This window comes from Tenrec ecaudatus, chromosome 17 (assembly GCF_050624435.1).
Source record: "Tenrec ecaudatus isolate mTenEca1 chromosome 17, mTenEca1.hap1, whole genome shotgun sequence".
Lineage (NCBI taxonomy): Eukaryota > Metazoa > Chordata > Mammalia > Afrosoricida > Tenrecidae > Tenrec > Tenrec ecaudatus.
The window spans coordinates 2,442,690-3,019,405 of NC_134546.1; the positions used below are offsets into that span (position 1 = coordinate 2,442,690).

A 576,716-nucleotide genomic window follows, 5' to 3' on the forward strand; every position below is an offset into this window, starting at 1 on the left:
ATCTGTACCACATGTGTCAGAGCAGAAGGTGCTCTGACTGGGGGTGGGGGTCTTCAGTGACTGGGTTTTCAGGCGTAGATTAACTGGCCTTTCTTCTTGGGAGCTTTTGCATGGATTTGAACCTCCAATCTTTCGATTAGCAGCAGAGAGCATTAACTACAACACCCAGGGACTCTCTGTCAGCCTTTTAGATGTCCTCAGTTCTCTGGCCCATTGATGAGACAAGGGGTGGCCTGTGAGTTCCTCCCTGTGTGTAACTGGATGGGAGCTGCTATCATTGCGATGAGCGGAGAGGATGTGAGTCTGCAGCTTCAGTACTGTGTCTACTCCGGATAAGGAAGAGCCAGGGAAGGCGGTAGAAAGCTGGGGTAGAGAGAATGCTCAGGTGAGGCAAGTCCTCGAGTCTCCTGACGTCTTCAAGGCAGCCCTTCGTCTGTTCATGGCTCCAGGAATAACTTCCGCTTTGACTTTATGAGGTGCCTCACGATCCCACTGTCTTAGTGTCCTAGAAATTTATGTTCTTTTAGCTTAGTTAGCTAGAAGTCTACACTCAAGGTCAGAAGTCAGGATCCAGGGCACTGACTGTAGGGAAAGGCTCTCTCTCTCTCTCTCTCTCTGGGCTCTCAGGGAAGGTTCTATGTTCCTTGATTCCTTGGCAATCCTCCTGTGGCATCTTTCATGGACCCCGAAAACACACTCTCCCCTCAAAGCCCCTTCTCCCTGCTTTGAGCTTACCTGTCTCTGTCTATGCTGCTTCTGGTCAGTCCGCAGTGAGGGGGTGTAGGACATACCCTACCCTGATGGGGTCTTAGGAGCACAGACAGGCAAATCTTATTTTTAGATGGGATTGTATACACAGGCGTAGGATGAGGATTCTAATATATTTTTGCGGGAACACAGTTCAGTCCCTAATACACACCAATTTCCCATACTTCCACCCCCGTGGCTTCAGCTGGTTAGAGGAAACATGTGGGTACACTGGGCGAGGCCTTGGGTGCTAACTGTAAGGCGAGCCACTCAGAGCAGTGGCCGCCCCGTCGAGGAAGATGAGACAGCTCTCCTGCACACCGATGGTGTTGGAAGCCGCGTGGCAGGGCTGCTACGAAGCTTATGGACGTAAGCTCAGTGGGTTCTGGGTTTTTATTTAGAGTTGTGGTTCTTTCATTTGCTGTGCTTTCAGGCTTGTGGAGAAATCACTTTTTGCAGGCCTGAGAATAAATAGCAGAGGAAAACAGAAAGGACAAAAAGACATGAAAGTCAGGTCCCCACAGAGCCTCCAAGTCTGGGCTTGTGCTGCGAGGAGCCTCCATTTCATCCTCCCAGCCTCTGCTCAGTCTATTCTTTCACGTGCATGGTCCAGCACCGAGATGATTTGCCTTCATAAACCTTCCCTGAACAAAGTGTCTACTTTCCTGCCTCTTCCTTCAAGTCGAGTGCCCGTCCTTCCCTCACATTTCCATCTACTGAAGCCCTGCACTTACTGTGCAAGGCTGGTTGAAGACGCCGCCTTCTCCCTGACGTCTACTTGGTTGAACTCAGCTCTGCCTCTGTAATTAAAACGGTGGTTTTATATTTTTCTTAGGCTTTATGCATTCTCTCTTCCAATGGCACAGGGACACCCATTTTCACCCTGGCTTATAAACTCTTAGCTCTCAAGGATGGAATAAATTATTTCTCAACGCAATCGCAATAGTTGTGCAATTCTATCCACTTTGTAATTTTATAGTTATCCAGCACTCTCATGAATGCACTTCTCTCAGGCTCATTAAGGATCCTTTAAAAATGGAATCAAAACCCTGGCTTCCAAGGGGACCTGCCGAGCCAGCTAAACTGAAGGCACAGGGCACCACTCCCAGGCGAGGATGGCTCTTTTGGGGGTTTTCAAGGGAAGCACACGGACAGATTTTCTTGAAGTCACAGGGTAGTCATGTGGCCTTATTATGAAAAAATAATTAAGGAAATAAAAAAACTGTATTTGTGAGAAAAAGCAAACAAACCAGTAGAGTTGCACTGTGGAAATTGTTCCCAAACCAAACTCACTGCCATTGAGTCAATGCTGACTCATAATGACCCTGCGTGACCTGTAACCATTCACGTGAGTAATAAACCCAGTCTTTGCCCTGGGGAGCTACCATGCAGATCACAGGCCAACGTGTAGCCACAACACCAGCAGGGGCCTGATTGGAGGATAGTAATGCCTATTCTATGAGCATTTCATTAGACACACGCCTCATCCACTCTACCTTCCTGATCTTGCCCTTCATACTTTTGTTCCCCTTAAACTCACAGAACATTTAAACAGAACATAATTTGAGTCCCTTGTGGATGCTGAGACTGCCATTTTGACAAGGTGTAAATAAAAACAACAACAACAAAAAAGAAAAGAATTAAGAATTTTTAGGATAAGAGCTCCACCCACTGCCCGTGGCAGTTTGGACTCAAAGTAGCCCTGTAGCGTGGAGGACAACTCTTCCGTGGGGTTTCTGAGACTGAGAATCATTCTGGGAGCAAACCAACCTTGCGTTCCTCCTAGCAAATGGCTGGTGACTAACCGGATGCTTGAATGCAGCGTTGTCAACTGCATTAGACAGAAATACCATTTTCAGAAGTGCCTAGACATACATGGAGGTTGTGGTGAGGCACAATAGTTTCACTTTTTAATATTTTATTTCATAAAGGCTTCTATAATTCCGTACCAATACTTTCTGACTTACCCACGTCTACTGGCCAATGGAGCCAGGACACCAAAGGAAACTTCCATGCGGTCTGAAAGGTGCAATAGTATAAACTGGAACCACCTCTTCATGTTCTAACAGTAGCCTGCTTTCAAAGAAAAATGTGTAGAATTGGAAGCTACCGTAAAGCATGAAATGTGAAACGCATGCATTGTCTGAGCCCCCGCTTCTCCCAGCGTCAGCAGCAACGAGCAACCCAGCGCTGGCTGGAGGTGGGTAGCACACGTGTGCTCCCATCAACACAGCGGGAGTCATCCCTTCTTCCAGGAGAGAGGCAGCAGACCAAGGAATCGGTTCTTACTTGCAGTCAGGTGGGTCTTGGTGATTTGGAGCCACCCTGGGGGAGCTCCAAGCGCCTTCACAAGGAAATTCATTTGGGTTCAGCTGAAAAGCATCATGTTTGAAAGCGTCTTGGTGACAATATCTCCTCTCACTGCTTCTGGAGGCCTGAAATAGAAGACATCTTAAACCTGACATCTAATTGCAAACTGTATTTGGTCGACACGCAAGGATGTACAATCCTGCTTTTCTATGAATAGTCAGGGTGTGATACAAAAATTTATCTTGTAAATATCACTGGTTACAGCCTTGTAAATTCAGAGACACATCATCTACAGTTCAGTTTTGCATCGAGAGCAAATGAAGGAAGAGCGGGTTTCTTAAATGAAAATATCAAAAGGTATAATGAATATTTCATCATCTTAATTAACTTTTTTGGGCCACCTATCGATTTTTAATGCTCTTTGAGGTATGAGGTGTGATTATTGCTTTCGTAGACAATTCATTTAATCTGCTCACAAACCTGAATGTTAAAAGTAACACGAACATCTTGTTTGGCTCGAGAAATTAGTCATTTAAGTTCCTCAATTAGCTCTGCGCTTATTCTGGGGAAATTGCAGGACACGAGTGAAAGAGAATGTAAGCGTTTAGAATAAGAAGCAACTTATTAAGTATGTTGTGCTGGTGCCTATGGAGGCGAGGTGAGGGAGTTCCTGGGCTTTGAGGGTAAGGATGGGAAAATTCCACTTTTTCAGCGCAGTAAAGGCAATAGCAGACGCTCTCCTTCTCTCCTTTGTCAGACCCTTTCCCAGTCGGGTTGACCAGGCTTGCTATCTGCACTGGTCAGTGTTTGACCTTGCAGACAAGCTATGCACGCTGTGAGAACAAACTCGCGCTGCGGGGCCTGCCGACCTCTCTCATCATCCACCTTCTCTTTGGTTTCTCTTTCCATCCTGAAGCGCCCGGCTCTGAGACTCCCATTTTAATTCTGTGTCGGATTGTGTTTTGTGCTTATTTTTTTAAAGAAACCACGTTATGGTTTGAACTATATACCTTCCCCCCCCTCCTCCCCCATGGGTCAACATTCCCTCACGATGCCGCTCCTAAGGGAGAAGGAGGGTCAAAGGGAGGCAGCTGGAAACCACCCTGCTCTTCTCACTGGACAGCGGTTGCTTGGGAGGGTTTCCTAGACGTAAGAAAATGGAAAACTGTGTTGTTGAGAAAGAGGAAGTTCTTTTCCACCACGATGATGCACCTTTGAGGTTCTTAAAGGCCAGTCAATGATAATTTCTTGGGGAGACTTTACCCTACCTGTCCCACCCGCCGTGATCTTCGCTCTTCAGACTTCTCTTGGGTCCCCAGACTCAAAGCACATTTAAAAGGGCCATGATTTCAGTCCCTTGAGGTTGCCCAAACTACCATTTTGTCAGAATTCTTCAGGGGAAGGTTAGCGATGTGAACACATCTTCCTCAGCAGTCCTTCACACTAGAGGAAGGATAGGTTGCAAACAATAGCTTTGAGCTTCACTGTTTTTGCTCAATAAAGGTTTCTATGATGTCATAGTAATATTTTTGACTTACCTTCACACCTCAGCGTGAAGTCTGGGGATATTCCAACCCCCGCCTCTTTTTATTACATTCTATAAATAAACTGGATGGCTGCCAAGCAAACAGGACATGGGACAGACTCCTAGAATGGGCTGGAGTGAACTACTTAACCTCCATGGTGCTCAAAGGTGTCCCAGGGTCTTAAGGAGCACTTTGAGTCTTCATGCAAGCGAAGCTTGCTAATTTGTCTTTATTTCGTTTCCACTTAAAGAATTAAAATATGAACAAAAAGCAGAATCACTGGATGATTTATAATCTCCTTGTAATCAAATGCTAGTATACAGCTGCATCAGCAAAATATACTGCTGATTCCATTATCTGCTTACCAAGTGTGTTAGTCCAGGAAGACTAGAAAAACAAACCCAGAGACACTCATATGCGTGTATGAGAGAACTTTACATCAAAGAGTAATTGTAGATTAAGAAAACAGCCCAGCCCAATCCAGATCAAGTCCATAAGTCTGATACTAGCCCACATGTCTGATACCAATTTATAAATTCCTCCTCAGACTCACAGAATATATGCAATGACGCTGAATGCAGGAAGCTCACAGGCCAGTGGGTGGAAACTCTTGTGGATGCAGTGGTGGTGGAAGTATCTCAGTGTGGGTCTCCACGTGGCCCCTCCAGCTCCAGGGCTCTGGTTCCATCAGGGGTCTCCATGTGACTTGTCAGCAGGAAGACAAGCAGAATGTCTGTGTGTATCTGGCTCTCAGTCAGCTATTTATCTCCATTGTGCCTCCAAATGAGGCCATCAAGCTGCCACCTGATTGACAGGCTAACCTCCACCCCTTCGCAAGTTGACAGGAGATGATGCAACTGCCACACCCTGTGATTGGTTATCGGCTAACTTCTTGGTAATTTTAATGATCATGATTATTCAATACTACTAGCCCCAGCAAAGCTACAATTCTTTTCTCGTCAAAAGTTCAGATTCTGCTCTCTGGACTTGATTCACAGTTAGGTGTATTCTGACAGTTAAACAAAACAAACAAAACTGATTAGACGAGTTTATAGAATGTTGGCCTCAAAAGTAGTCTTGGAGCGTCACATCTTTTACTGCTGATAAGTATTTCTGAAAAGGGTGGGACTATTTTCAATCAAGATTACAAGACACTGTCCTTGGGATACCGATTTACTGAAGGGAAGATAGCACGCTGAGGCTCATGACTGCTCAAGGCTGTAGAGCATCGTTCTTCTACAGCTGCTTTGCACATGGACCGGTCCGGGTGATGCTGGGCGTCCACATCCATTGAGAAGACACACAGTCTTGATCGCTGACGGCCACAGGGGAGTTTCTCTGGAGAACATGTTGCTGCTCTTGGGTGCTGTCCAGTTTGTTCAGAGCAACTCTACGTACAACAGAAAGGAGGCACCACCTGGTCCGGGGCCATCCTCACAACTGCTATGTCTGAGCCCATTGTTGCAGCCACTGTGTCCATGCATCTTGGTGAGGGCCTGCTACCTTTTTGCTGTCCCTCCACTTCAGCCAATCACGATGTCCTTCTCCAGGGACTTGTCCCTCATAATAACATGGCCAAAGTACCTGCAGTGAAATCACAGCACCCCTGCCACTAAGGAACATGCTGGTTGTGCTTCTTCAAGATAGATCTGATAGTTCTTTTGTCAGTTCACGGTAGTTTCAATATTTCTTTCCAAAAAATGTGTTAATTTCAATTTATCTTTAGTCTTCCTTATTCAATGTCTAATGTTCACATGTGTATGAGGCAGTTGAAAATGCCATGGCTTGGGTCAGGCACACCTCAGTCCTAAAAGTAGCATCTTTGCTTTTTAACACTCTAAAGAGGTCTGGTGCATCAGATTTAGCCCATGCCTTACCTCATTTGATCTCTTGACAGCTGTTTCCATGAGCATTGAATGTTGATCCAGGCAGTGATTGGTGACAACTTTGATGTGTTCTCCATTTATCCTGTGGTCCAGTTATGAGAATTTTGGTTTTCTTTACACTAAGTTGTAATCCACAATGAAGGCTGAAATTCTTGATCTTCATCAGCATGTTCTTCAAGTCCTCCTTACTTTTACCAAAATGTTTATATCATCTGTACATCACAGTTTATTAAAAGCCTTTCTCCATTCCTGATGCTGCATATTTCTTCATTTATTTAAATTTATCTGCTTACTCAGCATACAGATTTAATAAGTATGGTGAGAGGACCTGACCATGATGCACACCTTTCTTGATTTTAAATCATGTAGTATTCCCTTGTTCTATTCACACAACTACCTCTCGATCTAGGTACAGGTTCCACATGAGCATAACCAAGTTCTGGAATTCCCATGTTTTTCAACATGTTCATAGTCTGTTATGATCCACACAGCAGATATGCCTTGGCATAGTCCATAACACAGAAGTAACCATCTTTCTAGTATTCTCTACTTTCATTCAGGACCCATCTGACATCAGCAATGATATCCTTTGTTCCAGCTTCTTCTGAAGCTGACCTGAACTTCTGGCAGCTCCCTGTCAATGTACTTCTGCGACCTTTGTTGGACGATCTTCAGCAGAATTTACTTGCATGTGATATCCATGATACTGTTTTATAATTTGAGCATTCTGTTGGGCCACCTTACTTTAGAATGGGTAAAAATATCGATCTCTTCTAGTCAGTTGGTCAAGTAGCTGTCTTACAAATTTCTTGGCATAGACAAGTGAGTGCTTCCAGTGCTGTATCAGGTTGTTGAAACACGTTAGTGGGTACTACACTGATGGAATGCCTTAAAAAAAGGAAGAATGATTGAACTCTTCAGGATTTGGTTCATCTTTTGAATTTCCATTTAACTTTAAAGAAAACCTCCCCCTCCATTTTCTGGCCATTGTGCCGCTCATATTCTGCTGATTTTATGTGTAGAGATTTTGCGTGTGAAAGTCTATGATCTCAAATAGATGGGGTGGTCCTCAGGTGAGGGGCTGAGCCTTCAGCTCCTTGGATCCTCATATTTTCCAGCTGTGTGCTTCATACAGGGATGTGGAATAGATTTCAATTTAAATATCCAACTATTAAGTTGTAATGTTGGTTTTGCATACTGACAAGGATTATGAGGTCCATCTAGACTCAGAAAGATAGAGTCTGTGATAAGTTAGTGTCTAGCACATACTTGTTCTTCTTGGTTTCCTTTGATTCTGTTCTGACTCCTCATGACCACATATGTGCAGAGTGGAGCTAAGCCAAAAGGTTGTTGATACTCTGTTGCTTTGGAGACAGATTTCCAAGTTCTTACTGTTGGTCAGGTTCAAGCGGCAGAACTTCTGGCTGGCAACTGAGCATTTAACAGCTTGTGCCAGCTGGGGGCACATATTCACAAGATCAACTTGAAGAATGGATTAAAAATATAGACGGTAATACGCATGTGTACCCAACACCCATATATTAAAGTTTATATTTAGTGGAATCCAATTAACCAGTTAGTAACACAAGCCAGTTTGCTTTGTACAAAGTAAATACCAAACATGTATATAAATTATGTGAAATAACATTTTGTATAATTTTCATGGATGCCTGAATGTGTGGTTACCCAATGTGTTAGTGGTTTAGAAAGGGATATCATACATAAAGCACAGGGATTGAAAAATCCCTTCCTTCATCAGTGTTTTTCATATTGGCCACACTTTGGAAATTTGAGTACCACTTGGCTTTGCAGTTTGTTCATTGTTGTTCAAGAAATCTACATAATGTGATTTTTAGAGTCACATCAACGCACTCGATGGCTTAAAGTAATGAGCGATGCATGCACTTGGCAATGCTTATTTAACCAAAACCAGGGACTTAAAAATCCGAGTGACAGTTTCAAATCATAATTAACCATTCAAACAGTACTATTCCCCTCATGAAGTGAACTTCTCACCTGGGACGATTAGTTTTTAAAATATCAATGGGAACATAGGCTGCCCTTTTTCTAATTGCCATCTGTGGTAGGTAGTTACATAATCTGGTGTCAGTTTGGGACATGAGAAGATTAAGAACGAAGGGGTGGGATCTAGTCTGCCAATCAGCTCATAGCCAGAGAGGTCTCTGTGTGGGCCTGGCCTTGCCCTGAGACTTCTGGGAATGCCTGGATTTCCTCCGTAGAGGCAAGAGAGACTCCCTCTCACTGCTCACTCCCTGAGAGACTCTTCACTGACAAGACACATGGTACTACACTGATAAACTCCATGCCCTGGGACCTGGAGGAGCTACGTGGGGACCTCTGCCACTGCTGAGATGCTTCTACCGCCACTGGATCAATAAGATGTTGCACCCACAGGCCTGTGATTGTCCTGCATTTTGGTGTCATTGCATGTGTTTCATGAGTCTGAAGAGGACTTTATAGATTGGTATTGGATATATGGGCTAATATCTGACTTATGGACTTGATCTGGACTGGGCTGGGATGTTTTCTCAATATTCAACTGCTCTTGTATATAAGCATCTTTCTTATACACATGTGTCTATAAAATTGTTTCTCTAGTCTACCCAGATGAACACCCCAACCTGTCTGATTTTTGTACTACTGTGTGCTTAGCCAGGGAGGCCCTGGATGGAGAAAACATGCACCACCTATGAGCTCTCTACACAATTAGCCCCCAGTGCAAATTCTGGACATGAAAGACCCATGGGTCTAATTCTAACTCAGAGGTGATGGCTTGAACGAAAAGCTGATCTGTTTCTGAAAGGTTACACCCACAAGAAGTCTGTGACATCTAGTTCTATTGTGACAGATGTGGGGTTGCCATGGATCAGAAGTGACTTGATGGCAGGAGGTATCTGTGCCCTGCATAGGGGGCTAAAAACATCCTCTTTGTTTTAATGGCTGCTTCCAATGCCATCAGTTAAAAACATGTGATTTGTTAAGGTGATGCTGTGTATCAGTAGAATTTACATCTGGGTCTAGGCTGGGTTTTGTTACGCGAGCTACTTCCCTGAAGGAGGACCCATTCAGTAAAGTGATAAGATATGGGAAGTAGCTATTACCGTTAGGAGACAAAAAAGAAAGAAAGAAAATATCAGTGCTAGAATTTTTCACACCAGTTCAGCTCTCCCCAGCCTTCTCGCATTTTCTATTGCAAGGGGAAAAACTAACATTTACATTTTGCTATCAATGTCAAAGCCAATCTTGGTTTTAATATAAGTGCTTCTTAGTTTCAAAGGGGTCTTACAATAACAATGCCCTTTGGAATACTGATACCGAGGCTAAAATTGACTCACTTAATTTTAATTATGATGTGAACATTCACAAACATTTTAGGAATTCCTGGTGAAAGTCTGGGGAATGATAAGGAATATTTGTTTATTCCTATTCTTTTTTTTTTTTTAAGATGTTCAACTCTTATTTATTTATTTTTTTCATTTTTTTCTCTTTTCTTCTTTTACATTTTATTAGGGACTCATACAACTCTTACCACAATCCATACATATACATACATCAATTGTATAAAGCACATCCATACATTCCCCGCCCCAATCATTCTCAAGGCATTTGCTCTCCACTTAAGCCCCTTGCATCAGGTCCTCTTTTTTTCCCCCTCCCTCCCCTTTCCCCCCTCCCTCATGTGCCCTTGGTAATTTATACATCGTTATTTTGTCATATCTTGCCCTATCCGGAGTCTCCCTTCCCCCCTTCTCTGCTGTCCCTCTCCCAGGGAGGAGGTCACATGTGGATCCTTGTAATCAGTTCCCCCTTTCCAACCCACTCACCCTCCACTCTCCCAGCATCGCCCCTCACACCCTTGGTCCTGAAGGTATCATCCACCCTGGATTCCCTGTACCTCCAACCCTCATATGCACCAGTGTACAGCCTCTGCCCTATCCAGCCCTGCAAGGTAGAATTCGGATCATGGTAGTTGGGGGGAGGAAGCATCCAGGATCCGGGGGAAAGCTGTGTTCTTCATCGATACTACCTCGCACCCTAATTAACCCATCTCCTCTCCTAAACCCCTCTATGAGGGGATCTCCATTGGTCGACACTTGGGCCTTGGGTCTCCACTCTGCACTTCCCCCTTCATTTAATATGATATATATATACATATATATACATACATATATACATATACACATATATACACATACATACACACCCTTATATCTTTTTTTTTTGCATGATGCCTTATACCTGGTCCCTTGGGCACCTCGTGATCGCACTGGCCGGTGTGCTTCTTCCATGTGGGCTTATTTGCTTCTGAGCTAGTTTATTCCTATTCTTATCTCAACACAATTCTCTGTTTAATTAATTACTCACATAGAAATGATGCAGGGACTCAAGGTGACACGGGAAGGTATGACTGAGTGATGATTGAAAGGTAGCTGTGAAAAAGCCATAAGAATTTAGTAAATAGGGAAGCATATAAATTTTTTTCAGACAAAATGAAATTATTTTATTTTAAAAAATTGTTTTATTAAGGGCTCATTCAACTCTTACCACAACCCATACATGCATTAATGTGTAAAGTACATTTGTACATTCATTGCCCTCATCATTTTCAAAACATTTGCTCTTCCCATAAGCCCCTGGCATCAGCTCCTCATTTCTTCCCTATCCCCTCCGCTCCCCCCTTCCTCACGAACCCTTGATTATATACAAATTATTATTTTGTCATATCTTGCCCTGCCCGGTGTCTCCCTTCACCCACTTCTCTGTTGTCCATCCCCCAGGGAGGAGGTCACATGTAGATCCTTGTAATTGGTTCCCCCCTTCCAACCCACCCTCCCTCTACTCTCCCATTATCACCACTTGCACCACTGGTTCTGAAGGGATCATCCACCCTGGATTCCCTGTGTTTCCAGTTCCTAGCTATACTAATGTATATCCTCTGGTCTAGCCAGATTTGTAAGGTAGAATTGGGATTATGATAGTGGGGAGGAGGAAACATTTAGAAACTAGAGGAAAGTTGTATGTTTCATTGTTGCTATACCACACCCTGACTGGCTCATCTCTCCAAGACCCTTCTGTAAGGAGATGTCCAGTGGCCTATAAATGGGCTTTGGGTCTCCACTCCACACTCCCCATCTCATTCACTATGGTAAGATTTTTTGTTCTGATGATGCCTGATACCTGATCCCTTCGACACCTCATGATTGTACAGGCTGGTGCGCGTCTTCCATGTTGGCTTTGTTGCTTCTGAGCTAGATGGCCGCATGTCTATCCTCAAGCTTTCAAGACCCAGATGCTATATCTTTTCATAGCCGGTCACCATCAGCTTTCCTCACCATACTTTCCCATTCACCGCCCTGTCTTCAGCAGTTGTGTCGGGAAGGTGAGCATCATAAAATGCCAATTTAATGGAAGAAGGTATTCTTGCATTGAGGGAGTACATGAGTGGAGGCCCAATGTCCTTCTGCTACATTAATATTAACGTATAAATATATGCACATAGATATAGTTCCCCATCCTCATATATAAATATATTTGCTTATATACATGCCTTTATTTAGACCTATATAAATTCCCTTTCCCTCTCAGCTCTTTCCTCTATTTCCTTTGACTTTCCTCTTGTCACACCATCATACTCAGTCTTCATTTGGATTTCAGTAATTCCTCTTGGTTACATTACCCTTGATCACACCCTACCAGGCCTCCTACACCCTCTTCACCACCAATGTGGATCACTTGTTTTCCTCTTGTCCCTGGGTTTGTTAACACCACTACCTTTCCCCACACATTCCCCTCTCCCATCCCCCCAGAGCTGTTGGTCCCATTGTTTTCTCCTCCAGATTGTTCATCCACTCCATCTTATTTAGACAGACCTGCGGAGATAATAACATGCACAAATACAAGGCAGAGCAAAACCAAGCAACAATATACAACAAAACAAGAACAATAACAAACCAATAACAGAAAACAAAACAAAACACAACAAGAAAGAACAGCTTGTAGTTAGTTCAAGGACAGTTTGTTGGCCTTTAGGAGTGTTTTCCAGTCCAGTATGTTGGGGCACCGTGCTCTGGCCCCAAAGTGCACCTTCAGCATTCCCTGGGGACCTCGCTGCTCTGTTCCCTTGCTGACCTGTTGCACCCCCTCAGTATTTTGCCTCCGAGTGGTGGGATCAGATCGGGCGCAATTCCCACATTGTGTCTCCGGTGTTGTCCCCTGTAGGAATATGGGTCAGTGAGGGACATCATGTCTCATAGTGAGGCCGGCTATGTGGTCCTCTCTGTGGACTTGGCTGCTCTAATCGGGAACATCGTCCTCAAGGCCTGGTGGGTCAGGATGTGCTCCACTCTCTACTCCTCCCCCTTCATCTGCTTCCGTGTGCTCTGATCAGATATGTCCCTCTCACGGAGCTGCAGATTCAATGCTGTCCTTTGAAATAAATTCTTCTGGGGGGAGGGGCTGGTATGTACTTAGTAGTTGGGATTGGGGCTCACCCCCCAGACCTCTCCACTTGTTCCCTACTCCACGCCGGCATGTTGCATTCACATCCTGGAGCACTGGGTTGAAGTCTGCTCCCTCTTTCCTTGTGGAGATATAAACAATACCCTCCCCTTGGGTGGGTTAGTGTTCTATGCCCCACTACCCATTTCTTTATTATTATTATTATTTTCCTTTCCCCACCTCCTTTTCAGTAGTCTACCATATATATCCCTGTATTTGGTCTGGTCCCTGCCATATTACCTGGTCCTCACCCCAGGAATGTTGGTATACATTAGCTGTTTCCCTATGCCCCATTTGCATTTTTTAAAGCTTACTTCAGCAGACTCATGTTGTGCCCCTGTGCTTGGCTTTGTTCGCTTAGCATGCTTTCCTCCAGTTCTTCACAAGCAGTGATGTGCTTCATATGTTCATCACTGCTTTTTAGCGATATACCTTTTGTGTTGGGTGTTTTACTACTTTCCTTTCTCATTAGTGTGTTGTGCATGTGTGTGTGTGTGTGTGTGTGTGTGTGTATCATCTTTGACTTCTTTTCGTCCTTAAGCCAATGCTATCTTGGGGTCTGTTTTCTCTTTGTTGCCCTCTGGGTGAGGTTGTTCTATGTGGTGGTCTCTTATTTATGCTTGGTAAGTGCTGTTCTTCTGCCCATACTGGGTCGGCAAGGATCTTATGTAGGGTTGGGTTTCTTCTAATGTATTCTTTGAGTTTTTCCTTGTCTGGGAAGACTCTTACTTCTCCATCTATCTTGATAGATGATTTGGCTAGGTAGAGTATTCTTGGGTTTACGTTGTTTTCCTTCAATTTTTGGAATATGTTCCTCCACTCTCTCCTCTTCTTCATAGTTTCTGCTGATAGGTCTGAGCATATTCTTATTTGTGAACTTTTGTATGCGATTGTTTGTTTTTCCCTAGCTGCTCTCATGATTTTCTCCTTTTCCTCAAAGTTGGATAGTTTAACTATCATGTATCTTGGTGACTTCTTCTTGGGATTTAGTCTAGCTGGTGTTCTTTCAGGTTCCCGAATGGTTGCCTTGCTTTCATTCATTAAGCTGGGGAAGTTTTCCTTCACGAATTCTCTCACTATTGTTGCAGATGACTTCTTTGTTGTGTCTTCCTCCAGTAAGCCAATAATTCTAATGTTCCACTTCAGAGCATAGATCTTAAGTTTTCTTCAGCTTCTTTGATGATCTTATTAGATTTTTGTTCACATTTGTTAAAGTCTGCTTGGCTGTCTTCCAAGTCATTAATGCGGTTCTCTGCTTCCTCTAGTTGATTCTTGAGGTCTGTGTTTCTGCTAGTGGTTTTTGTTATCTCCTCCCTAAGCTCCTGTATTTCCCTTTGGTTTATGGCTTTTATCTCCTCTGTCATTTCATCCTTTTTCTGTATTGTTTCCCTCATATCCTGTATGACTCCAAGCAGCATTCTGAAAATTTCTTTCTGTGGCAGCTCAATGTCTGCTTCTTCTATGTATGTCATTGTGTTCAGGACATCTTCTGCCATTGCCTTTTGTTTCTCCTGTTTTTTTCATTAAGGTTGTTGGGATGATGGCTCTTTGCGGTGCATTGTTTTAGATGAGCCAGGTGCCATTTTCCTGGGGGTCGAAGAGCACTGGCTCTCTCTGGGAGACTTGTAGGAATGCTTCTTCGAACTGCCTACAGCTAATTTCACTATGGAATTAACTTACCACTTTATCCTCCTGGGTTTAGCCCCTGCCCCGAGGTAGCAGCGGCAGGCTGCCCTGTGTTGAGAAAAAGCCTTTGCACAGACCTTCAAGACTGTGGAGGGATAGAGAGAAGAGATGGAAACAAAAGCAACAATGTAGCTGGACCTTGATCCCTGCCCGTAGACCTGCAAGGGTTTAGTCCCTGCCCTGAGGCAGGCAGCCACACACTGTGGCTGTGTTGAGATGAAGCCCCCTTATGGGCTAAAGCCCCCAGACCCTCAAAATCCCTTGGGTCTGTGCCTACTTATCTTTATGATGTTCCTACTGCATTCCAGCAGTGTTGAATTTCCCTCTAAGCAACTCTCCTGGGCTGGATTCCCTCTGGTATGTGTTACTTCGTAGCCATCTTCCTGGAAGTCCAAAAGGGAAGCATATCATTTTAAGAACTCTGCATTTTCTTCCCATGCCTTTGAAAACATATTTTAAAATGATTAATATAATGTAATATAAGTCATATAATTATAATCAGTTGTTTGCTGTATTTTTATTAGACGATTGCCTTAATGAACATAGATATTCATTATAGATTGTAGTAGTTACATAATTTCATGTCAACTTGATAAATATGTGTAGGGGTGGAGTCTAGCCTGTCAATCAGGTCACAGCCTGATGATGCCCCCTTGTGGGCATGGCCTTCTCATTAGTATTCTGGGAACTTCCTCTCTCTCTCTGCCTTCCTCTTCCTGTTGACAAGCCATGGGGAGGACTTGCTGAGACCCGGGAGAGCCTCTCTCTCTTTGCTTCCCCTTCCTCCTGTGGAGGCACACTCAGAGAGCTGGAGAAGCCTGGTGGGGAGCCCCATTAGCTCTGTGATGCTTCCACTGCCATTGTATCCACAAGAATTTGCACCTACCAGCCTGTGATCTTCCTGCATTCTGCATCATTACATGTGGCTGTGTGAGTCTGAAGAGGGAGTTAAAGACGCGTGTCAGACTTATGGGCTAATACTGGACTTACGGACTTGATCTGGACTGGGCTGGGGTGTTTTCTCAATATACCATTACTCTTTGATAGAAAACTCTTTCTTATGCATATATGAGTGTCTCTGAATTTGTTTCCGTAGTCAGCCCAGTCTAACACATAGATAAAAGCAAAGACTATTGAAAATTATCACATAATTCCACCACTCATTAAATATTTATTGAATAAAAATACTACTTTAGAGACAACCACCACTAATGTTTTAATGCACCTCCTTAAGTATTGGTCTTACATGTCATATTTTTAAATGCTGTAATATTACAAAGAATGGGGATTTCAGAACACTTTGTTGTGCTCTTATAGAACTGTACATGCACCGAGAGGGTGGATTTGAACCCTGCTTATTTTAGAATCAGGAAGTGTGGCATCATTGCATCCTTTCACCTTCCGTGCTTATTCAGTCTGTATGCTGAGCAAATAACCCGTGAAGATAGACTACATGAATAAGAATGTGGCATCAGGACTGGAAGCAGGTTTATTAAAAACTTTCAATATGCAGATGACACAACTTTTCTTGCAGAAAGTGAGGAGGACTTGAACCACTTGCTGATGAAAACTAAGGATTACATCTTTCAATATGGATCACAACTCAATGTAAAGAAAACCCAAATCCTCACAACTGGACCAATAGCTGACATGATGAGAAATAGAGAAAAGATTTAATTCGTTAAGGATTTTGTTTTCCTTGGATCCATAACCAGTACTCATGGAAGCAGCATTCCAGAAATCAAAGGATGTGTTTCATTGTTGCCCAGATCTTTTTAAAATGTTGGAGAGCAAGGATGTCACTTTGAGGACTAGGGTGAGCCTGACCCAAGCCATGGAATTTTCCATCACTTCATATGTATATGAAAGTTGGACAATGAAAAGGAAGACTGAATAAGAATTGATGCATTCGAATTAGGGTCTTGTCAAAGAATATTAACAAGCCCATGGATTTTCAGAAGAACAAACAAATCTGTCTGGGAAAGAGTCCAGCCAGAAAACTTTTTAGAAATGAGATGGCAAGACTTTATCCCTGCACTTTGGGCATGTTATCAGGAGGGCTGTGTCTAGAGAAGGACAACATGCTTGGCAAGTGTGTTAGGGTTCTCTAGAGAAACAAAACCAGGACACTTATGATTATATATATATATATATATATATATATATATATATATATATATATATATATATACAGTGCGAAGGAATATAACAGCTAATTACTTCACACAGCAGTACAGAGGGCTCAGCTGAACTCACTTTCTTGGAACTTTACTGAAAGCCCTTCCACTCATGCAGACTGCCAGTCCAAGGTCAAGGAAGCTGAGAACAGAGTCTTCCCTCAGGCAAGATAGGCAGACTCTGCCCAGGGGCAGCAGACATCAGGGTAGGTCAGCAACAGTCAGTAGCATGCAAACTTAGTGAAGCAGGCCCAGATGGGATCTCGAACTGAAACCATGCAAGGTGACAGGATCCACCAGCCTCAAGCTCAAACAATGTACAAGCCAGCAGTGTGGCGAAGTAGGTCTTGAAGGAGCCTCAAGCTCTAACAACATGATCCACAGATTGGCTTGGCATATAGGTAGAGCAGCACATTGTTGAGGCAAAGACCTAGCTCAAGCAACAGCACGCTGGTTCTAATCACCAGGGATGAAGAGAGAAATGGGTGTTCCTTGGAAAGCCATTTATCTCATTGCCCTCCAATCAAGCTGCAACCTGATTAAGCTCTGCCCACATCTTCCTGTTGGCCTAGTTGGCACAATAAACCTAACTATCAAAGTAAGAAGAAGATCCTCATTCAGATGGGTTGATACAGTGAGGATGTCACAGGGCTAGGCAGTGTCACGTTTTATCACGTGTAAGGTTGCTATGAGTGATGTCACATTAACAACACCCATGCCCTGAACAATAACAAGTGTGATTTTTACTGTCTGTCAATTTGACAGATCAAAACATATACAGTAACCCTAATTTCAAGAGGTTGGCTGCTTACTGAAAGGTCTATGGTCTGTGGGAGAAAGGTGGGGTAGTCTGCTTCTGTAAAGATTATAGCTTTGGAAACCCTGTGGGGCAGTTCTACTCTGTCCCCTGGGGTTGCTGTGATTCTGAGTGGACTCAGTAGTTAAGGGCATTGTCATTAAGTAGCTATCCACTTAGCACTGGGCATTGATTGACATAGAATGTGGAAGGATAGAAGGAAACCTTTTTAACCTGTCTTGTGACTCTAAAGATTAATTATAGACTGATGTATTTCCATTAATCCATTCAGCACATACCTTTTGAGTGTCTCCTCAGAATAAAGGAACGGATTCAGAAAGTAAAATTTTATATTTAATAAGCTCATGATACAAGGGGGCTTCAAATCATTCGTGTAAAATGGGTTAAAAGATAATGGCATTTCCCATGAGCATTTGAAGCTCCCTTGTGTTCTTCTGTAGCACGTCAGCACCATGGTTCATGCAAGGTTGCACTTGACGTTTTATTTCATTTCTCTCCTCTTTTCATCCGGATCCACACTTCTTTTCTCTACACGTCTCATAAGCATCTTTCTAGTGTGTTTAACCCATATGTCTAATATGCATGCACCCTTGGGGAGAATATGTAATTTTTGAATATGTGTACTTTCAAAAATTACATGAATTGTATTGTTCATATGCATTGTCTCATCTTGCATTTAGCATTAAACATTCCTTTCTAAATGAAACTATTCTTGCTCTTGCGATTATCATTAGATTTTTGCTTCTAACTGCTGCAAAATGTTCATCCTTTTCACCTAAGGCCCAAAGAAGGAAGACCATTATTATGTTCAAGTTTTAATTCTGGGAAAATCAAATAAAACTATAAATCCTTATGTGTTGTTAGTTCTTCAATAAAAAAATAAAACAATTAACTATATGGCTACATCTGTCTCTAATGGATCTGCATGTATCAGGGAGGGCTGTAGAAATTTTAAGGGAAGTACATTGGCAGCATCTCCTTATGATATTAATAGTCCTGGGTCAAGTAAGAATGTTCTGCTATATGTAGTATGTAGTCATATGTAGTATGACTTTGGGTACATGAGGGAACAGTGTGGGAGCCACGGCTGACCTTCTCCAGCTACACAAAACAGGAGGAGAAACCAACTTCACATCTGCCAATTGCCATGTGCAAAACTCCGATATGCCCCACCATCTTTCTTTACCTCATTTGAAAAGGGATATTAGCCATCCCTCACAAGATATGCTTCTTTTCTTCTGGGTTTGATAATGTGTTGTAAGGGCCACCCAGAACTCATAGACAACACAGTTATGGGATTTATTAAGTACACTAGTACCTCCCCCCAAACCAGGGTCAGAAAACACTAAGGATTTGGTCCTTTGTCCACAGCCACGCCTCTGTTCAGCCATGTCAGCAGCAGCTATGTTTGTCTCTGGTTCAGCTTCTCAGTCACATGGCCCCCTCACCCCTGCTCCTTTAATTGGCTGTGAAGCCCACCACTCTATCGTATGTTCTTGGTGTCACAGTTTCTCATTCTTCCACCAAAGACAACAATCTGAATTTTCAAGAGGCTTTAGCTATCTCTGAGAGCAGGAATATTAAGGCAAAATCTTTGATATATGTCTATGAAATGCATATTCAAAATTTCTGTCCATTAAGGACAGAAATAATACTGTATGCTGACCCCACAGGACTATGATTCACAGAAGGAATGTGGGCAAGAGATCTCATGCCTTTCTGTCTTTCACAAGGAATAGACGACTTCCAACAGACACCAATCAATGATAACAAACTAGCAACCACTGACCAAAGGCATCAAGAGACTTTGTGTTGGTTTGGGTTGACTACAGAAACAAATCCAGAGACACTCATGTGTGTGTAAGAAAGAGTTTTATATCAAAGAGTAATTGTATATTTAGAAAACATCCCGGCCCAGACCAGATCAAGTCCATTAGTTCAATATTATCTCATGTGTCCAATACCAGTCTATAAATTCCTCTTCTGACTACTCACGCAGCACATGCAATGATGTCACATGCAGGAAGATTACAGGCAGGTGTGTCAAAAGTCTTTGTGGATCCAGCGGTGGTAGAAGAATCGCCAGGGCTCTTGCTGGCATCAATGTGGCTCATGTGGCTTGTCAACAGAAAGGTGAACCAGTGTGTGTGTGTGTGTGTGTCCCACCACCAGAGAGGAAAACAGGAGTTCCCAGAATCCTCAGGAGAAGGCCATGCCCACAGAGAGGTCTCATTGGCCATGGCCTGATTGACAGGCTAGACTCCACCCCTTTGCTCAAGTTGACAGGAGATTATGTAACTGTCACAGACTTCAACTGCCTTCTTAGAAAGCACCCAAGAGGTGGTGCTATATCCACATACTGAAGTAGATCCTGGGGGTCTTTTGTGGGGAAAATTGTAGTAAAAGCTAAGTTTATCACTCAATCTGCCTCAGACATTGAGAAGAAATTATGAAAGTTAGGATTGGGTCCAGTGACACCCATGGGAGAGAGATTAAAAATGGGTTCCTTATTGTTCTATGATAGCGATATAGAGGAGGAAGTGTGTGTGTGTGTGTGTGTGTGTGTGTGTGTGTGTGTGTGTGTGTGGTTATGGAGAAGGCAGGGTCAAGGAAAAGGCAGACTCTGTTAAGAGCCACCTTGTAGGGATGGCGATCTCAAGGTTTTTACCAAAAGCATTGTCCAGAGGTGCTCCCGATGGGATGTGCCATCAAGTCGGCATGCTGGACGCTGGAAGTGAGAGTGTCCTGTGTTAGTGGATCACTCCATTAACAGAAGCTCTGGCTCTTATGACAGAGGTTGGGCCATTAGAAGCAGGACTGACTTGAGGGTTGGAAGGTCCTCTGGCTGATAGCCTCAAATACCTTGGCCTTGAACTGGTGAGCCCAGTCTACAGATTCTGGGTAATGCTGAGAAGACCAGATCGCTTCATAATGTCTTAAAAGAGAGCATCCAGCTAGGACCAACCGGCCGATACGGGGGACATTAACAACCAAAAAGATTTTGCGCAATCTAGAAATGGCCCTTATGCAAGCCCTGGCCCTACGCCTATCAAATGTAGAAGAACCCTTCCCCTTTACATGACTGAGAAAAAAGTGGCATTGGCGTTTGAACAGAGGTTTTCAGACTCCCTAAGAGGCCTTGAGTTACTTTTCCAAAGTACTAGACACAGTAGCGATGGGGGGGGGGGGAGGGGTGGCAATGGGGGGAGGGGTGGCCACACGGCTTTAGGCAGATGGCAGCGGCAGCAATGCTTCTAAGGAAGACATTTGAAATACCCCTGGAACAAGATAGAAGCCTATATACCTCACCCCAACTTGGCTTTGTATTAAATGTTAAAGGAACCCTGTTGGCTCACCCATAATCGCATGATGCAGCACCAAGTGATCTTATTAGAAAACCTCCATGCACAAACTGAGAAACGTCCCGTCTTGAATCTGGGCCCTCTAGCGCCAGTCCCAGAGGTGGTCTCTGCATGGCCGCTGTGAAGTGCTCATTCAAGAACCATTCCCGAAAAACTCAAATGCAGTGTGGTCTTCAGACAGAAGCAGCTCTGTTAGAGTGGGGTGTGCCCATGTTCAGGCAGAGCACCCAGCCTCTTCCCCCAGGAACCTCAGCCCAGCTGTTAGCGCTAATAGGTCCCACAAGGCCCTGGAGGTGGGACAGGGAAGGAAATGAACTATGTTGATGCCAAGTTCATATATTTAATTCTTCATTCTCATGCCGCTGTCTGTAGAGATAGGGCTAACTAAGTGCATAGCAGGGACCAATTAAATGTGGCCCATACATTCTGAGATGTTTAGACGCTGTTAAATTACCCAAAGATATAGCAGGCTTTCACAGCAAAGGATATGAGAAGGGAACAGATGAGCTCACCCCAGAAAATCATCTTGCAAAGTGTGCAGTAGAACAGGGTATTGTGAAAGAAATGAGCACCCCGAGGCCCCCCATCCCTAACACACGCACAAAGGAATGAGTGCTCCCCTTGTTACACTCAGGAAGAAAGCCAGTGAGCTGAACAGAAGGGGTGTGGTAGGGGTACTTTCAGGGGCATGTCTTCCACTTGCCTCCGTGTCTCGGCAGGGACAAATGGTGTGGGAAGTTGTTCTCGGGAAAGGAGTGCCAACAGTTATCCAAAGTGAGCCCAAGGTGCCCCGTATATGCGACGAATAATCCCCAGGGCACAAGACTCCCACAGTTAGTGAAGGAGTCCAAAGAGAAGGGCCTGCCCTGGACCTGACTGCCAGCTCGGTCACATCCAAACACCCACATGTCAGGGAAGTCAATAGCTTCTGCTCTCATAGATGCCTTTACCAGGCGGGAAGAAGTATGCCCAAATATCATTAAAATAATTGCCATATATACTCGAGTATAAGCCAGTGCGAGTATCAGTCGAGGCACCTGATTTTACCACAAAACTGCGTAAAAATATGCTGAAAAACTCAGCTTCTACATGAGAATATACGGTAATGCCCTAACTTAGCCTATTCCAGTCACTGCAGTTTGACAATGGACTATCTGTACCTAAACACAGCTCAAGGGGTCAGTGAAGCTCTGGGTCGTACTTGGCATCTCAGCTTAGTCGGAAGACTCCAGTTGTCTGAAAAGCAGAGAGACCTAGTCAAATGCTCAAAAGACAGGTCAAGGACATTTGCCAAGGAACCCACACAAACTGGCGGTCAATGCTTCCCGTTCCTAATCAGGACTGGAAATAGCCTTGCTCTGCTCCCAGAGTTCAGTTCCTTTGAGGCATGGTATGGAAGACCCGTCATAAGGACCGAGACAGTCCTGGATAAAGTACTTGACCACGCCCAACGGATCCCTGGTGGCACATAGGTTGCATGTTGGGCTGTTAACCACAGGGTTAGCAGTTTGAAACTACCAGCCACTCAGATGGAGAAAGAGAAAGCTTCCTGCTCTTGTTTCAGTCTTAGGAACCCACAGGGGCAGTTCTATCCTGTCCTAAAGGGTCACCATTATGGGAACTTGGCTTGATGACAGTGAGTTGTTGAGTTGGCTAAACTACTTCCAGCATCCCAAGCGTTCCCCTGGAGGAGAGGGCCTTCAACAATCACGGTCTCCACTCCTGAAGCTGTTAAGGCCCCAGGATGAACAGCTGGATAGGCCATTCCAGGGGAAACCTACCACCGCCCCATCTGAAACCAATCAGGTCAAGGTCAATGACAGCATCTGTGATCTCTTGGAGAACCTCTAAGTTGTGTTTTAAATGGTCCGATGTGCATAAGTTGCCCAGTGCTCCTTTTCCTGTTCCTTTGCATTGTGCCTCCCTCAGCGAAATCACCTTCATTGCCTCCCTAATCAGAGGGAATCTGCTGGCTGATACCTCATGTCATACTTGCTGTTGGGTGTGTTTTGAAGCCCTAGGCCAGTCTGGGGAAGCATGGCCAGCTTTTCTGAGGCTTTGGGCCCAGACAGTGATGTTCATGCGTTACTCAGCCCTGTCTGGATATCAGGATATATTTGTGTGCCCCCAAAGAGGGCCTCATCAAGCCTATTGTAACACTGATGCATACCGAGGTTGTCCTTCAAGCCTAGGCTCCTTGTGGTTGCTGCAGCCCTGATTTCCCTCACTGCTGCCCAGTGGGAGTCCTGACCTAATCATCATGTGGAACTAGAGTGGACGGGCATTGTGCCTGCAGGAGGCTGCCCCTCCTCCCAGGTTCTCCTTCAGAATAGTGCTTCTCCCTCCCCGCCAAACATGTCCCTTCTCAGAGATTAAACTACATGGAAGGGTTTTGCCAAGGGAGGCCTGTGGGGTGCACACATATACCCTTAATTATAGATTCTTACTTCATGTGTGTGTAGGGGGGAGGCATAAACAAAACAAAAAAACCAAACTCACAGCCATCAAGAAGCTTAATGCATAATCCACTACTGGTAGTGTAGCGATTATGTATTGCACTGCTAACTGCAAGGTCAGCAGTTCAAAACCACTAGCTGGTCCACGGGAGAAAGAAGAGGCTTTCTATTCTTGTAATGACTTACTATTCCCACAGGGACAGTTCTGTCCCGTCCTGTCCTGTAGGGTCACGATGAGTCAGTATTGATTCAATGCCAGGGAGTTTGGGGAAGGCATAGAATAATTCATTGGCTCTTATTTCTAGTAGCACAGAAGGCAAAACTTTCATGGACACTGCTAGGCATGTCTCGTTTCAGGAAGATTTACAGGACAGCTCAACTCATCGCACCACCCCCTGTTTCGGGCTCTACTGCAGCATCCTTTGGTTACACGTTTGAAAATACACGTCTGGGTAGGACCACACAAGTAAGACACAATCTGCTCCACCCCACAGGTTGCGATGGCTCCCTCCCCAAAAGGGAATGCATTTGGTCTGCAGAAGCTCAGGATCTTATTGTTGACCAACCAACTGGAGAGGTCTTTGCATTCTGGGATATGTGGTATTAACTACGCCTGTTGCTAATGCCACCACCGCCATGCCTGTGCCCTTAAGGACCACACATAGAATGTCCAAAAGCAGGGCCACTGGCCCCCTTCCTATCAGGGCCCAGGCTCTGGCAGGGATGGCAGGCTCCATTGCTAGAACCACTGGAATGGTCTCAAGACATGTTCGCCTTTCTTCCACTTTAGCCCAAGTCAACATCAGGGTCGGCATTTCTTCATTGAGAGACAGGCTCTGATCAACTTCCTAGGGGCACTTGTTCCCGAGAATCGGCAGGGTCTAGACATGCTGACAGCAGCCCCAGGCAGAATGTGTGCCATGCTCATGGAAGGATGCCGTTTCCAGGTGACCACGCGGGCCACGTTCAAGAACATATCTGCTACTTCCAGGAATGAGCATGAAAGAGTCAGGCTCAAGCCAATGTGGATGGAGTTCATGGTCTAGTGTCTGGTCATAGGGATCGTGGTTACTACCCTTCCTGGACGCCTTGGCTTGGCCTCTACTACTCTCCTTTTTCCTTTCTATCCTTATGTTCTTAATGCCTTGATCTGCTTTGTCTCTTCCAGGCTGGAAGTTGTATTACTACAGATAATTGTCCAGCTGACATACTGCAGCTCTCCGCTCAACTCCCTAGGTCGGGCTGCCCCAGATTCCATGCAGATACTTTCCCCTGAACTCCTTGCCCAGAGAGAGAATTAAAGGAGTGATGTCCAAATCTGCGATAGCATTCTGTCCACGAGGAAGCCGTTAGAGAAGGTTGATCTTCGCCCCTCAACTTCCCCATAGATTTGGATGGTATCACTTTGGGAGTCAACATTAGGGGAAGCTAGCTAGAGCTAACTAAGTGAAGGGGGCATTAAGGGGACAGTAAAAGGGATCCTGACACAAGAGGAAGGTGGAACCACCCACCCCCATGCCTCCCTAGGGAAAGAGAAGGTACTGCACATTTCATTATCAATGGAAGAGATGAAAAGGGGATGGGCAGGGGAAGACAGGATGTTCACCCCTCACAATGGCTGAACTGACCATTGGTTTCTGGGCTCAGTGGCAAGGACACAGCCTGCACTCTGTGTGCATGGATGCTTGGACCTGGAAAGAGGAATTACACCACAGAAAGCGATCCAGTTGCAGAAGATCTGTCTGACAGCCCACTGTGTTAGTCTGGGTCGATTAGAGAAACAAATCCAGAGAGACACTAAGTTGTGTATAAGAAAGAGCTTTATACACAAGAGCCATTGGATATTGAGAAAACATCCCAGCCCAGTCCAGATCAAGTCCATAAGTCTGATATTAGCCCATATGTCCAATACCAATCTATAAAGTCCTCTTCAGACTCATGAAACACATGCAATCATGCCAAATGCAGGAAGATCACAGGCCAGTTTGTGGGAAGTCCTGTGGATCCAGTCCCATTGTAAGCATCTCAGCATTGGCAGGGATCTCCACATGGCTCCTTCAGATCCCAGGGCTCTGGCTGCATCAGGGTAGCTCCATGTGGCTTCTCATCTGTAAAGTCTTGCAGGGAGTCAGCCTTGTCAGTAGAGTCTCAGAGGGAGTGAACCTGTGTCCCACCTCCTGCAAGATATTTATCTCCTTAGCACTTGCAAATGAGGTCATCAAGCTAAGACCTGATTGACAGGCTAGACTCCACCCCTCCACCAATTGACACCAGATTATGTAATCACCACACGCATCAATGTGGAAAGGTCTCCATTAGTAGAATTGAAATCTAGCTCTTCATCATTCTACATGGTCCTTGAATTAGCTGGCAGTTCTTTTGTGTTGCACAACAAAGTACTTGCTCAATTACTCCCTTGTTCCAGTCCTACCTTTTCACGGACTCTGGTCTGAATGCTTGCCGGAACTCTTTCTCCTGAGTGGAACTAGAATCGAGAGAGGAGAGACTCAAAACCTCACGTCACCTCCTGCTAATAGTTGGATGAGAGGTACAGAGAAAAAGTGAAGCATACTTGCATGTTTTTTTGGGTCTGTGCAGTATGGATAATGGAGTGGCTGTTTGTTGAGAAGGGAGAGATTGCAGGGAGAGCCAGTTTAAGTTAATATAAGGAGCTTGGGTCAAGTCTGAATGGGGTAGGTTTGAGATATTCATTAGACATGCGAGTATTGATGGAGCTTCTATCAGCCTACCTTGCCAAGGAGACTAGGCTGGTGGCAGTGTTAGCAATACGCCTTGTCCAGTTTCAGATTACTGTGATTAGCTGGGGGTGGGGGTGTCCTCTGGGTTAAGCAAATAGGCACAAGTTGGGGGTTTTAGTCCACTGAGACATGCCTTAGAAAAGAGGTCTGGTGATTTACTTACAAAACTATTAGACATTGAAGCCCCTATCCACACTCTAGAAGACAAAACAGAGATGCTGTTGTTGTTTTTGTTAGGTGCCGACTCACAGGGGGCCCTACGCACCGTACAAGGACACCCTGCCCAGTCCTGCCCCCGCCTCACAGTTGTTCCCATGTCGGAGCCCATTGTTGGGGCCACTGTGTCAGTCCATCCTGTTGAGGGCCGTCCTCTTTTTCACTGCCCCTCCGCTTTACCAAACAGGACGTCCTTCTCTGGGGACTGGAGAAAGCGGTACTTGATCCCAAGACAGATTGGTTTGTCCTTGGAGCAGCCCATGGTAATTAAATAAAGGACTGGGACCTGTTAAGAAGACAATATTTATGCGCATCAGGAGACTTCATCGAAAGGGATCAAAGAGAACCACAGATCAGGAAAAAGTATTGAGTAAGAATATATCAGATAAAGGGCCGATCTCCAACATCTCCAGAAAACTATGAGATTTCAACAAGAAAATTACAAATAGTCCAATTGAAAAGTGGACACAAGGCATGATTAGACAATTTATCAAAGCTGACATCCAGGCAGCCAAAAGCCATGTGAAGAGATGTTCAAATTCATTAGCAGTTAAAAAGATACCAATTAAAAGAACAATGAGCCACCACCTCTCACTGACACTTTTGGCAAAATTCAATAAAACAGAAAAGAGTGAGTCCTGGGGAGGCTGTGGAGGTGTTGGAACACGCTTCCATTGCTGGTGGCACAGGAGAATCGTGCAGCCATGGTGCTAATAAGTCCACATGGCACTCCCTTGAACAAAGCAAGTACACATACCGTATGCTCCAGCCATCTCTCTACTGAGATACAACATGAAATAGAGGATACAACATGAATAGACACAGACATGTCTATGTTTATTGCAGCAATTTCCACAATAGCATAAAACATGGAAACAGCCAAAAACTCGATTACAGAGGAATAGATAAGCAAACTCTGGTACATCCATACAATGGAATATTGTACATCAATAAAAAATAATGGCAGCTCTCTTCAACACTGCAAGACATGGACAAAACTAGAGGACCTTACGCTTAGTAAACAGTCAATCTTGCAAAAATAACTATTTATAACACTATTGTTGTAAAGAAAAACATCAGGAAAATGTGGTTTTTACATCCAAAGAGAAGAGTTTTGATGATAGCGAGGAAGCCAGCAATGGGGGCAGGAGCAGAGAGGGGTGGGGTGGTGAGGGAGGAGAACCACCTTATGGAGAGTTTAACAGGATATTGTTGATTTTATTTGTTGAGCTGGTCTCTGTACCTATATACATACCTGCTTCCTCAAACACGAAAATTAAAAATAAAGAAATCCCTCTAGATTCCTTCCCTCTGGGACCTAAATATTGGTCTGAGCAGCTTAAAATTTTTTTTTTTAAAGTGGAAAAGTGAAACTGAAGTAGACTTGGCTTCTTTAGTGACTATCCGGTTCATTCCAAACACAGGGAAGCAAAAGGAAGAAAGAAAAACCAAAGCTTTGGGCTGGAGTTCCGCTCGGACCCTCCGGGCTCTCCGTGGCTGGCAATCACGCAGTGGCCCCTGGTTGACGATTAGTTTAAGCCGAGTTTCTACAAGAGCAGCATTTGTTCCAACAGCAAAGACTTCAGCTCGCAAGGACCACGCATTTGGCAGGTCAGAGGGCGAGCATTTCACCTTCCTGCTGTGAACATCACCTAATGTCACCCTCCCGTTGGGTGTTTCTGTACCCTGGGCCCTGGGGTTTCTTTACAGATTCTCAGATGCGCTTTTTTCTTCCGGCATGAAAGCATTGCATGCTCGCATCCGAGTCACTTTGGGGTTTTGAATATGTCCCGGAGCTAGAATTCTATGCCCTGGCAGTCTTTGGACACACTGTTTACATTTCTTTTCTTTATAATAATTTTCTTGGGGGTTCTTTCAACTCTTGTTACAATCTAAACATCAATTGTATCTGACATATTTGTACATATAGCCCATCATTCTTTTCTAGACAGTTACTTTCCATTGAGGCCTTGGGATCAGCTCCTCTTTTCTCCCCTCCCTCCTCCCTCCACCCCACAACCTTCGTGGCCCCCTGATAGATTATAGATTGTTAATTATTTTAAAATCTCGCTCTGACCGCTGTCTCCCTTCCCCTCTGTTTTCTGTTGTTCTTCATCTGGATGTGCCATCTGTTGCATCCCTCCCTCCCCACCTCTCCTCCCCCTGCCCTCTACCCTTTTGGTATCACTATTCCCATTCCTGTTCCTGGGCTCCATGTGTTGTGAGTTTTATCTCTCGCCTTTACTGATGTACATGCTCCCGTCTAGTCTAGATTGGGAAGCCGAACTGGGGTCATGATAGTGGGGGGTGAGGAGGCCTGAAGGGATCAGAGGTATATTGCCTGACCCATTAGTGCTCTACTGCACCCTGATTGTCTCAACCCCTCCCTGCCACCCCATCTGTGGGGGGATGTTCCATTGTCCATAGATGGACTTTCTCACCAATGTACTTCTTAATCAGCAGCATGTGATCATCTAGCCACTCGGAGCTGCCATTTATTCCAGCCCGTGGCTTTGTGAGACATTTCTATGCATGTCTTGTCCCTATTCACCTTGTGTGGGGAGTTTCACCTCCTCCCTGTCTTTGGGGGAAGTGATGGAGGAGGTTTTACTTGTTTTCTCATGCTGGCTCTGCACCAGTATTCTCCAAGGATCACACGTGCCATTTCCGTCACGCCTCATTTGAACTCACAGCACCCGGTTGGCGGCTGGTCAACAGGGCCTCATTCCACAGGCTACTGTGGTAGCATTACGCATTGGGCAACAGGGTAAAGTCAAAAGTTCAAACTCACTGGCCACTTTGTGGGAGAAGGATGAAGCTGTCTGTGCCTGTAGAAATTTGCAATCCCATAAACCCTGTGGAGCAAGTCACTGTCCAGGGAGCTCTGGGGCGGAGTCGGCTATACACTGTGCTGCAAGCCACAGGGCGGCAATCTGACCCATCAGCCGCTCTGCGGAGGAAGATGGGACGTTGTCTCCTGTAAAGTGCTACAGTCTCAGAAGTCCCCAGGGGGCAGCTCCACCCTGTCCTGTAGGGTCACTCTGAGTCAGAACTGGCAGCGACCGTGGCAGTGGATTCCTTTCAGGGTCATTCGGAGGCAACATTGACTATACAGCAGTGACCGAGCGTGTGTGCTGCCGCAGGGTCATTGCGGAGACTGGTGCCCCTGCATGCTTTGCTGCGTGTTAGTCCTGTGGATCTCGCTGCTGGTTTACACGGTCGCCTGCTGGGTGAGCGTTGTGCTCTTGGTGGTGTGCCCTCATCTCTGCTTCCTTGATGCGGTGAAACGGACCGTGTGGCGTGGGACTCACAGGACAGCCTTGATCTCATCGCTTCGACCAGTCCAGTAAACGCTGCACTGCCTTTGGAAACAGAGGCTCTGCTCTCTGCGTCCGTGAATTCCATCAGCCGCCTTGCTTCGACGCTTGTCTGGGTAAACCAGAATGCCAATGGCTGGTGCCTGGCCACCTCAGTGGGTCACAGAGTACGACTGTGCTCACAAGGTTTCCCAGTGACAGGATTCTCAGAAAGAGATCGTCTTTTTGAGAGTCTGTAGACCTCCACACTTTCAGTCAGTCATTGAGAGGGCTCGTCATTTGATCCTTCGAGGATGCCTGAGTAGCCCCAGGTTGAAATAAGGAAAGAAATGAAAAGATAGGTGTCAGGCTGCTAGCGACAAGGCCAGCAGTTCAGACCTCCCAACCCGTCCCAGGGAGAAGGGTGGTGCTGGGTGCTCCCATAAAGATGCACAGTCTTTGGAAACCCAATGGCAGTGGTTTGAGTAGGCATTCCAACAAGGTGGAACCCAAAGCCATGATCATGCCAGAATTCTGATGGAACCAATATTTATTGCTCTCATGTTAAAGGTGAGTCAATACGTAGGACTGTAGAGCAGACGTCTCGCTCGATGTTTCCATGACGCGGGGAGGACTAGAGGGTAGGTTGGTGTAGCACTGGATTCCCTCTAGTAGAGTTGCTGTTGGGATCCCGGGCTCCTCCCACGCTGACTCACTGGCCAGGTTGACACTCTTCAATAATCTTCTTCCTGGGGCAGGGGGAACAGGATGGTGTGCTTGGAACTATACTCTTCATAAAGAACACTTCTTAAGAGATCCTGTTTAAGGTCAATTTTATTTTATTTTCCTGAGAAAATGCTTTTGCGTATTTGGATGGCCGTGACATATTTTACTCTAGTTTTCTACTCACATGGTCCAAAGTCTCTTTTCTTCTAAATGCACTGAAGGCAACACACACACACACACACACACACACACACACACACACACACACACACAATGGGCTAATTTTGCTCAGCAGTTTTGTCAAAAAACACTCACTTGCACATACCCATGTTACTGTGGTGGCATGCAGATCACTGAATGGAGGTCAACTGTGAGGTCATGTTTGCAGGACTGACCTACTGCCCCCGAAAGCAAGTACTCCTGGTGCTCAGTCACAGTGGGAGGGAGAGCAGCAGCAGTGGCATTCCAACGCACCTGTGAGATCTTCTGGCCTTTGCGAGGAGACGAAAGCCAATGCACTAGAAAGCCAATGTTTTGTTTTTGCTTTGGTTTCAGCTGCTACACAAATTGGTTTTAAGATTTCTCGAACTTTCAGGTAACCTTCCCTCTGGGGCACTTAATGCGGATAGAGAGGCACAGACAATCACACATCTCTGTCTGGAAATGCCACCTCGGAGGGACAGCACAGGGCTCTCAGTATTAATGACGGACTACTTAGCCATCTTTTCAATGTTTTTGATCTTTAGAGCCGTACATCGTACTATGAGGCGTAACTAGCCATCTAAGAAAATCAAGCTCATGAGAAAATGGAAGCAGCAATCTGGAATGTGAGAAGATCTCTTTGAAATGCTATTTGCCCGAGGTGTCACCACGCACCAAAAGCCCAATTCTGGTGCACAAGGCTGCACCTTCTTGGAAAAGGGAAAGGTTTAAGGAGCGCTCGTGGTGGTCCCAATGACGGTATGCTCTCATCGTGGGCACAAGGATGTCAGGAAGGTCAGCCCCGTTTCCCTGGTCACTTTAACCAGAGATGGACTTGGGGCTTGAAGACCTCTACCTGGAATTTACTCCCAGTTTCCACGGATTGTTATTTCCAGCTCACCATTGTCTCCATTTGCTATTGGTTTAGGTCATATCTAGCACTGATGTGCTCACAAATCTCAGGGGGCTTTGTCAAAGGACAGATTCCTCTTCAGTAGTTTGGGAATGGACGGGGAAATCTGTTTTCCTTTTGAGGCCCTCGTGCAATTGATGGTGCTGGTCCACCAGCCACAATAGGGATCATAAGGCTCCGCATGGAGTTACTTTCTCAGGAACTCTATACCTTTTTCTTCTCTTTCTTTTGCTGTAACTATTGTGTAGCTGAGGCCCCTAATCCCTAGCTACTTGCCAATCTTTCCACTTCTCCATCTTTTGCCAAAGAATGGTTAAGGTTCATCTCCTCTCACTCATATTTGTTCATTGGGCCAGTCTGAGGTGTCCAGCTTCAGAGAGTTACACTTGTTTTGTATGTTCCCAGAGGATATGTGTTGCTTTCAGATTCCAGATTAATTGGTTTTGCAAAACTGGAATCCCTCCATTCCCCACCTGCTACCCTGAAGACAATGGTGATGTTTACCATTTGCTTTTGCTTGGGAGCTGTGGCCATTGGATTTTAATCTCCTGTCCACTTGTGAAGGGGTAGAGTCTAGTCTGTCCATCAGGTCATAGCCAATGAAGCCTCTGTGTGGGCATGGCATTCTTCTGAGGATTCTGGGAACTCTTGTCTTCCTACCTGGAGGCAGGATACATTCACTCTTTGCTCTGTCTTCCTGCTGAGAAGACACATGGAGTTATGGTGATGGAACTAGAGCCCTGAAGAGCCATGTGGAGACCCACGCCAGCACTGAGAGGCTTCCACTGCCACTGGATCCATAAGACTTTCCATCCAGTGACCTATGATCTTCCTGCATTCAGCATTATTGCATGTGTTGCATGAGTCTGAAAAGGAATTTATAGACTGGTATTGAACATATGGGCTAATATCACATTTATGGACTTGACCTGGATTGGGCTGGGATGTTTTCTCAATATACAATTACTCTTTGATATATAGATGTCTCTTACACACATATGAGCATCCTGGGTTTGTTTATTTAGACAAGCCAGACTAACACAGCCACCAACACTAAAAGCTGGCGGTGCCCTGATATCTTCCAGTAACCTTGGATCCATGTGAGTCTGCGCCCACCAGTCTGTGAGCTTCCCGTATCCCATTTCACCTTTCTGTGTCATCAGCCTACAGCTACGTGGGTCTGAAAAGGGTTCCAGCCATCATTGGACCCGTGCACTTAAGTTGGGCTAGCCTGCAATTCCTCCTTGATATGAAGCTCTTTCCTGTACACACCTGCGTGTCACAGGTTTTGTTTCTCTAAGGCACCCAGCCGAACATAGGAGGGTGAACTCATGGTCTATGGGAAGGACCATTCGCCTGATAGTGCTTTATCATAACACTAAATTCCCCCAGTAACTCTGAGCCCATTGACCAGGTGTGTTTGAAGGCTGCTCCTTGGTGGGCCTGATGGAAGAACAGCAGCAGGACTTGCTAACTGTCTCCTTCACATAATGTTTACTTCTCGTTGGGGGGAGATGGACGACAGGGACCTAACTCGCATACTCCTCCAGTCTCGTCGAATAAAGATGGTCATTAGGACGCCACCCGTGTTAACTATGGCTTCTGGCCTGAAGCTTGGCTTCCTCATCTGTAAAATGGCATTGCAATGCCCATCATAGATGATTTAACAAGAAGTTGTGCCACATCAGTGATAGTTCTTGTCCGGTCATAATGTAATCACGGCACCTTAGAAGGTTCCATAATGAGAGGCAGTGAATGGCCCCTCAATGTTTGGAGGGTGAAGTTTCAACAAAGGGCCTAGGGTGGTCCTTCTGCTGTCAGGGCATTCTTGGAGACGCTGTTCTTCTGAGGAAGGTCAGACTGCTTCCGAATCAAACCTGCACACTCTCAGGACAGCGGATTTTCGCTAGGAGAAAAGCAATTTTATCGAGCACATGTGTGAAGAGGCATATTTCTCTCCTATAGCTATTTGAGGAAGCTTTTAGCGACGGGTCTGGGAAGCTTCAGATCTTAGGGGAGCTTTGCACTGGGCCAGGCCAGGCCAGTCCTGCCAGGAGACGGCCTTGCAGGTCAGACTTGTGGAGCAATCCCTGCATTCAGCACCTACACGAACCCTGAGGGTGTAGCTTCTGATTCCGTCTCAGATGGAAAGTTTCTTCTCAAGCTTTCCCACGTGCACCCCCAATATAGGCTCTGACCTCGTAGAGGAAATCAGTAGCCATCGACTAGCTGTAACAAGGATGACCAAGAATACCACACAAAACAGATGCAAACGGAGTGCTGTGACCCTCTCTTCCTCGGGTACCCTTGGTTCCCCAATCCTTCCCTGGCAGTTTCTGCTGCAGGAGGGAGCACACCATGAGCAGGAGACTCTTGGCTGTCCTGCTGAAGGAACTGGAGGAGAGAAAGAGTAAAGCATAAGTGAAGCACAGAGTAACTGAAGCACAGAGTCTGTTTGGGGGGCATCCTCAGTAGCTCCCAACAGCACCAGTGGCCCCTTCTCTGGAGGAGGCTCCCAGCCACTAGCTCTCACAGAGGAAGTGCTCCCCGGACTCAGCGATCTCTGTCAGGGCTGCAGCTACTTGAACTTCCCGAGAGTCCTGGAGCATTGCCTGGGAAGTTGGTTGTTGGTGGGGCAACCTAGAATGCTTCAGTGGCTGCCTGTGTTACTTGACAGGATAGACTAAAACAATAACAACAGCAAGATAAGATAGCCAATCAGCAAAAAAAACCCAAAACTAAAACAAAAAAACCAAGAAAAATAAAACCCAAAAGAAAAAAATCCTTGCTAAACAGCAGGATTACTTATCTGGTACCATTAGTCAATCAACCCATCGCATGAGGGCACTTTGAAGATTTGAGGAACTCATTAAAACATCTTATGATCTGACATAGAAATGATGTAGAAAAATATTTGAAAAAATTTAACTGCATTACCCTCCTTAGCTTTTGAAAGAGCACGTGAGGTCTACTGACAGGGAATGGAAGCAGGGCTTCTCACATGGAAAGCAGGAGTTCTACTACAGAACGCGTATCTACATGGAGGGCGCATGCACACAACGGGAGGGTCCGCCATGGTCAAGAACAATTATGTGTGTGTGGAGCATCTCACTGCGTGGATGGACCCCGGGGGCACCGTGCTGAATGAAATTAGTCCGTCTCAGAAGGACAGACACTTTACAGCACCACCATTATAAAAAAAGTCAGGTAAATGCTTTCGAACTAAAAGAAACAGACTTCAAAGTCACCAAAATTGGGAAGGGAGAGGAGAGAGGGGGCACACAGGCTGGAGGGTGAACAGGTATTAACTTGAGTGAGGGAAAGAGATATACAAGAAGAGGGAAGTGAGGAAAAGATGTGGGAGGCAGGGCAAGGCCGTGGGAGGGTGGCACGTGTTAGAGGCAGCCACGACAAATCTTGTTATGCATACAATTCCGCCATGGTGGTAACTTGAGCAGATGCTTAGGTAGATCTGCAGGCTGACTAAGCGGGAGGGAAAGGAGGGGATGTGCTCAGGAAGAGGGAGCGTTTTGACAGTGGATAGTTGTTGTCTGTGCATCTTTATCTTTGCTGCAAATATATCCATAAGTGTACAGACACATTCCAGAGGCAGGGCGATGCTTACTCTTTAGACAGAAACCCAGTCCTCGAGGGAAGGAGTTGTTGGGTCTGGGGATCAGGACCATTATCTCCGGGCACAATAGAGTTCACACATGACAATGTTCCACATGTTGCTCTGGTGAGTCCCACCTGGGGTCCTAATCGCTTCTGAGCAGTCTTGGGCTCTCTCCATCCTGAGGAAAGAAAGAGTGATGAAATTCGACAGACAGATGGAGACCACCAGTCCTATGGGCAATGGAATTATCCCTCTCTATGACCCAGGGACCAGAGGAACTAGATGGTGCCTGACTGCCACTGCCAACGGTACTGACGAGGACCACATTAGGTGGTCTTGGTCAGAGTGGGAGAAAAGTGTGGACAAGAACTAAACATAATAAAAGTGACCAGGCTTGCAACGTGAACAGAGACTGGTCGGCCCCATGAGACTCTACTCTTCAGGTCAGGCACTGAACCCACTCCCTTACCCCATGTCAGACTAAGCGTTAGAGAGCAAAAGGAGAGCATTTAAGCAAGGGTGAGGATCGGAGGGCTGAAGGAGGAGGAACGGAAATGGGAAGCATGGGGTTAAGTGATAGGACAGCGAGGGGAGGGTACTGGGGGAGCTGACACAAAATGCGTATGGACAGTTGGATATAAACTGATGATGGTCTACTATGTAAACCATGACCTAATTCACAATGAAATGTCAAGAAAAAAGAGGAGTCTGCCTTTGAACCAACCATGCTTTCTAAAATAGATAGATTAAACTTTAATATTCTTTAAAGGAAGAGGCTTTACAAAAGTATTTGTGATTGGTAGGTTTATTGTGCCAACCTGGCCAATAAGAATGTGTGGGATAAATACAATCTCAGTTTGGAGGACAAAGAGATAAATTACTTGGCAAGCCTCTACCCCCAATCTCTTGCTCTTTGGTGATCAGACCAGAATGCGGCTACTTTAGCTAGTTCCCTGCCTCAACTTGGGAGCTACACTACCCGTGGGACAGCCAACCCATGGATAAGTCCCCTAGAGCTTGAGGTTCCTTTGTGATCTGCTTCGCCACACTGCTGGTGTGTGCATTGCTTGAGCTTGAGGCTGGTGGATCCTGTTGTCTTTCATTGCTTGAGTTTGACATCCCATCAGGCCTGCTTTGCTAAGATCCATGCTACTGACTGTTGGTGACCTGCCCTGCTGTTTTCTGCCTGTGGCTAAACTGCCTGCATTGCCCTAGGGAAGATTCAGCTGTCTGATTCCTTGACCCTGGACCCAGCAGCTTAGTGAGTTGAAGGACTTCCAGTATATCAACTGTTCCACAGAACTGATTTGAACTGAGCCCTCTGTACTGCTGTGTGGACTAATTAGCTGTTATATTCATTTGTGCTATCTATTCATCTACCTATCTATCTATCTTCTGTCTAAAATCATGTGTCCTGGTTTTGTTTCTCTAGAGGACCCTGTCTAACACAGTCTTGATTGTAAATAAGGTATTCCAGATCAAGGGAAAACACTCTGGACAAAGGCTCCTAGAGAGCTTGTTCCCTCCCTCGACCCCTCACTCCCCTCTGCTTTTTGAGCATAACTAACTCTGTGCCCACTGCCCATCTTTCTGCTTCTCATAGATGTGGCTTGTGTGTTGTTGTGATGCTGAAAGTTAGGCTCCTGGTATTTCAAGTACCAGCAGGGTCACCTACTCTCAGCAGAGCTTCTAGATTAAGGTAGCCTAGCAGGAAATGTCTGGGGATCTACTTCTAATAATTAGCCAATTGAAACCTGACGAGTCACCACAGAATATCGTCTGGTACAGCACTGGCAGATGAGCGTCCTAGGTTGAAAGGAACAGACGTGACTGCAACAATGAACTCAAACTTCCCAGGGAAGGGCAGGTGGCACTTCAGTCCAGTGCACAAGGCCACCAGGAGTTGGACCTGCCTCAACAGTCAATAAGGACAACAACACTGTGTGACCAAGTGCACTCCATCCTACAGGAGCTTGGAGGCTTAGCAAGGGAGATGGCACCAAGATCAGTGAAAGTCCAGACATTACAGGGGCTGTGAATGAAGGCAAACTTTTCTTCTCCTTCCCTCTTTGATCCTTCCTTTTTTTCTCTTCTCTGTCTTATTAAAATTTTTTTTTAAAAGGAAGGGTAGGTATAGAAAAGGAGATAACAAAGTTATATAAGACAAGGAAAAATTTAACAAAGCTATATAACAGGACAAGGGGTAACTTAACAAAGTTATATATAGGACAAGAGATAACTTAACAAAGCTATATATAGGACAAAGGATAACTTAAAAAAGTTATGTGAGAGTCTGGGTACTTTATAGAAACAAATCCACAGAAACTCATGTATAAGAGAGAGTGTTATATAAAAGGTAAGTGCACATCAAGAAAACATCCCAACCCAGTGCTGCCCAAACCCACAAGTCCAACATTAACTCATATGTCTGAAACCAATCCACAAGTCCTCCTTCATCTCACAAAACAGATGCAATGATACCGACTGCAGGATGTCTTGCAGGAAGTGAGCCTTGCCAACTGAAGCAGAGAACTTGCTAAGACAATTGCAGCCTGGTCCGACCATCACAAAGAAAGAGACCCAAGAACTAGAAAGGCGAGGCTCACTGAGCCATTTATCTCCCTGCCCTTCAGTTAACCCCACATGTGTTTATAGGCCAGGTTGGCACAATAAATATTATAGAGGATAAGGGATAACTTAACAAAGTCATGTACAGGACAAGAGATAACGTAACAAAGCTATATATAGGAGCAGCAATAATTTAACCAAGTTATATGTAGGACAAAGGATCACTTCCGGCAGGATTGGGAGGGGAAATGAAAACTGAGCGAAGGATAGAAGTAAGGGTTGCCAACAAATGACATTTCTCCATGTCTTGCCTAATCACAGGCAATGGGCCACGGTTTGGATCTGACTTTTCTGACATCCAGCGAGAGAGGAGCCCCATTAACCAAGGGCTAATTCACCGTGCCTATAAAGTGAACACTAATGAGTTGCTGGAGGGAGCCACATAGTTTGAGGCAAAAGGTCGTTCCAGGACACAGTGAGCTCTGTCCTCAATGACATCCCTTTTATGCAACCAGGATTTCTGCAGAGCAACCAGGAATCTGTGGGTTTTGGGGGAAAGCAAAAACAAAGACCAAAAACGCCACAGGAATCGAGTCTATTTGAAGCAGACGAGAGCTTGCTCCAGTCTAGCTGGACCTAAGCCTGTAGTTGAAACTGGACCCATGCCAACGTTTTCTGTAATTCAGTATGTTGCTTGGGTGGTGGGCTAGAGATCTGCTCTGGAGGCGATGGGAGTGGGTATCTCTGCTCCTACCTCCATGGGGAAGAAGGGGCAGATGCCACGGATTTGGAAGGGAGGGAGCCTGTGGAGAGAGGCATCCCCAGGAGAGGAGGATGCCTGTGGGAGCAGTCCATGGAGGGGACCATGGAGGGGAGGGCCTGCATGCATGAAGACTAGCTTCTGGAGACCACTCAAGCATAGGGGCTGCCAGGGAGCTGCGAGGCAGAGACAGGGAGTTGCTGGTATGGAAGGAGTAGGCATGTGAGTAAGGTGTGGTGCGAGGTGGAGCTGGGGGCCCAGGCAAAGTCCCTCTGCAGCCATCTCACACGTTGTGCGAAGGAACGCTCTTGACCCCTGCCCCCCAGAGGCAGAGGGATGGTCTCCGCTAAGGATTTCCCGAATAGTGCTGCCTCATGAATCTCCCCAAAGCTTGAACAACAATCGCGTATGCCACACACAGCTGGGAGTCTGTGAGTGTGTATCTGGCTCAGGCTATAGGTTGGTTGAGGTGTGTGTGTGTGTGTGTGTGTGTGTGTGTGTGTGGTGTGTGGTGTGTGTGTGTTTGGCGCAGGGGGTGGAGGGGATTGGCAGGCTGAAGGAACAGCGGTTGCCCAAGACTAGCTCGTCTTGAGGTGAAATGTGGAAGTACAGGAAGGCGAATGGACAGGTAGTTCCAGATGCCTCCGCAGAGATGGGCTGGCTGTGGTAAGCCACCTGGACAAGCTGTGTCCTTGGGGTGGAGAGAAACTCTGCCCTCTCTAGTAGGAGGCAGGACAGAGTCACACGGGGCAAGAAACGGGTGTGGATTATATGTGAGACTGTAGACCACTGAGGCAACCATTCAATCTACTTGGGAATGAAACAGACTTCACATGGAGATAATTTCCCAACTGTGGGAAAGCAGTCTGGAGTCAGAAGCACCTGACAAGAGGCTCCTGGGAGATCCCGTGAAAACCTGGAAGAGGCACGAGTGAGTGGGGATGGAAGTAGTCATTTCAAAGATGCCTATGAGAGAGAATAATCAGGACTTGATGAATAATTTGTAGATGCCTTTCATATACCTCCATTTAATTAACCTGAGCTAAATTCTGTTGGTTACCTAACCACACCCATTCCTGTGTTTCTTCTTACCTGACTGTGCTTCTGTTAATTATGTGAATGCTATTATCTACAACAACAACAACAAATCCTAGCTCCTTTGGCAGCCCAGAAGGTTATGGAGTCACCGGGTTTGAGGATCACGAAGCCTTTCTAAAGGGGCACATACCCTCTTGCTATTTGCCTGGACCCACTTCCTGCCTTCAGTGGAGATGCCTGGCTGCAACTGCAGCTACATCCTGTGGCCGCCCAGCGAGCACCACAAGCGTAGGATGGCTGGGAAGCGAGGAGTCCGGGTTTCTGAGGACATTCTGAACACCCATCCGGGCCTGACTCTCTTCAGGCTTCTAGTTCTATGAGAAAGGGAAGGCTTTCTGTACTTCGCTACTCTTTGTTTCTGGAACCAAATGTGTGCTTGATAACAGACATGAGTTAAGCAGGAGAAAGCGGCATGACCCAATAATTGCCTGTGACTAAAATGAGAAACATTAGAACTTCATTTAAATGATTTAAAAAACCCAAATCAACCAAACTCACTGCCCTGGATTCGATGCCTACTGACAGCCACCCTAGAGGAAAGGGTAGAACTGCCCCTGTGAGTTCTGAGATTGTAACTCTGTATGGGAGTAGAAAATTCTATCTTTCTCTCATGGAGCAGCTGGTGGTTTTGAACTGCTGACTCTGCAAATCGCAGTCAGAAGTGTAACCACTATGCGACCAGGGCTCCTCATTAATATGCTGTCACCTTACCTTCTAGTGCACACAATGGGAGAAAAACGAGGCTGTCTGCTCCCATAAAGACTTACAGTCCCCAAAACTCCAAGGGGGAAGTTGTCCTCTGTCCCTCAGGTCCCTAATGGGTTGAAATCAACCTGATGGCAGCGGTGTTTATTTTTTTTAGGTTGTGGATATATGATGTAGGGGTTACACATGGGCTGCTAACCTCAAGGTCAGAAGTTCGAAATCAGCAGCTGGTCCTCAGGAGAAAGAGGAGGCTTTCTACTCCTGTAAACAATTACAGTCTGGGAGACCCACTAGAACAGTTCTACCCGGCCCTGCAGTGTTGCCCTTAGTCGGAATCGACGTGATGGCAGTGAGTTAAGATCAAGGACCTCCAGGACTGTGCATCAGGCCCTGCACTGCTCACTGCCTGGTCATAAGTTCAAAGCCACCATATGCTCAGAGGGATGTTTACAGCTTCCCACACCTATCTGCAGGGTCGACAGGAGACAGAACCAACAGATGGCAGTGCGTTTTCACTTGGTTTGGTGGATGTAATTTTGTGGTCTCCTTATTCTTTCCCCCCAAATAAGTCCAATTCTTCCTTCCAGACATCTCTCTGCTGACATTTACTTAGTGCTACACGGTCTGAAGGGCCCTATCAGGGCAGGTTTTGGACGGAGCCTCTTGACAAAGGTCATTGCTGAGGGAGAAGAGTGTGCAGTTCCTCCTGTAGAAGAGCTTCTGTCAATGCGACAATGAGGACGTTTTGGTCAGGCCTCTTTCTCACACTCAAAGGTGTGTATTTCATTAGCTCCCCCAGGTCGGGTATGTCTAGAGACGCATTGACTCAAGGTCAAGAAACAAGGAGTGACAGGCAGGATTTGTGTTTTTCCCATCAGTCTTTCTCCTGCGCTGCCAAAGCCGGAGGTGTGCCTAAGCCCGCTAGCAGCGGCCCTTTCCCTGGATCTGCAGGAAGTTCCCAACTGACCATCTTTGAGCACGTTTTGTCTTCTATTTCCATCGGGGGACACACTGGCCTGAAGGCAGAACGTTTCTGGTTTAGAACCACATCCGACAGGATGGGGCTGATTCTCTCTGTCCCCTGCTTTTCTGGAGGGTGGGTCCCTGCGGTTTCTAGTCCCGCCCCCATCCCGGAGACAAAAGTATTCACCTATACTGCATGGCATGCCCCAGCCTCCAAAAGCCACCCACGTCTTCAGGCAAGAAACTTGCTTTCAGTTCAGAGACATTTCTCACAGCTACATAAGAGGCAGAATTGGCGGGTTTGCGGTGGGGCGTGGGGCGGAGGCGTCCTGCAGCCCAGGGATAGAACTCTGGGATTCATGGCTCTCCTAGAAATTGCTATCATGGACAGCGTAATTACTCAACTCAGGGCCGCCCCAGGCAGAGAGGAGAACTGGAATCTCCGTAGCTGGCATTTCAGCTCGCCTCAGGCCTTGCTTTGCTGGCAGGGGCAGCGACTGTGCTGCCCTTTAACTTAGGTCTCAGGTCCCAGGACACAACGGATCTTTGATCAGCCCCTAGAGGTTCTGATTTTTGTTTTTTCTTTTCAAATGAAAATGGAAGCGACCCAGTAACTTTTTCCTAAAGCGTCTTCAAAGCGTCGTGCATTTTTCGAAATGACCACGGCCTAAGGTAGGGCCCCAGGTGGGTGGGGGCTCCCTAAAGACCCTGGACCTGAGGTCTCTTTGCCCTTTTCTGGCAGTTTAGATTTTCATCCCTCACCCCCTTACTTTCCCATCAACTCCTCCCATTCTGCACACATGGCTACCTGCTGCACCCCGAAACCCCAGTCCCCTCAAACAGGGAGCACCTCTCCGCAGGCTGTCTGCCACAGGGAGGCCTGACTTGCAGGCCAAAGAAGAGAGCGCCATCCGTCACACGATGGCGCGCGCGAGCCTCCAAAGCCCCGCACCCCGGCTTCTTCTGCTTGCTGGGCCCGCCCCGCCCGCGCCAGCCGGGAGCTGGTGCAGCCGCGCCCCCGGCCTTCCCCGGCGGGACAGCGGGGAGCACGTCTCCGGGGCCCCGAGGCTGGCCAGTGGCAGCGGAGTGCGGCCGTGGGCTGCGGGCAGCCGGCTCCTCGTCCCGCCGGCCTAGCCTCCGCCGCCACCCGCTCCCCTCCTTCCCCGCACCCCCCCCCCCTCCCGGCCTCGGCTAGGCGAGTCCTAGTCTCCCCCGCGCCCCGCAGACAGCGGGCGCGGCGAAGGCGGGCGCAGGGGCGCAGCCGGCCGGAGCGCGCACCCCTCGGGCAGCCGCGGCGGGGTGGCCGCGTAGCCCCGCGCGCCCCTGCGCAGCTAGGAGGAGAGTCGGGGGCCTCAGCTGAGCCGAGGGGGGCGGAAAGTGCGCGCCTGCGTGTGTGCGCGCGCGAGTGTGAGTGTGCTGGAGGGAGGGCGAGCGCGCGCCGGGGCGACAGTCTGGAATCGGGGCGGAGGAGAGGGCAGGGAGGACGGGGGTGCGGTCCCCACGCGTCTCCAGCCGCGGCGCGCGCCGCCCGGCGCCCCTCACCATGGACTTGCTCGGAGTTGGGGTGCGCCTCGGCAGTAGCGCGCGGGCGACGTCCCGGCCCCGGGGGTGCGCGGGCACGCGCGAGGGGATGGCGAGGTAGGATGGCCGCCCCACGGGACCCCCGCCGACCCAGCCCCGCGGCCCCCGGGTGGCGCCGCTGACTCGGCGGAGCGCCCAGGCGGTGGGCGGAGGCGGCCCCGCCGAGCCCCCGCCCGCAGAGTCGCTTTGCCCTTCCCACCCTCTCGCACCCGGCACCGTGAAGACCATGTCCAAGGCGGCCGGAGGCGGTGCGGCGGCGGCGGCGGCGGCGGCGGAAAGTTGTCCCCCAGCCCCTGCCGGCCAGTCGGCGGCCGCCGCCGCCGTGGAGGACCTGTCCAAAGTGTCGGACGAGGAGCTGCTGCAGCGGAGCAAGGAGGAGCTGGTGCGCAGCCTGCGGCGCGCCGAGGCCGAGAAGGTGAGCGCGATGCTGGACCATAGCAACCTCATCCGCGAGGTCAACCGCCGCCTGCAGCTGCACCTCGGCGAGATCCGCGCGCTCAAGGTGAGCGCTAGCCGGGCGGGGCGCTGGACCCTGCGGGGCGGGGAGCGGGGTGCCCCTGGGAGGTGGAGCCCGGCCAACTTTCCCTCCAGGGATCAACAGGTGATCCGCGCCCCCCAGGCCCCCGACCCCCAACCTTGGAAAACTTTCCCAAACTTTAGAAACACTTGATCTCCGCTCTTCCCCCTTCCGGGCGCCGCAGCCCCGGGCTTTCTTTCACCCGGCGACCTCTGGCGTGTCCTCAGCGCTCCTGTCTCCGAGAGAGCCGGACCAAGGGGCTCCGCCAGGGAGCGGAGCATTTCCTAGGGAACACAGGGACTCCGTGCTTTGGGAAGCCGGGTGACAAGCAGGCCGGGAAAGGCGAGCGGCAGACCTGCGCCTCCGCTGGCCGGAGATGGACGAGGCCAGCGCAGACCGCCCGCGGGGGGGACAGAGGGCACGCAGAGGGCGCGGCCCGGGCGGAGGGGAGCGACTGGCGGGCAGCCAGCGAGAAGCCATGGAGCCAGCTCGGGTCTCCGGACGTCCCCCACAGGAGCGCACGCTCCGCCTTGCGGTACCCTCCCTTCAACCCCAGTTGGATTTTCGTTTCTTGCAGAGTGGGGGCTCTTATGGGGAATGCAGCGCTGTGAACGGGTGCTTTGAGGGCTGGCTAGCGACGCTTTCATTTCGAGGGAGCGCATCCTTCCTAGCTCTCAGGAAAAGCAAAGAAATATGAACGACAAAGCCCCACCAACTTTCTAGTCTCCGTGGAGAGAGCTCAGCGCCCACTGGGAGCAGTGTGCTCGCCCCGCTGCCGCAGGCCGGTGGCCGGGAACCGCCCTGCAGCGCACCGGCGGCTTCCTCCCGGTGTGGCTCACTGGTGCCTCGCTATTCCTTCCTCTCATTGTTGGGCTTTTGTTATAGGAAGCCAGGCACAAACGGAATCCCTGCTGCGACTCAGCTAGCAGAGCCCGCGCGCAGGAGCTGGACTGGTCGCCTTTCCACGCCCACCTCTCTTCTTTCTTCATAGCTCCAGTGTGTCTGCTCTGGGATCCCAGCATAGGGGCCTCAGACGCTCACCTGAGTGCTGAGCCCAGTCTTCTTGGAAGGTCAACTAACTGGTGCGCAGAGTGGGCCCAGTTATGAAACCCCACAGCTAGAGAAATCCCCAGGCTTTTAATGACTTTACTTCATTTTTCTTTTAATTCATGACTAAGCATACGTCTGTAAGTACTAGGGTCCTGAGGAATAGGGGCAGATTAGTGGAGCCCAGGGACCCCACGGGGTCCAAGAGGTGGGCTTCCATCTAGACTCCTCCTGTGTAGGGAGAGGGGGCTTGAGTAGTGCATTTCTCAGAGCCTCACTTTCATACCATGAAAATGATCCTGCCCTTTTCCTGGGCTGTGACCTGTTTCCATAATGCAGGGAAGGTTCGACAGCGGATCTGACAAGTAGGAGCTACATGAGAAATGGTAGTGACTGTCACCAGGAGAGGGTCTAAAAAGGAATATTGGGATCTGGGTTTCCTATGCAAGTGTGACCATGACCTTAGTACGAACCCTTCCATCTAATCATTCGCCATGGTCAGGAACATCCAACAACTCGAAAGAGCTCCTCCCCTTCCTCTGTTCCGTCCTTGATGTTTCAGTAGCATGGAGCATCGGTGCTGTTGTCGTGGGTGTCATTGAGTCAGACACCTGTGCACACAGAAGGGGGCACTGCCCGGGCCTCCGTCAGCCTCACAATGGTCCCTATGCTTGAGCCCATTGTTGCAGCCACTCTGTCAGTCCCTCTCGTTGAGTGCCTTCTCTGTCTTTGCGTTTAGGCTTGAGCATCAATATTTGGGAAGTATTCTGGGCTGAATGGGTCGATTCTGTGTGTGTCTGAAGGGTGACAGGGGTACCGGTTCATCATTCTGGAGCTTCACTTTGCAAAATATCTATGAAGCCAGTGTAGATGGCTGCACCCCAAGCAGGAAAGCCTCCTGTGGTCTTGACTCATGATCCAACAATAAAATGCATTCTACTCCCCTCTTTAAGTGACAGGCCTGGCTTCTCTCATAGCACCTCTTCCTCTCCTGCCTGGCATCCCGGGGCAGCTGCAAGTCAAGCAGGACTTCGAATTGACTCTTCCCAGTTCAGCCACAGCAGAAAAATTGTACCCAGAACTGTCCCAAATTTTCAAAATGTGCGTGAATTGGAAGGATAGCCCGAGTGGGAAATAAGATGGTCAACAGCCTGTTAGAAATGTACTCTCCCTCTTAGAGAGGAAGCGATGCGTGCGTGGCATAGCAATCAGTGCTTTTGACCAGAGAGCTGTAAACCACAGCGCCTGGCTCCCAGAGGGCACCCAAGCACACTGCTCTGAAGGTGTGCCACATGCTCTCCACAGCCTGGACCATATCTCGGTGTATGCAGCCCATCCCTGGAAGAGTTCACCATGGCCCTGCCAGGTCTCCAATTCCAAGGCTTCAGTTGTCACTGGCGGCATTGTGGTTCACAGTTCTGGTACGCCCACATTTGATACATTTCACAATTGCAACCCATCTGATCCTGTGTTGGGTGCCTCTGAACCAACCCCAGCCAGTTTGAAGCCCCACCTCCAAGACTCCAGGGGCACAGACCACGGAGGGTCTGTGAAGCCTTGCCGAGAGGCCACTCCTCTCCCTTCCCCTCACCTTAGCCCAGAGCTTCCCTGGTGCCATAAACCCACATCTGTCCATTTTATTCCCATTTACAGGGGGCCTAGGACCCCTGATGGCAGAGTGGTTATGTGTTGGGCTGGGAACACAAGGTCAGCAGTTCAAAACTACTATTCCCTCTGCAGTAGAGAGATGTGGCTTCTTATCCCTCTAAAGTGTTACAGCCTTGGAAAGCCACAGCCCTATGGGGTCACTGTGACTCGGAATCGAATCGATGCCAGCGAGTTTACGTTTGTTTGTACAAGGCCGCCAAGCTTTACAGACCCACCCTGCCACGTCATTCTCCTGGAGACTGGCTGGTGCCTTTGCACCACCACCCTTCCAGCATGCCACCGAGCGCTTTCACCTGTCTGCCACCAGGGGTTCTGCTGGGGGCCATGCCCACTGTCAGGGAGCTGATTTGGACCCACAGCGGCCCTCTGCAGGGTGGCTCTGGCCACGAGTCCTAATGGGAACAGGCGGCCTCATCTTTCTCTGGAGGAACAAGGAGCTGGTGGGTTTAAACTCAGAACTTATCCGACAGCATCACTGGGACTCCATTCCAGATTCCACACTGACCCAGAAAGGTGGTTAATGGAACAAAGGTGAAGGCGGCGGAGGGAGGGTGACGAAGGCCACAAAACTTTTTAATGGCTTGTTTTATGAGTTGCCTTTGTATTTGGTGTGAACCACAAGGTCAGCAGTTCAAGCCCACCTACCATTCCATGAGAGGAGGGTACAGCTTTCTGCGCCTGTAAAGATGAACAGCCTCAGAAACCCACAGGACCTGTAGGCTTTGCCCTGTAGGCTCACTGGGAGTCGGTATCAATACAGGAGCAGTGGGTTTTGTTTGTTTCTCTAAAAGGTACTGATGGAGCTCCGGGGGCTCCGTGGATGGGCTGCGAACCAAAGGGTTGGTGGTCTAAGCCCACCAGCTGCTCTGTGGGAGGCAGGGTATGGTGATCTGCTCAGGCCACGGTTGCAGGTCAGCCTGCTGCGCAGCTCTTTTCTGCCCTGTGTGGCTGCTAGGCTTCGGGACGGATGGCGTATAACAGAACAACAGCGGGTACCGCAGCCACAGACGTGGCCATGGTCTGGTCTGCCTTGCTCTTTTAAAGCGCCCATGATGGACGCAGTACCAGCTGGCTTGTTTGTGACTAAGCATTTGGGCGGCCATGCAGGAGGGGCAGTGGGCAGAGAAGGGATCTGGGCTGTGACAGGATTGGGGCATCTCCGGCAAGCTGCTTGCCTCTGAGCCTCACTGTTCTCACCTGCTGAATAGGGAGTTTTGGTTCTCTGTGAAGTTTCAGAAGGGTTCCAGGAGACAAAATACAATATGCATGAAGACAATGCCAACAGCATTCCCAGGCTGTAAAGAGAGGGGTGATTCAGAGTAGACTGACTTAATTTCTTTTCAGCCCCTGGACCTTCTCTGCTGAGGGTGTGCCCTCTCCAGGGAGCTGGAGAAGGAGGAAGGCAGATTTCTGTTGGGGCTCCACCCTCGTGGTCAGCCATGTATTTTCTGGAAACCGTGTCTGTGGATTGCCGAGCATGGGCCAGCACTCAGGCTGCTCTGACCCAGATTCCCAGAGGGGTGCCCTTGGGGTGAGCTGAATCGTGTAATTGTTGTCTGTAGCTCATTGATTTCCCTTCTTGTGCTCTAACTCCCCCCCCCACACCATGCAGAAAAATAACAAATGGAAACAATTTCAATCAAGTCTTCTTTCGCCCCAGAGGCAGGTGTTGCAAGTCAATTGCAGTTTTCAGGAGGTTTGCTATGAGGTGGGCTTGAACTATCGAGAGACCATGTTAGACACTTGGATACTATCCAGTGGTAGTGTTTCAAGGACCCCGGATGTTGGGGGAAAGGAAACTGCAGGCTGGATGTGGCACATCTGAAGACGTCGGTCGGAGGGTTATCGCCCAACTGTAGCTGTTCCTTGGAAGGCAAAGGAGATTGCTCGGAACTGGAGGGTAATATTCCCAAACTCAAACCCAAACCCTGTGATGTCTGGGCTGATTCTGATTCCCAGCAGTGCTGTAGGACAGGCTAGAACTGCCTCGTTAGGTTTTCAGCTCACAGTGACCTTATAAAACAGAGTAGAGTTACTCCACGGGTTTTTATTGAAGCTATCCATTGCTATGGTAGCAGACAGCTTAATCTTTCTCCCTTGGAGCACGTGGTGGGTTTGAACCACTGTCCTGGTGGTTAGCAACCCAGTGTATAACCCACTGTGCCACACCACCAGGGCTCCTAAGCTCCTCAAGCACACTATTAATGGGAAGAAAAACTACAACGGGGCAAATCAAAGGGGGCAGTGTCTGTATGTACGTATGTTTGCATGTATGATGAGTCAAAGGCTGAAAAGCGTATATTTCTCTCCATTTATAAAAGGGCATCTGCTACTCGAAGTTACTGGTTGCACTGACCCTGTTTCCATTCCAAACATGGAGAACTCAGGCGTTACTGCAGGGCATCCGTTTGGATAGAGAACGTGACTTTATCCACCACTAGCCTGGAAACAAATGTTGGATGATTGTGGAGCTTAGAAAGATGCCTTTTGTTTCATAGCACGCTCCCAGAATAGCCATGGACCCTAATTTCGCCTGAAGCATCAGCCAACAGCAGCGGCTTACTAATCCTTCTCTTACTGCAGCCCCCAACAGAGCAGCCGGGTTTGCTGCAGAAGGCCCGCACAGAGGATGGCAGTCTTTAGTGGTGGCCTCTTTTGGCGCAGGGCCAGGGTTTTAAGTGTTACAGGCATTAAGCACTGTCTAAGGAAGTTACTTCACCCATCCACACAGCCCTGTGCCAGGAACTTCGAGGGCTGTTGGAGACTTCCCAGAAGATCCCTACCCCACCCCCACCTTAGGAAAATTCATTAAGGAGAGAGACAGGTATTTCCTACCTGGAAAGCATAAATGAAATCAGGGGCATCATCAACTCACATGGAGCTACAGGTGGCAAGGGAGAAGAGAGATGGCTAGAGGAGCCCTTCACACCTGGCCGAGTCCTTTAGCCACTCTCTCTTCTCCTGCGCTTAGGACAGAGAGGTGATGGCGGTGCGTCAGCCGGGGAGAGTGCCAACACGCCGGGAGATTTGGAAAGATCCCTCTGGTAGCAGAGAGCTTGATTCATACCAGGCTATGAGATGGGCAGACCAGCACAGGGAGACCGGGTGGGAAAGGCCAGGTCTGAGGTCAAAGAACCCCTGGCCCCCTCGCTATTTCTCCCCTTTGGTTCACTGTGCTTGAAGTGCACCTGCCTGGCCTGCCACTGGTGTGAGGTCATCAATCTTCCCAGTGATTTTGGACCTGCCTGAGGCCTAGTCAGCATTAGCCTTCCACTCTGGTCAATGCCCAAATGTCTGCTCTGTAGGGGTTCCCTCTTGCAAAAGTGGTGAAAGGCCGGTCTTATTTTTCTCCCCAGCACTTTCCACTAGGTGACCGTGTGCCCAACCCTTGTTTGCTGTCTGCCTTCCCCACAGAATGAAAGCACCAAGATAGTGGGGCCTTTCCCTGTGCCCACTACGCTATCCCTGGCATCTGGGCTAAGACCCCGTGCTACGAGATGCTTACCAGAGACATGTGCGAATGAAGCGATGGAGAATATGTGCAAATGCGGGAGAAGCAGCTCTGGGTCAGAGCATGCGACCTGTTGTGAGGTTTTAAACGGTGTTTCATTTTATCCTGGGGCTCATGAGGAACAAGGGTTTAAGAGACCAGGGGACTCTTGGAAAGCTTGTTAGACATCGGCCCAGGCCCCTAGGAATTGGCTGGGTGGAGTTGGCCTTTTGGGGAAGCTCGGATTTGACATGGTGAGTGCATAAGCTCAGGCTCAGTGTTGTGTGTGCAATACCTGGCAGCATCCAGCAGAGTATGACAAATAGGGGTGACTGAGATGCCACTAGAGGGCAAGTGTGCCTTTCCCCGTGGGCCAGGTGGGGCTGCTGTCCATATCGTGAGGGTGAGGCCCTGGCTGCCTGCTCCTGGGAACGGCATCCTCGGAGCGTCGGCCTCTGAGCCTCTGGCATTGCACGGGTCCTACCACAGCCTCCGTGCTTCCTTGGGGTGGGGAGGAGTCCTGTGTGTCTTCTAATTGATGTACTCCTTGCTAACTGCCCTGCCCTCCAGTTCCTGGCTGGATGACCTTGAACAGAGAAGTTTTTGAGGTCTACTTTTTCCTAGAAAACGAATGATTCCTCCCTCCAGGTTCAGTGGTATCACCCTTGGCCTTGTGAGAGGCTGGGTTCGATTCCCGGCCAGTGTATTCCCGCCACTGTCACCTGCCAGCGGAGGTTTGTGTGTTGCCATGGCGCCAAAGAGGCTGTAGCGGAGCTTTCAGAAGAAGGTGGCGCAGGAGCTAGGGCCTGGTGATCTACTTCTGAACATCAGCCAGCGAGCGCTTGCCATCGACCAGGGTCTAGTCTGTGGCCTGTGACACAGGCTGCAGGGCCCAGCGGCATTGTGGTAGTTGTGCATGGGGTCAGAACGGGGGCGGGGGTGGCTCAGTGGCACCTGGCAAGCAGAGTTTGGGTGGCATAGTGGGTTAGCACAAACCAAGCTGCTAACCACAGTCAGTAGTTCAAGCCCACCAGCTGCTCTTCTGGAGAAAGACGAGGCTGTCTACTCCTATGGCATTGACTTCAGGGGTGGGGGATCTTCTGTTCTGGGCCCCTGCCTATTGGCTACTTCATTCGAGGGCCACACTGGTTGCGCATCTAATTGATTCACCCAGACTGGGATGTCTGGGACTGTTTCTCTTTGGTGACAGGTGATGTTGGCTGCTGGTGATTTCTCCAGCCCGATGCTGCTCACCGGGTGCATACTCCCCACCCTGGCGTAACAGTCTACTTTCAAGTTAGGGGAAACATTGACATGTTTTTTCTTTTTAATAAATCATTTTATTGGGAGCTCTTACAACAATCCCTACATCAATTGTATCAAACACATTTGTACACATGTGGCCATCATCATTTTCAAAACAGTTTCTTTCTACTGGAGTCTTTGGTATCAGCTCCTCTTTCCCCCCACCCTCGTGAGCCCTTGATAAATTATTATTATTTTCAGATCTTACACCGTCCACTGTCGCCCTACACCCATTCACCCATGTTTCTGTTGTTCATCTCCCTGGCTGTGGGTGGTGGCGGTAGTGGTGCTACGTCCATCATTGCGATCGTTCCCCCTCCCGCCCTTCTCCCTCCCCTCTTGGTATCGGTACTCCCTTAATTCTTCCTGAGGGGTGTATCTGTCCTGGGTTCCGTGTGTGGGGAGCTCGTATCTGTACTGCTCCGGTCTAGCCGGATTTGTAAGGCAGGGCTCGGGAGGTGATAGAGGGCTGGGGAGGAAGCATTCGCCTTCTTAGATGAGGGTGGGGAAATGGGCCCGGAGGAGCGGTTTACTTTCCGGTGGTGGTTTAGCACGGTTTCGATCTCCTGGGAAACGAGCGCATGGCTTCGTCGTGTTCCTCAAGCGTGACGGATAGTCTCTGAGGTCCCAAGGGGCCGTCTCTGCCCTGTAGAATCGCTGCCAAGGGCAGCCTGTGGCTCCCCAGCAGCCCCCCTCCATGAGTGAGGGCCTCAGCCCGGCGACCCTCCCCTTGACGGCGGTCTGCCTCTCTTTGCAGGACATCAACCAGAAGCTCCAGCAGGACAACCAGGAACTCAGGGACCTGTGCTGCTTCCTGGACGACGACCGGCAGAAAGGCAAGCGGGCGTCGCGCGAGTGGCAGCGACTGGGCCGCTACACGGCCGGGGTGATGCACAAGGAGGTGGCCGTGTACCTGCAGAAGCTCCGCGAGCTGGAGGCCAAGCAGGAGGAGGTGGTCAAGGAGAACCTGGAGCTCAAGGAGCTGTGCGTGCTGCTGGACGAGGAGAAGGGCGCGGGCGGCGCGGGCAGCCGCTGCTCCATCGACAGCCAGGCCAGCCTGGGCCCGCCCGCCGCCTCGCCGGCGCCCTACGCGCGGGACGTGGGCGATGGCAGCAGCACCTCCAGCGCGGGCAGCACCGACAGCCCGGACCACCACAAGCCCCCCGCGGGTGGCGGCAGCCCAGAGCACCTGCAGAAGTCTCGCGCCGAGGGCAGCCCCGAGCACCTGCCCAAACCCAGGGCCTCGGGGACCCCGGAGCACCCCAAAGCGCTCAAAGGACCCAGCCCTGAGCACCACAAACCCTTGTGCAAGGGCAGCCCAGAGCCGCAGAGGCACCCCCACCCCGGGGGCAGCCCCGAGACGCTGCCCAAGCAGAAGCGCAGGCCGGGGGGCAGCCCGGAGCATGGCCGGCCCAGCGGGGGCAGCCCGGAGCGTCTGCAGAAGCCCGGCCTCGGGGGGAGCCTGGAGCACCTCCCCCGGGCCAGGGGCACCAGCCCGGAGCACCTCAAGCAGCAGTACGCCGGAGGCTCAGATCACAAGCACATGGCAGGCGGCGGCGGCAGCAGGGAGGGCACCCTCCGCAGGCAGCCCCCCGACGACGCATCCCCGCACCACCGGACCGTCTACAGTGGCATGAACGGTGGGTCAGGCCGTGCCGGGCAGCCACCTTGGCTCCACAGCAGTGGTTCTCAACCTTCCTAAAGCCGTGACCCTTTCATACAGTTCCTCATGTGGTGGTGACCTCCCCAACCAGAAAATTATTTTCGTGGCTATTTCGTCACTATAATTTTGCTACTATTATGAATCGGACCACCCCAGTGAAAAGGTCGTTCAAACCCCAAAGGGGTCGCGAACCACAGGTTGAGAACCGCTGCTATAGAGTCTACAGCTGGGGATGGAGAGGGCTTTCCAGTCAAGGTAGACAGGGGCTGGATGGCCAGGTAGGGGGTAAGAGAGGGGGGAAAACATTGAGCCCCCCAAAAAACCATGGGTGCTTCTTCCTGCCTCAATTAGTTTTCAGGGATGAGTTATCAGTGAGCATTGAGAAGGGTGGGGGCAAGGGGACAGAGGAAGCCAAGGACTCCAGAGTCCCCCCAAGATGTCGGTGCCATCTGTGCACATGGAAGATGAACGTGGGACTGTTCAGGCGTTTCCATTGCTTTCCTTTATAAAAGCATTTAATTGGGGCTCTTACAACTCTCGTTATAACCAAACCATACATCAATTGTTCCGACATATTCGTACATACAGTCTTTTCTAGACATTTACTTTCCATTGAGCCCTCTTTTTTCCCCTCCCTCCTCCCCATCCCCAACACTCGTGGCCCCTTGATAGATTGTAGATTGTTAATTATTTTTAAATCTTACAAGGACTGCTGCCTCCCTTCCCCTCTGTTTTCTGTTGTTCTCCCCCCTGGATGGGGGTGTGTGGTTATGTGCCACTCATTGTGGTCAGTGCCCCCTTCCCTCCCCACCTCTCCCTCCCTTCCCCCTACTCGTCTGTTATTTCTATTCCCATTCCTGTGTTCCATGTGTTGTGAGTTTTATCTCTCGTCTATACCTATGTACATGTTCTTGTCTAGTACAGATGGGGAAGAGGCACTGGGGTCATGATGGGGGACGGTGGGGGGTGGTAGAGGGGGTGGGGGGTGAGGAGCCCTCAAGGGATCAGAGGTATATTGCGTGAGGTCTACTGAACCCTGATTGACTCACCCTCTTCTGTGACCCCTCTGTGGGGGATATTCCATTGTCCATAGATGGACTTTGAGTCTCCGCTCCAAGCCCCCCTCCTATCTCACCAATGTATTTTTGTTTGTTTGTTTGTTTACTGTTTGTTGTGAATCTTCTGATGCCCATTGCCCAGTCTCAATGACACCTCACGATCGCCCCGTGCTTCTTCCAGGTGGGCTTGTTGCTTCACTGTTGGATGGCCACTTGTTTACCTTCAAGCCTTAAGACCCCAGACGCTACACAGATGCTTCCCATTTCTAACTCGAGCATCTTCCGAGCTGAGTGGGGGCTCGCACTAGGAGAGCCACTTGTGAAATAGCGACAAAAAGAGTTCCGAATCCACGTGACAGCGCGCGTAGGAAAGAAGGGGTATTCGTCATGAAACAGTGACGGGAGGGGAGGCAGTTCTCTTCCGCCGCCTCGATGCCTATGTGTGCCGGTCCGCGTGCCCTATTTAAGCCTGGAGGAGCTTTGCCCCAGGGAAGATGGTTTCTTCCCATCGAAGGTGTTTCCCCAGTGTGTGGGGGACCATGGTGTGAACCTGTGACGAGGCGTATCATTATTTTTCTTTGCATTTAAAGTGCACTGAAGGATCTTCTCTATTCACTCAGAACCCACCCAGACCGCTTGCCAAGCTCCCCAGATGTATTTGGAGTGTGGAGAGACTCGCGTTCCAAGGGGTGGGTGGCTGACTTCCCTTCCACGTCTTTGCATGCTCCCAGCAAAGAGCCCTGGATCTCAGTGGTTCTCAGCAGGAGCGCCTCGCATCTCCTGGCGGAAGAGGCGTAATTCTCTGCGTCTTCTTCTGGAACCACTGTGAGCTTGAGAGCGGGGTACATACAAGGGTTCTTAGAAGAAAGACTAAGCCCCGCCATCCTTTTATGTTACCTGCGATTGAGGTACAGCTAAACTGTCTGGTTTTATACAAATGAGGGGTTTTGTTTGTTGTTTGTTTGTTTCCATTCAACAGCTCTTCAGATTTTGTGCTTCCTTTCAAAGCGCGCTGTTTCTGAAGTCAGCTCAGAGCAGTGGCAAAGGAGGCTGCCAATTTTAGCAGCGACACAAAGGGGTACCTTTTCAACACTGTACTCAGGATTTACCTGTTGGATTCCATTTCATCCTAAATCCTTTGCTCCTCATGCTGAAAATTGACTCCCGAGGCTTGGCCTCTAAGGCAGCCAGTGTTTTTTTAAGTGCAGATGGAATTGGAAAGGGTGAGCAAGGCGGGGATGCTTCTGTCTCAGCTGTTGGTGTTGGGGTGCAGGCTGAGAGAAGTCACTTCATCTGTCCTGTTGGGGCTTCTTGCCTGTCGCCTTTGCACCCGTGAATGGGCCGAGGAGAGGCTGTCCCAAAGGCTGTGGGTCTCCAGCTCTGTTCTCTAAGAGATGGAAGTCATTCAGAAAGACCCAGATTTCACGCTACTATAGTGAGATTTCCCATTGGCCACGCAGCCTGTCTTTAGGGAGTACTTCCTTAAAGGGAAGGTAGAGTTAATGACTTTACCACTTTCTGGGTAATTTTTAATGAGGTTAGGAATTAAATATAACAGTGTACTATTTGAAGGAAAGTGCGTATCTTTAATGAAAACAAACAAACAAACAAAAACCATTGAGGAGTTAGTGTTTCATGTATAAACCATTTTTCTCTCTCTAAAAAAAAGGTCCTTTTAGACCAGGTTTTTTTTTCTGCAGGGGCCTTTTGGATATTGATAACAGCATTCTCAGGGCATGCTGGTCAAACTTTTAATTAGCTCACCCCTTGTGTGATGGCTGGAACTGCGTCTCTTTGGGGAGGCATGTGATGTTATCTGGTATTGATGATTTCATGGGCTTTGGTGGGACGACTAGATGCCCCATACCCCTGTTTTAGTTAAAGAAGCCCTCTAGTTTAATCATGCATGCTTTAACTTACAAGGAATGCTTCGAGGTGCATTGCTCAAGCAATGCTGCGAATGCACTGACATACGTCTCTACGTAAGGAAGACGGTACATCGTGACTTATGCTTACCCTGACTCACATACATGTAATGAGCCAGGATACTGTCTTAAGGTTTAACCACCCTATTTTGTGAAAAACTCGACACAGTGCTCTAATTATTGGGTCTTCTTCAACTTTTCACATTCTTCAGGGACAGAGCTTCTGCAGAGAGTTGATTTGTAGTACATTTGCATTGTGTTTTTTTGTTGCATTTCATTTTATTAATTGGAAAATGAAGTGGCGCAAGAGATGTTTATGGAGCATTGGCCTGTAAACTTGGGCATTGGTGGTTTGCATTTATCCTGCTGTTAAAAATTAATTTCTGATATGGGTGACAAAACTTGCTTTTTCATATTTTTGAATACCCACCCTATTTGTTGGAATCATTGGCTTATGAAGAGACAGCAATGAGGAGCGAGGTCAATCCTAAATTGCAGACATTTCACGAGTCCCTCGGCTCAGGGCGGCTGTGAGACCTGTTGTAGAGGAGCGCGTGGATCTGCTTTTCACGAGCACCAAGCGGGTGGCAGCAAATGGGGAGTACTTCTGCCTCCTGACAGGTGCTGTGCAGCAGGAAGCAGAGGCAGAAAACAAGGGAGCTCCAACAAGTTCTCGGGAAAACAGAAGCAAAAGATCAGGGGATTTTTTTGGTGGACTTTTTGAAGCCTCTTCACCTAAATTGCAGAATTGCGTCCTGCCTGTGAATAGATACATTTCCTCTGCAGACGCATGCTCGCTCCCATGCACATCACTCTGAGGGATGGCTTGTGAGGAGAGGGTTGCTTCAATAAGCTGCGCATTAAGCATCTCTAGATCCTGATGCTCTTTCATTAACACACTCAGTGGATGAGGTAACGGATGGACTTGATGTCCAACAGTGACTCTGGACTGAAACCTTTGACTTAGTCTCCAACAGGAGGGCACCCCTGAATTTCACCCCTCTTCCCGCGTCTCCAGTGAGTAGCTGATGAAAAAACTAAAGGCAACACATGAAACTAACAAAAGATTCTCTAAAGCTGAGCAAAGTACCCAGAATGCATTTGCTTGTTTTAGGTGCTAGTTATTCTACACCTGTAAAGCGTTCCATTGATAAGTAGGGGAAAGGATGAGCAGCTGTTCTGGCTACGGTCCAGGTTTATGACTGGTCACAGTCAGTGACAGGCCACTGCTAGCTAAACTGTGTCCAGACTGACAGCCTCATCTGAGGACAGGGAGTCCACACCCCTGCTTCCATTACAATTCAGTGCTGGTATGAATCCATCGTAGGTGAGACTCTTCCCTTCCACAGCGAAGCTAAGGACTTCTGCTTCCAGGAACTAGTGGACAGATATGTAGCTCTAAAAGCAGACACATGTTGTGGTAATATTTTCCAGCCCAGGTCGTGGAATTGATAGGTGACTCAGGTCTTTGCAGCAACCTCTTTGGTGGTTGGTGACCTTCCAGGTAAAGACGACCCTGGTGATCAGAAAGCCTTAGTCCAGATGGAAAAAAATCATAAAAAATAGTTTGATTTTAATTCTAAAAATGCCTAATCCTAGGAAATGCCAAGGAATATGTAGGGAGGAACATTATTCTTTATTTTATTATTTATCATACTTATATCTCTTAAAAAGAAAAGAAAAAGGATTGCTTACATATCCGAGTGTGTTTGAACTCAGTTTACCTGAATAGATCGTGTCCACCTTCACAACAGCCTCAACATCATCTTAACCAATGAGAACTCACGTGAGACAATTATTCCCTTGGGTTAGATAAGGACCATTGGGAATGACCTTCTGCGGCTTGAGAGATGGAATGCCAGGGCTGTCCTGCGCCTTCCAGGAGCTTCTTACTGCTTGTTCTTTCGTGCAGGGAGTGAGGGGGCTTTCTCTAGAGGAGGAACTGCAGCCCGCTTCTCCCATCCTCTTCCTGTCTCGCGCGGTTTCTCAGGCTGAGCCCTGTGGACACTGGGCCCGATGCTGCCTTGTTTGGGGGAGCGGTCCTTTACTTTACGAGAGGTTTGGCGGTATCTGGCTGTGTGGCTAGCTGTGACTCATGGTGGCCTCACGTGTGCCACGGTGGAACCCCGTCCCGGGGTCCTGCTGGGTGCCCTCCCAGTGGGAGAAGTGCGTCAGGCCTTTGCTGTGGTGTCGCAAGGCTGATTGGAACAGCCACGCTTTAGATCACGAACCGATTGCAAACCACTGCTATCAACCAGGCCCTGGCCTCTTCCTGGTAGCAATTCCCTAATTCCCTGGAAGGACAACATGCCACTCCCTCCCCCAACTTGAGAACCAGCCATTATAAAGCAGTGGTTTTCAATCTGGCTGTGGGAGATTAAAATACTAGGGTAGCCCTGAAAAAAAATACCAGCGGGGTACGGATCCTGGATATATTTTAGAAATCTTAGGTGTATTGAATGAACAGCCCCGTTTGAAAGCTACTTCCCGAAAGGTGTGACAAGGAGCCCAGGTGGACTGGAGCAGCCCCAAGCGCTCAGCTGCTAACTCAGAAGCCCAGCCTTTCAGCAGAGCAAAGAATGGCATTCTGCTTCCACAAGGACTGCGCCCTAGAGACCTGCTGGGCAGCTCTGCTCTGTCTGATAGTGCAGTGTGCCCCCCACGGAGAGGGATGGACTTGATGAGAAGCCCGAGGGATAAGGAGGGACATTGAGCGAGGCAGTGCCGGGGGTTCTCAAGCCCCCACGCTTCCTTCACGCCTCCCCTCTGCAGCCCTCCAGGGAAGCCTGGGGAGAACTCACCCGGGTGGCTACTAAGAACATCCCTCCTCTTACCTCTTACCTTACTTTTTCTCTGCCAAGGGCCATTTGAATTGTTATAACATCATTCTCTTAAAACATTGTCTCGGACTGGGTTTTCAACTCCCGGAAACAGTTACCGGCTTGGGAGTCCGCGAGGGGTCCTGATGAGTCAGCTTTGCCTCCATGAAGGTCGGTTTGGTTGACGGGACCGGGATAGCACAGTAGCTATGTATTAGGCTGCTAAGCTCGAGGTCAGCAGTTCTGAAACCACCAGCAGCTCCGCGGGAGAAAGCTGAGGCCCGAGGAAGGAGTTACAGGAAGCCGGAAGCCCTCAGGGGCCATTCTACCCTCCTTTGCAGGGTGGCTGTGAGGCATCCACTGGAGGGCAGTGGGTTGGTTTCAGTTTTGGAATGCCGTGTCTGGCGCTGTTTCTCTTGGATGAGATGGGTGATGTTAGCTCGTATTGCTCATACAGTCGGCCCGCGGACTGACTGTTCTGCCAGCTCCTACTTAGAGGTCGGTTAAACATTGGAGTTGTTGGTAGTCAGGGGTGCTACCTTAGTGTGGGCACAGTCTGGCATCTGAGTGGTTTCCATTTTTTCTAACACTGTTGTAGCTTTAAACTCTTTACATCATGGACAATGCAGGACAAGGGTTTGTAACCCTTTTATGGAGGATGAGAAGGTGGGTGCTGTGCATGTAGATCATGCAAGGCCTGCGATGCAAATGAGCTTTCTCCTCTTCCTCCAACCCCCTCCCCAGGATGCTGCATTGCAAATATCCCACTCTATAGATTTTACCCTGAGATAAAATCAAGGGCTCCTTATTCTCTGTTGAGGTTACTAATGTGTAAACAAAAAATGCTGATAACACAAAATGGCCTTGTCTGGGAGTGGGGTGGGGTGGGGAGTGGAGGAGATAACTCGCGTGTTGTGTGGCAGAGCCCAGCAGGGTACCTCTAAAGTCAGGCTGTCTGTAAATTATATAGTAGTGTACTACAGCATGATTCATCGAGCTCATCAATCTTTTATTTTGCTTGAGAAAAAGTCTGAACATCACTTATGAATGGATTTGGACAATAGAAACTCAGTGTCTCGTGGGAACAAAATTTGAACAATTACTCTTTTGGATTCCCAGACCTGATCTGAATGGAGGTCTTCTGGGTCTATTTTCCATTGTGTGAACTGACAGGTGGGTAAAGAGCTAGATAATGGTTTTGTCCTTCCAGCTTCCATATGGTAATCCTATGTGCATTGCTAATTCTAATGGCTTTTCATAGGTTGGGAAAGTGGCTCACTCCCCTCATTAGAATTGTGATTAAAATCAGAGTGAATGACCTCCAAGTGTCCTTCTGTGAGTGGAGTGCTTGGGTTTTCATTCATGGCCCACACATTGGACTCTTAACCTCCAGGTTAGCAGTTTGAAACCACCAGCCTCTCTGTGGGAGAAAGATGAGGCTTTCTACTCTGATCAAGAGCCACAGTCTCAGAAACCCAGAGGCAGGTCTACCCTGTCCTATCAGGTCCCTAGAAGGCAGGTTGGCTTGGTGGCAGTGAGTGTGTGTGAGCCTCGCGAGGTCTCCAGTCATGCAGTTTAAGTCTTACCCATCCTTGAGCTAGTTGAGATATTCTTTTAATATTCTAAGAACTCAAAAATATTTGCTTCTTGGATGCTTTGGCATAACCAGGTTGCTCTTCATAGCTCTTTAATGCATAATATTTATAGTGAGTATTGTGCATATTAAAAATAGGTTATTTATTTTGAACTTGATTCTGGAAAGTGTTAAATGGGCTGATTTTCAAGAGTCCTGGGAAATTTGGGATTCAATATCAAGAGTAAACCATGGGGCTCTTGAGAATACAGACATGAAATCTTCGCTCTAATTTCTCCCAGCCTCTAATCTGTACGAGAGTGATGCTGAAGTTACTGCGGAGTCTCACACAAATTGCCTCCCCTTTTGAGAGCCACTCAAGTACTTCTCAGAGATGGCAGCTGCTCTTCCCGAGACCGAGCATCCCGAAGCAGCGGAGAGGCAGGCGAGGGTTGAGAAGAGGGGGATGGAAAAGCAACAGCAGGTCGCATTATCGTCTTGTAAGGCGATGCTGGCTTGCCTTGGCTAAGATGAAAGCGTTACCTACCCTTGAGTGAATCGTGTACAATTTTCACTTAGCAAAGAACTAGGCTCTGTGCTTGAATCACCGTGGGAAGGTACAGGAAGAGTCGACACTCAGTTTTGACCCTGATCAGAATCCAGACACATATTCACATCAGGACGCCTGCTGGCACAGTGTTTAAGCCCGGGGTGCAGTGTGAAAGGACAGTGATCTAAGCATAGCAGAGGATCCCTCCATTGGAGAGAGATGTGGTCATAGACTTCCTTTCGGTGAAGTCTGACAGCCTTGAAAACCCTAAGGGGAAGCAATGGACTGGGTCCCCCGCACCCCCGCCCCCGCCGCCCCCGCCGCTTCAGATCTTTAGTTATTTATGTTTTTGTAGACTTTTCTCTGAGACAGCACATGTGAGGGAGAAAGGATAGATTTGGTAACTGCTAAAAAAGGATAATTCAGTTATTTGTGCTTTATCCATCTCTCTCTCTCTCTTTCTGTGTGTGTGTGTGTGTGTGTGTGTGTATTTAGGATTGGCTTTATATGAGCTGCTGGTTGACCCCAATGTTTCCGAGGAGAGCTGCTCTCTATAGGATTTTCCAAGGCTGTGAACTTTCAGAATCCCCAGGTCTTTCTTCCAAGGCACCTCTGGGTGTATTTGATCTGACAACCTTCTGATTAGCACTTGAGTGCTCTTATCGTACCACCCAGGGAGCCCTAACAGAACATGCAGTGCATTGACGATAAAGATGTGGAATGGTGTCTAGCTTTACACCTGTAAGCATGGTGGGAGGGGGCGTCTGACCCACTCACGAGGGGAAGGAAAATGAAACTCATCAGAGCATGCCAGTTCCTACGAGGCAGAGGCCAGATATGCCCCCAACTTTCAACCTTCTTCACCCGTTCCGATGCCCAATGTCTCTCCCCCAGCACGCTCTGCTCCTCAGCTGGGTTGACAATCCACTGCAGTGACCACACTGAACTCATAGACAGCATTCACAATTAGGAAGGAAGCTAATAGGCTATATTTTGGGTTCATAAATGCTGACCTTCCCATCCTTTGGTCCCAGGCATGTTTTCTTGGCCATTCCTGGTCCTTAGCCATCAGGCCACTTGGCACTTGGATCTTTTCTTTTCCCAGACAAGTGTTACAAAACTCTTTTAGCACTGCTGATAAATGCCCACAGGGCACTCCACCTCACCAAAAGCTTCAGCTGAAGACCTTGGCTCTTGCTCAGTGGATCAGCAAACCTAGCTCCTTCAATTAAGAACCTGGAGGCACCCTAATCTGCAAACGAGGATCCTGCCCAAAGGGATTCAGTTTTCCGTGCTCCCTGGGTTTGGGAGGACCACTGTCTGTTGGCTGTTGCTCCTCTGCCTTCTCTGGCGTCAAAGCCTCCTGGATTGAGGAGATTGAATATGCAGGATTCCCAAGGCCCATGGGACATGTTCCATTCCTGACTCTTCTTTCTTGATGGTAATGGAATTCTCCCTTCTTGCGTCTGAGATGGATCATGTTACAGTGAGAGGAATGACAAAATTGACTAATCTTCATGATAGAGTTCCAAGTTTTCACCATCACAATGAGCATAGTTGCAGTTACTCACAACTGAGTCAATTCTGCCACCATTTCCCCTACATTCTCCTACCTATTAGAGAAAGGAAACACGCCCAGTCTGCATGGTCCCAGCCAGTCATTGGGTGGGAGTTTTGAAGACGGTGGATGCCAAGTAGGCCATGGCCCTGAAGCACCTCCCTCCCCTGTACTCTGAGACAATCCACATATAATTTGTACAGAACACTTGCTACGGCTGGCTCGTTAAGAGGGAGGGTGTTGTGATTAACTTATGATGACCAGGAACTTGGAGGGAGACTCTGATGCTAGTGGTGTTGGCTTTTCCAGTCATGTATATTTATGATGGAATGAAACTAATACTTTCATCTTCTGGTCTAGATTAAAAAGAAACAAAAAGGTCTCATTCCCCTCAATTACTGAGGGGGCTTTTGGCTTTTAGAGGGAATTTATAATCTGAGTCATGTGTTTCCTATTTCTCTGAATTGACCATAAGTTTGCTTCAAAAATGATAAGAAGTGTGACTTGTACTTGGAAGTAAAATATATGACTATCTCTAAGTAGAAAAATATAACCACTTGTTGTTGTTGTTGTTGTTGTTGGTGGTGGTGGTGGTGGTGTGTGTGTGTGTGTGTGTGTGTGTGTTTGGTGAGATATGTATATCTTGTTGCTATCAAGTCAATTCCAACTCATATTGACCCTCTAGGGCAGGGTAGAACTGCCCCTGTGAGTTTCTGAGAGTATAACTCTTTTGGGGAGTAGAAAACTTCATCTCTCTTCTGTGGAGGGGCTGGTAGTTTTGAGCCACTGACTTTGCCAGTTACATCCAAACTTGTAACCGTTATGCTACCAGGGCTCCATATATATATATATATATATATATATATATATATATATATATATATATATATATATATATATATATTATATATATATATATACATACATACATATGTTTATATATATTATTGGGCATATCTTATCTGTCACATAGGCTCTGAGTAGAAATTCACTGGGCTGTAACTGAATGCTACGCAACATATATATATTAGAGATCATGCAATATATGTTGCATTCAGTTACAGTCCAGTGAATTTCTACTCATAGCCCATGTGACTGATAAGATATGCCAAATAGGGTTCTAGTCTATTATCTTTAGGGGTAGTAATTACCAGGTTTCACTGTAGATCAATGAAACCTGTACTTGAATGTAGACTAGCTAAAACAAATGGAAGCAATGATTAACTAAAAGAGCTAAATAGAAAATTTCCAAAGGCAGGGTGTTAGTCTGGGTACTTTGGAGAAACAAATCCACAGAAATGCATGTATAAGAGAGAGTTTTATATAAAGGGTAAGTGCACATCAAGAAAATATCCCAACCCAGTGCTGCCCAAGCCCACAAGTCCAACATTAACACATTAACCCATATGCCCAACCCCAATCCACAAAGTCCTCCGCCATCTCACAAAACACACACAGTGATGCTGACTGTAGGAGGAAAGCCGAGTCAGTGAATGTGTAAGCATCTCAACACTGGCAGGGGTCTCCATGTGGCTGCTTCAGCACTCAGAGCTGCATCAGGGTAGGTTCATGTGGTTTCTCCTCAGGGATGTCTTGCAGGAAGTGAGTCTTGCCAGCTAAAGCAGGGAACTGGCTAAGGCAGCTGCACCCTGGTCCAACCATCAGACAGCAAGAGACCCGAGAACTAGAAAGGTGAGGCTCACTGAGCCATTTATCTCTCCTCCCTTCAATTAACCCCACATATGTTTATCGGCCAGGTCGGCACAACAAACTATCTTAGGCAATTTGAGAAGACAAAGGGTTATAATGAACTGTGAAAAGACCTGCAGTTATAGAGCTAAAAAAAGAAGAAAAAAAGAGAAAAGAAACATACTCACAATTTCATAAGCTGAAATAAATGAAGAAAAAATCCAATCCTGTGTTGTAGAACTGGATGCTTCTATGGGCAAAATACTGACCAATGCAGGAAACATTGAAGGATGATGGAAGGAATGCAGACCCAGTGCCCTACATTTAATTGGTTGCTATCGAACCATTGTAAAAGCTAGCACATACTCACTAACCGGCACCATGAAAGTAAGAGGTCCAAGTTGTACCAAACAGCAAAATACAAGCTTCCGAGATCTGACCGAATACCAACAGGAACGTCTCAACAACTTGATGTAGCACTGGCAGCGCTCACTAGTGAATGCCAAGGCATTTGGAACACAGGCCAACCGACCGGAGGAGATTCACATCTGTGCCCATTCCAAAGAAAGGTGGTCTCACAGAATATGGCAGTTACGAAACAATATCATTAATATTATATGCAAGTAGCATTTTTCTGACTGCAATGCCTAAGTGGTTGCAGGCTCCATGGGCAGGGAGCTTGCAGAAAGTCATGATGAATTCATGTATTCAGCAGAGGGTGTGGAATGGTGAGTATCATCACTGACATCAGAGGGATCTTGGCCGGAAGCAGAGACCATCAGAGCGATGTTTGCTTGTGATTTATTGACCATGCATGGGTATTCGGTTCTGCAGATTGTAATAAACTATGAATAACAATCCGAGGAATGGGAATTTCAGAACACTTCATTGTGCTCATGCCAAAGGCCAAGGAGCAGTTGTACAAGCAGAACAAGGGACCACTTTGTGGTTTAAGTTGAGGAGCTGGGGGGCAGTTTTATAAACAGAACAAGGGACTAAATTGAGGAGAGGCTGGTGTCAGTGATTCACCTTTCATCATACTGACTCCATCTGAATGTTAAGGAAAATTATGAGAAGCTTGACTAGACGAAGAAAAACCAAGCATTCAGGATGGGAGGAAGGCTCATTAAGAACCCTCGATATGCAGATGACATGACCTTGCTTGCTGATAGAGAGGAGGACTTGAGGCATTTGCTGATGAAAGAAAAAGGAAGAAAGAAACTTAAACTTCTGCATGGACCATGATTCAGTGTTAGGAAGCCCCAGTCCTTGCAGCTGGACCAATCGACAGCAGCGTGATAAATGGAGCCAAGGTTCAAGTGGTTAAGGATTTCATCTTACTGGGATCTGAAATCAATGCTCATGAACTCAGAAGTCAAGACGTCAGACAGTGTGTGGCCTTGAGCACATCTACTGCTGAAGACCCCTTTAAGTGTTACGTCCCAAGATGCCACTTGGAGGGCGAAGGGGCTCCTGTCCCAAGCCCGGTGCTTTCTGCTGCTTCCCATGCATGCCAAAGCTGGACAAGGAATAAGGAAGACTGGAGAAGAACTGATGCACTGGAATTGTGATGTTGCTGGAGACTGATGAAAGACCAACAAGCCCATCTGTCTTGCAGGAAGTACAACCAGAATGCTCCTTGAAAGTGAGGATGTTGGGACTTCATCCTGTACTTTGGACGTGTTGTCAGAAAGGACCAGTCCCTGGGAAATCGCATCATGCTTGGTTCAATAGAGGGTCGACGAACAGAAGGGAAGACCTCACCGAGATGGGTGGACACGGTAGCTTCAGTAATGGCCTCCAACACAGCAGCACCGATGAGGATGGCACATGGAGTTTTGGACAGGTTTCGCGCTGTTGTGCTTTGCGTCTCTGTGAGTGGGAACCAAGGCAGGGGCACCTACCGGCAACATCAGCTCTGCACCCATTAGGTGAGTTCTCATTGCTGCGCTTTGCAAATAGCGGTGCTCAGCCTGTGCACCTCTAGGGTGGAATCAAGTAGATGCAGAATCAGTGATCCTCTATGACAGGGCACAGTTGAACACCCCTCTGTTGTTTCCTGAGGCGTCCTGGTGGGTTATGCATCGGGCTTTGTTCCTCAAGGTCAGCAGTTGAAATCACTCTGTCACTCCATGGGAGAAAGATGAGGCTTTCTGCTCCCATCAAGGATTACAGCCTCACACACAACCAAGCAGGCAGGCATCCAAGTAGCACACCAGCCTGTGTGCGCCAAACATGCCAACAATAGAAGCCAAGTACGATGAAGGGAAAAGTATCAGTTGCTAAATTGTGAACACCCAATTTGTCGAAGGCTACAGAGGACAGTGGGAGCCCCTCATTTATCTGCAGAGTATCTAGTCAGACTGAGTCGCTGGCAGATCCCCTCTGCCCATAGGCCAGGGACTCGCACAGCCTTACTGACAGACAGGGACTATTGTAACCTTGCTTTCGGTGGATCAAATTACGATATAACATGATAGTTGGCCAGTTGACCTCCCTTTTGACCCGACTTAAATTTGCTCTAGGCTTAAATATTTCTAGTTTGCTCCACGACAGAAAGTTCTTCTCTGGCTTTTAAAATATTGATGGTGTTTTTTTCTTTCTTGCGCTTGATTTTTCTTATCTATATTATTACCTTTTTCTTTCTGCTCCGTTTTGGTTTTTATTCTTCATTGCTAGGTTTCCCACTTTATGAAACACAGACGGAATGGACGAATAGAGACAATAACCCATGCAATGGTCTGTGGTGACAGGGGGTGGGGAGCGTGCCGGGATGGGGCAGCAATCGATGAATACAGGAGGCAGGAGGGAGCACTGGAACAGATTGTTCTATATAAAACTCGTTTTCAAAGTGACTTAAAAATGGAAGTGTATTTTTATGTCAAGAAAACTACAATTAAAAAAAAAAGACTCCAATGTTGATCACTGGCCTACATGGGTGAAGCAGGAGGAGTTTTGCTTGGGGGCATAGGGTTTCTGTCTCAGGTGCTATGGATATCAGTGATGATTGCCTAACGGTATAACCAAGAGCACGGAAATAGATAGGTAGAAAGTGTTGAGTTGGAGTATGTTTTGTTGTGGATATTTTTGCCACATTAAAAAAAGTTCCACTGATAATGAGTACAATGAAGAAGAAAAGGATGTGCTGAAATTGATCATCATACTGATTGGACACCTTTTCTCGATACGATTGAACTATTGAGTTGTATGATGATGTGGAAGACGTGCCGAGAAACTGGAAAAAAGAGAAAAGACGGCCTTCTCAGAAGCCCACAGGGCTCTTCTCCGCCCTGCCCTGCCGGGCTGCCCGGGGTCAGCGAGACCCGACCGCGGGGAGGGAGCGCCGTGAGGCCCAGGCTGTGGCTTTTCAGAAGCCCACTTGCTACATCTTTCTTCTTAGGAGCAGCCGGTGGGTCTGCGGCTTTTGTAGCAGGGCACCGCTGGCCCTGGGGCTGCCAGGACTCCTCCTCTGTGCGGGTGTTCACCTATGTATGTGTGCGTACATGTACACTATCCTGCGTGTGCTTATTCATGCATGCATGTGCGCATACATGTACACTACCCTTCATGTGCGTATTCATGCATGTATGTGTGCGTACACGCACACTATCCTGCACATGCGTATTCATGCATGTATGTGTGCGTACATGTACACTATCCTGCGTGTGCGTATTCATGTATGTATGTGTGCGTATATGTACACTATCCTGTGTGTGTATTCATGTATGTATGTATGTGTGCATACATGTACACTATCCTGCGTGTGCGTATTCATGTATGTATGTGTGCGTGCATGTACACTATCCTGCGTGCGTGTACTCATGTATGTATGTGTGCGTATATGTACACTATCCTGTGTGTGTGTATTCACGTATGTATGTGTGGGTGCATACACAGTATCCTCTGTATGTGTATTCATGCATGTATGTGTGCGTACATGTACACTATCCTCCTATGTGTGTAATAATTATTTATTGTTTTATTATTAGTTCAGTTAATTGAGAATATATGCTTATGTAATTACCAAAGAATATGCAACAATATCATTGAACTCAATATAGGAAGACAGCATTGTAGAATTTAGAGCTCTAAAAGCACTCTTACGTTTTATCCATTTCAATCCTCCATTTTCTGGATGAGATGACTGACTTGCGGATAAGGTCAGTGATTGTCCAAGGTCAATCGCCAGTTCGTTGGAGGAACAGGGCCACCCAGACCGAAGTCTGTGGCAGGAAATCATTTTCAGAAAGGACACTTTTAATCCTCCAGATGCTAAGGCCGTTTGAGTTTGGGGAATACTGGGATAGGGAACTACTCTATGCCCATTCCTATGGGAAATCCCCCCAATCGCAGACTTGCAATGATGAGGGTGGGGAACGAAGTCAGTCGGGAGACTGTGGCTTTGAGAAGTCTGGTAGGTGGGCTCCCATCCTCGGACACAGCCAGATGGGGAGCATGCAAATGCATGCTTCGTTGATGGAGTACTCTCGGCTTTGTAGCCGGGAGTCCAGCTACCTTCCCAGTCCTGCCCTGCCCTCCCACAAGAACTCCCCACCACTGAGCCATCTCCCTTCCAGATGAGCATTCTTAAGAAACATGAACTGACCTCAGTCCTGTCCTCGCACCCCATTTGTATTCACAGCCCACATGCTGGCGTCTGGAGAGGCGTCAGCCGCTGGACTACACGGAGCAGAAGGAAGGAGACCAGGAGCAAAGGGATCAGCCAGATGGCAGCGCCAACTGCTCTGAAGGAGCCGTATTTTTAATAACTCAGCTTACTGCAAACAAAACTCATTAGGCCAGTTATTCTGATTTGTGCTACTATAGACAGGAGTAGGATACACACACTTTGCACTTTGGAGGGCACTTAAAAGGACAGAATATCCGAGTTGCAGATTTTTGTTCATGGCCGTCGGGTCTGTTGGACCACTCTTGAGAATTCAAATTAACCTGCTCATTAATTCAGGGTCTCTTCTGTTTCCCTAGACAGCTAGTCCCAATTTACCCATCCACCCAAACAGGCCAATCAGACCTGGCGAGGCAGGTCATTAGGCATAGCCGCAGAGGATGGATTTAGACAGGATTAATGGCAAAAAGAGGGAAGGAAAATAGCAGATCTGATTTCCTCGACAGAGGCGGTTAGTTGAGAGACTGGTTTGTGAGGGTGACGGTGACGCGTGGGGGACTTCCAGAGAGGCTGCTGGGCGGCGTGTTGCAATGGGCTGGCCTCATCCCGAGCACGGTGGCAGCTCAGGCATCCATCCAGAGCGAGGCTGCCTCTGCTTATGCTGCCACAGGATCAGGGCTGGGGGCTGTCTGGCCGAATTTAGCTGCTTATGTCACATGTGAGGACACTTTTGAAGAGGGTACACTTAGACTTATGATCAATTAGAGCCTTGGAAATAGACATTAGCCAGGTGGCTTTGCATAAATAGCTCTCTCAGTGTAGGAACTTGCATGAGGAGAGAGTTGGAATCTGCTTTTCAGAATCAGAGGAAGATTGGACTTGGAAATGGCTTATTGGCTTATTTTAAGTCTCCCTTTATCCCTGGCATGAAGACCAATTCTTCATCCCTTCTTACCCGAAAGCTAGGGACCAGGTGGGTTTTATGCTTGACTTCTTTGGCTTATTTTTCTGTTGCATTCCCAGAACCACCTACTCTGGAGTTTCTGGGCCTAGCGCATAAATTCACCTGTAAGAGAAACATTATTTTTACCCTCTACATAAGAGGCAGTCTTTTAAAAAAGAGAGCTTGCGTGCCTGATGTGATTATACCTATTCACAAAGGCTATCTCAATTGTTTTTACATTGATGGGGTGGGTGTGTGTTATCTACTTACATGTTAAAGTAATACGTTGATTCTCATCCTTATCCGCTGTCCAAGCTTCATTTAGTCTTTTAAAACAATAATAAACATTGTTGTCTAAAAATGATATATTGTAGCTATATTTATCTGAAGAGTGAATAAAGATTACATTGATTTAAAATGTCCACTTGATTTGCATTTTTCAGGAACCTAACCTGTTGCATGGCGCGGACTCAGGAAATGCTCTTACTCTGCTGGAGAAAGCTAATTAAGTTCTCATTGTATCTGTTTCTTAAGTTGGTATACAGTGACCGGTGGGTGAAAGATCATTGTTCCAAAGGCAGTTACAGTCTAGGAAGCCCACAGGGGTCTCTGAGTCAGCATTGATGCGCTGCCACTGAGTTTGGTTTTCTTCTTGGGAGCTCCTAGTGGATCCAAATCATTGACCTGCTGGTGAGCAGTTGACATCCTAACCAAGATGCTGTGACGCCCATTGAGCTGAGAATCGATGCACTGCCATTGAGTTCTATGCCAGCTCGCCCGACTCCATAGCACAGTAGAAATGGCTGCCAAGCTGTACAGAGGCAGGCGGTCACATCTTCCTTCCTTAACATGGTTTGGTTCTCAGGTGAGCGCTTTGACCACTGCACCATCAGGGATCCTGTACCTGTATCCTCAGTCCTCTTGCTGCTGCACCTGCGCCCTGTAGGGACCTTGTGAGGATTTGCAGCACTCTGACGATATCAGACCAGACCCCATCTTCCTTGAAGTGCTCGCCTTGATGAACCTGAATAATTCATGGGTGAACCGGGGCTTAAGGAGACTTCCCTAGGGATGACATCGGTTAGACCCCGTGTTAGGCCTGGCTGACTAGCGAAACACATTCAGTGACACTCACATGTATATGTGTAAGAGAGAGCTTTATATCCAGAGCTAATTCTACATCAAGCAAACACCCCCGTCCAGTCCAGATCAAGTCCTGAAGTCCCATGCTAGTCCATAAGTCCCTCTTCAGACTCACGCCGCCACATGCAATGATGCCCAATGCAGGAGCATCACTGGCCTGCGGGTGAAAAGTCTTGTGGGTCCAATGGCGGTGGTGGCATCACAGGGCTCTGGAAGCTCCCAGTGTGGCTGTTCAACAGGAAGGTGAAGGCAGAGAGAGAGAGAGGGAGGGAGTTCCCAGGATCCTCCTTATGAGAAGGCCACGCCCACCAGGAGACATCATCAGGCTGTGACCTGTTTGACAGGCTAGACTCCACCTCTACATTCTCTTTATCAAGTTGACATGAAGTTATGTAGTACTATGGACCCTTTTAAAAGGGAGGCTTTTAGAAAGTTGAGGCTTTCTACTCCTCTAAAGAGTTGAAGTGTCAGAAACCCGAAGGGGCCGGCCCTCTCCGTCTTGCAGGGGCGCGGTGTGTTGGAATCTGCACGATGACAGGAGAGTCTTTGGGCAGTCTGTGGGTGTTATGGACTGACCAGTAGGAAACAGATGGCCTGGGTGGGGAAAGTGGTTAAGAGTTTCACTCCAGCTGAAAGGTGGGTGGTTTGCACCTCTCCAGTCACCTCAGAGGAGACTCCTGGTGATCTGCTTTTGAAAGATCCTGCCCTTGAAGACTCCTTGGAACTCCTCTGTTCCACACACAGGGGTCACCTAGAGGTGAAATAAACTTGCCATCAGCTAACAGCTGGATTGACTGTGTCCAAGTTCACATTTCCCCATTATTACTTGCTGAATGGAGCTCTGGAAGACCAGGGTGCAGGATCTCACTTTATTCTTTTTTGAATAAAAAAGATTCATACTAAAGTTGAATCCTTGGTTTATTTCCTGGATTTTGGAGCAGAATAAGTCCGAATAAGGTGGTAACACCCTGTTTCTCTTATTTTTTCCCCCTGATGTACCCTGACCAGATTTACCCAAGTGAAAGGCAGTCTCTCCCTTCTTAGGCACTCACACCACATTGCTCACAGCCGTCACTGGACCTACTGGGTGGCCAGGCTCTCCAGTGCAGTTGAGAAGGGAGCGAACACTGAAGGGTGGGGCAGGATCTACAGTCATTTCATTTAAACCACTGCCTCGGGCGATCGGGGAACCGTGCAATCTAAATATTGGCAGAGCTAATAGAGATGTATGACGACAAATGAACGACTAACTAATCCGAGTGTCTCTGAGACAAACGGCATAGAGACACAAGCACAGGTGATGACCGGAGATGGTGGGAGGTGGTGAAGAAGTCCTGTTGGGGGTGGGGAGGGGGAGGGAAAAAGGGGGGAAGAGGTAGGAAACCAGATTTGTCCCCCCTTGTACTTGCTTTGTCCAGGTTTCTTCAGTGTTGGATGATAACGAACTGATTGTATCCCATGTATGAATAAAACAAGGCAAGATGAAACCCACTGCTATTCAGTTAGGAGTCCTGACGGCACAGTGGTTGCATGTTGGGCTATGATGTGCAAGGTCAGCAGTTTGAAACCACCAGCAACTCCAAGGGAGAAAGACGGGGCCTTCTACTCCCGTGAACAGTTTCAGTCGCAGAGACTTGCAGGGGGCCAGTCTGCACTGCCCTCGAAGGACGGTCGCTGTGAGTCAGTCTTGACTGGAGGGCAGTGAGCTGGCCTTCAGTTAGTTCTCTAGGACAAACTTGAACTGCCCCGTGGGATGTCCAAGGCTGTACCACTGCTCAGAAGCAGACTGCCTCGTCTTCCATCTGCAGAGCAGCTCGGGGGTTGGAAACACTGACTTTTCAGTTAGCAGCTGAGTGTGCAGTTCCCTGCGTCCCGTCACCAGGCTTCCTTGAACGTGTGGATGTTCTCATTCACCCACTAGCTACCACATCTTCCACGTGAATGTGATGAAACCTTAATCAGTGTTCCCCACAGTGGGGTGGGGCTGCCATTCTCTGGGGTCGCTGGAATGATCTAGTGGGCTAGTGAGACTGCAAAAGCAGATGTCTGCACTTGCACTTGGCTGCACTTGCACTTGGAGTAGGGGCTGTAGCAAGACATTTTTAATTGCCACGGGACCCTGAGTAATTGTTTTTAAAGGGGGCAGTAGGTCAAATGCATTTGGGAACCGGTGGTTTAGAAGCTAAGTGAGCTAGAACGCTTGCACTGCCCACGGGAGGAGGTCAGTCACAAGGAAGGTGGAAAGTATGGCGCCAGCTGCAGAACGAGCAATCAGTGCTATGGGTGACCTGGAGCCTGGGACGTGGTTCATGGCTGCCGTGTGAGGAATGACTTTGCAAAGGAGGCATGTTGGGGTGGCTGGGTTTGGGAAGACAGGACGGGTGAGGCTATGGTGAGAGGGAGAGGTGGACACGAGCAAAAGGTGTCCCAGGAACGCAGGGATGAGCGGCCTGTGCTGAGGTCCTTGTCCCTTGATGACAGACTTGTGGAAAGTGGGCGTGTGGGCCACACCCTGCCGCCAGCGGCCCTTGGGTGGAGTCTGACTCATGAGTGCTGTAAGGTTTTCGAGGGCTAGTTACTTAGAAGGAGATCGCCACACCTTTCTTCCAGGTGCAGCTCCTTGTGCACTCCCAGCCTTGGGGCTAGCGCCTGAGAGTTTGAACACCTTTGGGTCACACTTAACACCCTACATAACCCGCTTCCTGAGCGAGCATGACCCAAAGGTGTTCGTGATAGCTCTATCACTGTCTCCTGCTGGGAGCAATGTGAAGGTTTGTGAGTAAATCAAGTGGGCCTCATACGCTAGTTCCTTAGTGTATGTGTGCATTACACACACACACACACACACACACGTCTTCCTATCCATTTTTTAAATGTTTGTTGGAAATTTAGCTCCGTTTGGTTCTAGTCGTTTCTGTTCTTTATTCCTGCACAGCGGAGCTATGAGGCTGTACAGCAATCAGTGCCGAAAGCTTGATGCCCGGGGCGAGGCCGTCAGCAGAGCCTCCTGCACACATTTCATTGCGCTTTTCCTAGTGAGGGTGAGGCTGAGTCACTGGTCTCTGCAGAGGGGGTGTTTTTGACGAGAACAAATCTATCTCTTGACTAACGTCAGCGTCAGCAATGGAGATGTCAGGAGGTTTGGGGGGAAATGTGCCTATGTGTACGGATGGCAGGAATATATTAGGTGAAAGTCAATCCAAGTTCCAGTTCTGTTGAAATGCTCCAGGGAGAACATTTGCCTAGGAGCTCGCTGACACTTTGGCTGATGGAGTGTAGTGGAAATGAGCAGAACCTGGCTTTGGAGCTGCCTGCACTTTCACCCTTTCCACGTCAGTCTTCTGCTTCCCTTGCCCTCCGTGTGCGCCCCAGGCCCCGGGTCGCTCAGTGTGCCTTGTCTCCGCTCAGCTGCGGTGATTGGCTTGTTACAACAGCATCAGATTGAGTTTATTGATAGTCCTGAGCCTTTATTTTTGAGAGGTAGAAGTCTGAAATGGTGCAAATTGGCAGTCTCCACCCCCCTTTTCCTGTTCAATTTTTTCTAGCTGTCCCTTATTTGTGATGTCATCATGGATTTAGGAGAAACAAAATAGCATTTCTTTTAAAGGAGACCACGTTTCCTCCAGCCTCTACCTGTTGTTGCTCATGTTCTGGAGATTTTTAAGATCTTTATAGAACATAATAAGCAGTCCTTGAGAAATGTGGCTTATGGCTCATACTTGAATCTGCCAACACTGAGCTGTTTCCTGCTTGTCTGTCCTTTTGCTTTCTCCTCAGGGGACCACTTAGCCAGCATTTATGCTTTTATGTCCAATTAGCTAAATGTGGCCTTTATTGGGACACCAGTGGGGTTCCACTCGGGAAAGTTGAGTTTTAAGTTTGAGGATTCTTTAGTAGCATGTCCAATCTTGGACTAGACATTCTTATAGGAAATACACTTGTGAAGAATTTACTGTCCACGGTGCAGGAGTCCTGGTGGGAAAGTGAGTTGCTGGCCCTCAGGTTCGTGGCTGAACCTACCCATGGCTCCACTGGAGAAGGAGATCATCAGGTGACAAAGTCTTGGAAACCCGAAGGGGCAGTTTGTTCACGCAGAAAGGACTCATCTTCACTCGAAGATCACGTTGTCTTCTGGGCTCCTCCTTGCCAGGCATAGGCTTTGCCAGGATGCTTTGTGATTCACAGAAAGGACAGTAGGGGAGGGTTAGCAGAGAACCTGGAATCCCCGTGGCGAATGTTGCCACAACACGGTTACTTTCTTTCCCACAGCCCTGAGCCTTGGAATCCCCGGCTAATGTAAATGAGGAAGAATCTAGTGTAGCAGAAGGAATTTTAGGGCAATGTATCGAATGCATACTGCTGTGTGTGTGTGTGTGTGTGTGTGTGTGTGTGTGAAGCGATGACCGATGTTTTGAGCCCAGCTGGACTCAAAGAGGAGCCTGAGTGGCCTAGTTGAGCTTCTTACTGCAAGATCCGTTACGTTCCTGGCTTGGGGCACCTGGGTTCTTGCTCCACAGCGCTCAAAGAATTCATGTGGCAGAAGAGTTTATGTAATCCCAGTGAGTGTTATGAAGGAAAGGGCAGTTTCAGGTATTGCAGTCTCAAAAGGTACTCACTGTTTCAGGTGTTGTTGTTGCACACGTCCCAGAAAGAGCGTGCACCTTTTGAGACAGTAATACCAGTTCCAGAAATAGCAGGCATACATCACAACTTGTGAACAGTCTGGGATGATGGGCGAGCAGAGCCATTCCAACGCTGTGGCAGTGTTGCTGCGTCCCATGGAGTCAGTTCGGACTCAGCGACTCTGTGCCCAACAGAGTGCAGCTCTGTCCTATCCCCTCGCCCTCCTCTCTACACTGCCATGTTAGAGCTCGCCATTGCAGTCTCGTTGTCCATCAACCTGTGGGTCATGACCCCTTTGGGGGTCGAGCAACCCTTTACAGGGGGCTCCGATTCACAAAAGTAGCAGCAATGAAAATAATGTTATGGCTGGGGGTCACCACCACATGAGGACATGTATGAAAGGGTCTCAGCCTGAGGAAGGCTGAGGACTGCTGCCCTAGAGGGTCTTCCTCTGCTTCACCAGGCACGAGGTCCTTTTCCGGGAACTGGTCTTCCTTGATGACCTATGCGACGTTTGTGGGATGACATCTTGCCAGTCTTAATTGTAAAGATGTTCAGGCTGCATGTCTTCCCCAACAGGTGGGTCTTCTGGCAGTCCATGATGTTTTCAGTATTCTTCACCAACATCACAATTCGAATGCATCACATTTCCTGTGGTCGCCTTCATTCATTATTCATCGTTTATATCCTGGGGTGGGGGAGGTGGGTAGCCAATCGAAATACCATAGCTGGGTCAGGTGTATCTTAGTCCTTGAAGTGACTCTTTGCTTATTAACACTTGGAAGAGGTCTGGGCAGCACATGGTCCTGTGTTGAGTATAGTCGCAGGTTTGAGTTTGCATGCCGAGTACCAATCAAATTCTTTAACATTCCATCTTGATACAATAATTTCTTTGATAGCTCACTAGTGTAGATGGCCCTGGTGCCACGATTCCACAGAAAGTAAATAGAATGCTGAATTGTTTAATGTAACCTACTTGAAGATAAACATTCTTGCTGGAGTCTCATGTGGCTTCCTTTCTCTGCTCCTTAAAACAAAAATTAAACAGATCAACACAACAAAACCCTAGTCACAACAAGATCAGTTTAGGCCTAGGTGATATTTGAGAAGAATCACAGAAATGCAATAAGAGCCCTCTCCTTGTTGTTTATTTATTTTTTCTGTTGAGAACTCCATGTTGACTAGTATGTAAAACCTCTTGCTGACTAATTTAGATGAGAAGGGCCTTTTGGGGTTGCTGTTCATTTAATATTTTTATTGGGCAAATGTAGAGTCTATAGTAGGCGATATCTAATGAACCAGCAGCACCAATTTGTCCCCATCAGACACAGAAAGCTGAGGAGTTTGTCCTTCCTGTCCTAGAGATATCACGGTTAGACTCAGGAAGCTAAACAAGGTCATGCCAAATACAGTGTGCTTTCTACCAGACCAACCAGCTGTGGAATGGTGATCGGTCCCTCCATTCATGTATGTATTTATCAGTAATCGAGGGGCTCTTTGTTTTTAAAAGTGGTTTATTTTAGCACATTATATCAGTTACTGGCCTCTAATTGAGCTACTACTGTTGGATGTCAGGCTCTGGGCACCCACTTTATTCCAGGATTGAGCCTTTGCTCTGTAGGCCGCTTACAGGATGTTTAAGTGTCAAAGTGATCTAAAATTGACTCTCTGGCCTGTATTCACATGTGGTATCCCTGACCCGGGATGATTCACATGGGTCAGAGCTCCTTGGACCTGCCTAGAGTCTGTAAGGGGCTTCAAGTTCCCTGCATGGTCTTTCCACTGCATCCACTGCCTCTGCAGCTTGGAGCCCTCTTGACAGGGTGCTTCAGTGACCCACGAGCAAGTGTTCCAGCAGATCAAGTCCCAACCACCTGGCCATTCAGGGCCCGGCCTCTGAGGCCAGGCCATGCCGCTCCATTGTACTCTCAGTTACAGGAGTCCCCAGCCCAAGAAACGGGGAGATGGTGACTTCAATAGGCTAAGTGTCAGGTAAGTTACAGCTGCCTTATTTTAACATCATCGAAGGGGGCTGGCTTGTTCCCCCTTGCTGTGGTCTACATTACTGCTCAGCACCGGCACCACTGCTGATTTCTGTGACTGGTAGTCCCCGAGGGGGTGTGGGGTGGGGAATCATTGCTCTTCCTTGGCATTTTCCAAGTTAGATCAACTAAATTCTAGTGAGCGTTGGTCCCTTGTCAGCTTTCACAATGATAAATCCAAGTGTTGCATTTGGGGACAAGAGTGGGAAGCAACATGAACTCACACAGCACCCCCCTTTTAGAAAACGTGCATGATTTATATTTCGGGGAGGTAATCCACTGAGGTGCAAGTCCTGCTCATTTTGGTCATATCCTGTAATTTTATCTGCAGAATATATCTTCTTCCTCATTCCCTTATTTCCTTTTCTTGCATATGCAGTTTCTCCTGCATAAGGAGAATATGGGCCAAGTCACTTATGTGGTTATTATTTACAATCCTGTGGCGTTACCTCTATTACTGTAAACAATGAGGTCTTGTTTAGTGGTGGTGCACTGCAAGGAATGTTAAAGTAAGCCTATCAGAAACTGAAATTTTTGTCTTTATTGATCCCAAACTCTCTTCTTCCAATGAAGGTATTGCATTTCTCCAGGTTGGATGGTTCTACTCAGTGGGAATAGGCTCTTCCTTGTCCATCATCCCAGACTGTTAACACTCTGCGATATATAGATTCTCTTACACATTCCTTGTATCTGTCTTCTGTCCTCACCTTTATAATCTTAACACAGACCTATAAGTATCTCACTTGGGAACTCAGTAGCTCCCTCCTGAGGGGCTCCCAGTGCCTATAATCATTGCCCACTGCATACAAACTCAAGCTCCTTTATACACAGGGCAGGGGATCCTACAAAATCTAGACCCAGCCAATCTCCTTGGTCAAATGGCTTCCGCCCCTGCCAGCCCATCCTCGTCTTGCACCATCTGGGTGTAACTAGCCACCTGCTTCCCAGCATTCGCCAGATTAACAAAAAACAAGTATTTAGAAAAGAAAACATGACGTTCTGTTGACGCCCATTCACGGAGACTCCGTGTGTGCCAGAGGGTTAACTGGCTGGCTTTTCAAAGATGCCCCCACGGCATCTTTTGGTGGACTGGAAACACACCCCTTTTGAGTGGCAGCCAACCATGCCCACTGTCTGCACCACCCAGGGCCACAACTGGGTCGCTGTGGCCAAGCCCACACTAGGAACCTCCATTGGTGTTCTGTCTGTCCTCTTACCCATTCTGCGCCCAGTGCCTCATCTCTGGTTTCTGTAGCAGCTTCTATGGCTTTTTAACACCCCCTATCTTCCCAATTCTACATCAGATTCTTTGAGGGCAGAAAGGACCCACATATTAAATGCCTAACAAAAAAGGACTCTTAGTAAATATTTATGGAATGACTGATGGATTGAAGCCACCAGTGAGCCATTCCACAATTCCTCTTGCTGAAGAACAGGTTTCAGAGAGTAGCTATAATGGGAGACAGGCCCCTACTTCAGGGAAACGCATCGTTCTCGCGCTAAAGGAAACATAGATACCTGTTTTAGAGGAGAGCTGTGAGATGTCTTTACCGAAGACTGGTGCCTGCACCTTCCTTATGGACTGTGTGTCAGGAAAGAGAAGCGTATTCAATCCAGTCTTCATTCGTCATTGTCCACCTTTAGGTGGAGCGGCACATGTGACAGTTCCCCAGCGAGAAGCCAGGCTTCACACACACACATACACACACACACACACACACACACACACACACACACACACACACACACACACACACACACCTATCCCATGGAGCCTGCAGTAGCCGGAGGGATGTAAGCTCTGGACCCTGGTCAGCTCTGTTGGTCTTCCCCTCCTGTTTTCTCTCTGCATGGCCGGGGAGGTGGGATTGGGGGCGGGGTGTGTAAAGTCTACTTATTTGTCAAAGGCTGGTAGCAGATAACAGTGGCAGTCCATACCTTTGAAGAATCTTGACTCCTTCCAGAGTTTCTGAGTGGCACTTGAGTGCTTGGTATGAACCCACAGTTTAGCAGTTCGAATCCCACCCATAGGTGCTTCTGAAAGAACAGAGACAAGAGGGGGTGGGGCGCTCTGCAGTGCAGCTTTACTGTGATGCAGATGGGTTGTCATGATTTTCCTTCCTTTTTCCAGAGGAGGAATCATAGTGCACTGGGTTTTATATTTTAAATCATAGTGCACTGGGTTTTATATTTTAAATCATAGTGCACTGGGTTTTATATTTTAAAATCATAGTGCACTGGGTTTTATATTTTAAATCATAGTGCACGGGGTTTTATAGTAAGATAGCCACCTCCTCACTTCCTTTGTTATTTCATCTCAGTGGTTTAGAAGCTAATAAATCTCATGCTAATAGTCAATTATCGTTAACTATGTGCAGAGACAATACAACACGACAGGATTCCGGAAAGGAGATATGAAGAGCTATCAACGGAATCTACAGGGCTGGGTTCGGGCTCTTCACTCTCTGTCAACTCGGGCAGCTTTCAGACGTCACTTTGGTCACCATCACTTACGGAAGAAGAACTGAGCTCTCGCATGAGCTTTGAGTGTACCTAGACTGCCAACCTCGTGGCTCAGGCTTGGGTTCGTGCTGCCAACCATCATCGTGTGTGGTCAGCATCTCTGGTCCATCGTCTGTATTGTATGCTTTTCAACCTGGGCCTCCAGGTGGGGAGTCATCAGTCATGATCCGACGTCTTGTTTTAGGATGAATTTAGATTAGGCTATATGAAGGAGCGGGTTCTTGGTGTCCCCAAAGAGCTCTTCTAGGAATGGTTTTGTTGCAGGTGAGGGGAGAAGAGAGAGACGGCTGTTTTTTGCGTGAATATCCAGACTCTAGGATCGAAGCCAAGCAGAGATTGAGCGGCCTCTTAAACTTTTTATAGTACGCTCTCTAGGGACCCCTTGCAAAGAGCCTAATGCACTTTTCACATCATAAAGAGTATTTATTTCGAGAATACAAAAAAGTTGCTGTTGAAGTGATTTTCTTTTCTCTCTTCTCTCAACTCAGACTTAGAGGGAGCAAATTCTAATCACTGAAAATAGAGCAACCAAAAATAGTCTCTTCTCGTAAATATGACCTGGTTGGTTATAGATGGCCCGGCCTTGTTAGGGCATCTCCAGTAGTGATTGGAATTCTGGCAGAGGGACTAATTCAGCAGCAGGATAGGCCAGCTGGATGAAAGGCTAAAATGTGGCACCAGACATGTCCACATTGAGCTGGCAGTCATTGAGACCAGGCTCAGTTCATAGTAGAGGGTGGCCTTGAACCCAAGCCCAAGCTACACCAGGAAACAGCGCCGTAGGGAAAACACTGACAGCAGTGTACGTCACATCTTGTTAGCAGAATGGTCAATGAGACCGCATGGGGTTTGACTCCTGGCTTCTCCACTTGTTCCTCACATGGTGTTATATGACCTCTCTGCCCGTCCGTTTTCTTATTTGTAAAACGAGGGTGGAATAGCTCCTGCTTCACTTGTTGTCGTTAGGTGCTTTGAGTCGATGCTGGCTCCGGCGATCCGATGGAAAGCAGAGTAAAACGCGGCCCAGCCCCGTGCCGTCCTCACAATTGTGGTTGAGATTGAACCCACTGTTGCAGCCAGTGTGTCAGTCCATCTCCTTGAGGGTCTCGGTCTTTTCCCTGACCCTCTACTCTGCCAAGCATGATGCCCTTTCCCAGGGATTCTTCTCTTTCTGACAGCGTGGCCAAAGAACATGAGAGGAAGTCTTAGCATCTTAACTTCTAAATAGCATTCTGCCTGTACTTTTTCCAAGATGGACCTATCTGTTCTTCTGGTAGTCCATGGTATTTTCAATATTCTTTGCCAACACCATAATTTAAGTGCACCGATTCTTCTGGGTTTGCCTTATTGATAGGGATATTGTATTAAGAGAGTCAATCCATAGAAAGTACTTGGATTGTAAGTGGAGAATAAAAGTCGAAGGTGATTTATTGGGAGTTCCAGGGGGATCCAGACCTCTGTCCTTACTGACTGCAGGCGAGGATCAGTGATCACACAGGGCAGCTAATGTAGCCTTTATCTAGATGCCAATTATTCAGTTAGGGAATATGCCTTCATCTTTCCAGTGAAGGTCCCACCCATCCATTCCTCACATAAATGCTGGCATCTAAGGAGAGAAAGACTTGGGAAGAGAGCTCATGTGTAGGCACGATGCACAGTTGAGTTTACTTACGGGTCTAAGGAAGACTTGTTGCATTCGAGCTCACTATGGGCGAGTGACCTCACCAAACTGAGGTGTGCTAGTGCCCCACATCCCAACGATAGTGATTTTATTGTTAATTGTAAAAATGGCATATGGAAATAACAAATTTAAGCAACCAAGAAAATTGTAATCCCCCTCAACAAAACCCCTGATATCTAAAATTACATGTTCATAAAAAACCCATTCAAGCAATCTTTTTGTAAACTGAGATAAAATACATTAAAATTCTTTTGGAGAGTTACTATGGAGAAGTCCAAGACCATCTACCCTTGTTCTATCATCAGCACGTCTTGCTTTTCTGCCTAGAATATTTCCCCGTAGCTTCCCAGTATATGCCTAGATGTTTATGCTTCAGATTCGTTTTCCTGGGATGGGGCAGATCGTACTGATACAAAGATTCAAGTAAATTTTTAATTTCTGCAGATTATCAAATATCTTTTCATGCAGTGAACAAAAGGAAATTAAACCGTAGAGCTTAATAATGGCGTGCAATGTGAAGTTACCAGTAACTGCCAGCCAGGTCAGGATGGATCCTGATTTCCTTCAGGGAAAGGCCCAGTATTTCTCAATCACAAGTGTCGGTGAAAATCTTCTGCCCATTTTCAAGATGGAATTGTTTGAAATCCCTTGTGCACACGAGCAGGACCCTGAGCATCGCTTTCACACGCCGCCGGTGTGGCTCGGGTACAGTTTCCGTTCAGACCTTTAGCTCATTTCGTGACTGGGTTATTTTTGTTGGAGTTTAAGAGGTCTTTGGGTATAGTTCCTTTACCAGATGAGTTAAGGGAAAAAGGTTAATTAATTTTTACCAGATATGTTTTGCACCCATTTTATTTCAGTCAGGGATTTGCTTTCTCGTCTCGTAACAGGGTCTCGGGCAGAGGTTTTCATTTAGATGACAGGCCACTTGCATTTTTTTCTTCCATCTTTTGTTGCTGACTCCTAACACTCATTGGCAAACCTATGACCAGTGAGGGTTTTCTACCTCTAGAGTTGTTATAGTTTAGTGCTTTTCTGTTTGTTTGTTTGTTTTTTTTTTTACCCAGGGAATGGGCAGTTGTTCCAGTTTGTTGAAAACATGGTTCTGTTTTCATTCTATTGCCTCTGCTTCATTGACAAAGATAGATGGAGTGTCTTTGTGTGGGACTGTTTCTGGGCCTTCTGTTCTGGTATATTGATCTCTTTGTCAGTTCTTTTTACCATTACACCGTGCTCTCAATTGTAAGGTTTGAAAGTGAGGCACTGTGGGTCCTTCCAAAGGCTTTGTTTTTCCTCCTAAGAATTGTGATGGCAACTCCAAGTTTTCTATTTTTCCAAATCCACTTTGGAATCAGTTTGTTTGAGATCTACAGGACAGCATGCTGGGATTTTGATTGGAGTCTCCTTGACACCGTGGGACAAATTAGGAAGAAATAACTATCTAAATAACACGGACTTCTAATCCATGGAAAATAGGTTTATTTAGAACGTCGTTTTTTCTCTTGCCCAAGTTCTGCGGTTTCTAGTTCCTGTTGTGTTAGATTTGGAATGAAATATTTCAATTTATTGGTGGACTATTGGGAATGGTCTTTCTTTTTAAATTCCAAGCTCCACTTCCTCATTGCTAATATAGAGGGAAGCAATTGACTTTAAAATATTTTATTGTGATTTTGCAGAAAATTCCTGAAGCAATTTTTCTCATTTAAATAATTTGCATACATACTATTCACTAATACTCATTATACTTTTCACAATGTGGAAGCATTCTCATGACCCCCATTCTGGTTGTTCTATTTTCTTTAATCTAGCTTCCTCGTTGCCCTTTTCCTTCTTATATTTGGTCTAGAGTAAACATTGACCATTCGGTGTCATTGACCATTAGATGATTGTTGAGAGCGACACAGTGTTCATGGATAGTAGTTTGATGAACCACTCCGATTTGTGGGTGATGGATGACCACTAGGATTGGTTTTAGTTCCAAGTGTCAAGAAAGGGTGTATCAGAACAGTAGTTTGGAGGGGGCTCGTCCATCTCTACCAGCATAACAAACGTGAATTTTTTAGGAATTTGAGAGTTGTTCAATATTTTTCTCCCATTCTGTGTGGGACCATCAATTGTATCTCAGATCTCAAACCATCTTTATTAATAGTTGGGCACCATCTAGTTCTTCTGGTCTCAGGTTAGGTCGGGCTATACTCTGCATAGATGGTTTATCCTGTAGACTAGTATTTTCTTTGAGATTCTTGTTTCTTTTCTCTTTAGAAAATTTTATCTTTGATCCAGCTGTGTAGAGACACATAATTATATCTTAAATGGTAAAAGTGCTTAATCTTTGTAGTCCTTTCTTACATCCTGCAACCCTGCTTATTTGCTTATCAGTTTTTTTAAATGAGTCTCATTTTTATTCAGACAATCATGCCATTTATGAATGAAAACAGTTTAATTTCTTTGTTTCCAATCTGGATAGTTTCCTTTTCTTATCACACTACCTAGAAATTCTAGTAGGATGTTGAATAGGAATGGTAAGAGGACACATTCTTGCCTTGTTCTTTATATGACGAGAAAAGGATTTGGTTTCTCACCATTAAGTATGATGATAACTTTCATTTTTTGTAGATGCTTTTTATCAAGTTGAGAAAGTTTTTTCTCCATTTGTAGTCTGCTAAGAATTTTTTTAACAATAGTTTTATTGACATTTCTTATACTGTCCAGTACAGTTCATTGTATCAATTGATGCTATATGATTTTTATTCTTTAATATATATATTTATTCAAGACCCATGGTGTGGTGGGTTACATATTGAGTTGCTAACCACAAAATCAGCATTTCAAGCCTATTAGGCACTCCATATGAGAAAGATGAGACTTTCGGATACTGTAGAGATTTATAGTTTTGAAAAACCAAAGGAGCAGCTCTACATTGTCCTATAGGGTCACAATGATCCAGAATTGATTCTATTACATTGTTTTTGTTTTGTTTGCTACACAAGGGGGTGCCCCCCCAACAAAATCCCCCAGACAAAAGGTCTGCTAGGTGGAGCATTCATAGAACACATTTTATTTTTTCCTGCTAGGGGAGCATCGAACAACTTGCTCTGAGTTAGTGCACCCAGTGGCATCTCCTGGGAAGGTTGTCTCTGGTCACAGTGAATTTTTTTGTAAAAGCAGTTTTGCTCAAACCTTATTTTTTGTTATGCTGATTTAAGAGAACAGCATGCGGAAAAGTGCAGCAGAATCTGTTTGGGAAAAGGGCAGCAGAATCTGTTGTGACGTTGAATACAGCTTACAAGGACAGCGCTATGGGAAAAACTCAAGTGTATGAGTGGTCTTCTCATTTCAAAAAAGGTGAAATGTTGATTGATGACAAATCTCAATCTGGACGTCTGTCAACTTGTTGAATGGATAAAAATATTGACAAGATTCATGCACTTGTACTCAAAGACTGACAACAGACCGTTGAAGAGATGGGGAAGTTATTTAGATTATCTTGGAGCTTGGTTCAGCCAATTTTAATGGAGGATTTGTGAATGAGAACGGTTGCTGAGAAATTTGTGTCTCAGGTTCTAACTGACCAGGTAAAAGAGCATTTAGTGGAAACCTGCCCTGTTTTGAAAGAACAGTTCTGAAGTGACCCAGACGTTGTTTCCAACATTATTACTGGTAAAGAGACATGATGCTGTTCTTACAACCCCAAAGCAAACATCCATCAGCCAGTGGAAGACGCCATCCTCACCTAGGCCCCCAAAGCTCATCAAGTGAAATCAAAGATCAAGATGATGCTCATTTATTTCTTTGATGTGAGGGGGATAGTGCATTTGGAGTTCATTTCACCAGGTCAGACTGCTAATCAAACTTTCTATTTAGAGGTTCTGCAAAGATTGTGTAATAGTGCGTGACCAAAAAGGACTGATTTGTGGCAGATGGGGGACTAGTTTTGCCACCACGACAATGCACCTGCTCATGCAGCCATCTCAATGCGCTTTTTTGAGCAAAAAACCAGCATGCATCTCTTGCTCCTTGCACCTAATGCACCTGACCTCACTAGACGTGACTTCTTTTAATTTCCATGAATGAAGTGGGGCATGAAAAGATTTGACTACATGCAAGAGGTGAAGGGAAAAATGAGGGAGGTGCTGTCAGCCATCCAAACACGAGAGTCTGGAAAATGTTTCCCAGGATGGAATCACAGATTTGACTTATTGTACACTTAATGTATTAAGTGTAGTGGAGAGTACTCTGAAGGTGATATGGTTGTTTTATAAGAAAGTTTAAATACATAGCTTTGAAAAAAACCCACTTTTTGAAGGGTCCCCTTTATGTGTGTGTGTGTGTGTGTGTATTTCAAATCGCTCACTTTATTTTTTTCCTTTTTCAAAATATTGTTTCATTGTTTTTTATGTGAAAGTTGGCACAGGAGATAAGGTTCCCATATTACAATTTTTATGAAGCTTGTTCTGTGACTCTAGTTACATGTCACAACATGTCAGCATTCTCATGATCTCTATTGCTGTTTGTTCCATTTCTGTTAATCTAGCGTCTCGGTGTCTCCTTACCTTCTCATTTTGTTTTAGACTTAGTGTTGAATATTTGATCTCATACAGTTAGTTGATTGCTTCAGGAAGCGGGGAGCTCATGGATGCTGTGTATTTTATAAGATGCTATTGTTTGCATGAAACAGGACCTCATGGCGTGGCTGCTGTTTCAAACTCTGAGAGTATCCGGGTGATGGCCGTGGGGATTCCCTTAGGGTCTGTAAGTCCAGTAAGGATGCCTTTTTTTTTTTAGGAATTTGAATTTTGCTTTACACCGCCTCCCCCCCCCCCCCATTTTATTTGGGATCTTCTGCTGGTGTTCCTGGTTAGAATGGTGAGCGCTGAAAGCTACTCCATAGCCTGAGAAGTATCCAAGAGCTAGCTAGTGCATGGCTACCAATACTGAGTAACACAGTATGACAGTCTGTTAGTTCTGTGGGATAGGTTCTTCCTTGAGTCTTTGGTTTCCTTCAATATCTTTTGTTCCAGAAACTAAGCTTTGAAGACTCTGTGCTTTGTACATTTCTACTACCGAATAGTTTTGTTAGGAGGCTTCCAGCCTCTTCTGGGCCACAGTGGCCCCATGCACTACAGGACCAAACACTGCCTGATTCTGCACATTCTCCCCACAATTGCCAAGTTTAAGCCCATGGTTGCAGCCGTGGTGTCAGTCCTACCTCTTCATACCTGCCTTTATTTTTGCTGGCCCTCCAATCCCCCCATTGGTCTCCCTGATAATATGTCAAAGGTATGCGAGATGGAGTCTCACCATCTTTGCTTCTAAGGAGCATTTTGGTTGTATTTGTTTGTTCTTTGGCAGTGCATAGTACTTTCAGTATCCTTTGCCCATACTGTAATTCAAGTGCATCAATTCCTCTTCAGTCTTCTTTTTTCATTGCCCACCATCTGAAGTGATTGAAACGACCGTGGTTTGGGTCAGATGCACATGACTCTTCAAAATGATATCCTTGCTCATTAACAGCTTAAAGAGGTCTTGTATAACAGATTTCCCCAGTTCAACACAGCCTCAGATTTCTGGACTGTGACTTCCATGAGCGTTGACTGAGGGCCCAAGCAAAATGAAACCCTTAACAACTCAGATTGTTTTCTCCCTTAGCTCATGATGTTACCTATCTGTCTAGTTGAGAGGAGTTTTGGGTTGTCCGCATGGAGGGGAACAGCCCTCGATCTCCATCGCTAAGTCTTCACGTTCTCCTTATGCTTTTAATAAGCAAGCGCGTGTCACCGGCACAGCAGGGTGGTTAAGAAGCCCTCCTCCAATCCTGGTGTGCATTCTTCTTCGTATGGCCCAGTTTGTCTGACGTTTTGCTCAGTACACTGAGTGCATCAGTATGCTGAAAGGATACACCCTGATGCCCACCTTTCCTGAGTTTAAACCAAGTAGCATCCCCTTGTTCTGTGTGTATCACTGTCTCCTGGTCAACGAGCACCAGGAAGTGTTCTGAAATTCCCTTTCTTCTCAGGATACCCACAATTTGTTGTGATTTGTACAGCTGATGCCTTTTCATAGGACAGAAAACACAAGTTAAGCATCTTTTTGGTAATCTTTCCTTTCAGCCAAGATTCGTGTAACATCAGCAATGATACCCCTTGTGTCAAGTTCTCTTCTGAATCCAGTTGGAAGGTCTCTGTTGATATACTGCTGCAACTGGTTTTGAATCGTATTTAGTGAAAATGTACTTGCATGTGATATTAAGGATATTGGTTTATAACCTTCTGTTGGGTCACCCTTCTTTGGAATATGCATAAATGTAGGTCAGATCAACGACAACTATTGCTTCATTTAGTATGGCGCATATGCTGTGAATGGCTTTTAGGTTGTTAAATAGTGGGAAAAAAATTTGAAGGAAACGTACCGTCTTTTGACATGTGAAATTGTGGTATGCTGTTGAATTGATTCCTACTGATAGTGAGCTTATAGGATAGAGTGAAACCACAGAGTTTCCTACTAAGTTTTATGGGAACTGAGGAGGAGGTCTTTTTCCTAATCGGAGCCTCTGGTGGGTTCCGATTCCCAGCCTTTTGGTTAGCAGCGAAACGCTGGACCTTGTCACCACCAGGGCTCCCGGGTTAATCACAGGACGTTCGGATGCCATCTTTCGTAAGCGAAGTCTAATTGGAGCACAACCGTGCTCACTGGTTGATATACAGCCCGTGGCTGCCTTGGCGCTGCAAGGGTAGAGTCGAGCAGTTGGAAGAGAGAATTGTGGGCTCTCAAAGCCTAAAATAGTTACTACTGGACCTTTATCTGGCCCTAGATTCGGTTTTACAAACATCCCACAAGTTATGTCTGTGCCCGTCCTACCACTGGTGGGCGTTAGTTGCGAATTTTGGCACCACGATGAAAACAGCCCTTTTTGCAGACGTGCTCAGTATCGTCAACTTTGTTAAGAGGGTGATTCTAATTCCATTTCCTCTATTGATTGTCTCCTCTTGAAAGTTGGCCATCTGAAGCACGTTTCTGTATTTCTCATTTTTCAGACGCCTACAATCTAGACTCTGTCAGCCTTCCTAGGACAATGTGTCGCCTAGAGTCTCCCTGCGGCACAGACAGCTATTGTCTGGGCTCATCTTCTGTGTCCTTGTTGTTTCCTCTTCGCTTCGTCTTCATAGTTTGAGCTCGGGGCTCAGCGCCTGTGACCTGGAAGGGCTGCAGGTTTTCGGAAGCCCCTCACTGAATAGCTTATTATGAGGGCGAGCGCTTCCCCTCGATGTTAGCCTTCCTTGGCTCTTGGTCGCTTGGTGCACAGTCAAGCTTCCCAAGCCAGAGGCCCTGGGGTCACCCCACTTCTCTGAGTGTCCCCGCTAGTCTCCTGTCACTAGGGTTGGGTCATAGGTAAAAGATAAAAAATTACAGATTAAAAAAAATCTGTCTGTCCTATGGCATTCTGTGGTTGAATGTTTGCTTTTAATGTGTATCCTGAGATATCCCCTGTGTCATGCTTACCCCCTTGATCCTCTTGTCCTACTCACTGGGTGGGCCCCAGAAGTCTGATGAGAGATTGGAGGAACACCTGTTTCCACTGGTGTGTGAAGAGACACGGGTAGGCAGTATTCTCTCTGTCTAGGAATGTTTTATCATTTGCATAGTGGACTTGTCACCTTGTCCTTGCTCCAAAGAAGCCTCTTCTGTATTTATTTTCTTGGTTGGTTTTGAAGGAAAAAAAATGATCTTGTTTAGCTATTTTTAATTCGACATCATGATGCTTTCAAACAAATGAATAGTTTGTGTAAGAAAAAAATTAGGTAGAAAAAGAGTCTGCTTTGACTTTTATCCAGATGAATTAGTGTCATGTAAAGGGAACCAGGATTGAGAAGGTAACTTTCTTTCCAAAGGCGCAAATGCCTAGAATGGAAGAGAACTTTTTTTTAATATATAGAAAATCCTCAAATTCTCAAAATAATGGTGTTTTCTATCAGAGTTTAATATAGATATCACAACTATCCAAGGATTAAGGCATGGGCATACAGCTAGTATATGAACCATGAATGAAAATCATGGCAGTTTTCAGAATATACACTTCTGAACATAGTTTACCAACCTTTACTGGTTAGACATAATTATGCCTTTATTTAAAAAAATCATTTTATTGGGGGCTCATACAGCTTTTATCATCATCCATCCATCCATCCATCCATCCATCCATCCATCCATCCATCCATCCATCCATTGTGTCAAGCACATTTGGATATATGGTGCCATTTTCATTTTCAAAACATTTTCTTTCTACTTGAGCCCTTGGTATCAGCTCATTTTCTCCCTCTCCCACCCTCCACCCCTCATGAACCCTTGATAATTTATAAATTATTACTTTTTAATTTTGTCTTTCTTAATTAGATTTGCCTACTTATTAGTTTCTTAAAATATATGCATGCTTTAAGGATCACAGAGAAGTCAATTTATGGAAAAGCACCATTAAATTTGTTTTACAGACTCTGGAATTGCTCCTGCTGAAATCTGAGGACATATGGTATCTTGCTTGATATGTGAAAAATCTTACTAGGAATCAAAACAAAAACAATAAAATTAAGAATAAACTCCAGCAGCATAAAACTTTCATCATTCAACCCCCTCCTAAGCGATTAGGGTGCAGAGCTATTGTGGTTGCAGATAATGGTGCTCCACAGTGTCTCTCTACTTGGGATGGGGCGTGTGAGTGCTGAAAACTCGCAGAGCACCGGGATCTGTGCTCAGCGGACTAGACTCTTTTAGAGTTGGACAGTATCGTTGCTCTTATTGTCAGGCACTGTCAGTCAGCCCAATGCTTAGCAACCCTGCATACAACAGGACGAAGACCACCTGCTCCTGTGTTGTCTTCACAAGAGTTCTCATGTTCGAGTGCCTCGTCGCAGCCACTCGGGCCGTCTGTCTCATCCGGGGCTTCCCGCATCTTTGCTGCTATTAAAACATCATTTAGGCACTCCTCAAATTTGGTGTCAAACGCACAGCCATGCTCATTAGCACAGCACCCCTCAACTGGATGGATTGTCTCGCTGTGCACGGGATCTCTGTGGACCGGCACTGACTCGATGGCACCAGGCAACAACAGGCGGCAGCAAGAGCTAAACATTTTGGGAAATTAGAAAACACAAGTCAGAAAATCTAAGAGAGCAAAAAGCCTGTCTTCCTCCAACACAGAAATCCCCACTGTCAACCACTCAGTGTGTATTTTACATACACACACACACACACAAACACACACACACACACGTGTGTCCATGTATCTGCTTTTTAAAACTCCAAATGGAATCATAATGGACATGGTATGTTGTTATCTGCTTAACAAATAATTATCACTAGCTTTTCATGTCTCTAAATTTACAGCCTGTCTACTTCCAGGTCCATATTCCAAGTTGCATAATTTCCCCTGATATCGTTAGAATTTATCTTGTCAGGATCCTACCCCAGACTCCTCTTTGCGGCTGACTCTGATGCCCCTTATGTTTCTTTAGTCTAGTACAGACCCACCTCCCCTGTTCTTCTGACTGGTTGAAGAAACAGGGAAAGTGGAGACTGGGCAAATGACTTTGTTCTCAGATTGCTATGATCAAATTTCATATGACAGCCTTTCACTAGGAGAATAATTAAAAAGTCACTCCTTAAGAAGTTTAGAGGCCCAGAGGCAAAAGAAGACGGAAGGCAGACGTACCTAATAGGAGGATATGCCGAGAAGGACGATTTCTGGGGTCCACACACACGTTACCTCCAAACACAGCAGATGGAAACCTGCGTCTGTGATCGGCTCTCAGTGACCCACTTGTTTGAGGCTTGGGAGGTGCCTTCAGAAAGAGAAAACCAATCCCCACAGTGTCTTCAGCGGGAATCTGGTGGCTGCTACATTCAAGGCACAAAGGTCGTTTTCAGAAGGTTATGGTGACTGGTTTCAAACTGTATTCCAGACGGTGCATCTTGGATGACCTTCTTGAAGGACACAGGCTTATTAGGAAGATGTCTCCAGAGAACTGACAACCGTGCTGGTGGAAGGGAGGCCAGGGATGGTGTGCTGAGGATTTATTTCCCATCCTGGTCATGTACCTGCTCCCTCTGAGAGGCTCATACCAGCTGCCTTGCGAGAACTGGGGGACCCTACCCCATCCACCCTGCAGATCTCAGCTTTCCCTTTCAGGTTCTTTTTAAACATTAGATGATTTATTACTTTGTTTCCCATGAAAATGGATTGACATATGCTTTTCCCCAACCTTACATTCAGAAAACATGTCAGTTTTAGCACAGCTTTTTATGCTGTTGTTAGGTGACACAAGTCTGTTCCGACCCGTAGCAGCCCACTGCACAACAGAAGGGAACACTGCCCAGTCCTGCACCACCCTCACAATTGACCTAAACTTGAGCCCACTGCTGCAGTCACTGTGTCTGTCTATTTCGTTGAGGGCCTGCCTCTCTTTCGCTGCCCCTGTCCTTCTCCAGGGCCTGGTCTCTTGACAACATGTTCAAAGTGTAGAAGGCGAAGTCTTGCCGCCCTTGCCGCTAAGGAGCACCCTGCCTGTACTTCTTCAAAGGGAGGATTTTTTTCCCTTCTGCTTTTTGTTTTTCCCTCAGACTCAAAGGAACATGATTTGAATCTCAAACCAGAAACCAAGCCCACTGCCATGGACTTACTTGATTCCGACTCATAGCAACCGTAAAGAACACAATAGAACTGCCTCTTGGCTTTCTGAGATTGTGCATCTCTGTAGGAGCAGACGGCTTCATCCTTCCCCCGTGGAACCGTTGGCGCATTGCGACTGCTGGCCTTGTGGTTCATAAACCTACCAGTAATCTGCTGCTCCCCCAAGCCTCCGGGGCCCCTCCCTGAAGGATGTCAAAACTGGGGTTTTGGTGTGGTGTGAATGAAAGAATGAAGAATTCTCAGGGAAGCGTTGGAGAAATGAGAACACCTCCTTCAGCAGCATATAGCCTTAAATTAAGGTATATGGGGAAATAATATCTTCAAGTTTTGATCGATTTGATACAGGTGTCTATGATTTTGTGACTGTGCATTTTGATTTACCCCTGCACTTTACTAAATTGAAGAAATCCTTTTCTTCTGGCAAAAAGGTTGAGTCTACATTTTTCTCTCACTCTATCCAGGGCCTTCGAGCGTTAGCCTTGGGAGAGCAGTCGGTAGCTGTATCCGACCACCATCTAGTTCTCCCGGCTTGAGTTGCAGAGACTGGGGCTTGCACGGTCTGTCGTCCGGTGGACTGACTTCTTGCTTCCTGCATCCTTGGATTTTCATCACTCTTCTTTTCTCTGAGGAGGAGAGGCCAGTGATGCCTTAGGCGGCCTCCGGTGAGGTTTTAAGACACCATTTGCTGTTCATCAGAACAGCAGTGGGAACATAGTCTTTATGAGCTTTGTTATGCTGATCGATGTTGGTGTCTCCTGCAACTGCAGCTCTGGTCCCCGAGTCCCAGCGACTCATTCCTTCAAGACGTTTAGTTGTATCTAAGAAGTTTTCATGACATTGTCCTTCCGATTATAAGATCATTTCAGGGCAATAGTTTCAGGGGTTCAATCAGCCTTTTTGTGGCTCCGGAAAGTCTGGAGACTACGAGACTTTTACATTCTTGTGTTAGTATGGGTAGGCTACAGAAATAAATTCATAGACACTCATATGTGTAAGAGAGAGCTTTATATAAAAAAGTAACTATATATTAAGAAACCATCCCAGCTCAGTCCATATCAAGGTCAAAAGTCCGATATTACCCCATATGTCGATACTAGTCCATAAATTCCTCTTCAGACTCACACAGTCATGCAATGATGCGGAATGCAGGAAGATCACAGGCCAGTGGGTGGAAAGTCTTTGGATCCAGTGCCGGTGGAAGCATCTCAGTGCTGGCGTGGGCCTCCACATGGAGCCCCAGGGCTCGGGCTCCGTCAGCGGAGCTCCATGTGGCTTGTCATCAGGAATACGAAGCAGAGAAAGTGTGTCTGGCCTCCAGTGGGCTAGTTATCTCTGTTGCCAACTCCAAATGAGGTCATCACACAGTGATCTAATTGACAGGCTAAACTCCACCCCTTCACGCCTTAATATTCTCAGTTGACACCAGATCATGTAGCTACCACAATTCTGTCCTATGTTCTTGGATCAGGATTCTTCTATTGAATTTTGTATCAAAATGTAATCTTATCCGAGCACCGTCTAACGCTTCTGTTCTTATAGCAAAGGAGGCGATTGTTCTTGGAGGCATTTGCCAAACGTACCATATCCTCCTCCTATTCCTGACTTCCCCTCTTTCTCTCTCACTCATGGAATGCCCCACGAAGCCATGCACTAAATCTCCAAACTAAGGAAACAAATCACATGAATATTTTTCAATCAGCAGTCTTGGCAGCTTAAAAAAAAAGGTTAAAAAATCTTATTCAGTTTTTGCCAATTCAACTTTTTGCAGATATATAACTTATTAACAGAAATTAGAATAATCAACTGTTCAGCCCTAACCTTAATCAGCATGTTTCCATCACTGTTAATCTCCCTAATAAACCATTAATAAGCTTTAGTCTCTATACGTTTGCCTTTTCTTGTTCTTTGAGATGTACAAATATTGTTTGTCCTTTTGCGGCTGACCTACGCACTCGGCGTTACGTCCCCAGGCTCCGTCTGTGGAGCAGCAGGCGTCAAGCCATCCTACTGGCTGAGTAGCACTCCATTATATGCATGCACCATATTTTATTTGTTCATTCACCCACTGACGGTCCAATTCCTTAACTTTACTGTTGCCAGCTATTAACTAACATATTTTTTTCTATTTCACTTATTTTAAAAGCATTTTAAAATTTGCCAAACATTTGTCAGAAGCCATTGTAGATCAGACTATAGGTAAAACTTAGGATAAGCCATTGTCCTTGCTGTCCTGAGACGCTATAGGAACACTTGTCAGGAACTATTACCGGGCATTACACGGTGTCGTAGGAAACATCACAAGTGGAGAGAGAGCGATGGGCCTTGGGGGAGGAGGGAGAGCTTTGCTTAGGTGACAGCTGTGTTTAATGGTGAAGGCAAATAGGATTATGAGCTTTCGAGACTAAGAAGGGCATTACCTGGAAGGTCCTTTATTGCCTCTATTTGCTAATATACTCACCCAACCCAAACCCCAAGTTATCACCATCGAGTTGATTCCAACTCATGGCTACCTGTTGGACAGGGACTGAAATCCATAGGGTTCCAAGACTATAACTCTGTAGGGGAGCAGAAAGCTTTGTCTTTCTCCCCGTTTCCCCATTTAATCCAAAATTCTCTCCCTTCGACATTATTTTTCTTCCTTTCAAGTTTGACCCATCAGGCTTTCCACATCGTGAGTAGGTATTTTAATGTTTCTTTGCTTTCAATGAAGTCGCTCTTTTGCAACATAAAGACAAAGTACTAAACAGTTGACATCATCAAAGAATGAGATGCGATTGATTTTTTTAAAAGATAGCAATTTACATTCAGTAAGCTTTTGCAAACAGGTTGTCTTGATAATAGTGATTCTAAAGAAAGACAAATGGCCTTATTATTCTTTCACAGAATAACTGGGACAGAAAACCACATAGAGGGAGGAGTTCGTTGTTTTCCAGAAAATGTTACCATTTAATATTCCTTTCATTGCAAATGGTTTAGCAGGTCAGACGTTTCTGAGAGGACGGCTTGTACGTCATCATTTCTCCGCACTAGCTAAGTGGCATTCTGGGAGATCGCACTTCAGAATGTCAGCTTGCTTAATGATAGGACCAGCCACAAATGGATTGTCTAAAAGCCACCAAATATAGCACTGTGATAAATAATTTTCCATGAATTTAAGGAGGAGAGAACTATGCAGTTGGACAAGGATATCAGCTCTTTCTTTCATTGATTCTATATGGCTTCTCCCTTCTCACCAAGGCCTTCGTTCCTCACCACAAATTCATCCCACTGCGCGAGGCTCCGTCCTCCCCCTTTTCAAAAGGAAACACCCACCCCACCCTTAATGGCCTAAGTCTGTTGGTGTTTTCTGTTGCTTTTCCTTTTCTGGCTCCATTTCCTGGCATTCCAATAACAAGGACCACCTTAAGACTAAGAGATGACCCACAGATCACTCCACAGGCATGCCGTGGACGGGTTTGGGCTCAGAAGCAGTATAAACCTGTCCGCATGGTCTCTGGTGGTATTCGGAAGCACCAAGTCAGCACTACTCGAGGGTGCTTCAAAAAAGTTCAGGGAAAAAATTTATCTACCAAATTTTCCAGGAATGTCTGAAGTTCTTCTGTATAGTTCTGTGATTTTCCTGGGACTTCTGTAACAAAGTACCAGAAACTTGAATGGTGTAAAGCGATCGGAACACATTCTCTCGCAGTTCTGGAGCTGTCAGGGTCTCAAGTCAGTGTCGAAAGGGTCACAGGCGACCGCATCTCTGCCGTCTGTTGTGAGCAGACCTCCCTTCCCTGCCCAGGTCTTCCCCTGGCTGTCTTCCTCGGGGGCCATGGCCCTCTTCCAAGGACACAGACCCAACTGCATCGAGGGCTCCTCTACTCTGGAAGAACATTTCCTAGCTAATCTACAATGGTTCTATTTCCACATGAGGTCATATTTTCAGGTTCTGAGATGAACATGGGTTTTAGGAGATGCTATACAACCCAGTACTGACTGCCCTCTGGCTCCACAAATGTATGCCTTTCTAATGTGCAGATTGCAGTAGAATCCCATTCCCAAATCCCCAGACTCTTAACCTGCTCCAGCTTTAGCTCAAAGTCCAACATTTCATCCCATATCTTCTAAATCGAATAGGGGTGGGAGTAGGGTTATGGTCCATCCTAAGGCAAAATTCCTATTGGTTCAAAGGCTTGTGGTCCTAGAGAACAAGCTATCTGGTTCTAAAATACATTGATGGGGACACACATGGGGTTGACATTCCCATTCTGAAAGAGAGACATCCGAAGGGAGAAAATGGATTGTGGATTCCAAGCAAGTCCCAAACCCACCGAGTCCAATGTCAGTGCTTAAGACGTGAGATCTTGATCCCTTATCCTTTGGACTCACCGAGGGAGGAACACATAGAGAGCTAGGCTTGCCCGCCAGGCCATGGGCTGGTGGCCCTAGACTTTCAGTCTGCTGTGCCTCCGTGGGGCTTGCTGGCAGCTTCACTTGCTGGCTCTTGGTGACTCATCCCTCTGACAGGGACCACTGAGCCACTCTTGGCATCAATCGTTCCTCTTCTTGTAGGTCTGCAGTCACCTGGCTCCCTTTCCTGCCCGTAGCATCCCAGACGCCTGAACAACCTGTGTGCCTCTCCAGTCACCTCTCCTTCCTTCAGTACAGATTGGTACTGTTTCTGCCGACTGGCTGATTGTATCAAAAGTTTAGCATCTATGTCTTCAGAAGGGGGCTGTCCAGCCACACTGTGGCTCTGTTTCCAGTGCATGCTACTTGTCTAGCTGAGGATTTTTCCCAATCAAGTACTGGAAAGTTTCACTTAACAGTTCCTTTCTAAATCTCTCTTTCTGATTGCGTTTTAGTATAAGCAGCAAGGAGAAACTAGGTCACCTTCTCCACTTTGCTTGGAAATTTTCATCAGCTAAATTTCTAAATTCATTGCTTACAAGTTCCACTTTTCACAGAGCAGTAGAAACCACTCAGCCAAGTCCCCTGCCACTTTATAACAAAGCTTGTCCTTCCTCTAATGTCTGATCCCATCACGTCTCTCTCAGTTTGCCATATCTTGGTGGCTTGCGTGTGGCTGTGGGGCTGGAAGCCATGTCACTGGTACTTCAAATGCCAGCAGGCTCATCCAAAGTGAGCAGGTTTGAGCAGAGCTTCCAGACTAACAAGAGCAGACAGACGATCAAGAAGGAATAGGATGTCCGCTTCGGAGCAATTAACTGGTGAAACCGTATGGATAGCATTGAAACACTGTCAGAAAACCCAATGTGTATGCAGAGCCTGGTTAGAGATGGCACCAGAATAAACAGTCCTCACATCGGAAGTTACTCAAAATACGCCTGACCCCAATGACGTCGTGAACGGAGTGACGTCTGCAGCAGCAAAGCCTTCGGGACCTTTACTTGCTGAAGGGACATGGTTTAAAGCGAGAACCAACAGCTACCAAACCTACTCATAATCAGAGCTTGGAAGGTACCGGGTACGGACCTAGGAACATCGGAAGTTGCCGGAGACGGAGTGGAGAGTTTCACGTTCCATATCCTTGGTGTCAGGGAGCAGACATGGACTCGCCATGGGTCTCGGTGAGTGCAAAATCAGCAAAGGCCAATTGTGGAGTAGACAGTTCATTGCCACATTAGAGATGGGCGAGAACATGCTAAAGTATTGGGGAGCAGAATCACGGAAGTCTCACATAATGTTGTTAGCTTACTCACTTTTCATTACACTTTTAGATTTTGTTAGTGTTCTTCATTTTTTTCAGCGCACTGTTAAAACAAAAACAAAACTGGGGAATCTAGGTTATGAAGTTGATTCCTTTGAGAATTCTATCTCTTGGCACACAATATCCAGGGGCACAGCAGGCATATTTTTTCCACCAGTAGAAAAAAGGGGTAACCATCTCCTGTGTGAGGTGGCACTGGGGAGTAATGAGACAGATTTAACTCATATGCCAGCATTTATACATTAAAAAATTAGTGTCCCTTTTCAAAGTAACGATAGTAGGAGGTTCCACAGTTATTCCAAATATGCTGATTCTACTCAACATAATTTTTGGAACTGATTGGAAATTGCTTTCAAAGGAAATTAACATGCTTCTGGAGAATGCCATCTTATTAGCTTAGCACCTTACCTAATTTTAAGCACTACAGTTTTATTTACCTTGAATTACCATCCTATTTCCAAATAGATACCTACCTACCACAACATGCCAAAGCTTTTAAATGGGGGTGTGTTAAAAAACATACATTTTAGATCTTAAAGTTATCCCCAAAAAGGGAGCTGGGAAAGGCTTTAAGCAATTGCGGTGCCACTTAAGTAAGTATAAATGAGAACACATAAATATAAAGCACCTAACTAGTTAAGTGCCCATGTGTTCACGAATGGCTGGTGGCTCCGAGCCCCTCGGAAACAAGCTCTGCAGATGGACTTCAGAGAAGCCGCACTTGCAGCCTCCTGGAGAACAACTCTGCTGACACAGGGTGGCCATGGGCCGGCCCCTACGTCACGGCCACCGGCTTTGCTTTGTTTGTCTACTGCTTGTTAGACTAGGTGAATGCTCTGAAAAGAAGAGTGTTCTTTTGGATGTAGCAAGTATCATTTGTTAAAAAAAGTTCAGCCGGTTTTATGGCTTCAAAGGAACAGGGGTCAACAAGCTTCCCATGTAAATCTTTTGGATTGACCAGTCACAGGCCTCTGCTAGAAAGGGCCACTACACCCTGTGTGCTGGCAGCCGCCGACAACCTGTCAGTGCTCCTGGCCGGGTTCCAATCAAGTCCTATTTGCAGAACTGCCGTGGGTCAAATCTGGCCCACGGGCTATTGTTTGTTAAACACTGTTCTACCGAGCTTGAAAAATGAATTATCCTCAACAATACTATCTCAGTCTTTCTACTAAAAATATAGATTAGAGCCGCTGCTTTCCTGCAGCATCTTTGACACTAATTACCCCGTTTAAGGATAGCGACTTGCATCAAAGTAGAAAGAAAATTTCCCAGTAAGCTAACATAAAATTACAACCTGATTTCTTAACCAGTCATCTAGGTGTTCGTCTAGTGGAGCAAAAGGGGAGGGGGGTAGTGACTTCGTTGCCAATCAGCTGAAAGTGCTCACTCACCTACTGTGTGTTTATTCTCGCCACCGATGTTTCTGACCCAGTCTGCCCATGCGCACACCTGGAATGACTAGACCAGGGAGCTAAGGAAGACGGCTGGAGCCGTCCTTTCCAGTTCCCTAAGTCAGCGTCTGGGTTCCATGCCAACTCTCTGGTGGTGGGTTTAAGCATTCTTTTTTTTAATATCCACTAATTTTGAACATTTGTTAAATTTATTCCTATTTTATATTTTAATGATGTTGTACATTGAATTGTTTCCTTCAGATCATTTCAGAATTATTTACAGAAATACTGTTCTTTATAATGAACCTGTGTCCTACAAGATCGTGATTCTAGTTTCTAATGGATTCCTTAGAATTTTCTATAAAGAAGAAGTAATGGCATTTGGAAACAAATTATTCCTAAGAATCTAGTTCGTGGGACTCTGTTTCCATGAATTCTGTATTTTGGACAGCTTTCTGGTAGCAAGATTTCTTTTCTGAGCTGAACTCTTGCTCTCTGTCCCCCCCAACCCTCCTCCTCCAGTGATCTCTTCTCTTTGGTCCTACTTTTTTTCCCCAAAGCTTCATGGAGGACATCTCATACACTTTTAATGTAAAAATCCTTTTATTAGTTTATGGTCATTATCATATCTCTACTGTCATCTTTTCCTCTCCTGTTTAACACCCTGGACAGTATTCTGGAGAATATTCTGGATATAGTTTCTACATCTTTTGCTATCTTGATTGACAAACTACAGTACATCTAGAGTAATCCTTTGCACCTCTTTTTTCCCCTAACAGTTTTATTGGCACATAATTTACATGTCATACAATTCAATAGTTTAATTGTTTAACTGTATTAAGGAGAATTGTACAATCAATACCAAAACAATCTTAGAACATTCACAATCAGTTCTAGTGTTTCCTCTCCCTCCCACCTTCATTATTTATTCCTGAAATCCACGTTCCCTATCACCCCTCTTAGTTTTTAATGTGTTTTATAAAAATCATTTTATTGGGGGCTCATACAACTCTTATCAAAATCCATATGTACATCCATTGTCTCAAGCACATTTGTACATATGTTGCCATCATCATTTTCAAAGCATTTTCTTTCTACTTGAGTCCTTGGTATCAGCTCCTTATTTTTCTCCTCCCTTCATTTTCCTCCCTCCCTCCATCATGAACCCTTGATAACATACAAATTATTATTTTTCATGCCTTGCACTTTCCAATGACTCCCCCCACCTCCTTTTCTGTTGTCCATCCCCCTGGGATGGGGTTATAGGTAGGTCATTGTGATCGGTTCCCTTTCTCCCCCTACCTTCCCCTTCCCCTCCTGGTATGGCTACTCTCAATATAGGTCCTGAGGGGTTTATCTATCCTATATTCCCCGTTTTTCCAGCTCTTATCTATACCCATGTACATGCTCTGGTCTAGCCAGATTTGTAAGGTAGAATTAAGGTCATGATAGTGGGAGGGAGGCAGCATTAAAGAACCAGAGAAAAAGCGTATTAATGTATTTTGTGTTTCTAATACCATTGAAATCACCACCTTCTTCATTCAGGGCACATGTTAATAACGGTAGGTCAACCTCTGGGCTTTGGAGTCAGGCAAACATGGGCTAAGCCTGCATTGCATAGTTCTGTAGGACACGTACTTGATGTGCCTTCAAATCCTTGCCCGCTGAGTCAGGGCAGTAAGACTGTGAACTCCTTTAGACAGTGGTTTTCAAGAGGACAGGGACTGACTCTATTTTGCTTTATTACCCTGTTCTTAGTAAAGTACCTGGCCCATTGTAGATGCTCATTAAATATGTGTTGCATGTATGAATGAATGAAAACCTATACCATAGAACTGTTATGAGGACAGAAAGCCCTTAACATATCACAACCACCGCATCAGTATTCGGTAACTTTTAAAAGACCCTTGCAACAACTGTGTCACATCTTGTCTCACATTAAACATCTATCAACAAAACCGCCACGATCGCCTCACGAGAGCTCGTGTAGACTATCTTCCCCCAGTCTGAGGTTTGTGACTGCAATATGCATCCTTGCCCTCAGTGAGGACTGCTTCTGAGGTTTCATCTCTTCCTTCTCTTTGGTGATTTCTTGCATCTCTCCTGCATCTCCCAGATGCCTCACTGTCAGACATCCCCACATTGGCTTTGGAGAATTCATCAGTTAAAACCCATTGCCATCAAACTGACCCAGATTCACATCGACTCCACAGAGGACAGGGTAGAGCTGTCCTGTATGGTCGTCCGGGCTGTAACCTCTACAGAAGCAGATGACCTCATCTTTCTTCCAGCGGGTGGCTGGTGGGTTTGAACTGCTGACTTTGTAGTTAGCAGATGAGCTCTTAACTATCGCACCGCTAGGGCTCCCTGACAAAGTTCAGAACCATGTTGAGAATCACATGTTGAAAATCTCTCTCAAGTTTCTGACCACAGTATGGGGCACCCGACTTCCCAGCACAGGCTGGAAACCATTAGGGAGGCTGGGTTTGCAACCCTGGCTGGGGGGTTGTAACCCAGTATGAGGGACCTTTTCTTTGATAGTGAATCTCAGAGAGCTGCATCCTGAATAATGTCAATAGGCAGATTCAAGCACCTTTTCTTTCCAAATGGCACAGGAGCTAAGGAAAACTATGTAGTAACTGGAAATGTGTAATTACAGCTACTGTGTAAGAGTGACATTGCCCCAGTTTAATGCATCTGCAGCATTTTGAGTAGATGCACGAACCCCCTCATTATTGTCTCTGAACGCTGAGTGTCCTGAAATGGAAGGAGTCATGACTTGCTGTCCCACCGTAGGAAAATCAGATGACTTGATTTAAGTCTCATTTCTTTTTTCCTGTGTACTTATTTCTCTAAACTTTATTCTGTAATAAAGGCATCATGTTCCTATAGTCTTTCTTTCTGTACAGCTGAGAATGTTACTCAAGGTCTCAGATTATATCATAGCTGAAGTGTGTTGCTTGGCAACCGAAGGAAAGATGCAGTGTTTTCAGATTTTTAAAAATGATTCAAGGCTTTATTATTCACTCAATTTATTAAACTGCTTTCATTATTTGTGGAAAATAGCAGTGGGCGGAGGGGAAAGGGGACTGTATTTCTGTATCTTTTGTGTGTTTGTCCTGTGCAATGTTCTAAGCAGACACTGGTTGTGGTCCATTTGAGCTATGTCAATCTTTTGGCTAAGTCTCAGCCCCATGCTATGAAGACTTGCCAAGCCCAACACATATGTGTGAAAAATATTCTTTTATCCTCTCTCGGGTCATGTCTAAAACATCTCAGTCAAAACATCTCTTTCTCTAGCCACATTTAACAGCTTTTATTTCTGGTGTTTACGTGTTGGCCCAACCTTTTCTTTATCGTAGTCCCTGAGAGCCTGTTTCAGAATATTGCCTCCATGAGTTTGTGATAAGATTTGCTGATTGACTTTTGGCTTCTTGACCTTTTTGAAGTATGCTCCCTGATTAGAAGATTTAATAGAAGCTAGCAGTGTAGACACCTACATGCTCTCATCGTACTGATGGCTTTGCTGTGGCTTCTACTCTGAGGAAGGTGTGTGGTCAGGCACCGCTGCGCTGGCTCTGACTCGTAGTGAACCACTGCACTGAAGTAGGAAGCTTCACCTGGTCCTGTGCCTTCCTCACGGTTGCTCTGATGGGTGAGCCCAGTGCGGAGTGAGTCACGGTGTCTGTCCATCTTGTTGCAGGACTTCATCCTTTTTTCTTTCTTTTGGAACGTTTTATTAGGGACGCATACAACTCTTATCACAATCCATCCATACATCAATTGTGTAAAGCACATTTGTACATTCATTGCCCTCATCGTTCTCAAAACATTTGCTCTCTACTTAAGCCCCTGGCATCAACTCCTCATTTTTCCCTCCCTCCCGCTTCCCCCTTCCTCATGAACCCTTGATAATTTATAAATTATTATTTTGGCATATCTTGCTCTGTCCCACGTCTCCCTTCATCCCACTTTTTCTTGTCCGTCCCCCAGGGAGGAGGTCACATTGCAGATCCTTATAATTGGTTCCCTCTTTCCAACCCACTCTCCCTCTACCCTCCCAGTATCGGCACTCACACCACTGGTCCTGAAGGGATCATCCACCCTGGATTCCCTGAGTTTCCAGTTCCTATCTGTACCAGGGTACATCCTGTGGTCTAGCCAGAATTGCAAGGGAGAATTGGAATCATGATAGCAGGTGGAGGTAGGAAGCATTTAGGAACTAGAGGAAAGTTGTATGTTTCATTGCTGCTACATCACACCCTGACTGGCTCATCTCCTCCCCAAGACCCTTCTGTGAGGGGGTGTCCAGTGGCCTACAAATGGGCTTTGGGTCTCCATTCCACACTCCCCACCTCATTCACTATGGTAAGATTTTTTGTTCTGATGATGCCTGATCCCTGATTTCTTCGACACCTTGTGATCACACAGGCTGGTGTGTTTCTTCCATGTGGGCTTTGTTGCTTCTGAGCTAGATGGCTGCTTGTTGACCTTCAGGCCTTTAAGGCCTTCCTCGTTTTCATTGCCTCTCCACTGGACCAAGCATGATGTCTTTCTCCAGGGACTGCTCTCTCCTGATGCAAGTCCAGAGCACGTCCGGTGAAATCTCAACATCCCTGCCACTCAGACACATTCTGCCTGTATTTCTTCCACAACAGATTCATTCCAGGACAGACTGGTTTCTTCTTTTGGCAGTCTATGGTACTTTCCATATTTTTCCACCAGCACCATAATTTCAATGCATCGGTTCTTCTTCTTCAGTCTTTCTATGTTTCCTGTCTAACTTTTCCGTGCATATGAGGAGACTGCAAATCCCTGGCTTGCATCAGGCACACGTTAGGCCTCAAAGTATTTCCCGGTTTTCAACATTCCGAAAGGCCTTGTGCGGCAGAGTTGCCCCGTGCCCTGCATCAGTTCATCCCTTGGCTGCTGCTTTCATGCGCATTGACTGTGGGTCTCTAAGCACGGTGAAGTCCTTGACGACTTCACTCCTTTCTCTCTTTATTTTGACGTCACCTATGGGTCCAGTCGTGAGGCTTTTGCTTTCTTTACATTGAGTTGTCATCCATATGACCAGATAGAGTGGTCATGCTTCAGAATCACAGAGAGGCCTGAGAAATGAGCAGATGCCTTCTTCAAGAACATAGCGCAGAGCCCAGCTGGGCCCAGACGCACCCCTGTGAGTGTCAGGGAGTCACACTTGATCATCTCAGCCACCGAGCAGCAAAGGCTGTGAAGCCGCTGGCCCGATGTGACTCTCTGATTCTGCTACCTCCAGTTTGGGATATGGGCACGTTTCTTGACTTCTACATGTCTCAGTCTCCGCATTTGTGAACATAGCAGACTGATTGCACCCACTTACGGTCCTCCACATCGACTGAGAGAACACATATTTAAAAGACCTACCAAACTATTTGGTATATAATCCAAAAATACAAAATAAAGCAAAACAAAACTCATGATCTTGAGTCCCTTCTGACTCATCGCTACCCCGTGGGCAGCGTAGAACTGCCTCTTTGGGTTTCTGAGGCTGTAAGTTCTTCATGGGAGCAGAAAACCTCATTTTTCTCCCATGGAACGGTTGGTGGGTTCAAACCGCCGACTTTGTGGTTAGCAGCCTGACTCATAACCCACTAAGCCACCAGCGTTCCTTGCTTGGTATGTAGTAAGCACATGCGGCATTTTCACTTGTATTATTGCTGATATCTTATTGGAATCCTAATGCCAACTTAAACACCCACACGCAATCTCTCTTCCTCCTCATCCTATTCCTCCTCCGTTTGTCTCTTTAATTCCGTTCCATTTACGCAATGGAAATAAAAGGAGAAACTTGCGACTGATGATGGTGGTGAACCCTTCTGATGAGTTAATGAACTTCATCCTTAGGAGTCTGGTTTTTATGCCAAACCAAACCAACTGGAGAAATTTCCCTCTGTACTCAGGATAGCTGTGACATGAATACTTTTGCAGAATTAATATCTACCCCTGTGTTGGAAAATGCTGTTTTTCCTGGGTGGAGGTGTATGAGCATTCATTTGTTATTTCTTAACTGGTGTTGGTTTTCTTCCTATTAACTGACGAGGAGCTCAATCGTACCTGAACCGAGGTAGACTTGTGATTGGGAATACGTGCAACAGTGGCAGGGGCCACGTCAGACCTCCTGCAGCTACCCAAGGGGAGAGAGAATCCAATGCACAGCCACCTAGAGACTGCATTCTGTGAGGCACCTGTCACACTCACCTCCACTCGCCAACCTTCCTTACCCTTTTCTGACACCAGCCGTCTTTCCCTTAAACTTCTCTGCTGGGTTTAATGGCCACACAGAACTCACAGACAACATAATACCCAGGATTATGGAGCTTAGTAGGGAAGCTAATACATTACAAGAAAGGTTCAGAAATATTCAGTTCTTTTTTCCGCGGCGCCTCTTCCCAGTCGTGCCATTAGGCACCCCCCTCTCTGGTCCTTGCCCTCTGTCTCGCTCAGGCAAGTGTTATGAAATGTCTCTAGTGCAAATAAACGCCGAAAGGGCACCCCATTCTGCAAGCCAGCCCTTTGCAGAGGCACTCCGTTTTCTGATTCCAGCTAGGAAGCCGCCTCTCTGCCTCACACTGGCAGTGCGGCAGCTCGCGCTTCTCCACACAGGGGCACTGGACACACTTGGCTCTTACTCTTCTTTCTTGATGGTATGAGATTCTGGTCCCTGCTTCCAAGACAGCTCACCTCAGACCCAGAGGAACGGCAAAAACGACCAGTCCCCATGTTAGAGGTCACACATCTGATCTGCATGCTCCCACTCAGTCATGTGGTCACGTGCCAGAGACTGTGGCTAGAAGAGCTATGCCGGTCATTCCACCGATGTGTGTCCTAGTTGTCATCCATTTCATTTCCGCCTTTGGACTGGCTACATTTTTTTATACACATAATTAAAAAAATAATTTTGAGAAATATTGTCAGTGACATGTTTATCATTGTAGATAGTAACTATGGCAAATATGTACTTTTGTGATCACCGGCCATTGAGATCTTCGTTCTGCAAGGTGTTCTAATGTCTAGGTGTCTTTGGAAAGCCTGGGTTATAGGAGAGAGGGGAGAAAAAGTACATGCTGGAATGGAGGAGGATTGGAGAAAGAGAAAGTAGAAGCACATTTAATGGTATTATTACATCTTCCTATTGCTCTTGGTTTGTTCTGAGATAGGTCCATGAGACGCACATTCACACACCTCCAAACCTGCAAGTCTAAACAAAAACGAAAAGGAAAACCAATTTTCAAAACAATATCTATGTGGTACCCCTAAGGTTTCAAGGGCCCATGCTGTCTTCTCTATTTGAGGCAGAGACGAGTCTGTCCCTACAAAGGGGTATTCACAGAGGACCAACATGACTCTCACGGAGGGCTCATTTTGCTTTAACACAAGTTCCATCTGGATCTGGCCTCTGCTCTCGGACCGGGACTTTGATTTCCTTTTCTTTATGTACTTGTCCGAGAATGGTGGTGAGGTGGAGACGGTTACTAACAATATCTGTCACATCATGCTTGTGTAAGTACTGCTGGGCCAAACTAAAAGAACAGAAACAAAGTTTGACTTAGTCTTGGCATAATCAGCTGGTAACATTGAGCAATGTAATTGGCACTATGGAGCATCGATCGTGGCATGTTCAGCATCGTCGTTTCTGTGCTTCGTGTTCGGTTTTCTTTTCTGGGCTTTGAACAGACCCTGAGGCGGACGAAGTGCGCACCGTCACGGAGTCACACTGTGCTACTCTTGGTCGGGGCGGCGCCGTGGGCACATGATGTAATTCCCAGACACAGGCAGGAAAAGGACAATCCGCTGTTATTTGCCTGTGTTCCCTACTCTCTTAATTAGTCATTGAAAACACCATAAAAGAAGCAATGAGTCATTCCTTTTTATAGGCAATCCCAGGAGTTCACAGTTATTTTCCCGCTATTAGACTCACTGCTGCTAACCTACCGCGTCTGGGTCGGTTCCCAGGGGTCTAAGTTCGCGCGTGGAAAGGCTGATTTGGAAAACAGATGGCATGATTTCCTCAGGTCTTCTCAGGGTCCGTATCTTGTCATTCAGTGTCCACTTGGGCCACTCCCTTGAAAGACGTCCCTCTGCTCTCGCCTCTTGTTTTCTTTAACATTTTAAAGTTATGGTCTTCACTTGAACGCATCATCATTGAATGGCTTCCACTGGCTTCTTTCTGGTCTTCTTCTGTTTGCTGAGACGTGAGCTCGATGCGCTCCAGAGGCTGGTCTGTCTGTCCCTTGTCTGTCCAGAGCTGGTCCTCCCAAAGCATCACCTGAGGTGCTTGGAAGATGAGAACAAAAATGAATTCTTTTGGATTCCCGTCATGCCTTTGTTTTGCACTTTGGGGCTGTGTGCGGTTCAGGTGGTCCTGACTCCTAGCAGTCCCATAGGACCGAGTAGAACTGTGCCCTGTGGCGGGGACTGTGGGGGGGGGGGCTTGCTTTATTGGGATTGGGTTCAGATGGCCTACCTTGGGGTTGCAGCCAAATGCGTAAGTTTGGCACCACCAGGCTTCCTGAAGGCGTTGCTTAGATGCTAGAATGGGCTGCAAAGCACGGGTGGACTCTCACACTCTGCTAGGCTGTGCCTTACGTCTTGTGGTTGGTCGGTGCTGCCATCGGGTGGGTTCTGACCCATAGCCATGCCTGGCCCACCAGGAGGAAGCCCCGCCTCTCCTGCGCCCTCCTCACAGTTGTTCGGGTGCCTGAGCCCCTTGCTGCAGCCATGGTGTAGCTCCATCTTATTGAGGCCCTTCCTCTTTTTCACTCTGCCCCTCGGCTTTCCCGGCAGGATGCCCTCCTCCAGGGTGCCCTTCTTACATTTTTTTAAAATGCCCAGTACACAGTTTGATATCTTTCCTTTAGACGAAAGGGCAACTTGTCAGCCGAATTGGGACTCAGTAGCTAACTGGAGGCACAAACATATAATTCCTTGCACACTGCTCCACCTTTTTTGTTTTTCTGTGAGGATTCTGTACCGTCTGACGATGGGGTTTCCTAGCTGCTAGCACAGTGAGATAGGTAAGGTTTATTGTGCCAACCTGGCTGATAAACACATGTGGGATTAATTGAAGGGCAGAGAGATAAATGGCTCGGTGAGCCTCACTTTTCTGGTTCTCCGGTCTCTTGCTTTCTGATGGTCGGACCAGGGTACTGCTGCCTTAGCCAGTTCCCTGCTTCAGCTGGCAAGGTTCACTTCCTGTGAGAGATCCCTGAGGAGAAGCCACATGGGCTTTCCTGCTGCAGCCCTGTGTGGTGGAGCACCCATGTAGAGACCCCTGCCAGTGCTGAGATGCTTACACGCTCACTGATTCGGCTTTCCTCCTGTAGTCGGCTTCATTGCATGTGTTTTGTGAGATTGAGGCAGACTTTGTAGATTGGTGTTGGGTACATGGGCCAATGTTGGATTTACGGGCTTGGACAGCACTGGGTTGGGATGCTTTCTTAATGTACACTTACCCTTTATATAAAACTCTCTCTAACATACATATGAGTTTCTGTGAATTTGCTTCTCTAGTCTACCCAGACAAACACACTCGGCGAGCAAGAAGCTAGTCTATATTGGCCAGATTTTGAAGAATAAGAACATCTTAATGCCTTCCTGTTGACCACTTATGCCTGTTGTTGTCTTCACAGTGGAAGAGCCGCGGGTCAGTCCTTTCACCGAGGGCCTTACTCCTTTTCATTGACCTTCTGGTTTTCCAAGCGTGAGGTCCTTTCTCCAAGGACTTGTCCCTCTTTTAAAAAAAATCATTTTATTAGGGCTTCATACAACTCTTTTTACAATCCGTACATACATCATTTGTGTCCAGCACACTTGTACATATGTTGCCATCATCATTCTCAAAACACCCACTCTCCACCTGAGCCCCCAGCATCAGCTCCTCATCTTCTCCTTCCTCCCTGCTACCCCCTCCCCCCGAACCCTTGATCATTTATAAATAATGCTTATTTTATCATTTCTTATATCATCCGACATCTTCCTCACCCAGTTCTCCACTGTCCGTCCTCCAGGGAGGAGGTTACATGTAGACCTTGTCATCTGTTTCCCATTTCTCCCTCAGCCTCCCTCCACCCTCCCAATATCGCCACTCTCACCACTGATCCTGAGGGGCTCATCTGTCCTGGATTCCCCATATTTCCAGTTCCTATCCATGCCAGTGTACATCTCCCGGTCCAGCCAGTTATGTAAGGTAGAATTGGGATCATGATAGTGGGGGGGGGGGGAAGCATTCAAGAACTAGAGAAAAATTGTATGTTTCATCGTTGCTACACTACACTCTGACTGGTTTGTTATCTCTCTACAACCTTTCTGCATGGGGATGTCCAATTTCCCCAAGATGGGCCTTGGGTTCCCACGCTGCACTCCCCTCCATTCACAATGCTATGATTTTATTTTTTTTTTTTGGTCTTTGATGCCTGATACCTGATACCTTCAATGCTTTGTCATCTCACAGGCTGGTGTGCATTTTCCGTGTGGGCTTTGTTGTTTTTCAGGTAGATGGGCCCTTGTTTATCTTCCAGCCTATGGGACCCCAGATTCTATATATTTTGACAACTGGGCACAATCAGCTTTCTTCACCGCACTTGCCCATGCACCTGCTTTGTCTTCAGCGTTCGCGTCGGGGTAGGCTGGTGTGCTTCTTCCTTGTGGGCTTTCTTGTTTCTTAGCTAGATGGCCGCCTGATTGTCTCCAAGCCTTTAAGACACCTGATGCTATATCATTTGATAGCTGGGCACCGTCAGCTTTTTTCACAACTTTTGCTTATGCACCCACTTTGTCCTCAGTGATCTATTTGGGACAGGCCAGTGTGCTTCTTTCATGTGGGTTTTGTTGTCTCTCAGCTAGATGGCTGCTTGTTTATCTTCAGGTCTTTAAGACTTCAGGTGCTATATCTTTTGGTAGCTGGGCACTATCAACTTTCTTCACCACATTTGCCTGTGCATCCATTGTCATCAGTGATTGTGCCAGGCAGGTGGGCAGCTCAGACTGCCGAATTGTTACGTGCTCAAAATGCTTGGGAATCAGTCTCATCAGCCTCACTTCCAAGGAATGTGTTGACTCTACTTCTTTGGAAACAAACTTGCTGGTTCTTCTGAAGGCCCATGACATCGCTGATGTTCTTTGCCAATATCATAACTTAAATGCATCCATTCTTCATCAGTCTTCCTTATTCATTTTTTCAGTTGTTGCATGTATATCACATGCTTGAAAATAGTATGGCTTGGTTCGATACTCTAATTTGGTAAAATTATGAATTTAATAACTTAGTTTAATTGACCTGTCTTTGACACACCTGTTGGTATCTATCTTGGGTTAACACACTGATTAGTAAATATATATATACTGTAAATACATAGATATATATTCCCTATACCTTATAATCTTTATATATGGAGAAGCTATGAAAACAAAATAAAATCTCATGTATTCTTTCACCATTTCTGATTTCAAGGAGAAAGAGGTTACAAACAATACCAATAGATTATTAGAAAATTAAGTACCATAAACTTACAAATGATCACTTCGAATAAGGATTCATAGAGTTGAGAATCATGAACAAATCTCCTTTTATCTGTCCCAGCCTTGCTGCATCAGCTTGAGTGCCTACTGTGACTCTTTCCCTGTGAACTTGGCCAAGGTTCTCGGGCACCTGGATGCTCAGATGAACCGAGTGGACGGGCACACCCCCCCACATGTTTCCACCCCTGGAGCCATTGGCTTCCCCACTTTTTCTGAGTGACTCAGAGAGACTCTTCACTGCTAGAGCCTGGCAGTGGGTGGCGCACGGTGCTCTTCCTCCTCACGGGGACTGGGGTCTGAGCAGCATTTACACTGGCTATGAAACAGGATCCTGTTTTGTAGCGGACATGATGGCCCCACACCTCAGGCAGAAAGAAAAGGGGAAAGCTGGTGGAGAGATTATAAAACAGGAATGATGCCAAAGGCTGGTCCATTTTCACATATAATTTTCAAAATTCAAGCTGAGCTCCTAAGAGATCACTTTCACGTTCAAGGCTTAATGGTGTAAAATAAACCAATAATCATTGTTTCCAACTCAGTGATGGATGCTGTAAGATAGAGTAGGAGTGGCCCATCAGGTGTCCAAGGCTGTGCTTTCTAAGAAGCAGCTTGCCTGGTAGTTCTCCTGTGGAGTCGCTGGTGGGTTTGAACCGCTGACGATCAGTGAACCACATTGAATGTCCGTGTGTCCAGGGCTCCTTGCTGGATGGCATAGACACCTGAAAATTGCTCTCCACTAAGAGACTAGCTGGGTCATCTTTTATTGGTGGATGCTACCCATCAGCATTTATAGTAGGGGATGCCTGATGATATCCAATCTGCTCAAACTGTGGGTCACAGCCCCACATGGGATGTGGAATCACGAAAATTTTAAAAATGGCAACAGTGAAAGTGTTCTAAACCGGCCAAGACCAAAAATGAATCGAAAAATCAATTGTGTAATAAGTCGAGTTGCTTCTGGCAGCCTGTTTTGCAAATTTCTTGTGTGAAAAGAGGCTGCGGGTAGAAAAGTGTAAGAAACCCTGACGGCTGCTAGAGCTTGCGCTGGTCCTCTTTTATTCCAAATTCTTTCTTCCCAATATACTCCCAAGGAAACAAGAAACTCTGAGTCTTGTCCATGTAGGAGAACAGCATGCTGATAGTGAGGGGCTTTCTCCATTGCCCCACTCTCCCTGGCTACCTCGGTGTTGGTAGTTTTCCTATTTAATTTATATGTTTTGCTTTGTTTTGTTTTGTTTCACCCCCTAGGGGTGCAGTTCTTTGCAATGGAGTCTTGAAGGACAGGTTCTTTATTTGTTTTTTAAATCTTTGTCCCCTCAGCAGCTGCTAGCATGGCACCTTGCCATTAGGGTTGTTAACTTCTATTAGTTGAATATGCCATGGGTTTCCAGAGGAATTAACAAATCTGTCTTTGAAGAATTACAATCAGAATGCTCCTTAGAAGCAAAGATAGCAAATCCTCTCAAATATTTTGCATATTGAAGCCATAGCTAGCACCTTTTAGAAGAATTAAGACCAGAGCAATCCCAAGAAGTTGGAGATTAAAGATGTCGTCAATGTCCAACTCTTCCAAGATGCTATTCTGCTCCATTTCCCCTACCCACAACATTCCCTTGCGTATATTCCCTCACGACCCCGAGTTTTATAATTTGCTGCAACTCCCGTAGAAATCCACACAGTGGTGAGGCAATGCGTCACGTGGTGGTGGGTGCTCTTCTGTCCCAAATCCAAAGATCATCCTGAGATGACCTAAATGGAGGGTCCTGACCCAGACACCCCAAATGCCCCAAAGTCACAGCTGGTCTCTTGCTTCCACCACATCCCAGCGAGGAAGTAGAGCGAGGGCTCTGCAGGTGAGGTGAGGTGTGTTGGAACTGTAGGGTGGTGCAGCATGTGTAGTCTATTCAAGGAACACAAGGGATGATGGTGTCTTAAATCACACCCTCAACTAAAGTGGAGTCAAAGATGCCTCTGGGGGGGGGGGCAAAGGGAGTGTTTTGGCTCACACCCTGTAAGAAGAATCAGTTTCAACCCTACTCTGATCCTGTTCATTAGTATCCTAGGGAATACCCTCCAAAATGTGTCTGTAGCTATAGGTGTTTGAAATCCAGAACTATAGCACACCACACAGGGATTATGACTAGAAGGGCCACATTAATGGACTATAACTCAGACATGTGACCCGTGCACAAAGAGGTAAAATTCTTCCCCAAGGGAATCTGGTGGTCCTGTAGGTTAGGATGCTCAGAGAAGCCTGGGTCCTGCTGCTCACAGCAAAGTCGATGGTTCAAAACCACTAGTAACTACAAAGAAGCAAGATGAGGCTGTCTGTTGCCTAAAACACTTAGTCTTGGAAATCCCACACAGCGTGGCCGTGAGTTGGGAGTGACTCAGGCAGCGGGTTTGGCACTATCACCTGGCATGGTTGCTGAATCTACTGTTGCGTTTGCATAAGGTTTCCACTGGGTGACTTTTGGAAGTAGATCACTAGGCCCTTTTTCTTAGTCCATCTTGGTCTGGAAGCTCTACTGCTGCAGATTCAGCACCAGGGCAACATGCAGGCCACCACGGGGAGATGGGCAGTGGCTATATAAGTGGTCCATTGGTCAGAGATTCAATCTGGCTCCCCTAAATCGAAGATGAGGATTTTTTAATTCTGTTACCTAGATGTGTTAGCCCTGGTAGACTAGAGAAACAAATTCATAGACACTCATGTATGTATAGGAAAGAGCTTTATATAAAGAGTAATTGTACATTAAACATCCCAGCTCAGTCCAGATCACATCTAATATTAGCCCATGTGTTCAATACTAGTCCATAAATTCCTCCTTAGACCTACGAAACACATGAAATGATGCTGATTTTAGGAAGATCACAGGCCAGTGGGTGGAAAGTCTTGTGGATCCAGAGACAGTAGAAGCATCTCGGCGCTGGCAGGGGTCTCCACGTGGCTCCCGTAGCTCCCAGGGCTCTGACTGCATCAGTGTAGCTCCATCAGGCTCATAGTCAGTAATGGCTCACAGGGAGTGTATCTGTGTCCTGACTCCAGCGAGCTATTTATCTCCTTAGCGCCTCCAAATGAGGTTATCAAGCTGCGACCTGATTGACAGGCTGAACTCCTTCCTGTCACCCTTGAGCCTCAAATTGACAACAGATTATGTAATTACCACACTAGATATATAATTAATTTATATGCAGTGTCCATTACAGGCACATGTATAGAAAGAGAAAGCAGACTAGTGGCTGCCTAGGGGTCCAGGAGAGACTGGGTGCGAGGTTTCTTCTGGGGGTTATGAAACCACCGTGGAACTGTTCTTCTTGTCATTCACCACCATCAACTTAGTGCAGATTCCGGTGACCCTGTGTACAAGACAGCGCTGCCCGTGTGATCCTCACACTTGCTACTTTGTTTGGTCCCCTTGTTGCAGCAGTCCGTTTTCCTGAGCGTCTTCCTCTTGCTTTCTTATCCTGAACTTCAGGAAAGGGGAGGTTCCTCTGTGGAACGCCAGTGCTCTATAGGAATTGAGTCCATCTCCGCTGAACTGAAGGTGTCCCTTCGGAAATTATTTAACCATTCATGTCTAGCCACCACCCTAATTCCTTCTGAGGTCTTCGCTATTACTTTTTTTTCCAGATTAAAAAAATTAGCCTCTCATTTGGATATTCATTGTCTCTCTTGTTTCATGCTTATTCCCGTCTTGGGCCATCTTTTCTATCTTTAGCCTTTTCCCCTCCCAATCTCTTTATTTCCTTTCTACCAATTTTTCTTCAGCTACCTTTTCCTCCTCTGTGGGATTATTTCCTTTCAAATATTCCTGTTCTCCAGAGCCAGTGGAGACATTTCCTGAAGACGTTCACAATTGAGCTAATCCCACCCATCATCCCCTGACTATGCATCCCTCTCCGTTTACGCACGCCTCTCTTGTCCTGCCTGTGTGCTGACTTTAGGGAAGACTCTGTCTTTTAATTATTTGCTGAATTATAAGTACCACATTAGGGAAGAGTTTTATCATCTCTGCTTAATGCTTAATAAATGTTTGCATGTCCATGTAAGGCTGAGTATAAATCAGTTTATCTCAGGGTTTTGAAAAACCGTTTACTAAAGCAGAGAAATGAATCAAAACAGGTGTAAGGCTTCGGAGTCATTAATTTCCATGAAGCTTCCACGGAGGCCTATCAACCTGGTACAGATACCTGCAGTGATTCCTCAGACATGGAGCTATCTTCAGTGGTGTGCAGTGGGGTAGCTACTAGTGCCCTCTGTAGACTTCTACTCAAGCTGGGAGAGAAACAAACAAACAAACAAGAGAACAGAAGAATAAAACTAAACATGAATTTATTGCTCGCAATCCTCAAGTTTGTGTAAATGACAACACAGAGAACTCCCTTCCTTTGAAACAATTACAAAGGAAGGCAGGACATTTAAAAAACAAAACAAAACGGATTCCAGAATTTCTATTATTGTAGAGAGACTCAGAGCACTAATTAAATAACTTTGATTAGCTGTACTTTGAAATAGTAGTATGATATTATACGAGGCTTACATTGCTGCTGATTTTCACACATGAAGGAGGCAAGGCAAATTAGGGAGCAGATGAAAAGCAATAAACGAGGGAGCAAGAGTGAACAAGACTAGATATTCTCCTCGATGTGTCATCTTAATTCACTAAGACTCTGCTGGAGAAGTGGGTATTAAGCACCTCATGTCAAGCATAGGCGTCAAGGTCACCGAGTCTAGAGACTCAGTCTCTAGAAAAATAGGAAGTGAAGCAGACGAGGTATGTGCAAAATCAGAGCAAAGTCCCAAGGACAAATATTGTTGCTGTCACCATCAGAGGAAAAACCGATTGGGGCCTGGGAAGTACAAGAACCCCAGGAGGGGCGGTGTTTGAGATCAGCATTGAGAGGGGAGTCAGTGGGAAATGGGAGAGCTTCCTTGCTGAGGGGAACCCACAGAGAGAACATCAGAGGCGAGGGACCACAGAAAACAGGGAGCAGTGCAATCTGAAGGACGGGTGAAAGAAGTATCTAATTCAAGATGGAATTTGAATACCGCAAAGACTCGCAGGGATAGGCACAGGATCGCAGCAGCTTCGTCCCAGGTCGCTGGGAGACCCAGAGAGAGTGCAGGCTGGGTGGCGGTGGTGACTAGGACCTGAGGGCAGGGCAGATGGCTACTGAGAAGGAGGCGGTCCTTAGCAACCCTGAGGCTCCTAGGAAGAAAGGCCCACTTCCTAGAAGCCAAGTGTGGCAAAGCTTGTGGCACAAGGCTTTCTCTGGCATGGAAGGCGTCGCCGTGACTGGGCATTGGTTTGGGAGTACCAGCCTCTTTTCTCCTGTGGGCAGCGTGCTAGCTCTCGAGCAGGCAGGTCCCCACGGCGGTCCTGGGACAGGATGGGTTTGAGTGGAGAGAAAGCTGAGGTGGCTGGGGGAGCAGAGGAGGCCACAGGAGGTGATCTATGCCTGACCTCGAAATTCCATGTCTGACTTTGGCCTTTCTTTTGAGTCGGAAGTCAGACAAAGAAGGTCATGAGGGCAGGTGAGAGGAAGCATTATTTCTCGGGATGGAGAAAGAGCCACTGAGGGGGCCTAGAGGAGTTGTGAGACCTCACACCCCTCTTTGACCTTTGGTAGGAAATGCGTTTTTGTTGACTCGCCACCCACATTTTGCACATTCCACTTCAGCATCTGAAAATAGTCTGCACGGGGTCAGGGCGAGGCGTGCTGTCTCAGCGAGGACGAGGTAAGAGCAGGGTGCCGCTTTCCCACGGCGGGGTACAGAGCAACCCCATCTCTTGACTGGCTTCTCTCTGTAAGGGACTCCTTCAGCACGTGGGCCTCCTGTCGGTGCCTGGTGCCCGGTGCCACATCTCTCATGTTCCCGTCGGCCGCATTCCCACTCGTGAGCCGGGATTCTGCTGGGTGAAACCAACAGGTGCTAGCTTGCCCTTCAATGAAGTCCCAAGGTGGCTGCCAGAAAGCTGATCCGGCCCTACTCTTTGTTGGTCTAAATTTGCCGTGAACGTGTCCATGTGGCCATCACAGTGGACTGGCTGGAGGACGGTCTTCAAACGCTAGCTGATTTGCTGCAAAGGGGCCGTTCCTGGGGTGCTGATTTCACTGGCTCTGTTGGGGGGGGGTTGCCACTCGGCAGAGGCTCAGAACCCGCGACCTTTGCTGCGAGGGCTGCGGTAACACCTCCTGGTACGGGGAGCCTCACTCACACTCGCCAGCCAAGCCGTCCTGTTTAGATTCCTGGCGTGAGTTAGGGAGCACACGCACTCTGCAATGAGTTCTGCAGGCTTATTCTTGCTATAGTTATAATTACAATTCAAATTATAGCCAGGCCCAGTCAAAGTCATTTGGCGGGGAGAGTGGGTACAGGAGGCAGAACGCAGGTGCGCGCAGGTGTTTCTGCCCTCATGCCCTTGTACGAAGCATGCTGGCGGCTCGGCAGTCCTAGTGAAGAAAGGCGCTCGGGATGAAGACAGTCCCGATGAAGACTGAGGTGCGTAATACTTGTAACTAGTGTCTGTGAAACCCTTTGGGGAGCGGTTTACACAAATGTCTCTTCACTCCTCCAGCAAACTGCGGAAGGGGTACTTTAGAGTTCTTCTTCTTCTTCAATGGTTTCATACTTACTGTATTTCAAAAACAGTTTTCTTAGTACTTTATCCACATGTGATACAATTCAGTAATTCAATCACATCAAGAAGAGTCGTACAGTTCTCCCCGCGTAGCATTCTTTTGTTCACACCAGAGTCACTGAAGGTTGGGGGGAGTTAAGAAGTTTGGCTCAGCTCACAGTAGCCTGTAGGCAGGTGAGTGGAGCTTCCAAATGCATGGCTCAGCAGCAACTGTTTGCAAGCACTCCTGCCTCACGCTGTGCTGCTCCTAACCGTGGAGGCATCAAAAAAAATCCGTCATGATGGAATGCAAAACAGTGCATCGCCTTTGTACATGTGGGTGCGGAGGGAGACGATCGGTTGGGCGCCTGCAATGGCGGTTGTCAGTCTGCAGCTTGTCGTAAGCCAAAAAGTACATTTTCTCATCTCCATTTTGAAGATTTGAAAGGTAAGGATTTGAAGAGGGGCAGGGATGACTGCGTGGACAGTCAGTCTGGGCAGAGCTGGGGCTGGACTTGGACCCAGGCCTGCCTCTCTCATGTTCTTCTGCTCTTTTGCTGGGCCTTGCTGGCATGAGGTCACCTGGTCATAGACACCGACCACTCTATGTTCCTCCTTTTCATATAAATATATATATAATATGCAACAGTGCCTTTTGTTCAAAATAGGATTTGTTGTTTATGCCTCGTTCATGGCACCAGCTGTGTTGCCCACATTTCCCTTTGTTAAATATTGTACAAATAATATCATACTGATATTATGAAAAGAATCTATGAAAATAATTTTTGAAATATTTTTGGTTTTCCTTTTATGAGAACGTTAGGTTAGTTGGAGTGATCAAAGTGTGCAACGAGTTCCCATAATCAGTGGAGCTGTTGCCCTTGAACGAGTCGATGCAGTTCTCCGTAGATCCATTGGCACTGAGTGGAGTCCAGTGGCCAGTGACCGTATGTAACGTGACAGCCTCACTTTCTCCCGGGGGTGGCTGGGTGTGAATTGCTGACTCTAGTGTACTCTGCAAGAACAACAAGCCTCAGCGCTAGTTCTGAAATGTAGACTCAGTCTTCCCAAATCTGGCCGTTTTCAGGGAGGATTGGCCATTTCACAGATGCCGCCACGCACGCACTTGGTTGCTTGGCTCTCCAGTGGGCATCTTCTGAAGATGATGTCACTACGTTATGCCTCACTTTTTATTTTATGCATTTCCTGTGGGCTGGAGCATCATACTTTTTGGTGCTTGACCAAGAGCTAATTTGAACCTCATAATTATGGATTTCCCTGGTAGCTAAAAATAACTGCAAAGAAGCTGAAAAGAGAGACAGCTTTCCTCTCTTAACTTCCCTGAAATTGAAAATGTTGATGAGAAATGAGTCTGCTCTTAGGAATTCTTTGAGGAGATATTTTACTGTCATCTTTTTTCAGCCAGATGTCCAGGTTACTAAATGACAGCAGTCTATCCATCAGCCTCTTTAGGCCAGAAAACGAGAATATGAAATGGCTTCACTATTGAGTCTTCTGTCACCCTTTGCTGTTTGTTTAAAGGTGAACAGAAGAGAAACCTCTGGAAAGTGGAGTGGAAGAGAGAAAAGTTATAAAAGTATATGTTTATCAAGCTAGGCTAAGTCCTTGCATCTACTAACAAATTATTCTCTATAGGTTTTATCAGAAAAGTCCCATTTCCTCCTCCAAATAACTTCGTTGGAATCTACGGATGGCGGGAAGGTAGCCAAGTGCCTTTCAGCTGGAACCCCTCGGTGTGTTGGGGTCTGGAGCCTGGCAACACAGCACACGCGCGCCCTGCAGCGTATTCCGTGCGGCAGGCGTAAATCGGCAGTGCCCATTATTGTAGGATGGAGAGTAGTAGCTCACTGAGTTTGATTCAGTGGTGCCTAGATCTGGGCGTCAGCAGCATGATTTGTCCTCATTCAGCACTTACCTTGCCTTATTTTGAAAATAGTAGGGGTGGGGGTAGGGGGGCATATAAATCATGAATCACACAATTTAATTGCTTAGTCATATTGAGAAGAGTTATGCAATGAACACTGCAATCAATGTCAGAACATTTCTGCTCTCTCGTTCTTATGGCTGTTAGCTCCCCATTCCTCCTAACCTCCCCAGTGATGCCCCTAGGTGATTGTTAATCCAGTTATCATCTCTGGCACGTACACACAGTGGAATACTCTGCACCCTTTAAAAACTGTGATCACACACCTCAAGACCTGGAAACAATTGCTTTGTCTTGACCTCTCTGTGATCAGCACCAGAAGTAGGTTGGAGAGTTTGTTAGAGAGTTCCTTTGAGAGACTTCTGGAATCATATGCTGAATGCCCTTCATAACTTGCCATCTCTTTTACCATTTGACCCTTTATACATTTGTGTGTGCCATGGTAACTTTTGCATATTTTTACTAAGATATTTTTACTAAGATTTGGCTATTCTGAAAATCTGTATATAACTTAAGTTCAATGATTTTTGGTAAATTCCAAGTTGTGCCAACATGAACATAATCTAATTTCAAAACACTTGAATACTTCTGAAAAAAAATTCTATACCTACTCAGTATCCAATCCCCTTCTTGTTCTCCCACCCCTAACAGGTAATAATAATCTGCTGTCAGTCTCTAGGGACCTCCCTTTCATGAGCATTTTATGTTCAAGGACTCATCCAACACATGGCCTTGTGTCTGGCTTCATTCTCTGAGCATAAAGTTCTCCAGAGTGAACTGAGTTGTACCATGTGTCAGTACTTCATCCTTTTTTAATTGCTGAACATTATGGCATTGTATTATTACATTGCATTTAACAATTCTTAAATTGGTAGACATTTGGATTGTGCCTGCTTTTGACTATTATGAATAATGCTACTATGGACATTGATGCACAAGTTTTGTGTTATATTTTTGGTTCTTCTGGGAGCGGAATATCTGGGTCATATGGTAACTCGGTGTTTAAACCTTTCAGGAACTAGTAGACTGCCTTCCACAGTGGCTGTCTGATTTTATCTTCCCTCCAACAATGAAGATTCCAATTTTCCCGCATCACTGCCAACACTCATTCTTGTTGTCTTTTCTCTCATAACTGTCTTGGCGGACATGGAATTATATCTCATTATGACTTTGATTTGCATTTCCTTAATGACGCTATGAGTTGGAATTGACTCTATGGCAGTAGGTTTGGATGTCAGTTGGTTGAATGTTCCATGTCTTATTAGCCATATTATATATCATTTGGGGAAATGTCTATTCAAATCTTTCCCCATTTTCAAATTGATTCTGATATTTTAGTTGTACGTGTGCTTCATATGAGGGAACTTCAGAATATTCATGTAAAACTTCCATTACCCTTTGCTCCCAGTTTTCCAAGAATGTTTTGAAGCCTGTTTTTGTGTTTTACATTCAAGTTCGTTAGCAGGCTTATGCCATGTGCAGCCGCTCCCATTCTACGTGTTTTCTTGTTCACGATTGTATGGTTTGGGACACAAAATATGCGAATTTTTTTAGAAGTCCAATTTATTTTTACTTTGCTTTCTTTATGCTTTTGGTATCATCTCTAAGAAATCATTGTCTCATCCAAAGCATGAAGGCTGATCCCTGTGTTTTTTCTAAGAGGTGTATATAGTTGAAGCATTTCCATTTTGTTGCTTAGAATTTCTAGTTAGCTTTTGTATATGGTGTGAGGCAATGGTTCAACTTCATTCTTTCACGTATGGACGGATATCCAGTTGTCCTGGTACCATTCTTTGAAACAGTAATTCTTTCCTCACTGCACTGTTTCTTTTTACTTGAGCTTTTCAAGTGTGTTGAGTGAAAGTTTACAGCGCAAATTGTCTTTTCGTTCAGCAATCCGTGCCCATTTTGTCTGCATCCTCGAGTGCAGTGCCGACGTGAAGCAGCACGTTCCTCCTTCCTCCCGGAGCTTACTGCTCCCACGTGCCCTTCTTTGCTGTCCATGCCGGTCTTCGGACTGTATCCTTAGAGAGAGGCTGCCCTTTTGATCTCATGGAGCGGACTAAGGAGTGTGTACCTCGTCGGTGTTGTTGTTTACCTTACAGGCCGGGCTGGAAGTGGAGCCATGCAGGTGAGTTCATTCTGGGCCTGAAGGGTGACTAAGCACCTTAGTCTCTGGGTGTCATTCGTCTCTATGGGACCCGCGGGTCTGGCCTTAGTGTTTTCCATCGCGTTGAGTCTAGTTCCAGGCTCTCTTTCACTCTGCCCAGGTCTCCTGCTGCGCTCCTTTTCAGCCAGGGCTTGTGATCTCAGGGTTATGGAAGATGACCTTCATGTGGCCTATTACTCCTTTGGATTAGTTTTTTCCTTACATCTTTGCTTCTCGTCACGCTTCCTGACTCCAGGTGGATAGAGACCAATCGTTGCATCCGTTCTATTGTCTTAAATGTTAAAATCAGGAAGCATAAGTGATCTAACAATGTCTTTCTTTTTAAAACTCATTTTGGCTATAGGGAGGTCCTTGTATTTTCTTATGAATTTAAAGCTAGCTGGAATTTTGATACAGATGGCACTGAAGCTTCAGATCAATTGGAGGGATGTTTGTCATCTTAATAACACGACATCTTTCATTCCATGAACATGGGATGCCTTTCCATTTATCTCTTTTCTAATATAACGATATTTAATAGCTTTCAGTGTATAGGTTTGCCACTTCTTTTGTTAAATTTATTTTGATGCCTTTGCAGATGGGATTGTTTTTAAATTTCATTTAGTGCTAGTGTTGGAAATATCATTGAGTTTTTGGGGGGGATGGATACATAATCTTGCTGAACTCTCACTAGTTTTAGTATTTTACCTGTAAATCCTTTAGGATTTTCTATACAGTGTATGGTCAGGTGAGAATATTGATGGTTTTACTTCTTCCCTTCGAATCTGCATGCCCTTTATTTATTTAGCCCTTGCCTAATTGCCTCAGTTAAAGCCGCCAGTAATTTGATAGGAGCAGTAGGAGGGTATACGTCTGTCTCACCCCCGACCTTCGTTGCGAAGCTCTGGGGCTTTTTGTAACTGTCACTGTTCAGGTTGGGGATGTTCCCTGTGTTCCTTGCGTGTTGAGGGTTCTTTATCATAAAAGGGTATTGGATTTTGTCAAATGCTTTTTGTACATTTACTGAGATGATCAAGTTCATTTGTCCTTTAGCGGGTTCGTATAATGATTAATTACATGGATTGATTTTCATATGCTAAATCAACTTTGCATTTTGGGGATAAATTCCACTTGGTTATCTTGTCCTTTCCAGATTCAAGTTAAATTTTGTGCTGAGGCTGCTGTATTCAGAGGAATGGTACTTTAAAAGATTTTACATGGAATGTCTTCTATAATTTTTGACACATGCTAGTGAAACACAGCTTATGAAGAGATTCGGTGAAGATGGGGGATCTGATTTCGCATTTGGGGCAGTTCATAGCCTTACCATTGGGCAGCCCTTAGGGGAGCATTGCTTCATCCGGTGTTGTACTTTTCAAGTGAATTGCTAGAAAACCAAATGCCCCCAGCGAAGAGAGAGACTGTTGTTGCCGAGAAACGACTCTAGTGCATGCTGTTTCTTTGGCTCTTCATGCGCTTTGGAAATAATTAAATGGTGACATTTGGAGTTCATCAACAGACAAACACAAACCCACAGCATCTTGGAAAACTGGTGGTGCCAGGGTGAGTAACGGAAGTAGAGGAACGAGGGAAAGGAGGGCTGCAGGGAGAGGGGGGATCATCAGCTTAGGTTTGAACGGCTGAGGTTTTAGAGGACAGATGAACTGACATCTTCAAAAAATGAAAGTTAAACGTACACTTGGATTCTGTTTTGATGCTTTCAGGATCCTTCTCATGATATTTCTCAGATTGACAATGTATCTGTAATGTGGAAGAACAATTCATCTACCCACCCCTACCACCTAAATGGTGGGGATGGTGCAAGACCAGGCAGTGTTTTGTTCGGCTGTGCATAGGGGCGCTATGGGTCGGAACCAACTCAATAGCACCCAACAACAACAACAACACCCATGAAAGGATAACTATAAGAGCTTTTTTTTTATATAGGTCACATGTTTTTTTATTTGAGATATTGGATATAATGAACAGTCGAAATAGTATTTAAATTTTTAAGACTGTTAGGATGAACCATAAAGCCATTCACAAATACAAATCAATAGAAAGGCTTATTACATGAAATTACATTGGAAAGCAAAAGTATTGAAGGCCAGGGAATTTAAATTATACAGTAAATCTATGAACTTAAAAAAATTAAAGTCTTTTTATTGGGGCTCATACAACTCTTATCACAATCCATACTTACATCAATTGAGTAAAGCACCCTTATACATTCGTTGTCCTCATCATTCTCAAAATTCGCCTTCCACTTGGGTTCCTGGAATCAGCTCAGTTTCCTTTTTTCCCTCCCCTCCCTCCTCATTCCCCCTTCTCCCTGTACCCTTAATAGTTTATAAATAATTATTTTATCTTATCTTACACTGCCCGGCATCTCCCCTCAACCACCTTCCAATTGCCCATCTCCCAGAGAGGAGGTTACACATAGATCCCCAAGATTGGTTCTCCCTCTATACCTCCTTCCCTCCGGGTGTCGCCACTTCCACCGCTGGTCCTGAGGGGTTCATCTGTCCTAGATTCCCTGTGTTTCCAGATCCCTACTGCACCACTGTACATTCTCTGGTATAACAAGGTCTGCAAGGTAGAATTGGGGTCATTATAATTGGAGGGGAGGAAGCGTTTAAGAACTAGAGGAAGGTTTTGAGTTTCATTGTTGCTACACTGAACCCTGAGTGACTCATCTCCTCCCCGCTACCCCTCTGGAAGGGATTTCCAGCTGTCTACAGATGGGCATTTGGTCCCCATCACGCACTCCTCCTCATTCATGGTGATGTGATTCCCCCCCGCCCCCTGCCCCCGCCTTTGTTGTTTGAGACCTGGTTCTCTTTGCCCTTCACGATCACACATGTTGGTGTGCTGCTTCCTTGTGGGCTTTGTTGTTTCTGGGCTAGATGGCCGCTTATTTACTTTCAAGCCTTTAAGTTCCCGAATGCTATATCTCTTAATAACTAGACACCATCAGCCTTCTTCACTACACTTGCTTATGCACACATTTGTCTTCAGCGTTTATGTGAGGAAGGTGATCACACAATGATTGTTTTTGTTCCTTGGTTTCTGCTACCTGGTCCATTCAGCACATTGTATTCGCTTAGGCTCTGTGCTTCTTCTCTGTGGGCTTTGTTGCTTCCAAGCTAGATGGTCGCTTGTTTGCCTTCAAGCCTTTAAGACCCCAGACGCTATATCTTTTTTGATAGCCGGGCAGCATCAGCTTTCTTCACCACGTTTGCTTACATACACATCTGTCTTCAGTGATCATGTCGGGAAGGTGGGTATCATGGAATGACCGTTTAGCTGGGCAAAGTGCTATTGAGGAAGTGTGCATGAGGAGGCCCAATGTCCACCTACTACCCTACTATTGAACCTATAAATATATGCACATAGGTCTATTTCCCCTATAATCATAAATATATTTACATATGTACATGTCTGTATTTAGGCTTGTTGCTTTAACATGCCACATCTTTCTATGAAAATTCAGTGTAATTCCACCGAAAGTATTTTTTCATAATTATGAGGCTTTAGCTGTGATACCTGCTACATGATGTCCTCTTCTCAAATGTTCTGTGCCGCAGTACAGATTCCACCCGGAACCAAGCCTGGCCCCGCAGGGTGTGAGTAAGGTGACTGTCTATTGAGGGGTGGTTCAAGGTTCCAGGTCCCTGTGAGTCATGTCTCCTCGTATCTATGCCATCCACTGTCCCTTATTTGGTTTGCTTTTCTGGGGCTCCCTGACATTGGCCTGCCGTGAAAACAGCTATGTCTGGGGAGCCTGTTTACTGAGTGCTGCCATAACAACACAAATGACAAAGTGTCAAAAGGGGGGTGGCTTTAAGAACAGAGGCTTATTTTTTCACTGTCCAGAGGCTGAAACCTGAAATCAGATATTCATTTGCGTCAATTCCTTCCGAGAAGCTTTCACCTGGAATTGTGTGTCTGCTGGAAGTGATTACGTATTGGGCCGATAACAATAAGGTCAGCATTTCACTAGCCATTCCTTAGGAGAAAGACGAGTCTTCCTGTAAGGAGTGATGGTCTCAGAAACTCACAGGGGCAGCTCTACCTTGTGCTACAGAGTCAGCATCGACTGGATGGCAGTGAGTTTGGCTTTGGAGAACGGCTTGGCATACTTTGGCCAGTCAACCACACACAGTGTCTGTCTTTCCCTGTGTGTCTGTGTTTGTCCTGCTCTCTTTGTAACCCACCACTCAGACAGCACGCAAGGAAGATCAGAAAAGAATTGATTCACTTGATTTATGGTATTGGTGCCAGACTATCAAACATGCCTTTGACTGCCAGAGGAACAAATAACTCTTTCTTTGAATTACAGCCAGAATGCTCCTTAGAAGCAAGGATGATGAGACTTCATCTTTCGTACTTTCCGCATGTTATCAGGAGGGGCTAGTTTTTGGGTAAGGATATCATGCTTGATAAAGTGGTGGGTCAGTCAGAAAGAGGAAGACTCTCAATGAGATGATCTGACACAGTGACTGCAATGAGGGGCTCACACATAACCGGGCAGGATTTCGTTCTGTTGTACATAAGGTTGCCGCAAGTTGGAACCGACTTGATGGCATCGTACAACAAGCACTCAACAGTGATTAGGTTTAGGATCCACCCTGCTGTAGTTAACACCTCATTACATAACAAAAGGAACCCCTCCTTTTTTAATAGGGTCATAGTTACAGGTACAGGGGTAAAGATGTCCAGATCTTTTGGGGGGATGTATTTTGAGTCAGTTAAGCACTGGGCTTTATTCCTCTCAAAGTTGGCAACTCAAACCCACCAGCAGGTCCTCGGGTGAGGAATAAGGCCGTCTGATCTCCTAAGGACTCACAGTCTTGGAAATCCTTATCAAGGTTTTGTTATGAGCCTGAATCTAGTCAAGGCAGTGGGTTTTTGTATTTGGTAATTGAGTCTATAACTGGAAGATTGACATTCACTCATTGATATCTAATGATAAAAAGTAATGAGAAGGACATTACAGATACGGGAGAGGACTTTTTTTGTTTAAACTCGGAGAGGCCGAGAAGTAAAATTGGAAGATGCATTTTTCCTATGTCATTTTGCTTAATCTTGTTAAACAGTAATTGGAGGGTTGCCCTGCTTTCTCATTTAGAGCTGTGGGTTTTTAAGGCAGAAGCAGCCCCAGGCAGAAACAGACCCCTTGAAGCTCTCTTCTCTAGGTCTGAAGTGCTTGGGAATTTCCAGACTGTGTCTTGTTTTGAGGGTAGCAGGTAAACCTGACTCCCTTTGAGTGTTGATAGCAGTGTGAGATGGAATAGACTAGACCATTGACACATACGCATCTTAGAAACCGTCGAGGGTATGAGGGATTGTAAAAGAAATATGAAAGGGATTTAAAAAGTTCATGGAAAAATGATTCTCTCTCTATTCCATTTTCCCGTGAATATTTTGAAGAATCCCTTTGCGCTTGCCCTTGTAAAAGCTTTGTAAAACACCGAAAGCAAACTGACAGTCCTTGAATCGATGCTGGCTCATGGCTACTCCTAGGGTTTCCAAGTCTGTCTATCTGTGTGGGAGCAGACAGCCTCGTTTTCCCCCCATGGAGTTGTTCATGGCTTAGAACTGCCAACCTTGTGGTTTGTAGTCCAAAGGGTAACCCCCAGCACTCCCAGAGCTCCTTTTCATAGACTGAAACCCTGCTGAAGTCTCTTTTAAAGATCTCAAAGGAAGGGGATGCATTGACTCAAATAACAAATGGAAAATATGGGGATACTGAAATCAGGTCCCCTGTCTGAGTGGAACTGGCAGCTGTGTAGCAAGGGACAGGCCATTTGGAGAGGCACGGCGGAGTGAGAGCAAGGACACGTGGCCGGTGCGCACGTGCTTTCCCTGCTCGGCAGCAGAAAGTTACAGCATCTTTGTCTTCTCCCCCTTCAGAGATTTTCAGAAAGTGACAGGGGAATAAGAGATATTCCTCAGATGGCTGTGTCTAGATGTCTCCATTTCAGGAAGTCAGGGTATGTCATTGTGATAAATGCTTTTGCTCTCTAGATATTCCACAGAAATGCTGCCCTGGAGGGAGAATGTCATGGCGGTTGGCAGGAGGATGGACATTGAATGAGTGGGTCCTGGAGATAGCTGTCCTGGAAAAGGCTCGCTTGCTTGGGTGTGTAGCTGTCGTGGCTTCTGTTGCATGGACAATGCTGGCCCCTCATGGGCCATGAGGGCGGGCGGTGGGGGGGCTCGTTGGGCTTGTCCTTGGGGAAATGGGGCAGTGAGTGACATAGGCCTTTGGTGCTTGTCTTCCTCCCTTTGGTCATCTTTTCGGTCCCTTGAGTTACTGCTAGAAAGCCCTGCCACCCCAGAGCCCCCAAGGTGGCCATCCTCTCAGTCCTCCCACCGGCCCCATCCTCTGGGGGCTATTGAGCAGATTCTGATTTATGGTGATGAGTGTTCGTAGCTGCTGGATGCATCAAGTCTACATGAGCTGTTTCTATTTTAATAAGTGATTTCAGTCAAGGCAGAGATGCAGCACAAAGTGAGACTCGCAGGCAGTCGGGGCGGCCGGCCTGTGAAGGAGGACCGCCAGAGTAATCATTGTGAATGGCAATGAAGACAGCAGTAAGACCCAATACTTATGAACACATCTACCTGGCAGCGGCTGAGCTCAGTTCTGCATAAGTGCTTATGACACACTCTGAACCAGGGCTCCTTAGCATCCCAAGGATGCACATGTTTGACAAAGGCAAGTGACTGGTCCAAGGTCACAGAGATAGTGACTGGCAAAATCAGAATTCGTGTGAGGGTCTCTGAGGCCCCAGGACAGCCTCTTAGCCACCAGTATCGTTGTCATAAAGATCCTGTCAAGTGGATTCCTGGGCCATTCCCTCTGGCAGGAGCAGATGGAGGCTTGGCAAAGGTAAAGCCAGGGCTTAAGGAAACCTCTTAAGTCTGATGGAGTGAGAGCAGGAAGTGATGGCATTTGGAGAGAGAGAGAGAGAGAGAGAGAGAGAGAGAGAGAGAGAGAGAGAGAGAGGTGGAGAAGTTTCCTCACATCTTCTGTGAACTTCAGATAAGTAGTGAACACATCCAGCCCACGATGACACCAGAGGAAGGCAGTCAGGGCCTCACTCTTTTCCCTGTGCTCCCCTCCGGTGGGGTCGTCCCCACTAGGACGTCTCTAGTGCAGAACCCATGGCTACCATTCATCCATCTAGGGCAGTGGTTCTCAACCTTCCTTGCCACGACCCTTTCATACAGTGCCCCCCCCCCCACAACCATAAAATGATTTTCATTGCTACTTCATAACTGTAATTTTGCTACTGTGAAAAGGTCGTTCAATGCCCAGAGGGGTAGAGACCTCCCCCCCCCCCCAGTTGAGATTGGCTGCTGTAGAAGCTACAGGAGGGCACGGTTTCAGGCCAGGGAAGAGCGGGTGCCATGGAGCCAGGGCCGCCAGACCAGAGCTCTCCTTAGGGTGACAGGTGCGCTTGTTGCCAGAGCACCACCTGGTGAGGTGGGAGACTGCCTCCCTCTCCTCCCCTCCCGTCCCCCCACCACCCGCTCCCAACCAAGACCCTACTAGTTGAGGGCAGATGCTAAACACAAGGGAGCTGACGGGCTCCCGGCTTCCTGGCACAGACCAAGGTAGAGAAGAGAGGACAGTGAATCTGCGCAGTGACCACATGTCGATCTGTTCTTGGAGAGCGACCTGGTCAGACACACTGGCAGCTTTGCAGGCTCTGCGTCATTGGCCAGCAGCTGTATTTAGGTCAGTTCCCTTTGTACAGACAGCCTCTCTCACTGCCATGGAAACTTGACCTTGTTAAATATCCATTTTCTGTGCATCTTCACAAAGTATGCGTCAATATCCTTTTCCTTCTAAGTGCGAGCCAGGATCCTTGCAGAGAGCGGTCTCCTCACCCAGGGTGTCTTGGGTGCTTTGTACAGACCTGACCGTCCCTGGCCCTGGCATGTCACTCTCTGAGGTGGACGCCTGGGCCCTGGGGCACTTGTGTCCTTCACATGCCCCTTCTTCTGGTAAACTTTCTGAAGGGTCAGCATTTTCAGTCTCATTAAAATTTAATTTGCTGTAACATTTCCAGGTCCAGCCGAGGCTATATTTAAGCAGCCCCCTTGCCTCACTCTTTGCAGGGCCTCTGCTTTGGAGGATCTTGAAGCAGTAAAGGCCCCAGGTGCACCAGCAGCCATGACGGGCAGGCGGGCTTTGTTGATGAACTCTGTGCTATGACAGGTTGTGTTTCTTTGGAATGGCGGCCAGGCCTGTGGGATTTTGAGAGCAGAGTGGCTGGGGGAGGGTTTGGAGCACAGCAGAACGCACCGGAAGGCAAGTGCTGCCTTGCTTCAGAACTTGGGACTGGCTGGAGTTTGGGGAAAGCTCCCTCCGAGCCCAGTCGGCTTGTTAGGTGCCATGTTTTTGCATGTATTCACAATAGGCATCTCCCTGGAGGCCGATGCGGCCCTTGCCACTGAGACTGCAGTGTTTTTCACAGTGACTTCTAAGCCCTCAGGTTTGCACGTGCCAGTGTGTTCTGAACAAAGCATGCTTAACTTTTCTTGGTTGAAAATTAGGAAACAAGAAATCTTTGGGGCAGCTGAGAAGATTGTCCTGCCGTATGAAGCATTGGATCGTGCAGACCTGGCCAGGCTCCTTGGAGACAGGGACACGGGGATCAGCTGACCTGGGGAAGAAACTTGGTAGGAGGGGTGGTCCGGGATGGGCGGGAGACAAGACCAGAACTTCAGGCCGAAAACTGAGCAGCCTGTGTCTCCTGAAGGCAGTGAGTAGTGATTTCTTTTCTGGGTTTGGAGACATGGCTGAGCGTTGGGGAATAGGACTTATAATATGACTCAAGTTGCCAATAGATGCATCTTAAAACAAACAGCCAGACAGCAGACAAAGCATCCTGAGAAATGGAGGCACTGGCCAATAAACAGTCAGGTCTTTGTTTCTAGAATTGCCATTTGTCATGGACATAGATGGTCTGTTGAGCCAGAGCCCAGAGAGGAATCGTGGGCATGCCAGGTTTGCCATGCAGGTGGCCCTCACTGCTCATGGCACTTTTTCGTTCTCCTTAGTTTCTGGTTATATTCCCACAGCTCTCTCTAGCCGGACCTTCTTCCTCTCTTGTTTTTACTTCCCCCTCTTCACTCTGATCCAGCGGTTCTCAACCTGTGGGTGGCTACCCCTTTGGGGTCAAACGACCCTTTCACAGGGGTTGCTTGATTCATAACAGTAGCAAAATTCCAGTGATGAAGTAGCAATGAAAACACTTTTATGACTGGGGGGTATTATGAGGAACTGCACGAAAGAGTCACAGCATTAGGAAGGTTGAGAACCACTGCTTTCGACCTTCCGGAGGCCTCTGGCTCTTGAGAGGATTCAGCTTTCTTTGAGTCAGCAGCCCGTCTCCCCAGTATTTGGTGACATCTTAGGGGTCTGGTGAGATTCTGCACCCTGTGAAAAAGCTGGGCCTGTGGTAGGAAACAAGGGCTGCTCTTTGGGGAAGGCTGACGGCCTTCCTTGGGGCTGGGGTGGGCTTTGCCATCCTGACGACGTCTTGCACAATGATTGATTGTCTAGGAGTTTTGCTGTTGTCTCCACCTCCTTGACGTTTGTATCATGTGACACCTTCCTCTTTGGTTTAATCTCCCTGGGACCATGTTGTGGCCGCCGGGGGCCATTGACTCTCCTGGGCACAGTCCCCACACTGGCCCCTTTCTTCTTTTTTGCCTGCGCCGTGTCCTTTCTGCTGTTCTTGCTCTCATTTTGTGCTCCTCTGCTCCCCTCCCTTCTTGGGTTTCAGTATTGATTCTTCCTTCCACCTTTCTGAAGGACATTAGGTTTGGTCTCTCTAGGATAAAGAGCTTCTATTTCCACACAGGATGTGCACGAGGGCTGGAGGGGGCCCAGAGTGACTGGAATGCCCTCCTCATCAGGAGAGAAGGTGGCCCTTGTTCCTTGGCCTGTAGATCCACTTGAACAACAAGGGTGATCCTCTTTCTCCGTGGGGTTCATGCTCTCGGAGTCTGGGCAGCTCAGTCAGCAAGTCTTTGTTGAGCCCTTTTCTAGACCAGGCGGTGGGAGACAGTTTGTGGGGTGCGAACTCAGCACTACCCCTCCCTCTGTGGAGCTTGCAGTCTCAAAGAGACAGTCATCAGGCGATGCACAATTGCAGTTGTGAGATTGTCTAATCTGGAATGTAGAAAGAAACACATAAGGCTCAGGGTGACTTTTTTTTCAAGGTCAATCTACCTCTGGACAGTGTTCATGTCAGACATATATACTTCGATGACCTTTCACAGACAACACTTCATGTAGCTGGGACCCAGCTCAAGAAACAACTTTTCCAGTCCCCATGAGCCCCCTCTTGTTCCCTTCAGTCCCTCACTCCTTACGGAAAGGCACACTGCTGGTGGAACGCCTAGCACCATAGTTGTAGATTGTGTGTGTCTTCTCTGAAGAGATGTGGCTTGAGCGGAGAGCTTCAGGTGGGCTAGGGGAGGGCATAAGGAGGCAGAGATTGAAGGGAGCATTTCTGGGCAAGAGTTCTTGTGGTAGGATCCTAGAGAACTTTGGGAACTGAACACAGACTAACCTAAGAATGGAAAAAGAAGGATCCAGGTATAGGATGAGGCTGGGAAAGAAGAGACAGTTCGGTTCTAGCTCATCCTAAAATACTTGGAGGTTGGAGGGACTTCCGATTTTCGAAGAAGTAACTCTGGCTGCTGGTTGGAAAATAGATGGAAGTAACTGCCATCCAGTCAATGCTGACTCAAAGCAACCCCCGTGTGTTTCTGAGATTGCAGCTATTTACCACAAGAAAGAGCCTATTCTCTCTCCAGGAAAGCTGCTGGTGGTTTTGAACTGCTGAGCATGCAGATTACAGGCCAACACTTAACCACTACTCCATGAGGGTCCCAGGTGACCGAATAAGGAAACAACTTTCTATGAGGTTACTGCCATGCTCTGAACTGGGGAGAGGTGACCTGGTCAAGGGTGGTGGCCGTGCTGCAGAGAAGGGGGGAGACCTGAGAGGCTGGAGGAGGCGTGTCTCAAGAAAGGCCTCTAGGTTTCTGGTTTGCAAATATGAAAGAAGGGTGACGCCCGTTCTGGAGCTTCTCTGCAGGAGGGGCCATGGTGCAGAATTGGCAGAAGAAAAGAGGGTGTGACTGGTTGTAGGGCCATCTGAATAAACACTAGCTGGAATGGTTTGGAGTTACAGTTCGACATATGTGGGTATTCAACGAATGTCCCGCATTTATGAATGCATCCCTTCCTTAGCTGATCCCTCTCACGTCTACTCGGCAGGAGGAAAGACATGTGTATGGACATGCTGTGTGTGTGTGTGTGTGTGTGTGTGTGTGTAATTTCCCTGTTAGCGGACAGGGTTTAGCTGTAATAGTTGTTCAGCCATTTCAAGGGGTGATGAGTGTCATTGAATTTGATGAAGATGAATAGATTAGTATGTAGCTCCTATCCACAGCTCAGACAGCCTGCTAGTCAATGGCTCAGAGAGGCACCGAAAAGGGGGGTTGGTTTTCTTGTAGGTTTTATGGATAACTGTCCCCTGCACTCTGACTGATGATGGTGATGGTGATGGTGGTGTCCTCATGTAAGCCTTGCTCTAAATCAGTGGTACAAAGTGGTATGACACATACCAATATTTATGGTCTATGATCGTGCTTAATTAATTCACATTAAATACCATCGATGACATGAAGCCTGGTTGGACACCGCAGCGATCAAGAGAAACAACAATGACTTAATTCCCAACTGTTGATGATTTCTTACTTCGTGCCGTGTGCTGTGCTGGACACTGGCTTTCGGCAGCGAGCTAAAGGAGGCATGGACTCCGCTCTTCGGAAGTTTCTAGGCTAGTAGATGAGGCAGCGTTTTAGGATGCTGGCCACCGGGTGAAGTCCTTTAACACCCTCCCGGTGGCCTTGAGCATAATGGTATCAGGGAGCAAGTCCGTGAATAAATTAGCTTGAATTCTGAGAGCGTGCACCCAGCTTAGGACTTGGGGTCTTTGCACAGGCTGGAGTCCTGACAGAGCCGTGGCTGAAAGGTTGGCAGTTCGATCCCACCAGCTCCTCTGTGGGAGAAAATAAGCAGAGGTTTGTTTCAGCCTTGCAGTCCCATTGGGGCAGTCCACCTGTGAGTGGACATCTGCTTGAGAGCCATGGGACTTGCAAAGGCGGGGGTGGTGGGAGGGATGGGATCAGGCTTGGATTGGGTCTGACTCTGGGCATCTGTTTCAATTTGTGCTTAGCACTCCTCCCCAAACCTGGGGTCACCTGAAACCCCCTGCTTGCCTGGAGCTCTGCCACTTTCCTTGGTCTCCCCAGAACCGCCCATCCGAGGACTGTCGACCTATCTTTTGGCGGAATCCCTGCCCTAAATGGACTGGGACGCATGAAGTTGTTACGCCCTGCTAACCACATAGGCCTCTTCAGATGCTAATGATGACAAAGGGCAGACCTAATTTCTCCTGGGTTCTTTGGACACTGACGTTGAACTTATTATTCCTCTTGTGGTGGCGGCGGCAGTCGGGGGTTGTGTGTCTGTTCAGTAGCCAAATCTTTTCCACCAGTTTTATGATGAAGCTAGGTCTCTGAGACCATAGAGTGCCCTCACAAGTTCACCTCAAGTGCTGCCCTTGACCTGGAGAATGTCTTCCCGGCGGTGGGTTAGCCACTTGCTAGCAGTTAATACAGGAGAAAAGAAGTTGTCTGTGATGAGATCCAAAGGTCTGAGATCAGGAAGACTGATGGGACCTGGGAAAATGCTGCTTAGAAAACCAAGGCATATCTTGATGGCTGAACCAGGGACCACAAAGATGGGGAAAATGGACAGGGCCCCCGGAAATGCTCATGAGCTCAAGCCCTCCTCTGTATGCCACTTGGCTCTTGATGGGGCAGGGGTTCTCCTGACTTGGGATTTCAGGTAGAACCCAGGGATCCATGAGGGCACTGAACCAGAGGGAGAGTCTGACAGAGAACCTCAGAAGACGGATCTTGGACCCGTGCTCTTTTTATAGAGTTGTGCCGCTGCCCGTAGTGTGAGAAGTCATGCTTGAAATGAGACTGTCGTGGAACTCACTTATGCACACCGGGGTTTCCAGGCACGTGATCGATTTGTCCAGTGTTTCCTGAGCTGCTCTCGTGTCATGGTAGGTTGCCAGCCAGCGGGAGCTGCACGGAGGAGTGTCTCCAATGTTCGGTGTAAGGAGCCAGGCAAGGCTGCGTCGAGGTCCGGTGCCCTCTTCACCCCACTGGGACACATCTTTGAGAGTGAGCATGCCTGATGTTGGCATAAACCTCAGTGGCTTTGAATGTATGTGTGCCACATGGCCCAGGTCTTTGTACCGGTTTAAGGAAAGATCATGTGGGGGTATAAAAGGATGTCACTGTAAACATTTGTGATGATTCAGTGTGTTGGCTAAATATAGGACTTAGTCTAAATAATCTGCATTTATTGTTCCAGAGTTTCTCGTGGATCTTGCCCTCCCCACATGATAATAATAAAAGTGATTTTTAAATTGCTCCTGAGTGTTACAGAACCATCTGGTGCCCATTTAGTAGGTTATTTGTTTGTTATTCTAGAGATGAAAACGGAGACTGGTTTGAATTACTGGTGAAGTTGACACACAGTGAACAGGAATCAGTGCGTCAGGTTTGCATCCTCGAATGGTCTGGTTGGCCCAGGTGATCTTGGGAGATTCGGCTTCCACGTCTTTTAAATGGAGACTTCACGACGCAGCGTGAGGAACTCTGCAGTGCTATCTGAAAACCACAGTGCTTCCCGTGGGTTCCCGTCACAAACCTTGCCTTGATGGAGAGAAACTAAAAAACGGAAGCATGTCACTGCCCTTGAGTCGACTCCAACTCATGGAGAGCATGTAGGACAGGGTAGCAGTGTCGCCTCGGTGGGTTTCCAAGACCGCAGTCTTTACAGAAAGCCCACGCTTTCTCCCGTGGACAGCCTGGTGGAAACAGGGCTGCGGAAGAGGGAGCTGAGCAGACTTCGTGCCCCTGGTGCTCCTTGTGGATGTGTGTGCAGACCCACTGGGTCCAGAGGGACATGGACACAGCTCATGTCATTTTGAGCACTTACGTCTGTTGACCCGATTACTTTACTTCAGCCAGTCTGAAATTCTGCATGAATTGCACCCCAGTGCGATCACTTTGGTTCTGCTTACCCAGTCTATGCCTGTTGCTTAGTTCAATTTTCCCAGTATTTGTTGGGGGAGCATCTAATGCCTTCACGGTGTGGGGCTGGGAAGAGCACCAAGATCTGCTTGGCCTGGGCCCTGTCTCCAGGGATGTAACTACCTAGTGAGTGAGCGTAAGGTAGTTTCAAATGTGCTAGTTGTCTTGAGGCTTACTGTGTTGGTAGCCAAGGGACTCTGGGGCCATTCTTTACATGTCTTTACACCAGGTCCTTTATTCGTGTACTGTAGCTCGCAACTGCCCAACCCAAACCATGTTCTGACTTTTCACCCTCAGCACTTGTAGAACCCCATAATGGATTATTAGTTGGACTGCTAGTGGCATAATGGATTACTAGTTGGACTGCTAACCACTAGGCCAGCAGTTCAAAACCACCAGCTGCTCCTCAGGATAAAAATGAGGTTTTCTATTCCCATCAAGAGTTACTATCTCAGAAACCCACAAGGGAAGTTCTAACCTGTGCTCTAGAGTCACCATGAGTCAGAATTGACTGCATGGCAGTGAGTTTCGTTATTTTTGGCTCCAGCTAGAGGGGTCCTTGTGAAACAGTAGATTAGGTGATGGGCTGCTGTCTGCAAGATTGGTGGTTCAAACCCACCAGCTTCTTTGTGAGAGAAAGATGAGGTTGTCTGCTTCCTAAAGATTTACAGTGTCAGCTTGATGACAGTGGGCTTCATTTTTAGTTTGGTTCCAATTACATGAAGGGACATAGTAGGGTAAACATTTGGGTTTCTAGCTGCAAGATTGGTGGTTCAAACTCAAGAGCTACTCCACGGGAGAAAGGTGATGCTCCAAAGTCTGATTGAGTACAGGTATGCAGTCTCAGACCCTTAGGAGCACCTCCACTCTGTCTGATAGCGCTGGTATGAGCGGGGTGGGTGGGGGTTGGAGGTGGGGAGTGTTTTGTTCTTGATCTCAACTACTCTGGTAACTAGGAAAGGATTTTATACAGTCAATTAACAGGTAGACATCCCTATCACAGAGATGAGGGATACTCTGGGAAAGTCAAGTTCGGAGAGGGGAAAGGGAGCAGAGACGTCTGGGAGAAAACAAGTGAATGTCTGTTGGTAGAAAAGGGGTTGACCAATTTCCAAGTGAAAAACAAACATACTTTTAAGGATCTTAAGGGGGGAAGAGGATCCCTGTTCATATGCACCTAAGAAGCCACATTGGCCCGAGTTTCTGTACACACCCCGAGGACCCAGGCCAAGTGCCATAGGCTGGGACATTGAGTCCTGGATCTTCAGGGCACACATCATGCTCCCAAAGGCCATACCAGAGGGATCCTGTTGTGGAACTAGATGAACTGATGAACTTATTCTACTAGATTAACTGATTCTACCTCAAATACACCTGTAACCTGAGGATTTAAGACTGAAAATTCATGTTGTATGAAGAAGCAGGAGACAGCTATACCGAGAGTCTTGCACTGTCGGTTGATGGACAAACATTGACTCAGTACATCAATGTATACAAAATGTACACAAAAATATATATTATTCTGCAGACCTGTGATTGCCTTTGTCAGTGAATATTATTACAAAATTTTCCTGACAACCCATTGTTGGTGTAAATAGCATCCAGAGTTTGGCATATAAGGATTTATTCCGTACAGGTGACATTCAGGTATTGCATCATGTAGTTAGCCTACATGGATCCAATACCCCTCTCTCAGCAGTGTCTTAAGAATAAGTACCAGGGGCTAATCAATGACACTATTAACAGAAGATCCGTATGCTCTAGGGAGATGATCGATGCGATCCTTTACTATAAATTAACAGGGAGGCCTCTAAGAGGAGCCAAAGGCAAATAGAAACATAGATCCAGGAGTGGACTTGGAGCTCGCACTAAATCCTAGCTCCAAGTTAAGAACAATTAGTTCTTACAACATGGCTCTGCTTACTGCGCGCTCATAAAGGGGGCACAGAAGATCTGGGTGCTATAGCAAAGGGTGGTAAAGAAATCAGATGGTGCTCGGTTATCAGATAGAATAGCATCTGGGCTCTTAGAGGCTTGTTTACAAGCAGTCATCAAAGTGAGATGTTAACCAAGTCCACATGGAAGAAGCACACCAACACCCCCAACACAAGGATTATAAATTATATAATCCAAAGCCGAAGGATAGAAGAGTGTCAGAGCTTAAATTGTGAGATTCTGGTTTGCAGAAGGTTATAGATGAGAGTGGGAACACAAGATATATTTGTGAAATCTACACAGGAAATGAGCCTCCAGTGATTTATCTCTATCCATACTTGAAGGGTGGGAAAAAACTGATTGTTAAACAGAGAGTATTGGAGAGACGACTATAGGAGATCAAAATGGTAAACCTGACTGGACCGGTTAAAACCTTGTTACTTGGTTACCCCTCTGTTATACTTTGGACCTGATTTGGTTTTCAAGACTTGTGTTTTGTTTTCATAATGGGGTTAATCTCTGATGTAACTGGTCCCTGTGGGTACCCTCTGGATTTGTTGTGATGGGTTTTTCTGAAACCCAAGATTGATGAACCTACAGAGACAGCAAGTAGAATTAGCATTTGTGAGGAAGAGAATGTTTTGAAACAAAATATAGTCACCATTGTACAATACTGCTTGGTGTGATTGAACTGTGGGATGGTATGCCATCTCTAAGATCCCCCAATAAAATGGTTTTTGGAAAAATTAGTAAAAAACAAAAAAATATTAAAAGCAAAAAGAAAAGAAAAAGTCAATTAAATGTTCATTCATTCATCATTCCTTAAGTATTCAACGAACATCTACAGGGGGTATGGTAAGGGGTTTGAGGGGTTTCACATAATGAGAAGGTCAACAGCCATCTGAGGCCAACCCCAGTGGGAGGGTGAGATGTCCCAGGCCAGGACTGGATCAAATGGCATCGGAGTGGGTAAGTGAGCGGGGCAAGTTGCCTGGTGCCATGTAATGGCACCTCCTGTATAGAGAACTCATTCTTCTCGTCCGCTTATTGAGATAGCTGAAGGGTCTCCATAAATAGTATTGGTTAGGGCTGTCGGGGTCAGTTTTTGTGCGAATAAGAGAGCACCAGATGTTCAAGGAGTTTTCTTCAAACAGAATAGTCGATTTGTTCCAAACAATAACAACAACAACCACAACCACAAAACTGTTTCCCTCTTTTTGTAACTAGTGAATTCCTGGGAGTGTTTCTCAGGCTAATCCCACTGGCTTCAACCCAGCTGTCCTTGGTTGCTAAAGTTTTTTTCTGTAGGGGCCGGGAATGGGAAGTTAGGTGCTTCTGGAAAAACAGTGTGATTCAAGTGCCCTCCAGGAATCAAGTGTTATCCTCACCTCATCGGGAGATGCTCGGTGCCAACAGTGGCCATTGACGAGCAGTGGACACATTGCTGAAGTCTCATTAACTGCTCCGCGGGGCCTGCTAGGAAGTGGCGTGCTTGTGAGAGACTTCAGCTGAGTCCGATGCGTGCCCGAGGGAAGGTTAAGGCAGGCCATCACTGACCCTTGCTCTTTTAGCATGACCTGTTCTGATGGGGTCATCAGAGCAAACTCCACCGCATGGGTTATGCCCAAATGATGCCAACACAATAGCTCAGAAATGGACATTTGAAGTGTTCAGCCATGTATCTAACCAGGGTTTGCCCACTTCCCTGTCCTCACCCCCACCACTCACCTCCCCTTCCCTTCTCCAGTGAACCAGCTTCACTTCTGTGCTTGGAAAATAAGAGGAGCTGCAGAGAACATTTATTTATTTTTTGCAAGACCACTGAAAGCATTGATTAACAAAGGGACCAGCTGGGGCTAAAGGAATACTTAGTTTAGAGTGGCACAAAGCAAGTGTGAGTACTTAATTAGAATGTGTAAAACTTGACATCTCAGGCCGCTTTGACATCCGGGAAAGTGCAGTGTCATGGAGAAGCCCAGAGCTCCTGTGGAAGGCCAGCCACTCATGGGTTCTCTGAAATTTTCCTATGTAAGGGGTGGGGGTGTCAGTATGGAGTTCTTTGTCTTGCCTTGTCCATGTCCATATGCATTTACAGAGAGCTTCTATATAGTGTTTGTAGGTATTAAAGCTTGATTAAAAACTCAATTCCTCTTTAAAGCTTGAATGCATGTTTCAAAGCAAGTGGAATAATGTACATTTTTGGTTATGTTCCCTTTGGAGAAATGGTCTCTGTAATTGAATTGGAATGGGATCTTAAACCTCACAGCCAGTCCATCCTCTTTCCCCTCTTGTCCCCTCGTCCTCTCTGCCTGCCTTTGCTGGGCAGCTCCTCTTCTTCCATGGGGCCTGGGGGTGTGGTCCTGAGCTCTGCGCTAGCTGAGCTGGTGGGTTGGACCTGCGGTGTGAGTATTCGGGTGAGCCTTTCTTTCTATGTGGGGGGCGTGTGTGATGTCATGGGGGACAGGGTGACTATGCGGGCACTTCAGCCCCTTCTTCCACCAGGGAAGGGTGCTTTGGGGGACTGCTCCTTGATTTATTCTTTAAAATACAGACAAGTGTAATAATTATCCCTCCGTCTTGTTTTGCTGGCTTCTCTTCATCTACCCCAACTTCCAAGCTGAAAACATTTGGAGTTTCAGTCCTTGGACCCCTGTCCTTTTCTGTCTATACTAACTCCCGGTCCCATGGAGTTTATCCAGTGTTACTGTCCTCTGTCTGATCAGGACTCTTATGTCTCATCTTTAGCCTGAGTTGCTCCTCTAAATTCCAGTTACACTAAATTACCTATTTGATAGATCCTCTTAAATGTCCCATGCATTTTAATATCTCCTTGAATATTCAATAGGTGCACACATCCAAAACCAAACATTTGATATCCTCACCCCCCAAAACCTGTCCTTGGGCCTCTTTGCTCAGTTTCAGTAAATGGTCACTGTTGTTCGGTGCCATCCGGTTAGTTGTGACTCATATGGACCGTATGGAACGAAACACTGCCCAGTCCTGTGCCCTCCTTACGATGGCTCTCATGCTAAAGCGCATCAATGCCGACACTGTGTCAGTCTATCATGTGGAAGGCTTTCCTCTTTTTCACTGCCCACTGCTTTACCAACCATGATATTTGCAGTATTTACATCATCTGGTATCAACTTGAGACGATTATGAGTGTAGGGGTGGAGGTTAGCCTGCCAATCAGGTCACAGCTTGATGACCTCAGTTGGAAGTGGGGTGGAGATAAATAGCTCACTGGAGGCCAGCCCCGCCCTCTCTTTGCTTCTTCTTCTGGCTGACATGGAGCTACGTTGATGGAGTCAGAGCCCCGGAGGTGGAGGAGCCTTGTGGAGACCCACGCCAGCGCTGAGATGCTGCCACTGCCCTTGGACCAGCAAGACTTTCCACCCACCAGCCTGTGATCTTCCTGCATTCAGTGTCATTGTATGAGTTGCATGAGTCTGAAGAGGAATTTATAGATTGGTATGGACATGTGGGCTAATATTGAACTTATGAACTTGATCTAGATTGGGCTGGGATGTGTTCTTAATATACAATTACTCTTTTGTATATAAAGCTCTTTAAAAAAAAATCATTTCATTGGGGACTTGTACAATTCTTATCACAATCCATATATACATCCAATGTGTCAAGCACAGTTGTACATTTGTTGCCATCATCATTCTCAAAACATTTGCTTTTCACTTGAGCCCTTAATATTAGCTCCTCATTTTTCCACTCCCTCCCCCTCCTCCCTCCTTCACGAACCCTTCATAATTCATAAATTATTATTATTTTTTATACATACATGAATCTCCATGACTTCCTTTCTCTAGTCAACCTAGACGAACACAATGTTCTTCTCCAGGGACTGTCTCTTTCCTGACAACATGTCCAAAGTGCAGGACATGAAGTCTTACCATCCTTGCTTCTAAGGAGCGTCTGGTTGTGCTTCTTCTAAAACATATCAGTTCATTCTTTCGGCAGCCCATGGAACCTTCAATATTCTTCGCCTGCACCGTCATCCAAAGGCATTGCGTCTTCTGTAGTCTTCCAAATTGAAGGTCCAGCTTTCACTTGCCCCTGAGGCGAGTGGAAATACCATGGCGGGGAACGATCATCAATGGGCAACAGTCAGTGGTAACAGTCCTTTCCATTGCTCGGGCCAAAGATTTAGGACTCTTTTCTCACCTCCAACTCATTTCTCACATTTCACTTCCTCTCCCAGGCCTCACTACGTCCTCTTCTTCCCCTACCTCCCCCGCCAGCATGGCGCCCCGGGGTTACTGTCATACCCGCCCAGCCATTGCCCTTGGTTGTGCTGCTGCTCCGACTGGCTCTTCTCCACAAAGCTGCCAGTGGTCATCTCAAAATGAAGTTGTATCACCGCGTCAGAATCCTTCAGGTTGTTGCTTTTCACAAATTCTGGAAGCAGAAGTCCTGGTAGAGTTCTGTGATCTGGCCCTTGCCTTTCCTCTGATCTCACCTCCTGACTCTTGTCTCCTTTTCCACTTTTGTCCGGGTCATGCTTGCATCCTTGCCCCTCCATCACACCAAGAACACGTCCACCTCTGGGCTTGTTCAGGTGTCATTACCTGTATCTATCACTGTGAGCCACTTGTATGCTTCAAGCCTTAGTTCACTCAGGTTCAGACTCAAATGACCCCTCCTTAAGGGAAGCCTTCTGAGTTTCTCCACATACAACCACACACTGACAACCTTCTCACCCCTGGCTTGGCCTTTTTCTCTTACCAGCATTTATTTTTCTTCCCTGTTACCATGTGACCTAATCAGCTCCTTAATTTCCATTGTTGTTGTTGTTAGCAGCCATTGAATTGACCCTTGACTCATGGTATGGCTAAATGGCACGGTGCACCAACCACCATCCCACCCAGGCTCAGCAGGCAGTCAGATCATTGTGACACATAGGATTTTCAGTGGTTCACTTCAACATTAGATCACCAGTATTTTTTCCTCCATAGCACATCTAAGTCTGGAAGCTCCATTGAAATCTTATCAGCATCATGGCAATATGCAACCTACCACTGACAGACAGGTAGTACGTGCTTGAGGTGTGCAGCCAGGATCAAACCCAGGTCTGCCAAGTGGAAGGCGTGATTTTAACTTGTGAACCACCACTGCTTTCCACTTTACATGGGGGCCCATAAACGCATTCCACTAGATCCCAGTTGGGAGGTCAGCCATTGCTCAAGGATACTGTTGGCACTCCCAATTCTTAGACAAAGAGTATGAATAGGGCAAAAGAAGAAAGGAAAGGACATTGACAAGAGGAAGGACAAATTGTTGAAAAGATTCAAACCTTCCTTGCAGTTGCCATTTGGCTACAGGGCGACAGGTTGCCTGTAGGTGAACCAAAGAGGACTGTCTTTTGTGCAGCACAGTTGTAACAGAGCTACCAATGAAGAGATTGACCACAGAGTAGCTGGAAGAATGGCTTGGCATTTATAGGCTTATGGTTCACAGCTTTGACTTTTCCCTGATCTTTTGACTTGGATCCAGCGGTTTCCTGAATCTTATTGTTATTTAAGCTTCTCTGTCTCTTTGCCTCTATGACTATTGTCATCTGCTTATATCCCTGGACCTCAGTTATATCTTCTCCATTAAAAGGGGCTATTAGAAAGTTGTGCAGATGAATGGCTAAAGACACATTAGCAGTTAATTAAGGTTTCCCCACCGCTGTTCTCTGAAGAATGGGATGAAAGACTATTACCACTATAGACGGGGGTGTGTGTGGTGTTTTGCTTTAAAGCAAGTGTGTCTGTGCCAGAACCCATCATTTCCCTACTGAGAACAAAATCTTTCAGGAGTTTTTTTATTTGTGAATATCTGTGCGCTTGCACATATGAAGACAGCCTCGTCTGTATTGCTTATTTATATGTGCAATGTAGGGAGATTGCAGTGTATAATTATGAACAATGGAATATGTTCATAGGCTTGTTTTATGATATTTCCAGCTGAGAGGTAGAGCCTGTTCTAAAATGGAGCAATTTTCACTGGTCCTAAAAATAGTTTTTAACTCCTCCTCCTCCACCCCCCCAGATCCCTCTCTTGCCAGGCCTCCATTCTCACCAGCCCTCGCCAAGGCTACAGAATAGGTTTCAAGCCAGCTCCCTGGGCAGATCTCTTTAACAACCAACACTGCTACTATTTCTGATCATTTTCTTTTCTTTTCCTTTTTCTTTGAACCCCCAAGCTCAGATCTGAGAAAAGATTGACCAAGCCTGTTTGGAATGACAGTGTTTTGAGTGCTCTTGACTGTCTACATATGATGCCCGCCTAGGTCATTTTAACTAGTATGCTTTTATCTATGAAGGTATTTTTTAAAATTCTGTTTCAAAAGGGTAATTGGTGTATTCAACCCAGCACTCAGCTTCTGCTGTTCATTTCTCATTGGAGCCAGATGGATGAATGTGGAATGCCAAGAGCTCCGATGTGCTGGCATCCAGGCACGTGTGAAAGGCCTCTCGCGTGTTTCACGGCTCTCTCAGAGCATGAAGATGTCTACATTTTAACCAATTCACCAAAGAGAGCCAAATAGGTCCCGTTTCATTAAAGAATGTCCAGAGTGAAAATCAGTTAGCGAGAGACTATCTGGAACTTTATCCAGAATTATATCTGCAAGAATAGCTTAAGTAGCCAAAACATAATTGTACTCCATTTTTGTCAGTTTGTCGACTGTGGTAGTTGGAGTGTTCCTGAGATGCTGGGAGCTACACCACTAGTCTGTTTCACAAACAAGCAGGGCCACCCGCGGTGGACAGGCTTCCATGTACCTTCCAGATTAAGAACTGACTGGGAAGCAGGAGTAGACCGCCCACTTGTAGCCACTGCAAACACTCCATGTAGCGGGAGCATGTTATCAGTCTAGTACCAGAAGGGAGCCCCTCTGATGGGCACTCCAAATACACAGTCGATTTAACCTGAGTCATCTGCGTGGAGCAAAGCTTTTGGAACCTTCGTTTACAGATGGGACATGACTTGAAGCAAGAAAAAATATCTGCAAGCATCCATTAATAATGATTATAATTAGAATGTGGAACATACAAAGTATGACTCTATGAAAATTGAAAGTTGTTGAACATGAAATGGAACTCATGAGGAGGAATATCCCACACATAAGTAAGCTGGACTGATATAGGTCAATTTGAGTAGGATAATCATCAATTCACTACATCAGGAATAATAATTTCAAGAGAAATATTATATTAATTGTCAAAAAGAACATTTCAAGACCTATGTTGAAGTATAGTGTCTGATAGGACAATATCCACATGCCTACAAGTTAGTTCAGTTAATGCCATTATTATTCAAATGTATGCACTAAAGCCACTGAAGTGAAGAAATTGAAGTATTATACCAATTTTTTCAGTCTGCAATTGGTCAAATATGTGGTCAAGATACATGAATTATTGGCAGTAAGAAGGCAAAAGTCAGAAACAAGGACGAAGGATCAGTACTTGGAAAATATAGCCTTGGTGCTAGAACTGAGCTGGAGACTCCTAGAGAACTCTGCAAGGCCGGAAACTTCTTGTCGACAGCGTAAACAGTGACTGTACATGTGGACCTTGGCAGGTGGAATCCACAGGAATCAATTTGACCGCTTCCGTGGTTACAGACGATGGGGAAGCTCAACATCATTAGCCAAAATAAGGCTAAGAGCTACCTGTGAAACAGACCACCAATTACTTATTTATGAAGTCAGGTTGAAGTGGAAGAAAATTAAAACAAGCTCATCAAGTCAAAATATGATCTTGGGTATATCTCATTTAGATTTAGAGAATTCCTCAAAAGAGATTTGACATCCATAACACTAATGACTAAAGACCTGATAGGTGGTGGGGTGATATCAAGAACATGAAACCTGAAGAAAGTAAGAGGTCATTACAAAGAGAGGACAGACCCAAGCAGATGGCAGAAGAGTCTGAAACTTGCTCTTGAGTGTAGCGTAGCTAAAGCCAGTGGAAGGAAAGGGGAAAAAGTAAAAGAGCTAGAGAAAATTCCAAAGGAGGGCTTGAGGAGACCACCGAAAGTATTACAAAGAAAAGTGTAGCGACCTGGAGCAGAAAGGCCGAAAGGAAGACAATGCTGAAGTGGCCTGACGTTGAATGAACTGAAGAAGAAACCTCGAGTTGTAAAATGGAAGGATTCTGTGGGCAAATATCGGATGACTCGGGAACCATTTAGAGAAGATGGAAGGAAGAGTCACTGTATCAAAAAGAATTGGTCGCTTTCCAACCTTCTGAAGGGTGGTATTCAAGGAGGAGTCCAAACGGAACAGAGAGCTCTAGCAAACCACTGGCTCCAGGAATGGGCAAACGGCCGTTCAGATGGTTCCACAAGTTGCTGTCCCACTGGAAGCACTTATGAGCTTCTGCAACCAGCTGGGAGAGAGCCACATCCGTAGGCCAGAAAAGGTGTATCCAACAGAATGCAGGAAGTGCTGACCAGCGCCATTTAGATCACATGCAACTAATTTTGTTGAAGATCATCTTAAAATCTAAGTTAGATTCAGATGTGGAGAAAAGTAGATCACTGCTGAGTTCAGATGGATCTTGGCTGAAAGCAAAAAATACCAGAAAGCTGCTTGATCGCACTTTATAATTGACCGTGCGATGGCATTCAGCTTGGTGAACCCTGGCAAAGTGTAGTTAACATACGAAGAGTAGCAATTCAGAACCCTTCATTGTGCTCAGGTGGAACCTCTATGTGGAACAAGATGCAGTAGTAGTACAAAGAGAACAAGGGCACAACATGCATCATTTAAAATTAGGAAAGGTAGGGTTGGATCCTTTCGGCATGCTCATTCAATCTGCATGCTGAACAGATAATCTGAGCAGCTTGAGTTGATGAAGCTGCACTTGGCACTTGGATAGGAGGAAGGATTATTAATAACCTGTAATGTGCAGACAGGCCAACTTTACTTACTGAAAGCAAGGAGGATTGAAGCACTCCCTGATGAAGCTCAAAGACGGCAGCGTTCAATTTGCATTGTAACTTCATGTAAAGAAAACAGTTTTACAAATGGCCCAATGGACAGCTTCATGTTAAGGAGGACAGGTGTCACTCTGAAGCCTTCGCTTCGCCGGACCTGGCTGCACTGTGTTTGAAAGCAGGGCAGTGAATAAGGAAGACAGCAGGGAGAGTGCTGCCTCTGACTCATGGTGTGGGGGAAGAGTGCTCAACGTACTGCGGACCAACAGAGGAACAGAATCCCGTGCGAGGCGAGGTGAGGAGAGGGCTTCCTCTCACTCCGGGCATGCTGTTAGGAGAAACCAGCCCCTGCACAAGGGCAGCCTGCCGGTTGAAATGGAAGGTTGCTGAGAAGGAGGAACGTCCTCCAAGCCAGGCATTGTCTCAGTGGCTGCAGCCATTGACTTTACCATGGCGACAATTGCGAGGGTGTTGCAGGACCAAGCAGAGTTTTGTTCATTGTGCGTGCTTTGGTTTGAGGTGAAACCTAGTACTTGACTGCACCAAACAATAACAATAACCTAACTACCAAAGATTTAGAAACATCTGAGATTTATTTTCTAACATACGTGTAATTCAGAAGAAGTAAAATGGATAGGGGCCTTAAAGCTAATGATATTTTATGTGATGTTTTATAAGTTTGGAAAGCCTATCTGGTAACTTAAAAAATGTATTAAATACTTTTATTGGGGGCTCTTACATCTCTTATCGCAATCCATACATCCATCCATTGTGTCAAGCACATTTGTACATATGTTGCCATCATCATTTTCAAAGCATTGTCTCCAGATGGGCTTTGGGTCTCCACTGCTTGTCTTCCCCATCGCCCCCCCCCCCGCCCCCCACCTCCAGTTCACATTGGTATGGTTTTGTTCTGGGTCTTAGATGCCTGATACCTGATCCCATTGACACCTGATGAACACACAGGGTGGTGTGCTTCTTCCTTGTGGGCTTTGTTGCTTCTCAGCAAGTTGGCCACTTGTTTATCTTCAAGCCTTTAAGACCTTAGATGCTATATCTTTTGATAGCCAGGCACCATCAGCTTTCTTCACTACATTTGTTTATGCACCCATTGTGTCTTCAGCGATTATGCCATGAAGGCGAGCATCACAAAATGCCAGATTGTTAGAGCAAAGTGTTCTTGTATTGAGGGACATTAGGAGAAGCCTAATGTCTATCTGCTACCTTAATTCTTAACATAGAGCTATAAGTACATAGATCTATTTCCCTCTTGTTATATATGAATATATTTACATGTTGTACATGCCTGTGTTTAGACCTCTATGAATATCCTTTGCCTCCTGGTTCTTTCCACTATTTCCTTTTACTTTCCACTTTCCCCACCATCATATTCAGCCTTCATTCAGGTTTAGTAATTCCACGCTGCTACATTGCCCTTGATTAAGCCCCACTAGGCATCCTATGCCATTCTCTCCATTGATTTTAGTTCACTTGTTGTTTCTTTGTGTCTGGTTACCCTACCACGTCCTTTTTCCAACCTCCCCTTCTCCCGTATCCCCCCAGGAACTGTCAGTTCCATTGTTTTCATCTCTGAATTATTTATCCTGCCTATCTTATCTAGATAGATATGCAGAGACATTAATAAGCGCAAAAACCAGGCAAAGCCAAACAAAACAACAAAGGAAGACAAAACCAACAAACCAATAACAACAACAGCAACAGAAAATAAAACCAAAATAACAACAACAACAAAGCCAATGACAAAAAACGGAAAAGCCTATAAATAGTTCCAGGTCTGTTTTTTGACCTTTCAGAGTGTTTTCCAGCTGTGTCTGATGGGCTGCCACATTCTGTCTCCAAAGTCTATTTTTGGTATTTCCCGGGAATTTCATCGGCTTTGCTCCCTTTGCTGCTCTGTCGCTTACTCTTGGTGTTTCGCCCCAGTGTGATGGGGTCAGATTGGGCACAATTCTCACACCATGTGTCAAGTGTTGTTCCCCATAGCACTATGGTTCAGTGAGGGGCTTGAGGGACGTCGTGTCTCGTGGTGGGGCTGACCCCATCTCTGTGCATTATCTGCTCTGAGCAGGAATATGGTCCTCAGGGCTTGGTGGGCCAGGATGTACTCCCCTCACTCTCCATCCCTCTTCCTTTCTCCTGTGTGCTCTAGTCAGACATGCCCCTCTCCCCAAGCTGCAGCTTCAGTGCTGTCCTCTGAAGTGCATTTTTTTGGGTAGGGGTGGGGGATCCACATAGTTGGGATTGAGGCAGGCTCAGTAGACCTCTCTATTGGTTTCCTGCTTCATGCTGGTATGTTATATTCACGTCTTGGCATACCTCGTCTCGCTCTCCCTCTCCTCTGGAGATATAAACAATACTCTCCCCTTGGGTGGGTTAGTGCCCTGCTCACCACCTCCCCCCTAGTACGCATGTCTTTTTCCCCCTTTTTCTCTTTCTTTCCCCCTCCTATTTCATTGGCTGCCACATGTATCACTGGATTGGGTTTGGCCCCTGCCATAATACCCGGACCTTACCCGGTAACTTTTACAGAAAAGCAATTTCAAATATAAATATATATCAGACCTTGCATATTGAGTCTTCAGTTCAATGGCAAAATGATTCTCCTGAAAGTTAAAGCTAAATTAAAAAGAAATCTTAGATCGTAATAATGTTTTTGTAACTTTTCAGTTGATGCATATTTTTATAAAATTTACAAGAGCTATTCTGGTCAACGTTCAATTAAGTGAACCTTCTATTTGTTAGACATTCACATATATGAGTGTATTTCACTCCACTGCCATCAGGTCAGTGCCAACTCATAGCGACCCCATGAGAGAGGGCAGAACAGCCCCTGTGGGTTTCCAAGCCCTTTATTAGAGCAGAAAGCCTTGTGTTTCTAGCAGCTCAGCACCTAACCACTAGGGCTCTCTCTCCCAACAGCACTAAAACCTGGTAGGAATCAGTGGATAATTCTGGCCCCAACTGTATCAGGTGGCCACACTGGCCTGGGTGCTCTGCATCTGTCTAAGGGCAACCTGGCAATCTTGCACCCAGTACCCCATAGAGTAGAAAGCCTTGTCAGTCTCCCAAGGAGCAGCCAGTGGTTTTGAACTGCTGACCTTAGGATTATCAGCCCAATACATGACCATTACGCCACAGGGTTGGTAATCTGTTAGCCTGTGGAATGTTGAGGATGCAGATGCAAGTCCAGGCTTTAGTGGAAAATAAATATTAGAACTCCTCTTGCAAGAGTTCCGGTGGCACAGTGATTAAGTTCTTGGCTGCCAGCAGACAGGCTGGCAGTTAGAGCCCCGCAGCCACTCTGTGGGAGAAAGAGCAATTCTGGTGGCGTTGCTTTGAAGAAAAAATCACAGTTAGAAATATGAAAGTAGATACATGACCACTGGTTACCTTAGGTGCAGGAGAAAGAGTCGTTGCTTAGGGGCATTGAGCTTGTTAGTGGTGGTGGAATCACTGGAAAAGGATATCCACAATGGTTGTACAGCATGAGGAAGGTCGTGAGCGATGCTGAGTTCTACATGCAGAAGTTGCAGAATTGAGCAAGGTTTCGTTGTGTGTATTTTTGCCACAATTAGAAAAAATTACACGAACCACAATGAGCACAAAGAAGAAGAGTATGCTCCAGAATCAAATGTGGTGGCGATTGTACGCCTCTTCTTGATATGAGGGAATTATGGAATCGTTTATCATGTGGACAAAATGTGAATACAGTTGTTAAAAAAGACACAAATGAAATAGGTTGCATGAGACAAGAAATGCCATCAAATTGCAGAAAACAAAATGTCAAATACCATCATTATGATGAAATATCAAGAACAATTCTGCCACATTGGTATGGTCCCCATACTCTCTGATCACTTGTTTCACATTGACAATGAATTTTCCAATATTGTTTTTAGAGACACTAGAAAGAGAACGGAGTTTTCCCTCTAGCAACATTGATTGAATGTTCGCGTTCCATGGGAGTGACATGGAGACGTTTGAGAATTGCTGTCAAATTTGGAAAACATCACCCGGTTTCTTTCAACAAACATCTGCATGGTTGGCACACACTGGCCTCACACTAGTCTGTATAGCTGGGAAGCATCCTTTCAAGGCTTGGTTTTCCTTGCTGCTGGGTAATGTAGACCTTGTTATTTCCCACTGCCATCTCCGGCCCTCTATCGTGGAGTCAAGAGTCGATGAGTAACTAGGACACGAGGCAAGCAGGAGGAATAGTCGTCGGACGGACTCATTCCCATGCCAGGACCAGTAGCTAACCTTACAGGGAAGCACATCCACACATCTGTCTGGGCCCCACCTGCACGTGCTCTCAACTCAGGTGCTGCCAAAGATGCGTGTTTACAGGAGGAAGAGTTGGCATGGGCGGAAACAATGCCAACAGTGATCACAGCCTTCCCTGTTGCAGAAGTTCCCCAAACCCAAGTCTGTGAACTCACTGCGAGGGCTTCTCTCTCCTGGATACGTACCATGCATGACTCATCGGATCCATCACCTAGAGTGGTCTCCAGAGAGAGCGTATGGCACTTCCTTTCCGGCTTTTCCAATCCCCTGGGTCACATTCGGTTCTAATAATTTAAGCATGGGCGTTCAAGCCCGCCTTGTAGTTAAATCGCCAGCTCTGGTGGCACGGTGGTTAAAAACCTTAGCTGGAAACAGAAAGGTTGGAGGTTTGAATCTACCGGCTGCTCCGTGGGAAAAGGGCATTGAAGTCCCCTTGTGTCAATATGTACCACTTTGGGAACCCTATGGGTGGGGTGGGGGCGGGGCATTCTCCTCTGTCCTATAGGCTCACAAGGTGCCAACATCAACCCGAGAGTTGTTTATTTGTTTCTAATAGATGCATTCTGTCTCTACCCATTAGCACCATCTTGTGCCACCTTCAAAAGCCCAGGGAAAGAAATCCGTTTCTTTGTATTTTTCAGTGAGAGGATGCACATGGTGGGTTGGTGGTTCTGGGCACTGGGCGGAGGAGTTCACACCGTGCCTTTCCCTGTGTACTATTTCAGACGATCCGTGACCAGAACAGCACTGCCCCGTTTCCTTTTCACATTAGCCTGGCTGGTGGAGTTTACTGTACACGCCACACGGCGGTGGAGAGCAGTCGGCTGGGCTGCTGTTAGCAGGGCTGTCTGCTTAGAGCTCTCGCATAGGAGTGAAGTGAGTGTCAGGTTCGTTCTGTGCAGAAATAGCCTGTCAAGGATGCTTCACCTGTTTTCCTTCCACGGCAGGGATTATTAAGATCTTGGTGGGTGAGTGTGTACATGGGTTTATGTCAGTCTGCCATGGCCCATTTCCACCTAATTAGCTGTAGGATCCAGAAAGGCTTGATGATTTGTCTCAGTGAGTGGAAATTGGCAAAGTTTCAGGGATTGTGGAAGAAGCAGCATCATTTTTCTAAGTAGTTTTCATGTTATACAATATTTTGACAGCAGACCATAATATCTTGAAAAAAATAGATCAAGTGGTGTGCTTTCCTATCGTTCTGGAGTTGTCTCAGAAGGGTGGATTTTAAGAAAAGTCCCGAGTCAATGGGGAGGATGTTGTAACCGTTCCGATTTTCAAAGAAAATAGGTGATCGGAAAATGCCAAGAGGAAATAAGAAGCGCTGAATGGAATCATGTCTTATCGTTTCCTGCAAACAACTGGGATGGAAAGTCATAGGTACCTGGTGGGAATTTGCAGTCTCATGTCAATTACTAGATACTCCCGAGCACTGTTGCATTTCCATTTAAACCAAGAATTGTCAAGCCTAGAAGCGTTATTTTTGTACTTAGGTTTACAAGTTCAAATTCATTTTAATATGCCTCTTTTTCTTGCTAGTTTAATGTGCATCTGAACTTCGGTCGTTCTGGCAGGTTGACTACTTGCGTGTAGGAACGTGGAGGTATCCCAAATTCAAGCAGTGTTTGATTTGGCAACTGAAGATAACCAGTCTCAGCAGTCCACAGGGAACCCACTGGACTTCTTCCTGGCTTAAGTCAGCCTTCCCGGGAGAACCTAATGCTTAACAAATGCTCGTTCTATTTCATGCACCGTGTTAATTGTTAAGCACTGGGTTTTACTTCCTTGAATACTCGCCAGTCTAGAATGAAGGGTGTATTGTGATCTCAGTTTTCTGGACTAGGGAACAAGATCAAGGAAATGCAATGACCTCTTCAGGATCACACAGCAGAGCTGGAATGGAAGCCCGGGTTTGCTTGGCTCCCGCTGTGAACTCTCTTACCAAGACGTGACATCAACAATCCTGAGAGATTTGCTGAACTGGAATTATGGAGACATGAATCCTTTCTGGGTCATGTGTGAGTCAGTCAAGAGAAGCTATAGATTTTGGATAATCAGGAATCCGCAGAGGGGACCAGGATGCTTTGCACAATGAATCAGCATTTGGTGGCAGTCCACAGCAGGAGAACTGGTTGTTCCTATGTGTGTTTAGGCAAGAAAGAGATCTGAGTCCAGCCATGGAAGGTATAAAGTACTGGGATAGGTGTGCATGACTGGTAATTGGCAGGGAACCCATGCCAAGGAGGCAAGAACACTAACGACATGGGCGGGCCCACTGCATGTGATCCCCAGTTACTTCCTGCTGGACATTGTGCAGCTTTATGCTTTGAATCCAAAGGGACCCCAGCAGCATGTCGGAGATCCACGGGTGTGTCAGAAGGGAGTCAGCTACTCTTTAAGGTGGGACCGGCAATAGAATCAGATTGCTCTGAACTACAGACAAACCCCAGGTGCCGAATGAAGAGCCAGGGGCATCTTTTATGACAGCTCCTTTATGGAGGGACATTGTAGGGACTAGTTTCAGTCATGAGAATGTGTGTTAAGAGTCAGTTTTATCTCATAACCATGAGAGCCTTTTCCCACCAGGGACAGAGAATTTGGCTGCTTACATTCTCATCCTGTCCTGAGTTTCCCACAGCCATGGAGGTGCAGTGGTTGCCTTACAAAGAGATAGATGAGCAGTAATGATTCCTTGCGGCTTCTTTCCCCATCCTCCCTGTCCAGTGTCTCCTGATCTATCTTTGCATCTCACAGCTTTGGATCAATGATAAGGCTGTTACCGCACCTTACCCATGCCTGATGGGACAAGGGTCTAGAGCAGATATAGCCTCTTTGACTGGGTTAGATGGAAGCCCTAGGGCAGGAAGCCAGTGCAAGCGCAGCGGTGTTTCAGAGGAGAGTGTAGGGGCAGACAGAGACCCGGAGGTGGCTGCTTCTCTCTGTGGTCCTTTCTGTTGGTCTTGGGAAAGGAGGGCAGGGCTCCAGGCCTGTTCCCTTTAGACGTGTGAACAACCCACCAGCGATGTCCCCCTTTCTGCCTGGAGCAGGGACATTGGTTAGAGACCAAGAGATGGAGATTTCTTTCCAAATATGTAAGCCAGAGTGTGTGGGCGGGCCGGCGGAGAGCGCCCTGGCTTCCTTTACTTGAAAGGATATAATTTACTGTGTAGATTGAAACAAGGCCTTTGCAGGCTAGTAAAGGCCCGCTCACCGGCTAACTGAGAGGTTGCTGGTGACTTAAACCCATCAGCTCTGCACCAGAGAGCAAGGTGACAGCTTGCTTCTGGGAAATGATAGTCTTTGAACCCCTGTGGAGCAGCTCTGCGCTTTCCTGCAGGGACTCGGTGAGTCAGACGTGACATGTTGTTAGGGGCCGTTGCTTGGTTCCAACCCAAAGTGACCATGTGCCCAACAGAACAAAACACCGCCCAGTCCCTCACTGCCCCACAATGGCTCCTGTGCATTGCTGCAGCCCCTGTGTCAGTGCACCGTGGTGAGCTCCTTCTTTGTCGGGGCCCCTGTGCTGAGCCTGATGTCTTTTCCAGGAACTGGTCTCTCCTGACAACATGGACACAGTATGTAAGACACCAGCTTGCCGTCCTTGTCCCTAAGGGTCCTCTGGAAGAAGGACTTCAGGAACAGCAAGAGCACGGAGTTGATAGGCTACGTGCTGATTGTTCACTGTTAGAGCGTGTCCGGCATGTCGCATTTCTGATGGCAGGCATTAGGAAGAAAGCACTGAAAACTATGCTCATGAGAACCCTGGGCACGGACGGCCTCTACGGAAGAGACAAAGCTGGTTCTGAAAATAAACATGGCTCCCGTGCCCCACCCTCAAAGCAAGAGACACGTCTCAAAGAGCTGTGACGTCTAAACCAGCCCCAGACTCCAGGGAGCTCTGTGGAACGAGGCCCAGTCCTGGTCGCTGCGTGTGGAAGTCTCACCCAGTCTCTTCTTTCTGTCTGCATGTTTGTTGCTAGTTGTTCATCAAGCGCGGGGCACTCATTAATCTACTATAACTGTTGTCGCACTTTTATGCTTCCTCTGTGAAGTATAACTCGCTTTAAGCCTGCCATCTCTCTGACATTGTTCAGCTCTCACCCGTAAGGCAGGCCTACTGGCTTTGGGTGCACCCACACGCATGCGTGCAGTAGCGTGCATGAAGCCACCCATGCGGTTCGGCCTTGGTAGGATGCCAGTCTTGGGTAACAGAGGATAAAGGCTTGGTCCATCGGAAAGTTCTAGTTAGGATGGTCTCACCCAGGAAAGGTCTTCACTGCCATGGTGGTCATTTTTGTCACCAGTCCGTTATTCCTGCCACTTAACGTGCGATTGACTACATCCTCAATTTAGAGATGTTTGTCAACATCACATGGCAAACGAGAGAGAAAGTGGAAAGCACAATTAGGGCAGAGCTTTGTGCTATCGAGTCACCCTGAGTCCGGTAGAAAGGCCTGCTTAACAGTTGCACTTGAAGGTGACAGCAGCGAGCTGGCTTCGCCCTGCGCACACGCCTGCGCTCTTCTGGCAACATTTGTCTTTATTGTGACCTTGACACCGAGGTGCATCGGTGGTGAGTTAAATTTTGTTCTCCTGGTTTCACCCACTAGCAGATATTTAGGCTGGTTCTTATTTCTGGGAACCAGGAGGCAAAAATTCATTGTGCGCCAAACTAAGCCTTTTGTGTTTCTGTCTTGCATGGACTGGTCTTGTCAACTTGGGGAAATGACTGAGACAGTGAGTCAGAAAATGACCACCTCGCGGGCCGCCTCGTGACGTTTCCTCGCCCTCTTTACGCGTCCTGTTGAAATTTGGTTCAGGAAAGGGAGATTTCACACTTAATCAGTCTAGTCAGATTGACAGCGCGGAGAGAATTTCACACGGTATGAAACAGATATAGGGCGCTTCCTCTCCTTATATCTCTGTTAGGTAAATTTAGAAACTCATTAAGTTTTCTGTCCTGCTGGAACTTGTGGGTGTAACTGCGGAAGTGTTCCCAGAAATAAACCGGAATTGGTGAACAAGGTTATGGACCTGAAACTCGGAGCCTTTTTCTTTAGTGTTTCTTATGTTGGTTATTGACTCTTTTTAAACAGTACCTTCTGAGGATGAATTGTTAGCGTGGCTGGGGCAGTTCTTAAGACTTGGTCAGTAGCTTTTAACTTGCAGGTTGAAGTACATTTAGGATCCCAAATGCAAACGAGTGGTCGCTTAGCTAAGCAGCACGGGCTTCAGCAAACTGGCTTCGGTTTCTGCTGCTGGCCATGCGTGCTGCAAGCCCTCCGGTGCTCGGCCCAGGGCCCAGTGGCTCAGCCCGGCAAGAGCTGCTCTGAGATGCTGAGGACCCCATCTGTCTCCCCAGCCTCTCCCAAAGAGCCGCCCACGCTTCCTTGTTTGCAGCCCGGTGACTTCCCCTGTGCTTCTTTCCACGGTAGCCCTGCCTTCTGTCTGTCTGACTCGTCCTTCAAAACTCAGGGCAAGAGCCCCCACCTCTGTGAAACAGGGCTAAGCTTAGTGCAGTTTCCCTTACATGACATTGTTTCCTAACCAAGTGCTATGAAGGGGCAGCTCCTTAGGACATTCTGCGCCTGGCGTCTTCACCCGCATGGCAAGGGTGTTCGCAGCCCCTATGTTGGATCCCCAGCTTACTCGCTGCCATCGGGGTCATTGTCAGTTGGCATCGACTCGATGGCGTTGACTTTGGAGTGGCTGGTGGTTTCTGATCGCCACCCTGTGCTTAGCAGCCCCATGCGGAAGAAAAGTCTGATGAAATGATCGATGAATGAATGGGCTGGTGAATGTATAACATTTGGTATGGGTTCCCACCGCAGCATTCTAAAAGTGATGTATGAAACAATAATCATACAGTGAATCAGGTTTTGTATGCTTCTTAAACAAGTGACTTAAAGCAAGTAGTGTGAATTTCTTTAATGCCTCCCTGTTTCTAATGTCAACATATTTAAAGGAGTATTTTTCACTCCAAAATTCTGTGGCTCTGATTCTGTTTTCCTGCAGAATTAGTATGGAAATGGGCCTCAGTTACAGCAGTGGAGGCTTTAGGTGGCTGTAAGAAGAACTGTTTTCCGAAGGAACCAAAGAGAGACATTTGGGTGGTTTTTTTGTTTTGTTCCCGAAGATTGTTTTCAGGAGGAAAGTAAAATCAAGGTCATGAAAGGTGACCTCCCTTCCCAGCTCCTGTCTCTTTTCCCACGGCCCTCAGGGCACGGGCAGAGGTCTTCATTAGTGAGTTTGTTGGGCCAGGTTGCCTAGAGAAACAAAGCCAGTGACACCCACATATGGATAAGAAACAACTTCTTTATATCAAGAAGGATGTTCAGCCCAGTGTAACTCAAGTCCACGGTCCTTTGCTAGCCAGAGCCCTCATCCCTGCAGGCCGATGACACAGAGGCAGGGAGATCCCAGGCCAGTGGGGGCAGAGTTGTGTGGATCCAAGGTCGTTGGGAGCATGGCAGGGCACTGACAGCTACATGGGGGTGGCATGGTGGCCCTGGAGGCAGACACAGAATCCTAGCAGGCAGGAGGATGAAGGTCAAGAGGGTCAGAGGTTCCTGGTATCTCTCTAATTATATATAAAAATAATATATATATAAAGCCAGTCCCCAAGTAAGCATCACCAGACTGCTATCTGACTGTCAGTCTGGACTCCACCCTACCTCTACACAGGTCCCATCAAGGTGGTATAAAGTCTAACCAGCGCAGTGAGATGCCACGAGGTGGCTCTCCAGCAGGCAACCACCTTGGCACCCAGCCTCCAGCTTCCTTGTTGAAACGGCTTAGCTTTCATGGAAGGATCAGAATGGTTACCGGCGGCAGAAAGAAGTGTCAAAGACAGAGTGCGTATCTCACGGAACTTGGATGTTGAGGCAGGCACCGGGAAGCTTTTGAGGGACTGTAGGTGGGGACACAATTGGATAACCACCTTTACGTTTCAGAAAGATTGCTTTGACAAGCTTGCCCTGTGGTTACCAGGAGTGAAGGAGGAAGAATTCTTGCTTAGGGGACATTGAGTTTATGTGAATGGTGACAGAGTAATTTGGAAAAGGCTATCAATATGAAGAAGATAATCAACGGCACTGATTTATACAAGTAGATGTTGTTGAACTGGAGAATGTTGTGTATATTCTTAACACAATTATGAAAAAATAATCATATGAGTAACATTGAGTACAAGGAAGGAAAAATCTTCTCAACTTGATGGTGGTGACCACTGAACTATTGAATTGAATGGCATGTGGATGAAGTGTCAATAAAACCGTTTAAAATAATGAAACAGCAACAAAGAGGATTGTTTTGACAATAAGAGAGGAGTGACTGGGGACAGAGCAGACAGCCCTCTGCTTAAGAGATAACGACGGTAGTAACAGGCGTGGGAGTCGTATGCTTTCTCCCATGAGACTGGAGGAGGAGGAGGAGGTTGAACCTGCTGCATGCAGGGAAGTTGGAGGAGAGCTGCTGGGAGCCTTGTAAAGGGTGGATAATGTGGCCTGGAGATAAGGATGCGGGGTCCAGGTCAGAGGGAGAGACGAGTCAAGGTCAGTATAGAAGTGTCCTGAGAATGTGTGTCTTTATTGTATTCCATCAGCCCAGGATTTCTCGATGCTCTGGTTTGGCTTGAGCATTTTTCAGCTCCGGCTCCTTTATTTGCTTCTCTTTGGGGATGGAAATCAAGAAAGCCATAACTGGGACTGGCTTTGTGCCTCATCGGAGAGTTGTGCTTTTCTCTCACCGCGGCTTCCAACCCTGTTATGTTGAATTGCTCTTTGCTGCCTTGTCATGATAACTGGACACCTCCGGGCTCGCTGGTCACTGTTAGGGACACAAGAAAATCCTGTCCAGTCCGGAACTGCCGGGCACTTCCATCTGAATTCAGGTCCACCTCATTGTGCTTTCCCAGTCAGTGGTGGCCAGCTCTCATTCTGAGGGGCTCCAGGTGGGAGCTCGGTGAGGAAGGAATTCTATAGGCTAATGAAATCTAGAAGTACTCAGTGTACTTATAAAGAAATGCTAGGCTAACCAAATGTCTAAGTACTCAAGTCACGACGCCCCAGCTTCTCTTTTGGCAGGAGCAATGATAGCAAGATGCTGCAGCGAGAAGTCCAAGACCCTGTGGGCTTTCCATTGAAGTAAACTTGTAAACTCCATGAAGTGCATGTGTCAGGCGGATACACTTTGACAAGATTTGGTAGATCGTGTGCCCTGCCACCACTCATCTTTCCATTTGTCATCGTATGGTGATTTGCATGTTGCTGTGATGTTGGAGGTTATGCCACTGGTACTTCAAATTCCAGTGGGGTCACCCCCGGTGGACAGGTTTCAGTGAAACTTTTAGACTAAGACTGACTAGGACAGCAGTTCTCCACCTATGGGTCATGACCCCTTTGGAGGTCGAATGGCCCTTTCACAGGGGTCGCACGATTCATAACAGTAGCGGAATTACAGTGATGAAGTAGCAATGAAACAATGTTATGGTTGGGGGTTCACCACCACCTGAGGAACTGTGTGAAAGGCCCGCGTCACGAGGAAGGGGGGAACCACTGGGCTAGGAAGAAGAGCCTGGAGGCCTATTTGTGTCACCAGTGGGTGTTAGTTTCTTGCATCTGATGAGATGGTCATATGTAAGTTTTCTGTTTATTCTACTAAGGGTTTTGTTTTTCATTTTTAGAAGATGGATTTCTCTTATAAAAATTTACGTTAGAAATAATTATCCATCTATAGGCAGTTGTGGAAATAGGAAGGAGAGCTTGCTGTGCCCTTCACCAAGTTTCTTTCAGAGTTTTATTCTTCTGATGGCAGTGGGAGATCAGATCAGACGTGAGCACTGTAAATGTGGAGGCAGAGCCCCGGCCATTCAGACCAATGGGTAGTTAGCTGCCTGTGGGCCCCACGGCAATAAGAGAGTGCACAGCCCGCGCCAGTCCAACTTGCGAGTAGATTCCTGTGGCCACCACGCCAGTCAAGACCAGATCTTATAGCCCCAGAGCCCTCCCCGTGCATATCCTCAGTCGCCATGACTACACATCTGCTACGACGTTGTGGTCCCAAACTGGTATAAGGTGGACTATCCAGTATATGAGCCTTTGAGACTGTTTTTTTCTGTGTGTGTTGTTCATAGCGCTGTCCTGTGAGAGCCATCTGACTTGTTGCCTGTATCAATACCACATTCATTTTTATTGCTCAGGAAGTAGATTGAGCCGTTCCCCTATGGAAGGGGATTTTTCTACCTGTTTTCATCTTTTAAAAAGAAAGCCGCTATGAACATTCAAAAGGTTGGCCGTTCAAACCTGTCAGCTGCTCCATGGGTGAACAAGGTGCTGCTGGGGACGAGACTGGGGACCCTGTGGATACATGACTCTGTGTGTCCTCAGTCCCGTGGATTGACTGTGAGTTAAGATCTACTCAGCAGGACACGAGAGCATCACAGAATGAACAAAGTGGTTGAAGTGCGGGGCTGCTACCAACAAGGTTGGAGGTTCGAGCCTTTCCATGGGTTCCACTAGGGAAAGATCTGAATCTCGGTTCTCCTGAGGGTTATTGGTGTTCCCACGCGGTATGCATATGAAAGCTGGATACTGAATAAGGGACCGAGAAGGATCGATGCATTGGAATTGTGGGGCTGGATTGGAATAGGGAGAGTACAGGGGCTGCCAGAAGGACAGACACATCTGTCTCGAAAGAAGTACAGCCAGAGTGCTTCTTGGGGGCAAGGACGGTGAGACACATACTTTGAACATGTTGTCAGGAGAGACTCGTCATTGGAGAAGGCCCTTAACGAGACAGATGGACACAGAGGCTGTAACAACAGGCTCAGGCATAGGAACCACCATAAGGATGGCAAAGGGCTGGACAGTGTTTGGTTCTGGTGTGCACAGACCCAGGGAGTCAGTTCAGCTGAGGATCTTAGGGTAGGAGGCTCGCTTGCGGAGTGGGTTGCTGCCAGGCACTTATTTGGGGTGACAGTGTTTGCTAATTCAACGAGATAGGGCCGAGTGTCTTTGGACCAAGGCTTGTGGCAGGGTGGTGTGCCCTTCGGGCAGGTTTGGCAGCACTGAAAGAGCTTGGTAATGTTACTGAAGCAGGCAGAGGCCAATGGAGGATGGCGTGGACGAGTGAGAGGTATGCCAGAGCGCATGGCTGGGGACAGAGCTGTATCCTGAGCATTTCTGATCCTGAATTGTAATCTGTTAACTTCTCTAAGAAGGATCCTGAGTGGTCTTAGTGGGCTAGTGTGTCATGAGTTGGGCTGCTAGCTGTACGGTCAGCAGTTTGAAACCACCAGCTGCTCTGCAGGAGAATGTTGAGGTTTCTACTCCTGTAAAGATCTAGTCTCAGAAGCCCCCAGAGGCCATTCCATGCTGTCTTGGAGGGTCACTATGAGTTGGAATTGGCTTGATGGCAGGGAGTTCAGTTGTGGAACTTCCCTAAGAAGCCCCATGGATTTGAGTTTTGTCTGTATTCTGTGTGGTCGTTGCAATGAATGATCAAACCCGGCAGAGAAGTAGAGTGTGCGAGGAGAGAGATGGCTGGTGCCAGAACTGCTTACAGAAAAGCGGGTAGAGAATGGAGGCCCGTCAGACCACTGCCTCATAGGATCAGGACTTGGGCTAATGAAGGGTTCTTCTTAGCCCTTGTGGAAGCAAGGGATGTCGAATGCTGCCCTCACACCGATCTAAGACCTAACTTAATGAAGGGGAACTACTTCGGGGAGTATGAAATGTTCTCCCCCTTGGGACACGGCTTTATCTCTTAGTTTCTTATCTGTCTGATTCAGGCTCTCCCTTTCCCAGGAGAGCTGCCACCGATGTTTCCATGTGGCAGGAGCCCCTGCAGAGGCATGGAGCCTGTTTCCTTTCAGCCCTTCCTCTTCTCCTTTACAGAGCCTGGTGTGGCCCTCCCTTGTCAGCACAGTGCTGGTTGGAATGATTGACAGCTTGCTCCCCCCTGCCGAGTGGTGGCGCTAATGCCATGGCGATTCTTCCTTACAGAGGGGTGAGGGGCCAAGGAGACGGAGCTCTCTGTCTGTGTGGTGAACAGTTTTGTACCTGTTGTAGTCCCGCGCTCATATTCGCACCGAGCTCATCGTGACTCATCAAGCTTGATCTCCAGTTCCCACCTCTCCTTACTTAAATTTCCCTTTGTTCTTTTTCCTCTTCCTTCCTGCGAGCATCAACATAATCAGAGGCTTATGTAGTTCCCAAAGTAGAAAACCAGGGATGAATTACAATGAAAACTGCTACCCGTTTTTGCAGCTCTTCCGGGAAACACAACATTATCTATCTATTGATTGATTTATTTTTGATGGACACGTTTCAATAAATAAAAAAATGAATTTTTATGAAACATGTTAGAATTAGTTATGTCTACCTGCATATTTTAACCTCAAGAAACGTGTTTCATTAAGCACTTTTCATGCTTTAGAGATAATTGTGTTTACCTCTAGTTGGGAATGAAAATGGCGTTTTGAGAACAAAGTTCGCTGGCAGATTTTCTAACACAGATGGAGCACTACATTTCATCTCCTGAGAGCCAGTTTCTGGTTCTCTTCTGCCATCATTAAAGTCAAATCACTATATTTTAAAAAATATTAATTCCAGTTGTTAGTGAATTGCAGCTCCTAAAACCCAAGCATCACTATTAACGCCGTTCCCCTCATCGGTGAACTTGAACATGTATCGCTCAGTGTCTGCATTAAAGGTGCAAACGGCTTGTGGGGAGCCATCAAATCTTCCTTCTGCAGAGGAAGAGTGATAGTTATTTCTAGCGATCTGTGTTCAGAGAACCCTGTCCTCCTGCATAGAGACCCTTCAGCTGCTGAATGTTTCATTAGCATTGCCTCACAGTGGAGGCAGCAGCAGCGTAAGGGGATCCCAGGAGGGCTTTGACGTGAGGGCAGCAAAGCATGGTTCCAGAGTAGAGGAGACCCACCAAGCTGGCTAGAAGGAGCAGGTCAAACGAAGGTACACGCCCACAGGTCAGTAGACATAGGAGCTATCTCTTCTGATTACTGGATGGATTCTCTTTCTGAGGATCTTTTTTTTGCATATGGGTTTTTCATATATTTATTCATTCTCCTCATATTGATCAGTCACTATTAACTACTGGAAGGAACTCCGGTAGTGCTATGGGTAAAGATCTGAGCTGCTAACCTCAAGATGCTGGATCAAACCCACCAGCAACTCTTTGGGGGAAGTTGAGGCTGTCTGTTCCTAAAAAGGATTTTACAGTCTTGGAAAGTATGAAGAGTGTCACTGTGAGTCAGTGGGCTCTGGTTTAAACTATTGGAGGTTCTCTGGGTGGTGCTTTTGTTTGGCTACCAAACAAAAGTTGGTAGTTCAAATGCAGCTAGCACGGCCATTGGAGAATGGCTTGGAGAAGATTCTAGGGGACCGTTTTACTTTCCCTATTTCCATAGTCGTACTTCACACACACACACACACACACACACGCATACACACATACACACACACGCATACACACACACACACATACACACACGCGCATACACACACACAGACACATACACACACGCATACACACACGCGCGCGCATACACACACGCGCATACACACGCACACACACGCGCACGCATACACGCACACACACGCACGCACACACACAGACGCATACACACACACACGCACACACACACGCGCGCATACACACACACAGTCACACACACGCGCACACACACGCGCGCACACAGACGCATACACACACGCGCGCATACACACACACACAGACGCATGCACACACATACACACACGCGGGTAGCCATAGGGCATTCCAAGCAAGGGTGTAACATGAGGAAACATGGCCTGCTTAAGAAGCAATGTAATTTTGTATGTCTGTAATATAGATCCCCAAGCAATCAGGGGTGGTAGGAGGACAAGCAGAGATGGGCTGGTGTGGTAGGAAGGCAGGCACAAACCAGACTGTGAGGCGCCTCCAATGTCTTCACTCTGCCCATTAACAGCCCAATTCTATAGAGTATCTAAACTTCAGCTCTCTTGTTCCAATGATCATGAATTCTCCATTTGTGAAACCCAATGGTTTTAGTACTTCTGAGGGGGCTACAGTTTGACTTGTCATAAATTCCTAGTTAAATAATACATGTAGTGTAAAGTATAAGGCTAAGACAAACTTATGGTCATTGGGTTCCAATCCAAAGAGGCAAGAGTTTTTTCCAAATAAAATGTCTTGGGACACATCTCTGCCACCAGTGGACGGCTGCAGACACGTTCTCTCGGTAATAACCGGTCCTCGTCTTGTGCGAGAGCCCTGGTGGTGCCGTCAGGTATGGACTGGACAGCAAACCCCAGCCCATGCGCTGCACCGGTGGAGACAGACGGGGCGATCTGCTCTCATAGAAACACAGCCTTGGGAACCTAGTAGGGGTGCTCTGAGTTGGCATACACTGGCAGGCAGTGAGTTCGAGTTTTCAGTCTTAGTAGGGCGCCTCCAAAAAAATGTCTGATTGAAACAGTGACTTGCGAGGGGATCTACTGGGACAGTTAAATGCAAGGCAGAAAGGTAAGTGCCCAACGGAATCACCTTGAGACATTTTTGCCAAAGGACCAGGGACCATCACTAGGTCTTCTTTGGGAGATGTTTTAAGAAGATTGAAAGCTGCATTGATGAGAAAAAGGCCAGGGATATGACACTTAGGAACATTTTCCCCCAACATGACCATGCACCTGCTCATTCTGTGAGAGAAGCCTGGGGCTGTGCTCTGAGCATGTCTTTGAGAATCGTGACCTCATCCACCCTACAGCCCTGGTCTTGTCTCTTCAGAATTCTTTCTGTTTCCAGAACTCCAAGAACATTTAAAAGGCACATGGCGTGGGCTCCTTGAGAATGCCCACATTGCCATTTTGAGGATCTGGACATCGAAGAGCATAGAATTCTTGGAGCTCCGGAGGGGTGGTGCCATGGAAGCAGCAGCTCGAGAGGTGTACAGTCCTGGCTGGGGGATATGTGGATGAGTGACAGCTTCCCATTTGATGTTTTTGTTGAACACAGTTTTAATAATGGCTTTATGATGGTGTAGCAATATTTTTAATTCACCCTTGTGTGTGTGTCTGTAATAAAACCGGAGTCCCAAAGTGGCACAGATGGTGAAACACTCAGCCACAAACTGAAACATTGGCAGTTCAATCCCACCCAGAGATTCCTTGAAGGAAAGACATGGAGATCCGATTCTGGATGTTTGCAGCGAGGAACACCCACCGGTGTTGTTCAGCACACACAGGGTTGCCGGGCGTTGGAATCAACTCGATGGCAAGACTTGTTTTTTCCTGATTTGGTAGCAATTAAGGTGTTCTCTATCTCCCTATTCGATGTATTTCCCTTGTGAGAAACCCTGGAGGCATAGGGGTTACTGGGTGGACTGCTGCCCACAGAGTCAACAGTTTGGAAACCCTGGCTGGGAAAAGAGGAGGCTTTCTACTCCCATAAAGTGTTATAGACTTGGAAATCCACAAGGGTAGCTAGACTTGGGTCACTTTGTTCAGAGCCGTCTCAGCAGTGAGTTTGGATTTTGTGCTGTACCTACAGAGAACGTGTGTGATTCTCGGACTGTGTCCAGTTACTGCAGAAGGGGTAGAACGAGCAGAGACCTAGTTCTCAGCATATTAAAGGCTCCAGATGAGCGCCCCTGGCCCTCATTCCTTTACTCTGTACCACAATGGCCTCACCTGCTGCAGCCCCTGTCTCCCATTCTTGCTGCATTGCTGCATTTCCACCATAGTGCTTCTCAATCTCAGTCTACAATCACTCACAGATCAGCCGTAGATCTCGTCTATGATCATTTTGTCAGCCTAGCTATTTTAGGTCTTTAATTATTATCTATGTAAATGCTAAAGGTGTAACATTTTTACCAGTACTAACATGACATTTCTCACTTTTTCTTCCATTATGCCCCCACCCTCCTTTTGGTTGGTTGATGTGTGTGTGTGTGTGTGTGTGTGTGCTTGAATATCTCTATCTTTGATGGTGGGGAAAGATAACAGCTTTTTGCCATTGCCTGGGTTTATCAAACGATTAAATATGTCTGACTCTGCCTTTCTGCTACGGCAAATGAGGTCGGATGAATTATGTGTGCTCCCTTAATGAAATTTTGTTGTTTAACTGTTTCACACCTACTCTCTGTAGGATTTAATGCATAATTAGTAACATATCACTGATGATGATCCAGAAGACAAGCAGAAGAAGGAAATGATGCAGATAATTCTCAAATCATACAGTCAACCCCTGGCTCATATATAAGTGACTTTTAACTATAATTGTTTGTAAAATTTACATCCTCGTTGGCTTAGACCCAGTAAATGTCTCTCAAGAAAGTCATGGTCACTCCCTCCTCTGTATTTTTCTAGAACAGTGCTTCTACAAAGTATGTTCTATGGAATATTAGCTGTTAGGGGTGTAAATTGACATTGGTGGATAAGTTGACCCTATTTCTAATTTTGGATAATCTTGGGTTAAACACAACTAATTAGATTTCCTTCCTGCAATTCTTTTGGAGGCTTTAATATGCTAATAAGCTTTGTGAATTCTGAGACAAAAGAAAAAAATGGTTTGCGGCATTTCTCAAATTCATTTGATCAGTCAGTCATTTTGGGGGAGATTTTTTTCCCCAAACTAATAGTGTGGGTTACATAGTAGTCCTATTAGCACAGTTAATGTTAAATTGGGGGATATGACTTTAGACGGTTTAGATGTATTAGTTTCTCATGTATAGAGACAAGTTATGGAGAGTAAAAATCAAATATTAACCAAACCAAACTAAACTCACTGCTCCTGAGTTGATGTGAGAGCTAAAATATACTGATGCTTTGGAGTAGAGTTTAAAAGGCAGCAACAAAGCAATGCACAGAGCAACTAGGATAGATTCAACGGCATTGAAATTCTTATTTATTCACATATTAGTTATTCAGCAAGTACCAATGATATAGGGGGGGGGGCACACACTGGAATTTGCTTGTCAAAGCTATGTATTTTCTTTTCTTTTCTTTTTACAAAACAATCTTCTCACCTTCAAAGTGTCTCCATTACACTTAATATGTTGGTCAAATCTGCGATTCCATGCTTGGAAACAGTTTTCAAACTCATCTGTTAGGATGGCTGACCACACCTCCTCCGTGTTTTTCTTCACCTCTCCTACATCGTCAAACCTCTGTCCTGTCCTGTGTCTCGTCGTTTGAGGAAGCAAAAGGAAGCTGCACTGAGCCAGGTCAGGTGAGTAAGGTCGGTGGGCAAGAAGGCATGCTGGGTTTCTTGCCCCAAACTGGTGCATTGAGATGGTTGCTTGAGCAGGTGCATTGTCATGGTGAACTTTTTTGTCACACATTGTTAGACAATCTTTTCAGAACCTCTAAATAGAAAGGTTGATTAACAGTCTGACCTGGTGAAATGAACTCCAATGCACCATGAGCCGACCTTTTTGTTCATCGGGAAGTTGACTGACATACAGGATGAAGTTTGTTATCAATAGATATTTCCCCTTTTTTGAAACCAGAAAATCACTCATACACTGGAGTTTTTCCCCTAGGGCTGTCCTTATAAGCTGTGTTCAACATCACAACAACTTCTGCGGCATTTTTTTCTTGAGCAGGAAACAAAATTTTACAGCTGCACACTGTTCTCTTAAATTGGTTATTACAAAAAAGCGAGGTTTGAGTGAAATTGCTTTTATAAAAAAAATTCACTGTGACCAGAGAGAACCTTCTCAGGCAATGCCACTGGATGGCCTAGAGTGAAAAATGAGTACCAGGAGAGCTCCATCTAGTGGAACTTTACCCCCGTTTCTTTTTGGGTGCCCCTTCATACATCCTTCAACATGGGACAGGCACTGTACTGGGGACTAGGGATGCAGTGGTGAACAGGACAACAGAATTGAGTGAGACAAAGACATCAGGATTGAATATGTCACTAGATAATGACAATAGATGATACTCACTGGTGAGCATGTGTGGAGTAGAGAGTAACAATGAGGGAGGGGAGACAGGGGAGCTTTTGGCCTTTCTGAGTAGTGATATTTAAGGTGGAAGTTAAAGAGTAAGGAGATGCTATTTCTGTGGAAATCCAAGAGAAGAGCAAAAAGACCAGCTAGTACAAGGGCCTTGAGGTGGGACGGCATTCCTTAGAGGTCATTGAAGCTCAATGTGTTTGAAGCTTTGCAGACTAAGGGGATCATAGCCTGGGACAAAGTAGCCAGTGCAGACTGAGTTAGATATATCTTAAATAGAATGGAAAACCTTTTTTAAAAAAAAATTTAGGGAAGGATGACATAATCCAATTTGCATGTTAGAAAGCCCACCCTGACTGCTGATTCAAGAATTTTGTGAGGGGACAACACAGAAGTCTAGAGACAGGTCAGAGGCTGTGCTAGATCCAGGTGACAGATGGCAAAGGGCTGCTTGGACTTGGGTGGCCTTGTTGTTGATTGGAAGGGTTGGACAAATTTGAGACAAATGCTTCCATTTAAAAGTCCTTCAATAAAAGTGTTGATTATTGTAACATGAGAACATTTAGAGTTCCGTGTAATTCTCCCGTTGGACACACATTTTTCTTAGTTCCTTCTGTCCCAAACCATTTAGTCTTGGCTTTCAGAAGGAATTTAAAAGCCCTCTCACTTTTACAGCTCCTACTCTGTCCCCAAGGAAGAGTGTTAGGACTCAGCGGATGAGTTTAAGATAGGCAGGAAGACCTTCCTCTTAGTTTGGAGAGCCAGCAATGCTACAGGCCACATGTCCTTGCCTCTAACTTTGCACAAAAGGAAAACAAGCCAATGAACAAACAACAACAACAGCAATAAACTTCATCAGATCCAATCCAGGGACCAAGGCTTGCATTCAAGTGTGATTTCACCATGTGCTGTTTGCACATACATCCCTGCAGGGCTCACAGAGGCACCTTGACAGGCAGTAGTGGGCAGATTTTTTTTGCAGATTTTGTTTCTGGTGCCAAAGACCCTATTTGAGGATGTGGAAAATCGATGTCACTTTCTACAGAATGAAGCTAGAAGAGGAAAAAGAGATCGTGTGCAACCAATATATTTGTCACTTGTAGAGTGGATCATCCTAGGATTCCACTTGGCATTAAAACAGCCCTCCGGCTCTTTCCCATCATGGTCATGGCACTCGTAGAGCAGATAGCATTTTCCCAATAGAAATCAATTGCCCTCAGCTGGGGAAGTCCCACATCAGGGCTTAGCCTCCCTTGTCACTGGTGACTGCCCTGCTGGGAGAGAGGACCGGAATCTGTTGCCTATCAGTGAGCCACTCACTGTCTACCAAACACATGCCATGGGAAGGAGGTCAGAGCATTGCCTTTCGATCAGCCTTCCAAGACCTGCATCTGTCCTCTTGCCGAAGGAGTGATCGGTCTGTGTTTGCCAGCCCCTGGCATTCTTTTGGTGTGGGAAGGACCTCTTGGTATTCATTGATTTTCTTGCCCTTCTCAATCAGATCATTCTGTTTGGAGTTAAGGATTCTCATAGATTTTCTTTTAAATCCTTTTATTGTGATTTTGCTGGAGGTTTACAGAGCAGATCATGCGTTTTACATTCACTAATTTATACACATTTTGCTTCAACTCATCCATTACTATCCTCATAACCTACCATCAGTTATTCCACTTCCTCCCCATGTTTCCTGAACCCTTCCTCTTTCTTTCTTAACCCCTTGTCTTTGGGTAATGTTGTCATTTTGGTCTTAAATAGTGTGTTATTCTAACATGGGAGTGAATCTAGTCTCGGACCTGAAGGGTCACTCAGGCCCATAGTCTTAGAGGTTTGCAGGAGCAGTCAGTTATCGAATGTGGTTCTTCTAGCCAGGCTCTGGTACTTCCATCGAATGGCATTTTCCTTGTCTGGGTATGGGTAAGAAGGTAGGGGGAGTAGCCAGGCACTTGATAGGATTTGCCTGTGAATAATTATTAAGATTCATGGGGTTACCATCCTATTGGGTATAAAATGAGCCCACAGAGATGCAGGAGAGGGGATTTCACTACCAGCCAGGAGTACAGCCTGACCTCTGGATCCCTGCGAGTTCTGTGCAATGAGCTTCGTTGATCTGAACGACAGCCGTGACCTCAGTGGGCAGCAGCAGGACCCGAAGCCAAAGCACAACCAGTGCTCTCAAACGAAGGAGAAGGAGAAGCTGCAAACAACATGAATTAGACATGAACTGGACATAGAGTATGGATGCAGAGCTAACAGAAATAAAAGAACTATAACAGAATATGAACACTGTACTTTAAAAAATTTGAAAATATAGAAGAAATGGCACATTTCTAGAAACATATTACCTAACTAAACTAACACAGACCAAAGAAGCAAACCTGGACAGATCCATAACTAAACAATAAGTGGAACAAACAGCTCATTAAAATACCCTCCACCCTCACCCCGCCGACAAAAAGAAGTTCGAATCACTCGTGAATTCTGTCAAACATTTAGAGAAGGCTAATATTATTCCATGCAAGCTATTTCAGTGTATACAAAAGGATGCCAACCTCCCAAATTCATTTTATGAGGCAAGCATAACCCATAATAGCCAATCTAGGCACAGTCCTCACAAGGAAAACGCGATGAAAATTATACACCAATATATGCCTCATGAACACAGATGCAAATATGTTCACCAAAATCCTTTCCAACAATATAGCAACAACAACAACACCCCACCCCACATTGTGAAAGTGTGGGATTCATAGAAGGTGTGCAAAGAAAGGTCAACAGTAGCAAACAACCAATATAACCCATCACATAAAACAAAGGAAAAGAACCACATGATCATATCAATTGACAGAGAAAAGGCATTAGATAAAATTCAACATCCATTCCTGATTTAGAAAAATAACAACAACAAAAAAACCCAAAACAACAAAATAGGAATAGATGGGAAGTCCCTCAACATCATAAAGGAGAGCTATACAAAACCAATGGTCACCATGACTTTCAATGGAGAGAAGCTAAAAGCATTCTCCTTGCAAATGGGAGCCAGCCAGGAATGCCCTTCACTCCAATGCATAGTCAACATTGTACTAGGAGTTTTAGCCAGAGCTACCAGGCAGGCAACAAATGGGAAGCAGAGGCTTCTAAATTGCCAAAGAAGATGATGTGATCATATTGGTATAAAATCCCAAAGACTTGGAAGAAAACTTTTGGAACTAATTGAAAGATTGGCAAAGTAGCTGGCCACAATATCAACATTAAAAAAAAAAATCAGACCCATATGTGCTAACAAAGAGAATTCTGAGATGGAAATCGAAACATTGCTATTTGCAATACCCACACCAAAGACTAAATATTTAGAATGGAATATAACCAAAGAAAGGAAAGGCCCACAGAAACAAAACTCCAAAACACCACTACAAGGAGCCAAAAGAGACTTACGTATATGGGAGGATGGACCATGCTTATGGATAGGAAGCCCTAACACTGAAAATTTCAACACTGTCTAAATCAATCTGCAGATGAAATGCATCTTACATTTTTGTTGTTACTTTTCAGCTATTTGCTCTGTGACTCGGTGGAGACGTTGACTATGACTGATAAAACATTTACCTCATCATCATCAGAATTTGGGAAGCTGTGTATTAAAAGGCGATAATGTTTCTGTGATGCTGGGCTGGAGGAGGGCACATTAATGAAAAATCTTATAAATAAGACTGCTGTTGTAAAGAGAGCTTTCGCCACCAAACAGCACAGTATCAATGCCCGTAAGTACGACTCAGTGTTGTTATTGGTAGTAGTAATTACCACAATGATTTTTGGCTGTGGTAAAAACTAGACAGATGATAGCAAATACCCAGGGGATTGAATTGTATACATTGCTTGTTGTTGAGTATAGAAATTCAACATTGTATTTACGGAATCCAGATTGGTGAAGAAGTCTGCCAAATCTTAGTTGCAATTTTCACACAATTGACCAGTTGTTTCTTCATTTTTTTTCTTTTGGATGAGTCACTCATCTCCCTAAACTCTTTTTAGAAAATTAGCTCTCAACACAAGGATGAGACATTTGATGACCGTGTTTACTGGGTTATTTATTTTTTCTTTTTTTTTTGGCTGGCAGTTATTTTTAAGACCCCTGTTTCTGAACTTCAAGTGATTTTATTTTTTTTCTTCCTTTTCTTTTGTGTAATAAAGCCTAAATCAAGTTCGCATTATATTCACTAAGGCCTGGTCTTCCAAAATGGCTTGGTTTCTTTACAAATGGACACATTCTGAATATGGGCCATGGCACCTGTACAACTCTGATCAATAGCAATGAGCCATGCATCTGTACAAGTCTGATCAATAGCATGCTGATAGCTTTCACTCGTTATAAAGAAGAAACTCGGCCTGCACATGGCCGATGGGGAGGAGGTTGCTCTCTTTCTGAAAGTAGGCCGCTGGAATCTGTGCAAAGTGCCCTCTGAAAGGTGACCACAGACGTGGCTGCTAGTCTCTCGTCCTGATCAGGGCACATGGCTCCAGCCTTTGGGAGGCTGAGCTTCTACTGCCCTTCCCCAACTTCCTAGGGGTTTCACATTACTCATTTCTAGTGTCAGGAAGCTCTCGGGGCCTCAAAGACTCCCCCTCTGTCCAACAACCTTCTACCTTTTGGCTGCTGTCTAAGGCCCTTCAAGAGGGAGGGAGACTGAAGTGCAGAACTCTTCCACCCGTGCTCAGGGGGTGCATAAGGATTTCTGTGTCAGGAATCTGCAAACCGAGTGGTCAGGATTTCTCACTACTTTACACTGAAGTGTGTAAAATGTCGACATCTTCTTTACACATACCAAATAAGAGGGGAGGCAGCAGGTGGCCCCGGAAACTAAGATGAAATCAGTTTTTAAAAGGTGAACTCTATAGACAGCAATTTTCCTTTCCTCTCTGTAGAAAGGACACCAGCACCTCTTTTACACATGGGCAGAATCGCATGAGCTTAGCTTTCACTGTCTTTGTTTGTTTTCCTCCTCAATCATCCCCTCTTACGCAGCTTCTGAAAATGTGTCTGAGAGTCACTGGCGCATAATGGCATCTATGTTAAAGGTCCATCCCAGCTTCATGAATGGTTTAGAAGGGCTTCTTTTTGTTCAACTGTGTCAAGATTTTATGAAAAAAATTAAAAAGCTATTTCTTTTTTTTTTTGAGGCAAAATCTTCCATTTTGTTTGTTTTAAACGTTTTATTAGGGGCTCACAGTCCATACTTATACATACATCAATTGTATAAAGCACATCTGTACATTCTTTGCCCTAATCATTTTCTTTTCTTTCTTTCTTTTTTTTCCCCTTTTCTTTTTTTACATTTTATTAGGGACTCATACAACTCTTATCACAATCCATACATATACATACATCAATTGTATAAAGCACATCCATACATTCCCTGCCCCAATCATTCTCAAGGCATTTGCTCTCCACTTAAGCCCTTTGCATCAGGTCCTCTTTTTTTCCCCTCCCTCCCCGCTCCCCCCTCCCTCATGTGCCCTTTGTAATTTATACATCGTTATTTTGTTATATCTTGCTCTATCCGGAGTCTCCCTTCCCCCCCTTCTCTGCCGTCCCTCTCCCAGGGAGGAGGTCACATGTGGATCCCTGTAATCAATTCCCCCTTTCCAACCCAGTCACCCTCCACTCTCCCAGCATCGCCCCTCACACCCTTGGTCCTGAAGGTATCGTCCACCCTGGGTTCCCTGTGCCTCCAGCTCCCATATGCACCAGTGTACAACCTCTGCCCTATCCAGCCCTGCAAGGTAGAATTCGGATCATGGTAGTTGGGGGGAGGAAGCATCCAGGATCTGGGGGAAAGCTGTGCTCTTCGTCGGTACTACATCGCACCCTGACTGACCCATCTCCTCTCCTCAACCCCTCTATGAGGGGATCTCCAGTGGCTGACTTTTGGGCCTTGGGTCTCCACTCTGCACTTCCCCCTTCATTCAATGTATATATATATATACACGTGTATTCTTTTTTTTTTTTTTTGCATGATGCCTTATACCTGGTCCCTTTGGCACCTCGTGATCGCACTGGCTGGTGTGCTTCCTCCATGTGGGCTTTTTTGCTTCTGAGCTAGATGGCCGCTTGTTCACCTTCAAGCCTAAAAAGCTATTTCTAACACCCCTACTCTGTAGTAATAAGAATCTGGTTGTTATTTTCCTTCCTGTTATCCATAAGAAGTGAACGGAAGTGAAAATAGGAGGCAATTGAAGCTGACCTAAGCAAACACCCATTGAAAGGGAAAGAAGCATCCTGATCACCAGGCCCCCCTGCATTTCCAGGATGCAGGTGATGAAGTACACCCCGACCAACCAATGGGATCTGCTTGCTTGTTTTTCCATTTCTCTTCCTTCAGCTGGGGCGAGAGCAGGGAAGGGAATTTTGGTGAGTTCTGATATTGAATGACCATGAAGTAGGAATTATACTCAATACTCTTCGTCAGGGACATGAAGAATTGTGAGACAGAGTACCTAGACTGTTGTCATACTCCCCAATGTGTGACCTTGACTGAAATGCACGAGGGAGTAGCTTTAAAGAACAGATTGTGTTTTTTTCTCTCTCTCTCACAGTTTGGGAGGACAGAAGTACAAGTTCAGACCCCATTTCCTTTCAGTTTTCCCCCCCCTGCATGCTTTTTTGGTGTTCCTCCGGCTTATCTGCCTTTCATTTGTGCTCCCTTGCTCTCTCTGCTGCTGCTTACATTGCTCAAAAGAGAGGACATACTCTACGCTGATGTAGCCCCCTTTCTACCATGAAGAACATGCTATTTCCTTAGGGGATGGCATCCACAGGTACTGGAGTCTGGACACCACACTTATGTGGGAGGAGTGGAGCACCAGTTCTGATGGCTGTCGAACTTGGACACTAGGGAGGAAATCATTTACTTTGGAAGGGGACTTTCCTTTCTCCTTCAGAAGGAGTCTAATAATGGAAAAAAGAAGAGTCAGCCATTTAAATACGTTATGTAGCAAATTAATGGCATAATAATTATCCATTTGCTTATTTAAAATGGGCCAGCAATGCCCACTTTTTCATGGAATCTTATTTCATTGTGTATGCTAAAACAGAATGATGCCACACCAAAAAGCACTAAACATGAAACAAGACTTTTGAAAACATATCCATATATAAAATATTTATTATACAGGCTCAATAGTGCTAGCCTTTCATCATTTTTATTGTGTATCAGGGACTTAGTCACTTCATTCTGAATTCTGAGAAATGAACATCAAGTGTTTTGCAAGCACTGCTTTTTCTGGAGCGCGATCTCAGTGGGGTTTGCTGAGGGAAACACTTATTTGTAGACCTGGGGGCACGTGGCTGTAAGGCACATACCAACTCTCTCCACAGCGACACGAAGAAGATGCAGGGAAGGAGAGGTGGGCGGGCATGGTTGGCTCCTTGGAAAGGATTCTCAGCAGCATGCAGAGAGGAAATGGATGCGATGGGGAAGTGGGAAGTCAGGGGACAGTGCCTCTCTTCTATCTCTATGTCCAGAAAAGCACATCTTTCTCTGAGTGGTTATGGACCTCAGTCTTGGTATTCATCTGTGTTTTCCCACCGTGCGACATGTACACAGAGTATGTTTTTCTGCTTCGAACGCGTGTTCTTAACGTGTGAGTTTTCAAGGAGGTAAGGCCAGCGGTTGCGGCATTTGTGAGGCAGCTGCTGAGTAAGTCCAAGTCCGTCCAGCCGTTGTCAGTGGATGCCGACCCCTGGCTCCCCACGTGGGTCGGGGCAGAGCTGGGCTCCGGAGCGTCTTTCCGTGGGTAGTCTTTGCGGATGTCGAGCAGCAGGCTGTTCTTTCTCAGTGGACTTGGACTTCCAACCGTTTGGTTAGCTGATGAGCGCTTCACTGCTTGTGCCATCTAGAGACTGGAGCTACTTAGTAAGCAAGAGATAACGGAGTGGATGGCGATCGGTTTCCAGTGGAGTCGCTCTGCAGGCTCGTAGGAAGGGGTTCTTCATTGGTGGGTTTCCTGTGTTAAATTGTGAGCCCCCTGCAGCAGCGGGGTGGGCTAGGCCTCTTCTTGGGGTGATCCAATACCACAGGACAGTGGGCAAACTGGTTCCTCCGTAAATCCCAGCCGCTGGCAGATTTTGCTCCTTGGTTTGATTTAGGGGCCTTCGGTGTTGGCACATGGAGCTGCATTCAGAGTCGTTTTCCACCGTCAGGCCATTTGGACTCTCGGGGTGTCATTTGGCCGACAGTTAGCTGGAACTGAGCACCAGGCCTTGGCAGCGTCGAAGGCTGTGAGCAGGAGCCAGAGACTGGTCGAGCTGCCCAACCCACTCAGTGTTTGAGGCACCGGGACTGCTCTCAACAACATGTTCATCTCCCGGAATGGTGTCAGCTGCGATTCTCCACTGCGCCTTCCCACTCGGCCTATGGGATCTCCAGGCAGCAGAGACTCTTGCATGGCCAAGGTTGGTCTTGTGTTGAGAACTGTTGATTATATGTCGATGTGTGCACTGGATGAAGGACACGTTGTCCAAGGAGGTTTTCAGGCAATTTGAGGCTGGTTGAGGAGTGCTAGACAAATGGCAGCCGGAGCGGAAATATCCAAGACGGAGAAACTCAGTGCTGGATGTGGAAGCGGGTGCCGCATGGAAGGTTGTGAATAACTCCAGACAGACACCTACGTGGCCGGGAAGCAGCATGGAGACCAGATCTGGAAGGAGAAACTTACTCAACCACCGTATCCAGAGCAAGATGGGGCCACCTGCTCCCAGTACAGATTTACTCTCTCAAAAACCCCGTATGGAGTCAATGTGAGCCAGAATTGTCTGGTTGACAGTAGTGTTGGGTTCAGTTTAGTTTCATAGATTGAATTGTGGAGAAAGAGTAATCTTGATCTACAGTTGTTTAAAGGTTTTAAGAATTTAGATCATGAATTTCATTTCAGGTTTCAGCTGAATTTTTAATCCAGATGTTCTTAAGAGAAAACAAGCAAAAACCCTGTAACGTCTATGGCATTGCATAGTCCTTGGACCTTTGGGGGCCGTTTGGCAAACTTATCTGAAGTTTGCCAGTTCCTTCAGCTCTTCCCAGGAGAGCTGGACTCCAGGAATGGCTGGAACGGGCTTGGTAGAGTCGCTCATCTAAAGAGTGGGCCTGAGTTAGAAAGTGGGGGGAGGCCGGGATGAGGAGGTTGGAAATTTGGGGTCTTACTAGGAGAGGGAGTATTGAGTCAGACGCATGTCTCACCTCTCCTGGTCTTTGGAATGCTGTGATTCTGTGCGCTTACCAAAGGTCCAGGGTCTCCTGCAGAGAGCGCTGGGAGGCAGTGGCCCTGCAGAGTGGCCAGAGCAGCTGGAGAGAGCTCAGGACTGGATCAAAGGTGCTGCTTCGGCCTCATCCTTGTGATTCTCAGCGCCTGTTGGGACACCCAGAGTAGTAAATCCAGTCGCAAGGCCTGGCTTAGGCAGGCATTAGCGTGGCGGGCCTGGACAGAGCTTTCTACAGCTGTGTGTCTCATGCATGATTTATGGCCGGTGCCAGCTCTGATTCCACTTAGAGCCGCGGGCGGGTGGGGGAGCCCATGGGGGTGGGGGGACATGGGGACAGGAATTCCTTGGCTCTTGGCCTAGTGCACTTAGAGACTATCGCCTGTCCATTCGGCAGTGGGATAACTGCAGTCATATTCTTGGGGCGCCTGTGTTCAGGGCGTCTTCAGAGCGAGGCGGGCGGTAAGGAGCTGGTTAGCCCTGGCTGTGGCGTAAGTTCAGGGTGCTGCCATCAGTGAGCCGCTGCATGGCTGCGCCCTGGTGATTGCTGCCTTGATTAGGCTTTTCCAATGTTCTTGCCCACATGCTGGGGTTTAGAATTAAAGGTCATAATCTCTGCTTGGGGTCCCGGGGCCAATCTCTGTGCAGAACTCTGACATCTTCAGTTTCCTAGTTCTGCTGCTGGAAACACATTTCCTGGCAAGTTGGTGCACTGTGGGATAAGCAGCCAAGAGCACGAGAACGTAAATGCTGGGAGCCAATTCCAGGCTGACTGCCTCTAGGGAGGAGAGTCTGCCGCTCTGGAGACTAGACAGGGCCTCCGGAGAGATCGGAGCAATGGTCCAAGTGAAGGAACGGATCATGTTAAGCGCAAAGACAGAGGAAATTAGATCCCTGGAGTCAAACGAGCTGTGATCTCCCTGCCATTGGCCTCATTAAATGAGTTGGCGCTTCTCTCTACTGCGCCCCATTACTGCTCTTTACAGTTACGTGAACGTATTGGACAAGGTGGGGTGAATTTTATGATGTTCATCACATAAAGCCAACATGTCCCTTAGAAGTGAGTCTGGAGCCACTAGTCTCACTTCCTTTGGACACGTGCTCAGGAGAGGGATGGGTCCCGGGAAAGGAGGGGTCTCCTGGAAAAGGAGATCAAGTGTGGTGATGCAGGGGTCGCGGTAAGAGCCGCAGACACGCTAGGAGATGGATCAGCACAGAGGCTGGCCTGACTTTGTGGGTGGACCATGCTCCTCACCGTCTGACCTGTCTACAGTCACCTGGGAGGCTGGTGAAAATGAAGTTTCTTTGGCTCTCCCCCCCCCCCCGCGATCAAAATTTCTTAAGAAGTTACATTTTTAAACAAGAACTTCCCTCCTCACTGAGGAATTTTGAAAAGGAGGGAGATCAGGGTATAAAAGAGTGTTGTTGTTGTTTTGGGACATCATGTGATTGAAAACAAATGAATAACAAGAGAAAAGCAAGGTCATTGAAGGTGGTGTTTGGGACATTGGAGGAAACTTTTACCGGGATGATGGAACCTGAATTTTTCTAGGTGCAGAGGCAGGAAGCAGGCATTCTAGGCTCAAGAGTGGGTCAGAAAAGGGGGAGTTTAAACCAATGCAGATCTTGCTCCCAGGAATAGAAGATTATCTCACGATGCAGTGCAGTAAGACTTCAGTCCACATGACTCTGACCTCGCACCTTGATGTCCGTTGGTCCTTACTGCCAGATGTTAACGCCAAATAAACCCAAACTCCAAAGTCACTGCCACTGAGTTTTTCCAACCCATAGCAATCCTATCAGACAGAGTGGACCTGCCCCTGTGGGCATCCCACACGGCAACTCTTTACCAGAGTAGAAAGCCTCCTCTTCCTCCTTTGGAGTGACTGGTGGTTTCGAACTGCTCACCTTGCAGGGAGTAGCCCAGTGCAGTCATTGTGCTACCAGTCGGATGGCCCAGGGATCACTGTGGTCAATGTGAAGTGGATGCTAATGAAGCAGTCTGCAAAGGAGCAGCTAGGTCAAACAGGTGGCAGAGCAGCATAAGAAGAATCAACACATTTGTCTGGGCACCTGGACTGGAAGGAAAGGTACTAATGAGAAACTCTCAGTGACCTGCATTTCTGTGCATCTTTTTAAAGCCCATTGTTTCCTGAAACGTTGATTCCAGTAGCTGCCGAATAGGACGTGCTGATGGGAGCTTGGAAGTTTCTGGTGAAATGCACTTCTGATCTTTGACCTGTCATAGACATCTTGCATCCTTTTATTTAGTCATTCCCACATACAGTCTTTGAGGCTGTACATCAGATCATGGCTCCTGCTCTCGCAAACCTTACTTTCACATCTTAAAAATGGACTTCTTGTGGGACGAAAATAAGGAACGTGGTTGAAGTTTACTGGGCATAACCGCTTTTTCATTCACACTTAAAATTCCAACCAGTTGCTAGTGATGCTACAGCTTAGTGCCTTACTGAGAGGCTTAGCCTTCCTTGTCTTTATTTCTGCCATTGCTTTCCTCATCTTTATTTCACTGGTTCATTTTGTGTTTCTCTGGCCTCAGCTTCAGTCAACCAAAACAAATGCTTTGCTGATATGTTTTCTTAAATGAGTCCTTAGTTACATTTTACTGAAGCCCTCTCCTTTGGGCTGGGTGGGCAGACAGTGCGATGTGACAGAGGTTGAAGACATGGCGCCTACCATCAGGGAATATAAAACCGAGTTGGGAATATAAGACACTCAGTTTAATCACTTCATTCCTCCCCTGGAAATGATCCTCTTTCTAGCAATACCCCTCAGGTTGTCCTTTCTTCCCACTAGCTACCTCAAGGATTATACTGCCCTCTTCACGTTTTTTTCCATTTGTAATTAGTTACAGTCCTGCCTTCTGATAGTGGAGATTTGACCCTGCCCTCTTTCCTTGACGGTCCTTCAGTGACTCCTCAATGCCCTGGCTGCAGCCTTGATGAAGGTGGTCCGAGCGTCGTCATTTTCTGGCCTCTGTCAACTCTCAAGCATTTTCTTGTCACGTCCCTGAAACTTCTTGTGGTCCCTCAGCTCTCTGGGCCCGTGCTTCCACCTTAGAAGGAAAGCAAGGTGTTAGTCCTTTCTCTGCTTAGAAGACAACGTTTGACTCACAAGTCTTTAAGACAATGCTGCCACCATGAAGCCACCATCAAGCCCCACCCCATCTCAGAGAGAAGCCCCCTCTGGGTTTTTATATCACCGTATGTGGTGTTATCTTTTGTAGACTTCTCTCACCTCATTGATACTTCTTCATTTGGTTGCCTTTCTGTCCCCCTACTACTGTGAGTGAGCAACTTGAGAAGTGAAGGTACACCTCATCCATATGGCCCTGACATATAGTAATTAATCATGGCACCATCTTTAAATAGAAAAATGTGCATCATCCTATGGTCCAAACTGCAAATAGTTTGAGAGATGTAGTACTTTAGGGACGCAGAGAGGATCGCTGTCTCATTCTCTTCTCTGTTGTCCTCTCAAGTCCTGGCACTAAAGTTGGTCCATAGTGCGGGGTCACCCAGTCAGGGCTGGCTGTGTAAAACCAGCAGGGAGATCGATCAGTGAAGACCGGCACATTCACAAGAATGTGAGTGTGAATCAGTCACCAGACTCTGATTGAATCCCGGAGCGGAAAGAGTACGTAGACTTGACTTGCAGGGCACCCAGCAGACAAAGGCCTTCTAGACACAGTCATTGTGGTAACATAAATATTTGGAAGGGTGGCGAGTTTGTCTGAATTAAAACCAAGTCAATCATTTTTCTCTCTGAAAGGTCGCTGTGCTTATAGTGCAGATAAGGAGCTATGAGACACTTGCTGCTTTTTTATTAGTTGAACGACAAAAATCAGTGTACCATGAAGGTTTTGAACTGGCTTGGAAGAATGCAAGGAACCTTACTTAATGTATCTAAAATGTGGGTTAGGTCAGTGTTTCCCCAAGTGGGCGATATCCCTCCTGGGGGCACTGGGATGGCTACAGGTGGGGGTGAGTGTCAAAAAGCAGATGCTCACACTTTATCCTGGGTTATGGGCTCTAGTACAGGAGTGCTTCATTGCCCGGGGAGGTATTTTTGTGTTTTGTTTTCTGAAAAGCGGCGATATACCAAATAAATTTGGGAATCTATGGTGTAAGCTGTTAAGTTCCGGCATCAATAATTAAAAACAAAACAAAACAAAACAAGACACCTCACTGCCGTCAATTTGATGTACCTCTTAGTGACCCTATAGGACAGAGTAGAACTTCCCCGTGACTCTTTAGGGGAGGAGAAAACCTCATCTTTTTACCTCAAAGCAGTTGGTGGTTTTGAACTGCTGACGTTGCTGTTTACGACCCAATGCATAACCACTCCACCACCAAGGAAGGCCCCCTAGCACCCATAATAGATGGACAATTAGCAGATGCATGGACTTGAGTCTCTAATGCATGTTGTTTGGGAGATTATGGTCTACAAGTGTACTTTTTGGGAAGGAGCAGTGACTGAGATAAGATTGGGGCAGAAAGAGTACAGCTCTGAATATCCTAATGATTTTAATCTAAGGAAACCAGGTACATAAGTTATTTCAATGAAGCAGCCATTTTGATGGTTCTTTCCATTGCTACGTTGTGGGCTCTTATGAGTCCCTTCTCATAAGGAACTAGGACTTTCTGTTATCTTAAATCCCATCTCGTTTCATAACCACTGTCCCTGAGAATAAGTTTTGATTCTGTCATTTTTATTGAATATAGTACCTGTTACTTGGGTTTTCTGGACTCGTGGAGAATTCATAGAATTGGCATTTCAAGCAAATACTGTTTTTTAAAATGCTCCCATGTGGGTGCTAAGCAACGGCCTCAAATAAGTCATCAGAGTGGAGTTGTAAGTCCAAGGAATATGCTCTGCATGGAAATGTGACTTTGGGGCAGTGGCATGGAACGTTGCCTCTCGGACCTACTGCTTTTAGATACGCATTCGTGGGCCAAATAGACTTAATGATGAGGGTGAAATAATGCTCCCTGATTTGATTTGATTTGCATCTGTGCTGGTGGCAGAATCAGAAATTCCAAGCCTGGGGAGAACTGTTGGGCCGCCCATCAGAATATTGTGAGGAAAGCAAAGCTCGGGCTGCAGAATTAGCAACTATGCAGAATAACAGGATTTGCCCGCGGCTCACTCTCTCAACTTTCATCTGGGGACGAGGAATTGTGGGAGAGGGAAACACTTCCCCAAAACTTGACAAAAGAAATGATCTGCTTTCTGACTCCTTTGAAAGCTGTTTTAAAATACATGAGAAAGTACCCACAGGACTCCCAGGGAAATAGAACAGAGGCGCGGTAGTCACGTGTGTCTTTCGGGCATCATGCTGTTGACAGGTCATGTAGTACAACCTTAGGAGTAAGACTAAATGTGTATGCTTTTTGCGAATGGCTGGCTGACATGAATTGAGGAGTCCTGGTGGTGTAATGGTTATGCATTGGGCTGCAGGCCTCAAGGTTGGCCGTTCAAAACCACCAGCCGGAATTTTCTGCTCCCATTAATAGTTATCGTCTCGGAAACCCACGGGGACAGTTCTACCCATCCCTGTAGGGTCACTGTTAACCCGGCAGCTGACTCAATGGCAGTGAGAGGAGACTTGGCAAGGTCTGTTGTAAGCGTTTCACAGGTTTTCTTTTACTTGTCGTTCACCAAACGTGTGTGGTCGGCACTGTTATTATGACCCCGTTCTACTGATGAGGATTCAAGTAAGGAGAGGCCTTAGACCACACAGCTGCTAAGTGAGAGAGTTGGGGTTTGAACTTGAGAAGCCCTAGTGGTTATGTGATTAAACAGCACAATGTACTTCTGTTTGTAGTTAGGAGTGTATCCCTTGTAGCACGCCACCCTGATTTTCCGATTTATGTAGGAAACAAAGCTGAGGCCTGTAGAGAGAGACATTGCCCAAAGGCTCTGCTGTTCTGGGACCTGCCTCAAACTCGGGGTGACATGGGCCTTCAGCAGTGCCTTCTGTCGCATTTCCTGCGGAATCCAGAACCTGTCTCTCATTATTCACTGATGAAAGTCAGGGTCTGTGTTTTAATTGATTGGCTGGTTTATATGCTTAAAATTCAATATTGATATTTACAAGCGGGCACATTGGATTTGATTAATTGCTGAATTTAATTCATCACCGAGTACTTCTAATTCTGTAATCAGCATTGCTGATTTAATCATCAAGTGCTCCTGTTTCCCACATAATGATCTTAGGTACCCCAAAATGACAATCGGAAGATGGACGAATCTCTTCTCAGTTAAATAGGGACTTGAGACGGTCCCTCCTGATTCCTGCTCCTCCTTTCTCCTTTCGTGGCCTTCACAGACACGCGCGTGCCTTCCGAGTCCTGGGGCTGTTTGAACTACAACAGCGAGCGTGGCAGGTCACAGCCTCTCCCCTCTAGGCATCCCCTTCTTAACCACCAACTGTTTCTTACCTGGATTACAAATGTGGTCCAGAAACACTTCAACTCTTGTCCCGGCGACAAAGCCGCTCATACTACCATGCACTTCACCACCATTAATTCAGAGAAAGTATTTCAAGTTTCATGAAAGGTATGACACACAAAATGTTTCATGTATTGTATATGCCTCTTGTATGGTGGCGTGGTGCTTAAGCATTGGGCCGGGATCCATAGGGTTGACAGATCAAAGCCACCAGCTGTTCTGTGGGAGAAAGATGGGCTTTCTACTCCTGTAAACAGTTAGCCTTGGAAGCTCAGCAGGATAGTCCATCCTATCCTCGATGGTCGCTGCGATTTGGCACCGGCTTAAGGGCAATGAGTTTGTTGTTGTTGTTTGTAAAACTTCAGTAATGATCCATACTGATTTTTGACTGTACGTCTTCCATGGATACTTAGCTTTTCAATAACAAAGTCCATCCCTCGGCAATACAGATGCTATTTCCCAAACACCTGCCGTGTGCCTGAGCCAGGTGAGGACAGTCAAGTGACAGCAGGGGAGGTGATGCCGTTCCTGAAACTCCTGGACTTGATGAGCTCGTTTCCGGTGTTGCCAAACTCACAGAAGTTATCTTGCGTTTGAAGCACCCTAGCCTTTTTCATCGCTAAGTGTGACTATGTTTCAAAGGCAGGCGACCTAGATCTGGGTCTTTTTGCCTAGCACAACTTGATTGAAGATCAGAATTAGTGATTTTATTAGAGCCAACATTTAAATGACTTGGTAATAGTTTAATTTCTTAAAAAAAGAAAAAAAACCATTGGGTTACTAACTTTAAGGTCAGTGGTTCAAACTTACCAGCTGCCCTACAGAGAAAGATGAGGCTGTCTACTCCCTTAGTAGTCCCCAGGTGTAATTTAAAAAGTAAACTGTTACCAAGGCACTTAAAGACTGGAGATAAGTTTCAGCATTCTTATGAATTTCAAGAACTCTAAAGGGTTTCCTTTATCATTTAGTTTCCTGTGTTTTGAACTGGTACAACTATGGAGTTATTGTAAATAAGGTTTTGAACTCACCTTTTTCTATTTTCTTCCATGCTGTAGTCTTACAATTAAAGGGATCACCTACTTGTGAACACATATAACAAGATGAAATAATCGATAACACAGGTTGTCGTGATGAAATGTAATAATTCTAAAGTGTAAACATTATGTTGCATACTTAAAACAAACAAGCCTAGACTCAAGCTCTATGCAGGCGCCTTGCACGTATCGTGACTAACCCGGAGGTCAGAGTCGGCACAGACATTTAGCAAGCTGATGCCTTTTTGTTGGAAAGCAATCGCTGTCTACTCAGTGCTGACTCCTGGTGAATCCCGGGTGTCGCAGAGTAGACCTGTCCTCCTAGCCATCGCAGGGCCCCGTATTTCTAAAGGAGATCATCAGACCTTACATCGGGGTCACCTTCAGGTAGACGTCAACCTCCACCGTTTCCATTCGTGCTAATGGTGTGTATCACGTAGGCGACCGTTGAATACATGGTCACTTTTCTCCTATTGAATGACCTCAATGCTCTTTACTAATACAAACCTGTAAAACCACTAACAATGATTTCAAGCTTATTCTGTGATAGGTGTTTGTCTTAGTTACTCTGTACCCTACAATTGTCCTACAAGAGTTGTTGACTTCATCTTACAGACAGGGAACAGACTCAGAGAAATCCCTGACTGGCTCAGAGTAAGTAGTGATGACTGGCACATGGTCAGAATGCATGTTCTTGGTGGCCATGCCTCTGGCTTGTGTACCTCCCTTGCGGTTTCCTTTGCAAAGAGAGGCAAGATGGTGGTTCTAAGGATAGCCTCGTCGGAAAGAGCAACATGCACACATCAGAAAGGGCTTTCTGGTGACGAGAAGCCAACAGATGGATTCATCTGCAATGGTTGGTATTTAATTCCATTCCTTCAAATAAATGCCTGTCATGTGCCTGCCTGTTCTCAGCATGGCTGTAGAAGGCGGTCGGGCTCGCAGCTGAGACAAACCTGCTACCCGGGGATCTATCTGACACATGTCGCACCATCAGGTGCCACCGAGTTGGTGCTGTTTCTCAGCAACCCTGTGCACAAGGGAACGAAACGCCACCCCTCCAGCTTCATCCTCACAACTGCCCTGATGTTTGAGCCCGTTCTTTCAGCCACTGGGTCAGTCCATCTCAGCAAGGGCCTTCCTGGTTCCCACTGCCTCTTCCCTTTACCAAGCATGCTGTCCTCCTCCAGGGCCGAGTCTCTCCTGATAACATGCTGAGAGTACGTGGGATGAAGTCTTGCCATCCTTGCCTCTCCGGAGCATTCTGGCTGTTATTCTAAGACAGATTGGTTTGTTCTTTTGGCAGTCAATGGCTCTTCAGTATTCTACACTAGCACCATAATTCAAACACATTGATGCTTTTGGGGTATAGAAAGCAATTGAAATCATATTGAAAATTACACGTACATAGGGTAATGGGAATGACCCTGGCTTGGGTCAGGTGAACCTCAGTCTCAAAGAAATGCCCCTGCTCTTCAACACTTTAAAGTGTTCGTGTGCGTCAGGTTTACCCAACATAATTTATCATTTGATTTTTATTTTGACTGCTGCTTTCATGAGCAGTGATTGTAGATTCAGACAAGACAAAGTCCTTGATAACTTCACTCTTTTCTCCATTTGTCACGATGTTACTTTTTGGACCGATTGTGAGGGTTTGGGTCTTCTCGACATTGAGTTGCCATCCACGCTGACGCCTGCCGTCCTTGATCTTCAGCAGCAAGTGCTTCAGTTGGTCCTCCCTTTCAGCCGCAAGGCTGCGTCACGTGCACACCCCTGGTAAGCCTTGCTCCAAGCCTGACACTGCGTTCCTCCTCATCCAACCCAGCTTCTCTGGTCCTGAGCTCGGATTGACCCAGAGCTCCTTCGATTTGCACTAACGACATCTGACAGGACGTCCGTCATGCAGGAGAAGCCCTGCTGGCATAGACTGTTACACTTGGGCAGCTGACCTCAAGATCAACCGCTCAAGGCCACCAGCTGCTCCATGGGAGAAAGACAAAGCTTTCGTACAGATTGACAGCCCCAGAAACCCACAGTTCGCCTCTGCCCTGTTGCGTTGCTATGCATCGTAAGCCACTTGATGGCTTTGATTTTCTCACCTCTCACGTGAGGAAGGGAGCCAGGGAGATGCTGTGTGACAAGCATTAGGTCAGTCTCTGGGCGCACATCGCGCGAGTCACTCCCATTCGATAGATCTTCCATGCAAGAGCACACAGAGCGTCCCTGAGGCTGAGGGAGGAGCCCGCTTTGATGGTGCCTGCATTGTCATCAAGAGCCCTTGCAACACAGTGGTGGAACCCTGGGCTACTCTTCACAAGGTCACTGGTCTGAACCCGGCAAATGCTTATCAGGAGGAAGGTGTGTCCATCTATCCCTCCGCTTCCTTAAGGATCACTGCTGTGGGAATGCTATCGGCAGTTCCACGTCACATCCCATGTCATAGCCATGAATTGGGTTGACTTGACAGCAACAAGTATGGCTCTCCGCCCCCCCACCCCCCGGTATATGTGTGTTTTCATTGTCTTGACCAAATCTTGACACTCCCATAAGGGACTCATGAAAAGCCGGTGCAGCACCTCACCTGCAGATGTAAAACAAGATATGTTAATCAAAAGATTTCTTTTCTGAAACCCACTCTGAGCTTTCTCTGCCTCTGTAGAAAGAACTCACCCCACTCCAGACGCCACCCCCGCCTCAAAGATTTTAAGCTGAAATGGAGGCTGATGAGGGAAGAGTTCTCACCATTTATCAATAGTTTTAGCTGCATTTTGTGGAAGCACCCCGTGTACATGCTAGGGTGGATTTTATGTAGGAAACTGCCAAACTTAGGAAGATCTTACTATGGGAGGTTTCTTCTGGGCTCAGGGAGACTGAGGTACAGGGCCTGGATCTGCTGGTTTTTATTGGGGCATCCAGGGGCAGACGGATGGGGGTGGTCTCCCCGAGCTTTAGTTACCCTGAACTGAAGCATGGGACCTTAGTTGTTTGTAGTAAGCGTCTATATCTGCTGTGGCAGTTACATGATCTGTTGTCAGCTTGAGTCTTATTCAGAGTGTAGGGGTGGGGGTTAGCTTGTCAATCAGGTTGCAGCTTGATGACCTCTTTTGGAGTTGCTAAGGAGATAGATAGCTCACTGGAGGCAGGACACAGGTACACTCCCTTGGAGACATCCCTGTCGAGAAGACACATGGAGCTACAGTAGAGCCCAGGAACTGAAGGAGCCACATGGAGACTCCTGCCAGTGCTGAGATACTTACACTGCCACTGGATCCACAAGACTTTCCGTCCAGTGGCCTGTGATCTTCCTGCATTCGGTGTCATTGCATGTGTTTCAGGAGTCTGAAGAGGACTTTATAGACTGGTAACTAACATGTGGGCTAATATTGTACTTACGGACTTGACCTGGACTGGGATGTTTTCTCAGTGTTCAATTGATTTTGTTTACAAAGTTCTTTCTTATACACAGATGAGTGTCCATGAATTTGTTTCTCTAGTCTACCCAGACTAACACACTGCTAAACATTGTAACTCCCTGGAAGCAAAGCGGGGCCTTCAGCCAGAGGGATATAAGTTAGTGAGGCGTGCGAGGAGGAAAGAGAGCTCCCATGCAACCAGGTTTCTTTGGTAGCTCTGTTGCACACACCACCTCATTGGATACGAGGTGGGAACTGCATTCATATCAACACTGCAGTGGAAAGGACATGCATGTGCTTTGAAATCATGCAGACTTAAGATAGAATCCTCTCTCTGCACTTTCAGGCTTGTGGAGGGATCGAGAGAAAGCTGCACTGTTTGCCAAAAGCAGATTGGGAAAGTGACAGGTCATGTCTGGAAACGGAGCTCTGGGGAGGAGAGGGGGCTTCTGCAGCTTCCAAAGATTCCCAACAGGAACTGGACATGATGCTTCCCGTTGAAATACTGGGGAAGTATTCTGTAGGTTACTGTGATTATTTTTGCCAAATGGGAACCTAGGCATGACTTCTGTGGAAAGAAATTAAATAGAAAAAAAAACATAGTAAATGAACATTTTAATAAAAGTTTTCATAAGAAGTTAACTGCAGAGTAAAAACTCAGAATTTTATTTCTTGTAATAAGAAGAAATTTATTGTCTGAGACTATCTTTTGATACTTAAAATTAAATTTCTTGACATCAGACCCAGCTCTTAATCTGATAGGCAGCTGCCCAGACTGTAAGTAGTTTATGAATGTGTTTCATGTGTTTAGCTTACAACACATCAAGTGACAGAGCCAGCTTAATTATCATGAAAGCTCCACAGACCACAGTTGGCATTGCAGACCAAGTTTCTAAAATGGTTTGTGGGACAGTGGTAGCTAATTTTATGAAGCAAAGTAAAATATTGTTCAGAAAATGATGGTGACCCTGAACTGAAAGGTGACAAGATTTCTTGTAACATTGGCTTAACAATGAAAGTGACCTCCTAATACGGTAGTTTGATGGTGTGGTTGGGTGAACAGAAGGGGAACAAATCAATTTCATAGTGCTTTATCTTTATTTTGTAAGTAACAGTTTTGTTGGCATATAGTTCACATATCATACAATTCGATAGTTCAAGCATACAATTCCGTTGTTTAATGACATCAAGAAGAGTTGTATAATCATCACCACGATCAGTCTTAAAAGAACATTTTCTTCGATCTTGTATTCATCATTGTTAGCTCCCATTTCTCCCCAACCTCCCCTGCCAAACCCCCAAGGAACCCTCAATCTACTTACTGTCTCTATATATTTATCTATTTTGGATTTCATGTACAAAAAAACCTACAAAAGCAAACAAAAACCTAACAAGAATAACAAAATAAAAGAGATGAAACACTGTAATGGAAAAGAAAGCAGACAATACTAAAAACTAGAACAAATATAAATGGCTCATAAGAAAGATCAAGTGATAGCGTGCTAAATTCTCACCTAATGGGGCCCTCACCTTTTCAAAACAGCATCGGGAAGAGGTCAAGGAAATGAGGAAGCTGTGATGGATCTATCTCGCGGTGAAGGGGTGTGGAATTGCTGTGTTTTACTCTCACCGGGTGCTAGCTGGGGCTGATGGGGGTGGGTGGCAAACCTTCAATGCTTTCCAGAATGCCCTGGGGCCTGGCAATGGGATTTGAGGCTGACTCCCTCCCAGTGTTGTTGCCCTATGCCCAACATTTAGGATTGCTTCTTAAGTGGTTATGACATCATGTGCCTCTCTGATAACGAGTGTAAAAGACTTGTTCCTACTCAACCATTGGCTTTTTAAGCATCTATGCACCGTTCCCACCAACTGCTACCTCCGTGTGTCTCAGCTGACAAATGAAGAACCAAAACACTAGAGGAATTACTTGCTCCAGGTGCCCTGCAACTTTGGCAGGGTTAGAATTTGGTGCTGCCTTGGGGAGACAAGGACATGGCCTGGATGAAATGTCATGACCATGTCCACTGGTGCAGCTGATTCTTGAGTGGATGCTTGCTTACTTTGACGAGCAATACCACTTGCATTCCAGGAGCCATGCACATCCAAGTGCAACTGTGTGCTCCTTAGGGCTCTCTGGGTCAGAATCTTTGGAAGATCGCCAGCCCTTTCTTGGGAGGAGCCCTTTCCTGGGTGGACTTAAACCACCAGCCTTTTGGTTCTTAGTGAGCATGCTAATCACTTGTACCACCCAGGGGCCTACCTGGAAAGAACTGTTTGCAGGACGTAGTTGCTGAGTAAGGACTGAGTAGGGCTCAGTGAGAGGTGAGTGCGCATTCTTGCTCGAAGTGAGCTGTTTGTGAACTACACTTCCCCGAAACAACAGGACATCCTCACGTGAAGCAACAGAAATCCCCAAATAATATGCTTGGACAAAAGAGCTTTCTCGTGCTTCTGCATGTACACTCCCTCACAACGTCAGCACATGAAGATGATTATGCATGGAGAGCCAGGTCCCTCCAAACGCAATCAATGACGCCAGCAGCAACAATGGTTCCCTTTTGGCTTGCTTCTGTTGGGTGATCTGGGAATGTTCTCATTTGATTTCATGTTTTCTCCGGGTTTAGGATTACTTTGTCAGCCGAAAATTGAAAAGACAATGGATTTTAAGTGGTTGCATTTGAACGCGCCCCTGTAAGGAGGTGCGAAACCCCGAACTAGTCTAGAGCGTTGGAAGAAAAGGCAGGTTCCTCTTGTCAGAGCGGTGCCTTTCATAGGTAACTGTCGCAGTCACAGGGCCCTGTCTCCTTCTGCACCAGCAGCCAGGGCGTTCCCAGGGGGCAAGCTGGAAGCCAGGCCATCTGGACATGCTTTGGAGGGAGACGAGTTCTGGGGGCTCACCGGGCTTCAATGGGCTACTGCAAGCCTCTGCCCTATGTGCCCGGAGAGCCTCGCTTTGGATTCATTGATCGACAGCTCCGCTCCTGCAGACGGTTTCCCTGCTCCCTTTGCAGAGTTGCCAATTTTGCCCTGCCACCAGGAGGGAAAGTACAAGAACAGTTTGTGACTGAGAATGGGCCTGCTCCTCGGCTCTGAAGGGAAGGTGTCTGTGCGTTTAAGGGGCGCCGCAGGGAAGAAACCTCTGTTCTCATCCCTCCCTCTGAGAGATGGGGACTTAGTGACCTCTCAAGAGAGTGAGCAGAGAGAGAGAGAGAGAGACCGCGCAGTGGAGGCCCGTGTTCTTCATTTCCTGCCCGTGGCGCTGAGCTGACCTTGGAAGAAACTGCTTTGTGTTAACCCTCGCCTGGCTACAGCTCAAACCTGAAATCTCTCGAGTTGTGAGGTTTCTGTACTTTGATTAATGTTTCCACTCATCTCACCAAGCACATGCAGGGAAGCCGCCCAAAGGACACGCTCAGCTCAGCCACTCACGACTGAGACCTGTTTCTCTGGAGTCCGGAAAAGGAGGAGACCAAACGGCCGGGCTGCTGCAGCCAAGGCAGAGAGGCAGACAATGCAAGGTGCGCTCATGGAGCACCCGAGACACGCTCATGATCACTCCCTTCCCAAGATCTGCCGGTTGGACTCTGTCTCAAAGCTCCTTCCCCGGCTCTGAGAGGAGGGATGACACTGGATATCTCCATCCATGGCTGGCTCCCTGCCCGATCTCTTGGGTAACAATAAACTGCCACTGTCTTTTGGAAAAGCTTGCCTCTGAGTTTGGGGGTTGGTTACCCTGGTGGCAGGCAGATGAGTCTGGCTTTTGTGATCACAGTTGCATCTGAGTCTCCACTCCTGTTTCACAGATCTGAGGGGACACGGAGCATGGCGACTGCAGACGCCCTGTTCCTTCCACAGCAGGGGTGGATGCTTCCCCTTTGAGTCCTCACCGCCAAGGAGCTCTCGATCCTTACAAGGCTGCAGACCCTTCAGTTAGGAAGGAGATAGAAGATGTCATCTCCCCACCCAAATGTCTCCCAGGTGCAGTAGCAGTGTTCTCAGATGCTTCCATGGGAGGGGCTTCGACACACGACCAAGGAACAAAAGAATAGTGGGGCTCATACTTTATTTCAGTGCTTCCAATTGTTTAGAATGCTACATTCTCCCTCCCACGGTGGGGCAGTGGATGCGTGAGTGAGTGGTGAGTGAGTGAGTGCGCGCGCGCGCGTGTGTGTGAGACGTGAGAGAGATTGCAGACTTTCATGTTCTAAACTCTGTAGCCAGGTACATTGAGCCATCCTTCTCCCCTGCCTAGTTCCACACTGGGCAATGCAGCACCACTCCTCTGGTGTCCATGCCCCTCACTCCATTGGTCTGGCAATTTCCATCAGTGCTTAAACTTAAGATGGGTTTTTTTTTTTTGCTTGCTTTTAGCAATTCCATGGGTGTTACGTTGAGACTGCATCTAAAAGCTCACCTAATGGTCTGGCACTGTTGCTGTGGTTGCTATTTATAACTTAACGGTGAAGGAAAGCCAACTACCATTAATGAGAATCTAACTGTAGATCAGGTGCTGGGCTGAGAACTTTTACCCAAGTGAGTTCTATTTATGTTTGTGATAATTTAAAAAAATGGAGCAATGTAATTTCCGTTTTGTGGATGTAAACACATCTCTGAAGTGTGTGTAACTTGTTCAAGATCTTACAGCTGGTGGAGGGTAGAGCTTGGATGCAAAGCTAAATAGTGCATTAACTTCTCAGTCTCTCAAAGGGTGGTCCATAGACCAATAGCCTCATTTCAGCCTAGACCTACTGAACCCAGTAAGTTCTTCAGATAATCTGCTCACTGATGTGTAAGAGACTCTGGCCTCTTAAAGAAACTGGTAAGGACAGTAGGTCAGGAGGGGATCATGGACACAATTCTGGATGGCACCCTTTAGACACTATGTCGGGCATCTGCTTTTGCAGTGTTAGGGGACACTATGGGTAGGAGAAAAAGAAGGGGAGTGTGGGGGTAATGGGGACCTCCAGACTGCCTGGGAGGGCGACAAGAAGCACCACCATCACAGTCGTGATCAATAACAAACATCTGCATTTTCCTTGAGGGTATCGCTCGGGTGGTGAAATGATTCAGAAGGTCCCTGTTTGCTGCAAGAGACATGCATCAAACAACATGGGAGCCCTAAGATTTTTCGTATGTACCTTCGAGCACCTGGAGAGAGTGTGATGAAGGCAAGGGAATCGTTGTTACTGACATGTCTAATGTTTGTGACACGACACCAGTAGTTAGGGTTTGAATTTATAATAGGGGAGCTCTAGTTTGTGATGTGGGTACAATTTATGGTGCATTAGGCCCTTTGCGTAATCACTGAGTATCACACACCATGCCCATATTACAAGGTTGGAAGAATGACTTGAGTACTTTCCATGATTGTAAAGGTTTATGGTTATTTTATCTTTGATTTTATGGCATCCCAAATAATTTCTGGGACACTGAGTCCTTGGTCAGAAGCAAGCACCCAGTTACAGGATAGTCCCCCTGGGAACACATGACTCACGTTATGAACGTTCACTGTATGAAATGATTTTTAAGGAAATCAACTTGGTCCTAAAGACATACTACCTAGGCAGTACTTTCATTTCAACATTAATCCATGTATCCATCATATTAATAATTATTGAGTAATTATTATGTGGAATGGTGGCACTGTAGGGTAAGTGTGGGGCTGCTAACCCCAAGGCCAGTAGTTCAAGCCCAACAACTACTCTTCTGGAGAAAGGCGAGGCTAGCTACTCCCGTAAAACGTTAACGCCTTGGCAACCCTTTATAGGGTAGCGATAAGTCAGAATCCAGCCAATGGCATTGGGCTACTGGGTGCCAGTTGCAGTCTCCTATAGTCTCGGAAATCCAACAACCTTCACAAGTCTTGGAATTGAAGTGACACAACGTCACGCACAGTTGTAGACTCTTCTCCTCCAAGGCTAGATGTCTTAGTCTCAGCTCTGATCCTGAAACCTAAGACAGGATGACTATGCTCACTGCTTGGTGGATGCTTCCAAAATGCTTCCACACACACTCTTTTATCTAATTCTCACGTTGGTTAGGTCATAATAAGCCCACTTTGTGGAAAGATGGACAAGCCAGATTATTTTATTGCCCGTTGCAGCCTGAAAGCCATTTATTATGTTTGTAGTTGATGAACTATTATATTATTGCTCTGAACATTCACGTCTGCTATTGTTTGTACAATCTAATTGGCAACTAATCATGTTCCTTTTTATGTTTAACTGTCTGTCTTCTGTATTTATCTTCATAGCCATTTAAATCATTTTAATCTTTTATACATTTCAATTTTTGTATCCCACTAGCCCCTCCAAACCCCATGTATTATGTAATTTGTAATATTTCATACAGCACCTGGCACTTCCTTGGCCTTCAATCGATTTAGTTACCTCTGACGTGGGAATAAGGAAGCCCGATTACCTGATTTGCATCCTACCTCGTTGATTTGGTTCTCTGGGCATGGCTTTTTCTCCAGGTCAGTAAAGCCTCAGCCATGCTCTCCTTCCCCAGCCCTTGCTGTAAGCCATGTAGCTGTCCAGCAGACCGTGCCATGTAGGGCAAAGAGAATTTGGAGCCCATTATACACCCGGTTTTTCCAAATGTTCACTGTTCTAATAAATCACCTATTGGCTAAGCTAAGTTTGGGGAATTACCCATGGACTTTCATTCTATTTGCTGTGCCCATCTGGTTGCCATGGAGACTTGCTGTGCCAGAAAGCTGTCCTACAGGCACTGGTACATGATGTTGCCCGTGGCAACAATAGCTCAGTGGGCGTCAGAAGAACAGGGGTGGGATGTGAGCACCAGGTACTGAGTGGGAAGACAGGGACTTTGGTTGAGACCAGCAGAGATATTTAAGGCCGTCTACTCGGGGGGTCAGCTGGTCTTTTTGAGGGAGCATGTGTTAACTGGAGATTGTCTCGTATTGGGAGCATGTATGTGGTATTGAAGAGATCCATGGAGGAGAGCTGATGATATTTGTGCTGGTGATCAGCCCTGTTGTGATGAGGATTCTGGTGACAGGTAAACTTCAGAGATCCAGGTGAGCTGGCAGTTGGGGCTTAGTAAGACATTGAAGTAGAATGCCTCATGAATTGTGGGAGCAGAGCCAGAGCAATCTTGAATGAGCTCAGGCACTTAGCCATGGGGATGGGGAGGAAGCACAGTCTCCATATGTCCGGAGGAGAAGAGGAGACAGACTCAGCAGCCTGTCAGAGTTGAAGCCAGTGTTCAGAAATGGAGCCCTAGCAGTTACACGTTGGACAGCGACCTCCAAGGTCCTCACTTTGAAACCACAAAGCCAGGCTTTCCACTCCCATGAATAGTAGTCTCAGAAACACAGGGCCAGTTCCGCCCGGTCCGATAGGGTCACTTTGAGTTGACATTGAACCGATGGCAGTTGAGTTTTTGGAGTTGAGCTCAGTTGAATGATGTCAGGAGAAAGAGTGCTGGCCTTGAGTAGGAAGCTTCTGGGCTCCAGTCCCTGCTCATCTGCACATTCACCCTGCAGTCCAAGGAAGTCTGCTTTTCTTAGCCTCCGTTTGTTTTCTTATCTCCAAAGTGTGGAGGATGAATCGATGAGAGTCTTCCAAACTATGACCCATGTTGTGCTGCCTTTTCAGAAAAAATTCTATGCTCAAACAGGGAAGGTTGCCTACTAATATCCCCTCCAGCCTCGCCAAGATTACAGTGCATGCTCTTCCGTAAAGTCACAGTGATCAACCTCTGGTTGGTTTTATTTAGTGTGTTGATTCTCAACACTATGGGTCAGGGCGTGTCTTTCCCCTAGAGGAACTGTGTTGACTTCTTGGGGGCATCTAGTGGTCTGAGGAGCATAGCCGGGGAAAGACGAGACAGCGATTTCTTGAATGCTGTCCTCACTCCCTAATTGTGTGTCTACAATGACGTCTCCAATTGAATGGCCCTTTCCCTTCTCATCCCTGGGCTTTATCTTGAAACTTCCTCTTCCTTTCCCTGTAAACTCACAGCGTGGACCCTGCTGCTATTAATAGTTTCAGCTCCCTCCACACGGGAGGGCTGCTCTCCCTAATGAGTCTCAGATCAGGACATGGAGGAAGGGGTGTGGCCATGCCTGTCATTGTTCCTCCTTCCCCTCCTAGAGCTGTGGGAATGGGCTTAAAGTCAGCCACTTCTATTGCCTTCCTATCCCTTTTCTCAGCCTGTTTGCCTTCATCTGCTTTGCTCTCCTGGAAAGCGACCCCTCCGCCCCCTTACAGAGCTGTCTGTGCCACTGGGAAAGTTTGCTTTTCCTTTTTCCAACCAAATGGTTTACAAGTAAACTGTTGGAATTGTGTTCACCTGCCCACCTCCCATGGGGTTGGCTGAGGTAGCTCCTTAAGGACAATCTGTTTAAACATTAGATTAAATAAAGATTAAAAGTAAATTCTTTTATCAGACCGCATTTTTCACAAGTAACTTAAGAAGAGCTTGTTTCCCACTCCCTACCCCTACCTTCAGCTGCTTTTAGGAAACAGACTTGTTAGACATAAAATGACGACTTTTCAGTGGCTGTATCAAGTTCTATAACAACTTTAAGACCGAAAATATTTACTCACATAGCAAGCATTTTAGGAAGTTTGCACGGTGTGTCTAAGACTAGGTCAGCTACTCCTTCTCTCAAGAAACACATGACAAAGATAACGGTGGAGCTAAGGCCGCCACATGGAACGCAGTAGCATGGACTTTATCGTCTACCATGTAGAAATCCCATTTTATTGCGTTAAGGGGAGATTGTCCATGATGTCAAGGACAAGAATAGTCATTCCAGGCTAATTTAGTTAAAAGTAGCTCTGCCGAGATGGGAGAACTCAAAAGCCACCCCTTGCCAGTTAGGTGGGGCAAAGCTTTCCATCAAATATGAAGGAGCAATAAAAGTCCTCAGCAAACAAGGACGTTTTAGAGAATTCATAAAAAGAAAACCAGCATTACAAAAAACCTTATCCAGCATTAGATTACTTACTCAATGCAAAAACACTTTGTTCTATTTGGCATTCCATGATGTACACCTTCCCAACACGATCGCTGAAGACAAATACGTGCATACGCAAATGTGGTGAAGTAATCTAATAGTGCCCGGTTATAAAAAGATATAGCATCTCAAGTCTTAAAGGCTTGCAGGTAAACAAGCAGACATCTAGCTCAGAAACATCAAAGTCCACATGAAAGATGCACACCAACCTGTGTGACCACGAGGTGTAGAAGGGACCAGGTATCAGACATCGAAGAACAAAAAAAAATCATATCAGTGGGTGCCCATCTTCTCTATATGATCACAGAAGACAAATGTGTGCTTAAGAAAATGTGTCGAAGAAAGCTGATGGTGCCCGGCTATCAAAAGATATAGCATCTGGGGTCTTAAAGGCTTGAAGATAAACAAGCAGCCATCTAGCTGAGAAGCATCAAAGCAGGGTGGCAATATTAATCTCTGACAAAACAGAATTCCAAGTAAACAACATAATGGGAGACAAGAATGGGCATTACAGAATGATCAAAGGATCAATAGACCTAGACCAAGACCACACAAACCATAATACACATATTAGGTGCCCAACAAAAGAACCTTGAAATACATCAACCAAATCCACAGAGAGATGAAAAGAGAAATCACCAGAAAGACAATCATAGTAGGAAACATTAATATACCACTCTCAGGGAAGAAACTCGATGAAGAAACTGAAGAGCTGAACAACACAGTTGAGCAATGTGATCTCCTAGATATTTACAAATTTCTACAACCAACAGCAACAATGTACATGTTCTCCAATGCACATGGCTCTTATTCTAGACAAACTATTTCAGAATATAGAAAGAGACAGCAAGCTCCCTAACTCATTTTACAAAGCCAGCATAACTCTGATACCAACAGTAGGCAAAGACCCAACAATAAAAGGAAATTGCAGACCAATATCCCTCATGAACATAGATGCAAAAAATCTCAACAATATCCTGGTCAATAGAATCCAACAATGTATTACTCTGGGTACTTTAAAGAAACAAATTAATAGAAACTCATGTATAAGAGAGAGTTTTATATAAAGATCAAGTGTACATCAAGAAAACATCCCAATCCAGTGCTGCCCAAACCCACAAATCCAAGATTAACCCATATGTATCCGATACCAATCCACAAATTCCTCCTCCATCTCGCAAAACACACACAATGATGCTGACTACAGGAGGAAAGCCAAATCAGTGAACGTGTAAGCATCTCAGCACTGGCAGGGGTCTCCATGCGGCTGCTCCAGCACCCAGGGCTGCATCAGGGTAAGTCCATGAAGCTTCTCCTTGGGGATGTCTTACAGGAAGTGAGCCTTGTCAGCTGAAGCAGGGAACTGGCTAAGACAGCTGCATCCTGGTCCAACCACCACGAAGCAAGAGACCTGAGACTTCGAAAGGCAAGGCTCACCGAGCCATTTATCCCTTCTTCCTTCAATTAACCCCACATGTGTTTATCAGCCAGGTTGGTACAATAAACTAACTACCTCAAACAACATATCAAAAAAGTAATATTTTGTGACCAACCGGTATTCATATCAGGGATCAAAGGCTGGTACAACACTCAAAAATAATTAATGTAATCCACCACATAAACAAGATAAAAAAGTCATATGATCATATCAAGTGATGCAGAGAAAGCATTTGACAATATTCAACACCTATTCCTAATAAAATCAGTTACTAAGACAGGAATAGAATGGAAATTCCTCAACACAATAGAGGACATATATGAAAAACCAATAACCAATATAACACTCAATGGGGAAAAGCTGAAAACATTCCCACTGAATAAGGGAACCTGACAAGAATGTCCCTTATCCCCGCTCTTATTCCACATTGTGCCGGAAGTCCTAGCCAGCCCATCCGACAACAGCAAGAAATTAAGGGAGTGCAGTTGGGCAAAGAAGAACTGAAGCTTTTGCTATTTGAAGTTGGTAGTATTTTTAGCGAGGGAACCTCAAGATTTCGACAATAGGATTGTTAGAAACACTTGAGTTTAGTCAAGTAGCAGGAGACACGATCGACAATGGATTCCTATGTACTAGTGATTCCTATATCTTAGTGAGGCAAAAGACATCAAGAAAACAATATCATTCACAACAGCCCCACAAAGGCTGAAATAACTAGGAATAAACCTCAGCAAAAAAAGAATGACCTGTAAGAAGAAAAGCAAAGAACATTATTATGAGAAACGAAAAGAAACCCACACAAACGGGAGAATATCCCATGCTCATGGATGGGAAGACTCAATATTGTGAAAATGTCAGTACTCCTAAAGCAAGCTACAAATTCAATTAATCCTGATCCAAACCCCAATCGTGTTCTTTAAAGAAGTGGCAAAACTTATTACTAAATTCATATGGAGAGGGAAGAAACCCCAGATAAGCAAAGAACTTCTCAAAAAGAAAGATAAAGTAGGTGGTCTTGCACTACCTGACCTCAAAAGCTGCTACACAGCCACAGTTGTCAAAACGGCCTGTTACAATGACAGCTACACAGACCAATAGAAGAAGACAATAGAACAGAAATGAAACAGCTGCCTGATTTTTGACAAAGGTCCAGTAAACACGGAGGAGGAAGAGCATGTCCTCCTCAGTAAATGGAGCTGGAAAAAGCCTGGGTATCCAGCTGCAGAAAAATGAAACAAGACCCAGACCTCATCCATGCACAAGAATGAACTCACAGTCGATCCAAGACTTAAATGTAAAACTCAAAGCTATCAGGATCATAAGTGTTCCCAGCAAAAGAGTAAAACGAAAGCCCAGAGACCGGGAAAAGATATTTAGAAATGATGTAATAGACAAAGGATCAATTACTAACATGTACAGAATACTACAATCAACAATAGAAAAACAACCCTTTTAGAAGGTGGGGAAAGGACAACTTAAAAAATGATGGCATCCGAATAGCCAACCAGCACAAGAGGACATGCTCCTGTCCACTAGCCCATCTGGGACATGCCAGTCAACACAGCAATGAGGTGTCATCCAACACCCACAACTGTAGCCCAATGTTTTAGAAAGCAATAAATACTGTAGAGGGTACAGAGAGACTTGAACTCTTGTTCGGTGATGGTGAACTTGTAATTACATACAACCACTATGGACAGCAACATGGCGATTTGTAAAGCATGGCAATAAAAATATCACATGACCCAGCAATACCATTGCTGGGCACACCCCAAAGAAACTAGAGACAGAACACGATCAGACATGTGCTCTCCCACATTCATTGCAGCACAGTTCACAATAGCAAAGAGTTGGAAACAGCCTAAATCAGCATCAGTAGAAGAATGGGTTTTTAAACAAACAAACAAACAACCCCTCCTGCAATGTACACACAACGGAATACTATGCATCACTAAAAACAGAGATGAGACCATGAAATACCTGAGGACATGGAGTGATCTGGAAACCATGACGCTGAGTAAAGTTAGTTAATCACAAAAAGACAATACTGTCTGAGTCACTGCTGTAGGGACAAGCAACAGGAGGGGCCCGACGCAGACTTCCTGGACAGCCTGGTAGAAAGGCCGATTGATGTCAATGAACCATGCACCATCCTCTCTAGGTGTGTATCTTGAAGGTCACTTTGACAGGTGTCCTCGTGTCAGCTAGGATGTGCTTGTCAAGGGCGGGAGAAGTGGAGAAGACTGCTTAGTGGCTTCCCTAGACTGGCAGGTACTCCTTTTAGGGGGATAAGGGATACTTATGGGAAAGTCAAGTCAAGAGAGGAGAAAGGGAGAAGACACATGTGGGAGAAGACCAGTGCACGTCTGTGGGTAGAAAAAGAGGAAGGGCCAACTTCCAATTAGACTGTGATTATATAATAAAAAACCCCAAAGGTGGGAATAGTTTCAAAACTTAAATTGTGAGATTCTGGTTTGCATCGATGACCGCGGAAGCCCAAAATACATTTGTGAGATCTGCACAGGAAGTGTGCCTCCGGTGATTTCCTTCTAACAGTAATGGAGGGATGAGAATCAACTGGTTACCAAACAGAGGGTATGGCAGGGGCGACTGTAGGAGACTGCAATGATAAACTCAACTTGAATGGTTCAAACCTAGTCACTTCATCTCCCCTCTGATACACTTTGGGCCTGATCTGGTTTTCAATATTTTCCATTAAACATTATATTAGGGCTTTATCTCTGATGTATTTTGTCATTGTGGTTAGCCTTCTTGAATCTTTGTTGTGTTTTTCTACTTTGCGGTATATGAAACCCAGGATTGATGAACCTAGAAACGGCAATTAGAATAAAGGGTCCTGGTGGGGGGTTTCGGGGTGGGAGTGGTGGAGTGCGGTCAGGGAATCTCAAGGCGTTCAAGAAGGGAGAAACATTTTGAAGGCGATTGAGCTAGCAGTGATATAAGGCTGCGTGACGTGATGGAACCATGGATGGTATGATAGCTGGCTTAACTCCTACTAAAATGGTTTGGGGAAAGGTGATAGAAGTGTGGTGGAGGTGGGGGAGAAGAAGAAAGGGAAAGCACAGAGGTGGAGCCTTCTAAAAAATCCTTTTGAACTCTTGCTGTGTCCTTGTTAGTGCAGATTTTGCTAGGGGATCGGTGTGAGAACTCCCCCTTTGAGGTGGAAGTGTGTGTGTGTGTGTGTGTGTGTGTGTGTGGTGCACCAAGAATGGTAAACAGAGTAGGCCCGGGCTGAAGGAGCATGGCCCCCAACATCCCTGCGGAGGATGACGTTGGAGTTTTGAGAATATCAGCAGGGCAGGACTATGAATACCACCAAGGTGGTGGGCTTGGAGGTGGGTGGGCAGCTGGATCAATCCAGGGGAAGTGCTGACTGGAAAATGTAACCTATAAGTTGACTCTGAGATCCACCTGAGACAAGAGAGAGAGAGAGAGAGAGAGAGAGAGAGAGAGAGAGAGAGAGAGAGAGAGAGAGAGAGAGAGAGAGAGAGAGAGAGAGAGAGAGAGAGAGAGAGAGACATGATTTATTGTTGGTTATCATCCAGTTGGTGCTATCTGCTCCACACAGTGAACCCTTCCCCAGTGCCGAGCCAGCTTCATGGGGTTTGAATTGGTTGACGATAGTGAGATTATGGACTTCAAAGGAAACTTTGGCAGTTTTCTCTGGAACCACCCTGATAATTGTCCCCCCAGTGCCCCATTTGGCTGCTTAACATTTAACCACTCATCTCAATGATCCCCCTTCAGCCTTCACCTGCTCTTGCGCATCAGCTACAAAATGACCTAACCTCATTGCAGAGATAAAGATGTCTTCAGGTATGATTGCTATAAGACTGGTTCCAGGGAAGAAGCCCTGGTGAGTCCCAATGAGTTAGAGATTGAAGTTGTCCTAAATGTCGGACTTTCCCCAAACACTGACCCACTCCATCACCCTTCACACCAACCAGCACTCTCCCCATCCCACATTCCCTCACAGCCCAGAATTCCCTAATCCTCAGCAATGTCTCCCAGAACTCGGGGACCATGAAGGGAAAGGGTTATGGTCGTGGGGACTGCTGAGTCCTGAATCTGGGACATATGTTCGAAGAGTCCTCTTCATCCATCCAACCATGGAAACTGGCCAAATCAAGTGTCAAGTGGAAAGGGTGCAACTCCAGTCTCCAGAATCAGAAGTCAGGTTGAGGCAAGCCTGCAGACGGATCCAGGGGAAGAGAGCAAAACATGTGACAGTGAGGACAGGTCTCCCTTGCTGAAGCAGGGTCTCCCATGAAGATGCTGACCCAAGTCCTAGAGCAGCCTTCTGGGTGCTAATTCGTATCTGATGGTTATATGTCACTTCTGTTTAGTCAATTCTTCATGTGATGGCAAGCTGTTACTTCCTATGGGAAGCAGGTCTCATTGACTTCCATTAAGTGCTGTTTGTTGCTAGGTGCCATTGAATTGGCTTTAACTCTTGGCAGCCCGATGTACAACATTAGGAGTCATTACAATCATTGTTAGTCCCATGTCATAGCCACTGCATCAGGCCACCCACCTCCTGGAGGATCTTCCTTTTTCTCTGACCTTCTACTGAGGCCCTTCTTTGGTCCCTTCTACTAGCAATTCCAAGGCACCTGAAGCAAGGTCTTCTTGCCGTCGCCACTTCTAAGGAGCATTCTGACTATACTTCATTGCATTGGGGTGGGGGGAGAGGGAGGAGGAAACAAGCAAACAACAAACCCACTGCCCTTGAGTCAATTTTGACGCACAGTGATCCTCTGTAGGATTTCTGAGGCTGTAAATCTGTACAAGGGCAAAGCTTTCCCATTCTCCATGGTTAGCAGATTAACACCAGAAAACATTGCCAGGGCCCCCACTTCCTTAAATAAAACCAAACAAAAAACAAACTCTTTGCCATGGCAATTCATAGTGACTTTATAGGACAGAGTGGAACTGCTCCTGTGGGTTTCAGAGAATGTAAGTCTTTTGGGGAGTAGAAAGCCTTACCTTGAGCCTGTGGAGTAGCTGGTGGCTTCAAATTCCTACACCATGTGGCTAGCCCCCCATCTGGGAACCCCTAGACATTCGGACTCCCTTCATTAAATAGTAGCTGTCAAGAAGATTGTTTTGCTGTCTTTGATTGTGTGTGTGGGTATAGCCTTATCATAAGAAGCTCTGAGGGGACAGCTGCTAACATAGCCAACTACTGACCAAAAGCCCAGCAGTTCAAACCTCCTAGATGCTCCACAGGAGGAAAGGGTGGACAGTCTACTTCCCAAAGAATTCACTCACTCACCGCTGTTGAGTCAATGCTGACTCAGTGACCCACTGTGGGCTTCTGAGATGGTGGCTGTTTGTGGGAGTAGAAAGCCCAGTCTTCCCCCAAGGAGCTGCTGGTGGTTTTGTGCTGCTGGTCATGGAGATTGCAGCCCAACTTGAAGCCACTTCACCACCAGAGCTCTGTAAAGAATTCCGGGCCTGGAAATCCGATGGGACAGTTGTACTTGATCCTAGACAATTTCTCAGAGCTCAAATTGACTCCATCTTTATTGTTGTGACCAGGGGGGGGGGGAGGGAATCTTAAACAAGTTGTAATTTTTCCTCTACTTTTGGAACAAATGGACTTTCTATTCTTAGGGAAATATTTGCTTCCCATAATGGAGAATTAACATCGGCAATGTTTTGTCAAAAGAGATTCACAGAGAAAATGGAAAGGGAACGATTTTTCTTTTTGTTATTAAAAGCCTGTATTTCTCATAGTTGAATGAATTTAGATGTGTGTGCACTGATTTTAAGATTTATTTAAGATTTTCATTTCAAGCAGAAAACTTTAATTAAAATATATAGTTGCTATGGTTTCCTAGCCTTCCAACTTAAGCAATTTATCGGTAAGATATTTTCACAAAATAAATTCCACATTAATTGGAGGTTTACTTTCTGTAATAAGTAGCACACCCATCCTAGGTAGCAGTCCAGAAAGCCTAAGCCAGCATTTTCCTAAAAATTTCTCTCCAATTGAACACATTTTGCCATTTGTCATAAATATTCATGCCCCGTGGCCTGAAACCTCTTTATCTTGACTTGCAAAGTTAAGTATTAAATGAACCACTGAGCTAGGTGTCCCAGTTTTCCCGTCCCCAGACTCTTCTCTTTCCTTAGAAAGAGGAAATGTTACCAGAATCATGGGTGTGTTCACCATTGGAAATGGGTTTTTCAAAATCAACTTGGAAGAGGGGCTGGCTTTCGATTTCCCCCTCAGAGGAGTTTGGTTGATGCTCTTGACTAATCTTGGGAAAATCTGCAGTTCATTTCAGAGAGAAGAATTAAAATAATTTTTTAAACCTCCATGTTTTTCATGGATCAGCTTTCCTGGTCCTTTGAAATCCCCAGGGTGCTTTCTGTGTACCGTCTGTGTCCTCAGATTCCAATCTCCTTTAGACGCAAAGGTGGGCATTATTCCTGCCCCTCGCACTCTCTCTTTGACTAACGAGGTCATCCCAAAGTTGCTAAAACCCACCCCGCCCCATTCCTCCCCTCCCCCGGAAATAGAGGCTAGTGACTGCTGTCAATACCCACCACTGGAAGCTCTTCCCCTGGTGTCTGTGTATCGTCAGTCCAACATGGTCCTCGTCTGTGCCTAAAAGAATGTAGTTCCCTACAGAGATGCATCACCTTTAAGAGCGTAACCCCAAACATCCAGATGCAAGGCGGGATGCTAAATGTGCTCCTCTTCTAGCTGTGCTCTCTAGTACAGGTATTTTGCCGGCTTCCCACTGCAGGGCCTGCGAGACTCTGCGTGCTCTTGCCCCTGCTCATCGCATAGCCTCGCTCATCAGATTCCAGCCCAGCCCATCTTTCAGTTCCCCAGGAAGGCCAAGTTCATTTCTCTCGGAGAGCCTTAGCAAGTACGGGCCATGGAATGGCTGTCCTCTAATCATGGCTGGCTCCTAGAAACCCAATAACCCTCCTGCCCCTCAGAGGGGGTTCCATTATACTTTATACATTTGAAAAGGCACTTGTTTATTTTTTCTCATCTGTTTCCTTCCATAAATAGTTAAGGATTAATGTTGCATTGTTCTTTATTGTAGCCTTGTGTCAATCCCAGTGTTTGGAACACTTAAACTTCCATGGAACAAATACGTGTATGTTTTACGTATGACCATTCTGATGGCATGAGATAGTTGTTTTTAATAGCCAGAGTCAGGCTAGTCAGTTGAGTCAGGCTAGTCAAATACATTTTGTGCGTGTAGACATTTAGCTAGTGCTGTTCATAACCCTAAGGAGCCTCGGTGCTTGAGCTGCTTAAGTACTGGGTGATGAACCACAAGGTCAGCAGTATGAAGCCAGGTGCAACTCGGTGGGATGAAGCTCAGTCTACGTTTCCTTGTAAAGGTTACTCCCCTCATACTCCAGGGAGCTTGTCTATTCTGCCCGGGGGGTGACTGAGAGTCAGCACAGACTCGTTTGCAGTGGAGTTGGTTGGTCTTTGGCTTCCAAGCAAAGGCCTCCCCTGTTCTTTGACTCTGTGGCTACCTGTTGTCCATGCCCATTTCACAGACTTCCGCTGCTGATGTTCCATGGCCAGCGAAGTTGTCAGCTGCTGTTTCTTGCCAGTGTCCAGTCTGGATGGCTAAGGGGCAGGAGGAAAAAGGACACTGAAAGCCGGTAGGGTAGAAGACTACACACAAATGTCCAGTGTGATCCCATGAACCACCTTGGTGCTGGATCAGGACAGACCTGAGTCAACCATCCCACGGCACTGGGGCTCTTAACACCCCATTTCAGCCTAGAATGGAGCAATAATCACAGTGGCCTAAGTTCAGAGCCTGAGACCAGAATCTAGGTTACTGGAACAGATTAGAAGCCTTGACCATGAGTGGCTTCTCATCAAGCGTATAGAATCTTCTAGCCTTTAGACCTTTGAACAAAAAGTTATGTTCTAAGACTTCATGTCTTTTGTACTCTAGTTTACTGTGGAAACAATTTATACTACTATATACTGTCATATATGAACAAAGATTTTTAAAATGAAAACCTTTACAGTTTGATAGGAATTGTTAAGCACCAGAATGCTTTTTTCAACAAATAGATTTAACTTGGTAAATTGCTGTTTTGAAATCAGCAAATGTTGCATGCTCTTTTTCAGCTGTGGATGCATATATATGGAATAGCATATGTGGAAAATACAAAGAAAGAAACAGTGGGACAACTGCCCAGCTGACACCATAATTACCCCCAATGACTAAGGGATCAACAGCAGATTATATTGTGTTTTAGGCAGGTATCTAATATCAGCCTTAGGGACACTTCCAGTTGGTGAAGTTTTCAGATCTGTCTCAGAAAACTTTCCTGCGTAGCTGAGGCGAGGCCAATACAAAATCTGATCTGCAAAGTGGGTCAGATGCGTGGGCTTGCACCCATGCTGCGTAGCACAGGTCTCGACCTCAAGTGCTGAGGCACTGGGCAGCCTAGCACGATGAAACATGGCTCGTGGGAGTTTAAGAAACGGGGGCCAAGCTCGACCACTGTGCGTGAACACCACAGAGCTCTAAGGAGACGCTCTGCTGATGTTAACTTTGATGCTCTGGCGCCCCCTCCATGCCTTTGAGGTCCTAAGGAGCACAAGAGATCTTTCCTCGGTGAACACGAGAAAATTCCATATGCTAATTCCTTCTTGGAGCTGAATCTTAGCTGATATGGGAGACTTGGATAAGCTTCCAAAATGGTTTTTCCTCCATACAAGTTTGTCAAATATGCAGTGATGGTGGTGATGGTCAAATCCAACAGACATCTAGTCCTCTCTCTAAAAGACCAATTGAATCTTTTGGGCAGGATTGCAGAGAGGTATTCTCAAAGTTATTATGTGCATTCCCTCCAAGAAATTCACTTTCTCTAAATCATATTTGAGCCACCAAAGTCTTAAGCTTGACAGCAGGGATAGGATATGAGAAATTGGGTCTCTCGAAGATGGACTTCTTAGTCACCCCCACAGAGAAGGCACGAGGAAATAAATTCCAAGGGACTTGTTAGGTAGACTAAGAAGATTAATCTAGCTACAGATCAGTTCATTAAAATGGTCACTTATGGCACGTACACATTGATAATGTAAGAGGTGTCCGTCATTTCCCATAGATTTGAATTCAGATGGGCCATGGGCATGCTGCTTTGTTCTTCCCTCATCTTCCTGGGTACTTCTGAAGGGCAGGCTGCGAATTAAAAACAATCCATCTTGTCACATTGCAGAATCTCAGTAAATTTGCTTAGCTGGTAGTGTCAAAGGAAAGCCCCATTTGGGTCGTTGGTGCTAACTACAGAAAGCTAAGCTGTCCACAGAGGACGAGAGGATGTATTTTTATCGGCAGTTCTCTTAGTAGACCATGCTCTTCCTTGCGTTGTTTAAGATCCTCCATAACTTGCATAGCTTTGTTTATGCTCGGGGGAAATCGACTCATAATTCTCTTTACACTTTGACAATAGTCCCCATAGCATTGTGTTCCCCAAGGACTCAGGATAGACTCGTGTTAATTATTAACTGCAATTAGAAATAGGAATCACCTCCATGGCCAGCCTCCCTCTGCTAGTATAGTCTGAGATAGCCTATTAGAACAGAATTTTCCCAAGTGTATCAAAATATCATTTAATTTTTGTTATTATTATTTTAATTAGAATGCCTCACTTAACCCTTTGGTGCCAGGGAGACTCTCTCTCTAATTCTCTTCCTCTCTCTTACCCTTCATGGAATCTAGGGGGGTGTTTTTATTGTGTTCTCCTTCACCCTTTTACTTCATTCCGAGTTGCTCTTCCCCGACCCCTCCCCAAGGTCAACTGCTTGTCCTTCTTCCCATGCTCACAGACTTGAGCTTAGCAGGCCTCTTGTTTTTCCCTCTTAAAATACTCAACAGTAGTATTTTCATGTTGAAGGAGGCTTGTACTTAAATGGAACAATTATTTGGTAGACGAAATGTTAATCTCAATGCTGGATTTGAAGTTACAAAGGTGAATTAAAAACAGTCCCTACCTCAAGATACATGGGCGTTAGGCTATTTCGCAGTCAACTTTTTTCTTCATTTACTTTTTGCTCTTTGTATTTCTTTTGTATTTACAATTTGAGATTTTCCCTAAACAGCATGTCTCTATACTGAACAGGGTAGCTCAAGTGAAAACATAAATATTTCCAATTCTATCTTCTTTGAAAGCTAAAATATCATTGATTTAAGACTGTAGTTTTACAATAAGGTTCACACTACTTCTAGAGTAAAACAATCGATCTGAAAATCTGTGTAAGAAGAACAAAGCTTAATAGGTTCATTGTTCGGCCAAAATAAACTTAGAGCCCTCTCTGGGTTGTTAAATGCTTGTAATCACTGGCATGTAGAGTCGTATTTATCCCTGGAAACTGCCCCTCTAGGTGCCAGAGTGTATTGTACTTGGTTCAGTTCCTCAGACATCATAAGTATTGATAAGTACTTTCAGAGCTCGTAGGGTGACATGGATAAGATGATTACTTCGAAAATAGGGTATTGAGATGTTTTCAATGGGAGAGCTACCACCTTCTTTCTGAATTCTTGTGATTATTTCTATGAAGTGACCGACACCCACATCTCTTCAGATCAGTCAAGAACGTGAATGGCACCAATGTCGATGATATTAAGTAAAGCAGGGTGAGCGTCCCTATGGGTCTCCCAGTCGCCAACACAGGACTACCAGAGAAATTCAGGAGAACAGCTGGTATCAGAACCAAATGAGATCATTTGTAAGCTGAATAAAGAGCGCCTTGCCCATCCTCATTTTCTTTGAAGCCTGCCCACTTCTGAGACTCACATTCTATACGGTAGGTCAAAGTCTCCAAGCCAGAAGTTTGTGAAAACTGGCAGAATTGATTCTGTGAATGACATTGTGTTTATCAAGCCATCTATAATAACTTAGCAGACCCAGGCACTTCCCGAAGGGTACCAAACCCACTGCTCTTCTGACTAGTCATAGCAACACTATGTAGCGTTTCCAAGGCTGCACATCTTTACAGAGTCAGATAGTCTTGTTTGTGAAGTGTTGCTGGCGGGTTTGATGCTCACCTCTCAGTTAACAGTCTAATGAACACTTGACAGTGAGGGCCGTGCCAGCTCGGCTGGTTACAAGAGGCAGCCAGACTTGAGAGATGAAGCAATTATTTAGGTTTTAAGAAAAATACGGGTTCCATTCCATCTACAAATGTATTAGGTTGTGATAAGGGTTGTACTTAAATACAGGGAAGCAGATTTAAATCCTGTAGACAATACTGTTAGTAGTCATATTTTCTATTAATTGTTTCATTGGGTCTTCACTTTGTCTCTCTAGAGTGTATGTTCTTTGGGAGTGTGGGCATTTGCCATGCTGTCCATGATGATGGCTTTGCTGGGGGACCTCAGGCTGAGTGACAGCATTGCATCTTACCCACTTCATGCCTTTGGGGGTTCTCGAATCTCCATAAGGCAGTGCCCTTTCATTTGTAAAATGAGGGTTCATCATTCCCATGCCTTAGGGTTTTGTTATTTGCTCTTGGGTTGCCTCTGACTCATGTTGACCCCTCTTAGAACAGAGCAAACTGTGGCCCCATATCACCATCCTACATCTGTTCCAATGGTGGCTTTGGTAACTGCTTATTTTGAGTGCTTTCCAGCCTAGACGGCTCATCTTCCTCTTGAATCGCCTCCTCAAACTCCCTGCCATCGATTCAATGCAGACTCATCTGACCTCGGTGGATTTCTGAGATGGTAACTGTTATTGAGAGTGGAAAGCACAATCTTTCGCCATGGAGCTACTGGTGGTTTTGAACTGCCAACCATGTGGATCACAGTCTAAAACATAAGCACCAGGGCTCCATGGTAGCACACTAGACATATTTGATTGTGATCCATGAGGCTTTTACTGGGTAAAGTTTGGAAGTGGCTTGTCAGTCCGCATTCATCCGGAAGCTCCACTGACATCTGCCCACGTTGAGCCACCCTCTGGATATTTGAAATAACGATGGTAGCGAGGATTGAAGGTAGTCATACATGTGAAAAATGCGCATTCCCCTTTTCAAGCAGAGTGCTTGGTATGTGATAAAGCACATGGAGATTATGAGCCCTTACCTGTGTTCTGTGATTTCCTGCTTGACAGAACTGACTTGCACTCTGTTGTCCTGTGCCTGCGGTGGGACTCTGTTGAGTTGTGACACCATGTGCCCTGAGTTGAGCTGCCAACAGGGGCTTCTTGGGTCTATTCCTTGAGGGGGGAAATTGTCAGCCTTTTCCTTGTGAAGTTGATGGTTTGGGATTCAAACTCTCAGGCTACAGGTTAAGCAGACACTGTTTAACAATTGCGATACTAGGCAAAAATCACCTCTTTTTGGGTATATGCCTAAAAAAAGGCAAAACACAAACCCACTGCCATCAAGTTCATTGCCACATAGAGTTGCCCTTTGTAGGGTTTCTGAGAGAAAAGCTTTACAGGAGCAAATGCTCTTTCTCCTGGGAAGCACCAGCGGACCTTGTTCTGAGCAGCCTCACACCTAACCCACCACATCACCAAGGCTCTTTTTTATGAGACTGTAGGGAAGCCCCAAGGAATGTCGGAGTCAGCTGGAATGTTCCTGGCCAGAACTTTTCCCACCACACTGTCACCAAGTGCTATGAAAATCCCAGGGCCAGCGATCGAGGCGACAGCGTCCAGATTGCCGCCTGCTGCTTGCCTTGAGAAGGGCTTCGAAGACTCCTCGTTCCACTTCACTGACGGCTACAGCAACCGGATCCCGATGCTGCAGATTTCCTTCAAGTGAACATTTCAGATTCATTCAGATTCAGTTTTCCAAGTTGAAGTTCAATGTAGACAACACTACATTGCCAGTTCCACCTGTGTTTGCATGTCATCTTCAGTGACACCCGCTACGTCGGCCGTGCTGGGCGAGCATCACCAATACCCACTGCCGTATTTCCAACGTCACAGACAAAAGCTCAATCCTTTTATAGTTGTTTTTAAAAATTACTTCTCTCTCTCTCTCTCTCTTTTTTACAAGGATTCAGTACTATGTTCTCAATAATGACTTTAAATAAGAGGCTGCTACATTGAGATTTGAAGTTGAATGATTTTTTCCCCTTAACCCTCTCATTTTCTTTCAGTAGAAGTTTGCGTGCTTACACAGTTTGGCAGAGAAACCTGTCAGGAGGTGGTTTTGCAGAATAGTATTTTTAATGTAAACAACCACCTCCGTAAATACGCTCAGCTCTCAATTAGAACGTGTGTGCATCTCCCGCCTGCGTGTGCCGTATTCTCTCCTCCGAAGTCTGCCATGTGAAATTAAATCCTCCCTGCTTCCCTGTGGCCGCTTGCAGTGTGGCTTCTCAGTGTTTGTTTCATGAATAAATTAAAGGCTAGAAAAGTTCATACGATAACGAAGAGGCACATGATGCATCTATACTTTCAGAAGGCCTATAGTAGTTACTTCAGTTACATCATTAACGAGGATGATTATAAAATTCATAGTAATTATAACCCCGGAATTACGGATCTTGGAGATTCTATAATTCATTATTTCTATTTGGCAACTGAGCCCTAAATCCCAGTACTTTGGTGGATTTAGGGATTCGCTGAGCTGGAATGAAAGCTGACCTCTCATGCTAGCTCAGGGCTGCCGGAGCAGTGCAGCCGCTCCTGCTCTGGACATGCCTTGCCCCTCGCTCGCTCGCTGAGGATGCCCGGAGCACCGCCGGCGAAGACACACCGTTCCTCAGGAGCATCTCGCAATGCGCGGACGTTTTTCTTTTTAACGTGAAGCCAGCATGGTTTGCTGCATTGAAAGACAAAATAAGCAGTGACCAGCGATCGCCTAGCATTTACTCTCGTAGTAGTACAGATAGACTGATAGCATGTTAATTCTATGAAGAGTGAACACGCACAGGACACCTGTCCACTGCAGGACAATTGGTCTACCCCCGTTCTTAAAAATGGAACTGGCACAGAGAGGAGGTGCAATAAAATGCGCAGGGCCATACCTGTTGGGGATGAGTAGCGGCGGGTTTGGGAGCAGGAGTGGAGCCGAGGCATTTACTGGCAGGATTCTGAGTCTGGAGGCCTGGGAGTAGCGGTTCCACAAGGGCTCCAACCTCCACGTCATCAGGTCGAAACCGCCAGCTGTCCGTCAGGAGAAAGACAGGCCTCTCTCCGCCTGTCCCAGTTAAAGTCGTGGAAGCCCCGGGGGCGGTTCGGCCATGTCCCGCAGAGTCTCCGGACCACAGGGCAGGGGGTGTGGCTTGGAGCACTTGTTCACAGTTGACGTGACGGCAACTGTTTCTCACTCTGTGCTAGTCTTTGCCGTCATATTTACCATTATTGCTTCATGCGAAGACACCATCCTCGTCCTCATTTCACAGACGAGGAGACTGAGCCCTGAGGACACTGAGCAACTGGCTGCAGTCTTGTGCTGGATGGACGTCTGACCACCGGGCCACGCTCTCCGTCACTCTGCTCTCCTTGCTGCCTTGCAGGGTGACCGCAGGAGAGCCAGGGTCCCCAGGGAAGAAGCCATGCCGAAAGGAAGTGCAGGAGCCTCTTGCAGCGGGCTTCAGAGTGGAGCAGAGGTGGAAGTGAGGACGGATGGGAGTCCTCGTGGACCTAGACACAGCATGCCTGCGGAAAGGACACTGGACGCGTGCTCAGCTTTCTGCGACTCTAGGAGACACGAGCTGAGGAGACGGTGCTTGGGGATGGATATCTCTCACGTGGCTTCTTCGCTCCCCCTGGCTTCTGCCCCTTCTTCTCCAGCCCTGCTCTCTGCTTCAGCAATCCTACCCAGTCTGACAGCGCCAGATGTCAGTCCTCCATAACCGATCGACGGCCGCCCCAATCCCAGGGCCTCTTCCCTGAGCTCCGCACTCCCCGCACGGGCCAGTCGGCACATGCCGCCGGCCTGACCGTGATAAGAGGCTCCATTTCTGCTCTCGGGTCTCGTCCCCGTCCAAGCCACCTCAGGATTGTCAGCACCACACTGATTGCTCATGCAAAAACAAGCAAACGAGAGTACGGTCATCTCAAATCCCTTTCTTTTTAACACCTCACATCTACCACAGACCTGGACCTGTTGGCTTTTTCTCTTGCCAGCTTGATGTCTTAAAAGCAGCCACTTAACTCCACACCCCTTTACGGCTCATAGCTCAGCCCCACAGTACCCCTCAGTGGCTTTCCATCCCCTCCTTCCTTCCTCTCCAGTTCATCTCCCCTGCAGAGCCCAACCAATCGGTTGAAAGCGTCAATCTGCTTAAGTCCCTGCAATGTGCCATGTCCTTTCTTTCCCTTGGCTTCCATGACAAGTCACACACATCAAAGCTCCTTACCCAGGTCTGCTGCTGCCCTGGGCCGCCTCCCTCCTCCACTGCCGCCTGACTCCTTTGCCCCCTGACAGCCTTGCCTCCTTCCTCTCCTTTGAATGCAGACTCCCTCCAGGCGTTAGCAACTTGCACGGTCTGCTCTTGCAGCTAGAAAGCTTCTCTCCATCTCCACAGTCAGGTCTCAGCTCACGTGTCCCACGTTTTCTTTGACAACCCACGTGTATGATAAAGGGATGGCCTCTCAGGGAAGAGCAGACGTCTGTGGCTCTCTGTCCACCCATCGTCCGCACCGCCTGTCCTTAGAGAAGAGTTGTTTGTCTCTCTTTGTAAAGTGACCTTTCGCTACCACATACGCGAGTGCCTGGCCCACAGTGCATGTTCAATACATACCTGTAGCTGGCTGTCGATAGGCACCATTTATTTGTTGTTACATATTTCAGAACAGCTAACACACAATAAAATGTTCCCAAGTATGTGGCCATTCCAGTTTCTCTATTTAAAATAATTAGTCTCCTCTGAAGCAATCACAGTCGCTTGGTGTGGCAATAGACATTGCTAAAACATGTTGATGGTCCCCACTGAAGGAAGCAGTCTGTGTCAGGGTGAACTTTCTGGGAACAAACCCAGTGACACTCATGTTGGTCTACGAAAGGAACATTGTATCAAGAAAGAAATGCATATCGAGGAAGAGGCCCGCCCTGGAGCCCTGCACGCCTGGGTCAGGTACCACCTGGAGTGACGTGGGGAACGGGGAGGTCGCTGGCCTGTGGGTGCAGAGCTACAGACACCCAGGTTTCCAGGAATATGGCAGGGCACTGAGCACTCCCTGGGTCATCAGGCCACATGGGTTACATGCCCCACAAGCCAGGCTGTGGGCCGAAGCCAGCTGGGAGGACAGGGCCAAGTCTCCACAGCTTCTCCTCTTGAAAGGCCAACCCCTCAAGGAGATGCCCTTCGGCTATGTTGTCCTGGAGAGGTAGCATTCCACCCGAACTGGCCCACAGGCATGCTAAGTTGGCACACAGTGCTCATTTGCCATATCGTGGGTGCCCCCCCCCCGACAACTATTATTACCTGGCTGGTGCAGAGAACACATGTAGGCTAACCCCAACACATTTTTTTATGAAGCTCCAATTTTCAGAGTCCAAATTAATAATGCTGTGCTATACAAAGTGAAATAAAATTATTTTATTTTTGCAAGAAAGTATGACAGTGAAAAAAAAGCCACTATGTTTTGACTTTCAAAAACATCCAAATATACCCCCACAAAAGACATACTAATTATCTGAAGAGGAAAGAACACATGTTTATAGGTTTGTTGTCCTTTCAGAATGTGTTTATCGTAATCTCCTTCCTGGGGTAGTCATTGGCCAGACAGAGGAGCTGCACTGACAAAGCGGCCACATCGCTGAAGGAAATTGTTGCATTGATTGAATGACCTCCACTTTCATCCTTTGGCTCTGGGAAAAGGCAGTTGCTCTCTTAGGGAAATGACAACCACAACCAGAACAACCGCCACGGAACCGTGGAAAGTCAGACCCGTTTGAGCCCCAAATCGCTGCTCAGGGTACCAAGCTGCACAGCGCATTAGACTCACTCTGCAGTAACTTCCTCCCCACACCCCCCCGGATTGCGGCTTGCTACACCTCCTTCGTGGGGCTGGCACTTCCAAGGAGAATAGTGAAGGTCAAAGCCATGTAGGACTGACATTGGCTATTCTAAGCCAGGCCACTCTGGAGACTGCTTCTTACTGTGTGTCTTAGAGGCAGAAATCTGTCTGCATTTTGAGTTACCGAGTCAAACTCCTTGGGAGCCCACAACTTTGAGGAAAGGCCAGGCGGTTGGGAAGAGATGTCTAGGGTTCCTTGCTTCCCTCTTTTGCTTCCTGCCTCTCTTCCATCTTCTTCTGCAATCACTCTTGAAACACATCGTCCCTGTGCAGCTCGCTCAAGTAGGGGAAGGCGAGGTCATGTCACATGGAGAACCCGGGCTCTGTAGGATAGAAATAAAAGTGGAAGCAACTAGATACCGATTCCAAAGGGTCAGCTTAACACGTGGTCAGCAGCACATATGTCCGACATTCTAGTTCCCCCTGTTTAAAAATAAAAAACCAATAACCTTTAACGTGGGAAGAGTAGACATGCTGGAGTTATCTTTTCCAAGGCAAATATTAGCATAGAGACCTCGATCATGTTTCTTCCTGATGTTGAAAGTTGATTTATCTGTGCATTATTGCATTTAGATGTCCATCTCACCAGTCTTTATGGACAATCCTGAGAGACACAGAATCAGGATGATCTCAGAGCAAACAGCACTTGGTGACACTACGAGCAGAGCATGCAGGCGATCATTTTCTGTCAAACCCCTCTTGGAAAATGATCCAGTTTTTCTAGCCATCCTTTTCATTCAAATAAGGAGTACCACACATTGCTCTGTTTGCCCTTGAAATGACAGATTTTTCTCTTCACAAAGAAACATCATCTCTGTGTTTTCTGCTAATGAACCATTGTTCTCAGGCAGCTCAGAGCCTTTCACGCTGTGCACCGTGTCTGCGGGCCTGGAGGCCCATCGCGGCACCTCTCCACATGAGCACACTCTCTCGCCTGCGTACGCCCTTCCCACAGAAGCAGAGCTGGGAGGCCATGTCCTACACAGGCAGGGTTCAGATTCCTCCCAGTGGACATTTGTACCTGAAAGAGATGTTGGTTCCAGAGTGTTAGGTTGATTTCCAGTGAACAGTATTTGTATTGTATTCCTTGGTTTTCGGGGTAAGAATTATTCACATTTTGTATCTACTTTCCACCCAACTCACTGTCCTGCTTTTACACACACACACACACACACACACACACACACACACACACACACCTTTTTAGTACTTGGTGGAAATAGCTTCCCTGATATAGTTAAAGTTTATTGTGCCAACCTGGTCGATAAACACATGTGGGGTTAATTGAAGGGTGGAGGGATAAATGGCTCGGTGAACCTTGCCTTTCTAGTTCTCAAGTCTCTTGCTTTCTGGTGGTCAGACCAGGGTGCAGCCTCAGCCAGTTCCCTGCTTCAGCTGGCAAGGCTCACTTCCTGCAAGACACCCCGAGGAGAAGCCACATGGACCTACCCTGGTGCAGCCCTGGGTGCTGGAATAGCTGTGTGGAGACCCCTGCCAGCACTGAGATGCTTATACATTCACTGACTCAGCTCTCCTCCTGCAGTCAGCGTCATAGTGTGTGCTTTGTTAGATGGGGGGGGGGGGGGGACTTTGTGGATTGATGTTAGACATAAGGGTTAATGTTGGACTTGTGGGCTTGGGCAGCACTGGGTTGGGATGTTTTCTTGATGTGCCCTTACCCTTTATATAAAACTCTGTCTTATACATGAATTTCTGTGTATTTGTTTCTCTAAAGCACCCAGACTACACATTTTCCAACACCTTCTTCATACTGCTGTTACTCTTAGCTGCTGTTGAGTGGGCCCCTAACTCATAGAGATCTCACAAAACCATATTTTCACATATAATGGACCCATGTAAACAATGTGCGTATGCTTCTCACGCACATGGTGCATACAGGAAACTAGAGCAGGAGGAGCTCCACGGTTTGGAATACCCATGCAATGTGTGAGATAACTATGTAGAAACACAGTAACATTATTAGACCCCGAGGAAAGGGGCATGCAACCTATGATTCCCTGGCAAATTCATTTAGAAGAAGGGAACTGGAAAGGGTGATGGAGGGGCAAGAATTTAGAATTACAGGATTATTGAACTTCAGCACTCAAGAGCCCATGCCAACAGAGCACACAGAGAGACGTCTGTGCCATATGCCATGGACATTTCCCGGAAGACCTGTAATGACAGGAAGCCCCGTCTCATAGAACGGAGCGTGCTGTAGTGTTTGGCCGTGCTGATGGTTAGAAGGCTGCTGTTCACACTGTGCCTAGAAGAACGAGGGGTAGAAGGAGGAGAGTATGTCTGGTTAAGACAAGAGGCTAACAGAGCTTGGAGCAGTGAGCAAAGTCAGCAGCCCTGCAAGGAAGGAAGGATAGAACTGGCAGGAGGGGGCTGGTGGACTGGCAGAAGCAGCTTGGTAGAGAGCGGGCCAGTGCAGGCGCTGACAGCAGTCTGGGCGCACTTACGGGCCGGCCAGGCCAGCTTGGCTTTCGGTTTGTTTGGTTTTGCTCTTTCTAAAAGCCCCATCGCCACCAATAAGGGCGTGTGAACTGAAGATCCAAGCCAATCAGAAAGTGCCGATTCCAACGATTTTTTTAACAATAAGAAAATCATCAAATTGGACTGAAAATATAATCATTTATATTTCTGGAGTCAATGTGAAAACGATGTAGGAAGCTGTACTTTGCTTGTCTGGGGAAGAAAAAGAAAATTTTTTTTCTCTCAGAATACTAATGATTTAAACACTATGTAGTTCTGAAGTAATTTCCTTAGGCTTGTGCACAAGCCACTGAATGGTGGGGATTGCCTCGAACTTATCCAAGCAGTGTCTTTAGAGGTTGAAGTTTAGTAGAGCCATTGTTACAGATTGGCATCACGGGGCTGTTGAACTCTTTCTTGTTAAGGGAGACTCACTTCGCACCTGAACCCCGCCCTCCCCTCCCCACAGAAAGCTAACACCTATGAACCCAGAGCTGCTTTATTCCTCCCGCCGACTCTTCTGAATGTTGTAGCTCATGTTAGAATGGATCATTCCCAGATTTTATTTTCTTCCCTGACATTTTGGAAACCAGACTTCACTTCATCTAATCACAGCCACTCACAGACTTGACAGATCTGAGACCATTCCCCACCAACATCAAACCTTTGTGTGCAGTTACCCCCTAATTCCTGGGTGATTCTGAGGGTGGCTATTTCTCTAGGAGAGCAACACTGCATTAGACTCAAGTGGAAGGAAAAAGGGCTTGCTCCATTTATTTAGTTATTTTTAAAAATCAGAGTACTTTCAAACTAGTGGAGGAGAAAATGGAGCTACTTTAGATGATAGGATGCCTTTCAGGTAAACTGAAGTGAAATCAAGTCAAGAATATTGTCCTAGGAAAATATAAAGGAATTGAGATGGAATGTTAAAAACCCACCCAGAAGCTCTAAATCTAAGGAAGCAAAAGGAACTTAAAATGCAACTGTGTAAGAAGCTACATTGTTCTTAGAAGGACCCACGGGCTCACGTGCTGTGATTCCCGGTCAAGACACACAGTCCTTTGAATCTGCAGTCACTTCTCATGGTGCGGGTGCGGGGGGAGGTTGGCTGGCAGCAGTGACTACTGAACCCGTTCTGTGGGGTACAGGATTCGGGTCCTGTGAGCCCCTGGTCACGTTCTCATCGCCTGTCCGATATGGCCTTGGTTGATGTGCGAAGCTGCTTAAAGACATCATCTTATTAGGTAGATATTTCTTATACAGAGTTCACTGTTTTCAGGATTTCTGGATAAGGAAACACGACCCAGGAAGGGTTTCACGTTTTCCTGATCCTGGGTGACATGACCTCCTGTCCCAATGGCTTTCAGTCTCACGGCAGCGCTGTCCTCTACACTTCTTGGCATCGGTTGTCATTTCATGATCCTCCACGTTTAGCTGCTTCTCTGCAGCTTCATCTCACAAGATAGATGTGAGATGATCACTCTCTGCAGTGGCCTTGCACTGCCCACCAGGGAGTTTGTCTTCCTTTTGCTGATATGCTGATCCATTGACATTGAACTTAGGACCAACCGCTCTGTAACTTATGCCTGCCGAACAAAGCTTATTGAACGCACCTATTTCTTTATCAGGCACAGCACCACCATCTATTCTTAGGGATATTCACGCTTCAGCACTATGCCCCAAACTGTCCAAACGTGAAATTATCCACCCCAATCAGCAAAATGCAAGAAAATGTGGCACCGAATAAAGCAAAGGACACTTATTAACGGTGTGAGATCTGAAAGACTAAAGTAGAACATCGTTCGCTAGACCTCAGCTGGAAGGGTGCCTGTTGGTTGACATGGTTTTTTGGCCACCCTGCACATGTCAATAAATGACACCCCCAAAGGCATGCCTGTCGGTTTTTGAGTGGCAGATACATTTGAGCAATTAGGCAGATCTACAAGTATACAGTTGGTGACTAAGGAGACTCAGCTGAAGCGTATCTACCTTAGCTCCAGTGCTGCCACGAATCCCGAAGCACTCGCCAGTTAGGGCGCGCCTTCTGCAGAAAGATGTGTGCCATGTAAGCCACGCTCAGGCATGAGCGATGTCAGGTTGATTACCTCGCGGGCTTGCTTATTTTCTGCAAAGTCAAGAGAGGTTTGATGAAAGACTGGGTTAGAAAAATTCCAGCGGTTCAGTGTAGTTCTGAAGCTAGTATCATTTGGAACATCTGAAATTGGTGGCAATATTATGCGTGTTACTTACCCTTTCTTTATTGCAAGAGACACCATGGAATTTTACATGTAGGTTCAGAGAGTGGGGGACATGAAGAGGAATGACTTCTGCTTTGAAAATGTGCCTGAGATCCCGCCAAAGAGCATCGTTAAATGTTGGATTTCCATGTGCTGTGATGTGCTTCGTCTTGCTTTTCTAATGCCTAGGTGTCTGTAGGTTTCCCAGGATGGAGGTTTTTTAAAAAACTGCTTTGAGGTTGATTTTTCAAGATCTGTGACTGTTGACATGTACCCACGCCTTTCCTCCCGGGGTAGTCCCTTCCTTTCAGTCATTTGATTCTTCTCCATTTCCCATGTTTTCAACAGGGCCATTTCTGTTTTGGCCTCTGTCCACACCACAGCCTCATGTACGTATCTCTGTCCGGTCCAAATTCTGCTGCTCTGTGAAGTTCCAGCGTCTCTTATCTAACAAGTGCAGCCAATATTGATCACTTCTGATACTCCATGTCACATATTAAGGCCAGGATTCTTTCTTACGTTACCATCTTTATTTGATCTCTTTCACTGCCTCATCCTCCCCAGCCCCAAGCTTAGATGCATCTTGAAGATGTTCTTCTCAAGTGACGCCAAGTCAATTCTGACCACTAGCCATTCTTGTTTAATAGAAGGCAACACTGCCTTGTCCTTCGGCATCTTCACAATCGTAACTATGCGTGAACCCCATTGATGTTGATCCACCTTGTCTGTTGACGCTCTTCTTTACCAAAAATGGATTTTTCTCCAGGAACTGTTCCCTTTGCAGAAAACCAAAGCCCAGCCAAACTCACTGCCATCGAGTCAATGCGGACTCATAGCAATCCGATAGGACAGTGTGGGGCTTCTCCTGTACGTTTCCGTGAGTGTTACTCTTCATAGGAATAGTAGGCCCCATCTTTCTCCTGAGGAGTGGCTACTGGTTTCGAACTGTGGACCTTGCAGTTAGCAGGCCCATGGCTACTCATTATGCCACCAAGGCTCCTAATAAGGGGAACAATGTAAGCGAGACACAGTCTAAGAAGCATTGTGGTTGTCTTTCCACCGAGACAGACTTGCTCATCCTTCTGACAATCCACAGTCTATTCAGTATTCTTCCTTCGAACGTGTCCCTTCTTCCGAGGTCTGCCTTGTTCTGCTTTTGCATGCTTAGAAGGCACTTGAAGATGCTGGGGCCGGGACCACATGCCCCTCGGTCCCCAGAGTCACGTTGCTTTATTTTAACACTTTAAAGAGCTCTTTTACTGGAGATTTTCTCATGCATGCAGATTGTGGATCGAAATAAAATAAAATCCTTGAAAACTTCAGTGTCTTCTCTATTTATCATAATGCTATCTATTGTTCCAGTTGTGACCACTTTTGTTTTAAATCTTGAGTGTAAACCATAGCAAAGGCTGCAGTCTTCAATCTCCATCAGTGTGTGCTGGACCTTCTCTTAACTCTCAGCAAGCAAAGTGTGTCCTCTGCAGCCTGCTTCTGACGCTTCCTCCAATCTTGAGGCACGTTCTTCTACAGAGTCCCCTTTCTCTGATTACTTTTATTCACTGTCTATCAGTGTAGTTCATAGCATCGTTGTTGGCTGTTTTTATGAAGGAGACTCAGTGCTCTTTTGAAACCCAATTCTCATAATTCTGAAAGACAAATGGCATTCCAAACTTCTCAGTTTTAACAGGCATCAGCCATAGGTGTAAAATGTAATGGTCAAATCCAATGGTAATACATTTTGATGTGGCTTGATGTATCCCTTTATACTAAAAGGAATGCTGGTTTCGTCAGCTATTTCTCTGAGCCCAGTGCACACCTGTTCTCCGCATTACCTCAGAGAGTGGGAGGCCTGTTTGTATTGTAATTTGCAGTGCTGTGGAGGTCCCCAAGGAAGGAAGTACAAGAAGCAACAGCTTGGGTTGGGAGGTGGGGCAGGGGGTGAGGATCACACCAGGGCCTCCCTTTCATTCGGACACCCTTAGCCCTTTTCACCATTTTTTCCTAATCATAAATTAGTATATTCTGTAGCTATGCTGGGAATATTAGAAATGTGTGGAGTTTCATTTATCTTTATTTGAACAGTTTATATGTAAGAAATTGCACTACTGGTTATGCTGGTAGGCCAGGCTCGTAACACTTTAACATGGAAATCTCAATGATTTAACGAAACCAGTGTTTGCTCTCATACCACAGTCTGAGGTTTGTTTTGGTTGTTGTTGTTTTCAATGGCCTGCCATTTAGAGACTCATGACCCAACACCGTTCTTACAATATATCTATTCAAGGAAAATTTTTGTCTGTATCACTCACCTTAAATGATGGCATAATCACTGTTTGGGGGGGACAAAAACAATGAAAACTTGAGCTGTTATTTTGCTTGTTTTATGCCCCTCCCCCAGGCCCCAGAATAAGTTTTTCATCCATTAAATATGAAGAAGTAAATGGAACAGATGCTCGGGGCCTGGAACAATGGCTAAGAGCTTCTGGAATATAGGACATGGATGTGCAATCCTGAAAGGAGATTTATGTCCTGAAAAACGTATGACTTAGAATGCCAATCTTCTCTTCTCCCAGCCCTAGACCAGTGCCTGCCCAATGCAGCGGCATGGTGAATAATTGCTGAATGAATGAATGAATTATAAACCTCTTCTTAGCTTGGCCATCGCGCTAAACATAATTATTTAGAAAACCCATTTAAACACATTCCCCATCTCTACCTATCTGTCAGTGGGGTTTTTTTTTTTTTTTGGTATTCTGATGCAGAACACATTCTAGAGGGTCTTCCAGTCTACAGTAGACTAGGAAACAAGGTATGGCAAAGTACTTCTGAATATGAGCCTATGAATACCCTCTGCATCACAGTGGTCCAATCTACAACCTTTTAGGGGCATGGCAAAGGACCAGGAAGTGTTTCATCCCATTCTCTAGGAGGCCTGAGTGAGTCAGGGCCAACTCAATGGCTTCTAGCAACAAGCTTGCTCCACTTCATGTTTGTCATGGATGTGTTCAAATGAAGTTCTGAACTTGACCCATAGCAACTGAACATCAAACCTGGACTTGGGGAATGTTTGTCAAACTCAGAGATTTGCCTCCCACACTCTGAACTGGTACCCCATAAGGCTTCTGGAGTGGAAGTTGATTTTCAGTAAAAAACAGCAAGTTTTGTCAGTAAAAAACAGCAAGTTTTTCAGTAAAAAAACAAAACAGCAAGTTTCAGTAAAAAACAGCACTGCGTAGATATAAGAAAAGAAGTGAGGGATCTGAAGATGGTTGCCAAATTTTAAAAATCCGTTCGGTAGACTCATTTAAATACCAGCAGAGTCACATCAGTGACGTTGAGTGTCATGGTCTTTGTGTAGAGATCGGAGCCGATCCCGACGAAAGGAAGAAGAGTGGGGTGGTCTGTGGTGTAAGGTGAACACTGGGAGCAGGAGCTGGAGGGTCTCTGTCAAGTGGTGTTTCTGCTCTAGGGGAATGGAGCTCGCTAAGCTGTAAATCAGGCAGTCTGCATTCACTTCTTGGTGTTCAGCAAATGACTTGATCATTTTGCTAGAATAGAGGAGGCTCATGAAATCAATAATTTTTCTATTCATTTATACTCTATGCTCCCCCCACTCCCTCCTTTTGGAGCACTCCATGAAGCAAACCAGTACCAGCTCATTGAGCAAAAACAGTTCAGAGCATTTCTGTAGAAAACACCACCAATTTCCATTTCCCGTTGTTCCCCTTCTTGTAGAAGGATGGCTCAAGGCTACATCTTCCTGTAGGTGCACGGTCAACGGCAGTTATATGAATGCCATTAGTGGGGCTTTCTGCAAAGCCTTTGTGAACACAGGCCTGCTAGCATTTGGTCAGGGAGCAGCTTAAATACCATCATTGAGAATTAAGGATCAAAGCTTCTTGTGGGTTTTAGAAAAGTAAATTGTCAGTATCCAGATTTGAGGGTTACAAAACCAGCAAATGAAGTCACAATCAATCATTTCCGTATAAACGAATAAAGCAGAGCTTCCGTAGTTCAGATCAGGGTATGAAACTGCATCAATATCTGAACGTCAGATTGTCAGGAACCCAAATAGCTCTGTAAAAATGCATGCGCCCTTTTCCTCCGACTTTTACATTTTTTACTAGCTTTTGTGAAGAATCCGAGAAAGATCCGCTAGTTTACTATTCGTTTTAGAAATAGGTTTTGCGGGGGCTCAAGTGCCACGCACCTTTCACTATACCTGAATTATGTTTGTTCTTGGGTAATGAATAAATTTTACCTAGCTATATTGCAATGTTGGGCACTTCGACATTTTCATTTTAATGAAGAAAAGTTATTTGTTCCCCAAAATGAAACTCCCTTTCTCTTTGTGCATGACTCTCTTCCTGAGGATACAAGTCTAGATTCTGTGAAGAAACAAAAATAAGAATCCATTTCAAGCCAGCTCCTTGTTTACCTAAAGATTTGGAATGACTTGGCTCTCTTCACACTCGACCAAAATCAAAGTCAATTTTCAGCCTAAATCTAATGATTTTGCCCCTTCATGACTCATCACTGAATTACAGACTTAAATAAATGTAGGTTTGTGAGAAGAGCAAATATTGATTTTAAGACTTGAAATGTTTATTGGGTAAATGAAGGGAGCCTGAGATTTGATATATATAATATATTACTTTCTATGCTTTACAATGACTTTATAGTTTTGGGGTGTGTTTAGTTGGTATCATTGAAAATCTCACATGTGGGTCAGCTCATTGCATGTAAACAAGAAGAAAAGAGGGAAAAACTGTTTCTGAGATTCTTAAATTTCCAAGATTCTACTTGGTGCACAATTGGCTGGAACCTTGCCTTTCACTCTGAACTCGATGGTATGCGTTTCGCTGTGTGGTTAGTTGTTCAAAGAACGTCTACCATATCGTGTCAATGTTTTCTGTTTACTGTTTTTCCTGGGAGAAATGTTACCCCCTGTTTTAAAAATAACAAACTAAGTTGTTGCTACCTGATTTGAATAAATCAAGCCAGAAATATCCTGACAGTGCACCAAATGAGACCTGTGTGTATAATGTGAGTTCTTTCTTTTCAATTTTAGAATCCACCTTGTCCTATGTTAGGCAGCTGGAGGCAAGAGTAAGACAGCTGGAGGAGGAGAACCGCATGCTGCCCCAGGTGGGTGATTTCTAGAAGCTCGTAGCTAGTCAGTGTCACTTGAGTTGTAGCATTGTATTTGGAATGAAAAGCTCAATTATTTTTTTCTCCCTCTAAATGATAGAAATCACTTTGTACATAACCATTCATCAATGTGGAGTGTGGTTGCGATCTATGAGGGTCTTGCATGGTCTTTAGGTGTGATGCTGAAGGACACACGTGTGCAAAAATAACAGAGAGAAATTTTGGAAGGAAGAAGAAAGGAGAGAAGAGAAAATCAAAAGAAGTAGAGATTAAAGATGGTTTAATTCTAGTACTCAAAGACATCGTGCATGACGCTCATGGATGTAGGAAGGGGCTCAACTTTAAATACAACATTTGTTCATTTATGAGCTAGTCAAAGCTGTTAGGTAGTTTATTGTAATTGAATCAGTAGTTTGTCAAGTTCTTTGGAATAGAGTTGGGCCCTTGTAGTGCAACAAAGCGATGACAGTGATTGACAGCTTCACTTTGGGGCTTCCTGTCTTCCCCCTGGTGAATGTCAAGTAGAACTTTTATCTGGGACATTTAAGAACTTTTACTTAAAGCACGATTTCTGGGGGCTAGTTACTAGGTGGGAATGTTCCTCTGGGTGGTGGTTCTTAAGGCATTGAGCAAATCCACTGGTGAGAGACTGACCTAACATTTTATAAAAAGGAGTTTTCTAGGCAATTCGTCGTCTGTGCACCCCCTCTCCCCAATTCTGGGAATTATTTCAAGTCTATATGTGACTGAGAGACCATGCAACCTGAACAGCTAGTGAACAGTAGATAGTTGATACAGGGACAGCTGCCAGCGCCTGGCAACTCGCAGTTTTCTGTGCTCAGACGGGACAGGGGACAGTCTGGTCGCTCTTCTAGCACCTGTCGTGGAGACCCTGGCTGTGTCTCTTCTCTGACAGATTCTGCCTTCCACAGGTTCCAGCTTCTGCAGGTACGACTGTGTACAAATGCGTGCAAGCTAAAGAGACGAAGGCTTGTTAGAATTCAGGAGAGTGGGGCAGAGTAGGAGGATAATCCGAGAAGACCCTCTGGCAGAACACTTTAGGCCTTTTTTCATCTGAATTTGTTTTTAGACCATTTTGCTCAGGAATGCTGACTTGGGCTAAGCACTATGTGTAAAGATGTGTTGTTTCCTTTTCCACAATTAGCCAACCACCTGGGGTGCGACCTTGAGATTAAATGAAGGACATCAAATTCAGCTCCACACAGGTCAAAATTCATGAGGACAGGAGGGATGATTATTTGCATCATGGAATAAAATTCTACCGATTGAGTTTTTACAATTTTTTCTTGTTTTCTTTTTGTGTTTGAAATGCCTCTTTCCCCTTTGTGTTGGAGTCAAGACATGTTAATGCAGACGGCTCTCGACTCGCAGCATCTTCCTGCCCAACTTCAAATAGGCCCGAAAAAATAGAACTCTTCATTCTGTGACTTTTACCCCTGGTTTTACTATAATGCTGTATCAGAGGAAATGAGGACGATAAAGAAACGGGACAAAGACAAAGAAAACGATCCTGAAAGTTTCCTAGTTTCCCCCTGAATAGGAGAGATGAATTTAGGCTAGTGGCATGAAAGGCTAGGAGAAATTAAACTCTCTCTCAAGTGAAAGTTGTCAATCATATGCTTTTTACATGCATTGCTATTTTATTATTAAGCTAGCCTCCCCTTTCCTTGCAAGAAACTGCTGGAAAGTCTGATCTTCTATTCTATCTGAGATGTTATTAGTGTGTGAGGCATCACTGTTGTTCATTCCATTAAGAAAGGGAAACGGCAAGGATGCTTTCTTTCAATGATATCCTGTCAGACTCGAGCTTACATCAGAGATATTAAAATGAGAAGAAAACATGTCTTAGAATTAGTCCATTACCACTTACTTACATATCCAAAGTTCTTTACTGTAATGAATGACCATCGTTTGAAACACCCACTTGGACACTTGTAAAGAAAGGAATATTCTGTGCAAAAGGACGATTTCTGTTAAGGTTCCGCCTCTGAGAGTGTTGCCTCCATTGAAAGCAAGGATAGAGACGAGAGGCACCAGCTGGGATCACATCTCTAAACTGAACCGAGCAGGCAGTGTGTTGGGCCCTAGACTGGTGCCCAGTGAGTGGGTCTCCAAGCGGTGAGATTCACGTGATGGAAGGCTGGGGGCTCCCGAGAGAGCAGACACCACAGGCATATCCTGTAGAGCTTATATTTAGGGAGACAGGACCAATCCTTTGTTCTCTAGATATTATCAGAGACCAATCATAGCATTTGTCGGCATTTTCATAAACAACCTGTGCTCAAATATCCCTGTAGCAACTCTCTTTGCTAGTTCTTTTATGTTTTTCATTCATTCACTCCGCCTTTTTTCTAGTAAATGGCTTTTATTGACAAATGATTCAGGAAATTCTTATTTGAAGGTAACATTTCATATAATGAAGTAATGTTCCCATTTGTCAATAACAGACAGTTTATAACTAAATCTACTACTAGATTTGGAAAATTCACTGCGAAAGAACACAGTTATTAAGGAAGTGAGCTACAGAAACAATTTGGAACAAAATGAAGATTACTAGGGCTGAGACACAAGTTTAGCCGTTGTTATCTGAGGAATATAGTACCAGCTGTATGCACGTGTGTACACATATAAGAAGGGGCTCAAAATTATTCAGGGAAAAATTCCATTATCTTTGATTTTTCTACAACATTTTCAAGCCTCTTTAAATATATCTCTCTCTATATATGCTATTTTCTTATACTTAGTCTCCAAAATTGTGATTATGCTTAAGTTTTACATCATTTATGTCATTAACTGCACACTGTCTGATGAAAAGATTTTTTTATAAAATAAAACTAAATTTTTCTGAAATAAAACTAAACTGATAAAACCCAAAGATATCAGCAACAAAAAACTATATATGTGTACATGTGAATATATACATGTATAGCTTGTATATATAGTTTGCTGTGAGGTGTGTATATGCTGTGAGGTGTGTGTGTGCTGTGTATGTGTGTGTGTGTGTGTGTGTGCACGCGCACCCACACGTACACTCTGGCCAGGCTGTCATAGTTGCTTTGATTCTGTGCGACGTACTAGAGCGTGGTTTCAATCCCAGACTTCACTGGTGAAGGTGCAGATAGGTGACCACCATGTAATCTCTTTGCTATTTCTGATGGCATCTTGTTAGCTGATTTGCAAAGTCAATTCAATGCGACAAGCTGACATCCTTGCATAAATTAGTCTCATTGTTTGCATTTGAATTCCAACAATAGGAATTAACTACAGTTCCTTGGTTCCTTTTAATTCCCAGTTTTACAAAAATATGTCCATGGCTGACAGGGAAACAGGAGTAAGAATGGAGTTAGCTATTGGACTCCCGAGTATATCTCTTTGGGCTGTGGCCCTGTTCTTTACTCATAGTGTAGCTTGGGCAAAATAAACATTTTCCTGGAGGAAGAATCTCCTTAATACTGATCAAGTATTATATAGATATGTGGTTGTTTTTTATACTTAGCCTCCAAAATTATGATTATGCTTAGCCTATATATCACTTTATGTCATTAAAGGCACACGATCTGATGGACAGATATTTTACAACATAAAACTAATTCCATATTTCTTTATATAAAACCATACATGATGATCTGAAAGGCATGATTTTCTACCCTCATGATTCTACCCTCCCAAACAGAAACTCCCAGGCACTGCCGTCCAGGCATGTGTGGCTCAGAGGAACCTGGGAGAGCAGGTTCGAGTGCCCCCTGGGGTTCTCATTGCCCTCCTTGTGCAAGGAGCACCGCCTCCTTTGTCCCCTGCAGTCCAAGCAACACCCATTTACCAAGAAACAAGATGGGCAGAACGTGGCCTGTGGATGTCTCTGACAAAGTGCAAACGTTTCGGCTTCTTCTTTGGTAAACGAGGAGATTGTCCCTAGCGCTTAATACTCTACAAACCCAAGTCTAGATAAAGACGTGAGTTCACCTCTTACACTCATAAAATAATAATAAAAAAACCAAGCCTTCTGCCTTTCAGCCATTCTGAGTCATAGCACCCTTTGTGGGGTTTGCAAGACTACAAATCTCTATCGGGGCACACAGCCCCATCTTTCTCCCATGGAGCAGGGTGATAGGTTTAACAAACCCAACCTTGAAATACCCCAAATCAAACTCACTGCCATTGAGTCAGTGCCCACTACCACTGACCCTGTCAGACTGGGCGTGAGTTTCTAAAACTGAAACTCTTTAAGGGACTGGCAAAGCCGCGGGTGGTGGGGAACTGCTGACCTTGCAGATGGAAGCCCGGCTCTTAGCCACGACGCCACTGGGGATCCTTTACCTGCAAGAGCAACATCAAATCTTGGGGCGAAGGAGTTCTTCATTAGAAAGAGACAGGGACAATGGAGAAATGTTCAAGGGTAGGAGGAGTCTGAGGGCATGTCTGAAGGACATGGCACGGCTCTGTGACAGTCACTCTCCAGGGAGTTAGGAGCACGTTGTCACCGTTGGCCTCGATATCCTGCTGGGATCATCCAGCTGGACTTTTCTTCGGATGTGTGAAGGAAGCCTTTCAAAGATTCCTCCACACTGTGAACAGCTCTCGTATTTTCAGGACATGCCACACACTTGTTCTTTCTGCTTGAGAATAGAATGCCAGTTTTCTTTTGTTTGGGGTTGTGTGTAAACAGACATAAACCAAGGTGTCATTTCAGCCTTTTTTTCTGGCTTACAATTTAGTACATTAATTACATCCATCATATGCTCAACCATCACCAGAATCCCCTTCAAATTTCCTCTTTGCTGTTTTCAACGGGTGGTACACATGGCAGGTACAGATGGCCTGTGCACCCGGTGTGCTGTCTTGAGCTCACAAATTCCTGTGAACATTTCTAGAAGATTCCGCTTAAGAATATTCCTAAAGAGTGTCTGTAATCTCCCAAACTACGCACCATGTGACACAGCTGAGAGTCACCTGTCAATCCCACTGTAAATGCACTCGGTGTGACGTGAATCTCGATGAAGACTCCATGCAATTTAAATTGATGTGGCAATGCTTTAATGAAGTCTTATTAACTTGGGATCGATGAGCTAGAATCACCCCAACTGACAGAAATATGCACTTAAGGAGAAAAATTCCAATATGGTATAAACGTAAACTTTATGAATTTTAATATTAAAATAATATTGAAGCTACTTCTATTACATATGCACTTGCTCATAAATACAAAGTTTCTCTAGATCAAGATCCATAGGGGTTCACAACTGAGTGGAACCTTATCTATCACCCAGAATAATGACATTGCATAGGTGAGGTATATGGGGCTCACAGAGGTTAGGGGTGTCCTCTAGGCCAAACAGCTAATTCAGAACTGACTCAGACCAAATTGTAGGTCTATTCAGGGTCCTCCTGGCATCCTCTCAGTGTCTTCTCCCACTGTCTGATACCACTCACGTAATTCTGTGTAATGAAGCTGCTTAATCTATTTTTATCATTTTGTCAAATTCACCTTTTCAACATTTATCTTAAAAATTAACATGGGAGCTGCTGAGCCATCTCCGACTCATTAGACAATTATTCGTGCTTTAAAGAGCATGTTCTATTTAAACATGCACACACAAGAGCCCGGTGTGTTCGTCATAAATGGTGGGAGTGGCATCATTTCCCACAGGGTCTTCTTTGCTCCGACAGATTTTCAAAATACCGCACTTCAGACATCATAATGTTTTACTTTCTGCACACATAGCCACATTTTCACAGAAAATCCCTACTTGCTAAAGGGCAGCCAGAGAGGACTTTTGTATTCAGAATGAACTGAAGCTGGGCTGGTAGGGGAAGAGCTTGCATGAGGACGGGAAAGGTCTGTGCCCAGGCAAGTTGACGTTCAAGGTCAGGTTAAAAGGTACGCTTTGATCTCTCTACTCATTTTCCTTTCTCATGATGGTGGAAAGTGCTTTTAATTTAAACCTTGTCAAAAAACTTAAACCAAATTCCACTGAAAGCAAAAAAGAAGGTTCCAGAACAAACTGACACAACCCTGGAAGCACACACTAATCTATGCCAAGCAATTTGGAAGGCTAATGACTATTCCTAAAAAGGTGACTCAATGGAGTGGGGAAAATAATGAACATTATCACTGATGTCACATGTAAGTAAAATTTTGCTGATGATAATTCAACAATGGTTGTCACAATACATCCACAGGGAACTGTTAGAAATTCAAACCTGATTCGGAAGAGGATGTAGAATATGGGCGGTCATTGCTGACATCAGATGGATCATAGCAGAAAGCAGAGAACAGCAGAAAGGTACTTACTCGTGTTTTATTGACTGTGCAAAGGCATTCCACTGTGTGGATCCCAACAGCTGGATAACGTTTTGAAGAATGGGAATCCCAGGACACTGCACTGTGCTCCAGCGGCAGTCATTCTAACAGGCCTAGGGAAGATGAGCGTGGTTTGAAATCAGGAGAGGTTCTATATCATTTGGGTTACATCCTTTCACCAAGTTTATCCAGTCTCTATGCTGAGCTGGTAATACAAAACTCGGCTCCATAATCAGGCATCAACATTGGAGGGAGGCTTATCCATGACCTTTGGCATACAAATAACACAACTTTTCTTGCTGAAAGAGAGCACACTTGAGGCTCTTGCTGACGGAGATTAGAAACTGCAGCCTTCAGCATGAATTGCAACTGCATGTAAAGGAAGCACAAATCCTTGAAGCTGGACCAACAGACAACATCTTGACAGCAGGAGGAAAGATTAAAGTTGTCAGTGATTTCAGTTTACTTGGATCCACACCCCATGCTCATGGAAGCAGCAGCCCAAAATCATTAAATGGCGTGTGGCATTGGACCAATCTGTGGCACAAGCCCTCTTTGAAGTGCTGAAGAATAAACGTGAGCCCTTGAAGGACTAAAGTACATTTGCCCCACTGCTGACATGTCCAGAGAGCTCACATGCGTGTGGGAGCTGGACAACAATAGGAATACCAGGGAAGAATCAATGCAGTTGATTTGGGCATTGATGAAGAATATTGGAAGAACCTCAGACTGCTGGAAAGGACAAATCTGCCTTTGAAGAAGCACAGCTAAAGTGGACCTAGTCCCCTATACTCTGAGAAGGCGTTCTGGAGAGCAGAACCACAGCTGTGAGGGGGCTCAGGACTGGGCAGTATGTTACCCTGTAGTACGTAGACTTATGCTATGTGTTTCTTGTACGTAGGGTTATACTATGAGTTGGTTGTACGTAGGGTAATACTATGAGTTGGTTGTTAATAGGCTTATACTATGAATTGGTTGTACGTAGGGTTATGCTATGAGTTGGTTTCATGTAGGGTTATACTATGAGTTGGTTGTATGTAGGGTTATACTATGAGTTGGTTGTGTGTAGGCTTATACAATGAGTTGGTTGTATGTAGTGTTATACAATGAGTTGGTTGTATGTAGGGTTATACAATGAGTTGGTTGTGTGTAGGGTTGTACTATGAGTTGGTTGTACGTAGGGTTATCCTATGGGTTGGTTGTGTGTAGGCTTATACTGTGAGTTGGTTGTATGAAGGGTCATACTAGGACTTGGAACCGATTTGACGGCACCAAGAACACGCTCCAACACCGCACATTTTATAAAGAAATTTCTTCAAATGGTTGGTATGGACTCCATGCTTGATGCTCTTAGGACAGTGTCAGCCTTGGGAGGTAGGCATCAGTCCCCATTCAGACTTCACCCTTTAATAAACACACTTTTTCTCACCTGTTTTCCTTTGGCACTGGGCTTTTGCATCACAAAGAAGGTAGAGAGTGAAATAGTTTGCTGCAGGTCCAAAGTCAATTAAGTCCATTCATTCAAAAGCCCTACTGGGAAAACTGTTCCTTCCAACAAATGCTGTGGCCCAGGCTTCTGTTCAGAAAGCACTCTTGGCCCTGTGTGTCCTGGGGACATTCCCCAAACAAGCCACCCTTGTCTGAAAGAAAAACAGAACCCAAGCAACGTACCTGCCATTAAGTCCCTTCTAGCTCATGGTGACCATTCGAACTCATGACAGCGTGTGTCTGAGCAGCACCCTGCTCCACAGCGTTATGCAATGCCTGGCTGTTATCTTTCAGAGGTAAATCACCAGGCACTCGTCCGAGGTGTGTCTGGATGAATCCCCATCCTTCCAGTTAGTAGCCTTAAGCGTAACCCTTCTGCCTCTCGGGGGCTCTGTATCCACCACCGTGAGGGACTTCTTACCCAAGTCTGTAAACACGATCCGGAGCTGGCCTGTGCTCGCCTGGTGCTGTGGGTCCATCCATCTGTTTGAGGGACACCACTGAGCGGGTCCCTTTCTGCAAGTGCTTCTCTGTGTGAGCACATGGAGGCTAAGTTAGAAACGGAAATGAAAAATCTCCCTCTCCTGTCCTTTGGTGACCATGCAGCCTCCCTGTGCAGTTCTGGACCGATGGAAACTAGGCAGTCTTCCTCCTCTTTCTCATTCAGACCTTTCCTACGAGGAGGGAGGTCTATGCATTTCCCTTCTACAGGTCTCATCCCTCTAATGGCTTTCTTCCTTTCTTCCATTGGCCCTTCCTTCCTCCTTTCCTCCCTCCTTTCCTTCCTTCTTTCTTTGATTTTGCTGGGGGCTGAGTACATGGAACATGCTTAAAACACATTAAGAAATGAAAGCTGGTCACTCTTAATGATGTGTAATTATTTCCCCCAAATGTAAATTAGATGCATTATAAATGCAGTGTCAGAAAATATCAACATTGTTTCATAAAGCAACAGAGTTCAAGCATTTCAAAGTGATTTAAGACTTTTCTAAATTATATTTAAAGAACATGATCACTACATGAAAGACACACGAAGCATCACTGAATTGCGTTTAGGTGGCACTGCCTGTGGGCTCTGCCAGTTCATGAGTGACAAAGGCGGCTCTGTGCGGGAGGGGGGTTGGGCGGAAGGGGAGGAGGGGTAGGGGCTGCATACATGACCACGGCCTTGGCCAAGTCTGCACTCAATTATTTCTCTACAGCATGGTGCCTTAACCTCTGTGAGGCCGATGTACCCCAGCTATAAAATGGAATTGTCTTGGTGAGGTTTAAGGGTCTACCCAGCCCTAAGATCTAGTGACTATTTACCGAGAAAAGTATGTGTTGACATGTAAGTATGTGCGTAAAATCGGAGCCTTGGTGGAGTAGTGGTCACATGTTGGTGCCGACTTCGGCAGTTCAAATCATCAGCTTTCCTCGGGAGAAAGATGAGGCTTTCCATGCTCATGAAGAGCGACAATCTTGGAAACCGACAGGGACAGCCCTTCACTGTCCTACGGGGTTACTACGAGTCAGAATCCCCTCGATTTGGTATAGGCATGAAATAGATGTGCCCCCTTTTTGGTTTGGGTATTAAAATCCCTTCAACTTCATGCCACGCTGAGAAATTCACTTACAAGATCTGCTTATGGTCACTGTGGGTCTCCATCCCATTAGACACAAAAGTTAATAAAGTGTCACCAGCCAGAGCCTGCGTGGATTTGGCGTAGTGGCTGCACAGGGGCTGCTGATGGCAAGGGCAGCAGCCATAAGCCACTAGCCTTCCCAAGGGGGACACAGGAGGCATTCTACTCCTGTAAAGAGTCAGTCTCAGGAAACCGCAGGGGCAGCTGGGCCCTGCCCCGCAGGGTCGCTGGGAAGTGGCTCAGCTCCATGGCAGTGAGGGGTTTTGGGCGGCATCAGATTCACATCAAGCGGAGCTGACGGACTAGCCCAAGCAGGAGTCCATGATGAGTAGTTTGAGAGATTGCAATCTCCTTCTTGCTTATTTTCTCATAAACTGTTTATATGAACAGAACGGCACAACTCTTTCCTAACATTTAAGGTTTATTTTCATCCCTTTACAAGAAAACAAGGTGGGTGTGATAAAGGCTTGTGGCTTTCTCTCAGGTCAATGCAAAGATCCCCGCTTCTTCTATCGTCAAGGAGAGGCTACTCCAGCTCTTTACCATTCTATGAAACCTCCCAAACCAAACTCTGCTGCCATCGAATCGATCCGGACCCTGGGTTACTCAGGCTGTTCATCTCCACAGAAGCAGCAAGCCGCATTGTTCTCTCAGAGCAGCCTGTGGCTTTGAACCGCTGAACTTGTGGTTAGCAGCCTGGTATATAACTCACTTTGCCACCAGGATTCCTTAAACACTGTAGAACCAGAATGTTAGTAAGGCCTGGGGCCCATGTCTGAAGCCGCACGGTTATCAAGGCCTAGAGGGAATGGCTTCTTCATGAGCCAAAAGGTGGAGGAGTCGGGGAAGCCCCTGTGGGCAGGGAGAGTCTGAGGTGGTAGACTCCAGTCACCAGCCAGAGTGCCAGAGGGCTCTGCTTCCATGTTCTGCCAGGATCCCCCACCTGCGCTTTAAATCTGATTTGTGAATGTCACATCTCAGAGAGCGTCCTTAGTAGGAACATTCTATTCTTATCAGAAAAGAGGCAGCGTGGTTTGCTAGGCACTGCGACTTGAGAAGCACAACCACTTTTTAATCCCTCTATTAAAGAGAGAAGGGGGAGGGGAGAGAACGTAAAGAAAGAGCTAACCTTCGCACTTAAAACCCTTGGATTACTTGTGGTTGGTAGTTTGTCTTATCTTTCCATTAGTATTAGCAGTTATAGTAGGAAAAACAACAGTTACTGAAAAAGAGGATGTTGTACGTCAGGAGTACATACAGGCTGTGTAAGAATTATGCATACCATGCAGGGATTGTTAAAGGCTGCATATTGTGGGTCTGGTGTGGGGAGGACGCAGAGGTAGCATAGGAAATCAAGAGGCTGGCCAGTGCTTCTCATGACCTGAGATGGTTTTCATTTTGCTCCAGAACAACCAATGAGTCAGGACTTCCAGTGTTTGACGGAGAGTAATTAACTAAAAACCCAGAACCAGATGGGGACGGTCCTGGACCGACATAAAATCTGGCTCTGAGGAAAGGGATTTTTTTCCTTGTAAGACAGGATACACCAGCATTTTTTGACACACAGGCAGGTGTGCCTTAATGGCCACAGGGAGAAGATTTTTACTTAAACATTTTCATGTGCTAGCAAATGTAATACTTATACCAACAGAAATCTCTAAGAGAAGATCAAGAAACACACACTTAGAGATGATAAGTCACAATCCTGGTAAATTTAATCCCAAATAAATTAGGTGGGGATGATAGATCTATATCCTTCTGTGTGTCTAGGATGCCCACATTGAACAGAAGCTGCAGTTGAAATTTGGATGACCTCGTCCCGACAAGGAGCTTTAAACATTGAGATGTTCATCACTTGGAGGGTTGCCATTTGCCCTTTTGTTTACCAGTCCATCAACTCTCCACTCTCACCCCACCACCCCCTTAAGGAAACTCTGGCAGTCAAGTAAAGCAAAACTCACATGCTTTTCCCACTGTGTTCTACAACTGGCAAAACAGCTGGCAATGACAGCCCAAGTCTTTTGTCAATTGAAAAGGACATTGGGGAGATTGCTTTAAGACTGGACCAATACTGATGTCTAAATGGTCATTTGTGAAAATGACGATTCACGTGACCTCACTGGGATTGGTCTTATTGGAGAGGATTCTATTAGGTAGAGGAAGCAGTTACACTCGGCTTTTGGCACATAGAATAAGAACAAGATAGCAATGAGAACATCAGACTACTCATATGTACTCTACTTGGGATCTTGATGATGTCAAAGTTGTGCTAAGATCTCTTTCAATTTTAGTCAGATGTCCTACTGGGTGGCATTTCAGTGCTGTAAATAGTCTATAATAGTTTATGAATCAACTTGACCTGTAGCAAATATTCAATTTGGTCATATTGACATCAATAGTTAATTGTCTGGTTAAATTATTGTTTTATTTAAGATGTTTCTTTTATGCTTCTTCAGTGCTAATTTCTATTTGAAGCTATCAATTTTACTGGCTTTTAAGTGTGTGCTCAGTATCACGTTTTGTAGAGAGAGGATACGCCTTAAGCACACAGGGAGAAATATCATCTGTTATAAGAATGATAGTGCTCAGTTCCTCTTTTTATCCATATTCTTTCTCATTTAAACTAGTAGGGTTGCATCCTGGAACAGCAGAATGCATGAAAGGAGCCCTGATGGAATAGTGGGTTATGTGTTGGGCTGCTACCAGCAAGGTCAGCAGTTCGAAACCACTGGCCACTCCTTGGTAGAAAACTTGGCTTTCTGTTCCCAGAAGGAATTGCAGTTGTAAGTGCCCAGCAGTTCTATCCTGACCTATTAGGGTCGACCAGCAAGGTCAGCAGTTTGAAACCACTGGCCATTCCTTGGTAGAAAACTTGGCTTTCTGTTCCCAGAGGGAATTGCAGTTGTGAGTGCCCAGGGCAGTTCTATCCTGACCTATCAGGGTCGCTGTGAGCCAGAGCCGGCTTGATGGCAGTGTGAGTGAGTGGAGACCGCGACTTACATGAACCAGGCTGGGTCTTCCATGAAATGAAGACAAACCAACCAAAAGCACACTGCCATTGAGTTGAATCTGACTCATAGCGATCTTGAAGACAGAGCTAATTTTTACTGCTGTGCCCGCCCCTCCCACCCTGGGGGTTTATTTCTACTATAATTCTTATTCAATATCCGTTAAGCTAGCCCGGATCTCCTCTGAATGCTGATGGGTACCCAGCCCGTCCCACATGATTACTAATGTCCCCATTTGAAGGTGAGAAGTGGCTTCCCAGACAAAGGGGAGGTCTGTGCCCTGGTTTTCTATCCCCAGTGCTCTAACAGTCTTCCAATTTGGCTCCAAATCATGGCGTGGCAAGGGTGCCCCATGAAGCAAAGCAACCGCCCCCCTCCCAACAGTGAGCTTGTCACCTTCCTCCCCCCATCCAAACAGCCCTCTGATGCCACCTCGCTGGTGCCTGAACTTAGGAGCCGCTAGGAAATCTGGTTTCCATTCTAGTCCATCTATTTTTACATTCTCTGTGAGGAATTTCTTTGCTCTATTAATTATTTACCCAGCATGAGAAGTTCTCATTATTTTAGTAATTTAAAGTACATTTACATACACCAAATACATGATTATTCAGGAAACCATATTTGTGTGTGTATCACTTATCTTCAGTTAAATTACAGTTTCTTTTTAATGCCTTGCCTCCTTCACCAAAAACTCTTCAGGTGATTTCAACCGGCAGGGATAGCGAACTATTTTTGCCAAGGACCAAAGAGTAAACGTTTTCAGGTCTGTGGGCCACATGATCTTTATCACTATTCATGCCTGCCCTTACATGTGTGCTAAAACAATTTTATTTACAAAACAGGAATTGGACTGGTTTTGACTCTTGCTAACCCTTGCTTGAGACATTGCTGTCGAGTGAATTATGACTCACAGTGACCCAGTTCTAAAGCAAAAGCATGTGTTCATCCATTGCCATAGATTGCCTCTTATAGTGTTCATTGGATAGTTGTAGGATGCTTTGGAGGACAAAAAAACCCAAACAACCCCAAAACCCACCAATCTACTGCCTTCATGTTTATTCCAGATCATAGTGGCCCTCCCGTGAGGGCAGAGGAGAACCGGCTCCGTAGGGCTTCCATGTCTGTCATTCTTCAGCATTTACCCAGAGAAGCCACAGGTCCATGCAGATGACAGACCCTGAGGTTAGCAGCTGGACCCAACACCACCAGGGATCCTTTTGAAAGGACCCACTCTAAAGGCCAGTCCCATCTCCTGCGTGCATTCTGTGGTTGGTGAAGAAGCGAGGAGAACCGTGTACTTGCCTTTGTTACAGACCGGTGGTCATCACATGGGTCCAGCAGTGGAAGAGTGCTTAAAAGGAGCCCTGTGTCCCAGCCATGCTTGGGTGGGGACTGGTAGCAACCTCGCGGTGTTGGGTATCTCTTCAGCACTGCATGCTATCAGAGTGCTTTGCAATCAGGCTCATTAGCCGCCCTTCCCAGCCGCTACAGGGCACTAATTGACAGGCCTCTCCAGTTTAGCGTGGAGGACCAGGGACTTGCTGAGGGTCCGTCGTGAGTGGCTTATGGAGCTCATTTGTCTCTGGGTCCTTTCTCTCTTGAATGAGCAAATCACTTTTTACTTTTTTTTTTAAAGACATCTCTAGCCACTCTTGGGAAATTTCTGACTATTGATTCGCCTGGCTGCTTTTCAGGGTAATGCTATCGCACACATTCCAATTTCCCTTAGTTTCTTTTTGAATTTTTCTTCCCCTGAAGCTTCCCAATGTCACCTCAGCTCAATTTCATGTTAGCTATGCACCGGAAGCATTGGCTCAGTTCTTTACTCGAGCACAGTGCGCAGAACTTTGGCCACTCTATTCCTATCCAGGTCTTTACCCAGAAACTTCAGGGGGAAAAAATAAAACATTTCAACCAGACAGAGTTGTTTGGGTCGTTGGCCCCATCATTCTCCTGAGAAGCAACCGGTAGAGTACCTCAATGCATGGCCCACTAACCCACCAGGGCGCCCCAAACTGCAATAGCCTCTAACAGACAGGGAACAAAATCCCCATGGATTATGGCCATAGGCCATGGAAATGTGGTATTTTATATCTGCCTTCCAGTGATTCCGTTGCTTAACCTCTGAATGGCTTTAGAGCATTCCCTCTGAGCGGGCACTGTTTGAGACAGTGGGCATACAGCCTTAAATAAGAGAGCCTACGTCCATGGGAAGGGTTCGTAGTTGATCACTCTTTAAAAACCCATGCATAAATGTTGTCCCCAAGCATCAATCACGTGAAGGACAAGAAAGAAGGTGACAAGAGATAAAGCCAGATGGACAGACAGGGAACAGCCAAACCTGATGTTGCTGACCAAAGTATGTTAGGGTTTGATCTCGGCTGCTTGGTAGTGAGAGGATTGGGGCGAGCGGTTGATATCATGTGCTTTACATGGCTTAAAAGGCCACGCTCTGTGGTGAGTGAGCCCAGATGGCATTGGGTAGACGAATGGAGAAGGCCCGGGAGCTGGCACGGCAGTCTCACAGAGACGGTCGGGTAAGGATGGCAGTGAAGGGTGCTTGGGTTCCTGGTCTATTTTGGAGGTAGAATGGAGGGTGTTTATCGGGGTGGGTCACTGCAAGTCCAGGGGCCACCATTTGCATAGACAGTGCAGTTAATGGAGACCCAGGCCCGGTGCAGTGTAGCAGCCCTGAGACAGATGCTCTGCCTGCAAAGCTCTGGTGTGTTTAGTTTAGACCCGCTGGTGGACCCAGCCTTAAATAATGCTTAAGTGAGCTTATATGTTTCGGTCCAAACTCTTGTTTTCAACACATACGCTTTTGTAAGAAGGCAGGTTATAAATAAACCCATTTCCAAATGGCACACAGATTTTCTCTCTGCCTGTTTGGAGCTGTTTGTGAAAGTACGAGCTCATGCTTCCATGGCGCTTCCTTTGCTCCTCCGATGGTGTCATCCCGGAGGGCAGCCTTGAGTTTTCCCTGCTGGCAACTTTGTCCCTGCCAACTAGGCAGCAGCTGCACAACCCCGCTTCATTCTGGCCACCTTGTGATTGGAAACCGTTCAGCATTCGGTCCTGGCTGGCACTCGCAGATGAAGTTGCCAGCAGATGGATTGGGTGGGCCTGCAGCCTCACAGGAACCTGCATGGATTAGGAGGGCGTGAAGCTGACTGTGGTGCTCTTCAGGAGGGCTCTCTCTCGCCTTGACCTAGCGTCTTGTTTTGACAGTTTTATGTGCTAGATGACAACTTATTAAAGAAACTTAAGATTTAATCTTGCCAAAGCTGAGGCAGCAAACACCACCCCTCAGAGCACACATTTCTTAGTCTACGCAACACGTATTTCTTACAAAGAACCCCTTTTAGGTTCTGGGGCTCTGACTTGGCTCGTCTTCCATTGGGTTCCCATGGTGGGTATGTCGTACGATTGTGTGCTTGTTAGAGGCTGTGCGAACGATTCTAGCTCATAGGGACCTCGGGTACAGCAGAATGAACTACTGCCTGGGTCTCCACCATCCTCGCAACCTTGGTATGTGTGAGCCCATTGTTGCAGCCGTTGAATCAGTCCTCTTTTTCATTGGCTCTCTACAAACGCAATGTCCTTCTCCATGGACTCACGGAAACACCATCTTTACTTCTAAGGAGCATCTTGACTATACCTCTTCCAAGACAAATTTGTTCTTTTTTTTTATTTTGTTGTTGCCTTCACACTGATGACTTGCTTCCTTCCTCTGACTCTACGCCACTCACACCTCTTCTCAGCCTCTCCCTTTATAAGAAGACCAATACCTAAAAGTACTCACACGTACTCCTTCTAGCCCACAAGGCCATGAACTCCTATCATTGTCAGCCTGACTGAAGAGCAAATTCTTCTTCTTACTTTTTCCTGCTAATTTCAACGTTTTCTCATTGGAGTCATATAGTTAATAAAAGAAAAGATAAGCATATGCACTAATTACTTGAGATGGAATATACATAAACCTAATTGTTCATATCCATGTTAGGTTCCCATTATGCCGATGCTTTCTGACTCCTGCAGCGTGACATTTGTCTTAGCTGTCAAGTTTGGGGGTTCAAGCTTCTTTGCTCTTCAGCTTACCTTGTCACCAGTGAATTCTTTCCCATTGTAACCCAGCCGTCACTTTCTTGTTGACGTCTTCCCTGCAGCCTTATAACTCGGTGGCAACGTCATGACCGTCTGTGCTCTAACTCCACTGACTTTAATGTCAGCCAGCTTTGGAAATGATAAATGAGAGGTGAGTGACTGGATATGATTTTCTTGATTTCCCTAGTTGGCAACATTGTGCAACCTATTGATGGTCCTTCTCTTAATGAAGTTTAATGAAGGCTAATCACTTTTTATGATCTTTTAAATTTTTTCACTGCTTGAGACTGCATAATGATTTTGATGGGAATCAGTACAGACCTTGGCTGCTTAAGTCTAAAGTCCATGTCTACTTTTGGTGTATGGGATATCCCTAGTGACCATGTAAGTGACTGTCTCACCGTATTTGGCCTTTATTATAACTTTAGCAATGGGCAAAGGCGATTCACTGTACTTAGGATAAATTTATTTTGTTGAAATAGTAATAACTGACTAATGAGAGAAAAAATAGGGATAATTAAGGTGTATATAAATAGCATTTATTTATTGAAGACAAACCATTAAAGAAAGGGTAGTATCACTCATTTGTGGTCATCTTAGTATTCTAGAATTGTACTTTAGATATTTAATTTCTAGTTGAGCATATGTCGACTACCAGTACAAGGACAAATAAGTCAGGCCTTCATTTCCCCACCTATGTTTGAGAGGCCAGGGAAGGAGCCACAGGCTCACATATTAATTTTGCCATATGTGCAGGCACCCTCACTGAGCTGCTCCCACACGCAGGAGCCTGGAGGTGCTGTGGGTTAGGCATTGCGCTGCTCATTGCAAGCTCATGGTTCAAACTCACGGGGAAGCTGTCTGCTCTCATGAAGATTTACCATCTTGCAAACCCCATGTAGAATCACATGAATCAGAATTAACTTGGTGACTGTGTGTTCTGTTTTCTTAAATGATGAAAGTAACATCTAGATGGTCAAGCCATGTTCAACAGCAGAGCCAGGAGTGAATTCTACGTCTTTCATACAGCTCCTTCAGGACTTCCTAGAGCCCCTTCTCTTCCTTTAAGAACTGCGGCATCCTTTCATTTTGGAAAGCAAACTTAAATTGTAAAATGTATCATTAAATCCATACCTCAGCATTTAGGTGCCCTTATGGTTTAAATTAAGTCCCGTGCGGTGTGGAAACAGTTACACGCTAAGCTATCAGCAGAAAGGTTGGGGGTTCAAGTGTGCTCAGAGGCTCCCTGCTGAGAGACCTGGCAGCCCCTTCTGCAAAGTCAGCCACCAAAAGCTCTTGTTGGACAGTCCTGCTCTGGTGTGCATGGGGTCTCTGTGAGGCAGAGCATCGGGTGGCAGATATTTGTTATTTAAGAGGACTTGAAGCATTTAATCATGAGGATCAAAGACCAACCACACCCTGCCGTAGGCTTAAACCTCCACCTAAAACAACATTCTTCACAAGTTGACTAACGAGCAACAGCACGACAACTGGAGAAAATGCAGACACCGTACTTGGATCCCAACCAATGCCCATGGAAGCAACAGTCAAGAACTCAACAGGTGTATTGAAATAGAAAATCCTTCTGCAAAAACAAACAAACAGACACAACACCAGCCCTCTTCAGATTATAAAGAAATGAAGACGCCATAAAGGACTAAGGTGCAGTTGAAACAAATCTTGGGATGTTAGTCGTCCCTTATGCTTTTGAAAACTAGACAATGAATTAGGAAGACCAAACAAGAATTGATGCTTCTCAAGAGATAGTATTGGTAAGTCTAGTAAACAGACCCTGGGCTGCCTAAAGAAAGAAAAGTTAGAAGACATTGGGGAGGGAGGGTAGAAGAGGAGCTGATACCAAGGGCTCAAGTAGAAAGAAAACATTTTGGAAATGATGATGGCAACATTTGTACAAATGTGCTTGATACAATTGATGTATGGATTGTTATAAGAGCTGTAAGAGCCCCCAATAAAATGATTTATTAAAAAAAAGAAAATGATTAGGGCAAAAATGTAAAGATGTGCTTTATACAATTGATATATGTATGGATTGTGATAAGAGTTGTATGAGTCCCTAATAAAATGTTAAAAAATAAAATTGCATGATACATTGTATCTAATGTAAAATGAAAAGGCAAATAAAAAAATCTAAAAATAGAAAACAAAAAGAATGAACCATCTATCTTGAGGGGAAAAATGCAGCCAGCATGCTCCTTAGAAGCGAGAATGACGAGATTTCCAGCTCACGTACTTTGAATATACCTTCAGGAGGTGTCATCTCTGGGGAAGGACATCACGATGTCACCCCAGATGGCCCAGGACCAGGCAGAGTCCCTTCTAGTGCCTCCGCACTTGCCACGAGAGCACTGATTTTGGAGCACCTGACAACAAGATCAACTTTTCGAGCTCTCAATACCCCGTGGTCGTGCCCAGCCGCCCAGTCCTCTGCAAGATATTCCCGTAGCCAGGAGATCAAGGATTCCAGGACACAGAACAGAGCGAGAGCTTCTAGAGTGAGGGGGCGATTAGAATAGCTGTGGGCCCACACTTAGGGACTCGGAGGTATTAGCAAGTTAGGAGTGCATGTTAGCAACATCATCAACATCTCATTGACAGCCCGCTGGAGAGTCCCAGCACGTAGAGAAAGTGAGTGGCTGAGAGCTGTTTTGACTAATACAGGCTGTCTAGGAATTTTCCACCTGTGAGGAAGCTGACCTTTAAAAGGACTAACCCCTTAGCCACGGTGAAGGAGAGCCTGGCCCCTCCTGCCCCAAGGCTTCTTTCTCTGACCCTTTTCTGAAAGTCACAAATGGCACGAGGTGATGCTGGGCTGCTGCTTCATCTGCCGGTACCTTCATTTCTACTGCCTGACAAGTGTTAGTCGTCCTTGTGTGACTGCTCAAAGTTTGAGCAGAAAATATGTCCATTGTGTTGCTCAGGAAGCTTCCTCAATTTCCACAGAGCATCTTCTGCCAATTTTTCTCTCAAAGCTGAATTGGCATCTCAGTTTTCATGAGGCCGCCTTGTTGTCCATCTCTTGAAATTAGGAACAATTTGTTCTTTGGACCACGGCCGCAGTGCCCTGCCCAGTGTGTGTGTGTGTGTGTGTGTGTGTGTGTGTGTGTGTGTTCTTTTTTAGCTAGCGTTGTTGTTCTAGTAGGATGTTGTAGGTATTTTTAATTTCACTCCTTTTGTAGAGTCATTTCCTACTTGGGGGTTGGAAATATGGATGTCCATGTACTTAGGGCACGTGAGTTTCCTGTCAGTCCTTGCATGCTCCAAATCACAGAGGCGACTCTCTTCAAGAGTAAAATCGACTCCCAGCTGTAGCCAGGCGATGTGCACCGCAGTTTTCCTGCACGTTTCTCTTCATACCAATCAGGGTTCTCTGTCACAGCCCTGTACACATTTGGGGTTGGGGAGTTCTTTGTCAGGGATGACTGTCCTGTGCTTTGGGGGCTGTTTCCCAGCACCCCTGACCTCAACTACTTGGATGTCAGTACCAACCTCCTAGTTTGAGCAACTGGAAATATCTGCCAACATCAGCGAAGATCCACCCTGGGGCCCCCAGTGGAGGACTCCTCCCCTCAATGAAGGTGGGAAACAAACAAGGGGTAAAACCTGCTGACGGGCAAAGCAAAGCTATCATTGTGAGAGCAAAACCCTAGTGCAGTCGGATCACTGGAGGTGCTGTCGGGGAAGTGTTTGACTGCTGACCCCAAGCTGGCGAGAAAGAGGAGGCTCTCTGCTCCCATCAGGATTTGCAGCTGTGGAAATTGGAGTCAGAATTGACATGATGGAGCCCCTGTCATACAAGTCATCTAACTCCTAGACTAAGGTGATCTCACACCATTTTACCCCATCTTATAGGAGAGGGCATTGAGACCGAGATGGTCTTGCCTTCTGAAGGGGGTGTCGAGTACTTTCTGGAGAGATCTGATAGGCTCTCATGTTGACCTGGTAGGATGAGGTATGATGTGCTACAGCTCTGACTTGGAAGATGCTAAAAACATAAACCGATCTGTCTTGGAAGGAGAACAACCAGAGTGCTACTTAGAGGCACGGATAGCTAAACTTCACCTTGCATCCCTTAGACTTGTTGTCAAGAGAGACCAGTCCTGGGAGAAGGCCATCATGTCTGGGAAAGCAGAGGGAGGGCCCTTCAGGAGATGGATTGGCACCATGGCTGCAGCAATGGGTGTAAGAATAGGAACACTTGTGAGGTTGGTGCAAGACTGGGCCATGCTTTGTTCTGCTGCTGTGCATGGGGTCACGGTGAGTCGGAAACCACTGAATGGCAGCTCACAACAAGCGGGAAACCTGTGCTTTATAAGCATCACGTAGAAGTGTTGTTCTCACAGCTAACTACAAGTTCTTTGTATGTGTGTGTGCCTTCAATATTTAATTTTGTTTTATATATACAAACATACATACATATACATATACATATACATATACATATATATATATATATATATATATATATATATATATATATATATATGTTTGTTGTTGTTTTGAAAGAGGAGCCCAGGACATCCACCTTCCATCATTCTTAGTTATTTAATCTTAGTGATCTCATGCTGATGTGATAGGAATAGCACATATGGATGGTCTTAGCAAGCAGGACTGTATTTTCCCACCCCTCAGGAAGCTACAGGGAGAATTCAGGGTGCAAACCCTAGCACAGTGGTTCTTAACCTGTGCGTCCTGACCCCTTTGAGGGTCGAATGACCCTTTCACAGGGGTTGCCTAAGACCTCTATCTATCCTCAGGCGGGTCTGCCCACAGGCAGATATGCCCACAGGCAGATACATCCACATTCCAGTACCTGGTGTGAAGATTGTTGCCCATGCTACACCATGCCTCAAGACAAAATTTCATTTATTTGTCATTAGAAATAAATACTTCACAATACATAATTACACATTGTTTTGTGAATAATCACTGTGCTTTAATTATGTTCAATTTTAACAATGAAAATATATCCTACATATCAGATATTTACATGACAATTCATAATAGTAGCCAAATGACGGTTTTGAAGTAGCAAGGAAAATAATGTTATGGTTGGGGTCACCACCACACGAAGACCTGTTTGAAAGGGTCGTGGCGGGAGGAGGGTGGAGAACCACTGCTCTAGGGCAGGGCTCTGTCTGTCCGTTAGCTCTAAGCAGTCTCTTCTCCTGTTTCCCAGTTCCTTGCCGGTATCCCAGGGGCTTCCCATGTCTTCTTCCTCTCTGTTTTCCTGGTTTGTTTCATCTCCTTTATATCTCAAAAGAGACGGACCCAAAATACACCCTATACTAAACCTGATTCTTTAACATAACAAAGGTAACCCATTGCCAAACAGGATTGTGAGCACAGGCTAGGTATTCGGATTTAAAGCACATATTTTGATGACACATATTTTAGGGGGACATAATTTAAACCGTGACAATATAGTGGAAAACAAAAAAAATTTGTAGACCAAAAAAAATTGATTTTCAATTTTTGTTTTGAGCTTTCCAGTGACTGCCATTAGAGGTCTTTTTCTGTTAATCTCTCATTTTATTTTATTTTAAAAAATCTTTTCCTTGATCAGTATTTGTAATATCATCATGGATATTTCTAGAAGACTTATATATCATTTTCTCCCTTGGAAGGACCACAGAGATCCTTATGTTATGTATGTACTTGGAATAACATCTAATGTTGAATGTGTGTTTAATGTTTTCATAAGATGAGCAATTATAGTTCATAGACTCACTTAAATTTGAGAAAAGAAGCGCGGCCACCCCAGGTATTATCTTGGCCACCGAGGGCTGTTCTGACAGCTGTCACAGGAATGGGTGGCTTTCACAAGCAGAAACATATTTTCCCAGAGTTTAGGAGGGTGAAAGGCCAAGTTCAGGATGCTGCTCTTGGAGGAAGGCTTTCTTCCTCTGATTTGAAAGCGAGGGCTTGCTCTTCTTTCACCCGAAGGGAAAGTCCCTCCTGCTCCTTTCCAGCTTCTGTCCCTGACTCCTTGGTCATTTCATGTGACAAGCCCTCAATTGTCCTCCGTCTCTGATGCTTCTCTGTGCCTGAGCAGGTCTTTGTGTATCACACGGGTGATTGGCTTTCGACATATTCCACAATGGCTTGGCATTGACGCAAAATGAAAACCTGCCCTCAAGCGATAATATAACCACAGACATAGGGGTTAGAATTTACAACACATATTTAGAGAGGGCACAATTGAATCCATAACAAGTAGAAATTAGTAAATTTATAAAAAATGCCAAGAATATTTTGGACCTACCTGGAAATTACCCAGGCCCATAGACTTGGCCGTGAAATACTCTGCTGGGAGAAAAAGCAAAGGGTGGCCACCCCAAGACGATGGAAATGGCAGTCACTGGGCTTGCGTGGGGCACCTGGGACCCAGAACCTCCACATACTCAGAACCTCAATGCTTCCCTTGCATTAATAGGACAGATTTTAATCTGATAGCCAAGGATCTGCACTTGTAAGAAACGATACAGGAAATTTCCCCTAGCACCAATCCCCATGCTCAACAAATTAAGAAACCAAACTGTACAAAGGTGCAACCTATGGCTTGCAGCTCACAGTGGAACGTACTCGCCTGAACTCCTTGCATCAACAGTTAAAAAAGCATGATCCTGCCTCTTCATTTACATGTATACCCCATTGAGAACTCCTGAGCAAAGGGAAACCATCATGTCCTAGAGAGCCTTATACATGCCTTAGCAAAGAAATGCCAATTACTTATATTCAGGAGAGAGCCAAGCATCAATCGAGCAGTCATGGGGAAATAACCGCTAAGAGATCATTGGTTTGCCCATCCTGTCTTCCTGCATATGGCCCTCCACCCAATGCTTTGGAGTCCATTTTGGGTCCTAGGGACCCTACAGGTCAGAGGAGAACTGTGTCCTTGGATTTCTGAGGCTGTGACTCTTTGTGGGGGCAGACAGCTTCATCCTTCTCCCGAGAGGGGATGGCGTGAACCACTCACTCAGAGTTCGCAGCTCAGTGAGTAACCGACAACCCCACCAGGACAGCAGCATAAGGGCCCCAGGCAGATGAACTCAGTTGTTCATTGTAGCTCAAATGCTGCCACCTTCTGCTTTTCAGTGTTTTGATTTGGGGGTTCAGTGGCTGCCCTCAGAGGTCGTTTTCTGCTAATCTCTCACGGAGGAGCCACTACTTGTCTGTGAACGGTTGCAGTGCCTGGGAGACAAGTGCAGCTCGGATCGTCTGCCTTCCCTTCCTCCCAGGACTCCCTTCCTTTTCTGAAAACAGCAAAGCAGAACCAAAACACCCTTATAAGAATTATCAAGAGTTGTAGTGGAAAAATACCTATGGAATGTAGTTTCTATCATACCCTTTTAAGTGCCTCAGTGATTCTTAATTCTTGACCTGGGTCCATGGGTCAGTGGAGCCCTGGTATTATAATGGTTAGCACTGGGCTGGGATCTGCATGGTCCACAGTTCAAAACCACCAGTAGCTCTGCGGAAGAAAGATGGGGCTTTCTGCTTCCGTCAACACTTACAACCCCGGGAACGCAGCGGGGGTCACTGTGAGTCAGGGGTGACTCACTGGCAGTGAGACTGGCGTTAGTCTTTAGAGTCAGGATGGACTTGATGGTGGTGCGTGTGCATTTCTTTTTTATTTACGTTGTACAATCATATCCATGTAAAGGAACGATGCATGATCATTTTGAATACTTTCACAACTTTTAAAGAATGATGACAATTTGATGGTGTCCAGATTATTGAAGTTTCATGATGTTTTCTGAGACTCCACTTTTGGGGGATTTAGTTTCCTATCACTCTGCTTGGTGAGCTGTGCATCCTTTCATTTAGCCAGCTGCTTCAGTGAGCCAGCCAGAGGAGTCCTGCTGCCTTTACACTGAGCAGCTAATCTTGAAAGTCAGCAATTGGAACCCATCTTGAGAGAAAAATAAGGCGATTGGCTCCCAGAAAAATTGAATCTCCCGGAAACTCAAAGTGGACCATTCTACTCTGTTCTACAGGGTTGCTATGAGTTGGAATCAACTCAATGGCAGTGGGTTAGGGCTTCAGATAGCTAATGATAATGGATCTGGGAAGGAAGAGGTGTTATCTCAGAACTGTCTCCACCATTTGTGCACCTAAATGAACCCATTGCTTATCACTCTTGGATGTTGAGTAATTATTGCAGGGAGTGAAAGGGGGTTGGATGGGATGAGACCCACTGTCTGTCAGCGAAGGGGCCAGTTCCATGTGCTTTCCTTTAGGAGAAAGTACACGGGAAACTCATCACTAGTCATTAAATAACGGGAACTCTAATATTACTAAGAACCTAGGCTTTCTCTATGTGAAGAAAATTCATGTTGGCTAGAGTGCCTAAAGTTGGTTATTTTGAAAATTATAAGCATCTTTTAAATATTAAAAAAGATGGCATCTCTTTTATTTTACCCAACATCCAATGGCAAAACGACAACAACAAAAACAACAACAAAATCAAGGCATCCTGTTATTCTTGTGAAAGGATGTTCAAAATGCACCCTTCTGTAAGGCAAATGACTAGAAATGTATAAATTTAAATAATTAACAACTGAAACAGCAGTAAGTTGAACGTGACCATAAAATAGCAAAAGATCGCTTTGCCAGCCGTCGTGTCTTGCCAGCTCTTTTGTAGCTCATACAATGAATTACAATAATTTCATACAGTGAGACCATAAATATTTTCTCTTTGAAGATGATCTTTTAAAATTGCATTGGATTCATTTGCCTCTCTTGTTTTTGATGTAGAAACCATTTATTTTAGCACACACTTAGAGAAAACATCTCCAATCTTTGTGCAAGGAGATCTGGATATTGTGCAATAGTAGGAAGACAAGTAAGAATAGGATGTATCTTTACGATGGACAAGGCTGCTTTTGTTTCCTCAGAGGGACAGTTTACTTGCAGTGTTAGAATGTAGGTGTTTTTAATGAATACTTACCATATAGTAAAAACTGTAGTCAGAGTCTTGAAGCTCAGCATCACTTGCTCTTAGCATTTCGAGTTGGCCAACTTGTTGTCTGAAATAATTTAGGGGTTGCTTCTGTACATATGAAATGATTGACCAGAATCCAGATCTCAATAAGAATCATGTAGACAAGCCACTTAGCATTCTATTTTATAAACTGAAGACTTTTTTGTGCTGCGGGAAATTAGAAAGCAAAATTCTTCAGGCAGCACAGCGACCCTCTGACGGTGATCTTGGACTGTGTTTCCGCTTGCTCACCATAACCTGGGCTCCTGAATGTGGAACTCTGAGGTGGTCCAGGAACAGCTCTTCTGTTCAGGCCACTGAGGGACTCTTGTTTGCGTCATGAAGCTGTCTTCAACCACCCTCATGATTGGTGATGCGCTAAGCCTTCATGAGGTATAAATACCATTCGGCTATAATTTACTTGAAGGTCAAAGATAATGGCTGGTCCAGTGCACTGAACAGTTTTTCATTTACCTGAACTTAAAAAAGTTGCTGACACAAATAGGAGATTCATAACATTGATTCTATAAACATAATTTTCCTTTTAAAGGGTTATACCTTATTAGTTTAGTCTTTTAGAAAGTATCTGCTCTGTTTATGTTGCTCCTCTTAGGAGATTAATAACAACATGTAGTATTTAGGATAGGACGTTTTTCATGACCTTCTGGGGGAGATTGACTGTACACTCTAACTCGCATCTGAAAGTAGGGCAATACCGTGTGTTCTCTCAGTAGTAGGTAAGTGACTGCCCTTTTGAGCAGGCTTCTACATACTCGTGGATGCTACTTTAGATTTGATGGGCTGGATTACAGCGGAGAGGCCCTGAGACTTATCGTGACTGCACTTGAAGGAAAAACGAAGGCAGGGCCTCCTGTGTTTACCTCAGTTGTTGAATCTGAAAAGTTTGGAGGGACATATTAGTCATGAAAGAAACAAAATGTTACAAGAGCATATCTTTCTCGTAAAAGTAACTAATGAAATAATTAATGATGCAATGTTCTCCACAATTAATGATCAACTTAAATGGAGCTCCGCAGGTGGGGTGGGAGGCGCATTTTCAGCCACCAACCGTAGCATGCATCGTTGGATATGATCTGTTTGCTGATGGGATAGAAGCGACATTGACGCTGGAGCTAATTGTTCTATGAGTGCTGCCTGTTCAAATTGAGGTGATTAAGATGAAACTATCATCATGGCAACCATGTACGTATGTCACTTTCCATCTTATGGACACCGTCGAGGATGGGTGACTCCCTGATTCTGTAGCTAACGGCTGCTGCCGCCACCGATTCAGTCGGGAGCCCAGTGCGCACCCACCACGAGTCACTGCTGCTGCTCTGGACGCCCCGCAAGCCATGGATGGAAAAGAAATGGTGTCTTCGTCGCCCAGCCTCCGAAAGTTAGAGCAGAGGGGAAATGGGACTAGTGTCACTGGCAAACACCTCTTGGGAAGAAGTGACGGAGGCTACGGCATGACATCCTCATGTTCTAGCTCTTCAAACTAACCTCGATAGTTGATAGTGGAAATTTTAGAACCTTTTGTCATTCCCCACCGATATCCCATTGTCTTACTTCTTGGGATATGCACTCTTAGGTAAAGATCTCCAGGACAGGTAAGGAAAGAAATAATATTCAATATTCAAATATTTTTCTTTCCGATTATTTTAAATAAAATTCTAGTTTGGTCATTGAAGAAGTTGAGAGTGCAGGATTTAAAATATTTTTTATTTGTTTCAGTTATGGGATGTCTCTATTTCTAATCAATGTAAAATTTAGATTTAAAAGAAAGTGTGATCAATCTGTCACAGTTCTCCATCGGATACTTACTTTTAGGCCATGCTCACTCTCCACCCACCAGCATTTTTTCAATGGCAGACATGTTGCTGAGAATTTGACCTCATATCCACTTGAGCATTCATGACTACATCTGCCCAACTTGTACAGAAGAGCACACAGTGCTTCCAATTTCAGTTTGAATGATTCCTGTTAAAATTTGAGGGTATACAGTTTTAAGTACTTGGAGTATTTAAGGTAATTATTTCTCACAGGTAAAACTTACAAATAAAGTTTACTTCAACAGCTTCGATTTTTCCCCTGCAGTTTTAATTCTATCAGCCTAGCTCTTTGGGGTAACCCAAGATGGCAGTTATACCGTTGCCAACATTTGTTAAGTCGTCCGGTATCATCCCTATTGCACACAGCCTGCGATAGTTCTGTTCTGTTCCGTAACTCCAGGTGCATGTGACAGCTTGCCACCATGGTCATTGTGGTTCATTTCACTGAGCTGCTTGTTCTATCTGCTGTATTGAGCATCGGGAAACAGTATTTTTCTGAGTGATTGTACCATGTTGTTCCAAATATAAGGCCCCACAGACTAGAAGGCAACCTCCAACTAAAAACTGCTCAAATATGGAGAGAGGCTGGGGGCCCCGAGCCCGGCGGGTCTTGCAGTGGTGGCAAGGGTGCCGAGGAATAGGACGATGCCTGCCCACGCTCCCGGTGAGTGACGAGGGGTCAGCTGGCTGCACTTGCTTGTGCACCAGGTGGCTTCTGCTGCTAGAAGAACAGACCTGGGGGGTGGAGCACACATCCGTGGACACAGCAGAGGTTCCTTGTGTGGCCCTGACTGGGGAGGGAGAGTGAGAGAAGGCTTTAACCCGCTAAGCAGTATTCTTTTCCCAGAACTGGAGGTGAAAGTGGACTCGTGTCTGGAAAGAACACCTGGCTGTGGGCCAGCCTGAAAACGCTCACTTGCCTGTTCGAATGGACTACGGCCTCCAAGGCAGGCCATGCACTGTGTGGTCATTCATGGCTTGACGGCAAGCAGCTCTGGATTTGGGAATTGCATCTCCGATTTTACTAAGATTTTTCTTTTAAAATAATCTCTGTCTCCTGAGCCAGCCAAATACAATTTCAATAAACAGTCTTAATCTTATTGAAGAAAATATCAAAAGGCTCTTTCATATTATTTGTTGTACTGACATTTCACTCAATAGTGCATTTGTCGAAAGAGTTCTGACAAAGTATCTTAGTCAATATGTATACACATATTGAACCTAGGTAATTTTCTAAAGATTGGCATGGTCCTGGTAAGCACATACATTTACTAACCTCATATTTTTCTGATAACTAAATGAGATATAGTACAAAAAGGTACCTGATTCTTGGGTTATAATATAAACAAGTATTTAGTGTCCATTGGTATATTGGTGTACAATTTCATCAGGCCTTCGGTTTAACTATGTGGCTTCACAAAATCACATAAACTATGAACCCTAATTTTTTTCTTTACCTGGTTGATGACTAGTGTATCCCTCAAACTTGATTTGAAATATCACCCCAATTCCTGACTGGTTAGTTTTCCCCAGTGTCAACTTCAGGAAAAAATCTTGCTACAGTTGGTTTTCGTTTTGTTTTGTAAGGAGTCTCCTCCAATAAGAGAATGTTGGTTGGGCTTCTCCTTAAATGAAAACAATGCTAAATTGTCCAAAGGGTTTGGTTGAAGCAAACACTTTTTTTCATTGATTTTAACAATTCTCTTAAACTTAAAATAGAGGCCTTTCTCCCACAGAAGTGTGTTAATACTGAGATATCGGCTATGTGACACAGTAGCCCTGGGCAGGAAAGAGTTTTGGGAGGAACATCTAGAGGAGGGTGGCCCCACGTGGAATGGACTGTTGGCTGCTCCCCTGGATCGACAGTGATCAGATCCCTAGTGAGAGGCAGAGGTGTGCCACCTTGGGAGCCATCAAGATCGTTCATCAGAGGTGGCTCGTAGGATGAGGCAAGAGGAGAAGGCCAGGGTCCTTCAGGGGGAAGAGCTGCCTTAATGAAGCCTCTGATATGGAACCATTCCATCTCCACAGAGCAAAAGGGTGCCAACATGTTGGTGGGCATAGGGGGTTGCCCTGCCTGACCATTCTTGAATATAGATTTCCTGCTATGGCTTATATCAGGTTACTTGATTTGAACTGAGCTAAAAATGCAGAAACACAAATTTCACAAAATGATTTCATTTCCCAGAGCAGGGTGAAGCTAGAACAGTTGGCAGTCCTGTGTCGCCTTCTACTTCTGATTTAATTGTCAGTAGTAATGGAGGAGGGCATCTGAGAGGCCAATAAAATGCTTTGCCCCACTCCTTTCTCTCCCTGTTGGCTAGTGGGGAGGGGGGCAGGATCTGATTCCACTGCACAGCCCACTGGGCAAGGGAAAGAGTAAGTAAGACCTTGTTAGCCCGTGAGGTGACAAGGGGAACCCCTGAGAACATAGGACAAATGAGAGTGACTAGAGATAGGGGGTGGGTATCTCAATATTCCCTGACGATGGATAGCTAATAATCTTTGCAAAAATAAATGGGGATTAGCAGTTTCTCTCTTCCTACCATGATTGGTGTACTGCCCACTCTTATGAGGGTAGCTGTCCACAGCTCGGCCTCCTTTCCCGAACAGAGAGTTCTCTTGCAGACACAGGAAGAATGAGTATCTGCTTCCTGCCTTTAGGAAGGTACACCCAAGGGGCCTTCAAGTGATCCCTTCTCAGGAGATTAGAGTCAAAGTATCCACTTAAATGGAGCGGTGCTCAGACGTTAGAAACAAGCTCAGAAAGCCCGGAAGCTGTAGATTCGTGGATGCACAGGAATCTGAACATTTCCCAGGCTCCCATGGATGTAATGGTCGCCCTCAAAAACAGCTTGGGCAAATTCACTTAGGACCTCCTTTCCCAGAGGAGGAGAGGCAGCAGGCTCCGTTTCTTCGCCGAGTGTTGCCCTTTTCCCAAGCAGTGCCTGGGCAAAGTACAGATGCTGGGGGGCCATTCTCACTGTCCGGAGGGTGGCTGGGGTCCCTCACAGGTCTATTTAATCATGCCCCGACTCTATTCGATCACTTATGCAGTTGTCAAGTCACAGAACTACAAGTCTATAATTTCTGACACCCCCCCCCAATTATTAAAGGACAAGAAAATGAGAAGAGCCTTCTTTTTGGAAAAAAATGTTGTGTTTTGTTAAATATCTTCGAAAAATATGCCAACAGAGCCCATCATATGTCTTTCCCTCCTGGCGGGGTTTGGTAAGAGACAGCCTATTGAACATGAGGATATGATGAATCTGCATTCTCTAAGACTTACGGAATATGGCATTTGGCTTGCTGAGTGAGCATATTTAACTTCGCTGTAGAGAAACTCTTGGATATCCTTAAGTGTTTTTTTAAAAACCCGTGAAATGTTGTTAATGGGCATTCCTTGAGGGATATTGCTGACCTCAGTAATTGAAGGGTGACACGTGGGCATACAGAGAGATGACTCTTGGTTAAGTGTTCTTGCTGGTCATGCAAGCTACAGGTGTATTCACATGTACTAGCGAGCAGTGGAACCTTAGACCAGGCCATCTTAGCCAAAGGAAAAACACCAACAAAATGGTGAATGCTTATTTGGCAGTGAAGTTAAATATTGAATGACATCGATGCAGTTATGAACGACTTTTGTTTTAATAACAAAGTTGTTGATTTTCTACTAAGGGTTCTTTCAGGTTGTCCTCAGGGGCTGATGGGAGTAACAGCTCAGCCCACTCTCCAGCTAGCTTCAGTGGACATGCCACACCTTCTCAGCAGCCCGAACCCGTGGTACATTCTCTGAAGGTAACCGAATGTGTGCAGCCATTCATGGGACTGCAGTTGTGTTGTGGCTTGTTCGCTGTAATTTGGTAATCCTCGTAGTCTTGTTTTAATCATAGATACTTTTCTTTCTGTTGTTTTTTTGGTTTGACCCTTCATGGTGCAATTTTAAAAATCTTATTTTGTAAAGTATGATTTTCATTGTTTTTAAAGCAGATTTGGGCTTTGCATATGTATGGTTGGATCTTTGATTTTTACCATTCTCTTTGTAGCACTGTGATTCATGTCTGTCTGTACTGCGGTTGAAGTGTGGTGTGCATGTTTAGCCACATGTGTCAGATATGGTTGTAGGCATTCTGTGTGCAATGCTTGCAGCATGGGCGTCTCCAAATGCAGGGAAATTGGTAGTTGGCCACAAGAGGAAGGGCATCTTATTTTTCTTTATTTTTGCAATTACAATGCTTTGCACAACCTACTGAAAGAAAATATTGAAATAAACAAAAACCTATTTTCCCCCCTCTAAATCGAAATCAGATGTTGAAACTCGAGTAAAAGCTCATTAATAGAATATTAGAAAGGCAACAGATGGTTTTATACATAAGATAACTTATTTTGTACCTTTACTTCAGATACTGCAGTGACTTGAACAAAGGTTTGACTAATAAAACTCTCCATTTGCCTATGTTATTTGCCAAGAAAAGTTTTCTAAGCAAGCAACTCAAGGGTGGGCAACCTTTCTCTGCCCAGGGCCACTTGGAAATTTATAACATAATTTGCGGGCTGTATAAAAGGATCAACTTAAAAAATAGCCTGCTATATTTGGCCAAACATTGCATTAACTCACCCTGAGAGTGAAGGTTGGGCCTACTTCTTTTAGGTGAGGCTCTGCATGTTCACCCATGTGGATGATTTCTTGGGTCTTCTATGGCCTGCAGACTGGAGGTTCCTCACCCCTGAATAAGTAGTAAGCCACATAGATTAAAATTAATACTAATTAAACAGTAAAGTTATTTACCTAAGGGGAGAAAAACTAGCAATAAAAATCTTCTTTAAAATTCTGACAGATCCTTGAAAACATATCAGTCCCCAAATATAAAGTACTACCTTTGATTCTACCTATAATTCCTGACTTGGGGCCTGGATCAGACCCCTTGGAGTCATCAGGTGGATGAAGTGCCCAGCCCTACTTTTGCCACATGGGTACTGAAACTTTTAATGTTGTGTCAGTTTCAGGCAGATACCATACCTGAATGCAGAGACACCCTCTCTGGTGCACACATCAGTGTTTAAGGGGGCGAGCCTTTGAAAGGTTTATTTGATGTGGAGATGATTTGGTGTTAGCATGAGACTGAGCTCCCTGATTACGGTTTCCTTTAGTTTATATCAAAATAAGGTTGCTTCCCCAAAATGCATACTGATTGCTGCTGATGAAGGAATCAGAACTTGGGTGCTTGATGTCTTGGTTGAGATAGTCCACAAGGTGGACCCTGAGAGGAGTTTGCGAAGAAGCACATCGGTGACCGGTGGCCACTGGCCTCTGGACTGATGCCCATTGTGCTTTCTGCCACGGCATTGAGATAAATCCCAGCAGAAACTAAGTGCTAGCTCTCAGGAACACATCACACACACACACACGTGCGCGCGCGCACACACACACACACACACACACACACACACTAAATCCCAGCAGAAACCAAGTGCTAGCTCTCAGGAACACACACACACACACACACACACACACACACACGCACATATACCACCTTTTAAAATGGAACCTGCACCGGGGATCCACTTCACCCTTGAAGTGTGATGAGTTTGCATAGGTTCCAGAAGCAACACACAGGCTGGCTTTTCAAAGGGTGTGGAAGACTTCTCAGCCGGTCGCCTCATTAAACAGCAGGTGCGGTTTGCATCACATCAGCATAGTGACTGCATTGCAGTTTCTCTCAAATGTCTCAATTAAGCTTTTTGGATGGCCTCTGTGGAAGGAAAAGACAAGAAAGAACACCTCAATTTTCTCTTAATTTGCTCCCTAATTTTCATATAAATTTTCACCTCGTGAGCGGGAGGTAGTGTGTTCTCGGAGCCCGTGGCTGGCAGAGGGGAGCTGCTGTGGGAAGTGTCTTCAATGGACGCTCTCCCCCCCCACCCCCCCGCGGTGCAGCTCAACAGGGGCTGCCCTGAAACAGACACAGGCACTGCCATAGTCCCTGGGATGCAGCTTGAGGAGAGCTCCGTGTGAAACCCACGTGGGCTGCTCTGTGCCTTCTGTGGTTTCACAGCCCCTGATCGAGAGCTGACATTGGAGCACGGGGCTTTTCTTTGCTGAAAGGAACAACCGGGACCATGGCTGCTTCTCAGCCTCTGGTAGTTTTCAGAGGAGACTCTAGACTGTGGGGGCAGGCGTTGTAAATCAGTATGCAAAATTAGCCCACTGGTAAGAGTACCCAATTCCTCTTGCTTTAAAATTCATGATCAGTATTAATTGGTGCTTCATCTCATTTAGTAGAAATTAACTGATTTGACATACACTTATGGAGGTGCATTATAAATCAAATTTGTAGGCAAATGAGCTTGTTGGAGAGCTCTTTAAGGACCCCATGAATATTCACTGAGCACAGCCAATGACTTCCTCTAAGTCTGTAAAGTTGTCAAAATCTCAATTTGGAGGTGAGGTTTTCATTTACTGCTAACCATATTCCACTTTAAAGAAGTGGTATCCATACAACAACAAAGACTAGGAATTTAGAATTAGCAGGAGAGTTTTGTATGAATTATCTTTTTTTTCATAACAGATTTCATGTTCAGTCAATGCCAATGTCATCGTAGGTAGTGGCTCTGAACATGAAAAGAAGGTCTCACATCAAGTTCAAGTCATGAATCTCGGCTCACCCATTCTCAGGTGAAACAGTTGGGTGTGGCTATCAGGGGTGGCCATAGCATCAACAAAGCCAAGTAGATTAGCAGAGTGACAGTGAAGTGTGGGTTCCCTGGGAGTGTTTAGGAAAAGGGCTTATATCGTCTCGGTGACATTAATGGGCTCATTTATAAACTGATGGCGAAGACCAAGGTAGTTAACACTAATCAAAGGCAGAGTCTTGTCCCCATAGAAAGTTACAACATGAGAACTTTGTAGATGGTGTTAACAGAAAATTATCTTCAATCTATGTAAGGATCGTCCAGAAAAGTGGAAACATTGGCTTCTAAAAGCATCTCATTCACAAGTACTTTTTTTTGCTCCCATGAAAAATATTTCAGAATTGCTCAAATATTTTCACTAAAATGAGTTTCGTGTTTCTCTATTAAGAGCTATCTCTAAAGTTCTTTCTTAAGCCTGGGAACATGTCCAGGCTAGAACTGTTAGTTCAGTATTGTAAATGTTAACAAGAATGCACATGTGCGCATTCCTTGGTTCTGACGGATTTCACTTGACCCTGTCATCTGTTTGAGTCATCTTTCATGAGGGCCGTGACTACACATCGTGTGGACTGTTCAGCATGAACATAATTCCGTTGCTCAACATTCCAAGAGGGCAAAAGTTATGAGCTGTCTCTAAATGGTTGATGCTATGAAGTGATCTTAATGACCAATTAACTAAATGTACCTCGTTATTTTAGACATTGGTGTCTTCACTTGACTACTAGAGATAAAGTAGATTGCTCAGAGATCCGTCAATGAATGGCCATTTGACAATCAACTAGGATTGACCCCACGTGGGTTTCAGAGCAGTCAACGCTCAAAGCGACTTTGCTGTGAACTGATCCACTCTGATGTGCAGACATGGGGAAAACTGTCGGGTTTACAAATGGAGCTCCTTCATGGTTTTATTCACAACTAACATATTTTTTTCCCATGTGAAATTTGCTTTTCTTTTTCAACAAATCCAGGTCTTGGATGTTCAGGAAACTATAGATCGTCAGCAGGGTAAAGAGTATGAACATGACCTTAGTGAGACAGAAAAAGCTATAGTCAGAGAAGTGTGCAATGTAAGTGTACCTTGCTTTACTGTGCATTCTGTGTTGCAGCCTCACCATCACCAGGTCACTGCATTCTGAATGCCTCCTTCTTAAAGTGCTGGCCAAATGCCTTCACGTTTTTATAGGAACATAACACCATTCACCGTTGCTTTTCTCTTCAGTACATTTAACTGCATTTTTATTAGCACAATTGCATCTTATGAAATGTTCAGGCCATAGATGATCATCTAGATTGTATTCCAGAATGATCTATGTAAGTTTCTAACTATCAAACATAGCATCTGAAATGTCATGGCATTAAAGATGATAAATGGACTTTTATTTTATATTTTAAAAGAGTTCCTTAGAAATGATTGTTTAAAAACTTATGGTATAGCAAAAAACACCCTTTTCTAGATTTTGTTGTAAGTATAATTAAAAAAGATATACCACTACAATAGATGATATCTCCTTAGTCCCTCATGCATGCTCTATGTAATTCATATCGTGCCAAATAGTCTTTAACTTTTGGGGGTAGACACAAAGCTTAAAAAATTTAAGGTGAGATATATATATATATATTAACCTAAGAGATAATTCATTCACTCATTGCCATCAAGTCAATTCTAACTCATGGCAAACCTACAGGACAAGATAGAACTGCCCCTGTGGGTCGCTGAGACCGTAACTCTTTATGGGAGTAAAAAGTCTCATCTTTCTTCAGTGGAGCAGCTGATAGTTTTGAACTGCCCACCTTGCAGTTGACAGCCCAACCCATAACCACTATGCCACTAGAGCTCCCCGGAAGAGATCATTAGACACAGAGAAATCTATCACCGAAGGCAGAGGAGAACACAGCAAAAACCAACCTTATTTTTATGATTCATATCTTTGCAATCATTAATGTGATTTGGATTTTATTATTAATCCCTGACTAAATTTTAATTATTTGAGTAATATACATGAAATGCATCATTTAATCAAGAATAATACGATTTGTGAAGCTTATTAAAGAGCTAAATGGGATATTGTAGAGGAAACCATTTGTTCAGTGCAAGAAATCACAGCAGATGATACTAGGCGCTGGTTTTACTTGGCTTTATATTGTACTTTTATCCTCATGATTGTCCTCCCTTAGGATTTCAAAATCACTCAGAAGTACCCTTCAGGTTTAATTGTATTCAGACCAAGTATTCTCGGACACTTACTTAAGGAGGGTAGGTCAAGGAGTGTTGCTCCTATGACTCCGGTTGCTGCCCCCACAGGGTTATTCCCAGCAGCCTGTTCGATCCCTGTGATCAGTAATACACTTACTTGTCTCAGTCCCCTTCAGGTGCTTTATATATAAAAAAAATCCAGTCAGAGCAGTGGCTTCTGAGGGGTATGCGCTGGGTGAGCTGAATTGGAGGCAGAGAGGGCCGTTCAGAAAGTGATGGCGACTGTCCTTTGAGAATTCTCAAGGGGTCCTCCTGATTGATCTTCTCGAAGGACAACGATGACCACGGGGCTTCTTATGGCCCTTTAAGAACGTGGAAAACTATTGGGGAGGAAAGCTGCCAGGGCGACTTCAGGGGACTCTTGCTTTCAGTCGCGGCAATGCGCCTGCCCACTCCGATCCTGCTAGAATTATAGTGGGAAATGTTTCCACATTGACCCCACAGCCCTGTCGTATCCCTTCCCTTCCCTTCCCTTCCCTTCCCGCTATGTTGTTTCCCCAAACTCGAAGGACAGCTTAAAGGCATCAGGTGAGGGCCCCTCGAGGATACCCCAACTGCCTCTGAACTTGGGTCAAGGGAAGAGCACAGAAATCCCAGGGTTCCTAAAAGTACAGCTCCTCCTGCCACCAGTCAGTCCTGACTCAGCCACCCTAGGGGCGGAGAACAACTGTCGCCATGTTTCTCCTGAACTGAGAATCTTCACGGGAGCAGAAAGCCTCGCCTTGCTTCCTTAGAAGCAGCTGGTGAGTTCAGACTGCCCACCCTGTGGTTAGCAGTTCGATGTCTAACCTACTGAGACTCCAGGTGCCTTAAGGAAGGGTTAGAGAGATGTGAACATCATCTGCAGAAGTGTATAGGCCTGGACGTGATCGCTTTGCATTTTCAGATGTTAGTGTAATTAATGTCACTGTGATTTTGTAGCAAGACATTTTAACGTGCCCCCAGGCATGCCTCCTCCAGATCTCCTCGGAGTCTATCAGCTGTTGTCTGATAAGCTCCATCAGTGCGAGGATAGGGTGTTAGTCCTGTTACCTTCTGTGTTGTTGGTGCGTCCCTATTGTTTCCTTACAACCCTTTCCGAGTTGTTTGTTTTACTCACCTACATATCGGATTATGTTTTCCAAACATAATCAGTTCTCAAAAACACCAACTTCCAAATAAATCTAGCTTTCCAACCATCCTCCAGGCTTTCAGTTTGCAGGTCTCCCTTAGGTGTATTGTGAAAATGGAGTCACCAGTAATCTGCCGCTTCTTCTCTGCTGACTCTGGGATGGGAAATCAATGTCAGATCACAGGAGCTAGAGGCCTCAAAGATCCACCACGTTCACTCCCCACGTGTGCTCACAGTAGTGTGTGCCTCTCCTTCGTAACTCAGAGGTGTGAGCCTACCCGAGACCATAAACCCCCAATAGACACACGCTCTGTGGAAGAGCCAAAGGTTCAGAGAGACAGGCCATTTGCTCAAAGAACTCCGCAACGAAAAGCTAAGTCGGAGTGCAGCTCGCGCTCCTGTTTTGGACTACCTCTTTCTCCTTCCCCCAATCAGGTAACTATGTGGATTTCCATCTGGCTTGCTGAGAAAGCACAAAAGCCTGTGCTTTACAGAGGGGTCCATTTCCACTGCATCAGAATTGTCTCTCTTCCTCACCCTTTTGTTCAGAGGAAATATTTCTAGAGGTCAGGCAGTTGATTTATTAGTCCCAGAGGAGACCCAGGGCTTGTTGGGTCTTGGTAACCTTCCTGCTCCCCCCTTTGCTGGCCTGGATTTTGGGTGCTTTTGTGGTTGCGGTCTTCCCACTGGGCAATGTTTTCAGAAAGTGAGGGGCTTCTGCTGATGTTTGCCTGTGAAAGTTCTCTCAGGCCGCCTTCTCCAGCTGTTCGCTCTCATCTTTCATCCTCAAACTTTGAGGAGGAAAATTGCCAAATCACCCAAATCCCATTCTTTGTTCTTTTGGAACCCGTTGGAAATGGTTTTAGAAGTCAAGAGCAAGAAGTATTGGTTTGCAATAAAATTGATGTCAAAGATATAAGCTATAGGAACACTGGAAACTGCTACTACTGGACTATGGAAAATTACAGACTTCAATGTAGTTTTTCAAATAGCTATTTTTTAATGAAATTAGCTAAGATGATGAAGCCTCCGCTCCCGTTTAGAGGAGCACCATGATTGCATCGTGATTACATGGAAGACGTAGCCCGCCTCCTGGCGCGAGAGTGGTTGCAGACAGGGTAGATGTTAGGATAACAGAAGTTTTGCTGTGAGTTCCGGTGTTTCCTCCGGAGGTTGGCTGTTGACATTTGGGATGAAGGGACTACTGTCCACAGCTCCATCCCGTGACGAGCGAGCGAGCACGAGTCCCATTGATTCTCCCCGCCGGCGGTGCGGCAGTAGTGTATGCACTGCCTGTGGGAGATAATAGCCCTGTGCGTGGTTGGCTTGTAGCACTGGTTTGACTTGGCTTTGGCGGTCGGGCTCTCACCGATTCTCCGAGGACATCGGAAACCTTTGACTGACCAATCCGGCGTATTGAGACGACACCCTACTGTGCTTCCATCAGGTGGTTGACAGGGCACAGTGCCACCTTGGTCTCATGTGCTTATTCCAGAGTTTGGTTCATTCTTTAAACTTTCTTTTCACTACAGAGTCAGAACTAGATCAAGGCCCATGTATGTAATATTTGGATACTTACCGACCATTGGGCCTTGGCGTTGTAAGCATCTCCTGCTGTGTGTCTGTGACCCAAGCAGGCCTCTGAGCCTGCCCTTTGCCAGCCCGCACTCCACGTGTGCTGGGTAGATACCCTCGTATGTCCTAGTCAAGGATGAGCGAGGGCAAGTGCTGAACATCCTAACGCAGCGTTTCTACCTCTTCGCATTGAGCTTACTAACAAATGAGGGCTTTCTGACCTCTTTGTGTGCACCTTGAGATGGTCATTGTCACATCCTTCTGTCCCAATATTTCCTATTTCTAAAGCCAACTCCTTTCAAGTGCACCAGAGCAACTCTACCCACAGCCCTGTCCCCAGGACTGTAGTTGCTAAGAATCCCACTTGCTTCAACACGCAGGTGGACGACAGTCCTGCATTCTTGCTATATCATGCTGATAGCATTGAGCATCCGAGGGCATCCGCTCTGCTTATAAACAAAATAAGCAGAGCCGGTCGATAATGAAGGAGCCAAGCAGTTTCACGTTCATGTTGGAGCACACATAATGCATACTTTTATGGATGGGATCACTCTGGACATAATTCTCAGAGTGAAACGCTGAAGGACGGTTGTGGATATTGATATTTGTATTTGCTCGAATGCATGTGTGTGTTCCAGCTCATGTTAGGACATTGGTATATCATGATTAGCATCAATGGTTTGGCTCTTATCCTTGTATTTATTTTACCTCTTACGGTTGCATCTCTACAATGACCCAGTGTTTAGCACACTGCTGTCACCTCTCTTCCAATGACGCCTTAATCTCTGCTTCTCTGTGTCCTACACTTGGATGCTTTCCGTCCAGGGAGTCTGAGAGAGCATGTGGCTTGGTGGCAAAGGTGTGGGAAGGCTGTCAGCCCTTCGCTCTGTGGGGAAAGCCAGGGTGTCCCTTTCTGAATTGCCTAATACCTGCCCAGGACTTTCCTTTAGCTTGGAAACAAAGAGCCTTCATTTCCTCACTCTCTCAAACACTGACAGATATCCTTTGCTGGAATGGAATATAAGATGTGGAATATAAGAACCAGGATGAACTAACTCAGGGGGTTCTGTTTTGTTTTTTTCTTTTTTAATCCTGGCTACACACTGGAATCCCCTTAGGAGAACTTCAAACATGCAGTTGACACGTCTCACCCGTACCAAAGACAGCAGAGTCCCGGAGCTTGGCATTTTGTATTGAAGCGCTTCCCAAGGATAAAGAGCATAGACAGACAGACAGACTTGAGGGCCCCCAGGATGGCTAGGAGAAGTTGACAAGTCACCCATTAACACTGAGCCTGGTTCTAATAAAGAATAGTCGCCCCATGTCCTGTGCGGCTCTTGTGACCCAGAGGCTTGCTTCACGTTGTCTTCTGTCTGTGTTTGCTGTCATCCGCGTGCCTCTTTGTCTCTTGTCTTCTCGGTCCTTCTAGAAAAACATACCACAAGCCTCCAGCACATCGCATGTCTCTTTGTGAAAGGACACAATCGGGGTACTTATTTTCATGCTTTTTTTTCCAGGTTGTGTGGAGGAAACTTGGAGATGCTGCAGGCTCGTGTCCTGGAATTAGGCACCATTTGTCAGGAAACCAGTACAAAGGGCCCACGTGAGGTGCGTTCTGGAAGCCTGAGCGCACCGCTGCCTGAGAGAGAGAGAAGACCGGGAAGGAGAAAGAGTGGGTTCTCACGAACCTGGACTCACAGAAGAACAAGGGGTGATTGTACGCAGCACCCACTCCCCTCTAACAGACCTTGTAGCAAACCGCGTCCATGCAGCTGCTTTTTTGAGTCTCTCATTTCCATAGCTTAGCTTGCCATCTGCTTAGCATCTCAGCTTAGGTTTGGGAGTCACCGTTTTCTCACCCAGGTGTTCATCAGGGCTAAGAAGATTCTGACTCCCCAGCTCCAAGGTGGTATTTGGGGATCCTGCCGGGTGGGAAGTTCAGTGGAAACTCGGAACTGGACAGATCCTCTCGCTATATATCATGGTGGGGGTTCTCTATCGTATGTATTGAGGATGACATGGAGAGACTTCTTCCGGTTTCCCAAGTTTCAGTTAGACACTATATTTTACACTTTCGTCATCAATATAGTATTTCCTGAGATATACTTAGTTTGATGCAGGATAAGAACGGGGTTCTGGGTTTTTGTGTTGTTTTGACGTTTGAGGTGCTAAAAATGCGACCTAGTGCCTCCTTACCAGCTCGAAGTACAGCAAGACCATGTGGAGTGCTAATGAGAGAGTGCCACCGATTTCAGTTGATCAAAGGAAATACGCCTTTTCTTTTCATTTTGATGACTATGATCATAAAGCTGTATCTCGAGGGCATAGCAACCTCCAGATTGATTCGATGTATCCATTGATGTTAATCTTAACAATTTCAACTGAAATATAAGCAACTGTAATTTTTCTAAATGTTTCCAGCTGTGAGATGTCGATTTCTACAATTAGTTTCTAGATATGCAATTATATCTATTTAATAAACTTTATGTCAACTTTAAAATATTGCACTGCATTTATGGGGGACAGCAGCTTTTTTTGCCTACTGCAGGTAGCTAACATTTGATGAACCTGATGCATGTCCTTCATTATTGAGGCTCCAAGCTCTTTTTCAGATCGCCTGAGGTTTGAAAAAAGAGGTGTGCTAGCTTTGCTTAGTTTATTTCTTATTTTTGGTATACATACATAGATATAATAATAGACTGTGTGTATTGGAAGTGCTATGATAGTTTGTGTTTATCCAAATGCAATGGTAGTTTCTTGTATGAATGTGCAAGAGGCCTGTGGCAGAATGCTGTTGAGTTTTTGCTGTAGTTGAAGACTGTGCAGTAGGAATGCAGCAATTCTCGGTTCTCCTGTTCCTTCTCAATTAATCAGATTCGAGTCATAGCATATAGTCTCTGTCGTTGTTGCTTTTCAAAATGGACTTATTACAAAGCATCTGAACTATCGTTGGTGAAGGAATGCTAAGGACTTTCCCTACACTTTAGTCACAGGCTACTGTGCTGAAAAGACCAGCCCTCTGTTCTCCGGAAATATTTATGAATTCATTTCCTATAGAATTATATATCTATCGTAATTGGGTTGCCATTTAAGTGAATCTTTCTCTTGAAATGTTACAGTTTTTTAAGTGTTATTACTCTGCACAAGAAAATCGCTTGCTATATTTACAGTCTCTTCCAGCAAAACTCCCTCCTTCCATTGTTGTATTCCTATGCTCTGAAGACATTTCAAAGGAGATGTGCTGCCCGCAGCAGAGCCTGCAGAAGCCAACCCAAGGGACACTGGTCTTTTGACAAAATACCTGTGTAAATTTTGATACTGTATTAAAACTATTTTTTTAAAGTTCTGCATAAAACTGAGTATCAAGTATATGTGTTCATCTTAGCGATGGTAATAAATTATTTAATCTCACGGCGCTTCTCTCTTCCCTTCCTCACAACGCGGTTCCTCAGTTGGGTAGCGCCCTAATCCACACCGGATACCACAGTGCTCCTGTGCGGTGGGGCCGTGACGGGCACACAGGCCATTTCAGGTTTGAAATGAAAAACAAAGGCATCTTTTTAGATGTGAAGCGGGTGGCACAATGGTTAAAACACTTGGCTTGGTTGCTAACTGAAAGGTCAGAGGTTCCAACCCACCAGTTGCTCTGAGAGAAAAAGACCTTTCCAAGAATCTTCCAAAGAAAGCACCTGGGAAAGTCTGTGGGATGGTTCTCCTTTGTCCTGTAAGATAAATGGGCCAAGGCCAAATTAACAGCACACAACAACACATCGCACAAAGTAGCTTAACATTTGGTTTAATATTAACAAATCTTTCAAGTGGGGTTTTCAGCTGTAGCATTCTCATTTGTTCTTTTAATTCACAGGAAAATGAAGCTAAACAAAGCTCACTCTCATTGAGCCTGTTCTGGCTCTGGGGCTGCCCTGCAGAAGACTCCTCATACTGGAAATTTTGACAGAGCAGGCAGCCTCATCCTGTCCCCACAAAGTGACTGGTGGGCTTGGACTGGCACGCTGCTGGTCCAGGTCTGCAGCCCAACTTGTGACCCGCCCTGCCATATTAGTGTAAGAACCATCGGGAGGGAAGCTAATCATGCTAAAGGAATGGCAAACCTGGCCTCCATATTCAGGAAGTTTTCACATTCTTGGGGAACGGGGGACTATCGACTCGAGGCTCAGACATAGACATTGATGGGAACCACGTGCATCAATGTGGCAACACCAAGTGAATACACACTTCTTAGAAAGCAGCGAGTGTAATGCGGCTTCCTGTCCCATAAACGACAGGGTAGACAGACAGCCCAGAGCCGGAAGCCTGCTGCTGCTCGGTACATTTATGGATCCCAAGGAGTGGCCTCATTCTCTCAGGTGACTTGCTCAAGAGTTTCTGATCACGTTTTACCTGAGACAAGGGTTAATTCACATATTTTAGCAGATTATTTTTAATAGCCTATGCTTTTTAAATGAATGCCTTTTGCCTTTTGAGCTCATGCTTAAGGTGTAGGGAAAACACAGCTCAGCTTCCATGGCATCCTGCAAAAGGCTCACTGTTTTGTCCATTGCTTAATCTGATGCACTCTTAGTGCATCAATGGCCACTAACTGAAAGCCAAAGTCACTGCCACCGAGGTCATTCTGACTCCACCCTTTAGGACAGAGGGGAAGTGTCCCTGTGGGTTTCTGATGCTCTAACTCCTTAGAAGGGCAGAAAGCCTTGACTTTCTTCCATGGAGCATCTGGCGGGCTTGATCCACCAACCTGGTGGCTGTAGGAAGACACATCACCCACTGTGCCTCCAGGCTCCTTTGAACAACAACCACCCCCATGTAAGGGAACGGCTGGCTGGTCCCTGACTTGAGTTTAATCTCAAGACATGCGTGGAGCAGTAGTATATGAACTGTCAACTGGGAATTCCCCTGACGTGGATCTGACTGCCTACCTCGTCCAATTTTATCACCCGAGGACACTGTCATCCTGCTAGTAACTTGCACTAAGACCTAGGGATTATGCTTGTGGTTCACATTCCTATCGCCTCTACCTGACATCCTTTCCTGGATAGGACATGCCTGCCTCAGGCTGGCTTATCAGTGGCAGCCCCAGTAGGTGCAAATCACCTCTATGAGGGATTTATATGCTGGTGTCTAAGAGAAGAGCAAATTCGCCATCCTATTTTCCAATGGAAGGACACTGCATCGGGTAAAAGGACCCCTGCTGTGGGGTGGTCGAGTCCACCTTGTCATAGTGTACGTGTTCACGAAGCCCTGTTCTGGGTCTTGGACTGCTAACCACAAGGTCAGTGGTTCAAACCCATCAGATGAGACAGGTGAGGTCATATGTTCCTTTAAATATTTAATGTCTCCCAAACCCTGGATAGGGTCGCTGTGGTTGGGAAAGGGCTTGGTGGCAGTGGGTGGCAGTCTGTTTGGTGGAACCATATACTTTCCAAGTGGACCATATCCTTTAGCAAGTCAGACTTGGCATCATCGGCTTTAGCATCCCCCATGCTTAATCAGGTGTGTTCTAGCCTGGGCTCACGGAACCTCGAGTTCCCACATGCAAAGTAAAGACAATACCTATCCAGCGACATTGTTGAGGGGATCCCTCTTTCCTCTCGAATACCAAGTCCAAAACTCAACTCCCCTGAGCCTGCAAGGATTGATGACACAGGCGCCCAGACCAGTGGGTTGCTTTAGTTTATACCCGAATACGGAGGGCAAGACTGCCAGCTGGCCCAAGGTCTTGCGCCCAAGTGCTGGCGTAAAGGCAGGTGGTTGCACTCTCCCAGAGGTACCGTGGAGGGGAAGCCAGCGCACCTGCGTCTGCAGGACAGAGCAGTTCTGGAGGGTGACCTGTGGCACCATCAGGAGTCCAGTTAATGGGCAATAACCACAGCCACGTGAGAAGAGAGACCGCAGCCATGAGAGACTGTCCACACTGCAGCAAGCCGACTCTGGGTCTGGCCTTTAAGTAGCTTCTTTAGCCATGGCTCGGCCTGTGTGCAATCATAGCTGGGGATTCGGGGGTGGAGAGGAAGAGACCACCACCCAGAGTCTCACATAGGGACAATGTGTTGGACACAAAAATCTTCCACAAATATTGAATTCTGTATTTGGGGGAATGGGGTGTTTAATGTCACTGAGAAAACTTTTGCAAATAAAGACTTGAATTTCAAAATGTCAAACTGAGTCCCAGCTCTGGCATCCTCCTCTGGCCTGAAACCGTAAATACAACTGAAAGAATAGTTTTAACAAATATACCCATAATCCCCTTACGTCATAAAACTGCTGTATTCTATAGAGTAGTAATAACGAGGGGTTCCTGTGTGCTGGGGCTGGGGGAGGTAACAAACTATCCTATTAGTGTCTTCTGGGCTCAGCAGCATGTCATGAATCTTCCACAAACAAGCTGTAAAATAAACATAGACTGACCTGTCTGTAGCCCATAAGTGAAAAACACAAAGCAGAGGTTTCTGGGAGGAAAAAAGAAGGGATGACTGTAAATGTGCCCCAAACAAGGAAGATTCTGATATTTTAACTCATTAGCATTGGGCTGTTAACCACAAGGTCAGCAGTTCGAAACGACCTGCCACTCTGCCTGAGCAAGATGGGGCTTTCAACTCGCGTCAAGAATTTCAGACTCAGAAACCTGCAAGGCCGTTCTACCCTGCCCTAAAGGGTCACGGTGAGTCATATCCAACCGGATAGCAGCGAGTTTGGTGTTTTGGTTTGGGTAAAGGAGTAGCTAGACCTTGGGTGGCAGAGCGACAGGTTGGATTGGGGGATAATTTCTTCCCTGACAAATCAGAGAGGAACACTTGCCTCGGAGAAAGAGAGCAAAGTCCTGGAAAGAGGCCCTCTGTGTCCAGATCCAGTTGCCTGGGGGCCCTCTCTGGTTAAGGCTGGTCTGCTGACCTCCGGGTCCGTCAGTACTTCACACCTACCGTTCTCTCTGAGTCAACCCCATCACACACTCCATGTCAAGACCTTCAGCCTCAGAGACCTGGTGCAGGGCGGCTATGGGTCGGCATCAACTCTGTGAGTGGACTTGGTGTGTTTGGTCTGTGTGCCCAGACCATCAGCTACTTGCATTGCCTGCTCTGACATCCATTCTAATAACTCCCCCACCACCCCCAACTTACTTCAGAGAGGCAGACAATCTCCCCAGCTCAGCATGATGTCCCACTTTGTCTACAAACCATTTGTAAGATAAGCTCACTCAATCACTGCTGTCTCGTGGATGCCACTCTTTCTGACCATTTAGGACAGGGTAAAACTGCCCCCGAGAGTTTCGGAGACGAACTGTTTCCTGGAGTAGAAAATGGAGCTGCTGGTGTTTTCCAACGGCTGCCCTTGTGGATCGAAGCCCAATGTGCAAGCACCAGTCCCCAGGCTCCTTGTAAGATGCATGGAGCAGCCTAATAAGGACATGCTGAGGGAAACCCCTGCACTGGGGGAAAACCCAAGGCATGAACCAGACTAGAAACTTCACAAAGAAAAGAACATAGGCCACGTCTAACATTCACAACTAGAGTAAGAGGGCTTCAGAGAGATAGAGCTAAGAGTCTCAGAAACAGGCTTTAAAAATCCCATGAGTTGAAAGGTTTGCATGCTGAAAATCAAATGTTATTTAGATCATATAGCAAAACGCACAGCTGTAAACCAAGGCGGTGAACTTGAGTCCAATGATTTCCCCAAAGGAAGCAGCAGGTTTTTAAGAAGGTCACAGTGTTTGTTCTTCTCACTCATTCTTTGCCAATACACTTTTCATCTGTCCTGCTATCTTTTTCTAGAGCTTTTTATTTTTCCTTTCTCGGAAGCCATCCATCTCCTTCCATTTGGTAAACCCAGGCTGGATAATTGGCCATTGTCAGTGGCACTTACAGATTAAGCTGTGCAGATTACAGAGACTCACAAGACAAAGGTGGCAATCTGCAGGGGAACATCGCATGCCAGTCTATGGATTCCCATGGTGTGATCCCCAGTGGGCACACGGTCAGTGCTACACTCGACAGCATTCCTTCCCATCAGTCAAGGTTATCGATGAGGGACAGCGGATTCCGCAGAAGCCAGCATCAGCCTGAGTTTTAATGTGGAAAGCTACATGAAAACCATTGGGAAGATGAGACAAATTATAGCTCAACTGTACTCTCCATTTCAATGATAGTCAAGGGTCTTCTTAAACACCAGAGCCTCTCACATCATTGGGCTTTCGATAGTTTTGATGCCTGATTTATACGTCCACTTGATCTTCCTTCCAAACAGGTTTCCTTTTCCTGTCCCCGTAGTTTGGATTTTCCAGGTCCTATTTGGAAGTGATAGCAAACAAGCTACAGCACCACAATGACCATGGCGACAGATTCATATTTTCACAGAGGATGTAACTTCACAATAACAAGGGGTTTACATTTCTTTGAACTTTGATTCTATGCGCTGGGTTTTGGGTGTGACTCGAGTTGTATAAACTTAATATAACATTATAGAAAGACCGTCAAAATAAATGCGCTTCCCTGTGCATGAATCTAAGTGAGGCGGGAATGGGTTTATGCAGGGAAAACACACCTCTGTCACACTCCCTCCATTTTACTATGACTGCCACCATGCAGCCCTCTTCCACTCAGTCGTAAACACACGGGTGGCTAACCGATCCTCCCTTTTCTTTTCTTTTTTTTTTTACATTTTATTAGGGGCTCATACAACTCTTATCACAATCCATACATATACATACATCAATTGTATAAAGCACATCCGTACATTCTTTTCCCTAATCATTTTCAAAGCATTTGCTCTCCACTTAAGCCCTTTGCATCAGGTCCTCTTTTTGTTTCCTCTCCCTCCCCGCTCCCCCCTCCCTCATGAGCCCTTGATAATTTATAGATTGTTATTTTGTCATATCTTGCCCTACCCAGAGTCTCCCTTCACCCCCTTCTCTGCCGTCCGTCTCCCAGGGAGGAGGTCACATGTGGATCCTTGTAATCGGTTCCCCCTTTCCAACCCACTCTCCCAGTATCTACTCTCCCAGTATCGCCCCTTACACCCCTGGTGCTGAAGGTATCGTCCACCCTGGATTCCCTGTGCCTCCAGCTCCCATATGCACCAGTGTCCAACCTTTGCCCTATCTAGTCCTGCAAGGTAGAATTCGGATCTTGGTAGTTGGGGAAAGGAAGCATCCAGGATCCCTTTTCTTTAGAAGCACATGCCTCTTCTGCAAAGCCCAAGTGAATCAGGGAAGTAGATCCCAACTCCAGAGCCGAATTTTGCTTGTGTCCATGCTGAGAGCCTTCGCTGATAACCTTATCTCGCTTGCTAAAAGCTGTTTTATAAATCCAACCTGAAACTAAACAGCAGAGAGCGTGACCTCCCTTGGCCATTGTAGACCCTTGAGAAGAGATTGTATTGCTGATCAAGGGGGTGGGTTTTGTTCCCTTAATGTTGGATATTCTTAGGGGGGGAGAAGTGTCTTTTACTGGGAACCACGTTGGCAACTTTCAGAGAAGCTGTCTTGAGTCAAAAGAATGCATACAGACAGGGTCTAGAACCCTGTGAGGAGTAGAGAAACGGAGGCTTAATCCCGGCCAGCACCTTGCAAATGGATTGTGGACTCCCCCTGTCAGCCACAGCCTGGAAATCGGTGTTCACAACTTAAGCTCTGATGCCATTCCCTCCTTCAGATGTGGATTCTATTATTTATGATCCTTGAATTACGCAGGTTGGTGTGCCTCTTCCATTTGAACTTCATTGATGCCTCTCTTTGAAGACTGCTTTGTAAAGACACGCCTTTAAGACATCAGACACTATTCTTCTTGATAGCTGGGCATCTCTGCTCTCTTCCCACCCTGCCTTAGCACCCGTAACTTCAGAGATCTCCCCGTGAGGGCAAGTGTTGAGCAGGGTTGCGTCATCAGACCATTTCTCTCTGGTTCCTAATGTATCTCGGCTTTAGTGGCCTCATTATCATTTTACCAATCATCCCCCCTGGGTCCTACGATAATTCTACAGCCAGTGTAATTAATTTATCTAACGGTATAGAATTTAGTACGCTGTCGAGAAAAGTTAATTATGCAAGTGTAGGCTGGTTCCAAACCATATTACATGAACTGGTAATTTGTACACATTAAACCCTTAAATGGTTGGGCACTATGTACATTACCATGGGTGTTGATGATCGGGCAACATTTCCAATAACATTCCCTCACAAAGGCAGAGCCATGTCTGTTCAATTAACACATGTCACAGGAAAGCAATGAGGGCGTTAACGTTGTAGTATCTCTACAGCGGTCCTGGGCCACCTCTCCTGGCACACGCTCAAAGCAGGGGACCGGAGCCAAAGGCCAAAGACCAGCGACATCATCACCTGGGGCTAGCGGTCATCTGCTGCTATCTCATGAGGGAGTTAAAGCAGTAATTATTTTTTAAAAGAACTTCGGTGTGAATACAGTCTGTCGCTTAAGAACTCAGTCAGTAGGCTGCTTTTAACATATAACTATCAAACCGTAGTGCAACATTGAGGGAATACTAAGTCAGCAACAATAAAAGCAAACCAAGATGAAAGGAGCAACACTGCCATAAACTCAGTTTGTTGCCTCCCTTTTTTATATTAACTTATATGCATAATATTTTATTTTCAGTTTAGAATTAATATTATGTGTGTGTTTAAGGTGGCTAACTAGCATTGACAGCTAAATAGCAATGTAAGTATTGGATTAGAATTTACCCGACTCTTCTCTTCCTATAATAGGAGAAGTCATCGGTCTCATTTTCTTCTTAGAGTCTAGAACTATTTGTAAAAAAACAACATGAGATTTTTATAAGAAGACACCTCGCAGATAGTCATCGCTGGTTTTTGGTCTTTGTTTTCTCCTTCAAATGGGGTCCTTCCCCCCATGGACAGTGGGGAGCCTACTCCTTTTATCTGGAGTGATGTTTCTTTAGTTCCACTGGGAGACCATGGTGCAAATTGGAGCCCAGGTCTCATGACTAATAAGTGCATATTTTCCCATGTTACAACCCCAAATTGGCATTTATATGGAATGAAGTGTATTCAGCTCACAGAGGAAGAAGAAGACATGAAGAAAGATTTAAGAAACAAAGAATTCAAATTGGTTCAATTTGATAGTTAATATTCTAGGCAGGCTACCAGAAAGAACTGACTCTCAGTCTTCACCTCCACTCTTTTGTGTCTTTCCCCTTTAAAATAACCCCAAAGCCTACTGGCAGCAATTTGCTATAGCTAAGTGCTTGCGAACACTCACCAAGGCAGTCAGTCAGTTCCTCTTTCTTCTGATGAGAAGTTCCCAGTGTGCAGGTTAAAGTACACATTTCCACTTCTGTATTTACTGCTCTCCTGACCTGAACCATGTGCTGAGGCTCCTCAGGGAAGACAGAGCAGAAGCAGTGGTGATCAGGCTTGGTCATGGGCTCTGCCTTTCCAGGACTGTGCCAGGAGTCCGATGTTCTGAGCGCTGTCCAATTTGTCGTGGCCATATGGATAGAGCCTACAGGGAAGAATGACCAGGACAGTTTGGTACCCAGTGCAATGTGATGACTGGTACCTCTCTGACTTCTACATCATTTTGCCTCCTCTTTTATGGAACGTGATCAGGCTATAAATACAGAACAAACTGCAACAACAGAGAGAGACGCCCAGAATAGTTTCCAAATGGACAGACAGTCTCAAGGACTCCTGCTTTCCATGACCTTCTCCTTGTTCTCTGACATGAGATCCGCTCTGCCCCCCAGCAGCCCCATGTGTGACAAAGCAAACATGGTCTTGTGCCATCTTCACAGTCATGGGAGGGTTCGTGTCCAATCCCATAGCTAATGTGTCCACCCGCCTCCCGGACGCTCTCCCTCCTTTCTGCTCCTCCTCCTCCAAGATGATGTCTTTGTCTAGCTGTGCTCTTTCCTGATGACAGGGCCCAAGGAAGCAGGCAAACATCTCAACATTTTCATTTCTAAAGGGCCTTCTGGTTGTCATTTTTCCTAGGACCATTTTGTTTGTCCTCCTGAAAGTCCACGGTATACTCAGTATTCCTTGACAAGCAACAATTCAAAGGCATCAACTTTTGCGGTGTCCAATTTTCTTCACATGGGTAAGAGGTGATTGAAAAGACCATCATATAAGTCAGACGCACACAATCGTCATTAAAAGTGTCACTCATGTTGTGATAACTTTTGTATGACCTTTTATTTTCCTTAGTGCTTTATTCCACTAGCTAGCATGGAGGTGGTGCTGGGATGCTGCCAGCTAGGCTCCCGGGAGTTCACATCCCATCAAGGGTGACCAGGGTGGGCACGACAGAGCAGAGCGGACACACGAGCACAGACTAGAGAGAATGAAGCAGCAACGTGGTTCTGGGGAAAAAACCCCACAACAAAAACCCAGTCCTTTAAAAGCATATAAATTGAACTGGAATGCTGCATGATACAGTGCCAGGCAAGCTAGAAGGCACTAAAAATCCAACTGAGGAAGAGCAGCCCACTCAAAGTAGACTCCGTCTTAAAGACAGATTGTGGCAGTCACCTCATCTGGTGTCAATTTAAGGATCAAGAGTGGAGTGGTGGCATCTAGGCTGTCAATCTGGAGATATCCAATGAGACTTCTGTGTGGGCGTGACCTTCTCCTGAGAATTCTGGGAAATCTGGTACTTCCTCCATGGAGGCGGAAGACACACACTCTCTCTCTGCTGCTCCCTGGGATATATTGCAGAAGACAAGCCACATGGACCTTGGAAGCCAGAAAAGCTACAGAGAGACCCCTGCCAGCACTGAGATGTTTCCAATGACACTGGATCCAAAAACTTTCTAACCACTGGCCTGTGATTTTCTGCATTTGGCGTCATTGCATGTGTTTCGTGAGTCTGAAGAGGACTTTATAGATTGGTATCAGACATTGGGGCTTATATCAGATTTATGGACTTGATCTGGACTGGGCAGGGATGTTTTCTCCATGTTCAGTTGCTCTTGCATATTGATCTCTTTCTTATACACGCATGTGTGTGTCCACGGATTTGTTTCTCTAGTCCCCCCGGACTAGCACACTGATGAAGCATAGCCTTCTAAGACCTTCATTTTCAGGTGGAACAGGTCTCAAATTGAGAAAAAAAATTGTTGAAAATATTTGTAAATAATGAGAATGTGGAATGTAACAAACATGAGCTGAGGAAAATTGCAAGTCCTTGAAAAGAAATGGAGCACATAAAGATTCATATCATCAGCACTCAGTGAGCTGAAATGAATTGCTGTTGGCTGTTTTGAATCAGGCAGTCATAGGGCTTCCTACACCAGGAATGGTCAATTCAAGAGAAGGGGTGTCACATGCACAGTCAGAACACTCACTGTTTGGAAGTGTTAGGCTATCTGAGATAAAGTCATATTTATATGCCTATAAGAAAGGCCAGCTAATAGTGTGTTATTCAAATTTGTACACAAACCATTAAAGCTAGTGATAGGAAACCAAAGGATTCTGTTTCTTCAGTCAGAAATTGATCAAATATGCAATCAAGAGGCATTGAGGAAGTGTGAAAGCTGGAAACTAAGAGGAAGGATTAGTAGTTAGGAAATATGACTTTGGTGATTGGAACCATGCTAGAGATCGCATGATATTTTGCAAGACCAACACTGTACTTATTTCAAATACCGTTTTCCAACAACATAAATGGTACTTCTACACACAGACCTCACCAGATGACAGACGCAGGGTCAAATTGACTACATCTGTTGAATTAGACAGTGGAGAAGATCAATTTCAATCAGCTAAAACAAGGCCAAGGTTTGAGTGTAATACAGACCATCACTGCTTAGACAAATTCAGGTTGTAGCTAAAAAACAAAACCTAACAATAGCAACAACAAAAAGCCCATGAGAGTCATATGGAACCTTGGCTATATCTCACCTAAATTTAGAGACTATCCTGAGAACAGATTTGATCCGCTGACCGCTAATGGCATTCGCCAGTTTAGTTGTGGGATGATATCGAGAACATAATACATAAATGAGGTCATAAGAAGACATAAAAAGACCGAAATGAATGTCAGAAGAGATTCTGGAACTGTCTTTTGAAAGTAGAGTAGATAAAGTGCCTGGAAAATAATTACACAGAAATGAAAAGAAAATTTCAAAGCGTGGCTCTAGAAAACTTATAATGAAATGTGAAAAGACCTGGAATTAGAAAACCAAAAGGGAAGAACGCATGCAGCTTGCCTCGAGTGGCAAGAACTGAAGGGAAAAATCAGCCTCAAGGACTCTGTGCAAAATATAAAAATGACACAGATGTGAACGAAGGGAAAGACGATGAAGGAACACAGAGGCATTGTAGCCAAACACATTGGGGTTTTGGCTTTTTTATATACATTGTTTAACATGATCTATTTTAAGAGACAGTATTTTGATAAAAAATGAATGGTACTGAAGGAAGAAATGCAATTTTCACTGAAGGCATTTATTAAGAACAAGTTTCCGGAAAGTAATGCAAGATCAGTGGAAATATTTCAGCACACTGATGCAACACTGGAAGGACTCACCTGTCTATGGCAATAAATTTGGGAGACCGATACTTGCCTAGCCACGCGAGGAGTTCCATATGTTATTCTTCCACCCCAAAGACTGGGAACACACAGAATCCAGAACATTGAAAACATATACCATTAACAGCACACGCAAGTAAAATTTCCATGTATATCAAAACGTTTTTGCCAGAAATTCAAGTCAGATTCAGAAGAGGCCTTGAAATAAGGGATATCATTGCTGATGTCAGATGGGTGTTGCCTGAAAGCAGAGAGTACAAGAAAGATATTTATTCGCGCTTTATTGACTGTAAAAAACCATTTGAGTGTGTTGATCATAAAAATGATGGCTAATACAGAAAAGATTTGGAAATTCCGAATATCTCTTCGCACTCTTGCAGAACCTATACACAGAACAAGAAGCAGTTGCTCACACAGAACAAGGGGACACAGCATGGTTTGAACTCAGGAAAGGTGTGTGCCAGGCTTGCATGTAGTCACCATGCTAAACATAACCTAAGAAACTGGAATAACTGAGGAAGAGGATGGAGTCAGGATTGGGGAGAGGATCGTTAATCACCTGTGCTAAGCGGATGTCACAAGTATGCTTGCTGAAAGTGAGGAGGACTTGAAGGATGTGCAGATGAAGATCAAAGATTGCAGCCTTCTGTGTTGTTTAGAACTCAATGTAAAGATATATATATATATAGAGAGAGATTAGATATAGATATAGATTAGATATAGCTATAGATTAGATATAGATGCTCAAACTAAAACTCCTCACAACTGGATCAGTAGACAATGATAAGTAGATGAGAGATTGAAGTTGCTAAGGATTTCGTGTTACTTGGACCCACAATCACTGAAGCAGCAGTCAGGAAAATAAGCAACATATTTAATGGGAAAATAAGCAGTGCAGGATGTCTTTAACGTGTTAGAGAGCAGAAATACCGCTTTGAGGACTAACACGTGCCTCCCTCATGCCATGCTACTTTCAGATGTCTAATCTGTGTGAAAGCTGTGCCATGAACAAGGTAGACAGTAGAAGAATTAATGGTTTTGATTAATCATACTGACACTGAATATTAAAATCATCATGGTAGCAAAACCAAACAAATTCATCTGGGTGGAAGTACAGCAGAATGCTCTTTGGAAGTGAGGACAGGGAGAATTTGCCGTTCATCGAACGTGTTATCAGGAGGGAGCGGTTCAGGGAGCAGGGCATCATGCTTCGTTAGGGAGAGGGACAGTGAGGAAGAGGAACCCGAGGAGGGAATTCACACAGCTGCTGCAACAATGGGTTCAAATATAACAAGCAACTGTGGGGATGGCACGGGCCCGGGCAGTTTTTAGCTCTGCTGTCCATAGAGTTCACATGAAGCCAGATCTACTCAACACAGAGTTTACACAAATCTGAATCTACTCAACACAGAGTTTACATGAATCTAGATCTACTCAACACAGAGTTTACATGAATCTGAATCTACTCAACATAGAGTTTACATGAATCTAGATCTACTCAACACAGAGTTCACATGAAGCCAGATCTACTCAACACAGAGTTTACATGAATCTAGATCTACTCAACACAGAGTTTACATGAATCTGAATCTACTCAACACAGAGTTTACATGAATCTAGATCTACTCAACACAGAGTTTACATGAATCTGAATCTACTCAACACAGAGTTTACATGAATCTGAATCTATGCAGCAGCATCTAACAATAAAGATCAATAGAACTTGAAGTAAAAATCACATTGACTTGTTGACAATACATATGCCTCTTTTTTATTACTGTGTGTAATCTGAAGAGGGAAAATTCATCATTGTTCAGTGTGGTATAGTTTTGTTGTATTACATTGACAATGCACACTACTTTCAGTTTATAGATAATTTTGAACACAGTAGTGTGAAATACTGTCATGGGTTAAATTGTGCCCCTCAGAAACATGTGCCAATTTGGCCAAGGCGTGATTCTTATTACTGTCACCTTTCCACCACTTTATAACCTGAGATAATTATCCTCCATTGTGTAACTTATTGCAAAACTTGGGTCCAAAGTTGTATATGTTGATGAAGGAACTCTGGTGTTAAGGTGGCATGAACACCGGGCTGTTAACCGTACATCTGGCAGTTTCAACTCACAACTGTAAGGCTGGTGTTTCAAACCCACCCGCCACTCTACTGGAGAAAGATAACATTCTCTACTCTCACAAAGGTTGGCAATCTCAGAAAGCCTAAGGAGCAATTCTACTCCACACAATAAACCTCAAAACCCAAAACCAAACTCACTGCCATCGTGTGGATGCCGACTGACACCAAGCCTATAGGACAGAGTGGAACGACTCCCGGGGGTTTCCAAGACAGGACTTTCTACTCTGTCCTATACGGCTGCTGTAAGTCGGAGTCAACTGGAAGGTAGAGGGTTTCCCATGTGTTAAAGAATCAAGGTCTGTATGGGTTGTGTGTTGAGTCAAAGATGTATGAGGGTGACTCAAGTCTCCTTCTTACTCCAGGCCTACCCTTAAGTCTCTACCCATCTTCAAGACACACTCTCGTCTGAATCGCAATGTTTCACTTACGTGAGATGGAGAGCGAGAGAAGCAAGAGGTTGGGACCCACGCCATCACCAAGAAAGAAGAGGCCGAGACAAGTGCAGTACTGGGCCCTGGGGTGCGTGCACCGAGGAGTTCCTAGAACTAGGAGAAAATTGAAGCCAAGATGCGTAGAGATCTCCAAAAAGCCTGGGCCCACAGAAATGGAGACGCCAAGGACCTTCCCCCAGAGTCAACAGAGAGATAATGACAGAGAGAGAGTGTCCGCACCCTGAAGTCAGACTGCCAGGTTCCCGGAAAGAGGGAAAATACATTTATGTTAAAGTCAGTCACTCACGGTATATTTGTTATAGTGGCATCAGATAGTTACGACACCGGACAATCCTCTGGATCGATTGTGCGCTCATTTTCTTGTCCTCCTTTTGAATGGTTTTTAAAAATCTGTCTTCCTTGAAGTATATTCATATTATGGTAATTCATTGGTTATCTTTTGGACGGTGAGCCAATCCTGGTGCCGCAGAGTTGGTTCTCCATAAGCTAATGCAGCTGTGGGATACGGGCCACAAGATTTGTTTTAGGGACCCACATTACAAGAGGAAGAGTCAGATGATGGGTTATTTAGATCCAATTATGCTTAGATTTTCTCTGTCTTCCTGAGGACTTGCCCCAGCTTTATGTTTCATAATATTTTTTCATGAGATCTACCAAATTTGATATTAACACACCCATACCAGCTTTCTGAATCTTATTGATCTCGTGATTTATCTTTAGGTACATTTTACCTTTTCCCGAGAGTTTTGTGTTTGCATTTCACACGAATCGCTGGCAGGCAGAATCCAGTTGAGGCCTACCCTTTGTTGCGTAGCAGAGCAATCTCTGCCTGTTAACGGTAGTTATCGACCGACTCTGTATCGGGCTTACTATTTGTTTACCAGGTTGTAACAATCCTCTTCCATTTGCTTAGTCCCACATCCTTCAAGTCATTTCCTCATCTCCCACTTGGGAAACGACAGCAGCTTCTTACCTGGCCTGCCTTCCTCCTTTCATGCCTCCGCCCCCGTGAGTGTAATCACCTGAAGAAGCAGAGCGACCCCACTGAGCCATGATTTAGAGCACGTTACTCCTTACTTTAGAACCATTCAATGGCTTCCCCTCATAGTTAGGGCCCAAGGGTCTTATACCACCTAACAGGTGCTTATCCCCCTTCTGATTTTACCTCCTTTCATGCTTTGGGATTCAGTACCCCTTTGTGGATGCAGTGACCTTTGGCTTTCTCTCTCTCTCTCCTCAATCTTTAACAGTTTTATTGGTATATAATTCACATATTGAACAATTCAATAGTTAAATCATATTAAAGAGTGTCATACAATCATCAACAAAACCAATTTTAGACTATCTCCTTCTTTCTTATACTCATTTCTATTAGCTCCCCCATTTTCTCCCTATCCCCCGTCATAAACCCAAGAAACTATCATTCCAGTTACTGTCTCTATAAAGTTACCTATTCTAGATTTCATACACACACACAGACAAACACCAAACACATAAACTTAAGCAACCAAAAAAACAATAACCACATAAAAGAGAAAAACCTCAACTGAAAAGAAAGCAGAAAATATGAAAAACTAGAACAACTTTAAAGTAGGTCAAAAGGGAGATCAAATGATAAGTTGTTAAATTTTAACCTAATCGCCTCTGCAGCAAGGCACCTTCCAATGCCCCGTGCATGAAGCAAGCTTGTTCACACCTCTGCATTATGGCCAGAGGGGTTCCCCGGAGGCTGCCGCCGTGTGTGGACCCTGCAAATGAATGTTGGGCTTCCCCTGTCATCTACAGCCCTCAGGAATCCTAGTGTCCAAAATGTATCGTGACGCTCTCTTATGCCCACCAGACATGTTTCTCCCTCCTTTGCACTGTGTTCTTCTGTGTGGGCATGCTCTTTTCTGTAATAGCCTCTCAGGTAACTCCTGAACTCCTTTAAATATTACTTCAAATTTCACCTCAAAGAGAAAATCCCTTACGATTCTATTACAATCCCACCTCTACTCCTGCCCCCTCTCACATTGCTCTATCTACTTCCTACCAAGTGAGCGACCATACGATCCAGCGTCTGTTTATTGGGCTGTGTGCATCCCCTCGCTGGAACAGAAGCTCATCTGAAATGGAGTGTGGCGGGGATAGCACAGCTCGCCTGAGTAGGACTGACTGGCTGCACTGTGTGCCGTTTGACGTAGGTGCCAGTGAAACTGTTGTCCAAAGCACGTTTGACGTAGGTGCCAGTGAAGCAGCTGCTGAGGACAACAGGCTTTGCCTGCTGTGTCCTCTGGTGTGTCCTGAGTGCCCACAGCAGTGTCTGGCAGGATGGCTGTTTGGTAGATAGCTGTGAGAGGAATCCATTGAAGTTTATAGTCCTAACATGGTCCCCTTCTTCCTCAATCTCGACGGCCAAGTAGCAGGACAAGTCATTAAAGTAGTAGGTGAAGAAATGAGCTACACGAAAAGAAATCACAAGGATTATAGTTAGAGAGGATCTTCATGGTATCTCACAGAAAAGAAACTCTCCCATAGAAATAAATAAATACCATTAAAAAACACAAACACCATACAACTCATGAACAACGCTAAGAAATCAGGCAATGAAAACCTATCCAATGTTGCCATCATGTCTTTTTTCACCATAACACTGTCTCCTTGAAAGTAAATTTCACTTAAAAAAATCATTACCATGGCAACATATCAAAGCTCTAGTTTATGATAGCAACTCATGAACACAACATGAAAGCCTCTCAGAAAGCACAACTAAAACACTGCAGCATGCATGCGATTTACACATGTTGTTCTTATATATGTGAAAGTAGCAAATGCGCACGTTCCTATTTTTTCTCATTTTAAAATTAGGCACTATATGGCAAAGGAGGTAAAAATCACTATTGTGTTACAAAAGCACTATAGTCTCTTTTGAAATTGGCATTTGATATCAAATACTCAAAGAATACTGAACCTTTCTATGTACGCATTACCTTTCTACGTCAGTTCTAGTTTCTTACAGAAAGACCTCACCCCTTAGTCATGGGAGAGTCTCCTTAGTTACCATTTTTGTCATGATCTATAGGCACTCTTCCGAATGCAGAAGCAAGGAGCATTTCATTTTGACAGTTATCTGAATTACAGTTAAGTAATAGGTTACTCTTACGCAAACCCATCTTCATAACTTCAGTAAATCCAGCGGGGCCACTACAAAAGCTAAAGAGGAAGGAATTTAAAAAGAGAGATAAAATCCTTTAAAAAGTAAAGAATTGTACCTTGGCGATTTGAGCACGCTGGAGACCTCCCCTCTTCATCTTCTGGCCTTCCCACTTGGAATAAACCACTTTTTCAGAGCCAAGCCCAGTCTCTTGGCTCCACATCAACTACATTTCCCTTCCGCCTCTCATCTCTTCTTGTGTCTTCTAACCAGCATTTATTAAAATGAGTTGCCATTGCATTAATTTCTGCGGGGTTTTATTTTTGTTTGTTGAACATCTCTTGTTTTGAAGTTCTTCTCTTCTTATTTCATACCTAGTCTCATGTTTTCCCTCTTAAAATCTCTAGCAGACTACATCAATTACTCCGTGATAGCACCTACCTCATTCCAGCAGACTCCCACAGCTTCTTCTCAGGCTGTCACCCATGTACCTGAACCGCATGGGGTTGCAAAGCTAACGAGGGTGGGTTATGGCACTCTCTCTTATATGTATGTGGGTTTCTCTGCTAGAAAGATGGAGCCCGTATTGCCCCCTAAGTGTGCAATCTCCTCATGTAGTGGGTATGTGTTGGGCTGCTAACGAAAAGATTAGCAGTTGAAACCCACCACCCGTTCCCGGGAGCGCTATGAAGCTATCGACTCCAATAGAGAGCTACAATCTTGGAAACCCACAGGGGCATGTCCCATAGGGTCCCTAAGAGTCAAAATGGACTCAGTGGCAGTGAGTGGGAATCTGGTTCCGTATCCCTCATTGCTCCCGTTTAATATTAGTATAGATGAAAGCTGAGACGACAGACCAAGATATTTGAAACTACATACTCGTGCTTTATCTGGTTTTATCAAATGAAGAGTCTTTGGAAATGGGGTATTCTCTATTTCACTAATTAGCACAGGCAGAATGTTATTGATTGTAGATTTAGGGCAAACACATGTAGAGCAAATTGACTTTATCTGTCATTAGCTGTGAAGTACGTGGTGTGTTGCAGGTCGAAGAACGCTTAATGAGTTGTACACTGTGGGAAGCACACCTCTACAGCAAGTACATTTATAGAATTTTGGCAGTTACCCAATCACCTGTCAACTTGGGCAAAGGGCGGTGGAGTCTACCCTGTCAATCAGGGCAATAAGGCCTCTGTGTGGGCATGGTCTTCTCCTGAGGATTCTGGAAACTCCTGTCTTCCTCCCTGGAGCCGGGACACACACACACACTCTCTCTCTGCTTTGTCTTCCTGCTGACAAGCCACATGGAGCTCTGCTGATGGAGCCACAGCCCTGGAGCCAGAGGAGCCGCATGGAGACCCACGCCAGCGCTGACATGCTCATAATGCCACTGGGTCCACACGACTTCCCACCCACTTCTCTGTGATCTTCCTATTGTATGGCTGCGTGAATCGTAGGAGGAATCTTTGGACTAGTATGGGACCTATGGGCTAATATCAGACTTATGGGCTTGATCTGGACTGGGCTGGAATGTTTTCTTAATACAAAATTTCTCTTTGATATAAAATTCTCTCTTACACACATATGAGTCTCCCTGGATGTGTTTCTCTAGTCTAACTGGACTAACACAGAATAAAATGTGAAGATCATCATGTTGATGGTAAATAAGCATTGCTTTTCAAGACAGGCTCTATTTACATGGAGCGTTCCTGGGAGTCTGAGTGTCTGTGTGTAAGGCACTCGGCAGGAGATGGAGCTTTCCAGCTGGATGGTCCTGGCTTCATTATCTCACGGTGATATGGGCAGCTCGTCAAACCACACACAAATGCCCTTGACTAGTTCCAGTGACAGGGGTGCAAGCCCAGTGGCAGAATCTGATGAGACCCTCAGCTCGGGGACGTCCGCATGGCAGATGGTTAGCTCCAAGTGAATAGATGAGCCTTGTGAATAATTATCTAGTTGTGGGAGACCTCTTTGCTGGACCAATTCCTGACCAAGCAGAGCCCTAAGCCCTCCCTGCCGCACACCTGTGACTCTGCAGCCAATCAGATTGTGGGATCTATAACATAAGCACATGCCTTTGGAACTAATTATGCCACATTGTCAAATTTGGGTTTATTTTTTCACGGTTAGTATGCTCCTTCCTCTGATGCTGGAAGCTGTAAGTGATGATTAGATCCCAGTTTAGTAGTTGATCCCAAATAGGTTACTACGGTGACTATTTTGTAGAAATTGTGAGCATTCTGGGTTGGATTTAAACCAGGGATACAAATCAGATGAAATATTAGTGAGCTTCAGATTTTGAGTAGGTGATTGAGAATATGAGCTTTTTCTAATTTAATAATTATTTATGGGTTGGGTTATGTTTAAAGGGATTCAGAAAGTATTTGGGTTAGGTAATACGTGATGTTCTGTCCCACTGCTGATGCTGTAGGATTCCTTTTCCTTCATAGAAGAAGACTTTGTGGACAGATGGTCAGAGGTTGCCTCTCTGCTCCTCCTTCTTTTCGACCTCTCCCGGCATCATACCCACATGAGAATGAATTGTGGGCATGGGCCCGGTGCTATGAGGCTATGTAGTCATAGCCAGTACATCTATGTTTTGAAAAATCATTTTTTGAGTAAATAGAAGCCTTTGGTTTTCAAAACCATTTTATTGGGAGTTAATACAGAGATAAATCATTCCACAGGTCATTCACATCAAGCAGTATTGTACAATTGGTACCACAGTTTCAAAACCTTCTTCTCCTTCTTGAACTCCTTAACATCAGCTCCCTCTTACGCCCGTCCCGCCACCACTGTACCCCAACAAACCCTTATTCTATTTGCTGTCCCAATAGGTTCATCAATTCTGGGGTTCAAACAGAAGACTTTTATATGGAGGCATTTTCCTCCTTTCAAAGAGAAATCACCTCATATTCCTCGTGCATTTTTGCTTTTCATGAAAATGTTTGCTCCTTTAATTTAATATTTCAAGAAGAGGTAAGAAGGTCTTCGTGATCTTTATGGGGTTCTGCTGATAACTTGTATTGTTATCATAGATCTGAAGATGGAATGCCACAGACATGCAGTAAGAAATGCAAATGGTGACAAATGACTGCAGGAGCTCCCGTGCATCACTCTGAGGGTAATGCAGGGTGAGGGAGGACAGCCGGCCAGGTCAGGAATGAGGGCCAGTGGCGCTTCTGTGGGTGCTGCATAAAGCAACACACAGAGGAAATCTGGGAGCCCAAAGCGCGTGGGTGGCCATGCTCACTTGAGTTACAGACACCAGATAAGGTGATAAGAGAATCAGCAATCCTTATCTAGACATTCCAGCTTGCTGGCTTTGGGAGAATTTAGAAAGCCTTAGCAGTTTCCTAGTGGAATATTGAGAATATTACACTTCCTTCAACTTCAGTGGCAAGAAGCAGAATCCGATTCCTCACCAGTCTAAGGCTAATGGCCACAAGGCAGAGGTCAGGCCTGCTTCCATTCTCCATCCTTCCTTTACCCTCTTCTGAAGGCAGCCATTCCTCCCACGGCACTCAACTTCTCTGCTGAGTTCTGCACACAGAACTGACAGACAATGCTCATGATTACGGAGGGTTAGTAGGGAAGTTAACGGGTTACCACAAGTCGGCAAGTTAACAGGTTACAAGTCAGTTCAGAAAACATTCCGGTTATAATCTGTCATGCACAGCAGAGCCTCCTCTCAGCCAGCCACATCTCTCTGGCCCTCAGTCTTTCAGCCATATTCCCATGGTCTCTGCCTTGTTTCACTGGCCAGAAACCTGTTCTCTGCTGCCCCTCCCAGTCTCATGGTTTCTGGTCTTAGTGATGCAGACCCTCTGCTCTGTCTCAGTGTCGCTCCTTTGTATTGTCGCATGATCTCTGAGCATCTGCCACAGGGATCTCACAAGCATGCCCTCCGCAAGTGACTGTTCTTTCTTGATGGGATTCCTCTCTCTGTCTCTGAGATGCCTCATGCTGGTGCCCATCACTTCCTTTGAGGTAGCCCTGATGGTGTAGGGGGTTATGTATTGGGCTGCTAACCACCAGGTCAGCAGTTTGAAACCACCAGCCACTCCGTGAAAGAAAAAGGAGGCTTCCCACCCTCACAACGATTCACAGTCCCTGAAGCCTGTAGGGACCATTTTACTCTGTCCTAGAGGGTCACTGTGAGTTGGAATTGACTCAGTGGCATTAGGTGTGTGCATGGGAGTTACAAGACGTGGATAGAAGAGCCACTACAGGTAATTCTGCCTCTCCACAGATGTCCAGGTTCCCAGCCTGAGTTGAGAATCAGAACTGAGAGAGGACAAAAGCCTTTGCTTTGTTTGTGGGAGGGTTGGTGGGGGGTTGTGAGGTTACTGACTTTATTCAGCAATTCTGAGGATCCACCTATAGCAGGAAAGGTTGAGGCTTAAGTCCAGGTTGATGCTTTTGACCAATGCATAATGATGGGGCTTCACTGTTCAGTACAAAAGGAGCAGTTCATCAAAAGGCAGATTTCAGGGCCTCGCACGCAGTTTATTTATTAGCTCTGGGGCACGATCCACAAAGGGGAAGCTTGAGCGAGTCTTTGGGATATTTCTGTTCTGATGATCTGAAGCCATGGTTTGGAGAGCAGAAGGCAAAATATGGATGTTGGTGGCATCAGTGACCCCATTATCATGGTTTAGGTAACCATTTTGGAGAGATTTTTTTTCATGTAAAATGTTAAGGACTAGGTCTCAGACGATTCTAAGAAGGCTGCCTACTGTAAAATATTTTCAGACTCTGAGACTAAGCATGTGAGTGTAAGCAAGAGGTGTTATGACCTGTGCTTGTCATATATAAAATGATCAACAAATATTAGTCTCTACGGAGCTCTTGGGTAAGCTTTGTCTTCCTAACTGCAAGGTTGGTGGTTCAAGTTCACCATCCACCCTACAGGCCAAAGATGAGGCTGTCTGCTTCTATACAGTCATAGAGTCTCAGAAGCTCTATGTAAGATGTCTATGAGTTTGTGTCCACTCAACAGCAGTGGGCTTGGTTAGTATATGACATAGGTTCTCAACTCTGACTGCAAAATATAATTACACAGAAAGGTTTTTGAAAACTCCAATGCAAGTGCTCCACATGAGGCTAATGAAGTGATAATTTCTGAGAAAGTTATTGCAGGGGTCTGGTATTGTCAAGTCATTTCCGACCCATAGAAAGCATATGGAAAACAGCAGGAACAACACCTGGTCTTGTGTCGTCCTCACAATTGTGCTTGAGCTCCTTGTAGTGACCACATCAATAGCCGAGATGCCCTCTGGAGCATTGCTTTTTCCAACAGAGCCTTTTTTTCCCCAACAACTATTCCCTGTTTGCTCCCTCTTTGTCCAGTGTCCTCATTTCAATCACCAGGACTTGACAATGCATTTTGATTCTCTGTTTGATCAACTTCAGACTCCTGGAATTGGTAAAAGTCTTCCACGTGTTCATTTTTGTCCTGCATCCTGGGTGTGAACTTTGAATTATAGTCAGCGTCACCTGTATCTCTTGTAGGTGTGTTGGTCGCGGCTATCACTGACATAGCTGCACTTTAGGATAGGCTTTGAAATGTTCTTTTGGACAATGATGTGCTACTATCCCTCTTAAATTTGTCATTCCAGAAATAGTACATTATATGACTGCCTGATTCATAATAACCAGTTCATTTCCGCTCGCTAAAGCCTGGGATATTGATTTTTATGCATTCCAATCTATTTTTGATGACTTCCAAATATTCCTGGATTCAAAATTCGCACATGCCTTCTTGTTATTAATGTATTCTTTTCAACTATGTCTTCTTATTTTGAGTCATGCCACATCAGCAAATTAAGATTCCCCAAAGTCTCACTCCATCTCTGTCATGAAGGTCAATTCTTCCCCAGTTGTGCTGTGAGTGCCTTCCCACCCACAGGCTAATCTTTGGCACTCTATCAGACAATGCTTTGCAGCAATTCCTAAGATTACACTCGTCAATTTTTCCCAAAGTAGATTTCCAATTGATCTAGATCTTCCTGAAGACATAGAGTGAGGCCCTTAGTAATCTGTGCTGTGTCAGTTCTTCGCCGTTTCCTGCCTGGTGACCCAGAAGCCAAGGGAGTTATTTGGTAGCAAAAAAAACCCAAAATGTGTGTTAGATATTTTACTTTAATCAGTAGAGTACAACATAACCTTGTGAGTTTTGAAATTCATAGTTTTGAAAGGATCTATCAGGATTATCACAATTCTTCTGCTCCAGTTGTGATTAAAAAAAATTAAAAAGCAAAAAGGGTCAAGTGAAAGAGTGTGAGATGTGTATCAAGAGGTGACACTTTCTTGAATTTGAGGGGAAATGTGTTTGGTGTCTTGGGCATTAGGATGGTTTCTCACTGGTCAGTGAGTCCCTGGCTCACTCTTGTGCCTCAGTTCTGCAAGACTTTCTCCTGATTGAGGGTGTGAGGGACCTCATTGACAGCCCTGACCTTGGGAAACTCTTTCTAAACACTGCCCTGTGCCGCTGTGACTTCCAAGCTCAGTGTTATCTGAAAGGAACCTTATTTGTATAGCTGCTATCTACAGGGTGGAAGGTCAAAGCCATCGGTCACTCTGAGGGAAACAGGTGAGATTTTCGGCTCCTGAGGGGACCTACAAACTGAGAAGCCCTGGGAGTTATTCAATCCTGTCTCTGAGGGCTGTTATAAGTCAGAATGGCAGTGAGTTGGGTCTGATTCTCTCGAATGTGGTTTGAATGAACAAGGCAATGGCAGGCACACTATAGGACAAGCCACGTGGCTATACGCTGCCAAGGCTCAGCTCAACGAGGATCTGTTTCGGAAGCACTGACATGAAGGGAAGTAATGGAAACCACACTTTTCCCCCTTGATCAGGCAGAAGCATTACACTCCCAATGAAACAAGGCCATTGCTGAGGCCCTATGCTCTCACAGGGGTGTGGCCTTCCTGTTTTATAACAGCCATCTGCACAGCTTTCTGATGGAGATACATCATCTTTAGCTGTGCTTCAATCAGGTCCACCCTTAGTCTTCCTGAGAATACGAACATTTCCCTCTTTTTGTTAGGAGCCCGTAAGTTGGATGAGCAGGATTTTCTTTCATCGAGTTACAACACAACCCATTTCAAAAGCTTCACAAGAGCTGGCTCCAAGCGCCTCTGTTCCATTTGTAATGGACTTTGAAGGCGAAAGGAGTGGTCAGGTGTGGTGGGGAATAGGTACTCCCCGGGACCAGGGGATCCGAGGGGGGATTGTGTAGCAGCAGGGAGGGAGGGATTGTTGACTGCCCAGGGGGCACAGAGTGGAACATGGGATACTAGGTGGCCTTGGAAATGCTTTATCAGACAGAAGAATTCTGGGTTTGTCCTTCCTGTGAACCTGTGCAAGGTCTTTCTTTGCTCACACCCCTAATCAGGGAAGGCCACACAGCTGCCCCTGCTCTGGCCTCAATACGCAGGAATGTGCTTACAACTGCCTGTCTGTCTTTTCCAAGACTGACACAGACAAGGGACCATGGGAGTTGACAGCAACGGACTGTCACCACAAGCCGGGAGTATGCTGTAGAAGGAAGCAAACACAGACTGGAGGGGGAGATGCATCATCTTAGGTGTGTTTCCATCTGGCCAGGCCCTCAATCTTCCTGAGAATACAGGTAATTTCTTCCCTTTTCACGGAGTTATAATACTACCTGTTTCACAACGTTGACAAGAACTGGCCCTCCAGAATGTGATAAAAATAGATTTTTCTCCTCGGCGTTACCTTGACAAAAGCTGCCAGGCATGTCCTTGATGAGTGTGTGCAGAACTGTTACCTTGGCAGGCGTTTATCTGGGGTGCATGTCTCACATTTCCCCCTCTTCGGCGAGGTTCTCGACCCAGACGCCCTCAAACCAGTGTCTGCTATAGGCTTGTTGTTCCTTCCCAGCTTCATCTTTTTCCTCGGATGCAGCTCCCTTTGAAGAGGTGTGTCAGAGGAGGCGGAGCGAGGAGGAAAACCTGCAGTGGTCAGCACACCTGGCCAGCAGAGCCCTCCCTGGGCTGTTCAAGTTCCTCTTTGCTGCAACCCAGTGCTAACATTTTTGGATCCAGGAATAAAAATCATCCATCAGAATCATTTCTCGGACACAGTGAGGTCATTCAAAACAGATAGGCTACCGATGACCGTGGTTAGGGAGAGAGAATTGGACAGTTTGGAAGAACACTAGTGAAAGCAGATTTCTAAGGAATGTGGCCCCCTCATTTGCAAGCCCTGGATTCTGGAGCTGGGGCACCCTGTTGCTGGGAGGGATTGAGAAAGGCAGGGCTTGGGAGGCAGCTTTCCAGTCCAAGCCAGGCAAAACGGTAGAGTCCATGTCAGGATATGCAGTGGTTCTCAACCAGGGCCAACTTACCCATGTCCTAGACAAACGACACTTGGGGAGACATTTTTATCATCGCTGTATTAGTGAATAGAGTTCCGGGTACTCTAATGATCATCACGGTGACAAGACATCCCCTGCAACCATTACCGTTCCAGATATCAGTAATGCTGCTTTGGAGCCTTGCGTTAAATCCATTAGAGGTGTTTGAGAGATATGGAGAGATCAAGGACAGACCTTGGTGCCAGAGGCGCAGAGGCAGGGTCAATGCCAAGGTCAAGCAGCAGTTTTCAGTTGGGGCTGCAGGACAGGTTAAAAGCAACTGAAGAGCGGTCCCACGAGAGCAGTGAGGCATGTGCGTTGGTCTAGTGCTGAGCTCCCTTAGCTGTCCAGGGTACGCCGCTGTCTGTGCTTCATTCTCAGATCATCTACATTGGCGGCAGGGAGCACTTATTTCTTCCTACATCTTTAGTGTTTTGCACTATCCCTGACCCACAGCTAACTCAATAAGTGGTTGTTTATTAAAGGGATATGAGTTGAATGATGAATTATTCCTCTGAAACACTTACATGCAGATTTTCATAGATGAATGGATATTTACACATATACAGGTATTTGTTTACATTAGAAAACACACACACACACTTGGGAGACAAATTCTGAGTTAACAGCATGAAACTGATTAACTATGAGACTTTGGGATATTGAAATCATCACCTGAAGCTTTCTGAATTTTAGTTACTTCAAATACAAAAACAATACTACTAACATGGATTAACAAGGTTTTTTATTTCTTCATTTTTTAAAACTGAAATTGTTGCGGTTCTTGTTTCCCTTGGATTGATGATCGATATCTATAAAAGAACAGCCAAGAAATCAAAGGGCTTATTGTATTAGGGAATCTGTTGCAAAACCCAAGTAACAGAAATAATCCACTGTCATTTAGATAATATTGACTCACAGCCAACCAACATATGGTTTCTGGGGAGCAGTTGGCTTCATCTTTTTCCCATCGTGGTTATCAGGCCAATGTGCCCCGAAAGCACCACCAGGGCCCCATTCTTTCAAGTGTCACTTTGAGGACTAGGGTGTGGGTGACCCAACTCATGGCATTTTAATCACTGCATATACACGCAAATGCTAGACAATAAACAAAGGAGAGCAAAGAAAGAGTGATGCATTTTTGGTAGTTATATATTTGTTTTGTCAATTTGAGAGGATTAAGAGTGAAGGGGTGGAGTCTAGCTTATTAATTGGGTCATATGGCCAGTGAGGCCTCTGTGTAGGCATGGACTTCTCCTGAGGATTCTGGGAACTCCTGTCTTCCTCCTTGAATGTGGGAGACATTCTCTCTTTCTGCTCATTCCCTGGGAGACATTGAAGCTGACAAGACACATGGGACATGCTAGTGCCCTAAGCTGGAGCAGCCATGTGGAGACACCTGCCAACGCTGAGATGCTTACAATGCCACTGGATCCACAAGACTTCCCACCCACTGGTGTGTGATCCTCATGCCTTCAGTGTGATTGTATGTGTTTAACGAGTGTAAAGAGGACTTTAAAGATTGATATCAGACATATGGGCTAATATCGGACGTATGGTCTTGGCAGGGACATTTTCTCAATATTCAATTGCTCTTGTATATAAAGTTCTTTCTTATACACATATGTGTGTTTATGACTTTGTTTATCTAGTCTACTCAGACTAACACATATTTAAATTATGGCATTAGTGGTACATTTTAAATGTGTGATGGAGTTCCAAAAGAATGAACCAGTCTATTTTGGAAGAAGTACAACCAAAATGTTATCTAGAAGTGAAGATAATGAGGCGTAGTCTTAACTTATTTTGGACAGGCTATTAGGAGGGACGGATTTGGAGAAGGGCATCATGCATGCCAGAGGGGCAGCAAACAAGAGAAACACCTTGAAAGAGATTAGTTGGAGCAGCATCCACACAATGTGCTCAACCTCCAAGATGGAGCCGAGTGCAGGACGGCACCGAGTTCTATCCGATGATGCAGAATGTTGCTGCGCCTTGGAACCGACTGCTCAATGGCATCTACCAACAGCACAGTGTAATCGCATCTCATCACAGATGTACTCATTCAAAGGGTGCGGTGCAGTGGTTTTTCACGTATTCACACATTGTGGAACTGTCTCCATTTATAAATCAGGAACCTCTTCATTATAACCAAATGAGACCCTCTATTCATTCGCAGTCACGACTGATCCCCATTCCACCACCCCCTAGGTTTTGGCACCCATTAATCTTCTTTCTCTAGGAATTTTCTTATGTCGAACATTTCCTGGAGCTGTTCCATGCATCACCTTTGTGTCTAACTTTTACTTAGCCCAGTAACTTCCAGGTTCTTTCATGCTGTCATGTATATAACTTCTTTGATTGTCTGTGATTTTGATCTGTTCACAACCTTTGAATGGAAGGTTCTGAAACTTATGATTGTCTTTTCTTTTAAGACTAATAGTCTAAGTACTTTATTTAGGACTTTGATCCATTTTGTGTTCGATTTGTTTTCTCTTTTCCTTCTTTTGTGTGTGAATGAATATTTGTCCCAGAACTGTTTATCGAAAAGACTGCTATTGTCTCATTAAATTGCCTTGCCACCTTGTCAAATATCAGTTGACCAAAAGCTTATGGGTTTATTTCTGGATAGACATTTTCTTTTCATGAAGCTAGACGTATATCTTTGCATCATTATGACACAGTCTTGTTTATAGCATTTTTGTGGTTCATATCAAGTGGACTGATTTTGAAATAAGTAATGCATCCTTCGATTTTTATATATTTTTCAGGGTTGTTTTGGTGATTCGAGGCCATTGTATTTCCATATGAATTCTATGATTAGCTTGTCAGTTTCTGTAAAAAAGTCAGCTGGAGTTTGATGCAGATTGTGTTGAATTTGTAGATCGATTTGAGGAGTATTGTCATCTTAAATATCACAAACTAATGTACTAAAACACTGTTATGCTGGTTGTAAATAGGTTGTTCGGTGAAAGTGTTTCATGCTCGAGCGAGTTGGGAAATGCTTTTAAAAAATACAGAACAGAACAATTCATATTCTTTAAAATGCTAATGTTTGCCACTCATCTTCAAAAGGTGAAAAATGAGATGTTAATCTATTGGAACATAAACCCATTGTTTATTGCAACACACATTAGACCACGTGTCCCTGGGGAAAGAATATTTGATGGAGTAATGCTTGGGTGGGTAATTGCACACACTGTGTGTGTGGGTAATTGCATATTTGCATATGCGTACATATGTATATATTGTTGCTAGATCCCACCTGGTCAGTACTTATTCAGTGACCCTGTGTACAGCAGAACAAAGCACCACCCAGTCCTGTGTCACCCTGATGAGTACTGCTGCTCGCTCCCATCACTGCAGTCACTGTGGCATCCTTCTTGTGGAGGGTCTTCCTGTTTTTAATGCCTCTCTACTTTGCCAGTGTATAATGCCACTCTACTGTACGTATGTGTGTAGTCACATGCAGAAAATCATGTTCTCCCTAATGACTGCATGCCAGACACAGTGCCTATCTTAGGAATTCATCACTGAATAATAAATAAGCAAACATAAGAGCATGACCCTTTCCATTAAAGAACTTCATTATTGATGCAAAGATTCAAAAATAATTTTATAAATTATTAGTTAAATTGAAGTTGGATATGTCTACCAAGGATAGAGGATTCTGTGAGATTCTATAACTGATATCTAACCTAGTCATCAGGTGCTCGGTAGCACAGTGGATGAAGGTGAACTATTTGAACCCACCAGGATAAAGACAAGGCTGTCTGTCCCCATAAAGATTTAAGGTCTTAGAAACCCTGTCCTGTAGCCATTCTGAATCAGGAATTACTAGATGGCTGTGAGCTTTCAAGTGAACTTAGATTGAAGAAGCCATGGTGGCACTGCGTGCTATGGGTTGGGCCACGGGGTCAGCAGTTCAAATTCACCGACCACTGTGCTGGAGAGAGATGAGACGACCTGCTCACATACAGATTTACAGCCTCAAAAACCCTATACTGTGTTGCTGTCAGCTGGAAATGACTTGATGGCAGTTGGTGGGTGTGTGGTACCGGCCTCCACATTGCAGGTCCAAGGGGAGGTTGTTTTCATTGAGGGGTAAAATTAAAGAGACATCAGACGAGATCAAGCATGCAAGTGCTCATCTCCGACCTTCGTGACTTCAGGAGCCAGATCTGCCCAGAGAGAGCAAATGTATTTCAAACCAAGGCTTATATACACTCTAGGTGCATGCCAGTGCCCTTAATTACAGGTAACCACATGCCTAACAGGAAGGAGTTGTACAATAGGCATACACATGACAGGAAGGCATACATGTAATAAAATAGGCTGGCTCTAGAGTCAAGATGGAAGCCTAACCTTGACTGTCCTTAGGTGTTGGCTTGACCTCATGTGTCTTTGGGTTCTTCTCCAGGGGAAGAGTCCACTGTCCATATCAGAAGAGAGTGGGCTCTGCTTAGGGTGGGACAGACAATAGGGTCTGATTGCCTTAGATGGCTGAAGACCTTCAGGAAGATAACCTTTAAGCAGTTGACCTCCAGGTGTATAGAAATACCACCTTATGTTTGGCATATGTTGTGGGGGGACATCCTGGGGAATAACTTTTCTGTTTCCCACAGGTAGGGATTTAAAATCTATAGAAAAACCACCAGCTGTACTCAGCTCAATTCATCCACACCTTCATTTAGGAGCTGATTCATTATTTCTGTTTTTGAAGCTAAGTTTTTTGGCTGGTTATGAGGCAGCAAATGCTAGCTGATATAAAATGTAAGAAGTTAGCTTGCAACTATGAAGCACTTTCTGTAGGGAAAGGGGGTAGAAGGAGATTTTCAAACAAAGGAAAATGGTGTGGAATAAATTGTGTCCACGAAAACCGTGTCTTAGACTGCTGACCCCACACATGTGGATGTTATCCTATTTGCACCTAGAGGCTCCTTTCCGGTGTTAATGAGGGCCTAACAGCAGGGGGACATCATGAAAAGATTCACCGCGTCCAGTAAAGAGAGCAGCATAGACAAGGAGCTACGTAGGGACAAACGGGAAGATGGATAAGACATGAAGACTGCCAAGGAATCCAGGAACAGAACTGGAAAGGATGAAACATCTTCAGCATCAAGAAAGGGCCTTTCTCTGGAATCTGCACCAGCTTCAGTCGCCTATCCAATAAACTTTGAGAAGATGTGTCTGCTCGCCAAAGCCACCACCTGTGTTTCTGTTGGCAGCTCCAAGCAAGACCAAAAATGTATAGAAACTTGCCAGTACCAGTGACTGATAAATGTGAAAGTAGGCAGTGTAGGTGGAATCTGGCGATCTCTTTCTGGAAACTGAACTGATCTGGAAGAAATGATTATAAGTTCACGGTGATGAAGGTGGGTAGGGAACGAAGGCATTTGATACAGGCCCAACCTGGACCATGTGATTACAGAGAATTCAGAATCCCACTTCACTTTACGTAGAATTTACCGGCACTGGAATAGCCTTGTAATGCTTTGTTTGAAGCATCTCTGGTGGCACTGCTAACATCATGGTGCTGTTAAGTGCGGGCCATGGTTCACTGAGGATTGCACCAGACTATCGAGGACTCCGTCAGAAGGACATACCGTTAATCACTTCCACAGCATTGAAGAAACACTCTTCCTGCTCTTGGTGGCTTTAGCAGCATAGGCTAATCTTCAAGGGACAGATGACTGTGATTCTGTGAGGTCTGTGCCGCATACGCAATAACACAGTATGTCTTTTTTGGCGCAGGCAAACATTGGCTGATGGGGGACTTTCTTCTCTATCAGAAAGCCATCATGGAAATGATGATGGTTGTTTTTTAATTTTTAAATTTAAACATACTTTTATTAACTGGGTGTTAATACAGATAGCATACCACTCTGTTAGGCAGCATAGCAGGGAGAGAGGGGTTGCCCTTCCCTGTGCCTGAAGGCCCCCATAGAGGACGTTGGAAGAGAATCAGGCGTACCTTAACCACTCATACAGACTTTAACTCGGCATGCTCTAATTCAAACCCCCCAAGTCAGGTGAGAAATATACCTAGGTGGCCCAAACTAGGTCCAGGTGGGCTTAATTCAGCCAATGATATCAACCAATACCTTGGACCATGCCTCCCCAGCCAGAGGTTTAAATACCTTAGCAGCAGCCCCTCCACCTTCTCCCCTTGTCCCCTGCTCCTACGCCCAATCAACTGTCACGGTCTCTCTGGTCTCAGGTTACTGCACATGACGCCCAGCAGGGCTTATGTGCTGTTTGGCATGCTTCCCTGAAATAGGGTGCACTATTTTGAAACTATAAAACCTGAAATATCTCCTGTTCTTTATAAAAATTCACTTGGATCATAAACCAGGCTTCGACATGAATTTTTTTCTCGTGGGGAGCCAAGAGCCTAGATATTTCCCACCTAAGAAACCTAAAAATTCCATAAATCAATCACATCAAGCAATATCATACAATTGCTACCATAATCGGTTTCCACACATATTTTTCTTCCTGGACTCTTTGATACCATCTTCCTTTTATGCAATGGTAGAGGAATTCGATTTCAAATTTCTGCAGTATCTCGTTGACTTTATAAATATAAACCAGAAAAGCAGACCCTATTGTCTTTCAGCAAGATGTGTAACATTATAACGAGTTTGTGTGTTGAGATCTGTCTTGTTCAAACGAAGTTAATAATTTTATCATGATGGGATTGGTGATTGTGTTAGGCAGGGTTCTCAAGAGAAATAAAACCAGGATACTTCTGATTAGATAGACAGATAGATAGGTTTTATAGCAAGAAGGAATACAAGAGCTAACTAGTCCATAAAGCAGTACAGAAAGCTCAGTTCAACTCACTTTCATGAAACAGTGAATATACTGAAGGTCTAACTCATGTTGGTTGCCGATCCAAGGTCAAGGAAGCAGAGCGAAATTTACTCTCAGGAAAGACAGATAGAGTAGGCCCGTTCTGCCTGTGGGGTTGTGTGAAGCAGCAGCATCCAGAAGCTCCAGATATTAGTGAAGCAGTGATGTACTGCAAGGCTACAAGAGTCATGGGTTGGCTCAACTCACAGGCAGTACAGAACACTGTTGAGGCAAAGGACTAGCTCAAGCTACAATACACTGGTCCGATCCCCAGGGAAAAAGAGGAAGAGCCCGGCTTTTCAGAGCCATTTAACTAGGCTGGCCTCCAATCAAATTGCTACCTGATTAAACTCCACCCACATGTTCCCACAGAAGTCTAATTGGCACAATAAATTAACTATCAATGTGATGGAAGCAATTATCATTTATATTTCCCCCTCTGATTATATCATTTAGGGTATTTAAATCTCTCTTAATTTTTCCATGTTCAATGAACTCATGTATGAAATGGGGTTGGAAACAAGAACTATTTAATAGGGCCATTATGAAGGTTGAATGAGCTCATACCTAAGAAATTAGTGCATTGCTTGTCACATATTAAAAGGACAATAAATAATTGTTATTAGTATACAATAGATTCTCTTTGGGTACAGAACAGAATCACCTAGTAAGGTTTTAAAAACCACGAATGTCTGTGGTTCTTCTCAGTTTGAATAAATAAGAATTTCTGAAAATGGGGTGAAGCTTTAGGCCTGCTTTGCCAACTCTGCAGCTCACTGTATGTACAGTCTTGGTTGAGTATCTCTGCCATTTGCCTAGTGTAGCATATATGTCAGAGAGAAAACAAATCTTTTAGATTCTCATTTAGAACAAGGGGTTTAAAAATGTTGGAGGAAAAGGTGGAATTATGAGGATATACCCCCAAACACCCAGATTTATTTACAATGCTATGTATTTAAATTTTTTACAAAACTAACTTATCACCTTCAACCTACTCTCCATGTACACTTAATATGTTTGTCAAATCTGTGATTCTATTTTTGAAAATATTTTTCAAATTCACCTGATTGGATGGCTGACAGCACCTCCCTTGATTTTTCCTTCACCTCTTCTAAATCATCAAATTGCTGTCCTTTCATGTCCCTCTTCATTCATGGAAATAAAAGCAGGCTCACTGAGTGAGGTCAGGTGAGTAAGGTGCGTGGGAAAGAGAGGCATGCTGCTTTGGGCCCAAAACTGGTGCACTGAGATGACACTGTCCTGGTGACAAAACCAGTTCCCTGCCTGCCACACATCAGGTGTTTTTTGTCACACACTGTTATGCAATATTTTCAGAACCTCTAAATAGAAAGCTTGAGTAACAGTCTGACCTGGGGGAACAAACTCCAAATGCACTATACCCCTCACATCAAAGAAACAAATGAGCATCAACCTGATCTTTGATTTCATTTGATGAGCTCTTGGGGGGCAAGGTGATGATGTTTGCTTTCAGGTTGTAAGAATAGCACCATGTCTCATCACCAGTAATGACCTTGGAAAAAAAGTCTGGTCAGAGCTGTTCTTTCAAAACACGCCATGTTCCACTAGAGGCTCTTTTTCCTAGTCAATCAGAACCAAAGGCCCAAATGTCCCAGTGGCCCTTCTCATTCCCAAACCTTCTGTTAAAATTCGCTGAGCCGAGTTCCAAGATAGTCCAGAGAACTCCCCACCTCTTCAGTGGTCTGTCACTAGTCTTCAAGCACAAGTGCGCACATTTTATGGACATTTTCATTTGTTCAGGATGTTGTTGGATGTCCAGAAAGAGGTTTGTCGTCAACCAACATTTCACTTTTTTATTGAAACGAGAAAACTGCTCATACACTTGAATTTTTCCTATGGCACTGTCTTCATAAGCTGTGCTCAACATCACAACAGCTTCTGTGGCATTTTTCCCGAACAAGAAACAAAATTTCACAGCCACATGCTGTTATCTTACATCAGTCATCACAAAAAATGAGGTTTGAGTGAAACTGCTTTTGTGAAAAACTCACTGTGACCAGACAGAACCTTCTCAGGTGACGCCACTGGGTGCACTGACTCAGAGTGAGTTTCTGAATGTTAATCTAGTGGGAAAAATGCATACTAGGAAAGCTCCACCCAGCAGAGCTTCTTTCCATTTTGAGGGGATACCCCTCATAAAAGATAATGAGATTTTCCCCCCAAAAGTGTTTCAAGCCTGTTTGCATATATGAATGTCAGACATGCACAACACAGTTATCTAGATCTCTCCAGTGACCAAATTTGTACGGTATCAGTCCTTAACTAGTTCCTGGCTGGTGGCCTCAAGGCAAAGACCATAATGTGGTAACAAAAAAGAAAGGCATGTGTTGAGGAATTTACTGTATATCCTGTAGAGTCCAGTCCTGGACAGCCTTGTGAATTTTATAATACCTAATTTTTAGAGACTTTTTCCGAATGACATTTAAAATTCTTCTGCTCCAGTTGCAATTAAAGAACAAAGCACAACACAGCAACAAAAGCATATAGCACAGCTGTGAAGATGCGTAAAGCAGGTGACATTTTCCTGAGTATGGAGAAAATCGTGTCTGGATCTCTTGAGGGGTCTGGCATGGTTCTCCTGGGTCAGTCATTCCCTAGCATGCCTCTGAGTACAAGCAGGCCCTGCCGTGTGGTTTGGTTTCGGAAGACTTTGATTCCGAGTGACAGCATGAGGGGTCTGTTTGATAGCTCTGGCCTTGGGGGCTGATCTCTTTACAAACACTGGCCTTTTCCACTGTGGTATTAATTCATTCTCAAGGTCCGTTTGTTCTGAATGGACAAGATGATGCCAGGGCTCCCTTAGAAGCTATTCAAAACTTGAGACTATCTTCTGCCAAGGGCCACCTGGAGGTGGGCCTACCCCTGAAGCCTTGACATGCATTCATATGAATGAGATCATGGCTTTTTCCTGGGTCAGGCAGAGTTAGCACAAGCCCAGTGAAGGAAGGCCGCTACCTACATATTGTCCTCTGATGGGCTCCCACCCTCCTGTTCGTTGGAAAAGGATGCAAATATTTTTGACATGCGCTCTGAATGCCTATGTTCCACCTTTAGGTGGGAGTAGGGGGGTGAACTTTGCAGACTATAGGCCATGTTAGGGGTGGACTGATTGAGGATACTCATGGATACAATTTGGACTGGAGAGGGTGTGGAGTAGCAGATGGGCAGTGAGGAATTGGTGAATGCCTAGAGGGCATGAACTTGGACAGCGAATGGCATTAGGGAGCCGTGAAGGAGCTGTGGACGCCTTGGTGGTGTGGTGGTTACTCATCAAACTGAGATAATGCGTGGTCCACAATTTGAAACCACCAAATGCTCCACGGGAGAAAGAGGGGGCTTTCTACTCTCCTGAGCAGTTAGCATCTTGGGAACCCACCGCGGTTGCTCAGGGCGAGCGTAAACTTGATGGCAGTGAGCTAGAGTGGGGAAGCTGCTGTGCTGTCTAGGAGGCAGACCCTGCTGCTTTTGCCTTTCCAACAGCCCTTCCTTTCCTCACTTACAACCCAAACCAGGGACTAGCAGCAGATCTGGCCCTCCTCGTGCGTCCAGAGACATTGATGTGTTCAGAGGTACTGAGGGAACCTAAGCAGGGCCTGCCAGAGTCCTTCTGAGGACTCCTGTAAGCAATGAGACGGCCTGGCTATCACGGCAAAGAGAGTCAGTCCCTTAGAATGAAGCACGCACCAAGTTTACTGGGAATTGGAAAAAAGCAGACACCAAATGTTCAACTCTCCTCGAGTCTTCCCAAGGACCTGAGAAAGTCTCTTCCCTGTTTTATCTAAGCTAATTGAGCAGTGTTTCAGCCATAAAATTTCAATTCAACCCATTTCATAATTTTGAAAAGTACAAGTCTTAGATAAGAGATCAAGTGGAAATTGTATGTGGGTGATCAGCCTCAGCAGGCTCTGAAGACACATATAAGTTAAACAAAGGCCAGTGAACCCCATGTTTGTAGCACTACCTTCTTTCTCCTACACTGCCCCTATGGCATCATTGATTGCTCCTTGGAGCCCTGGGAGAGGTTCTTGCCTGGCTGGTACAAGATTCTTCAGGATGTGCCATCACCACTCAAGAGTGAGCAGCAGCAGCACTGGGGTCCGCCTGGGTGTTCCTTTTGCTTGAAGGGAGATATGCAGGTGTACACCAATTCATGGACTGTGGCCAATAATTTGGTGGCATAATCAGGTATTTGGAAGAAATATGATTGGGAAATTATTGATGGGAAATATGTATATGGATAGACTCCTCTGAATGGGCCAAAGAAGTAGAGATATTTGTGTCCTGTGTGAAAGCTCCCCAAACTCTTCCTTCACCAGTCCAATTTGATGAAAGATAGCTCTTCATTCTAGAAGAATGATAGACAGTGAGGTAAAAGTAAGGATAAGGTACTGCCCCTTTCTGGAACCCTCCGGAAAATAAATGACAGAGGCCCAGGGCAACAGCCGGTATGTGCTGGTTTTCTGGCTGTGCTGTAACGAGTGGGTGGCTCTGACAAACATACATTTATTCTTTCTTAGTTTAGGAGGCTACCTGTGGAATTCAAGGGGAAGAATTTTTCTCTTTCTTGGTTCTGGGGAAACGTCATGACTCTTGGAGTCTTCCGTGGGTCCAGCATTTGTTAGAGCTCTTCATGTGTCTTAGCACCAATCTTCTTCTGCGTTTAAGAGTTTCTCAACACAGAGCCCAAAGAATGTGTTCCATCTCCTCCTCTGTCTTTGTGCTAGATAAGTCCCTCTCCTCTCGGCTTGTTTTGCTCTCTGTTTAGATCCTGTAAGATAAAGGGTCTGAGTCAAACTCAGCTGTGACATGAATAAAAGTGAGGCTGAGTACTGATGCGACTTGAATCTCTAGCTACAGCACACATTAGTGCTGCTCATTAGATGTAGATGTTAAGATTGACAACACATCATGAGATGAAGAAGAATTCTATCACATCGCATAATGGAGGACAAGCAAACAACGTTGGGAACCATAGCCTAGTTGCCCATATTTTGGGGAGATGTACTAGAGACGGATGTGGCAATCAAATAGAGCATCAGTGGTCAAGAGGAAGATGCTCCACGAGATGGAGGGACATGATGGCTGGACAGTGAGTTCAAGCCTCTAGAGCTGTTCTCTGTTGAGGCATCAGTGACTCAATTACTCCTAACAACAATTCCATCAATGACTGGATGCTAATAAGTTTAGATGAAATGTCTTCAGGTAACATGTCAGTCCCAAGTGTCAAAGAATAATTAACAAGTTACTTAATAATGGCAGAAAGAAAAATGTATACTAACAGAGTTATTTGGCTTTCACCAAGTTGGCATGGTAACCACATTTAGCATCACACCAATGTGAGACATCCTGACATGATGGATTATCTAATGTGATGTATTATGGGAATACATGGCATCTTGCCCAAATAATGTCAAACCTGGATGTAATCAATGATTTAGCCCCAACTTACATACAGTTCACAGGAAATACAAGACAAGTGACCCATCAATAAAAATCTAGAAGATGGGCATTTACAAGGCAATTGATCTAGTTTCTTTAAAAATTCACTAGAAAAGAAGTGTAAGTTGACAATACTACAATAGCACTCAGATAAGAGCAAGGTCAAGCAAATGCAAAACTTGAGCATTGATTTTATTTTGACGGGAAAATAGTTCCATAAAGACTTCCTTTGACATTGGGGGATTTTGAATAGGGAGTGGGTAGTGTTTTATCATCTATTGCTATATTATAAATCATTCTAAACTTTAATGATTTAGAATAATTACTTATGGCCATGATGCCGTATATAGACTTGGTGGTTCTTTGGCTGGTCTCCTCTGGGTCCATCCGTGTGGCTGTATTCAGCTGGCAGGCACCATGCTCAGCTGGGGCATGGGTCAGCTGATCTCAGTTCTGTGCTAGGTGGTCTACTTATGCTCCCTCATGACACGGGCCCTAGGACACCCTCAGATGGGGAGCGACACATTCCAACAACATGGAAATAAAAAGTAGAAGGCCTTTGAAAACCTAAGCCTTGGGAATCATGTCATTTCTTTTGCGTCCTATTGGACAAAGCACAGCAGAGTGCCAACTTTTATTCAAGGGCAGGGCAATGGGCTTAATCTTTTAACAAATGTTTATAATGGCATAAAATTCACATATCATACAATTCAAAAGTTCAACCACATCAAGAAGAGTTGTATCATCATTGCTAGAATCATACATCCATTGTGTAAAGCACATTTGCACATTCATTGGCCTCATCATTCTAAAACATTTGTTCTCCACCCAATCTCCTGGCATCAGCTCCTCATTTTCCCCTCCCTCCCCATACCCCCCCTGATGAACCCTTGATAATTTATAAATTATTATTTTGTAGTATCTTGCCCTGTCCAACTTCTCCCTTCACCTGCTTTTCTGTTGTCTGTCCCCAGGGAGGAGGACACATGTAGATCCTTGTGTAGGTTCTTCATTCTTGTACTCATCATTATTAGCTCCCCATGTCCCCGCAACCTCCACTACCCCTCCCTGTGGAACCATTAACTCAGTTACTGTTCCTATAGATTTACCTATCCTGTGTTTTATGTACAGAAAGAAAACAAAAACTAACAACAATAACTATGTAAATCAAATTTTGGAAACCTCAATTGAATATATTAAAAACTAGGACAATTTAAAAATGGATCACAAGGAGGATCAAATAATGACATTAAGTTAAATTGTTATCTAACTACAGCTGCAATAGTCTGTTTTCTGATGCATTCTGCCTGATAGTAAGTCTATTTACATCCCCAGTTTATGGTCAGAAGGATTCATCAGAGACTTGCTCCATGTGTATCCACCCTCCTTCCTTCCCACTGAAAAGTAGCAAAGCTTTATTGTAAAAGACATGCTACATGAAAGCTAGGATTGAAGGCACATCAAATAATTAAAATTATTATTAATTTTTTAGTATAATAGTGTTGAGGTTATTTCAGAGAATGTCTTCATTATTGCACACACAGAGACAGATGTAAATATGCAGCAATACATACTGATACGTCAATGGATAAAAACCTGATGATGCCTGGTTGTCAAACGATATAGCATCTGGGGGCTTAAAGGCTTGAAGGTAAACAAACGGCCATCTAGCTCAGAAGCAACAAAGCCCACATGGAAGAAGCATACCAACCGGTGTTATCATGAGGTGTCAAAGGGATCAGGTATCAGACATCAAAGAACAAAAAAATCATATCATTGTGAATGAGGGGAGTACTGACTGGGGACTCAAGGCCCATCTGTAGGCAACTGGACATCCCCTTACAGAAGGGTCGCAGGGAGGAGATGAGTCAGTCAGGGAGCAGTGTAGCAACGACGGAACATACAATTTTCCTCTAGTTCCTATATGCTTCTTACACCCCTCCCCCACTATCATGATACCAATTCTACCTTACAAATCTGGTTAGACCAGAACATGTACACTGGCACAGATAGGAACTGGAAACACAGGGAATCCATGCAGATGATCCCTTCAGGACCAGTGCTGAGAGTGGTGATACAGGGAGGGAGGGTGGAAAGGGGAACTGATTACAAGGATCTACATATAACCTCCTCCCTGGAGGATGGACAGAAGAAAAATGGGTAAAGAGAGATGTCAGACAGTGTAAGATAGGAAAAAATAATAATAATTTATAAATTTTCAAAGGTCCATGAGGGAGGGGGGAGTGGGAAGAGAGAGGGAAATAAAAGGAGGAGCTAATACCAAGGGCTCAAGTAGAAAGCAAATGTTTTGAGAATGATGATGGCAACAGATGTACAAATGTGTTTGACACAATGGGTGTATTATGGATTTTGAAAAGAGTTGTATGAGCTTCCAATAAAATTATATAAAAAATAACAAAAGAAAATGAGAGAAAAGAGATTTGTTAGAGGTTCAGAAGTGGGAATACATCTTATCTCATAAAGTGAGAGCTAACATTCCAAAATGATCGGACACTCACAAAGTGAGATCCAAGAATAGTGGCATAATAGCGACTTATAAATAAGGTACTATCGAGGACAACAAGTTCAACATTCTGACTGCAAGACATGGAAAGTGATAGGCGACCATGTGTCCTAGGAGCTCTACAGGGACTGGTTGGAGGCAAGAATAGTCCCCATTTGGATTGGTTACGCTAAGAACACGACTACGCCAGGGTTGACAGGTTGGCTGCAAGGTACTTTTCTGAATGACTTTTCATAATGACTCTGAAGGAATGTCGGGAACAATCTTAGGAACAGTCTTTCCATGGCTTTAGTTTGCTTTGCTATGCATTTAAATTTGCCCAAAGTCCAAACATTTTGACCATTGGAAGGAAAATAAGCAAAAACTCATATGGAATTGAACCTCAGGCTGGGGCTGATCATTCTGATTGGTACGAGTGCCTCCAATGAGTACCTCATACACAGCTAGAAAAAATAAATATTGGAATAATAAAAATTGAATCTAGGTGTGACTTTTTGGTTATTCACTGTATTATTCTTTATTTTCTATGATTAAAATGTCATAAGTAAATACTAAATAAAAATGGGTGCTTGGTACAAACCTGCTTTGGAAGTTCAATAGAATTTTGTAATTATTATAAATTGGGAATCAATTCCTATATCATATCATTACATATATCATTCCATAGCTCAATCACACCCAGCAGAATTTACAGTTGCTTCCACAATCAGTTTCCAAATATTCCTTTCTATCTGGAATTTTTGACATCACCTCACCACCACCACGGTACCTCCTTCCCCCCAAGACCCTTATTCCACTGTTGTCTCTGTAGGCTTATCAATCCTGGGTTTCATATATCGAATAATGAAAAAAAATACATACAACACAACTTCAGAATTGTGAAAAGCAGAGACCTTTAGGACGCTGTAGTGTCAGTGGCATTGGCACTGGAAGAGCTGTGGCTTGGCCTCAGTAGTTGTTCTCAGTGGTCTGCCATAAACACTACCTCTTCTCCTTCGTTTGAACTATGGCCAAGAGTCAAGACATAGCAAATAAGATGGACTCCTGAGGTACAAATGTTGTACTTAATCTGTATGAAATAAAAATCCAGGCAATTAGAAGTGAAGGATAAAATGTATCTTCAGGGCACAATCATTAGGGCAGTTTGGATGGGAAAAGGGACGAATGTAGCATGGTGGTGGGTAATGTCAGGTTGGTCGGTGGAATAATTTGGAGGGGAGAAAATAAGGAAAGCTACTGTGTTTGAATATCACAGTATTCTGTACAATGAAGTCCAGAGAGAAGGCAGACTACAGAGAAGATGTTGATGTAATTTGACGTAATGGTTATACAATTGCCTGGCGACAGAGTGATAGGCGCCTAAACAGTGGAAAAGAAGAGGATCCTTCACAGCGGCAGGCTCAGCAGTACTGACAAATCATCTGAGGTCAACAGTGTGACCGTAGGAGCAGGCCAATGTAACCAAAATCCATACAGAGGGGAGTTACAATTACAGGAGACCAGAGGATAGGGTGCAATGAAGCTGAGAATGTTTTCTAGATAAATCGTGATTTTTGTTGTTGCTGTTTGCTTGTTGTTTGACATGGCATGCTGGCTCTTTGAGAAAGAAATACGACTTGGGAACAAAACCTTGAAGGCTTGTGGGTCCTTGTCCTAAGGAGGGTAGGGAGAGTGACAGAGGGTCATCTTAACTTTGTCTAGTTGGGGTCAGGGTAGCAGTATCGATGAAAAATGATGGTTAAAACTGTGTGTATGTACACAAGAAAAACTGTGTCCATTGCAAGTATAAGGCATTGGGCTAGAATTTTTATATATTAATAGAGAGGAATCCTGTGTAATGTGTATTATTTAAAACCAAACTCACTGCCACGAGCTGATGTTGACTCCCACACGGTGACCCTACTAGACAGGCTAGAACCGCCCCATGAGGTTCTGAGACTGACTTCTCTTGTGGAGCAGCTGGTGGTTTCGAACGGCTGATCTTGCAGTTAGCAGCCTGAGGTGAACTAATTGGTTCAGAGTAGACTGAATGTTATGTGGTTCAGGGAACACGATGAAGGGCAGTCATGAGCCACTCCAGCAATAGGAAGAATTTTGCCCCAAATTGCACCGCATTTGAGGCTGACGCAAAGCCACCGCCTGTCTCCGTTGTTCTTGCCATTACGTCATACAATTCCACTTATTCCAAGAAGGTTCAGAGGATCACCTTATAGCATGTAGCTTATACTTTGAGCAGGTCTTTGAATTTGGTCTAGATTTAATGAAAATAATATCTTACTGATGTCACAAACAAAACAATTACACCGAGACCACCAAGTAAAAGAGATTTATCTCTTAGCAGATCCACGACTGACCTCACACTCAGGTTCAGACATTTACCCAACCCTCCGTTCTGTTTTGGCTGGCCATTATTTGCTAGAGGACCTACCTTTGTTAGATCTGTCCTTGTCCCTCCTATAGTGGTTACTCAAAAGTCCACCGCTCTCCAGCCATTGCCACACATAGAAACCCTATAGGACTGAATCGAACTGCCCCTGTGGGTTTTCAAAGCGGTCAATCTTTACTGAAGCAGAAAGTCCCATCTTTTTTCCTGAAGATCAACAGGTGGCGTCAAACTGCTAACCACAAGGGCCCCCTCATGAAAGCACCAGAGCTCCTTATACAGAGAATGGGAAGGTAAAATGATCTTCCGTTACCTTTGGCCATTACAGTGAATTAAAGGCCTCTCCGGTTTACAAGTTGCCCTCAAGCAACTTTGACTCATGGCAACCACATATACTTCCAAGTGCTCTATAGGGTTTGCAATGGCTAATTCTCTAGAAGGATACCAGAAGGCCTTTCATTGTTGTTCATCTTATTAATGATTAAGGATTCATCATTCTATATTTCTATCTCACATTTCATAACTTCCCCTTGTTTTAGGCTTAAAGACTGGAACTCAAGCCACGAAGACTCGAGAGAAGGTTGATTACAGACGAGATGTTGAGATGCTTACCCAATCGCCCAGCTACAGTGATGGGAAAAGAGGAGGATACTGAACAGAGTAAGGCTCAGTAATGTTGACAGTCATTAGATGTTCTGAGTGTGACAGTAGGAGGACGCCAATGTAACCAATATTTACATCTAATACGGATGTGTTTAAAGTTACTCATCTAATAAATATGAAAGCAAATTTCAATCTCAGTTTTAAAAAATCTCATCTTTCAAGTTTACCATCTTTCAAGTATTCTATATTTTCCTTTGCTCCTATTTGCTAGCATTTTCTAAAATTTTAGATATAAATACCATATGTACTCATGTATAAGCCAAGTTTTTCAGCACATTTTAATGCAGTTTTGTGGTAAAATTAGATGCCTTTGCTGATATTAGGGTTGGCTTATACCCGAGTATATACGGTATGTCTACACATGTTATAATAATAAGTTTCTTAAATAAGCTTATTTTTTCATCTCATATTCAAGGTGACATATTTGAAATTTATTTTGCTTAACTTTTTTAATGTTCTCTTTTGTCAAAATACACATATCAAATTAAAATAGTGCCACCAAGAGTTGGCAAATTTTTCTGTGAAAGGTCAAACAGTATATATTTCAGGTTTCTGTTAACCATACTAAAAACTCTATTACTATAGCAAGAAAGGAGTATGTGTGGATGCGTTTCAAGAAAACTGAACTTCAATGGAAAAAATTGAATTTCATATATTTCACATGGCACATACTTTTCTTTAAAAAAAACCTCCCACCCATTTAAAAATGCACAGATCATTCTTAGTTTGTTGGCTGCATAAAAATAGGCAGTAAGCTGAATTTAACCTGGGCCTTTGTTAGCTGCTCCCTGAGCTAGATCAATATTCTATAGGTTACAGGTAGGTTTTGATTTTCTTAATATTTTTCTTAGAATTCAAATGCATTTGGATTTGCATTATAGTCCCTAACACACCAATTAAATGGATTTTGAATAAAAGATATAGAATCTATCCTTAAGGCAAACATGACATTTGCTCTTTAGTTGTGAAAGAGGACAGAGCACAGAGGGGACATATTTTAAAGATTAAAATTTAACTATGGTATTATTTTCAATACCACCTCTGGCTTAGAAGATTCAAGGCAATGAATTCACAAAGTTTATATAAGACTCTTCCTGGAGAGTTGTCTTACCATGCTAAGAATCACTTTGAATGTACAATAAAGAGCAGTGAAACTGAGTGGAATAGAAAGTGAGATAGCTACTAAAATAAAAAGTGTGCATGATGGGATGGGATGGCGTTGATGAGTTAAGAAAACTTAAGCTCGCAAGACTTTATTTTCATTATTGACAAAAAATTGATCCTATCACTGTGGTCATTTTCTCCTGATATATTGATTTATACTATGGTGAAACATTAGCTTTACAGATAGATAGAGCTCGGTTAGATGTGGGGGACAAAATTCCTAAATGGGCCTACCCAGGGTTTCAGTCTGGCTGTGTCATGATCTTCAGACTCTCTGTAGACTGCTGGGCAGGGCAGGCAGGGAGATGGCCGGAAGCATGTTGTGTCTGCTGAAGTAGAAGGGAGCCGGAGAGACTGCCTCACTGCAGTCGAGTACACTGAAGCGTGTGTTTGAGCAGTAATGAAAGAAGACTGCTTTGCACACGTGTGAGAGACACAATCTGATTCGTTTCCTGGAGGACTGAAGCTGCGGCAGCGCTATGTACAGCGTGGAGGACCTCACGGCTAAGGAGTGCTGGGACACTGGTCCCAAGGACACCCGCAGAACCTGCTGCTCAAAGCTCTGCTTTCCAGTCGTTTTCAAAGTAGAAGCCGCCCCCCAAGATACAAAGACATGAGAATTGGGTGAGATTGTGTCTCACAGACTCAGGACACATTATTAGAAGAGACCAGGCCCTGGAGAAGGACATCATGCTTGCTAAAGGAAGAGGGTCAGCGATAAGGAGGAAGACTGAGAGTAATGGAGTGATATGGGGGCTCAATCACAGCAACAATGGGGAGCCAGGACAGGGCAGTGTTTCATTCTTAACATAGACTAGTGAGTGCATGTAAGGTCACTGTGAGTGATTCAGAGCTGATTGGATGGCACCTGTCAACAGCACATTGTCCAAATATTGAATGACATGGTCAGTGTTGAATCTTATGGTCAAAACATCGAATTCTATGTTCCAAGTTTTAAGTGACAAAGAGTCAGTAGAAGATGGAAAGAATATACAGAGCCATTGAATTATCTTCAACAAAAATTTACTTGCATGTGATATTAATGATATTGTTCAATAATTCCTACACTATTGGGTCATTTTCTGTAGAATCAGTTCTCATTTGTATCTCTTCCTGTTGGTTGGCCAGGTAGCTGTTTTCCAAATTTCTTAATGTAGACTAGTAAGTGCTTCCAGTGCTGTCTCATTGAAAAACAATAACAAAATAACAAAGCCCACTGGGAAGAAGCACACCAGCCTGTGACATCACAGGCATCAAAGGGATCAGGTATCAGACATCAAAGAACAACAAAATCATAGCATTGTGAATGAGTGGGAGTGCGGAGTGGAGACCCAGGGCCCATCTGTGGGAAAGTGAACATCTCCTTGCAGAGGGGTTGTGGGGAGGAGACAAGTCAGTAGGATGAAGTGTAGCAAAGATGAAACATACAATTTTCCTCCAGTTCTTGAATGCTTCCTCCCCCCGCCCCCACACACACTATCATGATCCCAATTCTACCTTACAAATCCAGCTGGACCAGAGGATGTACACTGGCCCACATAGGAACTGGAAACACAGGGAATCCAGGACAGATGAACCCCTCAGAACCAGTGGCGAGAGTGGCGATACCGGGAGTGTGGAGGCAAGGTGAGGGAGAAAGGGGAACTGATTAAAAGGATCTACATGTAACCTCCTCCTTTGAGGACGGACAGCGGAAAAGTGGGTGAAGGGAAATGTCGGATGGTGTAAGATATGACAAAATAATAATAATTTATAAATTATCAAGGGCTCATGGGGGAGGGGGAAGCGGAGAGGGAGGGGAAAAATGAGGAGCTGATACCAAGGGCTCAAGTAGAAAGCAAATGTTTTGAGAATGATGATGGCAACAAATGGACAAATGTGCTTGACACAATGGATGGATGTATGGATTGTGATGAGTTGTACGAGCCCCCAATAAAATGATTTTAAAAGCAAACAACAACAACAAAACTTTTCTATTTTATTGTGTCAATTCTAGGAGCCTCTGTGGGGCCCCCCTCGGCAGCGCTCCTGGCCCACTGCTGCCTTTAGTGACACGCAGATGTCTTCCTTAAATTCTTGCTCACATGCACTACCTCCTGAGAGAGTTAAATGTCAATCACTAGTGTAGTTTTTGGTCCAGTGACTATGCATTCCTTCTATTTTATTTCTTTTAAAAAATCAACTTTTTAAAGGTATAGTTTCTAAATATACATCAAAATGCAGCGATTTTAGTGTATAGCTGGATGAGTTATATATTCACTGCCATCGTGGCAATCAAGATATGCAATTTCTAGCACCATCAAAAGCTTGAATACCTCTTAGCAGGTATTCAAGTTGATAATAGTTGATCTGCTTTCTTTCTGTTTTTAATACATGAGTTTTTATTGTAAACTAAGTGAGGGGTTACAATTTCAGACCATCAGCTCCGCATTCAACAGTTCAGACCACTCAATCCTCCCGCTGTTCTTATGATGCTTCCTACACGAGTCAATGTTTGCCAATAGGATCCGTCAGTACTGAAACTAGAGGCTTGAACTTTTTCTCTGTTCTTTCAGCTTGAGTATCTTAAACATGTTTCTCATCTTTGGTCTTATAGCTCCATGTCTTCGCACCTTTTGATATAATGCTTTGTTTTGTCTTCTTAAGCTGCCTTGTGATATTTTCAGTTCAATTCTCTTGCTTCACCATTTCTTTAACTACTCTCTCTTTAACTACAAGTTTTAAAGTTTCTTCTGATATCCACTTTGCCCTTTTCTATCCCGTCTTTTAATGACCCTTTGCTTTCTTCGTGTATGGTTTTCTTGATGTCACTCCATGGATCCTCTGGTCTTGCATGTGACATTAATGATGTGTTCAATGGGTCAAATCTGTCCCTGAGATGGCCTCTAAATTCTGGTGTGATATATTCAAGGCTATTTTGGCTTTTGTGGACTTGCTTGAATTTTCTTCAGCTTCAACTTGAATTTGCATGTGAGAAATTGGTGATCTATTCTACAGCTGGTCACTCACCTTGTTTTGACTAAAACATTTCACTTTTCTGTCATTTCTTCCCAAAGGTGTGGTCAATTTGACTCCTCTGTCTTCCATCTGGTGAGATCCAGGTAGACAGTTACCCTTCATTGTTTTGAAAAGAAAGGGTATTTTCAATAAAGAAGTTCATAGTTCTATCACCTCTTGCTTCGTGTCTATCAAACCCAAACTCACTGCCATCCGGTCACTGACTCAGAGTGACCCTGTGTGGATTTCCAAGATAGTAATTGGGTACAAAATAGAAAGCTCAGTCTGTCTCTGCTGAGTAGTTGGTGGGTTTGAACTGCAGACCATGCGGTTGCAGCCCAGTTGTTACCATTACACCAGCAGGCCTTCTCTCCTTTCCATTAGCAAGGCCACGTTTTCCAATTATTGACATTTTCTTCTTTGTTTCCTGCTTTCTTATTCTTTTTTTAAAAAACATTTTACTAGGGACTCATACAACTCTTATCACAATCCATACATATATCAATTGTGTAAAGCACATCTGTACGTTCTTTGCCCTCATCAATTTCAAAGCATTTGCTCTCCACTTAAGCCCTTTGCATCAGGTCCTCTTTTTTCCCCTCCCTCCCCGCTCCCCTCTCCCTCATAGCCCTTGATAATTTATAATTTATTATTTTGTCATATCTTTCCCTGTCCCACATCTCCCTTTATCCCCTTTTCTTTTGTCCATCCCCCAGGGAGGAGGTCACATGTAGATACTTGTAATCGGTTCCCTCTTTCCAATTCACTCACCCTCTACCCTCCCAGTATCACCACTCACATCCCTAGGCCTAGAGGTATCATCCGCCCCAGATTCCCTGTGTCTCAAGCTCCTATCTGCACCAGTGTACATCCTCTACTCTATCCACACTTGCAAGGTAGAATTCTGATCATGATAGTTGTGGGGGAGGAAGCATGTAGGATCTGGGGGAAAGCTGTATTCTTCATCAGTGCTACATCGCACCCTGACTGACTCATCTCCTCCCCTAGACCCCTCTGTGAGGTGATCTCCAGTGGCCAACAAATTGGCTTCGGGTCTCCACTCTGTACTTCCCACTTCATTCACTGTGGTAAGATTTTTTTTTCTGATGATACCTTATACCTGATCCCTTCGACACCTTGTGATCACACAGGCTGGTGTGCTTCTTCCATGTGGGCTTTGTTGCTTCTGCGCTAGATGGCTGCTTGTTTATCTTCAAGCCTTTAAGACCCCAGATGCTATATCTTTTGATAGCCAGGCACCATCAGCTTTCTTCACCACATTTGCTTGTTTACCCACTTTGGCTTCAGCGGTTGTGTCGGGAGGGTGAGCATCATAGAATGCCAATTTAATAGAAGAAAGTATTCATGCATTGAGGGAGTACTTGAGTAGAGGTCCAATGTCCTTCTGCCACCTTAGTACTAAACCTATATTTCCCCATCCCCATATATATAGTTGCATATGTACATGTCTTTCTCTAGACATCTATAAAAGCCCTTTGCCTCCCCTGCTTTCCTATTCTAACCACCAGTAATTCTGCATACATCTTGATTACATGTCTGACCACTTTCAGATTGAAGTAGTCAACTTCTTAAATTTTATCACTGGCCTTAGTTGTTGGTGAGAAAATTTGCTTAATCGTTGCATTGACATCTTCCTTATGCAACAACAACAACAAAACAAATAAAACCACCCCAAACCACCCCCAACCCAAACTCACTGCCTTGGATCCACACCCCATATGGCAAGGTAGAACTACCCTGTGGGTTCCATGACTGTAACTCTTTATCAGAGTAGAAAGTCCAGTCTTGCTCCCACAGAGAGGCTTGTAGTTTTGAACCGCTGACTTTTTCAAATTACCAGCGAGCTTTATTGCAGCCGAACACTTAACCCACTACACCAGCTTGGGTCCTGGTTCCTGGGCTTCCTTCTAAGTGTGCATATGTCATCTTATTACAGATATCATGATGCTTCAAGATAGATATTAAACATTTTGTTTGCTTGTTGATTTTTACCATGAATGTGAAGCCATTTCTCTTGAATTTTTCATTCCAGGTATAGTAAGCCCAAGTGTTGTCTGATCCCAAATCTGCTAATGCCTCAGATATGGATCACTATGTACACCATTTAATTTTTGACAACTCCCTCTTTTCTTAAATTCCTGCTTTATACGTTCTACTCTCTGATTGGATACCTGCAGCTGTTTCTTCTCATTTTGAGTTGTGCTCCAGTAGGAGGCCCTGGTCGCAGAATGTTTACTTCATGTATGACCTTAAAGTTGACTGTCTTTGAGGAGGCAGCTCTTCCCCAATCCTACTGAAGGCCTTTCAACCTGACAGGCCCATCTTCCACCACTCTAGAATCTGCTGCTACTCATAAGATGTCCAGTGGCCAATCCCTTCGAGAAGGAAATAACCTATTTCTCTTCTTGTTTTGGAAGCTCTAAGGAAACGTACTTACCCAAAGTGACACTGTGGGTACTCAAAATACTGGAGACATAGCTTCCAGCACCACAGCAATATTTCAGCGAACTGACAAGATAAATTGTATCCCTGTCATTCTAGACATAGTTCTTATACACTGTAGTAGTAGTAATAATTCAAAGACATTCATTTATATGACTTTATTAGCATCATTACTGGGATCGAGGAGTCTCTTTGGGTGAAGATATGAGCTCTCAGTCACTGTTTATTCCCCTGTCCTTAGCAATAACTGACTTCTTTTCTGGCTCCATGACCATTCATTTAGCCTTTCCCTATAAAATAATTTTTTAAATTTCAGATAACATGTTCGTTGTAGACAATTTGGAGAATGCATAAAAGTACTAAAATTGTCCATAATCCCAACCCTCAACAGTGACAATTGTTATCATTGTATGTTATTTTTTTTACATTTTGCATTGAGAGTATATATATTATCTTCTTATGACAAATTTATGGAAGTTAACTTGACAGAAATATGTATACATTGAAAATTCTGTTCAAAAAAATTTTTTAAGATAGTTGAATCAATGTGCATTCCCAGTAGCATCATATAAGAACATTTCACCTTTCCCAACATAGATAATTTTCTGTAATTTTTAGATAGAGGAAAATAATAATTTGTGGCATACATCCTTTTATATGAAAATATTTGCTTTCTTGGACTTTTGTTAACCTGGAAACTACATCTTTTATTGTTTGTAGTACTAATTTGATAGGCAAAGCTGTTATTTTGTTGCTTATATATTTTTATTTTTGCTACTAATGAGATTGACTTTTATCATATTATCAGTCACTTGTGTTTTCTTTTTGAGACTTTTTACTATTTTCCAGTTGATATTTGTGTATTAATTTAATTATTGCCCTCAATGCTTAATTTATTAGCTACTTGTCATATATTTTGCAATAATTTCTCCCAATTCTTATTTGCATTTCAATTTTTTCTAAAGTGAATTTTAGCTGTATAGAAGTTTTAAAATTTGTGTAGCAATTTTCCTTTCTGATATCTTTCTCTGCTTTAATTCTTAGAAAGGGTTTGGCCAACTTGATGGAAGGTAGATATAATTTATCTTTTACCTAAGCTATTTTGTTAGATATGCATTTTAATATTTACTCTTAAATTCATTTTTAAATCTTAAGATAGATTTTTATTGTTATGTAAGTGGATTGTGTTTGAGTTGCTGACATCTTTAGGATCCTTCTTTTGAGCCTGCTGTGCTGTCTGTCAATGCCTTAGAGACATGCTAGTTCTGCATTATTTCCCATATTCCTGGATTGTCACATTTTCTCTCTATTTGTCAAATTGACTGGCCTCTTTAAATTTTCCTAAAGTAGCAGTCTTGAAAAACAATCCCACATACTTGTGTCTGAATTCTCTCCTGTTGGGCAGTGTCTTGTGGAGTGATGTGATGGATGCGTGTCTCTCTGTCTTGCAGTTACAGAATTGGTGGGGATTCTAGTCTTCCTCAGGGGTTCTGCTTCCTGGAGCAGTCCCCATCCATTACTTGGACAGGCATGTGTGCAGATTTCAAAATGTCCAATATTCTCATCTTGTTTCAAGAGGTATGTTCAAAGGGGTTTTATTGCCTCAAAGTTCAATTCAAACTACCCTAACATTAGCCCTTTCATCTTTCATCCTTTCATATTGACAACTCAGCAGTACAGCAAACACCTAGGTCTCATTTACTGGAGAATCTAATCCATTAAGGGGACACGTGAGGACAATTGTGGGGAATACTGAAGTCCATGAACTCTTTAAAGGCAGAATTCTAAAAATGGCTCCCTATGAGATCTCACCTTAATCCCAGGACTGTAAACATGGTGCAATATTAATACGTAATTATTTTGGAGATATAATTGAGGTTACTCTCAGTTGACTTTCATATAGGGAGGCTATCCAAGGTGGCCCTGGTGCCTTTTTCTAATCACCCCAAAAAACCAAAGTCACTGCCGATGGGGTGATCCCTACTCTACCCTACCCACAGTGTGTCTACCCTACCCACAGTTACCCACAGTGAGTCTACCCTACCCACAGTGAGTCTACCCTACCCACAGTGTGTCTACCCTACCCACAGTGAGTCTACCCTACCCCCAGTTACCCACAGTGAGTCTACCCTACCCACAGTGAGTCTACCCTACCCACAGTGAATCTACCCTACCTATGGTGAGTCTACTCTACCCACAGTTACCCACAGTGAGTCTACCCTACTCACAGTGAGTCTACCCTACCCCCAGTTACCCACAGTGAGTCTACCCTACCCACAGTGAGTCTACCCTACCCACAGTGAATCTACCCTACCTATGGTGAGTCTACTCTACCCACAGTTACCCACAGTGAGTCTACCCTACCCACAGTGAGTCTACCCTACCCACAGTGAATCTACCCTACCTATGGTGAGTCTACTCTACCCACAGTTACCCACAGTGAGTCTACCCTACCCACAGTGAGTCTACCCTACCCCCAGTTACCCACAGTGAGTCTACCCTACCCACAGTGAGTCTACCCTACCCACAGTGAATCTACCCTACCTATGGTGAGTCTACTCTACCCACAGTTACCCACAGTGAGTCTACCCTACCCACAGTGAGTCTACCCTACCCACAGTGAATCTGCCTTTGGGGTGATCCCTACTCACAGCGAGACTACCAGCCTCTGTGGGTTTCTGAGACATTAACTGTTACGGGAGTAGAAACCTAATATTTCTTTTGTGGAATAGTTGCTGGCTCTCCACCACCAGAGCTCCCCAAAGCTCCTCACAGGACCCTTTTAAAAGTAGAGTGTTTGTTTTCTCTGACTAGCAGCAGAACAGGATGTCAGCATTTCAAAGCCCAGTGGGAATTTGATGTACTACTGCTGGATTGGAAGATGGAGGGGGACAAGTACTAAGGAGAATAGGAGGCCTTTAGCTGAAACAAGCTAGGCTGATAACCAGCAAGCACATGGAAAATTCCATTTTTAACAGTTTCCATTAATTCAGCCAGTAATCAAAATGAATTCAGAAGTGGGCTTTTTCTCCAAACGCCTCCAGATAAGAGCCCAAGTTGGATGGCAGCTGGCTTTTGACCGTGTGGGAGCCTACGGAAAGAGCCTCCTCCTGTCAGAGAGCAGTTATGAGATTAGTGGGTGTTGCTTTAAATGTCTGGGATTCTGGTCATGTGTTATGACAGCAATTGAAAATGAATGCACTCCTACATTCCTGCTCTTGTTTTTATAAGGACAGAGATGGTGTTGCAGGGGTAGGGCAGGGAGATGGTGGTACAGAGTCATTGTCCTTGTCTCTGGAGACCCTGATCCACATAGTGAAGGGAGAGGTGAAGCAGGGAGGCCCTGATCAGTATATATCCTGGCATTACTCTTTGGACTTTGAAATAAATGAATGTATATAGGCAGCTCTGCACCTACACCTTCTGAAATCCAAACAGTGCCCATTTGGGGAGGCCGGATGACTATACACCCCTGGGGCTTCCTTTAGGTCTTGGACCTGTGGGTTAGAAGTGGGTAGCAGGATTGGATTCCAGCCAGAGGCACTGTGCTCTGAAGTCCCCTGCAGCTTCAAGGAAAGCCACTCTACAGCTGTTCCCAACTAGCCACCATGTGTAGCAGGGACGGTTAGGTGGTGGCTCTGTTCCTGGGAGCTCCTCTAAGGCAGGACTTCACTTCCATTTCCCTAACTCTTTACCCAGCTTTGGGAGGCCTGGCTACTACAGACACTGAGAATGGAGTTTTTCAATGTTTCTTTTTGGCCTGGTCATCCCTGGCTGAGCAGGGATGAGGGCAGTGAGAGGGTTGGGCTGAGACACTTCTCCCTACCCAGTTGTACAATCTCAACACTTACAAAGAGCCAAACCCATTCTTTGGCAGTCATAAAGTCTAGGAGTTTCCTCTGGGAAGACTGTAGCATGAGGTCGATTTGTGTGTCCTGGAGTCTGGGAAACCAAGATAATTAGTGTCTGTCATGCTTCTGTTCAGAGGCAGGGGCTATTTGCCTAAACGGAGCATGATCACCCCCAGGGGAATGTGGCATGCTTGATGACCTTGAAGGAGATGGTGCCGCTCTGCCTACCATCATGGTGACAATGAGGACAGTCCGGGAAACAACCAGATGCTGTCCAGCAAAGAGCGACCACTGCCTCCCAGAGGCTTGGCACTACAGTCGAAATTCCTCTGCACTGTGGAAACTGAGGCTCAGGGAGGTTAGCTGAGGTGGAGGGAGTGGCGCCGCTGGCCCGTGACAGATGGGCGTGCAGGCCGCTGACCATCACGATTCACAGAGCGTGTTCTCCCATGGTCTCGTCGGAAGCCTGTTCAGCTGTAGGCGGCATGAACAACATGGGCCGTGGGTCAGAGGCGATGAGGAAGAGAGCCTTATTTGGAGTCTGGTGGCACTTTCCACATGATTACTTCACTCTGTCACTTAGGTCACCATAGAACCATCACTGATTTGCTCTGGGTTCCCAGCCTTGCCTCCTGTGGGCAACTTTGTCATCCTATCCAGAGCTCGTCCTCTGGGGTGACGAGTAACATTGATCATTAAAAACGACATCCATAATGTTGCAGCTGAAGGATGAACATTTTAAACCCATCAGAGAAACAAAGGGCCCAGGAGAAGCTGCTGAAATCTCTCTGAAATTGTTAGGAGCGCTAAACCCGGGAGGTCAACACCCTGCTTTGGAATCATAGAGCTCATCGCTCGCTGAGCCCCCACCAAGCCGACATCGCTGTGCTGTGGGGACGAGGGTGGGGGCAGCCAGGGCTCCTGGCAGCTCAGTCATTAACTTGCGGAATGACCTGAGTCAAAAGAGTTAGTAGGCTTCATCTCCAGTTGGCAGGATGGGGGACAGACTTGGAGACAGACGGAGACATGCTGTCTGATGGAGAAAGAGGATGCAGAAAACAAAGCCAAGTGGGAGGCAGAGAGACCCAGGCACACAGCAGGTGCGGGCCCCAGCTTGGGGCTATGAGCCATTTAAGCAAGGAGATAAACTCAGCATTGCAGGCTGCTGGTATTCCATTTTACAGAGATGCAGGCACCGTAGTGATTAGCATGGACCCCCTGCCCCCCATCTTTATTCTATTTTCCAGGACAGAAAAATTGCTGAATCTTCAACATGTCAATCTCTACAGCTCTGAAAAAAAAAGGGGTGGGGGTGGGAAGAAAGATGGGAAAGTGGAAAGAATTAGACATGTCCATTTTCAATAAAAAAGTGGGTGGGGGGCGGGGAGAGAAAAGAGTGAGCTCAGGCCTCAAGTCCCTTTCCCACCAGAGGCAGGAAGCTAATTAGTCTAAGTAAGCAGAAGCTCAGAGCACCAAGACTAATGAACAGACTTGCTCTCTCCAAGTGGAAAGCCGGAATCCTGCAAACAGCTGCCGCTGCACACGGGATGCAGCTGGGGGCGGAGGTTGCCTGTCATGGGAGGGAATGACAGTTCATCAGAGGGAGATGTTGCCACTTGATGTCCACACATCTGAGGGAATGCTCTGGATGAGCCGGAGCAGCAATGAGTTGTACATATGCGACATGATACATACACATTCATGAAGTCTACAGGTACATGATGTCTATACATACAGGATGCATATATATATATATGACACACACACATGCTGCACATGCATACACAATGAATACACGCTCATGATGCACACACGTGATGTACATATATAATGACATACTGTATACACATACATGACGCACACACGACGTATACACATACATGGCATATATACATCTGTGATGCACACACTCATGATGGATACATATACGTGATGTATATACACAATGGCACACACTATACACACATGCATATACATACATAATGTGCATATACATGAAGCATACACATATGCGATGCATACACACGCATGGTGTGTGCACACATACACATACATGGCACATACATTCTTCACACCAACTTTGCTTCACCATGCCGATTGAAAATAGGCTTTTTAATTGATAGCAAGGATAACTGTTAGAGAAACAACATGCTAGTGGCCATTGCAAAAGGCTGAGGCGCTAAGGACCTACATCAGCTGCACTTGGTACCCTGCTTGATGTTTTCTCTCTCGTGGTCTTGCTGTGCACTAGACAGAGGGCCGTCTGTCTTCCAGCTCTCTGTAGTCCTTGGGATTCCCAGGCTGGGGAATGGGGGGGGGGTGTACAGTCAGCATGTCAGACTCCAGGGTGGAAGGCAGCACAAGAGGGCAGAATAATTTGGGGGTGTCCTTGCTTGCTGACTAAGCATTTAGTGTAAATAACTCTTTCTTCTAAGACACCTCTTCCATAGTTGCCAAGCACGATTCTATTTTCAGTGCACGATTCTATTTTCGCTGAGAGGCTGTAATTGGAAACCTCAGAGGCAGGTTGTTTTCTCGTACTGTAAGGGGCCTCGTCCTGTTATCGTATAATCTTCCACACCCACTCACTCATGCCAGGTACTTCTCATGCCGAAAAGAACAGGTGCTGGATCCGAGCTTCGTTGGGATATCATTTTTTCCCCTTAAAAGTAGAAAGCTGGTGGCTCATTGTGGCGTACTTGGAATGTCACTTTTTTCCCCACACAATCTGAAAAAAACACATCCTAGATATTAAATGTTAATATATGGAGCTTGACTATGCTGTCTCATTTCAATAAGTTAGATATATTTCTTTTCCACATTTTTAAAACTATTACACAACAAATACCTAACAAGTTCCTGCTTCTTACTGAGCGCTGGGAATGAAATGGAACACAAGATGGGGACCTACTCCTTTTCTCTAAGGGCTTATATTATAGGATTGGAGACAAATATTAGCCACAAAACTAAATATATTGCTATGAATTTGAGAAGTGCTTTGGAGGGAAATGAAAGCCCATTGGCCATCAAATTGACTTTGACCCAGAACAACCCCATGTTTTTCATCTTCCCCTGGGATTTCAAAGGCAGTGGTCTTTGGGAAGTATACCCACTGGCACCTCTGGGTGAACTTGAATCACCCCGCTTTCAAGTCATGTTGTTGACCACTGGTGCCACCTGAGGACTGCAAAGGGAAGGTGCCTGGCTCCATAGGAGCATGTGACAGGATGAAGGTGAGCTTCTCATCTAATCCACTGCCAGTCGAGTCAATGCTGATCCATGAAGTCCCTGTGGGACAGAGCAGAACTGCCCCAGGGGGCTCAGAGACTACCTCTTCAGGGGAGTAGACAGCCTCATCTTTCCTCTGAGGAACAGCTGGTTTCAAATTGGTGGCCTGGTGATTAATAACCCAATGTGCAGTCACTCTGCCACCAGGGCTCCGTGAACTTGTCATAGTGTGCAGAATTTCCTGAAGTGTGGCTCTGTGTTTGAAAGATGAGAGAATGGAAGTACGCACCGGGAGGGGAATTGGAATGCGTGAAGTTACTCTCTGAGAATTTAAGGAAAAGTCAATGAGGCAGGAGTGTAGGTTCTGTGAATGTCAGCAGTCCTTGATATTATTTGGTCTGCTCAGTGGCCAATTACCCATCTTTCCTCCAACAGACGTCTTCCTGCAGGTGTGAAATGCTCCTGGCGGACCCTCTTCCCACCATGCCGCTCTTCTATTTTTAGCACCCTTAGACCTATTGCTTTGAAGTCAGCTGTTTTTCTGAACTTACCTCTAATGATTTAAAATTTTTCACTTCTATTGACTTGGCACTTTAGGTATTACGGAAGTTCTCCATTTGCCCTCTCGCCCCATCCTACCTGAGTTCTGCTAGGCTTCCTTGCTGACTTCCCCGTTGAGGAGTTCCGTCAAAGGGAAGCGCGTGTCAGAAGCGGAGAGACAAGTGCAGAGAGAGGTTGGGGTGGAGTACTCTTACTTAGGTCGTATTTGCAGTAGTGTTTGCATCCTTCCACAACGACAGCTCGCAGCAAAGAGGAGTTGGTTCCATTGAGCTCCCAGAGAATAGTTTCCCTTTTGTTCCATGAGGCCTGTGGGGGTAATTTTTGCCTTCCTGTGCTACAATGATCTGAGTGCTTCAACCTCCTTTCTCAACTCCAATTGTCCACATAGACCTTGAAGGCATTAGTAGCCAAGTGATCGAATTCTTCTCTTCCTTGTGAGCCATCCTGGTTTGCTTCCTGCCCAATGCACCCCATGCCCAGTGTCCATCCTTCACTCAGGAGGCCTTGTAGGTTGCTATGGTGTTGAATGTATTTGGTGTTGAATGCAGAGTTTTCAGACTCAGATGGAGGTGGGAGAAAGGCTGGGTAATCTACTTTTGAATCTGCCAAGGAAAATCCTATGGACAGGCGTGGTTCAGTCTACAACTGATCACCCAAGTGGCTGGAACAGGGCAGCGCTCTGCTGGGGATGGGCTCTCCTGAGTCAGAGCCAATTACAAGGCAGTTAACAAAGTATGTTCCTTTCATTAAGTTTTTTGGTATCATCTGCATTGGTTTTTGTTTCCTTTGGGGATCTCAACTGATACAAGCGATCTCCCTAAAGCCATCTCCGGTTAGGATGGCAATCTAAGCCTCTCTTGTTCCACCCCCCAGGTTGAACACTTACTTGGATCGTTCCTAGCTCTGGTTTTCGAGGACCTCAACCTAGGTCTCCTCCCTCAACCCCACCTGGCTGAGCAGATTAGGCTATGCAGATCCACAAAGACCTCTAATGTAGTGAGTGAGGCAAATCTAAGACCCCTGCTCCAGAAGAGGCTATGGCTGCCATCATCCTTTTCTCTGTTACTTCCATCTGTCTGGTCCTGAGCCTGGTGACCCCTGGCTGTCTTGAGGATAAGTGTTCCCCTTCCTTTGAAGCTACTTTGTTGACCATCTATTTGCTGTTGTCCAGTGTTAGTGTCTCCTGGGATTTGTCATCATCTCTCCTCAACAATGGATCTTCCCAAAGGAGGTTAGTGGCACACGTTAGTAGGGAGAACATACTTTGGATGTCGAGTCTTTGGGGACATCTGGTACTCCAGACATTGTAGGGTTCTTGTGAATTGGAAGTTGTATAGTCCAGTTAGATTCTATAATTCAAGATTCCCTCTCAGTAAACTACCGCATGCTTGGGTTTATTTATTAAATTTCAGTTTCATACTTGCCTGCAGGATGGGGAGAGGGAAGCTTAGTTCTCTCATCTCATTGCCAAAGGCTCTGGTCTTTAGTTGACTATCTAAGTAGACTCTGCTATAGGAATTCAGATGAGAATTTTGTGAACAATAGTAGTTTCCAATATCATCCATCCCAGGAGGGCTTGTATGCAGCAGATGGAAAACATGCCCTAACCACAAAGAAGTTTCCCATGGGTGAAAATTTCAGCACCATGACAGGCTAGTGGAAGTAATCACAGAACAGAAGGATCTAGACATGAGGACCTTTCTGATAAAGGACATTTAAAAAATTAGGTTTTTTACTGTTTATGGTAGCAAGAAACATTAAGATTGTGAAGTTGAGTTAACTAGAATCTTCATAATGCCAGATGTTTATAAAAAGTAGTAGAAATCCTATATAGAAAACTAAGCTTCAATTTCTCTGGGACATGATTCTGCTGACATAGCTTATAAATTAGTATTTGACAATAAAACAATATATACAACACATATAAAAGGTATAATCGAAAATATAATATTTAAATCGATAATATAAACAGCAGAACATACATCAATGGTTTCTATATGTACAATTCAGTAACATTGATCTTGTTGTTCAACTATGTAAGCCATTCTCACTGTCCTGTCCAGCCTCAATGCCGACTCACAGTGACCCCCCAGGATGGGGCAGAACTGCCACAGTGAGTTTCCAAGACTGTGAAAAAAAAGTCCTATAAGAGCTGCTGATGGTTTCAAACCTCAGACCTTGCAGCTCTCACCCTCGTGCGTAACCACAGGGCCACCAGGACCAAATAACAACCATCTATACTTTTTTCTGATTTATCACAAGTTCAATTTAAAGGCATACTTAGGGACTGTGATACCTGTATATCCTACCCACAAACACACCACATTTCCTAAGAATCAGAACAGTAGCGGCAGTTGCTTCTTTCCATCTTTACCCTTCTTCTCCACCAGAGAGAACCATGATCCTTTAGAGATCACAGCCCTGCCCCTGAATCCAGACATTCTCCAGCTCGTCCGTGGTGTCCCCTGTGCTGGGTGATTCCCTCTGCCTCCTCTCTCCTAATGAAAGTAGAAGTGGGACAAATAGAGGTGACACAGGTGCAGAATCATTAAAGTAGAGGTGACAATTTTTATAAAATTCAAATAGAGCATTTGGTTTCTTTTAAGAGCAGCTTTTAAATTGGTAATTCAATTTATTAAATTTTAATGAAAGATTAAAAAAGAAATTCCCTCCTTGGATTTGTTTTAGAAGGTTTCTGTCAACCATATCATGTTAGCAGCAATGACTTCCTTGCTGCTTCTGCAATACATTGCGCACGGCAACTCACACTACACAATTAGCCACCGATGTTTGTCCGCCACGGGTACCCAAGTCAAAGAAAGGCATTCACGATGTAACACTGACATGCATGGAACCAGATATTTTCAACATATAATAACTACCGTCTGGTATATTTTCAAAACATTAAGAAACAACTCTTTATTCAGAAATCAAAGCGATTGTGTGGAAGACAGACATAATTAGTCTAATTATTTTACACAATAGAACTTGTCTCATTTAGAGGAGGAAAGGTGTGAAAGGTGCCTGGCTTAATGATTAATCCAAGTTACCTTTTGAAATGAATATAGTTTCCACTCACATGGTTTCTACCTCGGTATTTATAAAGATGAATAAAAACCAACCAACCAACAAACAAACAACTCCCCCCCCCCTTCCAAAAAAAGCACCAAGTTTAAATCACAGGAGACTCTGTGGAACAGTAGAAATCTACAGTGGCTTATTATAAATTTGCTCTTTATACGTGCATGTCCTTGAATGAAGGCACTTTGAAGAAAAGGTTTATCTATAAAAGACTAATTGCTTTTGTTTTTGTTTTTAAAAATGCCTATCAGTCATAGCTTAGTATCCTCAGCAGAGAGTCATAGTAAAGGACAAGCTCAGGAGGAACTGGGCAGGTTCTAGTTCGCCATTCTGAACTGATCCTGTGAATGAGCACACTGCATCTTCCTTTCTTCTCATGTCCACCTATATACACATTCGTGCGCATTGCACCACATTCATATCTCTGTGAATGAGCGTAATGACAGCCTAGCTCCTCAGGATTGTTTAAGGGTTGTGTGAGTCTGGGTGGACTACAGAAACAAATTCATAGACACTCATATGTATAAGAGAGAGGTATATTCCAGAGCAATTGACTATTGAGAAAACATCCCAGCCCAGTCCAGATCAAGTCCATATTAGCTGATATTAGCTCATATGGCCAATACCAACCTATAAAGTCCTCTTCAGACTCATGAAATACATGCAATGATGCCAATTGCAGGAGGATCACAGGCCAGGGAGTTGGAAGTCTTGTGGATCCTGTGGCATTGTAAGCATCTCTGTGCTGTCAGGGGGCTCTACGTGGCTTCTCCGGCTCCAGAGGTCTGGTTGCATCAGGTAGGTCCATGTGGCTCCTCCATCTCACAGACTGTAGTGCCATGTGTATCTTGTCAGTAGAGCAACTTTCAGGGAATGAGCAGAGAGTGTTTGTCTCCCGCCTCCAAGGAGGAAAAACAGGAGTTCCCAGAATTCTCAGGAGAAGCCTCATTGATTATATCTTGATTGACAGGCCAGACTCCACCTCTTCACTCTTAATCCTCTCAAATTGACACCAGATTATGTAACTACCACAAGGGTTAAATAACTAATTGAGGGATTGGGCCAAAGGGCTGTGAAAACATAACATTAAACCATAAAGAAAAACATGGCCCTGAAGGCAAGAGGTAAAATGAAAGTACAGAATGAGATACTCATAGCAGCCACTTCCTGCTTATTTCAGAAGGTTCTAGACCAAGGGAGATAGAGTGTAAAGCATGGGTACTACACTGGATACAGAGAGAATGCGCTTTTGGAGGTCATGCAGCACATGGCCAAAGACATAGTGACAGGAGACGAAAACCTGACGAGATTACTCACCATCAAGAATAAGTATGCAGCCAACTCCTGAAGACCAGCAAGATCTCTCAGCTGAGCTCAAAAGCCTCGCCTGGCCTCTGCTGGGAAGGCCTGGGGCTGCGGCAGCCCGCCTTTGGAATTCTTGACACAATCCCTTACACTATTTCATGAAACCTTTCCTGAGAGCTACTTTCTAAATGTCCATTGAAGAAAAATTAAATTATGGATTTTCCTTAAGGAGAAAAAAATGTATGCCCGGAGTGCTTCTAGAGGCAAGGATGGCGACACTTGCAGAAGGACATCATGCTTGATAAAGTGGAACACTGAAAAGCTGGAAGGCCCTCGGTGAGATGGATGGACACAGTGGCTGCATCAACGTGCTCAGTCATAGGAACAATTGTGAGGTTTGCACGGGACCTGGCAGTGGTTCATTCTGCTGCACGCAGAGTCTGGGCCTCGATGGGTCAGAGCCAACTGGACAGCATCTAACAACACAACGGTAACAACAACCTCATGCGTCATTTCATTGAGAAAAGCCAATCTTTTGCTCTCTCTGTCTCTGTCTCTGGAACATCCCGATACAGTATGCACATTGTGATTAGGTGCTGTCGAGTGGGGTGCTGTCCATCTAGCTCTGACTCTTAGCAACACTATGTAGTTTAAAACAAAACATTGCCCGGCCCTGTGCCACCTGCATTGGTGGTGTTATGGGTGAGCGCGTTGTGGCAAGCATTGCATCAATCCAGTTCTTCAAGATTCTTTCTCTTGTTTACTGCCAGTTTACTTTACCAAGCCTGATGTCCTTCTCCAGGGGCTGCTCTCTTCTGACAACATGTCCGAAGGACGTGAGATGAAATCTGTCATCTAGATTCTAAGAGGCCTTCTGGTTACCCTTGTTTCAAAACACTTGTTTGTTCTTTTGTCCATCCCTGGTGGTTTCATAGTCTGTGCCAGCACCGTAATTCAAATGCATGCTTCTTCTTCAGGGTTCTTCTTTCCGTGTCCTCCTTACACGTGTATATTAGGCAATTGAAAATACCATGATGTGGTAGTTACATAACTGGTGTCAATTTGAGGATTCAGAGTGGTGGGGTGGAGTCTAGTCTGTCAATCAGGTCATAGCCAATGAGCCTCTGTGTGGATGTGACCATCTCCTGAGAATTTGGAGAACTGTATTTCCTCCTTGGAGGCAGGAGACACACTCTCTCTCTATGCTCACTCCCTTGGAGTCTCTCTACTGACCAAATTCAGTTCCTGGGAGACATTTCTGAGGAGAAGCCACATGCAGCTACCCTGAGGTAGTCAGAGCCTCAGAGCTGAAGGAACCACATGGAGACACCTGCCGGTCCTGAGATGACTCTACTGCCACTGGATCCAAAAGACTTTCCACCCACTGGCCTGTGATCTTCCTGCATTTGGCATTATTGCATGGCTGCGTGAGTCTAAAGAAGAATTTATGGACTAGTATTGGACATATGAACTAATATTGGACTTATGGACTTCATCTGGACTGAGCTGGGATGTTTTCTTAATGTACAATAATTCTTATATAAAGCTCTTCTTTGTACACATGTGAGTGTCTATGAATTTGTCTCTCTAGTCAACCCAGACTAATACACATGGCTTGGGTCAGGTTCATCTTAGCCTCATGGTGATATTTTGCTCTTCAACACTTGAAAAAGTCATATGTGTATACAAACACACACACACACACACATACACACTACAGAACTTCAACAAGTTAACAGTGAGTTTGTACTAACCAGTCACTATGTGGAATAAACATGAGGTTATCTGCCCAGTATTGATTTACAATATTGGAAACCTTAGGGAACATTTCTACTCAGTTCTATAGGGTCTTTATGAATTGAAATCAATTTGATGTGTGAAAAAAATATATATATATATATATTGTGTAATTGTTTTGCTTCTCTAGAGAACTTCACCCAAGACAAGAGTTGTCTAAGTACAGGACCCAGTATTCTGGAAGTTTCTCTATAGGAAACTAAGCTTCATTGATATGAATCTGACTTATCAAGTAGATACCGTTCTTCCAAATGTATAGGGTGCAGATGTGGCTATTGTTGGATGCTACTTAGTCAGTTCCAAATCATGGAAACTGCATCACAGCCCAAGGAAATGGTGCTCACTCTCGTGCCATCCTCACAAAAGTTGTTTTTCGTGATGTTGTTGCAATCACAGCGTCAGTCCACCTCATTGCGGGAATCTGTTTTTCCAGCCGTCCCTTTACTTTAGCAAGCATGATGTCGTCCTCCTCTATGGACTGGCCCTTCATGATAGCATGTCAAAGTGTGTGAGATGAGGTCAATGTCCTCAAGTCCACGTGTACTCTGCTGCAGTGCGTTTAAGGAAGGTTGACTGGTTCTTCTGGCCTTGGGGAGAAATGTACAAAACTATGAGTCATGTTTATAAATATCCTCCTCCTAAGTCTGCAAAATATTAATGTTCTGTTTATAACATAGATAGAGTAAGAACTTGGATTTACCTCTAAATTTAGGAACTTTAAATAAGGCTGCTAGTATCTTTCCTAAAAATTAAGAAACTTGGAAATCACAAATTACATGTGGTCACCCAGGCAAGCCTACAGTCCGGATTATACACACACACACACACACACACACACACACACACACACACAAACAAACACACACACACTTTACTGGATCTCTAGAGCCATTAGCTGGCAGCTTAAGTCATTTTGCATGCCTTATACCATATAGCCATAGTCATCAGAACAGCGCAGCCATGTTCATTGTCTCCAAAGGTCCCACCACCTTCCTGATGAAATGAGAAAAGAAAGGCAGGCTGATATCCTCTTGTGGAGAACGTTTAATTCCCACTGTGGACTTTTGTTTTGTGCCTATTTCACCGAGTCTGAGAGATGTTCAAAGACCCAGGAAGAACATTACTATAGTTATACGACTAAACTCTGGGTTGAAATTCAATGAAATATAACACTTTACCATCTGCCAATGGCTTCGTATGCCTGCCTTTCTTTCAACTCGTGAACAGTGAATGTTCCACATGATAGGCCATATCAACTGCACCATATGAACCATTGTTCTGTCATCTCAGAGCAGTCCTTTTAGAATTAAATTTGTTCCCAGATGGAGAAGCTCAGTCGATAAACACACTCAGTCTCAGCAGCCACAATGAGGCCAGGGACTATCACTATTGAACACACCATCAATTGCTCACATCTAAGTTCAGGTTGAAGTGGGAAGAACTTTTAAAAGTCTATGAAAAAAAAATCTATGGAAGCCATAATACAATGTGGAGTACATCCACCTGGAATTCCAGAATATACCCAGAAGGGATTTGAATCACTGAACACTAATGACAGATGTCCTAATGAACTGTGTGATGACATCAAGAACATCACATATGAAGAAAGAAAAAGGTTATAAAATGTTAGGAAAAGTGGACAAATTGGATGTCAAAAGGACTCTGAAATGTGCTCTTGGTTATAGAGTAGCTAAAAAAATGGAAGAAATGAAGTTACAACAGAGTTGGACAGAAAATTTCAAAGGGTATCTAGCAAAGACTAAGAAAAGTATTATAATGAAACATTCAAAGAACTAGAGTTATAAAGGAAAAATATCGAAAGAATTCTCAACCTATTTCAAGTTAAAAGAACTGAAGAAAAAGAATCAAGCCTAGAGTTAGAGTGTTGGAAGATTCTTTGGCTAAAATATTGAGTGATGCAGAAGCATCAAAAGAAGATGGAAGAAATATGCAGTCACTCTATCAAAAAGAACTAGACACCAGTCAATCAGATCAAGAGGTAGCACATGAGCAAGAACCTATATTACAGAAAGTATAATTCTAACTGACCTAAAAGCATTAGTGGAAAACAAGGTTCAGTGAACTGATGGAACACTGACTGAGATATCTCAACGAGCTGGTGAAACATGGGAAGCACTTACTGGTCTGTTCCAAAGAATCTGGGAAACGGTTCCCTGGCCAATCAATGGGAAGTCCATAGTTGTGCCCATTCCAAAGAGAAATGACCCAACAGCAGGTTGAAATCATTGGACAATATTATTAATATGTTATGTAAGCAGAGTTTTGCAGAAGACCATTCAGCAACAGTTGCAGCAGTACATAGGCAGGTTGCCACCAGAAATTCAAGTCAACTTCATCAGAGGACATAGAATGAGATAACAGATTGACCTTGACTGAAAAAGGAGACTACCAGACTTCTGTTTATTTGTGTTTTATGGACGATGCAAAGGCACTGGACTGTGTGGGTCATAGCAAACTAGGGATGGCACGGAGATGAGTGGGAATTCTAGAACACTCCCAGGTGCTCAGGAGGGGCCTGAAGATGAATAACAAGGCAGTTGTCAGCACAGAATGAGGAAACTGTGTCGTTTAAAGGTGTGCATTAGGGTCGTATCTTTCACTTTACTTATTCAGTTTGTGTGCTTAGCAAATCATCAGAGAAGCTGGAAGAAGAATGTGACATCAGGATTGGAAGAAGGCTTATTTACAACTTTCAGTATGCAGATGACACACGTGGCTTGCTCAAAGTGAGAACTTGAAGCTTATAAAGATCAAGGACTCAGCCCTCAATGTGGATTACAACTCAATGTAAAGAAAAATTAAAATCTTAACAACTGGACGGATGGATAATATTACAATAAACTGAGAAAACAATGCAGTGGTCAAGCATTTCATCTTGGTGGATCCACAGTCAATGCTCGTGGAAGCAAGTCAAAAAAATTAAAGGGCTGATTACACTGGGTGTATCTGCTGTACAAGGCCGCTTTTACAGTTTGCAAGAGCACGGATGCTACTTTGATGACTACAGTGTGCCTGACCAAAGCCATGGTATTGTCAATTGCATCTTACGCATGTGAAATTCGGACATTGACTAGGAAAAACTGAAGAAGCATCAATTCCTTTGAATCATGGTGATGGTGAAGAATGCTGAAAGTACCGTGAGTGCTAGGAGAGCAAATAAATTGGTCTTGGAAGAAATACAGCCAGAATGCTCCTTAGGATGGTAAGACTTTGTCTCGTGTACTTTGGACACGTTATTAGGAGAGACCAGTTGCTGGAAAAGAGCAGCATTCTTGGTAAAGTAAAAGGGCAGTGAAGGAGGGAGAACTGTCAAGGAGATGGATTTACACAGTGCTTCCAAGAATGGGTTTAAATATAATTACGATTTTGAGGATGATGCCAGAGCAGGTGGTATTTTCTTCTGTCTTACATGAGGTGGCTGTATATTGGAAAAAATCATATCACTGTGAACGAGGGGGGAGTGCAGATTGGGGACCCGAAACCCATCTGTGGGCAACTGGACATCCTCTTGCAGAAAGGTTTCAGGGAGGAGATGAGCCAATCAGGGTGCAGCGTAGCAACAATGAAACATACAACTTTCCTCTAGTTCCTAAATGCTTCCTTGCCCCCTACCTCCACCCCCCATTATCACGATCCCAATTCTACCATACAAGTCAGGCTGGACCAGAGGATGTACACTGGTACAGATAGGAAATGGAAACACAGGGAATCCAGGACAGATAAACCCCTAAGGATCAATGGCGAGAGTGGCGATACCAGGACGATGGAGTGAAGGTGGGATAGAAGGGGGGAACCTATTATAAGGATCTACGGCCTCCTCTCTGGGGGATGGACAACAGAAAAGTGGGTGATGGGAGATATCAGGCAGTGTAAGATATGATAAAATAAAAATGATTTATAAATTATCAAGGGTTCATGAGGGAGGGGTTAGTGGGCTGATATGAAAAATGAGGAGCTGATACTAAGGGCTCAAGCAGAAAGCAAATGTTTTGAGACTATAATGGTAACAGTTGTACAAATGTACTTGACACAGTGGATGTATGTATGGATTGTGATAAGTGTGTACAAGCCCCCAATAAAATGATAAAAAAACATCAGACTTGATATCATGTGATTTGAGTTCCTTTATTTGCTACAACTTTTGCTACCTGCTCAGCATTGAGCAAGTCGCTTTTTGTTTGAGTTCTGCCTTTCTAATCTGGCAAATGAGTATAGGGATCTCTGGGTTAGTCTGCATAGTCTAGAGAAACAAATTCCTAAACACACATATGCGTATAAGGGTGTTTTACATAAAGGGTAGTTGTACATTAAGAAAGCATCTTAACCCAGTCTAGTCCAAGCCCATAAGCCTGATATTAGCCCATACGTGCGATACCAATCTATAAATTCCTCCTCAGGTGCAGGTAACACATGCAATGATGCAGGATGGTCACAGGCTAGTGGGTAGAAAGTCTTTGGATCCATGGTGTTGTAAGCACCTCAGCACTGGCAGGGGTCTCCACGTAGCTTCTCCAGTTTCCAGCACTGAATCAGGGAAGGTTCATGTGGCTTCTCCTCAGGAAGGTCTGAAGTCAGCCTTGTCAGTAGAGAGTCTCCAAGGGAGTGAGTAGAGTGAGAAGATGTCTCTCACCTCCAAGGAGGAAAAATAGGAGTTCCCAGAATTCTCAGGAGAGGGCCATGCTCAGAGACCTCATTGGTTATATCTTGTTTGACAGGCCAGGCTCCACGCCTTCACTTGTAATCTTCTCAAATTGACACCAGTTCATCTATCTCCCACAATCTCGGCTTTCAGCTTTTGTGAAGGCTAAGACGTGAGAGAGGCATGTGTGTGGAGGGTGCATGTGGGTGTGGGGGGTGTATGAAAATGCTGGGCTGCAATGTTCCGTGTGGATACAAAACACTGCCTTTATCTGTGCTGTTTTCAGCCTTACTGATCTGTAGGCTAAGATGACGTCGTGTGGGCTCCTACTATTCCAGCCCATTCCTTTGTTGTAGAATTGTCCTCATACTCCGGAAGATCAAAGGGTTGTCACAGTGACTGTGACGGCCTCATCCACCATGTTTTATTCCTCCCTCAGCTGTTTCTCTCCTCCTGCGACTTCAGTAAGACAAAGGCATTAATATGACATAGACGGTTGTACAATGGCTTGCAGACCTCATAAGGGAACCCATGTTGAGCTCCCCCATGCATGCCCATGGCCCAAAGCTGTGGTCAGGCCTTCTGTGTTTAACTTCTACCTATAAACTCATTTATACCAGCAGGCAGGAGAAGAAATCATTCTTGAAAGCAGCATGTGTTATTAGGCCAAAGAGAAATTAGAAGTAAAATTAAATAGAAGCTTAAGCAGAAAGTTGCTTTTCTTTTCACTAATATCGAGGTTCTTTAATTTTATTAAGGTAATTTTATTGCATCTTCTGGTTGAAAGGTGTGTTTCATATTGATAGGATTCTACATTGGCAGTTACTCTTTGCTGACTTTCAGAAACCTGCCCAAGTTCCTTTTCATCCCCTTCCTCTGAGCTGCTCCCGGAACCTCCCTCTCTCCCACCTCTCTCGGCTTCCCCTGTGCTTGCTCTAGAGGAAAGCCTACTGAGTTCTGGGGTTTGGGAATTTATTTTTTCTTACAACTTTCTCAAGGCAAGTTGATTTCACATTTGCATCCCAGCTAGCATCTGTCCTTCAACATCCTTTCATAGTTAAAGGTTGGGGCTAGGGGGCGGAGGATTGCCTCAAGCTTTTTGCAGGAAGTTCTGAATGGAAAAGACTTTTCTGCTTCACCTTCTTGAATGTTTGTTGCCAGCTACCTTGCAATCTGCCCAGCTGCACAAACTCAATGTCTCTTATTTTAAATAATAGATCTTAGGTCCATGTGGTCAAAGAAAGGCTGATTCCTCACAATATGAAAGACGCTGCTCCTGGACAGCTGGGCAGGTAGAATGGTAGCGCCATGTGAAGATGCAGGAAGGTGAAGGTTATAGTCTGAGGTCCAGCTGTGGGGGCCCTAGTGGGATAGTGAGTTATGTGTTCAGGTCAGCTGTTTGAAGCCACTGTCTAATTTTGTCCAAAGTTTTCCTCTCCCCCCCCCCATGTCCTGTACTTAACCAGAGCCATGATGGCAAAGTGGGCTGTGCATTGGGCTGCCATTGGCAAGTTAATCATTTCCAAAGCACCTGCAACTCCAAAGCAGAATGATGAGGCTTTCTATTCCCTTAAAATATACAGTCTCTGAGACTCACAATGGCAGTTCTACTCTGGGACACAGCGTTGCTGCGAGTCATAATCAACTGATGGCAGTGAGATTTTTGCAGTTGCCCAGTCTCGGTCCCCCGATGACCCTGGTAATGCAATATCCCGAGTTTGCGCTGTATAAAGAGAACGTCAACATCTCTGCTTCACATTTCTAGGATGCTTGATTTGAATGCAGACTCACAGATGTATGCTCTGCAGGGTAAGAGGAAAGCCTGGGGTTGGCATAGCTGGATAGCGATGAAAGCAGAATGCTAATATGTGGGCATCGAGTCGTGATGCTCTTGTGCTTGGGAGGTGAGAGGGACTGGGAGGGTACTGACTGGAATCCTGTAACAGTATGACTGGTCTCAACAATTCATGGGAAAATGGAAGTAAGCGTTAATGGCTTTTCCCATGAACTTTTTGAAGGCCTCTTGTAGATCCTAGGTGATTTCTCTAAGCTATTCCATTTAGGCTTAAATTTAGAGTCCATTTAAAAATGCACATAAAATTGAAGGCATCCAAAGTTGACAGCGCTGTGGTTTGATGCTAGGACCATGTGATTCCAAGGCCCATGCTTGCCTTTTACCCTGTGCTGCATCGAGTCAAAATGGATGCTTCTGTTTCTGTGTTCAGGGTTGGATTCTGATACTTGGATTCAGCAGGTAGTGGCTGTGTGTCCTTTGCTCACTATCCATCGGTTGTGACAGCTGAACTGTTAGTTTTAAAAAATCATTATATTGGGGGCTCTTACAACACTTGTTACAAGCCATACATCAATTGTATCTGACATATCCGTACGTATATTCCATCATTATTTTTTAGACATTTACTTCCCATTGAGCCCTTGGAATCAGCTCCTCTTCTCCCCCGCCTCCTCCCCCCCGTGGCTCCCTGATAGATTGTTAATTATTTTCAGAGCTCACACTGACCGCAAACCAGAGGTAAACTGTTATTCTCCGACTACATCGGCACAAGAACATTCGGAAACTCGTTCTACAGGGTGAGCAGCAGCAACAGAAACTGCTGCTCGGTGTCGCCCTAACAGGAGTGCTCCGTGTCCCTTGAGCAGATTTCGACTTTGCTGGAATGCATCTTTATGCCAAATGCTAATTACTGTGGAGCCCTTGCCTCCAGCCATGTATGCTATGAGCGTTGGCGACAGCATCATTAACTGTTCCCTCCTAATCCAGGAAAGAAACGGAACTCTACAGACAAGAAAGGGCCGGCCTGGAGCTCTTCCCTGACCACATGGACGTGGGCAGGGTTCTTGAAAGGCATGGCTTAGCCTCACTTATAGGGAAGAAGCACAATTGAAGTGTTTGGAGAACCAAGACCTTTGGGCCTAGGAGCTTGAAATTTTAGTATCTGTTGATTTTCTTGGGGAAACAACTTAGGCAAAGGCAATAGAAAAGGGACCTGAATGAAGGTTTCCATAAATCATGGAATGTCTTTTGAAGAAAGGTTTTGTTTGGTTCAAAAAAGCCAAAGTTAATTCAGAGGGAGTTGCCTTACAGTGGATTGCAAATCATGAACTGCAAACAAAGACCGGTTTGAATATTGAATAAAGGATGACCATTTTGATGTAATATTATCTTTAAAATGTTAGTTGTGTCTTGTGGTTTGCCTATGGCTTTTCTCTGGAGAGATGGGTGTGTTTTGAGAATAGCCTGATTTTATAAGACATGTATATGGCATCCTGGAGCTCTGAGACAGACTGGACATTGCATCCTATAGTCGCATTTCAAGAGTCGCTTCTCTGTTCAATCCAGGTCACTTTTAGCTGCACACGTAGTTCCCAGGGGAGCTAGTCACTCCAGAAAGAAAAGGTCTAGGTGTCATGTGAAGATTGCCCTGGTCTGATTGGCTTTCCATTTTGCAGTTGTGATTCCCAATGGATTAGTACTATCACACTCTGGCCATGGGCTCCCTCCCCTGGGAAAACACTCCTGAGCCGTGAACTCTCCTTGCCCTTTATTCCATAAGTGGGCAGAAATGTTGGGTTTGAAAATACTTCTCTCCTCTTGTTTCTCCCCAGTGATTCCTACTAGATAGTATTAGGTCACAGAAGGAAACCATAGATGGAGAGAGGTTTTCCTGAGCGTAGAACAATACTTTGGAAGAGTCTTTTTCACATTTCTGTGCTTCCCTTGTTTCTTCATATGAGGATGCAAAGTCATATTTTCACAGTCTCTACCTTCCCAAGCCCTCTGAGAGCATGAGAGGCACAGCGGGGACTTTAAAGTTTGCAGATAATCTCAGAGCTGACCTCAAGGGATTAGAAGGGACAAACACCAGAGAACACGATTCCTTTAGAGAAGTTTGCACATTTCATACATGCAAAGTACAAAAAAGGGGTCCAAGAACAACTTCACCTCGAAGGTGATTTAATTGGATTCTTTTTGAGATTTTAATGAAATCTGAATAGATTAGAAATCTTTAGATATAAATAAATATAAAGATGCATTTATCCCCCCATCATTCCCCTTATCTAGAGGAAACTGAGCCTTAAAAGATAATCCAGTGTTAGATAGATTGCCGTCTGTGGTTAAGGGCTGTGGTTCAGTTCTAGTTCATTCTGTCCCTATCTACAGTAGATCAAATGCTACCCCGTCCTGTGCCGTCTTCCTAACTGTCCCTCTGTCTATGCCCATTGCCGTAGCTCCTGGGACAGGACACCTCCCTGAAGATTTAAATAGAAGAAGAGGTGGTGATGATGGAGAAGAGGGTGCATGCTTACAAGATACTTAAGAAGGAAAATGTCCAAGCAGTTCATGCTTATTGGATGGAAGAAGTACCAAGTTTCTGACTTGAACGACTGATTTGGCATGTGATGCCTTAAGAAAGTAATTCCAGGCAGAAGCACAGATTTGGAAGGGATGGAAGGGTTTAGTATTGCCTGTGTTGATGTTGTAGAATCTGTGAACCTGTGTAAGGTAAGACCACGCAACCTGAGAGCTCCCCGTGAGTGCAGAGAGGAAAAGATAAAGCAGCGTGAGTTTCGAACACCACCCAGGAGCAGGGGGTGCAAGGACACACGTGGGTTATTTCTACGAGTAATGTTCTGGTCTCCTCTGGGGGCTGAGGAGGAAATTATCACCTATTATACGGTCTATTTATTTAACATGTATGACTTCCTTCTAAAATAGCTTAGTTTTAAAATCGTATCAGTATGATGTAGAGGGTTATGTGTTGGGCTGCTAACTACTAGGTCAGCAGTTCAAAACCACTGTGATATGTAGGTTTGTTGTGCCTTTCTGGCCAGTAGGTACATGTGAGATTAATCAGGTCACAGTTTGATTGAAGGGCAAAGAGATAAATGGCTCAGCCTGGCCGGCCCCACCCTCTCTTGCTCTCTGGTGATCAGATCAGCATGTGGCTGCTTTAGCTAGTTCTCTGCCTCAACTTGTGAACTACACTATCTGTGGGACAGCAAACCTATGGATCCTGCTGCTTGAGCTTGAGGCTGGTGGATCCTGTTGTCTTGCATTGCTTGAGTTCGATATACCATCTGGGCCTGCTTCTCCAAGCTCCTGAGCTGCTGATGGTTGGTGACCCGCCCTGCTACTTGCTGCCTGTGGGCAGACTCTGCCTGAATTGCCTGAAGGAAGACTCAGCTGTCTGCTTCCTTGACCTTGGACCCAGCAGCCCTGTGAGTTGAAGGACTTCTAGTATATTATGGTAACTGTTCCACAGAAGTGAGTTGAACTGAGCCCTCTGTATTGCTGTATGGCCTAATTATCTATTATATTCCTTCATGCTGTATAAATCTATCCATATATACAAGTGCCCCGGTTTTGTTTCTGTAGAACACCCTGCCTAACACAACCACCATATGCTCCAAAACCAGCAGCCACAGCATTAAAAATGAAGTCTTAGAAACCCACAGGGAGGGACAGTTCTACTCTGTCTGATAGAGTCACAATGAGTCAAATCAACTCATGATGCAATGAGCAGTTTGTTGGTTTGTTTGTTATTTTAATGCTGAATCATGCTGAGGCATACTGATCCTTTCCTCAGGGATGGCCTGAAAAGAGCACCAGCACTGAGTGAACTAGACAGAGAACGCTCCGAGCCTTCTCTATTGAAAATGAAGAGCACTGGTGATAAATAAGAAGTAATACTTGTGGGTCATTTTTAATATTACTAAACGCAGGCTTTCAAAATAAAAGGCACTGCTAGTTGCCTGTTCAGTGATTTTAGAAATGAGATTTTAAAATAAAAACCTGAAGAATAAAACTCTCTTTGGTTATGCTGGAGCAATACAAAGAAGGACATGGATAATCTTCAGAATACACCGGACGATATTGCCAAATAAAGACAAGTCTAATCTAGAAATCAAAGTTAAGAGCATAGCAAAAGAGATTAGTTTCTTCCTAGTAAACAATCAATTTGGAAATAAATATTTTTCACATTGCAATGTAGTTTCAATGTCTGTCTTTATCCATACTTATTAGAAGTCAAGTTTCACCTGATTACAGTAATAAAATTAGATGCATGGCCTTCAGAGCTACTTGGCTCACTGTGTAAGAGTCTGGGTAGACCCAAAGCACCTCCAGACCCCTCTCAGAGGGGCTGCAGGAGACGGTGAGTGCAGGCTGGGGGCGGTAGCTGTTCTGAGGTGAGGTGGCCCAGGCGCACAGCCCCAGAATGGGTCTCCCACTGATGTAAAAGGGCACTGTCAGAGGTGGAGAGCCTCAATTCCAGCAAGGCGCTCTTCGCCGGTTCTCTGCATCCACCCTCAGACTGCACACAATCACTGGAACACATGACACAAATACGAATGTTTCCCAGGAAATGATTCTCCCAGGCTGAGAGGTAAGCTTTGTTTTTTCATTACAATAGTTCTGCGAATCCGAGCACCGTTTCACCGTTCTGCAGTTGAGCAACGCGAGATGCTGAGGAGTGAGGGCGCTTGGCTAAGCCTGAGTCAGAGAGCGAGCACCAAGCATGGCGTCAGAGGGGTCCCTTCTCCACTTAGTGCCGTTGCCGACAAGACGCGCGTTCTTTTCTTAGAAATCCAAATATTACTACATTTGACTCCAGCTTGAAGTATTTTAAAGCCCCCTGATGAATGTCACTTGTGGTTGGCTGCCGTGGAATTGACTCAGGGCAAACTCATGCACAGCTGAACTCAATGCTACATGGTCCTGCACCATCCCAATGATGGGTGGGAATCGGAGCATTGTGATTCATATAGTCTTCAATTGCTGGTTTTTCAGAAATCAATCTGCAGGCTACTTCTTTTTCATTCAAACTCAAACTTACTGCCTTTGAGCCAATTCCAACTCACAGTCACCACATAGGACATGGAAGTACTGTCCTGGTGGGTTTCCAAGGCTGTAATAACTCTTTATGGGAGTGAAAAGCCTCATCTTTGTCCTGCAGAGGATCCGGTGATTTTGAACAGCTGACCTTGAGGTTAGAAGCCCAATGCATAACCACTATGATGCCAGGGCTCCTGTTTTTCCTCCTAATCTGTATTAACCTGGAAGCTCTGCCAAAATCAGTTTGGTGTGATAGCCACACACGAGTGTTTGCTGACAGTCAGGTAGTGGCTGTGCGTGAGGTGCTTTGGCCAGACTGTACCTGGGTCGCCAGCATGGGAAGGTGAGGATCCTGCCTGTCGGACTGTGTTAATGCTACATCATCCGTCCACGTGAGCAATCAGACATGCTCTTGATCCCTTTCAGTAGCCTCTGACTTTCCTGTTAAAGAAGGCATGTGCATATGTAGGATTCTCTGTTGTTGATATGGAGTTGTATTGGGCAACGGATACTCCTTCAGTGGGCTGGGGGTGCTGGACCTAGAAGACCACTTCCTTTGGAGAAGCTTGAAGTCCCAGGATGGTAGAAACTGTGTTTGGCTGTTAACTAAGAGGTTACTGCTCTGAGTTCACCCAGGGATGCCTTGTAGAGAGACTTGGCGATCTACCCTTGAACATGCATCATTGCAAACCCCACGGAACACCTGGAGGAAACACAGCTCTACAGTGACCTGAGTGGAAACATCACAGCTGTCTTGATGGTGATTTTTTCTTTTCTTTTTCAAGAGGCTTATTTTAGCCAAGGTAACCATGTTGTAAGGAGATACCAGTTCCCACAACTTTAATTGACTTAGCCCCCTCTAAGCAATAGACCTGCCTTGTGGTTTGCAGTAGAAACCAATTGAAGACTCATCGTTGTAAAGACTCGTGGAGAGTTGTAGACTCTAGTTCTTGAGTGCTGTGGGCTACTGGAGACCTGACATCTTTCTGGGAAGCTGAGAAAGTACCGATGCTTCAAATAAAAGGTTTGTCTACCTGGTTCGTGTCTGAAGTCCCTCCAGTTTGAAGGGAGAAGGCAAAGTAGGAAGGAAAAGCATCTAGGCGGAGAGGAACTCAGAATGAGCACAACAGGGCGACCAGGAGCACAGCCATTTAATGCATTAAACCATTTTGCTCATTCTTGATTTCATATCATTGACCATTGCTCTCTCAGATAATGAACTTGATATTGATTTTTTAAAGAGCAGCTCTGTTTTAACAGACATAGAAGGAAAGTACCTGAAGAAATTAAATTTTATTCTGCCTATTGTAGTGGCCTGAGAAGTATATCTCAGTGAATCATGGAAACAAAGGCTCTTTCATTTTTATCAGAGTGAATCTATTGAGCCCTGGCCAGTGGCTTGCCTTGTAATGGCCTTGGCACCTAGCAACAGTCCAAGTGACTGGATTGCTCTCTGCGCTCCTTTTTCTGCCATCTCTCCTAATAATAGGGGAGATGGGAGAGTCAATAAACAGAGGGATGGGCAAGCCCTCTTTAAGCAGCTCTCAATCTTCAAATACCAAGATATGAAACTATGTCATCAGTCCAATCTATTTAATCACTTCTAATACCTTATATGAACATGTTGAAACAGCTTATCACTGCCAAGATAACCCATGAGGGGAAGTTAAAAATAGCAAATGCACAATTGCCCAGCCTTCGCTGGACTGTGCATATTACCCTCGGATTGCCTTGACAGCATGCTTTTTGGGAACAATTCCAGATAAGTCATTTCTTTGTGCTGTCTGCTATCAGAAAATCCGGGAATGTACGATTTCAGATTCTGATAGCATGATGCCACTGCTGTTCCACAAGGCATCAAGATAGTGGGGCTCAGAGATAAGACAATTGAACACAAAGTTTGCAAAATATATTTGGCTCATCATAGCAAGGTGAATCTTTCAAGAATGTGTCAGAGTTTTGCTTTTATAGTCTTAAGCTCCAAGGGAAAATATGGAAAATATTTATATCTTCGCTATGGATGAATAATGGTGTCAAGTATTTCAAATACCTGCTTCTAATTTTAAAAATTCAGAGGATTTATAAAGTTTAAGCCCCAAGTGGAATGAACTGATATTCACTCCAATTTTTCAGATCAAGGAGTTGGAGGCCAGGGATGGCTCCAGATTCTCCCCGGTCCATTGAGTTGCCTGGGTTTAATAAATGTTCAGTTTAAAAGCATCCAAATGTCTGCTGATGTGAAATAAACATGACTGCTTTGAGTCTTTGCTTTTCCATTTCAAAGATGTTTTAGTGATTCTTGCCCTGGCTTTCTCTCTCAGACAAGGATGGCATCAGCCGAAATCTCATCAGAGCTGGTTAGCGCACAAGGACCTTGCCCCAGAATATACCTCAGTTTCACAATCTCTGAAATGAGGCACACACTTGGGTAGGGGAGCTGATGTTCCCAAACCAAATGCTCTGTCCTTGAGTCAATTCCAACCCACCGTAACCCCATAGGACAGTGTCGAAGGGCCCACAGGATTCCAAAGCAGCCCAGGGTGACTGACGGGTTTGAGCTGCTGACCTTTGGGTTCTTAGCTGAGTGCTTTAACCACTGTGACACCAGTGCTGCTGGATTTGGGATTGTCTTCCGTGTTAAAAGTGAGTTGGACATAAATGTAAGGGCCTATCTCTAGGGTCCCAATTCGATCCCATTGACCTCTGCACGCATCTCTCCTTAAGGTTTGAAATCAGGACAGAAGTTTTTTAACCTGTGTGATTCTTCGTCAAGATTGTTGTGTGTATTTGCAGTCCCATGCAATTCCATACAAATTTTAGCATCAGTTTGACAATTTCTGAAAAGGAAGCATCTACAATTTTGATATGAGTTGCATACAACCTGTAGATCAATTCAGGAAATTTTGCTGTCTTAATATTGAGTCTTACAATCATGAATACAGATTTCTGTTTCTTTGGATCTTATTTAAGTTCTTTCAACAAGGTTTTTCAGTTTTCAGTGCACAAATTTTGCACTCTGTGGTTGATTGCCTCCCCCTACATATATTGACATTTTACATTATTTTAAGTGTAATTATCCTCATTTTATAAGCAAAATTTTATTACTAGTGTATAGAAATACACGCATGTTTGTTTATTGATTTTGTATCCATAAAGCGGGCTGAAATAATTTATTGGTTATAATATAATGTTTTGTGGATCTCTTAAGCTAAACCTTAACCCAAGCTCATTGCCACTAAGATGATTTCGACACAGAGCAATCCCTTAGGCAGAATACAGTAGAAGGGCCACTTTGGGATTCGACTTCTGAAAAGCTTTCTGGGAGCTGGCAGCCCTATCTTTGGATTTAAAGTGCCGATCTTGCCGTTGTGGTAGCCCAACTCACAACTCACGATACCACCAGAGCTCCTTCTATCGTCTGAGCATGTGTACGGCCCTGTCGCCTGCACATAGAGAGTGTTACTGCGTGCTTCCTGTCTGGACACACGTCTGTCTTTTGCTTACCTGATTGTCCCGGACAGCTGCCCCCAGACAACGTTGAGTAGAAGTGGCAAGAATGAACAGTCTTGTCTTCTTCCTGATCTCAGGGCACAGGGGCACTTTCGTCGGTAAGTGTGAGGTTAGCTATGACTCTTTCAGAGATGACTATATCAGGTTGAGGACATTTCCTGGTATTTCTAGTTTGGTGGCTGTTTTAGTAATGACCATGTGCTTGCTTTTGCCAAATGCCTCCTCGGACTTTCAAGATGATGATGTGATTTCTGTTCTTCATTCTACAAATGCATTGTATTAGGATAATTGATTTTCACATATTGAAGAAAGAGCCTTTGCATGCCTAGATGCCTAGGTTTAAGCCCTATTGACTATGATGTTTAGTATATCTTATATGTTGCAAGGCAGCAATGTTGGAGACTTTTGTATCTGTATTCAAAAATGAAATTAATTTGCAGTTTAAAAATTACTAACTTTGATTTACATAGTTCTCTGGTTATGTAATACGTTGAACAGAATACCCTTTCACTTATTTGAATATTTATTATTTTGCGTGTGTGTGGAGAAAAATCGAGCATTCTCTCATGATTTCTAGCAAATTCATATGTACCTGATGTCTTTATTTACTATTGACTGATCTACTCAGGTTTTGCATCTTTTCTTAAATTAGTGTTAGTGGTTTGTGTCTTCTGAGAATTCATATATTTCTTGTAAGGAATCTAACATGTTGGTGTGTGTACACTTGCTCATATTCTCTTATTACCCTTTATTTTCAGTTAAGTTGGGAGTGGTCTTATGCTCATATGTGTATTCCTGATTTTAGCGGCATAGCCTTGTCATTTTTTTCCTTGGTCAACTCACCTAAAGGAATGTCAGTTTTATTGATACTTGTATTTTTAATATCTGTTTATTGATTTTCACATTTTTCTTTAAATCTCTAACTTATGTCTGGCTCGGTTTTCATTATTAGCTTCCTTTCCTTGTTTTAGATTTAGTTTTCCATTTTCATTTGGGGTTAGGCTTAGTCGTCCAGAGGAACAAAACCAACGGCTCTCATTTATGTACAAGAAGGAACCTTATATCAAGAAAACAACTCAAGTCCACGTGTCCGACGCTAGTCGAGGTCCTCTTCAACTCAGGTACTGCAAGCTGGTGACTCAGAAAGGTGAAGCAGGATGCAGAAAGATCACAGGCCAGTGAGTGCAAAGTCATGTGGGTCCAAGGTTGGTGGACTGTACACAGCAGGGCCTCAAAGTTCTCAGGGTCAGGCAGCCCACATGAAGCCACCCTTGGAATAGGCAGAGGTCCAGCAAGCAGGAAGGGGAAGGAGAAGAGGAAGAGAGAGAGGGAGAGAGAAGTTCCCAATTTCTCCCTTTACAAAGTGTCACACCCCCAGGAAAGCACCTTCCATCCCTGACTGATTGACAGGTTGGGTCCCCCCCCCCCCACAAGCTCACGCAGGGCCAAGCTGATTTACAATCTAACTGCCACACCTTCTCTAGGTTTTTGTTTTTAAATTTGGAAGCTTAGATTGTTGATGGAAACTTCCTCTGTTTCAAAATGTCAGTGCTTACAGGCATAAATAATAAGCCCTCTATTTAAAGCCTTTCCGCTGACTGTCATTTAGTCACACTTCTTAATTTTTGGAAACTGTCAAAGGTTTCACTGGACTGGGATCCACAATCAACATTCATGGGCGCCTCAGTCAGGAAGTCAGATGACCTATCACAGTGGGCAACTCTGCTCTACAAGACCTCTTTAAAGTGATCGAAAACAGAGATGTCACTTTATGAACGAAGGTCCCCCTGATTGAAACCGTGTACTTTCAATTGCCTCATATGCATGTGATAGCTGGACAATGAATAGGGACAACTGTAGAAGCACTGATGCATGTGATCTATGATATTGGTGAAGAATATTGCAATTATCATGAATTTCCAGAAAAATAAACAAATCTGTCTTGGAAGAATTATAGCCTCGATGCTCTTTAGAAGCAATGATGGCAAGACTTCGTCTCAGGTACTTGGCGCATGCTAGTCCCCAAAGAGGATCAGCATGCTTGGCAAAGTATATGGCCAGTGAAAAAGAAGTCCCTTAATGAGATAGATTGACATAGTGGTTCCAACAATGATCTCAGACATAACAATGATTGTGTGGAAGGCCCATGACTGGGCAGTGTTTCTTTCTGTTGTGCATGAGGATGCTATGAGTGGGAACAAAATAAATAGCACCTCGCAACATTTTGTCTTGATTTATCTCAAAGTATTTTCTAATTTACTTTGTGATTTTTCTTAGTTCATTGTTTATTTAGTCATGCAGGTCTCCTTTATGGCCTAGCATATGATCGACCTGGAGAATGTTCAGTGTTCACTTAAGAAGCATATCTCACTGCAATCCAGTCAATGCTGACTTACAGTGATACTGCGGCACACACTAGAACTGCCCCATGGGTTTCTTATAGGAACAGAAGGGGCAGCTAGTAGATTGGAACTACAGACCTTGCAGTTAGCAACTCAAACACCCCAATACACCACCATGTCTACAAGTATATACATACACATATTTATATATACATTCATACACATATATGTATTTATAATAGCACTTTCTTCTATAGATATGCTGGATATAGATATTTCATCAACTGTTGATTTATTCTAAATCCTGGATAAACATCTCAGCATTTGCTCTATCCATCCTTGGAAGTTAGTTGTTGAAGTTTCTAAATATTATTTTTGAATTGCTTAGTTCTTTCTTTATTCCTGTTCTTTTTGTTTCATATATTTCATATATTTACTGTTAGGTAAGTATGTTTGTAATCATAATCAGACCTTTGTTTTTATAAAATTCTATTCTTTATCACCTTTCCTGTTACAGTCTATTTCCCCCCAATATTAGTGTAGTCACTCCAACTCTTTTATGGTTACTGTTAGTATTATATATTAATTGAATAAATTTATTTTCAATATATGTGCTTTAAACAGTATAGATTGGCTTTTTGAATCTAGCCTGATAATGCCTGCCTTTTACTTGCATTTTTAATCAACTCGCATCTAATATTGTGTGTATATGCATTTAGATTTGCATCTGCCATTTTGTTTTTTGGATCCTTATTTTTTCCCCTCTGTTCCCCCTTTACTTCCTTCTTTTGCATTAAGTTGAAACTTTCTGGTGTACAATTTTAGTTCATTTAAATGTTCTTGGTTGTGGTTAACAAAATAGTGAACTTCCAGAGAAACATAAGCTGTGAATCTCCTTTAAGGGCTTACCTGAGTGTGTTCTGATAGAGACGTACTGAGGGGGCAAAGTCATAAGTCATGCCCTGACTCCTCCAGAGAAGAATATCAGAAATACTATGGACTGCTGAAAGGAAAAACCGATCTGTCTTGGGGAAATATGGCCAGAGTGCTCCTTAGGGGCAAGGATGGCAAAACGTCGTGTCATGTACTTTGACATGTTTTCAGGAGAGACCAGTCCCCGGAGGAGGCCATCCTGCCTGATCAAGTGGAAAGGCATCAGGAAAGAGGAAGGCCCTCCTTGAGGTAGATGGACAAGGTGTCTGTGACAACGGGCTCAGGCCTGGGAGTGACTGAGAATGGCGCAGGCCTGGGAGGGGTCTCCTCTGTTCTGCATAGGGGCACTATTGGCCGAACTGACTATGGGCCTTAATAACAACAACAGGAGCATGGAGTTGTGAAAAATGCAATCTTCCCATATTCACTGGCTGACAAAACCTTGCAAAATATTTCAGGGAGCTGGGATTCTATTTCGGGGAGGGGGAGATGGGAATGCCACTTGGGTGCTGAGCCTATGCAGACAGGTCTTTAAGAGAGTTCTGTGGGTGGGGGTAGTGGGCAGCAACTGTTCCATGTTATTCCCATGTTACTCCATGTTATTCCCATGTTATTCCATGTTTCTCGACTGGTTATCCGTTGACCATTATCCATAGTGTTTGAATGGATGTCCTTGTGAATTGTCACCTGCTTAACTCTGTCTCTCCAGGAATAGTTGTTTCTTTGAGATCCTAACACTACCACTCTGGAAGTCAGATTATTGATTCTTACTGGTGCGATTTTAATGGAATTGCTTATGGAATTTCATTTAGAGACTGTTTATTGCTAGTATTAAAATTCATGTGCTCTCTTGTTAACATCTTCACTAAGTTTGACTCCTTGGCAGTCTTACCACCAACTCTGTTAATAGCATGGCCTTGCAGAGTTCAATATGAAGAAAGAAGCCCCCTCTTACCAAGATACCCTTGTAGTGTCTTGTAGTGTCATTTAAAGAGTGAATCCTGCATACGATCCATTCCCTAAGACTTAGAGGACCGCCTTATCAGGCCGCATATTATTAAAAAGATCCTTTGATTGCAGGGAATAGACAGCTACTGTAATGTTCACAAGCAAGACAAAGATGTTTAGAATCCAAATGAAGGAGAGGAAAAAATAATAATATTCAATAATATTCCTTTTCTAACACATAGTTCCTTATAGCAATTATTACGTCCCCTTGCTCACTCATCATCTTTGCTCTTGCTTCCTCTCTCCTCGACTTGGCCCATTCCTGGCCAAGAGAAGACTCATTTTTATTTTCTAGTTCAAGTGATCAATTAGACTTCATATCAAATTATAAGACAGAATTTGATTGGCTAAGCTAGGGGTCAGGTGTCAGTTCCTGACAGAATCATCTGGGTCTATAATGCCTTTCCAACAGAAGGTAGAAATGTGGTTGTGTCTACCATGTTACGGGTCATCAAGTGAGGCCTGACTCATAGCGACCCGATGCCCAGGAGCATGAAACACCACACTGTCCTGCCCCATCCTCACTGGAAATTGGTCTTATATTTGAGCTCACTGTGGCAGCCCCGGTGTCAATCCGTCTTATCTGCTGAGGGCATTCCGGTTTTTTGCTGCCCCTCTACTTTACTAAGCGTGATGTCCTTCTCCAGCGACTGGTCCCTCTTGATACTATGTCCAAAGCACGGGAGATCATCTCCCCATACTTGCCTATCAGGAGTGTTCTGGCTGTACTTCCTTTAAGACAGATCTCTTTGTTCTTTTGGCAGTCCATAGTACTTTCAATATCCTTCACCAATACCATGGTTCAATTGCATTGATTATTCTTCAGACCTGTTTATTCAATGTGCACTCTTCCATGCATATGAAGCAATGGGAACTACCTTGACTTGGGAAGGTGCCCCTGAGACCTCAAAGTGACAACCTTGCTTTTCAACATTTTAAAGAGGCCTGTGCAGCAGGTTGTAAGACACCCTACCCTAATGCTCCCAAACTCTTGCGACTAACACTTAATGTGTGGCAGACCCAAATGCCTTCAGATTTCTCTACCCAGATGACTAATCCGTGTCTATTCTTAAGTAGTTTTATTATTAGCTCTTTGGTGGTGAAAATATACAGTTTTGGAATTGCTAGTTATTTGACTGCGAGCTGCAGTTCTCTTCCTCCTTTGAGATAGACAAATGAGTTGAATGTGTATGCCCACATCTTGCTATTTTATTTTTTATAACAATCTTAAATATTGGGTTTGATCTGATAAGACATTATGTGAAACTTAGTAAAGTAAGATTTGCCTTTTAAATCAGATCTTGTTAAGCCCATGAACTGAATCCATCACCTAAAGAGTGGTACACCCATGCCTTCCTCTGGCTCTTCCTGTCATGAAGGATGCTGGCACTTCATCGAGATGCCAACCATTCTAAAGTAGCACCAAAGAAATTCATTTTACTCCTCTGTTGGGAGGTGTGAGTGGGGGCAGAGAACCAATTAGCAGGGAGAAAGGTGGTAATTATTAAGTGTATATGTTTCCCAAACCAAATTATCATGTAAACCAAGAAGCACATGGATTTAGGCTTAGTACACGCTCCATTTTAGAAAGAATGCAATAGTAATGTGTTAAGGAGATTTGATCTGCAGTGGCTGAGGATTTCCATCTTACCAGGAAAGTACATTCATCAAATTTAGTAAATGCAATGATGACGCTTTCCATTCTCTTTGTATTTCCTCCCCTAGTTTTCTTATCTACTTAAGATAATGTATCAGGTTCTACACTTGCCCCTCTGGGGATCCTGGTGATTTTTTTTACTATATTTGGTAGAGTGGAAGGTAAATGAAAAGAGGAAAACTATCAACGAGCTCTACTGACACAGTAGTTGCAAGGACGAGCTCAAGCCTAGAAATGATCATGAAGATGTCACAGACTGGGCAGCGTTTGGTGCTGTGCACAGGTCAGCATGGGCCGGAGCCCCTTCACTGGCAATCAAGAGCCGGGAAGACCTTCATTGTTCCATTCCTGCTCTGGCTCTGGGAAATTCCTCCCAAGTTGTTTTAACATGAAACCACTAAGTGTTCACTTTACACAATTCACATTTACTGTTCCGAACAATAATTGTGTTTTAAGCCATCGTTATAGAGTTCCTTGAGGTTTTCCACCTCTCCTTAAGCCTCTCACTTGCTGGGTGTCACACAGCCTGCCGTACAGATCAAAAGGGGCCTCCCTGTCCCCAGGCTGCTGTACTGCAACGGGAAGTACTGTCAGGTGGACCGGTACAGTTCTGTGCTAGTGCTCCAAATTTAATTCTCTTGTATGGCCACATCCTTTCTCTCAGGTGTAGCGTTCATTACTCAAACCTTGTTGGGTTATCCTCAGCTCTTAACTGGTTTGCCACATGCTTTCCTGAGATTTGGACCCTGCAGTCTCTCCTCCGTGGAGTCCTATGGGAACTGTTGACTGTGGCCTTGGCATAAAACAGGGTTAGACAATTCACGTGTCTGAAAGCCAAGACGTGAGACGCCTTTGTTTTGGTGAGACATTCAAATCATCTCGGGCAAAGCTTCCCTTTCATTTTTTTCCCCCAGCACAACTATCTAATAGAAGCACACAGGTATCTTCTCTGACCCCTACATCCCTCAATTGAAAATAGTCAACTTCCATGCACTCCTGTAATAAAAATACCTGCAAAAGATATATCAGAAAGGAAAAACTTTCATCCCAGTCTTCATCGACCTCACTACTGCTGCTCGGCCTTGTCCTCGTGTGTGGAGGAGCACACACTTCCTCCCCCTGGCCCACACTGGCTCCTGAGTCGTCCCAATGCATGTCCCTTCACAGCCGCTACTTCCTGAAGGACTGACTCCATGATGCAAGGAAGAAGTGAGAAGTGAGAGGGAAATAGCTGGAGACTCGATCCAGCCTTCCCTGAGTTGTTTGTTTTCTAGCCCCCGTGGATCCTCTTCCCAAATCCTTTGAAGTCTGGACTGGTCCCTCCTCTACTGCTCACACTGCCAAACGCCATCTGTGCTACTTACTCCATCTGCCAAGGCCCCATCCAGTTTCTTAACACCCCAAAGTCTCCTGTGTTATTTAGGGATTTTCCCTTTGTACAAAAATGACACAAAGCCAAATGGTAGACAAAAATGTGTATCTAATTTACTGTCACAAGAACGGGAATGTCCAGGAGATGTGGCTTCAGACCCAGTTTGATCCAGGAGCTCACTTACTGACAGTAACAATCTGCTTCTTGCTCCCTCTCAACCCTTTGTGCAGTCTTATAGTTTAGGGTGGGACTGTTAGACAGCTTGCCTGCTACCTCCTCTTCACTGTGCAAGACTACCTGTTCTTGTTTCCCCTTCAGTCACTGCCTGTCAGCTCATCAACTCCGAACAGTAAAGTGCATCTTATTCCCTATTGTCGGGCTTAGACTCCAGCCAGCCAGTTCTGACTCGTTGAAACCTCAAGTACAATAGCACAAAACACTGTCTGATTCCGGGCCATCTATCAGTTGTTCTGTTTGAGCCCATTGTTGCAGCGATTGTGTCACTCCATGTCCTCGGTCATGTTCTTCTTTTCTGCCAACCCTCTACTTTACCAAGCATTCTCTTCTTTTCCAGGGACTGGTCTCTCCTGATAACGTGTCCAAAGTAGGGAGATCAAGTCCACCATCCTCACTTCTAAGAATCAGTCTTTCTGTCCTCTTCCAAGACAGATTTGATTATTCTTCTGGCAAGCCACAGTGCTTTCAATACTCTGAAATAATACCATAATTCAAAGCATACTCATCTCTTAAAAGAGAGGTTAAAAAAACAGGTGTTCCTAACATGACCGAGTTGAATTTCCAAATGCATTCCCCAGAGAATTTTCTTACCTATTTTCACTTGCTTAGATTCTTCCTTGTTCCAAAAATGATTTAAAGTGGCAAGGAAATGTTGTTGTACAAACCAATGTGCTATAGAATGCTCTGGGACTGGACATCAGGGACTAGACGTTAAATAGATTTCTCTGGATGGGCTGGCCCTGGACCCAATCTCCGCTCTTCGTATTTTCTCTTGGGGACATGCCTCCCAAGTGCAAAGCGGTTTGCAGATGGAAGTTTTGAGCACAATCTGGTCAGACATATAGGGGATTGAGTTTAATTCCTTTTCATGTCAATGGCTAACTAAATTTCACTGGGCGATCTATGTTAGATTTTCTCATTATGTTTGTACAAATGCTTTATTGAATAAGATCTCGGTCCCTTGACTTCAGAGCCAGATTCTTCGTCTGGATGATTCATATTGGCCCCTTTTCTAGCTAGCTTGCCCATTTAGATGGTGCATTTGTATATGTATAACAGCTTTGGCCTGTCTTTGCTAATGTCTGAATATGTTTTTTCCCAAATAAGAATACATAAATCATATATTATCTAAATACTACCTGGGCTCATCAAACTACGGAATTAAAGAATCCTTGCTGATATTTAGATTCTAGTCTAGACAACACATTATTCTAGCCCCTGCTATGGGATCTCAGCTACCTCCCCTGAAGACACTCCCCCTCCCATGTGGCACTCCACCACTCTGAAAAATATTATTGGTGGTTATGAAGAAGTGTTGTCAGGTGGATTTCTAAAGTCCATTTTTGACCAGAGGCTTCCAGTCTTCCACCAGAAAGAACACTGGTTTTCAAAAGGGTAATCTCTGAAGCTAAATTGTGCGAATCCTCACGGCATTGTTTGATGCATGACCTTTGCTATGTTGCTTAGCTCCTCTGAATTTCCACTCCCTATCTGGGAAGTGGGGTTCATAGAATTGAGTGTGATGATGCATTTAGAACAGTTGAAAGTGGTGACCTGTTTCCTTTTTGATACACTTTGAGCTTGTCTCAGATTGGGGTTTATCTCTGCTGTCACTTGTGGTTGTTGGTAACATTGTTGACCCTCTGTTATGTATTTTCCTGTGTTTCAGTGTCTGAAACCCAGGTAGGGTGAATCTATAGAGACAATAACGTGAATAAGGACTCAGTGAGGGATTGCACCAGGGCAGCTGAGGAATGATAGGAAACTGGTGTTAAGAACATGAGGAAAGAAAATGTTTTGAAAATGATTTTGGTAGTGATTGTACAACACTCCTTGATGGGTGATGCCTGAATTATGTCCTAATAAAATGGGTTGGTGGGGGGGGGTGTGGAGAAAGTGGTAGCATGTGTTATTAAAAAACATAACGGACAAACAACCACCACCAAACATGTTGTCATTTAAATCCCCTTGGACTACGGCAACCTAACGTGTCACCAACCAAACAAAATCAAACTCATTGCAATTGCGTCCCTTCCAACTCCTAGAGACCATGTAGGACAGGGAACTGCTGCTGTTAGCTTCAGGATAGTTTTGAGCCACTGACCTGATTGTTAGCAGCCATATGCATGACCATGAAACCATAGGCTCCTAGCCCAGCCGGTTTTCAAAGCTCCATAAATGACGGGTCTTATCTATGGTGGCTTCTGCTGCTTCTCTTTATCGTGTTGTCCTTCCCTGAGTGCATGATCTTTAAAATCTGCAAATTCCGGAGGCTCAGAACAACCTTTTGTGCTCCAGAGCCATGCTGTGGAGAATTCACCACGGAAATGTGGTGCAAACCTTTGCTTTCTAATAGCCTGAATGTATGGAGTTCAAGAAGATTCGTGGTCTCACCCCCAGAAAGAGATCCTACATGTCATGAAACTCAACCAGTGGGAGTAGAGTGACAGGTGGGGATGCGGTTCAGGATTGAAAGGTAGCCACTGAATCCCATCTCAGCGAAGGCCAGTTCCTGCCAGCCATGACCCACGATCCGAATGAACCATTTCTCCCTTTGTACTTTCTTCCTTGATTTACCTTAATTTTCATTGTCTTCCGATATTAAAGGAATAAATGGACTGAATCTCCATCATTCAAGTCAAACTGTCTTGTTTCTTTGCATTTTTATTGGCCTCTCAGCAAGCAGTATTTTTCCAGTTCAACAATTCACATCGCTGGGACTGCCTTTAGAAACCAGTATTTAAAAACAGTGCAGGTAAATAAAACAACATGGTTAGTTTCAGACAGTATCACACTGAAAAAGAATTTAGGGAAGTCATTTTTTAAAGGTGATACACATTTTTAAGGGTAGTTTTATTTTCTCACAAAAACTGAAGAGAAAGTTTAGAGTTCTCATACTCTCTCCACTCTATTTCCCCATGTTATTAGTGTACTACCCTGTGGTGCATTGGCTGTAACTGACGGATAATATTGAAGCCTTATTATTAGCTACCGTGTTGTGTTTACGTAAAGGGCCACAGTTCTGCACAGTGCCATGGGTCTGGGCACATGCATGGCATCATACGTGCTCCATACAACCCCATGCACAATGGCTCCCCTGCTCTCCTAGCGCTCTGTGCTCTGTCGAGTCACATCCAGGCCTCGCTCTGCTCACGGGACCTCTGGCAATTATTGATCCTTTCCCAGTATCTGCACTCGGTTCTTTCCAGAATATCTTGTAGTTAGCATAATAAAAGCTGCAATTTGTTCAGGTTACCTTAAATTCACTGAACAAAATGCCTTGAAAGTTTCCTCCAGATCTTTTGTAACTCAGTAGGTCATTTGCTTTTTCAATGCTGGAACAATTCATTGTATGTATGTTATAGTCTGTTTATACATTCACCTATTGTAGGACATCTCGTTTGCTCCCAATTTTTGACAATTGTTAATATATGCTATATTTTGGTCAAGGAGAAAAGGTAATACAGTGGAATAAGGATAATTTTTTCAATGGATGAAATTTATGGCTTGTCAATTATAAATATATCTTACAATTTTTCTTTTTAAATAGAATTTAAAACATTGTTGAGAAAAGGAAAGTATACACTTTAATTGAATCTGGTTGATAGTGAAATGCATGAATTGCTGACGTGCACATTTTGAAATCTGAAGTGTCTGGACACTATTGACATGGACCATAGGGAGTGGTGAGAGGACACAACATTGAAAAACCTTATTCACTAAGGCAGGATGATGTCTAGCAGGCTAATCCATGTCAGAAAGCAAGGGGAGCAAGGAGGTAAGTAAGTAAGCAAGTAAGTAAGAAAGCCAGGAGAGCATTGAAATAGTAAATACATGGTCGTCTCAGGCAACCGTTCATTAGGTGCCCTCAAAGCAAGAGAAACTAACAAAGTCTAATGACCTCCGATTCCACGTCCTTGGGATAGCAGTCATCTGCTTCTTCTCGTCCTAGGTGGTACAGCCTTAAGTCCCACAGAGTATGTCAGTTCCTTTCATCTGCTTCAGGAGATTTCGACTTAAAACCCAGTTCACCAAGTGGGGTTTTCAGATGTTGTGCACCCCCAAAGGACAGGGTCTAAAGCCCCAGTAGTCTAGAGCACACAGCCTGGACCACCCAACACTGGATAGAAACTGGGTGAACGTGTCCAATTAGGAACATAGTCCTGGGCATATTCTCCCCTTGGATTCTATATAAATATCGCCGTGTTTTTTCCTGATGGGAGGATGCCTCACCTACCAACAGAAGGACAATCACTTTCTCCCAGTCATGCATCCTCTCCATTCCCCATCTTGGGCTGAATGTCCAGTAAGGTTCCACGAACACTCTTGTAGGAGTCTGTTGCTTTGAGGTGCCCTTAGCACCATGTGGTACGGCAGTGACTGAACAGCCTCTCCTTCTTCCCCAACCTTGAGAAAACTGATCCAGCTGAGGTCAGGCCTCCTTTGCTGAGGTGATTTTTCAGTTGTGCTTATAAAGGGGGTCACAGATGGCTCATGGGCTGGCTCTCCATTGTTGTTTGGAGATCAGATTAAAAGATCACCTGATCTGAGAGCAGAAATCTGCCTTTGTGGTGGTGCTTAGTATTATGGTTGTGAACTCTTGCAGCATTTGTCCTTTTGTGATTGACTAACTTCACTCAGCATAATGGATTCCAGTCCACTCATGGCACGAGGTGTTTCTTGGTTTCATCGCTCTCTTTTAGAAGTACATAGTGCTCCACTGTGTGTTTGTCCCATAGAAACTGTAGGCATCATTTCCAACACGTTTGGGGAGAGCTTCAGCATCACCACTACTGGATCATATGGTTAACTAATGTTTGGCTTTGTAAGAAATTGCCAAACTGCCTTCCAAAGTGACTGTGGCATGCCACCACCACTGACAGACTGCTTGCTGCTGAACACAGAACGTACCATCGGCTGCCAGAAAAACGAACAAATGTGTCCTGGGAAAGCACAGCCAGACTATTCCTTAGCATGAGGATGGGAGACTTTGTCTTGGACACTGTGCATGTGTTGTCAGGAGAGACAAGGTCCTTGAAGGCGACATCACGTTTGCTCAAGCCGGTCAGAGCATCCCCATCGGTAAGGTGAATTGACGCAGAGGCTGCAACAGTGGGCCCACACATAAGAACTGTGAGAAGGTGCAGGACCAGGCGGTGTCCCCTTCTACTGTGCCCAGGTCACTATGAGACGGAACCAATTTGATGGCACTGAACAGCAACGACAATGGCATGTGAAGGAGCCCGGTGCTGTTGCTCAGTAAGACTGCTAATCTCCAGGGCAGTCTTTCAAATCCATCAGCTCCTTTGACAGACAAAGTTGAGGCTGTGTGCTCCCATAAAGATTTTAGCCTCAGAAACCCCCAAATTAGGTTGCGATGAGTCATTATCGATTAAATGGCAGTGGGGTTTTACAGCATTATTACTTATGCATATTTTCCATCTGAACATCTTCTTTAGTGAGAAATCTGTTCATATCTTTTGCTCACTTTCTATAGCAAGGCTTGTTTTCTTACCGTTGCGTTCTAAGAACTCTTTGCATTTGTTAACACAAGTCCTTCACTGGACACGTGTTTAAAAAATATTCCTCAGCCGATCTTTTCCTGAAAATGTCTCTCACAGATGAACAGTTTAACAGTTTTATTGCAGCCCGATGTCTCATATTATTTTATTTCTCTCATGGATCAAGCTTTTGATGTGCCATAAATTCATTGCAAACTCAACTCTATCTAGATCCTTCCTTATGGTATTTTCTAAAAGATGCACAGACTCACATTTTGCATTTATCCAAAATGCAATAGCCTTGATCCAGTCTTTGCTAATTTTCTTGAAAGTATAAGGCCTGCATTTCGATTCTTTGTCATTGTATGTGAGTGTCTGGTTCCTTAGCACTCTGTTTAAAAATCTTCCTTTTTCCATTGAATTGTCTTTGATTCTTTGCCAAAGAAAAGTTGACTATATTTTTTGTACTGAATACATAAAAACAAAAAACCTGCTAAAATGTTTGAACTTCAGAAATACAGCATTTCATGCATTTAATATTTTATTTGCTTTTAGCTATTTAGAGAGCATAGAATTTCTTATTTATATTAAATTTAAGATTACAAGAACAAGCTGTACTCACATAAATATATTTATTGGATTAATGGTAACTACTGAAAACATTGTGAATGTTCCTCCTCGTGGTACCGTGTAACCTCAGAACTGTAGCAAAGAGTCTTGGTTAGGTGTGAAGACTGGGCCCAGTTGTCTCATGGCAGCCTCAGATCTGCTAGGTCATGCCTGTGTGCTCTGGACAAGTGCTTTAACTTATAGGCCTCATTTTCCCCATCCATAAGTTTGGATAATAATAATAATAATAATAATAATAATTGAAAGGCCATAAGAATGTTGTGAAGATTATTTCTGTTAATATGTTCTTACTTGATCATAGTTGTTGGTACTTAACTAATACTCAGTCCCCATCTATGACTGTTAACCAGGTCAAAAATATTCTAGAACATAATTTTTACTAATTTATATAATAAATACTCATTTATAATTGAGCTATGTAATAAGAAAAGTGCTACATTCTTGACTGTACAGATTATTTAAAGAAAATTCCTATCTTACAACAATATTCACGTGGTCAAAAACGTTCTGATGCATGCACCAATGAAGTTTTATTTTGGAAAACAATTCCATTCATGAGCCTCTCATCTACAAGATAGTTACTTGGAAAAGAAAAAAAAAGTACCCCGGAATTTTATTAAAAATTTAAGAAATGGTGTTTCACTCTCACTCTACTACCATCTAGTTGATACTGACTCATAATGACCCTGGAGCAGAGTAGATCTGCCTCAGTAGGTTTCCGACCTGTATGAGAGTTGAAAGCTTCATTTTTCCCCTCAGAGAGCCTGCTGGCTTTGAACTGCTGACCTTGCAGCTATCAGACCAGTGTGGAAGCTACTGCACCACCAGGGCATCCAAGATTATATTTAGCAACTTTTGCTTCTTGTTGCTGTTGTTGTGCAAACTATCTAGACCTCAAGCAAACGTGGCTACATCGACAACTGGTTTTAATAGAATCCAAGTGACTAAGAATAGCTCAGGCAGCCTCAGAGAAAGCTCTATTCTTAAATACCCTGTTAGGATTTATTAACATAATTCAAAAATTAATTTTCTGAAGGTAAACTAACATAATTCCTGTTTTAATGTAATGTGGCATAATTGGCATTTTCACCTTTATTTAACATTCCTGTCCTTCAAAGGATAATAAGGGTTATTTAAACTTGAGCAATACAATTGCATTTAACTAACTGTGAAGAATACATTGTAGTCCTTTTCAGAAAGAACACATTATTTCCTTGAACACCCCCATCATCAAAAAAAATACAAAAAGAAATCTTATAATGATACAAATTAAGAAACAGTTTAGCTTCCCAATTATCATTGAGCATTTATGAGCAAGACTGCTAACCAATCTGTCCGCAGAAACGCAAGGGACTTGACAGCGACATGTTCCATTTTGAAGAGACACTGCCCTTGTGCCGGTCTCAAACCTCTTCCTAGTGGCTGAATGGCATTTTCTGAGTCAGTGGTTTGAGGTCAGTAACCATTGATACTCTCCTTTGGGACGTCTTGTGCTTAGAAGAGCAATATTTTAGCACCAGGACACAGTTTGCTGATGAGGATCCCTAATGAGATAGGAAGAAACATTGCTCTGGGTTGTCTAAAATTCTAAAGAATTGCCTCTGCTCTCTTCTTCTCAGTGGTTTCTAAACAACCAATGACACAGAGTGCCCAACTACCGACCAGAAAGAAGCAAAGCCTATCCAATAAGACTTTTTCAATGTTTGCACATCATGTTTCCTCGCCCTTTCAATCAATTTCCTGTTTAGGAAGTAGAAAATACTTCACTTTTTAAAACCAGAATCTCCTCACTTAGGTCTAGTTTGGGAAGGTGTATACAAGTTTGGTGTTCAGTCCAGGCATACTCTCAGGCATGAAATGCATTTTACCATATCACACGATCTCAGCTTCGGCGTCCTTAAAGTACGTGGCCACTATTTTGTTTGGGCAAAATAGGAACCCTGGCTTCATGGACAGTGCCGATCAAGTGCCAATGGTTTCGCCTGCTTTGGCCTTTTAATGATCACATCACCTCTTTCTTAATGTCATGTACCATTTGAGAAACCCCACATAGAATTTATATAACTCCTTAATAACTGGATAGACATCTTGAAGTTTCATTAGATCTTGGGGTCATGTCAAAGATAGTTGTGTTGGGGAACTCAAGAGTCGGACTCCACAAGGAAGCTTGGGTTTTGTCCTGAAGAGGAGAATCGTGTGTGTCAGTAGGAGCATTCAGAAACCAGGTGACCTCTACTGAAGGTGTGATCCACAGATATGAATGTATCTAAGTCCTGGCACCCTGGTGGCATGGTAGGTTACACTTTGGGCTCTTCAGTGCAAGGCGAGCAGTGCAAATCCCCCAGCTACTACTCCAGGAGAAAGAAGTTGACTGTGCTCAGAGAAGGGTCACAGAGTTGGACACCCTAGACAGCATTCTGCTCCTGGGAATCTTAATTGATTCAACGTCAGTGGGTGTTTGGATTTGGTGCAGAGTATTCACTTTTAACTTCAGATATTTCTGCCAATGGGAAGAAAGATTCCTCTATCTGAATATAGAATATGTGGGAAATACTTATTTTTTTCTTTTTAAAAAAGTACATATTTTTAACCAATAAATTTTTACCCTACATTAAGGATAAATTTGGCACATTGCTTTTACCTTTATTTTCACCTACATATTTTTACCCTAGATTAAGGGTAAATTTGGCATTCAAATAGTTTAACTATCCCCCCATGTCTCTACCCTCAAAAACCTCTTACATTGCAACAAGTGGAGTGGACACAAGCCTGATGAGAAGTCGTTGGAAGATGCATGGTGTCACTTGTGACCCGTAGCAACCTTATGTATGACAGAATTATACACTGCCCAGTCCTGCACCATCCTCACAATTGAACCTCTGCTTGAGGCAGAGGTTTCAGGCCCGGTGTCAATCCATCTCTTCGAGGGCTTTCCTTTGCTGCCCCTCTACTTTATCCAACGTCATGTCCCTCTCCAGGGACTGGTCTCTTCTGCCAACATGCTCAGAGCTTGCCATCCCTGCCTCTAAGAAGCACTCTGGCCATACTTCCTCCATGATGGATTGGTCTGTCCTTTCAGCAGTGTGCAGTTCTCTCAATATGCTTCTCCAGCTCCACAGTGTCCAACCTTCCCATATTTAAGAGGCCATTGAAAATGTCATGGCTTGGGTCAGGCATCTTAGTCCTTTCAAAGTAACATACTTGCTTTCCGATACTTTTTTCAGCAGGTTTACCTAACACAACTCATCCTGATGAGAAGAGATAACTGCAACGTGTGTTGCTATTCCACTCTATCAAGGCCTCTGTCATATTATATTGTAACTTATCTTTTATATGTCTGTCTTTTCTTCTCTGACTTTATTAAATAAATGACTATGTTTCACAGCTCTTTCACCAGTGTCTGGTACATATTGTGTCCAACTGTAGATATTTAATAGTTGTTCAATAAGCAAAAGAAACTCAACAGATGGATGAGTAAATTTGGATTTGGCCACTTTAAGAAAGTTTTTTTTTTTTTTTAATGTGGACTGCAGACGTGAGAATGTTATCTAAATCCAATTCTGAATCACGATGCTTCTCAATTTAGTAGCAATACCCAAACCAATCTCACCGCCGTCTAGGTGGCCGGACTCCTGTTGCCCTTAGGCGCTGCACCGTCAGTGTGCACTCGTAGCGACCCTGGATGCAGCAGAGTGCAGCACAGCCCGGCGCTGAGCCGTCCTCACAATGGATACACTGAGGCATTGTTGCAGCCATCCTGCAGTCCATCTCACCGAGGAACTGTCCTGGTTTTCTCTGCCCGCCATTTTACCACGCATGGCGTCCTTTTCCAGGGCCCACTCTCTCCTGACCATGTGCTCCAAGGACGGGACATAAGCTCACCATCCTCTCTTTTAAGGAGTACTCTGGCTGTGCTTCTTCCAAATACAGATTTTTTTGGTTGTTATTGGTGCTCCACAGTACTTCCAATATTCTGTACCATAATAAAAATGCATCCATCTTTATTTGATCTTCCTTATTCGATGTCCAACTTGCACAGGCACTACGCTTTGGGTCAGGCGCACCTTCATCCTCAAGGTGATGCCCTGACTCCCCCCACACTCCCACTTTACGGGGTTCTTGCGTGGCATGTTTTCAAACGCAGTACATCATTTGGTTTCTTTACTGCTGCCTCCATGAATGGTGAGCGCATATTCAAGCAACATGAAATCATTGACAGTCTTTCCTCCGTCTGTCAAGAATATTGCCTATAGCCCAGTTGCGAAGATTCTGGTTTCTTCTTCATTGAGTTATAATCCATACTGAAAGCTGCAGTCTGTGACCTCATCGTGGCGATCTTACAGAGGTTTCTGAGACCGTAAATCTTCAGCCTCATCTGTCTAAAAATGGAAAGGGTGGTGGGTTTGAACTGCCAATTTTGCTGACGGCAGTGCCTAACCCATAGCACCGTGCACAATAAATGCTGCTTGAACTTAGAAAAGCTGTATATGATAGCTTGGTAGAGAATGCATTATTTTGGTTTTCAGTTATTTTACTTTAGGTATAATTAAATTTCGTTCAAAATGAATACATTTTTTCCAGGGTTATCAAAGATAGTTTCTGTGTTTGGTTGCTGGGAGTTTCTGAACATCTGTTCATCTTTGGTACAGTTGACAGAACAGAGGCGTGGATCCAGAAACCTGTGAGAAACTTTTCTGCATATGTGAGTACATCATCCAGAGCCTCTGTATTCCAGTTCAACATGTTTATAACGCACATCGATTTTACAAGTGCCTTGTGCATTCAACTCAAATCAAATGAATGCAGTGACTTCTCCTTTAGAGTGTAGAGACAGTCAACACAATGGTGCTGATGATAAGCAAAGCAAGCTGAACAAATAGGTGTGGCTAAGCTTACTTTATTTCTTTTGATTTTGCATTTTCTCATGGACCTTTATTTTAAGAGACTGAAAGGTCCATACCGCAGGGAATATTACTGAAGTATCACTAGTTACTGCTAATAGAAGAACAATTACACATTTCCAAGATGTGTGAATAGTGATCTGAAATTTAGTAATGCTCCCAAAAGAGTTTTACTTGAATATTATTGATATTTAAATTAATCTTCCAGCACTACCATCCTGAAATATAAAACTATACAACAATATAGCACATCTCTTTAACAACAATTTTTGGAATATCTATGTTAAACAACTCAGGGGACAAAGGATACACAAAATGTTAACTAGATATAATTTTTAAATAATGACAAATAAACTATAAGTGTCAGAACCCATGGGGCATAGCCTCAGTTACGGACAGCATAATTTCTGGAGCACTAAACTGCCAACAAGATATATTCCTAGCAAGCGAACAAACTCTTCCAATCAAGATTTGGGGGGGGGGTTGGATTAGCAAATAGGAACTAAGGGAAATAGAGTTAATGAAACGAATGCATGGCTTTGCACATATAAAAGAGCCTATAAATAAATACATCAGTATCACTCCCATGGATTTTGATTGTGGATCCCAGTATAATGTGATGCTGGGCAACTTCGGTCCTTTCTCTGTCTACTTGGTCATTGTTTACTGGTCATATTGTTAGGATTTTGTTTTCTTTGTATTATTAACGTGTTATCTATACTGAAGGCAGCAGTCTTTGATCTTTTTTCTTTTTAGTTTAAAATGTATTTATTTTAAATAAATAATGTTACTGGTGGCTCATGCAAATCTTATCACAATCCATACATACATCCATTGTGTCGAGCACATTTGTACATCTGTTACCGTCATCATTCTCAAACCATTTTCTTTCTACTTGAGCCCTTGGCATCAACTCCTCATTCTTCCCTCCCTCCCCAACACTGCCTCCCTAATGAACCCTTGTAATTTATAAATTATTATTATTTTCCATGTCTTATACTGTTTGACATCTCCCTTCACCTACTTTTCTGTTGTCTGTCCCCCAGGGAGGGGGTTGTATGCAGATCACTGTGATCAGTTCCTCCTTTCTCCCCCACCTTCTCCTTAACATCCTGGATTCTCTACTCTCATTATTGGTCTTGAGGGATTTATATGTCCTGGAGTCCCTGTGTTTCCAATTCTGATCTGTACCAGTGAGTATCTTCTGGTCTTGCCCAATTTGTAAGGTAGAATTGGGATCATGATAGTGGGTGGGTGAGGAAGCTTTAAAGAACTAGAGGAAAGTTGTATGTTTCATCGGTGTTATGTAAATATGTTTATATATGACAATGAGAAAATAGATTTTTGTGCATATATTTATAGGTTTAGTATCAAGGTAGCAGATTGAAAATTGGGCCTTTACTCAAGTACTCCCTCAACGCAAGAATACTTTGTTCTATTAAACTGGCATTCCATGATGATTCACCTTCCTGACATGATCGCTGAAGACAAAGTGGGTGCATAAGAAAATGTAGTGATGAAAGCTGATGGTGCTGGCCATCAAAAGATATAGCATCTGGGGTCTTTTAAGATAAACAAGTAGCCATCTAGCTGAGAAACAACAAAGCCCACATGGAAGAAGCACACCAGCCTGTGTGATCACGAGGTGTCGATGGGATGAGGTATCAGGCATCAAAGAACAAAAAATTCATATCATTGTGAATGAGGAGGAGTGCAGAGTGGAGATCCAAAACCCATCTGTAGTGGAGATCCAAAACCCATCTGTAGGCAACAGGACATCCCCTCATGGAAGGGTCGCAGGGAGGAGATGAGCCAGTCTTTGATCTTAATAAGTGTTTCAAGTCTCTTGTCACCCTCAGATTGGAGATTGTTAAATAGTCCTTCAATGAGTCCTCCTGCCATATTCCTCATCAAATAGATCAACTTCTCAGACTATTTGCTCAGCATACAGATTATATAAATATGGTGAAAGGGTGAAACCTTTCCTCTCACTTTTGCTGATGTGAAACTACACAGCACCTCCTTGTTCTGTCTAATGAGGGCCTTAGTCCATGCACAGATTCGGTATGAACAGAATTATGTGCTCTGGAATTCCCTTTTTGTCATAATGTTATTAATAATTTGTGATATCCCACACAGTGTGATACCTTTGCACAGTCCCCCAAACACAGGTAAACATCTTTCCAACATTGTCTCCTTTCAATCAAGATCCATCTGACAGCAGCCATGATTTCATTCATTCTGAGTCCTCCTGGATCTGACTTGAATTTGTAGTTGTTCGCCTGTGATCTGTTGCTGCAAACACTTTTGAATTATCTTTAGCAGTATTTTTCTTGGGTGTGACATTAATGTATTGTTTGAGAATTTCTGAATGCTGCTGGATCCCCTATATTTAGAAAGAACACACAACCAAGGATCTCTTGCAGTCAGGTAATTAACTGTCTTCTAAATTTGGGGAGGTTAATGGTGCTAGACAAATGAGTACTTCCAGCATTAAGCTGTTTCTTAAAACATCTCAAATGACCTCTGTCAGTCTGTATGACCTTGTTTCTCTCCAATACCTTCATTGCAGCTTGAACCTCTGACCACTGATTCTTGGTCAGATTCTACCTCGAGAAGTGTATATATGCTAGCCCCTCCCTTTTATAACAGTCCCTCTTTGTATACCATTTTCTTTGGATGCTTCGTGTGTAGTTCAGTACTTTGTGACTGGAGTTCTTCAATAGGGCAATTTCAGGATTTCAGGTTTGATTTCTTTCTTGTTATTTCAGTATGAGAAATGCAAAGTGTGTTCTTCCTTTTTTGTTTCTGACTCCAGGCATTTTTTAATTAAAACAAACAAAAACCCTTTGTTGGCATATAATTCACAGTATGTATGTCAGTAGTCCAATCATATTAAATAGAATTGTGTAGTCATTGCCACAGTAATTTGTAAGATGTCTTCTTCCTGTATTCATTGTTGTTATCTCCCCATTTCTTACCAACGGCTTGTCCCATACCACTAGGAAACTATTAATCCAGTTACTATCGCTATAGATTTACCTAGCTTGGATCCTGGATATACAGAAGAACATACAAAATAAAAAGAAAAACAACACAATGACAGAATAAAACAGAAAAAAAATGAATTGGAAAGAAAGCAGAAGATATTAAAAATTGGAACAAATCTATATTAGCTCAGAAGGGAGATCAAATGGCATGTTGTCACTTTTTGACCTACTTCCTCTGCAACCATCCACTAGACACACATGCTGGATGATAACAAGACCATTACCATCCCTGGTCCATGGTCTGATAAGGTTCATCATAGGCCTAATCCACATGGATCCCCTGAAAATGGATTTGGGACTTTTACTCTCATCTATAGCTGTCAGTAAAGCCAAGTACTTAGAATTCAGGCCCTAATACCATTCCCTCCTCTGGTTTTGGATTTTATTATTTACAATCCTTGGATCTCCCAGACTGATGTACTTCTTCTGTGTGAATTTTTAGTTGATTTCTCAACTTCTTTAAGTGTAACCAGTGTCCTAAATTGTTGATTAACAACTTAAGTTGTTAATCTGCACCAATCAACAGTCCATGGACTTTGGTCTAAAAATACTGTCCTATACATGTGTGCTTTCCTTTTCTCCACAGTGTTCTAAAGTCCACTGCACTGACTAAATCAATGATAATAATCACGGTACTAGCATATGCCCCATGGGGATGACTTAGAATTCCCTCCAATAAAATCATGATACTGTCTCTGAAGTGAACCAGGGACATAGATAAGCCATAGAAATATGAATGAGTTTCTGTCTCACACTTGATAGTCACCATAATTGAAGAGGAAGCAGCTCTTTTGGCATAGCCCTGCTCAGTGCTTGCCTCGTGAAGCTATCACTGAAGACATGGGCGCTCCATGGAGAAAGCAGCCGGCGCATAATTATTGGAATGGATAACATTGGGACTACAGGCCTTTTCACTTTCTGTTATAAAACTGTGTTTCCTCAAGCTGTCCTTCGAAATCTTCTGCTCAACGTCCCTCTTCATTTAGTATGAAAAGATCAAGTAAAGTGGACGGAGGGAGAGCATCAATGTCATGGATGGACACTGTGGCTGCAACCCTGGGCTCAGGCGCAGGAACAATTGCAAGGACTGAGAAAAACCATGCAGTGATACGTTCTGTTGTGCACAGGGTCGCTATGGGTGAGAACCGGCTTGATGCCACCTAATACAACATTCTTCTTAAAAAATAATTTTTAAAAAATCCTTTCAAATTCCTTTTCCCTCAAACCTGAATAGTGATTGAGTGGCTTTAAAAAAGGAGAAAAAGTAAAATTGAAATGGAGTTGGAGACTTCAGTGGCAAAAAGTTCATCACAACACCACCAAAGAGTGAGTCTGTATCTGGTACTGCAGACACAAACGCTCCCAATCTCAAAAGGAAGCAGTGTTTCCGGCACCTCAGTTTTCTGACTGCTGACACTCTGGCATTAAATTTCCAGGCAGTAAATTCTCCTCTAGCCACAACAAGGGACCTGAGCTAAGCTATGGGAGGCAGCAGTTGCACCTCAAGAGAGGGATTCTGAGAAGGGAAGAGGAAGCCAAGGCAGTGAGGAACCTCCTGGTTTCCTCAGAGCAGTGGTTCTCAGAGGGCGATCCTGGAACTCTACGACTCGCTGAGATCCGTGCACACGATCCATGAAGTCAAAACTCCTTTCACAGCATTTGTACAAATGATTAGTCTTTCTCACTAGGCTGATATTTTCAAAGGCAAATCAGCATGGCTCACCACTGACAACATACTGCAAGAAAAATTGTATTCTTTAGATGGACTTGTTTTCAAACTGTCAGCCTTGCTGATCACACCCCAATATGTAACCACTGCATCGCTTAGATTCACTAAATCTCCATCCACACGACCTCTGTATCTCTGAATTGGGTATTAAATATAAAGCACTTCTACACTCCCCCAAAATGGTGTTTACCTCAAGGAAAATTATTTTATGAATTGAACCTGCCACCTTTTAAAAGCTGGAATATCCTTTCCCTTGAAAGAAGGAATGGCAGGGAAACTATCTTGGATGCTTGGTAATTTCTGGGAAATGAAGATGTAGTAAACCTGTGGCTGAAAGGAAACCAATGGACAGTATTGTTACCAATGATAAAATGTATCTCTCTAGAGATTAGAATATCCACCAGAAGTGTGAGCGCTTTCTAAAACTTTCACAGCTTTCTGCTGGGATTAGTGGTGACGGTAATAAATGCGTCTCTTTTGATCATTTGTAATGAAATGTGTCGACACTGGGAGACCCGCTGCTAACTGCCCTAACATTGCACGCGAATTAAGGCTCATCCCTTAGAACACGATTCATTCAGTGAGCAGGGTGGACTCAGGGTGTTTAAAGAAGAGAGTAAGAACTAGGCAGAAATGTCTTACCCCTCCAAGCCCAGCTAACTTTAAAAACTCACTATTTCGGTAATTATAGTGAAATATCACAGGTGAGCTTTCACCATTCCTGGGAAAGCTTATTTGAAAATTCCCGTTTCCCATGTTCTGTCAGTGTGGTGCAGGCTTTGTTTTGGGATATAGCACAAGCCTAGTGACAGATTGAATGCAGAAACAGACACGAAAATCCCGACGTCTTCCATTGCCATAGATGAGACAAGTAAGCGCGGCCGACTCTTCTCATTGTTTTATTTTTGGAAAGTATTTTTATGAAAACATATTGTCTGTAATTGTTTAATGAATTATTAATGATATTTTGTATTTGTTTGGAAATGTTAAATGTTTCCATTTCCCATGTAATGGTCGATTTCCCATATTCCGATAAGGTTAATAATCGGTAGATCAAACCCACGGAAATGAAATCTCCCTGGGTTAGTCATTCATTTGTGAGTGCGAATAGAACTTCTAAGGAACCCGAAAAGAAAATAAATAAAGACAAATAACAAACTCACTGCCATCGAGTCAATATTGACTCATAGCGACTTTCCGCAGTGCCCAGGTGGAACTGCCGATTAGCTCACCAGGTAAGCGCCCTGGCGGTGTCTAATGTAACCCAAGCTGCCCACAGGAGAAAACGCCGGAGTCCGCTACCAGAAAGACGACAATTTAGGGCAGAAACCCTGTGGGCAGTTGCCCACCTGGTAGGTTGGGATGTCAGCGCAAGGCATTCCCAGTACCAGGGTTCCACCTCTCCCTCTCGCAGCGAGTCAGCTTCTCTGCCTAGATACACGTGACGCGGTCCTGGTTCTCACTCCTATTGGACCACTGATTACAGGAGTCGCCAATCACCTTCACTACTTTTCCTGGTCTTCAGGATCAGACTCAGATTTTCCGGACTCAGAGAGCCCCGGCCCCGCCTCCTCCCGCCTGGGCATATAGGGGTCCTGGTCTTGGCCCAGACCTGGACAGGCTCCCACTCCGAGATATTCCATCATCGCCGAGTCCCGGCGGACTACAGGAAACCCCTCTTCGTAGCGGGGGATCCTCAGTTCCTAAAGTTCCTGGACGAGGCCCGAACCCGAGGGTAGAGCCTCGGGCCCTTGGGCGGAGCCTCTGATGCAGGGGGCGGAGCCTCGGGCACCTTGACGGATCCTTTGGCGCAGTGGGCGGCGCCTAGATCGATATGAGCGGGGCCTGGGGCGATATGGGTGGGGCGTCGGACGCCGTGGGGCGGAGCCTCGGGTGATATAGACCGAGCCTGAGGCGCCTTGGGCGGAGCCTGGGGCGGGAGCGCAGGTCTGAGCATCTCCCAGTCAGTCACCGAGGGCGGCGCCTGGATTTACCGGGAGATTCTGCGCACCCAGAGCGAGGCGGGGCCCCGCATATACTCCTGAGAGCACCTGGCTATGGCGCGGGCCGGCCGGCACCCACTCCGCAGGTACCGCCTGGACGCCAACGACGGCGCCGAATACATCTCCCTGAACAGGGCCCGCTTTAGGGCCAAGCAGATGGCCCAGAGCTAGTGGGCAGAGGGCGGATGGCAGAGGGCCCCGTGGAGAGCAGCTAGCTCCCCAGGTGCTGGAGAACTGGGGTCCCTGCAATGCGCAGCGCCTCCAAAGACACAGGTGACCCCCACCTCGTCTCTGACCTCAAGGTCGCACGCAGGCGCGAGTCCTTGCACTTCTACCTAGTGGGGATCACCCCTGCTCGGAAACAGTATGGGGAGCAGCAGATGCAGGACCAGTTCTCAGATTGGTGGCGCCCTGACCAGCAGGAGGAGTCTAAAGAGGATCTGGGAGCTTCAGCACTAGGTATTGGAGACAGGGCTAGTCTTTATTGGAGACAACTGTTCGGTCTTTATACAAATCATGGCATTCTGAGTACTACCTGTGTCTTTGTGGGGTGAACTCAGTAGATACACGTGCTGTTCTTCTTCCCCACGCTTGTGTCCTGTGCCTTTGGTTGCAGTCTCCCTCAACATTCGCTAAAATATTCCACTGCCTATACATTGTGCTGTTTCATTTTATTTTCAGTCATCTCTTTGCCGCACCACCCCCTCCAAGGAGATCATAAAGTGTTATATATATCCCCCATCTCGGTTACTTGTTAAACTTTTTGATCACAGTTTTTTTGGAGGTAATTTTATACCACACACTCATGGTGTCTTAGTGAGAGGTATCTTAGTGATCGTCCAGTCCAACTCCTTTCTGTTCACAAATGAAAATGTTGCAACCTACAAGGGCAGTGGCTGGTGAGTTTCAGAGCTGACCGTGAGCATGCATCTTCTGTTGAGCACCTTCCGTGTGCACAGCACACTGGCCATGGTGCATCTGCCTACTGTCCACATGGCAAGGAAGATGGGAAAACCTTCCACTTGGCTTGCTCTCGAAATGGTCACTGCTTGCTGATCGTATTTTGCACTACAAGTGAAATTAAATTTTGGAAACAACCGCATTCCAAGAAAAATAAGCATCAATTTGCTACAATAAAACAATAGCACACTTACTGTTGGAGTTTTAGTTGAGTGTGAAATTAATTTCTTTAAAATTTATTAAAGGCTCGAATCAATCTTGAAAATCTACACATGCAAGTTGTCTTGAAGAAAAGTAAGGCAGGCTTTGAAAATATGTCTTATGCTTATTGTTCATTACTCAGCTTAGGTATTCACTCCCCACCTGTTCCGTGAGTGAGTTCATTCCTACCATGTTCCTTCCCTACTCCCACTTACCTTGGCTTAGCGTCAAGTCAAAATGCTAGTGTCCAATAGAGCCCTACACAGCATGTCTTCTCTAAGTCTACTGCATGTTTATTTCAGACACTATCTTCATCTCTTGGTACAATAACTGACCTCAAATTTTGAAGTCATCCTCTGGGCTCTTTGTATTAGACCCAGAGACATTGATTCATTGTAAACCAATCCACCTTGCTTTCCCTTTCTCCTCAATATTTTTCTGTGTTAGTCTGGGTTGACTACAGAAACAAATCCAGAGACACTCAGATATGTATAAGACAGAGCTTTATATCAAAGAGTAATTGTGTATTAAGAAAATATCCCAGCCCAGTCCATATCAAGTCCATGAATCCAATAATTGCCCATATGTCCAATCCCAGTCCATAAATTCATCTGCAGACTCATGCAACACATGCAATGACGTTGAATACAAGATCACAGGCAAGTGGGTGGAAAGACTTGTAGATCCAGTGGCGGTGGAAGTATCTCAGTGCTGCCATGGGTCTCCACGTGGTTCCTCTGTTTCCAGTACTCTGGCTCCAGCAGTATAGCTCCATGTGGCTTGTCAAGAGAATGATGAAACACAAATAGAGTTTGTGTCCCACCTCCCGGAATGAAGACAAGAGTTCTCAGAATCCTCAGGAGAAGGCCATGCCAGCACATAGACGTCATTGGCTATGACCTGATTGACAGACTAGACTTCACCCCTTCCTCAAGTTGACAGAAGATTATGTAACTCCCGCATTTGCCATGAAATGACCTTTAGGAATAAGATATAGTGGGAATAGTATGTTATTGTGTTGTTAGGTCTCATTGAATCTGTTCCAACCCAGAGCAAATTCAGACACAGCAGAACAAAATGCTGCCCAGTCCTGTGCCCTCCCAATAATGCTTGTGCCCATTGTTGCAGCTGCAGAGTCGATCCATCTCCTTGAGGGTCTTGCTTGTTTTAGCTGCCCTTCCACTTTACCAAACATGATGCCCTCTATAGAATGGTCTATTGCAACTCGAGGCTTGAAGGCTTGAATGTTTTTAAAGTTCATTCAGTTTAAGATATGCTGAGTGTGTTCTTTCTGTTGGTCTCTAATTCTAGGTCTTTGAGCATTTCTTTATAATATTTTACTCTGTCTTCTTGAGCTGCACTTTGAAATTTTATATTCAACTCCTTGACTTCACCATTCCTTCCATATATATACCTTAGCTATTTCATGGATTATATAGCAAGTTTCAGTCTCTTTGACATCCACTTTGATCTTTTCTTACCTGTATTTTTAATGACAATTGCTTCCTTCATGAGCGGTGTTCATGATGTCCTTCCACAGCTCATCAGGTCTTCTGTTATTGGTGTTCAATTCAGCACTTTGGTCATTGAAATATTCTCAAAATTCAGGTGGTATAAACTCAAGGTCTTAATTTTGCCCTTGTGAACTTATTTTAATTTCCTTCTGCATTATCCTGAACTTACATCTGAGCAATTAATAGTCTGTTCCACAATCAGCCCCTTGCTTACCTTCAGCTGCTGATGGTGAACTTCTACATGAACTCTTCCTACTAATGTAGTCAATGTAACGTCGGTGTATCCTAGCTGGGGAAGTCCATGTGTCCCTGAAACAGTTGCTGATGAATCTCAAGGACTTCAGCCTCCAGCATAGATTACAACTCAAGGTAGGGAAGATCCTCAGAACTGGACCAGTAGGTAACATCATGATAAATGGAGAAAAGGTTCAAGTTGAATAAATATAGTGAGAGGATACAACGGTGATGCATACCTTTCTTGTACCAGCACACTGTACTTTTTTTATTTGTATGCTGAGAAAATAATCACAGGAGCTGGATTATATGAAGACAAACATGGTATCAAGATTGGAGGAAGGCTAGCAACCTGCAATATGTAGCTGACATACATTGCTTGCTGAAAGTGAGGAGTTTTTAAAGTACTTGATGATGAAGATCAAGAATTGCATCCTTCAGAACGGATTACAACTCAATATCATGGAGACCAAAATCCTCATAAATAGACCAATAGATAACATAATGATAAATGGAGAAAAGGTTGAAGTTGTCAAGGATTTTGTCTTGCATGGATCCACAATTAATGCTCATGGAAGCAGCATTCAAGAAATAAAAAGATGCATGTATTCGGTAAAGCTGCTATACAAGATTTCTTAAGAATATTTAAAAGCCAGGATGTTACTTTCAGGACTAGGGTGCACCTGATCTAAGCCAGGATATTTTCGATTACTTCATGTGCATTTGAAAGTTGAACATTGAATAAGGAAGACCAAACAAGAATCAATGCACTTGAATTGTGGTGCTGGAGAAGAATATTGGAATTACTATGGACTGATAAAAGGACAAACTGATCCATCTTGGAAAAAGTATGTCCAGAGAGCTCCTTAGAGACAAAGGCCACAAGACTATGTCTTATATAGTTTGGAAATGTTGTCAGGAAAGCCAGTCCCTGCAGAAGAACATCACATTGGTAAAGTAGAGGGACAGGAACACAGAGGAAGGCCCACAAAGAGATGGATTGACACTGTAGTTGCAAGCCTGGACTCAAGCTTAAGAAGAATTTTAGGATGTTGTAGGACCAGGCAGTATTTGGTTCTGCTGTGAAAAGAGTCAATATGGGTTAGAACAGACCTGCTGGCACCTATCAACCACCACAACAATAACAGTAACAAAAACATCAAACCAGTACCTTCCAAGCACACTGTTAGTGGTGGGGTCTGTGGACTGCAAGTTCATGTGGCCACTAAACGGTGTAATCAAGTACTGTGCAAACCCTAGATTAGGTTAGGTTCTGGGTATGAAAGTAAGTCCACACTCAAAATGGATGCTGATTCCAAGCTGAATTGCTGCCCCTTCCACAAGAACCAAAACCAAACTCACTGCCATTGAGTCAACGCTGACTCATGCGATCCCTGTGGGTTTCCAAGACTATAACTGTTTACTGGAGTAGAATGGCTAGTTTTTCTCCATCAGGTGTGCTGGTGGTTTGAACTGCCAACCAAGAGGATAACAGCCTGATTCATAACCACTACACCACTAAGGCATCCTCTTTCCATAATAGAAGTGCCTAATCTGATCACCTTGTCAACAAAGCTTCTTGAGAGATGGTGTCAAATGAATAGAATCTCTTGCTCACATGCTGGATCTTTGACCGTGAAAATCACTAGATTATCTTAGGGAGTGGGAGTCCATGCTGCTGGGTTCATACACAGCTTTCATCCCTGCACTATGACTTTTCTGTGAATGTTCCCATCGTTTCAGCACTAGGAGGTCTTTGACAGAGGTCACATCATTCTATATTATGATGGTTTAATGCCTCATTTGAGTTGTGAGCTCTTTGTGGAGGGTTGACATGTATTCAAGTATGACCTTCATACTTAAGGCTACTGATTATATGTTGATCATAAATCTCTTCCCAGACTTTTGTTTATGATCTTATAATTTTATCTATTGGCACTAATACCACCAGGAAGATCACTCTTCTAGTGTCAATGGATTGGTTAATATGCTAACACCAGGATGCTCTCTTCCTACACAAAGCAGATGATCAGGCTTACCTCCCAACACAACAAATTTCCCTTAGCAAAACCCATTTACTTCTGTAGTCTGTCTAATAATTTTTTTCTCTATCTCTTAAAGCTGGACATAGTATAACTTCTGTTGCATTTCCTTTTACTGCTACCCTTTCTCACTAAAAATTTTATCACTCCATTAATGCAGAGGGAACCCTAGTTGCCCCTGCCAGCAGAGATGTGGTTTACATTGCAAGCTGATCAGGGTGTGATTTAGCTATAGAACCCCATTATAGAGACTGCTTTCCTGAGTCATTCTTGCAGTAACTTTTACAGATTGGTTTCCCCAGAATAACAAAGAATCTGAGAAGGAGGTCCGTAGGCAGAAAGCTTCTTCAAAACGCGGTCTTAGTTCAACACCGTTGAATGTGCAATCAAGGAAGGAGGATAGTGCAGATGGAGATGATGTTACTGTCAGGAGAGCTCACAGGTATTCTGGAGTGGAGATGTCCCTTTAGAGTGTTCCTAGGATAAAAAAAGAGAGAGAGATGCAAATGTAGGTGGTGGAACACAAAGGTACTCTATTGTTGATTGCCGACAATATAGAATAAGCAAAATGTGATAAAGAGTCAACAGTGACTCAACACTCTAGTATTAGCCTACAGATTAGCATTTAAGATTATTCAGACGTGTTTTGGGAGACAGACTGGGCAAGTTCAAGCCTTGAACATCCGACTCAGCAGTTCTACACTGTATACCCAGAATCATCAAGAGTTGAGATGGACTGAACAGCAGGAATGGAAGACACTGGACTTTCACTTATTCTTACAAATGAGTCACTGGGTGTCAGGTATGCTGGAGAGAGGCATCTCTTTTTCAGGCCATGACAGTGATTCCCAAATAGATGCTGAACTCCGTGCTGTCAGCCCCTTCCAAGTACCTGGGAGAACCAGAACCAGTCTTAAAGGGCAGAGAAAATGGGTAAACCAAACCTGTGACCACGGTTCTGGTTCTGACAGAGTGAAATGGCTCCCTAGGAGTTTCTTGGCTATATCCTTTATGAAGCACATCAGTAGGTCTTTCCTCCTGAATTTGTTGGGTAGGTTTGAAATGCCACTCATTTTTGATAAGCAGTGTGGCAGTTACATAATCTCCTGTCAACTTGCGAAGGGGTGGAGTCTAGCCTGTCAATCAGGTCTCAGCTTGATGACCTCATTTGGAGGCAATGGAGATAAGTAGTTCGCTGGAGGCCAGATACACTCTCTGCTTGTTTCCCTAGGAGACATTCCTGTTGACAAGCCACATGGAGCTATGCTGATGGAGCCAGAGCCCTGGAGATGGAGGATTCACATGGAGACCCTCACCAGCACTGAGATGCTTCCACTGCCACTGGGTCCACAAGACTTCCCACCCACTGCCTGTGATCTTCCTGCATTTGGTGTCATCGCATGTGTTAATGTGAGTCTGAGGAGGAATTTATAGAGTGTTTTTGGACATATGGGCTAATATCAGACTTAAGGAATTGATCTGGACTGGGCTGGGATACCTTTTCAATGTACAATTGCTCTTTTACATTAAGCTCTTTCTTTTACACATATGAATGTCTATGAATTGTTTCTCTTGTCTACACGGTCAAACACACGCAGCTAAGATCAAATGATTTATACCATCCAAGGGCCTTGAATAGAGAGATGCAAATATAGGTGGTGGAACACATTATGTACTCCATTGCTAAATGTAAAAGATACAGAATGAAAATATGTAAAATTTATGCACATACAGAACATGTAAAATATGTATGCAAAATATGTTTTAAAAAGCTAACGGCGACACATAATACCATCTCTCAGCGGTGAGCACTGTTAATAATTTAGTACATTTTCTTTCCCTCTTTTTGTTGGTTATTTCTATCCCCTAAATATCTGAAGTTCTTCCAAACACACGCTTTCACCTTGTTCTATCAGCTACGTGATATATTTAATTCATATAATTAAAAACTAGCTTTGCTTTCCCACTTTTCGTGATATTTATACAATGTATTTAACAATTTTGCTATCTTGAGTATAGTTTCCGATATTTGGCTGATAAATAATATCAATGGAAATTTAAGTTTTGTTGGTCTGTCATCTGAGCTTTCTTCCTTTTCGTTTACCAAAAAGCATGAAATATTCATCAGACATATTTTCCCCACTCTTCCCTTCCTGACGTTCTTGGTTGTCTCGTGCTGGCACAAGGGATCACTCTGGTTTTGCCTGGGTTCTGCCATGGGCTAGCTTTGGGAGTTGAGGCTAACACTTCATTTTCCCCGCCCCCAGATACTGTGTCAGCAGCTGCAGTCCCCTCCCTTATCTCTCACACATGGGTTATGAAAAACTCTACACACATGGACTTCACAGGTCTGTGAGCAATAGCATGATGAAGGGTGGGAGAAGGCATGCCAGACAGAAGTAGAGAAGATGATCCTGGAAACCTTGACTTTTCCCTTTGGACTGTTCAGACTGTGCTCCAATTTGCCTAATGGCAGTATCATCCGCACTTGTCCCGGGAAATGAGAACGCAGCTCATTAGCTTCATCCAAAACACACAGGTGGTACACCTGCCTAGCCATCAGCAAGAAGATGGAGAAGGCAGGTTTCTGCCGGTGGCCCAGATGCTGCCTGAGGAGCAGACTGCAAACAAAACATCTGGGCGGTTGAGTAGATCTCCCATTTATCACCACGGACCTGGGCCTTGTGGAGGCAGACATGCAAGCTGGTAACGCGGAGTGAAAACCCACAGAGATGGAAAAAACCTAGACCTTTACCGGATCCAGTGCAGAATATTTGCATGTAAATGTCTGCTTTTGCGCCCTCCTCTTAGTGAGAGTGTCAGGCCGCCCATTACAACAGCAGGGGCAGCCGAAGATGGTAGGGATGTAAATGGCCAGGTAAATTGTCTTCCATCCTCGCGCAGACAATTAAAGAGGTGCCCTTTTAAAACAGATTGTTCCACAAGCCTGCTCAAGTTAATGGGTGCTTACTTATTTCTTTGTATGTTTTCCCAAAGGGTGGCCACCGAGCAAAACATACATCATTGTGCTTAGGAAGTGACAGGCCCTCGCTCTTTCTCATACCTGGAAACAAGACTGGATGCAATGCTACGGTTCTATTTGAAACTAAAACCAGAAAACAGATCCTGGCTAGTGTATGCCAGTGAACCCAGAATCTGTACTGGGAGGACTGTTCACAGGCTTTAGGCCCTTCACATAGCTCCCGCTCACCAATGCAGAGGAGAGGAGAGGCAAGTAAAGCATTGTTTTAAAGGGAACAGGAAGTAAGCTTCTCAACTCCTCCTCCTTCTCCTCCTCCTCCTCCTCCTCCTCTATTTCTATAAACACCACCTCCATCAAGTGGGTCCTGACTAATAGTGAACCTACAGAGCAAAGTAGAACTCCCAGAAAAGGTTTCCAAGGCTGTAATCTTCATGGACACAGCCTGCCGTACCTTTCTCCAGCAGAGAGCTGGGTAGGTCTGAACTGCTGACCTCACACTTACCAGCTGAGTGCTTAACCCCTCAGCGGCCGAAGTGCCTCTCTGTTTCTAGAGCCTTGAGTCAATACAGAAAATGTGGTTGTGGTAGTTACTTAACCTGTTGTCAGTTTGACACTTAAGAGTGAAGGGGTGGAGTTTAGCCTGTCAATCAGGTCGCAGCTTGATGACCTCATTTGGAGGCCCTAAGAAGATAAATAGTTCACTGGGAGCAGATAAATGTTCTCACTCCCTGTGAGACATTACAGACAACGAGCCTGGTGGAGCTACGCTGATGCATCCAGAACTCAGAGAGCTGGAGGAGCCACGTGGAGACCCACATCAGGACTGAGATTCTTCTACCGCCACTTGATCCACAAGACTTTCCACCCACTGGCCTGTGATCTCCCTGCATTTGGCATAATTGCATGTGTTCATGAGTCTGAAGAGGAATTTATAGATTGGTATTGGATATATGGGCTACTATTGTACTCAGGGACTTAATATGGACTGGACTGGGATGTGTTCTTAATGTACAATTCCTCTTGTATATAAAGTTCTTTATTATACACATCTGAGTGTCCTAGATTGGTTTCACTAGTTCACTCAGACTAACACAGTGGTTATTAGAAAAAAAAATTGTCCAGAGATATGAGCAACCAGATATTTATCAGGTAATTGATCTTTGCAGACTTTTAAAAAAAATCTACACAAGTTATATAATACACATAAAGTAGCTGGAATCGATGCATGATGTACCATTACCCTAGCATCTGTGAATCAGGCAGAGTGAGTGTTCTGAAAATGCTAAGCCTGCAATCACTCCCCAGACCCAACCAACTGTCACTGAGTGGATCCAGACTCATAGACACACTACTGCACAGAATAGAACTGCATCCTCAGGTTTCAGAGGCTGTAAACCTTAACAGAGACAGACAGTCTTGTCCTCCAGCCTCACAACGGCTGGTGGATCCAAACTGCTGACCTTTGGGCTGCAGCCCAACACTGAGCCCACTAACTATGAGGGTTCCTAATAATCCAAAAAGGACCCGGAGACCAAAACTAAACTCACTGCCATCGAATCAATTCTGACTCATAGCAACCCTAGAGGACAGGGGGGAACTGCCCCTCTGAGTTCCTGAGGCTGTAAAGCTTTATGAGATCAGAAAGCCTCATCTTTCTCCCATGGAGAGGCTGGTGGGATCAAACTGCCATCCTTGTGGTTCAGCAACCCAGCTCACAGCACTGTATGGCACCAGGGTTTCTGAGCTCCCTCAGCCCTTTTTCCTGTTAGGTGGTGCACAATCAGTTTCCACTCTTAACAACCTTGTGCACAATGGGATAAAACACCGCTTGGCTCTGAGCCAGCCTCACAATTGTTTCCAGGTTTGAGTCTACTCTTGCAGACCTGTGTCAGTCCATCTTGTCAAAGGTCTTCCTCTCTTTCCATTGCCCTCTTCTTTACCAAGCCTAATATCTATTTCCAGGGACTAGTCTTCCTGATAACATGACCAAAGCATGTGAGACAAGATCTCACCATCCATGATTCTAAGGGGCATTCTGGCTGTATTTCATCAATGACAGATTTGTTTGTTCTTTTGGAACTCCATCATATTTTAATCTCCTTGGCCATAACTAAAATGAATTGATTTCTGTTTGGTTTACCATATTCACTGTTCAGCTTTTATATACATAGAGAATGTTTGAAAATACCCAGGCTTGGATCAGGCCCACCTTAGACCTCAAAGTAACACCCTGGCTTTTCAGAACTTTAAAGAAGTCTTGTGCAGCACATCTACCCACTGCCATGTGTCCTTTGATCTCTTGACTGCTGATTCCATGAGCACTGAATGTAGATCCGAGCAAGAGAGAGTCCTTGACAACTTCAGTCTTTACTGTAGTTATCATGACGCTCCCTGCTGGTGCCGTTATGAAGATTTCTTGGTTTCTACACTCAGCTGTAGCTCATACAGAGAGCTATTAAGGCCTCAGCCCTTAACCTATTGCAACAGCACTGCAACTTCAAGCTCTCGGCCAGGATCGGTGACAGCCTATTGGTTGACACAGTCAATAAGTAAGTCACTCCTTAGTTCTTTATTTGCACTCTCAGTTGCATTTTCATAATGTTGATTAGTTTATCTCTCTTGAAATGGCCTCCTCCTTGGCGTCTAGGCGAGCATGAGGACTTGGAATCCTAGTGGTCTGGGAGAGCATGAGGACTTGGAATCCTAGGCGTCTGGGATAGCATGGGACTTGGAATCCTGGGCGTCTGGGAGAGCATGAGGACTTGGAATCCTAGGCGTCTGGGATAGCATGGGACTTGGAATCCTAGACGTCTGGGATAGCATGAGGACTTGGAATCCTGGGCGTCTGGGATAACATGAGGACTTGGAATCCTAGACGTCTGGGAGAGCATGAGGACTTGGAATCCCTAATAATTCTCCGGGGCCCTTTCGTTGTGTTGCAGCATGCTTTTCCTTTTCCACGAAGCCTCAGTTGCTGGTTTTCCTCTAGGTTCTGTCCTAGACTTCTCTCCCTCGCTCTCCTTACCTCCCTCCCACGCTCTCCTCTCTGCTCTCTTCCTTTCACTCCCCCTCTGCCCTCTTCTCACTCTCATCTCTGTTTCTCCTTCCCTCTAAGCTCTGAGCAAGCAAAGGCACTGTGACCTCTAAGGCCCGGCAATTCTCACCTCCATGTCCACTCTGTAGCTCCATCCCTCTCGCTGTTCTTACATTTATATGGTCCTCGGGACCACACCAGTTCATATCATCCAAGTGTCCCTCAGGTGTCCTCATTTTGTCTCACAGGTGCACTTCAGTGAAAGGCAAGCTAATCAAATCCTCATCCCCCACAAACTCGCCCCTCCTCCGGTGTGCCTTTCCTACTGGGTGGCACTAATATTCAACTCATAGCATGAGTAAGACATATGGGTGGGCGTTCACACTTCACACATGCAGTTAATCACAAAGTTCCACCAGATTTAATTGGAAATATATCCATGTCTTTCCTTCTTCTCCTCCCACACTGACTTGGACGCACTGTGCCTCTCTTAGAGTTGTATGTAACTTTCATTTCAGCATGAGCCATTGGAAAAGGGAAGCAGATACCATGCAGAGTCATGATGTTAGACACGCGTGAACCCACGAGGATCCATTGAACGGGGGTCAGCATTTCCTGACACTTCTCTTAGGACCATCTTTCACTTCTCATCCATCTGCTTCAGATGGGGATTTGTGTCCCTTCTACTGTGGAACTCATCCTCCAGGTTTTCCCTTACCCAGGCCTTTGGCTCTATCCCATTAAGTCAGGATCATTCTTTCTCTCCCCTGCTCCCCTCTCCTTTTCCTCAATTCCCTAAAGCTCTCTAGGGTCTGATAACGAATTCCTCTTCTGCACTATGAGTGGCTGTAGATCCTTACTTTAAATATTTAAGAAGCTTCAGACCATAGGCTGAACAAACCCTGCCTTGATGGCATTGAGCGCCTGTTGCTTTTCTGGGTTACTACACGATCCACACCTTTGTCACCGAGATTGTGAGAGTCAGGAAAGACGTGACTGCAGCATTCTTCCTGCCAACCAAATGCCTTTGTTAAATCCTGTCTCCAAACCGCAGCCGGTAGAGCTGTCTAAGCGGTAGGCATAATCCTGTCACCTCCCTGCTTAATATTTCCGCTTACCATCATGGAAACCGTTAACAAAGAGTTGACAGTCTATCTATTCCCTATGGTACTTCACCTCTTGCCAAATCCTTCTACGTCTCAGCCCCAGCCACGATGTATTTGAATTCGTACACCACCCACTTGTATTCTCTCCCATCCTTTGTCCCAGATGCGCCCTCTCTTCCAACCCAGCTCTCAGAATTGCTGCAGTCTTATTTTTTCAGTTAGAATATTCTTTCTCATTTATTCCTAGCTCTCCTTCCACAAGAAAATAAGACTATGGGTGTCAGGTGAGGATTTGTTTTCCTCTTTTTCTGTTTTGTTCTGCTTGTTTATTGAATTTTCCCAATCCCTGTCTTCCGTGGATAAGAAAATACAACAAAACAAAAGTTTCCTGCTTAAGGCACTGTATTCTTTCCTTGGCTTTTGTGGGCTGGCAATCATCTTCAGGTGGAGGGTGGTGGGAGGCAGCGCCTAGACTTGGTCACGCCGGAGGTCTCCCAGCTGTTGGAGCAAATCCTGGTGCCCTTCTGTGCAGGTGCACCTCAACACGGCTGCAGCAAACTGGGAACTGGTATTCAATGCTCAGTGTTGGTGTTACAGGTGTGTGGATAAAGGATTGTTTTAACATAAGGAATTAAACACCTGTCAAGATGCTCTGCACTATTTGCATAGGCAAAATGCCCACTCCCGGCAGCTTTCTAGACTTTGATCCAATGAGTAATTATTGACATCATTAGTTAGTAGAGGATTTTCTAGCAACCAAGTTGCTACATCTCCGGTTCTTAATTTAAATGTTTTTATTTCCTCCCGTTAGCAAGAAGGATGTCATCATCTGTTAGAATCGATCAGCAGAAGCAAAGCTGAAATAAGTAGAGACTAAGAAATCGTGTGCTCAAGCAATCTAACTAGAAAGGCAGGGAAATGGTTGGATAGGAAAGAATTGCATAGGATTGATCGGTTTTTGGGTTTGTTTTCTTCCCTAAAGTGTTCTTCCAGCCTGGATTTCACCTCCTCTGCTCTCTTTGGGACATCGTCAAAATAACTTTAACCTTTATAAAAGCAGAGAGCACAGCGCATGGCTTAGCACCAACCTGTTCACCAGCCTTAGGAATGATCCTCACATTTTTATTTGCCTAGAGAGATGATGGGTCTGGAGTCAGTTAGCAACAGAAGACAAAAGAGGAGGTACCATTTTAGACGCAGAGAATGGCTTATTTAAATCCTTACCTTTTTCCCCCAAGTCTTGCTGACCTCTTTTTGAGGGGTCTTGGAACATGAAAAAAGGGGGGGAAACCATGAAAAGGTTTATTTTTTCCCTCATGTAACACTTAAGCTTTCAGAGGCTGGTCAGAAATCCATAGCACTTAGCTGCGACTCTTTTGAAGCTCTGTTGGTGAGCGCGAGAACTTGAAAACGTTAGGGTGTCTCTTGACTGAGCAGAAAATTCAAATGGCCATCAAAGCTCCATTCAACCCTTTGAGAATTCTACAGAGCGGAAGCTTTACATCCGGTTTAAGATTCCATTTCTCAGCGGTGCTGGACTCTCATGGGCAGGGAGTTCAGAGTATCGCATGGGTTCGCTTGGGCAGTCATTTCAGCGTCTCTATTATTACAGCCTTTAGCAGATAGTTAGCAGGGAACTAAAATGACACTGATTATGGCTTAACTCTGTGTCATTTCTCTTACCTCCACTTAAACGAAGGGCATTCCAGAGCAGCGCGTTGCCCAGGCCTCTGAGCAGAGACAGAGGGAAACAAGAAACGCCGTGTTTAGTTTCATACTGAGGCCGCAAAATCTCTGGTCAGGATGCGTTGGCTCTGTCCTTCTGAGGGAGGGCTGCAGTTGTTTCTGGGAAGACAGGAAACAGAAAATAAAAATGCATATGGTGTCTATTTTCCATGAAACCTGAGGCAGCCTTGGTGGCTGTTCCTGGGCTCTGGGTGTATAGTGCTGGAGGGCTGGAGGTGCAGGCCTCTGGCTTGTATGTACACAGCGTTATGCAAGCGTCTTGTACGCTGGCACTTCGCGGATTCTGACAGCTGCTGGGACAAAAGAAGTTTGGGAATATAATCATCCAAAGCCCCAAGCACTGAGCAATTGTTCCGACCCACTGTGGATTGTGGTCTCGATCTTACTCTGAGCTACTCAGGAAAGAAAGAAAAAACAAGCTTTTGAATGTAAGGATCTTCAAAAATGTTTTCACAATGTCTGGCATTCTTCTTCCATGTGTTTTGATTCCTAATTTAGATCCTTCTAGTGCCAAAACTCAGGTCGGATGTGTGTCAAAATGTTCTATTAAAGTGAGTTCTTGAGACCTTGTTCTCTGATGCACTAGCTGGCTGAATTTGGGGAATTGTGGCAAATAGATAGAATCGTTTATAACATTTGTCTTCCACCTCTCTGAAACACAGAGGTTGCCAGGTGGATGACCTGACAGGACATGACAATAAAGCACCCTTTTTCACCTCAGCTATGTCTCCCACAATGGAAGGGCAGAGGACGCTCGGGAAATTGGAACGCTCAGCTACTCTATCCATTCGTTTTATTCCTGTTAAATTTCTGCTTTCTGCCACCTTTCAGGAACCACTAATAACCAAGGCCAGGACTAACGAATGGCAGCACTTAGGGGAGGTCTCTTTCCCGTTGCAGCCTCATTAAGTCTCACACCTGCCTGTGGTAGCCGTCACTGTTCCAGCCTTTCATCTGTGGTGTCTTCCCTACAGACCAGGAGCAGGCAGAGGGAAGCCCGTGGACTCAATGTAGCCCGCCGCTGCCACTTTTGTAAGTCAAGTTTGATCGAAGCATGGCCATTTCTGAGACTAGATCAAAGCATACTGAGATTGGGTTCTGGTCCATGCATGGAGGGGTTTATTCAAACAAACAGCAAGTAAGCAAGCACAGAGATATATTTAAACATGCCTCTGTGTAATAAACTTATCTTAGTCTCTTATTAAGGTCCCGTAGAAAAGTCCAATCAAAACAGTGGCTTCCGAAGGCACCTGCTGGGCCAGTGAATTTCAAGGCAGCGAGGTTGCTCAGAAGGTTAGGTGACTGTGTTTGTTGTTTTGTTGTGTTGTGGGGGGTGCGCAAGTCCCAAACTGGATATCTTGAGGCATTTTCTTCACGGACATAGGATGATTACAGGGGCTTATGAGGAAGACATTCTAAGGAAACTGAAACTGCCTTGGTGAGAAAAGGGGCAGTGATTTGCTTCATCACACCCCTTCACCTGCTTGTTCATCAGGTGTAGCGAAGGGTGCCCCACAAAGGGTAGCTGGCAAAAGCTACCCCCACAGCTCAAAAGTTGCACAATCTTGACTTTTGTAGAAGTCATTGCCGACTCCTGCCCTAGGACTCTTGATAGGCAAGGACTCGCTCTAGCTGCCTTGGCCTCACATGTGCGCAGTTCCGGACCAGGAAGCTCTCGGTGTGGTCATTGGAAAGCAGAGGCAGCACTGAGATGAACGCAGTGCTTACTTCCTTTCAGTCATGGTGCTAAATGGTAAGTCCTTTAGCTATATTACCTTGTTTATTTCTCACAACGACGCAGTGAGGTAGATGGCCTATTGCTGCCCAGGCTTTTTAGGTAAAGGAACTAAGAATAAATCAGAAATTTAAATATTTCAAAAACCACCACTGTGCTGGTGTGGGGAGGACCAGTTGCAATAAAGAGCAAGGGAGGCCATAGTGTCCGGACTCCTCTGGCTTTCCTATGACTGCGAGGCCACAGGTAGACCTAATACCGTGCCCCATCCATCTGTCTTTCCCTCTTCTGACACCCTTCACTCGTCTCACGACACTCTACTTGTATGCCTGGTTCCACAATTCATTGCAGTGGCCACATAGGGCTCACAGACAATACTCACAATTACTGGGGTTAATTAGGAAATTAATAGGTGACTGTGAGTCAGAATCAGTAAAGAGTAGGACATAGTCACTGGTCCATAGCAACATGGCTCTTTCCTTAGCCAGCAACCAAGTCTCCCTCTTGTCCTCAGCCACGTGGTCCCTTGGCCTTTCATGTACTTGGGAGCCTGCCAATCATTCTGATTCAAAGTGCCAGTCTCAGGCCGATGAAGGGAAGGCAAACCGTCATCTCAGGGTTGGCCCTCTGAATCTTCCTTCCACAGCTTCTGGTGCATCAGTCTCACCTCCTCTACTTCAGACAGAGATCTGGAACATGACCTTCTGTGTGTCTTCAAAAATGGCTCCTCCTTATAGCCAGGAGGGTGGCAATGAAAACTGACAATTAATATTAAACATATGCTATGTGCAACGTCCCACCCAATCCTTTGGTGGGAGGTAGAGACATGGGTAGAGCTATATTAAGAAATTTCATTCTTATGTATGGAATCAAAATGTTGTCTCTGCAATCTCAAAATGAATTTTTAAGACCAGGCTGGTACAGGAGAGAAAGGGCATGAGTCACCTGTAAACTCTGTTAGCAGAAAGAGGCAGAAGTACATGCTAGAGGACACCACTGGGTTGCAGTAACGGGGTGCTGAGCCTTTGTGAGGAGATGGAACCATCTTCATACTGTCACTCACTCTGACTCCTTGAATTCTTTTGACCCTCCCTGTCTACTGCAATGGTACACAGGAGTCTCAGAGTATCTCTTTCCACACAGGATTCAATATAAAGCTGACCTTGGCCAAGTTGAGTCAACTGGGGCAGGAAATCAGGAAGACTCTTGCTGGGTTTTGAGTGCAGACTGTGTAGTCTAGGCAAGCAGAGGCACAAATGAGTATTTAAACCAGAAACCCTCATCGTGATGGTGGTAATGATGCTGCTTTGGCTGGTTTGGTTCCTAGCTTGTCTCTTGGGAATCTGATTGTGGCCCTGACAATTTAGATTTCAGGTGGGACCTACTGTGCCAAGGGAATGCGAACATCTGCCTGAAGTCAGTAGTAAAAAAATTCAACAGCTGGTGAATGGTTAACCAACAAATACTGCCTGCCTCAAATTGCAATAATGGAATCTCTCTCACATTATCATTTTTTAAAAAGATTCTACTCACCAAAATCTTTGAAGGTAATATAGTCAATGTATCTTGAAAAAAGCATTCTTGTTAGGTGTCACTTGGTCACTTTTGACTCATGGAAGCAACTACTCATGGGTAGATTACAACTCATAGTGAGCCTGTAGGATGGTAGATCTGCCTCACAAGGTTTCTAAGGCGGTAAACCATGGTGGAAACTTAATTGTTATCCCTTATAGAAAATGGTGGCTTTGAACTGTCTACCTTGTAGTAAGCAGCCCAATGCTTAACCCACCACACCACCGGGACCAGTTTTCTGTGAATGTTGTTTGTTAGGTTCCATGAGTTGGCTTTGACTCAGCATAATCCTCTGTACTACAGAAGGAAGTGCTGCCCAGGCCCACTCTATTCTCACAATTCTCTCTAGCCCAGAGCCCATTGTTGCAGCCTCTGCACCAACACATCTTACTGAGGACTCCCTACTGGCATGCTACTTTACCAGGGACGATGTCCTTGTCCAGGGACTGGCCCCTCCTGAAGACATGTATGAAGTTCGTGAGCATCCACATGCCTAAGGTGCTTTCTGGCTGTGCTTCCAGGACATTCTTAGTCACTCTTCTGGCAATCCATGTGATAGTCACTGTTCTTCGCCAACAACACAATTCAAAGACACCAGTTGTTCTCTGGTATCTCTCACTCATTGTTCTACTTTCACATGCATATTGCGTGATTAAAATGACCTTGGCTCCTTGGGTCCATTATACCTTAGTCCTCAAAGTGGAAAGTTTTCTCTTAAATGCTTTAAAAACATCGTTTTGTAGCAGATTTGGCCAATCCATTACGTCATTTGATTTCTTGGCTACTGTTTTCATGGACGTTGGTGGCAGATCCCAGTAGAATGAAGTCCTTGGAAATTTCAATCATTTCGTAATTTATTATGATTTTATTTATTGGTCCGATTGTGAGGACGTTTGTTTCCTTTATGTTGAGTTGTGATTCTTTCTGGAGGCTGTAGTGCAGGGTGTGATCTTCTTCAGTCAGTACTTCAAGCCCTCTTCATTTTCAGAAGGCAAAGTTGTGTCATCCGAGTATCTCAGGCTGTTAATTGGTCTTCCTCCAATTCTGCCCAAGGTCAGCTTTTTGGATGACCTACTCAGCACATAGGTTGAGTAAGGGTGGTGCAAGGATATAACTCTGATGCACATCTGCCCTGATTCAAAATCACACATTATTCCCCTGTTCTTTTCAAAGGACTGTCTCTTGGTCCTGTAAAGGTTCCTAAGGAACAGAATTAAGTTTTCTGTAATTCCTACTCTTTGCAAAGATACCCATGGTTTGTAATGATTCACACACAGGTCAACAATTCTTTGAGATTCTATCCTTTCAGCCAAGGTTCATCTTACATCAGCCAGGACAGCTCTGTTCCACATCCTCTTCTCAATCCAGCTTGAGTTTTTGGAAACCTGTCTATGTACTATTGCAACCACGGTTGAGTTATCTGAAGCAAATTTTTACCCGTATATGCTATTAATAATATTGTCCAATCATTCCTCATTCTGTTGGATCGCCTTTCTTTTGAATGAGCACAAAAACGGATCTCTTCCAGTTGGTTGGTCACATAGTAGTTTTCCAAATGTCTTGGCACTGACAAATGAGCACCTCCAGAACTGCGTCAGTTTGTCCCAACATGTCATTTGGCTTTCTGCCAATCCCTCGGCTTGATTTTCACCAGTGCCACTGGTGCAACTTGAACTTCTTCCTTCAGTAACGTTGTTTCTTTATCCTACTCTGACTCCTGAAATCTTTGAAAGGTGACCAGTTCCTTGGGAATAATGACTTTATCTTCCTTCTCTTTCTTGCTTTTCTTTCTTCTGCTTCATTTTGTTAGTTTGATGCTTCCATCATCAGTCATTGTTTTTCCAGAGTCCTTTATTATTGAAATTGGGGATTTGATGTTTTGGCTTCAGCTCCTTCCTCTTGAGCAATGCTGAAGAGCATGTTCTTCCCCTGTGATTTTCTAACTCCGGATCTTTACATATTTTACGGTAGTACTCTTATCTTCTCAAGTTGATCTTTGACATTTTCTTTTCATATCTTTTACTTAATACATTCTTCCATTCCCTATCTTCTCTCCATCTGTGATAGTTTATTGTGCAGCCTGGCTGATAAACACAAGTAGGATTAACTGAAGGGCAGAGGGATAAATGGCTCGGTGAGCCTCACCTTACTTGTTCTGTGCCTCAATTTAAAGGAGTACAGTACCTGTGGGATGCCTAGCCTGTGGACTGTGTTGCTGTAAGGTGAGGTCCCTCCAATTCCACAGGATTGGAATGTTCATCTCTGGAGCTGGGGACCGACAGTTGGTGACAGCTGGTGAGCTGCCTTGCTGTTTGCTGCCTTGGTATATATAGCCCAGCTCTCTCTACAGAAGGGGACTGGCAACTGGCGGCTCTCAAACCTTTATAATTTAACTGTTAATTTATAATTTATAAACTGTTGCTTTATAATTTAACTGTTAATTTCTTATATCATCTATCTGTATATAATTTAACGGTTCATTTCTTGTATTATATATCTATCTTTATAAATATATTTATATATAATTACTAGCAATCTGGTTTGTCTCTCTAGAGAACCCTGCCTAACACACCTTCCGAGAGCAAATTTCACTCTTTTCACATCCACGTTTGTCTTTTCTTTCTTTCTTTTCTTTTTAAATGACCGTTTGCTTTCTTCATATATGGTGGTATTGATATTATCCCACAGCGAGTCAAGTTAATAGTGTTCTGTGTGCCAAGTCCGTTCTTAAGATGGTCTCTAAACCAGGTAGGATATACGCAAGGTCAGATTTGGGGTCTTATGAAATTGTTTTAATTCTCATCAATTGAACTTGTCATGTTCAATGGATGGTCTGTTCCACAGTTTGCACTTTGCCTTATCTTAGCAGTGAAGACAAGTGGTAATATTTACATAGTTTAGCATAAGTGACCAAGATGGGTCATTAATCTGTCCCAACATCAAACTTCATTTACTATTTAATTTTTTCTTTAAAATCATAAAGATGAACTGAATTCTAATGCTATGAGACTCAACCAAATGTTTTGAGCACCATAGTTTCAAGAAACCTGATTTCCAGGCTGTTAAATAGATCCTTCTGGGTTTTTTTCCTTATGGTATTATTCTTGTCTTCCACTCTTCCTCCAAAAGGAGCACACAGCCTGCACACACCCAGATGCAAGCACTGAGAATAGACTGACATCCAGAAAGTTAGTCATATTTACAGGACGCCACAGTGAGAAGCACTTTAATGAAAGGCAAAGCCATTCCACTTTGGATTACCCTGTTGCCACCTCAGGGGCCCAGAGAAATCTTCTGAGGCTTTTGCTGTTCTGACTCATTCTGTTTTTCTTGGAAAGCGAATTTCATGTACAGTTTTACTAAATAAACTTTGAAATTACAATATGTAAAACATAATTATATAAGCAAGCAAAGCAATAATTATTTTTGTACCAAACACCAAAAGCCTGCCACTAAGGCAATTAGTGTGGTTGGCCTGGCTTGACTCACCTTTCTGTAGTGTTACCACCACAGTGATGCTTACATGTGGCTTAGAAGAATAGAAGGCTTTTAATAAAAACATAACTTGAAAAAGATATCACTAGGAAGCCAGAAGAGTGCCTGACAAATTAATCTCCCTTTCTGAAGTCTTTTGTTTGTTTTTTATTTGCCTAATCATCACTCCATGAGCCCTGGTTGCAGTCATTAGTCATTGGACTGCAACCCACAAGGTCAACAGCTAAAACCATGAGTCAGGAGAAAGATAAGGCTTTCTACTCCCCTAAAGGGTTACATATCATTTTAGGAATTCTGTCCTATAGGATCACTATGAGTCAGACTAGACCCAATGGCTGTTTGTTTCTAAATCATCAGTGAATGACTCCATAGTGTTTCTACCATGAGTTTTTGAAGCATTGTAATCATAAAATTATATTTCACTCATTTGATTTGACCTTATTTTATTTTCACATCATCTCTGTTTCTGCTTTCAAACTGCTTTCGTGTTCTGGATAACTCAAGCCATGTGTCTAAAACAGTGTGAAAGGGTTTATGCTGCTGACTCAAATTCAGCCTCTGAGCTACATTCTCTTTTCTATGATGTACAAAAACTACATTGTATCTGCTCCTAAAACTTCCATTTTTCTCCTTGCTATAAATAACTACAATACAAAAAATACTAGATTACACTCAATCTCACTTTCACAAGGAGAGTGAAACAGATTGCATGTAAACTCTATTCTCACTTTTTAATAGGAACTTTGGGTAGCACAAAAGCACATAGTGAGAATACTTCATTTAAGATAGCAATCAATGGTTATCAGGCTAGCACATAAGGACCTACTATGTGCTACATACACTAGTGAGAATCTTACATACAATAGTTAATTTTATCCTTCTATGAAACAGTACAGGAGGTTTGATAGTTAAAGAAACTAAAGCTTAAAAGAGTGCATGTGAATTTTTCAAGGTCAAACAACCAGAAAACGGTAGAGCTGGGATTTAAGCCCACAGTAGCTTCTAGTTATTCCTAGAAGCCCAGATACTAAAATGGACCTTGCTGTAGCTTGTCTGGATTTTCCGAATTTAGATGGATAGCTTCAACTTGTCCCATCCCGAGTCAGTTGCAGACCATACTATTGAGATACATGGGACTTTCACTGACTGATATATTCAGGCATTGCCATGTCTAGTGTGTCTTCGCTGGGAAGCCCTGATGGAACCTGTTTAGTTTCATAGCAAGACACAAGCCTCCACTGACAGGGGGTGGTGGCCGCACATGGGATGCGGTGGCTGGAATCAAACATGGCTCTCCTGCATGGAAAGTGGGATCCCACCGTGGAACCATCTACAGATAGCTGATTGATTTCAACAAAACCACATGCCAAAAAGCTGTTAAACCAGTGGGCATTTTTCATCCCATCCATCATTTCTCTTACACATTTGTGGTAGTTACATAATCTGTGGTCAACTTGAGACTATTAAGAGTGAAGGGGTGGAGTTTAGCCTGTCAATCGGGTTGCAACTTGATGACCTCGTTTGGAGGTGCTAAGGAGATAACTAGCTCACTGGAGGCCTGGCACACACACTCTCTCTGTGAGACATTCCATGGAGCCACGCTGATAGAGCCAGAGCCCTGGAGCTGAAGGAGGCACATGGAGATGCACACCAGTGCTGAGAGGCTTCCACTGCCGCTGGATACACAAGACTCTCCACCCACTGGCCTGCCATCTTTGTGCATTAAGCGTCATTGCATGTGTTGTGTGAGTCTGAAGAGGAATTTATTGACTGGTATCGGACATATGGGTTAATATCAGGCTTATGGACTTCAACTGGACCAGGCTGGGTTGTTTTCTTAATATACAATTGCTCTTTGATATAAAGTTCTCTCTTAAACATATGTGTCTCCCTGGATTTGTTTCTTAGTCTACCCAGACTAACACAACATTCCCATTAATTTTTGGCTGCCCCCCCAGATACATCAAGCTAATTTTTGCCTATTTCATACCAAACCCCTATGTTGCTACTAGAACTGTACTCCATAGGATGCTTAAGGCAACAACTTTTCAGGGGCTGATGTCAAGTCATTGATCTATCCTTCAAGGGAACTTTGGGTGACTTTGAAAAACCAACCTTTCAACTAGTAGGCCAACACTTAAGTATTTACACCACCCAGGGCTCATTTCTTCTGGCAATTATCATCGCATTTCTAAATAATAGGCGTACATATATAGTACTTTCTTGATGAATTTTATTCTTTTTCTTACTTTGTATTGTGTAAGACAAAAATTAGTTTAACCACTTACTTTTCAAAATATGTAGATCATGCATTTAAAATAGTAATTTTCTACATAATAGTGATTATGTGCATTGTTTGCCACAGAATCAAGTTGTCTATCATTGTTACCTCTCCCTTCTTCCATATTATGGTCTTCTTTCTATAGTTTCTCCTTTTTAAAACTTTCAAAAGTGTGGGATATAGCATACTCAAAAGTGCAGAAAGCGTAATAAAGTAGACTACTACTATTTGATGTGTTTTACTTTTGTTGGAAGTTTGGATCATTTTACTATTATGAACAATACTTTGTGTACATTCTTGAACACGTATGTTGCACGGGTGTGTAAAAGTTTCTCTAAGTGACAGATCTACAATGGGCCTGCATTTATTCAATTTTATTAAGTGATGCCATAATGTTTCCAGTACATACAAATTGAGATAAGCTAAATGCTATTATTGCTTGACCTATTAAACACTTATAAGGTATTAGCAGACATTTCATTCATCAATCTGATGGGTATCTGATTATCAATTGAACAAGTACTTATTTGATTAACAAAGCATTTGAGCCTGCTTTTGATGTTTATTAGTTGTTTGGATTTTAAACCTTGTAACTTGTTTGTTCAAGTCTTGCATAGCTTTCGACTGGAATTGGATTGACATTCAGGAGTTATCATCATTGTTTTTCTGTCTTGTAGATGCTAGATATGTGCTTGATATGTGTGCCACAAACATCTGCCACATCATCGTGTTATAACCTCTCTTGTAGTATTTTCTTTTTGTTTCAGATAATATCCCTAATGAACATGGATGCAACACTTATCAGCAATATCATACCCAATAGAATTCAACAGAATATCAAAAAACAGTAATCTGTCATGATTAAGTAGGATTATTACCAGGCATGCAAAGATAGTTCAACATTAGAAAAACAATATAATTCACCACATGAAAAACAATGGAAAGAACTACATGATCATATTTATAGATCAGAAAAGGCATTTGAAAAAATCCAACATTCATTCCTGATAAAAATCACTCAAATTTGGAGCAGGTGGGAAATCCTTAATGTAATAGAGGCCAGATGTGATAAATTATGTTTTCACAGTAGCCAGCAGAAAAGAAGTGGAAAGAATCCCTAGGACATACACAGTCCTCAAAACATCTCAGGTTGGTCCACCGTTCATCATGACAACTTGAACTGGACATGGTAACATAACGTAGCCCAGTGATAAACAGTCAGCCATCCCCTACGTGGTGGAGGGAGTCCAAGTACCCTCTGACATCGCCATGATTTAGGCAGACAGACTGTCACGTGAAAATGATGGGGGTTTGTGGTAGAACGTCCTCTCTTCAAGTGGGAAACCTGGGTTTGCTTTTGACCCATGTAGCCCTTGTAGCTCCCTTTCTCTCAGGGGAAACTTGCACATGGCTTTGATGCTGAATGGGTTTCAGTGTAGCTTCAAATCTGAGATGAACTAGGGAAAACAACTCGGTGATCCACATCTGGAATTAGCCCATGAAAAAACGCTATTGATAAAATGTATCTGATTCCCAACTAATCATGGCAACGAAACAGAATAAGATGGTGTGATGGTTTGCTGTATGTGGGATTGTCATGGGCTGACTCAGTGACAGCTAACAACCACATCTTAATGCCACTGGAAAAATAAACAAAACTATTTGGGTTGTAAACAACAATCCAATTTTTCAAATTCATTTGAAATGCCTTCTGGCCAAACCAGGATTGTAATGAAAAGTCTTGTTTCCAATTTTGAGACTTACACAGTCCATTGTCCTGCTTTTCCTGTAATACTTTTATTTTGTGTAGCTGACCTCATTCAAGTAAAAAATGGACTTTCTAGCTTCATAACAGGGTCCTGTCCCCACTCTGTAGCAATTCTGTAATAACCAGTTAGCGCAGGTCTTTCCTGCTGTATACTTGTGTCTGTGTAACTTAGGTTTATAAGGACCCTGGGAAAGAAAATATATTCTCAAAACGATCACAGTTTGATATCTACAAAGACAAATACTATGATATGATTGTTCCAAAGAAATGTAATTTAACACTTCAAATCACAACAGAATGTTTCCCATTGAAGTCAAGAAATAAAAATACCTATGATTTCTTATGGTAATAGACTTTCATATCTGAGGACTTTCAAGTAAATTTTTGTCAAAAATATATTGTAAGGGTTAAACTTATATCAATGTACTTGTATACCATAAATCATGTTTCAAAGATAGAATTAAACCTAAATTATGGAACTAAAATTTGACTTCCCTTGTAATCATTAAAAGATGATCTTTCATAACAAAATATTGCTTCCTACAGATGTGTTACACTTAACTGTTTTAGTTGTGTTGTTTTATAGTATGATGATTTAGAAAGAAAAGCTAGTGCCTTGTTTTTCAAACCTCTGAATGTCTACCCTGCTTTATGTCTCCAGCACTCTCACGTGGAATTCTCATCGAGGTCATGCGTCTATTGCTGTACAAGGTGTTTCTTCCATGCAGGTCGTTAGCTATTTAGATCTTAGAATTAGATTCTCTGTGGGGTTGTGTAGATGATCATTTTCCTTGGAAGTTGTGTGCTTTTTGCTCTAGACTAGGAAAGAGGGGTTAGTAGGAACAGTCCTACTACCCTCAACAAAATAGGAAGTTATAGAATTCTAGATTGGAAACCTTTATTTACTACTTTTCTTATTTATTCAAGTGTCTTTTCTTTTTTAAAAATCATTTTATTAGGGGCTCATACAACTCTGATCACAATCCATGCATAAACATACATCAATCGTGTAAAGCACATCTGTACATTCATTGCCCTCATCATTTTCAGTATCAAAGCATTTGCTCTCCACTTAAGCCCCTGGTTTCAGCTCCTCATGTTTTCCCCTCCCCCCCTGCTGTCCCCCTTCCTCATGAGCCCTTGATAATTTATAAATTATTATTTTGTCATATCTTGTCCTTCCCAATGTTTCCCTTCACCCACTTTTCTATTGTTTGTCCCCCAGGGAGGAGGTCACATGTAGATCCTTGTAATCGGTTCCCTCTTTCCAACCCACTCTCTCTCTACCCTCCCCGTATCGCCACTCACACCACTGGCCCTGAAGGGATCATCCACCCTGGATTCCCTGTATTTCCAGTTCCTATCTGCACCAGTTTATATCCTCTGGTCTAGCCAGACTTGCAAAGTAGAATTCGGATCATTATGGGAGGGGGCGGGGGGAAGCATTTAGGAACTAGAGGAAAGTTGTATTTTTCATCGGTGCTACATCGCACCTTGACTGGCTCGTCTCCTCCCCTAGACCCCTCTGCAAGGGGATCTCCAGTGGCCAACAAATGGGCTTTGGGTCTTCTCTCTGTACTCCCCCCATATTCACTATGGTAAGACTTTTTTGTTCTGATGATGCCTTATACCTGATCCCTTAGACACTTCGTGATCACACAGGCTGGTGTGCTTCTTCATTGTGGGCTTTGTTGCTTCTGAGCTAGAGGGTCGCTTGTTTACCTTCAAGCCTTTAAGACCCCAGACGCCATATCTTTTGTAGCCGGGCTTTCTTCACCACATCAGCTTTCTTCACCACATTTGCTATTCACGTACTTTGTCTTCAGCGGTTGTGTCAAGAAGGTGAGCATCATGGAATGCCAATTTAATAGAAGAAAGTATTCTTGCATTGAGGGAGTTCTTGAGTGGAGGCCCAATGTCCTTCTGCTAACTTAATACTAAACCTATAAATATAGGCACATAGATCTATTTCCCTATCCTCATATATAAATATGTTTGCATATGTCTTTATCTAGACCTCTATAAATGGCCTTTGCCTCCCAGCTCTTTCCTCTATTTCCCTTGAGTTTCCTCCTGTCCCACTATCATGCTCAGTCCCCACCAGGGTTTCAGCAATTCCTCTTGGTTACATTACCCTTGATCATGCTCTACCAGGCCTCCCACATCCTCCTCACCACCAATTTGGATCACTTGTTGTTCCCTTGTCCCTGGGTTTGTTAACACAACTTCCTTTCCCTCTACCTATCCCATCCCATGTCCCCCTGGAACTGTCGGTCCCGTTGTTTTCTTCTCCAGATTTTTCATCCAGCCTATATTAGACAGACCTGCAGATATAATAACATGCACAAAAACAAGACAGAGCAAAACCAAGCAACAATATACAACAAAACAACAACAAGAAACCACTGACAAAGAACAAACCAAAAACAACAAGAAAGAAAAGCTTGTAGTTAGTTCAAGGATCGTTTGTTGGTCTTTAGGAGTGTTTTCCAGTTCAGACTGTTGGGGCACCATACCCTGGCCCCTAAGTCCACTTTCAGCATTCCCTAGGGACCTTGCCACTCCATTCCCTTGCTATCCCGCTGCACTCCCTCAGTGCTTTGCCTTGGTGTGGCAGGATCAGATCGGGTGTAGTTCCCACACTGTGTCTCCGGTGCTGTCCCCCACAGGGCCATGGGTCAGTGAAGGGCATCATGTCTCATATTGGGACTGGCCATGTGGTCCTCTCTTTGGACTGACTGCTCTAATTGGGGTCATAGTCCTCAAGGCCTGGTGGGCCAAGATGTGCTCTACTCTGACCTACTGCCCCTTCATCTGCTTCCCGTGTGCTCTGAGGAGATATGTCCCTCTCCCGGGGTTGCAGATTCAATGCCATCCTTTGAAATAAATTCTTCTTGGGGGAGGGGCAGGAATCCACTTGGGACTGGGACCAGTCCCCCAGACCTCTCCGATGGTTCCCTACTCCACACCAGAATGTTGCATTCACACTTTCGGGCACTGGGTTGAAGTCTGGTCCCTCTTTCCCTGAGGAGATATAAACAATACCCTCCCCTTTGGTAGGTTAGCACCCTATGCCCCCGCTACCCATTTCTTCCTTATTTTCATCATTATTTTTTCCTTTCCCCACAGCACATCCAACACTTGTTTCTTTCTGATTTTTTGAATTGGGCTACCTTTGAGGGTGTTAGGTGGTACCTCATTGTTGTTTTAATTTGCATTTCTCTTATGGCTAAAGGTCGGAAACATTTCCTCATATGTTTGTTGGCCATTCGGATTTCTGCCCCTGTGAAACTTCTGTTCAAGCCTTTGCCCACCTCTCAAGTGGGCAATTTGTTTTTTTCTTTTTGGAAGCTAGCAAAGTATTGTAGATTTTAGTAATAAGGCCTTTGTCTGATGTGTCATTGCTAAAGATGTTTTCCCAGTCTGTGGACTCTCTTATTACTCTCTTGGTGAATTCTTTTGATGTACACAGGTGTTTTCTCTTCAGTATATCCCATTTGTCAATTTTTGCCTCCTCTGTGTTTGTGTCCTTCCCTATTTCTGATAGCCTATATATTCCCTGTGTTAAAGTTCTCCAATTGATTCCAATTACCTCATTGATGGCCCTAATAGTTTGGGGTTTAACTTCATGGTCTGTGATCCACCTTGAGTCTATTCTTGCGCATGGAGTGAAATAAGGGTCTTGCTTCATTTTTCTCCAGGTAAATATACATATTTTCCAGCACCACTTGTTAAAGAGGGCATTTGCTTCCCATTTGATATTTTGGGGGCCCTTATCAAAGATCAGTTGTCTGTATGCTGATTATTTTATTTCTGGGGTTTCAGTTCTTTTCCATTGGTCTGAGTATCTGTCATTGTAGCAATACCATGCGGTTTTGACAACTGTGGCTGCATAGTATATGCTCAAGTCAGGTAAAGCAAGCCCTCTCACTGTGTCCTTCTTCTTGAGGAGTTCTCTGCTAATTCTGGCCTTCTTCTCTTTCCATGTGAAGTTGGTAATCAGTTTTTTTCCCCATTTCTTTGAAGAAAGATGAGGGTAATTGTATTGGGATTGCATTAAACTTATATAGTGCCTTTGGCAGAACTGACATCTTGACTTTATTCCAAACTCCTCTATTGCTAGAGTACTCCCCATGTGGAACTTTTGGGATTTTCCATATGTAAAATCATATCATCTGCAAATAACAGATAGTTTCACCTCTTCCTTCCCCACGAATACTCTTGATATTTCTTCTTTGCCTTATGCTGTTAGCTAAAACCTCCAGCATGATATTAAATAAGTGTGGGGACAAGGGGTATCCTTGTCTGGTCCCCTTTTTCAGTGGAATTTTGTTAGTTTTTTCTCCATTGAGTAACACGTTGGCTTTTGATTTTTCATATATAGCTTGTATTGTCTTGAGGAACTTTCCTTCCATTCCTATCTTCTCAAGTGTCTTAAACAGGAATTAGTGTTGGATGTTCTAGAATGCTTTTTTTAAATCTATCGATATTATCATGTGGTTCTTAACAGTTTTTCATGACAATATGATGAATAATACTAATGGTCTTTCATATGTTGGAACATCCCTGCCTCCCTGGTATGAATCTCACTTGGTCATGGTGAATTATTTGTTTTTATATACTTTTGTATTCTGTTGGCTAGTATTTTGTTAAGGATTTTTGCATCAATGTTCATTAGGGATATTGGTCTGTAGTTCTCAATTCTTGTGGGATCCTTGCCCAGTTTGGGTATCAGAGTTATACTAGCTCCAAAGAAGGAGTTCAGGAGTTTGCCATATTTTTCTATGTTCTGGAAGAGTTTGTGTAGGCTTGGTGTTAGTTCTTCACTAAATGCTTGGTAGAATTCTCCAGTGAAGCCATCTGGTCCAGGGGATTTTTTTGTTGGTAATCCCTTGATAATCTTGTCTATTTCTTCTATTGCTATGGGTCTGTTGAGATTCTTGAGGTCCACTGAAGATAGTCTAGGGAGGGATTGTTTTTCCACGAATTTGTCCATGTCTTTCAAATTGTTAAATTAATTGCAGTACAATTCTTCATAGTACTGTGTAACTATCCTTTTAATTTCATTAGGTTCTGTTGTTATGTCCCCTCTTTCATCCCTTATTCTTGCTATTGAAATTTGTTCCCTCCTTTCTTTGGTTAGATTTGCCAGTGGTCTATTGATTCTGTTTATCCTTTCAAAGAACCAATTTTTAGTGATATTAATTTTATTCATAGTTTTCTTATTTTCTCTCTCCTGAATCTCAGTCCTTATTTTTATAATTTCTTTTCTTTTGCTCTTAGTAGGATTGTCCTTCTGACTCTGCTCTAGTTGTTATAATTTTGTGCCAGCATATCAATCATGAGTCTCTCTTCCTTTCTAAGGTGTGCATGTATTGCTATGAAACTTCCTCTAATGACTGCCTTTGCTGTGTCCCAAAAGGTTTGGTACCTCGTGTGCTCATTCTCATTGGTTTCGAGAAATTTCCTAATTTCATTTCTGTTCTGTGCTAGAATGTACTCCTTTTTCAGTAGAGTTATTCATCCTCTAATTCTTTGCTCTTGTTTTCTTTGTCTTCCTTTTGTTGATTTCCAGCCTTATGGCGCAGTGGTCACAGAGAGAGGTCTGTATGATTTCAATGTGCCTAAATGTCTGTAGATTTGCCTTATGTCCCAGCATGTGGTCTACAAATATGTGCCATGTAGGCTTGAAAAGAATGTAAAATTTTTTATATTTAGATGAAAAGCTCTGCAAATATCTATCAGTTCAAATTGTCTGATTGTGGTGTTTAGATCCCTAGCCTCTTGTTGAGTTTCTTTCCCTGTGATCTATATTTCTCAGAGAGTGGTGTGTTGAAGTCCCCCACTATAATTGTTGAGGCTGTGATTTCTTTTTTAATCTTTTGGCATGTTTGGTTGACATATTCAGTGGCTCTCTCATTTAGGGAATATATGTTTACAATGCTTTGTGGGTTTTTGTCTACCATTCCCTTAAGCATCATATAGTGTCCCTCCTTATCTCTTTTCATGGTTTGCACTTTGAGGTCAATTTTATCTGAGATTAGGATCTCAAACACCCCCCCAATCCCCTTTTTAATTGCTGTTTGCTTGGTGTGGCTTTCTCTAGACTTTGATTCTCAACCTATTTTTGTCTGCAGCCTTGAGATGTGTCTCCTGTAGGCAGCAGATTGATGGTTTGCGCTTTCTAAGCCAGTCTGCTAGTCTCAGTCTTTTAATGCCTGAGTTCAGGCCATTGATATTCAGGGTTATTATCTCCATCTGCAGACTCTGTGATGTCATTTTATACCTTTTGTGTTGGGAGTTTTCCTACTTTCCTTTCTCATTAGTGTGTGTTTTGTGTGTGTATCATTCTTTCCATCCTTAAGCCATTGCTATCTTGGGGTCTGTTTTCTCTTTGTTGCCCTCTGGGTGAGGTTGTTCTATGTGATGGTCTCTTATTTAGGCTTGGTGAGTGTTGCTCTTCTGCCCATACAGAGTCAGCGAGGATCTTTTGTAAGGCTGGGTTTGTTGTAACGTATTTTTTGAGTTGTTCCTTGTCTGGGAAGACTTTTACTTTTCCAACAATCTTGATCGATAATTTGGCTGGGTAGAGTATTCTTGGATTTGCGTTGTTTTCCTTCAACTTTTGGAATATGTTACTCCACTCTCTCCTTTTTTTCATAGTTTCTGCTGATAGGTCTGAGCATATCCTTATGTGGAAACCTTTATATGTGATTGCTTGTTTTTCCCTAGCTGCTCTCATGATTTTCTCCTTTTCCTCAAAGTTGGATAGTTTATTATGTGCCTTGGTGATTTCTTCTTGGGGTCCCGTCGTGCTGGTGTTCTTTCAGCCTCCTGGATGGTTGCTTGGTTTTCATTCATTAGGCTGGGGACGTTTTCCTCCAAGAATTCTCTCGCTATTGTTGCAGATGACTTCTTTGTTGTGTCTTCCTCCGGTAGGCCAATCATTCTAATGTTGTTCTGCTTCATAGCATCAGACATAGCTCTTAGGTTTTCTTCAGTTTCACTGATGATCTTAGTAGATTTTTGTTCATGTTTGCTAAAGTCTGCTTGGCTGTTCTCCAAGTCACTGATGCGGTTCTCTGATTCCTTCAGATGTTCCTCAAGGTCTGTGCTTCTCTTACTGGTTATTGTTATTTCCTCCCTAAGACCTTTATTTCCCTTTGGTGTATGGCCTTTATATCCTTTATCAATACATTGTTTTTCTGTATTGTTTCCCTTATATCCTGTATGACTTCAAGAGGCATTATGAAAATTTCTTTATGTGGCAGCTCAATATCTGCTTCTTCTATGTATGTTGTTATGTTGGGGACATCTTCTGCCATTGTCTTTTGTTTCTCCTGCCTTTTCGTTGAGGTCGTTGGGGCTGATGGCTGTTTGCATTGCATTGTTTTAGAGGTGACAGGTGCCATTTTCCAGGGAGTTGAAGAGCACTGGCTCTCTCTGGGAGACTTGTAGGAATGCTTCTTCAAACTGCCTACAGCTAATTTTACTATGGATTAACCTACCACCTTAACCTCCTGTGGCTTCCCTATCAGGGGAATATCCAAGAAGGCTGGTGGGTTGCCTGCTTTGGTGTTGTGCAGGTTGGGCTGAAGTTCCTGCAATGTTGATGAGTGTTGGCCAAGCTACCTTATGCCCCCAGGTATACAGGCAGGAGTTCCCTGGTGAGATGTTGGGCAGAGTATCTCCTTGAGGAAAAGCAGGACTTTCCCAATCCTCAGTCTAGCTACACAGGGTGGAGCTCACCTAGCTGGGTGTGGTGCAGGTGTAAATGCCCTAGGCTAAAGGGAGTGGTATGGAGGTCAGCAGTGGAGTGTGAGATGAACAGGAAAGAGACAAAGAGGAGGAAAATTTTTTTTAAAGTATGTCCGCTTAGGCTGTATAGGAATATAGGGATGAGAGGGAAACAAAAGCAATTATGTAGCTGAGTCCCACTCCCCACCAGTGGAGCTGCAAGGGTTTTGTCCCTGCCTCAAGGAAGCAGCAGTAAACTGCAGCTGGGCTGAGAAAAAGCCCTTGCACAGCCCTCAAAGAGTGTGGGGGGTCAGAGAGCAGAGATGTAAATAGTAGCAACAATGTAGCTGAACCCTGATCCCTGCCCATGGAGCTGCAAGGGTCCTGTACCTGTCTTGAGGCAGGCGGGGCTAACTGGCTGTGTTGAGACCAAGCCCGCCTATGCGTTCAAAATGGTCCCTGCTCTAGCAGAGACTCGCAGGGCAAAGGTCAAGCCCCAGCTGGCTTCCATTGAGGTATGCCAGAAGCCTCCAGACCCTCAAAACCCCGTGGGTCTGTGCTTACTTATCTGGATGCTCCACATGGGTTCCAACAGTGTTGAATTTCCTTCTAAGCAACACTCCTGGGCTGGATTCTGTGGAGTCCCTGTGGTATGTGTCACTCCATAGCCATCTTCCCAGAAGTCTTCAAGTGTCTTTTCTAAAGGTTTGAGTTTTATGTGTGAACATAACAGACGTAGATTATCCATGAGATTCTTCGTTTAAAAAAAAAAACTTTTTCTCATGAACTAGGTACAGGTTTACAGAGCAGGTCTGACATGCTGCTCACCCAAGTAGGATGGTGAACACTGTCTTTGTGAACTATCTCACACCAAGAGAACTTGGTGACACACGAGACTCTGGTCCCAACCCACTAGACCTAGAGACTCATTCCCTCAGAGAGTCTGGTTATGTCTATACTTACCTTTCACTAATACTTCTTTCCTTTTCTCCTTTTTCAGTTTCGTTGCTTATTGAATATTTATTGGCTCTGTGTCAATTACTAGCCTAGCACTCAGTGGCCTTATAAATTTCTAAAACTTCTTTTAGCAGAAAGATGTACAAGAAGTCATATATTTTAAAATGTGAAATGAAGCCAACTTTACCTATTGTTTTTCAGTGGGCAATAAATTTGACGTCTTATTTGGGCTCAGTGGTAGTGGTTTCTGCTAAGAGGATTTGGGTATTTATTAGGAGGCAACTAAGTTATTGAATTTAGGCTATTTATGGGTAGCCTTTATGGCTTCCATAGATCCCCAGACCGTAGGATCCTTACTCTCCTTCATTTTCACTGAGGCCTCATAAGGTGTCAATTGCAAGAGGCCTCAAGTAAAACATCTGTATCACAATGGAAAGAGGAACCTGATTTTCTGACTTGGAATCTGAAGGTCTTTCTTCTGTGACGCTGAGTGTGGCAGAAACTGAAGTGAAGGACCAAAAGCCTGAGTAGACATCCCAGGATCAGCTTGTGACGTACCTAGCCCAGACAGAGGGTGGCTAAGGCAACACCACATACAAAGAAGCCGTAGGGGTTAGACCAGTTGATGTCCAGTCAGTTTGCCACCGAGGGAAGCCACTTGTTTCACGGTAGAATTGTGTTCCATTGGGTTTTCAATGTTGGAAGGTTTGGGAAGTGGATCACAAAGTCTTTCTTCTGAGGAACCTTGGGGTGAACTCAAATATCTGGTATTTTTTGTTAGCAGTCTAGCAGGTTAACCATTTGTGTTAACCAGAAACTTTACATTTTAAGGTATTGAAGGTTATTATAACAAAAATAGTGCTCTTTTGTGTAGTTAGCTACAAACCTCCTGTTGAAATTATAAGGAGTCGGGTGGAGTGGAGCTGGGCATCGTAGAATCTCAAAGGTACCCAGGTTTCTCCAAACACACTCTGAATGAAAAGCAGTGAGTTTTTTTTTTTTTTTCATTTTTGGTACTTTTCTCTTGTTTGATTTATCTCTGGGTAGGCATTGCTTTGTGAGAATGATTTAATTCTGATGTTTCAGGAAGAGCTCTCTGCCTCTTTCTAGAAAGCAGTTGGGCAAATTCACATGATACTCAACAGTCATGAATTTATGGCCTTCCTTCAACTCAGTTGAATAATCGATGCCCAATATAAAGCCAGGAATTCAGTGAGCTCTTGAAAAATATTTGATCAGTGCATGCGGTTCTTTAGTACAGCCTAGAGCTCCAATTTTCCAAATGAGTTGGTGGAAAACCATGACAATTCAGTGTCATAGGGATGATTTTGGCTTTCTCTCCTCTCTAGGCAGCATCTTGGGCTTTACCCCGAGGGGTGATGGCAAAGAGACCACTGTCTAGCTCTGTAGCTTGGGCAGGAGTTGCTGGGCCTTGTAGCTTGGGCAGGAGTTAGGATGGTTGTGGCAGCACAAACATGACACTGGGAACTGGGCGCAATCTGATCTGGTCATTATCTTCCTGCTTAGCTCCTCAGAAATGCTTCTTTTGGGTGGCAATGGAGGAAGAAGAGCTATTCTTAGAAGAAGAGCAGCCATAGAGATCTTTCATCATCAGAACTTCCCCCCTAGTTCTGGTCATGTGCAACTGTGAGGAAGTGACTTAATAATACACTACAGTTTTGAATGCTTCTAAGTCCACCTACCATTGAATGCACTTGAATGTCTCTAGAGAGTAGTGCAGTTTTCCTGGGTTCACTGATTTTTAGATACCTAACAAATAGTTCTTGAGATGAGGACCGCCCCTCAACTCCAATGACTAGAAGGAGTACTTTTTAATGGTGCTCTTGGCAGCATATTTCCTTCCTTTTAGTTTACGTTTCATATGAAAAACACAAAAACAACGTAGGATACAAAAAAAGGGGGAAATAGCCCAAATTTCACTGGTCAAATTTAGAAAGTATCTTAATCTTTCAGTGATCCACTACAGGTACTGTTTTATACACAGTAGTGGTCAACAGAATATGCATAGACTATTGTCTTATATTTTATACAAATTAATGTGATACATATTTTCATCATATTAATGGCTGTATACTGTTGGTAGTAAGGAAGTTCCCCATAGTTTGGTGCTTACTTGGAGACTTGTCAAATTGAAACTGTTAAGCCACTGAAATGTGATTTCACATAGGTAGTATAGACCTTCTTTTAAGAGCAGGACTCCACAGAGATTATCCCTTGCTTAAAGAAGCTTATATGTTATATATAATGTAGGTAAATGTATCGAGACCCAAGTTTATCAGTGGTTACGAGGGGTAGGGGGCCATCTCTATGTAGAGGGTGATAGTACGGTGCTGCTGGACAGGTTTCGGTTGGGCGTCCAGATGAAGACAGACTAGCACAAAAGCCCTGGCTATGTACTTCAATCAATAAGCTAATGGAAATGTAATGAATTACAATAACCATGAAATATGGATTTGTCATGAGTCAGGACCTACCAACAATAACAGTGATGCAAATAAGGACACAGGGAAAAGGGAGTCATCTCAGAAGCTACTCAGTGTCTGGGTGATGGAAAAATTGGAATCAGGAAGTTATGATAGTTGTAGATGATGAATGTAAATAATGTCACTGACGTGTCCATGTAAAACATGCTGAAATGGCAAATGTTATATTTATACTTGCTGTGCAAGTTTGCATTTAGTAGTGTTAAGAAAACCCGAAGTAAAATTAAGTGCCAGAAGTTGCTAACAGTTGTAAGTTGTAACAGTTGTAACAGTTGCTAGATGGTAGTTGAGTAGAGTAAGACCACAGATGGTGATGTATTCAGGAAAAAATAATGGATCAGGAAAAAAACATTTTTTCTTTCTTTCTTTAATAAACAAGTGGCATTATTAGTGAATCTTGAATGAAGTGTAGTTATTAGCCCAGTATTTAGAAGAAAAATGAGAATCTCTTAAATTGCGAAGAACAAGTGCATGGATAGCGGATAAACTCTGGGAACCTCCAGTCAAGGGGGAGAGCTCAGGTGGGAATCTGATCATGGAAAGTCTGGGTACTCAGTGAAGGAGTCTGGTTGTGTTGTGCAGGCAATAGAGGTACGATGATAGGGTTGCAAGTAGATGCCTGATGAAACATGCATGCTACATTGGCGAGATTTTTCATCTCATTAAGGAGGAGATATTTGAGAGTGACTGGAGTTAGAGAGACCTATCTATAAAATGATAGTTTAGGTGGGAGGAGGCAGGAGGTTTGGGCATATTTCATTTTATGTACATATGATTTTTTCAATAGGCTCAGGAAATAACTAAAGATTTACAATCACTTATATAAAAGGAACTTAAAATAGCTGAAAGGTGATATCACCAAGCGAGATTGAGTAGAATGGGGCAGGACCAAATTCAGAAGGTTGGGCAGTAAGAGTGGTCATGGAGGGGGTAAAAGTAAGCAGGGGAAGAAATCAAAGGAAAAGGGTCAACCAAGAGGTAGAAAGGAAATCACTCCTGTGTAATAAAAAATGTACTTGGATAAGTGTATTTAGAGAAAATTATCTCCTTGAATTTTGTGTATTTGGTTATGTTGGATTAAAATCCTTATCCCATCTGAGTGGATTCACAGATTAAAATATATAGCTCACATTATTAATCTACACAATTTTCTCTATGAAATGTAGATATTAGTCCTTTGTAAAAGTCACATTTTAAACTTATTCCTTCAGGGACATTATATTTTTAACTATATTGTGCAACAGTTTAAAAATAGCTTATGATGTTTTTCTCCATAATTTCTTCTTTTCTATTGAAATCTAAGCAGAGTTCTTAAAATGGAGTGTATTTATGAGGGCTACAGGGAGGGAACTCAGTTGGGAAGCTGTTTTTGTTTTTTTGTTTTAATTCATTTGGTGGGGGGCTCATACAACTCTTATCCCAATTGATACATCCATCCATTGTGTCAAGCACATTTGTATATCTGTTGTCAACATCAGTCTCAAAACATTTTCTTTTTACTTGAGCCATTGGTATCAGCTCCTCATATCCCCCCCTCTCTTCTCCACCCTTCCTCCCTCACAAACCCCTGATAATTTATAAATTATTATTTTTCATGTCTTACACTGTCTCAATGTCTCCCTTCACACACTTTTCTGTTGTCCGTCTCCCAGGATGTAGATCCTTGTGATCGGCTCCCCCTTGAGGACCTGACATGTGACTGAGTTGGATGGAAGGAGATGGAAGCAGAGTCAACCCAGTATTGTTGTTACATGCTATCAGTCAGTTCTGACTCCTGGGACCCAATGTACAACCAAAGGAAGCACCTGGGCCTGCAACATCCTTCTCAGTGTTGTGATGTTTGAACTCATAGTTGCAGCCACTCTGTCAATCCATTTTGTCCAGGGCTTTCTCTTTCCACTGCCCTCAGCTTTATCAAGTATGATACCATTTACCAGGAACTGGTGTCTCCTGATAGCCTATCCAAATGAATTGACACAAGTCTCACCATCCTTGCTTCTAAGGAATATTCTGTCTATATTTCATCCAAGACAGATTTGTTTATTCTGTCGGCAGGCCATGGTACCTTCATTATAGAGGTAAACTTTATATATCTTTATAGCCCAACTGTAAGCATTAGGCACGGATATTTATGGACCCATGTTAGATAAAGTAGTGATAGGGGATAAAACTAGTACATTAAGCTTTTACCATCTTCCAGGCAATGTGAAAGTGCTTTGTAAGCATCTAGGTATATAATCATTGACAAACATTTTTTTTAGTAACTTCTGAGGGCTCATCACTCCTCTAAGTGCTTAAACTTTATTAGCAAACAAACGAAGGGTTCATGGCCTTGTAAATTTTACATGTCAATAAAGGAGGCAATAATACACACAAAAAGGAAACGGTGATCGTATAGAAGTCAAAGTACAATTGATTTTCTCTGTTTGTTCCTCTAGACTTAACTCTCCTTTTCCTATTCTGCTCATCAACCTTTGAGTCTGACGTCTGCTGGGGAACGTGTGGACCGCATTGTCCCTGGGATCCTGTTGAGTGCAACCAATGGGTTGCCAGTGGGAGCAGACCAAGGCTTGGGAGCAGAGTGAGAGCTGTTCATTTCCACTCACTGAGCACGAGGCTCAGCTCCTGTGGGCGTTACTGGCAGGCTTCACAGGGCTTTAGGAGAAGCTGCTCCTTCCTCCTATTCTTTGAGCCCAGAATGATGACAGAATCCTCTTTCCAGTTGTGGGGTGTCACTGTTCACAGTGACCATATTCTTTCATGTGCTCAGTAGCATCTCTTACCATTCTAGGTCACGATGCCATCCACTTGCTTCCAGCACTGGTTAGCGTAAGTGTGAGCGGGAAGATAGAGCTGCGTAGGGGAGCTCAGATGCACCCTAAGTCAGGGGATCTTTTTCAGTGTGTTATGATGCAGATGCGTCCCTCCAAAAGATATGCTCAAGTCCTAATTCCTGTACCATTGGATGCGATCTGTTTGGAAATAGTGTCTGTCTTTGAAGATACTATCAGTTATGTTGATTGAAGTCATCTGGAAGAGTTATAATTCCATCTGTGCTTTGTCTTATAAACAGGTTAAACAGAAACCTAGAGACGAAACAGTTGAAAAATGACACGTGAAGATATAAGTTAAGGACCAGTCAGGATTTTCAGCAGCCTTGAGATGCTTCTTAGGCAGGCATTGAACAGAATCTAAGTCCTCAGTTATAGCCTGATTGGCCTTCTTACCTCTAGAACTGTGAGAAAATAAAATTTTGTCTTGTGAATCATCTAGTTTTGGTATTTTGTTGTGGCAGGCCTAGGCAATACAAGGGTAGTTCGTTGGTTTTCTTTGGAGATGAGACATTTAAACAAAAATTTGAGGGAAGCAAAGACATTTTGCAAGTGGATCGTTGGGGGAGGACCATTTCAGGATGAAATGATGGGGATTGGGGGAGTCCTTCAGGCTGCAGTCAAGGGTGATAAGCTTACAGGGGCAACAGATTCAAAATGTGTCAAAATTAATTTGACTAAAAATTTTTATTTCAAAACAAGCTATCACATAGTTCACATTCAATTTTAAAGATATTCCCGAACCATAAGTCCAGGACTAGGGGCCTAAGCAGGGTATGTTAAAACCCTGATGTAGAAAATTCACTTGTATTGTAAAAACATATTACTATGTGCTGTCTCATGAGATGCTCATAATTCTGCCAGGACCACTCTGGCCAGCTTGTGAGGCATGCATCAGTGTGGGAGCCCTGGGAGGGTGACAGAAGCAAATCGGACAGACGCAGGCACATGAAGGGACAAGAAGGGGGTTCTTGCCAAAGATTCTTATTCTGATAAATTCTACAAATTGATTCAGGACTCAAGGACCCATTCAGATTTCTCTCTCTCCCTCCCTCCCTTCCTGAATTCACTGGGTTAATTTTTAATGTAAAGTAGAGAAATACTCAATGCTAGCTGAAATCAACAGAGAAAAACAGAGTACACATGATATAACATTTTCAAAAAGGTATTGGACTCATATGCCAAATTTGAAATCCAAATAAGAAGAAAATAAAAACTAAATAAGCACAGAAAATATCAGCGTATTATCCACATTTCATGCTCAAAGCTAATCTAATTGTTTTTCATGATGAGGTCTGAAAAGACTTTATGTAAACCTTTAAAATTATTCTGTTGTTTCAGTTCCTATTTTTTGAACATATTATTGAATACAATTTGGATTTTGCATTAAATATCTTCTTGTCTGCTTTTTCTAGCCAGGACTTTAGTCTCCCATTGCTTTACATTTATGGTTTTAAAATCTAGGGAGAAAGGGAAAGGATACGAATTAATGCCAAACAGTCTAAATATTGAAAGGTTGGGTGTTCTCCCTTTCTCGCTCACACCTCACTTTTAAAACTCCATTAGCCATCGAAAGTCTGACATCTCTTTTAACATTCAGATTGTAAATTTATGTCCTGCCATTTTCTTTTCAGGAAGCACTTTAAAAAATCATAAACATATCCCTAAGGTATAAAAATTGGGTCTGAATAACCAAAATTGAGAGCCTTTTCAGTTCAGATGAAGATAGAAAGGACTAAAAACCTGGATTCAGTGTTTATTTAAAAAAAATAAAATCACTTAAAGTAATGCAAACATCAGTAAAGATGCTGGCTTGGTTTTGTTCCCCACTGAAGTGCTGCTGTAGGGATTGATGGAGCTTTTGCACAGCTGGGTAAATACAATGCTGCCATTTGTCCCCAATGGGAAGTTTGCCGTCTTAGAAACTTCACTTGTGGACAATGGAATAAGCACAGGGATGAGAGGAGTGGCAGAGGAGGGAGAACAGGGAAGTTGGAGTTCCCTGGAGGACAGTGTCCCTGCCCTCATGAGGAATTTTCTGGTGGAGATGTGTTATGTTCTGGCTTTGCATTTGGCTCCCCACTCTTCCTTAACGTAGTGAGCTGTGAGCAGGCTCTGAAGCACAGCACCCTGACTGTTGACCAGCATGGTAGGTGTAGCTGCTAGTAGCCTAAACCAACAATTGTTATAGGAGAGGCAATGAGGCAATTCAGAAACAAAGCAACAACAACAACAAGACAACAAAAATTGCTTGAAAGAAGCCATTGCATGCAAAATCGAACGATAAACGAATAAACTTGGAGAAAATATGCCCAACATAGATCACAGAGAAAGAATGAATATCACAAATCTATAATGAACTCTTAAAAATTGAGGGGTAAAGAAAAAAAAAAGAAGAAACCAGATGAACACGTCCTCCACAATAGGACATAAAAATATCCCTTATACATGAAAGGGTGCATAATTGCAGCTATAATTAGAGAAATGGAAATTGAAACGACAAGCAGTATCATTTATCACCTTTCCCAATTAGTGGAAATTAAAAAGCATAGCTACCTTCTATTGGGGAGGTTGTGAGAAATGCAGCAATCTCGCGTTTCTGGTGGGAATGAAAATGTACAACTCCACAGGAGGTGAATTTAGCAATATCTAACAAAACTGCTTATTCATTTGCCTTTTGACCCTGAAAGTCCACTTGCAGGATTTTAGCCTGATCCAATAATACGAAAGGTTTCATATTGTAAGATCTCTCATTACTTGAAGTCAGCCGCAATGCCTACGGAAGCAGCAGCCGGAAATCAAATTGCATTGGGCAACTCTGCAACAGTGTCTCCATTACTCTGGTCAAACGCGAAGCTGTCACTTTGAGGGCTAAGATGCTCCTAGTTCAATCCGTGGGTACTTTCAGTTGTCTCATATAATGGGAAAGCTGGATACTGAACAGAGAAGAATGAAGAAGAATTGATGTCTTTGTATCATCGACTGCCGGCTGGACACACATGGATATCTTGGAAGAAGTCTAGTCAGAAGGTTCCAGAATGGAGGTATCTGAACGTGTGTTCATAGGAGGGGCGCTCCCGGAGAAAGGCATCATGCCAATCTGTGGCAGTTACATCTTGAGTGAAAGGGTGGTGTCCATCCTGTCACTCAGGTCACAGCCAATGAGGCTTCTGTGTGGGCATGGCTTTCTCCTGAGGATTCTGGGAACTCCTCTCTTCCTCCCTGGAGGCGGGACACACACTCTCTCTGCTTGACATTCCTGTTGACAAGCCACATGGAGACTCACTGATGGAGCCAGAGCCCTGGAGCTGGAGGGGCCACCTGGAGACCCACGCCAGTGCTGAGATGCTACCACCACCACTGTGTCTGCAACACTTTCTACCCACCAGCCTGTGATCTTCCTGAATATGACACCATTGCATGGGTGCTTGCGTCTAAAGAGGAATTTATGGATTAGTACCAGACATAGGGGCCAATATCCGATTTGTGGACTTGATCTGTACTGAGCAGGGATGTTTCTTAATATACAATTGCTCCTTTATATAAAGTTCTTTCTTATACATATATGAGTGTCTGTGAATTTGTTTCTCTAGTCAACCCAGACTAACACACCGTCATGTTTCATTCTGCTGTACACAGGGTCTCAGTGAGTTTGACATGGCTTTACGGCACAAGGACTAATACCAACACCATTAATGACAGCATTGTTTGGAATTTCAAACTGCTGGAAAAGATTTAAAAGGCATGCCCAAACTATCACTAAAGCATCCAACCCTTGAGGCTGTGGGAAGTCAACACAGGATAACCAAGGGTTTCTCATTCCGGGTCTACAGCTACCCTTCACATTAGCAGCCTGGCCAAGCTCATGAGGTCCACAGTACTGGGATGAGACTTTTAGCTCAATTACACATGGTCCTCAATGGACTGGTGTCGTTGAGCCAGAATGGGCATGTCCTCTCGTTATGTTTGAAGAGCCTTGGTGATGTAGTGGGCTACATGTTTGGCTGCTAACCAAGAGGCTGACGGTTCAAACTCACACCAGTCACCCCAGAGGGGAGCTATATATAGCTTTCTGGTTCTGTAAAGTCTGGGAAAAATCAAACCCATGTGCTGACACTAGCTTTTAGTGAATTCTAATAGTAATGAAAAACTTACCCTGTACAACAGCAACAAGAACAAAAACATTCTCCTAAGAAGGCAAAAATGTTTTTCCGTTGTTGATTGAGAAACATAGTTAAGGACACATATCTGGCTTGAACTTTCTATCTCAAACCATCCTTTAGATTCATACTGCCTTTCCACATGCCTGAAAGTGGGGCTGCCAATCTATGGAGGATTTGGGTGAGGAGGGAAGAGACCTACCATGTAGCTGGTTCTTGCTTGACTCCCACGAGCTTCCGTCTGTATCTTTCCCTCTGTTTCTGGAGCCTCAGGTGGGCCTGCCTCAGCTATTCCTTATACCACCGTGTCCGCTGACTCTCTCTGATCACAATCCATTGCCATGGAGTCCATTCCCACCCACACAGACCGTGCAGAGGGTCCCACGGCTGTAAGTCTTTACACAAGCAGCTAGCCTCGTGTTTCTCCCTTGGAATAACCGGTTTTATTTTTCACAATTGGTGGAAGGATCTCATGACGGGGCCTTACAGACTTCAGAATCCGAGCTCCTTCGGATGGAGCCCATTTCTAGGTAGCTAGACTCTTTGAGGAACCCTGGTGACGCAGAATGTTAAGCATTAGGCTGCGAATGGGAAGGTCCGTGGTTCAAATCCACCAATTGCTTCACAGGAGGAAGAAGTAGCAGTCTGGGGGAACAAAGAAGAAGAAGAAGCAGTCTGTTCCCGGACTGATAGTCCCCGAAACCCCCATGGTGCAGATCTTCTCTGCTCTGTAGGATTGCCGCAAGACAGGATTGACTCAAAATGAGCAGGGGCTTTGGAGGCATGTCAACAACCACAACACAGCCGGGGTTGGCTGGATTTTTCTCTTGTAGGAAATTTCATGGGAAAATCATATCTATCATTTGCCCAAATTTTGAATTAAAGAGATCATTCACTTCTACTCTTAGCTTTTCATTTTTTTTTACTGTCTTTCCTGATAAGCATTTGGAGTTTTCATCCAAATGATGCTAGATCGTCAGCGAGTCACAGCAGCAGTAACGCCGGGATGCAGTTATTTTTCTTGCGGTGCTCCTCCAGGAGGCAGTACTTCCGTTAAGTTCGGCCACCACTTGCCTGATTTTTCACTGATGGCACGAATATTGACTTTGTTTCAAAGTGTCTTATGGGACTGGAAACACCAGAGCGGTGCGCTTTAGAGCGGCACATTCTCAGGTGGTCCTTCAGGCAGTCCTTGCCTCTGTGAATCTCAGAGATTGAGAAAATTTTGAATGGGAAATCCTCATTTTGTTCCCTAGTTCATAATTCAGACATTCCAATCTTTTTGACTGAAGTATTCCTTCATTTTTGGCCAAGTAACTTCAGTTATACTCTGCGTCAGAATTTCGAGTCCGTTGATAACAATTTTAATTCAATTGTACACTTGAATTATTTTTCTCAGACTTGATATTACATACTACAAAGCATTTCTGAAAAGAATGTCTCCGGGTAATCTTTCCACACAGAGACCATTAGGATGGGCCAACTTTCTGGTAAGTTCCATGTTGGCCTGAGTTACATCCCTTTCCCCCAAGGCTATGTAAATTTTCCGCTCAGATTGCTGATGTCCCATCTTTCTTAATTTAATGACTCCAGCACACCATTCTTCCTTTACTCCTGAAGCCAGTTTGTCAAACTGTAAATGTCCAAATACCGAACTCAAAAGTTCACGATTCTTACTAGAAAACGAGTCCTTCTCTTTACGAGTAATACCCTCTCAAGATGGGAAATTCTACAAGCAGAAGTTTCCTACTTAATGATTTACACATGAGCTACTGACTGAGGGAACATGGGATCATCGCAGGGCCTTAAGCTCATATAGCTTGAACATCTTTTCTCTTAAACGATTCTTCGACTTGTTTATGTAGCTCAGGGATTCCAACTTTCCGGTTCTCAGAGTGAAACTCCCTCACTTTTCATGGTCCAGCAGTGGCAGGTTCAGTACCTGGCAGCTGTGGTGGATTTTGGAAGGTGGAGAATCACCATCATCTCCTGTTGGTCCCTCCATCTCTGTTCCGTTATTGCCCTCTAAAGAGCAACTGCTTCCTTGGGTGTTTTACTGACAGTCATCGGGATCTTGTGTTTCTTCTTTACCACAGAGTTACCATTTCCAGGGAAGCGCCAGCATCTTTTACTTTGATGGGAACACAACCTTCACCTGGGAATTGTGTCCATCTAGTAGCATCTGTCACCATCATTTAACTGCTTCGATGCTCTTCTGGCTCTAGGGAAGGTCTTTTAATGATCAATTAAATCCCCACTCGGTGCTCCAGAATCCATTTCAGTGTTGTAAGACCCTACAACTCCTTCAGGGAATCTCTGCACAGCGACAGCCAACGGGGATCTCCGTCTCTTCTTCTACGGAACTGGCACTGTCACTAAACTGCCTAAAGCTTCTCTTAGCAAACATAGATACAGTCCTCAATGGTTTTGCTGAGTGTTTTAATTTCTACAGCATTTACATTCATCTGAAGAGGTCTTTAACCCTTCCTCAACACAGTTTTGGTGTTTCTTTGTTTTGTTTTAACTGAAGTCTTTTTTGCATTGCAAACACTTGGACGTGGTTGGTTCTTTATGTATTGATTCAAGAGCAGACACGAATCTGCCTTTCTCTCCTAGGTTCCTCCTTAACTCCCAGCAAACTAGGCATTACCACACGGGCCCAGATCAGAGCGCACCACCTCCGAACAATGTCCAGGGCTTGGGGCACCCGAGGGCTTCACTGGATCTGTGGGCCCTGCAGGACTTTTGGGCTGAGGCGAGCTTCCAAGCACACTGGAAGTGAGAGGTCTAGGCCTTGCATCTTGACCAAGTTCCCAGCACTTAGCACTCTTGGTTCACAGGGCGCTCTCAAGGAGATGCCGGAGTCACTTCATTGCACGCCCAGAGAGTGTGCGGGGTGCACCCGCTGACCCCTTTTCTCTGAGTACACATCTATTTGTTGACTTTGAGAACCAAATTCATTTTTTATCTGCTCAGAAATAAATAAGTAATATCCAATACAATTGCAAGAAACCTGATGTGGAGGAAGATAATATGGAAAACAAAGAGAAATGCATGAACTCGTGTAGAAGTAAATCCTGTAACCATTCTGGGGCAGGTCATGGGTAGGTGGTCTAGAGGAAATGTGTTTTGGTTTCTTCTAAAGCTACAAACAAGCCACTGGCAACAAGTGTTGATTTCTGGCTTGTTTTTCATAACAGTTTGAGTTAGCAATTCAACAACTCTTATGTATATTTTAGAATTAAAAAACCAGATCAGTGTACCATGAATAATGAGGGCCAGGTTTCAACCCGCAGAGGGGGTGGGCTGTGATTTCTCAGAAGGGGAAGTGAGACTAAACCCCACTGCAGCCGGCTTGCAGTCAGAGACAATCAAGGACACACCTGCAATTTTACACGTCGGGCTTCGTTATCATTACTGCCAGGGCGATCTCACACCATAGCGAACCGCGAGGTGTCTGACTCAGCGTGTTACAGAGAACCCAATTGAAGATTTGGGTTTTTGTTTGTGTGATTTTAGTGCAGGTCAAAGGAGGTAGGGGTTTACTCTAGATTGGATGGGCTCACAACCATGGAAATATTGTCATTGTGTATCTCAGCAATGTTTGCCTCTAGGGAGAACAAAACTGAATGATTATATAACTGTAACTGGTAAAGAAATAGTGTTGCTCTCACTGCCATCCAGTCTGTGCTGACTGATAGCCACCTCTCTGTGGGTTTCCAAGACAGGACCTGCGTATGGAGCAGTAAAGACATAGCAGCCCCTTATTCTAGCCAAGAGAGGATGTTTGGAACGTGGGAGGTTTGTCTTTGTACTTGTCTCTGACTAGAAAAGACAAACAAACAGTATTGTTGTTTCGCCTCACTGTATTGTAGTCTCAGAGTAACCGTTCCTAAGACTGTATTTTGTGTAGTTGCTGCTGCACAATAGGCAAGAGCAGGGTCTTGCAGGGAGGGGGCCAGCCTGTTGCTCCTCCCACGCTCCCTTAGGCTGGATTAGAATTGGAGGGGAAGCAGTGTGGAGCGAGGATGGTTGATGCACGGAACATCTGTCGTTTCAGTGGCAGCAATGGCATTCCAGTACAAATACGCACCCATTGTGCCTCATCTTTCTTTCTAGCCGCCGCCGCCCAGGAACAGAAAGAATCAGAGCTCCTCTGAAAACTCGCCGGTTCTCTGCTCGAACTGGGAAATGTCGCGGTGAGCCTAAAGCAACTTGGGGTGCCAGCAAGTAAGGAAGGGCTCCGAAATTGACGGAGACTCGTTCCAAAGGACACATTAGCCAACTCTATGGGATGCTTAGTGGCAAAGTCTAGGATCATTTCAGCAACAAAATAAAGAATGCTATGATGGATTAATATCAGAATATATCCTTATTGATACAAATGAATAATTATATACGCAGATGAATGAGTAAATAGGAAGGCAAGAGATTCCTAACTGACGCATGCATAAGGGATGAAAGGAACGGAAATACCAGTCAAGAACCATCCGCGGGCCCTGAAATCAACGGCTGAGCGAGATGAGAAACACGATAGCGCAGAGCCTTGAAGTCAGCATATTACAACGGAAAAATAGCAACTGAGTACTGAGCAATTTTGAAAGGCAACACAAATAATCAGACAGGTTGATATCAGATACTCTGTTTACGATACACAGGGAAGAATAAAGCACCACTTTGGCGGTGTTTGTACAAAGAACGCATTAACTCACTTCAACAATCAGGAAACAGTAGACAAAAGCCAAGCTACAGCATACACTATGAAACAGTACCTGCTTCTCACAGCACGAAGTTGATGGAAGGCGAAGAAAGTGAAGAACGTTCCCGAAGGTAATTAAGTTATTGATGTCAAACAAGAGCCAACTCAGGTAGACCTTATGTGCAGCAGAATGAAGCCTGCCGCTCCTTTGCCGCCTTCGTGCGCAGCACTGGGCGTTCACCGGGCGATGGCTTGTTCAGACCTGAGGAACTCGCCTTCCAGAACTATACTGTTCAAGTCAGCTATGATTCAGGGTTTGGATTTTCCCCAATATCTACAACTGCATGTATAATGCATACAATCATTGTCATAATTGGAGCAGGAACTACCCTAATTGAATCAAAACAATGAAATACAGTAAGTTTGACTGGACAAGTTGCAGCACTTAATCAACCAAGATGAACTGGGTAAGGTTGCTGAAATGGACAACCGAATCAATGCAGAAATCAGAATTGTTTGACTGGTCGGGATGGATGGTCTGGGCTAGTTAGGCGGAGTGTCCCTAGGAGTGAACTAAATGGGAAATATTCTACATATTCATATGATCTGAGGAAGCAGGCAGATTCTAGGTCACATGAGTGGCCATCTAGCTTGGGTCACAGCCCCTCTATCAGTTCCCAGACTTTGAAGGAGCAGGACTGGAGAATTGGTGACAAGGTGGTGTGGGAAAGAGGTGTGTTAGTAGATCTCTCTGAATTGATCCCCAAAGTGAATATATGTGTTTGCCCTGTGAATGCTTTACCTCAGTTCAGAATTGATTTTACTAATTTACTGCTCAAGTGGCCACACATTCTGTGGAAGCCACTTTTCTTTTCCCGGTCACTTCTGTCACTGCTCATTTGGCTCATGAGTGCACTGGGAATGGTGGCAGGCCTAGACATTATGTCTGGGCTCAGCAACATGAGCTTCCGCTAAGACAGGCCAATTCAGCTACTGCTGCTGCTGAGTGCCCAGCAGGCCAGCAGCAGGGACCAATCTGCAGAGACATCAACAAGCAATCTGGTGGCAAATTTATTATATTGGACACTTTCCATCATGGAAATGGGAGTGGTACCACTAAATATTACTCCTAGTGGCCCACTAGCAAAATGTTTGCGTCCTGTCCCTGAAAGCCTATGCTCTTGGGTCTGGAAGTCTTATTTCTAAGGAAGAGTACTCTCACTTGGGGAGACCACATTGATGCCATTGAACTTGCTCCTTATCCCCGTTCAGTGCTACTTATACCCTTGGCCATTTGGACTCCTCATCCCTCTGCCTTTGAGTCAATAGAGAGAGAAAGGAGTTACTGTGATGGTGCTATGATTGATTCTAATAGCCAAGGATAAAATGAATGAATATTTCAAAATGAAAGTGAACAATAGTATGTCTGGAATTCAAGTAATTCTTAGTGCCACTACGCCCTATGACTAAAGTCCATAGACCACTACAGCAGCTGCATTGCAGCGTAATTCATAAAGGTCCAGACCTTTCAGGATTACGAGTTGGGTCATTTCACCAGGCAGAGTCACAGCCTAGTGAGGGCAGAAGGGCTCTGTAATAATGGTGGGGGACGGAGGTCAGTATGCCACGCAATCAGTTGCAAAAATGAAGACTGTCGTCTTTATGAATATTTCCTCCTTGTATATTTGCATCAATGTTTTTGTTTTGTTCACTTATAAAATGTGAGCTTTAAGTGGGGTTGGCATATTTTCAATTGCATGAGAGTTATATTAGGTCCAAGTATGATTTTTTTGTTTTTATTTATTTTTTTTCCAAGTATGATTTTATAATTGTTTTTATTTGGAGATTATTTATAGTTTAAAAATGTCAAACTGACAAGAGCTTGAGTGTCATACTGCTGAGACAAAAGGAAAAAAGACAGAAATGATCAACATACCAAGCTTCGCCCAGAGACTTGGCTAGATTTCAGGTTGTTATATGTACATTGGGATGCGGGAAGGAGGAGGATGACCATTTCAGATCACCAAACAGAGGATGATGACAACAGTAGACAGCTGCCCAATTTGATCATAGTATCACAGGCCTATCACATCATTACAAAACAGTCAAATTGCATAATTACACATCTGCCAAACCACTGACTTGTACCAGACATGCTTCAGTGAGATAGTAGTTTTTACTACTACTATGATTTTTAATTATCTGATATTGAGCTAATTTGTAAGCGAGGAGCAACATGGATAGCTTAGCTGTGGTACCACAAAGACCATAGGATATTAAAGACACTGAAAACATAAACAAGGGAATATTATTTTAAAATTTTGCAAAGAAATTAGACAATTTGAATGCAATGAACCAATTTTTTAGTAGACACATTTTATCAACACTCCCAGAAAAAGAGACAGATACTATGACTTGCACTATAACTTTTAAAGATAATTGGGCTTTTAATAATTATTCTAATGTTTGATATAATTGTGACATTGGTATATTTTTAATATGAAATAAAGAAGATTGGTTGAGATTCCATGTTATTTCATTCTGACACTGTTAATTTTATATTATGAAACAAAAAAGGAATTATGTAAATTTTGAATAAAGATGTGGGTTAAGTAAAACCCTTTTGTCTTGATTTTGGAAAAAATTATCTGTAAGGACATTTTTATATTTTCTTAAATCATTGTTTTCCTTAGCTCGTATACTGAAAACACTCATAAATGTCCATGAGAATGTAATTATTGTGGCCGGGGCCAACTTTTTGTCTTGCCATACAATTCCCCTCTGAAAGAATCCTTGCTGCTGAAAGGTCTGAGGCAGAGACTACTACTAAATGAACTTAAAATGTCTATTTTTTAACTTTTTCAAAAGGAAGCTATCAAAGATTATATATGTCATGACCACAGAACACAAAATCTGAGTAATTTCACATTATCAAATTGTAAATTGTAGGGTAAAATCAATAAAAATATGAATGTCAATGGATGGAACCTCATCAAACGCATGAGGACTTCAAATAGTTCTTAGAAAATGAAATGAAAAGATAGTGGATTTTCCCCGAACTTTTTGAACTCCTCTCATATAATTAACACTATGAGTTTGTAACGATAGAAGAAATATATTCCAAATAATCTGGGAAATGATCCCATTGATTTGAAAAGTGATCAGTATAGGCAAAGAATAAACAAGTTATTCTGAAATCCTACATGATCTGTAATTTATAGGTAACAAATAACCTATGAGAAGAAACGTGTCTTTATACATACGGTTGCCTCATATATGAAGAAGGGAGAACATAATGACGGAACAGATACTGCTTAACAGTAGGATCCTCCTTGACATCAAATTGGTTCCCACTCACAACGACCCCACAGGACATGATAGAACTGCCCCTGGGGTTCCAGAAACTTTAAATCTTTGTTGTTGTTGCTATTTTTAGGTGCCATGGAATCAGTTCCAACCCATAGCAACCCCATGTGCAACAGAACCAAACACAGCCCAGGCCTGTGCCAGCCTCTCAATTGCTCGTGTGTTGCTGCCACTGGGGCCAATCCATCTCCTAGAGAGCCTTCCTCTTTGTCTCTGGACCTCCACTTTACCAAACGTGAGGTCCTTTTGTAGGGACTGGTCTCTTCAGACAGCATGTTCAAGTCACGTAAGACAAAGCCTCGCTATTCTTGCCTCTAAGGAGCACTTTGGCCATATTTCTTCCAAAGCACATCACTCAGTCCTTTTAGCAGTTCATAGTACTGTCAATCTTCTCCTCCAGCCCCACAATTCAAATGCAAACATTCTTCTTCAGACTTCCTTACTCAACGTTCAACTTTCAACATGCCTATGAGGCAACTGAAAATACCATAGCTTGGGTCAGGCACACCTTAGTCCTCAAAGTAACACCTTTGCTTTTCAATACTTTAGAGAAATCTCGTGCAGTGGATTTACCTAAGGCAACTTGTGTTTTGTTCTTTAGACTGCTGCTTCCCTGAGCATTGATTGTGGGTCCAAAGCAGACCAAAGCCTTGATAACTTAAATGCCTTTTCTATTTACCATGATATTGTCTACTGGTCCAGTTGTGAGAAATTTATTTTCTTTTTTGGAATCATAATCCACACTGAAGGCTGCAATCTTTGATCTTTATCAGCAAGTGCTTCAAGTTCACCTCACTTTCAGCAAGCAACGTTGTCATACACATGCCACTATTCGTTAATAAACCTTCCTCCAACCCTGATACCTCATTCTCCTTTATAGAAGCCAGATTCTCTGATGATTTGCTCAGCATACAGATTGAGTGTGTATGATGAGAGGATACAACCCTCTTGCACACCTTTCCTGATTTTAAACCATGCTGTATTCCCTTGGTCTGTTAGCACAACTTCCTCTTGATCCGTGTACAAGTTTCACATGAACACAGTAAAGTGTTCTGGAATTCCCATGCTTCTCAAAGTTATCTATGGCTTGTTATGATCCCCACTGTTGAATGCCTTGTCACTGTCAATAAAACACAACTAAAGACCTTTTTTGATATTCTCTACATTGAGCCAAGATCCATCTGACATCAACAGTGATATCCTTTGTTCCATGGCCTCTTCTGAATCCAGCCTGCATTCCTGGTAACTCCCTGTCAATGTACTGCTGCAACTGTCTTTGGGTCATCGTCAGCAAAATTTCACTTGAATGTTATATTAGTGATATTGTTCCATAATTTGGGCATTCTGTGTGTCATCTTTCTTTGGAATGGGTACAGATATGGAACTCTACCAGTCAATTGGCCAAGTAGCTGTCTTTCAAATTTCCTGGCATGGATGAATAAGTGCTTCTAGTGATTCAGCATCTTGTTACACCTCAATTTGTATCTCATCTATTCCTGGACCCACTTCACAGGAGTAGAAAGCCTCATCTTTCTCCTGAGGAGTGGCTAGTGGTTTTGAACCATTGACCATAGAGTTAGCAGCCCAATGTGAAGTCCATAAAGCAACCAGGTCCCCAATATAATGGATCTAGACAAAGATCAATGGATAAAAGCATCACTAAAATAGAGGCAAGCAGACACAGTTTACCACTTGATATAAATATACATTACCACTAGATGAAACACCTGGCTGGTGAAACAATGCGTTGAGCTGCAAACAGAAGAATCAGAGGTCTCAATTGTAGAGGATCATCAGAAGAAAGGCCTGAAGTAGTATTTATGAAAAAACAGCCATTGCACATTTTTACTCTGGCCCACAATGATAGTGATTCATGGTCACCTTGAAGAAGTTACGGCTGTTAAGTACTGCTATCTAGTCAATTGTGACTCATCGCTCCCAGTTATGTACAAGAGAACAAAAAGGTGACAGACCTGGGCTGTCTTTGCAACCAATGTGTTAAGCGCCTTTATATCAGCTCCTACTCTTAGCGACCTCAAGTCTCATAGAACTGACTGCTACCCAGTCCTGTGCCAGACTCATGATTGTGATTAGGCTTGGGCACCTACAGTGCCAGTCCATCGCTTGGAGGGTCTTCCTCTTGTTTTGTTGACCCTCTCCCTTGCCGAGCATCACGTCCTTTTCCGGGAATTAGTTACTTCTGATCTTGTGTCCAAAATAGGTGAGATGGAGTCTCACTGTCCTTGCTTCCAAGAAGCACTCTGGCTGTGCTTTCAAGAAAGGTTTGCTTGTTCTTAGGGAAGTCCTTGGTATTTTCAGTATCCTTCTCCAACATTATCGACCAAATACATCGATCATTCTGAGGTCTTTATAGCAGCCTTTGTCCAGCTTTCACATGCATATGAGATGATTAAAAGTATGTAACTTGTTATCAACGTGACATCTTTGCACTGTAACACTTTAAGGAGGTCTTGTACAGTAGATCTCTCCAATGCAATACACTCTTTGGTTTCTTGCATGTGTCTTTGATTGTAGATCCAAGTAAAATTAAATATTTGATAGCTTAAAGTTTTTCTCCATTTACCATGATTGTATACCTATTGGTCAAAATGTGAGGATTTTATTTTTCTTTAAATTGAATTGTAATCCATACTCAAGACTGCAACCCTTGATCTTTATCAGAAAGTGCTTCAAGTCCTCCTCGCTTTCAATAAGCAAAGTTGGGTCATCTGTTTATGGTAGGTTTTAATAAGCCATCATTCAATCGAGATGCCTCATTCTTCTTTATATAGTCTAGTTTCTTGTGTATTACTTTAGCACACAAATGGAATACATATGGTGAAAGGATATAAGCCTGACTTGCAGTTTTCCTGATTTTAAATCTTGTGCTGTTTCCTTATTTTGTTTGTTTCTTGACCTATATAGGGGTTCTGAACGAGCACAATGAAGTGGTTTGGAATTTTCTTCTCTGCTTGGTTATCCATAATTTGTTATGGTCCACATAGGCAAATGCCTTTGTATTATAATAATAATAATTAATAATAATAAAGTCAACATCTTTCTAGTGTCTCTGATCTCAGCCAAGATCTTTGAATGTCAGCAATGATGTCTGTGTTAGGCCAGGCTGACTAGAAAAACAAATCCAGATGACACTCATATATGCATAAGAAACATCCCAGCCCAGTCCAGATCAAGAGCATAAGTTTGATATTAGCCCATAAGGTTGATAAGAGTCCACAAATACCTTTTCTGACTCATATAACACACGCAATGGTGCAAAATGCAGGGAGATCACAGGCCAGTGGGTGCAAAGTCTTGTGGATCCATTGGTAGTGGAAGCGTATTAGTGCCGGTGCAGGTCTCCGTGTGGCACCTCCAGCTCTCCAAGTGTGGCTCTTCAACAAGGAGGTGAAGCACAGAGAGGGGCTACTTGCAGGGCTCAGCAAGGCTCGGAGTGGCTTGTCAACAGAAATAGGAAGGCAGAGAGAGACAGGAAGTTCCCAGAATCCAAATGAGAAGGCCGTGCCCAGAAGGAGGCATCATCAGGCTGTAAGCTGATTGACAGGCTAGACTCCACCCTTTCACACTTAATACCCTCAAGTTGACACAAGATTATGTGACTAACACAATATCCCTTATCCCATATCCTCTGCTCAATCTGAATCTGTTTCTTTATTGATGTGCTTCTGCAGCCATTATTCAATTTATCTTGTAAAAATTTACTTATATGTGAGCCCTGGCATTTGTGGTGGTTACTTGGGCTGGGATCCACATGGTTGGCAGTTTGAAACCACCAGCAGTTCCAAGGGAGAAGCCACGGACTTTCTATTACCAGGAACAGTTACAATCTCAAAAGCCCCCAGGAGGGTGCTGTGAGTCAGCATTGACCCAATGAAAGAAGGGAGTGCCATTAATGATATTTTAAAAATAATTTCTGCATTCTATTGAACCTCCTATGTTTGAAATGGGCACACATATTTCAGTCTGGTGGCCAAGGAGCTTACTTTACAATTTCTCGGTATAGATGAATAGTGTCTCCCATTCATTAGCTTCCTTAGCTTGGTAAAACATTTCAGTTGAAGTTCTGTTAATTCCTGGAGAATTCTTTGACCAATACCTTCAGTGAAACTTGGATTTACCTCACGAATACAACCTTTACCCCACGAATACAACCGTTATTGCTCATAAAATACCTCTTGAAATAGCTGAATGTTGGGCACAGTCCAGGGACGTGAACCCTCTTACTGTTAGGTAGAGGGCATTTGAAAGTCAATTATGACAGATGTAGTTAGGTTAAAACGTAACACCTTACCATATGATTTCCCTCCTGACCCATTTTAAAGTCGTTTCAATTCTTAATATTTTCACCACCCCACCCGCAATGTTTTCTTCTTGTCCTCATTATTGTTAGTTCCTCATTAACCTCGATCGCCCCTGCTATGTCCCTTGGTAATTATCAATCCAGTTACTATCGCTATAGCTTTACCTAGCCTGGATTTCATATACAGAAAAGCATACAAAGCACAAACAAAAAAGCAAATAACAAAGTAATAACAACAAAAATCCAATGACAATGACAAAGGAGAGGGGAAAAAACAGAAAACAGCCTCAGCAGAAAAGAAAGCAGAAAATATTAAAAAATGGAAACAACTTTAAAATGGGTCAAAAGGGAAATCACAGTCTAAGGGGCTACATTTTCTCCAACTATATCTGCCACAACTGACTTTATCCTGCTCTCTGCCTGATAGCAAGGGAGCTCATCTCCCTCGAGTCTGGTTGGCGGGGATTCACCAGGGGCTGAATCCACATGTGTACCCTGAAAAGGGATTCTGGGTTCTCCATAGCCTTCTGCAAACTGGGCTTTCAGAATTTAAGCTCTGATTCCATTCCTTTCTTCAGATTTGGGGTTTATTATTTATTATCTGGGTTTCATTATTATTTATTATTGGATTTATTATTTATTAATTGTTTATTTTATTGTTATTTATTACACCAGGCTGGTGTGCTTCTCCATGTGGACTTAGTTGTTGCCTCACTCAGTGTGACAGGTGGGTTGATTGTGCCAACATGTGGGATTAATCAGGCCGCAGTGATTGGAGGACAAAGAGATAAATGGCTCAGCCAGCCCCACCTCTCTCTCTCTCTCTTGCTCTCTGGTGATTGGCCCAGACTATGGCGGCCTTAGCTAGTTCTCTGCCTCAACTTGTAAGCTATACTCTCTGTGGGACACCAAACCCATGGATTGTGTCGCTAGAGCTTGAAGTTCCTTTGTGACCTGCTTCGCCATGCTGCTGATATATACATCACTTGAGCTCAGGACTGTCTGGCTGACTGTTAGTGACCTGCCCTGCTGTTTGCTACCTGTGGCCGGACTGCCTGCATTGCTCTACGGAAGACTCAGCTGTCTGCTTCCTCGACCTTGGACTCAGCAGCCCTCATAAGTTGAAGGAATTCAACAGTATATTAACTGTTCCACAGAAGTGAGTAGAACTGAGCCCTCTGTACTGCTGTGTGGGCTAATTAGCTGCTATATTCCTTTGTGCTGTGTATATTTATCTATCTATCTAATCACAAATGTCCTGGTTTTGTTTTTCTAGAGAACCCTGTCTAACACACTCAGAGGACTGCTTGTTTAAAGATGCCTTTAAGATTTCAGATGCTATGCTTTCTGATAGCCATGTACCATCTGGCTTCTTTACCACACTTCACTCTTACACCCATATCTTCATTGACTACTTCATGAAGGCAAATATTGAGCAGAGCCATGTCATTAGAACCAATTGTTCTTAGTTTGGGCCAGAATTAAGTGGGAGCCCCAAATCCATTCATATATTTATGATTTACATATGTCTCTGGTTCACATTAGAGACACCATTATCTTTTTTGATCGTTGTTGTCAGGGACCATCAAGTTGGTTTTGGTCCCATGGTGATCTTATGCACAACAGACTGAAACACTGTATGGCCCCACGCCATCCTCACAATCGTTTCTAGGCTTGAATCCAGGGCTGCAGCCACTGGGTCAATCCATTTCATTGAAGCCCTTCATTTTTTTTTCTGCCTCTCTAAATTATTAAGCATGATATCTTTCTTGGGAGACAGACCTTTCCTAACAATATGTTCAAATACATAAAACGAAGTCTTCTTAGCCTGTTTTTAATGAGCACATTGGCCTTACTTCTTCCTAGGACTTGATTGTCCTTTCAGCAGTCTGTGGTGCTTGGAGTACTCTTCACTGGCACAATGCAAATGCAAATGCATTGATTCTTATTTGCTCTTCCTTATTTAATGTCCGACTTTCGTTTTTAAAATTTTTACTAAATCATTTTATTGGGGGTTCTTACAGCTCTTATCACAATCCATACATCCATTGAATCAAGCACAGTTTTACATATGTTGTCATCATTCTTTTCAAAACATTTTCTTTCTACCTGAGCCCTTGGTATCAGCTCCTCTTTTTTCCCTCCCTCCGGAACCCTTCCACCTTCATGAGCTCTTGATAAATTATACATTATTAACATTTCCATATCTTATACCTACATGTCCGCTGTTTCCCTTCACCCATGTTTCTGTTGTTTGTCACCCTGCGGTAGAGGGTGGGGAGTTATATGCTGATCATTGCGATCAGTTCCCCCTTTCTCCCCCCACCTTTCCCCGACGCTCCTAGTACTGTTACTCCCGTTACTGTTCCTGGAGGGTGTTATCTGTCCTGAATTCCATGTGTCTAGAGCTCATATCTGCACCATTGTACATCCTGTGGTCTAGTCGGATTTGTGAGGTAGAACTGTGGTATTGGTAGTGAAGCGGTGATGGGGGAGGAAGCATTAAAGAACTAGAGGAATCTTGCATGTTTTTTTTTGGTGCTATACTGCACCCAGGCTGGCTCTCCTCTTCCTTACGACACTTCTGTAAAGGGATGTTCAACTGTCTCCAGATGAGCTTTGGGTCTCCACTCCGGCCTGCCTCATTTGCATTGGTATGATTGCTTGTTCTGGGTCTTCTGAAGCCTGATACTTGATCCTGTTGACTCCCCGTGATCACACAGATTGGTGTGCTTCTTCCATGTGGGCTTTGTTGCTTCGGAGCTAGATGTAAGGTTCAGCTTACACATGAATATGATGTGATTGAAAATACCATGGGTCAGGGCTGGCACACCTTAGTTTCCATAAAAGTGTTCCTTGCTTTTAGCACTTTAAGCAGGTCTTGTGCAACATATTCAACGTGTCCCCTGAACGCTTGAGTGCTGCTTCCATGGACATTGATTGTGGATAAAACAAGACAAAATTCGACAGCTTCAATCTTTTCTCCATTTACCATCATGATAGAGAACATTAGAAATCATACACCTGGACCACAATGTAATTCTGTCAATAGCACTATTCGTTTAGCCAATGGTATAGAATTAAAAACACTATTAAGAGAAATAAATTATACAAGGCATAGGCTGACTTCAGACTCATACGTGCATTGTTGAATTATACAGTCTTAAGTGACTGGACACTATTTGCACGAAGAGTAGGGGCTACTTTTTCGTTGTGAAACTCGCTGCCAGGGACTTGATTTAGACGACTCTTTAGAACACAGTCATCTTGCCCCTTTGGGGTTCTGGGACTTTAAATAAGAGTCGTGTAAAGATGAATAGAGGAGTCCTGGGGGAGAATGAAAAGCAGGTCTATGTTGACGTTCACAGCCTTCATTCCATGATTCCTTCCGGCTCTAAACCCGACTCAGTTGTAAATTCCAAACACTCGTTAGAAGGAAAACGTGTGAGTTGCCAGTTTGTTTTTTCTTTCCTAGAGTACTTTGAACTTGGCAACAGCTAAAAAATAAATGAAAGGAGGCTAAGGGGAACCCAACCTGCGGTCTTCTCGCCTAAGTAGCCTCGTCACAGTGGCTCTGGGAAGGCATCGCGCCTCCTCGCTTGCTGTGGAGCCGTGTTTGCCAAGTTGAAAAAGAAAACCTTTAGTCGGGCTAAGCTCTAAGCACCTGACAGCACAGTGATAGGCCACAGAGGGAATGTTCGAGTTTTCTTCTCAGTTCAGACAGTCTTTAGAGTAGTTTTGGAGATAACATCAAAAACTCCTCTGGGCCTCCGAAATATTTCAGGGACCCAAGAAGGCTTCTCAACTTTCTCCACTAATTTTCATGTGCCAGCAAACCACCTGACGCCGAGGGCTTCCTTGTCCTAGAAAATAAGAGGGGAGCAGATCTAGGGATTATCCGCTTCCATTTTTATAGCAACTTCCCTGAAACCTTTGCATGCTGTGTAATGTGAGAAGGCTGAGGTTCTGCAGAGAACTTTCACTGAAAAGGAGTGGATAGAGGTATAGTTTCCCCATAGCTAATGTTTTAAAAGACACTATACATTGAAGAATGCATGCAGAAGTTGTTGAGTTGCTGTATGTTTTTCTGTATAGATGAAGGGGCTTCAAAAGTTCATGAAAAAATAGAATTAAATGATAACACTTTTGTTCCGCCCACACAAAAATTAAGTCTTCTAGAGTTTTCACCACAATTAGGGGAAAATAAGCCCACAATTGAGAACTCTGTGGAGCATGGCTCTGCTCTGATATGACTTAATGGCAGTGGATCTGGGTTGGTTTTAACCTGCCAAGGTATGTTCCATGTTATCACTATCATTGCACAAGAAAACCCCTGTTTCCAAATAAGACTAGGTTCCCAGGTATTGGGGTTAAATTTTAACCTACCTTTTAAATGTCCCCAGGTATTGGGATGAGAACTCTAACCTCCTTTTTGGGGAGACACAACTGCATCTGTTACATAGCTCTCGGTTGTCTGGATTGTCATAGGGTGTGAAACATGAGAAAGAAAGTCATTGGCCTTTCTTGGAAAAGAAACGCTACATGGATGGGATATAAAAGGTCACTTGGGGTTACACATGCTTAAAAATAAATGTAATTGTTGCCAATGTGAGATATGGATATTGATTTGCCATTTTTTCTGCTTCTCTGCTGTAGTTTATTAACACACGTTTTAATTAACTCCGTTGACAGCATTATTTTTCTCTTACAGCAGCTGACTGCAAAATCTAGGGCAAATTCTTGCAATAATTGTGTTGCATCTCTTCGGGGAAAAGGTGGAAGCAATAATACCTATTAAGCTTTCCAGTGGTTTGCATTAGCAGGCATGTTTCTAAGGCTAAATTCTTTACTTTGGGTTCATTTGAAATCAAGCAAACTTGGATTGTCTGAACTGGAGAAATACTTTTACTTTTCACATAGAAGACTTCTTAAAAAACAAATATTATTTTAAAGATGTAAATACCTGCATATTTGTGTGCCCAAGCTTGGGTGGCTTGGGCATTATTTCTGCTCCTTAAATCCACAAACCCTAAAATACTACCTCATCCTTACAATCAAGGCAAGGCAAGTTGTACTCTTCCATATTTTCATCGGCTCTAGAAAAAATATTGCTTATAATTTTATTGCTGATACATGTATAGATTTGCTTATTATACTAGGTTTCCTGATTATAAATTCATTTAAAATTACTTCTCTATGTAGTCTAGATATCAGTCTATATAATAACCTTGTGTCTCACAATACTCTAATCAGATGTTTCTTTTGAGATTTAGTCTTTTTCTTTTGATTTGAAGCACGACTCCCTTATTTCCATTCCAGTGAGCATATTGGATTTCTAACAGGTGCTTAGTAAGGTTCAATAATATGCTCAAATTATTGCAGGCAAAATATCCAAAAATTTAATCAGATTTTAGTTTCTTCAAGGGAAAATGAAGCTCAGGGTGGGTACGCATTATTTTTGACTGCTCAGTGCTCAAGGATTCAAACCATCTTCCTTCTATGTTGGACTCCCAACAGTGGCAGTTGGAAGGAACCTCTCACTCACTACGGAAACCCAAGGGTGGGGAGTAATGCTGCGGACCCCGGCTGTTCAGTGGTGGGCACAGAGTAAAAGTCGTCTTTACTAACTAGACACTCCAGAGGAACTTCTCCATCTTGAGCAATAACTCAAAGATCACCGGGGATCAATTTACTCATGACACTGTCACCGCAAGGGCTGTAGCATTTGCTAAGCAGACAGGGCAGTGACCATCCTCTCTCTTCCTGAGTGTGTGCTTGGTTTCCCTTCAGCCTCCGTTATTATTCCTCTTCTTTGCAGCCTCTCAATGTTTCTGTGAGTTTCTGTTCTGCCTAATTTGTCAAAGCAGATTTCAAATATTTGGAACCAAGAAGCATAAATGATGACTGTGCACCAGCAGGAATATATATTATATTTAATTATAGGAGACTATCTACATCTATATATCTATCCCTATCTCTATATCTATATATATTTGCAGATCAGCTTGACCAAAAGTAGTTGTTTTAATTTATACAGTTCATTAAAATCTCTCTGAAGAATTCACACATTTCTGTTTAATTTTGCCCTAAGCAGATTAGTGTGAGATAGCAGTATGTCTATGTATAAATGATGTAAGATGAAGCAAAGGCAGGACAATGTTAAGTGGCTTTCTGGGGACACATAGCTATTCAGTCATGGAAGAGTTTAGAAGCCAGATCCCCTGACTCTCATTGTCACATCTCCTCATATTTTCTTCACATTGCCTTATACCAGGATTAAGCAAGTAAATATCTCAATAAAACAAAAAGATGGTCTAGACAACACTTAACTCAACCAGTTATTGAACAAGCAAGTCTTTGAGCTGCAAGGTATTAAAAGGGGAGATAAATGAGAACGGTCCTCCTCAGGATTTTACCACCGCATCAGAAAGACTGATCCGTGTGCAGTTGGCTTAGTGCAACACTAGAATGTTAAGTTACCAGGAGTGGTTGTGGTAGTCTTGGTAGACTAGAGAAACAAATCCAGGGAGGCATTCACATGTGTAGAAGAAATAACTTCATATACAAAAGCAGTTGAATATTGAGAAAACATCCCAGCCCAGTCCAGATCAAGTCCATAGTCTGATACTGCACCTTATGTTTGATACCAATCTATCAAGTCCTCTTCAGAATCATGCAACACATGCAATGATGCCGATGCAGGAAGATCACAGGCCAGTGGATGCAAAGTCTTGTGGATTCAGTGGTGTTGTAGCATCTCAATGCTGACAGGGGTCTCCATGTGGCTTCTCCAGCTCCAGAGGTCTGACTCCATCAGTTTCTCTCCATGTGTCTTCTCCACAGGGAAGTGTCCCAGGGAGTGAACCAAGAGGGAGAGTGTCTCCTGCCTCCAAGGAGGAATACAGGAGTTCCCAGAATCCGCAGGAGAAGGTCATGCCCACAGAAAGGCATCCTTGGCTATGAACCGATTGACAGCCCAGACTCCACCCCTTCATTCAGATTACGTAACTACCACAGTTATTGACAATCGAAGTGGGTTTGGACCACTGACTAGTTTTGTCCAGATAGATTCTACAGTGGTGGGGCTAGGAATATTTGATTAGGCTTCCCAAAGCTGCTAAGAATTCCACAGCTATTGGACTAGAAACATTTCCATGGAAATATTTGAAATGAGGAAAGGAGTGTGGTGGAGGTTGAGCAGTATGGTGGGTGCAGAGAAATGGAGGAGTTGTTGTGCAAGAACCTCATCACAGGTCCAGGAGTCCCACACGTGCTGCATATGGGGTTACATGTTATGCCGCGAAGCACAAGGACAGCAGTTTGAAACCAGCCCCTCTGATGAGAAAGGCGTTCTAATTCCGTAAAGATGAACTGTTTCTGAAACCCACTGGGACCGTTCTTCTCTGTCCCATAGGGTCACTCTGAATGGGATTCAAATGAATGGTAGTGAGTTTGGTTGTGTGTTTTTAGAACAAAGGGTGATTCTTGAGCCAAGGGGATGGCAATGGGACTTCACAATCGATTGTCAGGGCAGCCTTATTTGAAACTCTTTCAAGAAATCTCCAAGGAGCCTTGCTAAACTAGAGCTTCCCAGGTGTAACTTCCAAGGATCTTCACGTTTCTCTCTGTGGGTTGCTGCTTCGTACCATCTGACAGTGCTGACTGAAGGCAGTCTCTCTGAGAAGAACTCCGAGGGTTGACCTGGCTTTAATCTCCACAGAACAGGTCGCCAGGGCTTTCCTTCAGTGGGGCTGCCAGGCACTCTGAACCATACATCAGCCACAAGGGAAAACTAGTTGTGCCCAGGAACCTCAGGTAGAACAAAACCACAAAGGTACCGTTAAGCAATTCGAGCTCATGGTGACCCTCTGCGCTCTCTCAGGTTGTGATGACTTAGTTTTCGGAAGTAGAACACCAGAAAGTGTTTTCCGAGGCACCTCTGAAGGGACTTGAATCAACAACATTTCATGTCATAAGGAGGCGATGCTGTGCAGGTGATTCGTGCCTGTAAACCTTCACCCTGGGTGCTCTGGAGCGAAGGTTTGAGAAAAGAGAGGGGTTGAGAGGCACATGTGATAGACGTCCACACCAAGATGGCCTAGACTAGGAGAGCCGCAGCGATACTTTAACCCCTTACTAGTGGATGTCTCCAAAGGATACTTCAGGCGTTCAGATACCAGCAAGATCCATGGACAAACAGCCTCAGTATGTATTCCAACACAAGGCACTTCTGTTTCCTATAGATCACATGATGTAGATGACTGTGTGCTAAGGAAATGGAACACTTTTAAGATGTCTATAACAAAGCACTAAATTATACTTCCTATAATTTAGACTCTTAAAATATCATTCATCAGGAAATATCATATTTATCCTAAATTTTTCTGAATGCCAATTCCATCACTTCCTCTAGCATCATATGCTCTAGTATCCTCTAGTAGCCTATGCAATAAAAAGGCCTCAAAATCATATTAGGGTTTTCAGATGCTTTACAGGAGAGGGTTCTCTTTGAGAAATTATTGTCAATGCAAATTATATAAAGATTGTGTCTCAAAGTTAGCAAGGTCAAAACCACATGAGGAAATAAGGATGTCCTGTAACACTTGGAGAGTATGCAGTCAATCTGCTTTAGTAATAGCTTCATGGTCATAACTACTATACATTTTCAATAATGCTATGAAGTAATATTATTTGTGTGATGTTAAATGATAATTTATATGCAAATGTTAACTTATGTAAACAAGAGAATCAATAGATATGGTTATTTATAAATAGGGAGGCTCTGTTTTATAACTGAGAGAATTGGAAGAAATAAAAGTTATCATAAACTTCTGTGAACAGAAATGCAGTTGCCGTGCTACAGCAAAATGTAGTGAAGAAACCAGATATGTTAGTCTGGGTTGACTAGAGAAACAAATCCAGAGCCACTCATATGTATATAAGAAAGAGTTTTCTATAAAAGAGCAATTGTATATTGAGAAATATCCAAGCCCAGACCAAATCAAGTTCATAAGTCTGATATTAACCCACATGTCCAATAGCAGTCTATAAATTCCTACTCAGACTCAAGCAACACATGCAATGATGCTGAATTCGGGAAGGTCACAGGCCAGTGGGTGGAAAGTCTTGTGGATCCAGTGGTGGTAGAAGCATCTCAGTGCTGGCAGGGTTCTCCATGTGGCTCCTCCAGCTCCAGGGCTCTGGATCCATCACGTGTAGCTCCATTTGGAATATCATCAGGAATGTGGAGCAGAGAGAGTGTGTGTCCACCTCCAGGGAGGAAGATGGAGTTCCTTGAGTCCTCAGGAGAAGGCCATGCCCACACAGAGGCATTATTGACTATGATCTTATTTACAGGCTAGATTCCACCCCTTCCCTTAACTTGACAGATTATGTAACTTCCACATAAGAAGAACAGGGTTTACATCTTAAAGATTTATCCTCAAAGAAGCAGTCTTCTAAGTGAGGCATCAACTAGATTCACATGGAAGAAGCACATCAGTCTGTGTGGTGCAAGGATTGTAAATAATAAAATCCAATCCCCAAATAAGAAATGGTATCAGAGCTTACATTGTGCACACCTGGTTTCCAGAAGGCTATGAACAACAGTGGAAGCCCCAAATTCATTTGCAGGGTTCACACATGGATGAAGGCGCAGGTGAATCCCCTCTGATCATCGTTGAGGGATGTGCATAGCCTTGCTCTCAGAGAGCATTGTAAAATCGACAGCTCAACACATGAGCGCCCCTTGAACCCAGTTTGCTTCAGTTTTTAATATTTTCTGATTTCCTTTGATGGAGGGTTTCCTGTTTGTGTAGTCATTGTGATTTTTGCTTCCTGTTTGTGTCTTGTATGATTTTCTGTATATGAAATCGAGGATAGGTAAATCTATAGAGACAGGGACTGGATTAATAATTATCTGGTGGTTTGGCAAGGGACGATAGGGGACACAGGGATATAACAGCAAGGAGTATGAGAAGAAAATGTGCTCAAATTGATCCTGGTCAGGGCTGGACAATTCTTAACACGATTGAAAGGTTGAATTGTGTGACGTGCAAAGTACACGCCAATAAAACTACTGAAAACAAATGAACTGTGGTTACCCATGATGGCAATCACAGTACATTTGAGAACTGCTGGTGTAATGTGGACCAAAGTGAAAAATGAATGGTCAAGTGAGGCATTTAAGGCTGTTTCACCATGATATAATGCAAAGGGACATTGACGGCATGAAAATACTGCATCACATTGTGATTGAAGCTCCGTGTGTGTGTGTGTGTGTGTGTGTGTGTGCAAGAGCAAGATGGGATATTTTTGAAGCTGGGTAATGATAGAATGAATAGTCTCTTCTAGATAATGAAACTGGAGAGACGGGAACATCAGAAGGGGTGCTGGTAGTTTGCAAGACCTATAAATCGCCCTCGGTCCATCTAGTGAGCAGTGAAAGCTGGGCAGTGACTAATATATTGGAATGTTTCTGGAAGATAGTAGGGTGAAGAGCTTAGGTTCTGAGTCTGCCCGCTAAAGTTTCAGACCTGCATCAATAATTTATTATTAACTGTACGACTTCAGGGAAGGCACTCATCCCAGTGCGTTTCAGTCCTTGTAAAATGAAGACAACAAATGTGCCCACTCCTCAGGTCACTCAGATGATTAGATGAGCTGCATATAATGAGCTCAGCTAAGATTAATTATTCATTTTATAATATTGTAGAATACAATCTAATCTTCTCTCTGTGCATCTAGAATGAAATGAAATATTACCTTTAGTGATTTTAAAATTAATGAGTTAAAACCATCATGTGTAAGTATTTAAGCGTCTATTGTATGCCAAAGAATGTATATGGACCTGATACAGACTTACATCGAGGACCCACCTATAACCAGTCACTGCTACAGAGTTGGTTCTGACTCAATAACCTTAGGGCAGAGGAGGACTGGCCGGAGGATTTCCGAGGCTGTGAAATACGGACCAGAGAGCCTCACCTACTGCACTTGGAGCTGCTGATTGGACTGGAAATGTTGCCCAGACAGTTAGCAACCTAATGCCTGACTCACAGCACAGCCAGGACCTTTGCAAGCTTGTGACAAAAGAGGTAATAGACAGTGTTTTTGAACTATTCGGTGAGCAACTTAGGCAAAAGTGACATTATGAAGTTTGACTTCTTGGGGTGGGAAAATCAAATCCTTCCAAAGCAACATAGAAGGTAGAAAATAGTTTTTAAATGCACCAGGTTTCTTGAACTCTGCTCTAAGGAATTAATTGCAAACTCTTCCTCAGAGATCTTATTTCAAATATAAACAATTAAAATGCTCACAAAAAGTAAAAGCACATGAATATGTGGTCCATTGGATTATGTAGCTCACAAATCCAGTTCAATTGCATTTTTGAGTCGCTGTTGAAATATTTCAATTGTTGCAGGGACACAGATTCCGTGAATAGTGAAAGCAAAGGTCAAGGCAATTACTTGTCATAAAAAAGTGAAATGAGTAATTTATTTAATTACTTCTGTATACTTTTAGACTGATGATATCTGTGAATTTTAGATCTCTTCCTGCTATTTAATACTTCAACATAATGAAATACACTTTTGGTCAGGCAGAACACATATTGCATTTTGCATGAGGTGGTTGGGATATGTCGGTGGAAAAGAGGGTGGAGGAATTAAAACCAAATGACCACAGCCCTCTGTTACTTTGATCTAAGGAAGTTTCTACTATCCTGTTAAATGATTCTACATTGCTCTTGATGCCTTTGAGAGCAGGATGCTACTCTGGCAAGAAAATAGGAAAATCAGGGATTTGGAAAGAGTATTGATCAAAAATTAGAGACTACACAAGCTTTCTAATTCTCCCCCACCCCTGTTAATTACCCAGTTTTCATTATAGGTAAAATAGGGAGCAGGAAAAGAAAAGAGAGAACAAATGTAGAATTCCAAAGCCATTAATCAATAAAGAATTTATATGTAGGGGGTTCCACATATTTTACTACAACCTTATAAAACCAAAATTTAGTAGCAGGAAATTCCAAAATGGACCATAAATATAACAATATTTTAGTAATACAAGTTATATTCTCATGGTGCTTATAATAGAATAATAAAATATTTTAATATGCACTAGAAATATTCTAAGTGTAAAACCAAGTAATGTAAAATAATAGGATTAAAATGAAACACTTTATAAAGCTTTAATTTGTTTGACATTTTAATTAAATTGTCTAAACTTAGCATCTTAAGTGCATTGGGTGATTGCATACGTGACTCAAGTTGAGAACTACCTGCAAACATTCATTGATAATATGAACATGGAGTGTATGAAGTATGAATCTATGAAAATTGGAAATTGTAAGCAATGAGATGGGATGCTAAAAGATAGACATTCGTGGTATTAATAAAATTAAATGGACTAGTAATGCCCATTTTGAAATGACACTCATATGATCTATTACTTTTCAGGGGATAACAAATTAAAGAGGAGTCATTAAATTCATTATAGCCCCCACCAAATTCACTATCTATTCTGAAATGCAGCCTTATCAGAAAAAGGATAATATCCTCAGGCTTTTAAGGCAAGCGAGTTAATCAGACTATCATTCAAATTTATGCACAAACCATAAAAATAATGTCTAAGAAGAAATTGAAGATTTTTTTTACCAAGTTTTGCACTCTGAAATTAATCAAACATAAAATCAAAATGAAATTATAATTACTGGTGATTAGATCGCAAATGTTTAAAAGTCAAGAAGAAGGAGTAGTAGTTGTAAAATATGGCTTTGACAATCAAAGTAACACTGAAGATCACATGATACAATCACAAGATACAAGATCTAGTTTGTCTTTTCACCGTACTGTATAAGTCTCTCTACTGCATGTGCAAACTAGTGTCAGAGACTGTGCCTGAGGGTGGGCCCCTCGGCTCAGAGGGCACTCAGAAGGTAAGTGAGGGGCAGTTCCTTCCCTGGAGTGGTGTCAACCAGGGAGACAGGAATGCAGCAAAGCCTGAAGGAGTGGGGACTTCGGGATCTTCATTTGCTTCTGAGGAAAGAATTCGGTTGAGAAGAAACAGATGCAAACATCTACTAATGATTTGAACTTGGAATGTACAAAGTATGAGTCCAGGAGAATCGGAAATTGCCAAAAAAGGAAATGCAACAAATAGAGTTTGATATCCTAAGTATTAGTGAACTACAATGGATGGGTATTGGTCATTTTGATTTAGAAAATCTTATGATTTACTATGCTGGGAATGATACAATCAAGAAGAATGGCATTGTATTCATGGTCCAGAAGATAATTGGAAAATCAATCTTGCAGTACAATGTTCTCTGAGATAGGATTATATCTATCCCCTTCAAGGAAGCAAAATAGAAGGAACAGTAATTAGAAAACATGAAATTGATTTTAGAAATAATGCTGAGTATCGCATGATAGAATTTTGCTAGAACAATACATTGTTTATAGCAAATGAACTTTGCTTTTTCCAACAATACATCAGCACACATAGACTACTCCAGATGGAATACACAGAAATTCAATTAACATTGAAATCTGTGGGAAGAGATGATGGAGAAAATCAATATAAGCAGCTAAAACAGACCAGGGGTTGTCTGTGGAATAGATGGTTAATTGCTCCTATTAATCTCAGGTTGAAGTTGAAGAAAATTAGAATAAGCTCATGAACGCCAAAATATGGCCTTGAGTCTATCCCACTTAATTTTGAGAACATCTCAAGAACAGATTTGCTACATTAAACAAGTTCATTAAAATGAAAGGAAGAAAAGATGAAAACGCATGTCTGAGGGGACTCTTAATCACAGAGTAACTAAGGCAAATAGAAGAAATTATGAAGTCAAAGAGCTTAACAGATATTTTCAAAGGGCAGTTCAAACATATAAGGTATTATATGTACTGTACAAAGATCTAGAGTTAGAAATCCAAAAGTGGAGAACCAACTCAGCATGTAGTAACCTGAAAGAACTCAAGAAAAAATTGAAGACTTGAGTTGCAATATTGAAAGACTTTGGAACAAATATTGAACCATGCAGGAAACAGCAAAAGAAGATGGAAAAAATACACAGGATCACTGTACCATGCAGAACTAGTTGATGTTCAACCGCTTCAAGAGGTAGTACCTGAGCAAGACCAATGGTCCTGGAAGAAGAAGTCCAAGCTACATTGAAATTGTTAGCTAAAAACAAGGCTCCAGGAATTGATGAAATACTCAATGGCATGTTTCAACTAGTCACTGAACACATTCACTCACCTATGCCAAGAAATTTGGAAGGGAACTCCTTGGCAATTGACTGGAAAGGATCCATATTTGTATCCATTGCAAGGAAAGACTACCTAATTCCAAAAAACAGAATTGCTCTTCAGTAAATTCTGACTCATGAAAGCACAGCAGGACAGGGTAGAACAGGCCCTGTGGGTTTCTGACACTGTAATTTTAAAAGGGAGTAGTAAGCTCATCTTTCCCCCTCTGAGCTGCTTGTGGTTTCAAATTGTCGACCTTACGATTAACAGTCCAATAGGTATTCACTGTGCCATCAGGCCCACAATATCAGTGATATCACATGTAAGTACAATTTTGCTCAAGAGCATCCAACAGTGGTTACAGCAGTACATTGACAAGGAGCTGACAGGTTCGGGCTAAATTCAGAAGAGATGTGGAACAAGGGATAGCAATGCTGGCGTTAGCTAGATCCTGGCTGAAAGCAGAGAATACCAGAAAGATGCTTACTTAATTCCATTGACTATGTAAGGGCATTTGACTAGATAGATCATGACAAGCTACGGAAAGCCTTGGGGAGAATGGGGGTTCTAGAACATTTAATTAATTGTGTTCCTGCTGAATTGATACATGGATCAAAGGGCAGTTGTGAGAACGGAACAAGGGTACCCTGAAGGTGTGCATCAGAGCTGTCTCCTCTCAGCGTACTCATCCCAGCGGAGCACTGAGCAAATGCTCAGAGAAGCTGCCTTACATGAAGTAATGGCATCAGATTGGGAGACAGGCTGAGTAACAACTGTCAATATGCGATGACTCAAACTTGCTGACTGACAGTGAAGAGGGTTTCCTGTGCTTGCTAATAAAGACCAAGGATGGAAGCCTCCAGCACAGATTATGCCTCCCAGTAAAGAAAACTAAGCTCCTCACAACTGGACCTATACGTCACAGAATGGTAAACTGACAAAAGGTTGAAATTGTCAAGGATTTCATCTGTTGGATTCAAAATCAGTACCCATGGAAGCAGCAGTCGGTAGATGAAAGGCCTGGTTGCACTGGTAAATCTGCTACAGAAAACCTCTTTCGAGGGTTGAAAAGCAGGATCGCTTGAGTCAGGGCACGGCATTTCCACTGTTGTCCAATGCCTGTGCAAGTAGGGCATTGAACAGAGAAGACCACAGGAAAATCAATGTGTCTGAACCAGCATGCCCGTAACGAATATTGAAAGAACCATGGCTTGCCATAGGACAAACATCTGTCTTGGAGAAAGTACGGTCAGATGGCTCCTTACATATTAAACATTGCCAGCCAAACAGAACATCTCTAAAACTCTGACTCACCGCCCTCAAGCCTATTCCACGCCATCATGGCCCATCAGGGCAGAGCAGAACAGCTCTGGGTGTTTCTGAGACTGCAACTATTAATGAGAGTAGAAAGCCTGTCTTTCTCCCTAGGAGAGACTGGTAGTTTCAAACTGCTGACTTTATGGTAGTGCAGTGTAATCAGGACTCCACCAGGGTTCCTGTATGGCAATAGGGCAGGGGGGGAGGGGGGGATTTATTTCTTTATTATGAAGATATATTTGTAAAAATAAAGAAAAAACATTTTTATTTTACTGTGATTTAGTCTGATTTATCATTGTTAGGTATCTATATGGGCCAGATTTTAAGGGGGTGGGTCCAAGGTGAATACGTTGTTGCGTGTGGAAAGCTGAGGGACTGGAGGAGAATGTACATGGCCAAATTCTCTATGCTTATATTCATGGGGCCTGGAAGTCTGACTCAGGTAGGGGAAGGCTCTCACGATTTTGAGATTGAAATGACTCTTAATACACATTCTCAAGATTGAAAATTGTCCCCACAATTAGATACACCCATTGATAAATATATTTGCTTTCTAGATGGCAAAATTGGTAGGCGCCCCCGTGCTTCACTTGTCTCTTGTCCTTTTCTTTGGTAATGCAAAGCCACTACTCTGGCCCCATTTGAGTGTGGGCTGGACCCCACACCATTTGAAGCACTGGTCCTCTTGCATAATTCCTTAAGATAAATTGTTAGCCCACAATTACAAACAGATGCACTTTTGTGTGTGTCTATTATTTAAATCTGTAGCGATTCCCAGGCCAAAAGACTTTTAATACACAAAAATATTATTCACTGTTTTATTTATTATCCTGATATCAGAGCACCCTTTTCATTTTGTTATTGAGTGCACAAGGTAGTCAAGTTAGTAAAGATTTGCAAAACTTCAGTGGCTCAAATTCTGCACAACTATTCCCCAAGGCCTGCGGTGGCAAAAGAAGTCAGCAGAGTCCTGGGGAGTAGGCCGCAGGACTGAAGGAGGCATCCTATTTTAAACATATTCTTGTTGTGGTATCCTTTATTATGGTCTGTGCATGATGGCACTTGAAAAAGCTTATGGAAAACATGAACAGAAGATACAGAATGTCTCCACACAATTTTTGAAGCCCTTTTCATGTAGAATCTAAACCCCTGTCCTTGACCCCAACTCAGAGCTCCAGAGAGACAGAGTAGAACTGCTCCAATTCTCTCTAGATAGATAGATAGATAGATAGATAGATAGATAGATAGATAGATAGATAGATAGATATCACATGTATATGGTGTGTGTATATATCCAAAAATTGTTATTTCAATATTTTTACGTGTTCAATTAGTTTTTTTTACCTCAATTAATCATGTTATGAATCCATTACCATTACGCATTTGCATATTTGCCATTATCCTTGGCATGAGCCTTGTGTCCCCAAGGAATGACTCTTGACTTCTTTTTCCCTCTTGCCTTCAATAATCACTAAAAATGGTCCTCTGTACATTTGCCTGTTCTAGAAATCATAAGGAAGTGGTGCCAATTGATATTTGTCTTTTACTGGTGACTTATTTCACTCACATAATGCTCAAAGTTATCTGTTTCTAAGTTGAAGTATGTATCAGAACGTTACTTCTTTATATGTCCTTGGGTTTGTTTCCGAGCGTACTGCATATAGATTGTTTCTCTATTTAGCTTTTCATGGACAGTGAAATTGCTTTGACCTTAGTCTTTGGTAAACAATGCTGCAATGAATCTCGATATACGAGTATCTTTCTGTGTTCCTGCTTTCAGTGTTTTGGGGCACACACAGAGAAGTGAGTTCGGCCACTTTGTGTTTCACTTTTGGAGGAATGGCCAAATTGATGTCTACAGTGGGTATTTCATTTTGAAATTTTACCAAATATGCATGAGCGTTCCAGTATGTGTGCATCTTCTACAGTGTGTGTTTTCTGTTTCCGTCTCAGTAGGAGTGTAATGATATTTCACTGTGGTTTGATTTGCATTTCCCTAAAGGCTAATGATGTTGACAACTGTTCATGTGCTTGCTTATTTGCTGGAAAGCATGTTCATAGTCTTGCCTCATCTTACAATTTTTTTATTATCTTTGTCTTCAATGAAAGACAAAGGCTAGCAGACTGGCTCAGAAAACAGAACTCATCAATTTGTTGCTTATAAGAAACACAACTTAAGCTCACAGACAAAAACAGAATAAGAATGAAGGACTGGCGAAAACATACCAAGCAAATGGCAACCTAAAAAGGGAATGGTTTGCAATCCTAATATCTGACAAAATTGATCTTAAGGTATAAATTATAACAAGAGATAAGAATGGGCACTATATAATGTTCTAAATATCAGTAGCTCAAGAACCAGTGAGTATAATAAATATATACGTGCTTAACAAGAGACTTGTGAAATTCATCAAACAAATTCTTCCACACATGAAAAAAATAAAGCACAGGCTCAACAATCATATAGGTACCTTTAACACACCACCATCAGAGAAAGATGGATCACCAAGAAAGAAGCTCAACATGAAGGATAGGGCGTAAACACTATAATTAGGTGACTCCACCTGATACATATTCATAGAGCTTCCCACTGAATGTAAAAAACGTCTCATTCTTTTCAACTGCACATGGCTCATACTCGAAAGTAGACCACATGCTGTACAAAAAGTGGAGTTTGATATATTCAGACATACAGAGGTCACTCAGATGTCCCTCTCAGACCACCACACCACAAAGTTGGAGATCAACAGAAGGATAACCAAGCAATAAGGCCAAACAATTGGAAGATGAATAATGATCCCCTTCTCAGTGAAGGTTGGATTAACTGAGGCTCAAATTAGAGATTGGTCAGGGTGGGCCTATGGTATTTGGGAGGCACAGGGTCAAGCTTGTCTGGTGGGTGAGCTGTGGCCTGGGGAGGAGGCTTGACAAGGAAGACCAGGGGCCAGAGCCTAGGCCAGAAGCTGCCCAACAGAGAAATCAGGGCCGGGAATTCCCCTGGGCCGCAGGGAATTCCCCTGGGCTGCAGCATTTCTTTGCGTTCTCCCCAGGGTCGAAAGGAGCCTCATGGTGAAGCCACTGTGGTTCCCAGGTGAGTCCTGGGGCTGGAAATGGTCCAGCAAAAAAGTCATTGGTTTGAAGCTGTTCGGCAGGTGAGTCTCGGTGCCAGGAGAGGCCTGACAGAGACGCCTCAGGGCTGCAGTGATTCCATGGGGAGGCTGTGGGACTGGAGACCACCTGGTGGGGAGTTGTCAGAGTGGGAGTGGTCCCACAGAGAAGCCTCTGTGCCAGGATGTACCTGTGGGCGGGCCACAGTGCCTGGGGCAGCCCTGCTGGATACTCTATCAGCGTGCAGTGGATGGGTTCTGACTGCAGTTTCAAGAGCTGCAGTCCAGTGATGAGGAGAGATCTGGCTGTGGGTGTAAGAGTTGCAGCCAGGTGTCATGTAATTATGGGAGTTGTCCATTTGCAGCTGCTGGAGCCCCATATGGAGGGCTGATGGTTTCCAGCAGCAGTGGCACGGCTGTGGTTGTAAGATAAGTGAAGCTGTGTGCACGTGCCTGAGCCACATGGGGGCAATTGGGAGGGTTAGTCCCAGTGGCTGGTCTAGACTTACCACTGGGGAAATGTGGAAAGGGTCTAGCCATGCCTGTTGGGGCTGCAGGCAGGCAATGGATGGGACTCAAGATTGGTGATGGGAATCTCCACCATGTGGGGAGATAGGAGTCACTTGTGGTAGCAGTGCTGCAAATGGACAGCCACCCTGTGGGGTCCAGCTGCTATTTTGGGGGGCTCAGTAGGGCAGCCGCGTGGCTCAAGATGCAGCAGTCTGTATGCAGGGGGCCTATCGGTGGGTGATGGCCACAGCGAGCTCTGCAGCAGTATGGCCGGCCCAGCTGGGAATCCCTGGGTCCAGATTTTGGGTCCCCAGTGCTCCAGAGCCGGGCTTGATGGGGGGGGGGGGGGTTGGGAAGGTTGCCTCCTGGATAAGGGAAGGGTGCTGGTTGAATGCAGGAGTCAGTTCACTTACCCAAATCTCCCACTTGACCTCCTTGACAGCGGGTCCTAATCATTATGGAGTCCCGCTTGTGGGCTGCTTACCTGAGTGCCATCTTGTCAGAACTCTTGAATTTTATTATTTACAATTCTGGATCACACAGGCTGGTGTGCTTCTTCTATGTGGACTTAGTTGACCCTTCACTTAGATGGCTGCTTGTTGAAAGACAAGCTGTTAAGACCTCCAGGTGCTATTTCCTGTAATAGCCAGGCTTTGGCTCTTCTAGATTCTTCACCACACTTTGCTACAGCACCCATATTGGCAGTAATCTCTCTGTGTGGGTGAGCATCCAGCTAATTCTTAATTTGAAGCTAGAATTAAGTGTGAGCCCAAATCTATTCACGTGTCTGTGGCTTTTATATGGATCTGATTCACTCTAGAGTCATCATACTATGTTAGAACCCTTTGTCATTCTTATTTTGAGTAGAAGTTCAAGGAGAATATTGGGAATCTTTCAAACACCTCTTCTAAGAGGGGAGATCTCTAACTGAACAAGTTTTAACTACATAGCACAACATAGCATTATTGGAAATGCAGAAGGCAGCCAGGGGGAACAGATCTTCAGTGAACACAGTACCTTTCTAATTTTCAAATCTGTGGCTAATGGGGAGGATTCTTTATTCAAGTTATTGTTAGGAACTGTATTGCTTGAGTTATAAGACATAAGGTAACAGGCCTGTTGTAGATTTAGTGAAATGTCCTTATTGTTTAAAATTTCCTAAGTCTCTAGTGCAATTTGTGCTTTGCCTCAATGTAGCTCAATAACTTAATACTCTCAAGTAAGTTTTCAGAGAACAATATCGAAATGTCATTATGGAAATGAGTAAATGTTTTCTCATCTTTTTAAATATTTTTATAATGTATCAGTAGAGAGCTGTGCTAAAATATTGCTTTGCTCCATCTCCTTTGTCTTGTTTCTTAAGGATATACTGACTCATAGTATTAAGAGGCACATTATGACCCACATATTAAGAGTAGAAGTTTTAGGCCAATAATTATATAGATTATATTTCTTAGATTGAACCAAAATAAGTTACCAATGGCACTAACAGTTAACTTCAATTCTTCAGATGTCAAGAAAAATGGGGCTAAAATCAGGCATATTTACCAAATTTCATTTAATTATTTTTGAAAGTAGGAAGATGTAAGAGCTGTCCCCATCCCCACTCTACTGGGCGAGAATTCAAATAGAAATTCATTTCTTTGAGGGTTTACAAATGACATCTAGGAATCAAATCTTCGGGTGTAGAAAAACACTGCCCAAACGAATGGTTCCTTTATCGACCCTCATCAAGGCAAAGGGCATTACATTAAGTTGTGTTTCAGCGAGAGTAATTCTTTGGAGGGCTGAGATAATGTCGTAAATGTGCTTTCCTGTCCGGTGGCTTAATACAGGAATGGATCTTGGGGAATCAGACAAATGAATTTGTCAGCAATCCATTAGTCTCTTTCATTGTCATAAGTAGAAGTAAGCTTCGGATTCTGCAGAATTTCTGCAGGAAATTCTGTTGGACCCAGAGGAGTATGAAAAGATTACTTAACTCTGAAGTAGTAATGGTAACAGTATGTAATCCTGTAACTGAAATCCGTTGTCATATGCATACCTTACGATGCAGACTCATATTCATTTTTAATTTCCTTAGAATGAGAGAGGCTGTCTATTCTCTGCTTTGATTGCACCTATAGAAAATCATGCTCTTCTTGAAATCAATAGGAAGCTGAATATTCATAAAGTAGATGAATTACGGGAATCGTCTTGTTTGCTTTAAACAGCCTTCCAGTTTTCTTGAAATGAACACTTCTAGACTTTTTCTGTTGGTTATTCTAGATTACACCACTTGATTTCACTGCAATTCGTATTTACACAACTATGAAGTGTGGTCCTTGACCTGTCTGGTTTTATTTATCTTAATTCATTCAAATATAGGAGCCCTTTTGGTGTATTGGGTCACATTAGCATGCTCACCACAAGATTAGCAGTTCAAACCACCAACTGCCTCAATAGAGAAACTTGAGACTTTCTGCTCATGTAAAGAGTTACAGAGTTACATTCCCAGAAACCCATAGGGGCAGTTCTACCCTGTCCCATAGGATCATTAAAAGTCAGAATCAACTCCATGAAAGTGAGTGCAGTTGTTTTTTTTTTTGTTTGTTTTCATTTAAATTTGCTGCACAAGACACTTTTAAAGTGTTGCAAAGCAAGGACGTTACTTTGAAGAATAAAGTGGGACTGGCCCAAGTCGTGGTATTTTCAATCCCTAATTTGCAAGTGAAAGTTAGACAGTGAATGAGGACGACTGAAGAAAAATCACTTCATTGGAACCATGGTGTTGGCAAAGAATATGGAAAACGCCCTGGATTTCCCAAAGAACCAGCAGATCTGTCTTGGAAGAAGTACCGTCAAAATGCTCCTTAGTGGCAAGAATGGTGAGATTCCACATTACACAGTTTGGACATGTTGTCAGGAGAGACCAGTCCCCGGTGAAGGATGTCATGCTTGCTAAAGTGCAGTGGCAGCGGAAAAGAGGAGGCCTGGGATGAGATGGACGGACACAGTGGCTGCATCAATGGTCTCAAACATAACAAGTGTGAGGGCGGATGGTAACTATGGATCTGACCTTCCTTGACAGCACCGAACCATCACAAGAAGAATGACTGAAAATCCCATCAATTGCTTGTCAAATTTACAGCAAAATTGGTGAAATGGCACATTTGTTTCTATAATAACGCCTTATAGAGCTTTTATCTGATTTAGGGCTTCTACAAATATATTCGCTGTGAAATTTTACTTTCTTGTTGCAAGTTCATTTTTTATATATATTTTATATTATCTTTATATTTCCTATACTTTTTTAAGGGTGACCTAGACCTCAGAAAAGATTCCCTGCCTCATTGAAGAGTCTAGCTGGCAGTCTCGATTCAAAAATGCCAATGGCTCTTATCTTTTGAGAGCACCCGCTGAACACTAGAAACCTGGGCTTTCTTGAAAAAATAAAACTCAAGTGGGTCTTCACTGAAACACTTAAAAAAGACCAAGATGATGATAATGTCGAAGTCATTTTGTAAGGGTAAAATTTATTTTTGAATTCTTGTTAACCTGAGGCTTCTGGTTAGCCTGATGAGTTGCCATCATCACCCAGATAATTGTTTTATAATCTCCCAATGGTTCCTTCAGATTGAAATACATTTGCAAGGGTGTTGCTTCAGCTGTCGTTGTTCTAACTTGGTTCTTGGGGAAGTTGTGGCTGGTAGCGAAATTGTGACTTACTGATCCCAGAAGTGTTCCCTGTGGTTACATGTGCTTTGAGACATTCTAACATTCCAGGCTATAAGGAATCTGGCTAGTTTTACATAACAGAGGAGAAGGTATGAACGAATGTGATCAAGTCCAAGGGGTGTGCGTATATATATATAACTTTATTAATGATTGGGAATTAATATGTACATTGTTTCATTCCGTAGTTCAATCACATCCAGCAGATTTGTATATTTGCTACCACAATCAGTTTCCAAACATTCCTTTTCTACGCAGAGTCCTCCACACCGTCTTCCCCCTCACCCCACTGCCACCACTGTCCCCTCCTCCTTCTGAGACGTTTATTATTCTACTTGCCATCTTTTTAGGCTCATCAATCCTGGGTTTCATATACTGACAAAAGAGAAAACATATCACAACTTCAAGAGGGTGACCCCCCAATCACCTAACACTAACACTTCTGGGATTCACCCTAAATGTACAAACAAACAAATAAACAAACAAATACTGAAGATTTTGGAAACCAGATCAGGTCCAGCGTGCGTCATAGGGGATCTGCTGACAAAATTCTAATTCTTTAAGTCAAGTTTACGCCTTTGATCTTCAATCACACACTCTGTTAAGTAATTACTTTCCTCCTACCCCTCACTTGTGCAAAGAAGAAGTTCACTGGAGACTTAGTTCCTGCGTAGTTCCAGAAAATGGGTCTTGGACTCGCTCTGTCATCCATAGCCTTCTGCAAGCCAGATTCTCACCCTTCAGGCTCTGATACTAACCGCTCCTTCAATTTCAGACTCCATGCTACACAATCCTTTGGTGACTGATGATGGTGTGCTTCTTCCATGTGCACTTAGTTGACGTCTCACTTAGCTGGCTGCTTCTTTGGTGACAAACTTTTAAGACCCCAGACACTATGACGTGACCATAAGAGAGGGCTTTAAAATTTTTATGGAAAGTTGAATTAAAAGATAATAGAACTCTTCCACAGTTTTTAATGTCCTCTTATAATTATAATAATTAATTTGAAAACTATATTTGATCAATTCCTTAGATTATGTTGAATTAGGCTATTTGATTTTTGGATCACGAATCCTTGCTTTGTTATTTATTAGTTGTGTAGCTTGTGCAGAACGTGTTAGTGAACTTCTCCTAATTTAGTGTTCTTACTTATAATATGTTAATAATGTAACTCACATAATTAAAAGTTTCAATGAGCGCCCCAAGAGTTATATAAGTTGTGGGAGATGTTGATTTCAGTCCCTAGTGCATAATGTCTTTTCAGAAAACTTTTGGTGATTTCTGAATCATTTCTTCCTTACAAGGGGGAAAAGGTAATCAATAAATTATTGTCTATAGTTTTATTTACATAGCCATCATGTGACGTAGGTTTCATCTTCATTTATGGCAAAATGTTCAGACACCTAATTCTGTTCTCAGAACATTCTATGCTCCTTTTAGTTACCGATACCCCTTATTTGCTATTGATTATTTGATTCCTTCTTAGGCTGAGCCTGGAAGCTTTGCTTTGGTTTAGTATGCCAGGCTTGCGTTAGGACTGGTAAATATGCATCTGTCCATTTTTAACTGTTAGGAGATCTGTGTTATTGATTTTCTGGTTAGAGGGTATCGTAAAGAGTGATGTGATTTACACAGGTTACTTTGCAGCGTCATTGTTTAACTTTAAAAGCAGTACATTCACTTTATAAGTATATAATCAGCAGAAGATGGATGGTATCAGATTCCTTGATACCTTCTTGAAGAGACATCAAATATAAGACAGATTTATTAATATGTTTCTCACTAAATCACATATGGCTTTACTGTGCAGGCGGAGTCTGCATATCTGTGGCAGAGTCAGGCAGAGCTAACAGATGGATCATTCCATTTTCCGAGAATCGTATTGATGTGGCACATAGGAGTGAAAGTGCTGTTATCTCCACGTCCACCTGCCAAAAGGCTCTCAGCGAGGGCACAGAAAACCAGACGTTCTGCAGCTGCACCAATAAGACAGCACCAAAACGATTTGAAAGGAGAATGATTGATTCTGAGATATTCTGATATGCTGTTTTCCAGTCCTGACCAATTCCAATTCTTCATGAAAGGTGAAGAATTCAGAAAAGAGTAATTTAATCCAACCAATTTGCCTTTCTCTGTCCTATTAGTAGTTAACTTGGCATTTTCTATTTATACAAAGCTGCTAAGTACCGCAAAGCAGATACTTATAAGTGCAGTAAGGTAAGTCTCTGCAAACAGAAGGCACGTAAATTTGGTATTTATAAACTGTGGTTAAGCCTTGAAGATCTCCTCAATTCTATATAAGGATTCAAGATGAGCCATACAAAATTAAAGCATGCTTCATTTTCAGAAAATGTCTAGTAGGATAATAAGCCACCAGTTATCACACCTTTACCATATATTTCATGGAAAGCATATAAGACATCGTTTAAACTTTTGCTTATCCCTAGTCAAGCAGCGGCTAAACTCAAGAATCCCTTGGTGGCACAAACATTTAGGAGCTCTACTATTAACTGCAAGATAGGTGGTACGAACCCATCCTGAAAAAATCTAAAGAAATTACTAAAAATAAATCTAGAAAACTCACTATAAAATAATAAAATTGCATAAATGATCATCTAATTATTTAAATGAAAATAACTTAAATTATAAAGTTCTTAATTATTGCAAAAGAAACAGAAGAAAGAAATAATAAAGAACAAGTGTAACAAATACATACAGCTAGATAATTATAGATTTCAGTCCACTATCATCAATAATCACATATATGTGCAAATTCCACCAGTTAAAAGATATACTTGTCAAAGTGTACGTAACACAAAAGTTCAAATATCTGCTGTTCACAAGAAATCACAAGAAAATGTATAATTATAGCTGAAGACTTTAGTACAACTTTTATAACAGAAACCAATGAATAAATGTGGATATAGGGGATTTGCTATACATATACGTAGATATGCATATCTACGTATATGTATATGCAATGTCTTATGTATATATATTTCTGTATGTGCCATGAAGAAATGTAATATATATAACAATCTTACTAATGCTCTAAAATTCATATGAATAAAATATGAATACAAATCCAATTGGTGACCAGATTTTAACATTGGTAGAGTGGGACACCATTGATAAAACTCATATCCTGGCGAAATAGCCACATGGCAGCCGAAAACCGTCTACCCTAGCTTGTCGTGCATTCTTTCCACAAATCAGGACTTTTTAAAAATGCCGTGGGACACGGGAAAAATTGTTAAAAAGCGGGACTGTCCCGCCAAAAGCGGGACGTCTGGTCATTGAGACTAAGATTGGAACTAAGATAAGCATGTACTTGATCCGCACACATACTTTTATCATGCGCTGGAAGTTGTCGGGTAACAATGCATGAAATAAAGATAAAAGGCATGAAAATTTGAAATAAAATACATTCATGTTTACTTTATTGGCATGATCATATACATTGGAATTCTAAAGAATCTATAAAATAGCTCCAAAGGATATTAATAATAATGTTTAGCCAATATCACCAAAGGCAAGGTTCATATAAATATATTTATAGAATAAAATCCAAATAAAATTAATGTCAATTTCAATTCTATTGGAACAAAATATTTTGGTATATGTTCAATAAAATATTCAGGATCTGTATGCTGAAAACTAAAAATATTGATGAAAGAAAACATTAAAAAGACCTAAATTAATTAAGAGATGCTCCATGTTTATGAATTAGAAAAATCAAGCTTGTCAAGTCATCAGTTCCTCCTCTATTGACTTGGTCTCTCCTGAGAACACGTCCAAAGTACGTGAGATGAAGGGTCACCATCCTTGCTGCCAAAGCACACCGGCTGTGCGTCTTTCAGGACGTATTTGTTTGCTCTTTTGGCAGTCCACTCTACTTTCGTTCTTCTTTGTCAGCTCCATCATTCAAATCCATTGATTCTGATTCAGTCTTCGTTGCCCTGCTTTCCCATGCATATGTAAAATGCCATGGCTTGGGGCAGGTACACTTTAGTCCTCAAAGGAACTCCTTGGGTTGCAACACTTTAAAGTGGTCTTGTGCATCAAATTTACCCAGTGCATTGTGTCATTTGATGTCTTGATGGGTGCATCCATGAGCTTGATTTTGGATCCAAGCACGAGGAAATCCACATCACCTGCAGCCTTTCTCCGCTCATCATGATGTTACCTCCACGTTCAGGTGTGAGCACTTTGGTTTTCTTTACACTGAGTTGTCATCCACACTGAAGCCTGCAATCCTTCATCTTTTTCAGCAAGTGGGGTGCAGCTCACTTGTAAGAGGGGACAATAGAAGAGGACAACGACAGAGGGAAACCCCAGAAAGATTTTACTAAGTAAAAGAATGCCAAGCCAAGATGATACATCTGTGAGACTCCGCTCACATAGAGGGAGCAAAACCACAGAGGTGGTGGCCGGTGCCCGTGGTGCTGGATTGGTTGACTGTAAAGCGACAGCAAGAAATGATTTTTCTGCGTCTTAGTCATGGTGACAGATACACGGGTATTTATCAGAACATTGAACTCTATACCACACAGAATAACATGGTCTATAAATGGATTGAAATAAGATTTAAAAGTTTGATACAGAAAAGTTTGGGCCTAAAAAAACTGGCAAAATTCAATCACCATTTTCTAAAATTGGAAAACTAAAGAGATTATAAGATTGGTGAGGACAATTGGCAGCTTGAGTTTTGTTTGTATTAAATGTGAAATTCCCACTTTCACATCCCCTGGCTAAAAATCAACAGAGGAATTATTTGTTGGTCTCCTCGTTGACTTTAGTTCCTTTGATTTCACCATCATGAAGCTTGATTCGTTTTAAGCTTTTCACGGAATCATCCCATTGAGTTATTTTGCTCTCCACTATTCAGAGTGGGATACTTTGCCCAACTCTGATCTATCAAAGCCCCACTGTGACTGCTGTTTCTTCATCAGTCAGTGTTTGTTCATAAGTCAAAAGTCGCCTTAGGTATTGAGGCCGCTCCGGGAGAGCCAACCACTCTCTACTTGACACCTTACTGTAGTTCATCCAACATTGAATGAGGTGCTGTATGTAAATAACATACACAGTTATTGGCACGTGGCAAGCTTTCAATAAATGTTAGTTGTTAGTATCAGTAAAACTAATGTCTTTTTTGCTGCTGTTTATTGCTGTGTTTGGTCCACTGCACTCAGGCTTTCCCCTGTCAACCAATTTTATTTTGTACTCATTACAGGTAAATCTTATCAGCAGCTCCCAGGTTACTCAAGTTGGGGAATGGGGTTGTCCAGTTTCTCACAGCCGCTGTCCTCCAGCCATAACCACTACATGTCTCCGAAACATCTGCCACAGTTTTCTCATCCTCTCCATTCCCATTTCCCAGCTCTTCATACCTGCCTCAATTAGTACAATAATTTTTAACTGGATTGTTTTCTCCCCCTCTAGATAATTTTCTACCACAATGTTAAAAGAAAGCAAAAGTGAACTTTCTCAATTTTTAGGCATATGAGCCCAGTGCCCTCAGGTCTATTCTGACTCACAGTAACCTGTGTAGGACAGAGTGGAATTACAGTACAGGGTTTCTGAGACTTACCTTGACTGAGTTTTGTGAAATTGGGCATGGAAACTTCTCCACCTTCTACCCACACATCAGGTTAACATCACGGGATCAATGCAAGATTGACTTATTGAGTAAGTAAAATGAAAGAAAATTAACTCCATTGAGTTTAGCAACATCCCCTGGAGCTTTCCAGATTTACAATTCCATAATGCATTATAATTTGGCAAAAGCTAAAGATTCTTTGAAATGTTATTTGTTATTGAGGGATAGAAAACATCAAATGTTATAAAGTTTCCTCATGTTCAAAGTATTATACTGTTCAATAAATACTTGGATTTGGGTAGCACTGTATGCCGCATCACCTGCAGTTGTAGATAAGTATAACTATTTCTGAATTTTATGATTTATTTTACTTCAAAGTAATGGTAGAAATTTGAGCTGGCTATCAATCTTTGGCTCTAGCTTCACTGTATAAAATATAATTCTATATTTGAAAGTATAGAGATTTCATTAACTGTATATTTATTTGCAGATGTACTGAAAACAGTAATTTTCAGTGTTTAAATTTTTAAGCAAGAATTTTGAGCAAAATAAGATGAATTAAAAGCCTCAGTAATGACCTGTTGCTTACATAATACATTTGGCCTTTTGACTTGGTCATTTCAAAATCCAGAATTGAATCCAGAAAAATTAGTTCTGGTCCTACCCAAATTGTCTCATCTAGGCAAGTGTCATTTTTGCCATTATGTTTTGTGGGTGAGGCCTGTAATTCTTCCTTTTGAAGAGTTACAATTGATTGTCTTTGGATTTAATAGATCACAGATTCCTTTTCAAATACTTACATTATGCATTATACTTCAGTGGAATATGAATGACAAAGACCCTCTGCGTCTAACATACTTATAGCTACTTGACAAATCAATAGCAATATTATTAATGCTCTTGGGACCAACAATAAAAATATTAAATACCCAACAATTTGCCCACCACTGTGCTTAGGAATTGATATGCATAGCATAGTACCGACAGATTTTTATAGATGATTAATTTGAATGATCACATGAACTCCTATGTACTAGATGTAATTATTACCCCTATGTAAGCACCAATGGAAACTAACACCTAAGGACTTTTATCAACGCATTTGAAATCACACAATCTTTAAGTAATAAAGAGAATTTCTTCCCAGAGAGTGTGACAATGGAGGTTGCATTTTTTATTTCCACTACTTATGGCCTGCCTATGTCTCAAATGTGAATAATTAAAAAGCATGTGAACTCAAACATAGTTCTAGAAATTAACCTAAGAAAAATTCTGAGCAGCATAATTTACATATGACTCATCAAAAGATTCACCAAAAAAAGCCATTGGGGTTTGTTTGTTTGTTTGTTTTTGACAACCCACCGCCCTCAAAAGCCATTGGGTTTATTTCAATGCTCTCCCCAAACTCCACACTCACTGCCATGGAGGCCACGGCAGCCGGACAGGGCAGAACTGTCCCCATGACTTTCCGAGGCTGTAAATGTTGAATAGGGACAGAGAGTCCCATTTTTCCCTAGGAAGGGCTGGTGGTTTTGAACTGCAGAATTTATCATCTTCCTAATCCCTTTAAATGCGTCACCTTGATAAACAAGTCCAGAATTCTGTAAAAATGCACTCAGTGTATTTTTCTATCCCCATTTTCAATGCGTTAACAAGATTGTTTTTGCTATTTTGAAATTCATCCACAAACTGACACTCCATGTAAATGTAAATCGATCAGTTTGTCTACTTACCGAGCTCAAAATAAGGTACTTTTACTGACTTTTATCAAAATTAATTGGGCTAAAATATTCTCAATACCTACCTAATCTTTGCTAATCACTGTATTACTGAATCGCTGGCTGAAATTTGTAAAGCAGAGTTCTTTTAGAATCATTCTTACACTAAATCTTCAGTTTTTCCTCTAGTACACAATTCCTCGCCTTGGTACCTTGGATGTTCACAAAATTCACAAGTAGCTTCATTAAGTCTGAATAAATAGGATCTTAGAAAATTTAGGATGCAGCCACCTGATTGCAGAAAAATGATGTCAGATTTCTTTGATTGTGAGAACATGCTTCTTAGGAAACAGTCGAGCATCTTTTCCTCCTGATTTCAATGGAGAGCATCAGGACTTCACTCATCATTTACCTTGGATTTGGTTATGGGAAGCGAAGGAAAAGAGGAGAGCTTTGTGCCGCAGTTCTTTCCAGGCCCGAGTTGCTGAAAGAACAGTAGCAGTAAGAACAGTTTTAACTGCAGCTTTCCCCAAAGATCAGCAATGAAAAAATATAGATGGTGCCCAAATCCAGACCTACTAATTCCATAAACACCTATGCTTAGTGCAAACACTTAATCCAAGATGAGCTAGCAAGGAGAAATTACATTCAAATGTCTTTATTTTAAAATGACTATATATATGGGATTAAAGGAAAAAAGTATTAAGCCTTGGCCTCATCAAGTGTTTTTTGTTTACAATACTGTGGCAAATATTCCCAAGCAAAAAAGAACATAGTGAAATTTTATGAAATTACTTAACCATTGGAGTTTATTTTCAGTCTCTCATTTTATTTTCCTTTAAAATTTTGTTGATTTTACAAAACGTTGAAGTGCATTTTTATGTGACAATGATATCCTGATTGACACTAAGATCTCTAATATATCTGGTTTAATGTTTGAGAGTCAATATTATTTTAAAATCACTTAAAATAGCCCATTGCTTCTGAGTTTTTGAATAAAAAGGGAGAAGCTCAACAATAAGACTTTCTAACCTGCAGATCCTTCTTGTCCATTGACCTTGATCCTAGCGTTACCTGAAGGTGGCGTTCTGCCCAATGGAACACGAAGCCAGTTTAGCCACACTGTGCGAAGAAACAAGAGTTTATCAAGCTTCCTGCTTAAGAGGAAGTGCGAAGTTCAGCACCATCTCTGCTTCACAAGCTTCTGGGTAAGGACAGAGAATAAATGCTTTGTAAAAGTCAGCAATCAAGGTTTGCACACTTCATGTCCAAGGACAGGGACAGTTTGATTTTATCAAACAAACAAAGGAACTTTGTTGCACTGCAGCTGTACAGTTTATCCAGCATGGTGTCTTCAGCAACCGTAAACTTCATCTTGAGAGAAAGCGGAGGAGCCCGTTACAGCAAGTCTGGTGCGCCAAGACTGGCTCTTTGAAACATCACACTTTAGAGTCTGGTTTCCTCAGTTCATATAGATATGTGAACTCACATGTGTATATGGATATATATGTGAACTGAGAACACCACATGTAATTATGTGAATTTATTATATAGTAACTTTATATATAAGTATTGTATATCTGTATAAACCGAGTCATCAGCAGTCCGGTGGTCTTTGCCTCTCCGAATTTTAGTTTTTTATTTCATATAACAGAAATAATCATACCTATATATCACAGAGACCATTAAGGTTATATAAAAAGTTTAAGTCAAAAACTGTTAAAATTTACTTTAGTATAAAAGTGCAAGTAATTGTGATCATTATTCATAACCAACAATTATTACCTTGATCCCTTAATCTTTGTTCAAGTAGAAAGTATTTTCTATTTTCCTTTTGATATAGAATTGTTCTCTTGCTTGGTGCTTGATCAAGTGCTTCAGATACAGTTAATTCTTTGTTGGGTTAAAAACCAGCTCTTCACAGCGAGGCATGTTGACTTGATCCCTTCTGGAAAAGCTCAGGAGATTTTGCTTCCCCACAATAACATTTGGGCAACTTGAAAGGTCGGTCTCAAACCACTGCACTTAATCACAAGCACACCCACTCCTCGGCACACCACTATCTGTACTTAGACCTTTTCAACAATAAGAAATCTCAATGCATTTTCTGACTGTTTCAGCCGTTAATCCTTGTTTCCTCCTCATGCCCAGCCCTTGCTGGGCAAGCTACCTATGTCTCTTGAAAGAGATTCCTAGGAAGTCAGCCAGCTCTGCAGAAGGCTGGCCCCGTGCTCACAACCTTTTCTGGGAAGAAGCACCGGAATCTGACTTGGAGGGATCGCTCCTCAAAGGAGCCAGTGAGATGAGGAGACAGGTCACGGAAGGTGGCTGCTGCTCCCTTCTCCTCAGGCTCCCTGGAGGGATCAGGTCCTGAAGCAGGAAGGGCACTGAAAGTAATTTGGGGCCTAGGGCCTGTAAGGAAAGCCAGATGCCCCTCTTCCTGTGCACTGGGGATACTGCATTCCTTCTCCAAGCAGCCCTGAGAGTCCAGTCTGCAAGCTTGAAATCAAGCTGTGTAGGAACAGCAGCCCCTTGTTTCTGAGAGGTCATACCTGGCCAGGAGGCTGGCAGCAGGGGAGGGGCAATGCTGGGGCCAGAGCTCCAGCTATCTCGTCCAGCAGCTGGGCAAAGTCCACCTGTGTGCCGGCAGTCCTGATGGCAGAGCCTGGAGGCCCAGAGCACACACAGGACTGAGAATTTGGGCTTCATGCTCCCTCCAAGTCCTCCGTCACAAACAATAATTGTACAGAGTAATGGCCTGCTCTCTGAAATCTAAACATGCCAATAAGTGAGGAACTGGAGTATTTCTTACAGTTTTGGGAGAACATTCTAAATTCAGGGGAAGGCAAATTGAATAACTGGGCTTGTCATCTTCCCTCCTAATTACATCATTTAATATATTCTATGTCTGCTCATTTGACATGTTAAAGGATTCTGCCACACATTAACAGATACTAACAATCTTTATACAGGATTTTTATTAGTAACTCAATAAAAAGAATACTACCAAAGACATTTTTATTGCATTCTCTTTTATCTGTCTATCAATTTAGACGTCTACAAGGAAATCTGGTGTGTCAAAAAATAAACTAAAATAAAAAAAATCGTAGAACAGTTGATTAACTGCACAGAAGGCAATCCTCCATTAAATGAAGAGCAAAATAAAATCAAAGGTAGTAGCTTATTTGATAAATGTAGGAGCAGTTGGGGAAAATAACACAATTTAATGAAAACATATTAGTGATTTGTGGTCTCTAAAGTAGACACAATATCATAAAATGTTTCTTTTTCTGTGCTGTATCAAGTATTAGTGGATGCAACAATCACTTTATCAACAAATAGATTCCAGATTAAAGGTTCTCTAAGCGAGCCAAGCCAGTATCTGCATTAGCTTCAGTGTCAGTAATGAAGACAATGCTATTTTACAATTTGCTACATTTTATTTTATGTGCTCTCCAGTATTTTTTGTTAGTGTGTTTCATAGAGTTATGAAGTGTTGATCATAAAGTGTCTCAATGTGAATAGTTTTAATATGCTCCCTCTTCAGGAGCGTTCATTCAAAATGCACCTCTTAATAACACTGACTTATTGGGTCACATAAACGAATTCTGAGTCTTTAAGCCCCATTGTAGCTGAATGCGGTGTCATCTGTTGAGATGGATAGGGGAATTGTTTTGATGTCTAGCGGTTGTCTTCCTTGGTTGTCTAGCAGTCAGTCGCCTGGTATGTTAGGGAATCAAGCACTAAGCAAGAAGTCTGACAGAAGAACAAGCCACAAAGTATGTACAAGGGTGAATTATATGCACAATAACATCTGCTTCAGGACCTGCTTGGGTGTATGACGTGTCTGACATTAGATCACTATTGCATCTGAATAGACTACACTAGATGAGAGAAAGGGGGATAGGCCCCTCATTTTTGGGAGGATGAGCAAGTGCTATAATTCTTGGGAAGCTTCTGAAAATGCAAGAAGATGCCCAGTGGTCATAAAATATGTATCGTAATGACCTTGGTAAATGAAATTTGTAAAAATTGAAAGGAGATTCTTGGCCATTATTTTTAGTGTGACATTTCAATTCATACAAATGATGACTCTTAATAAAGTGGGTAAAGGAAAAACACATGTTTCTACTCTAAGGATAGTAAAAGTGTGAATCACTTTAAGGAAAATTTTGATGAATTGGGTTAACCATGTTATAACTTTTTCAGAAGAAACCTTAGGATGAGTAAATATTTTATTGTTTTAGTCGAATTTCTATTATATAAAGTCCTTTTCAAGATTAAAAAGCAAAACCTCCCGATTCAATAAAATTTCCCAATAGAAATATTAAAGCCAGCTACCATTTATGCTATTTTTAAAATCATGGTGAAGAGAAACGTTTTAGACTAGTTTCTGTAAAGTCAAGATGAGCTTCTCACAAAACTGTCTCCCAACAATACATGACCGACTGCATACTGAATTTAACAGCTACAGGCTTCTGTAGCTAAGAGAACATTTTAAAAATGCCTTGGGGGTTAAATAGAAAATAGTTATTAGTATCTTCGAAACATAAAAGCATTACATTTTGATTAACTCTATTTTTCCCCTTTTCTTGTTTGAGCTTTTGGTATCATATTTAAAAACAACAATAGCAACAAACAAACAAATGAAAATGCTTACCTACTCTTAAGCTACCTAAGTTACTTCCTAGAAGCTTATGGTTTTAGCTTCTATGTGCATCTATTTCATCCATCTTGAGTTGCTTTTCCAGACATGCCGAGCTATCAGGACTCAAATCCATGCTTGTGCATCTGTCTGCATGGCCTGTTGCTCCACTGGAAGTTGTTGAAATTACTACTCTTTTCCTAGTTATTCATTCTTGCCACCTATGTAAAAATACCTATGGACCAGAGATAGGTTTATTCTGGACCCTCAATCTAGTTAGGAACTAGTCTAAGTTAACTAGAGATGGCTGTGTTTGTACTTACAGCACTGTCTTGCCATCTGTCGTGCTCCAGGCATGTTGCTATTGTACAGTGTGAGCAGAGCGACTTAGTTTTCCTTCAAAAGTGTTTTGTTTATTTGTCATCCCTTGTAATGCATATTAATTTTAGCATTAGTTTTCCATGTATGCACACAAAGTTGTATAAAATTTGATGGGGTCGCGCTGCATACGTAGAGCAATGTGGAGAGCTTGCCATTTTAATATGCAGTCTTCTGATTCGTAAATAGGATAATCTTTGCAGTCCTTTAAGGTTTATTTAATTTCTGTCATTAATGTTTTGTGGTTTTCATTGTACATTGAAGACATTGTTTAAAGTTATCCCTAAATAATTTTTTGTTCTTGATGCCACAATAAATGGAATTGTTTTTATGATTTCATATTAAGATTATTGATTGTTAGGGAAGAGAAAAATAGCTGAATGTTGCATATTGCTACTTTATCTTGCAACATTGCCAAAATTTCCATTTGCTCTAGTAGGCATTTTGTTTGTTCGTTCTTGTGTATGTAAGTTTTTTAAGGTCACATTTATATAAAATTACATAAAGCATAGGAGGACACGATATGGGTGAATCATTCCCTCACAACAACTTCTTTCTTTTTCATGAGACCAGAAGGATTATAGGGTGTCCAGCTACTATTGCTGAACATTTTGATCAAAGATTCTATGAAAAGATCTTGACCAAAAGGGGGAAAATACAGAACAGAGTTTCAAAATCAGGGAGCCCACACTTTCTGGAGCCATGGAAGTTAGATAGAACACTGAAACTACAGCTCCAAGATAATCCTGAAACCATAAGTAAAATATAGCCACTGAAATTTTATGAAAACCAAACAGTAGCTTATATTGACAGGTAAGACTGTATGTCTTGAGCATTATAGTTTCTAAGATCTATATAAATCAATTTGACAGCAGCAACTTGAAAAATTGGTTAGAAACTTTAGGGGGCAGTGAGTTTATGTTAATGGGGAAGTAATAACTCAGAAAAGGTGGATGAAAATGGGGTCACAATTCAAAGATTGTAATCCATATCACTCGACTTGCCTGGTGAAATTGTTGAATCAGTGTATGCTTTGCGTGTGTATTATCAACAGCAACCACTGCAACGACAGTAACAACAACAAAAAGATTTCGGAAACAACTTCAAAAAGAAGTAGTCTGACTTTCCACTCCGAATGGTCTTTATGTCTTTCGTCTGGCCCCGTTGCCCAGAGTGTACGCCCAGGGCAATGCCACGTGGGGAGGATGACGGGGACCAGCTCTGCTCGCTCCTGCTCTCAAGGGGAACTCGAATCTCATCATTAAATAGGTTTGCTTTGGGATTTTCTTAGATATTTTTCTGCCTTATTTTTTAAGCAGTTTTGAGTTTCCTCCCATTCCTAGTATATCGTGCTTTTATTATGAAAGACATAATTTGTCAAAGGTATTTTCTGCATTTATTGGAAAGAAGCTGTTTATATTTTAATAATATGCTGTAATACATTGATCGATCTTCTCTTATGGAACAATGTTTGCATCTCTGGAAAGAGTCTTTTCAATATGCTCCTGAATACATTTTGCCAATCTTCTGTTGTGGATTCTTGCTTCTCTAATCATAAAGGATGTGAATCTGAAGTTTTCCTTCGCTGTGCTGTTTGTCTGATCAGACTGACCTTATACAATAATATTGGAAGTGTTCTCTCTTTTATTTTTGGAAGGGTTTAAGAAAGAATTACTTTAAAGTGACCTTGAATGTTTCATAAAAGTCACCAGCAAAGTCATCTGGCTTTTCTTCAGTTGACGTTTTGTGATTACTAGGTTAACATCTTTCATTGGAATTGAGCTATAAATAATTCCTATTTAATTTCTGTTTATTGTTTCCACATATTGCAGCAATTCTGAAAACTAACCCACCAGTATTTAAAATACCAGCAAAAATTGGAAATGATCAAAAATGGAGTGGGACATATGAAGATCTATATCCTATGTCTCACTGAGCATAAATGGATGGTATTGGTCTTTGTGCATCTGAGCATCATTAAGTTTACTGTGCAGAGAAGGAAATATTAAAAAAAGAATGGTATGGCACGGACCTTCAAAAGAATATTTCAAGATAAATCTTGAAGTACAATGCTGCATATGATAGGATAATATTTATATGGTTGCAAGGAAGACAAGTCAATATAAATATTCAGACTTACACTAACTGCTAACATTGTGAAGAAATTTATAAATTGTACCAACATATTCAGTTTAACTTGATCAAGATGCATGGAAAGTTGTTGGTGATTGTAATGTAGAAGTTGGAAACAAAGAGTAATGATCAGTAGTTGGAACAGATGGACTTGGTGATAGTCATGAAGCTGTACAACTCATGATGGAATTTTAAAAGTTCAACAATTCCTTCATAGGAATATATATTTTTTTCAACAACATAAATTGAAGCTGTAGAAATAAGTTTTCTCGAATGAAGTGCTTCAGTGGGAAGAGATGATGCAGAAGCTCAACCTTATCCACTAGAGCAAGGCCAAGTGCTGATTTTGAAAGAGATTATCAATTGCTCATTTGAAAATTTGGCTGGAAGCTGACAAAAATTTAAATATGTCAATGAGAGTCAAAGTATAAGCTTGAGTCTATCTCATCTGAATTTAGACAACAGCTGAAGCACAGATTTGGCATATTGACCATTAATGACTGAAAATAAAATGAGTTGTTAGATAACAAGAACATCATCAATGAAGAAATCAAAAAGTTCCTTAAAATACAGGAAGGAAGGGAAAGCCAGAGGAGATTTTGAAACTTGCTCTTGATTGTAAAGTAACCGAAATTCGTCGCGTTAGACCATGTTGACTAGAGAAACAAATCCAGGGACACTCATATGTGTGTAAGAAAGAGCTTTCTATCAAAGAGTAATTGTATACTAAGAAAGCATTCCAACCCAGTTCAAAGCAAGTTCACAAGTCCAGTATTAGCCCTTAAGTCCCATACTAGTCCATAAATTCCTCTTCAGACTCACACAGCACACGCAATGATGGAAAATGCAGGAAGGCCGAAGACCCGTGGGTGCAACGTCTTGTGGATCCAGTGCTGGTGGGAGCATCTCCGGGATTCTTGCAGGTCGCAGTGTGGCCCCGGAAGCTCTCTAAGTGACTCAACAGCAGGAAGTTGAAGCAGAGAGAGGGAGAGTGTGCCCCTCCTCCAGGGAGAAAGAGAGGAAGTTCCCAGAAGTGTCATAAGAAGGCCACGCCCACCAGGAGTCTTCATCAGGCTGTGACCTGATTGACAAGTCGGACTCCACCCCTGCACTTATTTATCAATTTGACTTAAAATGACGTAGCTACTACATATATGGAGGAAATGATGAAGTAAAGGAGTTGAACTGAATCCTTCAAAGGGCAGCTTGAGAGGACTAAGCTGTCAATGAAAGTGCAAAGATCTGGAGCGAGAAAGCCCAAAAGGAAGAATACACTCAGCGCATCTCAAGGTGAAAAAACTGAGGAAAACAACTCAAGCCACAAGTTGAAACATTGGCGGATTCTCTGTGCAAAATACTGAACGATGCAGGGAATGTCAAAGGAAGATGGAAGGAAAACAGAGAAACTGAACCAAAAAACAAAAAAGGCAACATGCAACCATTTTAAAGCCTAGCATATTATTAAGAGAGGATGGTACTGAAGGAGTTACCAATGACACTGAGGGCTTTGGAGTAACCATGGACGTGTGTTTATTGAGGGATGCAGCCAATAAAACAGATTCTTAGCTGATGCTGAGCTGAAGGCACTCACGCATCTATGCCAAGACATTTGGAAGACAGCCCTGGTCTGAGTGACCGGATGTTTGTGCCCATGCTAGGGAAAGGTGATCCAATAACGTGTGAAACATATTAAACAATGTCATTCATGTCACATGCAAGTAAGTTTTTGCTGAAAATTTATATATATATATATATATATATATATATATATATATATATATATATATATATAGTTGCAGTAGTACATTAAAGGAAGCTATCAGAAATTCAATACAAATTCGGAAGATGTAAAATAATATTATTGCTGTTGTCAGATGGATCCTGTCTGAAAGCAGAAAATACCAGAAAGTGGTTGACTTGTGTTTTATTAACTGTTCACTGACACTTAACTGTATGGATCATAGTGAACTACAATATATGTAGATCATATCATAGATAACGTTGAGAAGAACAGGAATTCCAGAACAGTTTGTTTGCTCATGCAGCCATTTGAACAGAACAAGGGAATAGTGTCTGTTTTAAAATCAGGAAGGGTGTGTGCCACGATTGTATATTGTCAACCTACTGATCCAACATGTGTGTTAAGCAAATAATCTAAGAAGCTGGACTGTATGAAAAATCAGTCAGCATCAGAATGGGAGGAAGGCTTTTACTGATTTCTAATAATATCTTCAATGTGCAGATGGCATAATCTTCCTCGTTGAAATACAAGGGATTTGAAGTTCATACTGGTGAAGATCGAAAACTGAAGCCTTCAGGATGGATTGCAACCCAGTGGAAACAAAAATCTTTGTGACCAGATCAATAGACAAAATCCTGATAAATGGAGAACGGACTGGATCTGTCAAAGATTAATTTTACTTGGCAGTCAAGATATCAAGTAGTATATCACATTTGGAAAATCTGCTGCACGAGACCACTGGAAAGTGTTAAAGAGCGAAGACACTGTTTGAGGACCCAGAACATTTTCAATTGCCTTAATGTAAGTGAAATCTGGGTGATGAACAAGGAAGACCCCAAAGAACTCATGCAGTGGAATTATAGCATCAGCGAAAAATATGGAACCTATCCTGACCTTTGCATGGCAACTCTTAGCCTAGATTTTAGTAACTCACTTGATGAGTTGATTTTTTTAATTGCATTAAAAAATGTAATTGGAAATTGGGTGACTTACAGAGTATCTTAGCTTTCCATTTAATGATACACATTAAAAAATAAGATAAAATGGACTGCAAACCTAACAATGTAACACGACTTCTCAAATTTTCTCCCTCTTTTCCCCTGATTCGATTCCTTCTCCCGAACTTTTATGAGCTTTGTTTTGGGTGAAAACTGCCCTGCTGAAGTGCACATGCCCCTCTCGTGTGTCTCCTCATTCAGGCCTGTCCGTTGTCGGGCTAAACTTTGAACCATAGGGTGAGTTTATTTCATGACCCGAAACGTGAGGAGGGGTGTAGTCTCAGGTGTTCTCCAGTCTCTAGCTGACCAATAAGCCTGGTTAAAAAATGATTTGGGGTTTTGTTTCACATTTCTCTCCCACTCTACCTGGGATCGTTAATGCATTCCCTTTCAGAGCACTTGGTAACTGGTAGCAGGTACCATCTAATTGTTCTAGCCTTTTCTAGGGTTGTGAAGATTGATATTTCCATAGTCAATTAGTCCAATGAACTAATTTCTATGTGCCTTCAGTTTTCTTGACTTTTCTTTCCTCTGAACAGGAAGAGATCCATAGTTGTCCCTTCAAGGGCTGTCTGGTCATTACTCATTGAAGTAGGATGCAGAACATTATCTTTCTGGGCTGTATCCTGTCAAATGACTCTGGTGGCCCCTGAGACTATGGTTCTGAGCCCCATACCTAGTGATTCATTCATTCTTTCTCCTCACCCCCAGTAGTTTTATTGAGATAAAATACGCATAGCATACACTTCCATAGTTAAGTCATACTTTGAAAGCATATACATCACCACAATCAGTTCTACTATATCCTCCCTCCTCATATATTCATTATTTGCTCCCCAATTCCTCTCAACATACCCCTATATGCCTGATAAGCTATTACACCAATAATTCGCCCTATATATCCACCTCTTGTGTGCTTCATAAACTGGGTAACATACCAAAAGCCAAACCAAACAAAACAAAGATAAAAAGTAGTGTATACATTTAAAAAGAAACAAAAGACCAACAGCAATATTAAAATAAAAGAAATAAGCAAGAAACATTTAAACAGAACAAATCTAGAATGAGTCAAGAGGGAGTTCAACTGTCTAGTATCATATTACAGCATAATTCCATCCATCATGATCAATTTTACAATAATCAGTCTGATAGTAAGGTTTTCTGCATCTCTCAACTGTGGTCATTGGGAATCTGCCAGAGCCTTAATCCAAATCTGTACTCTGCTGATGGATTTTGGGTTCTCACTGTCCTCCAGAGCCTTCTACAAAGTGACGATGGCAGTTTAAGCTCTTCTACTCTTCCTTCACTTGCATTTGGATTTTGCTCTCTGTCGTCTTTGGATCACACAGGTTGATGTGCTTCTTCCATGGCCACTTAGTTGATGCCTCACTCAGATGGCCATCTGTTTGGCTAAAAGCCTTTCAGGCCTCCGACAATGTTATTAGTAGCCAGACACCATCTGTTTCCTTCACCACAGTTTTCTGCAGCACTCATACCTTCAGTGACGTCTTCATGAGGTGAGCATCGAGCAGGGCTATGTCATAAGAATGAATTATTCTTGGATTGGGACTAGAATTAAATGGGAGCCCAGAATTCATTCACTTGTTCACTGATTATGTGTGACTCTGGTTTATGTTACCAGTCTTGTTATAATTTTATAGTATAGAGCACTGTCAATCATCCTCTTGGGATATAAGGCAATTCTATTGATAGCATCAATATTTTATTCAATGGCATTTAATTTGAGATATTGTTAATTCATTCTTTCTAGGTATTTGGTTATATCTAAGAAATCCTCATAATTTTCTCCCTGTGTGCTCCACTATATTCACAGATAATTTGTACCCGAGGTACATACAGATACACAAATATTCTTCCAACCCCATATATATTCCTGCAGGTACTCCCACTCTTCTTCCGACACCTGTTTCCCCTGCATGATGCCCACTTATCCACGTTATTGCATATTATCGATGCATCCACTGTTCTTCCAAGATTGCACATACAACAATATTTACCCCTGTGGCCTTGAACTCTGGTCCTCCCCCCCAAGCCTTCTCCTGCCACCAGAACCTATGATTTACCCCCTCCTTCTTGAATTTTGCCTTCCTCTCCATCCAAGCTACAGGTGTCTATCCACCAGCCTTGTCACCATTTACCTTGACAATTTACCTGTCACCAACATGCATCCTTGATAAGGATCGAAGAATATTTTAGAGGGAAAATCTTCACTTGACTGTTTACAGTAGTGGTCTCATAACATTTGCCCTTTTGTGAATAACTCACTCAGAATAATTCCCTATAATTTCATTTATATTATGAGGTATTTCACAGATTATGGTTATTTTTAACTGTTTAATAATCTATAAAGGACTCCTGGTGGCATAGTGGTCATGCATCGGGCTTCTAACCTTAAGGTCAGCAGTTTGAACCCAGCGGTCATCCCAAGGGACTAGGATGGGGCTTTCTACTCTTATAGCAGTTACAGCCTTAGAAACTCACAGGGAGCTTCTGCTCTGTCCTATAGGGTCTCTACGAGTTTGAGTCAACCCAACGGCAACACTTTTGTTTTCCAGTTTCAGTATTATGTGCATGTACCATAGTCTGCTTATTCACTCTCCCCATCATTCACATTTGGGCTTTTCTTGTCCTTTTCCTACAATGAATATTGCTGTGATGAACACATATATGCATATTTATTCAGATTGGGTCTCTTATTTTTCTAGAATATATACTAAGTACAGGGACTGTGAGTGATTTCTATTTGGACTTTTTAAGGAAGTGCCATACCACTGAGTCAATTCTGATTCATAGGGAACACATGTGATAGAGTAGAACTGCCCAGGGGGGTTTCTCTGCTATAATCCTTACAGAGGTTGAGTGTCAGCTGAGTAAGTTCCAACAAACATTGGATTTAGCAAGTGAGTGCTTAACTGTTAAAGCACCAGATAAAAGAATTTTTAGTTTATAAATTCACAGTCATTCATTTGTATGCTCTCTATGTTCCACAGGTTCTCTCCCCTTTAATTCTTACTAGAAAAAAAGAAAGTCAATGGAACAAATTGTTCACAGTTGTTGAAAATACCTTGGGGTCAACTGGCTAGTAAGTTGTTGAAAATACCGTGGGGGTAAATGAACTCACTACAAATCCTAGGTTTGTCCCAGGGCAATTCATAGAAAAATAATGAAAAGGCATAAGTACTTTGGTGATGGATGCTAACTAATAATTAAAAGGAATTGATGCAGCACCATATGGAAACATTACCTCTGTCTGTCATCTCAGGGAGACCATCATTAAAATTACTCCTTAATATAATTATATAAAGGGGTTCTCCAATATTTTTGGCTTCTCCCTGAGGAAGGACTATCCTGGAACCTTTGATGTTCTATTCTCAGAGAAACATTTTCATCTGTTCTGTGGTATTACCAATTTTGAATAATATTCCTAGTCAATAATTCCATCATATTAGAATTACAATTACTCTGTGTTATGCTTGATGATCATCAAAGAAAGTTTTTTCCAGTCAAAATAATTGCAGGTGACATAAATGCATCCAAGGGAATAGTATTTGAAAGGTTTAAAAGCTTGTTCACACTCTGTATTTCAAATATCTGTTGAATTTGTATATGCTCTCATTTCTGCCCTTGAGAGAGAATAACAGTCACATCTCTATCATATATATATATATATCAAAGTTTATAGATCTCAAATAAACAGGAAGTCTAGACAATCTAAGAGATCAGAATTGTGCTTTTTAAAAGTAAGCTCTTAATACTTGAGTTATTGAAGGATTCTCTGGGCAAAACACTGAACAACATAGGAAACATCAAAACAAGTTGAAAGCAGCATACAGTCACTATATTTAAAAAAAATCACAGACTGGAGATTGAAACCCAAAAGGAAGGAGCATACTCAGCATATTTTCAAGCTGAAATAACTGACAACAAAGTCAAGCTTTCGTTGCAACAGTTAAGGACACCTTGGGCCAAACAGTGAATAATACAAAGACGAATCAGAAGGAGAGGGAAGGAATGATACACAGAGGCATTGGGCCAAAAATGAATAGGTGACTTTCACCATTTCAGAAGTTAGCATATGATTAAAAAAACAATAGTAGTGAAGCTATATCAAAGACAGTGGCAAAGAAGACCCCAAACAGACTCCAGGTGCTGAGAGAATACCAATGGGCATGTTACAACAAATAGATGCAGTTCCGGAACTATCTTCTCAGTGATTTCAAGACATTTGGAGGACCTGGTGAACTAACTTGGAGAGATTCATATTTGTGCCTATCCCAAAGAGTGGTGATGAAATATAATGGAGAAGTTATCAAAAATGTCGCTGATATTAAATGCAAGTAATTTTTTCTGAATACAATAGAAAATCATTTTACATAGTATATCAGCAGAAAAAAAGCTAGAACTTTAATTCAGATTCAGAAGCAGACATGGCTATCAGATGAAACGTGGTTTAAAACAGAGTACCAGAAAGATGATCTGTGCTTCTGTCCCTATGTAAGGCATTCAACATGTGAGCTATAGTGAATGATGAATAAAATTATGAATAATGGCAATTCCAGAACAGTTCATTGTGCTCAGGTGGGGCCTCTACACAGACCAAGGGGAGGTCATTCCAGCACAACTAGGGGGACAACATGGTTTAAAATTAGAAAGGGAGCATATGAGGATTCTTTGTGTTCACAATTTTCATTCAATTTCATTGAACAATAATCTGAGAAACGAGCTGTATGAGGAAGAACGTGGCATCCAGATAAGAGGAAGACTCATTAGTGACCTGTGCTATGCAGAGGATGGAATCTTATCTATTGAAAGCCAGGGCAACTTGAAGTTCATATTGATGAAGATTAAATGATGCAGGGTCAATGTGGATTGCACCTGAACGTAAAGAAAACAAAAAATCTACAACTAAACAACATCATGATAAACGGAAGATTGAAGTGTTCAAGGATCCACATACAGTTAACATGGAAGCAGCAATCAGGAAATCAAATATCGCAAGACCTGCTGAAAACATCTCTTAAAATAGTAAAAATAAAGAAGTCACTTTGGAAAGGGGGAACCAATTACAAGGATCTACATGTGACTTCTTCCCTGGGGGATGGACAACAGAAAAGTAGGTGAAGGGAGACATCGGACAGGGCAAAATATGAAAAAATAATAATTTATAGATTATCAAGGGTTCATGAGTGAGGGGGGAGCAGGGAGGGAATGGAAAATGAGAAGCTGATGCCAGGGGCTTAGGTGAAGAGCAAATGTTTTGAGAATGACGAGGGCAATGAATGTACAAATGTGCTTTACACAATTAATGTATGTATGATTTTTTAAAAAAGAGTACTGAAAAGCACGAATGTTACTTTGAGGACAACGTTGCATCAGACACTAGCATGCCATTTTCAGTAGCCTCATAGGCACATGGAAGTTGGACAGGGAGTAGGAACATTGAAAGTGAATTGATGCTTTTGAATCATGGTGCTGGCGAAGACTTTGTTTGGCAAATATGTACAAACAAAGAAGTACAGCCAGCATGTTCTTTAGAGGCAAGTATGGCAGGATTTCGTCTCACATACTTTGGAGTACATGTTTTCAGGAGAGTCCAGTCCCTGGAAAAGTTGATCATGCTTGGTAAAGTAGTGAGGTAGCCAAAAAAACCCAAAAAGAGATGGTACATGACCTGGTGGTGTTTCATTTTGTTTTACATAGGGCTGTTATGAGTGAGAACCAACTGGATGGCCTCTAACATCAACAACAAACAACCACACATATTATTAACTTGGTAAATGCAGAATAAAATCAATTTAATTTAACACTGAATTAGTAAAGGTCCTTTTTGATGCAATAATAAATAGAATATGCTGGGTATGTTGCTTTTTGTCAACCACCGATCTATTTCAAAATCACTTTTACATTCACTTTCCAATGTCAATACTGAAAACCTCAGCCATTCAGTTTTTCAACTTCTACTGGCAGAGTTGGCGCATGACCTAGATGTATGAGGTGCAAAGAGAATGTGGATGGGACTCTCTTGGAAATGACTCTTTTTTTCCTGAACACTAATTTTAAAAGATATGTGAGATCCTATTTTTGCAACTTCAGTTGACCCCTGTTTCCTGTTTATGATCAGGTTTATGTGAAGATGTGTTGATTGGCATGAGGGAAGGTCATCGATGCTCACACTGTGTAGCAGCAGTAGTGAGCTGCCGCCCACATGTAGAACCAGGTACTACAAAATCTATTACATATTTGAAGTTCTTCACCTGCACCGCTGCCCCATGGAAGAAACTTCAAACTGCTTCTATAATAATCCCAGCAAAGAAAACCCCATGGAGTAGTTCTCTTGACCATTGGAGGAAGGAGCTGACGGGAATGTTGCTACAAGGACGGCAGATATTACTGTCCCATGTGCGTAGGGTCACCGAGACTTTCCTAGCTGTGGCAAATGGGAGCTTCCTTAACCTGCCAAAGGGACCTGTACTCAACTTCCACAACAAATATCACATTGATGATGGAAGGTTAGATATCTGTCGCTGCCATAGGAAGAGAAACATAAAAGCCTGTTAGATAGAATCGCTTCTACTCACCATTCTGCTGAAGATCTATCCAGCTCACAAAGATGGAGAAAAAAGTTACAGAACGTAGACAGAAACTTTTAAAGAAATTTAATGTGTCACCCATAAGATTGTTTTCATAGTGCATATAGACATATTAATAGAACTAATAGGTGAGCACAGCAGTCTGTTGGTTACAAGGTGAACTAAAACAATGACAAAACAAACAAAATTAGCCTAATAACTTTCAATAATAGTTATATGAGAGGGTATCTCCCCAAAACAGATTTTTTTCAAAGCTATGTATTTATTTAATTACTTATTTATTATTTAACAAAACAAGTTTATCACCTTCAATGTACTCATCATTACACTTAAGATGGTACATGACCTGGTGGTGTTTCATTTTGTTTTACATATGGGCTGTCAGATATGCAATTGTTACATTTGTCAGATACGCGATTCCATTCTTGGAAACATTTGTCAAACTCATCTGTTTGGATAGGTGACAGAACCTTCCTCATTTTTTCCTTTACTTCTTGTACATCCTCAAATCACTGCCCTTTCAGGTCCCTTTTTACTTGCAGAAACAAAAATAAGTTGCACATCATGAGGTCAGGTGAGTCAGGTGAGCGGTGCAAGAGAGGCATGCTGTTTTCTGCAAAAACTGGTGCACTGAGATGGCTCTTGAGTAGGTGCACAGTCGTAGTGGCAAACCCAGTCCCCTGTCTGTCACAAATCAGGACTTTTCATTGCACACTGTTATGCAATCTTTTCAGATCTTATAAATAGAACGCTTGATTAACAGTTTGACCTTGAATAAACTCCCAACACACTACGAGTGGACATTTTTGTCCATTCATGAAGCTCACAGACATCCAGAATGAGGTTTGTCATCAATCAACATTTCACCTTTTTTGAAACGAGAAAACCACTCGTAAACTTGAGTTTTTCCCATAGCACTGTCCTTGTAAGCTGTGTTCAACACCATATAGTTTCTGTGGCATTTTTCCCAAGCAGGAAACAAAATTTCACAGCCACACTCTGTTTTCTTAAATCAGCCATCACAAAAAATTAGATTCCAGTGAAACTGCTTTCACAAATTTCACTGTGACCAGAGAGAACGTCCTTCGATGCCACTGGGTGCACTTACTCAGAGCAAGTTGCTCAATCCTCATCTAGTGGTAAAAATGCATAGTATGTACTATGAAAACTTCACCCTGAGGAGCATTTCTGTGAGGTTTTTTTTTTGGCAGGGGGGGTATCTCCTCGTATAACGAAAATGAAACAATGCATATAATAACATGGAATAATAATGATAAAGTGGCTGAGAAGGAGCTACTTCCAAAAAGGAGCAATAGGAAACCCTACAGATCAGAAGGATTCAATCCAATTGTGTGCAGGGTTTGTCATCAGAGACCAACCTAAAGATTATTTGGTACCGTCCAGGCGATACTGACCCCTAGCAGCCCGATGCACATAGTGAGACGCTGCTCAGTCCTGTGCTGTCCTCACACTTGTTCCTATGCTTGGGTCCAGGGTTGCAGTCGCTGTGTCTGTCCATCTCCTGGAGTGACCTTCTCCTTCTTAGTTCCCCTCTCCTTTATCACACATGATGTCCTTCTCCCGGGGCTGGCCTCTCCTGGAAACATGACTACAAAAATTACAAGTGCTTTAATGATATGTTATAATGCTTTTAAGGGGAAGATTGCAAAATGCCAGTGAAGTACATAGATTAAATTTAAGGGAAGATATATCAAGTTTGGCACTGGAAGAATGAACGATTAAACAGGCATTGATTCCCCTAAAATGCATTGATATGTTTGATGCAACTTTTTTCTGAAAACGCAAAGGACCACTGTGAGTTTAAGATTGATGTGGGGGGAAAAAAGTTTATGTGGAGAGGTAGAAGCATAGTGACAAGAATAACTAAGGCAGTTAAGAAAAATAAATATAATATTGTTGTTAGCTGCTATCTCGTTGGTTCCCACTCATAGGAATACTTTGTACAACAGAAGAATTACTGTTTCCTCTTGTGAAAGACAGGGGAATAGATCTGGGGAGAAATGCTCCAGGGCAATATTTTCAGAAAGGTTTAATGTCTTACCTGTGTGTCTGTTACATGGATGTTTACGATTTTATTTCTATGATTTTGTACCTGAAAATATTTACAGTGATCTATCTATATATTCATCTTTTTATTGTCTACTTATTTGCCTATTTGAAGCATCTATAGAATAACAGGTAGTAGATGTACATGTATATATGTATAATATATTACTTACTTTTCTGATAGTTTACGCATTTAACTATCTATATAGTTATGCTTGATTCTGTGGAATTGATGGACAATAGCGGGTGACAGAAGGTGGGAGAGGCCAAGGAGGACTAGTGCAGCTGAAAATGAAAGAAAACAGAGGACACACAGTGTCTTTAAGAAGCTAAATGGCTCTCTGGAAGTTGCTTGAAGTACAAGTTTAGGGCATGATTGGTACAAGAATGAGTCCTAGGTTTCTGTCCTGCATCTCTGAGTAAGCTTTGAAATAACCCTTACTATTTACAGAGAAAACAAAACAAAACATGGAAAGGGTGGTGATTGTGACTGGGGAATGGCGATGCCCTACCTATGAATTTTAATGTTCACTGCTTGTAGGTCCTGCACTGTTCTTGTTACATTGTGTATCCTAATGGGCACATTCTGGAGGCTGTGTTACAGAGTTCAACAGCAGGAATTCTCTGATGTGCTCTGCCTCTTTCTGAAAAGCCCAAGTTAAATGTTCTCTCTAGAGAAAATGTAGACTCATTCAAATTTCATAATCACAGTTTACACTTTCCTGAGCTTACTGGCATTTGGTATTCGAGGAGAGATACACTACATGTTCCTACCCATGTGAATGTGGGCTCTGGACTGTAGAAATGCTGATTGGATTGAAACAATGCTTGCAGCAGGGAAGAACTGGTTAGAAAAAGGATGCGTCCTAAAGATGCAGTACAGAATTTGCTGATCTGGACATTCTGCAGAGCACTAAAGAGCACAATGTGCAAAACTTGCATTGTTGATAATTTGAGGACAAAATGTGTTATAGGTACTTTTGACCCCAGCATGCCATCTGTGGATACTGCTAATTGATCAGAAATTGCTGCATAATGCTCTGTGATAATTTTATTTCTGTACTAGTTCTAGAGATAGGGTTAACACCCCCCCCACACACACACATAGGTAGGCATATAACTTCTTTATAGTGGGAAAACCCAAAAACCTTTCAATTTTTACGTTCATAACCCAAGTTATTCTGACCAAATTACTGGCAGCTTCCATGCATTTCTTCTTCCATTCTTGGACTGGAATGATCATAACAGAGAGTTATGGATGCCATTGTGTTTCTAATAATAATATGACCCAACCTCTCATTTTATGAATATAGCACTGTTTATAAATGGGCCTTTGAAGATATTATTTTTAAGCTTAATAATTGTTGTTGTGAATTGAGTTCATTCTTATTCAGTATCCCTGTGTATAACAGAACGAAACACCACCCAGTCTAACACCATCCACAAAATTGTTCTGTGTTTGAGCCCCTTGTTGCAGCCACTGTGTCAATTCATCTTGTCAAGGATCTTAATAGAGTGAGGCTTAATCCTTTTTGAGTTACATCCTAATGAAATAAATGAAGATGTTCACAAAGATAGACATGGAGGCAGAGAGAGAAGCTGACCATGGGAAAATACATCTACAAGCTCAGGAATGCTTTTGGCTAACAGAAGCTTAGAGACAATAAAGGATCTATCTCCTCAGGCTGCCAGAGTGAACATGACCCTGCTGGCACCCTGGATTTTAAGTAATAGTCTCCAGAACTCTAAGACAGTACCTTTCTGTCCTTATTAGCTACTCTTTGTGTACTTTGTGAAGGAAAACATAAGAAACTAAAAGGACATGAAAAGAAAGGGGAGTGAAGGGGGAGGCACTGTGAAATAAGAGACTGGCAAAAGATGATGGAGCTAAGGGAAGAGAATGGATGGAGAGTAAGAGTTACAAGTAATAGAGGTAAGTCTTGCTATTTACATAATCCTGTAATTATGGAGATTTACGAGTTGATGCATGGATTGGCACAATGGTTGACCTGGTGAGAGGGAAAGTTAAAGTACACCCACAAATCTATGCACGCATAGAGGATCTTTAGACATGGGTACATACCTCTGTTCAACTATAGTCTTAGATGTGGAGGGGCATACAGAGAGCAAGGTACAAAAGCTCCATAGACATAACCAAACCTTGAAAACTCAGGTTCATTGTTTCAGGGGCCATTGAGGTCAATTGGGACAGCATAGTTCAAAAAGACAATGTTCTACATCATATTTTGGGGACTAGTGATTGGAGGCTTAAAGGCTTGTGAATGTGGGGGGAGGGGTAGGAAGTGGTGTTAACAAACCCACGGACAAGTGAAGAACAAGTGATCTAAAATCAATGGTGAGGAGGGCATAGGAAGCCTGGTAGGGCTTGACCAAGGCCAATGTAACTGAGAGGAATTACTGAAACCCCAATGAAGGCTGAACATGATTGTGGGGCAACAGGAAAGTAAAAGGAAATAGAGGAAAGAACTAGGAGGCAAATGATATTTATAGAGGTTTAAATACAGGCATGTACATATGGAAATATATTTATATATAAGGATAGGGAAATATATCTATGTATATATATATTTATATGTTAAGTATTAAGGTAGCAGATGGACATTGGGCTTCTCCTCATGTACTTCCTCAACATAAGAACACTTTGTTCTAATAACCAGGCATTTTGTGATGCTCATCTTTCCAACATGATCATTGAAGACAAAATGTGTGTGTAAGCAAATGTAATGAAGAAAGATGATGGTGCTTGGCTATCAAAAGATGTAGCATCTGGGGTCTTAAAGGCTTGAAGATAAATAAACAGACATCTAGCTGGGACGCAACAAAGTCCACATGGAAGAAGCACACCAGCCTGTGTGATCATGAGTTGTCAATGGGATCAGGTATCAGGCATCGAAGATGTAGAACAAAAAATCATAACCATGTGAATGAAGGGCAGTGTGGAGTGAAAACTTAAAGTCCATCTGTAGACAATTGGACATCCTCTTACAGAAGGGTCACAAGGAAGAGATGAATCTGTCAGAGTGCAGTATAGCACTGATGAAACACACAACTTTCCTCTAGTTCCTTAATTATTCCCCCCACCACCACTCTCATGATCCCAATTCTATCTTACAAATCCAGGTAGACCACAGCATGCACATGGGTAAAGATAAGAACTGTAAACACAGGGAATCCAGGACACATAAACCCTTCAGGACCAATCATGAGAGTAGTGATACCAGGAGGGGAAGCAAGTGGGGGGGAGCAAGTGGAGGAAGCAAGGGGGAATCAATTGCAATGATCTATATATAACTCCCTCCCTGGGGGATGGACAATAGAAAAGTGGGCAAAAGAAGATATCAGTCATTGTAATACATGAAATAATAATAACAATTTATAAATTATCATGGGTTCATGAGGGAGGGAGAGTGGTTGAGGGATGGGAAAATGAGGAGCTGATACCAAGGGCTCAAGTGGAAAGAAAATGTTTTGAAAAGGATGACAGCAACATATGTACACATGTGCTCGCCATGATGGATGGATGCATGGACTGTGGTACGAGCTGTCAGAGCCGTTTCTCTCACTGGAACATAGGGCTAAGGGGGACAGCACTGTGGACGTGATGTGGGAGATGTGCCCGATCTGACCCTACCACACCAGGGTGCACATTAAGAGTGTACAGGAGCCGCTAGGGGAGCAAAACAACTAAGTCCCCAAGGAATGCCAAAGGTGAACTTGGGGGCCAGGGAGTGGCACCCCATTGAATTTGACTGGAAAAACATTCATAAAGGTTAATGGGCAGACCTGGAACTGTTTGAGAGCTTTTCCGTTTTTGCTGTTTATTTTTCTTTTTGTTTTGTTGTATTAGCGGTTGTTGGTTTATTAATTGTCTTCTTTTTTGTTATATTTTGCTCTGCTTTGTTTTTACGTGTGTTATTGTTTATGCATGTCTATTTGGACAAGATAGGCGGGATGAACAATCCAGGGGAGAGAACAATGGGACTTATGGTTTCGGGGGGACATGGGAGAGGGACAGATGGAGGAAAAGGAAGTGGGTACCAACACACCCAGGGACAAGGGAAGAATAGGTGATCGAAAATTGATGGTGAGAAGACCATAGGATGCTTGGAGGGGCTCGATCAATTAGCTGAGAGGAATTACCAAAACCCGAATGAAGGCCAAAAGTGATAGCGGGATGGGAGGAAAGTAAAATGAAATAGAGGAAAGAACTGGGAAGCATAGGACAGTTATAGAGGTCTAAATACATGTATGTATATCTGTAAATACATTTATATACAATGACAGGGGAATAGAGATATGTTTATATATTTATTTATAAAGTATTATGGTAGCAGATGGACACTGGGCCTCCACTCAAGTACTCCCTCAACACAAGAAAAATTTGTTCTACTAACATGGTACTCTGTGATGTTCACCTTCCCTGACATGATTGCTGAAGATAAAATGGGTGCGTAAGCAAATGTGAAGAAAGCTGATGGTGCCCAGCTATCAAAAGAAAGATTAACAAATGGCCATCTAGCAGAGAAGCAGAGAAGCCCACATGGAAGAAGCACACCAGCCTGTGTGATCATGAGGTGCTGATGGAACCAGGTATCAGGCATCAAAGATCCAAAACAAAACAAACAGAGCATATTAATGGAAATGAGGGGGAGGGCAAAGTGGAGACCCAAAGCCTATCAGTAGTCAGTTGGACATCCCCTGTCATAATGGCCATAAGGAAGAGAATAGCCGGTCAGTAGGGTGCAGTATAGCATCGATGAAACACACAACCTTCCTCTGGTTCTTTAATGCTTCCCCCACCCCCACCCCCAACCCACTACAATGACAACCCAAATTCTATCTTACAAATCTGGCTAGACCAGAACATGTATGTTAGTACAGATAAGCACTGGCAACACAGGGAATACAGAAGAGTCAAACCCCTGAGGACCAATTAGGGGAGCAGCAAATCTAGGAAGGTAAGGCTTGGATGGGGCTTATGGCAGAGTGAGGGGGAAGGGATCACAATGATCGACATATGCCCCCCAGTGCCAGGGGGATGAACAGCAGAAAAGTGGGTGAAATGGAGCAGCAGTTGGTATAAGACATAAAACAAAAGAATAATTTGTAAATTATAAAGGGGACGGGGGGAAGGTGGGGGAAAAATGAGGATCTGCTGCCAGGGGCTCAAGTAGAAAGAAAATGCTTTGCAAAAGATGATGACAACATATGTACAGATGTGTTTGACACAATGTGTGTGTGTGTGTGTATAGTGATAAGAACTGTCAGAGCCACAGTAAAATAAATAAACGAAAAAGTCATCTGAGGTGCACATATTAGTTTCTCACTGTTCTGATGTAAGAAGAGTACTGAAAATTGAAGGCACAGGGAAATAATTAATTCAATGGACTGATGAATTGCTTGAACATAAGACTCCACTCTGCTAGCATCAGAAGAATGAGATTGTATAAAACTACAGTTACCAATTGTTCTAAAGGGATCACATTAGAATCCCCTGAAGACAAAGGAAGAAAAACAACGGAAGCAGACTCATAATCATAAATGAAGACAAAGTTTACTAGTTCATCAGAAACCAGGGGAACCCCCTAGACCAGTGGTTCTCAGCCTTCCTAATGCCGTGACCCTTTAATACAGGTCCTCATGTTGTGGTGACCCCCACCCAATCATAAAGTTATTTTTGTTGCTACTTCATAACTGTAATTTTGCTGCTGTTATGAATCGGGTGACCCCTGTGAAAGGCTCACTCGACCCCCAAAGGGGTTTCGACCCACACGTTAAGAACCACTGCTCTAGACTATGGCGATTAGTCAGCCTTCAGGTCTAGAAATGGATTCATTTCAATGGCTCAACTGTTAGCCCAAAAGATAAAAGGACTGTGAATATGGCCTTGTTTGTAACTTGTACCTTCGAAGATGCGATTTCTTAAGCTTAGTAATTCTTGGGTGAGTTGGTACCAAATGAGCAGTGTTTCATTTTGTTGTCCACAGACTCACAGTACATACTTTCTGTGCTTTGATGCTGACAAGCTGTAATATAAGGACCTCGTTGCTGTGCTTGATGATGAAAACACGAGGGTGAGTGAAAACTTACTTCTAACTTAAAAGATTCAGGAGTCTGGGGACTTTTAAATCTTGGACCAAATGAAACTTACATAAATCAACAATGACTGTGGGCCCATATCAGAAGCTAAAATGACTATTTTCATTAGTGTTACCTATTAGACACCAAATGTGCTTATTTTATTTCTATGCATAGGAATCTGCCATACTCTAATATTATGTCATTATTGGACTATGGATAATACCAGAGAGACAGTGAAAACCACTTAATTGGTATATGAATGAATGTAAAGTTCAATTATGGGGGCCAAATGCCAGGGGTTTGAATTAGTCTAATGCTCTTCTTGACTAGATATGATGTACTGGAAACTAGCAATTACAAAATTACCCCACCGGCTTTATAAACCCTGAGCTTCATTGTTATGCCTCTTCTTAAATCACCTTCCATTCTATTGCTATTGTGTTTAACATTTTCCTGCACCATTCATTGCTCACATTCATAGAAATAAGTCTTTATTTTAATAAACATATTTCCCATCTTCAGTTCTTCCCTGACTTTCTTTGTAGCTAATGTTCTTATTTTATGCAAAGTGTCATATATTTTAATGTACTGTGCAGTGCTGAGATTGAAATGATTTATTAATTGGCACCTTTCAGCTTCCCTGCAGCCTTTATAGGTTAAAAGATAGAACTATGTGTGTTAAGAGTGAGCTTATTGTAGCAAATGCTGATCTTTTAAAATTCTCTATGACAACATCACTCATTTTCTAAGTATATTGGAAATTTTCCATCATTGGCTGAATTTTCAGGGTATAATTTTCAGAATTACTCTATACAGAGTAAAATAATAACAAAACTCTCCAACAGAATAATAAAAATCAGATGTACTTGTGTACAGTATAAATTTGCATTGCTCTGATTTTTCTGTTGGCCCTTCCTTCCACCTTCTAGTACAGAAAGAGTCTTCTAAAATAGAAGCCTTTTACCCTCAAGCCTTGTGATAGGTAGGTTTATTGTGCCAACCTGTTCAATAGGAACATGTGAGATTAATCAGTTCACATTGTGTTTCGAGGGCAAAGAGATAAATGACTCGGCAAAGTCCTCCCCTTGTTCTCTTGCTCTCTGATGATTGCACCAGCATGCGGCTGCTTTAGCTACACTACCTATGGGACAGTCAACCCACAGATCCTATTGCTAGAGCTTGAGATTCCTTTGAGACCTGCTTTAACATGCTGCTGGTGTGTACATCGCTTGAGTTGAGGTTGGTGGATTCTGTTGTCTTGCATAGTTTGAGTTTGATACCCCATCTAGGGTGCTTTGCTAAGCTCCTGACCTGCTGATTGTTGGTGACCCAACTTGTTGTTTGATGCCTGTGGTTAGACCCTACCTGAATTGCCTGAGGGAAGACTCAGCTGTGTGCTTCCTTGACCATGGACCTGGCAGCCCTTGTCAGTTGAAGGACTTCCAGTATATTAACTGTTCCATGGAAGTGAGTTGAACTGAGCCCTCTGTAGTGCTGTGTGGATGAATTAGCTGTTATATTCCTTAGTGCTGTATAAATCTATCTATATATCTATCATCTTTCTGTATTTATAAGTGTCCTGGTTTTGTTTCTCTAGAGAACCCTGCCTAACACAATTGGTACCAGGGAGTGGTTCTAGAGAAACAAGACCATAAATATGGGATTCTCAAATTGGTTCTCCTGCCTGATTAGGCTGAACATCACTGATAATGCTGTCTCCACCCCTAAAGGCACGGCTCAGTCTGCCACTCTTACTAGAGAGGTTGGTGTTAATCGCTGGTGTGAAGTCGCAAAGCTAATATCCACTGTGTCACTACCAATAGATGAGGTTCTGATAAGAGGATAGGCTCAGGCTGATCATGTGTTTGTTATTTCTAGCAATTTTGTCAGGATGAGAAGTATAGGGAAGCTATATAGGTTGGCTGGTCCACCTTACAATAGGAAACGTGACCAAGGAAAGGGTAATCTCAGAAACTCAGATGCACATCTCAAGTGCCAAATGACAGACCTAAAAGCTCTGCATGTTCTACAAAGAAGAGTCTTCTCTCCTCTAGTAATAGAGCTGATGTTGCCCAAACCCAAATCTAGTCTCATCATATGAGTAGTGGAATCACAGCATCAGCTGAGTTGCAGATCTAGAACAGTGTGTGATATTAAAGCAAGGGTACTGATTCGAAAGAATTGGGAGTCTGAAACATGGGTTGGGAACATATGGGCTGATGATCCAGAAGAGAAGGATACTGAGCCCTAGAGTCGATTGAGCCACCTAGTCAATAGATCCACCCATTCCACTATCAATAAAACAACTCTCCCTTGAGCAGATTAACCAAACTTTTTAAGCTGAAATGCCAGGTGGGGCTGCATCTGTAGCATTACCTGGGGACGATGGCTTACAAGATATTGCTCAGATCCTGCAGGAAACACCCTCACCACACATTATTTCCTCGAGACCTGTAACTAGAATTTAATCTCAGAAAGTTCCTAAAGGTGAAGTTTAGATGATGACTCAGGAAAAAGTACGCTATATTTATACAGATTTGCTCGAGTTTTCTAATACATAAGAGCAGAAGCCTGGGGAATGTCCTTGGGAATGGTTCTTAAGGGTGTGGAAACTAGTACAAGGAATATAACATTGGAGCACTCTGAGTTTCTTGATATGGGGTCTCTAAGCACAAAGTCTTCTTTCAGTGTCTCAGCAAGATAGGCTAAAAGAGGATGTAATTGCTTATTTGGTCGATTCACTGAATCTTGGGTTTCCAGATGGCCTAGATTAGACCAATTTGAGGTACCTGACCTACTTTGGTACACTGAAGAAAAAGGCATCCAAAAGCTTAGGGAAGGTGGTATGTTGGAATGGGTCAATCAGAATAATCTCATAGACTCCAAAAAAGGAGTGCCCCGAGGACATACCTTTCCACACAACCGTAAAGAATAAGTTTGTGAAGGGGGCCCCAGCATCTCTGAAGACTTCTGTGATCGCTATTTTATGTGCACCAGGATTAACAGTGGGAACTGCCTTAAGTGAATTCTGACTTTTGCCTACAATGGGACTGATTGAGTCTTGTGGTGGTAGGACAACAGGTATTAGCACCGAGTCAACAGAGACAGGATGGGTGTGGTTATGTTAACAGCAAAGTTTTATGTAGTAATCAAAACAACCTGTCTCATGTGGATTTATAGCATTGGCTACTTAGCTTCTGTGTCTCTGGAATTGAAATACATTGGAAACCTACCAAATATTTACATGATCTATACAGGCAGAAGAATGCTAGATCAGGTGAACTGCAGAAATAGAGTCAAGACTGCTCAATCAATTCCTAGACCTGTACCAGTTTACAGACCCACACCCCTTAAATGAGGGAATGCTAGGTTCCTTTGATTACCAATGGGAAATTAGACTGGTGATACATAATGGAGGTAAAGAACAATATGTCTAGAATCCAGGAGATCCTGTAGGCAGTCTCTTAGTACTACCATGCCCCGTGGGGTAGTTACATAATTTGTTGTCAATTTGAGACTTAAGAGTGAAGGGGTGGAGTTGAGTCTGTCAATCTGGTAGCAGCTTGATGACCTCATTTGGAGGAGCTAAGGAGATAACTAGCTTGTTGGAGGTGGGACACACTCAGTCCCTGCAAGACATTCCTGTTGAGAAGACACATGGAGCTACGCTAGAGATCTGGAGTTGAAAGAGCCACGTGGAGACCCCTGCCAGTGCTAAACTGCTTATTCTCCCCACTTGATTCACAAGACTTTCCACCCACTGAACTGTGATATTCCTGCATTCGGTGTCATTGCATGGCTGTGTGAGTCTGAAGAGGACTTTATATATTGTATCTGACATATGGGCTAATATCGGACTTATGGACTTGAACTGAATTGGATTAGGATGCTTTCTAAATATTCAATTGTTCTTGTAGATAAAGTTCTCGCTTATACACATATAAGTGTCTCTGAACTTGTTTCTCTAGTCCACCCAGACTAACACATCCTGTGATTAAACTAAATGGTAAACTACAGCAACCCAATCTTCATAGGATGTCTAATAACCCAGGCCTTTCAAGAATGAACGTCTCAGTTATCCCACCAGGCAAAGAACCACAGCAAGCTGAGGTACTGGCCAAGGGCAAAGGTAATACAAAATGGGTAGTAGAAGAATGAAGTTCTACTTATAAGTTATAACCATGTGATCAATTGCAAAAGTGAGGTTTGTGATTGTCAGTTTATCTTCTTTATATCTGCTTATTGAATATCTTTCCTTTGTTCATGGATTATGTACCAGATAAAATTACATTCAGTGTGTTTTCATTTATATGTATGATAGATGTATGGTGTTAGGTGTGAGTGTGATTTCATTAATGTCTGGAAATTATATTTGGCTAAAGAATTGTGTACAGTTGCCAAGTTGGTATGGGGCAAACTGTGATAAGTAGGTTTATTGTGCCAACCTGTCCAATAAGAACATATGGGATTAATCAGGTTGCAGTGATTGGACAGCAACGAGATAAATGGCTCAGCAAAGCCCACCCCTCACTTTCTTGTTCTCTGGTGACTGAACCAGCTTGTAGCTGCTTTAGCTAGTTGTCTGCCTCAGCTTGTGAGTTACACTCCCTGTGGGACAGCCAACCTGTGGCACATGATGCTAGAGCTTGAGGTTGCTTTGTTATCTGATTCGCTACACTGTTGGTGTGCACATTGCTTGAGCTTGAGGTTGGTGGGTCCTGTTGTCTTGCATTGCTAGAGTTTGATATCTCATCCAGTCCTGCTTCACTAAGCTCCTGAGCTGCTGACTGTTGGTGACCAGCCTTGTTAGCTGTCTATGGGTGGACTAATCATTGTCTAAGGGAAGACTCAGTTGTCTGTCTCGACCTTGGACCTGGAAGCCCTTGTGAGTTGAAGGACTTCTGGTATCTTAATGGTTCCACGGAAGTAAGTTGAACTGAGTCCTCTGTACTGCTATGTGGACTAATTAGCTGTTATATTCCTTCGTGCTGTATAAATCTATCCATACATCTCTATATCTATCTATCTAAATAATGATAAATGTCCTGATTGTGCTTCTCTAGAGAACCCTGCCTAACACAAGCCTATGTAAAATCTTCCTGAAAAAGAAAAGAAAGACAGAATTCCTTGAATCCTCAAAAACATGAATATAGATTAAAGTCCTATTACTTAAAACAAATAATTATTTTGTAACTACTTGAGCTCAATGCTTTTATTTTTCCCATAAGGACACTGAAATTCAGATTGGTTAAATGACTTGTCCAAGATTTGTCAGATAACAAACGTTAAAGTAGGTCAAATTGCACAGAATTAGTCATTGTTAATCTAGGGATGTCTGCTGTGTAACATATGATTTTCTTGATGAGTTTCAGAATTGTTTATCTGGTCATATGATTATGTGACATACAAGTCAGCATGAAGAAAACTGTCTACTGTGATCCATAGCCAAACGTTTTAAGGTTTGTGTTAATGATCCTTGGTAATGCATATATTCTAACATGTGGGGATTTATCATGTATTCCTATGAGTACCCTCACACCTAAGGGCCCATGTACCTTCACATACACCCCTACACAATAAATAAAAGCATATTGCTACAAAATCATTGAAACCTCTAATGAATAAAAATATCAAAATGTGATGCTACTTTTTTGCACATCTTCTTCATCTAGGTCAATACATATCTTAAGGCACTATTCTCATCTCTCTAACTCTTCCTGGAAGAATTCTTTTCTCTTCAATTTACATGATGTCAAAATGGTACTTTTGCCACTTTAAACCAAATGCACTATCAAGTCGTATTAATCTCATAATTGCCCCATGTGGGGCTTCTGAGACTGTATATCTTTACTGGAGAATACAGCCTCATCTTTTCTACATGCAGTGGCTGATCGGTTTGAAATGCTAACCATGCATCTTATAACCCAATGTTTAACCCTCTGTGCCACCAGAGCTCCTTCTTGGCATCCTGAAGGGATTAAAATTCTTTTTGTTTTAAATATTGTCTGAGTGTTGAGAAGACCAAAAGGAAGTCTGAAGGGGCAACCAAGGCTGTAAGGTGAATGGGATACGTTTCCTAATGACATTCTCCAAGGACAGCCTTTGTACCTCCAGAGATTGAGTCGCTCCATTTTCCTGATTTTGGGGGAAATTCCTGGTCACATGTTTTCTGGCTTTTCCTTCACCGATGAAATTTTCAATTTTCTGAAGACTCCCTGTGATTATCCTGTCTGCTTCAAGAATACCTCTCAATATTTCTCCTTAGGAATCACAATAAACAGGTGTATTATGCTTCTGGGCTGATCTATCAGAACGATGTTTCAGTAGAACAGCCAATCCCGACTGGAAAGCCCCTTTATTGGACTTTGGTGGTTTACGTGCTGCTGCGATGCTGGGAAATATGTCAGTAGTTTCTCAACAATCATCAGGGCCACTGAGCTGAGGAAGGTTCAGCCGAGCTTCTAGACCAGGAACAGCCATAAAATAAGTAGTCGGCTGTCCACTTTTGAGCAATTGGCCCCTGAAAATGTTATGGAGAGTGGAGGAACACTGTGAGATGTAGCACTGAATATAAGGCCCTCAACTTTGACTCACTCATTGCCACCGAGTGTTTTCCAAATCACAAAGACTCTGGCCTAGAGGACCGAGTAGAACTGCGCCTGTGGGTTTCTAAGACTGGAACTCTTTACAGGAGAAAGTCTTTTCTTTCTCCCATAGAGCAGGCTGGTGGTTTCAAACTGCTGACCTTGTGGGTAGCAGCCCAACACGTCACCACACATAACTTTCAGAAATTAATCAAATTTCCCATTTCTATGTTTCTACAGGTTATGGCTCTAGTAGAGTCTGTTCCAGATTAGCAAGCTTAAACTAATACTCTCTGATATATCTGTCTCTCAAGGTTTTGAAGTGGTAATTTTGTTTCAGACCTTAATCTAATGAACCAGAGGAAAGATTTTTATTTTCAGTCCATCAATATCTCTGTAAAGATGACAGTGATAACTTCCAAGCCCTTGTAGGTCGAGGTGAAATCAAAAGTCATATCCGGCCAGTTTTACCTCTGTGTGCCCTGGGGGTGCAGGTGTTTAAACAATTTAGCTGCTAACTACAGTCTGTTCTGATAAAGTTTTATAGGCAGAGCAGTTCTGCTCCGTCCTTTAGAGTCTCTATGTCATAATGAACTCTATGTCTGTGGGTTTAGCCTTTGGGTAAGTACTTTTTTTTTGCTTTGAACTAGAAAACAGTTTCAACATTACCCTTTAGGACTAATTTCTAATCCACCCTTCATAAATGTCCCTTGTCCATTCTACAGCCCGAAGGCTTTGCTTTCCTGTGCCTCCTAAATATCCAAACAACTGTAATGTGTTTACTATGTTTATATTGTTCTACCACGTGCATCTGTAGCTTTTATTATCCCCCTATGTATTTCATCTAACTTTTTGTCCCAAGTATTTAGGATGCATAGTACACTGCCATTAATAATATTTACATAATGAAATAGATTGTCATTACAAACTATGAGGCTTGACTTTGCCAAGATCAAACCAACCTCATCTTTATAGCTTCTCAATAAAACATGGATGCTTCATTTACCTGGGTATTTATCTTTTGACCGAAATCTCACAGCTACAAGCAGGTTATTTCAAGTGTTCGAGAAGAGAAGAACCGAACTCATCACTGCTGTTTCTCTCACCTTCGGTGATAGCCACAAATGATTAACAATTATAATCAAACAAATATTTGATCACAATGCAGCTGGTATAAGACATAGATGAATATTTTTAAAATATCTCAGTTTATTTAATATAGTTTATGATGTATCCTGTTACACAACATGAGGCTTTAGGTAACTCTATTCAGTTTACGTATGCTGCTCTTTAATGTATTAGGGTTTCCTTGAAGTAAGAAATATGCTTGTTTCCCTATTCTCCCTTGAAGTATCAATTAGAGTGACACACATAAGGTACACAACGAGTTGCTGTCACAAATGGACATTTTTAATTAGTAAAATATAGGCTCTAAACTATTCTCTCTTTTAAAACTAAAACTTACTGCCATCAAGTCAATTCAGACCCTGTAGGACAGGATAGAACTGCATTTGTGGGTTTCTGAGACTGTAACTTTTTATGGGAATAGAAAGCCTCATCTTTCTCCTGTTGAGCAGCTGGTAGCTTTGAACTATAGACGTTGTAGTTTAGCAGCCCAATGCATGATCATTATTCCATAGGTTATCGTTTAACATTTCAAATGCCAATAGTTACCTTTATGCTAAGTAAAACATCACCTTTGACCTGCTAATGACATCTCTAAATAGAATGACCTTTTTTGTAACTGCTCTTCAGGAACATCACCTGGGATATGGAAGCCTGGCATGTGTTATTATAAAACACTGTGGGTAGATTCTCCATATATATGTACTTATATTAAATGAATCCGTTATTTCACAAATAAACACAGTAATTTTGGTAGATCTACTCAAAACGTTGTATTGTTTATGAATAACGTAGAGAGTAGAATAATTTCTGGCTAGAATATTTCACGGAGCTGAAGGCAGGGAGAATAGTTAGGTTGGTTCTTTCCGTCTGCATCAAATCTGCACTTTCAGATTTTATAACTTCCCATGAGAATATCTTGGAAATGAATAGGTTGTTTTGGTGTATAGAGTGACTTCAGTGGATACTCTTTTAAATGATTATTATTATTATTTATTCTTAATTCCATTTTATTATTGTGTTTCTAGTCCTCATAGTGCACAACTATCTATCACTCATCTGTCAGCAGCAGTTACAAGAATGATAAATTTATCAATAGTAGAAATAACTTTATTTCAGCAACATACATGTTTACCAGTATTTCAGTAAAAGATCACCATAATACATGCAAAAGTTTTATAAAACTTGATAGTCATAAAGTATAAAAATTATATTAACATAAAAAATAACCCCAAAGGAAGGGGAAGTTTATTTAAATATAGAAAACCAAAAGATTAAATTAGAATCTGTCAAAATCCAAAATTCAGTTCTGGTATAAGGTTAGGGGATAAGTCATCATAGTACATTATTGAATTCTAAGTTTTGGATTCAGTTGTCCCAGTACATACCAACACCTTCTTTAACTTTTTGAAGCCAGAAAAGGTGAGGAGATATTTTTAGAATGAAAAGAAAATAAAACTGCATGGTGTTTTTAGTCAGGGTCATAAAGTTCTCAACCTATTGATTTATTTATGATGCACAGAAACTTTCAAGGTTGTACACAAGAAAACATTGCTATTTGGTGAAATCATTCATAAAAAATTTTGATTGCACAAAGCAAAAGGTCCATTAACTTATATTCTAAATAGAATCCACTAAAGATGCCCAGTTTTATCCTATAGTTTCAATTTTATTTTGTAATTTTGTAGAATATTCAGAAGGCTCCACTTATAGGAAGACATCAGTATCCAATACACCGGTACTTTATGAAGTCTCTGCTAGAATTTCCACCTCTTTCTTAAGTGGATGGTTTCTGGTCAGCTTTTCTTTTCTTCTTTTAAAAAAAATCATTTTATTGGGGGCTCGTACAATTCTTATCAGTTTCCATATATCTATCCATCGTGTCAAGCGCATATGTACATTTGTTGCCATCATCATTCTCAACATTTGCCTTCCACTTGATCCCTTAATATCAGCTGCTCATTGCCCCCTCCATCCCCACTCCCCCCTACCTCATGAACCCTTCATAATTCATAAATTATTATTATTTTGTCATATGTTGCACTGTCTGACATTTCTCCCCGCCCTCTTCTCTGCTGTCCATCCCCCTGGGAGGAGGCTATACCTAGATTCTTGTAATCAGTTTGCCCTTTCTATCCCACATTCCCTCCACCCTTCAGCCATGGCCACTTTCACCACTAGTCCTGGAAGTGTCATCTGTCCTGGATTCCCTGTGTTTCCAGTTGCTATCTGTACCAGTGTATATCCTCTGGTCTAGCCAGATTTGTAAGGTAGAATTGGGATCCTGATACTTGGGGAGGGGGGAAGTATTTAAAAACTAGAGGAAAGTTATATGTTTTTTCTTTGCTACCCGCACCTTGACTGGCTCATCTCCTCCCCACAACCCTTCAGTAAGGGGGTGTCTGGTTGGCTGCTGATGGACTTTGAATCTCCACTCTGCACTCACACATTTACAAGGATATATGATTTTTTGTTCCTTGGTGCTTGATACCTGGTCCCTTCGACAGCTCATGGTCACACAGGCTGGTGTGTTTCTTCCATGTGGACTTTGTTGCTTCTGAACTAGATGGCCACTTGTTTATCTTTGAGTCTCCAAGACCCCAGACACTATATCTTTTGATAGCTGGGCACCATCAGCTTTCTTCATCACACTTGCTTATGCACACGTTTGTCTTCATTGATCATATCAGGAAGGTGAGCAACCACTGATATGATTTTTAGTTCTTTGATGTCTGATAATTGGTTCCTGGAATCTAGTCAGCTTTTCTTGAGACTAAGCACCATGTCAATTATGTGCAAATGTATGTGGCCTTCCACTGACTTCCATAACCTTCTGCACACCAGAATCTCACAATTTAGACTCTGATACTGTTCTCTCCTTCAGCTTGGGATTATATAATTTACAATTCTTGGATCATGGATGTTGGTGTGCTTCTTCAATGTGGGCTTAGTCGACATCTCACTTAAATGGTTGCTTGCTTGGAAACAATCCTTAAGACCCACGGCGCTATTCTGATAGTTGGGGACCATCTAATTTCCTCACCGCACTTTGCTATAGCAAAGTTTCCTTTTATGTTTCCTTCATGAGGCCAAGTATTGAGCCAAGTCATGTCATAAGAACTAACAGTTCTTGGATTGGTGCTAGAGCTAAGAGTGAGCCCCAAATCCATTATTGGATCTATGCGTTTTATCTTTCTCTGGTTCCCCTTAGAAACCTCCTTGTAAATTTATGGTAGAGAATCATATCGATCATCTTCCTGGTACATAAGGGGCTTCTGTTAATAGTGTCATTGATTACCCCATAGTGGTAATTTTTAAAACACCATCGAGGGAGGGAGCTTGAACCCTCCAGGTAGGATAATTACATATTACAATCCCTGAGTATTGTACAGAATAAACCTTTTCATGGCTGAAATCTATTTACACAAACAGTGGGAGTTGGTTGTCAGGTAACCTTTGCAATTATATTCACGGACAATGTCAGTCACAAGTCTGTCAGAATACTATACATTTTAATATATATTAACAGCAAGTAGGGCACTAGTGTACCACGTTAATGTTGATCGACCCACCCACCACTGACCGTTCAATATCCTTGGGATAGCTGTCTTCTGCTTCTTCACACACGGTGTAATTTCAGTTTTAAGTCCTCACATTACAGGTGTGTTTGAGGTGAAGTCTAATTCACCTAGTGGAGTTTCCACAAGGAATCCCTCTGGTATGGCCTTTAGAGCATGTTGTGTGCCTTGCAGTTCCAGGATTCAATGCCCTGGTATTGTAAGGCACTTGTCCCGAGTTCCCAGTGGGGTGTGCAGAAACTTGTGCCAATGTGGCTTATTTAGGTGTATACTACCAGGCATGCACCCCTCCCTAGGAACTATAAAACTATTGTGAGTCATTTTCTTTTTCCACTTGGAATTTGGTCCAAGCCCCCTTTATGACCAGCAGGCATGAGCTTGTGTTCTCCCAAACGTGTTTACATGCTTTCCTCTGTCCTGGCTGACTCTCCCATCAGATCCCTCATTGTTCTGGAGGAAGCTTCAGCTGCACAGCCTGCAACCTAAAGTGAAGAGGAAATGATTTGGTTGGATATTTTCCTTAACATACATATTGTAAAAATTATGCTTCTATCTACTTTAAGGTATATCACACACACACACACATGCATTCCTTGGGAATTGCTAACTAGCTGTCAAAGGTGAGGGCTGGGAGTTTAGAGCTGATGGCCTCGAACTCTTGGGGACTGGTCATTTCCTCCTCTCTGAAATCTACCCTCTCACATCAGAAGGGCCTGTGGATAACATCAAAGAACTGTGAGGCAAGTCAGGTTTCTTTTACCAAATGTTCTCGTCTTTAAAAATCTTCACAGTGGTGTCATAGCTGTGCGAGGAATTCCTAGTTGCCAGAATGTCCCGTGAGAGCTAACCTGTCAGCATCTGCTCATCATGGAAACATCAGACTTGAGACAAGTAGTCAGGTTTAGTCTTAGTTTTACATGTAAGATGAAGCTTCCTTAGACTTATTTTCTGAATATGCCCTTTAGGAGTTTTCTTAATATATTTTCACTTTACTCATAAATCCCTCCATATGTATATTTAGACTTTTTATTGTGAATTAGGTGGGGATTGACATTTCAGGTCATCATTTTTGTATTCAGAAACTTAAACAATGTCTTTAACCTGCCAGTAATTTGCCTTGGCCTCATTTTTTTTCTTCTCCCTCTTCTTCCTCTTCAAATAGACACCTGCATGCTCTCTAGTCTATTGCCCCCTTCCTTCTCATTCAGACCTGCTCATGATAGCCATCAGAGTCTGTTTCTTTTGGCATGGAAGCATCTATCTTGATGTTTTTCTTTGCAACACTGGTATCATACAATATCTATCCGCTTGTCATGGATGAACTTCATCCAGCATGATGTTCTCCAACTTCATCCATGACATAAAATATCTCACTGTTTCTTCAGCACTGTTTACTATTTGACTATGTGGGCATGGCCTATTCTCCTTTAAGCAGACTCAGTTGGAAATCTTCTCTTTCTTCTTGCCCATTTGGGTTTTGCAAATGTGTCATAGACCTCCCACACTGCTTACTGACCTTGGTAGCTATCAGTGACCTGCTATATTGTTGGCTGACTTTGGAGTCATTTGACTCTTCAGCCAATGCCTGACTTGCTGCCTAGCTAATCTACCTGTGTTCCAGTTTGCCATCCCCACTGGCTACGAAAGTCAGCCAACACCACTGTCCTGACTTGCTGACCTTGGATTATTTCCCCTGGGCTTCCAAATGCCTGAGGCCTTTCTTCTTTATTCCTGGTTTGTCAGCACCAACAGCTACAGAAGTCAGGAAAAGCCTCTAGCTTTACATTTGATCCATGGACTTGAACCAGACGGGAATTAGCTACTCCTATATTTGGGTGAAACACTTTCATGATATAAAATCCATTATATATATAACCACTAGTTTTGCTTCTCTAGATAACCCAAACTAACCCACATATTGGCAATGATAGCTCCCATCCCAGGCCCTTGTGAATCCATGCTAAGTCACTGTTAGGTCTTTGTCCATGGATCACTCAATAACTCACAGACTGCTGCAATGGCTAAAGACACATAAAACAAGTCTTGAAGAATAAAAATACAACATTGAATTACATTGCCTGAATTTTGAAAGCATTTCAGGTAAAATTTAACACATTGGACATTAATGATCTGTCCTCATGAGCCGCAGAATGGCATTAAGAACATCATGCACAAAAGAAAGCAAAAGGGCATTAAAGATAAAGCAGAGAAAAAGGGCACAATGGACATCAGAAGAGACTGATCCAGCTTGCTTTTGATCATATAGTAACTAAAGCCAATGGAAAAAATGACAAAGTAAATGAGCTGAATTTCAAACAGAAGCACCACAAGACAAAATGTTGTAGTATAGTGAAAAGTACAAAGACTTGGATTTAGAACACCAAATACAAAGAACACACGCAGTAAACCTTAAGCTGAAAGAGTTGAAAGAAATAATTCTTGCCTCAAGTTGCCATATCAGAGGTTTCTATAAGCAAAATGCTGAATGATGTAGGGAGTACTAAAAGATGATAGAAGGACTAAGCAGTTATATACCAGAAAGACATGATCAACATTCAACCATTTCAAGATGTAGCATATAATCAAGAAGTCATGGCACTGAAGGAAGAAGTCCAAGCTGAACTGAGGCATTCGCACAAGGTAAGGTTCCAGAATTGGACAAAGTATGAATTGAAATGCTTCAACAAATTGATGTGGCCTTGAAAACACTCAGCTGATGCCAAGTGATTTTGGTGGTAGCTACTTGGCCAGTCCACTGGAATTGGGATCATAATTAGGACCATTCCAAAGAGTGGTGTCACAACATCCTTTGGAAGTTAAGGAACGATACTTTTATCTCCAGGATTACATATTGCTTATTTCTTCTTTTTTAATCATAAACATTGTATTACAAAAATATGGACCAACAGAAAACTCTTGGACAATTCTATACATTTTCACATTTTACATCTTTGTATATTTGTTTTCTCTATGTAGAATTTCCTGTTTCACCTCCATTACCCAGTCCCCTGGGAATAATCATAACCTAGCATAATCTCCTCTCAATACCTATCCCTAACTCTCAAGTTTGAATTGCTGGCTTACTTGTCTGTCAGTCTGTCTCTTGCACTTATCTTAATTATTCTCTTCATCTATTGTCATATTATCACATACGTTTTATTGTATGTTGGGATGGTACAAGTTTGTCTTCCCTACTAACCGGGCTAATTGAAGGTAGAAATCACATTTTTTGTTCTTATTTCCACTGCCTTCCCGAGTACTTGAAGAAATCCCTGATGGTGTGATGATTAAGTGTTTACCTGGTACCAGAATGGGTGGTGATTGGAACCAACGCAGAAGCTCTGAATGAGGAAGACCTGGAGGTCTGCTTCCATAAACTTTACAGGCAAGAGCACCCTGTGAGACAGCATTACTCTGTAAGATGAGGCCCAATGAGTGAAAAGCAACTTCACAGCATGCTGTGTATGGGTAAACAAAGACAACAGAAACCAAAACCAAGTACTTGAACCATAGTAGATAAAAGTAGGTATAATCCGTCATTTTATAATTGCTGTGAATCTGCATGCTTTTTCTATTTGCCAGTTGCTTCCATTTTTAGATCCTTGCTTTATTCTCCAAGGAACTTTAAGAACAAGTTTTATATCTTCATGTACTCGTCTTAAAGTACTTGCTTTCCCAGGACTTAAAAGTTAACTTTACTGCACACCTCCCAACAAGTAGCCTAGTAGAATAATTAATGTCCCAACCTAACAAGATAGGTTTGAGTGAAGCTAATTAGATCAATGAGCTAATTGTCTACTCTTTATGGAACATCCACAGCTTTCTGTCATTCCTTGCTGCTTATCAAACTTAGAGATTTTAATTAATAAAGCAAAAGCCAATAGTTAATACACTTTGCTTTCCCTTACTGTCTTTTATAATAATAGTTACATAAGCACAATCTCATTTAATTCTCAAAGGTGACCTGTAAGTAATTGTATAATTTGTAGGTCCTCATTGTCCAGCTATCACATGTACATAATGAAATCGAAAATACCGTGGACACCTTAGTCAGGGCCACCTTAGTCCTCCATGTGACAACCTCGCTTTTTCGCACTTTTGCAGCCAATTTTCCAAGTGCAATATCTTGCCTGATTTCTTGTCTCCTGCTAGTTCAAACAAGACAAAGAGATACAGAATAGTTTAAATTCCCCAAAGACACACGTCAAGTATATATTATGTCAACATATTTATTCAATTTGGATGCTAAGGAAATAATCCAAGAAACTGCGCTACATGAAGAGGAACACAGCATCAGGACTGAAGAAGACTCAGTAATAACTAGCAATATGCAAATGATACAAAAGTTCTTGCTGAAAGCGAAGGACACTTGAAGCACTTGCTGATGAAGATCAAAGATGTCTTCCTTCACCCATTGTAAAATATTAATTCTTAATCATATGTACTTTGCATCAATGATTCTGTTTGTGATTCTATATTCTAGTCTTCACGTTTCATCACACTGATGTACCTAGTACCTTTTAGGACTGCAATAAAAGGCACCTTGAAGCAAATCTGCTGACAACTGGGGCTCAGGATTTCTTCTGCCCTAGGCATTCAGGTTTCTGTATCTGGAAGAAAGAGTTCTTTTCTCCCCCTTTCTTGTTTCTGTGCATAAATTTAGTTCCAAGAGAGGATCCTGCTTGCAGACGTCCAGTGATCATGATCACACCTTCCTCCCTGTTCTGAAAGGGAACCAGAGGAGCACTAAAGGGAGCATGAGTGGATGTCCTTGTCCATAAGGCCAATTCTTCGTCAACTCATGTTAGAGAGAGGCAGTGTAGCTGTGTACGCAGCAGTTCCAATCTCTGTGGAATAAGAGATATGCATTAAAGCTTGTTTTAATAGCATGGAGGAATTCAAGGATGGAGTGGGAGCTCTCTGTACATGACGATTTCCAGAGCATCTCACTGATCCAGTGCTGACAGTTTCATTGCTGTGGACCTTAATTAATGTTCTTAGACATGTAGCAATACTGTTGGCAATCCTTTCTTCACTGATAAATGGTGGTAGGGGCTGGGGGGAATACACATATCACTTTGATCATATTTTTCTTTAATTATATCGTTAGGAGGCAAACGATAGCCGCCAAATCTTTGTGCAACACTTTTAGTTCATTTTGTTTAATTTTTGAAGTCATCTTAATGAGACTCAGACAAGAATATTATTGAGAAAAGTTGTCTACAATCTTCCCCTGATCATAGAAACATACATGTTTAATTGTGTTTTATTTTGAATAAAGCCATGCCTGTATGTACTGGAACCATAATAACAGTACTTTTCACCCTTTTATTAATTTATCCTTGGTTATGAATGCTACCAAAATTGTGGAAACAATTGTTTGGAAAAGAAGGCTGCGTGTGTGTATGTGTTTTATATAATTCAGCTTATTAAAATCTCTGCTATAATATTCACCTTACAGGGCTGGAGAGAAAATATTTATTGCTTAATAAAATTTCAGTTCACAAATTTTAGTAATAAATATTTTGTATATAACTATAATTTGAGACCTGGGTCATAATCCATAGTGCTAGTGAGAAATGCAACATTAGTTATTATTGAGGTTTGTAGAACTTAAAAATGGGGTAGAATTTTCAGTATTAATTTGAAGACTGGGCAGATGTGAGGATGGCAATTTAGGAAATTCAAGAAGAGGAAGAACAAGAGTAAATACTTTTAGGAAGGAGTGGCCATTGGAGCAGGGGTTGGTAGCTAGAATTCTATCTGGAATGCCGAGTGAACTTAGAAAGTGAGACCATCACATGGGAGTTGAATGAGTTTCACAACTACTTACCGAGACTCTACGGGCTTGATAGAGGTTGTGATGATTCCGAAAAACAATTCTCAGGTTCCATGTGGGACAAACGCTGGGTTCCTGACCGAGGCACCATGCATAGCCACCCCCCATTTTTCAGTGGAAGCTCATTGTGTTGCTATGATGTTGAGCAAGTGTAGAGGAGTTTCCAAACAGGTAAAACAACAACAAAAGGCCTTGTAATTTATTTCCAAAATTAAGCCAATACAAAACACATATGAGTCGCAATAGTCTGGTCCACAAATAAAAATGGGGATCCCACAAGATTAGGTAGTGGCTCATTCCTTTACATGTGGGATCACTATGAGTAAGATTCAAATCCAGGGCAACTAGCAGCATTATACACCCTTGCAGCGACTCTGGAGAATCAGACCACTGCACTGCCTGCTTCAGTTGTCATTTTTAATCTAGCAGCAATTTGTTTCTTAAATATGAATGCCTCTACTAAAGAGCCAGGATAAAGAGATAGAGTCTAGTTCATTTAATCTACAATGAAATGCTTTTGTGCAAGAAAGGAATCTATTCCAATAGCGCCCTCCTGGCATCATGGATTACTCATAGAGCTGATAACTGCAAGGTCATCAGTTTGACTATACCAGCATCTCCGCAGGAAAAAGAATGAGGCCACTGACTTGGCTCCCAGTAAGAGTCATCGTATGCACAACAGAACGAGACACTGCCTGGCCCAGTGTCCATCTCACGATTGTCACCGTCTGACCCTGTCCTTGCAGCCACTCTGCCAACCCATCTCATTGAGGGTCTTCCTCCTTTTGCTGCCCTTCTGGTTACCCAGCACGGTGTCCTTTTCCCAGGACTTATCTCTCCTTAGCACACGTTCAAAGTTTGTTAGACCAAGTCTCATTGTCTTTGCTTCTAAGGAGAATTCTGGGTCTACTTCTTCAGAATCGGTCTGTTTGTTCATTTGGTAGTCCTTGTTGTTGTGTACCATCTGCTGAGTGCTAGCCTTAAGCCCCTGTGGACCACACTGCCTGATATGGGTCTTCCTCACAACTTCTTCTGGTCTTTAAGCCATTGCTGAAACCAGTGTGTCAACCCATCTCCTTGAGAGACTTTCTCTTTTGCTCTGCCCCTCTGCTTTACCAAGCATAGTTTCATTCTCCAGGGAGCAGGCTTCCCTGACAGCAGGCCCACTGTCCATGCGAAGTCTCACCATCCTTGCCTCTGAAGAGCAATCTGGCCACACTTCTTCCAAAACAGAGTTGTTTGTTCTTTTGGAAATCCATGGTATTTTCAACATTGCATCCATTTTTCAATGCCCAACTTTCCCATGAACATGAAGCACAGAAAATGGCTTGGGTCAGCTGCATATAGTCCTCATAGTAACCTCCATGCTTTTCAACACTCTAAAGAGTGTGCAGCAGGCTTATACAATATAATGCACCATTTGATCGCTTGACTGCTGCTTCCATGAGCATTGACTGTGGATCCAAGCAAGACTGCATCCTTGACAACCTTTCCCCGTTTATCATGATGTTACCTATTGGCCCAGTTGCGAGGATTTGGGTGCTCTTTATATTGAGTTGTAGTCCATACTAAAAAGTGCAAGCTATGATCTCCTCCAGTAAGTGCTTCAACTCCTCATTTCAGCAAGCAAGGTTTTGCCACCGGCATATCAGAGGTCGTTAATAAGATAGCCGCTAATCCTAATGCCACATTCTTCTTCATGTAAGCCAGCTTCTCTGAAGATTTGCTAGGCATACCGACTGAATAAGTTTCCTGAAAGGACAAATCCCTGGCAAACACCTTTCCTGATGTTACACCGTGCAGTGCTTCCTTCGTTGAACAGAATGAAGAACGCTAATGGTCATTATGGACATCTGACAGTCCAAAGGACCCTCAATGTTCTTCACCACGACCATAATTCAAATGCATTAATTCTTTCGTGGTCTTGTTTATTCAATGTCCAACTCACACAAGCATATGAGGTTATTGAAACGATCATGACTTGGGACAGGTTCTCAAAGTGACAATGCTGCTTCGTACTCAAAGTGACCCCCTTACTCTTCAACACTTTAGAGAGGTCTTGTGCAGATAATGTACACAATATATTGTGTCCATTAATTTAGTGACTACTGCACCCATGATCATTAACCCTTTCAATAATGCAACTTGAGGCTCTGATTTTTCTTTAGTTCTTTCAGCTTGAGATATATGCTGATTATGATTTTCATTTTGATTAGATCTTTTTATAACTCTGAAACTTTACACACTTTATAATATTTTGTTTGTCTCCGGGAACTTCCCTTTGAAATTTCTGTTCAGTCATCTTGATTCATCGTGTCTTCCATTTCCTTTAACTGCTCTGGGACCAAGAACAAGTTTCCGAGATCCACTTTGATCTTTTCTTTTGTCCCTGTATTTTTATTGGTTTGCTGTTTTCTTCTAGTATGATGTTCTTAAACCCACAGCTCATCAAGTCTTCTGTCATTAGTGTTTAATGAATCAAATATGTATTTAAGATGTTCTCAAATTTCATTTGGGGGTATATTCAAGGTCATCTTTTGGTTTCATGGACTTGTTTGAATTTTCTTCCAATTCAGTTTGAACTTACATGGGAGCAATTGATGGTTGGCTTCACTGTCAGCCCCTGGCTTGTTTTGGCTGCTGATTTTGAGGGGCTTCACTGCCTCTTTCCACTGGTATAGTCAACTTGATTCCTATATATTTCATTTGGGGAATTTCACATGTATAGTCCTTGTTTATGTTGCTAAAGAAAGACATTTGTGATGAAGTCACTGGTCTTGTAAAATTCTGTTATGCACCCTCCAGCTTCATTCCACTACCAAAGCTATGTTTTCTAACCACGGTTCCTTCCTGTTTGTTTCAAACTCTTGTATTCCAATCACCAATAATTGTCAATGCGCTTTAGTTGCATTTTTGATCATTTCCAGCCAAGAGAGGCTGGTAGAATTCTTCACTTTCTTCATCACTAACTTTGGTGGTTGAATATAATGGTCATATTCATCACATTTAGATATTATCCAATCACAGATAATATTGCAGAGTAAGATACATTTTGAAGTGTTCTTTTACATGATAAACATGATGTTATTCCTCTTGAATTTCCATTCTTGGCATAGTAAACCCTGGAACCGTCTGATTAAAAAGGCCCAGGAGCTATCCTTCCAGTTATTTAAGGTCTTAACTAACTAACTAACTAACTAACTAACTAACTAACTAACTAACTAGATATGTCATTTCTGACATACCTAGTGTATCAATGTTTATGCATTCCATTTCATTTTGAATGACTTCTAATTTTCCAAGATTCATACTTTTTCTATTACAAATTCCAATTCTTAATAGATGTTTTCAGCTCCTTTTCTCCTTTAGAGCCATGACCCATCAATAAATGAAGGTCTCAAAAGCTGTACTCCATCTCCATCATTCGGATCAACTCTACCTTGAGAAAGCTGGCCTTCTTCAGTTACACTTTGAAGGTCTTCCCATCAGATGGGCTCATCCTCGGGTGCTGTATCTGTCCGATATGTTTCCCCTGCATTCTTCAGGTTTGCACTGGGCAGATCCTCAGAAGTGCCAACCTAGTCCTTCTTCATAGTTTGTTCTTCACCTGGAAATTCTGCTGAAACTTGTTCACCTTGGATGACCCTGCTGCTATTAGAAAGACCAGTGACAGTTCGCAACATCAGAGCAACACCCAAGCCACCACAGTGCATCCAACTGTCCGACAAACGGTGGTGTCGATGTTGACCGACGTGGAAACCCTAGCATGCTGTCAGGTCTTTATGGGTCAGAATTGATTGATGGCAGAAAGGGGAAAAATACTTTCCTCAATTTAATTGTGACTTATAGCAACCCTGAAAGACAGGGTGGAATTGGCTCTGTGGGTTTCTGAGATTGTAACTCTTTGTGGGAGTGGAAAGTCTTATCTTTCTTCCCAGGAGCCTTGAGGTTAACATCCGAAAGCACATACAATAGGCCATCATGGCTCCTCCGACTCCGGGATAGTGGGTCTTTGGGGGGATTTTATTTCCTTGGCACACGGAAGTAGCTGCCACAAAGGTGTGAGTGCTGTGAGCCAAGTGCTTGTAGATAGGGCTCCCTTTAGCACCCGTTTGAATAGTACAGAGAACCCCCAACTAGCTACACAATGGGAAAAGCAGGAGAAGGCAATTATGCAGAGAACACAACATAGCTTTCCTGATCAATGTATATATTTGTTTCCATGTAACATCCGTTCCGCTTCTCTATTCTAGTAAAATACTGATTATACAGTCTCTGGCTACTCAGGAGAGCCCAATCCGTGCATCTCTTACCTCCCCCAAATTCTCATCTCTAGTCTAGCTCAGTTCTCTGTGTGTGTGTGTGTTTATAGAAGCCGTTTTATTTGGGCATACTCCAAATATCATACCATTCAATAGTTCAATCATATCAAGAAGAGTTGTACACTTATTACCATAATCAATTTCAGAAGATTTTTTCTTTGTTGTACTCTGTGTTATCGATTCCCCATTTCCCCCCAACCTCCGCTGCTGTACTCCCAAGGGTATGTCCTATTAATACAGTTAGTCCCTATAGATTCCCATCACCGAATGCCTCTACTAAAGCACACAGACCTACAGTTAGGATGCAATGGGCCACAGACAAATCAGCTCAACTTAGAAGAAAAACGAAGATTTCTTTGGAACATATCAGTTCTTTTTGTGATTATTCTTGTGCCTTTCTAATTCAATGATCAGGAGCTCAGCTCACTGCCATCAAATTGGTTCTGATTTATTCTGACCCCACAGGTCAGGGTAGAGCTGCCCCGTGGTTTCCGAGACTGTAATTCTTTCGCCCACAATCAGGAGCAAGATAAGTTTAAATAAACATAAATGACATTGATGTTTGTTATAGTTGAAGGAAACAAAGTAATATGATGGATTCCTAGCTTATGCTCTGAGGCAAATGGTACATAATGAAGTGAAATGAAATGTGAGTTATACCCTGAGACTTCTCGTATTTTAACAGATAGCTATCCACGGTACGGCAAATAGACTGTGACCTCAATTGTTGTACATAGATTACTAATATTATACCTATAAGAAAAAGTTAGAGCTTTCATATACAACATGCTTAATGGTTTACCGAGCGTGTCTTCAGGTATTTCCTTTAGCCCTGAGAGCAGTGCTGCCAAACACTGTCATGCAGCTCAAGCTGACGCATCACCATCTCTTCTGGGTTTCCGAGACCATAACTGTTCATGGGAGTAGAAAACCCATACTCTCGCCCAAGGAAATGCGGCTGGTTTTGAACTGCTCACCTTGAAGATCGCAGCCCAATGCAGAACCACACACCCTACAAATTGGTTTTGAATGAAGAACACATTGCAAGGTCTGGCCAAGGGAGTGGTTCATTCTGAGATCTCAGCTCTCTGGTTACCATTGTTATCTGTTATTAGGAGGGACCAGTCCCTGGAGAAAGGCATGGTGCTTGGTATGGAAAGAGTCAGGAAAACGAATTCCATCCAAGAGACAGATTGACATAGTGGCTGCAACAATGGATTCAAGTCACAGCGCTTGCCAGAAAGAGGCAGGAGCAGGCAGTGCCTCACTCTGTTTTCATAGGCTTGCTGTGGGTCAGCACTGACTTGACGGCGCCTAACAACAAGAACAACATCGTGTCAGGAATGGGAAATATGATTCCTTTTCTGATGCGTCCTTGCCTGCTTCCTTCTGATTCACCTCATGTAGGCCCCTTCCTTGGCTTTTTAATTTTATCTTGTTACAGTCAGTGTGGGTCTACTGTTTCTTTCTTTAAATATATATATTCTGGCTGTGATTTTTCCTGAAAGCAAGCAACTTCATCAGTTCTACTAGGTCCCTAATGAATTTCCATGGCTAAATTTAGATCTCTTCTCAGGAGCTGGAGGTTCATAGAACTAAATATAGAATTGACATTCCTTCCACTCTGTAACAGAGATGAAGACTGCATAAAAATGACTGCAGACAAATAGAAAACGTGAACTGAAATGACTTCAAAATTAGCATAGAAAGCACAAACTGAGAGATGTAGCATTTGATTTGGTGATCTACAAATTATTGTCGAGTTATTCACGACTTCTTCTTCTCCTCCGTTTGACAGATGCAGGCTCAAATGGTCTGTGTGCTCCTATGGGGATGACCTCAGTGTGCTGTACAGGTGGGGCTTTTCTCTCTGTGTGTGCTTGGTTTGTTTTTTAGAAAGCATGCATTTCAGAGCTAGACAGACCCACGTTCCAATAGTAGCTCTATTAGTTTCTTTTCCCTGAAAGGTTATTAACCACTCTTGCCTTAGCTTCTTCAGTTGTAGAAGGAAGAACAAATCTTGTATAGCAATTTTCTTAATGTATTGAGGTAATTTACTTAAAACCCTATAGCAAACACTAATATGCAAACACTTGCTAATTTGCTTGCTTTTAGATCTATTTTTAGTTCTATTGAATTCTGGAAATAATTCACATAAAGAGATATGATCCCTGTCCTGGGAGGACTGGCTAGGATTTATGCCTGAATTGCAGAGAGTCTTCTCAATAGACTAGACCAGATGTCTATGGAAGCTGTGGTAATACAGAGGATTACAATACATATATTAGGGTCATAGCATGCCTGTGGCTTACTTAATTTTGGAATTCTCCATACCAATCACAATTCCTGACACATAGTGTTTTAGTAAAGATTAAATGAATGAATGAACAAGCCACAAAAGAGATACAAACATCTGTCTTTGAGTCAGTTCAGACTCGGTGACCCATTAGGACAGAGTAAAATAGTTTCTGAGATTATAGTTCTTTATTGAAGCCGCCGGTCTCATCTTCCTCCTGTGGAGTGGCTAGTGAGTCCAAGCACATTTTGGTTAGCAGCCCAAAGCTTAATTCACGACAACACCAGCGTAGCTAATAGGATAAATCACTTCCAAAGGTAGAGAAACGATTTCTGCTATTAGGGTATTGAGGTTGAATCTCTGAGACACAGGCTTTGAGACAGAGATGCATGTGCAGAAACTATTTTAGAGTCGTGTTCCAGGAGAGGGAGGACTTCTCTGAATGGAGAGCTGGTAAATAGAGTGAAGGGATGGAGTCTAGATGGTCAAAGAGGACACAGCCTGACTGTGTTTCCTTGTGAGCATGACCTTCTCATGAGGATTCTGGGAACTTCCTCTTTTCATTCCTGGCGGCCAGCCACACTGCACTCTCTCTGCTTCAGATTCCTGCTGGTAGGCAACATGGAGCCACGCTGATGGCAGCCAGAGCCCTGGAGATGTGTCCACTGCTATTGGTTCCACAGGACTTTGTCCCCTCTGGCTTGTGATCTTTCTGCATTTTGCATCATTTCATGTGACTGCGTGAGTCTTGGATTTATGATTTATGGACTAATGTCAGACTTATGGGTTAATATCGGATTTATAGACTTGACCTGGACTGGGTTGTTTTCTTAATATACAATTATTCTTTGAGATAAAGCTCTTTCGTATACACAAATGAGTGTCTCTGCATTTATCTCTCTAGGCAACCCATCCTAACACCGTTGGTACCTGTGAAGCTCCAATGGATGTCTAGAGCTTTCCTGAGAGAATTCTACCAGATGGCAGCCTTCTCAGCAGTGAGGGGGGTGGGGATCCACCCTGATTGTTGAACAGAGAATCTGGAAGGGGCAGCCCTGTGCCCCCCATGTGCTGCTCAGATTCCGGTCCTCATATAAGTCGGGGACTTTGTGCTGCAGGATGTGGGCTGCCTACTTTAATGAGGTGACTTACAAAGAGGAAGATGAATGAGATAACTGCAGACTCTGATACTACCACATTCCTTGGGATATCAAATGATGTCCATCAGCTACCTGCTCTATTATCTGTCTTTGTCTCAACCCCTGGAAGGTGATCAATGCCATCTCGGTCACAGCACACAAGACCGCTTTTCTGAAATATCCGAGCCTTTCATCACCAGGTTCTTCAGCCTGTGGCTGCCACACTTGTCTTTGAGCAAGGTCAGACTAGTAAGTGACACGGAGCCAATTCCAACTCATGCTGGCCCGTGGAGGCCCAGTGGAGCCTTGCTCCCTAGGGCTCTCAGTGGCTGAAAGTCATGAGCAGAGAGCAGGTTTGGTCTTCCAAGACTCCTCTAGGTGGACTCAAACCACCAACCAGTAGGATGACAGCCAAGCACATTCAATATTTGTAGCACTCAAGGACTCCTAAATATGTTTTAGAGGGTCCTTAAGTGGACCATAGAGTGCCACATATATGCCTCCCTTTCTCCATTAAGTAAACACAGCTTTGCTTCTTCTTAATACGGAGGGTCCGTGATGTCTGCCAGGATAGCTACACAGCGCAGCAGGGATCCCGAAGACCTGGGTAGGAGTGACATGTTACTAGGCACAGGGACTCTTGTCATGAACGAGCAGGGAATGGCTCTGCGGAGGAGATTCCCTCAAGTCAGGAATTGCTCTCTATTCTTGGCTTCCTGGCCTATGTACTCTGCCTCCCAGAAACACACCAATCGGTTGTTATTTATATCCTGAATCTTGAAGAATGATACTATTTTCACAGGTTACCTCTTTGGGCTTGTTTCTTTCCTGTGCCTTCACCTGACCATTCTATTGGTCTCGGGACAACAGCTCCTGGTCAAAGAGATTTTCCGACAGACCCCTTGTGTCTATGGCAATATGCTCATTACTGTCTTTTGTTCTGATATGATGCTATGTGGGATTTGGGGGCAATAGCTCAGATCCTTTGCATGTATTTTGATAGGGTTGCTTAAAGGTTGAAAAGCAAATTCTTAGTAAGAAAATGTATCCATATCAGCTAGATGAATCACTGCCTCCTTCTAGAGTGGAAGCCCTCCCGTTTGATTGACTTTCACTGTGATGAATGGGCTCTAGGAGGATTGATGCTGTGTAGGGGGCTTATTGCTCCAACCTGCTGCTCACACAAGGCTATCACATGATACCTTATCACGGATCATGTCTGTGTTAGGCAGGGTTCTCTATAGAAAACAAAACCAGGCCACTCATGATTACACACACACACACACACACACACACACGCACACACACACACACGTGCGCACACACACACGCACACACGCACACACACGCGCGCACACACACACGCACACACACGCACACACGCACACACACACACACACACACACAAGGATAGGTTTATACAGTGAGCGACAAGGAATATAATAGCTAATTAGCCCACCAGCAGCACACAGCTCAGTTCAACTCACTTCTGTGGAACAGTTGAAGATCACCAAAATCACAAAGGCTTCTCATCCAAGATCAGTGAAGCAGACATCGGATTCTGTCTTCAGACAAGACAAGCAAGGCTGGTGGCAGGCAGCAGATGGCAGGGTGGGACAGCAACTATCAGTAACATGGGAGGTAGGGAAGCAGACCTTGATGTAGTCTCAAGCTCTAGCGATGCACACACAGTGACACAATGCATGGGTTGGCTTGGCCCAAAGGTAGTGCAGCCCATGGTTGGGGCAAAGGACTAGCTCAAGCAGCAGCATGCTGGTCTGATCACCAGGGAGAAAGAGAGATGGGAAATACAGGCCTTGAAAAGCATTTCTCTTGGTAGCCTTCCAATCAAGCTACTGCATGATTAAACATCACTGACATGTTCCTGTGGAGGCCTACAGGGCACAGGAAGTCAAACTACCACAAGGCCCCTTGCGTTCTCTGTGTTGCTTTTGTAACAAGCGTAAGACAGAGGTATTTTCCAGTTCAGGGAATTCTTGACTCCCCACCCTCTTAGGTGCACTGTAAATTTGTACCCTCTTCTTTCAAAGTGTATGAAAACAGAGCATGGGGCCCCTTTTGATGGACCTACTCAGCTTTTTCTCTTCTGTGTTAGGCTGCGTTGATTAGAGAAACAAATCCAGTGACACTCATATATGTTAACGAGCTTTATATCAGGGAATAATTACATAGAGAGAAAATATCCCAGGCCAATCAAACTCAAGTCCGTAAGTCCTATACTAGTCCATGAGTCCCTTTTAAGCCTCACACAGTCACATGCAGTGATGCAGAGTGCAGGAACATCACAGGTCTGTGTGTGCAGTCCTGTGGATCTGAGGTCGGTGGAAACATCGCAGGACTCCAGCAGCTCTCTGGATAGCCAGCAAGAGGGAAGTAAAGGCAGAGAGAGAGGGGGAGGTTTCCTGGTCCTTCCTTATGAGAATCCCAAACCCACAAGGAGGCATCACTAGGCTGTGACCTGACTGACCCATCAGATACCCCCTACACTTCTTTAAATCTTCAAGTTGACTTAAAATTATGTAAGTACCACACCTCCTTCTAGGAAAAAGTTTTCTTCTCTCTTACTTTTGCCTAAAATCTCTTCTTTTGCCCCGTCTCTTTGGAAATATCCAGATTAATCTTTCAATAGGCTTATGTCTTAACAAATAAAGGAAGAGATGCTCAGTTCAAAGTATTTTCCAGTTCAGGGAATTCGTGTTTCCCTATCCTCTTAGGTGAACTGTAAGTTTGTACCCTCTTCTTTCAAAGTGTAGGAAAACAGAGCATGGGGTCCCTTTTGATAGGCATTTTCTCTTCTGTGTTAGGCTGGGTTGATAGCCTGAAAAGACAACCCACAGGCAAGGAAATATTCAGAACCTGGAAACATTCTTGGAGAAGAATGAGAAATACAGTAAGTAAAATTCTAATTAATTAATTAATTAAAATGGTTTCATCATCTTTGCTTGCAACTAAAGTGGTCATGAACTATGAATCCAATTGTTACAGGAAGGGGAGGCTCAGAGCTGAAACCAATTGATTATCAGCGTAAGATTTTGTTCATTACTTCCCTTTTTGTCTAAAACATGGCAAAGAAGGATGGGCAGCATTTCTGGCAAGTTGACTATAAAATGCTCACTGTGACGGATTTGTTTATTTTATCTTACTTAGCCTGTAACTTACCGTCAGGCCACAAGGAACTGTGAGATCAGATCTGCAGTCATAAATCAAACGAGAAAAATTGAACAAAGGCAGTTGGCATAGTGAAAATGATTTCATTGGTGGTGGTGTGTACTGAAAAGACCAAATCTTAACTCCTTCCCTGCTGAAGCAGAAGGCTGCTGCATAAACAAAGGGGACCCTATGAAACCGGGAATGCTAGCCTTCCCCACACTTGATACAGATTTTCAATTCCTTTAACCACCCAACCTGGTTTCAAAGGAAAGTATAATTTAGACATGAAGAGAGCAGGTAACTGGCTCCAGGGTGTTCTCTTGTTTCTGCCCTATCTGTCAGGAGTTTGGGCATGACAGCAAACAACCCTGCACATTCCAGTCCACATACCTAACTAGGGACACTGTGTTTGAAGGAGCTCACCTTCTGTTCTAATTAGCCCATTGAGTATCTAGCAATGCTGTCTTCCTGCCCACCCCAAATTAAAGGTGACTATGTGAACATGCAAGGAATATGCTCATGTGATATGTATGTACTGGCTGCTTTTTATTGGTCCACGCAGATTTTTCTCTCACATCTTCTCATATTAGAACTTTAATTTCCTTGGGGAAAATTACATCTCCTCTAAGATGCGCGAAGATGTGCAGACATTTTGGAAGCATAGTTAGCTAAGTGTTGTACTGCTGACGGCAGATCCTGGGGAGAACGGAGAGGCTGTTTACTTCTGGAAAGGCTAACAGCCTTGGAAACCCTATAGAGAGCAAAAGGGCGGGTTTGTTGGATGGTTTTTTATTTGTTTGTTTGTGTGATTTTTGTTTTTTCTTATACGCTGTCCATGAAGTCTGATCAGTGTTCTCCATTGACATGCTCTTGTGATTCTAACAAAATGGGGGATGCATAATTTAGGCTCAGTCAAAGGAACTCTCTCCAGGAATTCAATCTTTAATAGCATGCCACAAGGATGGAAGATGAACGATTCATCTAAGGGGCCCTCTCATGGAAGCACAGTATTATCCAATAGCCACGTCTCCAGTTGTGGACATGTTATGTAATACTGTACCCACTGGATACATGAGGTTCATGGATATTTAAAATGTGACTGGTACAACTGAGGAACTGCATTTCAAAGTGAGTTTTGATTCATTTAAATTAAAATAGATGCATGTTGGTAGGGGCAACTTTATTCAGTGGTCCAGGTTTCACAAAGGTCCCTGAGAACTTCCCACCCAAGTGCCCCTGTGGCATCAGAGGGGGGAGTCCTTGCAATTGCTTCAGGCTTTGGTGAAGTGGGATGTTTACTAGTGTATAGTCTCTTTGGTTATTCTCCCCTGTGAGAGCTGAAAGGAATTTAAGGGAAACTAAACTCTAGCTTCTGGCTAGGGCTTACTAGATACACCCTGGCAGAGGTCTAAGATATCAGGCATATGAGATGGTTTAGATAAGAAAGGATTAAACTTGAGTGTCTTAAAAAGAAGTTAACGTCAGCATAGGGTAAAGGGTAACGGATGGAGGAGGCATGTCTGACTGCTGACTCATGGCAACAGGGAAGCCAGAAGAGACCAGCTACATCCCGTGATGCCATTTCAGCCAACCCCCTCAGATGCTCTGACTTTTTCTCTTTCTGAGCCTGGGCCTTTGACTCTGATTATGTGATCATCCTTACATGCAAATTATAAAAATTTCCTTTTAATCATGGTAGCTAGATTGAGCTTAGTTTGATAGCACCTAAAGGACCCTAACTGAAGAAAGTTAGAGAGAAAACTCACTAATTTATTAAGATATCAAGAAATATTCCTTACATGTGTTGAAGACTTAGCTCACCTTTGAGGATTAAAAATGTGAACACATTTTCTTTAGCTTTCAGAAACTGAGACAATAGTAACTTCCTGCCGTGCCAATGCTATATGGAGTTTCCAAGACTATGGATCTATACAGGAGCATAGAGCCTCTTCTTTCTTCCGTGGAGTGGTGGGGGTTTGAACTGCTGACCTTTTGGTTGGAAGCTCAGAGGTTACCTGAAATCACCACCTAAGATGTTCCATTTCGGTGTTTGTATCATAACCCAACTTTTTGGGTTATCATCTGGATAGTCTTCCTAGATTCTATTTATGATTTCAGGGTTGTTAGACCTCCTCTTTTGGCCTCCAACTGCTAAGCAGTGTTCTATGGCAAAACAGATGGGACACATGGCCACATCTTTAAATATTGCCCACTGAACTTTAGAGCCCAAAGTGAAAGGGATCTTCTCTGGAGTTTTATTTGTTTTTTGGTTCTACTGGGATTCCTACTCCTGTGAACAGTTACCATCTCAGAAACCCATCAGGGGTTGCTGTGAGTCAACACTGACTCGAGGTGGCGGTGAGTTACACCCATAGAATCTAGGAAAGGATCCCCCATACGTTAGATTTTTCAATATTTATTCAGTTGCATGAGTGAAAACATGATGAAGCGTCTTCCTACTGGGTTATTTCCCAGGACTTTATCAAACTCCTCTTCCTCTTGCAAATAAAGTTACCATATCAATGCTCGTCCTGCTAATACCCACATTCACCATTCTGCCGAGGCAGAGCATCTTTAAACTGCTGTTTGCTTCTACCCAGTGTTCTCCTTAGAGTTCACTAAAGAGACAACCAGTGGGATCTAGATAGTCAGATAGGCAGGTAGATATTGAGAGACACTGCTTTATTTTTAGAGAAATGCCTGATATCGTCCTGGGAGCGCAAACAAAACAAAATGCATTGCCATCGGACCATTCTGACTCTTAGGGACCTTATCTGACAGGGTGGGCCTGCTGCACTGAGTTTCTGAGACTACAACCCTTTTTTTTAAATAAATCATTTTATTGGGGCTCATACAACTCTTATCACAATCCATACATACATCAATTGAGTAAAGCACCCTTATACATCTGTTGCCCTCCTCATTCTCAAAATTCGCCTTCCACCTGGGTTCCTGGAATCAGTTCATTTTCCTGTTTTTTTCTCCCCGCCCCTCCCCACTTCCCCCTCCCCCATGAACCCTTAATAGTTTATAAATTATTAAATTATCTTATCTTACACTGCCCAGCGTCTCCCCTCACCCACCTTCCCGTTGCCCATCCCCCAGAGAGGAGGTTACTCGTAGAACCCTGAGATCGGTTCCCCCTTTCTACACTCCCTTCCCTCCTGGTGTCGTCACTCTCACCGCTGGTCCTGAGGGGTTCATCCATCCTAGATTCCCTGTGTTTCCAGATCCCTACTGCACCGCTGTGCATCCTCTGGCCTAACCAGGTCTGCAAGGTAGAATTGGGATCATAATTGGGGGGAGGAAGCGTTCAAGAACTAGAGGAAGGTTTTGAGTTTCATTGTTGCTGAGACTACAACTCTTTACAGGAGTGGAAAGCCCACTTTTCTCCAAGCGAACCTGGTGTGGAAGCTAGTAAACCCAAAATCTATCAATCAGGCCATAGGTTAGATATTCTTGCCGTCTTGCACGTTTGGCAATTTGGGGGCAAATTGGTAGATCAGGAGGTAAGGAACCAAGAGATATTGCAATGATGATTCTAATAATTACTTACAGACTTAAGACAGAATGTTTTTTTTTGCTCTTATGATTGAATGAAGCCCATCCTATTAGGAAAAATAGCCTTCTGTATTTGTAGACCACTTATTTCTTGCTGTTAGTTTCTCTGAAGTTGTTTGTGGGTTTGAACCACCAACCTTTCCATTGTTATCCCCATGAAAACCCCCATAACCAACAAGTCTCTGACCTATATTGTGTTAGGCCAGGTTGTGTAGAGAAACAAGTCCAGTGACACTCAAATATGTATGAGAGCTTTATATCAAGATGTAATCTTATATCAAAATCATCTCCTAGCCCAGTCCAACTCAAGGCCATCCATCCAATGCAAGCCAGGGTCCTCTTCAGACTCACATAGTTTCAGACTGGTGATGTATAATGATGAAGCAGGAAGATCACAGGTCAGTGGGTACAGAATTGAGTGGATCCAAAGTTGGTGGAAACTTGGCAGGGTGTCCACAAATCTGTCTTGGGCAGCGCACTTGGGACTGTCCTAAGGAGCAGGCAAGAATCCCAGCAAGCAGGAAGGCAAATGGGAAGAGCGAGAGAGAGAGAGAGAGAGTGTGTGTGTGTGTTTCCATTGTCTCCCACTCTTATACAAAAAGGCTGTTGACATCAAGGAGGCTGCGACCCAAGAGATTGGTGGGGCCCAGCCTCTACATATACCCAGGAGTGTCGAGTTGATCACTAACCATTACACATACAACGATCTTATTCAGTGATCTGTACCATAGGAGACATTTGTTGTTAATTTGGAGCTAAGTTTTTCCAGTTGTATTTTTAGAAAACAAACCGGCACTGCCTATCTCCCTAACCATATGCGTAAAAAAAGACATGATACCACGATACCACTAAACGACCTAATAAAACAATTGAGGAAAGCACTAGACATGGATATTACCAGGAATAACCTCGATGATGATCCAGAGCCCTCACAAGGGTTGTCATTACCCCAACTGACAAAATACCACTGTTTTCCAGTTCTTACTGATAGAAAGATGTGCCAGTTAGATTCCTTAAAACATCAGTGTTGGACACGTTATGAGGCAATTCTACTCTGTCCTGTCGGGTCACTATGACTCAGAGCTGAATTGAAGGCCATGGGTACTGCACACTGCATATCATTGAAAACATGGATCTTTTTCTATTGGAATGAAATTCCTAATGAGAAGGTGACATCCTCCACTTTGGGAGGATGTAATCAAAGGAAGTCATCTTTTGCACTGAATGGCTTTTATAAAACACACACACATACACGCACACATATATATATATATAAAGCAAATATTACAAAATGAGTCACAGTTTTTTTTAAATCATTTTATAGGGGGTCATACAGCTCTTAGTGTTTTGGGCCATTTACCTCTATCTCTTGAAAAGTTGGCTTTCATTTTTCTCCAATTGTGTTGTCAACTCTGAGGGACAGTACAGGGCAAGCCAGTCTCTCCGCACCACATTTTTCAAATGTTGGGATATAATTATTTATTGGACTTCAATTGGCCATTTCTATGAAATATGTGGGATGTGGGACATACTTTGAGGGTATTACATACCGGGGTAAAGGAGTTCTTTCCCTTGAGTGTCTATTCTCTCATCCAGGTCGAGATGTCAGGATCCTGGAAAGATTTATCATCAGCTCTTCAGGACTCACAACACAAACCTTCTCGTCACATATTAACACGCTGAGCAATACGAGTCTCAAGACACTACTTTGCCTTTAAAAGATTTTTTTGAAAAATCACTTGACACACAGAGATCAGAACTGGAGAAAAATGTGCTCTGTGTTTCTCTATTCCACCAGGCCTTCATATGCAGTTATTAAAAATTAATGTGTTTGTTTTCTTATGTTGACACTCTTAAATAGTGGAGAAATTTTTAGTGGCTGGGCTTCAGCATTCATCTTTTCTCAGACTTGGCTTTCACACTAAAATTCTATCATGAAAATTCTAAATGGAGCAGCTTATAAAAAATTTAACCGAATTCTTTGGGTGAAAAAGAATGTAGCCTTGTTTGGTCATGATGCATAGCTGGCGAATTTTCCTCGATTTAATCAGGCAGCAGAGATGCTGCAATGGGTCGGTGAAGCAGTCTTCATGATAAGGACGTCAGCTGATGATGACTCAACTGACATTTATGTAGGAAGACCTGTGGCCAGCACGACCATATAGTTTGACGATATTGATTAATCACAGGGCATAATGCCCAGAGCTACAATATACACATGCCCCCACAGGCCAGTGGCTTTTACTCACCTCCTGATGCTGCCTCGAGCCATGCAGCCCCTAAGAGCTGGAAACGGGATTTCCGTTCCATTCACGTCAGTTCCACACTTCATATTCTGGTAATATCCAACAGTGCCTCACCAAACAGGATAATCGGGCCTTCTGATTTGCTTCAGCCTTGGTCATACTATGGGATAACTTTTTAGGTCACTAACCACAAGGTTGGTAGTTTAAGTCCACCAGCCAATCCTTATGAGAAAGATGAGGTAGTCTGCCGTCACAAATATTTAGAACCTGGGGGAATGTATTATTTTTATTTTTGAATGTTTTGTCTTGCCTTCCCTAGGATCTTGAGCTTACCAAGAATTCTACTAAAAGGGATGAAATTTTGGATCATAAAGTGATTTGACTTTCTTAAAGTGACTTTACATCCCCTTAAAGTTTCCTTGCCCGACACTGAGACCATACGAGGCAGGGAGAATGTAAAGGTGGGAGATGGGAGTAAGTAAGTGTTGGAAGGCCAGGGCTCCGTCCTGGGGGGAGTCATCACAGAGAAAGTGGGAGGAGTCTGAGACAAGCCCTGGGGGTTTTTGTCATAGTTTTGTGGTCCTTAGTTACCCTGAATCCCTTCTAGACTCAGGGCACGCTTACATAGAACCACACTTGTAGCTCTCCAGGCTTTTTACCTGAGTCTACTTTAGTCTGGAAGCTTCCCTAAAACCTCCTCCATACCACAGCAACGCACACACCTCCGTTGACTGAGAAGACGCGAGAGAAGAGAAACTTGGAAGAATTGAAACTTGTTTCTCTGTCTGCACACACCCAGTAGCATGAGGAAAATTCAAGATGTTCCTGCAATCGTTCGTTGTCATTAATGGGCTTATTTCATTGAACTTCACTTTGCTTGGGGCTTGAGAAGTGTATTGTCATATTTTGAAAATTTCTTACAAGTGCAGTTTTATATTTTCTTAAAAATGCTTCATAATAAACACTCCTGTCCTTCAAAAAAAGAAAGGAAGGAAGAAAAAAAGAAAGATAGAACGAAGGAATTGAAACTGTGTCTCCGGCACTGGAAGGGCCCAGGTGCGACAGTGGTTAAGCATTTTGTTACTAGCCAAAGGACAATTGTCAAACCCAGCCTCTATGGGGAAAAGCTGCGGCGGTTGGCTCCCATAAAAATGTACAGTCTTGGAAATCCCTGGAAGGTGTTTTGCTCTATCCTACGGGGTCTCCATAAGTCAGACTCTGTTTGACACAATGGGGTTGCTTAGTCTTCTTACAGGGAGGCGAGGGTTTAACCACTGAAGCCCCATTACTCCTGTCCTTTTTCATTCCCATTATAATCTCTCTTCTGCCCTGAATCTAAGCAGAAGCGCCCTATTAACAAAATGTGTGGGTCCTTATTGCGGGTTTGTTAACTCTCTACATTAAAATCAGTTCTTTTAATGGATGCTACTCTATATGTTTCCATCCAATAGCTTATTTGCAACAGCTCATAGCTCATATCTACACTTCTCTTGTAGTCTTGCAGATATCCTGTGCAGTGCTTCACACAGGATCATATTCAAAACAACGCCATTATTTGAATTGAAGCTCTTCTAGAGAAAGTATTTTCACAGAGTCTATCCAAGAAGATGATGTATCTATCTACTTACCCATTGCTGCTAAATGGATTCTGACTTGTAGTGACAAGTAGGATAGAGTGGAAAGATACTTTAAGATTTCCAAGACTGGATGAAACATACAATTTTCCTCTAGTTTTTAATGCTTCCTCCCGCCACTATCATGACCCCAATTCTACTGTACAAATGTGGCTAGACCAGAGCATGTACAATGGTACACATAAGATTTCACAACACAGGGAATCCAGGATAGATACATTCCTCAGGACCAATAATGAGAGTAGCAATACCAGGGGGGTAAGGGGCAGGTAGGGGGAGAAAGGGGAAACCAATCACAATGATCAACATAGTGGATGAAAAGATACAGCGATCAGTGTAAGACATGGAAAAAACAATACTTTATAAATTACCAAGGGTTCATGAAGGAGAGAGGGTACAGAAGGGAGGGGGAAAATGAGAAGCTGATACCAAGGACTCAAGTAGAAAGACGTTTTGAAATTTATGATGGCAGCATATGTGCAAATGTGCTTGACACAGTTGATGGATAAGAGCTGAAGAGTTCCCAGTATAATGATTAAAAAAAGAAGAAAATTAAAAAAATATGAGGTGCCCTACTGAAAACTACAACTGTCTTTTGCCTTCTGGAATTTGAAATTATCAAAAGCATTTAAAATCTTTAAAAAAATCCCAAGACTGTAATCTTTCCTGAAGCAGATTGTTCCCTGGAGTGCTGCTGGGCTTGAACAATCTACCTTGTTTAGTCCATAACCCCAAACATCAGGGCTCTTCCACCTACGTGCCCTACTTTTCTCATGACTGAGGACGGATAGACGCTGTAGCCCCCAGGAGGCCCTCACCTCACGAAATACACGCCTCCACAATGGAGGCTCCACGCGTATACGTTTCAGCACCATTGTCATGCACATCATTTGGTGTCATTCTCTCAGAATCATTCCTGTTGAGAAAGAAGAATCGTTTGCCCAGTCGGACAGGCTATTTTCAACTGAAGACGTGGACCTGGGTGAGTGAAGACGTCAGCGATGAGAAACAGCCAGCAGGGATGCGGAGCCTGCTGTGTTCTTGGTTTGTGCTGGGCAGTGTGGATTAGACCAGAGCTCAGGGACGTCTCAGAACGTTTTCCCTTCAGTGCCCCCTGAGAAAGGACACCCCTTTCCCAAGAGTGGTTTTGTTTTCCAAGACTGGTTTTGTTCCCTTTCCCAGGAGACTGGTTTTGTTCTGCTTACTCAGACTTTTTAAATCATTACCGATGAGCAGTTACAGCACTATACCTTGTAATGATATTTGCGATTTTAAAGGCTTCTGCACAACCAATTGGATCCATGAGAAGAGCATACACTTGGAATGAGACCAATGTGGGGTTTTGTCTCTGCTCTGCCACTCACCCTTGTGCTTTTTGGTAAAATCATTAATCTTCTCAGACCCCAGGCATCCTCATGTGTAAAATGGAGATGCATGCCGTATGTAAGTATTGCTGCAAATGTGAAGATCCAGTGTGGTCACGTATGTGTAGGACATGATGCCCAGCACTAAGTCCACAAATAACCCTAGCTGCTGTGCTCGGCTATTTCATCACCCAAAGACAGCTCAGAATAGATTATAATCTCAGTAATCCCTTAGCTCATTTCTCTTCCCTTTAATGTTCAAGACATGAAACTGGTGGTAGAGATTCAGTTTCAGAAAGCAGAAGCGTTGAGACATATGAATGTCTCAAAGGGAAGAAAAAGAAAAAGAAAAAAGAAGAGAAGAGAAGAAGCCACTTCCTGGGATTCTTCCCATCGATCTGACTGAGCTCCCGTGGTGGCTTTGGGGCGAGTTCTGTTCTGCTGAAGGAGCCTGGTAGTGCAGCAGTTAAAGCGGCCAGCTGGTTTGAACCGCGGGAGAAGTGTGACCCTTTACTTCTGTAAATAGAAGGAAACCATGGAAACCATGGAAGGCCTAGGGGCCATTAGGCTCTCCCCTATAGCCCTGCAATGAGCTGAGACCTACCGAATGGGCTCTCTCTCTCTCTTACTTTCTTTCTTTCACCTCTCTGTAGGAGCCCCGGTGGTGACACTTTGGGCTGCGATTGGAAAGGTGAGCATTTGATCATGGGCAAGCTGCTCCATTGGAGAAAGACAGAGTTTATTCCTGTGAAGAGTGACAGTCTCAGAAACTCACCTGGAGCACTCTACCCTATGAGTCCAAGAGTCAGCATCAATTTGATGGCAGTGTGTTTGCGTTTTATTTTTTAATTGTTTTACGGGGTCTGTTTTGCTAGTGCAAGGTTTCATAAAGATAGGATTTCATTTATTTACTATCTTAAAAAGTTGATTGTGCAGAGAGGAAAGAAGCAACCTTTTGGCATTTTTTATCTTGGCAGCTAAAATGCATTTTGCTCGATTTCCACATTTAACTAATGCTAAAGGTCCCGGTGTCTGGCTGCAGCTTCTTTATTTTCTCCAAGGGGATTGTTTTCCCTCCCCACACACATACCTCGTTAGTCCACATGGAGAGGGACACTGCTTTCATCCTTTTCTACCTCAAACGTCATCTACCTCTACCGTTTTCATTTTTCTTGTGACTTAGGTAACGGCTTACAGAGCAAACCAACAGTTTTACATTTAGACATTCAGACAGTTTGTTCAGTCTCTTTTATTGCAATCCTTTCAAGGTAACATCACCGATCCCATGTTTCTATCTCCATTCCTCCTTCTTGATTAATCCTTCTCAACACTATCATTGCGTCAATGCTGCCCTTTGGCTCTTCAGTAGTTGATTTTAAATGGTGTGTGTCTCACTCATGTGACTCTTCTCCATACGGACCTGTCTACTGTGGGGCTGAAACTGAGTCTCAGGGTGAGTTCAGTGACAAGTTTGAAGGACGACTGAGCACCAGTCATTATGGTTTCTAGTTCTGTTCCACTCTACCCAGGGCATCTTCAAATGGGACCCTTTCAAAGCAGTTTGTGGTGGCAGCTGGTAGTCAACCAGTTCTTCAGGTCTCAAATTGTGAAGGCTGATGCTCCTGGGGTCTACTTATATGGTGGATTAATTGTTTCCACGTGCCATTTGATTCCCTTGACTATTTTGTCTTCGGGTTAGAGAGAGGTCAATAGTTGCATATTAGATGCAAGCCTTGTGAGTATCATGAGGCTCATGATCATGGACCCCTGATGCCTTCACTGACCATCTCGAGCCACCAGCTTTATGCAGAGATGCTGTAAGACCTTCTCTTCCCAGCATTTCAAAAGAAGGGTGAGAGTCTTCAGGAAGCATTGCTGGCAGTTGCTTCACTTAAGGCTTCCTTCCTGAGGAGAGGACTACAGAAGAGAAATTGGAACATGCACCTCTAATTTCTCCGCTCCTTTTCTTCCTCCCCTTTCTCCCACACCCTCCAGGATCTAACTGTGCAAACATTCCCTCACATCGTGATGCAATGATGAGGAGTGTTCATTCTTCAACAGGGAGAACTGAGCACCTGCATCTTCCCTGTTTTGCCCTGAATTTGCTAACCAGAAGTAAAAGAAATATGCCAAATCTCTTCTCCAGGAGTCTGGCTTTTATTGCCCATTGCCTTACCAATGAGGTTGAGTTCTGAGTCTAATGTACTGAAGAACAATATGATTCATTTAAGGAAAAGATTGATCAGAATCCTGACAAAAGGAAAAATCAAAATGATAGATTTGCAGAAATGATCTCCATTACCTAGATTTCTATTTGAAAAACATTGTGTATGCAGATTGTTTTCAAATAAGTGAATACCAAATAGTACTATATTTATATATAAATATCGATTTCACTCTTTGTGCATGTTTTCATTGAGACCAAAGACTGTCTCCCCCAGTCCTCCAGTTAGCCACAGCACAGAGCACAGACTCTGCTATACATTTATAATTGAGCATCTCACTTTGCCATCATTAATTATTTGCTAAGATAATCATACCATATCAATTCAATATTTGCCTAATTGAATACTGGCCATATTCTGTGATTATGTTTAAAGACGAAACATCATAAAAAGGTGGTCTTTCAAAATTTGCTGTTCAATATGTCTTGTGACTTCTTCATTTGGCCCTTTTCTTCCTTCCCCTTTACTTCACATTGGTGGAAAGGAACACATTTTTTGGCAACTGGAGGCAAATCTAACAGTTTTTCATGTTTGTCCCACTCTAATCATTGAACTTTTCCACATTGGATGCTAACTCAGTCTCTAGAGTCCTCTAACATCTTCTTGCACACCCCTTTATCTATCAGCCTTGTCCAGAGAGATTCTTTATTGATATTGTCATCTTCAAGATAGACTGTATTAAACCAATGCATCCAACTGTCTAGCAGCTAAGAAGTATCCACCATAAGTTGAGGCCGTATGGTGATTTTCTATCAGAATACAAAGTGGCTTCAAATTTTTCATTACAAAATGAATTAAAAGATAACTGAATTTTCCACAGTCATTTTGAAGCCCTCTTGTGTGCTGCGACTTCAAAATTATCTACAAAAAAAGTAAAGGAATTTATAGCCTCAAAGTTGAATGAAAAGAAGAAAAGAAAATTCCAAAACACATGAACCTAAAATTTCTTTTTAACAACATTGCTATCAGTGCTGCAAACATCTTTGTGAATTCTATTACTCTTTTTCCCCTAGTGTATGTGCATCTAGTAGTCTAAAGAGAAAGCAAACAGCGTAGCTGAGTTTACTGGGTTAGTCTGGGTAGAACAGAGAAACAAATACAGGGGGCGTCATATGTGTATAAGAGAGTTTTATGTAAAGGGTAATTGCACATTAAGAAAGTATCCCTACTCAGTCCAGTCCAACCACATAAACCTGGTATTATCCCATATGTCTGATATCAACCTACAAAGTCCTCTTCAGGCTCCCGCAATGAATGCAGGATGATCACAGGCCAGTGCGTAGAAAGTCTCTGGATCCAGGGAAGCTGTACGCATCTCAGCACTGGCAGGAGTCTCTATGTGGCTTCTCTGGTTGCATCAGTGCAGGTCCATGTGGCTTATCCAGCTCAGGCCACTAATGTAGTTCCATGTGTCTCATCAGCTGCAATATCTCCTAGGGAGTGAGCAGAGAGAGAGAGAGGTGTCACCTGTTTCCAAGGAGGAAATACTGATTTCCCAGAATTCTCAGAAGGCCATACCCATTGGCTATGATCTGATTGACAGGCTAGACTCCACCCCTACACTCTTAATCCTCAAATTGACAAAGGATTATATAACTACCACATTTATCTAGCATCATCAAGATTATTAAACTAGTGTGTAAATACTAGTTTTTTCCCTTAATGAGCCCTGGTGTCACTAAGGATCCATAATTATGCTTTTGGGATTCCACTGGATTTCTAACTTAAAGGTCGCTGGTTCAAACCCATAAGCCACTCTTAGGGAGAAAGATGAGGATATGTGCTACCATAAAGACTACATGCAATCTTGGAGACCTCACACAGGGTCATCCTGTGTGGAGTTTGCATCCACAGAAAGCCGGTGAGTTTGATCTGCTTTTGATCAATGAGAGGAATCATGGCGGAACAATTGTTCAGAGCGAGGTTGCTAAATAAAAGGCTGGTGTTCTGAATCCCCCAGTCACTTTGTATGAGAGAAACGTGGTCATAAGGTTTCCATAAAGGTTCCAATTTAAAAAATGCTAAAAATCTTGTTGTCGTTGAGTCAAATTGAAACTCATAGTGACCTCACAGGGCAAAGTTCTTGTTTTGTTAGCATAACTTCCTCTGCAATAGCACAATTAAGTACCCAGGAATTCCCATTCTTCTCAAGGCTATCAATATTTGTTATAGTCCATATAGACAAATGTATTTGTATAGTTAATAAAAACACAAATAAGCACCTTTCTGGTATTCTCTGCTCTCAGCTCAGATCCATCTGACATCAGCAATGATAGCCCTTGTTGCACATCCTCTTCTGAATCTGGTCTGAACCTCTGGTACCTCCATATAAATATACTGCTACCCCCGTGGTAGAATGATCTTCAGCAAAATTATACTTGCAGGTGACATTGATAATGTCGTGTTGTTAGATGCTATCAAGTCAGTTCCCTCTCAAAAGCTGCTGCTGCTGCTGTGGGTTTGGAGTCTGTAACTCTTTATGGGAGTAACAGGAGTTCTTTCTCCCTGGTGACAGACTGGTGTTGCATTGAACGGATCTCTGAGAGGTTGGCAGTTTGAAACCACCAGAGCTCTGTGGCAGAGAGATGAGGCTGTCTACCCCCATAAACAGTCCCGGTCTCTGAAACGCACAGCGAGAGGCCCCTGTCCTGCACCGTCACTATGAGTTGGCATCAGTTTGATGGCAATGAGCCTGGTTTTGGTTTTCTCCCAGGTGTCGTGGTGGCCGGTGTTGGGCTGTGAAGTGGAAGGTCAACAGTTTGAACCATCAGAAAAATGTCAACTCTCTATTAACCCCAAGAGCCAAATATGAAACAGAGAATGAAAGAAATTTGTAACGTTTATGACAGTTATGAAAGAAAGACCTTTGTGTATTCCTCAATGCCTTTAATAATAATTATTACTATTATTTTATTTTATTACACTTACCTCTATGACACCTAGGGGAAAGACTGGCAGGTTAAGCCACCAGCGTCTCCTAACGAGAAGGATGAGGCAGTGGATAGTTTGATTGGTTTGGTTTTTCTCAGACACATTGGGATCTTTGCCTTATCACCAACTCAGTAGTGGGGTGCATATCTCTGTGTACTTTTGTAGGAAGAATAGGAGAAAGTCCCAGGAAAAAGCAAGGTGTCTGTTTCTCCTGATGGACCATGAGTACCAGAGGTAGAGGCAGGGCATTGCACTCCGACTCTGTGTTGGGAAGTCGCTTAGCAAACCTTCCCTTCATGGGGCAGCAGTGACAAAGGAAGAGTCGCAAAGAAGCAGGGTCTAGCCCTTCACATGCTCACGTGTTGTGTTGAAGCCCAGGAAGCCATCACTCTCAAAGGCAATTCTAACATTAAATAAAATTAGTCCTTTAAAGTACAGCAAAGAAAGGTTCCATCACTTGCTTTTCAAGTTTGATAGAGCAGCAAGAAATAGAATTATTATTGGAAGACAGTTTCTATATGTGCAGCTCTGATCGCTCTTTGAAACTTCGGTGCTGCCTCTTTTGTACTTCTTGGAGGATGTCTTCCCCTGAACTTTTTATTCTACTACCAGTCTATTATATATAAAAAAACTCATTCTCTTTCTTCTCAGAACATTTCCCTTGGGGGCATGTTTTCAGGTACCACTATTTCCCCAGGTGTTCAGACTGAAAGCCATGAAGCCATCCTGGATGCCGCCGTTGTCAGGAAAGCCAGCCCCTAACAAATCATCACAGACCGGGTAGGCGCAATTGTACAGCGATAATAAATGAAGATTATAATAAAGTCACAGAGAACATGAGGGATAGAAGAAAGATTGAAATAATGGAGTCAGACAAATTTCATGGTAGCACGCTCACCTCACCTCCTCTTGGAGGTACAGGGAGAGAGAGAGAGAGAGAGAGAGAGAGAGAGAGAGAGAGAGAGAGAGAGAGAGAGAGAGAGAGAGAGAGAGAGATTTATTGCTAAGAAAGGCTTATATATTCTATGGGGACATGCAAGCCCCCTAATTACTGGTGAAGACATACAACACAGGAAGGTGCTGTGCTATAGGTAATACAGTAATGTGAGGGTGGGGGATCTATGGGTACACACACTATAGGAAGAGGAGGGATTAGGGCCTACTTGTGACAAGATTCCTGTCTTTAGGTAACCTTGATTGCCCTAGAGCTGGAGACTTTATTTAGCCTAAGCTTTCAGGAGAACCAATCCACTGTCCCTAACAGCAGGGGGTGAGCCTACTTATCATGGGGGAGACAATGGTGTCTGCTTGCTCTGCATGGCTAGAGTCTTCAGGGAGTGAACTTGACAATCATTTACCATTAGTTGCAAGTAGATGAGTCCAGCTCCCTGGGGAACAGTCTTTTTGTATCCCACACGCCTTCTTTTCAGACTCCATTTCCTAAGGGCAGTCAGTCTCCAATACAGTTTACATTTTTCAGTTCCTTCCCATTCCCCTGATCTACAGAATCTCATCCCTTTAGGTTTGAGTAGCTGTAATATTCTTATAGTTAATTTGTTTGATCACTTTTTATTTATTATATGTACTCAAACAGCAGGGTCACTTTAAATATAATTACTGTCAACCAAGTGGGATGCAGGATAAGACGAGCTATCTCTACATCAGTGGCATTCTTTATTTTAATTTATGCTGACAAAGGAACACGTGTCCTGCCTGGCCTGTTTACTACTCCATACGTAGCACCTGGAACAAGGCTGAGGCAGACAGACATTGGGAAGGCCCCAAATGATCCTTGCCACACAATATGTATGCCTTTGTGTAATCCCCCTCCCTTGATTTTGGCTGAACCTGTAACTTTTTGGCTTTGACACCTGAACCTGGAACCAATGGGCTATGACATGTATGATGGGATGTTTGTCCCAAAGCAGAAATATAAAAGATAATAATTTCAATCTTGCTAGCAGACTCTGTTTATGGAGTTCCTTCAACTAGTTTTGATGAAGCAAGCTCCCATATGGAAAGGGAGCCAGGATATAGGGTGATCTCTGGTCAACAGTCAACAAGAAACTGCGACCATATGTAAATATACTTATATATGATGATGGGGAAATTGATCTATATGCATATATTTATAGGTTTAGCATAAGGTAGCAGATGGACATTGGGCATCTACTCAAGTACTCCCTCAATGCAAGAACACTTTGTTCTATTAAACTGGCATTCCATGATACTCACTTTCCCAATATGATTGCTGAAGACAAATCAGGTGCATAAGCAAATGGGGTGAAGAAAGCTGATGATGCCCAGCCTGATGGCTATCAGATGATATAGCATCTGCGGTTTTATAGGCTTAGAGATAAACAAGCAGCCACCTAGCTGAGAAGCAACAAAGCCGACATGGAAGAAGCATACCAGCCTGTGTGATCATGAGGTGTTGATGGAATCAGGTATCAGGCATCAAAGAACAAAAAAATCATATCATTGTAAATAAAGGTGAGTGTGGAGTGGAGATGCAAAGCCCATCTCTAGGCAACTGGGCAACCCTTCTGTAAGGGGAGATGAACCAGTCAGGGTGCAGGGTAGCAATGATGAAACATACAACTTTCCTCTAGGTCTTAAATGCTTCCATCACCCCTTTCCCCTACTAACATGATCTCAATTTGATCTTACCAATCCAGCTAGACCAGAGGATGCACACTGGTACAGATAAGAACTGAAAACACAGGGAATCCAGAATAGATGAACCCTTCAGGACCAATAATGAGAGTAGTGATACCAAGAGGGTAAGGTGAAGATGAGGCAGAAAGAGGGAACTGATCACAAGGATCTATTTATAACCCTCTCCTTGGGGGACAGACACCAGAAAAGTGGGTGAAGGGAGATGTCGGATAGTGTAAGAAATGAAAAATAATAATTTATAAATTATCAAGGGTTCAGGGTTTGGGGGGGGCTGGGAGAGAGGAGAAAAATGAGGAGCTGATACCAAGGGCTCAAGTAGAAAGCAACTGTTTTGAGAATGATGATGGCAACAAATGTACAAATGTGCTTGACCCAATGGATGGATGGATGGATTGTGATAAGACTTATATGAGACCCCAATAAAATCATTTTTAAAAGAAAGAAAGTGTCATCTGACACTTTACAAAGATCTGAGTCCTGCGGGTGAACACCTGAACTTGGAAGCAGATTAGCCTCAGATGAAACTACAGCCCTGGACAAAACCTTAAGAGCAGTTTTGTAAGAGGCCCTGAAGCAGAAGGCCCAACTCAACCATGCTGGGATTGCTGACCGCAGAGACTGCGAGAGAGCGTGTGGGGATGTGTGAGGTCTCCAGATGACGCAATGTGTTACTCAGCACAGGGGCCAGGGGCCAGGCACCCATGCAGTGTGCAGAGACTGTGGGAGAGCGTGTGGGGCTGTGTGAGGTCTCCAGATGACGCAATGCGTTGCTCAGCACAGGGGCCAGGAAACCCGTGCGGTGGTTATTACATGCTTGATGATTGAATGGATCAATGACATGCCTCCTTGTGTTCCTACAAATTAACTTTTTAGGTATGGTGAATAATTATTTCCTTAGAACTAAAACATGCCTTAAAAGTTAAAAAAGCTAATTCTTTTTACACCGAGGACCTTTGCTCTTTCCTTCAGCGTTGGACAATTAGGATTTGGCGAGTGAGGGAGGATTACTGCTTTGTTGTTGTTATTGCTTTTGAGTCTGGGTGCTTGTTTGATGCCCAGAACTCCTGATGCCATTCAACGTGTTTAATTAAATGTGTGATCTATACCTTCGCACATGATTTAATTAAACCTATGTCTCTAGACATAAAGTAAACGCTCATTTTATTTCTCACAAAGACTTTGAAATTCCAAAGTCATTTTTAGCCATAATTCCCAAGGAGGATGCTCAATTAAATTTCCATTGTTTTCAAATATCTTAACCCAAAGAAGCATATTGGACCATAATATGGACATGTAGAAAGAAAATCACAAGATAAATTTAAATGTTGAACATATACATTAAAATTAAATTCTATAGAAGTTATCTCACTTGGAAAAGACTAATGTCAGAATAGGCATCTTAATATTTCATATCTCTTATGAAACATTTAAAAATTACAGTTCTCTTGGGAAGAGGAAAAGTTTCAATAGGCTTAGCACTAACAAAATATAATGAAGTAAGAGGAGCATCTATTTTTGGTTTTAAGCATGAAAGGATAATACTAGGAGGCATTGTGCTTACTAGGTTGGAACTTTTTTGAAATTTTTTAACCATTATTCTGGCATGGTATTTCTGCAAATCTGGTAATGTCTTTGGATCCTCTCTCATTGACAACAATCCAACATCCAACAGCTTCTTCATTTAGCCCAGCTCATTTTCATCCCTTCTCATCTCTAGAAACCCTACATCCCTAGTCCTCCAGTACTAGGACTGGGAGTAGAACTGATGAAGATCGAGTTTGTGGCTGTTAAATTGTCCTCGAGGTGTCTTGTTTGTTCTAAACAAAATAGAAGTTTCATGTGTACTTAGTAATACTTCTAAATGAAGAGACCTTTTCATGGAAGCCCTAATATCTAAACACAATCTAGAAATAAAGCACGAAATTTGATATTCTACTATCAAAATTAGAGTGCAAATTGAAAAGAAAGCTTCCTGTGAGTTAAAGAAAATCACGTAAGTAAAAACTGTCCATCAAGATCTCCAGCTAGTAGAGCTGAAGCTCTTGTCCCAAAGAAGTAGAGATGATAGCAGGGGAGGGTGTCATGGTCCCTAAGCAAAGACTTCAACCACAAGTTGGGGGCTGTGGAGACTACCTGGTCAGCAATCCATCATGTGTGACTTCCCTGGCTGGGTTGCCTCAGAACACAGACGATGTTTAGAAGGCACTGCAGTTATCGTTTTCATCTTTCTTCTTCTTCCTCCTCTCCTCCTCCTCCTCCTCTTCTTCTGCAGCAAGAAAAGGGAACAAAAATCTAGCCTCTTTAGTGAGTCATTAGGTTAGTTCCTGAGTCACGCTCACGTTAAACTCAGCATTTCATTATTTATAAAAATAGTTTTAAAAGGTGAGGGTCACTAATCTTTGTCAGAGATATCATCAAATACACTTGGATGTCCAGCTTAACTCTCAGCTCTGAAGTCTGTCATGGAAATATAAGAATTTCATTTTACTAGGATAGAGCTACTATTTGTTTTTAACCTAAATATCTGGAATTTTTTGTTTACCTTAAATCTCAGTGTTCTCAGGATCTGTCCTCTGAAACCCAGTGTTCAATCTATTTAAAGATCTCAGGCACACATAGACCATGTGTTTGGGGCTGCTAACTTCAAGGTAGCAGTTCAAATCCACCAGTTGCTCTGTAGGAGAAAGGTGAGGCTTTCTGCTCCCTTAAAGATTTCCAGATGCAATTTCTTTATGTCCTACAAGTCCATTTGGTAAATCAAATCTATGGTAGTCAAGTTTTGGTTTTCTTGGAGACATCATCGCCCTCACTGGGGGCCAGTGAGATTCTGATTGACTCCCAAGCGTCAGGCCTGCTCTCCGTCCAGTCTGACCTTGGGTCACAGCCTTGGTTGATAGTCCCTCCTGCACGCACCTCTGTAGCTCCAGTCTGTGTGCTTGTATCAGAATCTTTGCTTCCATGTTCCCTGCTCCTTGCCTAGATTTCCCCCGCCTTGAGAACTGGCAGAAGGGAGGCTTAGAGACCTTATATAGTCCCATTCTTTCATGCTGCGAAGAAATTGAGAAGGTGGAAGGATTAATATTAATACTACACTATGGTCTTATAATACAAACTGATTTCAAGTGAGCATTGATAATTGATGCCATCCATGGATGTATTCTCTTTAATGTACACGGTTGTTTATTTTAATTAAGTTACAATGGCTGGTAAGATTTTAAAGCATGCCTTTTGTCCCTATCACATATACACCTAACTACATGCTACAACACACACACACAAAGGGTCAATTTTACTTTGTATTTTAAATGTCTGACAGGCTAAGCATCTGTGAAAACCTTTGAAAGAGTAAAATGGAAAATGCCCAAAATCTGAGAACAACTATTACATCTGTAGAAATTTTAAACATAATTTCTCAATAAGGTGTTGTAAAAAATAGTCATGATCAAATTACAAAACCAAACCAAAAATCTCAACAATCTATTAGTTTTTCCACAAGGACAAATTTGTGAGAGTAGAGGTACTGAGACTTGCCAAGCACGTACCTACTTCGTTTCTGACAAGGTAGCCATGGCAAGACACAGAAGGAAGGTCTCACAAAATTGACTTAGACCCGGAAAATCATAATTAATGATTCCTAATGATTCCATTTGCAGTATTAATATAATGGTGCAGTCGATAATTTAGTCTTCAGGCTGTTACCCTTAAGGAGAGGTCTCAGGAGGAACCCTGCAGAGGTTCACAGCTAGGGATCATGGTCCTTGACAGTGGACATCATTTCAGCTTTATCTCTGCCTTTTTTGGGTAAATGAGCAGAAGTGCAGGGCTACATGTGGGTTTCTCACCTTGATTCCACATGGTAAAGAGAGAGGGTGGCATCTGGCATGCTGCGGTTTTCTCCACCATTAAAGAGAGGGGCTGAATGATACTCAGCCTCTTGGAGATGAAAGAATAAAGGAGCTAGTTTAAGTGTACATTATATTTTCAAGTGTAAACAAAGCGGCTGGTTCAAAGGAAGCCACCCCTAACAACAATAACAAAACAAATTCCCTGCCACCCAGCCCACGTTCACTCAGAGCGGCCCTGCAGCACAGGGTGGAGGCGTCCCTGTGAGGTCCTGAGATGGTGACCCTCTGACAGAGGAAGCCCCATCTTCCTCCCGCAGAGTGGCTGCTGGTTTCAAACTTCTGACCTTGCAGTTAGAAGCCCAGCGTATAATCACTCTGCTACCAGGGTTCTCAGAGAGAACTTAACTTAGTCATATTCTTTATATATGTCGCATGCTTCAGTTCAGAACATTTTCTAAATAAATATTTATAGTGTAAAGCTTTTTAATGTCTTTTAGTTAATGCTACAAGGCCTCAAGGGGTAAGCATATTTCTATTTCTCAGTTCATAACATGAGTGCATATGTATGTATTTTGAAAGTATAATACAGTCTGATGCCTTACAGAATTTGAGGTAATTATTGTAGCCTACAGGACAGGTATTGAATACTATTTTCTCCATGACATGATGACGAAGGTAAATGGCAGGCTTCTGGACTCTTAGGAAATGTATTTCATTTAGACACAGCACAATACAAAATTGGCGATGCAAATCCTGTCAAAAACAAAAACACAACAAAACGCAAATATTGTCAAAAACAAAAACAAGTTTAGCTCTATTTGGTCCCAGCTCCTCGGAATATCCGCCTTTCCAGAGAGTCCTGGGCCCCCGTCTCTGGAAACATTTCACACAAGAAGGGCAGCCCTTTTTTGGAAGCAACACATCCGAGTATGACGCCCAGTCTGGGCACAGACGAGTTCCAGCCTCTAGGGGGTGCTCCCCCCCACTCCTAAAGCTACTTACAAATTTTAACCCCAAGGACCTGTGACACTGAGTTTATTTAGAAAGAAATGATCTAGTTAAGATATGACAGATATGAACAAATGAAAGCAGTGTTACTTTAGAATGGCCTCTAACCCAAATGAGTAAATGGTAAGAGGAAGGAGGAGACTGGGATACCTAGACTCAGAGGGAAGAAGACCATGTGAATGCAGATGCGACTTAGGTAATGTAAATACCAGGCAAGGATGGCTGGGAGCCGCCAGAAGCTCAACGGAAGCGAGCAGGAGTCCTTCCTTAGTGCCTTTAGAGGGGCATGGCCCACTGACCATTGATTTTGTATGTCGAGCCTCCTGATCTGTGGAAGAACACCTTTTGCTATTTTCAACTTCCTCCGTGTCTGGTAATTTTTTATGATGATTCTGGAAATTGAACACAAAGTCATGGGTACAAACAGATAAAACATGATTCCTGCATTCTTGGATCCAGACAAAGAGGCCTCTTACCCAAACTGCGCTCTCTAGCGGCACCGTCCTGGCCCTTCTTGAGCCCGGTGGTCTGCAAGGAGGTTCTGCTTCTGTCTGTCTACTCTCCTATTGGCTGGACCCTGGAATTCCCTTCCTGGGTGCACAGCCCACTTAAGAATCCTCCCTGGTGCGTTTGCCAGGAGGAGGATTGTGCAATGGTGTGAACAAATCGAAGACCAGGACTCTTCATCTTATTATGAACTAAGCTTGGCTGAGCAGGCAGAAATGTCTCTACACTTGCATGCCAGGGGCCTCGTTCTGTGGACAGTGCTAGATCTCTCCAAGAGGAATTCAAGAATTGTAAACTTGGACATGACTTAGCTGACCATTTGAACATATTTTTCATGATAAAGAAAGTGGAACATATTTTACATAACAATTTGCTATTTGGACTTATAAATTTGACATATTCAGACATATGGCATGTGGACTTCCATTTAAACTCTTGTCTTAAGCCTTCAAGTGTGCAGGGCAGGCTTTGCTCAAGAAGATTTGCCTTTGGTCATAAAACTAGCAGTAATCCAATTTTATCCTGCCGAATAGAAGTGTGCCTATGGGCTTTGGTGTTATTAGCAGAATTTAAAAAGACAGCCTGGATCAAGCGATTCAAGCTTGACTTTTGAGAAATTACAGTTCATTGGAAATGTCCCAGGCAGCTTCAGTAGGAGTATTCACAGGAACACATAGAAGAAATCATAATCATAACCCTACTGTGATATGAAGGGAAACTTCAACACACCATTTTTGTAATTCCTAATCCTTGCACTCTATCTAGTCTTCACATGGAAAATCAGGTTCTGGGTCTGATCATGAGGTGGCTGAGCTACAAAGGACATCAATTCCCAGGTTATCCAGTCCTTCTGAGCTGAAATCAGAGCATTGATAGTAATAATTAGGACCCTGAGAATGTTTTTAATTATAAACCTGAGAGTATTGTGCTCCCAAATCCCCCCAAACACTACAGAGCAGTAAAGGGTGTCCCTTCCCATTTGCAAAAATAGAAAAACCTCGACGTGCTTGGAGACACTATGGTGACTTCACCCCACATACGAATTTATCACATGATGACGCTCCTGCTCACTATCTGCTCTGTCTGCTCCTCACTGCTTTGGGGCCACAGACAAGGGTAGTTTTCTCTGTACAAGCTCAGCGGAAAGATTAGAAGATGATCAATAGGAACTTTGGATCTGGTCAATCCGTATTGGCAGAAACCCGCAGAGTGGCAGAGGTAACCATTGCAGGTGTGGGCCACGGGAAACAGGATGGGAGAGTGGCGAAGAGACGTCGTTGAAAGGGCGCTCTCACACAGGGCTCTGGGGTCAGTGCTTTTGCAAAGCAGCGGGTCTAGTGGTTTCCTGCGATGACAATAGTGCTTACCTTAAATTTAGTGTAGAGCTGAGCGGATGCCAGGAGAGCTGAGACTATCAGGATGGACGGAAGAAACTGTTATGTAGGTTTCACAGAAGATGCTGTAGGACATGCTTCCCTTCTCAGGTAATAGTGATGGTCACTATGGAGGAGCATGACAGGGGGAATCTTGGAATAGCTTGAATGAGCCTGTTGTCTGCAGGATGGAACGGTGGGAAATGCTGTGTGAAACTAGATGGCTTCAAAGGGAGGAACATCCTGGGACGCTAGGAAGCCAGTGCCTACTGGTGGACTTCACCTGTCAGACGCGAAGTGGATGGAACGGCCATACCTGGGATTAAGATCAAAATGGCTATCAGGATTCCTAGACCCACTGTGGTCTGTTACAAAAGCGTGTCATGTTCTGAGGGTAAAATAGGCTGACAGGAGATGAGAGCATCTCTAAATTTGGGGACATACAGAAGGTGAGGTGACATTAGCTACTGAAATGGAGAGCCAGACTTTTCAATATTCCAGATGTAATTCAGTTACCAGATCTAAGATCTGTTGGTTGAAGGATACCCTGTGCCACCCATATCACCACAAATATTTGTTAGAAACTCCATCATTTTGTTTGCAATTGGAATCTGGCATTTTGTCAGGATTACAGAGCCATAGGAAGGAAGCACACCCCCACTTTGAAGGGAGGTTAATATGTGTCTGACTCTACACTGACACAAGGAGGTTATCTGGAACTTCATTGTGGCCTTTTGGTTACAAAGGTTTATGGTGTACCAGTGATAACGGAGTACCGTTGCCCGGTGGTTCTTACCAAACTCCTTGCTGATCTCTCTGCTGTTTTCATTGTTAGTTGCCATCTAGGCAGTTGCAGCTCATGCTGTCTGCCCTGTCTGTGGCATCCTAAAGATTGCTCTTTTGTTTGAGCACATTATGACAGCCTGTCAGTGCTTCCTGTTGAGGGTCCTTCCTCTGTAGCCACCCTTGGCACTGAGGAGCATTCATATGGCACTCCTTCCCAAACAGATAGATTTGTTTGCCCTTTAGGCAGTCCATGATACCTTCAATATTCTTTGCCAGTACCATAACTCAAAGGCATCAAATCGTGTTTGGTCTTCCTTATTCAATGTGTTAGGTGGGTTCTCTAGAGAAACAAAACCAGGACGCTTATGAAAATATATCTATATCTATCTCTATATATGGACAGGTTTATACCTACCGTGAAAAGGAATGCAATGGCTAATTAGTCCACAGAGCAGTACAGAGGGCTCAATTCAACTCATGTTTGCAGAGCAGGTAATATACCAAAGGTCCTTCTGCTCAGGAGGGTTGCCAGTCCAAGACCAAGGAAACTGAAAGCTCCTTGCTGCTAGGGGGCACAGTGAAGCAGACCACGATGGAGTCTCAAGCTTCAGGGTGTACTCACATTTACATGATCCACAAGCAGCATGTTGAAGCAGGTCTCGAAGGAGCCTCACAACCAATGGTTTGGGTCAGCCCACAGGTAGTGTAGCACACAGTTGAGGCAAAGAGCGAGCTCAATCAGCAGCATGCTGGTCTGATCACCAGGGAGAAAGAGAGAAGGGGCCACCCTTGGAAAACCATTTATCTCATCGCCCTCCAATCAAGTTGTGGCCTGATTATTCTCCACCCATATGTTCCTATGGAATCCTAGTTGGCAAAATAAACCTATCATGTTCAATGTCTGATTTTCATATGTATAATAGGTGATTGAAAATACCATGCCTTGGGTCAGGCTCATCTTTATCATGAAAGTGACATCCTTGAATTTTCAAAACTTTAACTAGGTCTTGTGCAGCAGATTTACCCAATAAAATGCATCCTTTGATCTCTGTAATGTCCTTGAGCATTGATTGTGGATCTAAACAAGAAGAAAACCTCGAAAATATCAATCTGTTGTCCATTGATCATTATTTTACCCTTCGGTCCAATTGTGAGGATTTGGTCTTCATTAGATTGAAGACTTCAGTCCTTAATCTTGATCAGCAAGTGTTTCAGGTCCTCCTCACTTTCATAAGCAGAGTTGTGACATCTGCATACTGCTAATAAGCCTTTCTCCTATCTTGATTCTGCATGCTTACACATCTAATCCAGATGCTCTGATGTTTTGTTCAGCATACAGATTGACTAATATGGAGAGAAGCTACAACCCTGACATACATCTGCCTGATGTTAAACCAGGCAGTCTTCCCTTGTGACTTCCCTTTAGTCTATTGGAGAAGAAGTGAGCACATCTTATTTTCATAAAAATGCACAGCAGCTCCTGTAAGAGCGGGCTATTATTTGAGGGCAGGAGTACATCGGAATGGTGCGAGAAGTAGGCTGCAGAGGCACCATTTAAGCGCCACTTCGTTATTTTGGCTACATCTGCTCCTGGGTTTTTGATAACTTATTTTATCCCAACTGCTGTGAAGATTAACTCCACACAATAGCAAATTGTTTCAGGCCTGTTCTTGGTACCTCGTGCCTCTCCCTCGAGGGAGGGTTTTCTCACCACCACTGAGGTGTGAAATGTCATAGAGGCTACCCTACTCAGTATCTGTACTCAGTATCTGTACAGTTCAACTTCTGAAATTGAATTTTTGACTAATGAGAAGTGCAAGAAGATGAATAAATGCTTATTCCAGATGAATAAACTCTTCTTCTTCTTCTTCTTCTTCTTCTTCTTCTTCTTCTTCTTCTTCTTCTTCTTCTTCTTCTTCTTCTTCTTCTTCTTCTTCTTCTTCTCCTCCTCCTCCTCCTCCTCCTCCTCCTCCTCCTCCTCCTCCTCCTCCTCCTCCTCCTCCTCCTCCTCCTCCTCCTCCTCCTTCTTCTTCTTCTCTATATGAGACACTGTCTTAAACTTCAGGGGAAAAAAATCAGAAGAGAGTCCTGTTCCTTTTTTCTTAAAATTCCCCCTAGTGATAAAATATTTGCATACAAGTATAAACCTTTGCCTGAGGGTTGATATTAAGAAAACTTAAACCTCCGACATTTATAGATACTAGATCTCTATCTCTATTTTTCCTGTATTTTCATGGGGAACTCCTAATCACTCTGCAATCACTCAACTCACTCTTTTCTGTGAAACATTGTCATGATCATTTCCAATATTGTATCATTATAAATCCCCTAGCATAACTGTCTATTATATCATTGCACTTCTGGAATCTTTTACATGGATTCGTGTTACTAAATCATGAACTCTTCTGATTCATGTCTCATTTTCTTCGGATTCTCAAATTCATAAGTGACCTCTGGGATATAATATATAATTAAAATTTTAAATTAAATGAATAAATGAGTGAATTTGAACTGAAAATTAAGAATGACCTTTTGTCTTCATGAATGGTGAGGAAAGTCTAATAGCTAAATATTTATAATGTATAAGTACCTATTTATATATTGAATAACCTAAAGTATTTTATGTTATGTATCCATTAGCTTTGTCTATTTAGCCAGCTAATGATCTTCTACCCATCTCCCTTTCTGTTCTCATTGTGTAATGTCCTTTGAGGATGAGAAAGAGAACCAACAAGAGTTGCTGATAAAGCAGTAGAAGATGTTCAAAGTTAAAACAGTGTATTCTTTCAAGAGATTTTTTTCTTTAATTTGGAAGTAGACGTCTACTGCCTCTTGGTTTGAGTCCAGTGCACTTTGGTTCTGGCAGAGGTTTGTGTTTTTATAGGTTTCACTGCAGTACTTCAACTACAAATAGCAAGTGTCAGAAATGGCATTGTTTTCCCTAGTAACTGAGATGACAATAAAGAAACGTCACTTGTAGCGGAAGAGCTTTAAGCTTGGAATGAATACTAGCTCCTCAGCATTTATTAATTTATACCCAGGTGCCTTTCTAACGTACTTTTTCCTGTCAGCCTCCACAACTACCCAGACCATCACTACTGTCCCTCTTTGTAGGCACCACCTCCCTCCTACGCCATTGGTTCATCCCCAAACCAGTCACTGCATACCTCCCACCCACCTCCCATAGAGCAAGAGAATTGTCCACCCACATCTACTCCTTAATCAGTCACTGGCATATTATACTTCACATCACCCAGGTTTCCTTCAAATTCGCTCAAGGTTTCACTTCCAAAATCACCAGATACGGCATCAAATCTTACTTGGGGGTACGACTCCAACAATATAACAATTTCCGATTCTGTGTTCTAGAAAACGATTACCACTCTATTATAAATCACCAGAAAATATACAATGATCATCTTGGGTCCCGCTGAGTGAATAGTCCCATTCCTATTGCATTTCCTTCTTATCTAGCGGACTGCTGATTGGATCTGAGTAAAGGGAAAGAGCCATTCTGCTTGTTCAAGTTATCCTTTTGTGATTCTTCCAAATTATTTAACAATTCCGTTCTTTCTTCTTTTGAGTACCGACTTTGAGATAATGAGGCCTAGAAAATACTCACTCTGTCCGAAATATATATGAAATGAATTAAATCTCTTGAAGGCTCCATTATTTTCTTGCTTTACATAGCCGTTAGGATATTCCTAAGTTCCTGTCAAAGTACCTAATATTCCCTGTGTTAAGTTTGATAGAAAATGCTACAAAACAATTCTCATGGGTTATAGAAAGGCTCCATTCGGTCATTGAGATGTAATCCTCTTTCATGATGAAGGTGAATTTTAAACTCTTACAAGGTTATTTTAATTTTGGCTCTTACAACATTGGTGAGACTTTGTCTCAACTACTTTGGATCTGTTGTCATGAGAGACCAGTCCCTGAAGAAGGACATCATACTTGGTAAAGAGCCAGCCAAAAAGAGGACGACCCTCAATGAGATGAATTGGGACAGTGACTGGAACGATGGGCTCAGATACAGGAATCATGATGAGGATGGGTCAGGACTGGGCAGTGTTTCGCTATGTGGTACATAGGTTTGTCGTGAGTCAAAAGTGACTCAATGGCATCTAACAACAACAATAAAACAAACAAAAACAAGGTGATTTTGCAGTCTATTAAACTGTCTGAAAAGACCCTTAGATTTGATACCAGTACATATATGAGGGTAGATGAAAAAGAACTGCTGATAGGGTTTCAGTTCATGCATGCATGGGTTTACTATGAACAAGTTGTGTTTGAACATGTCTCTCACCAGTGACAGCTGCTGACAAGTCTTCTCAGTAATGTACTTGTGGTACAGCCCCAGGGTACCTTCAAAAATACAAAGGTTTAATCAAAATAGTGCCTTCAGAAGACATCCATTTAAGGCAGAGAGGTCAACTCAAAAGTGACTGTATTTTGGGAGACTCCAAAGGGGGGACCAGGGAATGGAAATTTTCTTGAAAGATGCAGACAAGTCATGGGGACTTATTATGAAGCCACACTGCTCTCCCGTCCATGCTGGCTCTCAGCAGATCTAGATTACCAGAAAGAACTGCCCAGTGGGTTTCTGAGAATGGAACTCTTTAGCAGAGTAGAAAGCTGCATCTTTCTCCCGAGGAGCAGCCAGGGGGTTTGAACTGTTGACTGTTTGGTTAGGAGCCAGAAGTTTTAGTAAAATTGAAAACCGGTGAGAAATATGCCAGGAAAATTATACTGAGCAACTTTCTTTTTTTAACCAGGATAATGCACTTGTTTATTCTTCAAAGGTAGCAAAAGCTGTCCTACAAGAATTACATTGGAAAGCCTTCCTCCATCCACAGTACAGCACTGATCTTGCATCTTCAGTCTGATTTTTGTTCTAAAAACTCCAAGACCATTTCAAAGGAGCCCTCAAGGATGCCCAACTGCTGTTTAGACTTTGAAGATTGAGATTAGATTGCAGATTGAAGAGCAGAGAGTTCTTCCGGGAAGTGATAGGGAGAGGTGAACGCCATTCTCAAAAATGTATAGACCTGGGCACAGTGTCTGTGGAGAAGCAACAGCATCACATTTTGTTGGTTTTGTTCAATAAATTTTCCCTGATTTTGTAGCAATACTTCTGGCTTATCCTTCTATTATGAGAACAATGAGTCAGTTGTAAATGGATGTTTCTGCTGATTTTTCAGTTCCTTACCTAGGCCAAGAATCCCAGTAAAGGGTTGGCATTTGACTTTGTGGTTGGATTTTTTTTTCTAAGACGACTTCTACTTTTATGCCAGGCGCACAAGACACATTATCCACACTAAGAAGAACTACATTTTTCAGAGTTGGGTGGTGTTAAAGAGTGAGTTTTGATAGCCCTGAGCACAAATAAACCATCTTGAGAAAGAGTATCGATCCAGGAGGATTGCAGCTAGGGAGCTGGCTAGGAAGCACACTTGGCTGCTCAATTAGAATCAAGTCCAGAAGCAAGAAAATAAGGCAATTCTTAAGGAATTTAAAACAAAATTTAAATTTAAAAGAGGTCTAGCTTTCATCAAAATTAATATAGTTCAAATGAGTTCTCCCCAAGGAGAAGAAAGTATGGCTAAACTGACAGGGCGATGATTTACCTATTTTATCTTTTATCAGAGGGTGAGATACAAATATATTAGATATGCCGACCTTAAAATTAATCTAGATAAAACCTGTATTTCATTGAACTAATGGTATAGTTTTTATGAACTAAATATTTCTCTATTAGATGTATACAGTTTCCCTTGCTAGATTTCCCTGGGGATATCAAAAACAACAAAACAAAATAAAAAACTCATGAAACTTCATGGCTTTCAGCAATCAGAAGCACATTTGCCCCCGTGGCTGCTGTTGTGTGTTGCAGAATCAATTGTGACTGGGAGTAATCCTATAGGGTCGAGTTGAAACTCACGAAGTTTCTTAGGCTATAAACTCTATGTAAGTAGACAGCAGATTAGCAGGTATTTCTCGAGCAGAGAGGCTGGTAGGTTTCAAGCACCTATCTTTGGGTAAGCAGCTGAGTACTTCACCGTTGCCTCACAAAGACTTCCTGTTAATGTGGCTAGAACCCAGGCTGTTTGGGCATGGGGAAAGGGGAGTGCTACCTTGTGGCATTAACAAACTATATTCAGCAGCAAGCGTTGATTTTATTTAGATGGACTCCAAGTTGGGCCGCTAACTACAAGGTCAGCAGTTCAAAACCACCCGCTGCTCCTCAGGAGAAAAAGGAGGCTTTCGATCCTTTATTTTGCCTTCTAGAGCTGCCCTTTGAAATGTTCCTTTACGTAGCTTAATGATTAAGTTGTCAATAATGATTAAGTTGTTAAAACCTTTCTTAGTCCCAGTTCCTCATTATATAAAAGTAGATAATACCAACTATTTAATCACAAAATTGTATGTATTATACCTGGGGGCTTAAAAAAAATTCACGGAACAATGGAATTGAAAGCTAATGGATTTGAAGCTCTGTAATGGGAGATTATGTATATAAATGACTTAGCTTGGTGCTTAGCAGTTGGTGTATGTGGTAAGTTCTCTAAAATCTTAGTGCTATCCATTTTATTTGTAACGACATGAGACTGCGGTGGGGTGGAGGTGGTTAGGTGCAGTCAGCGCAGTTTTGACCCATACCAAGTCTACGTACAGCAGAACAAGGCATCAGCCGCTCCTGCATCATCTGCACCTGTGTTTTCATATTTGAGCCCATTATCGCACCCACTGTAACAGTCCAACTTGCCTGTGGTCTTCCTCGTTTTTGCTGTCCCTCTCCTTTACTAAGCATGAGGTCTTTCTCCAGGGATTGCTCTCTGTGGATAACACATTCAAAGCAGGTGAGACAAAGCCTCGCCATTTTTACTTTTAAGGAGCCACCTGACTGGAGCCATCTGGCTGTATTTTTTCCAAAAGAGAATTGTTTATTCTTTTGGTGGTCCACAGAACTTTAAATATTCTTTAATAGCACCATCATTCAAATGAATCCATTCTTTGTCCATCTTCCCTTTTCATTGTCCAACTATCACGTGCATATGAGGTGGTTAGAACTAGCACGAACCCTCAAAAGAACAAACAGATCTGTCTTGCAAGAAGTCCTGTGAGAATGCTCCCCAGAGGCAAGGATGGTGAGACTTCATCTTGCATAATTTGGACATGCTGTCAGGACAGACCGGACCCTAAAGAAGGACATCATGCTTAGTAAGATGCCGGGGAAGCAAAAAGAGGAGGGAAGCCCTCAAGGAGATGTGTTGATGCAGTGGCTACAGCCATGAGGTCAGGGATAAGAACCATTGTGTGGATGGTGTAGGACCAGAAGGTGTTTTGTTGTATTGTACATAGATGTTCTGTGAGTTAACGTCAACTAGATGACACCTAACAATGAACACAGGGCTATTGAAAGTGCCCTGATGTCAGTCAGGTGCACCATAGTCCTCAGAGTAACATCTTGCTGTTTAACATTTGAAAAAGGACTTGTGCAGCAGACTTACCCCATCCAAGGCTTCATTTGAGTTTTCTCTCTTTTTAAGAGGTTTATTGGCATGTAACTTGCAAACCATACATTTCAATATGTCTATCATGTTTAGAACAGTTGTACAATCATGGATACAATCAGTTATAAAACAGTTTCTTCAGTAACTCATCATTATTAGCCCCAACCACAACCTCCTCAGCCCTACTCCCAGGAAGCAATCAATCCAGTGACTATCTCTATAGATAGATTCACCTATCCTGGATTTTATATCCAGAAAAACATTTTAATAAGAAATCAACCACAAAAGTGAACAAGAACATAAAACAGAAAATCCTCAATCAAAAAGAAAGCAGAAAATATTTAAAAACTAGAAAAAATTAAAATGAGTCAAAATGAGATCAAATGATAAGACCTTCCATTGTAACCTAACTGTATCTGAAATAATAACTTTCCAGTGCCCTCTGCATGACAGCTAGGCTGCTCCCATCCCTAGTCTGTGCTCAGAGGGCATTCATCAGAGGCTTAATCCATGCAGGGACCCTGCAAATGGATTTTGGGCTTTCCCTGTCATCCATAACTTTCTATAAGCCAGATATTCATTATTTAAGCTCTGACACGATCTCCACCCAACCCCTTGGATTTAGATTTTAATATTTGTAATCCTTGGATCACACAGGCTGGTGCGCTTCTTCCATGTGGGCCTTGTTGACCCCTCACTAAGCTGGCTGCTTGTGTGAAGACAAGCCTTTAAGATCCCGGCCACTAATAAGGGCAGCACAGCAGAGGCAGAACCTGAGGGAAAATGTTTAATTCTTCCTGATGTATTAAGAAACTGATGCCGTGTCTTCTAATGCATTTGTTAATACCTTATGAGCACATTTCTATCATTCAGACATTTTATTTTTCTATCTCAATCTCTGCTCTAAACATTGCTCATGCAACTTTTACAGACATTTTTAGTAGCACCGAAAGTCTTGGAGTGCAAACAGAAATTTATGTCAAAATTTTGCAACTTAAAAATTGTTTGGCAGATATTGTGAAAGTCTTTAGGTTAACAAACCCTTATCATGAGCATCTTGAATTGGGTATCTGTCACAGTCTGGCCCTGAGAATCAAATCACTTGCCTTTTATATTTATTTCTGTTGCTCACCGATTGTGTGATATTGACTCAGTCACTTAATCTATCACTGACAGTTTCTTTAGAGAAAAAAAAATCTCTGCACCCAACCCAAAGCCTCAAATCCAGTTCTAGGTGATGACCAAGTGAGCATTCTGGGATTCTCATCAACATGCCCTCAGTGTCACGAGAGAAAACATTAGCACGTGCCATACTCACCTTCAAGTTGAAATCCTGTCCGTGTCTGCCCGGGATAGAAAGTGGAGTCTATTTCCTTAGAGTTGCAAACACTGAGACTGTTGCTTGGTGGCTGTTGACCGTGCATATGCTAAACTACTAACCATGCATGTGCACACTCATGAATTTATTTCGGAAGAAAAAATCGCATTCCAAATTGTTTTAAAATATGTTGGCATTATCTTTATATCCAGTTGACTTTTCAAGAACAGAGTTCTGTCCTATTATTATGCAGATGCAGACCATCCATGATGCTTTCCAAAAGATTTGCTCCTGGCTCAAGTTTTGATTTTATCTTCAGTAGTTTGTCTCCGTGTTCTTTTTCACCCTCACAACATGACACCTAAAGACAAGCATATACGATTAGAACAAAGGGTCCACATAAAGTGGACCATCAATGTCTCATTAGAGATGGATTAATGCTGCTTGGCTTATCCCTGCCTTAGGTTTGTCTCTCTCGGAAATGCATGTAAAACATTGTCCATTGTCCATAAGGTGTTTTTTTTCCTGTCCTTGAGATTTTTCTTCTTAAGCAAGATGAATGTTTACTGATATAAATACATTATCAATTTTAATTTATTATTTCAATTTTTAAATCCAATGTTAACTACATTTCAATGTGTTCATCAATGATTTTTTTCAAAATATTCACACAGGTGACTATCTGAGGAAAGTTCATTGTCTGAAATTGTAAAAGCATAAAAAGTGGTGACATTTCGGGAACAAAGCCCACCTCTTTGGAAGCTTCAGAAGGTAAGAAGTCCCCAGGTGGTATGAGGATGCACACGCTTGGCTGCTAGCCAGACCTGGGGGGTTAGGGTTCACCCAGACCTGCTGCGGAAGCAAGACTTGGTGACCAAGTTCCAAAAGAGTAGCAGATTGATAAACCTAGAAATCACAGGCCTCCTCTGACATACATGTGAAGATTATCATGAGTCAAAGTTGACGCTAAAGCATCTGGTTGTTCTGCATACAAGCTTCATTTACCTACTGAGGTTGACAGGATTTCAGCACTCACCTTGTGTCAGTGCTGACAGCTCATTATGCCCCATCCTTCTCACTACGGTGTGTCCTACTGGTCATTCAGAGATATTAAATATAGCTGTCTCATCTCTCTCTAGTCTTGTATAAGATAATGGGTGAGAAGGTTACAAAGATTATCTTGAGGCAATATCTGGTGCTTAGAGAAAAAAATTATAATTTCCCTTTAGGTCTTTGACATGAGCAAGGAAAACTCCATTTTGATTTACTGTAAACTTTGAACTGTTTTGTTTGGACCTTTGTTTTGAATGTGAGCAAGTGCAGTGAACAAAAAGCACAAGGTGAGGAGCACAGAGTCATGCTGTTTATGCAAGTAAACAAACTCCAGCGGCCACTGGTAGAACTCATCAGGACTCCCAGACAGGCCCGTGGATGGAATGTGAGACTAAGCAAAACTGTTTGCCTCAGTGTATAAAAACCCTAGCAGTGGCAGACAAGCCCCAGAGCTTCTTCGATGCCAAGAGGACACCACGCCACTCTGAGCTCTCCACCAGGAAGGCAAGCCCTCTATGATATATTTCCTGATGTGTGACTATGTAGGCAGGGTTTTAAATACTGATTATAAATGTCTTGTCCCTGGGCTTAAGTGCTTTGAAAATGATTAGGGTAAAGAATGTACAGATGTGCTTTATAAAATTGATGTATGTATATGTATGGATTGTGATAAGAGTTGTATGAGCCCCTAATAAAATGTTTAAAAAAATGTTGTCCCCTTGAGGAATAAACATGTTAATTCAGCATCATTACATGTCTTAGCACTTAGTCCTTCTTGAGTGCTCGAGCCAGTCTTCTCCTTAAAGGACTGCAGTACATGGCAATAGAGGTGGACATACATGACCTCTCCTGGCTTCCCTAGTGTCAGGAGACAGGAGGCAGGCATACCCTCACCCCACATCTTCATCCTGTCTGACACCAACCATCTCTCCCGTGGCACTCTACTTCGGTTCTGAGTTTGATAATTCACTGCACTGGCTACACAGAACTCACAGACAGTACTAAGAATAAAGGGTGTTTGTTAGGGAGGTCGTAGATCACCACAAGTCAAGACCTGCATACAGTAAGGATACGGTCCTTGGTCCAGAGCAACACTTTCCATCCGCCAGCAGTCAAGTCTCTCTGGTCCTCAGTCTATCAGCCACATGGTCCAGTGGCCTTATCTCCCATGGGCTAGGAAGCCAGCCCACCTGTCACTCTCTCCCACAGCTCCACAGTCGAAGGCAAGATGAGGAGAGGGGCCCTATAGACCCGGTGCTGCTCCTCTGCGTGTCTGTGCTGGCCTCAGTGCATATGGAGTTGGCAGTCCCTGTCGCATCAGACAGCAGCCTAAGATGTGCTCTGCCAAATGGTCTGAAGTTTCTCTCTGCAGCTCAGATAGCTCTTATACGCCGAGGAATGGCTTTGATGGAGGTGTAGTTTCATTGTAAGCTGGCCATATCTCTTAGAAAAATATAGGATGGTGACGTAGCCCTAGCCTCTACTAACATGCCTTAATCCTGTCACAGAGGACTCCATCTCAAATGGGATCACTGCCACGGGCATCGAGTCCAGAATGATAACACATCACAGAAGGAATTGTGGCTGGAAGGGCTACATTCACTGACTATAGCTCAGAACGCTTATTTAAATGAGCAGTTTTAGTCAAAACAACACATGGAAGAGTGCTTTGGATCCCTGGATTAAGTTTGCTTCTTAATTTAGAAGGTTTTGGTATTTAAATATTGTGTATAAGCTACGGCAAAAAAAAAGGTGATGGGGTTTTATGAGTCCATTAAAAAATCTTCAAGAAAGAATGTTTAGGAGTCTTCCAGGTGTGTGAATGCGATTTCTTAGCACATCTATAGTTGGCTTAGGCCTTGAGTGAACTTTGGGATTACCTTTTGACCAAATGTTAAACCATATGTGCAATTAAGAGAATACAAACTCTCTCTCACACACACATAGGTCTTATTTTTGCTCAAAATATAGAGTTGTCTAAAATAAGAATCAGCACAGATAAAAAGTAAAATAAAAATAAAACCTCTTCCTGGTGAAGAATTAATTAAATTAGTATGCCTGGTCAGATTCAGAAGAGAATGTAGAACAAAGGATGTCCTTGCTGATGTCAGATGAATCTTGGCTCAAAGCAGAGAATACAAGAAAGATTTTACTTGTGTCTCATTGACTATGCAAAGGCGTTCGACTGTGTGGACCTTGATAATTTATGAATGCCCTTGAGAAGAATGGGAGTTCCAGAGCACTTCATTTTACTCATTCAGACCTTGTACCGGCGTCAAGGGGAAGTTGTGCAAACAGAACAAGAGAATATTGCAAGGTTTAAAATCAGGAAAGGTGTGTGTCAGGGTTGTATCCTCTCAGCATCCTTGCTCAATCATCAGAAAAACTGGATTCAATGAAGAAGAAGGTGACATCAGGATCGGAGGAAGGCTTATTAACAGCCTGTGATATGCAGAGGACACAACCTTGCTATTAGAAAGTGAGGGGAAATTGAAGCACTTGCTGATGGAAATCAAGGATGCCAACTCAGTGTAAGCAAGACCAAAATCTTCACAACTGGACTCCTAGGTAAAACATAATAAATGGAGAAAAGGTTGAGGATGTCAAGGATTTGGGATGCTTACTTGGATCCACAATCAGTGCTCATGGAAGCAGCAGTCGAGAGCTCAAAAGCTGCACTGCATTAGCTAACTCTGCTGTACTTCCTCAGAGGATTGAAGGACTAAGGTGCACCTCGCCAAGCCATGATAGTCTCCATTACCTCATACTCACTCAGGCCTTGTACATGGAGCAGGAGGCAGTTGTGGAAACAGAATGGAATAAGGAATCCTGTGGAAGAATCGATGGGTTTGAGCTGTGGTGCGGGAGAACCTTGAAAGCACCATGAACTACTGAAAGGACAAACCCATCTGTCTTGGAAGAAGTACGGCCAGAGTGCCCCTTTGGGGCAACAATGGCAGATTTGCTTTACACATGTGCTTTGGACATGTGAGGAGAGACCAGTCCGTGGAGAAGGGCATCATGTTTGGTAAAGTGGAGGGGCAGCGAAAGAGAAGAAGGCCCTCCACAAGGATTGACATGGTGACTGCTCATTGGAGCCATTGTGAGGAAGGAGCAGGAGCGTGCAGGGATTCGTTCTGTTGTGCAGGGTCCCCATGTGTTGGAACCAATTTTATGGCACCAAACAACAACAAAAACAACTACAACCCTGTGATAGGTAGGTTTATTGTGCCAACCTAGCCAATAAATACACGTGGGATTAATTCAAGGGCAGAGAGATAAATGGCCCGGCAAGCCTCACCTTTCTTATCTCTTGCTCTTTGATGATTGGACCAGTATGCAGCTGCCTTAGCTGTCTCAACTTGCAAACTACACTACCTGTGGGACACCCAACCCATGGACTGTGTTGCTGCAGTTTGAGGTTCCTTCAAGACCTGCTTCATCATGCTACTGGTGTACACATCTTGAGCTGGGGACTGTCAGACTCTGTGATCTGGCTGAATGTTGGTGACCTGCCTTGCTGTTTGCTGCCTGTGGTTGTAGCCACTGCATCAAAACATCTCCTTGAATTGCTCTACAGAGCACTCAGCTCTCTGCTTCTTTAACTTGCACCTGGCAACCCTTGAGATTTGAAGGAATGTCCATTTATTAGATGTCTCACAGAAGTGAGTTGCACTGAGCCATTTGTACTGCTCTACAGACTAATTAGCTCTTTATTTCTTATGTATTTATCCCTCTATCTATAAAATCATAAGTGTCCTGATCTTGTTTCTCTAGAGAACTCTGTCTAACACAAACCCCCAAATCATGAAACTCACCTCGGTGAGGATGTAGATGCAGACAATAGACTGTGTAACATATTTTGTGTGTGTGTGCTTAGCACTCTCACAACGGACCTGTCTGTGATTCGATAAACTTAGAAATAAAGGGTCTCTACCAAAAAATGACTCTTATTTGACACTTCAGTGGTGAACATTGAGATCAGACAGATTTGAAGTTAGCATGTGAATGTGAGAAATATCACGTTGGTAAGTGCACAGGGAAACATTGTTTTGTCACACAGTGATGATCTATTGAAGAAAGTAACCACTGTACCAGAATGACTTGCTTTCTTTGATGCATATACTCACTGGGGGCAGAGCTTGGCAGCTGTTTCATTTAAGAAAAAAGCACCATCAATACTGGAAATGTTAAACTATCACTACAACTGGCTTCAGAGTCAAACATGGGCCCAATGTGAGCTAATATTCATGCTAACACCCCACAGCAATCTTTGTCAGACTGCTTTATATAGTCCGTAGGAACAGCTGCATAATTTGACTTTATTCTGGGAGTTGTCTTTTATCAAAAATAATTTCCATCAAATACAGAATGATGCTGTAAAATGTGCATGTTCTGTGTTTGTACAGCGTTGATAGCTTATCCCCTTGGAATGACTGGGCCCTCAAGAGTTGCCCAATTACAGCTTTCTTTGATAAGGCACCAAATCCTCTGGAAAGCAGTAATATTTACCATGCAAAACAGATCCCCCAGCAGAACATTAAGTAATCATAACATAAACATAGATGCTGATATTAAAATATCCCTATTCATTCGTTAAGAGTACAAAGCCATTTCTTCTTACAAGGCTGCTCATTTCCTCTTAGAAAGGGAAGACCTCTACTCTCTGCCTCCTCACCCATCTTTGGAGCCAAAATACTGGTAGAAAAATGCAGGCAGAAAAGATGGTGTTGTTGCCCTCCATTGAGAGGGTTACTGTGAGCCAATGATAGCACATTCCTTTGGCTTGTCAAATTCAAAGGCTTCTTTTTAAAGAATGGCTGCCTCTGGAGCGTCACAGGACAAACTGTAGGTGTCCAAAGTAAAGGAGATGGAGTCTCACTATCCTTGTACTCTAAGGTGCATTCTTTCAGCACCAATTTGTTTGTTCTTGCAGTTCAAGGTACTTTCAATATTCTTTACCGAAAGAGGCTGAATAATAAATGCAGCAACAAGCGAGGGCCCTGCCCAAACAGTGAAGTTCTCCGGACTAAGTTGGGCAGGGACCACTTGTGAAATTCCACATGGAACCAAGAACCTGCTCCAATGATTCAACAGGAAGACTGGCACTTAGTTGGCCTATCTGGATTTTAGAGAACTCATATTCCATGCTTGGGAATATTGCTAGCTCCCATCCACCAAACTACTAAGAAGAACACAGCTTTTGCATGGGGGCCTGAGCATCAGCAGGCTTTGTCTGAGCTATGGTAAGCAGTCTCACTCTCCTTGCCTCGAGGTCCTTACAAATCACATCCAGATATGATTTTTGGAGGTGTCTGCTCTGTGTGTGTGTGCTGACTGGAGCTTGTGGCAAAAACCTAAGTACACTGCCCTTTGATGACCATTGGGATGCTGGAGTAGGAAGTTTCCAGAACTGAAACCCAGTATATATAATTTGAAAGGAAATTTTCTGTCTGCTTCTGGGACTGGGACTTGATTGAGACTGCCTTAAATGACAGAAAGACATAAACTCATCATTCAGTCTGAGATAGACATAATGTCTTGGGTCATGTCAGAGAAACGCTCAAATAAGGAAGGTGGGACCCCCAAATAGTTCCATCATACAATGGAACAAGCTATGGAGAGAATGCATGGTGACACCACTGTGTCTGTGAATCCGGAGCCTCCTTCCCCATAGGCTCTTTCCCGGGAGATGCTGCCCAAACCGATTGCAGCATTGACATTGTTCTATGAATGACTTTCTGCTGATCACAGGTGGCAGTTCCTGGGTACGTGGATGACATCTGATGTGGAAAGCTGTTACATGAAGACCAGGAAAGCTGTTACGTGAAAGACCTTAGAGAAGGCAATCACATGTCAGATCAGCGGATCAAAGTGCGTGTTCTTGTGATGGAAGAACTGGAAAATGGCGAGAGCCCATAGATTTGGATATTTACTGACTCATGAGAAGTGGTCAGTGGCCTTGCCATATGGCCAGGCAAATGGGTAATGGAGAACTGGCCTATAAAGGAACTCCTTTGTGGGGCAACGACTTATGGGAAGCACTATAGGAACTTAAAGGACACCCTGGAGTAGGGCATATCGTTGTCATCAGAACTCGCTTTGTGGACTAGAAGGTGATTGGAACCGGACTAGACTTGGCACTGAAAGGCACCCACCACCATGTGAGACCTTTCCTCCATTTAGTGAGTTTCTGTGGGGACATGTCAGTGAGTCACAGAACCCTGTAGTGTGAGGAATCTACACCAGGGAAAGAGATGGACTTAGCAGAATATCATCTTGGAAGAGTTGTCCATTTAGGACATCTTTAGCCTGCAACTCTTTTAAATTAGTCTGGTATTCAATTTTTCTAACAGAAATTGTTACCATAATCATCATTATTGCCATTAAGAACTTAATAAACTAAAATCCCAGCCCCACAGCCCTCAAGTGGAGTCCAACTCATAGGACTGGACAGAACTGCCCCTGTGGTTCACAAACTGTAACTCCTTATGGGAATAAACCTGGGAATTTATTCTGGAGCAATATGATTTACATCTTCTTCTATTGTGACACAGTTTTCTAAATTAGCATCATATGACCTATTATTAATAGGAGTCAGTTAGGCTTAAAAAGCCGAGGAACTTCCCCAAGGTCACAATAGCTACTACGTGACAGAATTAGACAGGGTCTAATTCCTCTTCTTTCTGACATGTAAGCCTGCGCTATTAAATACTTTCTAGAATTCACACGCACACAATTAGAGAAGCTGGATTATATGAAGGAGAACGTGGCATCCGTCTTGGAGAAAGACTAATTAACGGCCTTCAGTACGCAGACGACAGAGCCTTGCTGCTGACAGTGAGGAGGACCAGAAGCACTTTCTGAGAACAATAAAAGGATTGCAGCCTCGAGTATGACTTACACCCCAATGTCAAGAAAACAAGAATCCTCGCAACTAGACCCATAGGTGGCATCATGGTAAATGGAGAAAAGTTTGAAATGGTCCAGGATTTCATCTTGCTTGACTCCACAGTCAATGTTCATGGACTCAGAATGCAAGAGATCAAAGGACACATTGCACTCTGGGTAAGTCTGCCTGAGCCTCTTCAAAGTGTCAAAAACAAGAATGCCGCTTTGAGGTCTAAGGCGCCTCCCCCATCAACGCCATGGCATTTCTAATTGCCTCAGATGCATGTGAAAGTTAGACATTGGACAAGGAAAACCAAAGCAGAGTCTATGCATTTGAGTTACGTGATGGAGAAGGATATTGAAAGTACTGTGGACTGTCAAAAGAACAAATGAATCTGTCTTGGAGCAAGTATAGCCAGAACTCTACTTAGATGGAGGGACGAGGAGACTACATCTCACATAACTTGGGCACGTCCTCAGGAGAAACCAGTCTCCAGAGAAGTACGTCATGCTTAGTAAAGTAGAGGGACAGCCAACAAGAGGCAGGCCTGCACAGGGAGGAATCACGCGGTGGCTCTAAGGGTCGGCTCCAACACCAGGGAAATGGTGAGAATGGTGCAGGTGTGGCAGGATTTTCCTATGGTGCATGCAGGGTTGCCATGAGATCGCATCGACTCAATGGCACCCAACCACCCAACCATATGGCCATATATGTATATGCATGCACAGATACATGTGTATGTACAAATTCATAGATACACGTAGATTTGCATATCCACAGGGACTCTGAAATAAACTTAATACACAAAAACATATTTTAGGAGCAGAAGTGCAAAACAAATGGCCCACATTCCTGAAACATAATAGTACAGATAGATCAATCTCACCTAATCTGAGTCCTGCTCTCCTGTGGTCAAGACATTAGACTCCTGCTAGGTTTGCAGTTCAATCCCACCAACCACACTGTGGGAGAAAGCTGAGGCTGCAGGCTCCCATAAAGTGCTACTGTCTCTGAACCCTTATCTACATAGAGTTGCTATGGATTTCAAATAACTCGGTGGTGGCAGGTTTGGTTTTATGTTTGGTTTAGTTGGCTATATTAACAAAAATAATGGAGTTAGCTATGATTCAGAAGACAGGATGGGCATGTAGGGAGTGAGGGGACATTGGCTATGGCTCAATTATGCTCTCTAAAAATGTCCCGGGGAATTGGCATACACAAATGTCAAATGTGCAGTGACCAAGTGTCTTCTGGGCAATTGGTTCAGCTCTTTATTTCTAAATTCAAACATCTTCTTCTTCTGCTTCTATGCATTTTGTTTTTAGGCTCTCCTTTCACTAAGGTAGCTGGTGGATTAGTACATCACGGAACCAGTTAGAGTTCTTTAAAGTCCTTACATTAAATTACAAAGTGACTCGACCACCCTGAGAGGACCAGTGTACAGCACAGGATGACCCCAAGGACTCAAAGGAGTCGTAGGTTAATGTGAGCATTGTGGCTTAGACTTTATGCTCTTTTATAATACATGTGGGTCATCAGCTCATCATCGTTATGGAGTTTTATTGTTATTCTTTGGGTTCCCTAAGGGTTTTAGTAACCAAATCAGTGAGTTTTGCGGGGGTCTAGGGCAACTCTGTCAGCTTTCATCTGGCAGAGTGAATATTCCTGTTCATTGAAGAAGTGCATTCTGTTCATGGAGGTCCCACAGGATTTTCCTTGAAAATAGGGCTTTATGTTCCCCAAATTTTAGGAAATGCTATATGGTATTCTGCCCTTTGAATATTTATGAGAGCTTCACAGTGGTTGTGAAAATACTCTCTTATCTTTTAATTCCATTTTCCATGTTTTTGAAACCCATTGTGAAATACATGTATTAGCATATTAAAAAAACATGGAGAAATATTTTGCTACACTAACTTGAATTTTTCCAAATGCAAGTCATCACAAAATTAGCTGACACGGAGCTCTGCACATAGTTCATGTTAGTTCTTGGCACTAGTATCCTATGAAATTCCCCAATGAAAAACACTCTGATTGTATTTCCATATAATAATGTAGCTTTTTAATTTTATTCAATTTGAAAAAAAATTGTTTCAGTCAACTCCCCTCTTCTGTTTTCACGTTTATTTGGCAAGGCCATCCTGTTAGTTTTACAGGTTTATCATGAAACCTTGATGGGGAACATTCTACTTAAAATGCCACACATATCATTTTTAGTGAAGATTTTATTTATGAAATGTGTAAATTAAGCATTTGAAAAACATAAAGAGATTGCCATGAAATGATGCCATGCAACTCTCGGTGCATGCTGTGCTAGTAACCGCCACTCCCACAGGGCTCTATGATGCATCTCTCTCCAAGCTCACGCCATTTTTTTACAATGAACCTGTCTCTTTACACCCATGTGCTCCTCCAGGAAGAACAGACGGGCAGCAGTACTGTCAGCAGATGTGTGACTGGATGACTGTGAGACAATGCCCCTCTATGTGATCCTCACCTCCTGCTACTCACCTTGTAGTAGTCCTGTCGCTTTGCAATCCTTTCCATTTGAGGGTGGCCTCAACCCAGGATTAGCTTCTGGCTAGAGGATGGCACAGAACAGGGTGGTCTTTCATTCTGTTGTACCAAGGGTCACTCTGAGCTGGAACGGTCCCAAGGGCACCAACCAACAGCAGCAATAAATGAGAGTACTAACTATCACTTCTGTGTTTATATTTCATATGATTGCAATGGCTGCTTTGCTAGCAGGCTATTCTTATGACCTTCAACAAAGAAAGCTTCAGTGCTAGGAACTTCTCATGGATAAAGTCCATGTGATAAGGAATTAAAGACAGCTAAGAGCCAATGAGAACATGAAGGCCCCAGTACTAACCCTCTCCCCAAACAAAACAAAACAGGATTCTACTAAAAAGTACACAAGCTTAGAAACAGATCCTTCCACACTCCGGCCTGGAGATAAAGTTGGAGAACTGGCCAACACTTTGAGAACGAGATACTGACAGTAAGCTGCACATGGACTCCTGACTAACATAAAATGTTTGTGTGTGTGTGTGTGTGTGTGTGTGTGTGTGTTAGAGAGGGCTCTCTAGAGAAACAAAACCAGGACACTCATGATTATCTATCTATCTATCTATCTATCTATCTATCTATCTATCTATCTATCTATCTATCATCTACAACATATGCAACATGAAGAAATAGACAGTTGATTAATCACAGAGCATACAAATGGCTCAGTTCAACTCACTTCTGTGAGACAGTTAATACATTGGCAGTTTCTTCAAATCACGAGGCTACTGTGTGCAAATCAGGGAAGCAGACAGCTGAGTCTTCTGTAGGGCACACAGGCAGTCCTGTCACAGGCAGCAAACAACAGGGCAGGGCACCAACATTCAGCCAGATGTCCGGGTCTTACAGTCCCCAGCTCAAGTGATGTACACATCAGCAGTGTGGTGAAGTAGAAACTACAGTGACACAGTCCACGGGTTGGGTGTCCCACAGGTAGTGTAGGTCAGAAGTTGAGGCAGAGAACCATCTAAGGCAGCCACACACTGGTACGATATCAGAGAGCAAGAGAGTGAAAGGCAATGTTTGCCAAGCCATTTATTTCTTTGCTCTTCAATTAACTGCAGCTTTATTAACCCCACATGTGTTTATTTGCCGTATTGGCACAATAAATCTACTTAGTACAGTATGTTTGTTCAAAGTGTTCTGTGTTGAATTGGGCTAAAATCATAGGTTCAAAATTCAGAATGATGTATAGATTTTAACACCTTGGACATTCAATTCAGAAAGACCTGGTTTTGAAACATAATTCTTCACATTTTGTCGTAGGTCCCCCAACACTTGCCTAACTTCCTAATTTGTAATTTGCAAATGAGAACGTTCAGACACAGGTACAAGTATATGACACAAAATAAATGTATGGAATATGTTCTGTGGAGAATGTGGCACCCAAGAATTATGAGGATTTCTCATTTAATATCAAGTAATATTAATCTGTCTTTAATTTTAGCAGTGCACATCTATAACTATTCATCTATGAGGCCCCATGGATGTCTTCTCTATATAACATCTGGAGAGACTCAATTACGGAAGGTAATAAAATATACTAAGGATAATGGTTTAGCTGATATTTTACTAAATGAAATCATATTTTTCTTTTGTGTATACAAAGCATGTTTTATTGCCATACAAATTTAAGTTCTTTCTACATGACACTAAACATCTAGATGAAAAAATTAAGCCAAGATTCACGAATCACTGCTCAATTTATAAACACTCAGATGTTGGCTGTTGAAAAGATAAAACATCTGGCTTATGAATTGAGGTTTTATCTTTTCACATGCAAGTTTGGATAGCACTATTTTGTGCATATATCTATTTTTAAAAATCCATTGCAAAATCTAGAAAAACAAATAGAATGGAGATATAGAGAAGATAAAACATTACAATTTTAGATAAATTTTGATCTCACAATTAATTTTCACCCTCAATGTCTGCAGCAGAAACGGTGAGTCTTTAAAGATACACCAAATCCTGTAGTACACAATATAGATTTAACAACCACTGCCTCACAGAGGTCACAAAGAGAGAAGACAAGTGTTGGAAACAACAGGAATTTAGTGGCAGTACTGACGTGGCCTCAGAGTGCCACAACACACATGCAAGGGTGTCTGTCGTCTTCACCCAGCCAGAGGACGGGGGAAGAGAATCGATGTCTGAAAATACTTCCAAGAAGTAAATGACAGCAACAGAGTCTGTGAGGAGTGAGCTAGTACTCTTAGTTGTTGATCTTGGAAGCCTAGGGCTGTTTCTTATGGGTTATCTTCTAGAAAGTAACTTCTTCCCAATTAAAAGATAACGACATAGAAGCACTATTTTGCCTTTCCAAAGGTTCATGTTCACATGAGGAAGGCACAATAGTGTCACTCAAATTTTGGTTTCTCAGTATATGTTGTAGAAAAAGTTAAAACTGTTATATAATTTAATTACATAAAGCATCATATGTACGGTTACTAATTTGTGAGGAAAATATTGCTTGTTGGAATCCCAAACATCGGAATCGTCCTTAACTACTGATTGTTTGAACTCATCTTGTGCGTTCTACCCCTCTCAGGGTAGTTTTTGTTCCGTCAAACTCTGGGGGATGTTCTCAATCATCCCCCTTGGAAGATTAAGGCATATTTTTCCTTTCACCTGAAACACAATAAATCATATTAACACATTTTTCTACAATGAATAGCTTCGAAGTCCTGAAATAAATCCTACTTGGTCACAGTGGATCCTTTCTGTAATATTTTGCTCTAATAATTAAAAAATCTATTATTTTAGAAAAATTTTAGACTTGCAGGTAGATTGTACAGGAGACACAGAATTCCTACATATACCCCTCTTCTCTTCATACTGCTTCTTCTATTATTAAAAATCTGTATCTCTGTCTTACATTTTTTCCTATTGTTGTTAACTTAAATCCATCATTTACATGAGGGTAAACTTTGATGTTGAGCAATCCTATGGGTTTTGACAAGCTCATAATTCAACACTAGAGTATAATACAGAATAATTGTAGTGGTTTAAAAATGTGCTGTGAGTTCTCTTTTCTCCCTTCTCCCCTTCTGCTGAATTAATTTCAACCACTACTTTCAGGGCACAGCTTCTAAAGACTTGTCCTCTCCAAGATGCCATCTAGTTACCATAACAACCTATGTAGGGTTTTCAAGCTGGCTTCTTTCAATCAGTGCTATGCATTTAGGTTACTCTGAGCCTTTTCCTGCTGGATCATGCTCTATTTTGTTTGAGTAGAGGTACAACTCTCCATTCACCTACTGAAGAACCTCTCAGTTGTAACTCATTTGGGGCATTTATGAGTGAAGTTGCAATTCTCTCTCATTGCTAAAAAAATTGTTGTCATACATTCTTTGATTCATTAACTACTGTTGTTGCTAACTGCCAACAAATGGATTCTTACTCACATAGACCCCATGCATACAAAGTAGAACTTTCCATCTGGTGTTTAAATCTCTGACCTTTCAGAAGCAGGTGACTGGGCATATCTTCTGATATGCCTCTAGGTGTATTAGAACCCCTGGTGTTTTGGCTAGTAGTTGAAAGCACAAACATTTTCACCATAAGCTATAACTATCCAATATATTTCACTATTTGATTTAAAATAAATGGCTATGTTTTCAATGGATTAAGAATAAGGGGAATATATTTTACCTTCATTTACTTCTTTGTGAGCATGCTTTCTTTTTTTATGCAGATCTGAGTTTCTGGCATATCATTTTCCTTCTTCCTGTAGAACTCTTTTAACATTTCTTACAAGGCAGGTTGTTATCGTTATCAATTGCTAGCAAGATGCCTCTGACTCATGGCTACAATAGTATATATATTCACAATAATATATATATTCCAGGATGAAGTATTGCCTTACCTGGCACCATCTCAAAGATTTGTTTTCCTTGTTTTTTGTTGACTCTCTGCTTAACTAAACATGATGAGATTTTCTTCCAATTGGTCTTTTCTGGTGATGTATCCAAAGGACATGAGCATAAGCCTCACCCTCTTGCTTCTAAGAGGCGCCCAGTTTTACAGATTTCTTCAAAAATGTATTTGTTGTTTCATTTTGATCACTGTATATTCCATTCTTTGTCAATACCAGAATACACATACATGAATCCATTGTTCTTTTATGTCCTTAAATTTTGTTTTGTTGATGTTAATATACATACAGCTAGTTCAATGCAGTAGAATTGAGAAACCGGAAGCAAAACCAAATATGTACAGGCACCTAATCTTTGATCAAGCACTAAAACACATTAAGTGGGAAAAGATAGCCTCTGTAATAAGTGGCATTGGAAAAACTGGATCTTCTCCTGAAAAAAATGAAATAGGGCCAATGCCTAACACTATGTACAAAAATGAACTCAAGGTGGATCAAAGACCTAAATATAATTGCACAATGAGGAGATAGTCAACAACAACCAAAACCAGGGACAAAATTAAAAACTATAATACAAGGCATGAACTCCCTATTGAACGTAGTGAAAAATACCCACACTGTTGAAAACAACCAACCAACCAAACAAAAAGGATCTGAGGCTTATTAAAATCACAACATGTATGCACACCAAATGACTTCCTCAAAAGGGTTTAAAGAGAATCTACAGATTGGGGGAGGGGGAAGTTATTTAGTAATAATACATCCTATAAAGGGTTAATCTCCAGAATCTATAAAAATTACAACACATAAAAAGAAAAATACAAATAATTCAATGAGAAAATGGAAACAACACTTGAGTAGACAATTTTCCAAAGATAATGTCCAAACTGCCAGCAAGCATATTAAAAAATGCTCAAGTTCATTAGTAACCAGAGAAACACACATGAAAGCAGCCATGAGATGCCATCTTACTCTGGCACCTCTGACAAATTTCAACTTGTTTCTCTAAAAAAAAATTAGTGGTGATAAATTTCCTTAATCTTTGTATCGGAAAGTCTTTACTTCTGACTTTTGGAAGGATAATTTTGTGAAATAAAGAATTCTAAGTGAATATTTTTGTTGATAATTTCCTATCAACACTAAAATTTTTATTAATTTTCATGTGATTGATTTCTGGGGGGATAAATCCAATGTAATTCATATCTCTGTACTCCGATCGGGTACTTTTCTAAAAATTCCTCTGGAGTTTGGTTTTCTGCAGTTGGAATATAATATACTTCGGTGTAGTTTTGTTTGGTTTGTTTGTATACAATTTATTTTGTTTAACTTCTTAGGTCTGGGGTTTGATGTTGACACTTTTGTTAATTTTCAACGACTATTAATTCACAAGGAGGGTGTTTTTCCCCCTCCTTCTTTTCCTTTACATGTGTTTTATAATTGTTGTAATTGCTCCTCTGTTCTTGGATATTTTGGTTGTTCTCTTAATCTTTCCTTTTAAAATCTTTTTAGTCTGAAAAGTTTCGGCTGAGATGACTTTAAAGTAATGGATTCTTTCCTTGAATATGCGCGCTATCCTAACCGGCACATCAAAGGCTTCCTTCATTGCTGCTGCAGTATTTTGGATTTCTGCATTTTGTTTTATTTTACTTCATGTTTATTCTTTAGAGTTTTAATTTCTGTGTGTATATATTCAATCTACTCTTGTTATGCATTTTTACTATTGGATCAATTAACATATTAATAATATTTATGTTAAATTGCAAAATCTCTTAGATCTGAGTCTGGAACTCATGGTTACCTTGTCTCTGTAGCCTATGGGTTTTTAACTGTTGTTTTAGGCCACTTAGCACATCTTCGAACTTTCACTTAAAGTCACACATAGTATGTGCAAAGAACTGAAGTGGAAGCACCTATATTCGTATCACTGAATCTCAGTCTTTTAATGAACCTGCTTTCCTAGCCTGTCATGTAGGTCAAGACACAAAGATCCACCCAAGAAGGGAAAGGTGTTTCAAAGGGAATGAATGAAGGCAAAATACACCGCCACTTCTTGTTCATCATTCTACTTATAAGTGCCAATTAAGTATCTGAGACTTGTAGGATTGCTGTGCTCACTAGCTTCTGGGAAGGATCATTTCATAGGCTTCGTTTCTCCACTATTCTTGCTATATGGTCACCAGTAGACGTGTGAAGTTGGAAGACAAGATATCAATCTGTTCTTACTGGAAAGGATGAGTGCTCATTGGAAGTTGGAAAATAAATGATTGTTGTGATAATTTAACTCCATTTCTTTGGGTGGGTAAATTTCTAATAACTTATTTTTCTATTTTGATTTAAAAATAACCAGTTAAGGGCCTCTTGGCAGATCAGTGTTCAGCAAAGAACAGCTTAAGCATGAAGATTGTGAAGCCCAATGAGGAGAAGCCAGATGAGCTCCAGTGTGGGTTTCCTCAGGCTCTTTCAGAGCTGCAAAGAGACTCAGACGCAGGGGCTCTGTTACAGGCACCGAGGATAAAGAAAATGAAGGAGATAGAAGCTCTTGACATTAGGAAAATTTGTAAGACTTGTCCCATTTGACTGAAATCTATCCAAAAATTTCAAGTCAGCTTTTACTTGATTTAGACAAAAAGTTTAGTGGAAAGCACATTGGCTTTAGTATTCAGAGATGAATTCTACCTAAACCAACTCATGAAAGTTACATTAAAAAAGAAAATAAAGCAAAAGTATCTTAGGAGCTTTATCCTCACTACCCTGAAAGTTGCAATTTTAGAAGATTCATTTTCCCACATTTATTAATGGGCAAAAAATGTGGATGCCAGATGGATTTTAAAGATTCTTTCGGAAAAAAAATGAACATTGTGATAGGTTTGTGTGAGCTTTGTTGGGTCAGGAGTCTAAGAAGTTTGGCATTTGAGATTGCCCATGATGGAATCTAACATCATGTAATCAACATGATGGCTATGCTGTGAGAAGCCAAGTGGTTGTGGGGAGATTAGGGTGGAAAATCTAGAGAAACAAAGCCAGTGACAATTCATATATGTATAAGAAGGTACTTTATATCACTAAGTAATTTTATGTCAAGAAGTTTTCCCAGGCCAGTCCAACTCCAGTCCATGACTCTGAGGCTAGCGGGAGCCCCCTTCAGATTCATGCACGTGCAGACCAATGGAACATGAGAGGCGAAATGGGAAGCAGGAGAGTACAGGCAGGTGGGTGAAGCCACGTGGATCCAAGGTAGGTGGGAACATGTTTGGGTGCCTATGGATCCCGGGTCAGCCATCCACATGGGGCTACCCCTAGAGGTAGACAGAATCCAAGCAAGCAGGAAGGTGAAGGGCAAGAAAGAGATAGAAGCCCCCATTGTCTGTCTTATAAAAGGGCATCATGAGGCTATGACTTGATTGATAAGTTAGAGCCCACCCCTACACTGTCATCTAGGTATAAATTGACATAAAATTTAACCAATACACAGCCAGTGAAGCAGGAAGACAAGACAAGAAGTTGGGAATGACAGACCTGTGAGTGAAGAGTGACATGGAATTGAGATGTGCAGGAACAGGGCAGAGGCACTAAGTAAGAAGGTGAAGAGGCAGACAAGGGAGAGAAGGTCTCCGTATCTCTCATAAAAAAGCCACACCCCAAAGATGTGACATGATTGATAGGGTATATTCCACCCCTAACTCCACTCATGTACTACCAAGGTGCCAGAACATCTAACCACACAGAGTCCAAGCACCCCTTAATCATGCCACAGCACTGGCGCAATTGGAAGGCAGTTTCCTTGAGGGGTAGTCTTTTTCCTGTCTACGTAGACACTGTGGAGCGCATCTTTGCTTCTTGCTGGTCTGACCCTGAATCAACTCCCCATTCTTGGGACTTGAGTCAGGGAACAGTCATATTGCCTACTGACCCTGGCAGTCATCAAACTCTAATACTTGACCTGCTGCCCATAGACCCATTTGCTTCTGTATCCACAAACTGTAGTCTTCCTGCCTTGTCCTCCTGTTTCATTTTCCCACTTCCTGGTCCATCAAGCGCTGGGAGCTACAAAAGTCAGGAAGCCTCCAGTTCAGTATCTGATCTCTGGACTTGAACCCAATTGGACTATTCATTTGTACAATTGCGTGAGCCTTTTCTCTGATATGCTTATATCATATATGTGATAGATCTACACTATATGTGTGATAGATCTATACCATATATGTGATAGATCTATGTTATATCTATACCATATGTGATACTATACCATGTATCACATATGGTATAGATATCATATATAGATATCATGTACATATATGGTATCGATATCGTTTATAGATATCATGGTATAGATATGTACACATATCATGTGTAGATATCATGTACATATAGATATCATATGTATCTATGTGATACTAATACCATATGTGATACTATAACATGTGATACTATGTGATATCTATACCATATATGATAGATCTATACCATATATGTGATAGATCTATACCACATATATGCCAATGATATATAAATACATATATCATTTTAATATATATATCACTGATTTTGCTTTTATAGAGAACCTAGTCTAAGACAACATTAGACCCAATGATGAAATGACTTCTGGTGTGTATAAGAAGATTAAAGGCAAGGAATTTAATTCTGAATTCCATGAGTCTCAATTGTAAACAAAATAACTAAATAAAGTATCATCCACACATGCACACACACAAATTAGAATTTCTGGCTTATGTTTTTAGCTTAGTATTTCAGTAATTACGCCTTGGCATTCCTATAGAAAGTGTCTGTCTTTCACATTTCCTAAAATAATCGGTTTGTAGACACTGCAAAATGGGAGGTAAGAAATGTGGCTTTGTTGCCAAAACACGATGGAGCTTTCAGTAATTCTATAAATGGTCTAATGCCCGTTTATACACTACAAAACAGATTTGGTCAATAAAATATGGATCCAGATTGTTGTCAGACAATATAAATTAGATGCTGGGACTATTTGTATAATTATGAAAATTATGTATAGTGAAGAACAGGCCAAGTGTTTGGGTTACTATTTCTTTATTTCTAAACCTCTTAATCTGAATTAAAGTAGTAAAGTGCTTTAGTTCATAAATAAGTATGTGAAAAGATAGTCCTTATTCTAGTCTATTGTCCCTGCTCTTCTGAACACACTCTCATGAGGCCACCAATTCATTGAACCAACAGTCTTCACTCAAAAGTCCATTTATTCCTGTACTTTCTCCGTTGGTAAGAAAGTTAACATAAATCTTCTAAACATTTTGGTCTTTATGCTTTCATTTTTCAAATTTATTTATCTTAAACAAGTCCAACCACGCCATCACTTACTACAAGCCTTTCAATGGGTACCCACTGAGAAAGCAGAGAGATCCCATATTGGGAATCTGTATCCATTTTCCATTGCTCCACTAACAAATTCCTACACATCATGTGACTTGAGATAATAATTTCTTCTCTCACAGTTCTGGAGATGAGAAGTCTGAATCCAGAGCACCGGCAGCACTGTGCTCTCCCCAAAGGCTCTAGTGTAGAGGAAGATCGTCCCAAGTCTTCCACCTTTTGTCAGCCTCTACATTTCTTACTGTGGTAGCATAGCTCCAATTTCTTCATCCTTCACAACAAGGTATAGTCTTGTGTGTCTTTCTGTGTATATATGTGGGTGTTTGTGTGCGTTTCTTATAAACCATATAGGGATTAGGCCTCAGCCTAATAGCTTTAACTTAACATTCTCAATGGTCCTATTTCCAGGCAAGGTCCATTCATGGGCATCAAGGGTGAAGACTTCAACGTATTTGTTGAGGGACGTAATTAAGCACAAAACTGAAACATATATCTACAGCACACAGCTTTTGAATCTCAAAGAAAGGGATCGACTTCATTCAGACATCCCATCTTTGCCCTGAATGCGATGGCATTGCCCTGTGCGCATCCCTGGACTGGCAGAGAAATCTTATTAGGAATATATAAGGCACATGTGAGTGCCTTAAGTATAAACCTCTCTCTTTAGTTGGTCTATGAGAAACCACGTAGCTGTAGGACTCTCAGCAGGTTACATTTGACCCAAATAGGAATGCTGACCTAATTGCATGGCACATTAAACAAAATTGATTTTAGTACCCTGCTATATTTTGGGCTCCAAGAAAAAAGGCATAATATTACACAAATAAACACTTTTGAAAATTTGATTATTTTTCTCTTTAGCCTCGTCATACTCTGCTTTCCTATTGATCTATGTGACGGCCCTGATTTGCTGTGATGGTTTCTGAACCTTCTGCTTATTTTCTGTTACCTTTTCAAAGCAGCTTCTGCCGAGTTCATTTAGACACAGCTCAGTTTTAACAGACAGACAATGGGCACTCAGGACATACAGGGAAAAACAAATGATAAATGTCCATTAGATTATACTGATTTTACAGTAAAAGCTAAATATTTATGTATTTTTTATTTACAAGGGCTCAGTGTGGGTGAGGAGAGTATTTGTGCAAGAAGATCCAAGAATCCAATCAAAGGAAGGTGATAACACTTACCTGAGATTACATTACATGTCTAAAAATATGTATTTTATATTGATTCACTATAATTTACACAAAATTGTAATAAGTTTAGAATTCTACCTTTATTTTATTTTAATGATTTAGGTTTGTTTAAGAAGAGGTAAATACAAAAAACAGAGACAATGGCACCATTCAAATAGGACTTGATCTCTTTTATTTGCTTTTGCTTTACGTTCAAGTTTCAAGAAGAAAATTATCTAACATATAGTTTCACAGAGAACCAGACACTTTTTCTTTAACATTTAAAATATATATTTGAATGTATAAAACAACTGGAAGAATATGAATATTTATTTTAATCAGCAGCAGCATTCAAAGTTAAGGTTGTAGTCTTTACACTTCCATTGCGTTAAGCTACGACTCTTGCATATTGATTTTGTTATATAATTTAAATACCTTGGTATCTTCATTTGTTTTTTTGCTCAGATTGCTCCAACTTTCACCATAAGAACTCTTCCAAGTTGGATCTTAACTTCATTTGAAAATTCTTTATTATTATTATTTAGTGGTTCTTTACCTTGGAACTTTAATACGATTCCATTTATCTTGTATTATTTTCTGTTTCAAACCTTGGATGCATATTTTCTTCAAAAACTCTGGGTCACTTATATTGGATAATGATATTAGAAAATTAAAATTGGGGTTTTAGTTGTCCTTGAGATATCATGAATTATTGATTTCCTCACCAGACTTGTTTTAAGTTGTAGGTACAATAACTTACATCAGAATGTAGCTGGTGCACACATATTAAAATAAACACGGGATCATACAGATATCTTTGAGAGCAACACATTATTGGGTTTATGAGGTGTCACCCAAACTCACTGCCATCAGCTGATTCTGACTCATGGAGACCCTGTCGGACAGGGTAGAACTAATTGCGCCTGTGGGTTTTTGAGCTTGTAACTCTTTATGGGAATAGAAAACTTCCTCTTTCTCCCCCAAAGTAGATGGTAGTTTCAAACTACCGACCTTGTGGTTAGCAGCCCAGCACACACTATCACTAGGGCACCAGGTAAATAAAAAAGCATTGTTGCAGTTTCATAGAAATCTTTATTAAACAAAAACATCAACATGAGAAGCTCTTACTTTTCAACACATCCTCCTTCTAAATCACACCTGAAGGCAGCGTTTTCAGCTAAGGAGTTCGGGAGGAGCAGTGATTGTGTATTGTGCTGCTAACCACAGGGTCAATGGTTTGAACCCACCAACTGCTCTCTGAAAGACAAATGGGACTGTCTACTCTTAGGAAGTTTTAATCTCTCAGAAACTCAAAGGGGAAGTTCTGCTTTGTCTTACAGGGTCAGAATCAACTCAATGGCAGCGAGTTCTCTGCTGTTTAAGTCCTCCTTACTTTCAGCAAGCAGGGTGGTGTCATCTGCAAGTCATAGGTTGACAATATGCCTTCCTCTAATCTTGATGCCGCATCCTTTTTCAAATAATTCAGTTTCTTCCAATGATTTGCTCAGCATACAGATTGAATATGTATGGCAAGAAGACACAACTATGTCACATATATTTCCTGATTTAAACTACTCAATATTTCCTTGTTCTGTTCCCAAACTGCTTCATGATCCATGTAGAGGTTCCGTATTACCATAAAAAAGTGTCCTGGAATTACCATTCTTCTCAATGTTATCAATAGTTTGTTGTGATCTACACAGGAGAATGTCTTTGCATTATCAACGAAACACAAGTACTGTATACACTCGAATATAAGCCGACCTGAGTATAAGCCGAGTTACCTAATTATTACCTGGGAAACCAGAAAAACCGATTGACTCGAGTATAAGCCTAGGGTGGAAAATGCGGAAGCTATTGGTGAGTTTCAGTAACCAAAACAAATGAAAATAAAATTACTAAAACTTGAGACATCCGTTGGGTAATGTATGTAAACATTTATTTTAAATAAAAAATAAATAAAAGGACAAGTCATTTAACATTACTAAACCAGCACAGTTAGTGGAAAATAGATTCATAAAAACAATAAGGTATCAACAATGATACCTTAAGAGTACTATTCCCTGAGCTCAATCAACAACCAAGCTAAAATGTAAAGAGTTAAAATCCTTCAAAACTGTATTCCTCATCATCATCCACATCCCAATGCAGAGCTTCAGCTGGTGTGAGGTCATCATAGATGCTGTCCTCGCTGGGGTACCATTGACCTGTGTATAAGTCAAACCCCAGTTTTTCAGCACTTTTTTGTGCTGAAAACCCCCACTTATACATGAGTTTATACGGTAATCATTTTTTCTTATATTCTCTGCTTTCAACCAAGATCTGTCAGACATCAACAATGATATCCCTTGTTCCATGTCCTCCTCTGAATCTGACCTGAACCTTTGGAAGCTCCTTGTCAATGTACTGATGCAGTACTTGTTGGATGATGTTCAGCATAATTTTACTTGCACGTGATATCAATGATATTGTTCTGTAATTCGAGCATTTTGTTCAGTGACTTTTCTTTGGAATGGGTACAAACATGGGTCTCCTAAAGTGAGTTGACCAAGTATCTGTTTTCCAAATTTCCTGGCATAGATGAATAAGTGCTTTAAGTGCTTCATCAGCTTGTGCAATCATTTTAATTGTTATTCTATCAATTCCTGAAGCACTGTTTGGGGCTAATGCTTTCATTGTCCCTTGGGCTCCTTCCTTCAACACTATTGGTTCTGGCACACAAACTTCCTCCTAAAACTTCTTCCTGCTTCATCGTGGTACAGTGACTCTGTGTATTTTTTTCTATCTTCTTTGGATGTTTCCTGCATCATTCAATATTTGGCTTAGAGAATCTTCCAAGATTCCAACTCAAGACTTGAATTTTTCTTGAGTTCTTTCAGTTTCAGATATGCTGAGTGTGCTTTTCCAACTCCAGGTCTTTTTGTATTTCATTATAACATTTGACTTTATCTTATTGAACTGCCTTTAGAAATTTTCTATTTAAAAATGAAATATTTTAAATGAGAATTTTCTAATAGGAATTTCAAAAATTTGGCAGTTAAGACCCAGTAATTGCCTGTGATGTGATCTAACACAATACTTCCACTTTCATAATGATTTCTGGTGAGCAACCAGTCATTTGGGAGAAGATCAGGACAGTGTACATCACCTTTACTCATTTTGCAGGCTGATCCAATGACTTGAAAGGGTGTTTCCTTCAGGGTGGGGCTTGCTTCCAATGTGAGTGGACACTTTGGAGAAGTTTGCTTGTTTTTTTCTGAGTCAAGATCCTGCATGTGGCTTATCCACTTCTCCCAATATTGGGAGTCATCAGTAGTCTGCCATCTGAACTGCGAACCTGGGATTCCCTCCTCTGCAGCCACAAGGTTGGCATGTTGACCTTAGAGTCTTTCACCTTTGCAGCCAACAGTCTGTAATCACCCTGTTCACTAGCTCTCAGCGACATGCAAGTCGGGAGAAGTCTCCAGCCAAACAGCTATCCTGTGGACTTGGAATTTACCCAGACTTTGGGCCTGTCCATGTCTACGGCTGTGCGAGCCATTTTCTTGATATCATTTTTTTTCTCTGAAAAGAAACAGCTCTGAGCTTCACAGGCTTTGTTTCTTTAGAGAACCCAGCCTAAAACAACATCAGTAGTAATTCTTTTAATGTTTTATTTTCAATGTATGTTATTATGTCTTATATTCTTCTCCAGGTTGTATGGCCTGACTCAGGAGGCACAGGTGAAAATACCACCTGTTTTCTAAAGGAACAAATGGCCATTTATCTATCGATTTCATTGGGCTTTTCTGGACTTTTAAAGTGATTTACAGAATGAAGCCTGAGGTTATCCCCCCCCCCCCCCGATTTGGAGCTATAAAAACTTAGATACTGAAGAAATTTGATCTACTTCGTAGGTATGCACCAAACGAGATGTATTCATTTTCTTGATCACGTTTTTTTCCCTCCAGCTTTTCTTTTTTTTTTAATTAGGGGTTCATACAACTCTTATCACAATCCATACATATACATTCATCAATTGTATAAAGCACATCTGTACATTCTCTGCCCTAAACATTTTCTTTTTTTTAAGCATTTTATTAGGGGTTCATACAACTCATCACAATCCATACATATACATACATCAATTATGTAAAGCACATCTGTACATTCCTTGCCTTAACCGTTCTCAAAGCATTTGCTCTCCACTTAAGCCCTTTGCATCAGGTCCTCTTTTTTTTCCCCCTCCCTCCCCACTCCCCCCTCCCTTTATGTTGAACTCACTACTATCGTATCCGGGTATTCACATACTCAGTTGGTGTGTCATCTCAACTCATCTCTCCGCCACAGGCTCATTCTGATACAAGTAAGTGCAATGGCTGCATGGTCAGAGTAAGGATCCAGCGTGGAAAGATGATGTTTGAAGGTGTTCAATGCATATTCTATCAGATTGGATCATGTTTGGAATAAATAAAGTAGTTTATGTATTCATTCCGTAACACAATCATTAATTTTCTACAGCAGAAAAAGATCATAGCTTAAGACATCCTTAAGAATCCCTGAAGATATAAAAGGTAATTGCTGGAGCCATCATGCAAATTATATCTTAAAGCAGCTTTTACATTGTTTGTCCATTGCCAATTCAATGACTGCATCACTGACCCTTTCGAAGGTGGCATGGCCTTCTTAAAGGGGCCGCTGGACATCTGCATGCAATACGCCAGCTCTCCTGATGCTTTACAAATGGTCTCCCTGCCAGCATTTCATGACTATGTGAGTCTTATTTGTTGGTAATCTTATCTTAATCAATTTACAACCAACTTTGATTAAAAACAGCCCTGGTGGCGTAGTGGTTACTGTCCTCATGGGCAATAATTTGAAACCACCAGCAGCTCCCAGGGAGAAAGTCTGGGTTTTCTATTCCTGTCAAGAATTACCATCTCAGTAATCCACACGGGTCACTGTGAGTCAGCATTGACTCAATGGCAGTGAGTTTTTGGAGTTTTGAATAAAGGTATACTTTCCTTCTAGTCATCTACAGGAGAGAATTGGTTGCTGAAAGGCTATGGCAGGCCTTGTCTGATCAGAAAGCTTGTGAGTAGTAAGCAGTATTCATCTATCCATTTTTGGCATCGGTTTAGCAGGTATTCAGCGCTCTGCCTCTTGGCTTCTGTGTGAGGACCAGAATGTGACTGCCATCCAACGACCCTGAAGTACGACGGCTGTGCATCGTCAGGGGAGAGTTGTACGTTGCTGTGCTGCTGAGTGGGTCTCGGCGTGCTTCAGGACTTAGACATGTTGGAAAGGAAGCTCTAGAAATCTGTTTGTGAAAAACTAGCCAATGAAAACCCATGGATCACAATGCTTTGATTTCATTGTGTATGGGATTGCGGCGAGTCCAGAGCTGGTTTAATGGCAGCTAACTAGAAGAATTTGGGGTCCAATAAAAGATTCTTCTTAGAGATGACTCAGTGAGGTAGCTCACTGAACAATTCTAAGAAGGTCAAAGATAATGAACAAGAATCTAAGAGGACCTTGCACAGGGGGAAAGTGATCAGATGCAATGGAGAAGCTTTGTTCTGGTGTTCCAGTGTACTCTGTCTACCTCCTACTCCTTCTCAACCCACAGTGACTGGCTTTCCCACTTTGTATCCTCTCCCTGGCACCATAGACCTTATCTTTTGGTTTACAGTTTTTAAAATGTGTTATCAGAAGTAAAGGGCAGAAGATGCCTCATGGAATTAAAATTGTGTGATTAAAAAGGGATGGCTTGAAGTCAAATTCTAAGCTAGCTACTTACCAGCGGTATACCCTGCGCAAGTCCATGAGTGTTTGACTTATACTCTTCAGTGCAATCAACTAAGGATTGTTGTGAAGCTTTAACAATACACAAATACACATGCATGCTTGCTATGTATTAAATGTTCAAGGAATGTATGAATGCTAGATTTGCCAATATTATAAAACTTAAAAAATGAAAATAAAACACCACTCACCACAACAGAGTTGCCCTCGAGTTGACTTCAACTCATGGCAACTCCAAGGGTATCAGAATATGACAATGCTCTACAAAGGTTTCAATGATGGATTCTTAAATAGTAGGTCCCCAGCTTTGTTTCTGTTTTTCTTAGATGGCATTGAGTGGCTTCTGACTTTAGCGACACTGTGAACAACAGAACAAAACACTGCCACATCCTGTACCATCCTCAGGACTATTCTAATGCTTGAGCCCATTGTTGCTGCCCTTTTGTCAGTTCATCTCCTTGAGGGCCTTCCTCATTTTAGCTGCCCTCTCCACTTTACCAAGGGCAATCGCCTTCTCTAAGGACCGGTCTCTCCTGACAACATGCCCAAGTACTTGAGACAAAGTCTTGTCATGCTTGACTCCAAGTTGTATTCTGGTTGCACTTTTCCAAGACAGGTTGGTCTGTTCTTTTTGGGAAGTTTGTACTTTCTATATTCTTCACCAACACCACAGTCCAATGGCGTTGAGTCTGCTTCCGTCTTCCTTATTCAATGTTCAATTTTCTTATCCATATGAAGCAACTGAAATGACCATAGTTTGGGTCAGGGACACCTTAGTCTTCAAAGTAACATCCTTGCTTCCCACCACTTTACAGAGTTCTTGGGCAGCAGATTTACCCAGTGCTGTGTGCCCTCTGATCACTTGTGTGCTCCGTCCATGAGCATGGAATGTGGATCCAAGCAAGACAAATTCTTTGAAAAGTTTGATCTCTCCATTTCTCATGATGCTACCTATTGGTCCAGTTGTGAGGATTTGAACATTTTGTGTCGTGATCCACATTGAAGGGTGCAACCCTTAAGTGGCATCAGCAAGTGCTTCAAGTCCTCCTCACTTTCAGAGACCTCTGCATGTCGTAGATTGTTAATAAGCCTTCTCCCAACCTTGACATCCCATTTTTCTTCACTTAACCCTTTTCTAGAATTATTTTCTCAGCATAGTGATTGAATAAGTAGAGTGAGAGGACACAATCATGACATACATCTTTCCATGCAGTCTGCCCTTGTTCTGTTTGCACAACTGCCACTTGATCCTTGTACAAGTTCCATAGGAGCACAATAAAGTGATCTCAATTTCCCATTCTTCTCAAAGCTATCCGTAGTCTGTTATTATCCACATAGTCAAATGTCTTGACATAGTCAATAAAACACAAGTAAATATCTTTCTGGCCTTCTCTGCTTTCAGCCAAGATCCATCTGAGATCAGCAATGATATTCTTCATTGCATGTTTCTTTTCAGAATCCAGCCAGAACCTCTGAAATTTCCCTGCAAGTAGTGTATCGCTGCAACCATTGTCGCATGACCTTCAGCAAACTTTTATTCACATGTGATATCAATGAGTTTGTTCTATGATGTGAGAATTCTCTTGAGTCACCTGTCTTTGGGATGGATAGAAACATCGGTGTCTTCCAGCCAGTTGCCCAAGTGACTGCTCCCCAATTTTTCCTGCAGCTCGCTGAAACATTTCAATTGCTATTCCACAACTTCCCAGAGCTTGGTTTTGACTGATGCTTTCAGTGTGATTGTTCTTTCTAATATGTTAGCTCCTTAAATGGTGAATGTTGACTAGTTCGCTTTGGTACTTTGACTTTGTGTCTTCTTTCCACTTCTTTTAATATTAGCTTCAGCATTCAGTATTTAGCAATTGACTCTTTCAATATTACAACTCAAGGCTTGACTTTTTTTTCTTTTTGTAGTTTTTTAAGTAGCAGATTTGATGATTTTTCCTTCCTTTTTCGGTTTCTCGCTATGGGTTTTTGCAGATTATATTGTCTTCCCTATCCTTTGACATTTTCTGTCCAGCTTTTTGACTTCATAGTATCTTCAGTTTTTCTAGTTCCTCTCTGCTTCACAGAAAGGTTCCATCTCTTGGCACATGCTTTGATCTTTTCTTTCTTTCCTGTTTTTTTTTTTTTGGTGTTATTTTTTTAGTGAATTTTTACTTTCTTCTCTCTGGGTCAAGGCAGCAAATGTATATTTGAGATGCTCTCAAAATTCAGGTGGGATATATTCAAGGTTCTATCTGGACACCCTTGAACTTATTTTAATTGTCTTCTTGTTCAACCTGAACTTAAACATGAACAATTGGTGGTCTGTTCCACAGTCAGCCCTTGCCTGGGTTTAGCTGTTGATATTAGCTTCTCCATACTCTCTTCCCACAGATGTAGTCAATTTTATTTCTGTTTATTCCTTCTATCGATGTCTATGTGCATAGTCACCATCTTTGTTGTTCAAAATAAGATATTTCCTATGAAGGAGTCATAGATTTTGCAAAATTTTATCATGGGGTCTCCAAGCTCCATTTCTATTACCAGTATCATATTTTCCAACTAGTGGTTCTTGGTTTCCAACGTTTGCATTCCAATCACCAATAATTATTAAAACATCTTGATTACATGTTTGATCAATTTCAGGTGAAAGACATTGGTAGAGTTTTAAAATTTCTATAGCAATAATACCAGTAGTTTGGGCTTAAATTTGGATAATACTTGTATTATTGAATTTCCTTAAATATGGATAGGGAGAATACAATCCAAGGCAGATCTTGAAATGTCCATTTTGGGGGACGAATACAACACCATTCCTTTTGATAGTTTCATTCCCAGCATGAAGACCATATGATTTTCTGACTCAAAATGGCCAAAACCAGTTCATTCAATTAACTAACACCTAGCACATTCATTGTATGTGTTCTATTTCGTTTTTGATGATTTCTAGTTTTTCTAAGTTCGTACTTGTACATTCCAAGTTCTGATTATTTTATTGTTACACCTGTTTCTTCTCATTTTGAGTCCTGCCCCATTAGTACATGAAGGTTTTGAAGGGTCACACAGATTTTACTTCATCCAAATCATTATGGGTAACTCTTTTTGGAGAAGGCCACTCTTCCTCAGTCATATGGTGAGTTCCTTCCACGTGAGGGCCACATATTCTGACACTGTCTCCAACAATATTCTGCTTCTATTTTGACAATCTTTTGATGCAATTCATGAGGTTTTGAAGGGCTACTTTATCAGCAGTGGATAGTCTATTCCTTACTCATAGTCTGTTCTTAGTCTAGAAGTTTCCTTGGTGTGTATGGTAGGACAGACCCCATTGTTAGGTGCATCCCATTGGGCATGTCTACTGCAAAACTTTTCTTTAAAGTGTCGAAAAGCGAACACATCACATTGAGGAATCAGCCATGACATTCCCAACACCCTGCGGATGCTTCCAAAATTAGGACAATGAATAGGAAGAGCAAATAATCGAAGCCTTCAAAATGTGGTGTTGGCAACGACTATTGGAGATGCCATGGGCTGCAGAAGAAGAAAAATATCTATCTTGGACAAAGGGCAACCAGACTGCTCCTTAGAAGCAAGAGTGGCAAAACTTTGTCTCATGGACTTTGGACATGTTGCAGGAGTAACCATTCCATGGAGAAGGACATCCTGTTTGGTAGTGGGTCATTGAAAAATGCAGTGCCCTCATGGATGGATTGGCACAGTAGCTATAATGGAACCAGGACTGTCATGGCGGCCCAGGAGAAGGCAGTGCTTTCTCCTGTGGTTACAAGTTCTGCCAGTGCAAGTTGAAAGCAATTCAATGACTCCCCACAAAACAGCTGTGACAACAATGTTCCTTGGCATGCACCTCCCAAGGCGACATAGCTATATTTTTTATTTACCCCTCTTGGATTCAGAGAAATCATTAAGATGATATTTGCCTATTTTCAAAGCAAGCCTCACCTTTGTTAAGATAAGCTGTGTTTATGGGTGAGGTCCTTCTTATGACTATTTGGGTCAATTAGCAATTAAACATATTTACATTCTCCTTGGCGAATTTCACATGATTATTTGATGATTTCCTGAAGATCCTTATATGTATTTTCCCCACCACCCACTTCAAAACTGACTTCCTATTGTGTTTAATTTTGGAGTGTTTATGCCCCTTATTAGGGTTGAAGCATTTGTACGTGACAAGTACCATATGTCTGAAATTTTTGTGCCTGTCACCGAAAGGCCTTGGTTGATCTGATGTGTGACAAGTCTGCATCTGGGTTGCTCTGGTATGATCATTCCTAATCATGCTCAAAGGGAGCGTGGACAATTTACATATCAAAGGCTTGTCTAAATCAAAGATGAATATTAAATAAGAAGTTCAACGATATTAAACTTTGGATCAAGAAACTTCTTCAACCATTTGATATCCAAAGGGCAATATTTACCCAAGGACAAAATTCAGAGAAGTAAAAGAGAAGGTGGAATGGAAACAGGAACTCAGAAGAAGTGGGGTAAGTGCTGTTTTATGGTGGGGATTACAAACAACGGCTTAAAACAAAATGTGCAAGAACTGTTGAATGGAAAACTGATCTTCCCCGTGTACTTTCACCCAATTCACTATAAAAAGTTTAGACTTGTTTTTCTTTAGACTTCACATTGCAATTTTAAAGGAATTTTGAATAAAAACAACTTTAGTAATTGTTTTGGTCAATAGCATCATCATTCATATATGAAGATGTCCTGTTGACTCAGATCCACATTCTTATTTAATGAGTTATTATAACTCTTAATTACATACTTTGATCTGCATATTGCAATGAATCATGCCTTCTGCATGTCCCATTATCCCACATCGCCTCAAATATAACTCTCCAAAATTAGAATATAAAGCTCCCGTTGTAAAATAAAGGGCTTTTTCCTGCTCAAGGAAAGTCGGATGTGTCATTGAGTAATGAAGGAGCCTGAGTGCCCACATGGTTTTCTTTTGGCTACTAACCTAAAGGGTGGAGGCTTGAATCCACACTGAGACTCTGCAGAAAGAAGGCTAGTGGATTCTTTCATCCACAAAGAGTATAGCAGAGAAACTCCTGTGGGATAGTTGTACTCTGCTATACATTAGGTTGCCATGCATGAGAGTTGACATGATGGATAATGGTAACTGAAGAGAGGGAGTTGTGCTCAGGAGTTTGCTTGTGGCCCTGAAATGTCCTGGAAGATGACAGGTTTTGTAGACAACCTGAGAGTCTCGCTCAGTGTTTTCCAATGTGTTTTCTGAAAACAAGACTGGGCTTTTTGTATTGCTAGACATCTCTGAGCACATGTTAGAGTAATATACATATCAGCATAGAATGCTGGCTAACTCATGCCAGCAGTTTGAACCTACCCATCATTCCAAGGGAGAAAGAGGAGACTCACTGTGCCTGGGAAGATGTAATCTTCATCCTACAGAGAGCCTGAGTCAGAAAGGACTCAGTGGCAGCGAGCTTTTGGTGTTTAATCACAATACACATGTTTTCCCCACAAAGACATAACGTGACTCATGGTCTAGGCTTTATGCAGACACACTCATCTGACTATTTTAAAACCTGAACAAAGCTCCTATGACAGGCCCTGGGGAGAGGGTCAAGTTTGGGTGGGGATGTTGAGTCTCATTGCGTATGACACAAGCATACTATGATCACTTCAATTATCTCCAGCCTTCATAATTTCTCCATCACGACGATGTCAATAGCAGAATATTTGTTTTTAGTGTTTCATTTTTGTTCATTTAGCTTTCACCATGTTGCTTATGCAACCAAGACCAGAGACCAGGTGCCTTCCGTCCCTATTGCTAGGATTGCTACTTTTCTCTTCTGTGCCCTTCTAGTCCCTGGTTTGGCCTGTCATTTTGCCCCGGGTCTGAAAGGGGAGCAATGGAGAGAGGGCCTTTGCAGCCACGTCCATGTTAGTCTTACTCTCCTCAGCGGTGTTGTAGCCCCTCTGTTCTCATTCTCCTTCACCTGACATGGCCCAGTTACTGCTGTCCCTTGGTCTCTGAGTTTCTAAAACGAGTTGGCTCATTGGAATCCCTTAGAGTCGCTTACAGAAATGCTTACATTTATGAATGAATGTTTGCTTCATCTCATTTTTGACGGTGCAGAGGCATCTCTAGTCATTAATATTAAAGACCTACTTTCAGCTTTTTCATGGGCACTTCAAATTTTCCTATTGTGTTTCACTGCCAGGAGTGAATGATCGAAAAACATAATACTGACTTGGAAAAGAGCCCTTTCAGATTCTCTCCCTATTCCCTGTAGTTGGGTAACTAGATGCACACGTGTGTATCTGTCTCCTTGAAGGACTTCCTCTTTTTCCGTGACCCACCACTTTATGAAGCATAATGTCCTTCTCAAGAGACTGAGCGCTCTTGATAATGCCTTCATATTAAGAGAGAGAAAAATCCTACCACCCTGCCATCTAAGGGGTCTTCTGACTATGATTCTTTCAAGGTCAGTTTTATTTTTCTTCTGGTAGTCCATGGTATTTCCAGTGTCCTTCAACACGATAATTCAAATGTATCAACTTTTCTTCCATCTTCCTTCTTCACTGTCTACCTTTCACATGCATGTTAGGAAAGTAAAATATCATGGTTTGGGTCAAGCACACCTTAGTCCTCATGGTAACTTAATCTTTGCTCTTTAAACTTTAAAGTGATATTGTGCAGCAATGTTGCCCAATATAATATGTCATTTGCTTTCTTAACTCTCACTTCCACGAGTATTAACGTGTAGATCTGAGTAAAGTAAAGTCCGCATCCCTTCTTTATTTGTTTATTGGTTTCACTGTGAAGTTTGTTGTTTTTGTTTTTAACATTAGGGTGCAATTCCCACTGAAGGCTGTCATCTGTGATTTTCATCAGCAAGCACTTGGAACTTTCTTGTTTTTCAGGAAGCCACATCCTGTCACCTTCAAACTGAAGAATTTTTAAAGCACTTTCTGACAATCTCATTGCCCCTTTTCTATTTCAAATAGTCTAGCTTCTCGATTGTCTGGTCAGAAAAATGGTTGAATAAGTGTGATGTAAGGATTTAACCTCGACTCGAACGCTTGCTAATTTTAAATGAGTAATTAGTATCCCTCATTCTATGTGAATGACTGCCTCTTGGTCAGTGGACAAGTCCCACGTGAACTTAAATGCTCTAGGGTTCTCGTGTTTTCATGCAATCCAGAGTCCA

At 43.5% G+C, this 576,716-nt stretch overlaps 1 protein-coding gene and 3 long non-coding RNA genes across 14 annotated transcripts in view; 2 read left to right on the plus strand and 2 right to left on the minus strand.

Annotated features, from left to right (window-relative positions):
* Nucleotides 1-42,334: 42,334 nt before the first annotated feature.
* CCDC85A (coiled-coil domain containing 85A) lies at nucleotides 42,335-310,840 on the plus strand. 8 transcript variants are annotated; one of them, XM_075535860.1, is made up of 6 exons: nucleotides 42,335-43,303; nucleotides 51,673-52,555; nucleotides 225,166-225,242; nucleotides 253,161-253,295; nucleotides 256,310-256,429; nucleotides 265,782-267,675. In XM_075535860.1, the coding sequence occupies exons 1-6, from the start codon at nucleotides 43,115-43,117 to the stop codon at nucleotides 265,869-265,871; spliced, it is 1,494 nt and encodes a 497-aa protein (XP_075391975.1). In that variant the 5' UTR covers nucleotides 42,335-43,114; the 3' UTR covers nucleotides 265,872-267,675. The 8 variants fall into 8 exon arrangements, with proteins under 8 accessions (XP_075391975.1, XP_075391974.1, XP_075391979.1 ...); XM_075535859.1 differs by having other exon boundaries at nucleotides 42,338-43,390; XM_075535864.1 differs by lacking the exons at nucleotides 253,161-253,295; nucleotides 256,310-256,429 and adding an exon at nucleotides 241,855-241,943 and having other exon boundaries at nucleotides 42,339-43,390.
* Nucleotides 310,841-371,574: 60,734 nt separating this feature from the next.
* The window catches only part of LOC142430699 (uncharacterized), a 247,381-nt gene continuing 42,239 nt past the window's right edge, over nucleotides 371,575-576,716 (plus strand). The window contains exons 1-7 of one of the 4 annotated variants that reach the window (XR_012780652.1): nucleotides 371,575-371,719; nucleotides 377,816-377,994; nucleotides 458,168-458,307; nucleotides 481,681-481,767; nucleotides 509,483-509,568; nucleotides 543,497-543,593; nucleotides 554,783-554,865. This is a non-coding gene — a long non-coding RNA (uncharacterized LOC142430699). The remainder of the gene's footprint in view (nucleotides 371,720-377,815; nucleotides 377,995-458,167; nucleotides 458,308-481,680; nucleotides 481,768-509,482; nucleotides 509,569-543,496; nucleotides 543,594-554,782; nucleotides 554,866-576,716) is intronic. The other 3 variants (XR_012780651.1, XR_012780654.1, XR_012780653.1) reach the window with 3 other exon arrangements.
* LOC142430701 (uncharacterized) lies at nucleotides 373,331-385,806 on the minus strand. Its single transcript, XR_012780655.1, has 3 exons — nucleotides 385,391-385,806; nucleotides 374,276-377,061; nucleotides 373,331-373,772 (listed from the first exon to the last, which is right to left on the minus strand). It is a non-coding gene; the product is annotated as an uncharacterized LOC142430701 (long non-coding RNA).
* Nucleotides 529,017-531,890, minus strand: LOC142430884 (uncharacterized). Its single transcript, XR_012780672.1, has 5 exons — nucleotides 531,798-531,890; nucleotides 531,531-531,713; nucleotides 530,916-531,066; nucleotides 530,311-530,401; nucleotides 529,017-529,515 (listed from the first exon to the last, which is right to left on the minus strand). It is a non-coding gene; the product is annotated as an uncharacterized LOC142430884 (long non-coding RNA).

Excerpts from the sequence above, each read along its gene's own strand:
- CCDC85A (XM_075535859.1), top strand. The coding sequence starts at position 43,115 with ATGTCCAAGGCGGCCGGAGGCGGTGCGGCGGCGGCGGCGGCGGCGGCG. Across the intron at positions 43,391-51,672 it reads GCGAGATCCGCGCGCTCAAG|GACATCAACCAGAAGCTCCA; the intron begins GTGAGCGCTAGC and ends CTCTCTTTGCAG. Across the intron at positions 52,556-225,165 it reads CGTCTACAGTGGCATGAACG|AATCCACCTTGTCCTATGTT; the intron begins GTGGGTCAGGCC and ends TTTCAATTTTAG.